Source organism: Phyllostomus hastatus, unplaced genomic scaffold (genome assembly GCF_019186645.2).
Source record: "Phyllostomus hastatus isolate PE091 unplaced genomic scaffold, TTU_PhHast_1.1 phas_scaffold_78, whole genome shotgun sequence".
Classification (NCBI taxonomy): domain Eukaryota; kingdom Metazoa; phylum Chordata; class Mammalia; order Chiroptera; family Phyllostomidae; genus Phyllostomus; species Phyllostomus hastatus.
Genome location: NW_025334041.1, coordinates 55758882 through 56335597, shown reverse-complemented (window position 1 = coordinate 56335597; position 576716 = coordinate 55758882). Strand labels below are relative to the sequence as shown.

The window sequence follows — 576716 nt, the reverse complement described above, 5'->3', positions numbered from 1 at the left end:
TTTATCCCAATGCATTCTTCTCTTAAAGGAAGCATGCCATAGGATTGGTGAATAACTGGACTGACTTTATTGAATGTTCCTTGGGTGAGATCAGGATAAAATGACTTGAATAAAGTTGCAGAGGCAGAAAAATATATACAGATACAAAAGTCAAAATTATAATAAATTTTCCATGCCTAGAATCCCTTAAGCTGAATCTTAACAGATGAATAAAAATTAGCCAGGTAAACAAGCTGTGAAAAAGGATTTCTGGCAGAAGGAATGGAATGGTAGTATGAATATATGAACAAATGCAAGCAGATATTTTGCATGCATTTGAGGACATAAAAGTGGCAGCATTTGTGTTCAAGAATGAGGCCATTAATCTTTCTAAGGACTTCAGACTTCATGAGAGAAAGACCAATGTGGAACATGGATCAAAGAAAACCTAATAGAGGAAAAGAGACTAGTTTGGAGGCTTTTGAAGTAATCTTCTTGTGAGATAATGAGAACCTGAACAAAGGCCAAAGAGTGGCAATAAAAGTAGAGCTGACTGGAAAGTTCTCTGTGGTGATTTGCTAAAGCATTGCTCTGTTTATAAGCACTGAGCTTTGCCAATGACAGTGAAATAAAGATTTTGTTCTATGTTTTATTCTGGATGTTTTGTAGTTTTAAACTTTACATTTAGGTTTATTATAAATTCTGACTTAATTTTTGTGTCTGATAATTGGTTTTTAACTATACCACAGAAAATGGTAGTTTGTATTCATAGTCTTAGTAATTTTGCCTAAAAACAAAGAAAGGGAGTTTCTTTTCTCCAGACTTTTTGCAAGCAAATCAAAAGTGGAAAAGATAACATTTTGTTGTATCCCAGATAACCTGCAGATACACTTAAACGAATTCTAAAAAAGGAGATGAATGGGCTTCCTAAACATTTTCTTATTTATCTGGAGTAAATAATCAATTAGTCTAGCTGTAGCATTATAGCTTGGTTTTTATGATTCCTATAAAATATCCTAATATAATACTAAGTTCAAGATGACTTTAGTTTGTTTTTTAAATATACAACTTAAGAATTATACTCTGGTGACAAGTTTTACATTTGTATGCCCCTCCCATGCTATTCCCTGATAAATTATATGGAATTAAATTAAAAGCCTAACATTCTCCACAAAAATCTAATGTGCTTTATTCCTCTGACCCTGGTGATACATTAAGAGGGCTGTTGGATGGTTTCATAACCAAAATGGTTTATATTTGGAGAAACAATTACCACCACTTAACTATATAGCAAAGCAGATGGCATGATAGGATAGTTTTTATGGGTCAATAATAAATCTGAGGTGTTTTTTTGTCCTGTTTTGTTTTGTTTGCAAGTGTCTCTGAATAGATGAGAAGACATATGAATCTCAGGCTAAACTGCTGTTTTGTATTTGGGCCAATATTTAGAGCTAAGAACTCATATCTAAAACATCTGGGTGAATTTATTGGGCTGGTCATTGTAAATGCTTTTAATTAGCACTACCATCAACAGAGTCAGACTAAGTGGCAGGGCAGGAGGTAGCTAGGCTTCCAGTCCAAAAGGAACAGAAAAACCCTGGGAATAAAAAAAAGAAGGGAAAAACTTATTTTGTAGAGTTCTCATAGAGAAAATTGTACGTGATTAGAAGAACTTGGAAGGACACTTAAACAGTGCACTGTAGCTAAATCTCCCAGAGAAGGGAGGAGGGAGTTTCAGTGACAACATAAGTCTGTAAACTAACCTCTAAGGTAGATAGAGAGACAGTTCATCTTTTTTCCTGGGAGCTGTATGTACATAAGATCTTCAGTCATTCTTGACACTCCCCTCTAGCACCTCAGCCTATCCCCTAAATGGCTGTCAAATACCCAGTGTTGAAATATAATAGTAAGCACCCAGCACGAATTATTAGCCTATGTGGAAGGTCCACCTATTGCCAGTTTTGTCCTGACTTCACAGTAGGAGATGATGTTCCTGACACCTTAATTCAGATACTTCAAAAGAAGTTTAGTAAAAACAAAGACTATGCCATTTGAATTACTGTTCAAGTTAAGTTTGTCCCTTGAGCTGCATCCTTTAGTCATTAGAAATATCGCCTGAAATAAAAAAAATAAACTTGATTGGTTGGTTGATTTGGAAGCTGTGTTGCAGTTGAGAGAAGGATGGGGAGTCTATTTCTAGTCATCTAAATCTGATTATCTTTAAGAGGTTGGTGTACATGCCATTCTGAGTTGAAGTTAGCACTCATGATCTAAGAGATCAATTGGGAAGAAAGAGGGACTCTTCATATCCTCCTCTAAATTATTACTGAAAATAAATGGAATCATATACCATGTTCATGGACTGGAAGAATTAACATTATCATAATGTTCATACTACCCAGAGAAATTTATACATTCAATGCAATCCTTATTAAAATACCAGTGACATATTTCACAGAAATAGAACAAACATTTCAAAAATTCATATAGAACCATAAACAACCCTGAATAGCTGCAGCAATTTTGAGGAAGAATAACAAAGGAGGAGGGATAACAATATCTATTATCAAACTATATTAAAGGCCAAGGTAATCAAAACAGGCTGGTAATGATATAAGAACAGGCACATAGACCAATGAAACAGAATAGAAGGCCCAGAAATAAACTCAAGTTTCTATGGTCAATTAGTTTTCAACAAAGGAGGAAGAAGCATAAAATGGAGTAAAAATGGCCTCTTCAACAAATGGTGTTGGGACATCTGGACAGCTACATGCAGAAAAAATGAAACTCAACCATGAACTTACACCATATACAACAATAAACACAAAATGGATAAAATATTTAAATATAAGTCATGGCATCATAAGTCCTAGAGGAGAATACAGATGAAATGAGACTTCATTGAAATAAAAAGCTTCTGCACAGCCAAAGAAAACATCAACAAATAAAATGGGAATCAACCATATGGGAAAATATATTTGCAAATGATACCTCGGATAAGAGTTTGATCTCCAAAATATATAAAGAACTCACACTATGCCACTCCAGGAAGACAAAAAAAAATTTTTAATGGGCAAAAGACCTGAACAGACACTTCTCCAAGGAGGATATACAGAGGGCCCAGACACATATGAAAAGATGCTCAGCATCACTAGCCATCAGAGAGTTACAAATTAAAATCAAAATGAGATACCACTTCACATCATTGAGAATGGCCATCATAAACAAATCAACAAGCAACTAGTGTTGGAGAGAATGTGAAGAAAAGGGAACCCTAGTGGGAATGCAGTTGGTGGGAATGCAGACTGGTGCAGCCACTGTGGAAAACAGGATGGAATTTCCTCAAAAAAACTAAAAATGGAACTGCCTTTTCACCCGGCAATTTCATTGCTGGGATTATATTCTGAGAATTCTGAAACACCAATCCATAAGAACCTATGCACCCTAATGATCATAAAAGCACAATTTACAATAGTCAAGTGCTGGAAGCAACCTAAGTGCCCACCAGGAAATGAATGGATCAAAAAACTATTTACACAATGGAGTACTATGCAGCAGAAAGAAAGAAGGATGAAACTTTGCAACAACATGGATGAAACTGGAGAGCATCATGCTATATGAAATAAGTTAGACAGTGAAAGACAAATGCCATATGATCTCACCATTGCAGGAACCCAATCAACAAAACAAACAAGCAAGCAAAATGTAATCAGAGACAGTGAAACTAAGAACAATCTGACAGTAACCAGAGGAGAGGTGGGAGAGGATAATGGGGAGAAAAGGAGTCAGGGTTTTCAGGAACAACTATAGAGGACAAATGGACAAAACCAAAGGGTGGATGGAATCAAGGGAGGGAGGTGGTGATGGCTGGGGCTGGGGGGTGGAGGGGGATAAATGCAGACAACTGTACTTGAACAACAATAAAATAAATTTTTAAAAGAGAAACAAGTTGGTGAGGTTGTGTTGAAAAGGAAACCCTAGTGCATTGTTGGTGGAAATGAAGACTGGCGCAGCCACTGTGAAAAAAGTATGGAATTTCCTCAGAAAACTAAGTATGGATACACCTTTTGACCTGTCAATTCCGCTGTTGGGATTACAACCTAAGAAGGCTGAAATACCAATTCAAAAGAACCTATACACCCCAATGTTAATAGCTGCATTATTAACAATAGCCAAGTGTTGGGAGCAACCTAAGTGCCCATCAGTAAATGAGTGGACCAAAAAACTGTGGTACATTTACGCAATGGAATACTATACAGCAGAAAGAAGGAGCTCCTATCCTTCCTGATAGTGTGGATGGATCTGGAGAGCATTATGCTAAGTTAAATACAAAAAGCACATAATCTCACCTATAAGTGGAACCTAATCAATAAAACAAATAAGCAAGCAAAATATAACCAGAGACATTGAAATAAAGAACAAACTGTCAGTAACCAGGGGTGAGGGAGGAGGGGATAAGATGGCAAAGAAGGGAAGGACTTGTCAAAGAACATGTATAAAGGACACATGACAAAGTGAAAGGATGGTAGGATCGAGGGTAGGGACAGGGGATTGGTGGGGAATGGGCAGTGGTTGGGGAATAGTGGAGACAACTGTACTTAAACAACAATAAAAGATAAATAAATTATTACTGAAGAATTTCTCATCTCCCCAAGCTCTAATAATTGACATTACCCTATCTTATAGAATAGGCAATGATGCACAGAGATGTGGAGAAGAGCTATCTCTGGATGGTATCTCCTGAGGATCCCTGATGAATCTTTGCCCTACTCACCAGCGACCCCCAACAAGCTACTGAGGGAGAAAAGAGCTGATCTATTTTTCCTTGTCATCCTATCCCAGCAACACCTAAAGAAAAATGCCTCCATGAGAGGTAATAAATATCAGAGAGGAGAGCCAAGAGGGATGGGGAGTTGAGGATACATAGGTCTGCTTCTGGCAGGTTGCTGAAACAATATAGTATGGACTTCAGGACTTGTAGTTTATGTTAGCTTCAAATCTCCATTATACAGTATTTTCTTATTATGGTAGAAAATTTGAAATGTTTTCCTTGATTTTAGGTTCACTGACTTTCCTGGAAGAACTTATAGAAATATACATGACAATTTTAGAAATGACATTGACCTAAGCCATTTGGGAAGAGTGTAATTTTTCTTAGTAGTAAAAGTCAGCTTGTATTTATTGTTTGTATTTATTTTAATTCTGTGAGGAAATGTAAACCATGTACTCATATTGTATTTAAATGAATCATTCCCAATGACAGGAATATAAAAGCATTGCCAACCACTGTGCATGTAAATCCCTGTAGGCTGCCAAGAGCAGCTACTAAAGGCCATGGGTGTGGACTTCAGCAAAATGCCCTGCCTCTGAGGTTCCTTTTTCCCCAGTTATAAAGCAGGAACATTTCCTACTGCTACCTTCTATCAACTCCTTACACACATACACACATTCCAGAATATAAATAAAATGTGAAGTAATTGAGAATGGAATATACTAAACACATATAAAGGGGCATTAGGGAACCAACTTGCCACCCTGCAAATCTCAACCAGGTGATAACTGAGCACCTATTATTATTAAGTAACATTGTCCTGGACTGGAGCCAGGGTACCCAATACTCTTTCACTATAGTACCATTAAATGAATGAAAATAAAAATGTAATTTCCCAACTACAATCAGCCCTTGATTACAAAACAGCTCTGGGATAATTAGCCTCCCCCTCAGAATTATTTTCTCTTTTTACATCATCCCTACCTCAAGGGTTGGCTATAACTTACCATCCAGGAAGTACAGAATTCTTACTAGTATGCCCTACCTCCATGAGAAATCTCTGCATTTCCAAGTTTCTTTGTTTGTCAAAGCAGGTATTAATATACTTCCATCTTTTTCAGCCAGTTCTCCTAGTGCCAATTATTAAAGGATAGCCTACTGCTTCTAAACACACACGCTAACAGGCATAAATCTGTAATCAGTTTTGGAAGTGACTACAAAAAAGATATTTAATTTGTTGCAGTAGCAATGAGAGAGAATATAGAGAGGTCTGGGAGGAAGGCATCTGGCCCACTGCTCAACGAGCTTCTCAAGAGCCACCACCACCATAATGAGGTCCACACACTCCAAGAGCTGGACCTCAGTGACTGAGGGATGCAAAGTAGATTTTGTCAGTTTTCTGCAGGGTACCAAACTCAGGAAAAACCCCCCATATTAACCAAAATCACACACACCAAAAAAAAGGTTTTAAAAGCCAGAATTTCTGCTCATTATTTCTTTTTTAAAATTTATTTTTTTCATTTAACTATTGTTCAAGTACAGTTTTCTATCTTTTACTCCCATCCCAGCCAACCCCCCGCCCTCCCCCCTCCCTCCTATTTCCACCCCCCCTCCCAGTTTTTGTCCATGTGTCCTTTATACTTGTTCCTGTAAACCTTTCCCCTTTTCACCTGAAATTCCCTCAGGGTAAAAGGAAACACCCAAAGTAGACCCACATGTTTCCAACAACCATGATAACATTTTATCCTCTCAAGAAAATACTCTCTGAAAGGATGTCACTGCAGTGCCTCTAGGAAGTGTGTCCTTTAAGAGCAGCATCAGTGGCCTTGGGATGCTTACTGGGCTCTCTGGGCAGATAGCCCAGGATCTCTAACTTAAACTCTCCCAGTGATCCTTATGCCTGCTGGTTCAAAGCCGTGGACCTTGAACAAGAAGTTGTAGAGAGTCCATTCACCCAAAAAATATTAATGAGCCAGGAAGCTTCTTTTCATAAAGGAACTCATGAACTTACTCAGAGTCAGATTGTGTAGTGATTTTAGTGCAACAGAGGGCAGTATGCTGGGGCTATACAAGAAAAACCAGGCTGCATTGACAGAAAGTTAAAAAAGAAATTTTGTGGGGTTGGGACATAACATCTAAAAAAATTTTAATGGAAGAATATGAATTAGCCAGATAGATAAGACAAGGAAGATGTTTATTATAAAGAAAAATTGGGAGCAACTTAAATACCCACAGCAGAGAACTGGTTAAGTCATTCAAACTGAATTAAAAAAAAAAAAGCTATGAACTCTCCCTGACTTTAAACAAAATCTGAAGCACAAGCCCAATATATAATAAAGCAGCTAAAAACAAAGTCTCACTGCCTATACTCCAAGTGTGTATCCTAAGCCAATTTCTCACAGATGCCTTTGCAGGGACTTCAAACAAACTGAGGTTAGGTGGTAGTATGAAAATACTGGTGAAAACATGGAGTGCTACAGAAGACTTTGCCTCCTACACTATTAAAGGGAAAAAAGCAACCTGGTCAGCCCTTTTCTAAAGTTATCTTCACCAGGAGGCACACATCCTTAAACTCAATGGGTGACCCCAGGGCAGGTGTTGATTTCATAGGGAGACAAACAGTCTGGATGTTCCCAAGGAGCCAGATCTTTATGGGAAGCAAAGAAGGCAGGCCAGGCTTAGGGACAGTGCCACAGCCAGCTCTCACTTTGCTGCCACTTTCCATCATGGAACTGGGAGCAGTCTAATAATTCTGTTTTTAATGGCGGACTTCCAGATTGTTTTGCAGTGTTATGTGTCAAAGTAGGAAAAAGGAAATCATTTATTTAACAATTTCTTGGCTTGGTTTTTAACTTTTCAACACTGAGACATGGTACATGGGCCTCTATTTGTAGTCTTGTTGCAAGTCCTGCAAATATTAAAAGTGACTTGTTTTTCTTTTTCTTTTTAATTTTTTTCTGTTAATTTAAAAATAGGACTTAATGTTACAATTTCACATGAAACTGAAAAATCTTCCCATCTTAGTTAGAGCATTTGGTCTTTTTATATATTTTTATTGTTGCTCAAGTACACTTGTTTGCCTTTTTCCCCCACCACTCGCTCTCCACCCCAGCCATCCCCACCTACCTCCCATGACTTGTTTTTCTTAAACCTGTGATACCACTTTGTGTTTTCATTTGGTTTATGTTTGTTGAATATTTGTTTAACCTTTTATTTTAAACTTTCTATTATGACATTTTAAAACATATGTCTTTTATGTGTCTCTGGATCCCCTGTATGTCTTCCTTGGAGAAGTGTCTGTTCAAGTCCTTTGCCTATTTTTAATTGGGTTGCTTATCTTCTTAGAGTGAAGTCGTGTAAGTTCTTTACATGTTTTGGAGATTAAACCCTTGTCTGAGGTATCATTGGCAAATATGTTTTCCCATACAGTTGGTTCTCTTTTTATTTTAATACTGTTTTCTTTAGCCATTCAGAAGCTTTTTATTTTGATGAGATCCCATTTGTTTATTCTTTCCTTTATGTCCCTTGCTCTAGGGGACATGACAGTAAAAAAGTTTCTGTGTGAAGTATGTGATTTTTCTGCCTATGTTCTCCTCTAGGACTTTAATGGTGTCACAGTTTATATTCAAGTCTTTTATCCACCTTGAATTTATTTTTGTGTATGGAGTAAGTTGGTGCTCGAGTATCATCTTTTTGCACACAGCTGTCAAGTTCTTCCAACACCATTTGTTGAAGAGGCTATTTTTACTCCATTTTATGTTGTTGCCCCCATTGTCAAATATTAATTGATCATAGAGACTTGGATTTATTTTGGGGATCTCTGTTCTGTTCCATTGGTCCATGTGCCTATTTTTATGCCAGTGAGAAACCACTTCACACTGGTCAGAATGGCGATCATAAACAAAGCAACAAACAACAAGTGTTGGAGAGGTTGTGGAGAAAACAGGACCCTAGTGTACTGTTGGTGAGACTGCAGACTGGTACAACTACTATGGAAAACAGTACAGAATTTCCTCAGAAAACTAAAAATAGATCTGCCTTTTGACCCAGCAATTCCACTGCTTGGGCTATATCCTTAGAACCCTGAAACACCAATACAAAAGAACCTATGCATCCTGATGTTCATAGCAGCACATTTTACAGTAGCTAAGTGCTGGAAGCAACATAGGTGCCCATCAGTAAATGAATGGATCAAAAAACTATGGTACATTTACACAATGGAATCCTATGCAGCAGAAAGAAAGAAGGAGCTCCTACCCTTTGCAACAGCTTGGATGGAGCTGGAAAGCATTATGCTAAGCAAAATAAGCCAGGCAGTGAAAGACAAATACCATATGATCTCACCTTTAACAGGAACCTAATCAACAAAACAAAGAAACAAGCAAAATATAACCAAAGACACTGAAATAGAGGACAGGCTGACAGTGACCAGAGGGGAGAGAAGAAGGAATTTCAGGGGAGAATGGGAAGGGTGTACAGGAACAAATATAAAGGACACATGGACAAAAACTAGGGGTGGGGTGAAAATGGGAGGGAGGTGGGAAGAGATGGGTGGGTGGGCTGGAATGGGAGTAAAGGACAGAAAAAAGTACTTGAACAATGAATAAAATAAAATTTAAAAAAATAAAATAAAACATATGTCTTTTAGACGCAGCAAATAATTCAATTGTGTCTTTAACCTAATCTAGGAAACTTTAATTTTGGTTGGGGAATTTGTGTGTTTAGTTTTACTCTCAAGGCCAATGATTGTCTTTATGTGTTATCTGGTTTTATATTTTCTGTTTCTTATGATTACTTGCTTTCCCCTCTTCTTTTCTTTGTTTTGCTCCCCAAAGGTTTGAAAGGTATACATCCTGTTTCAATTATATTTGATTTTACCTTTAAATATTTTTAAGTTATTTATCTATCAAAATAGAAAAAAAGACGCCTAAAATTAGTATGATGTTATATGTCAATTATATATTAATTAAAATTGTTTTAAAAAATGATAAGGTATTTTCAGTGCCACATTGCTAGGGACAAAAAAAACTTACTCCAGTTTTATTTCCTTCACCTCTCATCTTTTGCTAATATAAATGAGCTTTTCAAACCAGATTATTGTTATTAATTTTTTTATTTTTCACAGTTCTTTTCAGAAATTATTTTTGACATTAGGATTAGATTCTATAATAATATATTTTTTTACCAAACTGCCATCCTTGAGATCTTAACTTGATTAAACTTTCGGTTAATGAATGAAATAAAATGAATGAAATAAAATAAAATTACTTGAATTTTCATTGAAATTTTATTTTTTATATAAAAACATCCTCTTTAATCAAGGCTTTTAACATGAAACAGATTTCTTGAATAAAATGAAAAGTTTCCAATACATTGAAACATAAATCACCACACATACAATGCCTGGCAGCAAAAAACAAAACAGCAAGTTTATACAATCCCTGTAACAGCCATGGTCTTAGCCTCATATGCTTCCTCCTTCTGCCAAGTGTGTTTTGCTGGATACAGAGCTCACCATATTTCTGGAGTCATACTCAGCAGAGGCTGCAGCTCAAAGAGCACTCCTCTGGCTGGGTTGTGGTGCTGTTGGCTCTGCTCAAGAAGCAAAACAGTCACCAACACATCAAACAGTGTATTTTAAACATCCTTTAAGTATCAAAGTGGGAAACAAGAAGGCAACGGAATAATGTTATCAGAAAGATGTTAGCAAGTGAGGACAGCTGTGTAAAGCATGAGGCTGAAAGGTGGTTCCTCAGCTTTTCTTTGGCTTCTTGAGCATTGGCCTCCAAAACAGCAAGATGTGAGGCTCTGGTTCATGGATCATATAATGGACCCATCCCTGACTCTGCTGAACACCAAGATTCCTCCATTAAGATTCGGACATCAAATGGGTTTTAAGGACCAACTTGGGCAACATGACATGCTGGTACTCGAACTCCTCGTCGTCATATTGTCTGACTAGTACATTTGTGCGACAGGACCGCTCCACCTCAAGACCGTCAGCCTCACGCAGCCAACCTCCAAACTACTCCTAGAGGCAAGCACTCCCACCCTCTTTGCCCTCACTTTCAAACGTGCCGCCTATGCTTCTTATTGGCCCTTTCCATCTAAGGTGGGATCACTCCACCTTCAAGTCACCTATTGGCTTAGATTTGCTTCTCATCAAGTCCTTCTTGGAATGCACATCTTACATTTCTCAAGAATGTTCTTAAGTGAAAAATAGGCCTCTTTCTGGCTAGCATGAGTTATCGCACTGTCATTGGCTGACTCCGAAAGTGGGATGGGTGAAGGAGACGCGAGGAGATAGAGGGTCAGGGGTTAGCAAGGCCGGGAGTGAGTGCAATAAAGTTCCTTCAGGGAACCCTGCCCAAGAAGAAAGTTGGAGCAGTGACCCAAGGAGACAGTGGCTTGATCCAGAGCCAAATCAGCCCGTGGTGCGGTGCAGACACTCCATGAAGTTGAGATTGTTTTTCTCCTGAGGTGACCCACTCCTTCGCCCAGGAACCCCTCTCCCAGGACCCTATTTCTGGCCTTCATTTATAAGTCCTGCCCCCTGAGACCCTCTTCCTAGAGGTCCCACCTCCCAGCCTCAGGGGGCTCCCTGAACCCCAACTTGTTTTTTACTTATTGTCTCTGACCTCACCCTGTTGGGGTTTCCCCACCCCAGAGTGACCCCACCCTTCCAGGTTTCCTGGAAGTCCCACCCCTAGACATGCTTCCAAGCCCTACTACAAGGTATTCCACGTTAGTCTTTCCAATTACCTGAAACTCCTCCTCAGCTCTTCAATTCTCCACTAACTGCTGCCTATCAGAAAGCCTACTTCCCAAAAGATTTTTTTCATTGAAATTTTAGTTGAAATAACTGTAGATTTACATGCAGATGTAAGAAATAATGCAGAGAGATTCCTAATTCATTTTACTCAGTTTCCCTCAATATTTTACAACACTAACACATAACACAATCAGGATATTGACATTGACACAATTTACAGCTCTTATTTAGATTCCCACAATTTTACTTGTATTTACTCATTTGTGTTTTCATGTGTGTTTAAATTTATATAATCTACTTCCAGCCAAGATGGAGGCATAGGTAGATACACTTTTTCTTGACCCACAACCAAAAGGAGGACAACAATAAAATTAAAACAAAAAATAACCAGAACTGACAGAAAATTGAACTGTATGGAAGTCCAACAACCAAAGAGTTAAAGAAGAAACATTCACCCAGACCCATAGAAGGGGTAGAGATGGGAAGCCAGGGCAGAGAAGACTGAAGTGAGCAAGGTAATGGCTGTCTGACAGAGTAAAGCAGCAGAGGGTGGAGGGGGCCATCCCACACTCGTGTTCAGATAACCAAGAGGAACTGGGGAGCAAGACAGATCATGCAACCTAGGGTTCCAGCACAGGGAAATAAAGCCTCAAAACCTCTGACTGAAAAGCCTGTAGGGGTTGAGGCAGTGGGAACAACCCCAAGTCTCACAGGACAGCTCATTGGAGAGACCTACAGGGTCCTAGAATGTACACAAAACTACCCATCCAGGAGTCAACACCAGAAGGGCCCAATTTGCTTGTGGGAAGCAGAGGAAGTGGTTGAAAACTGGCAGAAAGCTGAGCAAGCAGCATTGTTCCTTCTCAAACCCCTTTCCCCACAGATAGCACCAAAACAGCAACCTTGGTTGCCCTGCCCTGGAGAATACCTTAGGTTCTGCCCATTAACAGAAAATCAGAGACAAAAAAATATGGCCCAAATGAAAGAACAGCTCAAAGCTCCAGGGACCTATCAGATGCAGAGTTCAAAACAGTGATATTCAGGATCTTCACAGAAATGGTGGAGTATGGTAGCTAAGTAAAGGAAAAAGTGAAGGTTATGCAAAGTGAAATAAAGGAAAATGTACAGGGAACTGAAGTTAAGGGAGGGAAACCGGGACTCAAATCAACAGTTTGGACAGAGGGAAGAAATAAACATTCAACCAGAACAAAATGCAGAAACATGAATTCAAAAAAAAAATAGGAGAGGCTTAGGAACCTCCAGGACAATTTTAAATGTTTCAACATCTGAATCATAGGGGTACCCGAAGGAGAAGAGGAAGAGCAAGAAATGGAAAACTTATTTGAAAATACAATGAAGGAGAACTTCCCTAATCTGGCAAAGGAAATAGACTTCCAGGAAGTCCAGGAAGCCCAGAGAGCCCCAAAAAGTTGGACCCAAAGAAGCACATGCCAAGGCACATCATAATTACAGTACCCAAGATTAAAGATAAGGAGAAAATCTTAAAAGCAGCAACAGAAAAGCAGAGCATTACCTACAAAGGAGTTTCCATAAGACTATTAGCTGATTTCTCAAAAGAAACCTTGCAGGCAAGAAGGAGCTGGAAAGAAGTATTCAGAGTCATGAAAGGCAAGGACCTACATCCAAGGTTACTCTATCTAGCAAATCTACCATTTAGAATGGGAGGACAGATACAGTGCTTCTCAGATGAGGTCAAGTTAACAGAGTTCATCATCAACCAAGCCCTTATTACATGAGGTGTTTGTTGGGAACTGCCCTGCCTGGTATCAGAAGCTGTAACCCCCGCCTAGGCTAAGGCTGAGGAAATGCCCTTGGAACCTTAAGCCAGCAAGGAGAAAAGCTTATCTCCCTGGCAGGAGCGCTGCTTCTGCTGCTTCATTCATAACTGAACCTCAAAGCTTGGTCTGTTAGCCAATGATGGGTAAGATTCCCTAAGGGGGTAATCACCTAAGACAGGCACGATCATGTGGAAGGCCCCCAAGAAAGGACTTTGGGGGCTACAGCAAAAGGGGGTGATGGACCCTCACCCCTCGGCTTTGACATAGCCTGAGTCCTCGTCGTCTGGAAGAAAATCTCCTTCTCTTGGTTGCCTTTGTTCCCTTGCTCCACCTAAGCCTGAAACAATGACAGCATGGTGCTGTTCTGTGCTGAAAAGGGCGGGTTCCCCAGGTGATCAGGCCTAAGAAAGAATATGTAAAATCCTGTGAAACCTGCTTTGTTTAGAATGCTCTCAGTTGAATGAGAAGGGCCCAAGGAGGAAGTTAGTTTGTTCCTTAAAGTCTTACAGCTCTTTGACCCTGACTCAAAATAGGCCCTCAGACTTCCTTGTTATCTACTGTTTGATCCTTACTTCCTAGCAATGAGTAATGAGCTTTTACCTGAATTCTTATTCAATAGAAACCAATAAAAAGCCTCTCCAGAGGGGGAATGAGGTGCTCTCCCCACCAAAGAGAGGGTGGCCAAGAGGTACCCTCCAGGAGAGAGGGTGGCCAAGGCGCTCCCCATGTGAGGAGTGTCCCTGCTGTTCCTATTCCCCCACAGGACCTGGTTGTCTCTGTGTATGTTTTTAGCATGTTTCGACTAGCATCTGCAGCCGAGATGGATACTGCTGGCCGGCATCCTTGACAGGTGTTAAAGGGACTTATCTAAGAAATTGAAGAAGATCAAAATTATGAACAGTAAAATTACCACAAACTGACAGCTGTCAACAACTGAACCTAGAAAAACAAAAACAAAAATGAACTAAGCAAACAACTAGAATAGGAACAGATTTACAAAAATAGAAATCACTTGGAGAATTATCAGTGGGAAGGTGGAGGGGGTAGAATGTGGGAAAAGATACAGGGAATAGGAAGCATAAATGGTAGGTACAAAATAGCCAGGGGAAGGTTAAGAATAGTATGGGAAATGGAGTAGCCAAAGAGCTTACATGTATGACCCATGAACATGAACTAAAGTGGGGGAATGATGGTGGGAAGGGGGTATACAGGGCAGAGGGGAGTAAAGGGGAGAAAAAGATGGGAAAACTGTAATAACACAATCAATAAAATCTATTTAAAGAAATAAATTTATATAATTTCATCACATGTGTAAGTTCCACCATCACAGTCAAGACAGGATAGTTCCATCACCACAAGGAACCTTCATACTGTCCTTTATAAACACATCCACCTCCCTTTATTACCCCTCCACCCTTACGCAGTCCCTAACCCCTGGAAACAACTAATCTGTTCTCCCTTTTTTTCTTTCTTTTTTTATACCAAGAACGCTATATAAAATGAAATCATAAGGTGTGTTACTTTAAAGATTAATTTTTTTCCACTCAGTCTAATTCTCTAAAGATTCATCCAAGTTACTATGTACATTGACATTTTTTTTCCTTTGTTATTGCCAAGTAGAGGCCCATGGGACAGATGTACAACAGTTGAATCACTCATGTTTTGAAAGGCAGCTGGTTGGTTCCAGTATAGGATGATTACAAATTTCTAGGAATATTCATATACAGGGTTTGTGTGAACATAAATCTTCATTTCTCTGAGAAAAATTCCAAGTATGTAATTGTTATGTAATATGGTAATTACATGTTTAGTTTTATAAGAAACTGTTTTTTAGAGTAGTTATACCATTTTACTCACTTTTTAAAAAAACATGAATATTTTCTAGACTCATTAACTAAGAATATCTCTTTGTTGCCTTCACATATGTAATAAACTGTCTGGGAAAATATATCTGTTTGTTACAGAACGCAACAAGGGGAGGCCTGGGATGATATACTGTTATTGAAAGAAGGCCCCAGGTCCGTTATGTCCGCCGCCAGAGGAAAGACGTCTCTCAATGCCAGAGATTCGTGAAAAGGAAAGGAAATGTTTATTTAATGCTATACAAACTTAAAGTAGTGACCTAATGTCTTTATCAAAATTCCCAAAGTCCCTAAAAACACCCACAAACACGCAGTCCTTCCTTCCTTTCCCCTTTGCCCAGTCAGAGTACCGTATCTCAGGAAAGGAAATAGAAGTCCATGGCTCAGGCAGTCCTCTGGTTCTTAGTTAGTCTTCCATCTCGACTGGGAGACCTCCCTGGGTTCCCGGCACCCTCAGCTGAGTCGCCGGGATCTCTGCTAAAACCAGGTGGTGGTTCCCCCTTCTAAAGCTGTGGGGGTCCCCACTCTGTCAAGGCCGCATGGTTCTCTTTCTCTCAGGGCTGCGCATGGCTCTCCTTCTCAAGGCAGCATGGTTCTCTCTGGGATGCAGGAGTCTCCACTCCGTCAAAGCCGCGTGGTTCTCTCTCAGGGCTGCAGAAAGGGGAGAGTCCTCACTCTGCCAAAGCCGCGTGGTTCTCTTTTCAATGGCCGTGATCCTCTCTGCACCTCCACAGCCACATGGTTCTCCTTCAGGGCTGTGGGAAGGGAGAGTCCTCACTCTGCTAAAGCCGCATGGTTCTCTCCTCAATGGCCGCCAAGTCTGGGTTTTAAATCCCCGTGGCCAATCTTCCTCTGCAGCCTCATTTCCGACTCCTCCCACACTCGGCTTCGCATGCCAAAACTCGTATCCTTCCAGCTTTACTGGGCTGCCATCATGAGTCTGGGCAGGTGTGGCCTCATGTCCTGGAGCCAATCTTCTCCGAGCTCCCACGCAGGCGCTGTACCTTGGGGGGGATCTGCCCCCAGTCACATGTTGGTGGGGAAGTTACTTCCATTCCCCTGGCTCAGAGATGATCACAGCTATTTAACATATCCATACAACCAGCCAAAGGCTATAGATATGTTAAATGACCACTCCAGAGGGTAGCTGCAAGGCTGTTGCTATGCAAAACAGCTCTCAATGGCCCTGCTCCATTTGTCCCTTCCCCCAACCCACACCCTGGGGCGGGGGGGGGGTGGAGACATCTTAAAATCTCCTGGACACCTTAAGTTCTGGACCCCATTTCAAATGCCCATTTGGGGTCCCCCCTCTTGGCTGCACCCTGTAACATGTTCACTATAGTTTTCCTTAAAATTCCATAGACATTGTTCCAACATCTTTTTTTAATTTTTTTATTGTATTGTATTCTAACCTATTACAGTTGTCCACACTTTTTTCCACTTTGCCAATCTCCACCCAGCACCCCTTCCCTCAGGTAATCCCCGTACTGTTTTCTGTGTGCATGGGTCATGCATATATGTTCTTTGGCTAATCCCTTCATTTTCTTTTCTTGTGCTACTACACCCTTCGATCAGCTGTCACTCTGTTCCATGTATCTATGCTTCTGTTTATATTTTGTTTGTTAGCTAATTTTTTTCATTTGATTCCACATATGTGGATCATGTGGTATTTGTCTTTCACTGCCTGGTTTGTTTTACTTAGCATAATAGTCACCAGGTCCATCCATGCTCTTGAAAAAGGAAAGAGTTCCTTCTTTTTTTTTGCTGATGTATAGCAGTCCATTGTGTAAATGTACCATACTTTTTTTATACATTCATCTACTACTGGTCACTTAGGATGTTTCCAGATCTTGGCAATTATAAATAATGCTGCTATGAACAAAGGGGTGCATACATTCTTTTGTATTAGTGTTTCAGGATTCCTAGGATTAACCCCAAAAGTGGTACCACTGGGTCAAAAAGGAGTTCCATTTCTTTTAAGAGGGGGAAAAAAGTTGTTACTTTTATTTTATTTTTTAAAAGATTTTATTTATTTATTTCTAGAAAGAGAAGGGAGGGAGATAGAGATAGAGAGAAAAAAACATCAATGTGTGGTTGCTGGGGGTCATGGCCTGCAACCCAGGCATGTACCCTGACTGAGAATCAAACCTGTGACACTTTGGTTCACAGCCCATGCTCAATCCACTGAGCTACTCCAGCCAGGGCAAGGAGTTCCATTTTTAAAAATTTGAGGAAACTCTATACTCTTTTCCAAAGTGGCTGAAGGAGTCTGCATTCCCACCAACAATGCACTAAGATTCCCTTACTCCACATTCTCACCAGCACTTGTTTTTTGTTGATTTATTAATGATAACCATTCTGACAGGTGTGAGATGATATATCATTGTTTTGATTTGCATCTCTCTTATGGCTAATGATGTTGAGTGTTTTTTCACATATTGTGGGTCATCTGTATGTTCTCCTTGGAGAAGTGTCTTTTCCAGTCTTTTGTCCATTTTTAAATTGGATTGTGTGCCTTCCTGGTGTTGAGTTGAAAAAGTTCTTTGTATATTTTGGAAATTAAACCCTTATCAAATGTACTATTGGAAAATATGTTCTCCCATACTGGATTCCTTTCCATTTTGCTGATGGTTTCTTTAGCTCTGCAGAAGTTTTTAATTTGAAGTAGTTCCATATGTTTGTTTTTTTTTTCTTTGTTTACCTAGCTCTAGGGGATATATTGGCAAAAATATTGATATGCGAGATATCTGAGATTTTGGTGCCTAAGTTTTTTCTAGGATCGTTATGGTTTCACAACTTATATTTATAAGTCATTTATCCATTTTGCATTTACTCTTGTGTAAGGATAAGTTTGTAGTCTTTTCTTTTTTGCATATGCCTGTCCAGTTTTCCCAAAACCATTTTCAAAGAGACTGTTTTTGCTCAAGAGTATGCTTTTCCCCTCCTTAGGCAAATATCAATTGACCATAAAGGTGTGGGTTTATTTCTGGGTTCTTTGTTCTGTTCCATTAATCTGTATATCTGTTCTTATCCCAGTACCAGGCTGTTTTGATTACAGTGACCATATAGTATAATTTGATATCTGGTATCATAATACCTCCAACTTTGTTCTTCTTTGTCAAGATTACTGAGGCTACCTGAAGTTTTTTGGGGGGAGGATTACATATAAGTTTTTAGAATACTTATTCTAGATATGAAATGCACCATTGGTATTTTAATAGGAATTGTGTTGAACCTATAGATTGCTTTTATAATATGGCCATTTTACTCTGTGATGTTCACTCTGTCAACCCATGAACATGGTATATGCTTGCACTTATTTGTATCTTTCTCAATTTCTTCAGTGTCCTATAGTATTCTGAGTACAAGTTTTTACCTTCTTGGTTAAATTTATCCCTATATACCTTATTTCTTTGTAAATAAGTAGTAGTAATGAAGGTACTTATTCCTAAGTACCTTATTTCTTTGTAAATGAAGTAGTAAATGTGATTGTTTCTTAGTTTTTCTTTCTGACAGTTCATTATTGATGTATAAAAATGCCATTGATTTCTGAGTATTGATTTGTTTACTGCTATTTTGCTGAATTCATTGATTAGGTCAAGAAGTTTTTGGTGGAGTCTTTAGGGTATTTTATATACAATATTATGTCATCTGAGAATGATAAGTTTACTCCCTTCTTCCCATTTATAATGCCTTTTATTTCTTCTTCTTGTCTGAGGTCTGTGGCTCAGATTTCCTGTACTATGTTGATTGAATAAGAGTGGTGATAGCATATATCCCTGTATTTTTCTTGATCTTAAGGGAAACACTTTTAATTTTTGTACATTGAGTGTGATGTAAGCTGTAAGTTTTCCATATATGGTCTTCATTATGTTGAGGTATGATGCCTCTACTCCCACTTCGATGAGAGTTTTTGTCAGAATGGGTGATAGATTTTATCAAATGGTCTTTTTTGCATCTATTGATATGATCAGGTTACTTTTATCTTTCATTTTGTTTATGTGCTGTATCACAGTTATTGATTTGCTAATATTGCACAAACCTTGCATACCCATGATAAATCCCATTTGATCAAGGTTCATGACCTTTTTAATGTATTGCTGTATCCAGTTTTCCAATATTTTGTTGAAGGTTTAGCATCTATATTCATTAGGGATGTTGACCTGTAATTTTCTTTCTTTGTTGTGACTGTATCTGGTTTTGGAATTAGGATAATACTGGCCTCATAAAAAGAACTTGGAAGTCTCTCCTCCCCTTGAATATTTTTAAATAGTTTGAGAAGGATAGGAGTTAGTTTTTCTTTGAATGTTTGGTAAACTTTGCCTGTGAAGCCATCCTCCCTAGGACTTTGTTTGCTAGGAGTTTTTTAATTACTTCTTCAATTTTATTAGTTTTTATCAGTCTATTCCAGTTTTCTCATTCTTTCCTATTCAGTTTTGGATGCATGGATGTTTCTAGCAATTTATCCATTTTGCTCAGGTTGTCCAATTTCTTTCCATATAGTTGTTCATAGGATTTTCTTACAATCCCTTGTGCTTCTGTGATATCAGTTCTTTTCCTGTTTAATTTCTGATTGTATATATTTGTGTCCTTTCTCTCTTTTTGTCTTCATTTGCATTAAATATTTTTTTCCATCCCTTCACTTTCAGCCTGTGTAAATCTCTTCTTCTAAGGTGACTCTCGTATAGACAGCATATGTATATGGGTCATATTTTCTTAACCATTCAGCTACCCTATATCTTTTTACTGGAGCATTTAATCCATTTACATTTAAAATTTTTAAAATATATAGTATTTATTGCCATTTTTATATTTGCCTATTCTTTTCTATTATTTCTTTTTCTTCTTGAAGCAGATCCTTAACATCTCTTGTAATGCCGGTTTATTAGTATCAAGTTCTTTTAGTCCTTTTTTATCTGAGACACTCTTTATTTTGTCTTCAATTCTAACTAATAGCCTTGTTGGGAAAATAATTTTTGTTTGGTCTTTCTTTTCATTACTTTGAATACTTCGTACAAACTCCTCTGGCCTGAAGTGTTTCTGTTCAGAAATCCGCTTGCATCTTATTGAAACTTTCTTATAGATAATTGTCTCTCTCTTGCTACCTTTAAGATTCTCTCTTTGTCTTTACCCTTTGCCATTTTAATCATGCTGTGTCTTGGTGTGGGTCTTTTGGTTCATCTTGATTGGCACTCTGTACTTCCTGAACTTGTGTGACTTTTTTCCTTCACCAGGTAGGAAAGCTTTCTTCCATTATTTCATCAAACAGGTTTTCTATCTGTTGCTCCCCCTCTTCTCCTTCTGGAACCCGTATGATGCAGATGTTGTTATGCTTGATGTTGTCCCAGAGGTCCTTAGGTTTTCCCTGTTTCTCCTAAGTCTCTTCTTTTTATATTCTCTTTGAATGGATACTGTTATCTTGTTCTTTAATTTATTGCCTTTATCATGTCCTTTATTTAACCTGCTGTTGATTCCTTCTAGTGAATTCTTCATTTCAGACATTGTATTTCTCCATTTCAATTCTCCATTTCTGACTGGTTCTTGTTTATGATTTCTATGTCCTTTTAATTCTTACTATCTCTTCATTTAAATTGTCACTGAGATTACCCATACTTCCCTGAATATCCTTGAGCATTCTTATAACCATTATTTTAAACCACATCTGGTATTTTGGTTTCTTCCATTTCATCTATTTATCTTAATTATTTTTCTGGAGATTTCTGTTGCTCTGTTTTTTGGAATATTTTTTACTCCAAATTTGTTCTCTGTGTTTTAGGTAGCAACCTAAATTTGCTATATATCTCCCAACCTTGTTTTGATGGTTTTATGATGAAAGTGTATTGTTGGGCTCAATGCCACCATCTTCTAGATTACCTGAAGTCAATGCTCCAGGAGTGTTCCTTTGTGTTATGTGCCCTCTACTGTTGTGGTTGAGTCTTGAATGCTGTTGGCCCTTTCATAGGTAGAGTTAACTCTTCAGGCTGGGAGACTGTACGGCTAAACTTTGACAGCCTTATATGAGACACTGTACATGGGCTGACACTTCAGGCAGCATTGCTCCCAGCATGATCTGGTGCCTGCAGAAATCCCACTTTGGGTATACTAGTTGTGTAGGTAGTTGCACCCAGCTCCAGTGTGGTCTAAAGTCCACCACTGCTTTTGTTGGTTCTGAGTCTACTTGGATGGGGTTCAGATACAGGTTGGTGTAAGAAGTTGTATATAACTGGCCCTGAGTTACTTGTTTGTAACTACCACACAGTTCACTGTGTCTGCATCTACTGGAGCTGTGTGTGTGTGAGGGGCCAATCTTTGTAAAAGAGTCAGGTTCTTCCTGCTTAGAGCTGGAGGTAGCTCTATAAAAGAACCAAAGCTCCCTGAGATCCACCTCCACCTTTCAGCTATTCTTCCTCCCCCTGAGGTTGCCTGGTTTTCCTCCTGAGTCTTTGATGAGAGGCCATAGGAGAGGCCAAGCAAGTTGAGTTAGGGAAAGTAGGTCTCCTACTTTTGGGTCATGCAATCAGTAGGGCACTCAATAATGGAAAGTAGCCCCTGCTTCAAAGCCAAGTCCCTCAGTCTCTGCCAGAGTTTCCATCTTAGAGGGACTCACTGCCAATACAGTATGGGCACAGCCAGTGATCCCCTTTGCAGGAGTGAGCTCAGCAGCCTTATACTCAAGGGGATAGATCAAAAGAGTTCCCCATTAGGGCTAAAGCTGGTCCAGTGTACAGGAGGAGTCTAAGCTCTGTCTCATTCTTGGACCTCAGGAGGAAGTTAAGCTTCTCTGTCCTACTCCCAGGCAAAAGCCTCCAAGAGTCTCGGTGTCCCTATTCCAAGAACTTTGGAACAGCCCATTCCAGGACTTTGAAAGTCCCTGTTCAAAGCTGCTCTTCTTTCCCCTGCAGAAATCCAGCCAGCAAGAGTATCTGGGACTCAGTAGAGCTAATCTAAATAGTTTCTCATTGGGGCTGGTGCCCACAAAATGTAGAAGGGGGCAAGCACTTCTACCCTTTCTGAGCTCACATGGGCTGATACTGGGTTTGTCTCCCTCAGAGGCAAATGTATCAAAGCAATTCAGCACTCACCCACCTCATGCCCAGAAACAAGCCTCTCCAGGAGACAGTTTAAAACTCTCAGCTCCCTGAAAGCTGGCTTGCAGCCAAACCAGAAAGGCAGGACCCAAATTCCCAGCCTTGTGCCACACCTCTCTCTCTTCACTTGGCTAGTCTCAGTAGTGCAGGACCTAAAGTCCCAGCTTAGCATGGTATAACTCAGAAGACTGCAGAAAGGGCTAAGATCCAAGCCTTGTGAAGATCCTCCGAATTCAGTTGCAGAGGCAGCCTAAGAGATGTGGATGGAGTGTCACCTGTGTCCTCAAGATGGGGAAGAGCAGTTTTCTTTCCCAAGCCATTCAGTCACTATGTGGGCCTCTGCACAAAGCCTCCCTAGAAAATAGAAAGCCCCTTAAAATCACGGCTGGCTATAGCCAGCAGACCCCTCAGTAAAATCCAAGTGCAACAGTGTGACTTTTCCAGCAGTCTTAACCCATATCATGAACTCTCCAAACTGGTGCTATAATAACAGGAGCTCTCTATGCTGAGAGGGTGCACTCTGAGTCTCATGGGCATTGTGGATCCTCACTGATTCCCACCACCAGATGTTACACAGCCTCTTCTGCCCATTTCTGTTGCTGTGTGTTGGGACTCTCTGCATGGGGTTAAGACCCCTCACTCATAAGAGGAGGGAGCTCCACAGCTGTAATATCTATCTGGTCTCTCAGCTTCCACTGAAGACCAGAGTGCTAGGGTTTTCTGTTGCATGCTAGGGTTTTCTGCTGCCCCATCTCAACCACTCTTATTCAACTCTATGTACCATCTTTTGTACTCCTTGGTTATATTTCATATCAGCTATGTTTAAGTTGATTTTTCACGTTGATTGCTCAGTGATTTGGGTGTAAATCCGGTTTGGGGGCAGGACCAAGTGGTGCAGCTTCCATCTACTCTACAAATATTGTTGGAGTCCCCATTATCTTTCTAATATCTAGTTCAATTTTTGTTTATTGGTAGACAACCAGTTTGTCTTGTTTGATTAACCTGTATGATGTTTTCCTTTGTTTTAAAAAACAACATGGGACTGGGGGGTGAAATATGGCAGCTTTGCTCCAGGCAGCATGATTCTCGGCTTCTGTGAAGAGGAGGGAGACTCGAACATCAGTGGAGGAACAGAACAAGTGGCCTAGGTTACCAAAACATTTTTGAAAACAGGACATCAAAAATTATAGTGATCATTGAAAAACCAGACACTAAGGAGACTGCTTCAGGACAAAAGAAACCCAGGGATCAGCGTGGGGACCAGGGAGGTTGCAGTGCTCTCGGGTCTGCCTCAGGGCACCTGGGAGAGCGGAGTTGTTGCTCCCTCCCCGGACTACAGGGGTTGAGCAACACCAGGGGAGACCTTGTAGCTTGAAAGCACAGAGAGGGCAGTTGGACTGGGAGACAATTGCCCAGGGGCTGCGAGCACCCATGCATAGCCCTGGGAGAAGTGAGTGCCTCCAGCCAGCACAACCAGGGGCAGCCTGGAAGTGAGCCCACACGCCCAGCCCGGTGGGAGTAAGGATCGGTGAAAAACCCAGACCTTGCAGCCCCAATCAAGGAAAGGGCTCGGCTGTTCTCAGGTTTCTGAAGCTTGCGGTGCAGAACTGTGGAAGCGTGCACCCCCTCAGGAATCCTGACTCTGGCGCTGTGAACCCAGAAGGGACTGGGTGTTTAGTGTGTTCCTAGAGCCCGAAACTCAAAAATCTAGTGGATGGGCATGCCCTTTTATGATCCCCAGAGATTGCACCTTGAATCCAAAAAAGTTCTGGGTGCTTCCTGAAAACATAGCGCCCACCGCACGGTGGAATTTAGGGGAAGGACACGTCCCTTGCACTCCCCGGGGCTTGCAATGTGAAATCGAAAAGACACAGGAGCCCTGTGGGGCCCAGGAGCCCAGGAGACAGCAGCAGTGAGCTCCGGAGACCAAGGAGACCATGCTCCAGAGCACCCAGGGTCCTGTAGGGGAAAGTCAGATTGGGGAAAGCGCCCTACTGGCCCTGGGGATAGTACCTAAGAGACTTACTGAGATTTCACTGGGAAGAGTGATAAGCATTTCAAATTCCCCTCAGCCTGCTGAAGCCAGCAATAACAGAAAAACTAGTCTGGCCAGTTAGAAACCAACAAGAGGTTTGTTGTTGTTGTTGTTATTGTTGTTGTTGTTGTTGTTTGTCTGTTGTTGGTTGATTGATTTTATCTTGTGTTTAAAGTGACTTTTTATTTTTCAATTCTTATTATTTTTACATCTCTCAATCCCTTATGTTTCTCTTCCATTCATCGTAGTATTATTCCTTCCACTTCAAATTTATCTCTCCTGCACTCCATCTTGTGCTTTTTTCCCCCTTTTTTTTTGAGCTTCTGAGTTACTATAAATATGTATTATCTTTCTCTCACTTTTCTGACATTTTTTACTTTAATAGCATTTTGGTATTCTTTTTCTTTCTGTATAATCTTCTTTGCTTGGCTGGTTATACTGCCATTTGATAGGTTGCCCCTGTTATCTCAGTCACAGAATATTGATAATTTACTATCCTTCATCTGTCTTCCACTAGCACACCTCTCAAGGATCTATATTCCTTATTCTTGTTATCTAGATCTCATAGATTCTGCCACAAGATTGTTGATTTAATATTACTGTAAATAAGACCTAGTTCATACAATTGTAAATACTACTCAACACTCCTGTCTGATCTCAGCCCACTTTGCAATTTGCTGAACTATATTATTGTGGGGGTTGTCTCTATTCTTTTTCACACTACTCATATTTACTAATCTTTATTCCAACCCTACCTTAGAATCTGACCTCCCACAGCCTCACAGCTTTCTAGATCCAACTAACAATCTTTTCATCCCCAGTAAGAGTCTTACCTTCTTTCCATCCTTTCTAAAACATAGATAGTGGGGTGGAGGATCATGGTTAACACTATACATAGCCAAATGATGTCCCATCTCTTCTCTACTGGCTGCTAATGTAAATATCATAGTATACTGTCTTGTCTTAAACCATTTTGCCTTACTCCTCCAACTGATCACAAAAAAAGTAGGGGGAAGTTGTGAACACCAGGATACATGAAGGAGACTGCACCACTGAATCTCACAGGTATTCTACCACACAGGTTCACACCATAATCACAGGAAACCAGAACAGATCAATTTAAGTAACAGAGGCTAACAAGAAAAATCCCACAAAAAATGAGAAAACAAAGAAACAATCCCCAATTGAAGGGAAAGGAGAAAGCCTCAGAAAAAAAATGCTAAATGAAATAGAGGCAACTCAACTATCAGATATTGAGTTCAAAACAATGATTATCAGGAAATCCAATGAACACACAATGAGCTACCAAAACTAGAGGGAAGCTAAAACAATCTCACTGCTAACTATGTAAACATGAAAAAGGAAATAGAAACTCTCAACAAGGGCCAAGAGGAAATGAAGAATGCCATTTCTGAACTGAGGAAGACAGTAAAAGGAATGAAAAGCAGGACTGATGAAGCACAAGATCGGATTAGCAAATTGGAGAACAAAGTAGAAAAGAACACCCAGGAAGAGCAAGAAAAGGAAAAGAGGCTCAGAAAGAATGAAGAGGGATTAAGAGAAATACAACACAATATGAAAAGTAATAATATCCATATGATAGGGATACCAGAAAGAGAAGAAGAAGAGCAAGGGATAGAAAACCTATTTGAAAAAAGTAATGATGGAAAACATCCCTAATTTGATGAGAGAAAAAGTCACACAAATCCAGGAAACACAGAGAGTCCCAACCAAAAGGAACCCAAAGAGGCCCACCTCAAGACACATCATAATTAAAATGGCAAAATTTCAAGACAAAGAGAGAATCTTAAAGGCAGCAAGAGAGAAACACCAAGTAGCACACAAGGGAGCCCCAATAGGGCTAACAGCTGACTTCTCAATGAAAATACCCCAAGCCAGAAGACAATAGAAAAAACATTCCAAGTAATGAGAAACAGTGGTCTGCAACCAAGGCTACTTTACCCAGCAAGGCTCTCAATCAACATAGAAAGCCAAATAAGAAGCTTCCCATGCAATAGAAATCTAAAAGAATACGCCTCCACCAAACCAGCTCTGCAAACATTCTAAAGGGACTGCTTTAAAGAAGGGAAGGAAAAGAGAGAAAGAGAGGGGAACACACGTACATAAAAGACAATGAATAAGTATCTATCAATAATAACCCTAAACACAAATGGATTAAATGCTCCACTCAAAAGACATAGAATAGCTGACTGGATAAGAAAAAACAACCCACATATATGCTGCCTACAAGAGACCCACCTCAGGATGAAAGACATGCACAGACTGAAAGTGAAGAGCTGGGAACAAATCTTCCAAGAAAATGGACAAGAAAAAAAAGCCAGGGTAGCAATACTCATATCAGACAAAATAGACTTCCAAAAAAGGTCCATGAAAGAGGCCCAGAAGGTCACTTCATAATACTCAAGGGAAGAATCCACCAAGAAGACATAAATATTGTAAAATTATATGCACCCAACATAGGAGCACCCAAATACATAAAGAAAATCTTAGAGGACTTAAAGAAAGATATGGACAGCAACACAATTATTGTGGGGGATTTTAATACCCCTCTATCAAAAATGGACAGGTCTTCCAAACAAAATATCAACAAAGATAATGTGGCATTGAACAAAATCATTGAGGAAAGGACTTTACTGATATAGACATAGCCCTCCATCCAAAAGAAGCTAAATACACATTCTTTTCAAATGTACACAGAACATTTTCAAGGATTGACTACATGATAGGACACAAAACAAACCTCAACAATTTCAAGGAAATTGAAATCTTACCAAGCATTTTCTCCGATCACAAGGGACTGAAGCTAGAAATCAACCCCAAGAAAAAAACCCAAAACACTCAAAATCATGGAGATTAAATAGCATGCTATTAAACAATGAATGGGTCAAGAATGATATTAGGGAAGAAATCAAAAGGTTTCTGGAAACAAATGAAAACAAACTCACAACAACCCAAAATTTATGAGACACAGCCAAGGCAGTTCTGAGAGGGAAGTTCATAGCGATACAGGCACACCTAAAAAAGTCAGAAACATTCCAAACAAACAACCTAACCCTACATCTGTAAGGACTCGAGGAACAACAACAAAGACAAGCAGCCCAGAGCAAGCAGAAGGAAGGAAACAACCAAGATCAGAGCAGAATTAAATGACATAGAGACTAAAAGCACAATTCTAAGGATCAATGAATCCAAGAGCTGGTTCTTTGAAAAGATAAACAAAATTGACAAGCCTTAAAGCCGACTCATCAAGAAAAAAGAGAGAAGCCCCAAATAAACACAACAGAAATGAAAGAGGAGAGATTACAACAGATACCACAGAAATACAAAGGATTGTAAGAATTACTATGAAGAACTGTATGCCAAAAAATTTGAAAACCTACATGAAATGGACAAATTTGTAGAAAAATATCATCTTCCAAACCTCAGTGAAAAAGAAGCAGAAAGTCTGAACAAACAAATAACAGCAAAAGAAATTGAAGTGGTAATCAAAAAATTCCCACCACACAAAAGCCCTGGACAAGATGGTTTCACAGGAGAATTCTACAAAGCATTTAAGGAAGAGCTAACCCCTATCCTTCACAGACTATTCAAAAAAATCCAAAAAGATGGAAGACTCCCAAACTCTTTTTATGAGGCCAACATCATCCTAATTCCCAAACCAGATAAAGACACAACAAAGAAAGAAAACTTCAGGCCAATATCACTGATGAACATTGACACTAAAATCCTCAACAAAATACTGGCAAACCGCATCCACCACCACATTAGAAAGATCATACACCATGACCAAGTGGGATTTGTTTCAGCAATGCAAGGATGGTACAATATTCGCAAATCAGTAATGTAGTACATCACATAAACAAAAGCAAAGACAAAAATTACATGATCATATCAATAGATGCAGAAAAAGCATTTGATAAGGTACAGAACTCATTCTTGATAAAAACACTGCAAAGTGGGAATAGAGGGAGCATTCTTCAACATAGTAAAGGCCATATATGAGAGACCTACAGCCAACATCATACTCAATGGGCAAAAAGTAAAATCTTTTCCACTAAGATCAGGAACAAGACAAGGCTGTCCACTTTCACCATTTCTACTCAATATAGCACTGGAAGTTTTAGCCACAGTGATCAAACAAGAAAAAGAAATAAAAGGCTTCCAAATTGGAAATGAGGAAACAAACCTGTGACTGTTTTCAGATTACATGATAGTATACATAGAAAATCCGATAGACTCCACCAAAAAGCTGCTTGACCTAATAAAGGAATTTGGCAAAACAGCGGGATATAAAGCCAATATCCAGAAATCAAAGGCATTTCTGTACACCAACAATGAAACAGCAAAAGCAGAAATCAAGGAAAAAGTCCCATTTGAAATAGCAAAAAGAAAAATAAAATATCTAGGGATAAACCTAACCAAAGAGGTAAAAGACCTGTATTCAGAAAACTACATAACACTGAGGAAAGAAATCAAAGAAGGCACAAACAAATGGAAACATACACCGTGTTCATGGATTGGAAGAATTAATATCATCAAAATGTCCATTCTACCCAAAGCAATTTACACATTCAATGCAATTCCTATGAAAGTACCAATGGCTTATTTCACAGACATAGAACAAACACTTCAAAAATTTATATGGAATCATAAACGACCCCAAATTGCTGCTGCAATTTTGAGAAAGAAGAGTAAAGGAGGAGGGATCACAATACCTGACACTAAACTATACTACAAGGCCACTGTAATCAAAACAGCTTAGTACTGGCATAAAAACAGGCACATAGACCAATGGAACAGAACAGAGAGTCCAGAAATAAACCCAAGTCTCTGTGGTCAACTAATATTTGACAAAGGAGGCAGCAACATAAGATGAAGTAAAAATAGCCTCTTCAACAAATGGTGTTGGGAGAAATGGACAGCCACGTGCAAAAAAAAATGAAACATGAGCACCAACTTACAACTTATACAAAAATAAATTCAAGGGTGATAAAAGACTTAAATATAAAACGTGACACCATTAAAGTCCTAGAGGAGAACGTAGGCAGGAAAATCTCAGATATTTCATGCAGAAACTTTTTTACTGACATGTCCCCTAGAGCAAGGGACATAAAGGAAAGAATAAAGAAATGGGACCTTATCAAAATAAAGAGCTTCTGGACAGCTAAAGAAAACAGTATCAAAGTAAAAAGAGAACCAACTGTGTGGGAAAACATATTTGTCATGATACCACAGACAAGGGTTGAATCTCCAAAATATATAAAGAACTTACACGACTACACTCTCAGAAGACAAGGAATCCAATTAAAAATGGGCAAAGGACTTGAACAGGCACTTCTCCAAGGAGGACATACAGAAAATCCAAAGAGACATGAAAAGATGTTCAATATCGCTAGCTATCAGAGAGATGAAAATTAAAACCACAATGAGATACCACTTCACACCAGTCAGAATAGCCATCACAAAAAAAGCAACAAACAAGTGTTGGGGAGGTTGTGGAGAAAAGGGGACCCCAGTGCACTGTTGGTGGGACTGCAGACTGGTACAACCACTGTTACAGGGTGCAGCCAGAGGGGGGACCCCAAATGGGCATTTGAAATGGGGTCCAGAACTTAAGGTGTCCAGGAGATTTTAAGATGTCTCCACCACCCCCACCCCCACCCCCAGTGTAGGTTGGGGGAAGGGAGAAATGGAGCAGGGCCATTGAGATCTGTTTTGCATAGCAACAGCCTTGCTGCTACCCTCTGGAGTGGTCATTTAACGTATCTATAGCCTTTGGCTGGTCGCTTAGATATGTTAAACAGCTGTGATCATTTCTGAGCCAGGGGAATGGAAGTAACTTCCCCACCAAGACGTGACTGGGGCCAGATCCCCCAAGCTACAGTGCCTGCGTGGGAGCTCGGAGACTATTGGCTCCAGGACATGGGGCCACACCTGCCCAGATTCATGATGGTAGCCCAGTAAACCTGGAAGGATACGAGTTCTGGCAAGTGAAGCCGAGTGTGGGAGAAGTAGGAAATGAGGCTGCAGAGGAAGATTGGCCGCGGGGTTTTAAAACCCAGACTTGGTGGCCATTAGGGGAGAGAACCATGCTGCTTTAGGAAGGACAGCCATGTGCAGCCCTGAGAGGGAGAGAACCATGCAGCTTTAGCAGAATAGGGAGGACCTCAGCCATTGAGAGAGAGCTGTGCTGCTTTAGGAGAGAGAGCCACGCGGCCTTGACAGAGTGGAGACTCCCGCAGCTTTAGAAGGGGAACCACCACCTGGCTTTAGCAGAGATCCCAGCGACTCAGCTGAGGGTGCCGGGAACCCAGGGAGGTCTCCCAGTTGAGATGGAGGACTAACTGGGAAGAACCAGAGAACTGCCTGAGCCATGGACTTCTATTTCCTGAGATACGGTACTCTGGACTGGGCAAAGGGGGAAGGAAGGAAGGACTGTGTCTGTTTGTGGGTGTTTTTAGGGACTTTAGGATTTTTGATAAAGACATTAGGTCACTACTTTAAGTTAGTATAGCATTAAATAAACATTTCCTTTCCTTTTCACGAATCTCTGGCATTGAGAGACGTCTTTCCTCTGGCGGCGGACATAACGGACCCGGGGCCTTCTTTCAATAACAGTATATTGTCCCAGGCCCCCCTTGTTGTGTTCTGTAACACCACTATGGAAAGCAGTATGGAACTTCCTCAGAAAACTAAAAATGGATCTGCCTTTTGACCCAGCAATTCCACTGCTGGGACTTCATCCTAAGAACACTAAAACACCAACCCAAAAGAACCTATGCATCCCAGTGTTCATAGCAGCACAATTTATCATAGCTAGATGCTGGAAGCAACCTAGATGCCCATCAATAAATAAATGGATCAAAAAACTATGGTACATTTACACAATGGAATTCTATGCAGCAGAAAGAAAGAAGGAGCTCCTACCCTTTGCAACAGCTTGGATGGACCTGGAAAGCATTATGCTAAGTGCAACAAGCCAGGCAGTGAAAGACAAATACCATATGATCTCACCTTTAACAGGAACCTAAACAACAAAACAAAGAAACAAGCGAAATATAACCAAAGACACTGAAATAGTGGACAGGCTGACAGTGACCAGAGGGGAGAGAAGAGGGAATTTTAGGGGAGAATTGTTAGGGTTTACAGAAACAAATTTAAAGGACACATGGACAAAAACTAGGGGGAGGGTGGTAATGGGAGGGAAGAGAGGGGTTTGGGTGGGTGGGCTGTATTGGGAGTAAAAGGGAGAAAACTATACTTGAACAATGATTAAAATAAAAAATTAAAAAATTAAAAAACACAAGGTATATAATAAATGGTCTCTCTTCGACAATGTTATATGAAATATTATATTTTTATCTCTATTTCTAGATCTTTGTTTTTGCTCAGAAAAAAATGCTCAATTATTTTTTGTTTGGAACCTTTTTCTCTTTAATTAATATTTTATACTGTCAACAAATGTATACATCTGTTTATTTATTTTTAAGTATATTTTATTGATTATGCTATTACAGTTGTGTTGTTTTTCTTCCCTTTATCTCCCCTCTGCCCTGCACTCCCCACCCTCCAACATTCCCCACCCTCCACTTAGTTCAGGACCATGGGTTGTACATATGAGTTCTTTGGCTGCTCTATTTCCTATACTATTCTCTACCACCACCCCCCCCCCCCGTATTTTATGCCTACCATTTATGGTTCTTATTCCCTGTACCTTATCTCCCCTTCACCCTTCTCCTTCTTGCCTTGATAATCTTCCATGTGATATCCAGTTCTCTGATTCTGTTCCTGTTCAAGTTTGCTTAATTTTTGTTGTTGTTTTTTAGGTTCAGTTGCTGATAGTTGCCAGTGTGTTGTCATTTTACTGTTCAGAGTTTTTTATTTCCTTTCTCTTAGATAAGTCCCTTTAACAATTCATATAATAAAGGCTTGGTGATGTTGAACTCTTTTAAATTTGTCTTATCTGGAAAGCGTTTTATCTGCCCTCCCATTCTAAATGATAACTTTGCTGAGTAGAGTAATCTTGGATGTAGGTCCTAGAATTCCATGACTTGGAATATTTCTTTCCAGCTTCTTCTGTTTTTTTTAACACTTTTCATTGTTGTTCAAGTACAGTTTTCTGCCTTTCCCCCCACCTCTCCCCACCATTCCAGCCTTCCCCACCTACTTCCCCTGTCTACACCCCCCTTGTTATTATCCATGTGTCCTTTATAATTGTTCCTTTAAACCCTTCACCCTTTTCCCCCATTATCCTCTCCCCTCACCCTTCTGATCACTATCAGCCTGTTCTCAATTTCAATGTATTTGATTATATTTTGCTTGCTTGTTCATTTTGTTGATTAGGTTCCAGTTAAAGGTGAGATGATATGGTATTTGTCTTTCATCACCTCCTTATTTCACTTTTCATAATGCTCTCTAGTTCCATACATTTCAGCTCCTTCTTGCTTGCAAGGTTTCTTTTTGAGAAATCAGCTGAGTCTTATGGGCACTCCTTTGTAGATACCTCTTTTTCTCTTGTTGCTTTTAATATTCTCTTCTTATCTTTAATCATGGGTAACTTAATTATGAGGTGCCATGATGTGTGCATCCAAGGTCCAATTATTGGGACTCTCTGGGCTTCCTGGACTTCCTGGAAGTCTTATTTCCTTAGCCAGACTGAAGTAATTTGCCTTCATTATTTTTTCAAATAAGTTTTCAATTTCTTGCTCTGCCTCTTCTCCTCCTGGCACTCCTATCATTCAGACATTGGAACATTTAAAGTTATCCCAGAGGTTCCTCAGCCTCTCCTCATTTTTTTTTAAATTCTTGTTTCTTCCTTCTGTTCCAAATTGTTGATTTGAGTCCCAGTTTCCTTTTCTTTACTTTACTGTTTGTTCCCTGTATATTTTCTTTTATTTAATTCTGTATAACCTTCATTTCTACCTTCATTTTGTGACTTAACTCAATCACTTCTGTGAGCATCCTGATTACCAGTGTTTTGAATTCTGCATCTGACAGGTTGTCTGTCTCCTTGTTGCTTAGTTCTTTTTCTGGTGTTTTGATCTACTCCTTTATTTGGGTCATATTTATTTATGTTGATATACCTATTAAGTTGTAAGGGGTGGAGCCTTAGGTATTGTATTCACCAGGGCTGGGCAACTCTCTTTTCTGCATTGTGGCTCTCTTTTTGCTGCATTGTGGTCTGGGGGGGAGGGATCAGAGAGGAAACAATGCCACTTGCTCCACTTTAGCCCTACTTTCCCTCACTTCCCTCCCTTCCCACAAGTGGATTGTGCCCTTTCAGATGCTAATTCTCGGGTGGGTAGGTATGACTACATTCTAGGATCCCATGGGTCTCTCCAAGGAATTCTCCTGTGAGACTGGGAATTTCTCCCACCTTTACAACCCCCACAGGGTTTTACTGCTAGAGGTTTTGAGTCTTTAGTTTCCCAGTTAGCCAGCCCCTTCCTTGCCTGTGTGGTTTGCCATCTTGCCTTGGGTCCTCTTGCCTGGCTATCCATCTCCAACCCTCCTGCTGGTCTGGATGAATGTTTTTTAACTACTTGGTTGCCAGAGTTCCATGCAGTTGGACTTTCTGTCAGTTCTGGTTGTTATTGTTTTTAAATTGGTCATTATCCTTATTTTGGTTGTGCCAGGAAGTGAAATGTTTCTATCTATGCCTCCCTCTTGGCTGGAACTCTCAATTATGTTTTCAATCATTGAGTTTATTGTTCTGATCTCTAGGATTCTTTGTCTGCCATACTTATTATGTACCCTCTCATCACTTCTTTATATGTTCTTCCTTTTTGCATTCTAACAGACACCTCAAATTTTTCTTTCACATCAATGATTCACCTTTCCATACTGTCAATTCAGTTTTCTAACAACTTCAACTAGATTTAAATTCTGCCATGCAATTTTAAATCTATTTCAAACTTTCCATATTACATACAATTTCCCTTCACATTATTTTGTTGTCAACCTCAGAAAATCTTCTCATTAGATATCTCTGTACCTGCTTCAGGGGGTTATAACTTCTCATATTCAGTTGAAGTTATTGAAGATGCTTCTTTTTTCCTAGTTATTATAATAAATCATTTTCAAAGGCATGTTTGCTCCCTGAATTTTCAGAATGATCTTGCTTTCTTTAGTGTTGCAATATTTTTAACTTTTTTCTAACTGAAGTAAAATTCACATGATACATTTATCATTTTACCTATTTTAAATTACCAATTCAATGGCATTTAATACATTCACAGTGTTGTATACCCAGCACCACTGTCTAATTCCAAAACATTTTCATCATCCCAAAAGGAAGCCCTAGACTTATGAAGTAATTACATTCTATTCCCGCCTACCCCCTAGTCTCTGGCAACTAGTAATCTGTCCTCTACTTCTTACATTTTCCTACTCTGGATATTTTATATAAATGGCAGTGTATAATATGTGGCTTTTTGTGTCTGGATTCTTTCAGTTACTATAATGTTTTACAGTATTTTTAATGTTAAATTGTTGATTTTTATCATTATTCTCACTTACATAGATTGATCCAGCCACCTTGTTTGTCAATAGATAGTGTAGCTGAGTTGCTGCCTTGGTACAGTGGACTTTTGAACAATGCTGAGGTTAGAGGTGCCAACACTTTGTGCAGGTGAAAAGTCCATGCATATTCTTTGAATCCCCCACCAAGTTAACTACTAATAGCCTGCTGTTGACCAGAAGACTTACTGCTAACATAAAGTGTATTAACACATAATTTGTATGTTATATGTATTACATACTATATTCTTACCTTAACATAATATAAATAAAATTATATTAAGAAAGTCATAAGGAAGAGAAAATACATTTACAGTATTTATTGAAAAGAAAACCATGTATATGTAGACCCACACAGTTCACTCCCATATTGTTTAAGAGCGAATTATATTTACTTGGTAGTTGGAATAAGCTTCTTCTAGGCCCTCTAGCAGGAGAACACACAGCTGTGTCAAGAAATTATCCCAGTTCCCAGTGCCTGCTGGCTTTCATCTACTGTAATTCTTCTAGAATCAGACTGATTCATTTCTCACCTCCACTGGTCAATTGAAAAACCTGGAGCTTTGTCCAAGATGGAGGTGTAGGTAGAAACCCTTTGCTTCCTCACACAAACAAAAGGAGGATAAAAAAAAATCTAAAATCTATAAGTGACCAGAAGTGCCAGAAAATCAAACTGCATGGAATTCTGACAACCAAGGAATTAAAGAAACAGTCAACCAGACCAACTAGACCAGTAAGATGGGTGGAGGGAGAAAACCCACAGCAAGGTGGCAGACCATGTGGGCAGGGCTGGCTGAATGGGAAATTGAGACTCAGAGCTGACTGTGGACTACAGTAGGGGTTGCTGTGGTGGGAGAAACTCCCAGTCTCACATGAGGGTTCATGGGAAAGTGGGGCTAGAGCTGATCAGGCAAGCTGCATTGTTCCTTCACTGTCCCCTCTCCCACAGACAGCACCACAGCACAGCAAGGAGGGTTGCCCTGCCCTGGTGAATACCTAAGGCCCCACCCCCTTACAACTTAACAGGTGCACCAAGGCAAAGAAATAGGGCCCAAATTAAAGAATAGAGAAAAACTCCAGAAAGAGCTAAGAGATGAGGAGGTAGCTAACATATCTGATGGAGAGTTCAAAGCCTTGTTAATCAAAATGCTCACAGACCTGATTTAGCTTGGTCACAAAATGAAAAAAAAAACTGAAGGATACCTGAAGTTAAATAAAGCAAAATATTCATGGAACCCACTGTAATAGGAAGGAAGTCAGTACCCAAAGCAACAATTTGGAACAAAAGGAAGAAATAAACATTCAACCAGAACAGAAGAAACATGAATTCAAAAAAAATGGAGAGAGGCTTAGGAACCTCTAGGACAACTTTAAACATTCCGATATCCAAATTATAGGGGTGCCAGAAGGAGAAGAACAAGACCAAGAAATTGAAAACTTATTTGAACAAATAATGAAGGAAAACTTCCCCAATCTCCCAAAAGAAATAGACTTCCATGAAGTGCAGGTAACCCAGAGTCCCAAAGAAGTTGTGCCCAAAGAGGAACACACCAAGGCATATAATCATTAAGTTACCCAAGGTTAAAGATAAAGAGAGAATCTTAAAAGCAACAAGAGGAAAAGAGAGAATTATCTACAAAGGAGTGCCCGTGAGACTATCAAAAGAATTTTCAAGGGAAACCTTGCAGGCAAGAAGGGGCTGGAAGGAAGTATTCCAAGTCATGAAAGGCAAGGACCTACATCCCAGATCACTCTGTCCAGCAAAAATATAATTTAGAATGGAAAGGCAGATAAAGTGCTTCCCAGATAAGGTCAAGTTAAAGGAGTTCATCACCACCAAGCCCTTATTATATGAAATGTTAAAGGGACTTACCTAAAAAAATGAAGAAGATCAAAAACTATGAATGGTAAAATGACAACAAACTCACAACTGTCAACAAATGAACCTAAAAAAATAAGCAATGAACCTAAAAACATAGGCAAATCCCATATTTTCTGTCATTTCAGAGCTCATGATTTTTTCATATTTCTTTTACTTTAAATGTTCAATATAAGAAAGAAGTGGGGAGCAACTCGGTATCTCTGATATCTTTTTTCTAAACACAAAATTAGTTCCTGATATTTCTCCCTGTACTCCCAGAAATATCCTTATCCAAATATATCTGGGGTTTTTTCTGGCAATGCACAATAATGCACTTGAGGCTAGAATACCACCATGCTCAGTGTAGGTGAATCAAACAAATGTGTTCTCAGCCAAGATCCATCTCTTCCTTGTCCAACTTGGCCCATCTTCCTGGAGTAAACAAGTAGCAGTCAAATGACCCTCTGAAAGGGTGCGATATTTAGGTTTCCTTGGTGCGGCCAAGAAGAGCTTCTCTTCTAAATATCTATCCATAAACTGTCTTTCTGCTCTATCATTCTTTGAATCAAAGTGATTTTTTTTCATTCTTTTCCTTTTTATCCAGAGTCATTCACTTCTATCATTCCAGGAGAGGACATATTGTAGATTTACTTATTCCCAAGTTTTGACACTGTCACATTTTGGCAAGGACTCAGGCATATATTCTTTTAAAGGAAAATCATTTTTCAGAAGAAAAGTTTAGAATACTTGGAAACTTAAATCCTTCAAAAAAAATCTATCTAGGAAACAGTAGAGGGGACATTCAGAAGATCCACATTGTAAAGAAAAGGAGATGAAAAGCTCATGAAGCCCTGTAACTTTTGTACATTAGGATGAAGCCAGTCACCCAAGCTTACGAGATAAAACACTTACATTGCCTTCAATTAAAATGACTGAGAAAGATATTTCTGCCTACTTGGTGTTTTCAGAGCTAAAAAGCAAAGATATTTAAAATATATTTAAGAGACAATTTCTGTGCAATGATTGCATCCTAGTCAGTGATCCTATTCAATTTATAGCCTAGTGAGCTGATTGTCTTGACTCATTTTACAAATAGTCTCTGAGCTTGCATGTACATTAATTATGCTGTATATAAAAATGTCTAATTCCAAAAATTAATGCACATGTTTGAATAATACATTTACCCCTTGTCCTACAGAATGTCACTTTGCATCAAATGATTTTATTAATGACTGATAAAGACAACTTAACTGTTATGAGTATACTACAGTTAAAAGACAAAGATATAATTACTACACATCTTTTTTTTTCATTGTTAAGTACAGTTGTCTCCATTTTCCTGTCACATTTTCCCCTGTCCCATCCACCCCCATCTCCCATCCTCAATTCTTCCCCCATTTGGCTTTGTTCTTGGGTCCTTTATATGTGTTTCTTGACAACCCTTTCCCTTCTTTCCCCCACTATCCCCTCTCACTTCCCCTTTGGTTACTGTCTGTTCTTTATTTCAATGCCTCTGGCTATATTTTCCTTGCTTGTTTGTTTTGTTGATTAGGGTCCACTTATAGGTGAGATCATATGGTATTTCTCCTTCACTGTCTGGCTTACTTCACTTAGCATAATGCTCTCCAGTTCCATCCATGCTGTCACAAAGGGTAGGAGCTCCTTTCTTTCTGCTGTGTAGTATTCCATTATGTAAATGTACCACAGTTCTTTGATGTACTCATTTACTAATGGACACCTAGGTTGCTTCCAACACTTGTCTATTGTAAATTGTGTTGCTATGAACATTGGGTTCATAGGTTCTTTTCAATTGGTGTTTCAGAATTCTTAGGGTATAACCCCAGTAGTGGAATTGCTGGGTCAAAAGGCAGTTCCATTTTTAGTTTTTTTAGTAAATTCCATACTGTTTTCCACAGTGGCTGCACCAGTCTGCATTCCCACCAACAATGTTTAGTACACATCCTCGGAGTACTTTTCATTAAAAATGCTTCCATAAAATTTTGGTGCTTGAAAACAGTTCTCGGATTGAGTGCGGCCTGCAAACCAAAGTGTCACAGATTCGATTCCCAGCCAGGGCACATGCCTGGGTTGCAAGCTATAACCCCTAGCAACCGCACATTGATGTTTCTCTCTCTCTCTCTCTCTCTCTCTCTCTCTCTCTCTATCTCCCTCCCTTCCCACTCTAAAAATAAATAAATAAAATCTCCAAAAAAAAAAAAAAGAAAAGAAAACAGTTCTCAACATGTAATTGAGGAATATTACATAATGCTATATTTCATCCCCCAAGGTGTCAGGTTTTCTCTGCTGTAAAGTTTTGTATAAAGTGAGACTTCCAACCCAAGCATGGCCTTGGTCTCTATTCCTACATCAAGATATTCCAGCTTAACTGTTCTCAGAAAGTAGTTTTTAAGTAGTCTTGAATGCTGCTAATACATTCAAAATGAACTCTTTTAATTCCATAGAACCTTACTACTTATATCTATTCATTTATAGCATCCTAAATGAGATATTAAAGATAACTACAATTTCATCCTTGTAGACTACATTTACCAAGTATCTTGAGTTTACTTAGGATTCTAAATCAATATTCTTCCAAATATATAACTGTCACACAAGGCTCTATGACTTTGCAAAGGTCCTAATGTGCATACACATGTTAACTGTAAAATGTCCAGTTTGGGGGATATTTTTCACTTTGTTATTAGTTTGTTGGTTTTGCTATCTCAAAACAATTGTAACAGTAATTTTTAGTTGCTGTCATTTATTTTTTATATATAAATTATTCATTTTTATGTTTTATTATTGTTTAATTACAGTTGTTCTAGTTATTACTCCATGGCTCTTCCCTGACCTGCCTACAGTCCAACTCACATAGTCATTCTCCACCTGACTTTCACATTTGTGGGTTCCTTATACATGTTCCTTGACTTGGCTCTTCCCCTTTTCCCCCTGTTTTCGCACTCAGTCTCTTTTACCCTCTGGTTACTGTAGTTTTATTTTTTTATTTCCATGTCTCTGGTTCTATTTTGTTCATTTGTTTGTTCTGTTGATTAAGTTCCACTTATATGTGAAGTTACATGGTATTTGTCTTTCACTGCCTGGCTTATTTCACTTAGCATAATACGGTTCAGGTCTACTGATGTGGTAGCAAAGGGTAGGAGTTCCCTCTTTTTTTCTGCTGTGTCGTATTCAATCATGGAAATGTGCCACAGTTCTTTGACCCACTCATTTACTGATGGGCACTTTGGCTATTTCCAACATTTGGCTATTTCCAACATTTGGCTATTATTAATAACACTGCTATGAAAAATTGGGGTTCATAGGTTCTTTTGAATTAGTGTTTCAGGATTCTTAGGATATAATCCCAACAGTTGAATCACTGAATCAAAAAGCAGTTACATTTTTAGGGTTTTTTTAGGAAATTCCACACTGTTTCCACAGTGGCTGCACCAGTCTGCCTTCCCATCAACACTGTACTAATATTCCTTTTTCTCTACAACCTCACCAGCACTTGTTTGTTGACTTGGTTATGATGGCCATTCTCACTGATGTTAACTGGTATCTCATTGTGGTTTTAATTTGCATCTCCCTGTTGGTTAGTGATGTTCAACATCCTTTCATATGTTTCTGGGCCCTCTGTATGTCCTCCCTTGAATCTGTTCAGGTCCCTTGCACATTTTTTAATTGGACTCTTTGTCTTCCTGCTGTGGAGACCTGTGAGTTCTTTATATTTTGGAGATCAAACCCTTGTCTGAAATTATCATTTGCAAATATAGTTTCCCATATGGGTGGTTCCATTTTCATTTTGCTGATGTTTTCTTTAGCCACACAGAAGCTTTTTAATTTGATGAAGTCCCATTGGTTTATTCTTTCCTTTATATACTTTGCTTAAGGGGATGTAACAGTGAAAATATTTCTGCATGAGATATCTGAAGTTTTCTTACCTATGTTCTCTTCTAGGACTTTTATGGTGTTGTGACTTATATTTAAGTCTTTTATCCATCTTGTGTTTATTTTGGTATAAGATGTTAAGTTGATGGTCTAGTTCCCATTTTTTTCATGTACCTGTCCAGATCTCCCAACACCACTTATTGAAGAGACTATTTTTCTTCCATTTTATGCTTCTGCCCTCTTTGTCAAGTATTAATTGACCATAGAGACATCTGTTTATTTCTGGGCTCTCTGTTCCATTCCATTGGTTTATGTGTCTGTTCTTTTCCAGGAATAGACTGTCTTGATTACAGTGGCATTGTGATATAGTTGGTATCAGGTATTGTTATCCCTCCTACTTTTTTCTTCTTTCACAAAATTGCTGAGGATATTCAGTCATTTGTGGTTCCATATACTTTTGAAATTTTTGTTCTAGATCAGTGAAATATGTCATTGGCATTTTAATAGGTATTGCGTTGAATCTATAAATTGCTTTGGGTAGAATAGACATTTTAATGATGTTGATTTTTACAGTCCTTGAACATGGTGTGTGCTTCCATTTATTTGTATCTTCCTTAATTTCTTTCTTCAACATTGTGTAGTTTTCTGACAAGTCTTTTACCCCCTTGGTTAAGTTTATTACGAGACACTTTTTTTTTGTTCCTTTAGCAAATGAGATTTTCCCCTAATTTCTGTTTCTTATAGTTCATTGTTGGTGTACAAAAATGCCTTCAATTTATGTATATTGGCCTTCTATCCTGCTGTTTTTCCAAATGATGGGTTTACTTCCTCTTTTCCAATTTTGATGCCTTTTATTTCTTTTTCTTATCTGATAACTATGGCTAGAACTTCAAATACTATGTTGAATAGAAGTGGTGAAAATGAACACCCTTGTGTTGTTCCTGATCTTAGTGGGAACATTTTTAGTGTTTGTCCATAGAGTATGATGTGGTGTAGGTTTCTCATATATGGCCTCTATTATGGTGAGGTATACTCCCTATATTCCCATTTTGCTAAGTGTTTTTATTATAAATGGGTGCTTTACCTTATTGAATGTTTTTCCTATGTCTATTGATATGATCATGTGATATTTGCCTTTCCTTTTATGTGATGTATTACATTTATTGATTTGCAAACATTGTGCCATCCTTGCATCCCTGGGATTAATCCCAATTGATCATGGTGTATCATCTTTTTAATGCATTGTTTGATCCAGTTTGCCAATATTTTGTTGAGCATTTTAGAGTCTATGTTCATCAATGATATTGGCCTAAAGTTTTCTTTCTTGTTGTGTTATCTGGTTTTAGGATTAGGATGATGCTTGCTTCATGAAAAGAGTTGGGGAGTCTTCCCTCCTCTTGCATTTTTTGGGATAGCCTGAGAAGGATAGGGGTTATCTCTGCCCTAAATGCTTAGTAAAATTCTCCTGTGAAGGCATCTGGTCCAGGACTTTTGTGTACCAGGAGGTTTTTTTTATTATTGCTTCCATTTCACTAGCTATTATGGGTCTATTCAGGCTTTCTACTGCTTCTCAATTCAGTTTTGAAATATTTTATGATTCTACAAATTTGTCCATTTCACCCCAGTTTTCAAATTTCTTAGCATATACTTGTTCGTAATAATTTCTTATAATCCTTTTTATTCTGTATTATCAGTTGTGATTTCTCCTCTTTTGTTTCCCATTTTATAAATTTGGGTCATCTTTCTTTTTTCTTGACAAGTCTGATTAAGACTTCTCAAATTTGTTTATCCTTTCAAACAACCAGCTTCTGGATTTACTGTCCCTTTGAAATGTTCTTTTTTTGGAGTCCGCCAAGACTCTCCTTATATGTTTGGATGTTCCTGTGTTGTGTGCATGTATGGTTACAATGTTTATTCCTGTTGATGGAGTCTCCTCTTTAGTATTATAAAGTGTGCTTCTGTCTCTTTTAATGGCCTTGGTTTTGAAATATATTTAATGTAATATGAACATTGCCACCTCAGATTTTTATTCTGACCAGTTGCCTGGAATATTTTTTCCAACATTTTGCTTTCAGTTTCTATAGGTCTTTTGTTCTGAGGTGGGTCTCTTGTAGGCAGCATATATGCAGGTCATATTTTCTTATCTATTCAGGTAGTCTATTTCTTTTGATTGAAATATTTAATCCATTTACATTTAAGGTTATTATTGATAGGTACTTATTCATTGCCATGTCCCCTTTTTTACTGGTGTTCCCCTCTCTTTCACTCTTTTTTTTTTCCATCTTCTTAAAGTTGTCCCTTTAGCATGTCTTGCAATGCTGGTTTGGTGGAGGTGTCCCTTTTTAACATTTTGTCTGGGAAACTCCTTATTATTCTACTTTCCATTTTAAATGACAGCCTTGCTGGATAGAGTTGTCTTGGTTGCAGGCCTTTGCTTTTCATTACTTGGAATATTTCTTGCTATTCCCTTCTGGATTGTAGTGTTTCTGTTGTGAAATCAGCTGCTAGCCTTATCAGAGCTCCCTTGTATGTTACTTTCTGTCTCTCTCTTGCTGCCTTAAAGATTCTCTCTTTGTCTTTGATTTTTGCCATTTCCATGATGTGTCTTGGAGTGGGCCTCTTTGTGTTCATCTTGATTAGGACCTTCTCTGCTTCATGGACTTGCATGGCTTTTCGCTCATCAAGTTAGGGAATTTTCCTATCATTACTGTTTCAAACAAGTTTGAAAACTTCCTCCTCTTCTTCTTCTGGTATCCCTATTATACAGATATTTTACATTTCATTTTGTCTTGCAGCTCCCTTAACCCCTCTTCATTCTTTTTGAGTCTTTTTTTTTTTATTTTTTTGCTCTGTCTGGGAATTATTTTCTACCTTGTCTTTCAGCTCAGTGATTCAGTCCTTTGCTTCATCTTACCTTCTTTTAATTCTTTCCAATGTGTTTCATGTCAAATACTGCATTTTTTTTCATTTCCTTCTGGCTCAATTGATAGGTTTTATGTACTTTTTCATGCTGGCATAATTTTTACTAAGTTATTTGAAGCTTCCCAGGAGTTATCTGATGTTCTCACTGAGCTCCTTGAGCATCTTTATAACCAATATTTTGAACTAGATGTCTGATAACTTCCTTGCCTTAATTTCATTTAACAGTCTTTCTGGGGATTTCTCCTTTCCTTTCTATTGCAGGTTGTTTCTTTGTCTCCCATTTTAGGTGACTCTCCTTTTTTGTTTTGGCATATTAGTTTGATCTGTTAGATTGACTCCCTGTTGTAGTGTGATCTTCTGATAGTAGGGGGCCTATGTGGCTCAATGGTACAATCTCCTTGATCACCTGAGCTTGATGCTCAAGCAGAAGTTAGGGTGATTCATAGAATATCTCAAAGGGCTCAAGTGTGAGAACCTTGCTCAGTTCTAGAGATTATCATTCCGTAGTGGTCAGTTCCTTCAGATCCCACTTCTGACATAATGTAATGTTGACCTCAGCTATAAGTCCACAACTGGCATGGGAGAGAACACAATCTCAGTCCTGGTTCAGAGAAGATGACCAGAACTTAAATTATTCTTTAATTAACCTCTTCATTAGTTCATTCTATTGAGGGTTACTTGGTGAATTTTACAATGTGGTGAGACACAGTTGCATCAACAATATTCCTGAGATAAAACATCTAATTTCTGGGCTTTAAAAACATGCATGTATTATATTTCAAACCTGCCTCATTCTCTATTACTAATACATATATATAGAATCCTCCCATATTTTGTTTTGCACAATGTCTGTATATTTACGTTGTTCATGTTATTTTGAGGAGGACCCCCAAAATGGAATTTATTTATTAAAAATTTTGTGTATTATTACTTGTTTAAATTTCAATCACCTTCAAATTGCTCTCCATTTGATGCAATACACGTATTGAGACATTTTTTTTCATTGCTCAGAACAGTTTTTAAACTCATAGAATTTGATGCCATTTAGTGCTTTTGCCATTTTGTTAGCTTGTATTTTTGCTTCACCTCTCCATATCAGCAGAATGTTCCCCTTTGAGGACTTGTTTCTTCTAGGGAAACAACAAAAAAAGATGCTCAGGATGAAATTGTGTGCATGAGGAGGGTGGGGCATGGGAATCATGCAGGTTTTGGTCTAAACTGCTGAACACTCAGCACAGTATGGGTATGTGCACTCATAAATGACCCATCATGAAATGGGCAAACATGTCAAGTCTTCAAGAAAAATTTGCTGAAGCCAAACATAGTGTCTCACAATACCACCAGCTGGAACACTGATACAGATGGATTCTTAGAACACTCATCTAGTGGGGAAAGCTTGTAGTAAAAGAGGCATGCCCTCCAGAAGATAATTCTGATTCTGGGTGGAGGGTCTTCCCTTGTAAAATAACTAACAGAATTACTGGGCTATTTTTTTAAATTTATAGAGCATACTTTCTTTTTTTTTAATATTTTATTTATTTATTTATTTTTTTAGAGAGGGAAGGGAGGGAGAGAGAGAGAGAGAGAGAGAAACATCAATGTGTGGTTGCTGGGGGTCATGGCCTGCAACCCAGGCATGTACCCTGACTGGGAATCGAACCTGTAACACTTTGGTTCACAGCCCACGCTCAACCCACTGAGCTATGCCAGCCAGGGCTTAGCATACTTTCATAATATAAATTATATTAAAGGTATTAATTTTCTCCTATAAAGTACATAATAAGAAATTCACATATGCTTCTAGCAAGCTTACTTGTCTAGTTTACCACTCTCTAATTCTTTCTGTCATGAAAATATTTCCTATTAAAAGAGAATGGGAGGTAATGTAACTAAAGTTAGGAGGTGTGAGGGAAATTAATTAATTAACTGCCTAAATGATATTGCTGCCCAGAATGAATCATTCTGTGCAGATTACAGATAGCTAAAATAGTGATGTACGTGGAGACCCCCTCAAAATATTTTTGCCCAAAACATTCATAAGCCAACTTTCAACAAATATGTGTGGCTCTGTTGCCCTGAAACTGATTCTCCTGACTCTCATAGCTGGTCATTTGAGCATGCAGAAGAGAATTTAATTCTAGGTTAATTTAGTCAGTTCAAGGTTGTCTTTTGGGCAAAAGAGTGTAGGAATTTACATTCCTTTCAATGTGCTGTCCAAATTCAGCATAAGATGTTCAGCTTCCTCCCTACCCTCACAACTGAAGCATTTTCTAAATTCCTTTCTCTTCCTTCCAGACTCTGGGTCAGGCCTCATCTCAGGGATCCTCATTTCCTCTTGCCACACTACTTTTTGCCTGTTTTCTACTTCTAATCCTTGTTTCTTTTTGCTGACATTATAAACAAAACAAACTGTTTTTCCATTTGCTTTATGTATGGTGCCTTAAAGATTTTCCCTGTGTAGTCCATTTAGGGTGTGACCTATTCTACTTTTTATACCTGCTTGGGGAGAACTTTCCATGCATTTGTAAAAGAAATTTTGTCTTCCTTAGCCCAGAAAGTGGGAGAGCTGCACAGTCCTGTGATTGGTTATTTGATGATATATAAAAGCAGATTCTGTTACGGGCACTCTTCTTTTCTCTGTCTTAAGCACACAATTCTGTTTCATGGCTGTGATATGCAACTGCATTTTGCTCTCATTCCTGTTGAACTGCAGAACATGATATAGAAGAAGGTGGCAGAATAACACCTTTCTAAAAATTAGGTAGCAGAAAATGTCATCGAGATGGTAAAGTGATGACCACCTAAATTTTTGGTTATGTCAAATCCTGGCTCTGAATCAGAGGTCATTAATTGGGAAGAGAGACAGAGATATTAAATGACTTGTCTTCTTACTTCTGTCAATTTTATGAGCAGCAATGTTGTATTTTAACAAGGTGACAGGTGAATAAGGACCAACTTATTCTCAAATCCATCTCTATTAGCTGTATAGTTTGTGAAAATTTTTCAAAGACTCTGTCAGGCTAATTTATAATTTTTTTCGTAATATTTGTGTGTTTCTGCTTAGTTCTTTCAGATTTTTAGTGATAAGTTGGAAAAAATCAGACACTATCATTTCTTATTTTTTTAGGATTTTAATTATTTATTTTTAGAGAAGGTGGGGGAGAGAGGGAGAGAAACATCAATGTGTAGTTGCCTCTTGAGTGCCCCCTACTTGGGGACCTGGCCCACTGCCCAGGCAGGTGCCCTGACTTTGACACTTTGGTTTACAGGCTGGCATTCAAATCACTGAGCCACACTAGCCACTATCATTTTTAAAATATATTTTACAAAGCATTTAAATTGAAAATAGAAACAAACAGTTTCAAAAGACACATTTCTGTCTTCTTTGACAGCCCTATGAAAAAATTTAAAGCAACCCTGCAAACCAAGGATCCCAGACAACATTTGAGGAAATTCTTACAGGTTTTGCTAAAATACTACCAACCACATGAAGTTGGAGCTGGATTGAAAAAGCAGAGCTGGTTCCTACATGCTTTACTCTTTAAAATATAAAATTACCTTTTGAGAAGTAGGTAAGAAGAATTTTTAAAACTTTCCCATGATCTAATCCTAGCTGGGATATCTATAGTCTTCAAGTGATGGGGAAAAGAAAAAGAAAATCTAAATAGCCAACACTGCCAAGATAATGATTTATGACACAAATATTTGTTTACCAAATCTTTTCACCGCCCCACATTTCATCAGCATTCTCTTTTTGCATTTATCCAGAGGTTCCAACTCATGGGAGAAGAAAGACTGTTTCATATGTAGTGTTTCCTGTCCATTTGGAAGAGTCATTGTTTTGTTTGGCTTTGGTACTAGGCAGAATAGCCACCCATCCTAAGATCAATTCTCTGATAATGTATATAGCACCTTATTTGATCATGTAAATGACAAAAAAAAACTGTTCTCTTAAGTGGAGTCTTACTGGTGCCTAAGCAAGAAACAGAAAAAATAAATAAATTTTATGCACAGGTAGATAGGTTCTTTCACATAAAATACAGGTGGGAGCTAAGTGTGATGGAACCCTGGGAATGTGCACCCTGACTGACAGTGTTATATGTATCTATTGGAAAAAAAAAACTTTGCTTTTGTAAAATATAAAGGTTTTCCAAAATTTGAAAGAACTGAGCAAGGAACAGGTAACTAGTCAGCTTGAATCCAGAAGAACAGAACATGATAAATGCCTCTTGGAAGAGAGCAGAATGCATTTACCTCTGCTATTGCTTTCCATCAAGGAGAAATCATGTATTGATACAAGTCCAGGTGCATGAAACAAACAATCTAGGTGAGTCACATTATTAAAGAATAATGAAAGAGAAAACAATCACACAAGAGCATGGTATGGGGGAAATAGACATGGCACCACACACAAAAAATGAGAGTACTATCTGAAAATTATGGAGGTACAGTTCACTTCTGAAAATTATTTTTGACAAAAAACACAAGGAAATTTCAAAAAAGGATGTGTTGGTGTCCTCAGTGAGACAGGAATTACAGCTCATGGAAAGGGGAGAAGAGGCTTCTATGAAAACACCAAAGACAAAGAAGAGATCTAAAAGAAACTGTCTTAGAAGCAGGCTAAAGGGTGATTTGAAAGTAAAGTATTGCTAATTTTCAAAATGTATGAGACAATAGAAATGCAGATACTAATAGCAGGTCTAAAGTGTTGGCATGTAAAAACCCCAAACATACCTCCTTCCACAGAAACACTGAATACACACTTACATATAGAAAAATTCTGCTGAAGAACAACTTAGGAATGATTGAACAGCTTTTACAAAACAGTAAAACAGAGGGACCACATAAGATCAGAAGAGAGAGAGACACAGTAGCCACAGGGACGCCCCACAATCATCATATGAAGCAATGTTCAGTATGAAGAATTTTACTGAGAAGCCGACACATAGTTTCATCTTCCCTGAAGGGCTTAAAAAATGGTTTAAGGTCACCTTGACTATATGTGAAGAAAATCCATTTCTTTTTTTTTATTTATTTTTTATTTTAATCATTGTTCAAATACAGTTTTCTCCTTTTTACTCCCAATACAGTCCCCCCTCCCACCCTCGCCACATCCCTCCCATTACCACCCTCCCCTTAGTTTATGACCATGTATCCTTTAAGTTTGTTCCTGTGAACCCTTCCCACTGTCCCCTTAAATTCCCTCTTCTCTCCCCTCCGGTCACCGTCAGCCTGTCCTCTATTTCAGTGTCTTTGGTTATATTTTGCTTGTTTCTTTGTTTTGTTATTTAGGTTCCTGTTAAAGGTGAGATCATATGGTATTTGTCTTTCACTGCCTGGCTTGTTTCACTAAGCATAATGTTTTCCAGCTCAGTCCACACTGTTGCAAAGGGTAGTAGCTCCTTCTTTCTTTCTGCTGCATAGAATTCCATTGTGTAAATGTACCATAGTTTTTTGATCCATTCATTTACTGATGAGCATCTTGCCTGCTTCCAGCATCTAGCTATTGTAAATTGTGCTCCTATGAACATTGGGATGCATAGGTTCTTTTGAATTGCTGTTTTAGTATTCTTAGGATAGAGTACCAGCAGTGGAATTGCACAGTCAAAAGGCAGATCCATTTTTAGTTTTCTGAGGAAGTTCCATACTGCTTTCCATAGTGGTTGTACAAGTCTACAGTCCCACCAGCAGTGCACTAGGGTCCACTCTTCTCCACAACCTCTCCAACACTTGTTGTTTGTTGCTTTGTTTATGATAGCCATTCTGACTGGTGTGCAGTGGTATCTCATTGTGGTTTTAATTTCCATCTCTCTGATAGCTAGCGATATTGAACATCCTTTCATGTGTCTTTGGATTTTCTGTATGTCCTCCTTGGAGAAGTGTCTGTTCAAGTCCTTTGCCCACTTTTTAATTGGATTCCTTGTCTTCTTAGAGTGCAGTCTTGTAAGTTCTTTATATATTTTGGAGGTTAAACGCTTGTCTGAGGTATCATTGGCAAATATGTTTTCCCATACAGTTGGTTCTCTTTTAATTTTGATAATGTTTTCTTTAGCTGTGCAGAAGCTTTTAATTTTGATGAGGTCCCATTTCTTTATTCTTTCCTTATGTCCCTTCCTCTAGAGGACACGTCAGAAAAAAGTTTCTTTGTGAAATATCTGAGATTTTCCTACCAACGTTCTCCTCTAGGACTTTAATGGTGTCATGTTTTATATTTAAGTCTTTTATCCACCTTGAATTTATTTTTGTATATGTTGTAAGTTGGTGCTCAAGTTTCATTTTTTTTGCACGTGGCTTTCCAGTTCTCCCAACACCATTTGTTGAAGAGGCTATTTTTATTCCATTTTATGTTGCTGCCTCCTTTGTCAAATATTAATTGACCATAGAGACTTGGGTTTATTTCTGGTCTCTCTGTTCTGTTCCATTGGTCTATGTGCCTGTTTTTATGCCAGTACCAGGCTGTTTTGATTGCAGTGGCTTTGTAGTATAGTTTAGTGTCGGGTATTGTGATCCCTCCTACTTTACTCTTCTTTCTCAAAATTGCAGCAGCTATTCAGGGTCGTTTATAATTCCATAAAAATTTTTGAAGTGTTTGTTCTATGTCTGTGAAATAAGCCATTGGTACTTTAATAGGAATTGCATTGAATGTGTAAATTGATTTGGGTAGTATGGACATTTTGATGATATTAATTCTTCCAATCCATGAACACGGTATATGTTTCCATTTTTTTGAGTCTTCCTTGATTTCATTCTTCAGTGTTGTGTAGTTTTCTGAATACAGGTCTTTTACCTCTTTGGTTAGATTTATTCCTAGATATTTTATTTTTCTTTTTGCTATTTCAAATGAGATTTTTCCCTTGATCTCTGTTTCTGCTGTTTCATTGTTGGTGTACAGAAATGCCTTTGATTTCTGGATATTGACTTTGTCTCCTGCTGTTTTGCCAAATTCATTTATTAGGTCAAGCAGTTTTTTGGTAGAGTCTATAGGATTTTCTGGGTACACTATCATGTCATCTGCAAACAGTGACAGTTTTGTTTCCTCCTTTCCAATTTGGATGCCTTTTATTTCTTTTTCTTGTCTGATTGCTGTGCCTAAAACTTCCAGTACTATATTGAATAGAAGTGGTGAAAGTGGACAGCCTTGTCTTGTTCCTGATCTTAGTGGAAAAGATTTTACTTTTTGCCCATTGAGTATGATGTTGGCTGAAGGTCTCTCATATATGGCCTTTATTATGTTGAGGAATGCTCCCTCTATTCCCACTTTGCGGAGTGTTTTTATCAAGAATGGGTGCTGTACCTTATCAAATGCTTTTTCTGCATCAATGATATGATCATGTGGTTTTTGTCTTTGCTTTTGTTTATGTGATGTATTACATTTACTGACTTGCGAATATTGAACCATCTTTGCATCCCTGGAATGAATCCCACTTGGTCATGGTGTTTGATCTTTTTAATGTGGTGGTGGATGCGGTTTGCCAGTATTTTGTTGAGGATTTTAGCGTCAATGTTCATCAGTGATAGGGGCCTGAAGTTTTCTTTCTTTGTTATGTCTTTATTTGGTTTGGGAATTAGGATGATGTTGGCCTCATAAAAAAAGTTTGGGAGTCTCCCATCTTTTTGGATTTTTTGGAATAGTCTGTGAAGGATAGGGGTTAGCTCTTCCTTAAATGCTTTGTGGAATTCTCCTGTGAAACCATCTTGTCCAGGGCTTTTGTGTGTTGGTAGTTTTTTGATTACTGCTTCATTTTCTTTTGTTGTTATTGGTCTGTTCAGGCTTTCTGCTTCTTTTTCATTGAGTTTTGGAAGATTATATTTTTCTAGAAAGTTGTCCATTTCACCTAGGTTTTCAAATTTCTTGGCATACAGCTCTTTGTAGTAATTTCTTACAATCCTTTGTATTTCTGTGGTATCTGTTGTAATCTCTCCTCTTTCATTGCTGTTGTGTTTATTTGGGGCTTCTCTCTTTTTTTCTTGACGAGTCTGCTTAAAGGCTAGTTGATTTTGTTTATCTTTTCAATGAACCAGCTCTTGGATTCATTGATCCTTATAATTGTGCTTTGAGTCTCTATGTCATTTAATTCTGCTCTGATCTTGGTTATTTCCTTCCTTCTGCTTGCTCTGGGTTGCCTTTGTTGTTGTTCCTCGAGTTCTTGTAGACATAGGGTTAGGTTGTTTGTTTGGAATGTTTCTAACCTTTTTAGGTGTGCCTGTATCGCTATGAACTTCCCTCTCAGAACTGCCTTGGCTGTGTCCCATAAGTTTGGGTTGTTGTGAGTTTGTTTTCATTTGTTTCCAGAAACCTTTTGATTTCTTCCCTAATATCATTCTTGACCCATTCATTGTTGAATGACATGCTATTTAATCTCCATGATTTTTAGTATTTTTGGTTTTTTTCCTTCAGGTTGGTTTCTAGCTTCAGTCCCTTGTGGTCTGAGAAAATGCTTGGTATGATTTCAATTTTCTTGAAATTCTTGAGGCTTGTTTTGTGTCCTATCATATGGTCTATCTTTGAGAATGTTCCATGGACATTTGAAAAGAATGTATATTTAGCTTCTTTTGGATGGAGGGCTCTGTTATATCAGTAAGGTCCATTTCATCAAGGGTATTGTTCAATGCCACAATATCTTTGTTGATATTTTGTTTAGAAGATCTGTCCATTTTTGATAATGGGGTGTTAAAATCTCCCACTATAATTGTGTTGCTGTTCATATCTTTCTTGAAGTCCTTTAGGATTTTCTTTATGTATTTCGGTGCTCCTATGTTGGGTGCATATATATTTACAATATTTATGTCTTCTTGGTGGATTCTTCCCTGGAGTATTATGAAGTGACTTTCTGGGTCTCTCTTTATGGACCTTTTTTGGAAGTCTATTTTGTCTGATATGAGTATTGCTACCCCGGCTTTTTTTTCCTGTCCATTTGCTTGGAAGATTTGTTTCCAGCCCTTCACTGTCAGCCTGTGTAGGTCTTTTATCCTGAGGTGGGTGTCTTGTAGACAGCAGATATGTGGGTCATTTTTTCTTATCCAATCAGCTATTCTATGTCTTTTGATTGGAGCATTTAATCCATTTATGTTTAAGATTATTATTCTTAGGTACTTATTCATTGTCTTTTATGTACGTGTGTTCCCCTCTCTCTCTCTCTCTCTCTCTCTCTCTCTCTCTCTCTCTCTCTCTCTCTTTCCCTCCCTTCCTTAAAGCAGTCCTTTTAGAATCTCTTGCAGATCTGATTTCGTTGAGGTGTATTCTTTTAGACTTCTTTTGTCTGGGAAGCTTCTTATTTGGCCTTCTATCTTGATCGAGAGCCTTACTGGATATAGTAGCCTTGGTTGCAGACCTCTGGTTCTCATTACTTGGAGTATTTCTTGCCATTCTCTTCTGGCTGGAAGTGTTTCCATTGAGAAGTCAGCTGTTAGCCTTATTGGGGCTCCCTTGTATGTTACTTCTTTTTTCTCCCTTGCTGCCTTTAAGATTCTCTCTTTGTCTTGAAATTTTGTCATTTTAATTATGATGTGCCTTGGGGTGGGTCTCTTTGGGTTCCTCTTGATTGGGACTCTCTGTGTTTCCTGGATTTGTGTGACTTTTTCTCTCATCAAATTAGGGAAGTTCTCCTTCATTACTTGTTCAACTAGGTTTTCGATCCCTTGCTCTTCTTCTTCTCCTTCTGGTATCCCTATTATACGGACATTATTATGTTTCATATTGTCTGCATTTCTCTTAATCCCTCTTCATTCTTTCTGAGCCTCTTTTCCTTTTCTTGCTCTTTCTGGATGCTGTTTTCTACTTTTTCTTCCAGCTCGCTAATCCGATCTTCTGCTTCATCAATCCTGCTTTTCATTTTTTCTACTGTGTTCTTCAGTTCAGAAATTGTATTCTTCATTTCCTCTTGACCTTTGTTGAGAGTTTCTATTTCCTTTTTAATGTTTATATAGTTTTCAGTGAGATTGATGTAGTTTCCCTCTAATTTCTGAAAGCTCATTGTGAGTTCATTGAACTTCCTGATAATCATTGTTTTGAACTCACTATCTGATAGTTGAGTTGCCTCTATTTCATTTACCATTTTTCCTGAGGCTTCCTTGTTTCCCTTCAATTGGGGGGTTGTTTCTTTGTTTTCTCATTGTTCCTGGGTTTCTTCTTTTTTCTTCTTGTTTGTTAATTTGATCTGTTCTGATTCCCTGTAATTATGATGTGAACTTCTGTGGTAGAGTATTTGTGAGATTCAGTGTTGCAACCTCCTTCATGTATCCTGGTGTTCACAGCTTCCCCCTACTCTTTTTTGTGATCAGTTGGAGGAGTAAGGCAAAATGGTTTAAAACAGCAAGACAGTATACTATGATATTTACTTTAGCAGCCAGTAGAGAAGAGATGGGTTATCCCTTGGCTCCTTATAGTGTTAACTGTGATCCTCCACCCCACTATCCACGTTTTAGAAAGGATGGAAAGAAGGTAAGACTCTTATTGGGGATGAGAGGATTGTTAGTTGGATCTAGATGCTGTGAGGCTGTGGGAGGTCAGATTCTAAGGTAGGGTTGGACTAAAGATTAGTATATAGGAGTAGTGTGTAAAAGAATAGAGACAACCCCCACAATAGTATAGTTCAGAAAATTGCAAAGTGGGCTAAGATCAGGTAGGAGTATTGAGAAGCATTTACAATTTTATAGACTAGGTCTTACTTGCAGTAGTAGTAAAGTGACAGTCTTGTTGCAGAATCAATGAGGTCTAGATTACAAGAATAAGGAGTATAGAACCTTGAGAGGTGTATTAATGGAACACAGATGAAGGATAGTAACTTATCAACACCTTGTGACTGAGATAACAGGGGGAACCTATCAAATGACAGTATAACCAGCCAAGCAAAGAAGATTATACAGAAAGAAAAAGAATACCAAAATATTATTAAAATAAAAAAATGTCAGAAAAGTGAGAAAAAGATAATATACATTACAGTAACTTGCAAGATTGAAAAAAAAGGAAAGAAAAGCAGAAGATGTAGTGCAGGAGAGATAAATTTGGGGTGGAAAAATAATATTAGGATGAATGGAAGAGAAACATAAGGGATTGCGTGATAAAAATAATAAGAATTAAAAACTAAAATGTCACATAAAACACAAGATAAAATCAATCAACCAACAACAGCCAGAGAAACCAAACAAACCAAAAAAAAAAACAAAACAAAAACAAAAACAAAAGAAATACCTCTTGTTGGTTTCTAACTAGCCAGACCAGTTTTTCTGATGTTGCTGGCTTCAGCTGGCTGAGGGATCTTTGAAATGCTTCTCTCTCTCCCAGCCAGATCTCAGCCAGTCTGTCAGGTACCCTGGGTGCTCCCAAACACACTGGCTCTCTGGATCTCACTTCCACATTCTTCCGGACTCAGTGGTCTTGCAGGGTTCCAGCTCTATGATCTCAGGAGGCACCCAGGATGTTTTGGGATTCACCTTGCCCTCCCTGGGGATCGTAAAAGGGCGCACCCCTCCCCCAAACTTTTGAGATTCGGGGTCTAGATCGCCCTAAGCACCTCGCCGCGACCCTTCCGGCTTCAAAGCGCGCGAGAGTCAGTCTTCCCGACGGTGCATGAGCCAAGCCGTTTCCAGCTTTGTGTTCCCCACCGAACCGCACTCCGACCGGGTGCTGGTGCCTTTCTCGGCTCCCCTGGTCGGGCTGGCTGGAAATTTCTGAGCCACTACTGTAGGAACGCACCAATCGCCACATCCCTCCCAGGATCGCAGCACGCGATTCAGGCCTCCCTCTGGGGCGCAAGCCGAGCACGGCCCAGCTCATACTCTCCACTGATCTGCACTTCCACCAGGCTAGGGGTGCAGGCGCTCTTCCAGGCTGCCCCTGGTCCTGTCAGCTAGAGGCCCTCACTTCTCCCAAGTCTCTGGGTGGGTGTTCATAGTCCCTGGGTGATTTTTTCCCAGTCCAACTGGCCAATCTGTTCCTTCTAGCAACACATTCTCCCCTGGAGTTGCTCACCCGCTGTATTTGGGGGAAGGAGCAGTGACTTCCCTCTCCCGGGAGCCCTGGGGCAGACCCCAGAGCACCGGGCGGGCCTGGGGTCTGCACACCCCTAGACCCCGCACTGATCCCTGGGCCTCTTTTGTCCTGTAGCAGTCTCCTTACCGTCTGGTTTTCCAGTGAGTGCAATAATTTTTGATGTCCTGCTTTCAAAAGTGATTCAGTAACCTAGCCCACTTGCTCTGTTTCTCCACCGACCCAAGAGTTTCCCCCTCTTCACAGAAGCTGAGAAAAACGCTGCCTAGAGTAAAGCCGCCATCTTCCATCCCCAAAAATCCATTTCTTAATCCTGACAAACAAGTGAGGAACTGATGGAATTTTTCAGGATAAGAAGTACTAATGAGGGACATTAAGTTCCTCTACCATCTGGATAGAAGAAGTAGAACCTCTGTCCAAGTTCTCTAGCTGGCCTGTATAGGAGTCCCGGTATCTAGTACTGGTCCCAGACAAGCTTCAGCTCCAGCAATCCCTGAGACACCTCAGCCTCTGTCCACCCCACATTCAGCCAGATTGCCATAAGTGCTGGCACACACAGTATACTCAAGGGACACTCTTGTACAAGACCATTCCTTCAAGAAGCACTTGCTTTATCCACTTTGTAAAAAAATTTTCAAAAAAAAAAAGAAAAGGCAAATGAATATGTTCCAAATAAAAGAACAAGATAAGAACCCAGAAAAAGAACAGTGTAATAAGGGAGAGATACAAATTTGCTTGATAAAGAATTCAAGGTATTGGTTAAAAATTTCTCATAAACACAAGATAAGATTAGATTAACACAATAAGAATTTAACAAAGGATTATAAATTATAACAAAGAAACAATCAGAGCAGAAGAATACAAAAACTGAGATAAAAATTCATTAGAGGGAATCAACAACAGGTTAAATAGCACATAAAGGCAGACTGGAAATCTGAAAAACAAAACAGTAGAAATTAGCATTATCTTTAATGCAAACATTAAAAATAAAAAGAGAATGTTAAAGTCAACAATAGAAAAACAACTAGTCACATGCAAGGGAAATCCTCCATAACATTTTCTGTTGAGAAATCAATGTTATCATTCAGATTACAGGAAAGATAAAGAGATTACCAGATAAAGAAAAGCTAAATAAGTTCATCTCCAGTAACCTGGCTTTAAAATAAATAATAAAGTGCCTTGCTTAAGGTAAAACAAGGGTTTTGTTTATGGGCAAAATAGGTCATAACAACAAATAAAGTGATGCATGAAAAGAACATCAGAGATAGAGGCAAATGTATAGTAGAGGGAGTGGTTTAGCCACCAAAAAAGCTAATAATAAACTTGAAATACAAAATTAGCAATATCAACCATAAATACATAAGCAGTTAAAGGATACACAAAAAATACAAAAATTGATATCAAAAATATGAAGTGTGCAAGGGTGTAAAAATGTAGCATTTTCAGAATACACTCTAACTTAACACACCTGTTAGTTAAAGATAGACAACTATATTGTACATCAATATATCTGAACCTAAGATATATTAACATATATACCAGATATATTCAGTATACCTGAATATATATGATAAGCACATAGCAAAAATGTACAAAAAGTATACAAAATAATAAAAACATAGAAACCCAAATATAACAGCAAATAAAACCAGCCAACCACAAAGAAAGAGACCAAGAGAAGAAGCAAGTAACAAATAAAAATTATAAATATTATCAAAAAACAAATAACACATTGATAATAATTACATATCTGTAAAAAATTAATTGAAATGGATGGTTCCAAGATGGTGGAGTGAGTGGAAGTTACACTAACCTCCTCCCAGGACTAATCTGGAATTACAATTAAGTGGTGGAGAAATCACCCTAAGCAAGCAACTGAACAATAGGAAGAGAGAAGCCTTATAAACATGGACAGACAGAAGAAAGAGATTGAGCACAGAATAACTGGTAGGGAATGTAGTGAAGTTGCAAGAGTGCTGGCTGGGTGACCACAGGCAATAACTGAAGTGCTGAGGGGGTATTTAAGTGGCAGGGTGGATTCCCCTGAGAAATGTGGGGTCTAAAGCCTAAGCTGAGATACCCAGCATACAAAACCAGAGCCCCAAAAGTACAGAGATAATATCCAGCTGTAAAAACTGCCAGGATTGCTGTCAGAGAAGGACACCAGCAGATGCAAAGAGCCACTTAAAGGGCCAAAACACAAATTTTCATTTGCAGACACTTACCCTAGACTCCAGGAAAGGGGGAGAAAGAGAGTGGACTAAAGATGCTTGAGGAGAGACTGGGGATGGAGGCTTTGGTGAGAGAACTGAGAGAGTAGCTGCCAGGATCCTGCTGCCGAGTCATCCCCAATACTACAGCACCCATCTTGCTCAGACAAACCACTCCCCTCAGAGCAGCAGCAGCCTGAGGGGAAGCAATAGCTCCACCCCTAGGAGGAACTCTGGTCCACCATGTTGTGCTTAAGCTTCACTGCTGAGTGCAGAGTGACTATATTAACAACTAAAAGAATGAGCCACAGACAGTAGATCCCTGATAGTCACAAACAAGTTGCCTAAGGTCAGACAGGCTCACCATCTGGCATCACCAGAGGCAAATTCAGAAAGAAAAAAATAGTGGTAAATACTAGATGCTACTGAGAAAAAAATCACACTGGTTTTCTCCTTGAGTGGCAGCATTTTCTTTCCTGTACAGCTTTTTAACATTCGTTTCTCATCCTTCAAGTGCACATATTAAGTCACTAGATTTTATGCTATAGTTTATTTCAATTCACACATTTTCCCCTCCCTTCTCTTACCCCCTTTTACTTCTTCTTTCCTCTTATTATTTTTATTTTAAATTTTGTTTTCTACCTTGCTACAACTTGTTTCCATTCTGCATTCTTACTATTTCTTCCCTGTCAAGCCTCTCAAAATCAATTTTCTTATCAATGGTCATCTCACATTCTTTTTCCCAGTATTAAAATATCCACATTCTCACTCCACTTTTAGCAATCTTTGCTCTTTGGTTGTGGATAATGTTGGGAATAAGGAAATTAAGAACTAAATTTAATCTTAGTAAACAAGAACCATATTGTAGCTAAAAAGAAATGATAAAAGAGACAAAGTGCAGTTAAGCAAACATCCTGTGTTGAGCATATGCTCTCCCCTGGGTAGGCTAGATAAGCAATGCTTTGTAGTTTTAATGAGAAAATAAGAACCTAGCTAGCTAGAGCCAGGAGATTACTAGGTTAATGAACAAACATCCTGCCTTCCCGCCTTATGCAAGAATGCTTGGTTTGAAATTCCCGCGTGCGGTCTTTGTAAGCGAATTGCTAACTGCCACGTCTGCTTCTGTATAATGCTTGCTTGCCCACCCCTATATAAGGATGTAGTTGTAAGCACTTGGCACGGCTCTCGTTTGCAGCTCCTTGTGGGCACTGTGTCGCTGGACACTTTGAGAGTTCGCCCCTGCGCAGGTTAAACTTGGCCAATAAAGTAACATCTTTGATACCCTGAAAGTCTCCGATATTTGTTCTTGCGTTTGCTGGATGCTACAGATAACACTGTCATTGAACTTTTTAAATTTTATCTCTACAACTTCAATAATGTTTACTGCAAATCTCAAAATTTACCATTCCCCTCTTCTACTCTTTTTCTTGTTTCAAATTTTAATATTCCTCTGCCTTCACCTTATTTTTCTCTTTTTTATCTCTTTCATCTTGCCCTTTTTCTTTTCTTTTTTCTTCTTTCCCTTTTAATCTCAACTTTTAATTTTTCTGTCTTAGCCTGGTTTTCTTTCCTTACTCTTAGTATTCCCTATCCCTCTGTTGTTTCAAAATCACATTCCTTTCCTCTAGATATCTCTTAAACTTTTCTTTCTTTTTTCCCTCTTATTCCAACACCACCTATATTAATTTTAGCACATTTGTTATTGATAGAGCTATAGTGGATATTTTGCTCCAATTTGGTTCCTTTTATCTTATCATTTTTTTCCTTTCTCTTTCTATCACTTTATTTTGTTTTAATTTCTGTTTAAACCTAAAAATATATATTTCCCTTCTCTTAATCCATTCTGCCATTCTCATTCTTTTTTCATTTGTGATGTAAAATTTACTTTCTTTGCATGGTTCCAATTCCCTACTCTTATTAGTGCTCCTCTCTCTGCTCTTTCAAAATAATTTTCTTTCAGTAGGTCATCCCATATTCATTCTCCTTTCTTATAATAATCTTAATCTCTCTATACTCTTATTATTACTGGTTTATTTGCTGTTGATTGAGGAATTGGGGGGAGAGTTATTTTTGCAGGTGTGGGTTTATTTCCTGGGCTTTGTCATCTTTTTCTGGAAACACTTACACAACAGCATGTAAGACAAGACAGATGGAGCAACCCTCAGTCAACTACCTGGAAGGAAGGACCCACCAGAGAATGACCCAACAAAAATCAAAACAAGTGCATCCAGAGAGCCAACATAAATGGCATAAAGGGCATCTGAAGAGCATCAAGATCAAGAAATCAAGGAGACTGTACCACTGAATCCTACAGGTCTTCTACCATAGAATTTCAAACCACAAAGGCAGGGTGTCAAAACAGATCAATTTAAGAAGCAGAAGCAAACAAGAAGAGTCTACCAAATGATGAAAAGAGAAAGAAACAATATCCAATTGAAAAGAAAGGAGAAATCCCAAGAAAGAGTGCTAAATGAAATAGAGGTAAGTAAACTATCAGATATTCAGTTCAAAACAACAGTAATCATGAAGCTCAGGGAGCTCAGTGAGAATTATCAAAAAGTATAGGGAAGCTACAAGGAGCTTAATGTGAAGTACATCAACATTAAAAATGACAAACTATCAATAAGAACCAAGAGGAAATGAAGAATACATTTTTTTAATAGCATAACAAATAGGAAGTGGGTTAGATAAAGCAGAAGATTGAAGCAGTGAGCTGGAGGACAAGTAGAAAAGAATTCCCAGAAAGAGCAAAGAAAAGGGAAAAAAAGACTCAAAAAGTCTCAAAAAGAACAGGAGTTAAAAGAAATACAAGACAATATGAAAAGTAAAAACATCTGTATAAAAGGGATACCAAAGGGAGAAGAGGAGGAGTAAAGGATAGAAAACATTTTTTTAAAAGTAATGAAGGAAAACTTCCCTAATTAGATGAGAGAAAAAGTCACACAAGTCCAGAAAGAACGGAGGATCCCAATCAAGATGAATCCAATAAAGCCCACTCCAAGACACATCTTAATTGAAATGGCAAAATTCAAAGAAAAAAGAGAGAATTTTAAAGTCAGCAAGGGAGAAACAGGAAATAACATACAAGGGAGTCCCAATAAGGCTAGCAGCTGACTTCTCAATGGAAATGCTACAAGCTAGAAAGGAATGGGAAGAAATACCATAAGTAAAGAAAAGCAAAGGCTTGCAACCAAGACTATTCTACCCACCAAGGCTCTCATTTAAAATGGAAGGTAAAATAAGGAGTTTCCTGGACAAAAGAAGGCTAAAAAATACACCTCCAACAAAGCAGCATTGCAAGACATGTTAAAGGGACTGCATTAAGAAGATGAAGAAAAAGAATGCAAGAGAGAGGAACACCAATGCAAAGGAGAAATATGGCAATGAATAAGTACCGAGCAATAAAAACTTAAATGTAAATGATTAAATGTTCCAATCTAAAGGTATAGGGTAGCTGAATGGATAAGTATACATGATGTGCACATATGCTGCTACAAGAGCCCCACCTCAGAAGAAAAGATTTGCACAGACTGAGAGTGAGGGTTAGAAATAAATATCCCAAGGTATTGTACAAGAAAAAAAGCAAAGATAGCAAAACTTACATCAGAAACCAGACACTTCAAAACAAAGGCCCTAAGAAGAGACAAAGAAGGACACTTCATAATACTCAAGGGAAGAATCCATCAAGATGACACAAACATTATAAACATATATGCACCCAACATAGGAGCACACAAATACATAAGGAAAATATTGGAGGACTTCAAGAAAGATATAGAGAGTAACACATATACACTAGGGGATTTTAACACCCAATGATCAAAAATGGATAGATCTTCCAAATAAAATATTAACAAGGATACTATGGCACCACTGATTGATACATTAGAACAAGAGGACTTAACTGTTATATATAGAAACTTTCATCACAAAGAAGCAAAATGCATATTCTTTTCAAATGCACATGGAACATTTTCAAAAATGTTCCATACCACATGGTAGGACAACAAAACAAGTCTCAACAAATTCAAGAAAATTGAAATAATATCTAGCATTTTCTCTGACCACAAGGAACTAAAACTACAAACCAACATAAAGGGGAAAAGAAAACTAAAAAAAGATTCTAATTTATGGAGTCAGAGTAGCATTCACTATACAATTAGTGGGTTAATAATGAAATCAAGGAAGAAATTTAAAAGTTTGTAGAGGCAAATGAAAATGAACACACAATAGAGCAAAACCTATGGGACACAGCAAAGGCAGTCCTGAGAGGAAAGTTCACAACACAGTCCTAACTAAAAAAGATAGAAATATTTCAAATAAAAAGCCTAATCCCATATCTATAAGAACTAGAGGAACAACAACAAACATGCTCAGGAAAAATAGAAGGAAGGAAATAATCAAGATCAGTGGGGAATTAAATGGCATAGAGACTAAAAGAACAATTCAAAGGATTAATAAATCCAGGGCTTGTACTATGAAAAGAAAATCAAAATTGAGAAGCCATTAGGAAGGTTCATCAGCAAAAATCAGAAAGGACCCAAATTATCAAAATCAGAATGAAAGATGAGAACTGAAACTCATACCACAGAAATACAAAGAATGGTAAGATATTACTATGAACAATATTCTAAGACATGTGAAGACCTAGGCAAAATGAACAGATTTCCAGAATCATAAAATTCTCCAAAACTGAATCAAGAAGATGCAGAAAGCCTGAACAGACTAACAACAGCTACTGAAATTGAAGCAGTAATCAAAAAGGTACACAATACCCTGGACTAGAGAGTTTCATAGGGGGAATTTTACAAAGCATTTAAGGAACAGATAATACCTATGAGTCTCAACCTATTCCAAAAAGTACAAATGGAAGGAAGAATGCCAAACTCTTTTTATGAGGCCAGCATCATCCTAATCCCAAAACCAGATAAAGACACAACAAAGAAAAATAACTACAGGACAATACTGCTGATGAACATGAATGCTAAATTCCTCAACAAAACATAGACAAACTGGATCCAGCAATATATTAAAAAGATCATACACCATGATCAAGTGAGATTCATTCTAAGGATATAAGTATGGTCTGTCAGACCAGAAGATATAAAGGCATCCTAATTGGAAAGGAAGAAGTAAAATCATCACTGTTTGCAGATGATGTGAAATGTACATAAAAAATCCTATAGACACCACCCAAAAACTGCTTGACCTAATAAATGAATTTGACAAACAGTGGGATACAATGTCAATATTCCAAAATCAAAGGTATTTTTGTATACCAGCAATGAAATATCAAAAACAAAAATTAGGGAAAAATCCCATTTGCTATAGCAACAAGAAAAAAAAAGTATCTTGGAATAAATTTCACCAAGAAGGTGACAGGCCTCTACTCAGAATATTAAAGACCACTACAGAAAGAAATTAAGAAAGACACAATAAAATGGAAGTATATACTCTGTTCATGGTTGGAAGAACTAACATCATCAAAACATCCACAGCAATTTATAGATTCAACACAATATCTATTAAAGTACCAATGACATATTTCACAGATATAGAACAAACATTTCAAAAATTTATGGAACCAAAAATGACCCCAAATAGCTGCAGCAATTTTGAGAAAGAAGAACAAAGTAGGAGAGATCATAATACCTGATAACAAACTGTATTACAAGGCCACTGTAGTCAAAACAGTCTGATACTGGCATAAGAACAGAGACATAGACCAATGGAACAGATTAGAGACCCCAGAAATAAACCCATACCTCCATGGTCAATTAATATTCAACAAAGGGGGCAGAAGCATAAAATGAAGCAAAGATAGCCTCTTCAACAAATGGTGTTGGGAGAGCTAGAAGTCTACATGAAAAAAAAAATGAAACTCAATCATCAACTTACACCATACACAAAAATAAAGTCAAGGTGGATAAAAGACTTAATTATAATTCATGACACCATAGAAGTCCTGGAGGAAAACATAAAAAGGAAAATCTCACATATTCCATGCAAGAATATTTTCACCAGTGTGTCCTCTACAGCAGAGGACATAAAGGAAGAAATAAACACATGGGACCTCATCAAAATAAAGAGCTGCTGCACAACTAAAGGAAAGAACATTTAAATAAAAAGAGAACCAACTGTATGGGGAAAACCTCGTATAAGGGTTTGATCTCCAAAATATATAAAGAACTCACATAACTACACTCCAGGAAGACAAAAAAAATTAAATAATGGGCAAAATGCCTGAACAGACACTTCTCCAAGGAGGACATGCAGAGGGCCTGGACACATATGAGAAGATGTTCAACATCACTACACCTCAGAAAGATGCAAGTTGAAACCACAATGAGATACCACTTCGCACCAGTTAGAATGGCCATCATAAACAAATCACCAAACAACTAGTGTTGGAGAGGATGTGAAGAAAAGGGAACCCTGGTGCATGGGTTCCCTTGTTGGTGGAAATGCAGACTGGCGCAGCCACTGTGGAAAACACGATGGAATTTCCTCAGAAAACTAAAAATGGAAGGGCCTTTTCACCTGGCAATTCCACTGCTGGGATTATATCCTAAGAATCCTGAAACACCAATCCAAAAAAACTTATGTGCCCCAATTTTCACAGCAGTACAATTTACAATAGCCAAGTTCTGGAAACAACTGAAGTGCACATCACAAAATTAATGGATCAAAAAACTATGGTACATCTACACAATAGAATACTATGCAGAAGAAAAAAAGAAAGAGCCCCTACTCTTTGTGATGGCATGGATGGAACTGGAGAGCATTTTGCTAAGGAAAATAAGCCAGGTGGTGAAAGACAAATACCATATGATCTCACCTTTAAGTGAAACATAATCAACAAAACAAATAAGCAAACAAAATATAACCAGAGACATTGAAATTAAGAAGAATCTGACAGTAACCAGAGGGGAGGTGGGAGGAGATAATGAGGAGAAAGAGCATAAAGGTTTTCATGAACAACTACAAAGGACACATGGACAAAACCAAAGGGGAGGTGGAATCAGGGGAGGGAGGTGAGGATGGCTGGGTTGGGGCTGCGGGAGTGGTAGGGTAAAAGTAGCTAACTATACTAGAACAATAAAATATTTTTTAAAAAATACTAATGACATATTTCACAGATATAGAAAAAAATCAAAACTTTATATGGAACCATAAATGACTGAATAGCCTCAGCAATTTTGAGAAAGAAGAACAAAGTAGGAGAGATCACAATACCTGATATCAAATTATATTACAACACCACTGTAATCAAAATAGTCTTTTACTGGCATAAGAACAGATACATAGATTACTGGAACAGAATAAGAAACCCAGAAATTAGCCCATGTCTCTATGGTCAATCAATATATGACAAAGGGGACAGTAGCCAAAATGGAGTAAAAATAGCCTCTTCAACAAATGGTATGGGAGATCTGAACAGCTACATGCAAAAAATGAAACTAGACCACCAACTTACACCATACACTATAATGAACTCAAGAGAGGTAAAATACTTAAATAGGAGTCATGACACCATAAAAGTCCTAAAGGAGAACTCAGGTAGGAAAATTTCAGATATTGCACACAGTAGTATTTTCACTGATATATCCCCTTTGGCAAGGGATGTAAAGGAAAGAATAAACAAATGGGACTCATCGAACTAAAAAGGTTCTTCATGGCTAAAGAAAACATCAGCAAAATGAATAGGGAACCAACCATGTGGGAAAATGTATTCACCAATGATACCTCAGGCAAGGGTTTGATCTTCAAAATATGTAAAGAACTCATATATCTACACTCCAGGAAGACAAACAACCCAATTTAAAATGGGCAAAGGACCTAAACAGACACTTCTCCAAGGAAGACATAGTGAGGAGTCAGACACATAAGAAAAGATGCTCAGTATTGCTAGCCATCAGAGAGATGCAAATTAAATGCACAATGAGATACCACTTCACACCAGTGAGAAAGACCATCATAAACAAATCAACAAACAACAAATGTTGGAGAGGATGTGGAGAAAAAAGAACCCTAGTGCCCTGTTGATGGGAATGAAAGCTGATGTGGCCACTGTGTAAAAAAGTATGGAATTTCCTCAAAAAACTAAAAACAGAACTGCTTTTTGACCCAACAAAGTGGTCAAAGGGGTCAAAGTGGCCAAAAGTGGTCCCTTTTGACCACTGCTGAGATTGTACCCTAAGAACCCTGAAACATTAATTCAAAAGAACCTATGAACCCCAGTGTTCATAGCAGCACAATTTACAATAGCCAAGTGCTGGAAATAGTCCAAGTGCTCATCAATAAATGAGCGGATCAAAAAGCTTTGGTACTTTATATAATGGAATACTATGCATCAGAAAGAAATAAGGAACTCCTACCCTTCACGACAGCATGCATGGAACTGGAGAGCATTATGCTAAGTGAAATAAGCCAAGCATTGAAAGACAAATACCATATGCTCTCACCTCTAAGAACCTAATCAACAAAACAAACAAGCAAGCAAATATAACCAGAGACATTGAAATTTTTAAAAAATGGACAGTAACCAGAGGGGATAGGGGAGGGGTTAATGGGGCAAAGAAAGGAAAGGGTCATATTAAGGGACATTTAAAATAAACCATGGAAAAAGACAGGGAGAAGTTGAGGATTGAATGTGGGAGGTGTGGGTGGGAAGTGCAGGAGAGAGTAATGGTGAGAAAATGGGGAAAACTGTTATTGAACAACAACAAAATAAATTTAAAAAATTGTCTAATCCATGAATATGTAAAATGTCTTTTAGCCATTTATTTGTGTATTTATTTACTTTTTACTTTTATGAAAGTAATATAGTCTTTTCTAAAATTTTCAATTTCTTCAATTACACTTGACACACAATAATAATAATAATATTGTACATTAAATATAATTGAAAAGTTTATTGTATAGAATATAACAGTAATTAAATATTTTCAAAATTTATTATATTGAATACAACAGTCATTGACATTTATATAATCTTAACAATCCAAGGATAGATTACAATTGTTATCATTTTTGTTTTGCAGATTAGAAAACTGAGTCTTAGAAACTGAGTCCAACCAGGACCAATAACATTCTCAACTGCTTATCTACAAAAATACCACTTAAAATACAGTTGTGGTTCTAAGTCCAAAAGATGGTGCTACAATTTATTTATGAAAGAAAGTACCGATTAGATGTTTATATTTGTCTAATGCCAAAGTCCAGTAAACAGGTCCATGGTTTGCCTTCTCTATACCACTCCACAGGCACAAAAATAGTAGCTTTATTCATGAGAATAATGTCACAATGGTCAAAGCATATATTAAGTTGACATTTTAAGAATTATTGAGGGACAATCGAAAAGTTCTTTGAGTTAAATTTTGAATACAATGGCAAACAAGTTGAGGATAACCTCTCTACTTGGAGAAACTATAATGTTAATAAGATGACCAAAATGGTGGGTAACCAAGATGTCTCCCACATGGCCCAGACCTCCTGCCCAGAAATGTAATGCATAAAATAATAAGCAATAATCTAATTGAACCATGCTCTGCTGCATTCTGAACAGTGAAATAGACCAAACCAACAAGTACAATGTCCCAATCAGGAAGGAGAGTTATGATAACACCTTGATCACATGAAAGAAACAATAAAGGCATTAATTCAATTTGAAGGTAACACAAATAATTTATGTAAGGCACCAGATTCTGGATTCAAATAACTTTCAGAGTATGAAGATAATGGACCAATACTAAGAGGATTAGACAGAATATATGTGTATGTGTATATATTTCTTTTTATATAATGTATATAATATATTATTCTATAATCATTTTAATCACAATATATAATTATATATTATGTGTATATATATATTCCTTTATTAACACATTACCAACAACAAAAAATACAAAATAAATGACCACAGTACAGTGACCAGAGCTAAATATGAACAAAGTTCTCAAAATGACAATGTCATTCAGGTGATACTATGTGTATCATGTTTAAATAAGCATATGAAATAGTGGCACCCTGGATATCATATCTGTTCATATTCATTCAGCTTGAATTAAGTATGTATAATACAAAGAAGTATACAAGACTGATATAGTCCTTGAACTTTAGAGCTTGCAGTTCAGCTGTAGAGAAACATATGAATTAAATAATAATTAGTTTAATTATATATATAAAATCAAGAGTGTCAAAGACAAAGCCATCACAAGAAAACCACATAACAATATTCCATGAACATAGACACAAAACTCTAGCAAAATAGTGATTAAGAAATCCAACATAAAATTAATTGTACACCATGACCAAGTGGGTTTTATCTCAGTAATATAAGGTTGGCTTAATATCCAAAAGCAGTGGATGTAATACACTGTAATAGAAATATTGACAAAAACAACATAATCATCTCAATAGCTGTAAATAAAGCATTTGACAAACACACATCCATTCATGATAAAATATACAAATGAACAAACAAAAACACTCAACAAACTAAGACTAGAAAAAAACTTCCTCAAACTGATTAAGATTCTATAAAACACCATAACTAACATTATTCTTAATAGTAAAAACCCAAATGCCTTTCTCCTAATTACAAGGGACTGCTTTTGTCACACCTATTCAGTCAGTGAATAAGGGAAGGAGTAAACAGAAAGAAAGAAAAAGAAAACAAAGGCATCTAGGTTTTAGATGCCTTTACTTACAGATGACATAATTCTGCATGTAAAACTCCCAAAACTACTAGAACGTATACTTCTTTAGCAAGTTTGCAGGTTACAAAATCAATTTATAAAAATCAAATGAAAATTATTATATAGAAATACATTTATAAATATAGCGGGATAATGGAGGAAAATAAGGACAGGATCATCAAGGAACATGTATAGAGGACACAAGGACAAAGCCAAAGGAAGTAGGATCGAGGATGGGAGGCAGGGATAGGTGGGGTGGTAGAGGGGTAGTGGGGGGCAAATGGAGACAACTGTATTTGAACAACAATAAAATAAATAAATAAAAACAATATTTAATAGAAATATATTTACTAGAAATCTTATATTTACTAAATATATTTATAAATACATAGAAATAGTATGTGTATTTCTATTTACTGGCAAAGAAAAATTCTGAAAACAAAATAAGATAACTCAACTTGCAATAGTGTCAGAAATAATAAAATAGGAACAGATATAAGAAATAACACAGAAGAAGAAGATGGCGACCAGGTAGGAGGGAGCAGATTCCACTTCCTCCTACACACAGGAGAAAAACCTAGTTGATCCATTGAGGAACAGAGCAAACAGCAAACAGTACCCCAGCATATCAAAATAAGTGACCAAAAATTGTAGTGGACACTGAAAAACCAAATGGTAAGGAGAGTGCTTCAAGCCAATAAGGTCCCAGGGACCAGCTTGGGAACCAGGACTCTACAGCAGAGTCCTTGGGAGAGAGTTGGATCAACTGCTCCCTCCCTTTCTGGCCAGTCAAGGTTTAAACAGCACTGGGAGAGACCTGGTTGCTTGAAGTGGCTGAGAGGGGATCATCCTCAGAGTCTGTGGACTCTGGCTTGGGAGAGTTGAGAGTCTCGCAGTGATGAGCACTGACCCCAATAATCACTGGTCTGGCTGGAGAATTGGGCTGTATGGAGCTGCAGGCCTGAGTAAGAGCAATTTCCCAAAAAGAAAAACTATTTGGGGAATACTCCAGCATCAGCCACTCAGCCTCCTCCCCAACCAGCAGGGCAGTGATCCCAAGGTGGCAAGGAAGTTTGTGCAGAAGGCCCTGCGCACCTCCATACCATTAGTAAGGGTGCACGCCTGAGCCCCCAGGACCAAGACAGCCTGACAGAGTTAGTGCACTGCACCCCAGTCCACAGCAGTAACCCTGGGGGAAAGATCACTCTCAGGAAGACCTGAATCGAACATCCAACTCTCCTGGGAGAGGCATCAGACTAGCTCTGGGGAGAGTGGGTGCAAGACTAGCTGAGTGCAGAATGGGAAGGGAGAAAAGTCATACCAATCAACCCTCAGCCAACAAGACCAGAAAAACCTGTTTGAGGATTGGCAAGTTTGAAATCAACAAGAGGTTTGTTTTCTTTTTTAGAAATTTTTTATTTTCTTAATTTTTATTATTGTTTTATCTTTCAATACCTTCTTCCTCTCCTTTCTTCTTCCTTTCTTTTCAATTTTATCTCTTCTTCCTCCCTTCTACCATTCTTTTTTGAATACCCACAAGTGAGACAAAAAAGAAAAACAAACACAAAAACATAAACCTGCAACAGTGAAATGACCAGAGTTAGACCTAAAGAGAGGACAACCCAACAGTTGAGACAGTGGGACAAAATTCACTTTGCTGTTACAGAGAACCTGCAAGTTATTGCATATGTGTATTATTATTTTTTCATTATTCCTACATCTTTTACTTTAATAGTCTTTTTGTACTCCTTTCTGTATAGTGCTCATTGCTTGGCTGGTGATATTGTATCATTTGACAGTTTTCCAGTGTTCTCTCTGACATAATGTATTGCTAATTTACTGTCCTTCATGTCACTTGTGTTCCTTTACACACTACTTCAGGGTCTATACTCCCTATTCTTGTTATCCTGATCACTTACATTCTGTCATATGACTATTGCTCTGATATTATTACAAATAATAGCTGTTCAATATAATTGTAAATACTTCATAACACTCCTCCTGGATCTTAGCTCACTTCAGAGTTTCCCGAACTCTATTACTATAGTAGATCACTCTATTCTCTCATACACTACACCTATTTGCTACCCTTTACTCTCACCTTACCTCAAAAACTGACCTCCCACAACCTCACTGCTTTCTAGATCCAACTCACAATCCTTCCATCCCTAACAAGAGACTTATCTCCTTTCCATCCTTTCTAAATCATGGCTAGTTGGGGGGAAGATCACGATGAACATTATACATAGCCAAAGGATCTCCTACATCTTCTCTACTTGCTGCTACTGTAAATATCATAGATAGAATACTATATTGCTGTCTTAAACCATTTTGCCTTAACCCTCCAACTGATCACAAAAAAGAGTAGGTAAAAGCCCTGAACACCAGGATACCTGAAGGAGACTGCATCACTGAATATCACAAGTATTCTACCACAAAAGTTAACACCATAAACCAAGGGAGCCAGAACAAGTTAATTTAAGAAGCAGAAGCTCACAAGAACAGTCTCATGAACAAGGGGAAGACAAAGAAACAATCCCCAAATGAAGGAAATGGAAGAAGCCTCAGAAAGAATGCTAAAGGAAATAGAGGAAACTCAACTATCAGATATTGAGTTCAAAGCAATGATTATCAGGAAGCTCAATGAACTCACAATGAGCTACCAGAAACTACAGGGAAGCTACAATGAACTTACTGCAAACTATATTAACATAATAAAGGAAATATAAACAATCAACAAGGCCAAGAGGAAATGAAGACTACAGTTTCTGAACTGAAGAACACAGTAGGAGGAATGAAAAGCAGGACTGATGAAACAAAACATCAGATCAGCGAATTAGAGGACAAAGTAGAAAAGAACACCCAGAAAGAGCAATAAAAGGAAAAGAGGCTCAGAAAGAATGAAGAGGGATTAAGAGAAATGTAAAACAATATCAAATGTAATAATATCCATATAATAGGGATACTAGAAGGAGAAGAAAGCAAGGGATAGAAAAGCTATTTGAAAAAGTAATGATGGAAAACTTCCCTAATTTGATGAGAGAAAAAGTCACACAAATCCAGGAAACACAGAGAGTCTCAATTAAGAGGAACCCAAAGAGGCCCACCTCAAGACACATCATAATTAAAATGGCAAAATACCAAGACAAAGAGAGAATATTAAAGGCAGCAAGAGCGAAACACGAAGTAACATAAAAGGGAACCCCAATAAGGATAGCATCTTGCTTCTCAATGGAAACACTCCAAGCCAGAAGACAATGGCAAGAAATATTCCAAGTAATGAGAACCAAAGATGTGCAACCAGGGCTACTTTACCCAGCAAGGCTCTCAATCAAGATAGAAGGCCAAATAGAAGCTTCCCACGCAAAAGAAGTCTAAAAGAATACACGTCCACCAAACCACCTCTGCAAGAGATGCTAAAGGGCCAGCTTTAAGGAAAGGAAGGAAAAGAGGGGAGCAGAGACAGGTATGAAAATGGCAACAAATCAGTACCTATCAGTAATAACCATGAACATAAATGGATTAAATGCTCCAAACAAAAGACATAAAATAGCTGAATGGATAAGAAATCATGACCCACACATATGCTGCCTAAAAGAGACCCACCTCAATACAAAGGATCTACACAGACTAAAAGTGAAGGGCTAGAAACAAATTTTCCAAGCAAATGGACAGGGAAAAAAGCTGGGATAGCAGTACTCATATCAGACAAAATACACTTCCAAAAAAAGGTCCATAAAAAGAGACCCAGAAGCTCATTTCATAATACTCAAAGAAGACATAAACATTGAGAAGACATAAAGAAGACATAAGCATTGTAAATACATATGCACCAAACATAGGAGTACCCAAATACATAAAGAAAATTATAGAGGACTAAAAGAAAGATATTGACAGCAACACAATTATAGTGGGGGATTTTAACACGCCCCTGTAAAAATGAACAGATCTTCCAAATAAAATATAAACAAAGATATTGTGGCATTGAACAATGCCCTAGAGGAAATAACTTAATTGATATATACAGAGCCCTCCATCCCAAAGAAGGTAAATACACGTTCTTTTCAAATGCACATGAAATATTTTCAAGGAGAGGTCACATGATAGGACACAAAGTAAGCCTCAACAATTTCAAGAAAATTTTCTCTCACCACAAGGGACTGAAACTAGAAACCAACCCCAAGGAAAAAACCCAAAACACTCAAAATTGTGCAGATTGAATAGCATCCTATTAAACAATAGAATGGGTCAGGAATAAAATTAGGAAAGAAATGAAAAGGTTTCTGGAACAAAAGAACATGAACTCACAAAAGAACGAAAATGTATGGGACACAGCCAAGGCAGTTCTGAGAGGGAAGTTCATAGCAATACAGACCCACCTAAAAAAGTTAGAAACATTTCAAACAAACAAACTAACCCTATATCCACAAGAACTCGAGGAACAACAACAAAGACAGCCCAGAGCAAGTAGAAGGAAGGAAATAACCAAGATTAGAGCAGAATTAAATGACATAGACACTAAAAGCACAATTCTAAGGATCAATGAATCCAAAAGCTGGTTCTTTGAAAAGATAAACAAAATCAACTAGCTTAAGCAGACTCATCAAGAAAAAAGAGAGAAGACCCTCTCTTCAGAAATAAACAAAAGAAGAAATGAAAGAGGAGAGATTACAACTGATACCACAGAAATACAAAGGGTTGTAAGAAATTACTCTGAAGAAGTATATGCCAAGAAATTTGAAAACCTAGGTGAAATGGACAAATTTCTAGGAAAATATAATCTTCCAAAACTCAATGAAAAAGGAGTAGAAAGCCTGAACAAACCAAAAACAGCAAAAAAAAAATTGAAGCAGTAATCAAAAAACTCCCAACACAGGAAATTCCTGGATGAGATGGTTTCACAGGAGAATTCTACAAAGCATTTAAGGAAGAGCTAACCCCTATCCTTCACAGACTATTCCAAAAAAATCCAAAATGATGAGAGACTCCCAAACTCCTTTTACGAGGCCAACATCATCCTAATTTCAAAACCAGATAAAGACACAACAAAGAAAGAAAACTTCAGGCCAATATCGCAGATGCACATACATGCTAAAATCCTCAACAAAATATTGGCAAACCACATCCAACAATACAAAAAAAAAGACCATATACCATGACCAAGTGGGATTCACTCCAGGGATGCAAGGATGGTTCAATATTCACAAGTCAGTAAATGTAATACATCACATAAGCAAAAGCACAGACAAAAACCACATGATCATATCAATAGATGCAGAAAAAGCATTTGATAAGTTACAGCACCCATTTATGATAAAAACACTGCAAAGTGGGAATAGAGGGAGCATTCCTCAACATAATAAAGGCCATATATGAAAAACCTACAGCCAACATCATACTCAATGGGCAAAAAGTAAAATCTTTTCCACTAAGATCAGGAACAAGACAAGGCTGTCCACTTTCACCACTTCTATTCAATATAGTACTGGAAGTTTTAACCGCAGCAATCAGACAAGAAAAAGAAATAAAACGCGTACATATCAGAAAGGAGGAAACAAAACTGTCACTGTTTGCAGATGACATGACAGTGTACCTAGAAAATCCTATAGACTTCACCAAAAAGCTGCTTGACCTGATGAATGAATTTGGCAAAACAGCGGGATACAAAGTCAATATCCAGAAATCAAAGGCATTTCTGTACACCAACAATGAAACAGCAGAAGCAGAAATCAAGAAAAAAAATCCCATTTGAAATAGCAAAAAGAAAAATAAAATACCTAGGAACAAACGTAATCAAAGAGGTAAAAGACCTGTATTCAGAAAACTACATAATAGTGAGGAAAGAAATCAAGGAAGACACAAACAAATGGAAACATATACCGTGTTCATGGAATGGAAGAATTGATATCATCAAAATGTCCATACTACCCAAAGCAATTTACACATTCAATGCAATTCCCATTAAAATACCAATGGCGTATTTCACAGATATAGAACAAACACTTCAAAAATTTATATGGAATCATAAACAACCCCAAATAGCAGCTGCAGTTTTGAGAAAGAAGAGTAAAGGAGGAGGGATCACAATACCCGACACTAAACTATACTGCAAGGCCACTGTAATCAAAACACCCTGGTATTGCCATAAAAACAGGCACATGGACCAATGGAACAGAACAGAGAGACCAGAAATAAACTCAAGTCTCTATGGTCAATTAATATTTGACAAAGGAGGCAGCAACATAAAATGGAGTAAAAATAGCCTCTTCAACAAATGGTGTTGGGAGAGCTGGACAGCTACATGCAAAAAAATGAAACTAGAGCACCAACTTACACCTCATACAAAAATAAATTCAACGTGGACAAAAGACTTAAATATAAAACGTGACACCATTAAAGTCCTAGAGGAGAAGGTAGGTAGGAAAATCTCAGATATTTCATGCAGAAACTTTCTTACTGACATGTCGCCTAGAGCAAGGGACATAAAGGAAAGAATAAACAAATGGGACCTCATCAAAATAAAAAGCTTCTGCATAGCTTAAGAAAACAGTATCAAAATAAAAAAATAACCAACTGTATGGGAAAACATATTTGCCAATGATACCTCAGACAAGGGTTTAATATCCAAAATATATAAAGAATTTACATGACTACACTCTAAGAAGGCAAGCAACCCAATTAAAAAATGGGCAAAGGACATGAACAGACACTTCTCCAAGGAGGACATACAGAGGATCCAAAGGCACATGACAGGATGTTCAAAATATTGCTAGTTATCAGAGAGATGCAAATTAACACCACAGTGAGATACCACTTCACACAGTCAGAATGGCCATCATAAACAAAGCAACAAACAAGTGTTGGGGAGGTTGTGGAGAAAAGGGGACCCTAGTGCACTGTTGGTGAGACTGCAGACTGGTACAACCACTGTGGAAAGCAGTATGGAACTTCCTCAGAAAACTAAAAATGGATCTGCCTTTTGACCCAGCAATTCCACTGCGGGGACTATATCCTACGAACACTAAAACACTAATCCAAAAGAACCTATTCACCTCGATGTTCATAGCACCACAATTTATAATAGCTAAGTGCTGGAAGCAACCTAGATGCCCATCAGTAAATGAATGGATCAAAAAAACTGTGGTACATTTACACAGTGGAATTCTATGCAGCAGAAAGAAAGAAGGAGCTACTACCCTTTGCAACAGCTTGGATGGTGCTGGAAAGTATTATGCTAAGCAAAACAAGCCAGGCATTGAAAGAAATACCATATGATCTCACCTTTAACCAGAACCTAATCAACAAAACAAAGAAACAAGCAAAATATAACCAAAAACACTCAAATAGAGGACAGGCTGACAGTGACCAGAGGGGAGGGAAGAGGGAATTTCACGGGAGAATGGGAAGGGTTTACAGGAACAAATTTAAAGAACACATGGACAAAGACTAGGGGGAGGGTAGTATTGGGAGGAAAGTGGGTTGGGTTGGGTGGGTGGGCTGTATTGGGAGTAAAAGGGAGAAAACTGTACTTGAACATTGATTAAAATTTAAAAAATAAAGGACATATAGACCATAACAAGGGGCGGTGGAAATGGGGGAGGGAGGTGGGGAGGACTGGTGTGGTTGGAGTGGTGGGGGTAAAAGGCAGAAAAGTGTACTTGAACAACAATAAAAAATTTAAAAAATAAAGAAAGGAAGAACAGAAATTTTAAAAAAGAATCCTATAACACCAATTGGAAAGAACATATTCACCCCAATGTGCATAGCAGTACAATTTGCAATAGCCAAGTGCTGGAACCAACCTAAGTTCTCTTCAGTAAATGAGTGGATCAAAAAATTATGGTATATTTACACAATGGAATAGTATGCAGTACAAAGAAAAGGAGCTCCTACAGTTTGTGACAACATAGGTGGATCTGGAAAGCATTATGCTAAGTGAAATAAGCCAGGTGGTGAAAGAGAAATACCATATGATCTCACCTTTAAATGGAACCTAATCAACAAAACAAACAAGCAAGCAAATATAACCAGAGACCTTGAAATAGCAAACTGAAACCAACCAGAAGGAGGTGGTGGGGAGTAATGGGGAAAAAGTGGGAAAAGTTGTCAAGGAACATGTATAAAGGACACATGGACAAAGCCAAAGGAGGGCAAGATCAAGGATGGAATTTGGCGATGGCTGGCGTGGATGGACTGATGGGTGGGAGATGGAGAAAATCATTCTTGAACAACAAGAAATAAAAAAGAGAGAAGTAAAAATATTGGAAATGAACTAAATGTCTACAGACTGAAGAATGGATAAACAAAATGTGGAGCATCCATGCAATGGGATACTCTTTAGCAATGAAAAAATAAAGCACTATACATGGATAACCTCAAAAACATTATTTTAGTAAATGAATCCAGATATAATTATATACATTATATGATTCTACTTTTATGTAATATACCAAAAAAAGGGGAATTTTAGACAGAAAGCCAGTTAGTGATGCCTAACACTGGAGGTAGGAGTAGGTACTGACTGCAAATAGGCTTGAGGGATTTTTTATTTGAGGTGATGGAAATGTTCTAAAATGAGATTGTAGTGATGGTTGTACAACTCTAAAGTTATTAAAAGTTACTGGATTCTCCACCTACAATGGGTAAATTTTGTGGTAAAAAATTTATAGGTCAATAAAACTGTTTAAAAAATAATAAGGCTAAAAGTACAACCTCAGTGTGTAACAGGTGACTACATTAGAGTAAGAGGGTCAGAGAAGCTTTTTGAAGTAAAAGATATTTAATTTTTTTCTGAAAGAAGATGAAGGTTTTCCTGTGCAATGTGGCAATGAGGTGAAGGGAAAATAGAGAGCAGGAGAAGAGCATGAATAACATTCCAGGTAGAAAGAATCACATGTAAAAGATCTTGCATACAGGAAGGAGATTGTCAAGTCATGAGAAACACAAAGGATATTAGTAGAAATAGAATATAGTAAAGAGGAAAGGTATGAGAAAATTATGTACCCATGATTTAGGTCATTGTATGAGAAATTTTTTATTTTATTTGAAGAACAATAAGAAAGCATTGAAAGATTTTAAACTAAACAGTAATGTGATTATATCTGGAGCTGAAGAAAATCACTCTTGTTACATCAAGGGTTAGACAACTCTTTCTGTATAGAACCAGATAATCAGACTTTGTGAGCCATACAAGTTTTTCCAACTCCCAGTGCTATCTTTGTAGCACAAAAGCTACCATAGACAAAAATGTAAATAGAGAGCTTGGCTGTGTTTCAATTAAACTTCATTCATAAAAACAAGCAGTGGATAGAATTTGGCCCTCAAGCTATAATTTGGCCACCCTTGCTAGCGATATACAATGGGTTTGAGAAAACCCAGATTAGAAGGCAAGTGAAAAATGTACGTGAGATCATGCAATATTTGTCTTTCTAATTTGTTTTATTTGGCATAATGCCCTCTAGTTTCTTACATGTTGTTGCAAATGGCAGGGTTTACTTTGTTGCAACTGTACATTCATAGTAAGAATGGTAGTAATATAATGCGATTGCCAATTGCTAGGGGAAGAGAGTCATAGGAAATCATTATTTAATGTGTACAAAGTTTCAGTTTTGTAAGACTGAAAGTGTTCTGGAGATGGATGGCGGTGATAGCCACCAACAATATGAATGTACTTTATAGCACTAAAATGTGCATTTAAAACTAGTTAAGATGGTAAATTTTATGTTATGTGTATTTTACCCCAATAAAACTTGGGAGGAAAAAAAGAAGGCAAGTGAAAATGGTGTGTCTTACATTAGAGTTGGCAGTAGAATCACATAGAGTTTATGCCAGACAAGATAATTATATTGTATATAAGGAGATAAGGTAAAGGAAGACATCAAGAATAACTGTTGGGTTTCTGAAAAGATAAATTGTGGATAGTATGGTCATCTTGGCATTTTAGTGGAGAAATAGGTATAGAGCAGGAATGTGGAAGTATAATATTTGAAGGAAACAAGAGAATTATTGAATCCAAGTATTAAGACTGACATTCAGGTCAAGAAATCCACATTAAAAGTGGCCATGTGAGCAATGCCTCAAAACATTTTGTGGAAAGAATCTCCCCAACAAACCAATAGAATAAATATAGGAATGCTCATGTTCTCCCCAACATTCCTGAGTTTCCCTCCACTCTCTTTGACTACTTTTGGCTCTAATAAATTTGCACAGATATATGGGGCCAAATTATGGGGTTTAAGTCTTATTTCATAGACAGTGGGAAAGCTGTTGGAAAACTTTTTATCAAGAGCAAGCAAATAGATGAAAGCCATCTTAGGAGGCTGTAGCAATGGTCAAGGCATAAGCGATGAGATCCTAGATTTAGACTGCTTCCAGTCAGTTGATCACTACTGGGTTCATATTCTATACCAAGCACTGAGGTAAGAGATTGGGTGCTAACAGAGAAGAAAAGATGAATTTAAGAGTTGTCTGGAAGGAAAAAGTTGATTCAACTTGCTGACTTCTTAGATAAAAGGAATTTTAGAAGAGGAGAATAATTTTAAATTAAATTCAAGTTATGAATATGAGTGATCATGGGAATTAGTATTCATCAGGGAAACAGGAAATTTTAGAAAATTGGACAAGGTGAAAAAATATTACATTCTAAGTGCTCTGCATTTATGTTAACTTTGGGCTTCCTTTAGGTTAGTTGGAAAGCATCAGCATGAAGATATTAAGTTGACATTGAGGGAGATGATGAATTTTTAAAGGAAGAAAAAATATAAAAAAAGAGAAAGGACCAAATGGCATTTCTCTCTGTAACTAACTTATCTTGTTATCAACCAGAGGGCAAGAGAAACAAAAAACATGACAGCTCAGAAAGGAGCAGGGTGAAGTGTTTTACTGAATAAAGCAGGATTGTGTGGCTACATGAAAACAATCAAGAGTTTTCATGTCTAAAACTTATAGTTCTTTCAACTGTATTCTCTTCCTTTCCACTATTCCCCTTAGTTCAGGCCATCACCATCTTCCACCTGAATTACCACAGTATACTTTTAACTCATCTCCATTCTTTTGGTGCATCCTTATTCAGCCCAGACTCCAGGGTACTTCTAAGCCACCCTCCATTCTATTGAATAAAACTGATACTTGACAGCATGGAAGGCACTTCATGAGAAGAGTCCTTGCCTATGCCCCCTGCATTAAAGTTTCCCTACCACCTGTTCACTGCCTGTAGAAGCCACTAACTGAACCTGCATCTCAGAGGCCCTCAACTCTACTCCTCTTCTTTCATCAGGTTTGTGGTGTATCACAAGGAATTTGTCATCAACAACAAAGATCTGAGGTTTATGAATATTTACCTTTTTAATCAGTAAGAACACATTCAAAATTAAACCTATAAATGTCATTTTTAATCCTCCCCCAAGGATTTGCTTGCATTGGTTTTAGAGAGAGAAGAGGGGAGGGGGGAGGGAAAAGGAGAGCGGGAGAGAGAGAGAGAGAGAGAGAGAGAGAGAGAGAGAGAGAGAGAGAGAGAGAGAGAGAAACAGCTATCACTTGCCTCCAATATTCACCTTGGCTAGTGATCGAACTCACAACCTGGGTCTATGCCCTGAGTGGGAATTGAACACAAAGCCTTTTGGTGTATGGCAAAATGCTGCAACTAACTGAGTTACCCAGCCAGGGCTTAAAATGTCATTCTTATTTGTGTTCCAATATTCTGTGCTTTCTTAAATAGGAAGGAAAGGAGTGAAGTAAGCTCACGAAACTTGCCATACAATTATTTCTCTATTGTTCCCACTGTGCGCTCATCAAAACCATTTACACTTATGATTTTTACCTCCACACTGGGTACTCAAAAATGCTAATAAAAACAGTGGGGATTATCCTGACTGGTATGGCTCAGTTGGTTGGATATTGTCCCATAGAGCAAAGGGTCTCCAGTTTGAATCCCAGTTAGGACACAAGCCTGGGTTGCAGGTTCTGATTCCTGCCATGGGCATGCGTGAGGCAGCTGATCAATGTTTTCCTTCCTTTCATTCTCTCTCCCTTTCTCACTCTCTTTCTCCACACACACACACACACACACACACACACACACACACACAATTCTTTTTAAAAAACAACACACAGTAGAGATTTTTTTTCTACTATCAACTGAAATCAGAGTTCACGGGGCTTCTCATAAAGGTTGCCAGTGATACATCCTGGAAGTAAGAAATACATTTCATGGGCTTTGGCTGGAAATGGAGGAGGGGTAATAGGTGGTTAGAAATGGCAACAACAGAAGTAGGCTATCATTTCAACAATTTTGGCAACAAAAGAATGAAGACATGCAGTAGGTGCAGTGCAGAGAAAATATATTGGTTCAAATGAACACATTTAAGCCTCCTCACTTCCCATTCTTTTCAGTCTGGCTCTTCTCTACCCATGTCACAGAAAATATTCTGGCTAAAGTTACTAATAATTTCCATTGCCAAACTCCTGACACATTTAAATGCATACCTTCCTTGATAGCTCAACAGCATTCAACTCAGTAGGTGAGCCACTCATTCTTAAATATATTTTTATCATTCTTGTGCCACCATGTTCATCTACTTATAAGATTTTATTCCTAATTTTTTCTCCATTCCTTTGCCAGTGCCTCCTGCACGTGTATGAACTCTACATGTTGGCATTCAGGATCCTAAAATAGGACATCTTGACTTTCACACTGCAATCTTGTCCTGGCAATTTCAGCTCTTCCAAAGACTTTAAATACCAATTATACATCAATGACTCCTTTCTCTTTGAAAACTTTTTAGTCCATTATTTCATAGATACAGGCAACTGCTTATCCATACATCTTTACATAACTATCTCACAAATACTTTAATGCATGTTCAATATTAAATTCTTTATCTTTCTTCCCAAAGCCCAAGATGACAACTGATCATCATAATTCTCTCCTCTTTCTTCCTTATCTCACTTCCTCAACCAATTTTTAACCATATCCTGTCAATACTATTTACAAAATATATCATTGTCCACTTCATACCATATCTATCACCATCACCTGGCTTAAACCATCAACATCTTTCACCTGGAGTTATTGCAATAGCACCAAATGAGCTCTCAGCTTCCATTGCCTTCCAATCCATCTACACACACCACAGTTTGGAATACATTTCTACTCTCTCACAACACTTCAAAACCTTAAGTTAAAAAATAAAACTCCCCGAGGACCTGTTATGTCCTTGTGCAATCTGACAACTGTTTATTTCTTCATCCCTATTTGAGGCCACTCCTATCCATGCAACTCATGATGCTTATCCCACTTTTCTCTATTTCTTACATTCACTAAGTTCCTTCCTTCCTGGGGGCCTTATGGATGTAATTTCCATAGCCTAGAATGCATTCCCTGTTCCTGTCCATGTTTTTGTCAACTCCTATTCAATGTGCCTGCCTCAGCTTAAATGTCCTTTGCTCAAAGTGAAATTCCCTACAAATTTTCAAACAGTATTAAGTAATTTAACACCCTCTGTTAAATTTTGTCTGGTATATTTTCTTTTGTGGCATTTATCACAGTTAGTCTCTATATGTGTATGTTCATTTGCTTAGCATCTTTCTTCCCTGTCAGACTATAAACTCCATGAATGTAGGAACCATATTTCATCTCTAATGACTAGTACTTACCCCAGGGCTGGCATAAAGCTGGTGTCATTATAAATGTTTGTTAAATAAATGTATATTGAGGGATTATTTGAGAATAAAAGAGGAAAAAGGCTTAAAACTTAAAAATTCAAACAGTAAGCCAATATCTAAATTCAATCACTAAGTAAGTGATGCTGAACTCAAGGATTTAGGAGTAATAACCATGGTTCACATTTACTGAACACTTCCTATCTGTTGAGAACAGGTTTCAAGTCACTTAACTCACATAAAGCCTCTGAGTTTACTAAGAAGGAAGCAGGGAAGTAAAAAATTTCATTAACTTACCAAAAAGACACAGAACTGGGAAGAGGAGAAACTGAGATTCAAATCTAAGCAGTCTGGCTCCAGAACCTTCATGTTTAATTATCATTTAATTCAGGACTTCCAAAATGATGAGCCAGGAATGAGTTTACAGATGTGCCAGCATAACTGGATTTGTTCAGCCCTGGGTCAGCCAGGCTGGTGGCCAAAGGCTGTAAGCAGCTTTGTCCAGGCCTCCTCATAGGGTAGCAGAGCAAGTTTGATGGCTGCCCATGTCCCACAGCAGAGGTGAGGATCTCTTACTGGCTAATGCTGTGCAGCCACCCACCTGCATGATGACATTCTAATCCTTGGTGTCTACCTCAGCAGTAGCTGCAGAGGGCACCAGGATGCACTGTCAACAAGGCACCTCTGGAGCTGCCAGTGAGCACCTGAAGATGCTGATGGTTGAGGTGTGGGGCAGCAGAGAAGTTTGGGCAGAAAATCCTGTCTTCATATTAATGAATATGCCTTTTCAGTTGTGGCTGACACCACTGTCCTTTTAGTCGTCTAAGGTGGCTTCATGGTACTTGCCCTGATAGTACATGTGCCTCCGTTAATGTGAGCTTCATCAATATTGTGAAATACTGTATTTATAACAGTTCAATTGCTTTGAAAATCCATTTTCATTTCCACCTTTGTCCATGGAATAAGAAGAGTTTTTAGATATTTTAACATAATTTCAAATCTTTTTTAATAATGTAAGTTCAATTGTAGAGTTTTAAATGGTTGTAAAATAAAACCTCTTAAATGCTTCATTACTTGCCTATGTGAACAACTTCCTTGCTGATGATGACTATCAAGACTTTAAAGAAATGGACATGAAAAACTCTTAATTGGATCATCTTATGGACAATTGAGGCATAAAATCTGTTATTAACAAGTTATGTTTGTGGCACTTCCAGTCAAAATGGAAGCGTAGGTAAGCATGGCTTGCCTTCTTGCACAACCATAGCAAAAATTACAACTAGACTACAAAACAGCTATCACACAGAATCATCAGAAAATAGAGCTGTATGGAAGTCCAGCAACCAAGGAATTAAAGAACTCACATTTGTTTAGACAGATAGGAGGCATAGAGACTCATGGAATAGGAGTCCCACACCCACATGCAGTAGATAAAAATCAAGAAGGATACCTCAGGAATAAGGGCTCTCAGCCCCACACCAGATCACACAGCCCAGAGTTCCAATGTCAGGAAGACAATTTCCCATAACTTCTGGTGGAAAACTTATGGTGGAAAAAAAAAGTGGGAGTTGGGGTAGTGGAAGAAACTGCAGGATTCTCAGGAGTCTTCTCTTAAAGGGCCTGCAACAGACTTAGAAATTATGCAGACTCACTCTCTCTTGCTCCAGCATGGGGGCAGCAGCTGGAAGGGCACCAGTGGTCTACAGGGAGAAATTGAAGTGTCTGACATCAGGGTGAATACTAGGGTAGAGCTTCTTCCCAGACCAAACTCCAGAAGCCAGGCAGTGGTATTGTCCCCTTTGTGAGCCATCCACCACACAGCCGGAGTGGCAACACCGTATCAGAAACTCCATCAACCTGGTTCACATGGGTTACCTTGCCCAGGCAGTTACTTAAGGCCCTGCCCCATGCAACTTACTGGTGTGCTTTTCTACAATAGGTCATGCTACTAAGACAGGAAGTCAAAGCCGTTCTGCCTAATACGTAGAAACAAACACAGGGAGGCTGTCAAAATGAAGAGAAAAAGAAATGTGGCCCAAATGCAAAAACAGAATAAAACTCCAGAAAAAGAACTAAACAACATGGAGATAAGCAATCTAACACATGCATAGTTTAAACCACTGGTTATTAGAACACTCAAAGAACTCATTGGATGCTGTAAAACCATAAAGAAGACCAAGGCAGAGATGAAGTTTGCAGTAAGTAAAATAAAGAAAACTCCACAGGGAACCAGCAATGGAGGGGATGAAGCCGAGATTCAAATCAATGATTTGAAATATAAGGAAGAAAAAAGCATTCAATCAGAAAAGCAAGAAGAAAAAGAAATCCAAAGAAACAAGGATAGGCTAAGGATCCTCTGGGACAACTTCAAACATACCAATATTCTAATCATAAGGGCACCAGAGGGAGAATAAGAAGAGCAAAACATTGAAAACTTTTTGAAAAATATAGGAGGAGAGGAAGATGGCATTGGGGTAGGAGGGAGCAGATTCCACTTCTCCCCACACGTGGGAGAAAATCCTAGCCGATCTATGGAGTAAAAGAGCAAACAGCCAACAGTACCTCAGCATATATGAAAATAAGAAACCAAAAATTGCAGCAGAACCGAAAAAGCAGATGGTAAGGAGAGTGATTCAGGACAATAAGTTCCCAGGGACAGGCACAGGGAACAGGGCTGCTGCAGCCCCAGGCCCAGTGCGACTGGGTCTGCCACAGGACTCTTGGGAGACGGCTGGGACAACTGCTCCCTCCCCTGCCAAAAAAGTCTGACAAGCACTGAGAGTGACCTGGTTGCTTGAAGTTGCAGAAAGGGGAATAAGGACTAAGTGACAAACACACAGGGGCTGTGAGCACCCACAGAGTCTGTGGACACTGGCTCAGGAGAGTTAAGAGTCATGCGGTGATGGGCCCTGACCCTGATAGTCCCCATTCTGGCTGGAGAGTTGGGCTGTGCGAAAGGCCAGGCCTTTGTATAGAACGGCAGGTTTGAGTAGGAGGAATGGAAGGGCAGATCAAGTACTTCTCAGATAAGGTCAAGTTAAAGGAGTTTATCATTACCAAGCCCTTATTTTATGAAATGTTAAAGGGGCTTATCTAAGAAAAAGAAGATAAAAAACATGTATAGTAAAATGACAGCAAACTCACAATTATTAACAACTATACCTAAAACAAAAATAAACTCAGCAAACTACTAGAACAGGAAGAGAATCACAGAAATGCAGATCACATGGAGAGTTAGCAACAAGGGATTGGGAGGAGGAGAGAGGGGGAAAAGGTACAGAAAATAAGTAGAATAGATGGTAGGTAGGGAATAGACAGGAGGAGGGCAAGAATAGTAAGGGAAAGGTAGAAGCTAAAGAACTCATGACACATGGACATGAACTAAAGGGAGGGAATGTAGGTGGGAAAGGGTGTACAGGGTGGAGGGGAATAAAGGGGGAGAAATAGGACAACTGTAATAGCATAATCAATAAAATATATTTAAAAATAAATTAAATTAAATTTTTTTAAAAAGAAAGAAAGAAAAAATGCAAAGACAGACACTGTTTGGGGAATTCTCCTGCAGCAAGTACTCTGGCCTCCCTGCCACCCAGCTGGGCAGCAATCTAGAGGTTGCACAGAAAGTTGTATGGAAGACCCTGCACCCCCCCTCATAGCACTGGGAAGGGTACACACCTACTGGACCAAGGCAGCCAGGCCGAGTGCACTCACGCCTGCACACCAGCCCATAGCAGTAACCCTAGGGAAAGGCCTGGATCCCACACCCAAGGCACTGGGGAGAGGTGCCAGGCTAGCTCCAGGGAGAGTGCACGAAGGAAGAGAAGCCATACCAATAGGCCCTAAGCCTGCTGCAGCCAGCAAGACCAGAAAAATTGGTTTGGCCCCTTTGAAACCAAGAGGCTTTTCCATTTTATTTTATTTTTTAAATTTTTTATTTTTAATTTTTATTATTTTTTATCCTTCAATTCCTTTTTCCTCTGTTTCCTTCTTTCTTGTTTTATTCCTTCTTCCTTTCTTTCTAATTTTATCTCTTTTTCCTTCTTCTGCCTTTTTTTTTATATACCTACAATCAAGACAAAAAAAAAAAAACTGCAACTGTGAAAAGACCAGAGTTAGACCCAAAGAAGGGGCATCACAACAACTGAGACAGTGAGGCAAATTTCATTTTTTATTACAGAGAACCTGCAAATCACTGCATATCTGTATTACTATTATTATTTTTCATTATTATTACATCTTTTATTTTAATAGTCTTTTCATATTCCCTTTCTTTCTGTATAGTCTGCTTTGCTAGGCTGGTTATATTGTATCATTTGACAAGTTTCCCCTGATATCTCTTTCATACTGTATTGCTAATTTATTGTCCTTCACTTCACTTGTGTTCCATTAGCACACTACCCAAGGTCCTATACTCCCTATTCTTATTATCCAGATCACATAGGTTCTGTCATATGATTGTTGGAACACCTATTATTTACAATAATAGCTGTTCCAAATAATAGCTGTTCCATACAACTGTAAATACTTCACAACACACCTCCCAGATCTTAGCCCACTTCAAAGTTTCCTGAACTCTATTGCTGTAGTGATTTACTCTATTCTCTCACACACTACACCTATTTACTACCTTTTACTCTCACCTTGCCTCAGAATTTGACCTCCCACAACCTCACTGCTTTCTACATCCAACTCACAATCCTTCCCTCCCCAACAAGAGACTTAACTTCTTTCCATCCTTTCTACAAATTGGCTAGTTGGGTGAAAGATAACAGTTAACACTATACATAGCCAAAGGATCTTCTATCTCTTCCCTACTGGCTGCTACTGTAACTATCATAGAAAACTCTCTTGCAGTCTTAAACCATTTTGCCTTCCCTCTCCAACTGATCACGAAAAAGAGTAGGTGGAAGCAGTCAACACCAGGATACTCACTGGAAGAGGAAACCCATCAAGAAACAAACCACCAACAGATAACAACAAAGGAAGATGAAGGAGGGAGTGGAAACCACACAAACCTCAACCCAGGACCTATCTAGAAATACAACTAAATAGAGGAGACACTACCCAGTACAAACAACTGAACAAGAGTAAGAGAGAATCTTCAAAACCTTGTACACACAGAAGAACCAGCTTCAACACAACCTACCCTCACCAGCAAAACAAAATACAACAGGTGGTGGACAGAGTGACCCTCAGTTAACCTGGTGGGAAGCTGGTGGGAAGGAACCACCAAAGAAAGACCCAACAAGAATCAAAACCCAAAGACAAACACAGAGCCAATTTAAATGACAGCCCAAGATCAGTGAGCTCGGGAGATCAAGGAGACTGCACCACTGAATCTCACAAGCATTCTACCACAGAAGTTCACACCATAAATCCTAGGAGCCAGAACAATTCAATTTCAGAAGCTGAGGATAACAAGAAGAGTCTCACAAACAATGGGAAGACAAAGAAACAATCCCCAAATGAAAGGAAAGGAGGGAGCCTCAGAAAGAATGCTAAATGAAATAGAGGCAACTCAGATATCAGAAATTCAGTACAAAGCAATGATTATCAGGAAGCTCAATGAACTCACAATGAGCTGCAAGAAACTACACAGAAGCTACAATGAACTCACTGCAAACTATATCAGCATGATAAAGGTAAGAGAAACTATCAACAAGGGCCAAGAGGAAATGAAGAATGCCATTTCTGAACTGAAGAACACAGTAGAAGGAATGAAAAGCAGGACTGATGAAGCACAAGATTGGATCAGTGAGGTAGAGGAGAAAGTAGAAAAAACACCCAGAAAGAGCAATAAAAGGAAAAGAAGCTCAGAAAGAATGCAGAAGGATTAAGGGAAATGCAAGACAATATAAAATGTAATAATATCCATATAATAAGGATACCAGAAAGAGAAGAAAAAGAGCAAGGGATAGAAAATCTATTTGAAAAAGTAATGATGGAAAACTTCCCTAATTTGATGAGAGAAAAAGTCACACAAATCCAGGAAACACAGAGAGTCCCAATCAAGAGGAACCCAAAGAGGCCCACCTCAAGACACATCATAATTAAAATGGCAAAATACCAAGACAAAGAGAGAATATTAAAGGCAGCAAGAGCAAAACACGAAGTAACATAAAAGGGAGCCTGAATAAGGCTAGCATCTTACTTCTCAATGGAAACACTCCAAGCCAGGAGACAATGGCAAGAAATATTCCAAGTAATGAGAACCAAAGATGTGCAACCAGGGCTACTTTACCCAGCAAGGCTCTCAATCAACAGAGAAGGCCAAATAAGAAGCTTCCCAAGCAACAGAAATATAAAAGAATACACGTCCGCCAAACCAGCTCTGCAAAAGATTCTAAAGGGACTGCTTTAAAGAAGGGAAGGAAAAGAGAGAGAGAGGGGAACACATGTACATAAAAGACAATGAACAAGTATCTATCAATAATAACCTTAAACGCAAATGGATTAAATGCCCCACTGAAAAGACATAGAATAGCTGAATGGATAAGAAAAAACGACCCAGATATATGCTGCCTACAAGAGATCTACCTCAGGATAAAAGACCTGCACAGGCTGAAAGTGAAGGGCTGGAAACAAATCTTCCAAGAAAATGGACAGGAAAAAAAAAGCTGGGGTAGAAATACTAATATCAGACAATACACTTCCAAAACAGGTTTATAAAGAGAGACCCAGAAAGTCACTTCATAATACTCAAAGGAAGAATCCACCAAGAAGACATAAATATTGTAAATATATATGAACCCAACATAGGAGCACCCAAATACATAAAGAAAATCTTAGAGGACTTCAAGATAGATATGGACAGCAACACAATTATAGTGAGTGATTTCCACACCCTACTGTCAAAAATGGAGAGATCTTCCAAAGAAAATATCAACAAAGATATTGATTGTGGCATTGGACAAAATCCTTGATGAAATAGACTTTACTGATATATACAGAGCCCTCCATCCCAAAGAAGCCAAATACACATTCTTTTCAAATGCACACAGGACATTTTCAAAGATAGACCACATGCTAGGACACAAAACAAGCCTCAAGAATTTCAAGAAAATTGAAATCATACCAAGCATTTCCTTGGATCACAAGGGACTGAAGCTAGAAATCAACCCCAAGGAAAAAAACCCAAAACACTCAAAATCATGGAGATTAAATAGCATGCTATTAAACAATGAATGGGTCAAGAATGATATTAAGGAATAAATCAAAAGGTTTCTGGAAACAGATGAAAACAAACTCAAAACAACCCAAAACTTATGGGACACAGCCAAGGCAGTTCTGAGAGGGAAGTTCATAGCAATACAGACCCACCTAAAAAAGTTAGAAACATTTCAAACAAACAAACTAACCCTATATCCACAAGAACTCGAGGAACAACAACAAAGACAGCCCAGAGCAAGTAGAAGGAAGGAAATAACCAAGATTAGAGCAGAATTAAATGACATAGACACTAAAAGCACAATTCTAAGGATCAATGAATCCAAAAGCTGGTTCTTTGAAAAGATAAACAAAATCAACTAGCTTAAGCAGACTCATCAAGAAAAAAAGAGAGAAGACCCTCTCTTCAGAAATAAACAAAAGAAGAAATGAAAGAGGAGAGATTACAACTGATACCACAGAAATACAAAGGATTGTAAGAAATTACTCTGAAGAAGTATATGCCAAGAAATTTGAAAACCTAGGTGAAATGGACAAATTTCTAGGAAAACATAATCTTCCAAAACTCAATAAAAAAGAAGTAGAAAGCCTGAACAGACCAATAACAGCAAAAGAAATTGAAGCAGTAATCAAAAAATGCCATACACACAAAAGCCCTGGACCAGATGGTTTCACAGGAGAATTCTAAAAAGTATTTAAGAAAGAGCTAACCCCTATCCTCCAAAGACTATTCCAAAAAATCCAGAATCATGGAAGACTCCCAAACTCTTTTTATGAAACCAGCATCATCCTAATCCCTAAACTAGATAAAGGCACAACAAAAAAAGAAAACTTCAGGCCAATATTGCTGATGAACATACATGCTAAAATCCTCAACAAAATATTGGCAAACCACATCCAACAATACAAAAAAAAGATCATATACCATGACCAAGTGGGATTCACTCCAGGGATGCAAGGATGGCACAATGTTTGCAAATCAATAAATGTAATCCATCCCATAAACAGAAACAAATACAAAAATCACATGATCATATCAATAGATGCAGAAAAAGCATTTATAAGGTACAGCACCTATTTATGATGAAGACACTCAGCAAAGGTGGAATAGAGGGAGCATCCCTCAACATAGTAAAGGCCATATATGAGAGACCTACAGCCAACATCATACTCAATGGGCAAAAACTGAAATCTTTTCCACTAAGATGAGGAACAAGACAAGGCTGTCCACTTTCACCACTTCTATTCAATATAGCATTTGGGCATTTTAGCCACAGCGATCAGACAAGAAAAGGAAATAAAAGGCATCCAAATGGGAAAGGAGGAAACAAATCTGTCACTGTTTGCAGATGACATGACAGTGTACAGACAAAATCCTACACAGTCGGCCAAAAAACTGCTTGACTTAATAAATGAATTTGGCAAAACAGCGGGATACAAGGTCAATATCCAGAAATCAAAGGCATTTTTGTATACCAACAACGAAGTGGCAGAAGCAGTAATCCAGGAAAAAAAATCCCCTTTGATACAGCAACAAGAAAAATGAAGTACCTAGGAATAAACCTAACTAGGGAGGTAAAAGACCTGTACTTGGAAAACTACACAACACTGAGGAAAGAAATCAAGGAAGACAGAAACAAATGAAAACATGTACCGTGTTCATGGATTGGAAGAATTAACATCATCAAAATGTCGATAGTACCCAAAGCAATGTACAGATCCAAAGCAATACCTGTTACAGTACCAATTGCATATTTCACAGACCCAGGACAAACACTTCAAAAATTTATATGGAACCAGAAATGACCCTGAATAGCTGCTGCAATTTTGAGAAACAAGAGCAAAGTAAGAGGGATCACAATACCTGATACCAAACTGTATTACAAGGCCAGTGCAATCAAAACAGCCTGGTACTGGCATAAAAACAGGCACAAAGACCAATGGGACAGAACAAAGAGCCCAGAAATAAACCCAAGTTTCTATGGTCAGTTAATATTTGACAAAGGAAGCAACAACATAAAACGGAGTAAAAATAGCCTCTTCAACAAATGGTGTTGGGAGAATTGGACAGCTACATGCAAAAAAATGAGACTCAAGCACCAACTTACACCATACACAAAAGTAAATTCAAGGTGGATAAAAGATTTAAATATAAGCCGCGACACCATTAAAGTCCTAGAGGAGAACATAGGCAGGAAAATGTCGGATATGTCATGCAGCAGCATTTTCACTGATATGTCCCCTAGAGCAAGGAATGTAAAGGAAAGAATAAACAGATGGGATCTCATCAAAATAAAAAGCTTCTGATTGGCTAAAAAAAACAACAGTATTAAAATAAAAAGAGAACCAACTGTTTAGGAAAACATACTTGCCAATGATACCTCAGACAAGGGTTTAATCTCCAAAATATATAAAGAACTTACATGACTACACTTTAAGAAGACAAGCAACCCAATTTAAAAATGGGCAAAGGACATGAACAGACACTTCTCCAAGGAGGACATACAGAGGATCCAGAAACACATGAAAAGATGCTCAGTATATCTAGCTATCACAGAGATTCAAATTAAAACCACAGTGAGATACCACTTCACACCTGTCAGAATGGGCATCATAAACAAAGTAACAAACAACAAGTGTTGGAGAGATTGTGGAGAAAAGGGAACCCTAGCACACTGTTGGTCGGATTGCAGAATGGTACAACCAATCGGGAAAACAGTATGGAATTTTCTAAGAAAACTAAAAATGGATCTGTCTTTTGATCCAGCAATTTCACTGCTAGGATTATATCCTAAGAACTGTGAAACACCAATCCAAAAGAACCTATGCATCTCAGTGTTCATAGCAGCAGAATTTACAATAGCCAAGTGTTCGATGCAACCTAGGTGCCCAACAGTAAATGAATAGATCAAAAAAACTATAGTACATTTACACAGTGGAATTCTATGCAGCAGAAGGAAAGAAGGAGCTCCCACCCTTTGCCACAGCATTGATGGAATTGGAAAGCATTATGCTAAGTGAAATAAGCCAGGCAGTGAAAGACAAATACCATACAATCTCACCTTCAACAGGAACCTAAACAACAAAACAAACGAGCTAAATGTAACCAAAGGCACTGAAATAGAGAACAGGCCGACTGTGATCAGAGGGGAAAGGGCTGGAAATTTCTGGGAAAATGGGGAAGGGTTTACAGGAACAATTATAAAAGACACAGGGACAAAAACTAGGGGGGAGTTGAAATGAGAAGGAGGTGGGGAGGGGTGGGGGTGTACTGTGATGGGAGTAAAAGACAGAAAATTCTACTTGAAAAACAATTAAAGTTAAAAAATAAATAAATTAAAAGAAAAATATAATGAAAGAAATTCCTAATTTGTTGAAGGAAATAGTTAGTTCATATTAGTTCAGAATGCACAGAGAGTACCAAGTAAGATGAATGTAAATAGGACAACACTAAAATACATCATACTTAAAATGCGAAAGGTTAAAGGTAAGGAGAGAATCTGAAAGCTTTGAGAGACAAGTAGCGAGTTACCCACAAACAAGTTCTCATTAGACTGTCAGCTGATTTCTCAAAAGAAACTGCAGGCAAGAATGGACTGGCAAGAACTATTCAAGGTGATGGAAAGCAAGGACCTACAATCAAGATTACTCTGTCCAGCAAGACTATCATTTAGAATTGAAGGTCAGATAAAGTGCTTCCCAGACAAGGTAAAGAGAAGGGAGTTCATCATCACCAAGCCATTATTACATGAAAGGCACTCGTTTAAGAAAAAGAAGATCAAAACTATGAACATTAAAATGGCAATATGTTCACAACTATCAACAATTAAATGTAAAACATAAACTAAGGAAACAAGCAGAACAGAAACAGAATAATAGATATGGAGATTATTTGGAGGGTTATCAGTTGGAAGGGAACTCAAAGAATGGGGGGAAAGGTGAAGGGATGAAGAAGTCAAATTGGTAGGTAAAGAATAGGCAGGGGGTTGTTAAGAACAGTGTAAGAAATGGGGTAGCTGTGGAACTCATATGCATGACCCATGGACATGAACTAAGGGGGGAACTTGCTGAATGGAATGGGGTATATTGGGTTGAGGGAGGTAAAGGGGCAAAAACTGGGACAATTGTAACAGCATAATCAATAAAGTATATTTTTTAAAAAGTTACATTTGTGGAAGCAAGCTGAAATATTTTTTACCAAAAATAGTGAACAAAAATACTTAGAACTGTTGTATAAATTTTATATCAGTATTTTCTTTAATACCTTTTCTTTCTATAATTACACAGTATAAACAAAATGTAACTAATTTTTTCATCAAGCATAATAAAGATGTTCCCTAATTCTGTCCAGCTACTTCAGCAATCACTTTCTGCATGTAGTACTGTAACAGGGTGCAGCCAAAGGGGAGCCCCCAAATGGGGATTTGTAATGGGGTCCAGAACTCAGGGTGTCCAGGAAATATTAGGAAAAAAATATATATATACACACACACATATGATGTCCTCAGCCCCACAAATCTGAGCTGGGGGATAGGATGCACAGAGCAGGGACATTGAGAGTTGTTTTGAATAGCAACAGTTTTGCAGATAATCTCTAGAATGGTTATTTAATATATCTGTAACTTTTAACTGGTTTCATAGATATATTTAACATAGATATGTTAAACATAGATATGTTAAATAGCTGTGGCCATGCTTTGAGCCAGGGCAGTGATGGGAGTGATTTCAACCCTCTGGTTGCGTGAGGGCTGGGAGATGATTGGCTCCACGCCATGAGGCCATGACTGCCTGGACTTACTATGGGAGCCCAGGAAAGCTGGAAGAATATGGGAATGCTGGCTGGTGTAGCAGGTTGTGGGAAGAGTTAGAAATGGGGTTGCAGAGGAAGACTGGCACTGGAATTTAAGCCCAGGTGCAGCAGCCATGCGGGGCTTTTTGGGACTACTCGGCTTTGGCAAAAGTTGGGACTGTGCAGCTTTAGGGTGATCCCTTTTTGCCACATGGCTTAGGAAGCAAGACAGACTTTGCCTGGAAGGAAAAGGGTGCTAGATTCTTGCTGGTGCACCATGAGAAGGTGCCACATGGTTTTGGATTAACTGGAGATTGTGGTGGGGGTGTCACAGTGGATAGTGCTGGAATTGAGGGGTTGCCTGAACCACAGACTTCTACTTCTTTCCCTGAGATACGGTATCACGGACTGGGCAAAGGGGAGAAGGAAGGACTGTACATTAGTGGGTATTCTGAAAAACTTTAGTATTTTTAATGAAGATATTAAGTCATTACTCTAAGTCTGTATAAGTTTTAAATAAATAATCCTTTTCACCAATTTCTGGCATTGAGAGATGTCTTTCCCTGGCAGCGGGCAAGGTGAACCTAGTACGGCAGTGTTGTGGGGTGTGGGGTGCCTGGAGAACAAGGGTGGGTCCATTCAGTAATAGTATATCACTCTTTCCTCCTGGGTCTATTCTGTAACACTACTATGAGAGTAAGGTTGAGAATGCCTCTCTGCACTCAGCTCTGTGTGAAGAGTGTTAATTTTTTATGCATTTAGTTCACAGCTGTGGCCCCATTTGACCATACTAGATGATTTGCAGTTACTTCTGCATGTCCCATACATTTTCTTGCTCTTTTATCTATGTAGTAGTCAAGACTGGAAGCTCTGGAACCAAAATGCCTAATTTGAATCCCAGCTTTGCTACTTATTAGTTGTGTATCACTGAGCCACTAACCTAACCCCTGTTTTATCATGTAAAAAGGGCATCATAATAATAACCACCTCACAACTGAGGTAATACACATAAACATCTCAGAATGAGGCCTGTCATATAGTAAGCACCTCCAAAAATGAAGCTGTTGTTTCTCCCTCTTTCTTTTCACTCTGCCCTTCCTTATCCTTTCTTTGCCTAGCAGAGATGTACTTAACCTCATGACCTCAGCTTACATGTCATTTCCTTGGACTAACGTTCTCTGTCCACCATAGATCAAGCTAGCAGATGTCCTTAAGAGCTCAGAAACTATAATGTCACCCCTGTCTGAGATCTTATCACAATGCATGTAATTTTCATTTTCTGGCTATTGCCCAGCCCTTCCTCAATATAGCACTCAATTAATGAATGCCTGAATAAAATAACTTTATTCAGTCCTCTATTTCCATAGCAATGACTCAGGAAGGCAGAAAAAAGGTAAGTATTTACAAATCTGATTACAGAGGTAAGTAACCATAATTTTTTACTCCTCACTCTTCTCTGCCTCAACTACCTATTACCCTTTATGTTGAGGGGAAAAAAGGCACCCTCCTTTTCCAGCTATCCTTGTGTGACTTTCTGTCTCTTTCAGAGTTGTTTCTGGGTCAGAAGAATGCATTGGGCACTTTGGTGTAGACAGCCAAGTACAGGCCTATATGTGGATGTGTGGTTCTCAATGTTCAGGCGATATGCAGAGCATTTGCCACGAGTGAGATTACTGTGGCTGCTTGAACTCAGCAAGGTTGGGGAGTGAGCCAATGCCTGAGAAAGGGCAGCAAAGTTTGTATCACACCTCTCATGTGGTGATGACTCCTGGGTCACAGCTGCATTGGTGCAATCTGAATTTGTGAAAGCCTGTTCATTCTTGTCTTAATGAATAACCCAAGTTAACATATCTGTGTTTCCACATTTAGACTCCTGATGATGTTTCTGATTGGGGCGGGGTGTTTTGTTTTGTTTTTCTTTTAAGAAGTAAAAATAGCAAAGGGAAAACAAGAGGTTCATACTACAGAGAAAACTAATTTTTCCAACCATTACAGCTGGGTCTTGTATGAGTCTTCACAAACTCTAGAGCCACGGGGTACCTTGAAAAGGGAAGAAGGAAAGATACTAGCTTTTTAAAAGTAAAAAATTATGTGTGTGTATATGTGTGTATACTTGTATAAAGGTTAGGATGAAAAAAAAAAAACCAGGAAAGGAAACTGACATTAATTCAACATCTGCTATGCTGAGACTCCACATGGGATTCTCAGGTGTTCACACACACAGAATGCACAACTACCCTGTGAAATAGATGGCACCACCCATATTTACAGATGGTCAAGCATAAAAAAGACATAGAGATATAGAAAAGTTAAGTAACAGCAAAGAGTAACATTTCATTACACATGAAAATTATGAAAGTCAATGTCATTGTCCATAAGTAGGTTTCCTGGAGCATATCCCTCCCCATTCTTTTTTTTTTCTCTAGTCTGCTTTTGCAGTACAACTCTGGAGTTGAGTAGTTGCACAGAAGTTGTATGGCCTGTAAAGTCTAAAATATTTACCACCTGGCCTTTTGCCAAAAAGGTTTACCAATCCCTGTTATAAGGGAATGATTTTGAAAGTCTATGGATACTTAAGAAAATATATTAATAAAGAGAAAAATAATCATTTTGTCCTCTAAAAATATTCTCCTAAATTCCATGAAAGATAAAAGAATTATTAAATAAATATCAAATAATATCTATTACAATAAAATATTAATAACAGTCACATTGATGATCAAATATTAATAACAGTCACATTGATGCATCTCCTCTATGCATATTTGTACTCTTTTCTTATCAGTATTTATATGTTCAATTTGCAGGATTTTGCCAAGAAAGAACTCAGAAGAGGGAGAAGATAAACAGTTCTGGCTCTGCTTCTAACTAAATTAAGCAAGTTACAGGAGAAGGAAGATGGCAACGTTGTTGGAGGGAGTGTAATCCCCTTTCTCCATGCAAGGGAGAGAAACTCGCGGATCTGCGGAGCAACAGAGCAAGGGGCTAGGTTATCACAACATTTATGAAAACAGGGCATCAAAAATTATAGTGGACATTGAAAAACCAGACAGTAAGGAGACTGCTTCAGGATAATAGGGACCCAGGGATCAGAGTGAGGACCAGGGGGGTTGCAGCCCCCAGGCTCCGTGCTGCCAGGTCTGCCTCAGGGCACCCGGGAGAGTGAGTCACTGTTCCCTACCTGGGAACAGGAATTGAGAAGCACCAGGGGAGGCCTTGTTGCTTGAAGGCACAGAGAGGGGAGTTGGACTGGGAGACAGTCACTCAGGAGCTGCAGGCACCCATGCATAGCCATGGGAGGGGTGAGTGCCCCAAGCCTGCACACCTGAGCCCCAAGCCCTGTGGGAGTGTGGTTCTGTGGAAGACCCAGACCCCGTAGCCCTGAACAAGGAAAGGGCGTGGGTGTTCCCAGCTTTCTGCAGCCTGTGGTGGTAAATTCGGGGGAGCAAATGACCCTTCCGGATTTCCGACTCCCGCGCTGTGAACCCAGAAGGTACCAGGGTGCATCGCGGGTTCCTAGAGCCCACAGCGGGGAAATTGGTGGAAGTGCGCACCCCTTCGAGATCCCCAGAGCTTGCACCGTGAATCCAGAAAAGATGCGGGTGCCTCCCGAGAACATAGAGCCCGCTGCAAATAAATTTGGGGGAAGGGTGTGTCCCCTTGTGATCCCCGGAGCTTGCACCGTGAACTCGGAAAAGACAAGGAGCTCTGCGGGGTCCCGGAGCCCCAGAGACTGTGGCAGTGAGCTCTAGAGAGCATGCTTGAAAGTGCCTATACCCACACACAGGGTCCTGCTGGTGGACATCGGATCAGCTCTGGGGAGAGCATGCTGCTGGCCCTGGGGACAATACGGGAAGGCCTGAGTAAGTTCACTGGGAAGAGTGAAGAGCATTCCAAAAGCCCCTCAGCCTCCTGAAGCCAGCAAGAACAAAAAAACTGGTTTGGCCGGTTAGAAACAAACAAGAGATTGTTTTGTTTTGTTTTGTTTTGTTTTGTATTTGTTTGTTTTCTTTTTGGTTGTTGATGTTTGATTGTTTGATTTTATATTGTTTTTAAGTGACTTTTTGTTTTTTAATTCTTATTATTTTTATATCTCTCAATTACTTATGTTTCTCTTCCTTTCATCCTAGTATTATTCCTTCCACTCCAAATTTATCTCTCCTGCACTCCATCTTCTGCTTTTTTTCCCTTTTCTTTTTGAGCCTGCAAGTTACAGCTAATTTGTATGATCTTTTTCTCACTTTTCTGACATTTTTTATTTTAATAGTATTTTGGTATTCTTTTTCTTTCTGCATAATCTTTATTGCTTGGCTGGTTATACTGTCATTTGATAGGTTCCCCATGTTATCTCAGTCACAGTGTGTTGAAAATTTACCGTCCTTCATTTGTGTTCCATTAGTACAGCCCTGAAGGTTCTGTTCTCCTTATTTCTGTTATCTAGATCTCATAGATTCTGCCACATGATTGTTGCATTAATATTACTGTAAATAAGACCAAGTTCATACAATTTTAAATACTACACAACACGCTTCCCTGATCTCAGCCCAATTTGCAATTTCCTGAACTATATTATTGTGGGGGTTGTCTCTACTCTTTTACACACTACTCATATTTACTAATCTTTATTCCCACCCTACCTCAGATCTGACCTCCCACAGCCTCACAGCTTTCTAGATCCAACTAACAATCCTTTTGTCCCCAATAAGAGTCTTATCTTTTTTCGATCCTTTTTAGGATGTGGCTAGGGGGTAGAAGATCATGATTAACACTATACTTAGCCAAAGGATCTCCCATCTCTTCTCTACTGGATGCTAATGTAAATATCGTAGAATACTGTCTTGCTGTCTTAAACCATTTTGCCTTACTCCTCCAACTGATCACAAAAAAGTAGGGTGAAGCTGTGAACACTAGGATACCTGAAGGAGACTGCACCACTGAATCTCACAGGTATTCTACCACAGAAGTTCACAACATAATCACAGGGAACCAGAACAGATCATTTAAGAAACAGAGGATAACAAGAAGAGCCTCATGAACAATGGTAAGACAAACAATCTCCAAATGAAGGGGAAGGAGGAAGCGTCAGAAAGAATGCTAAATGAAGTAGAGGTAACTCAAATATCAGATACTGAGTTCAAAATAATGATTATCAGGAAGCTCAATGAACTCACAATGAGCTACCAGAAACTACAGGGAAGCTACAATCTCACTGCAAACAATGTCAACATGAAAAAGGAAATAGAAATTATTAACGAGGGCCAAGAGGAAATGAAGAATACAATTTCTAAACTGAAGAACACAGTAGAAGGAATGAAAAGCAGGATTGATGAAACAAAACATCAGATCAGCAAATTAGAGGACAAAGTAGAAAAAAAAACACCCAGAAACACCAAGGAAAGGAAAAGAAGCTCAGAAAGAATGCAGAGGAATTAAGAGAAATGCAACAAAATATCAAATGTAATAATATCCATATAATAGGGATATCAGAAGGGGAAGAAGAAGTGCAAGAAATAAAAAAAACTACTTGAAAAAGTAATGATGGAAAACTTCCCTAATTTGATGAGAGAAAAAGTCACACAAATCCAGGAAACACAGAGAGTCCCAATCAAGAGGAACCCAAAGAGGCCCACCTCAACACACATAATAATTAAAATGGCAAAATTCCAAGAAAAGAGAGAATATTAAAGGCAGAAAGAGAGAAACACGAAGTAACATAAAACGGAGCCTCAATAGGCTAACAGCTGACTTCTCAATGGAAACATTCCAAACCAGAAGACAATGGCAAGAAATATTCCCAGTAATGAGAACCAAAGATGTGCAACCAAGGCTACTTTACCCAGCAAGGCTCTCAATCAACAGAGAAGGCCAAATAAGAAGCTTCCCAAGCAATAGAAATATAAAAGAATACACGTCCACCAAACCAGCTGTGCAAGAGATGCTAAAGGGCCAGCTTTAAGGAAAGGAAGGAAAAGAGATGAGAGAGAGGGGGGAGGGAAACACAGATATGAAAATGGCAATGAATAAGTACCTATCAGTAATAAACTTAAACATAAATAAATTAAATGCTCCAATCAAAAGACATAGAATAGCTGAATGGATAAGAAAGCATGACCCACACATATGCTGCCTACAAGAGACCCACCTCAGGATAAAAGACCTGCACAGGGTGAAAGTGAAGGGCTGGAAACAAATTTCCCAAGAAAATGGACAGGAAAAAAAAAGCTGGGGTACCAATACTCATATCAGACAAAATACACTTTCAAAAAAGGGCTATAAAGAGAGACCCAGAAGGTCATTTCATAATATTCAAGGGAAGAACCCACCAAGAATACATAAACATTGTAAATATATATGCACCAAACATAGGAGCACCCAAATACATAAAGAACATCTTAGAGGACTTCAAGAAAGATATTGACAGCAACACAATTATAGTGGGGGATTCTAACAGCACACTGTCAAAAATGGACAGATCTTCCAAACAAAATATCAACAAGGATATTGTGGCATTGACCAATACCCTAGATGAAATGGACTTAACTGATATATAGAGAGCCCTCCATCCCAAAGAAGATAAATACAGATTCTTCTCAAAGGTACACGGAACACTTTCAAAGATAGACCACATGATAGGACACAAAGTAGAGCATCAACAACTTCAAGAAAATTGAAATCATACCAAGCATTTTATCATATCACAAGGGACTGAAGCTAGAAACCAACCCCAAGGAAAAAACCCAAGACATGCAAAATCATGGAAATTAAATAGCATGCTTTTAAACAATGAATGGGTCAAGAATGAAATAAGGAAGAAAACAAAAGTTTTCTGCAAACAAATGAAAATGAACTCACAACAACCCAAAACTTATGGGACACAGCCAAGGCAGTTCTTAGAGGGAAGTACACAGGGAATCAGGCATACCTTAAAAAGATAGAAATTTTTCAAACAAACAACCTAACCCTACATATACAAAAACTTGAGGAGGAGCAACAAAGACAGGCCAGAGCAGGTAGAAGGAAGAAAATAGCCAAGATCAGAGCAGAATTAAATGACATAGAGACTAAAAGCACAATTCTAAGGATCAATGAATCTAGGAGCTGGTTCTTTGAAAACATAAACAAAATTGACAAGCCTTTAAGCAGGCTCATGAAGAAAAAAAAGAGAAGACCCAAATAGACATAATCAGAAATGAAAGAGGAGAGATTACAACAGATACCACGGAAATATGAAGGAGTGTATGAAATTACTGTGAAGAACTGTATGCCAAGAAATTTGAAAACCTAGGTGAAATGGACAAATTTCTAGAAAAATATAATCTTCCAAAACTCAGTGAAAAAGAAGCAGAAAGCCAGAATAGGCCAATAACAGAAAAGAAATTGAAGCAGTACTCAGAAAACTCCTGACACACAAAAGCCCTGGACCAGATGGTTTCACAGGAGAATTCTACAAAGCATTTAATTCCTATCCTTCACAAGCTATTCCAAAAAATCCAGAAAGATGGAAGACTCCCAAACTCTTTTTATGAGGCCAACATCATCCTAATTCCAAAACCAGATCAAGGCACAACAAAGAAAGGAAACTTCAGGCCAATATCACTGATAAACATTGACGCTAAAATCCTCAACAGAATACTGGCAAACCGCATCCAACAATACATTAAAAGGATCATACACCATGACCAAGTGGGATTCAACCCAGGGATACAAGGATGGTACAATATTAGCAAATCAGTAAATGTAAAACATCACATAAACAAAAGCAAGGACAAAAATCACATGATCATATCAATAGATGCAGAAAAAGCATTTGATAAGGTACAGCACACATTTACAATAAAAACACTCGGCAAAGTCGCAATAGAGGCAATATTCCTCAACATAATAAATGCCATGTATGAAAAACCTACAGCCAACATCATACTCAATGGGCAAAAAGTAAAATCTTTTCCATTAAGATCAGGAACAAGACAAGGTTGTCCACTTTCACCACTTCTATTCAATATAGTATTGGACGTTTTAGCCACAGCGATCAGACAAGGAAAAGAAATAAAAGGCATACAAATTGGAAAGGAGGAAACAAAACTGTCACTGTTTGCAGATGACATGATAGTGTACCCAGAAAATCCTATGGACTCCACCAAAAAACTGCTTGATTGAATGAATTTGGCAAAACAGTGGGATACAAAGTCAATATCCAGAAATCAAAGGCATTTCTGTACACCAACAATGAAACAGCAGAAGCAGAAATCAAGAAAAAAATCCCATTTGAAATAGCAAAAAGAAAAATAAAATATCTAGGAATAAACCTAACCAAAGAGGGAAAAGACCTGTATTCAAAAAACTACATAACACTGAAGAAAGAAATCAAGGAAGACACAAACAAATGGAAACATATACTGCATTCATGGATTGGAAGAATTAATGTCATCAAAATGTCCATACTACCCAAAGCAATTTACACATTCAATGCAATTCCTATTAAAGTACCAATGGCGTATTTCACAGATATAGAACAAACACTTCAAAAATTTATATGGAATCATAAACAACCCCAAATAGCTGCTGCAATTTTGAGAAAGAAGAGTAAAGGAGGAGGGATCACAATACCTGACACTAAACTATACTACAAGGCCACTGTAATCAAAACACCCTGGTATTGCCATAAAAACAGGCACATGGACCAATGGAACAGAACAGAGAGACCAGAAATAAACTCAAGTCTCTATGGTCAATTAATATTTGACAAAGGAGGCAGCAACATAAAATGGAATAAAAATAGCCTCTTCAACAAATGGTGTTGGGAGAATTGGACAGCTACATGCAAAAAAAAAAATGAAACTCAAGCACCAATTTACATCTCATACAAAAATAAATTCAAGGTGGATAAAAGACTTAAATATAAACCTTTACACCATTAAAGTCCTAGAGAAGAATGTAGGTAGGAAAATCTCAGATATTTCATGCAGAAATTTTTTTACTAACATGTCCCCTAGAGCAAGGGACATAAAGGAAAGAACAAACAAATGAGATATCATCAAAATAAAAAGCTTCTGCACAGTTAAAGAAAACAGTATCAAAGTAAAAAGAGGACCAACTGTATGGGAAAACATATTTGCCAATGATACCTCAGACAAGGGTTTAATCTCCAAAATATATAAAGAACTTACATGACTACACTCTAAGAAGACAAGCAACCCAATTAAAAAATGGGCAAAGGACATGAACAGACACTTCTCCAAGGAGGACATACAGAGGATCCAAAGGCACATGACCTGATGTTCAATATCGCTAGTTATCAGAGAGATGCAAAATAAAACCACAATGAGATATCACTTCACACCTGTCAGAATGGGCGTCATAAACAAAGCAACAAACAGCAAGTGTTGGAGAGGCTGTGGAGAAAACAGGATCCTAGTGTACTGTTGGTGGGACTGCAGACTGGTACAACCACTATGGAAAGCAGTATGGAACTTCCTCAGAAAACTAAAAATGGATCTGCCTTTTGACCCAGCAATTCCACTGCTGGGACTATATCCTAAGAACCATGAAACACCAATACAAGAGAACCTTTGCACCCCAATGTTCATAGCGGCACAATTTACAATAACCAAGTGCTGGAGGAAACCTAAATGCCCATCAGTAAATGAATGGATCAAAAAACTGTGGTACATTTACACAGTGGAATTCTATGCAGCAGAATGAAAGAAGGAGCTCCTATTCTTTGCCACAGCATTGATGGAATTGGAGAGCATTATGCTAAGTGAAATAAGCTAGTCAGTGAAAGACAAATACCATATGATCTCATCTTTAACAGGAACCTAAACAACAAAACAAAGAAACAAGCAAAATATAACCAAAGATACTGGAATAGAGGACAGGCTTACAGTGACCAGAGGGGAGAGAAGAGGGAATTTCAGGGGAGAATGGGAAGGGTTTGCAGGAACAAATTTAAAGGACACATGGACAAAAACTAGGTGGAGGGTGGTAATGGGAGTGAAGCAGGGAGGGATGGTTTGGTGGGCTGGAATGGGAGTAAAAGGGAGAAAACTGTACTTGAACAATGATTAAAATTTTTTAAAAAAAGCTCTTGTAACCAGAACCTGAGCAACAGAAAAAATATAGTAGGAATGTTCTATGCATTTTGTCATAATGAGCAATGGTATTGACTTATTAACATTTGTAATAACTATACTACTATTAATAAAATGTTATAAAAACTACAAAAAATTAAGCAAATTACTTTATCATCTTTGATTTAAACTTTCTTGTCTTCAAATTGTGGGCTTAAGATAATTCCAAGACTCTTTAGAGTAGTAAAATTATAGGCCTCTGTGATTTAGAACATAATTGTAAAATGTTAAGTTATCACTGAGGTTTACAGCAGTTACAGCTTTGCATTTATGATAGATTGGTGGCTTAGATATGATTTATTTTACTTCAAATCCTTATTCAGTATCTCAGCTCCCAATTATGCCACTGTCCCTATTGGAAAATATAAGCAACTTTACCATGATTTGCTTTTCAAAAAAACTTTTCAGGAATGCATTGAGGGAAAAACTGTACAAACTTTTACAGTTACATAGTTTATTGCCAATACAGAGTTTAGGGGTCTTTAGAAAAGGATTTAAAAATACACTGGTATGTTCCCAAACTGTGGGTTCCATTTTCATTTTTTAGTGGTTTCTTTTGCTGTGCAGAAGTTTGAAATTTGATGCAGTCTTACTTGTTTATTATTCCCTGTTTTCCTTGCCCTAGAAGATAAAATGGGCAAAGGACCCAAATAGACACTTCTCCAAAGAGGACACACAGATGCTCAACTGACATATGAAAAAATGCTCAATGTCCCTAATCATCAGAGAGAGGCAAATTAAAACCACATAAAATATCACCTCATACCTGCCAGAGTGGCTACCATCAATAAATCACCCAAAAAGTGCTGGCAAGTACATGGAGAAAAGGAACCCTAGAGCACTGCTGGGAATGCAGATTGGTGCATCCACTGTGTAAAATAGTAAGGAGACTTGGCCAGGGACTCAGTTGGTTAAAGCATCATCCTGTACACCAAAAGTCTTCGGGTTCAATTCCCAAACAAGCACATACCTAGGTTGTATGTTCGATCCCTGGTCAAAGCATGTCTGGGAAGCAACAGACCAATGTTTCTCTCTAACATCAATGTTTCTTTCTCTCTCTTTCCCCCTTCCTCTACCTCTAAAATCAATAAACATCCTTGGGTGAGGGTTAAAAATATAATAATAAAAGCACTATGGAGTTTCCTAAAAAAATTAAAAATGAAACTGCAATTTGAATCAGTTATCCTACTTCTGAGAATTTATTCTAAGAATTCAAAACACCAATTTGAAAGAATATATGCATCCATATATATATTGCAGCATTGTTTACAATAACCAAGATTTAGAAGCAGCCAAAGTTCCCATCAATGGGTGAGTAGATAAAAAAGCTGTGATACATTTACACCATGGAATACTACATGGCCATTAAAAAGAAGGGGCTCTTATCTTTTGCAACAGCTTGGGTGTACCTGGAGATTATTATGCCAAGTGAAATAAGCCAGCTGGTAAAAGGCAAATACCATATGATCTCACTTATATGTGGAATCTAATGAACACAGTAAATTGATGAACAGGGTAGAAACAGAGGCATGGATATATGGAACAGACTAACAGCTGTCAAAAGAGATGGGGAGAACTGGATGAAAGGAGGTAAAGGAATTAACCAAAGAACATATATGCATAACCCATAAACACAGACAACAGTGTGGTAATGACCAGGGGGAAGTGGGCTAAGGGGGCAAAAATTGGGACATCTGTAAGTGTCAATGATAAAAATAAAGTAAAAAAATACATTGGTATGAGTTTTAAATGGGCACTTCTTATATAAATAATATAATACCTTTAATAATTAACAATAAAAATATTGAACCTTCTTTCAGAGTGTTCCATCTGTTGACATATGGATCCATACACTGAAACAAGTACTCATTGTGTTTCCTAGTCATACATATATCTATCAGTACTCTGGAGCTTTTGTGATTGGTATATCTGATAGGAAGATTCAGAAGCAGAATTGTAATTCTACCAAGGGAAGTTCAGTTCACAGTTGATTCTGCATTGCCACAGTATTGCTCGCTTCCTTCATACAGAGTTATTATGGCTGTAGAAGAGTCTGTAAAAGAAACTTCTACAGTTTCCTGTCCAGAACTAAGGCTCCACTCCAGAACATGCTACCCCAATCTTCCCTGAAGAAACATCTGAGTGAGGTGGGGGAACAGGTGAAAGTGTTGGAAGTGTTTGGTAGCCACTGTCAAATACAGTGTCGATGTTTTTTAATCCCTTTTTTTATACTTTGGATTTTACATCAGGCTATCCTAAAATTATTGTATCATGTACAAAAACTTAAATGGAAGCAAAATAAGATGCAGAAACCCAGTCGTAGGCCAAAAAGAAATGGGATATTTGTAGTCTTTCCTTCTATAACATTATTTGTTTTGTTTGCAGTTGGGTGAGACTTGTAGCCTCTGAGTACATTAGATGATGGTTATGGATGTCATGATTAGAAGGCTTTATAAAGGGTTAATCAACTGGTAGCCTGGAAACTGACACAGATTAGTCCTCATCAGTCCTAGGCGGCCTTGGTTGCAACCTAGAACTATCTAGCCCCAAATTGCTGGGGACTAGAAGTAGGACATTACACTACTTCAGTGGTCATGAAAGGCAGTTTAAAGTGTTCATTTTCTCCCCTCCACCAACCACTTCTAAAAACCTTGCCAATGCTCCACTCAAAGCTAAACATAACAACCTTAGCAACTGCATCTAACCCCCAAACTTTGAAAAGCCACAAATTAGGCCTGCCTCTGTATAACCAGCTTAACACAATGAGTCAAAAGTTGTGATTTGAATAATTTTACAATAAACATTAACATATAAGCCACTGGTATAAAAAATCAATATCCCAAATTCCAAAATGAAGCTTTATGTTAACATCCAAGTCCAATGTTTTTGTTTTTTTCTACAATTATATGCCTGGAATAGACCAAATTCTAAGCCTGGTCAAGACTATAGGGGGCTCAAAAATGGCAATGTTGTTTTGTTTTGTTTTGTTTTGCTTTTTTAAAAAGAGGAGGGGAGATGTGGCTGACGGACAGATGTTATCTGGAAAGTCTTCCTGCTTGTTAATCAGCCAAAGTGGTACACATACAGGTAAGTTTTCCCATTTTAATTGTATTGCTACCAATTCAACTCTTCTCTCCAACAGTAATTCATCCTCATTCTCTGACCTCCCAATGTCTACTTGCTTCAGTTCAACACTCCCCTGAAATGGCTCTCCAAGGTCACAAGTAGGTCCTGCTATTTTACTGAGAGTGAAAACTTACTCCTTATTATGATCTATAATGTTATATTGTCTATAACCTTTTTAAAGTGTATCTTATTGACTATGTTATTACTGCTGTGTCAATTTTCCCCTTTGCCCCCTTCTGTCCAATCCCCTCTTCCCTCCAGCAATCCTCCACCCCTTAGTTCATCTCCATGGTTCGTGCATATAAATTTTTTGGCTTCTCCATTTCCTACACTGTTCTTAACACCTCCTTATCTATTTTATACCGCCAATTATGCTTTTTAATCCCTGCACCTTTTCCCCCATTCTTCACCTTCCCACTCCCAGCTGATAACCCTGCAAAGGGTATCCATTTTTATGATTCTGTTCCTGTTCTGGTTGTTTTCTTAGTTCATTCGTTTGCTTTAGATTCCATTGTTGAGAATTGTGAGCCTGTTGCCTTTTTAATATTCATAGTTTTGATCTTCTTTTTCTTAAATAAGTGCCTTTAACACTTCGTGGAATAATGGCTTGGTGATGATGAACTCCTTTAGCTTTACCTTGTCTGGGAAGCACTATGTCTGCCCTTCAATTCTAAATGACAGTCTCCCTGGATAGAGTAGTCTAGGTTGTAGGTCCTTGCTTTTCATCACTTTGAATAGTTCTTTCTACCCCTTCTTGCCTGCAAAGTTTCTTCTGAGAAATCAGCTGACAGTCTTATGTGGAGCTCATTTGTGGGTAACTCTCTGCTTGTCTCTTACTGCTTTTAAGATTCTCTTCTTATCTTTAACCTTTGACATTTTAATTATGATGTATCTTGCTGTGGCCCTCTTTGTATCCATCTTGTTTGGAACTCTCTGTGCTTCCTGGACTTCTATGTCTACTTCCGTCACCAAATTAGGGAAGTTTACTTTCATTATATTTTTCAAATAAGTTTTCAATGTTTTGCTCTTCCTCTTCTCTCTCTGGCATCCCTATGATTCAGACATTGGCATGTTTGGTGATGTCCCAGAGTCTTCTTATAAAATTGTTGTTTTGGGTTTTTCTTTAATTGTTGTTTCTTCTCTCTGTTCTAGTTGAATGTTTATTTCTTCATTATGTTCCAAATCACTGACTTGAACCCGTCTTCCTAACCTTCACTGTTGGTTCCCTATAGGCTTTTCTTTATTTCACTTAGTGTAACCTTCATTTCTTCCTTTTTGTTGTTGTCACAGTCAATGAGTTCTTTAAGTATCTTGATCACCAGTGTTTTCAACTCTGCATCTGATAGGTTGACTATCTCCATTTTATTTAGTTCTTTTTCTGGGGTTTTGTTCTATTCTTTCATTTGGGACATATTTTTGTCTCCTCAATTTGGCAGCCTCCCTGTATTTGTTTCTGTGTATTAGGTAGAGCTGCTTTGACTCCCTGTAAAAGGCACCCACCTGGATGATTGTGGTGGATTCTTTAATCCTTGGTTGTTGGACTCCATACAGTTTGATTTTCTGATAGTTCTGGGTGTTTTTGTTTTGAGACTTAGTTGTAATTCTTTTTATGGTTGTATGAGGTGGTAAAGCATGTCTACCCACACCTCCATCCTGACTGGAAGTCTTGTATATAACCTGTTGATGTCCAAAAAGAACCTGAAGATAAATAGTATCACATCACCTGGGGGCTCAGAAATTCAGAACTTCAGGTCTCACCTCCAATATTCACTCCCTCTTCCCAACTCCACATTTATGTATTCAGTATCCTAAGAATATTTCTGATTGATTACCACATAGACTTCAAACATGAAATATCAAAATGATTCATATTCTACCTGCCCTGCCTCCCATAAATCCCCTGATCCCTACCGTCACATACTCTTCAGATTTGTCACTATCTTATCATTGATGTGAGAAAGTAAAAATCACTTTGCAATCTCTCTCACCTAAAAGTCAAACCAAATGTCAAGTCCTTAATCCTACATCTGGATTTATTGGATTCATCTCAATGGAATTTTTGAAATAAATCTGAGGTAGCCATTCCCTCTCCAGAAGAGCTGTAAGTGGAAAATTGTCTTCCTATATGAGGTTATGTGTTTTAATATGGTTGCTGAAACACCATTCTCAGCAAGACACTCTAGAGAAGACCTGGAGAAATGTAGGGATAAAGATAAAGAGAGAATGTCTCAACAGAGATGCTTTAAATGTCATCTGCTTCTTCCTTCCTACAGTGTGCTTTTATATTATCCTTTCAATGAGTTACCCTTTTTGACTTAATCCATTGGATTTCTGGACCTGCAAATAAAGAGAGACACATGAACTTCAGATATCTGAGAAGCCACAGCAGGAACTACCACACTCAAAGGCCTGTGATTACAGACTGGCTTGCTTGGGGTGCTGTAACAGACTGAGTGTATTTTTTTTGCCAAATAGTTCCATTAAAAAATTATAGTTATGCCCTGGCCAGGTAGCTTCAGTTTATCAGAGCTTCATCCCTATACATCAAGGTTGCAGGTTCAATACTTAGTCAGGGCACATACAAAAAGCAACAAATGGGTTTCTGGACAAGATGGAAGCATAGATAGATACACTATGCCTCCTCACACAATCAAAAGAAGGAAAAGAACAAATTAAAAAAAAAAGAAACAACCAGAATTGCCAGAAAATCAAACTGTATGGAAGTTGGACAATCAAGAAATTAAAAGAGAAACATTCATCCAGACCAGTAGAAGGGGTGGAGACAGGCAACAGGGGTGGAGAGGACTCATGGCAAGGTGGTTGCTGGAGGACCTGGGCAGGCAAAGCAGTGGCTCATGGACCAGGCGAGGTGGCAACTGGTGAACCGGGAGGTCCCACATTTGCATGTGGATAAACCAGGAGGAACAAATAGGGAAAGAGATAGACTGCACAACCTAGGGTTCCAGTTTGGGGAAATAAAGCCTCAAAACCTCCCATGGAAAAATCTGTGTGGGTTGTGGCAGTGGGAGAAACCCCCAGCCTCACAGGAGAGTTCCTCAGAGAGACCCACAGGGTTCTAGAACATACACAAAACCATCCACATGGAAATCAGCACCAGAAGAACCCATTTGTTTGTGGTTAGTGGTAGAAGTAAATGAAAGCCAGTCAAGAGCCAAGCAAGGGGCATTGTTCCCTCTCAAACCCCTCCACATGCACAGCACCACAAGGCAGCAATGTGGGTTGTCCCACCCTGGTGAATACCTACGGCTCAGCTCTTTACCATGTAACAGACATGCTAAGACAAAAAAAAGTGGCCTAAATGAAAGAACAGATGAAAGCTGCAGAAAAAAATACTACTAAGTGATGAAGAGATTGTCAACCTATCAGATGCAGAGTTCAAAACACTGGTAATCAGAATGATCACAGAAATGGTTGAGTATGGTCACAAAATAGAGAAAAAAGTGAAGGCTATGAAAAGCAAATTAAAGGAAAATGCACAGGGAACCAACAGTAATGGAAAGGAAACTGGGACTCAAATCAACAGTTTGGACCAGAATGAAGAAATAAACATCCAACCAGAACAGACTGAAGAAACAAGAATTCAAAAATATGAGGAGAGGCTTAGGAACCTCTGGGACAACTTTAAACATTCCAACATCCAAATCATGGGGGAGGCAGAAGGAAAAGAGGAATAGAAAGAAATGGAAAATTTACTTGAAGTAATAATGAATGAGAACTTCCCTAATCTGGCAAAGGAAATAGACTTCCAGGAAGTCCAGGAAGCTCAGATGTCCCAAAGAAGTTGGACCCGAGGAAGCACACACCAGGGCACATCATAATTATAATACCCAAGATTAAAGATAAGGAGAGAATCTTAAAAAGCATCAAGAAAATAGGAGAGGGTTACCTACAAAGGAGTTCCCATAAGACTATAAGCTGATTTCTCAAAAGAAACTTTGCAGGCAAGAAAAGCCTGGAAAGAAGTATTCAAAGTCATGAAAGGCAAAGACCTCCATCCAAGATTACTCTATCCAGCAAAGTTATCATTTAGAATGGAAAGGTACATAAAGTGCTTCCTAAATAAGGTCAAGTTAAAGGAGTTCATCATCACCAAGTCCTTATTATATGAAATCTTAAAGTGACTTATCTAAGGAAAAGATGATGATCAAAAACCATGAACAGTAAAATGACAACAAACTCAGAACCTAACAACAAACAACCAAACCTAAAAAAAAAAAAAACAACAAAAAACAAAAACAAAAAACCCAGAAACAAACTAAGCAAACCACTACAACAGGAACAGAATCACAGGAATGGAGATCACATGCAAAGTTATCAATGAGGAGGGTGAGGGGAGAATAGAGGGAAAAGTACAGGGAATAAGAAGCATAAACAGTAGATACAAAATAGATAGGGGGAGGTTAAGAATAGTATAGGAAATGTAGAAGCCAAAAAACTTAGATGTACAACCCATGGACATGAAGTAAGTGGGGGACAGTGGGGGGGTACAATGTAGAGAGGAATAAAGGGGGGAAAACATGGGACAATTGTAATAGCATAATCAACAAAATATATTTTAAAAAATAAAAAAACTGCATTCAAATTAAATCTAAATTAAATTTCAAAAATAATAATAATAAAACTTGAGGGCAGGTATTTTTTTAAAAGATTTTATTTATTTTTAGAGAGGGAAGGGAGGGAGGGAGAGAGAGAGAGAGAGAGAGAGAGAGACAGAGAGAGAGAGAAGAGGGCAGGTATTTTTACTTGTTCCCCATTATATTTGCAGAGCAAAATACCCTATCTGTCACATGGAAAGCACTCAGTAAATTGTATGAATGGATGAATGTGTAAATGAAGAATAAATGAATGGAATGGTCATGGGATTTGCAGTAATAAGATTTGGATACCAGTCTACTCATCCATTACACAGATGTGTGACTAGGAAAAAAAAAGAAACAACAAATGAATGCACAAATAAGTGGGATAACAAATTATTGTTTCTATCTCCCTTTCTCTCTAAAACCAATAAAAAAGAATGTCTATTTCTTAAAAAAAATATATTCATCATCCAATAAACCTTTAACTCCCAATTTGTGAACATTATCAATTGTTGAAGATAACATCTGATTTGTGAGTCTTCATAAAGATATTATTTAGAGAGGAGAAGATAATGTTGGAGATTCCCCTTGGTGCAAGAGCTTTAGGTAAGTCCAATGCGCTTCTGTTTTTTTTTTTTTTTTTACCATACGTATAATCTGTTCCCTTAAAATTAATATGGCTCCATGGTATGTTTCAGTCATTCCTCTTTCCCTCTTAGGAAGCCACAGGAAATGCCAAGGTACAGCCTTGTCCAGTAGAAAGCAAGCATGCAATTTTTAATAAATACATAAAAATATCAATTAATCAATCTTTCTCATGTGAGTTATTTCTACCTAAACCACTCCCATCTGCACATAGATAAGTTAGGAGAAAGTTAAAATTTAGGAGGCCGAAAACCAGTTTGGGGCCAGGAGGTGGGTTTTGTTGAAACCTGTGAAGATGCTAGGGATGGGCGGATATCTGAGCCTGACAGCATGGCTGTCCTTTCTCCTATTAAGAGAAACAGGTGTGGTGTAGCCTCTCTACCCCAGGCAGAGATGGTCACATGGATCCCAGGGGGCCAGGTTTTATTAGAGGTATGTGTCATGTCTTTGAGTGGGCAACTATAGAACTATACAAGGTAGAAGTTGGTGAGAGAGGAGCAGAGAGAAAGGGAAGAGGGCCCAGTTGAAGAGGATGTGGCCTTTAAGACTTTCCTCCAGTGGGCACCTGCCCAATCTAATGACACCAATGCTTGAGTTGAGAGTGCTCCTTCTAGGTCTCTGTCACCTTTATGTCACATCAGCACTCAGACAATTCTTATTTGAGCAAAATAATATTCAGTCCCATGTCCTTAGGGTCTGTGTCCTCTCATGGCACTCTATCTACCTATTTATCATCTGTTTTATTCATTTAACAAATGTTTATTGAGATTCTATCCTAGAACAATTCTAAGTATCTTTCAAATAAGAGGGAAAGAAATCAAGTTGAGTATCTATGTGCCATGCAAGGAATAAATATTATGCTATTTAATTCTCTAAATCATTTTTAAAGAAGGTTTTAGGATTCCACTTTTACCTATGAGAAAACTGAAGCTCAGAGGGGTTTATTAGCTTGTCCAAAAACATATTGCCAAGAAGGGGCAGAACTAAAATTTATGGTGGTTCTCCAAGCCCAGGCTTTGTCACCAATACCAAACTAAGTTTTAAGGGTAAATGAGCTTCCATAGAGACTTGATAGCAGGTGAATGGGCTACTGTCCTTATGTTACTTCTATAACTGGGATCCTATGAAAATGAGATAAGAATGGGAAAGCCCAGTCCACCATAAACCATGTACCCTTTTGTGAAAGCATCTAGAAAACAAGCTAGAGATGAAGATTATGATTCTGGGACATTAATCATTTCACTTAGGAAATATAGGTGTCTGTGCCCATTCCTACTCCAAGCATAATACAATTAACAATACAAAAGAAAAAAGTTAGTTTTTCAAAAACCCTAAAACCTTGTCCTTATTAGAAGCTCTATTGTGAAAGATGCCTTGTCTAGGATAAATGCATTCTCTTTGCATTTGAGAAGTATGCAGGAATTTAATTACTGCCCAAGTCTTTCTTATTTGGGCAAGCATGAATGGGTTCTTTGTGGCCAGGGTCTTTCTTTGAGAGACTTTGAACTTACTGCTATCTTCATAGCACTTTTCCAATCAACACTATGATTATTTAACATTTTTAATTTTTTTAAATATATATTATTGATTTTGCTATTACAGTTGTTCCAGCTTTCCCTTTGCCCCTCTCTGCCCAGTACCTTCATTCCCTTTGTTACAGAAAATCGACTCAGACAGCGTCTGAGTTTGCGAAGTGGAATTTTATTCACGCATGCAGACCCAGAGGAGACCGTCTCCAAATTCTGGGCCCCAAGCTCAGGCGGGAGCTTGCTTATATTCTTGCTGCAAAGGTGGAAGGAGGAGTGGGGAAGAGCACAATTGCTGTCAGGAAGCCGTTTTACAGAAGCAGAATGCGGGGGTTAGCATGCAGCCTTGAGATAACTGCTATCTGAGAATGGCCACTGCTCAGTATGTCCTGAACCGCTATCTGAGAATGGCTACTGCACAGTATGTCCTGTCACATCTCCAGCAATCCCCTCCCTTAGTTCATGTTCATTGGTCATGCATATAAGTTCTTTGGTTACTCCATTTCCTATACTGTTGTTAACATCCTCCTATTTTGTACCTACCCTTTCGTACTTCTTAATCCCTTTTCTCCCGTTCTCCCCCTTCTCCCTCCCAGCTGATTACCCTCTAAATGAACTCCATATGTATGATTCTGTTTCTCTTCTACTTGTTTGGTTAGTTTGTTTTTTTAGATTCAGTTGTTGATAATTGTGCATTGGTTGCCATTTTAATATTTGTAGTTTTGATCTTCTTTTTCTTATATAGTTCCCTTTAACATTTCATACATAATGGTTTAGTGATGATGATGAACTCCTTTAGTTTTACCTTGTCTGGGAAGCAGTTTATCTGTCCTTACTTCTAAATGATAGCTTTGCTGGATAGAGTAATCTAGGTTGTAGGTCCTTGCTTTACATCACTTTGAATACTTCTTGCTAGTCCCTTCTTGACTGCAAAGTTTCTTTTGAGAAATCAGCTGACAGTCTTACAGGAACTCCTTTGTAGGTAATGCTCTGCTTTTCTCCTACTGCTTTTAAGATTCTCTCCTTATCTTTAACTTTGGCATTTAATTATGATGTGTCTTGGTGTGGTCCTCTTTGTGTTTATCTTGTTTAGGAATCTCTGTGCTTCCTAAACTTGTATATCTATTTCCTTTGCCAAATTGGGCAAAAGTAAACTTTCATGACTTTTTCTAATAAGTTTTCAATTTCTTGTTCTTCCTCTTCTCCTTCTGGCAACCCTCTGATTCAGTTGTTGGTACCTTTGGAGATGTCCCAGAGGCTCTTTATTCTATTCTTATTTTTTGAATTCTTGTTTCATCTTTCTGTTTTGACTGAATATTTTTTCTTCCTTATGTTCCAAATCATTGATTTAGATCTCGGTTTCATCCCTTTCACTGTTGGTTCCCTGTGGAGTTTTCTTTATTTCACTTAATGCAATTTTCATTTCTGCCTGGGTCTTTTTATACTGTTGCAGTACCCAATAATTTCTTTGAGCATCCTGATAACCAGTGTTTTGAACTGTACGTCTGATAGGCTGCTTATCTCCATTTAATTTAGTTCTTTTCCTGGAGTTTTGTGCTGTTCTTTCATTTGGGCCATATTTATTTCTCTCCTCAATTAGGCAGCTTCCTTGTTTTTGTTTCTGTGTATTAAGTAGAGCTGCTTTGACTCCCTGTCTTAGTAGCATGGCCTATTATTAAAAAGGCACCTGTGTGGATGAATGTGGCTTCTTTAAATCCTTGGCTTATTGGACTTCCATACAACTCAATTTCTGAGGAATCTTGGTGATGTTTATTTTGTAGTTTAGCTGTAATTTTTGGTGTACTTGTACACAGAGGTGAAGTGTGTTTACCTATGCCTCCATCTTGACTGTCAATCTCTTTATCTGCCCATGGCCTGCTGGGTGGTCTGGGTGGTGACCCCTCACACACACCATGTCACAGCAAATCTCTATGTAGCATTTTTATAATGAAAGGCATTTTAGTCTGCCTTTTCTGATATAGCTAACTGATATGACCAGAGTCTGGATAATCCAGACTAACCACTTTTGCCTTATTTTCCTGGCCCATATGAAGGTAATTTACTCAATATTGCACTTTATTTGCATATGTAAATGAAGTCTGACTGCAATTGCTCAGGCACAGTTAATTCAAGTCAATCAAGCAACTTAAACTCTGCAATGCATTGGTATTTCAGGCTCAACCTTGACTTTTCTTTGTGCCTTCATATTTATGTGCTTATTGGTGTGCCTCTTTTTGAAATGTACTATACAGGTAGACACTATATGTAACCTTGCCCAGTTAGGCTTGAAAACATAGCTAATATTAGTGGGGCTTAAGATGTGGCTGGAATGAATATTTTTAGTTGGTACTTCAAATGATAAACAAGTGGAGCATGTTTCTCTAGATGGTATCTTGGGGGAACTAAGGCAACATGTAGAATCAATGCTTTTAAATATGATGTGAAAATTTAAGGAAAGAAAAAGAAATGCATTGTGTGGTTCCTAATTCATGCAGGAATAAAATTATAAACTGAGCATATACTGACTACATATCATAACATGCCTTTTAAACAAAAATCCCAAAACCCTTTTACCTAAAGTTGTGGCATTAATTTCCTATATCAAGTGGAATGTAACCAAAGCCAACATTGAATGCTGGCAAGCCCTGCCTAACACTGATGCTTCAACCATGTTACTTCCTCTGCTTTTCTCTACCTGCACCACACTGTCAGCCTCACCATTGTTCTTCATCTTTGGATCTTAGACTCAGTCACCTTCTCAGAGAGGGTCTGCACAACCACCCCATTTATGATAGGTTTCCATCTTGAAATTTGTCACATACTGTCCTGTTCTTTTCCTGTATAATGCTCACCACAATGGGTGTATGTGTGTATGTGTTCATGTTGTCTTCCCTTCTAAATCCTAAGCTCTGGGAAGGCAAAGATTGTGACTGTTGGTTGATTCACCAACATATGCCTAGTAGCTTGTGAAGCCAGTCACATATCACATGCTCAATACATATTTGTTTAATGAGTAAATATTTGAATGGATAAGCAATCTAAGGTCCCTCAGGTGTAGGCAATCTGAACAAGGAAGAAAATGTCATCTCCTTACAGAGCTATGTCTGCACACTATCATCTTGCAAGCCACACTTGTTGATGGGTTTGTATAAAGAAACACTTAGAGTAGTTAGGGTACAGGTGCTTTAAATCTTTGTTGTTTGTTTCTGAATGATGTACTGGTAAATGACTTCTAAATGATTATGTGTATAGGAGATTAGCAAGTTATCTGGAATTAGAAAGTTGTTTCTTTGGGGGAAAAAACTTTTCTCTCAAAAGCTCTTTGTGAGTAATATAGACTTGGAATAGTTTTAGGACTTTGTTTATTTTTGTAGAAAAACTATTCAAAATAAGTCCTATTTTTATAGGTAAGGTAGAACAAAAACTTAAATCTCCAAACCTCAAGCATCTTCCCTAGTGAGTATGGAAATTTGTGACATAACATGGGACATACTTAACAGTATTAATTATACTTATTTTAAAATTTTTATGTGGGCAGTAGCCTCATGTATCTTGTGTTTACTGAGTGTGTCTCTTGACCTCATCATTTCTCTTGTGCTTGATTTAATGTCATGTTGTTTTGTTCATCATGACCCCTTAACATAGAAAATTTACTGCTGACATTGCCAGTAAACAGCCATGTCAAATGATTGATCTGGAAACAAAATTAAAGTGACCAAACACTTTGAAGGTGGGAAAGTGGTGATGGTTATAGCTCACCAGTCAGGCTCCATTATGATCTTTAAGAACAAGAACAAAGTTGAGGAAGCTGTTAATGGATCTGCTTCATTGAACACAATGAGACTAACATTTATTTGAGAAGAGCCTATAGCAGACATGGAGAAACTTCTAGTGATCTGGATTGAAGACAAAACACAAAAGCATATCCCTCTCAGCACTATGACAATCATGACTAAAGCAAGAAGTTTGCTTACAACGTTGAAAGAAAATGCTAGACCTGCTACAATATTGAATTTACTGCTAGCTCTGTGTGGTTTTTAACAATTCAAGAATCATTATTCATTACACAATGTGAAAATGAGTGGTGAGTCTGCAAGTGTTGATGTGAAGGCAGCTGAAGAATTTTTGGAAACTTCGAATAAACAGATTGTGGGAGGAAATTACTCACCAGAGCAAACATCCAATAAGGATGATCACCTCCTGTTCTAAAAATGGATGCCTGAAAGGATTTTCATCAAATAAGAAGGCCAAGTCAATGTCAGGTTTTAAAGATTTTGAGAATAGAATAATAGTCTTCCTTAGGGGCAATATTGCAGGCTACAGGTTGAACTGCTTTGTGATCTGGCACAGTGAGTATCCCAGGAACTTCAAGCATATCAATAAGCACACATTGCCAGTGGACTACAGAAGCAATAAAATGTCATGGATGACCCAGCTCCTCTTCCAAGGGACCCTTAGGAATTATTATGCCAGAGAAATGGAGAAGTTCTGTTTGGAGAATAACATAACTTTCAAGATTTTGCTTATTGTTGGTAATACTCGTAGACATCCTCCTTTTATTAGTTATATTTATCCTGATATCAAAGTGGTATTTCTCACTCCAAATGTTACCTCTTTAATCCAACCAATGAATCAAGGAGTTATAGCAGCTCTTAAGGCTTACTGCCTGAGGAAGAAGACACTAATGAAATTCTGGAAGAATTACAATGTATATGACTGTATCAGAAACCTTGCTTGGGCTTGGGATGATGTCACCAAGGACTGTATAAAAGACATCTGAAAGAGGACACTCAAGAGGTTAAGAACTTCAGAGGACTTGACAAGGGTGAGGAGTTTGCCAAAAAAAAAAAAATCAACAAGACTGTGGTTGAGAATGGAAACAACTTTATCTTATATGTGAATGAGAATAACATTCAGGAACTCTTAGAGGGAATTCCAGGGGAACTGGCTAATGATAAATTGTTGGAACTGGAAAAGAAATGCGTAGATGAGGAAGAAGCAAGAGAAGAGGATATATCAGGAAAAGAAAAGGAGGAAGAACCCTTAAGAAAATTCACAATAAGGGGTTTAATAAAGGATTTAAAAAGTGTTTGCAGACTTTAACAAACTTCTTAAAAAGTTTAAAAACACGGACCACAACACCAAAAGGTTAACATTTATAGGGAGGAATGTTTATGGTATGCTATCTACTTATATACAAATCTATGATGAAAAAGAGAAGCAAACTACATAGACATATTTTGGAAAGAGGGACACATATGCAAGAAGAAATCTCAGGCAGGTCCTTCAGGAAGTAATTCCATAAGAAGGCATTGTTATCACAGAAGATGATATTTCCATGACTGTTTTTGGTCCTGAAGACCTTCTAGTGGAACAAGAAATGGAGGTAGCAGACAGTGGATTGAGGAGCCTGACCTTGTGTAGCTAAGGCTAACCTGCAATGCTAACCAAAGCGTCACAGGTTCGATTCCCAGTCAGGGTACATGCCTGGGTTGCAGGCCATGAGCCCCAGCAACCGCACATTGATATTTCTCTCTCTCTCTCTCTTTCTCCCTCCCTTCCCTCTCTAAAAATAAATAAATAAAATCTTAAAAGTAAATAAATAAATAACTAAATAAATAAATTTTAAACTAGAAAAGTCTTATAGAATAAGCATATATAGAAAGAAAATCTTTTTGTATGGCTGCTCAATGTGTGTCTCTTTTAAGCTAAGTGTTAAAACAAAAGACTTAAGGAAGCAAAATATACAATTGAGTAAAGACAGTCTTTTCAACAAATGGTGCTGAGAAAACTGGAAAAGATACATGCAAAAAAATGGAGCTATACTATTTTCCTATACCAAATACAAGAATAAACTCAAAGTGGATTTACAAGACTTAAATGTAAGACTCGAGCCCTGACTGGTGTAGCTGAGTGGATTGAGTGCCAGCTTGTGAACTGAAAGATTGCTGGTTTGATTCCCAGTTGAGGCACATGTCTGGGGTGCTGGCCAGGTCCCCAGCTGCGGGTGTGCAAGATGAAACCAATTGATGTTTCTCTTCTTCTCTTTCTCTCTCTCTTCTACTGCCTCTGAAAATAAATAAATAAAATATTTTTTAAAAAGAGAGACCCCAATGGTGATTTTGCTCAAATTCATTAAAAAAGTAAGACTTCAAACTGTGGATCTCCTAGAAGAAAACATAAGCAGTAAACTCTTTGACATTGCTCTTAGTAATATTTTTTTTGGATCTATCTCTTTAGGCAAGAGATACAGAAGAAAAAAATAAATAAATGGGACTACATCAAACTAAAAACTTTTGGCACAGCAAAGGAAATCATCAACAAAACAAAAAGACAAACTACAAATTGGGAGAAGATATTCACCAATGATTCATTTGATAAGGGGTTAATAACCAAAACTTAAAAAGAACTCATATAACTTAACATCAAAAACAAACATTCCAATTAAAAATTGGCATAGGACCTGAATACAGTTCTCCAAAGGATGTACACTCACCTAGTGCGGGAAGCCTATACCATAAGGAACCGACCCTCCGGAAGATAATTTTATGTTTTGGTTCCCACCCATTTGGGTAGGATGGACAAAAAATTATGAAAAAAATGTTTAATGTCAAAGAAATGCAAATGTAAACCACAATGAGATATCACCTTACATCTGTTACAATGACTACCATCAACAACTCAACAAATAAGTGTTAATGGAGATCTGGAAATTCTTGAGCACTATTGGGGGGGATCACACATTGCAAAACAGTACAGAGATTCCTTACAAATTTAAAAATAGAATTACCTTATGGCCCAGCAATTCTATTTCTATTTATCTGAAGAAGTACAAAATACTAATTCAAGAAGATATATGCCTTCCTATGCTCAGTGTCCATCAATAGACAAGTGGATAAAGAAGAGTGGTATATACTCATATATACAATGGAATATTACTCAGCCATAAGAAAATGAAATCATAGGAACCAACCATTGGGAGAAAATATATTTTCAAATGACACTTTGGGCAAAAGTTTGATCTCCAAAATATATAAAGAACTCACATGACTCCACTTCAGGAAGACAAACAACCCAATTAAAAAATGGGCAAAGGACCCAAACAGACACTTTTCCAATGAGGACATACAAAGGGCCCAGAAACATATGAAAAGATGCTCAGCATAGTCAGCCATCAGAGAGATGCAAATTAAAACCACAATGAGATACCACTTCACACTGGTCAGAATTGCCATCATAAACAAAGCAACAAACAAGTACTGGTGAGGTTGTGGAGAAGGCAACCCTAGTGCACTGTTGGTGGGAATGCAAAGTGGTGTAGCCACTATGGGAAAAAGTACAGAATTTCCTCAAAGAACTAAAAATGGCACTGCCTTTTGACCCAGAAATTCCACTGCTGAGATTATACCCTAAGAATCTTGAAACACTAATTCAAAAGAACCTATGCACTCCAATGTCCATAGAAGCACAATTTATAATAGCCAAATGCTGGAAGCAACCTAAGTGCCCATCAGTAAATGAGTGGATCAAAAACTATGGTGCATTTACAAAATGGAATACTACGCAGCAGAAAGAAAGAAGGAGCTCCTTCCCACCTTTTGTGACAGCATGGATGAGTCTGGAGAGCATTATACTAAGTGAAATAGGGCAGGTGGCAAAAAACAAATACCATATGATCTCACCTTTAAGTAGTACCTAATGAACAGAACGAAAAAGCAAACAAGCAAAATATAACCAGAGACATGGAAATAAAGAACTGACAGTAACCAGAGGGGAGGTGGGAGACAGATAATGGGGGAAAATAGGGGAAAGGTCATCAAGGAGCATACATAAAGGACCCATGGACAAAGCCAAAAGGGATAGGATTGAGGGTAGGAGTGGGGATGGGTGGGGCAGGGGGGAGTGGTGGGGAGAAAATGGAGACAACTAGACTTGAACAATTTAAATAAAAGAGAAAAAATGAAATCAAATCATTTGCAACAACTTAGATGAACCTAGACGATATTATGCTAAGTGAAATAAGCCATCCAGAGGAATACAAATACCATAAGATTCCACTTATATGTGGAATGTAAAAAATAAAATAAAAGAACAAATGACACAAAAACAGCTTCATAAACACAGAGAAAACTGATGTTTGCCAGATGGGAGGAGAGGTTGTAGGGTTGGGTGGAAAAGGTGAAGGGATTAAGAAATACAAAATGGCAGTTACAAAACAGTCACAGGGATATAATGTACAGCATAAGGAATATAGTCGAAAACATTATAACAACTGTGTATGGTGTCAGATGGGTACTAGATTTACAGGAAGATCACTTTGTAAAGTATATAAATGTGTAACCACTATGCTGTACATCTGAAATTAATATAACATTTATAATATTAAATGTCAACTTTGAAAAGAAAATAAAAAGACTCAAAAAGTTTTAAAAAGTTAAAAAGTTTTTTTGGTAAAAAGTTACAGTAAGCTAAGTTTAATTTATTATTTATTATTGAAGAAAAATATTTATTATAAATTTAGTGTAGATTAAGTGTGCAGAGTTCATAAAGCCTACAGCATACAGTAATGTTGTAGACCTTTATATTCACTCACCACTCATTCACTGACTCACCCAGAGCAATGTCCTGTCCTACAAGGTCCACTCATGATAAGTTCCCAATACAGGTGTACCATTTTTTTGAAATCTTTTATATTGTGCTTTTTAAAAGATGTTATTTATTTGTTTTCAGGGAGAAGGGAAGGGAAGGAGAAAGAGGGAGAGAAATATCAATGTGTGGATGCCTCTGGCATGCACCCTAGTGGGGACCTGGCCTGCAACCCAGGCATGTGCCCTGTCTGGGAATTGAACTGGCTACCCTCTGGTTCACAGCCCTTGCTCAATCCACTGAGCTACACCAGCCAGGGCTATATTGTATCTTTACTGTACTTTTTCTGTGTTTGGATACACAAATACTTACCATTGTGTTACAATTGCCCATAGTATTCAGTACAGTAATAGGTTTATAACCCAGGAGCAATAGGTTATACTATATAGCCTAGTGGCTAGACCATCTAGGTTTGTGTAAGTACATACTACAATGTTCATGCAATGACAAAATTGGTTAACAGTGCATTTTTCAGAACTTATCCACATTGTTAAGCAATGTATAACTATATTTCCAGTTTACACATGGGGCATATTGAGTGAACAGACTCGATAGAGTTACAAAGCTAGTAATGGTGAAGACATGATTTAAATCCAAGTCTGGTCTGTCTTCTATGTTTCAGATTAATATTAAAACCCCAAAGTGAGGCTAATAGTTCTTCTTTTGTAAAATGCTACACATTATGGATAGACAAAGAGATAGTGATAAAGAAATAGTAAGAGAGAGAAACTCTCACTTTTTACCTTCTCTATATAACTTGTGCTTTCTTCTTCATCCATGATGGACCCTGAAAGGTCCATGAAAGTGATATTACAATAATGAAAGTGTAAAAATAATTGCTGACTCTGAACTCTCAGCTATTGAAATAATGTAGCACAGAGCTCCTATGTCCTTCACTACCTTTCCTGGGCTCTTTGAAGCCCCACCAATGTCTTTGGTGTTCATTGACATTCTCACAGGGCCATCATAAGCACTGTTTTACCTGTTCTACAGCTCCTGGTAGTGAAGCTGGGCACTGAACAGGAGATGAGCAGAGTAAATAAAAATAATACAATGGGGACATGGGCAGAAATGAGTGAAGGACAGAAATTCTAGTGGGAAATGTTGAAGATTTTGTTGTAATGTCTTTGATAACATATCCCATCCTTAATATCCTATTGATGAAAAGACTCAGTAAAACCTATAGTTTGTGTAAGTGGATTACTTAGGACAAAAATAGCAAATTCAAATTTTTTTAGGAGTGAGACAGATTATGTAAATGAGAGTAGCAAGTAGAAGCAATGGAGAATGGTAGAGACTGTGGCAAAATGAGAAGTCCAAAGCAAAATTTAATCATGCACATCAAATGTTAGGCATCAGCATTTGTCCCACAGTCCAGTGCTTGTTACTTTAGCATTAGGGAAACTCAAAGAAGTGCTGAGCATGGCTCACAGGTAGGTGGGAGATGGTCATGAAGACAGTGAGCAGAACAGAACTTGGGCAAAGAGAGATGGAAGAGGCAAATGAAACCCGAGTGTCACATGAATAAGCTCCTAGGCAAGAAATGTTAAGACCTTAAGAAATAGGCACTGGCCTTCAAACTGCTTTATTTGATACAGAGAAAGAAACTTATTTTATTTCTGAAAGAGAGGGATGGAGAAAATTACCACTGGGCTACCCCAAATCATCAGTAAAATCTATCAAGCTCACCCCATTCCCACTGCGGGTTGATTTCCTATGCAGTCAGCAAGGGTCTGAATATAGTGCATAGGGTGATGTCATGCAGCATCTACAGGGGCTCTGAACTCTGCAGAAATGCAATGGGAGGGTTTTAGGTCTTCCCAACTTGTGGGATTGGCATAGGTCCAAGCCAATAATGGCTACATCTCTAAGGTGAATAGCCAACATCTGGGCTACATTTATAATCCCAAGGTTCCAAGGAGATGGAAGAATAAGTTATGCAGATGCTGAGTGAGAGACCCTCAGAAAGGCACCTGTGCAATGCACTTAAAAGCATTCTCCCTCCCTGGCAACAAGACAGCATGGGGAAGCTCAGGCCCAACCACTGTGCACTGCTTTAGGGCGTGTTTCCTTCCCTGGGAGATTTGCGTGACTGGGGATCTGTCTGCATCCCCTATTACTTTCCCTATGTGTACACTGGCTGGTGAGTGCAGTACATGCAAAACTAGATGCCTGGGAAATGAGAGAAAGTGTACAGCAGGAAACCTAAATGGACCTAGAGTTGCCCTCAATAAATCAAATCATTTGTCATGGCCTGTGGGGGAATACAGAAGACAGCACTTCAGGAAAGTAGGAGGTCAGAGGGAAACAGAATGAGGATGATGAGGAAGAGAAGGAAGAGGAGGAAGTTGAGGAGGTGGATGGGGGGAGAGAGAGAGATTAATGAGTTGGATTACACCAGGGTTTGGAACCTTGATTCTTGCGCTATTGAATACCTTGCATACTTCCAGGGGCCATGTGCCCTCTCTCCTTGTACTTACACCCAGGAGATAGCTCCTTACAAGTCTGAGCTTCCTGGCTGGGAGTTCTGTCTTCTCCATCTGATCTCACTTAGGTGGCAGGTCAGTTGCGGGGGACTATGCATGAATTTAAGAAACCGTATGTTTGTTTTGCACTGTAGTTCTTAAATGTGGACAATATGATATTTCAATTCTTACCATTTTTTAAAGTGGTGAGAATCCTTGGAGAAGGAGTGTTTTAACTGGCACCTGTAAACTTCTGAAAGACATACATATATACAAAGATGTTAAAGGTCCAAGTTTCAGCATTAGTATGCATTATCTGTTGTAATTCAGGAACATTTGAAATGTTGGTTGGGCTGGTTATGTCATCTGCAAGGAGTCTATTTGCATGCCAGAGAGAGGAGGCTCCTGGGAAATAACTCACCATAAATGCAGATAGAATGCAGCAGATAGGCTTGTTCTAATAGTAAAGCTTCCCTTTGGGGTTGGGGGGCAATGTTTGTATTTATATCACAAGAGCCTTCACTATCTTAAGTTTGGGAACAAAGAAGAGGTGTTAATCCTTAAGGGAAGAAATTTGCTAAACAAATGTGAGCTATTTTCAAAAAGAAACTTGGTTAGATATTCATACATAAGGATCGACACCAGAAGAGCCAGTGGTCAACTGTAACTCCAAAGAGCCAAAGAATCCTCCCCAAATGGATATAGGATATACTGTGTTTTCATAGCACTGAGGATACTCAAGAACACGGTGGACTGAAGGTATCACCTTCCAATAGGCAGCCCTAAGATGGGCAACTGAAGCAAAGGTGACAATCCTGCATTTACAGGAGGGGACTAGCACAAAAGAGAAAGAAAATGGTGGCTATCATTTTAGGCTTTTTATAGGGGACATGTGTTAATTGTGCACCTTTTGTGTAACTATTTCTCTTGCCTTGGCAAGAGAAGTATTATATCCCCTTGGACAGGGGAATTATTTTCTGGGAGTGTAAAAGTAAGGTTGATTATGTAAAATGCAGCTACCTCTGACCACCTTCCTTGGTTGCCTAATGCAAGTTTGTATACAGGTGAATGAAGCCTAGCTGAAACACAGAAACAGCTCAGGAGGCATTGTTTGAGCCCCTGGATCTTGCTTTGCCTGCAGCTTGCCTACACACTGCTGGACTTCTCAGTCCAAAAAAACAATACTTCTCCCCACTTTAAATTTAACTTAAGCTAATTTGATTTGGAATTTTGTCACTTGCAGCTGGGATTTTATCAGTACACAGGAATTATCCCCTTGGGATTTCCCAATAATTAATTGGGGACTACAGTGCAGGAAGATTGAAGAGCTGCAATGGTAAGTGAAGGCAAGAAGAGTCATTATGTATAGTACACATAAGGGGGCAAAAAATACAGAAGAGCATGTGATGTTTGTTCTCAGCTTAACCTTTGTCCTCTCAGTTGCAGATCTCTCATTCTCCTCTATCTCTTTCAGTGTTGTTATGAGTTGAATTGTGTCTCCACCTCTCAAAAACAGGAGTTTTAACTCCTGGTACCTCAGAATGTGATCTGATTTGCAAACAGGTTGTTGCCTATGTATTTAGTTAAGGTGAGGTTATACTGGAGTAGAGTGAGCTTCTAAGCCAATATGACTGGCACCTTTAAGAGGAGAAACAAAGAGGAGAGACAAAGGGAGAATGCTTATATGACTACAGAGGCATAGGTTGGAATGAATCAGCTGCAAGGCAAGAAATATGGACAGACACCACCAGAAGTTGGGAAAGGACAAGGAAGGACCCTTTCTTAGAGGTTTCAGAGGGAGTATGGCCCTGCTGACAAGTATTACATCCCCTTGGACAGGGCAATTATTTTCTGGGAGTGTAAAAGTAAGGTTGATTATGTAAATCTGGATTTTGTTCTCCTAGCCTCCAGAACTGTGAGGCAATAGGTTTCTGTTTTATGTCACAGTTTGTGGCAGCCCTAAGAAACTAATACAAGTATCTTTATGTCTCCCACTTCATCTACTTTGTTGCTAAAAAAAAGTCTTGTAAGCTTATAATCATTTTGGGGATTCACTATATTAAAATTTCCTAGGAGATTTGCATTTGAGAACAGAACTGATGAGATATGGCAATAAATGAATCTATAATGGTGGAATTTTAGACATTGAGGTAGGGGAATCTCTGAGCCCTGTAAGTCTGTAAGTGCCCTTTATAATTATAAGAGAGGTTTCAATAGTGAGTTTCAGGGTGACTTTTGGATTTTTAGAGGTGTGTCAGGAACCATTGCAGAAAAGGGGTGAGTGGCAAGTGAAAGGCTAGAGGGCTGTGCTCTGAGACTTTACTTCAGATGCAATCCAAGTAAATCTCTTTTACGTTTTGTGATTCCATGTAAGATTTTGTTGGGAAAAAAGAGTTCATGTGTTAAAACGGATTGACACTCTTTAGCTCACACTAAGGTAAACCATGTTTTTTCCTTTTGTTATTTCTGCAAAATGTGCCACTTACATATATGTTTACCACTTCCAGAGAGCTATTAGTTTCTGTCATGAATGTAGGGTGAGGAAACAGGGATACACATGAGACACCAGCATTATTCCCCCCTTTTGTTTTTAGCTATTTTATGAGCATAAGGGGACAGATTAGCTGTTTTTTCTTTACTGTTCTCGTTTTAAAACAGAATCAAGATTTTCATGATCCAAAACCTGCTATTAGACTTTTTAAAGTAAAATTCAAACTGAGTTTATTCAAGTTGTTGATTTATTGGTTGTCTTTCTTTTTATTTATTGTTTGCCATTGGGTAAACAAAGGATGCTATCAGGATGTATTATTTGCATTTGATTGAGGCAGAAGCAGTACTTGAATACAAACAAACTTATGGCTGATGCTGGAAGAGTATATGTGGGAAAAAGTGGCTTTTAGTTATCTGCAGTTCCAAAGGTATAGTAACAGTTCTTACACATTTGTGTCTCTTTACACTTGCACGTGCATTATTTCATTGGAAACTCATACCTGGGAGGTATGCAGCCTGATTTTCCTATCATCATCTCACAGATGGGGTCAGGGAATCAAGCCAGTTAGTGAGGGGAAAGTGGGACCACCACCATTGTATCTTGAGAAACTTGTTTTGTACAATAAGTGGTAGGTCTCTTTTCTTTCTTTTTTCTCTTTCTTTCTTTCTTTCTTTCTTTCTTTCTTTCTCTCTTTCTTTCTCTCTTTCTTTCTCCTCCTTCTCCTTCCTCTTCTTCTTCCTCTTCTCCTTTTTTTTTAAGAGGGGTGAGGTAGAAAGATGTCTTAAATACCTAAAAAGGACCTTCAGGCTTACTTTATCTCCACAACTTCTACCATAAAAGCTTAAGTCAGAGCCTGTTTTGGTTGGGTATTTGAGGTAAGGAACACGTCCTAGGAAACAAATAGGGAATACTACCATTAATTCCATTAAGAAAATTTCCCAGTTAAAATATGTGAATGTTAAAATGCTCTCCAAATCATAGCTAATCTTTCATGCACCTCACTCTCTTACCTTCAGTCAAGAAGCTCAACCAGTCAACACAAGTACACCCAGAGCCCCCAGCACTGCTGGGGTAGGGTGTGGGGGAGTGTTGGGGCAGGTGAGTAGACGCTTAGTTTATCCCAGGAGAATGGATTTTGGAATGCCACGGGAGTTTTCTTTCCTTCTTTGTCTTCCTTTGACTCCTCCCCGCTCCCTCCCCATGCAAACTCCGCTTTTAAGGTTCCGTTTCCAGATTGGGTACATTGAAAGGGAACAGATGAATGTGGACTGCCTGGTTGAGGAAGGAGGAAAATGGTTTTTACTAGTACGGGCCACTGAAAAATAAATCGGAGAGAAACTTTGTCGCTCATGGAAAAACACCACGTTCGAGTCCAGGCTCCAAACCCGGGGTCTTTGTTTTTGTGTTTTTATAAAGTAGCCCAAGGGGACAAGCAGGCTGTGTAAGTGGGAGTTTCCACTTCCCAGATTTTGGCTCCAAGGGGAGATGAGTCCGACGGAGAGGAAATCCCAGAACTTTCAAAAGCATCATCTGGTGCTGAAAAGGAGTTTCAGGGTTGGCTTGGGGAAATGTAAAAGTAGAGGGGGAGCAAATTTGGGGGGGGCTCAGAGGCCTTAAAAATAAAGGGGACACAAACTGTGAGCGAGGGAAAGGGAAGCAGAGAGGCGGGTGTGAAGCGAACGGAACGAACAGGGCGCTGGGGTGGGGGGCCCAGGAGGGCGCCCAGGCGCTGCGAGCAAAGGCGGGGAGGATGGCCGTGACATCATGCCGGGGCCCCCTTCTCCACTCCCGGTGGGTGGGGCCTCGGCGCGCCGAGCGGGCGCAGGGTCAAGGAGAGGGAAGAGGAGGAGCAGGCCTGAATGTGTCCCTGTGAGGACTGGAGAGAAGCAAAGGCCGAGGAGACAGAGGAGGCGGGCGGGCGGGCGGGCTGGGGAGCGGGGGTGGTGGGGAAAGAGGGAGCGCGCCCGTAGGTCCGGTTTTTCTGGGCTCCCCTCTGCCCAAGACTCGCGCTGCGCCCCGCCTCCTCGCCAGCACGGTCCGCGGCACAGCCGAGATCCGCTCCGGACGCGGACGCGGGGAGAAGGCACGGCTTAGAAGGAGCGAGAAAGCAAAAGTAAGGCGAGCCTCGCTCCAAGTTTTTCCAACTTCGCCCCCTGCGGTGGCAGGCAGCCAGCAGCTCTGCGCGTACCCTCCACATAGGAGAGTGGCGGAAAGAAAAGGTACTGGGCAGGGGTATGGGTGGAGGGAAAGGGAGCGCGAGGGTGAGGGGAGAGTCCCGCAACATCTGTTAAAACTTGGGGAGGAGGAGCACAGTCTGGAGGCGGAGGAAGAAGAGAGCATGGAAGGAGGGAGCTTGAGGGAGGGACACGCACAACCGAGGGACAAGTTTTACACCGCGTGAGTTTCGCGGGCTGCACTGGGCCCGGACGGGGGGCTCCGTCACCGGCTCGGGTCTCCTGGCCGAGATGGGACTTTCTTCGAGAAAGTCGATTGGATACCGGGAGAGGCGTACGGTGGGGGTTTTCTTTCTTTTTTTCCTCCCTCCGTGGGTTAACCAAATCAGAACTGTCACTCAGGGCCTGTGAGTCAGAAGGGATCGGATTACACGATCCCTGAAACCGCTGCCGGGGCTCCAAGAACGGGAGGGAGCTGGTTGGGGCTGCGCCACCGGCGCTCTTGCACACTCGCGGTCGCTCACACTCACCGCCCCGAGTTGCTCTACCCGCGGCCGCCCGGGTCGCACTACGCGGGTGGCTCCTGCTCCCTGCGCCCAGCTCCATTGCTTGCTGTAGCCAGAGCGGCTTGTGCCTCGTGGAGCCGGGAGCCCCTCGCCTGCTTTCCGGGCGCAGGTCTGTGGGAAGTTAGGGGACTTGACAGCCGCCGCCGCTGCCGCCGCAGGTACGTCCCGCCCGAAGTTCTTTGTTTCGTTGGCCCAGCGTGGGGCAGCCGGCTCCTGTGGCTGCGCCAGCGCTACCAGGTCGAGAGGGGGGTCCCTTATGGGTGGGGAACAGGAAGTGAAAATGGCTGTCAGAGGTGCCCCCCTTTAGAGAGCAACGGTTAAGGCGTCAGAGCAAGGCTTTCATTTGCTGCTTCCTCCTTGAAGCTCCCTTTCCAAGTGTCTGGCCCCTCGGCCTTCCGGAGACTGACTGGAGAATTGCATATCCCAGAGGGGGAAGAAGTTTGCAGCAGTGGCGACGGCGCCTCTCACCCCCTCTCTCCACTTAAAGGGTGTAAATGAACTACATTAGGCCCCAAAGCTCGGGCGCCTGCCTGCGCACAGTTGCATCCCGCTGGGGTGCCGGGCGCGGCGAGTGACCGGCGGGTGGCTGGCGGGTTCGAGCGGGACTCGCTGCTGCGCGGCTTCCTCCAGCCTGCGCCTCCTTTCGGAAGGCGGGGGAGCAGTGTACTCTCTGGGAGAGACGCGCCTCCGAAGTAATAGAGGAAAAGTGAAAGTTGTACCATCTGTGTATGATTTGGGATTCTTTCATTTCTTTTCCTTTTTAGGGGCAGCACATACACATACACACACACTCAAAGAAAACAAGTAAATGTGTTAGGAGCTGCAGGGAGTAAGTGTGGGGGTGTGGGTAATGGTGGCCCCTGCAATAATCACTTAGTCTGTATTTTTGCAGAGCATAACCACTTTTTAGGGGATAGTTACTTTTTTGAGTTAGGAGGGAAAATAGGCCGGAGAAGGTGAAGAGGGAGTAAATATTTACCCTAAACTTGGAGACTTTTGTGAAGCGACTTTTAAGTAGATTGCCAGATGCCAAAGCACTGCTGTATACCCGGGGCTTTTATCCTCCCCTGAACTTTGATTGCACCTGCTTCTGGAGATGCCGTAGAGAGGCTGAACCCAGCCTTCCTTTGCCGACTCCTTGTAGCAAGAGGCTTAAGAAGGCATCCTCCTTGCAGTTCTCCTGTCCCGATCTTCTCATCTCCCTGGTTTGTAATGCTGAGTAGATTCTGGCCTTGGGCACAGAGCTTGTGGCCCTCTGCCAGTTTATATGCACATGTATTTATGTAAAACATTTTCTCCCAGCTCTTTGCCAGCTGTTCCACATTTTCCAGCTGCCATTTCAGTTTGAAATGATGGGCTGTCCGCATCCCCAAGTCAAAGAGCCCTTTAGTCGGAGGTTTGGGGACACAAAACATAATTTTTCCTTCCATCTTCTAAGTTATTTTAGCTGGGCTAGTGATCAAATTAACATCAGGCAGATTAACAGGAGAAAATGTCCAAATTTATTTCAGATGTATTTATAGGGTTGCCTTAAGAAAGATAGGAGACCTAAGGAGTCATTGGATAGTTGGGGTTTATATGGCATTCTGTACAAAAGAGAGGGAGGCAGGGGTCTGAGATTTCAGAGGGAAAGTAGGCAATTTACAGGTAGATGAGAAAAAGCAAACATGTGGTAAACAAATTCTTGCTGGGCCACCCCAGAACAATTATACATAGGGGGATATCCAAAAAACACTTTGCTGTATTTCTTCCTGTCTGCTGCATTTAATTTATGATTCTATGGTGAAGTTCCATCCTTTAAGCAATTTTCTTTTTTCTGTCTGAATGCATTTAGGCAGGCAGGTGGGAGGGCCTAAAGTTCTGAGTCTTTCATTTCTTAGTAACCAACTTAAAAATCAGTGTCCCAAAAGGCATATTTTGTGATGGCAAAACTTTGGTTCCTCTCAGTGTGATGGATGGCCAGCCACTGTGCAAAGAAAGGTAGTGTTCATTAGCCTGACTAGTATTATTAGTTCTAAAAGAACACTTTCTGCTCTCCTTTTCCTTTCCTTCTCTCCAATTCATCTTTCCAGAGCACTTTGCTGGGAATTCACAATAATTAGGCTTTCCCCCTACATGTGATTTTGTACAGAGTCTGGATGAGGTAGTTTTTTAGATCCCTGAAATATGTGTCTGGTTGAAAATAAATTAACTTTTAAAAAGAGTTGCAACTTGACTAGGTTGGGCATGGCTGGTGATGGAGGTGCTCTGCCTTGGCCAACAGTAATGATTACATTTCAGTCTATTTAAAGCAGGGACTATTCATTCTTCCCATGTTACACTTATTGTGTTGTTTGAGTCTTAGCATATTAGAGACTGAAATCTTCAAGAATTGGCCTAAAGTATTAATTTTGAGTATTTATGTAATTGCTCTATAATTTGAATAGGTGCCTTATTGATTGATTCCTGTAATTATTTCATTTAGGTTGTAAATTAAAAATTAATAATAGTCTGACAGTTTCTTAATTACATGTGTCAAGATTATTTTGAAAGGAAAATGCCGTTTTTTAGGAGTGAAATAACCTCAAAATCTCTTCATTTTTTTCTAAAGCATAACAGTATTTCAGTTGTGGGGATATACTAAGGCATTGGTGATCAGTCTTAATGTAAACTGTATGAAGTATCTAAGGAATTTGTTTATGTTAGGAAATATTGGTCTTAACAGCCTGGTGAATAAACACTTTGGCCGGTTAGACTATAGTCAAACCTAAAACAAATATGAAAAAACATATAAATTAGTTGTAACAGCATACTTACAGAGAAGAGTTAACTTATAGTAAAAGCTATTTAATTAGAAACTTCCTGCTTAAGGGGGTCTCCTTTCAGGGTATATAATTCTTAAAGTCAGCCTAGGGAAGCTTTGGTTTAAGGTGCCTTAATGATTCCAGTGTGAGAGATGTCTTGTGAAACATTTTAAAAGGTATAGATGAATGGATGGCCATCCATCACACTGAGAGGAACCAAAGTTTTGCCATCACAAAATATGCCTTTTGGGACATTGATTTTTAAGTTGGTTACTAAAGGTATAGATAGATTATATTATTATTCATAGGTTAGTTGGTCCAACTCGGATTCCTACCAATTCCTGGTATCTTTAATGTGTTTGTATTCCTTGATTGAAGACTGGGATAAACACATTTTGTTGTATGACTGGTTTGCAAAGAACTACACACAGAAATGATGAGAAAATGAGTACTGGTGAAAAATGGCTCTGCTGAGTTATTGCATTACTTATTTAATGAATCATTAATTTATCAATTTGATGCTCACGCCTAAAAGTTGAACTTTCCTTTATTTCTAGGCCAGTTTTCTTAATTACCTGCATGCTGTAGGGGTTCAGACTTCTTTGCTTACCTAGCCAGAGGTCCTTCCTTCTCTGTAAGGTATCTTACTAAGGTCCTCCTTAGTAAGATACTGTCCTTTACTTTGTGTTGTAATTTTTCTAAATAAAAAATGATTTGTTCTACTTTCAAAGGTCCTCCTCCCCCCTTTTTTGGAAGATAAGGTTTGGGAGTTTATGAAAGGAAGCAATTTAATGATCATTATTCTGTGCACTCACTTATTGGACAGTAATTTACTAGAAAAAAACAGTCTTGAAGGAAAAGTGAACCAATGAGTCATGAAATCCTCAAGAAAACCTTAGCAATGGAATGTTAATGCTTTTAGACTATAGTAGATTATCTTAAAAGTCAGACGTTTCTTCTTTATGCAATTGTTGTAAATCCCCAGCTAAAGAATTCTTTGAAGGAGGTTTTAGTTTTGCTGGCATTTGTATTCTATAGTCAATCTGATTTATTTTGGAAGATTCAAGAAATTTTCTGCCAACTTATATATGAGAGGCAATTAAAATGCAGAGAAGACTATAGAGGAAGTGTGTGCGTATTTAATATGTTAAGCAAAAGATTCCACTCTAATAATGACTTCACGTTGTCTTTTAATTAAAGTCTAGTAGAAGATGCTGTCCTTTACTTTGTGTTGTAATTTTTCTAGATAAAAAATGATTTGTTCTACTTTCAAAGCAAATAAAGGGAGACAGAATAAACAACAACAGGGCAGGGGTACCGCTGCAAACTTTCCCAAGTACTTTCAGTGTATTTTTTCATTTTTACTTTTATTTGATGGGCCTGTGAAATAGAGCTGTAGACCGGTGAAGACTTTAAATGAAATTTCACACTTTGATGCTTTTAAAAAAAAACTTTGATATATTGACAGCAAAAGGAGCTGCAAAGCTTTTATATAACTTCAGCAGTAATGCCAAGCAGCAGTCAAATGTCTCTATGCATTTGTGTTTAACTGCAGAAGAAAAACATGTCCATGGGCAGTAGAGGTTCTTATCAACCCCCTAATCCCAGATCCCAGCAAACCTTAAGGGCATGCCTCAGATCTTGCTGAAATCACTGTAGACTCTCACAGTTTGCAGATTAAATATGCTACGTGTTCCTGGCTCCAACAACAGTTTTATGAGCTCACTAAGCTTCCTGTTTTAAGATCCTTTTCTTAAGTTTTTAGGAGCTGCTAAAGGCAGTGCTGTCTGGAGTAAGTGGTGTTTGTTAATTTAGAGATGGTTGAAATACTTCATTCTCTCTTTAAAAATTGCCAAAATTACTATTTTTAAATCAATGGGCTAGTTATGTGGGGATGAAGGAGGGGAGCTTCTTGAAAGAAATTAGATGTTAAATGTGTTTGTAAGTGCATTTCATTGCAAACTACGTGGCACTGCAGTTGTTTTAAAGCACATTTCCTTTTCCTCTCCCCTTAAAATTAGACTTTTTCCACTTATAAATGCATTGCATTTAAGTACAACATCTCATAATCACTTTTAGTTATTTTTTTAATATGAAAGTATTTTTATGTTTTGTGTGTGTACATATATATATTTTAACTGGACAAAATGTCCCAGAAAATCTATGGCTCTCTAAAGAAAGTGAATGAACAAGCCATTACATAGTTAATAAGGTAGCACTGGAACATTTCAGCCCCCTCCTGAAAAGGCAGTATTGTATTGAGCTCCACATCTGTATTTGCAGTATCTATAGTTGTGTCCTCCTATATGGTGCTTTTGCATTTTGCATAAGAGTCATAATTAAAAAAGAAAATACTTACATCATCATCCAACAACATGTCATGTAATTCCCAAGAGAACTAGAGCCAATTTTGTGCTTAAAGGTTATTCAATGAATGAAATTGTGAAAGCCCATTTGTCAAAGTACTGCATGGTTTCTGTTAGTTTTCAATCCCCAAATTCATTGTCTGCCCCAGCCCAGCCATTAGTCATCAGTGTATTAGTGCTGCCTTCAGGCCATGCTGCCCAGCACTTCTTCACACCATTATAGCTTCAGAAAGTGTACTCTGTTGACTTGTAGAATTACTGCTCTGATTTCCGCTTGGCTGGGTTTGAGGTAAGTCTCCTCCCTACCTTATAGTTGAATGTAATCCCTGCTTTCTTTTAAATCTCCTTTCCAGAGATTTAGGGGAAAACTTTCTTAAGGGCCCAGTTGGCATCACACTGTGGTTTTCTTGTGGCATGCACTGTACATTTAAATTGTACCTGCAGTAAATTGGCCTGACACAGCTAGTGGTTCCTTTCTTTTACGGAGGGTAGGGGAAATGTGTGTGTGTTTGTGTGTGTGTGTGTGTGAGAGAGAGAGAGAGAGAGAGAGAAAGAGAAAGAGATGAAGGGAGAGGGGAGAAAGAGAATCATGTTTTAAACATAAGCATTTGATTGTTATATTTGAGTAATTTTTATGCAACATAAATAATGGGAGATAAATGTAATTTTATTGAAACCTGTTTATTGGAATACCTTCAGAATGCAGTATATCTTATTTGCTTATTTTCATGTAGACATTTTTAGCATTAGACATTTTGACTTTTTTTTGAAAATTACATAAAACACCTAACAATATTCCAGAGTGCTTTACATGATAAACTATTCATTTTTACAAAAAAGAGATGGAATAATCACAATTTAGTTGAACAGTAACTCTCAAATTGCAGTAATGAAGGAGTGAGGCAATTGACCCTATTATTGATTTCATTTTGTGATATTTTAAAAAAGAATTTAGTTTCAAGAGAGTTATCTGTAGAAACAAACAACCCCGCCCCCCCAAAAAACCCCCCCAAAAAGCCCCAAAAGTAACAACAACAAAAGAGAGTTATCTGTGTGTAGAGAGACCTCAGCCAGGAGCTTAAGAATGAAGGCTTAATGAACTAAAATGTATAGAAACCTAAATGGTGTGGCCAGAAAAGTGGACTAGGCCATGCCACATTAGGACAACATCTGATGTTAAAGCTGTGGCTGTTCAAATGAAATTGTGTGCCAAAGTGTTTCATTGGGAGGGTATGCTGTTTGGTATAGTTTATATTGACATTTTTGTGCAGAGTTGGGGGGAGAGGTGAAAAATAAGATAGCTGAAGAATTATGTCTTTGAATAAGCAAGTTTATAGGCTTAGTGGACTGGAATTAGTTTTTCACTGAATAAGCCTTAATTTTTGATTCTTAAATTTTGAAAAATTTGCTTTTTAAAGTGCAAGTAAGGTTCAAGAATCACAAGTTTAAAAATTGGGAGGATAAAGTGTAAAATAATACATTAATATCTTTGGGATATCTTTAGTTGAATTTAATACTCAACCAGTATTATTCTAATATTTGTGATAGTTTAAAAGTAAATTACTCTTCATAGAACATGCGCTCTACCATCTTATGCTTGCTTGTAAAAATACACATGATTCTAGGAACCAAAAGTTATGGGAAATTCTGTAAGAATAATTTTTAAATTTAGGTGTGTTTTTTTTTTCTGAAAAGGTGTGAAAACAGTTCCTGTAAGCCTCAGTGAAGTGAGACAAGGGATGCCTTTGATTATTCATTACATTTTTGTGATTTTGTGGGTTTAAGGGAAACAGTTTTCATGAGTTTAGCTGATATGGATTGATAACTGACTTACAGATCTAATTTTCTGTCTGAGGATTATCCGTCTCCAACATACCTTATGAAAGTGGGGATGCCAGCTTGCTCCACATTATTACACATTCATTAATGGCACCTGCTGTGCATGGTGCTACCTGCTAAGTCTAACCAAAGTACACTGGACTGGTGTTTTACAGTTTAGCAAAACTCAAATGGCTAACAACTGTAAAATAGACACCTTATACTCCCCTCAGATGTTTCTCATAAAGTACTACTGGCAGCAGAGAAAGATTAGCTGATCTTTTTTTAAATACACATAGCGGAAAAGTAAAACTGGCACACAAAATATCATTTGTGATTTTCATTATAATAACAATAATGATTACTTTATGTCAAATAAGATTTTCAGTGGTTGTAGTTTAATATACAGGTTCCTTAAAAGTTTTTTTTAAAGATTTTATTTTTATTTATTTTTAGAGAGGGAAGGGAGGGAGAGAGAGAGAGAAACATCAATGTGTGGTTACTGGGGACCTGGCCTGCAACCCAGGCATGTGCCCTGACTGGGAATCGAACCTGCGACACTTTGGTTCGCAGCCCGCGCTCAATCCACTGAGCTACGCCAGCCAGGGTTCTTTAAAAGTTTTGATGTAGTTAATTTACTGAAACCAAATTACTTAATCCTTAGCCAGGTAATTATTTCCCCTTCTGGTAATTCTATTTGGGGATATGGATCCTGAATACTATTTATTGGAGATTAGGAGCTTCAGAAATGTAGGAAAGATCCAAAACAATAGGCAGCAATAGGCAGCACACTTGGGGAACTCTTTAGGCTACCAGAGATCACTTATGGCAACCTGAATATATAGTGGCTTTCTTGTTTTCAAGTAAGGCTTTAGGCTTTCCTGATTAGGGAGAAAAATCATATATAAAGGTCAAATAATTGTACATTTAAAAATAGTATAATTAAAACTTCATGATGATTTTAGTAAGAACTTAAGAAGTTGAGCCTCGTTTTTTTTGTTGTTTTTTTTTTTTTTCAGGAAAGAAAGGCAATGCAGATAGGGAAAGAAGAAAAAAGCCTTAGAAATCTTAGAAACTGTTTGTGTGTCACAGATGTTATGCATATGTAATTGTTTTTAAGCTTAAAAATATATTTTTAGCAAAAGGAAAATAACTACACTAGACACTTATAAAAGGTTAACTATAATGCATGATTGTATGAAATCCACTGAAATGTTTTAAATTATCTAAATTTTGTTCATTGAAACTCAAGACTATTTCTCACTTTTGAGAAATAGTCTCACTCTTTCACAATTGATCCAAAGTTAAAATCAGCATTAGGTTTGTGCTTTTTGATTTTTAAAAAAATTTCTCTTTCTAAAGGACTTATTTCTTCAAGAACCAAATTTTAATGCTGTAGGAAGGTAAAACTGTTTAATAGAAAATTCACCTAAATGGTTTCTCCAAGAGCATCATCTTGAAGTAGCAGTTAATCTGTAATAATAAAGTATGAGAGAAATGTCACTCTTCAGTGATTCAGGGGAGGTCCCTCAAATCCTCACATAGGCTGGTGCCATATGGATTTGAAAAATATTAACACATTAGGGAAACCATTCAATTTATATACATATAGGCAGGTGTAAGTAAATGCAATTTCTTTCAAGGAAAGCCTTATTCCACCTGAACAATAGTTTCCTAAATTGCAAAGAAAAATTTCTTACTGTGATGTTAAAGTCTCTGCTCTGCCTACTGGAATGTCTTCTCTTTCTGGTCCCTCATTGGCAGTAGCTGTTTTAACTTATCAGAAACTGATCAGGTCACTGTTAATCAGGCTTTAACTTAGTTGTATTAAATCTTAAATACATTAAGAAAAAAAATTAAACAGAATTTTTGCCCAAATTCAGGCAATTTAAAAATAAACTAACTGGATTAGGGAAATAAGTACTCTTATTTCTGCTGTTCACTAAGGATGCATTATCAGTTTATGATTAATGTTTTCATTTCACCTTGGATTAGAAAGTCGTTTTAAAGTTCAAACAATTTTAAATGTTGGTTTCAGTACTGGTGCTTTCTCTTAAAATTTTTAAGCAGGATAAAAGAATTCTGTTTGTCCTTGAAAAGGGACCCCGGTTTCACTGCAGAGACCTGCAAGAGGAACGGCTGATTTTTGCACCTTTCCATAATTTTGTTTTTTCATGCTCCCGATTTACTACAAAACGTTTCATAGTTAAGGTTGAACTTTGGAACTCCACTGAGGTCCTCCCTCCCTGAGACACAATGAGATGTGCCTGTGCCAGACCCATTCACAGCACCTGAATCTATTCACGGCAGCTAATGAAGAAACAGTATTTGGGGGCCAGGTGAATGGATAGATGGTGAGTTACAAGTTTTGTGAGTAAAGCACACGCCTGTGGTTTCTTGAAGACTGTGTTCCCAGTGTTTTATTGTAGTGCAGCACAGAGGGTGTTGCAAAGTGCCTGGAAAGTTGCCCCTCTGTATTCAGCTGGTATAAAACAGCCCTGCAAATGAAAGCAGGCCTGCTATGGTTAACTAACTGCTGGAAATGCTGCGGGACCCTAATTAGAATATTCCCGTGGAGCAGATAACCAGCTTGATGAAAGTGATAAGGGGCACTTTGGCCTGCAGAGGTCCTGCTGGGCCCCGATTATTCTGCTCGGTTTTGCACTTTCAGGAAGATCGCTGCGGGAATGCGGATGGGAACTGGGCCGGGTGCTGCCCCCGCCCCCTGCACCCCCTGCACTCTCTTCGTCCTCGGCCCTGACACCCTGCTGTTCTCGAGGAGGCAGACCCGTATTCGCTCCGGCATTGGGCAAGGCCGTGAAGGGAGCAGAGACTCGGCGGCGCGGGGCTTCAGTCCAGCCCCGACCACAAAGCCGAGACCCGGTGGTAGGCCTCCGGGTGGAGAAGCGGTCAGGGTGTGAAGACCGGGACCCTGGAACAGTCAGAGGGACAGCACGTGCCGGGAGCTCAGGTTGGACACGCAAAAGGCCAGCACTCAGAATAAAACTACCCAGTTCCACAACTTAAGACAAACCTGATTGCAATCGACTTTTTTTGCAAAGATAAACGTTTTTTTTTTTCTTCTTTTTTTTTCGGCAGTAGTGGTAACTCGACAGGTAGTGCCAACTTAGGCTTTTTGTGTTAAATGTCCCCACAATAATTTTAGAGTTTGGAAAATGTTGCTTTTTTTTTTTTTTTTTGGACTTGCAAGTGCAGTCCTACACTGTAGCATCATCTGTTCAGTGGCATCTGGTCAGTTCAATCAGTAGGAGGTCGAAGCAAGTTCACATTTATAATTCAGACAGAAAAGACCCACCTGCAGGCAGGTTGCTAATAGGAGAGGGATTGGGTTTAAAATGGGGTCTGGAAGTCACTGTGCCCAGGGTTTAAACTCGAGGAAGATTATAAAAGGTTCAGGGCCAGTTGAGTGGGGAAAAACCATGACCACTTTCAGGAAGGAATCTTTACTCCTCCATTTATCTGTGCTTTAGCAGGCTCTAGGCTTTAGCAGGCACACACTATTAGCACAGTTTTCCTTGGTTGCAGTTTTTTAAATATACCCAAGTTGTTGGGACTCACATTAACTGCAGTTTTTTTCCCACTAGCATAAAAAGTCAAGGGGCATGCCAGCAAATCTTGCATGAAATGTTTCAGTGGTGAAAGGGATTGAAGGAGAACAGTGTAGAGTTGTAAGAACACGCGGTTGCGAAAATGTCTCGTTTCAGTCACATCTAAAAAAACTTGCGTTTCCCTTAGAGAAAAATCTTTGAAGTGAAGCAGAACCAGAAAGTTTCCCTTGATCTCTATATTCTAAATAAATTGTACTTCATCATTTAGGGAATTCCAGGTTTTAAAAGTACCACTGTGGGCTATGGCCCCAATTATGTATATCTCAGGATTTCATCAGGAATTTTTACTGGTCGTTTCTGTACCTCAGGCTTTTGTGTGTCAGCTCACTACTGAGTTTCTCAACTTGGCTTAATGTATGAAAAAACCACCACCACGACAGCTAGAAGCAGATTCTCTTTTCTGCTGACTAACTTAGTGCAGAGTGTTGATGAGGTGTGAGAGTCTAGAATGTTAAAACTTTCTCCTTTGTAACTGACAGGGAAAAAGTAGTGTTTTTATCAGTAAAATAAGCTGATATAATTTATAGGGATATACAGGAAGCAGATGTCTGCCTTGGCAAGTTGCCATTTTTATAGCCCTGTTTTAAACACAAGCCACACTTTTAAATAATTAGTTATTTACTAATGAGATCCAAAAAATAAGTTGTCAAAATAGAAAAAGGAGGTACACTCTTGAGTGACTAAGGGCCTGTTTTTAAAAAATTTATTTCAAAGGAGGGGTGAAGGATAGGAATTAGTATTCTCTATGATCATTAATTAGTGTGATTTCAGTCAGTGCCTGGGGCTTTACCTCTTCTCACATGAGCCCCTCTCTGGTGACGAATATTTGGAGGGTTTATTGCTTTGTTAAAATGAAGTCCTTTGCTTGGGGTAAAAACCAGCAACTCCGAAAACCAAGTTTGTCAAAGAACTTTGGTGAGTTGTCCTTCACTACTGTTAATTAGCTCCATTTAATAAGGAAGAGACTGACTTCTTACCAGGAATTCCATCTCTTCATGGGTTTTTCTGGTCCATTGGCTTATTTCTGTTGGCAGTTTGAATTTAATATTCATTCATATTCAGCCAATAAAACTGGGTGTTTTGAGGGAAACAAGGATAGTAAATGCCTGTTTATCCAAAATGGTTGAGAACGGAGTGTTTTGATTAATTAAATATTCCTGTTAAAGTTTTTAGTTTTTATGTAATTTGCCAGTTTTCAAAGAAACACTGTAGGTATAAAAGATATAAAGTTAAACCAATGGCATTTAGGACTCAAGACGTTGTAGAATCTGGGTCATGGTGTCATCTTTATACCCTTTATTTACTCAGTATACATTCTTAGGGGTATGAAGTGCTGGGAAGATAGCTAAGGACTTGTCCTCATGGAGCTTACTATCTGCAGGGAGGAGGGACTTTCAGCAAAGATTCCAGACTAGGTGATCATCACTGTGGTGGGTGTTGGGCTAGGCTCATGCACACTGTTGGAATTTAGTTGGGGTGCAGTTAACTCATTATTTTATTCAGTCAGTTAAGACTTAAGTAGGTACCTATTGCACTGGGTACATAGTAGCTAACAAAAATGTGTAGAGCAGTTGTGTGCAAGCTTTAGTGAGCCTCATAATCACTAGTGCTGGTTGCATTGCAGGTTCCCTGGTGCCACCCTCCAAAATACCAGGGATTGGACCCCATAATCTGAGTGTTTCACAAACTCTGGTGGTGCTGGATCAGGTGGTTCCTGTGCCACTCTGATGAACAGTGCTGTGGATGGGGATTAATTGATCACATGGCATATTTTAAAGATGATGTTTAAATCAGTTTTGGGTGGTATTAAAAAATTAAAGAATCATTCAGAGATTGTTAGAGCTAGAAAGGGCCATTGAAAATTTTCCCCTCAAGGGTTCTTTATCCTGATTCATGGAAACGTTTGGAGGGCCTATGTTCCCTCTGAAATTAAATGTACACTTTTGTGTTTAAGGATATTCTTCTAGGGAGAAGCTCCATAACTTTTAACATATTCTTAAAGAGGACTGTACCCCTTTCCCCCAAGGTTAACTCCCACTGTTTGATTCTGTCATGTGACAGATGAGAAAACAGGCACTGAACAATTCCATTCAGGTAGCCAGAAACAAGGCCTCACACTGAACTTGTACAGTGTAGCAGCTCTGAGAAAAGACATTCTGAGCTCCTTCACACTGGCTTTTTGAAGGATGTTTCTGAATTTGGAGTGGATCTTATACTTGATATGTAAATTTAACTTTGTGCCTATTTTTTTCTTTTTTATTCCAGAAAAGGTGTTCGTTCTTCAATAGCTTTTGTGTTTTACAGTGAATGACACTGGATAATCAAGGAAAAGAAATGGAAGTTAGTGGAAAAGCTAGTACTACAGTGCCTTTGGGTCTTAAGCTTTTATAGTTACTTGAATTCCAGATTTCTTATATAATAAAGAAAGAATATGCTGTTCTCTTGCAAATCTCAGTTAAGGATAACTAAAAATATTTCATCTGACATTTTAACTCTTTTAGTTGGTTAAACAGTTGCTTATTTTAGTACATTAATTGTTGTTTCGATTGAACACAGTGGCTTTATCTGCTAAATGTAGAAAAGAAGGAAGATGATTCAACTGAAGAAATGCCCACCATGAATGTTATAATCCAGATAGCTTGAAGAAAACATTCCAGAGAGGGTACTTGTCATCTTTCCCTGTAGTCTTTATGGGTGTATAGCATGACTGCAAAAAAATAAAGTGAAAATTGATGAATGATGAGTTAGGGTGATTATCACATGAATGAAGCCAGTGAAAAGTGAAGTAACAGAACTTGCTTTTAGCAGAGTTTTAATATTTCTTGAGTGGTTTCAGTCTTTGCTATTGGTAGACTTTTGACTTTCTGTAGGATTGTGAGTGTGTTGTTCTAGTAACTTTGTTTAAAAAATAGAACTTGAAATGGTCATAAGTTTTAAGAAAGCTTAAAGAAATTAGTTTATTTAATAAATTAGGATTAAGAGGAATATTGCAATTAAGATATTTCAGTGAGAGGAAGCAAAAATCACTGGCTTCTTTATCCAGATTATCCTCTGATTCAGAATTTTGTGTAGGGCTTGGTTTGGAGAAATTGTTGCATGCTCTTTAAAACATCTAATTAATTAAAAACCTTCTCCTGCTTGGAAAGTTGTCCTAATGCCCCTTTCTATAAAGTTGGCCACCTGAAGAGACATTTGTAGATGTGGCTTAAAAGAGTATTGTGTGACTACTTGGGCTTCACACTATAAACACAGCTATAAATTGAGATATTTAGACCATTTAATAACAAATGCCTAGTAGGAATTTGGGACAAGTCTCACATTATATACATTGTCCTCTGTTCTTCTTTTGCACATGCAGACAGAATGTGACTGGCTTGTTAATAAAACTTGGAGGCATTTTTGCAAGAAAACATGTAGGGAAGGCTCTTTTAGGTTTTGAATTTGCTAAAGCTGTAGGCACCTCCTCAGGTGACAGGCGAAGTGCTTTTGAGTGAGATTTTTTCCACTCTTATTTGAAGTTGATGGCGTTGTTGTGTTATGTAGGTGTTCCTGGTACCAGAGAGCTGAAGTAATGAGAAGGCATCATGGAGGCCCAGTCCCACAGCTCCCCGACCACTGAGAAGAAAAAAGTCGAGAGTTCTGTAGTGAAATGCTCCACTCGAACAGATGTCAGTGAGAAAGCCGTGGCCTCCAGCACTACTTCCAATGGTGAGCAGCCTGGGGGATTACCAGCAGCCAAACCTACAGTCATTTTTATGTTCTCTGCATTCCTTGTGAATTAAGCATCTGCACCTGGACCAGTGTTTGTTCTATAAGGGACTAAAAAAAGCAAATGGGGGTGAAGTGTGGGGTGGGGTACAAGCAAGGGAGTCTAACCTGTGGCCTGTGGGCTACATGTAGCTTATGGATGCAGCCCAACAGAAAATTGTAAAATTTACTTAAAACATTACGAGATTTTTTTTGTTTTTATTAGTGCTTGTGTATTTAATGTGTGGCCCAAGACAACTCTTCTTCTTTTAGTGTGGCCCAGAGATGCCAAAAGGTTGGACATCCCCGTCGGATGGGCAGGCTTTTGTAATCTCTACTTTGGCACTGAAACCACATGTTTTCTTCCCAGTTTTCTAATTTGAGATGTACATGTGATAGGTTATTTATTACAGAAAGCTCATGTTTTGGCATTTTGGAAGTCATCTTGAGTAGTCTGGCAGGACTTCAGAATCCATTCCATTACACATGGAAAGTCCACACTAGTCAAAAAAGTTATTATTACAAAAATATAAAAGTTGCCTTTTCAAAATTAGTAACAGGATTCCTCTACCCTCAACTCTAAGTAGTCTGTACTTTAAAGGATTTTAGAAGTTGTTAATGGTTGAGCCTCAAGGTAAACATTAGTATCTGAGATACAGGTTTTGCTGTCGGCTTATAAAAATTTAATTTACTTAATTTGTGTTCAGAGATATCCTAGAGCCACTGTTTCTATATGCTATATTAATATTTTACACAAAGTATTGAGAAGCATTTCAATTCAAGCATGGACCATTGAAAATGAATTCCAGAGCCCTTTCTGGAAAAAATAGACTGTATAGGTCAATGTTAACCTTCACTTTCTTTTCCCTGCTTTTCCACTGTGTAGGCCCTTATTGCCTTTGCGGTTTGTAGAGTTAATAGCAGCCCTGGCCTCCCTGAATTGCACTCCTCTTTTTCACATGCCCTGGCTGGCCTGTTCTCCCATTCCTGGACACTGCATATCTGGGCATACTAATTTGTCTGAGCCAACCTGCTGCCTTCCTCCCAGTGGGCTTATATTTTATTTATTCCAAGAAAGATTTTACTTGGCTGATTCACACTTTTTTTTATATATACAATTGGAGAGTCAGGGTCTGCTTTTGGAGGTAACTGTAGCCCAGAACCATAGACTCTAAGGGCTGGAATCCAGTAAAAAAGCCACACCTTCCTGTTCTGACTTTCTGTGCCCATCCTTGTCCATGATGACTATGTGCTGCTCAGGTGCCCTCCTTCCGTAATGTTACCAGTGAGCGTTGCTGGCTTGACTAGGTGAGGGGTGGGGCTGGTGTTAAACATGCTGGCTAATGAGTCCTGTTTTGAATTGATCCTTAGGGAGATATATTTATGTCTTCATTAAAATACTGAATTTATGCCCTGGCTGATGTAGCTCAGTGGATTGAGTGTGGGCTGCAGAACAAAGGGTTGCCAGTTCTATTCCCAGGCAGGGTACATGCCAGGGTTGCAGGCTAGATCTCCAGTGGGGGCCACGTGAGAGGCAACCACACATTGATGTTTCTCTCTCTCCCTGTCTTTCTCTCTCCCTTCCCCCCTCTCTAAAAATAAATAAATAAAATCTTTAATTAAAAAAATAATGAATTTACTTTATGTACATATGAAAATATAACCTGTATTTCTCCCTTTATTTTTGGAGCCTATTTTAATTGAGCCAGATATTTGCATTATTCTTTCAATGTGGCTACAGAAGGCATGATTTCTCCTTTAAAAAAATCATGTGACCCTTAATTCTTTTTTTCTTTCCTGGAATTCGTAACAGACAAATTTATTATTTCAGAAGTAGAATCAGTCCATGCTATGTTGCTTATTTGGTAATTTTATAGCAATTTTAAAGGAATAAGCACTTTCTGTGTATTATGCTTTATGTGAAACATGTAAATGTATTTGAGGGTATGTGGATGTATGTGAGAGAATAGGTGAGAATGAGTGTGAGTTGGTAGAAGACGATGCAGTGGTATGGAGAGCCTCTATGAACCACTGTACTTCCTATGAATTTCAGCACAGTAACAACAGTAATTTGTTTTTGTGAAGGTTCTGCTACTTGCCACTCCTGCACCCGCACACATGCTCAGGAGGTGCTTGGGGCTGCTGCCTTGGTCTTCAGCCACTTTTTTGACTGTGGGTTGCTCTTATGAACCCATTTAGAGTGAGTAGGAACAGAAGTAACCTAACAAGCTTGTGGCAGCCAGGAAGCCACTCAAGAGCGTTAGCCAAAGAAGGAGCAGGTATGATTTACAAAGTTAGTCCTACAGTGTGAAATAACTAAACCAAACTCCACTGGCTTCCTATCCTGTTCAGCCTGTGCCCTTGAAATATTCATGCTGTTGTAAATGTATGTAAAACCTGTCTGTTTTGGGGGCAAACACTCTCATTAGTCAGGTTTGCAGGGCATATGCAAAAATGATAGCTGTCCCAGAAGTCCTGGTAATTCTGGCCATTTATTTAGTGTTCCTGTTTCTTCTGAGGGATTTATTACTTTTTTTATATTGGGATAACATAAGACCTAATTCAAATAAAAGGAAAGGGGACGTGTTTAAATACGGATTGTAACTCTACTTGAAGATTCCAGGAAAACGAGCAGAGAAATTTAATGATGGGAAAAGTAAAAAAAAAAGGAATATAAACCTCTTCCTTGGTGATTACTTTAGGTAGGCAATGATAATAATTATAATGACTTTTTTGACAGAGTCCCCTGCACATTTTGTCTAACTAGTTCATAGTCTCTTCACAGATCCAGAATCATGGTCAGGGGGTGGGATGGCCCATCCTTTTCTTTGTTCTGAAAGCTTCTGCCTGGTTGCATGCTTTTCTCTGTACTCAGAATTGATCACACAGCTAGTATGTGGGCTTTAGTCCTGTGCCCCATTTGGGTTTTAGAGCTCATGGGTGGGGCTTTCAAAGGTTGGCACACTGTGTGTGTACTGGCTGTGATTGCTGTGGTGATTGGTCCATTCATCTGTTCTGTCTCTGTCTCCCTTTCTCTTTTTTTTTCTACAAACATTTCAGAAGTGCTTGGATACCTGTACTGAGACTATTCGCAAAAAGGAAATTAAAATCATTTGGATCCTATAATAGGTAGTACTGGTTGCTGCTGTTTTCAGGGGGTTCTTATACTTCCTTTACAAAGATCTGAAATTCAGGAATTTGTAAATGAACAATGAGTTCAGACCAAGAACCAAACCACTGTAATATATCAAATGTCTCTCCTGCCCACAATTTCATGATTAAAATAAAACAAACAAAAATGTTTCATTGTTGGTGCTGTTAGGTTAACTTAATTAACTGTCTTGCCATTATGTGCTGCAATTTGTAGTTGATTGTGAGCTTTGTACCTGATTATGAGCCTTCCAGCTAAACCATGCACATTCCACTGCATGTCCTTACAGATCTGTTTTCTTTCTTTTCTGAGCTGAGGATCTACTACAATAATGTTCATACAGAGTTTTGTTTAAACACAAACAACCAAAATGTGTGGTTCAAAAACCTTGAACACCATTTTAAGTAAGCATTTACCTCCTAATACTGAAATTTAAAATACCACAAATGAAAAATTGTGTTCCAAATCTTGTATGAAAAAAAAAACTACTTGATTTTTCTTTATAAAGCATTGAGTACTCTCACAGGAACTACAATGTGTGTGATTCATGTACCATAGTTAGATTTTAAGCTTTACTGTTATTAAGCATAAATGACGAAAAAGAAGACATTTGATTTTCTGAATGTTTTTTTAAGTGCAGTTGTGATTAAGTGATCATTTTTGGAATCTAAAATGGTGTCTTTCACATATAAAGTGTGCACTCACATATTAAGTGTTATTGTTTACTTAGAAAACTGATAATATGTTAATAACATAAGTGAAATGCCTTAATAGTCTATTTGCTTCTGGTGTAGATATTTAGGCTACATGTTGTGTTTTATAAATAATAAAAGTTTTTGAACCTAGATCTTTCAATGTTTTAAACATTATCATTCTATACAATTTTCTTCAGTGCATTGCAAACACTGACTTTTCAATTTGAAGTGTTTTGTCTCATTTTTGGCCTATCAATATTTTTCTGAGGGAGTAATCTGATATTTCTTTTTTAAGTAAAAGTTGTATTTACTTAGAAGCATTCAGAATGTCAACAAAAGAGCTGCAACATTTTTCTGCATACAGAGTGGTATTCAGTTAGCTGAACTATCATCTCATATAAGCTGTATCAGAGACAACTGAAAATGAAAAACTATCATTCCCACATATTACTAATTTATATCATATATCAGCAGGAACCTGCTTTAAATTTCTATACCAATTTATAGCCCCTATACTGCAGGCAAAAGTAGCAGCTATTGAAAATACCATACAACAGGCTATCTAAAGACATATTTGATAGTGTGTTAGCTATACAAAAAAAATGCTGTACAGTTTAAAAACAAATCTTATACTGCCTTACATTTCAGTTTTTTTCTTTAAAAGGAGTGAGTTGTATACTGTGGGGGTGGGGATATTAAATACTTTATAGACAACAAAAAAACTCCACTAGAACCAACTTATCATCATCATATCATCTTCATCTTCTTTCCCTTCATCCTCTTCATCTTTCTTGTCTTTCCTTCTATCTTTTTCTTGCTTTTTTCAGCCTTGGCGACTCCCTTTTTGCCACATCATATTTTCCTTTAGCTCAATATGCAGCAATATCTTTTCCATATTTCTTCTTCCATCAGGCTGCTTGTCGTCTGCAGCTGTGTGATTGCACATCTCTCCCAGCTACTTTGCAACACCACCAGTGGATAGGCCAGGGTGCTCACTTTTGATATTTGCTTGATACTCAGAACAAAACAAGAAGAAGGCTGAAGGAGTGGTCTCTTGGGCTCATTGGGGTCCTTGAACTTGTTTTTGTTTCCCCTTTAAAGGAGGGGTATAAGTTTTCATTTCTCTTTCATAAAGGGCCTAGTCCACCTTTGTCATGTCTTCACATTTTCCTTTCTCTTTAGCAGATGTGGTCTTCCAGCTCTCTGAGCACTTCTTAGAAAACCCTGAGAAGTTGACTGAAGCATCTGGGTCCTTCTCCTCATGGCAGGTTTGCACAAAGAAAGCATATGATGACATTTTATCTCTTGGCTTAGGATCTCCTTTGCCCATGTTTAATTATTTTTCCTCATTGAGCACAGAATCATCCAGTGCCTGCCCGGTTTGCACTTGCCCAGGTTCTGTCTCTATGGAGAGCAGGCCAGCCTCCTCACTCTCTCTGAACTGTCTGATAGATATTTCTTACTAACTTACCACTCAGCTTTTAAAAAAGAAAGAAACTAATAATAAGTGCATGTAGGCTGTGGTCTTGAGATCTTTTATCCGATCTGATAGTTATTAGGAACAAACCTTGAAGTGATAGGCAGCTGAAATGATTATGCTAATGGTGATGCAATATGAAACCAAATTGATAGATTTATAATGGAAAGGAAGTTTCCTGTTCACTTTGATTTATTTCAAAAAAGAAGGGCTTGGCTCTTCTCTGCTTAAAAACATTTTTTTGAGTTTTTTTAAAAGATTTTTTACTTATTTATTTTTAGAGAGCAGGGAAGGGAAGGAGAAAGAGAGGGAGAGAAACATAAATGTGTGGTTGTCTCCCCCTCACTCTCTCCTGGGGATCTGTCCCACAAACTAGGCATGTGTGTGTCCTTAATAGGAATTGAACCTGTGACTCTTTGGTTCACAGGCCTGCACTCAGTCCACTGTGCTATACTAGCCAGGGCTTTTTTGAGGTTTTTAAGGAGAAATGGTATGGATGGTCTGCACATACATAAGGAGATATGTTATTTTTCCCCTTGAGTTTTTGGTTACTTCTTGGCCTTGTGATTTGCTTTTAAATTGTCCAGTACATAGGTATTAATTGTGATTTCTCTTGGTCTCTAGGCTGGGAGTAAGATGGTTCAGTTTTGTGCAGTTTCCACTGGTAGACACTAAGTTGTGAGTTTTTGGTTATTTGTCCCTTTAGATGTTCAACTCCTATTTTCCCTGCCATGTGTCATTCCCTGACACATGACAGTGGGATAGAAAGGACTGTCAGATAAAATAAGATTTCACATTGTAGGGTACTGGTTAGGAGTACCCACTGACTTTGGTATCTGAAAGCTTAGGTTGAGTTCTGGCAACACCAAGGGCTAGCTGTATTAGCATGGGAAATTAACTTTTCATAGTCTCAGTTTCTTCATCTGTTTACCAAGATAATAGCCCCACCCATTTTATAGATCTCTGGGAGGATTAAATGAGGTAATGCCTGCACAATTCTAAAAGCACCTCTCATAATAAGAATTTATCAAATAGCAGCCATAGTTATTAGGAAAAATCCTGTGCATAAGTAAAATGTTACGAATCCAAACAAAAGGATTGTGTTTTTTGAAATACACATGAGTTTTGAAATTAAGGGATAAATATTTGGCAAAACTAATTTTGAATTTGCTGGACTCTGAAAAATAGTTCAACATGTTTCACAAATCCCAGTGTGACCAAGTTTACATATCTTAAGTAAAGAACGAATCAAAAAAAGTTTCTCTACCTTCCCTGTGAATGCCTTCTTAAGCCAGAAAATAGGGAAGATAATTTCCAGAGAATTTATTTTGATTTCTTTAACCTTGAAAACTATTGTTGATTGTATGTTTTTGCATTAGAAACAGCATATGCATGTCCCTTTTCTTGTTATTTTTCTGGAGTAAACAGTTTACTTTCAGGTCAGTGATATCCCCTTATAAGGTGGTGTGCTATATTAAAATTAGATTTTATTCTTTTAAAAGGGGATTTTTACATTTTCAAACCAATTAACTAATAATAATCTGATTCTCCTAAGAATCCTGGCTCTCTTGAGCTCCAAACTCATGTGTCCCTGAACCCTGGGAGCCTCTGTATTTTTATTTTAGCTGAGTATATCACCTTTCCTGCAGTCACTCAGGCTTGAAACCACATAGTCACCTTTGACCCCTTGCTCTCATGCTTCCCATGTACAAACCAGTTTTGAAGTCCTGGTAGATTTTCTTCTGTAATTACTGACCCATGTGTCCCGTTAGGCCAGCTACTGCACTGTGTTATTTAAAACCTCACCACTTCATGCCTAGACAATTAAAGCAATCTTCTATCCTAGCAATTTTCAATCTTGTTCATCTCATGGCACACATAAACTAATTACCAAAATTCTGTAGCACACCAAAAAATACATTTTTTGGCTGATCTGACAAAAAATATAGGTATAAGTTTGATTCATTCATACCAGGTGGCTATTTTTGTGTTGGCTGTTGTCATTTTTAAAAAATTTGACAATCTAAGGGAAGTGCACCTGAGTAAATAGTCAGGAAATGTATGTTTTAAAATTTCTTGTGGCACGTGGGTCGAAAATCGCTCTTCTATCCAATCACCTTTTCTTTGATTTCTGCTATTTTCTTTCACAGGACTTGTTCCTGCCAAATTAATCTTTTTACTGTTTTGCTTATGACACATTCCTCCTTTAGAATCTTCAGTGATTTCCAGCTACTTCTAAAATCTGTCCCCAGTCTGACTTTTCAATTTGATATGCTGCTACTGTGTCCTCCCCCAATCTCTTTCTCTCTATGTAATTTTGTGTCCTTTTTGAAATTACCTAGTAACAGTAGATTTTTTTTTGTATTTTGTCTTTTTAAAGATTTTATTTATTTATTTTTAGAGAGGGAAGGGAGGGAGAAAGAGAGAGAGAGAAACATCAATATGCGGTTGCTGGGGCCCGTGGCCTGCAACCCGGGCATGTGCCCTGACTGGGAATCAAACCTGGGACACTTTGGTTTGCAGCCTGTGCTCAATTCACTGAGCTACACCAGCCAGGGCTTGTATTTTATTTTTAATTCTATTTGATAGGCTATATTTTAGTGAAGTTTTAGGTTTATAGAAAAGATGAGCAAAAAGTACAGCATTCATATATATCCCACACCACTCCTGCAGAATTTTCTCTATCATGAATATTTTGCATTAGTGTGGTACATTTTTACAATTGATGAGCTAATATTGATACACTATTATTAACCTAAGTTCCTAGTTTTCATTAGGTTTCACTCCTTGTGTTGTGCATTCTGTGGGTTTGACAAACATTTGATGGCATGTAGCTACCATTACACTATCATGCTGAATAGTTACACTGCCTTAAAAATTCCCTGTGCTTCATTTATTCATCCCTCTCTTCCCCATAATGCTTAATTTTTACATTTAAGTTAGAACTTTTTGAGAGTAGTACCTGGTTTGTTTTTGGTTTGTCTTGGGAGGGCCTCAGTAGATATTGAATAAGCCTGCAGAGTACAGAGGCCTGCCAGAACTTTACTCAGCTTAGTGGGGACAAGGGGCATGTGTAGCAAAGCAGTGGTGTTGATGCCAGGGTTTGAACCTAGCCCTCCCACTTAATTCTTAATTGCTATGTAGTATTGAGTTAATTACTTAACATTTCTGAGGCTGGGTACCCAGCCTAACACAGTGAGTACCCACATGTGTTAGCTATTGTTAGTAATAGGAATAGCCTCTACTGGATAGAAATTGGCAAGATTTAATTCACTGATATCTTTCTTCTCACTCCTTTTAGTACACTATCATTTGTTAATCTTCTGTAAGTGGTTAAACTGTGTAATCTGAGAGAATAGTGGGGTTGGCTAATAGTTCTAAAAATTGGGTGGTCATTGGGATGTAGCTTAACAAGGAAGCCGTTAATAGAAGCTGGGATCGAGAAATAGTACCTCAGAATTGGCTGGGTAGCTCACTTGATTAGAGCATTGTCAAGTTGGCCAATATGCCAAGGTTGCCAGTTTGATCCCCAGTCAGGGCACATACAAGAAACAACCAATGAATGCATATATAAGTAGAACAACAAATTGATGTTTCTCTCTTCTCCATTCCTCTTTCTCTATCTAAAAATCATTTTAAAAGGAAAAAAAAAAGAAGAAGCAGTACATCAAACCACTTAGTCCAAAAATTGGTACCAGTTTGGATTGAAGATTCAGTTGCATTTAGGGTGTGCTTCTTACTCATTGAAGTTTCTGCATGAAATCAGTAATTCTGTGCTAATGAGCTTCCCTGAGGGCTTCTTTTTTCTCTTATATATAACTATTGTGTTTCTCCTCTAAAAGAACATTTCTTGGGTGCTAGTATAAGTCAGTAATACAAATCAACCCCATCTTGCCAGTTTCCCAAACTTGGAAGTAAAAAGAAGCCACAGCATGATGTGCTCTGCTTGTGGAAAGTTTCTGGGTTGCCCTTGATTACTTGTGATCATGTGATGTGGGTATTTCATATTTTCAGAAACAAACTGGTCAGAATCAGAAATAACAACTGAAGAGGTGAAGCTTGGGGGCAAAATGGTGCTTGTGGGAGGACAGTCTCCCTCTGAAGGGGTAGCTCTGTGGCCTTCCATTCTTGCACCACTTTGAGCCTCAAGGTGGCAAGGGAAGTGTGAGGGAGAGAGCTTGACTTTCCCAGCAGCTCACACCCTGGACTGCTAGAGAATGCACAGCTGAGCACTAGGAAACATGAGGGTCTCCGGCAGGGCAGGGAAGAAGGGGGTGATGATGAAAGCAAAAACCTCATCTAGTTTACATGGACATCTTTCCAAATCTATCAGTTGTTAATTTTTATTTAAAAAATTACAATCAATCTAATTTACTTTTTTGGTGAATAGTTCTATGAATTTTGACAAATCCATGAAGTCGTGTAACCACCACCACAATCAAACAGAATAGTTCCAGCAACCCCAGAATTTCAACAACTGCTTATTTTTTAAACTCAGTGTAGTAATATGTAAAGCATGAGTCATCAGTAATATTAGGAAGCATTAGAACTGCAGTTAGTATCTGACTGTATTTGACTTTATTTTGTATTTTTTAAAAAATCATGATTTTTTAGTGGTCTTAGCAGAATTGCTGTTACTTTTTCCCTTTCTATTTAAATAGTTCCTGTTGCATTGTAGTAGAACTAAAATGTACTTGAACACTGCTTGGAAATATATAACCTAGTCTCTGTGCCAGACTGAGTCTTTTTTGTTGTCCAGTCAATGTATTGTTTCCTTTTAGGCTAATTTAAAATGCCATTTTATACTTAAAACTACAAGGCAGTCATATTAATGAGGGCTTTTTTGTTGTTGTTTTGCTAGTATAAGTACACAAGATGGTTAGAATTAAAACATTTAATGCAATTCTAACCTAGAAGAAAAATATTAAAGGCTTTAAGCCTGCATGCCTTCCTTCCTTCCTTCCTCTCTCTCTCCCTCTTTCTCTTTCTTAATTTTTCTCTAACTTCCCTCCCTTCCTTCCTTTTTTTGTAATACCATTTTTTTCTCCTTTACTTCTATAGATAGGACTTCATCTCAGGTAGGGGATATTTTTATATAAAAGTTATTCCTAGTCTGACTTTGGCTGCTGTTTTTAGGCTGGTGTTATTTTCTTTCTCAACTCCCCCTATCTGTCCCCCACCCCTTTCTTTGACTCTTCTCTTCTTGGTCTCTTCTCCTCGTACCCTGCCCCCCCAGCCTGCTTTAGTGTTAGAAAGTTGAGTTCCATCCCAATTATTAAATCTTAGGGGACCATTCCCACATGGTTCTGTAAATGGTAGCTTCATCCCGAGTTCTTTCATCTCTTCCCCTGCTCTCTGGCTTGACAGTTGAAAAGGTCTGACTGTGCCACACAATGGTTTGATTGGTTTCTCTGGGGGAGACTTTCCCTGCCTCATCATTTGCCAGGCAGGTGGACCAGAAAGTCTCTTGATTCTTTTGTTGCCTCGTAAAGTCCGAGGTCTTTGACTGAATAAATCCGTCGTCATGGGATAATTTACTAAAAAGGAGCCTGAAAGATGTGAGAGAAAAGCCTCACAACTTGGGTGCTGCATTAATGAAATAACGGGGCCTTGGAGTTTGCAATTGAAAAATCACCAGGAATGCAATGGGTGGAGACAGGCTTCTTTTATTTCCCATAATAAACTTTTAGTTCTATCATTTAAAGCATGCGTGTCCCTTTGCGCACTGGCTGGCCCGAGTGTGTTTGCATTTGTATCCATGTTTAAGGGGACAGCCCCATCCAGCTGTAAGCTGTATGGGCACTGTGTCTAGTTAGTCATTAGATTATTACTAGTGGATGGAAAGAATTCCATATGACAGGACTAAGGTTGAGTTAACACAGGACGAAAAGTAATTTACAGATAGGCTGTCCCCAGCCATCTTTGTAGCTCCTGATAAGGTTTCATTTCAGAATGGATAGGCGACATTTCCACTTACGGGCCCATTCTGCGACACCTGTGATAACAGCTTCTGGATCCTAATTGAAATTGGTTTCAAAATGGATTTTCACTTTTCTCTGTCTGTGGAAAATATTGAATGGACTCAGAGCTGCCACAGAGAACCCTGGACCTTGGAAAATAGAGCAGGAAGCTAGGGATCATCTTTCATAACAGTGTCGATGATATGACAGTTTTGTTATCTGTCTTATTAATGAAATCATTGATCACCTGATGAGGAAGATAATGAACTAAGTTTCACCAGTGTTCACAAAGCTCATTTAGATTCGTATTACAAATAAGGAGGGGGAAACCCCAAACACCAGGGAAACTAAAGTAGTAAAGGTCAGTTAAAACTTTTCATTCCCAAAGTGACCATTTCATATCAGAACACTGTGAGTGATTGCTGTCTAAGTGTTTTAAAATTATCAAAGCCAACATTATATTCAAGGACTATCTTGTTTGGCATGTAGCACTTTTAGTAAAAACTCACTAAGTGAATCAGAAGTAGAAGGGGTAGTTCTGAACCATGTGTTTTGTAATGGGGACAATAGAGAAAAAATACGCACAGATCCTCTTCTCCCCATAGTAGTGAAGGGATCTGGGCCTTGCCCTGGTAGGTATGGTGGGTAATGAAGACCAGACTGAAAGAAAAATAGTGTATCTTATATTCCTTTCTTAAAGTTCTCTGGGAATCCTAGTAAGACCGGAATTGGGTTTGGATTTAACCAGGTGGCTCTATTGTTTGTTGTTGGGCTGCTCTGGAATGCACTGTCTGTTCTTCTCCAAGGAAAGAAAGAGATGCTGATGACTTCTCATGTTTCATGGTGAGTTGTATTCCTAGATGTTTCACCTTTCTCAGTGCCAGCAAGGATCAATTCAGTCCTATCAAAGCTTTAAAGATGACCCGTGATCAAAGGATCTAATCTCTGGTGATTGATTAGGAACAGACGTTCTAGGGAATTCTGCCTTTTCTAATAATTTCAAATTCATTAGTGTCTAACATTAGGGCAATTAGCTCATAATCCACAAAATTACAAAAATTAATGATATGGAATTATATTTGTCTTCTGGATGTGTATCTATTTTTAAGTTTATTGGAACCATGCCTGCATTGTATAAGCAACCTTTCCTTTTGAGTATAATGCAAAAGAATAGAATTCTCTATATAAACTGGGTTAAGTACTTTAGAATTCTACATAGAAATTGGGACAATATTCAGCAGTGAGAAAATTTACATTGTTTCTAAAGCAGTTTAATCATATATAGGTAATTATGTATTAGGTAGTCATTAAATATATTTAATTATTGTATTACCTTGGAAATTTAGGATTTTAAAAATCCTGAATTATTTTGCAGCAGGACAATTTCTATTTAAATTATCTTAAAATTCTAAATTATTTAAAAATTATATTTAAAAATCCTATAATTATTTTTATGGAACTATTTAACATTTTCCCTTTGTCATTCAAAAATAAAAGCAGTTGTATTCTATAACAAGAGGTGACAAATCTTAAAACTAGAGAAGATGCACCTTGGAAGGAAATAATAAAAAGCAAGAGAAAGCAAGATGTCTCTTTTTGGAAGTCCTCTTGAACTGTAGGGATTGATAGCAAAAGCATTGGAAAAAACAATCTGTTTTGGAAGTCACTGTAGCCCAAGAAAGAAAAGTTGAACAGGGAGTGGAGAATGTAAATTATTGTTAAAGTTACTTTGCTGTTGGTTGTCAAAGACTATTGCTTTATGCTTGCTTATAGCTAATTCCTTTAAGAAAAAACATCATTTTGAGAACTGTCCTCTGAAATGGACTGGTAAATGTGTTTGTAGTTTTCAGTGAGCATCTAAAGGGATGAGATCATGCAAATGAATGTTTGCAAGAAGATGGTGAGGCAGTTAACAATATTCAGCTTTAATGGAAGTCAAAAACTCCCCTTTGACAGAATATTTTTGTTTTATTGTCAGTGATACAAAAATAATCCCAGACTTTTGCCTATAACTACAAGAGAACTTCCAGAAAGAGTGCAACAATATCATGGTTAAAATAATGGAACTTTTAGAAAAGAAAACGTTTTCTAATATTTTATTGAAGATTTCTTCCAAGCATTTAAAAACTAATACATGGTGACCCATTTCACATTAAGTTAAAGTCAAATCTTTCTTTAAAAAAAATGTCTTGGCTTATTTTCAAACGCTGCAAGTTTCAGAGCAGTAGAAAAGTTCCTCTCCTATAAATGTTGACAGCAGTTCCGGTGGAGGCTAACAGTGTTTTATAAATAGAGTTTACTTAGCAGAAACCATATGTATGCCTAGTGAAATAACCTCGCATTTATTTATGTTTTGATTTATAGGAAACATGTGCCCCTTGACAAAGCCTTGGGCTCTTTTCCACAACTAAAGGAATTATATTTGAAAAAAATAGCTACCATCTTAATGGGAAACTTTTTCACATAAATTCAAAGTACTTTCTTTGATCAGTTTCACACAAATTGAGAATATTTTCATCCATGAGTTTGACCCCCAAAACTGAGTGAATTGAAAAAAAGTGATGCTTATAAATATATTCTCTAAACATATAGCACATACATTGGTTGAAAATTGAGGAATTTGAGGATTAAAAAAGCTGGGTACTATGAAAGAAGCACTGTGCATTTTTGCAGCAGGACAGTTTCTGTTGTTGCTTCGTGTTGTTTGTGCCTAGTGTTGGTGTGGCACAAGGTAGTACTTACTCCTTTTTTATTTTTATTTTTTTATGTTGAAGAGGGGAAACATGACCTATATGTACCTATTGCTGAACTTTTCATTTGGCTGTCTGAAAAGTATCTTCATCTTGATTCTCTTTACTACAACAACAGATGATAAGGAAAGGGAGATAAGAAGGGTGCTTGCAAATCTCTCTTTCCTCTTTGTATTTTGGAAGGAAAATTTGGTTAAAATGACTGCTTTTTGTTTATTACTCTTTCAAAAAGTTTAAGGTTGAGAATAAGTTGTTGAAAAGAAAAATCCTTTCTTACTTTAAGAAAGAAGTGGTTATATTAGCTGGGACCAGGCTACAAAATATTATTTTTGCACTATTCTAGATTACAGATAAATGTCTAGATGTTATATTAATAGTTTTCACTACTAGGGATAAATTGGGGCAGGGAGGAAGCCAGTGTTTAAATATAGAAACTTCCTAATACATGAGAAAATTAATGATACAAGTACAAATCTTATATATATGTGCTAGTAATAATTTTGTATCTTGTTTTTTTTTGTTGTTGTCTATGCTATATTTTTAAAGTCAGGCTTATGGAAGTATACTTTGCTGTTTTAAGTTATTTCTATGAAATTTTAAAAATATATTTTATTGATTATGCTATTACAGTTGTCTTGTTTTTTTTCCTCCCCTTTGTTCCTCTCCGCCCTGCAGCCCGCCCCCTGCCCCCCAGCATTCTCCCACTTTAGTTCATGTCCATGGGTCATGCATATAAGTTCTTGGGCTTCTCCATTTCCCATACCATTCTTAATCTCCCCCTGTCTATTTGTACCTACCATTTATGCTTCTTATTCCATGTACCTTCCCGGCCCTCCTGTCCTCCCCTGCCCCCTCCCAACTGATAACCCTCCATGTGATTTCCATTTCTGTGATTCTGTTCCTATTCTAGTGGTTTGCTTTGTTTTTTTTGTTTTGTTTTTGTATTTTTTTTTAGGTTCAGTTGTTGATAGTTGTGAATTTGTTGACATTTTACTGTTTATAGTTTTGATCATCTTTTTCTTAGATAAGTCCCTTTAACATTTCATATAATAAGGGCTTGGTGATGATGAACTCCTTTAACTTGACCTTCTCTGGGAAGCACTTTATCTCCCCTTCCATTCTAAATGATAGCTTTGCTGGATAGAGTCATCTTGGATGTAGGTCTTTGCCTTTCATGACTTCAAATACTTCTTTCCAGCCCCTTCTTGCCTGCAAAGTTTCTTTTGAGAAATCAGCTGATAGTCTTATGGGAACTCCTTTGTAGGTAACTCTCTCCTATTTTCTTGATGCTTTTAAGATTCTCTCCTTACATTTAATCTTGGGTACTGTAATTATGATGTGCCTTGCTGTGTGCTTCCTTGGGTCAAACTTCTTTGGAACTTGATGAACTTTCTGGACTTCCAGGAAATCTATTTCCTTTGCCAGATTATGAAGTTCTTCATTATTACATCAAATAAGTTTTCAATTTCTTGCTCTTCCTCTTCTCCTTATGGCACCCCTATGATTCCAATGTTGGAATGTTTAAAGTTGTCCCAGAGGTTCCTAAGCCTCTCCTCATATTTTTGAATTCTTGTTTCTTCAGTCTGTTCTGGCTGAATATTTATTTCTCCCTTCTGGCCCAAATTGTTGATTTGAATCCCAGTTTCCTTCTTGTCACTGTTGGTTCCCTATATGTTTTCCTTTATTTCACTTTACGTAGTCTTCACTTTTTCCTCTATTTTGAGACCATACTCAAACATTTCTTTGAGCATCCCGATTACTAGTGGAGATTTTATTCATTTATTTTTAGAGAGTGGGGAAATGAGGGAGAAAGAGAGGGAGAGAAACATCAATGTGTGGTTGCCTCTCATGTACCCCATACTAGGGACCTGGCTCACACCTAGGCATGTGCTCTGACTGGGAATTGAACCAGCAACCCTTTGGTTTGCAGGCTGGTGCTCAATCCACTGAGCCACACCAGCCAGTACCTGATTCCCAGTGTTTCGAACTCTGCATCCGCTAGGTTTGCTATCTCTTCTTCATCTCTTAGTTTTAATTTTTGGAGCTTTGATCTGTTCTTTCATTTGGGCCATATTTTTTTTGTCTCGGCTTGCCTGTTATACAGTAAGGGGTGGAGCCCTAGGTATAGCCAGGGTAAGGCAACCCATGTTGTTGCTTTGTGATGCTGTATGTTGGGGAGGGGTCTGAGAGAGAACAATGCCACTGTCTCGGTTCTCGGCCATCTTTCTGTCAGTTCCCCTTTTACTCACAAGCAAATTGGGCCCTTCTGGTGCTGATTCCCAGGAGGGCAGGTTTGTGTACATTCTAGGACTCTGTAGGTCTCTCCAAGGAACTCTGCTGGGAGGCTGGGAACTTCTCCCACCGCAACCCCCGCAGGTTTTTCCAGCCAGATGTTTTGAAGATGCTTTGAGGCTTTATTTCCCTGTGCTGGAGTCTTGGGGTGCACAGTCTGTCTCGCTCCCCAGTTGTTCCTCCCCATTTATCTGTATGCAAATATGGGTCTGCCTAGTCTGCCAGCCGTCACCTTGTCTGCCCTGGTTTTCTAGCCACCACCTTGCAGTGAATCCTCTGCCCCACCTGCCCATCTCCATCCCTCCTACAGGTCTGGATAAATGTTTCTTCTTTAACTCGTTGGTTGTCAAACTTCATTACAGTCCAGTTTTCTGGGAGTTCTGGTTATTTTTGTTTTTAAATTTGTTTTTGTCATTGTTTTGGTTTTTCAAGGAGTCACAGTGTATCTACCTATGCCTCCGTCTTGGCTGGAAGTCTCTATGTGTGCCTTGTTTTAATATTTGGGGGGTAGTATTTTTCATTTTTAAATGCAAGTAACAAATATGTACTTTTAAAAAGTTAAATTTTTATAGACAGTTTTTCTCATGAAGGTGATATTTCCAAGTTTTAGGACAGCCTAGCTCCTGCCTCTGTGAAGTCAAGAATAAGTACCATTTAAAAAATTATTTTTCAGTTACAGTTGATGTTCAATATTATATTAGTTTCAGATTTATATCACAGTAGTTAGACATTTATATAACTTATCAAGTGATCCCCTCGATACGTCTAGTACTAACCTGGCATTATACATTATTATTATAGTGTTGTTGACTGTTCTCCAGCTGTATTTTATACATGGAGAATAGTTACTGCTGATTTGTACTTCCTAATTCTCTCACCTATTTTCACCCAACCTACCCTCCCAATTCCCCCTCCCATCTGGAAAAATTATTGGTTCAGGAACAAGTACTAATGACCACGGTAGCAGCTATCTCAAGCCCAACATGGCAGCTAGGAGGAATGAACCATTTTATGCATCAGGGGGTTTATTTAGCAATCCAGGAACCCTTGAGGTTGGAGGATGGGTTTAGAATATGGGCCAACCCCGGAAATTATTTTATGCAGTACTTTATAAGCATGTGCCTATTCCCTCATTGTTCAGGTTCTTTTTCTTTTTTAAATTTCTTCCTTGTACTTTTCTTTCTTTAAAGTTGATTTTAGAGAGAGAGGGAGAGAAAGAAACACCAATTTGTTGTTTCATTTATGTATGCACTCATTGGTTGCTTCTTGTATGGGCCCTGAGTGGGGATGAAACCCACAATCTGGGCATATTGGGACTATACTAACTAACTGAACCTCTAGGCAAGGACTGTTCGGGTTCTTAGAGATTCATGCTTTAGTAGTTGCCAGAGGTACTGGTATTCATATAGGTTTTGGGGCTCTAACTTTCTTCAAGAAATTATTGATTGAATGATTAGAATTACTCTTTGAAGGAATGATTATTCATGTGAGGAGGGATCATGAAACTGAATCTTTCTCATTTAAAATGTGATGTAACCACAGATGTGACCCAGCTTACTTTATAGAGGCTGCACAGTAAGGATTCCAAATACTCCACTTGCATATCATTTACATTGATATAAAGAGTTCTTCCCCTCAAAAACTCAGTTCCTGGGATGTTCACTTCAAGTTCCCTATGAATTCTGAAGAACATAAAATGACAGGATAGATGTCAGGTAAATAAGAGGAGACTGAAAGATTGAGTTAATATAATCTTCGTTTAGAAAGGGAAGTCCACAATTCTTCTTAAAGTAATCTGTATAAGTCATATGTACACATCTATCTTGGGTTAAAGGCCACTGAAGATTTTGTTTAGGCCAAAACGTGGTGTTACATTGTAAAGTCAAAAGCACCCCAGGTATTTTGAAGGTCATTCAGGTGCAAACGCAGGAAGATTTTGTGCCTAATTTTGACTGACTTGCTAATAATTATAGGTAGTTGCCACTGAAGCAATAGATCCATTGAAATCTGAGATGTGTGTGTCCTTGATTTAGACCTGGTGTAGTCCATTACTGACCTGACTTCCTGTACTTATCTTCTAGGAGTACATGGGCATAGTCTGTAATTGGGTTTGCTAAGGCCATTTTTACATTTGTGTGACTAATTCTTCTTCCCAGACCATGGCCCTCTTTTAAATTAAACATGCTCATAGAATGCTCCTCATAGTTTTCTGTTTGGCATCTGGTTTGATGCAGTTATATTTCACCACAGCTTCACTGAGAGCTTTTGCAAATTTCTTTGATGCTAATTTAGTTGCTTTAAACTCCTTGGAGAGGAAAAAAGAAACAAAACCAATATTACAATAAACTTTGATTACCAGGCTCCAAAACACTGAACCTCTCAAGTAACCCATATTTGTCATTATTTTTTGAGAATGGAATTTATAGGTGGAAGCTGGGGAGCATTATTATTGTTGCTGTTCAGATACAAAGGGAAGGTGCAGAGCCAGGGGCCAGAAGACCCTTATGGACTTGGAAATGCTGTATTTCCTAGGATACCTTGAAAAACTGTATGTTCTAAGGAAGATGAGGCAGTTTATTATACATAAATTTTAAAAAATGTATTTTAGAAAGCATTTCAGTGAAATTGGAACCTAAAGGAATACAAGGAATGAAGCTCATCTCTAACTCAACAGCTAGGCAGCCTGCTCTTCCATAGCCCGAGACCTTAGAACTACCTATACTATCTCAGCTTTACTCTCTCTTAAGCTTTTATTTTGTTTGTTTATTTTTAAGGGAATACATGCTTATTGGGAAACTCAGAAATGCATAAAGAAAAACATGAACATGTCCTAGAATCTCACTGCCCAGAGATAACCTTTGTTAACATTTTGGTATATTTTCAGTTTTTTTTTTGCCTTTCTTCATTTTCTTGCTTTTTTCCTTCTTTCCTTCCTCCCTCCTTCTTCTTCCTTCCCTCTTCCCCTCCCTCCCTCCCTTCCTTCCTTTTTTCCTTCCTTCCATGTTAATTATATTTCGAGAGAGAGATAGACAGACAGGACAACTAAATGCAATGTGGCATCCTGGATGGGATTTACCTTTTACCACTTGATGTAGAATCCACTTGATTTCTTTTTTGCTCCCCTATCTAGCACTGCATTGTTCAATGCAGTAACCATTAGCAACATGTGCCTGTTAGAACCCTTGAAATGTAGCCAGGCCAACTTCAGACATACCTCCAGGGCTGTGACAGTGGCAGGACAGAGAGTGTGGGGCATATGACATTCACTCTACAAGGTGTGTGGCTCTTCAGCTGCCATCTTTGGTGAACAGGGACCCCAGCTGGCACCTGCCTCAGCCATCATCAGCTGTTGCTTCTCAGTCAAGCCCTTTGCAGCGGCTAGAAGTCTCCTCTCTTTTCATTTTTATGGCATGTAGTACAAGTTCAGGTGACCATATGCTGGGGCATTTTCCATGTCAGGTACTACTCTTCTCCAATTTAACTTTAATGGTGATGTAATCTCTTCAGCCAATCCTCTGTCATTGGACATTTACATTTTCCCCCCAAATTGTAAATAAGGATGTGTTGAATATCAAAAAAAAAAAACAAACCCAACAAAACTAATTTGTGTCTTGAAGTTATCTTATCAAATTAGGTCTAACAATGTAGCAACTTATATATCCATCAAATGTTTATGAGTGCTTATTTTCAGAGACACTTGTCAACATTAGTGTGAAATATTTTAAAGAAGGTATGATAGGTGAAAAGTTCACCTTGTTTTTAAAAATTTTAATTGAAATATAATACACAGATAGACGTGTACTTGGCATATGTAATCAGCTTGATACATTTTCCTAAAGTGAGCTCAACATGTGAACCAGCTATCAAGATGGAAGCACTACTAGTCCCTCTCATGAGAGGTGAAGGCCCTCTTATGTTAGTCCTCTTCTTAGAAGGGCTTGCTCTGTTTATTCTACTGCTAATGGGCATTTGGGTGGTTTCTAGTATTTGGCTGTTGGGAACATTGGCTCTTAGGTACCTGTCTTTTGGGGGACCTGTGTAGACATTTCTTTGGGTACATACCGAAGAGTAAAATGACTGCATCATAGTGAATGCATATACTTAGCTTTAGTTGATACCTCCTAAGAGTTTTCTCAGGTGGTTGTAGAGAATTGCTCCTCATTCTTGCCCAAACTAGGTCTTTTCTGTATTTTTTTATTTTAGCCCTTCTGTTGGCTGTGTAATGGTATTTAATTCTGGTTTTAATTTGTCCCTGATGACTGAGTGAGTAAAGCATCTTTTTAGATGTTTTTTTTTTTATTTGGACATACTTCTTTGTGAGGTGTTTGTTGAGGTCTTTATTTTTTTATTTATTTTTTGTTTTTAATGACTGAAACAAAGAAGATCTAAAATCGCAACTTCTGAAAGAACCATTTGTTTTTGCTGGTCTTACACCTCTTTTTGAATTCAAATCTGGCCTACCTTTGGGCCTTGAGTTTCAGAGAAGGATCTCTGAAGGCATCCTTCTTGATGACAGTTTTGTACAAGGGAATATCCGCAGAATAACTTCTTGGCATGAGGTCATGGTACTTACAAACTTGCGCAAAAGAGTTGATCTTTGACCTTTTGGTGATTTTCTTCTTGCAGAGATAGATTCAATTCCAGCCAGTAGATCATGGCTTTAGGAGCAGTCTGAGGTGCTGCCATTTCAGTGTTCTTCACAATGACCGCTTTGTGACTGGTCAGGACCAGCACCACCTTCCAAGGATTCCTATACTTGCCCATTTTAACAGCAGCCATTCCAGCCTACAGCAGAAAAGAACTGCACTTCCTGTAACATTTCACTCCAGGGAGAAAGTGATACTGAAGTCTTCTTTTAAAAATTTGTACTTGTTTGGGGATAAATGATTGTATTTTAGTTTTTTTATCACTAACTTGAAATGATAACTGTGATATTATGATTTATAAGAAATATATATTTGGTCATTCAGATGACCAAAATATGTTTCTTATATATATTTGGTCTTCCTTTGTAGTTTCTGACTGACAGCTCCCAGAGTCCTCGGAATTTCCTGTGTGTTGAGTTATAAAGGTCTTTTGTTATGTTAATAAGATGACTTTTGGAAGGCACCTAAGGATGGGACTTAGCTGCCAGTGGGGCTGACCATTTAATTACAGGGTTGGAACTTTCAGTCTTAACCACAGACCTAGGGGGAGGAGGCTGAAGATGGGGGCTGGTGGGTGGGATGGGGTGGTGTGTGGCTAGAGGTTGAATCAGTCCCCAGTTGCCAATGATTAATCATCATACCTCTGGATTGAAGCCTCCTTAAAATCCAAAAGGATATGGTTCAGAGAGCTTCCTGGTTGGTAAACACATGGAGGTGTGGTGAGAGTGACTACCTGGAGAGGGCATGGAAGCTCTGCATCCTTTGCCCATATCTTATCCCATGCATCTCTTCCATCTGACTGTTCCTCATTTACAGTAAGTAAAATGTTTCTCTGAGTTCTGTGAACCACTCTAGCAAATTAATTGATCCAGAGGATGGGGATTGGGGAACCTCTAGTATAGGTAAAAACCTGGACTTGCCATTTGGTGTCTGAATCTTTAACCTGTGGAACCTGATCCTATCTCTAGGTAGATAGTGTCAGAAATAAGTTAAATTCTCATACAGCCTGCTAACTTACGGAGAATTATTTGTTTTGTGTGTGGGATCCTCGTCCCCTCCCCCACACATCAGAGCACCTAAAAAAATACGTATATCTGACTCTCACCTGCCTTAATATATTTTCTAGCTTGTTTTTCTTAACTGTTTTATCCTATTGACCTGTCTGTTCTTTAGCTAGCACCATCTTCTCTCAGATGTTTTAACATACACATGTTATCTGATGGTGTACATTATTATTTATTATTCTTTCTTTTTAAATGCTTCTTGGCTCTTTTTCAGTTTCTGTCTTTTAGGTGAACTTTAGGAACATCTTTCTGGAATTCTGTTGTTTATGACTTCATGCATATGTAATAAAAGTATAAAAATATGGGTGGATGCAATCAGTTTCAGAGTAGTGGTTACCTCTGGGGGGAGAGTAAAGAAGGAATAAGATAGGAGAGGGTTCAAAAGTACCTGTATCATCTTTAAAGAGAAACATGGCAAAGTTTAATGTGTTCAATCTGGGTGGTGGGTATCTTAATATCACTTAATGTTATTCTCTGAAATATGTCATGATTAAAAGATGCCCCTTTGAATTTTGTTTGAAATTATGTTCAGCTAGCTTATCCAGGCTGTATTGTAATTATATTGGCTGTAAAAAACAGACTCAATTGTTTTCTGCCGCATTCTCACAAGGTTACTCTCTTCCCAGACATTTATCAAAGCATACACAAATGCACACTCACTTCGGTGACCTGCATTCATCTTCAGAAGTATTTTTTTCCCCACTTTAAATCTGTCAATTACAAGAAAATGTGTAGGAAATAACAGTTGGAAAGACCTAACAGGTGTTTGCTTACTTTTACCTTTTATACTTTAACATGTTCTGGAAGCAGTTTAGTTTTTCTTTCGTCTCTTCTGTCTTGAATTGAAAGTTTCAGGTACATTGATAAGTACTTGGGTTAATGTAAATACCACTTGTATTTTCTCAGGAAAATTAATGTGCTCTGGTTTCTCTGCATCAGGCTGCATTTTTACCAGGCTGCAATTTTATCAAGTTTCCCCTGCCTTCCCAGTATTCATAGTGATTTTTTCTACTGCAATAATCAAAATACAAGGGTCAGGAATTAGGAGTTGTTTCAGGTTCTTTGTTATTTGTTTATTGTTGTTGTTATTGGGAGACCATTGATGGCAGCAGAAATGGTCAAAGGAATATTGGCACTCTTGTTTTTGATCTCAAGTTACCTTAACTTTGGGGGAACCTTGGTTGACTAATGACTTGGGAGTATTGGATTTTAGTTGATTCTCTGGACTTGGCCAAATAAAAGAGAGATGTCTGAGAAGGATACGGTCTTGGTTCTGTGTGTGACATGTTGCTGTAATGCATGTGTGTAAAGCAGAACTCATAAAGAGAAAAGAGTCACAAATACCTTTAAGAACCTCTAATAGAATATATATCCCTTTGAAGATAGGAAGTGTTGCTACCAAAGGTATAATTCCATTAGTTTTTTAAGCTTCAACTTCACACACTTAAAATCATGCCCACAACCTGCTGCCTAAAGCTTTTGGAAATAATTGAGAGATATTTGTTTGTTTTCCAAATTTTAGACCATGCAGCATTTTGCTTGCGTTTTGTCTGGGGAGATACACATTCACCGGGGCAATGCCAGTAAGTACAGAAAATTTGCCAGCCCACAGAGAAATTTGAACATTCTTCTTTTCCCACAAGAGTGTCTTAGGAAAATTGTGCATACAATCGAACTTTTCATGTCTAGACCCTGCTCAGGGGATTTCTGTCTAATAAGAACCTTTTCTTTTTTTCTTAAGCATACTCAAATGGAACAAAGCTAAGGAAAATATTGTGAATAAAATGCAGGAACAATATATAAAAAAACCCAAATCATTATATTTCTCCAACTCCTTTGCATCCAAGTCCATGCCATTAGAAGTCTAAGGTTCTTTTTTACTGATGTGCTTCTCATAGTAAACAAAAACTACTGAGGCTCTGCTAAATGTCAAGCACTGCATCTGATTCTGAAGTTTAATACATGTGAGGTCTGCTTTCAAGTGGCCCTGGCTGGTGTGGCTAAGTGGATTGAGCACCCACTTGGGAACCAGTTAGAGCACATGCCTGGGTTTGTGGGCCAGGTCCCCAGGTTGTGGGGGGTATGCGAGAGGCAGCCAATCAATGTTTCTCTCACACATCGATATTTCTCCCTCTCTCTCTCTGTCTCCCTCCTCTCTCCTCTCTTTAAGGAAAAATAAATACAAATCTTAAAAAAAGAGATTCTTACAAGTGGATGAGTAACCAACCAAATTATAGTACACTTACTAGGTGCAGTATAAGTGATAACCTACAGAATATACAGGCAAGTCTCATGGAAGAGGTAACACTTGAGTTAGATCTCCAAAATGTAAGTGTTTAAGGAAGGGCCTACAGAAGTTGGGACTGGGAGCAGGATAATAAGATAAAGGAGAAAGGCATTCCAGGTAGAGGGAGCAGCTTAAGCAGGACTTGGATGTAGGTACATTCTTGGTGATTTGGGGAAATGATACCAATTAATGTAGGTGGCTTATGGGATAGGCATGGGTTGGAAATAGGGAGGATTGTGATTGAAAATATAACTGGAAAGGCATATTGAGACCTTGTGGTGGAGGCTTATGAATATAAAGCTAAAGAGTTAGGGCTTGGCCCTGGCCAGTATGGCTCAGTTTATTGGAGCATTGTCCCATGAACCAAAAGATCATAGTTTGATCCCTGGTCAGGGCACATATCTAGGTTGTGGGTTTAGTCCTTGGTTGGGGTGCATGTGAGAGATGACAGATCTATGTTTCTCTCACATTGATGTTTCCCTCTCTCCGTAATTTAAAAAAAAAAAAAGCCCTGCCTGGTATGACTCAGTGGATTGAGTATGGCCTGCGAACGAAAGGGTCCCTGGTTTGATTCCCAGTCAGGGCACATGCCTGGGTTGTGGGCCAGGTCCCTGGTAGTGGGTGTGCAAGAGGCCACCACACATGGATGTTTCTCTTCCTCTCTTTCTCCCTTCCTTCCCCTATCTTCAAAAATAAATGAATAAAATCTTTTTTTTTTTAAAAAGAGGGCTTCATCAGCAAGGTGAGTAGAAAGAGGTCAGGGACAGTATATACTCTACCTTAAAAAATACCTTTGGCTCAATGGGAAGAATGACTCAGAGCAGGGAGAATGGGGGCATTGAGGAGGGTAAAAGGATACTTGGAAACCCTCAGAAGTGTTGGAAGACCCATAGTACCTCATGTATTCTCAGCACTGTATGACCAACCACCTGCCCTGTGCGGCTTACAGGACCAGCTAGGCAATTTTGTGGTTCCTAGTTCTTTTCTTTTTTCTTATATTAATTGATGATGGAGTGACAGCTTTCAGGATTTTGATGTAAAGATAGACACACATATGAAGCCCTGGAAATTGCTTCCTGAAAAATAGCATAAGAGGTGCAAAAGGATGAGCATTAAGGCATCTTTGTTTTTCTTTGATGAAATTAGGTTCAGTGTATTTGAATTCAATAGGCATGAGTTTCTTATTAAACCAAATAGAGAGTTTCTTGTGCACAGCTTGGAAGTTTGGGAAAGGCACTTAGGAGCTAAAGAAAGAACTGTTTTTGTTGAGAGGTTCTCCCAACCTTTGCCTTTCAATCCTTCACTGTTACCATGGCCCAGAATTCATGTAGGGTCTTACAGAGAAATGTATCATGCTTATTCTGAGATTGTCATTCTGTTCATCACAAATCACAGCCTGCCAGAATTGAATGGGGTCATCTGTGCTAAAAATCTATATTATAAATAAGGAAACTGAGGCTCAGAGATGGGGTTTTTCTAGTCCCATAACTAGAACCCAAAGGAGGACTGTCCCAGGCTCCTGTTTCCCTGCCTCTGGGCCTCCTTACACTCAGAGTAGACAGGAACAAGTGGGGCAATGGAAGGGGTGGTTTTACATTTTCATGTCTTTTTAAAAAATATTTATATAATCTTTATTCATTTTTGTGTCTTGAACCAATGATCAAGCATTGGAAGCTATGTGAGAAATGATCATTTCTGTTGGGTAAAGTTGAATTGCCAACCACTGTGAAGTTCCCTATATACATGTATTTATATAAATACTTGAGTATGTGTTTTTCTGTTTTTGTGTCTGCACACAGCATACATTTGTTCCTTTCTAAAATCTGTGTTCTTTTGGCTATTGGATAGAAAACTTAAATATATGATTCCATCTCAACACAACAAACTGAAAAAGGACTACTTTGACATACAAATGAAACTATCTGGAAACACTATATAAGGGACTAAAAACACTCAGTATAGGATAGTCATAATATGTCATATTGCTGGTGGCCAAGCTTTGCCAGAATGAGGAACTTCCCCTGTCAGGCATCCATGCCAATAACAGTCTCTACTTCACTGATTGATTCTATCAACTGTCTAGTAAGTTTTGGACACCTATTATTTCATTAATATTAGTTAATTCTGAAATGATTGTTGTTGTTACCTTTCAAATCCTAAACTGTGTAGACCAGGGAGTCCTTCTATCTTCCTAGGAATTGGTTCATGCATTCATGCATTTGAGTCTCTTCTTGTGTCTTCGTCTGGAACTAATCCAGGTATAAATGATGATTTTTTTTCCCCAAAAAGTCCCAAATGAATGAGAGTCTGCTATCTCAATATTTGCCCACAGTGTCCAAGAAGTCATGAGGAAGCCAGAACAAGACTAAAAGCCTGAACTTGTTCTCACAATCATAATGGCCTGACCAGCTGGTTCAGTAGGAGACATATTCGTTCAGACACAAAAAAAATTGTTCTTGCTATCTTTATTTTAAACTTACAGAATTTACCAGTCTGTCAGCATCACTTTTTATGTACACCACACCTCCTTAATGGAGAAAAATTATTTTAAAAAACAAATACAACTAATACTTTTTAATTGACTAGCAGTTTTCAGAAACCAATGTTGCAGGTGCAAAGGTAGGGTTAGTGAAGTGCTGACTTAAAATCTTTTGTGAACAAAGCTTCTTGGGACATAGCTGATTTTGAGTTAGAGGGAGTTTTCCAATCTATTTTATTCAGCTCTTGTGGTAAGATGTGGCCCTTCTAAGACGGCAGGCAGATAGTGAAATGATAGCCCATCCGCTGTACATATCAGGGCTTTGCTGTGAGGGGGCATTACACAGATGGTGCTTAGGCTATGACCACTTGTGGTAACCTGCCTCTCTGATTGGGAAAGGCCTTGATGCCTCTAGAAGCTTCTTTTACATGTCCTTTCACCCTTCCTCAGGTAAGTAAGGAGTCATTGCCCCATCAAGAGGAGATGGCATACAAACATAGCACTTAATGTGTGAAAATGGGTTATTGGAGAGCAACTTCTAAAGAGTATGGCTGCATGTCTTAGATTCATTATCATTGTTGTTATCAGCATTAAAAAACCATGTGTTAGTCCTTCTCCTCCTTTCCCTTGTCCTTCCTTCTCTTTTTGTTTTTGCCAGAGGAATATGTTTTTAGTGGTTAAGAGCACTAATATACAGATACCTACCACCCCCTATCTCTCACAAGGTGGAAGAATCTTTATAGATAGAAACAACACCTCCTAGAAGTGGGAAGTCTTGTAGATTTTGGAGTCCCTCTCTTTTGTAATATACAGATCTTTTGGTGAGGGTCCTGAATAAGTACTGCCACAGCCACTGCTAAGAATGAAAGGAACCCTTTGCCAGGTCACCCATTCCCTCCCCATAATTTCAACACTCTCTACCCCCTCCCCAAGCCTTCAGAAGCACTTTAAATCATGGATATAGGAAAGGTGGTTGATTATCTGGCCTTCTGGATCCACACAAGGTAGAGCTAATTTTTCCCACATATTTGCAAATATTTGAAGAATAAGGCCCCAAGACCCCCTCCCTCCCTCCCTCCCTCCCTCCCTCCCTCCCTCCCTCCCTTCCTCCCTTCCTCCCTTTTAGTTTGTTTCTCACCTGGGGTGTCTTAGAGCATTCACTGTCCATCCACCTGGGCCTAGACATGCATCATTGTGAAAATACATAGTACAGTAGAGCAGTGCTGTTCTTGTTACTTACTGCATGAGATTAAAGTAGGATTTGGGCAGCCGGAAATCTCAGCTGGCCCAGTCTTCATGAGGCAAAACTGCATGCCTAGGTATTTCTTCACATCTACTGCTAAGTCATATTTCTGCCACTCAGTCCTGAAAATGACTTGAATATTACTTGGCCTAAGTATAGGCCTTATTACATTTCTTTATATCAGTTTGTCATCACAGTGCTCACCATATTGTTGAGATACAGGGTCAAGTAAAAGAAGGGCACATACACACAATTTTTTATTTACCTTTATTCTGTTTTTTAGTAACAGCCATCACATAGAAAAACTCATGTGAAATTGTGACTATAGAAACAAAACTGATTGAGACAGGAGGAAAAGCACAGTGGTCCTCACCCACCTGGCTGGCCCTATGATCTGTTTGATGAGACAGTGGACTTGAAGGGAGGGGAGCAGTAGTTGCCGACCCATACTCTGCCCATGTGTACTAAGGAAAATCATAATTCCAATGTTTCTGTAAATTTATTAGAATTAGATATATTGCTTCTTGCTTATTTGCCTTGCATACTAATGTCTGTATATTAACAGTGGAAAATTTTCATCTGCTCCAAAACAGCATAGTTGCCTGAAAATAATTTTCAGAAATTTTAGAAATGTTAGTAACAGCTTTTTGGTGAATAGTGAAAACCACATCTAACATTTGGATCAAGTTGTACATTTTCTTTTTTTAAAAAAAATCCTCACCCAAGTATATGCGTATTGATTTTAGAGAGAAGAGAAGAAGGGTGGGGGTGGGGAGAGAGAGAGAAAGAAACATTGATGTGAGAGAGAAACGTCAACTGTTTGCCTCCTGTATGCACCCAGACAGGGGATCAAACCTGCAATGTAAGTGTGTGCCCTGACTGGAGATCAAATCCACAACCTTTATTTTGGTGCATAGGATGACGCTTCAGCCAAGCCCCTCAGCCAGGGCCAAGTTGTACATTTGCAAAGGACTGCTGCCTTTTTGCATGCCTCACTGGCTGTTTTCTCACTCTGTTCCTTGTATTTGCAGTGCATTATTTTGTTTTTGGTTATTGACCAACTGCTTTATAGATTCCATCTATAGTGAATTTAGGGGAGAAAAATGCTTTGTCATTCTAGTTGGCAATGAGAGTGTCCCCATTCTTCTCCTTAGTTAAACAACAAAAACAACAACAAAATCTTTGTGAAAGAGGTTTGAGAATTTTAAGCTATACATTTTGATACCATTGTGTTTCATTTGATTCTGAACTGTCACAGTCTAAGGTTTACTATACTGAAGAATTAATCTGCATATGTATGTCTCTGTGTGTGCTATGTCTTAAGGGGGCTCAAAGTTAGGCTTAGAGGGATGTACTGATTTTTAAAGAGGGAAGTTCTAGAGTCTTGATATTGTTAAAGATACCACAGCCATTTGCCTAGAAGGCCATGTCTCCAAGTTTTGCCAAACCACTCTGAGATCAGGTAGAGGATCTTTGGAGAACAAACAAAAACTTGTCTTGGCCTGTGAGTCAGTAATGCAGCCCTCCCATATCCCCAAGTTAGCAACCCCAGGATTGGCTCCACAACTGATGTCGCAGGGCAACTCCTCAGACAGGTAATGGAATTGGCAGAAATCTCAAACCAGTGGGCTTGGTCCTGACCTGTGCATGTGTGCCTGCTTTCAGTGGTCCTGTCTTATCTCCCTGCTGTCTGCTGAGCCTCCCTTGTTCCCTGCCCTCACCTTGCATTTCCTGACACATTTTTCTTTATTTTTTTCAAAGAACTAGTCATTCTATGAAGTTATTTTCCTTTATGTTTGTATGTTTACTTTCTGTCTCTTCACCAGGGTTTAAGAATCAAGAGCTTCTCTGGCCTCCTTCACCCTGTACCTCTGCTTGAACAGAGGCCAGCACAGTATGGGACTCAATAAGTACATATAGAATGAATGAGTAGGTCTGAAAATGACCTTAAGCTACTCCTGGAGAGATTTAGGAGCATTTTCACTCTATTAGAGGATAGAGTTCTACAGATTATCTTCAGTTTGTGGTGGGTTCTATTTAATTTATGGAGTAGATGTTTGCGCCATATATTTTGGAAGCTTCCCTATAGTTACTGAAGTTACTCTACTGTGCTCCTACCTATAGTCTGTCATTACCATCTTTGACTGGTTTCCTTAGAAATGTCACTGTAGGCTTCATGACGGTCATGTGGAGCCAAGAACATTATGTAAGTGCAGGGTGAATCTTCAGAAGTCCTCACAGTATTGTAACATTTGGTCAGACAATTGTTTTAGTTCAGAATGTGAGGCAGAATAAGTATTTTGGAGGCAGGGGATGGGAAACTTTAGCTATATCTGTTTTATTTCCTTAAAACTATCTGAAGCAAATATGAAAACATGTTAACATTGCTTAAATCTGGGTTGCATGTAACACTGATAACTATCATATCATATTTATTACTTTTCTGTACATTTGGCATATTTCATAATGAGAAATTTTAAGAAAGAAACAAAAATAAGATGGGAAGTTGCATGTGCTAACTACCTATTTAGTTTTGCCCTAGGAATCTGAGGAAACCACACAGGTAATAAATTACTAGGAAACCACCTAGTAATAATTAATAATAAATAAATGTTTAAAAATAAATTAAAAGGGATGTACATGTCTAGCCATCCAAACACATTATCTGTTTTCAGAAACCTGGTCTTTGGTGGAACAGGGCCCAGAGGAAATTCATTCTATGTGGGGTTTCTACTTTTCACTCACCTATTGCTACCAGTAGAATTCCTGAGTAATTGGAGTCAGGAATTTTTTTTTTCTTGGAGTACTGATCAAAGGTGTTTCCATCCAAATGAGAGTAGGGTGCTGCTCACTGGGGGTTGTAGGCATGAGAAAGGGGTGAGTGGCACTGTGGATCCAAGAGATAGAAGGTTCCTCCAGGGGTTAAAACAAACAAACAAACAAAACATTTTGAATTGGCTCATTGTTTGTAAGAATAGTTCCTTAATGGAAAAAAAGGCAAGAGGTCTGTAGCATGCTCTCTGCTTTCCTATGCTGGCTTCACTGATTCTTTGACTTATCAGGTCTTTCTCTGATCTGTGACCTTTCTTTAACTATTTCTCTAGAGTATCCATTTACTTTATTTAGAAACATAATATTTAAAAAGGCTGGAACCTAGTCAAAAAATCTTCACCTTTTTGATGTGGCTGTTTTCCCATCTTTTGAAACCTTAAACTTGCTTAGAGCCACAAAGCTGACTTGCATTCTTTGAATCAACAGGTCTTTCAGGGCCCTAGCTCTTGCTCCTCATGGGTGGTCCTCATAGAGCTGAGGTGGGAGGGACTGGGGAGGAGAGGTCACAGCTAGAGAACACAGTGCCAGAGAATTTGGTGCTGTATGGTAGAGAAGGTACGGCAAAAGGAGCTCTCTGAAGGTGATGCTTGGATTGTGGGGGGAAAGCCTGTTGGAGGGGTGGCCCTGGAGTGGGACTGGAAGCATGGCCTGGTGTAGTTACCAGTAGAGATGGTAGGGAATAATGGAGGTGCCTTGGTGTCCTCTTGTATTTTAATACAACTTCAGAATTATTCTTGAGGCTTGCTTTTCCAGGTTAAACATTCTGAATGTATGATATACAATCTTTTAAAGATGTTTTCTTTTTTAAAAGTAATTTTTAAATTAGATTTTTTTACATTTGTCATTCCCTTCTTCTCCTTACTCTTTTAAAACTTTTAATGGTAAAGAATCTAACTATAAAGTTTGAAGACCAAAAGTAAATATTAAACAATTTCATCATTTTCACACATTAGCTGTTTAAAACTTTAGCTTATTTTCTTTTGGATGTTCACCTATTTGTTCTAGGTTTTGTGGGTACTTTATCTTAGAACTTAGGGGCTACCAAAGGTATACACAGAACTCTTATTAGGAAATTGCTTCTAGGAATGAGGAACTGCACTGACCAAAGGTTGTAGATGACAATGACTAATATCTTAAAGGACAGTTTAATCCCTGTATTAAAATTTCTTGGCTGGATATTCACTTCTTTTTCTTCTGGAGGAACTTTAGTATCTTATTATTAAACTTGGCTTCTTCCAAGGAAAGCACAACATTCACAAAAGTAATAATATCTCTCTAGGTTGTGATTAGAATTACATTAAATCTATTTGTTATTTTGGGGGCTAATGAACATTTTTATAAAGTACAATTTGCCTATTGTGAAATATGGTATAGGTAGTCAGATGAGGTCTTTTTTTGTGATGTCAGAAAATTTTTTACTTTCCCTGTCTTCATATGGGTTGCATATATTTCTTGCTGTGTTTATTTTTAGCATGTTTGCTTGAGTTGGGAGTGTGCCCTTTCAGTTTAATTGGGAGGCAGAGATGGAACTGAAGTGCACATGAGGACTTTGCATTCAGCTGTCCTGATTCTCATGCTGGCTCTGTCATTTGCTACCAGTGTGACTTTGCGTAAGATATGTAGGATTCTAAGTATCTGCTTTCTCACCTATAAAATGAGGATAATGAATACAATAAGGTTATCTACTTTTTAGGGTTATTGGGAAAATTAAAATGAGCTAATATTAATGCTGGTGGAAATGGGTTCCTTTCATGGAGCCATTAGATAAGCATTTCTGAGGACCCAAGCACACGAGGATAGAATAGTTGTAGTGCCAAGGTTTACTGGAATAGAAATGGAAAGCTACCCCCAGGTACCCCAGTATCTCATCTCTGTCCATCCCACTGGGAAAAGTCTAGTCTTGTCTTCATCGGGCCCAGAAACAGGGCCAGTATCCAGAAATTCTGTGCCATGTTAAAGCTTGGTCCAGTTCAGTCTCCATTCTTGTCTGGCTAGCTAGTCTCTCTTCCCAGGTGCACTCCGGCTGTGCTTTCAGCCTGCACTTGGAACCTGCAGCTTCTAGAGTCATGTGGCTGCTATGGAGAGGGAATGGGCGGATGAATAAATTAATGTGGTGAGCCTCTATTACTGAGAGTGAGCAAGTAAGCTGTATTAAGCTTGGATTGTATTCACAATCCTTCACAGGCTGGTATTGGGCCCTCCCCCTAACCAATTCATTTCATAGATCTTTCAGGGTTCTGTGTCTCTTATCCATTGTGTTATTTTTCCTAGGCTAGACAGACAGACCTCTCTGGTCACCATGTTGACCCTGAATGTCCATGCCTCAAAGTAGAAGGACCTCCTCCTGCACCGTCTTGGTTTCTATCGCACATGTGTCCAGCAGAGAATTTTCCCTTTATTTTTTATTCTGCTCCCACCCCTCTTAGTCTGAGCAAGTTGACTGGTTGTAGCTTGGGGAGATCAGAAAGCCAGTTTCTCCTCCCTACATGGAGGAGGGAAGGGTGTTCATCCTCTTGGTGGGGCAATGCTGCGATCCCCTGGGGTTTCTGAGACTGTCAGGCTTGATCAGGCTTATTGTTGGATTCAGCTTCCTACTTGATTAGGCTTCTTAATGTCTAGTTCCTTTTGTTCCCTTCTCATTTATTACTATCTAGCTACCTACACTAACATGTTAAGGGCTTCATACCATTTCTGGAAGTTAATACATATTTAAAAATAATATCTTTTTATTAACTAATAATTTATGGTAGAGAAAAACCTATTGATCTCTAGATATTTATTTTCAATTTTATGACTATGTTAAATATCTTACTTGTTCTAGTAATTTTCCTGTCATATCTTGGCTTTCTAGGGTTGACTATAATACTATGTGCCAATAATATTTTCTTTTTCCTTCCAATTGCTGTATACTTGATTTGTTTTATATCACATTGAACTGCCTTTAACTTCCTGGATAATAGTAACTAGTTCTGATGATGACCATCTTGGCTGTTACTTTAATAATATCATTATTTTTATTATGCTAAGGAAATATCTTTCTAGTTTGAGTTTGGTACTTTCTAAATAAAAAATGTATGTTTATTTTTATCATATACTGTTTCGAAGTTTTTTGTTTTGTGATCTTTAATTTTTATGTCTTTGATCTATTGATGATCTCTGTTTTTATATTTTTTCTTTTAATTCAGATTATTTAAACTACCCTCCTGCCCCCCGAAAAAAAAATCAGTTCACCAATTTCTCCCTCCTTCATACCCGCTGCCTCTGGCAACCACTATTCTGTTCTTTTTATTTATGACCTGGTTTATTTGTTTTTAGATTCTACCTGTAAGAGAGATCATATAGTTTTTGACCCTCTCTGAATTATTTTACTTAGCATAATGCCCTAGAAGTTCATCCATGTTATCACAAATAAGATTTCATTCTTTTTTGATGACTGAATAATGTTCCATACTATTCATAATACAGAAAATAATATTTTATATATCTATATACACATACATACAAACCATAGTTTCATTATCCATTTATCCATAGATGAACACTTAGATTGTCACCATATCTTGGCTGTTGTAAATAATGCTTAGTGAACATGGGTGTGCATATATCTCTTTGAATTAGTGTTCTCATTTTCTTTGGATAAATACCCAAAACTGGAATTGATGAATCATATGGTAGTTCTATTTTTACTTTTTTGAGGAACCTCCATACTGTTTTCCATAGTGGCTGCACCAATTTATAATCCCACAAACAGCACACAAGGGTTCCCTTTTTTTACATTCTTGTTATACTTGTTATTTTTTGTCTTTTTGATAATAGCTATTCTAACCAGTGTGAGGTATTATATTATTGTAGGTTTGACTTGTATTTCCCTGATGGTCGAATGTCTTTTCATGTACCTGTTGGCCATCTGTATGTGTTTTTTTGAAAAATGTCTATTCAGATCCTCTGCCTTTATTTTATTTTATTTTACTTTATTTTATTTTATAATTCTATTTTTTATCATTTTATTTTATTTTATTTTATTTTCATTTCATTTCACTTCATGTCACTTTACTTGTTTTACCTGCCTTACCATTTTATTTGTCTCTTTTAATTTTAATTGTTGTTCAAGTAGTTTTCTGCCCCATCCCAGCCCACCCCCCCAGTCTTCCCCACCTCCCTCCCATTTCTACCCCCCCTTGTTATTGTCCATGTGTCCTTGTTCCTGCAAACCCTTCCCCTTTTTTCCTGAAATTCCCTCCCCTCTCTCCTCTGGTCACTGTCAGCTTGTTCTTTATTTCAGTGTCTTTGGTTATATTTTGCTTATTTGTTTGTTTTATTGATTAGGTTCCTGTTAAAGGTGAGATCATATGGTATTTGTATTTCACCGCCTGGCTTATTTTGTTTAGCGTAATGCTTTCCAGTTCCATCCATGTTGTGGCAAAGGGTAGGGGAGCTCCTTCTTTCTTTCTGCTGCATACAATCCCATTTTGTAAATGTACCACAGTTTTTGATCCACTCATTTACTGATGGGCACCTAGGTTGCTTCCAGCACTTGGCTGTTGTAAATTGTGCTGTTATGAACATTGGGGTGCATAGGTTCTTTTGGATTGGTGTTTCAAGGTTCTTAGGATATAATCCCAGCAGTGGAATTGCTGGGTCAAAAGGCAGATCCATTTTTAGTTTTCCTAGAAAATTCCATACTGTTTTCCATAGTAGTTGTACCAGTCTGGAATCCCACCAACAGTGCACTAGGGTTCCCTTTTCTCCACAACCTCTCTAACACTTGTTGTTTGTTGCTTTGTTTATTGTGATGGCCATTCTGATCAGTGCAAAGTGGTATCTCATTGTAGTTTTAATTTGCACCTCTGCCTACATTTTAATTGGAATGTTTATTTTTTCTATTAAGTTGTATGAATTCTTTCTATATTTCAAATATTCATCCATTCTCAGATACAGGATTTGCAAATATTTTCTCCCATTTGGTAGGTTACCTTTCATTTTGTTGGAGGTTTCATTCACTGTGCAAGTAGCTTTTTAACTTTTTAGGAGCTTGACGTATTTCACTGACTGTGTTTTACTTGTTACTTTTGCTTTTGCTGTCAAATTTAAAAATTTATTGTCAAGACCTTTGTTAAGGAGCATACCACTTAAAATTTTCTTCTAGGAGTTTTGTGGTTTTCAGAAGTCTTATGTTTAAGTCTTTACTACACTTTGAGCTAATTTTTTAAAGATTTTATTTATTTATTTTTAGAGAGGGAAGGGAGGAAGAAAGAGAGAGAGAAAAATATCAATGTGCAGTTGCAGGGGGCCATGTCCTGCAACCCGGGCCTGTGTCCTGACTGGGAATCGAACCTTGCGATGCTTTGGTTCGCAGCCCACTCTCAATCCACTGAGCTACGCCAGCCAGGGCTGAGCTAATTTTTATGTGTGGTGTAAGATAGAGGTTAAGTTTTATTCTTTTGCATGTGGCTGTCCATGCATAAATTTTCCCAACCCCAATTATTGAAGACTGTCCTTTTTCCATTGGCTACTTGACTATATATATATATGGGTTTATTTTGGGGCTTTCCATTATATTCCATTGATCCATTTGTCTCTTAAATCCAATGCCATAAATTTCTAAATTACTATGGTTTTGTAATATAGTTTGAAATCAGGAAGCGTGATGCTTCCAACTTTGTTCTTTTTCTCAAGATTTTATTGGCTCTTTGTTTTGTGTGTGTGTGTGTGTGTGTGTGTGTGCATGCATGTGTGGCTGTGTATACATTTTAGGGTTATTTGCTCTATGTCTGTGAATAATGTCATTGGAATTTTAGTTGGGATTACATGGAATCTGTATATTGCTTTTAGTAGAATGGACTTTTTAACAATATTCTTCCAATCCATAGCATGGAAGATCTTTCCATTTATTTGTGTCATACTAAGTTTCTTTTGTTAATATCTTGTAGTTTTCAATATATCTCGTAATAACTTTAATAATGTTTTCTGGTATACAAAACTAGTTGATTCTAGAGTTATTGATGTGATTTGATATGGTAATATTTATTGTATTTAGAATCTTGGTAGTTTTTTAAAGATTTTATTTATTTTATTTTTAGAGGGAGGGGGAGGGTTGGAGAAAGACAGGGAGAGAAACATTGATCAGTTGCCTCTTGCACACCCCTAACCAGGGATCTGGCCCACGACCCAGGCATGTGCCCTGTCTGGGAATCAAACCAGTGACCTTTCAGTTCACAGCCCGGATCTCTACCCACTGACAAACCAGCCATGACCACTGGTACTTTTAATTTTTAGTATTGTTTTTATCCTCAAATATTAGATTTTGGCATTCAGAGTGCATTAGTTTTTGAAATGAATTACAACTTTTCCACAAATGTACATATAGGAAATTTTTTGTGATGTGAAATTATCTGTTCTTTGGAAGTTTCAGTGCACTCACACATAAAACTAACAGGGTCTAGGTCTGGAGCATTTATTGGAAATAATTTTGAGTGACTTTACAGTTTTTTTCTTTGTTATCAGATGTTTTATATTTTTCATCTCAGTCAATTTTGATCACTTATTTAATTAAGATTTTAACATGTAATTGCATAGAATTTAGTAACCTTATTTAATAAAGAAACAAACAAATCTTCCTTATCTATGTTTAATGTCTGCCTCTTAGGTTGTGTTTATACTTTCTATCTTTTTTGATCTCATGTAGACCCTTGCATATAACAACCTGTTTTGGGATGTATTTATAAATTCTAATGATCTTTAGTTTGCCAATTTATAAATTTTTTTTGCTATTACTATTATTTTTATTTGGCTTTGCTACTTTTTAGCAACTTTTAAAAATTTGGCATATGAGTCCATATACTGTATTATATCTTATGCTACTAATTTTGTTAACTGCATGAAATGAATATTGGCAATATTATTTGCAAATATAAATTTATTTTTCAATTTTTTCCCATAGATTTGTAAGACATGAAATTGTGTATGTTCATGCACACATGGGTATCACTTTAGCATGAAGATTTATTATAGGGTATACCCCAATCTATCAAGATGTAAAATAATATGGTATTATAGCTTTGGAGAATACTTAAAGAGTAGGTTGATTTAGGCTTATTGCTTCTTATAATCTAAGAAAGGGAATGATTCATTGTGTTGCTAGTAATTGATAGGGAGGAAGAGAGACTCCTGTTATCCCTGCTAATTTACTTTGGACTCTGAGATTTTCGCAAGAATATTCTCACTTCTCTGTCCTCAGGTCTTACTTGCTGTTTTTTTAATCAATTTCCTCTTGATTCTTCAAAGTCATTGGAGTACAAAATGGATGTTCTTAGTAATATTTTACATGCTTGAAGATATGTGTTAGATTACCTAACTCCTGTATTTTATTTTCTTCACCAATTTGTTTTTGTCCAGTTGCAGCTTTTCCTGATTACCTTTTAAAAATGGAGAACAGAAAACAACCTTTACTTTTGGAAGAGTATGATTGTTCACCTTAATGGTTCTATGTCTCTACCTTTTTTTAAATTGTTGTTTAATTACACTTTCCTCCATTTTCCCCCTACTACTCCTTCCTGCCCTACCCATTCCTACCTCCCACCCTTGATCATACCCTGCTTTGGCTTTGTTCATAGGTCCTTTATACATGTTCCTTGATTCCCTTCTTTCCCCTGTTACCCTCTTCCCCTCATCCCTCTGGTTACTGTCAGTTTATTCTTTATTTCAGTGTCTCTGGTTATATTTTCTTTGCTTGTTTGTTTTGTTGATTAGTTTCCATGTATAGGTAAGATCATATGGTATTTGTCTTTCACCATGTCTCTACTTTGTTTTTATACAGATTGACTTTTCATGTTGTCCATCTCTCATAAATATTTAGGATTTCTATACATTACTTATTCTCTATCAATTGATGATCATTCTGCTTTAAGTTTATTGTTCCTTTCAACTATTCCATTAGTGGGGTGGACCAAATTTTATTTTAGTAGTTCTTCATTGTTGTTTATTTAGTTAGTTTTTTAGTGGTTTTTAATTTTTTTATTATTTTTTTTTACTGTTATAAATAACCATGATGTGTTGGTTATTCTTGCAAATAATTTTTTGTTGCTATCAGATTATTTGTATGAATTTTTAAAAATAGAATTGCTAGATCAAAAATACTCACATTTCTAGGCTTTGATACATATTCAGAAAGGCTAAACCAACTTACTCTTTCATCAGCAATGTGTGTATTGATATTTATAATCCTGCTGTTGATGGAAGGAGAGAGAGAATTTTCTACCTGGGGAATTTTCTCAGGTTGCCCCAACAAATATCCACAAACTAGATGGCTTAAAACAATAGAAGTTTATTCTCTTCCAGTTCTGGAAGCCAGTGTTTGAAAGCAAGGTGTTGGCAAGGCTCTAAGGAAGAATCCTTCCTTCCCTTTTCCAGCTTCTTGGTGGCAGCTGGCCATTCTTGTCATTCCTTGGCTTGTAGACACAGCAGTTAATCTCCATTTTCATATTGTGTTCTCTCTGTATGTCTCTGTGTGTGACTGTTGTCCTTCCTATAAGGATACTACTCATTGGTTTATGCCAATAGGCTTTGGCACAAAGCCAAACCTAACCTAGCATGGCCTCATCTAATGTTACAAATTATATCTGCAGTGACCCTGTTTGCAAATAAGGTAATATTCTGAGGTTCTGGGTGGACATGGATTTGGGTTTCGACACTATTCAATCCAGAACAGTTGTTTGGTTTCCTTTCTTTCTTTTTGTTACTTAGTTAAAAGAAAGTAATGTAAATTTGAATAGAAATGCAGAAGTTCTATGCAGCAGCCATAGGAGTGATTACTTACTGAACTTATTCCTTACTCTATGTTGGCAACATTTCCAGGGATAGACTTGATAAGCATATTTGATTTATTTTTTCTTATTAATACAGATTATTTATATGGCCATATCTATATCTTAAACTTCACTCTAATTTCTTAAAAAATAAAATGGTTTAGTAAAAGTAAGTTTACTTAGATATGAAGCAAATAGCTTTCCTTATAATTTTATTGCTAACACTGCTCCTAATAATAACTATTTAATGCTACTTAGTCATATTTATTCTGGATAGCATAACACAAAAAGATTTAAAAGTTCTGTTTAGCTATTCTTTTACTTAATCTTCAAATGTAGATGTTATGAAAATGAGGCATGGTAATTTTTAAAAGCTGATCTGATATAGAACCAGAAATCAAGTCTATTTGGACTAACTGAAAATTCAGGTGCTTAGATTTAGGATATATTAATTTTAAAGTTGGTGTTCTGTTTTTTTTTTTTTAGACACCTAGATTTATTTATCATAAATGTTGTGGACCTTCTAATGGCTAACTATGATGGACTTTATTTTGAATTCCATAGCATAGTCACATGGACGGGCTGGAGGCTATTGTTATTTCACTGCAGTTTTCTTTGGATGGTTGTATGATTTCCAGCGGTCTCCCTTCTGTGACTTCTTTCTCCACATGACATTGCCACAGGAATGGCAGAGGACTTTTTCCAGTAAAAAAGTGCCTTTTCCCAGTAAAATCAAGAGCTTCATTGTCTTTTCTGTAAATCTGCCTTGTGCCAGGCCCTGTACTGGCCATGAGGGATGCTAAAGATGGAAGGGACAGAGTTTAAGGAATTCAGACTTTTGTTGGGCAACATTTACAACCAGTATGATGGTTAAGAGATTTTCAAAGTGCTGTCAGAAGACAAAAGAGAGAATAATCAATTATTTCATGGGAGGAATATTGTCAGGGAAAGTTGGTAAGAGGAGCTAAGGTTTGACTTATGTTTCAAATACTAGCTCCTGTAGCGTAAAGTGGGAGATTATAAGGAAACTATTCCCTTCTGATGTGCCAAGTCACATTTTAAGATGGAATTTCATATCTGGGGTTGCTGATGATATGGTTAGGCTTGTTTGATCATTTGCTTAATGCGTGGTGACATTGAGGCTAAATTCTTACTCCCTGATCCAATTAGGCTTTGTCTACACTTGTCACCCAAATGGCTGCCATCATTCTGAGAGGAGCCAAGCTCAGTGCATCCCGACTGCAGGAAAAGGTCAAGCCCCTGTGCCCCAGGAGACTGTTTGTAGAGATGGTCAACCTGAGAAAACAAGTCTCAAAGTCTGCTACCAGGGTTTTTTTTTTGTTTTTTAATCACAGTCTTTCATCATCGATACTAATTGCCCCTGTTGCTAGCTGTAGAGCACCACTGTTTGGTCAAGAAGACCACACACATACACCCCTATACTGCACAGAATTGTGTAAGACAAACTGAAGCACATTTAGGCAATTGTAGAACAGTAGTACATAAAACATTTGTGTTTCCCTAGTGCTGCAGGACAGAAGCTCATGTGTAGCATCTGAGAAGTACATAAAAAATGTCCTGAGAATCATTCCATAATTATTAGAAAAATATGGCTTCAAGTGTGGGGTTCAAATTACAACTTTAAAAGATTCTGAGCGTGTTTCTGAATCATCTCTGAATGGATACCAAAAGAGGATACAGGACAACATGTATGAGTGATAGGGAATGAGAAAGTGGCCAGGGAGATTACTTCACATGAGTCTGAAAAAAAATATATATGTATATATGGCTGAATTGCAGCTAGAAGACCCCTTGTAGGTTTGAAAATGTATGGATTCTGATAGCACCAGGAAAACATGATCTGAGATGTTTCTGAGGTCATCATCACCACATCAAGGTAGGTCCTGAGTCCTGGGTGCCATAGTTATAAGGCCATCAGTCATACAGAAGAGGGGACCCACTGTCACAGGACAGATAGATGGTGTGCAGACCTCCTCAGACTGCATACCTACGTGTCTGGGTGAATGGGGGCCAGTGTCCACCTTAGCAGTATACTGTGTGTTGCAGGTTGCATATCCTAGGATGAGATGGAGTTTAGTGTGCAGGATTTTTATTACAGTGCCCTTGAGATGAGCACCTGTGGAAAGGAGCAAGAGTGGGTGCAGGGGGATGTTGAGATGCAGTGCAGGCCCAGTGCCAGCCTCAGCCAAACCCACAGGGAGCACTGGAGCTTATAAGTTGAGCTGAGATGGCCAGGTGTTCATACCTCACATAGATCACTTATCTTGTGAGTGTTGTCCAGGAACCAGGATAACCTTGAGGATGGTGGTTCTGTGTAGCTCAGAAAATCCCTGCAGGGGCTAAGAACTGAAACAATAGGTTGTTCTTTGAAGTGAGGTCTCGTTTGAACCTCTAGATGTTCACCACAATACATATCACATGTCTGTGTTTGTGTGTGTGTGTTTATTCATTCATGGAAGCAATAATTATTCACAGTATTCATTGTCTGCTTACTAAAACCAGGCACTCTTCTAGGTCCTGGAGGTAGAGCATTACACAAACTGACTATGCCCCTGCCCTGGGGAGTAGGCCTGCTTTCCATTTGGGAATCAGTTGATAAATGAGGAACCAGAGGGGATCTGGTGGGATAGGCACTCTGATGGTCATACAAGGGCTGAGATGACAAGTGCTCAGGAGCTATGACAGACCAGGAGGCACAGCCATGGGAAGTTATGAGGAAGCACATTGTGGGCCTAGGGGATAGCAGAGCAAAGGCCCCACAGGGGACATAGGCATGCTGTGTTCCAAAGCAGAAATACAATGGTAAGAACAAGGAGAAGCAGAATAAGATGAGGTCAAGGCAAGGAGTTTAGATTTTATTCTAAGTATGACAGGAGATGTTGGAGGTTTGGAAGTAATAGGTAGATTTTCTAGAGAAGGCACTTAGTAGAGAGTGCTTAGCATGCTCCAGTCCTATTTTAAATGTTTCATATAAGTAATTCTTTTAATTCTCACAGCAGCCTTATCAAGTAAGTACTGTTATTGTCTCCATTTTGCACATGAGGAATCTGAGCACAGAAGTTTCAGGTCTGGTAAGTGGCAGAGCTGGGGACCCAGTCTGAGGAGGTCAGGCTTAATGATTTTGTGCTCCTGACACTTTTGTTCTGGAAGATCACCTGGAAGGTCTGGTGATCTGGAAGATCATCTTTAATCTTGGGTAATGTAATTATGATGTGCCTTGGTGTGTGCTTCCTTGGGCCAAACATCTTTGGGACTCTCTGAGCTTCCTGAACTTCCTGGAAGTCTATTTCCTTTGCCAGATAGGGGAAGTTCTGCTTCACTTTTTGTTGAAATAAGTTTTCAATGTTTAGCTCTTCCTCTTTTCATTCTGGATCCCCCTGTGATTCAGATGTTGGAACATTTAAAATTGTTTGGAGGTTCCTAAGCCTCTCCTCATTTTTTTGAATTCTTGTTTCTTCATTCTGTTCTGATTGAATGTTTCTTTCTTCCTTCTGTTCCTAATCATTGATTTGCATTCTGATTTCCTTCCCTTCACTGTTGGTTCCCTGGATATTTTTCTTTATTTTACTTTGCATAGCCTTCACTTCTGCCATTATTTTGTGAGCATACTTAGCTATCCTGATTACCTAAAGCATCCTGATTACCAGTGTTTTGAACTGGGCATCTAATAGATTGGCTATCTCTTCATCACTTAGTTCTGTTTTTGGAGCTTTGACATTTTTTTCATCTGGGCGCTATTTCTTTGTCTCAGTGTACCTGTTATGTTGTAAGGGGTAGAGGCTTAGGTATTCACCAGGGCAGGGCAACCCACATTTCTGGGTTGTGGTACTCTATGTGGGGGAGGGGTCAGAGAGGAACGGTGCCACTGATTTGGCTCTTGGTCAACTTTCAGTCGTTTCCCCTGCTAGCCACAACAAATTGGGCCCTTCTGGTGCTAATTTCTGGGTGGGTGGGTTTGTGTATGTTCTAGGACCCTGTGGGTCTCTCTAATGAACTCTCCTGTGAGGCTTGAAGTTTCTCCCTTCCCCACAACTCCCACAGGTTTTTACAGCAAGAGGTTTTGAGGCTTTATTTCCCCGCACTGGAGCCCTGGGTTTCACTTTTATTTCACACCCCAGTTGTTCCTCTTGGCTTATCTACATTAAAATGTGGGGCCACCATCTGCCACCTTGCCTACGTACCTCACCACCTAGTCCTCTATCTTGGCCAGAAGTCTCATACATGTTCTTTATGAAAGGTCGAGAGCAATCTGGGCTGTCACAGATCTGTTAGTGACCTGGAAGGAAAAGTAAGCTAACATATCTCTAAGAGACACAGATTCCTGCTGTCTCCAGAAATCATGTACTGGCAAAGCTTGCTTGTCATAAGCCCTTGTTATGGGACTGTACACAGTGAAAGACAGTTACAGAGGTTGGCATCACTAATATGGTGGTGTTTAACCTCAAGAGGATGATACAGCTAATATTTAATGGGGATTTTTTTCTTTGTATAAGAAAAAGAAGTTGTTGTACAGAGAGAATATCTTTTACATTCTGTGCGAGGCCTTGTCTTTTACTGAAAGTCATAAAGATGGTAATAACCTTGGCTTATGAGAAGTGAAACTTGAAGCCCCTGGAGAACTTTGTTGAGAAAAGTTTGGCTGTTTTGGTAAGGAGTGTACTTTATAGAGAATTTTTTTTAAACAAGAATTGTAGGGACTGTCTGGAGGAGAGTTAAGGCAAGGAAAGAAGAAAGGAAAAGAAATAATTGGTTATATTCTCATTTTCATTTATTTCTTTAAAACTGTGCGGTCCAACATGGTAGCTACTAGCCATATTTGGTGTTTTATGTTTGCATTTATATGAATTAAAATAGAACAAATGAAATATTGAGTTCCTCAGTCATATTAGCTATATTTGAAGTGCTCAATATCCACATGTGGCTACTGGCTCTCATACTGGACAGAGCAGATAAGGGATATTTTTATTATCACAGACAATGCTGCTAAAAGCCTTAGAATGTAAAATAAACCTGGAATGTTGGAGTCACATTGTAAATTGGGGTACTGCAAGAGTCTAGGAGAGGAAGAATTTTTATTGAGAAACTTTATAGCTAGGCCTGCACATGAAAACAATGGTACCCAATCTGCAAGGACCACTCTGAAGTTCTGGAACCTGAAGAGTCAGATTTTTCTGGCCCAGTCAATAGAAAGAACACTAGTTCCTGGAAAGCTGGGTATGTGGCTGTTTTCTAGCTAGTTAGTGCTTTGTTTTGTTTATCAGAATATATAGGACCTCTTCTCTTTTTGTAAGTATTTTACAAGTAGATTCTGACCTAGGCCATTATCTGACTGGAAAATGGGTATAATAATCTTAGGGGGTATAGTGGGGGCTAGTGGGAGTTTTTATTACATGTTGAAATTACAAGTGAATTATGGTTATCCTCTAAAAAAGTCTTCAAGCTATAGTCTCAGGGTGAAACAACCCACTGCCTGTTTGTGTAAATAGTTTTATTGGAACACAGCCATGCCCATTTGTTATTGTCTGTCACTGCTTTAGCTCTCTTATTGCAGAGTTTCATAGATGCAACCGAATGGTTTGCAAAACTGAAAATATTTATTCTCTGGGTCTTTGCTGAAAAAGTTTGCCAGCCCCTGATCCTGATAATGGGCAAATGATTGGAGTACCTACCTTTCCAGTTCAGCAATGTCTGTGCAGGCCCAGGTTTGCAAAAGGCTTTTAGTGTAGGCATGGACTTCCCTTTGCTTCTAAAATTTCTTAAGGCTGTATAATTCTGGACTGAGACTCATTCATACTGTTTCTTCTTGTAAAAAAATCCCTAAATTCCAAGAGGAGAACTGGATGTTAAGAAGGAAACTACTGAGTTTTTAAGGAGGATACAGATCTTATTTCCCTTTGACCATCAATGATATGTCTCAATTCTTGGCAGTATCAGTTGTGTGTTATTGATAGATGAACTAAATAGTACCAAATTCATATAAAAACGGGTCTTTACATATAATAAGCTCATTTTTAAGGTTACCATTTCTGCGATATGGGCACCCTATTAGAATAAAATAGAATTTACTCCACTAGCCATACTTAATTTTTATTTAGTAGACAATAGGGTAATCACACATCATATATTTTTTGGCTCAAAGATATAATGTAACTTCCTGAAAGTATACTCCCCCAGTTTTTTTCACTTTCCCATTCCTCCTTGGAAGGCTGTTTTATATCTTCTGCTCATCTCTCCAATAACTCTTTCTTTTTTCTCATTTTTTAGCTGATAAACCTTACTTTTCTACTTTTACTAAGCTCATTGAAGGCAATACAGGAGAATTTGACCAGCTCCTATAGCCACATCTCTTCACCTCCCAGGATTTATTCATTTTGCTGTCCCTCTGTAATCACGGATATCTAAAGCTACTTCCTCCAGATCTCCTCTGGGACCAGTCCTTTTCATCTTTTTCAGCCATCACTCCCACAGCCATTCCTTTTCCCTTGTAAGCCATCTATTTTGTTTTTCTGCTGTACGATTTTATCAGTATATAAACATCAGTCCTCTTAAAAGAAAGAAACAAGCTTTTTGACCCTAGTCACCTCCACCAATTGCCACCTCTTGTATATGCAGCAAATATTCAAGGAGTTATTTATATTCACTATTTCCATCTTCTCTTAAGCCATTCCTGTTTACACCCACTCTGGCTTTTTCTTTGATCTCTTACTCCATGAATACTTCTTTATCGAGGCCATCAGTGATCCCATGTGGGTAAATCCACTGGTCAGTTTTCAGTCCTCATCATTCTTGGCCCTTCAGCAGCATTTTGACACAACTCTTCACTCCCCATGCTGCAGTATACCTTCTTTACTTGCCATCCAAGTTGTCTTTCTGCATGCTTTCTATTTTCTGTACACTGCTCGTCCATTTCCTTTGCTGGCATCTCCCATTCAAACCTTTTAATGTTGGGGAACCCTAGAGTTCAGTTCTGAGTCCTCCTCCGTGTCTCTGCTCATTCCTTTAGTAATAACAAACAGTCTTATGAATTGAAATACCATTGATTTCTTGATTTGCTTGTAACTCCCAGATTTGTTCTTCTAGCCCAGACCTCTCTCTCTAAAACTTCAGACTTATCTATTCAACTACCTATTAGACATTTTTGTTGCAATATGTAACAGACATCATCCTAAACATGTCACTGAAGAACTGAGCAGATTTCCAACCCTCTCCATTCTGGTCATCCACACCTTTCCTACCTTCAGTTCATGGCAAGGCCATCATTCCAGTTGTTCAGGCCCAAAATGTTGGAACCATATCACCCCTACCTTCATAAATCACCTGCTCTCTGCTCACCATCTTTCTAGGAGCCATCTTCACCTCCTTCTTGGATTACACCAATAGCTACCTGCCTTTCGACTCCATTTTTACTTACTTCCCTACTGTCTCTGTCAATACAGAGTTAGAGTGAACCTTTAAAATGTAAATCAGATTGCCTCACTCTCTTGCTGTGAACTTACATTTCACTTGGACCCCAAGTCCTCACAAAGGCCTTCAAGGTCTCACTCTGCTTCAGCCACACTTTCCTTTGGGCTGTTTGCCAAACACCAGGAAAGCCCTTGCCGTGGAGCCTCTTGCCATAGCTGTTCTTTCTTCCTCCATGTCTCTTTTGCTAACTCCCTTATCTCCTTCAATTCTGTGCCTCAGTGTCAGTTTTTCACTGAGATCCACCAAGATAACCTTATTGCTTCCTGCCTGCCTCCCACCCTCTCTACAGTGCCCGATTCTACTTAATATCACTCCACTTTTTATTTCCCCATAGCTCTTAATACTCTTTAACAAATGTTGAATGTTTCTTGCATGGTTGGGGATTTGTGTCTATTTTGTTGCCTGATGTAGCCCAAGTGCCTGAAACAGGGTCTAATTACTAAATTCTAGTATGTAGCAGGAGTTTAATACATCTTTGTTGAATGAATGAAGGGGCCTTGATTCCAACTGATGGGGCCTGTCTGTGTGATGCTAAAGGAGTAAGTAGCTCTCCTTTCTTCTTGAGACTGGAGATGGATTCCTTGGAGATCAAAGGCAAAGTCTTTTTGTTTTATGCTGTGTTACCTTAGGTGGTGTAAGAGCTGGCTATCTTTTCAAAGGCACATATTCCAATGTGGTCAGTACCATGACTTCTGCAGTGCTGGTAGCTTCCAAAGGAATTTCCATATGTGACTATAATCAAGCATTTGTATCATAGTGGCCTGCAGTTTAACAACTTACTGCAAAATCGGGTCCCAGCAGAAGCTGCATGTGTTAATTTTTAAAGTTTAGTCTGTGCTTTGGGAAATGTATATTTTTGTCCTGACTCTTTCTGGAACTTGGTTGTGTGGGTGGCTTCTGATCCTCTGTGACATTTGCATGCTGTCTTAAGCCAGGATCCTCTCAGCTGAGACATAGCTGGGCCCTCATTGTCCTTGGGCCCAGAGGCAGGGCATCTGCTGTAGCCATTTGATTTCTTAATTGTGCAGTCCCTGAAATCTGTTTAAGCACAATTTGGTATATGTCCAGTCCTGCTAGTATACTTTGAGGTTCACAAAGGCAGAACTGTGTTGTATCTGTCTTGGTGCATTGACATCCAGCCCAGTCTCACACATGGCAGGGTTTAATGAATATTTATGAAATTGTTGGTGATAGTGCCTAAAGCAGAGCCTCATCAGAAGTTACATATTAGGTAGATGAAAACAGTTCTGGAGTTGCATGGTGATGATTATTACACAACAATACAAATGTCCTTAATACCACTGTACTGTATATTTAAAAGTGGTTAAGATAGTAAATTTTATGTTATGTGTATTTTATCACAATAGAATATTTAGGGGAAAAGTCATGCATTGGGCATCTCACTTGCATATGGCACTCTAGCATCGTCTTGCACCATGCCAGGAGGCATGGAGATTGTTACTGATGCATATGTAATTGTTTCAGTTTTGGGCTATTAAAATGTTCCTTGTCTCTGCTGACCCATCTATGTTTGTAAATTTGATTCATGTGCAGTTTGTCTTTGGCCCCTTATTCCTTCGATAAACTGTTTACTGGTGATCACTTTTCCATCAACCCCAGTGTTTTAAATTTCTACATTTTGAAGCCATAGAAAAATAGAATTAGAACTTATGATCAAAGGCTTGGGTCCTGTAGTCAGACCGGTGCTGCTATGTACTTCAGTTTCCTCACCTGCACATTGGTGATGATAATGGACGCAGTCTCATTTCCCACCCCTGTCCCCTTATTGACCTTTCAGTTTCATTGTCTTTGGCTTCCAAAAGGCAGTCATGAAGAAATCTTCCTCTTTGTTTGAAATCACAGGTCTTTATGTGTTTGTTTGTGTTTTGAATTTTCAGACCTCCTATGCTCACTGTTACCCCTGTTTCTGTCTCTTCTCCCAGAGCTGGAATCTCTAAAATTTCCCATTATTCATTTTGAGAGTCCCCTGAGGCCTTTGCTAACCTCCAGTCACTCCCACTCAGCCCACTAGAATGTGAACACTTTAACAGGGTCTGTAGGCTTCCAGAGGGAATGATCAAGACTGTCCCATTGGTACCTGACACAACACCCTGTGTGATGCAGTGGGTGCTCAGTAAGTAGGTAAGTCAGGCAGCAGTGAAAGCATAAATGGGAAAGTGTCCCCTTCTTGGCCCTATGAGAAGTTTACTTATGACTTGGGTCTGGTTCATTTTAGTGTGTTCTTTCAGTCAATTGGCTAGGCTGTTGCCTTGAAATTTGGGGCAAGTTTTCACAAGGGTCTAGGAGCAAGGTTTTATAAATGCTAAGGAGGTAGGACACAGCCTTGCCTACTTTCCCAGCCCTCTGCTGGCAGTGAAGCCCAGGAGCTGGGCAGCAGGATGCGGTGATGAATAATCCTCCTGTACCTGAGTCCAAAGGAGAGTGGCATGACCCATAGAAGATTTGGGAAGTAGTCCCTTGGAGGAATTCCTCACTGAATTAAGTTTTGGACCTTTTATTTTTCTCAGTACCTTAAGGCTGAAGAAGCAGATTGTCTTAGACACATGGAAGGTGAGGCAGCAGAATGTCTCAGCTGGGTTCATACTGTGGCTGGGAGTCTATAAGTGATGAGCGTTTGTTTGTCCAAACAAATGTTGGGCCAAGCTGGGCCAAGTACTTAGAGAGAGAGAGAGAGGGCGCCAGCGCATTGAATATGTACATGTGTGTTTGTGAGGGGTAGGGGGAAAAACAGTGCTCTTAGGATTCTTGGCCGCATGGACTGGTTTTGATCCTGGATGAGGGTAGAGGAGAGAGAAGGTTTAGAAACCTGAGGTGACAGATCTGTTTCATGAAGAAGTTTGTGTGACCTAAACAGGATTTGTTAAGACCTAGGGGCCAAGTAGTATACAAAATGTGGAGGGTATTCTCTGTATCTCTGCTGGGAACCAGTTCTCTTTGGTTCCTGATAAATCTTTGAGGATATCTTTGGTCAGCACTAGCATGTGTGGGATACATGTAATAAGGGTTAAGTAAATGTTAAATGAAGTTGAAACAGGACTGATGGGCTGGCTGGGGCATCTGTACCCTTTTTCGGTCACCATGCTTGATTTGAATGGTCTTGCTGGGTAACCCAGGTAACTGTTCTCCTCCATCATACTGTTGTGACTTGGAAGTTCACAGCTGCCACAGATGAGATGGCTCTGGGCCTATATTGTCCAAGGTGGGGTGCGTGTGATGTGAGCCTCATAGACCTGGGCCTCATCTGACTGGGTTGTTCATGGGGAACCCTCTTACCTTCTCCAAGGTTTGGTTTTCGCATTGACAAAATGGGAATAACAAGATTGTGGTGAAGATTTAAGGAAATCAGAGATGTGAAGGGCTTGCACAGCCTGACATTTGATAGCTATTGGTGTTACTGTTAGTATTATTAATCTCAGTATGCAAATTGGAGTTTACTTATTCCCATAGGGCAGTTTTTACTTTTTTGTATGTGTGTAACTTAACTCATTTCCTGCTCACCAAGGTTTTATGAGGGAAACTACTGTCACCTCTCTTTCAAAATGAAGAAACTGAGTCCCAAAGGGGTGAACTTTGTTTTCTCAGCTCTCACAGTGGGACTGAGGTCTGAAAGGTGAGCATTTTGGGGGAATTGGTCCAGTGCATTGTTTCATGCTAGCATCACTGGTAAGTGGCAGCACTTAGAAATATTTGCCACTCAGTTGGTTACAGACACACGGGTGAATGTAATGTGACATATATATGTTTTTGATCAGCAGGTTTTCTAGGAACTTGGTGGACTCAAAATATTACACAGGGTGCAACTGTAAGGCAAAATGCTGACTTTGTATAAACAGGCAGGAAAGAGATGAACCCATATCTGTACAGACATACTGTATGCCAACATGGGGCTACTGAGCACTAATGTATATAGAATACTTCTCATGTGCTCCCCTTAATCCTCATGGCAAGTCCACCACCACTGCCATATTTCAGAGATGAAGAATCAGTGCCGGGAGTTCAGGGACTCACATACTGAGTATAGTGAGGGTCCAGGCCTTGAACCTTGCAGCCAGACTCCACGTCTATGCTGTCACCCTCTGTGCAGCCCTAGGGGGTGGCTGATTAACACAGTTCATCAAAAATGAACTGTGAACTGACAGATAAAAGAAGAGGTATGTGAAACATGTGAAGGTTCTGTTGTGAACCAAAATGTACTTAAGTTGTTTTCTCTGTGTGTCAGCAAAGAACCACCATGAACTCCCAGGTCTTCTGGCAGAGGGCTGATTTATGGGGATTTGCTTAACTCTACCAGCTGGTTAACAACAAGGAGCTTTTAACATTTTAGAGGGGAGAAAATGAATAAACAGGCATTAGGAGTGAAGCCAGCCTAGTCTGTGGGATTGGCTGAAAGGTGAATTCCATTGAAAGACGTTTTGACATACAATGTAGATGTCTTTAGACCCAATTTTGCACCGGAGTTCCTAGTAAACAAGTGTCAGGAAATTAAATTTGAGGGTCAATTCTTCATTTCTTACAGATCAGAGTTGTCCAAAGAAATCTTTATTTTTATTATTGCCAGTGGGGAAGGTTACCTGGTTTAGGTGGAATAAGTCAGATGGAAAGCAAAAAGTAGTTGCCCAGATATTAACAGGTGGTAGCCACCTTTAATTGATTTTAAATGTGATAAAGTAATCATCTGAAATTTTTGAACAATTAGAATGTTTATATTTCATGTAGTATCATAAATCTTAATATATCACACATATCTGTGATTCTTTTGTCCCATAAAAGACATGAAGCCATACTTAGTCAGCTACCACCAGGAAATGCCTTACATTGCCTTTTTGTCCTTTGGGAGAAATAAGAAATTAGGATATTTTTGAAGAATTAATAGAGTAGGCCAAGATTTCTGTAGTCCCTTAACAAAAGCTAAGTGGCAGTAAAGTGTGTGTCCAGTATTAAATGACTGACAATACAAAGTTTTAAGAACTGAAATAGGCAAGCTCTGCTTTTTTTCTCAGGTTCTACAATAATCACTTTTCTTTCTAGTCTTCCCTGAGTCACTTCCACTTGTGTGTGAACACAGACCCTTCCTGAAGGTCGTTGACTGTATTTCAGCTGATAATGTTACTTTAGAATTTCCTGAGCTTCTCTGTGTTCCTGGGAGAAGTTTGATTTGCAGTGCTCTTGTCAGTCTTCTGGGGGTCCTATTTGGAATGCAAATGAGGAAAGTGAGGGAGAACGGGAAAGTACGGGGGAAAAAGTTTGGAGAATATTATAATATTTATTTACTTTTAAATCAGAATAAATGAACAGCTTTCCACAAAAGGGAAAATAGACTGCAAACTCATTATCCAGCTCTGTGCAGGACAATTATCGATTTATGCTACTGTATTTATTGTACAGATTGGAAAGTAATATTAATACAATTTTTAAAATCCCTTTTCAGAAATTAGAGGCAGACTTGGGCCTTAGAAGTAAGTAACTTAAAGTTGCTTGGGATATGAGGAAAGATGAGAAAGAAAAGCTCTGTGTGTGTTAGGCTTTTCAGCTGATTCCTTGAGAATGCTTTTTGCCTATGAATCTGCCCAGGGAAGCTCAACTTACCCTGGTGCTCAGGAAGGCTTCGTCTCTCCAGATGAGAGAGGAACCAATCATTTCACAAGGACCTACAGGGTCTCTACCCACGGCAGGATGCAAAATGAAAACATAACCCTTGTCACAACAGCTTGATGTGCAGGGAGACTAACAGTGGCTGACTGGTATGCCCTCCAGAATGGGAGGTGCTGCCTGAAGTGATGCAGGGCTGGAGGGCTGGACTTCTAGGTCAGTGGTCTAGACTGGTTGTCTCACTCTGACTGCTGTCACCTAGCTGTGAGATTTGGAATAAGATGCTAAGATGCTTTATCTGACTGAGCTACAGTTTCTGTGGCTGTTAAATGTGAAATAATCTTTGTAGTTCACAAGGTTGCTGCACAGCGATACTTAGAAGGTGAAGGCATACCTCTTGGCAGTGCCCTGTTAGATATGAGGCATTAACAGTAAATGATGAATTGTGTTAACTTCACTTAAGGGAAAAAATCTCAGTTCCACTGCTGAAAGCTTGTCCCCTATTCCTGGGTAGCATGTTGGAGGCCCAGGGAAGAGAGGTGGGGTTTCTTAGCACTGTCCTTCCCCACTGCTGCTAAGATACTCAGCTACAGAGTCCCAAGGATGGGCTTCAACAAAGGGAATGGGGGCAATAAGAATGCATACAACCCCTACATTTACCATGGTGTGAGGTAATTTTGAGACTATTTCATCCATTTAGCCCATTAGAATGTTTCCAATTTTTGTTTTATAATTTAATGATGCTGGTTGATAGAAATGCCATTCTGCCAAACCCCCCATCTTGGGGAATGCTCCATGGTGGCCATCCATGATTATCTTTCATCCCCTCTACCATAGGTCTAGGGGTGGCCAGTGAGACATGTAGAATTCTCCTTTTCTGTTTGAAGCCCACAGTGGGGATTTAGTTGAAATGAGGTATTTGAACTTAGGCAACATATAGGAATCCTGCAGATGCTCTCCCCGCAATTTGGAGCAGTTAACAGTTTTATTCTTAGAGTCAGAGTGAGGGTACATTCTTTTCAATGTTTGTGGCTAAAAAAAGACATTCTCCCTCCAGAAAAAGTCATCATTAACATGTAGAAAAAAGTTTCCAGGATAAACAGTTAAAAACAGATCATGTCAATGTTGAGTTCTTTCCTTATTTCCTCTGTATCTTCAAGTCTCATATGGATAACAAATGCCAAATATTTTCTCCTGTGAGGGATACTCAGTGACTCAGGTGCTCAGCTTTGGCATATCTTTGGCATATCAAGTTAACACAGTTAACTTGAGTGGCTGAGGGAAGTTCCAAGTCCAAAGGTCTTTGATTCCCATTCTATTGGGAATACTCTTCTAATAGAAATACTCTTTCTATTTCACCACACATTCTGTGTCCAGTAGCATTTATGGGTTTCTAATAACAAAAGCAAGACTCAGTTAATGTATAGGATTTGAAAAATATTGAAAATGTAGCAGTAGCAAATAAAAATGATCCATATTTCACTGTTCATGTTTAGGTGAAAGTGAGCATTTTAATACATTGTCTTCTAGTCTTTTTTCTACATGGGTTTATATTCACATTGCTTCAACATAGTGACACAAGAGTTGGAAATTCTCCTTTTTAATTTACTCCTTGGACTCATTATCTCCTCAGTTCTCTTCATAGGAAAGGGTTTTTGAAATCTTAGTTTTATCTTAACCTGGGCATAAAGGACCTGTACTTGGAAAATTACAAGACAATGAAGAAAAAAATTGAAGAAGATACAAATAAGTGGAAGGATATACTGTGTTCATGGATAGGAATAATGAACATCATTAAAATATCCATATTACCCCAAGCAATCTATAGATTCAACACAATTTCTGTCAAGATTCCAATGACATATTTTACAAAACTAGAACAAATATTTCAAAAATTTATATGGAACCACAAAAGGACCCACCCAGCAACAACAATCCTGAGATTATAATGATTATAATTATAAGTAATAATAATTAATTATTAATATAAGTAATTAATAATTAATGCTAATTACTATACTATGTAAGGCCATAGTAATCAAAAGAGCCTGCTATTGGCATAAAAATAGAAACATAGATCAATGGAACAGAATACAAAGCTGAGAGATAAGCCCACAACTTTATAGTCAATTTATATTTGGCAGAGGAAGCAAGCACATACAGTGGTAAAAGATAGTTTATTCAATAAATGGTATTGGGAAAATTGGACAGATATGTGCAGAAAAATGAAACTAGACAACCTTCTTACACTACACACAAGAATAAATTCAAAATGGGTTGAAGACTTAAATGTTAGACCTGAGAGTTCTGGCCAAGATGGAGTAGTAGGTAGAAATGCCTCATTTCCTCCAATAACCAAAAGAAGGACAACTACCTATTTAAAAACAAAAAAACAACCAGAACTGCTAGAAAATCAAACTGCATGGAAGTCTGACAACCAAGGAGTTAAAGAGACAATCATCCAGAGTGGTAGGACGGGTGGAGACGGGCAGCCAGGGCAGATAAGATGCTGGGCAAGGCAGTGGACCCTGTGGGTGCAAGGCGAGGGTTGGCTGACCAGGCAATCCCACATATGCATGCAGATAAGCCTGGAAGAACAAATGGGGAGTGAGACAGACTTCGAAATCCAGGGTTTCAGCACTAGGGAACTAAAGGATCAAAACCTCTGGCTGTAAAAACCTGTGGGGTTTGCAGTGGCAGGATAAACTCCCAGTCCAACAGGAGGGTCTGTTGGGAGGCCCACAGGGTCCTAGAATATACACAAACTCACCCACCTGGGAGTCAGCATGTGAAAGGGCACAATCTACTTGTGGGGAGGGAGGGAAGTGTTGGAAAGTGAGGTGAGATCCAGGCAAACAACATTGTTTTCTCTTACACACCTCCCTCATATATAGTGCCACAGTGCAGGGATGTGAGTTGCCCCACTGTGGTGAATAGTTGAGGCTCTGCCCCATGCAAAGTAACAGGTGCGGAGACAAAGAAATATGGCCAAATGAAAGAACAAATCAAAAATTCCCGAAAAAGAACTTAGCAACAGGGAGATAGTGAACCTTGTCAAATTCAGAGTTCAAAACACTGATAATCAGGATGTTCACAGAAATGATTGAGTTTGGTCACAAAATGAGGGAAGAAATGAAGGCTATGCAAAGTGAAATAAAGGGAAATATACAGGGAACCAACAGTGACAAGAAGGAAACTGGGACCAAATAAAATATTTGGAACAAAAGGAAGAAATGAACATCCAACCAGAACAGACTGAAGAAACAAGAACTGAAAAAAAATGAAGAGAGGCAGAGGAATCTCTTGGACAACTTTAAACGTTCCAAAATCTGAATCTCAGGGATGTCAGAAGTGGAAGAGGAAGAGCAAGACATTGAAAACTTACTTCAACAAATAATAAAGGAAAACTTTCCCCACTCTGGCAAAGGAAATAGACTTCCAGGAAGTCCAGGTAGTTGGACTTTCAAGGAAGCACACACCAAGGCACATCATAATTACATTACCTAAGATTAAAGACAGTGAACAGGTTAAGAATGAGATCAAGGGGGAAATCAAAGAATTTCTGGAAACAAATGAAAATGAACTCAAAACAGTTAAAAACTTATGGGAAACAGCGAAGGCAGTCCTGAGAGGGAAGTTCACAGGGATACAGGCCTACCTAAAAAAGATAGAAACAGTTTAAATAAACAACCTAACCCTCCATCTACAAGAACTGGAGCAACAACAACAAAGATAGCCCAGAGAAAGTAGAAGGGAGGAAATAACCAGTATCAGAGCAGAATTAAACAATATAGAGACTAAAGAAACACTTGTAAGGAGCAATAAATCCAGGAGCTGGTTCTTTGGAAAGATAAACAAAATTGACAAGCCTTAAGCAGACACATCAAGATACAAAGAGAGAGGACCAAAATAAGCAAAATCTGAAGGAGGAATTACAACGGACACCACAGAAATACAAAGGATTGTAAGAAATTACTACGAAGAACGGTATGCCAAGAAATTAGAAACTCTAGATGAAATGGACAAATTTCTAGAAAAATATAATCTTTCAAAACTGAATGAAGAAGAATCAGAAAGCCTGAACAGACCAGTAACAACTGGCTAAATTGAAGCAGTAATCAAAAGATCCCAGCACACAAACATCCTGCACCAGATGGTTTCACAGAATTTTGTAAACATTTAAGGAAGAGTTAATGCCTGTCTTTCACAGACTTTTCCAAAAAATCCAAGAAGAGGAAATACTCCAAAAATCTTTTTATGAAGCCAGCATTTTCCTAATCCCAAAACCAGATAAAGACAACAAGAAAAGTAACCTACAGGCCAATATCACTGATGAACATAGATACTAAAATCCTCAACAAAATATTGGCAAACCTCATCCAGTAATACATTAAAACAGTCATACTCCAGAATTAAGTGGGATTCATCCCAGGGATGCAAGGATGGTATAATATTTGCAACTCAATAAACTTTATACATCACATAAACAAAGGGAAAGACAAAAATAACCACATATCAATAGATACAGAAAAAGCATGTGATAGATACAGCACCCATTTATGATAAAAACACTCAGTGAAGCGGTAGTAGAGGGAGCACTTCTCAACAAAATTAAGGCCATATACAAGAGATCTGCAGCCAATATCATACTCAATGTACAAAAACTAGAAGCTTTTCCAGTAAGGTCAGGACTGAGACAAGGATGTCTGCTTTCACCACTTCTATTCAACATAGTATTGGAAGTTCTAGCCACAGCAAGGAGACAAGAAGAAGAAATAAAAGCCATCCAAATTGGAAAGGAGGAAGTAAAACTGTCATTGTTTGCAGATAACATGGGTGTGTACACAGATAACTTTATAGATTTCACCAAAACACTACTATCTACTAAGTGAATTTATCAAAATAACAGGATACAAAGTCAATATTCAGAAATCAAAGGCATTTTTGTACACAAATAATGAAATATCAGAAACAAAAATCAGGAAACAAATCCCATTTGCTATATCAACAAGAAAAATAAAATAACTTGGAATAAACCTAAGCAAGGAGGCAAAAGACCTGTACTCAGAAAACTACACAACACTGAAGAAAGAAATGAAGAAAGACAAATTAATGGAAGCATGTACACCATGTTCATGGATTGAAAGAATTAACATCATCAAAATATCTATACTACCCAAAGGAATTTATGGATTCAATACAATACCTATTAAAATATCAGTGACATATTTCTCAGATATAGAGCAAACATTTCAAAAATTTATATTGAACCATAAATGACCTTGAATAGCTGCAGCACTTTTGAGAAAGAAGAACAAAGTAGGTGGGGTCACCATACCTGACATCAAACTATATTACAAGACCACTATAATCAAAACAGTGTGGTAGTGGCATAAGAACACAAACACAGACCAATGGAACAGAATAGAGTGCTCAGAAATAAACCAAAGTCTCTATGGCAACTAATTTTAGACAAAGGGACAGAAACATAAAATGGAATCAAACTGGCCTCTTCAACAAATGGTGTTGGGAGATCTAGACAGCCACGTGCAAAATAGTGAAACTTGACCAGCAACTTACACCATACACAGAAGTAAAGTCAAGATGGATAAAAGACTTAAATATAAGTTGTGATACCATAAAACCCTAGAGAAGAAGATAGGCAGGGAGATCTTAGATATTCCACGTAGTAATATTTTCACTGATATATTTGCTAGGGCAAGGGACATAGAGGGAAGAATAAACAAATGGGATTTCATCAAAATAAAAAGCTTCTTCATGGCTAAAGGAAACATCAGCAAGCAGGCAGGGGAATCAACTGTATTGGAAAATGTATTTCCCAATGACATCTTGGACAAGGGTTAGATCTTCAAAATATACGAAGAACTTATACAATTCCACACTAGGAAGACAATCCATCCAATTAAAAAATGGACAAAGGACATGAACAGACACTTCTCCAAGCAGGGCATACACAGGGCCCAGAGATATATGTTAGGATGCTCAGCATTACTTGCTATCAGACAGATGCAAATGAAAACCGCAATGATATACCACTTCATACTGGTGAAAATGGCCATCATAAACAAGTCAACAAACAGTAAGTGCTGGCGGGGTTTTAGAGAAATGGGAACCGTAGTGCACTATTGTTGGGAATGCAAAGTGGTGCAACCTCAGTGGAAAACAGTATGGAATTTCCTCAAGAAACTAGTAATGGAATTGACTTTTGACCCATCAATTCCACTGAAGGGTTTATACCCTAAGAATTGTGGAACACTAATTAAAAATAACCTATGCACCCCAGTGTTCATGGTAGCCCAATTTACAATAGCCAAGTGCTGGAAGCAGCCTAGGTGCCAGTGGGTAAATGAGTTGATCAATAAACTATGGGCCATTTACACAATGGAATACTATGCAGCAGAAAGCAAGACGAAGCTCCTACCCTTCAGTACAACATGAATGGAACTGTAAAGTATCATGCTAAGTGAAGTAATCCAGGCAATGAAAGACAAATACCATATGATCTCACCCATAAATGGAACCTAATTAACAAAACAAACTGGCAAGCAAAATATAGCCAGAAACATTGAAATCAACAACAAACTGATGTTAACCAGAGAGGAGGGGAGAGGGCAATACCATGGGAAAGAAGGGAGAGGGACATAAATGAACATGTATGAGGGACCCATGGATGGAGGCAAGTGGGAGTGGGATTGAGGGTGGGAGGTGGATGTGGGTTGGGTGGAGATAAGTGGTGATGGGAAAATGGACCCAATTGTATTCGAACATCAATTAAAAAAAGTAGAAGAAGAAATAGAAGATCAAAAACTATGAACAGTAAAATGACAACAAATGTATAACTATCATCAACTGAACCTCAAAAAAAATGAGCAGACAACTAGAACAGGAACAGAACCACAGAAATGGGGATCACATGGAGGGTTTTCACCAGGAAGCGGGGGAGGAGTAGGGGGAAAAGGTACAGGAAATGAGAAACATAATTGGTAGGCACAAATAGACAAGGGGAGGTTCACAGTAGTATAGGAAATGGAGAAGCTGAAGTACTGAAATGTAACGACCCATGGGTATGAACTACCAGGGGAATGCTGGAGGACAGGAGGGTCCGGGGTGGAGGGGGCAAAAGTGGAGGAAAAAATTAAGACAACTGTAATAACATAATCAATAAAATATACTTTAAAAAAAGACCTGAAACTGTAAAAATTGTAGAAGAAAACAGGAAGTATAATCTCAGACATTACTCATACTAATGTTTAATCAGATATATCTCCCCAGGCAAGGGATACAAAAGGAAAAAATAAACAAATGGGACTACATCAAACTAAAGATTTTTTGTATAGCTGACGACAACATCAACAAAATGTAAAGAGAACCAACAGAATGGGAGAACATATTTGCTGATAAATTTAAAAAGGGGTTACTATCCAAAGTATATGAAGAACTTATAAAACTCAACACCCAAAAAAAAGGGCAAGAAAAATCAAAACAAAACAAAACAACCTTAAAGGAGGACCCAATTAAAAAATGAGCAAAGGACCTGAATAGATATTTCTCCAAAGAGGACATACAGATGTCCAATAGACATATGAAAAGGTACGCAAGGTCACTAGTCATCAGAGATATGCAAATTAAGACCAGAATGAGATATCAACTCACACCTGTCAGAGTGGCTATCATCAATAAATCAACAAATAACAAGTGTTGGTGAGGACATGGAGAAAGGGGAACCCTTTTGCACTGTTGGTGGGAATGCAGAATTGTTCAGCCACTGTGGATAGCAGCATGGAGATACCTCAAAAAATTAAAAATGGGTCTCCCTTTTGACCCAGGTTCCCACTTCTGGGAATAGATGTAAAGGAGCCCAAAACACTAATTGGGAAGAACATAATCAGCACTATGTTCATTGCAGAGTTATTACAATTGCCAATATTTGGAATATGTCCAAGGTCCACCTGTAGGTGAGTGGATAAAACAACTATTGGACATTTACACAATGGTATACTACTCAGTCATAAAAAAGAAGAAAATTTTACTGTTGCAACCTGGAGAACATTATGCTAAGTGAAATAAGCCTGTCAGAGAAAGACAAAACCATATGATTTCACTCATGTGGAATCTAATGAACGAACTGACAAGCAAAATAGAGACAGACTCAGGATCTCAGCTAAGGTAGGGGGAGATTTGGGGGTAGAGGGATTGAACAAAAAGGAAAAAGGATTCATGGGCATGGACAATAGAGTGGTGATTGTGGAGTGATGGAAGGGGTTATAAGGGTACTAAATGGTAATGGAAAAAAACTTTCAAAAACAAACAACCCCCCCCTTAAAATATAAAGGCTTTAGAACTGTAAAAATATAAAATAAAAATGTATGACTGTGATAAAAATGTTCTGATTCTTACAGAAGGCAAAATATGCCATTTAGTGAAACCCATGACACAATTATTCATGTTAGAAAAGGCCATGAAATCACATTTCTTCCAGAGTTGTGAACAGTCTTTGACAATTTTGCAATCTGACACATATTAGGAACTAAGGTGAGAAGCAGTACTGTGTGCACTGCTAATAGAATAGGTAGAGCTACAAAGCATCAGAAGCACTGGGGAAAATGGTGTAACTGTGCAGTGGACGACATGACAGTTTTTATAGAACTGAATAATTGCATACAGAATGATTAATAAATATCTGCATGCTGATTCTCAACTGGGTCCTTGCTGTAGGGAGGAGAAACAAATGAATTCTCACAGGTTATGTTTTGTCTGGGGAACTAGGGTTAATCTGGGTGTGAGCTCACAGAATATCTTCTACCTCCTTCCCATATCTATGGGGAATTCAAAAGGAAAGGACAAAAATACTCAAGCAAAAAATTGATATGGCATTTGTGGTAAGAGTCTCCTTTATTTGCCACTAACTCATATTTCAAAAAGATCAAGAGCTTTCTTAAAGAGTTAGTACTTTCTATATATGAACTATACTACTTAAGCATGAAACAGCTCTGAAAAGACATTTATTTCTAATTTAAACATTCTTTTCGAAGTTTTTAAACAATTTTTAGGGAAATGACGGAAAATGAAGTAAATAGAGACAAGCACTCCTGCTAATGTTTTGGTGTATGCTTCCTCCCCTCTCCCCTTCCAGCCCTTCTCTCTGCTTTGTGTATATTATTAATCTTATATTACTATTTATTTAGGAGTTTACCCCCTGTATTATAAATGTTGTTTTAGGGAATATCCTTGTAGCTAAGTCTTTGCACACAATCTAAATTTCTCCGTTGGGTACTTACTCAGCAAGGGGAGTGTTGTATGAACTGGGACATATATTTAAAACTTGTCATACAGGTCACAAAGCTGGTGTACAGTTTGTGAATATACAAATATACTACTTTACTGTGCTGATAATAATGTATTCTCCTTTACTCAGCCTCTGCCAACACTTCCTAATTTGGTATCAAGGCAAAATCAAAAACACAAACAAACAAGAAACAAATCCAGTGTCATTTCAATTTTCACGTCTTTCATTATATAATGAAGCAAAATAGTTTTCATTTACTTCTTGAACATTTAAATTTCTTCTTTAATGAATTGCCTGTTGATGTCCTCCCACCCCCCATTTTGGGACTTCTTTTTGTTATAGAGTAACATTTTGTTATATTTTGCATATGTTTAGATAGATTTGTATTAAATGACCTAAAGCACATAGCTTAAGTTTTACTCATATATAAGAAAGATAATAGCACTTGTGAATCAGAACATAAGAGGTAAATCTGAAGACGCTGATCTTTAGGGACTGCCTCGAAGTTTTTAGAACAGACTCTTAGTACACTTTACTGAAGGAAATATGCATGTTGGAGAGTGCACATATCATAAATTGTATACTTGGATAAATTTCATAAGCCAAACATATTTGTGAAATCAGCATCAGACTCCAGAAACAGACCGTCACTAGCACTTTTGTAGCTACCCCCTCATCCCTCCCCTTCCTTACTTCTACTTGCCTGCTTTAGTTGTGGCTGTTTTTGTACTTCATAAGTTTGTTCTCCTTTTGTGTCTGGCTTCGTCTCTTTTCCTCTACATTCTGCTTCAAAGAGTTATCCACATTTTGTGTAGTTGTAGGCATTCGTTCTCCTTGCTGTGTGATTGTCACTGCATGAATATGCTACAATTTATGAATTCTTCCTACTGGTGATGGATGCTTGTAGTTTCAAAGTTTTGGTTGCAAATAGTGCAGTTAAAAATACTCTAGTATGTGTTTTTGGTACTTTTGGTGTTGGAAATAGAACCGACATTTTAACAAAAGTTCGTGTTCCCATATCGTCCTTCTGACCTCTCCACTTACACCTCTTGAGCAAAGTGAAGAACAGCAAGGACCTGCAGTGACTGTTCTTGTTTTGTCTTGGTGTTACTTTCAGTAAGGATGAGAATAATGAAGTTCTCTTAACAAGGTATCAAGTACTGATTTAAATTGTAGATGATCATTGTTGTCTTCAGGCTGGGCTATCACAGGAAGAATTACATTTTACATCCTATTCTCTTCTTTATCAGTTCTTGATTCATCCTAGTAAATTGAAGGTTCAAATTATCTTAAGAAGAACGAGTTTATTAACTTAGTATTTATACAAGCAACCCCCTTAGGTTTACTAGTTTAATGAAAACCACGTATTTAGGGTAAGAAATTAGATTAAGGCTGTGTGTGTACAAGAGTTGACGTTGAGAGATGTATCAAATCTGGATCACACTGCTGTGTGATCTTTTGGTAGAATTAAATAAAAGGCATTCAAAAAATTATAGCTGCCTTTTAGCAGCTTTATGTCTGATTTTTTTCCCTCTAGATTCTTTGGCTGACATGAGTTTTGAAGTTCTGCCACATTCACTTATCAGCCTGTGGCAAATGTAGTCCTCACCAGAGTGAAGATGAAAAGCTTAGAGAAAAAAAAATCCATGTGCAACATAAAAATGCCTTACCAGTGTGAAGAATTGGCAGGGTTACCATTCTCTCTCTCTCTCTCTCTCCCCCTTATGTATATAGGGAAAAGGCTAAATTCTTACATTTTTATTTTTCAGTCCATCCAGTGTGTATACATTTAAATTATTAATACTTCCCAAAACACATCTAACTTGACAGTTCATTGTATCAAGGAGTCAAGGAGGGCCAGATATTTTCTGGTACATTTCTAATTTTATTAGTATCTCTGTAAACTGTGAATCACTTTGTACTTTGCTCATATACATGGGCTAAATATTAATCTCCACAGCAATTCCCATGAGGTTAATAGCGAACACATGAAACATCTCATCCTACTGAACAGGGGAAACTCTGATGTGCTGGGAGAGAGGAAATCTGTGGCGTGGTAGCTCTTGTCCATTTTCCTTTCCCTTTATCTATTTGTTTATTCTCATTGCTTTATTATCCTTAATGTTATATCTGCTGTTAAAGGACACTAGCATTAAGTTGGTGAATAGAAGGATAATGTTCTTAATTGATAATCTGGCAGTAGTGAATGGGAACATAAAGAATCAGAAGCCACTTTTTACAAAATGCTGCCATAAGTGACTTTCCTCTGTCCCTTGTTTATCACCTGTCACCTGTTTGAACCTGTGCTTGTATTTCTGGATTCTTGTTTCTTGAGGCCCCATTGCTAGGCCTCACTGCCAGGCTCCACACAGTTACCCCCATGTTCTCTTCTCTGGGACTCGATCCTGATCAGATAGATGCTGCTGCCTCTGGTGCTGCATCCTGGAAACAGTAGCGGCAGGAAACTTGCCGCCACTATCAGACGGTACCTGCAGGTCCCACTCCAGTCATTCAGTTATTTATTCATCCATAGGATAATTCTCTAGAGTCTGTGTTATACTAGGCATAGAGATACCACAACTAACAAGATTCATTGGCAGAGACATGCAAATAAACAGCTAATTACAGAAAAGCATGAGAAATGCTCTTGCAGGTATTGGGCAGGACTGGAGCAACCTCAGAGGATGGGAAAGAAGAGGGGTGATGATGTTTCTTCTCACTCAGCCTTTACTCAGGTCAAGCAGTAGGCATTCATGGAAGGTTTGGGAAATGAGAAATGACTGTGTTTCCAGAAGATAGATAGGCAATGGAGTGAGAAACACCGAACTTTTAACATTGCTTCAATTTTCAGTACTCCAATGAAGAATTTGCCTTTGCACTGTTGAAATATGCAATTTTAGGATTTGCAAGGTATATATTTCCTAGTGTTTTGTATTTTTCTCTGTGGTTTGAAGCTTCTTTGCTAGACTGGGTTCTGCATTTTTATTGAATGTTACCATGCTCAGTGACTTTACAGAATCTACTAGTTCACTGTTACAGGGCTTTTTTGTGTGTGCATATTTCCTTCTGTGGTCAGCCCAACAAAGCACAGAAGTTCAGGCCTTGATTATCCCCAGCAAGTGGTTTTCAATGAAACAAGGCCAAGGAATGGCCCAAGTGGGGAATGAGAAACCCAAATACACCAGGATTATATTTTCATTTAATGACTTGATAAAATGTTTGGCACATTTATATCTTTGTGACTTAAGTAGTAAAATTAAGCTAATTCGTGACTTGTTCTCATTTTTAAGCATTCGTATGGAAAAATGGCCCCATATTTTGATGCAGGAATATATATTTCTGAGGGAGATATTTTTAAAAAGTAATTAAATAAAAATCTTCCTAACCCAGCCCCCATGAAAATCCCGATATGTTTGTAAATTATTTGAACTCTTAGACAACCTACAAATAGGAGCATAACAAGACAGTTTACATTGGATAAGGAAGTATTTTATTAAAACTTTGGGTTACTCTAAAGCCAAAGTTTTTCAACACATTTGCTATACCTGCCAAGGAGTGCAATCTATTAAATAGATTTTATTCCTTCATCATTTCATTATTTCTTTCTCTTACAGTACTAAAACTGTGCTCAGAAGGTAGAGGTTAATTACATAAAAACTAAACCTTTTTTTAGATTCCTTAAATGGATTTAAACATGAAAGTATGCAACTATACTTTAAACATGAAAGTATGCAACTATACATTAAAACCCACCTTCCAAAATGTATCTCTATAGTGCAGGGGTATAGGATTGTTTTAGTGATTGTTTTTTTTTTTTGCTTATGTTATTAAATCAAAGTTTATATTTTTACACTGTTTGATTTTTTTTACCCTATAAAGAATTTTATCTTGATAGATCCATTAAAAGGGTAAACAAATTTACAAAGGACTGTTTACTCACATTTGGAGCTATTTAAATTTAAGTGACAGAAAAAGACAGTTATTGTCAAAGGTTATTTGAGTAAAATGGGTGGAAAACTACTGAAGCATGACTGCAGAGAAGAGGCCATTTACTTGGCCAAATGACAATTCCTGGATTTGTTGAGTGGTTCTGATGTATACAGAAGAAAGTCAGTGTATTGGATGGAGGAGGCAGTGTTGGAACTAACAAAGACTTAATTGGAGAAAAGTTGAACGTAGAAGGGCAGCTACAGGGCACAGATGAGTTGGTGATGGGGATGAGTGGCTTTGGCAGGGGTGTGACAGTTAGAGGTGAGCTGGAAGAATACTCTTTAATGTGGGTGGAGGAAGGAAGAGCAGAATGAAAGCAAAGGTATAGAGATAAATGCCTGTCTTGGTTTTATTCTAAGTAATTTATGAGTTCATTTGCCCGGAAGAGTGTGGCCTGAATATTACAGAAAGAGGTTAGGATTGTAAAAAAGCGATCATTGGATGGAAGATCCCCAATTTGCAAATACTGTTATTTGATAAGAAAAGACAAGTTTGTGGTATAGATTTGAAAATAGGTTGAAAACAAAAAAGAGTGTTTCCTTCTTTCTTTCCAGGAGTCCAGATCCCATAATGCATAGGATGGAAGAAAAACAAGGATGAGCTTCCTTCACTCACTGCTTTGAGGCAACTTATTTAAGAGGAAGCAAGGCATGAAGTCTCAATGGTTGCTAATATTCTGTTGAATGAACTGTGAAATGCTTTCATTTTATAGAGAGGGGTGTTACTTTTGCTATCTGGACCATATGAGGACTTCCTCCTATAAATTATGGAATAGATTAAAGAGACCCAATAGAATTAATAAAATTGTCAAGCACAATAACATTGCTTGGATTATGTGTTTTGTTTACTGTCTTCTCCAGCTCTTCTTGAGGGCTTTAGTTGAACTGGATTGGACAATAAGATGAGTGAGGATGGAAGAATTTTAATGTCTGAATGACTTGGCAGCAAACTTAAATTTCCTACCAAGAAATAGGAATTTCTATATGTGCCAATAATATGTCAATTAAGGAAGAAAGAAAAGTTCAAAAACAAACAAACAAAAAACACCATATAGGTGCCCTCAGTTACTAATACTGTGCTGTTGAATTGAATGCATCCCCAGGAGGTTAAGTGAGGGTTGATCAGCCTCTGGACATCTAGAAAAATCTGTCACAAAGTCCAGAATGGCAGCAGCCATTTTCCATTTTGTTTTTACTCCTCTCAGAAAGTCAGGTTTTGTGCTGGAACACATGGAAACCTTGACCTGGTTACATCCATGTGAACCAAGTGTGGAGGCTGGATAACCTGGGCCAGTTTGCATTCTCTATGTTGACTCAGCTAACTTATTCCTCTGAGCCCAATCTTTCATACAAGTTGCAGAAACTCTCTTGGAACCCAGCTATGTTTTGTCAGGAGATTCCCCAGTTTGTTGGGAACAGGAAGTCTCAAAATTTTATACTTGCAGCCCTATTAATAAAAGGACATACCAGTCTGGTTCATACTATCTTTTAAAAACAGAACATTTGGGATTCTGTCTGGCTCAGCAGAGGGCACTTTCCCTTGTATTTTAAAAACAATGTATTGAATAGCTTGCTCTGTGGGAAATGGCCTCTGTCACCTTCAACTTCCAGAGAGAATGGCACTTTTAATGTGTGTATACTTGTTTGTTTTATGACTATTCTTAAACAAAGAACCCAAACAATTGGAAATACAGCCAAAGCTGGATAAGAAGACACCTTTAATCATATATATCTCAGATTTTATATTTATTTATTTTTGTTTTTAAAAATATATTTTATTGATAATGCTTTTACACTTGTCCCATTTTTTCTCCCCTGTATTCTCTTCCACCATGTACATCCCTCCCACCAGCATTCACTCCTTAATTTATGTCCATGGGCTGTTACATATAAGTTCTTTGGCTTCCCCATTTTCTATACTGTTCTTAACCTCCCTTTGTCTATTTTGTACCTGCTATTTATGCTTGTTATTCCCTGTATCTTTTACCCCATTCTCCACCCCCACTGATAACCCTCCATGTGGCCTCCATTTCTGTGATTCTGTTCCTGTTCTAGTGGTTTGCTTTTTTTTCTTTTTTAGGTTCAGTTGTGGATAGTTGTGAATTTGTTGACATTTTACCATTCATAGTTTTGATCTTCTTCTTTTTCTTAGATAAGTCCTTTTAACATTTCATATAATAAGGGCTTACTGATGATGAACCCCTTTAACTTGACCTTATCTGGGAAGCACTTTATCTGCTCCTTCATTCTAAATGATAGCTTTGCTGGATAGAGTAAGCTTGTATGTAGGTCCTTGCCTTTCATGACTTTGAATACGTCTTTCCAGCCCCTTCTTACAGGTAAGGTTTCTCTTGAGAAATCAGCTCATAGTCTTATGGGAACTCCTTTGTAGGTAACTCCTGTTTTCCCTTGCTGCATTTAAGATTCTCTCCTTATTTTTCAGCTTGGGTACTGTTATTATGATGTGCCTTGATGTGTACTTCTTTGGGTCCAACTTCTTTGGGACTCTCTGAGCTTCCTGGACTTCCTGGAAGTCTATTTCCTTTGCCAGATTGGGGAAATTTTCCTTTATTATTTGTTGAAATAAGTTTTCCATTTCTTGGTCTTCCTTTTCTCCTTGTGGCACTTCTATGATTTGGAAGTTGGAATGTTTAAAGTTGTCCTGGAGGTTCCTAAGCCTCTCCTCATATTTTTGAATTCTTGTTTCTTCATTCTGTTCTGGTTGAATGTTTATTTTTTCCTTCTGGTCCAAATCATTGATTTCAGTCTCTTTCCTTCCCTTCACTGTTGGTTTCCTATATATTTTCCTTTAATTTGCTTTTCATAGCCTTCACTTTTTCCTCCACTTTGTGACCATAGTCAACCATTTCTGTTATCATCCTGATTACATTGTTTTGAATTCTGTATCTGATAGGTTGACTATTTCTTCATCATCACTTATTTCGATTTTGGATCTTTGATCTTTTCTTTCATTTGGGCCTTATTTTTTTTTGTGTTGGTGCTCCTGTTATATTGTAAGAGGTGGAAACTTAGGTATTGCCAGGATGGGCAGCCCACATTGCTGCATCATGGTGCTGTATGTGAGGGAGGGGTCAGAGACAGTATAATGCCTCTTGCTTCAGTCATTTCCCCTGCTACCCACAAGCAAATTGAGTCCTTCTGGTGTTACTTCCTTGGGTGGGTGGGTTTGTGTATATTCTAGGACCTTGTGGATCTCTCCAACAAATTGTTCTTTGAGCCTGGGAGTTTCTCCCACCACTAGAACCTGCACAAGTTTTTATAGCCAGAGGTTTTGAGGCTTTATTTCCTCATGCTGGAACCCTGGGTTGGAGTCTGTCTCACTCTGCTGTTGTTCCTCCTGGGTTGTCTGCATGCAAATGTGGAACTGTGCAGTCTTCAAGCCACTGCCTCACCCACCAGTTCCTCCAGCTGAGGTCTTGCTACTCCTCCTCTCTGCCTCTCTTACCAGTCTGAATGAATGTGTGTGTCTTTAGTTCCTTGGTTGTTCGACTTCCATACAGTTTGATTTTTTGGCACTTCTGATTTTTTTTTGTTATTTTAAATTTGTTGTTATCCTTTTTTTATTGTGCAAGGAGGCAAAGTGTATGTACCTACACCTCCATCTTGGCTGGAATCGATCAGATTTTATATTTAAAATTTATTATTTATCCTAGAGGTTAGCACATTTAGAGAGGAAACACTCAGCAAACGTTTTCTACCTTTAGGATTATGAGAAAAGCCAGAAAATCTTTTTTTCACCATATCAATTGTCAGGTTTTGACTTATAAGGAACTGGTTTGACACCCTATTTACTGACTTGAAACTTTAGGGAAGTTCATTTCTCTAAGCCTTTTTTGTATCTTTAATGTGTGGTGATATCAGAAGCACCAATACTAAGTACCTTGAAAATGGTGCTGCCTTATTTTTTGTATATTTTTCCTAAGTATGGTTTATTGTTTCATGCCTTGAGATGGGTAAGTTGGGGATGGTATTCTTTTTTCTGTAAATATTTACAGCTAGTAAATAGTTTAGAATTTACTTGGGCCATTTTGTCTCTATCAGTATTCAACACTGCTCTCTCTTGAAGTGTGAAAGCAGCCACAGACAGTATAAAATGAATAAGCCTGGCTGTGTTCCAATAAAACTTTATTTATGAACACTGAAATTTAAATTTCATATGCTTTTCATAATTCATGAAATTTTCTTTGGCAATTTTTCAACCACTAAAAATGTAAAATTAATTTTTGTACAAAAACAGGCAGTGGTGGTAGTTTGCCAGTAATCACCCTAACAGAATTTGCTTAATCTTTATAATAAATATTGTTTATGGAGAAATATAAAATGGGTTTCTTGGGGAGATTCAAGTGTCTTGGGTCATTGTAGAAAATCAAGTAGAGAGCAGATTGATATTTTCAGTGCATATTTCAAGGGATCATATGATTATGAGCCTCACCCAGAATAAAGAAAGAAGTGGGTGAAAGAAATGACCAGTTGTAATTATAGGCCATTAACTTGGATCCTTTTTGTGGTTTTGAAACAGTGATTATTTTCTTCTAAGCTGCCTGGCTTGGTTCTTGTTGAAGGTGTACACTATTTTGTTCTTTTAAAGGTTTCAGAGCACTTTCCTACATCATCCCGTCTTTTCCTAGGACATCTGTGAGAACTTTAGTGGAATACATAGGTGATGTCTCATTTTACACAAGGGGGAGCAGCAGGCCAGAGAAATTCTGTGACTTTGCCTAAGATTCAATCAACATAGCTATAGGGTCAGGCCTGGAAGCTCAGCCTTCTAACTCCTTCCCCAGAGCACTTGCACCCCACCATGCTGCTTTGTGGTAGTACCTGGCATTTGTAAGTGCCACTGTTTATACAAAAAGATCCTTTATTTAAAGTTTATTGATATGCCTCTTTTTATTGTTGTTCAGTTACAGTTGTCCTGCCTTCCCCCCATTCCTCTCTCCCACCCCCCACAAAAAGATCCTTTTCATAATACTATTTTATTTAACCCTCAGGAAATCCTATGAAGTAAGAGAGGCAAAGTTTATCATACCCTTGCTGTATGAGGCAACTTAAATCTGATATACCTTCAGTTACCCTGGATCAGACACCCACTATGTGCTAGAGACAAGTCTGGGACTTAGATTTTCAAACTCCTTTTTATTATACCATGCTGCCTTATTAAATGTGATGGAGGTGATGTCATTACTACCCAAACATTAAAAAATAAATTGAAAAATAACATCCTGTTCTGTTCCAGCCCCAGCAGTGATTTTTAATGGAGATTTGTATTAAGAGAATTTTTGCTTTCAAAATGCTGTGTGCACTCTTGTAAAAGGTTGAATTAAATGATTTTATTTTTGATAAGTGGCCCATATAAATTTATTATTTATTTATTTTGGTTCTTTCTGCTTGAGCTCCTTTGGTGAAATGAAGCACTGCTGTATTTTTATTGCATACACAGTTGTTAAAAGAAATTGAAAGATGCTTGTTAGTTTTAATACAATATATCTTGTACTTTTAGGAACAGTTACAATTCCTAATAGTGCATTTTAAGAAGTAGTCTGGTTTTCTAGTTTTGTTCTTGATTAAAAAAATTGTTAAATTTGCCAAAAGTTCTTAGTCATCTTTTGTTGGGGAGGAGGCTTCCTCTTGGTGTGACACAGATTTTATTGACTCATTTCTTTCCAGTCTGTGGAAGGGGAGAGCAAGTTTTCAGCCTGAGAGCAAGTTTTCTCCCTTTCTCTGTATGTTTCTTTAACTATTGGATATATGCACCTTTCAATAAACTATGCATGGCTTTAACTGTTGGAACTACAGTCAAGTTGAACACAAACCAAACACTCAGATTGCTTCTTACATCTAAAGCTGCAACCCAGTGTCTCAGAAAATAATGTTAAATATCCTTTGTAAAATGACTATTCAGAACCTGCAAAGACTATATAGGAAGATAACAGATTATGGAAGGGAAGGGCTTGGACGAGGGGTGGGAAAACATACTTCAGCTTGAGCATGAGAGTTGCCATTTATACTGCAAGAGTCTAGATTTGTCCAAGATCCAAACTTGGCAATATCAAGAACTGAAGCAGAGTAAGAAATTCAGAGAGGTTTCTAAACCATGTTTCATAACTGTGGATTGAAGTTTACATTGAAGTTCATTTGATTACACTTTTAAGTATCCTTTCCTAATAACCTTTATAGGAAGAAGTAGAACAATTTTAACAATGAAGTGGCAAGCAAATCAGTGTTCTGTGGGCTTTCAGACACTTTACAGAAGATACTTTGCAGGGATTACAAGTCATTTACAATAGATGAGAAAGGTGTGCTGATCTGGGTATTTACCTGAAGCATGAGTTGAAGCAGGTTTCTTAAACTTCTTCAGAATTATTTACCTGAATAACTGCAATGATGATACTGCATACCTGATAGGCTTGTGAGCATTCAATTGGATTAATATACATGGAGCATGTAGCACATAGCCTGGCACTTAATTTAGTAAGTGCTCAATACCTATGAGCAATAACCATGGTAGTCACTATTTTCTACTGTAGTTTCCCTCTTAAACCTTTGAGGGATGGCCTGGTGAAAGCTGAGTTACTAAGTTTTGTGGGTAAAAAGGTTAGGGAATTTTGGTACTTGTTTGGGAGGCATAGATACAAAATAGTTAAACTTATCATATGACTTTTAAATAAGAAAATTTATTGAAATCTTCATAAAGCCCAATACCAATGTTAGGTGTTACTAACATTGGTAAAAATACCCTACTAGGTACTTTTACTTTCTAGTGGTGGGATAAATAATTTAAAACGACTTCAGGAGATACATTTGTGAGATAATTTTTTAATTTCTGAGTATGTAATTTGGACTTTTCCAGAGAATTATTGTAAAAGTCAGACATATGAGATAGTTAGAAATAAGGGTAAAATAAGTCAGCTTTTTCTGCCATGTAGAATAATTGGGAAATACAGAAACATAAAGAAAACTAACCCATAAAAATATTTTCATGCTCTCCTGGATGGGTGGCTGAGTTAGTTGGACCATTATCCTGTGCACCAAAAGGTTGTGGGTTTGATTGCTGTTTAGAGCACATACCTAGGATATGGGCTTGATCCTCAGCTGGGGTGTGTACGGGAGGCAACAGACTGATGTTTCTCTCTGTCTCTCATCCTCTCTCTCTAAATCAATAAAACATATCCTAGGATGAGGATTAAAAAAACACATTTTCATGCTATTTTGGTATGTTTCTTAAAGTGTTTATTTTAAACTTAGGGATTTTATATAGAAATAATTACATATTTCTCTTCTTCCCAACTTCTCTTTCTTCAAAAATTTGGATCCTTAAAAAATTTGGTGTAGTGAGGGAACAGTGGATTCTAGTCCAGACTCTGCCACTTTCAGGCTATGTTTGCTTGGACAAGTACTTTTTGTATCTATATAATGAGGATCATAATTACATTTAGCTCATAGGATTGGCATGCAAGGCCTTAGAACAGTATTTGGCACTCAGTAAAAATTCTTTCCTATGTTAATTAAAATCCTTAGTGTACTATAATTAATGACTACTTTATCATATAATAAAATAATGGATATTTATTTTGGTAACTTGTTTTCCTTGTTAAAAATAACATTGTGATATCATTGAATATAGATTAATATATTTGCTAATTTTTTTCTTTAAGGTATATCCTGGAAATAGAATCATTTGATATATCTAGACAATTATGGAAATACTTTAATAGTCTGAGGAGGTGACTCTGTCTTTGTTCTCTCTAACACTTAATATTATTTTACAGTTTGCTACTGGTTATTGTACAGCTTACTAAGAAGGGTTCTTTACTTTAAAATGCAACATGAAAACTATATGAAATTCAAATTCTAGTGTCCATAAATAGAGGTGTATTGGAACACACCTGTGCTCATTGGTTGACATCCTGCCTGTGGCTGCTTTCATTCTACAGCAGCAGAGTTGAGTACTTGTGAAATTTGCAGACCTATGCTTTAGGGTATTGACCAAAATTCAAATTCAAATTTATTTTATATATTTTTTATCATTGAGTAGGGGGTTCTGATAGCCAAATATTTCAATGTGGGCTTTAGAGTTGTGATTTTCTGGGCTTCCAGACTCTGTCTGTGAACAATCCGGGTAACTTGGGAAAGTAACTTCTCTGTGCCCCAATTTTATTATCTGGCAAATGAGCATAATGGCAGTGCCTTTCTGATTAAGTGGCAGTGAAGAGTAAACAAAATAAGTGAAGCCCTTCCTGTCTCATAGTAGCTGAATGTTATCTGTCATTAATTGGTATATGGTTAACAAATTTGAGTTGGCAGGCTTTTGAAGAAAGAGATTGGTAGGAAAATGAGTGAGTCTAAAATTGCTTGTATTTTAGAAAGGTATATGAATTTGGCCTTTTGTTTCCTTAATTGCTTTTACTGGGACTTCTCGAAAATAAAAATACATCCATTGGTATTGGGACATTAGGTTCTCCTAACTGTGCCTGGAAAGCTTGAACAATGCCAGAAGAAAGGTCTGGGCTGTGTCCTGGTTCCCAGTCTCACTGCAGAGGAGGATGGGTAAGTTGGTTTCTGTTCTGTCCTGTCCTGTGCACGGTTGACAGGAGGAGAGGAGAGCAGCTGGAGTACCAAAGCATCCCGTCTTGGCTGGGACCATGAATATGGGCTTTTGGGGGAGGTTAAGTTTTGTGACCCTACCTGCTTCACTCATAGACAGTATCTGAACCATTATGTGTAACTGTTTTACAAAGTTGCATACTTTTGCCACTAAGTATATAGAAGTTAGTCTCATGCCTTATGTATGATAAAATTGTGAAGAATCAAACTGTGTTGTCATTTGGGTTTCTCAAAAGCACATTTTGTAGGTCAAAGTAAGTGGTGACTAGAGGGATCACCAGGCAACACCTGTCCTTACCCAGAGCTGAGTCAGCAGTTGTGAGCCCTGCTCACCATCCCTAATCTTGTCACGGTGGGGGTGAAGTCCCAGCTCAGTAGGTACAATGACAGTATTCTCGATATTTAAATGTACACCAAAGGAGTTTCTGCAGTGCAGTAAGCATGGTATGTATGTATGTATGTATGTCTAAGATTTTATTTATTTATTTTTAGAGAGAGGGGAATTTTAGAGGGAGAAAAACATCTATGCAAGAGAGAAACGTCGATCGGTTGCCCTCTGCACACTCCCAGGCTGGGGACTGAAGCCACAACCCAGGCATGTGCTCTGACTGGGAATTGAACCCGCAACTCTTCGCTTTGTAGGATGACGCCCAACCAACTTGAGCTACACGGGTGAAGGCTTAATTTAAGCATGGTCATCAAAACTTTGTTAAAATATAATACTGCTGTCTGCATGGGCTTCCTCATTACACAGTCTTCTAAAAACAAAAAACCATGCAACATAAACAAACCAGAGGAAGCCAATTAAGTTTGTGTTCATTCCTGCAATTTAAAAAATGGCAGAAAGATTAGGAAATGGGACTTTGTTGTTGAGGGGAGGGTTGTGAACCTGAGAACCACCCTTTGAAAGTGATGCCAGAGGAAGCTGTTACACGCAGAGATTTATTCCTGTCAATCTTTGAAGAAAGGAAGAGTAGGCTCTGAGTCCTCCCACTAATCATGGGTTGGGGTAGATCTCCAGGTAGGTCTCATCGGAGGGTGCAGTGGGCAGCAGCAACCTGGATACTGGTCTTGTGAACAGGCATTTTATTGTTTCTGTTAAGCTGTTGGTTGTTGATCTCATTGTAGAATCTTAACTGCTCATGTCTGTATATGCAAAATAAGGAAGAGCAACTCTTCATTCTTGGTTTATAAAAGACTGCAAATGAGTTCTCAAAACTCAATACCTAAATGTTCATGAGGTTGTTACTCACAAATAGGCATAAATGCTCTATTAATCAGAAGGAAGAAAAAAGTTGGCCCTCTTGAGAATTTATTGTATTGCCTTTGATGTCACTAATTAACTCACTCTGTATAAGCAGCAACTAGTAACTAATAGGAGGCTAAAACAAGGTCCATGACATTTTAGAATTCTTAATTCAGGGTTTTTTTCCATGCTCATAGAAAATAAGGACTATCTTCTCCCTTTTATGGGAGAAGCTGCAGGGGCCCTCAGCGCCCTGTTTCAGCTTTTTAATTTTTTTCCTTAGATACAGGTGGGACTTGACTAGTGCTTTCTGCTTGGGATTTTGAAAGCTGGTTAGTATTGTTGGGTTTGTGCTTGGACTTAAATTGTGCCAGTGTGTTGGGTAATGTTTGACCAAGTCACAGTAATTCTTTGATGTTCATGTTATCAGTGCTGAGAACCATCGTCCCAGGGTGGCGGTGGTGTTGGACAAGGTTATATACCTCTGATTTGTAAAGGTTCTGAGGCACAGAAAAACTAAATGGAAACTCTATAGGCCAAAGAGCTTGCCTAGTGAAGCCTCAGACAAGTTGATTATATTATCAGTTGCTTTGATTTTCCAGAAGGGCAAGGAGTGGAGCCCTCATTGTACTATCTTTTTTAAAAGGCAGAAGTCTGCTTGCTCTGCATATCATACATCACAGCTCTCTGCTGCTGTGTGGAATGGGGGCGGTGGGGGAGGGGATTACTGCCCTTTCAGGTTTTTCATTTTCGTTTATCTAAACTCTCATCTTGCTTTCTCTGCCCATTCTTTTCTGTCCCAGGGAACTCCTTTTGAAGTTGAATGGAGCTCTGTTTACAATTGAGTAGTGGGGAGTGAGGTGAGAAATTAGCCTTGGATTGAGCACTAATCTACTTTGTGGAGCAAACAGTTTCTGGTGAAGGACTGGTGGGATGTTAGTCTAGACTATTTTGGCAAAAAAGAACTCTAGAAGTGTTAAAAATAACTAAGATACTCATTAGACTGATGGAGGGAGGGCATTTTCTTTTTCCTTTCACCTTCAGACCTCTATGTTGATGAAAGTAGGTAGAGAGAGCTACCCTATAATCTTTGAGTGAAGATTGCCACTTGGATTTCTCTGAAGCTTCAGGTCCTGGTTCAGCCCTCTGGTGTTGTAGGCCCCGCAGTATAGTTTAAAGGTTGCAGAGAAAGCAGAGGTCTTTTTCCACATTCATCTGGACCACTCCCTCTGTCATCAGTCATTGTCAATGGAAGATGTATGGTTAGCTGCACAAGGGGGATGTCTGACCCTAAGGGCATTGGAAATGTTCTTAGAGAAGTCATTGTTGCTATATCTCCCTTTGGAAGCCAAGCTCCACACATTATTGGGAATAGCCCCTGTTTAGGCATACCATCCATCTAGATAGAAAGGGGCAAGACTCTGCTTCCAAAAACCATAGGAACGTTATTCCCCCTTCCTAGAATAATTCTGCAACTTAAATTCTACAGTTCTTGGCCTCTTGTGTTTTTTTCATTTTTGATCTCTCTTTGTTCAAAGTCATGAAAATTATGAATCGGAAGTGAGAACTTGGGTCCCATTGTTTTTTTTTTCAGAGTATCAAAATGTAAATAACCAAAAAATTAAAAGCTGACAAGATGCAACAAATGCATAATAGGAAAAAAATGAAATAATGCTCTTTGTGACCACAGTGAGGCAATTTCCTGGAAGGAAAGCAGAAGAAAAGATGCTCTGTTTCTTGCTTAGAACAGGAAGGTGGGGCTCCAGGCTTGTGGGAGCATTAAGAACTGCAGCAATACTCAACAGCTATTGGCTGAGCCTCAGTGTGCTGTGGAGCATGGTGCAGCCCAAATGAGTGTCCTCATGCCTGTGTGGGTAGGATGCTCTATGGTACCAAGACCGTGAGGTTGTATGTCACACCATAGATATGTCATTTCTCCTGGGTGCTTTCTAGGAGTGTATGTATGTTGACAGAAACTTAATGGGAGTGTATCAGAGTTTTGAAAATGTCTGTGCATAAAAATGTAATTACTCTTTTTTCTTTTATTGGTCGTAGTAGTGATAGTGGAGGCTAGGAGTGCACCACTACTTCAGGTGTCATCCCCAAAACTGTTCAGGAACAGACTTCTTGTCCTGTTTATGGGGATGTGTGCCTTCAGAAAGGCATGGGTACCAGTCTTCTTTCATCACCTACTTGTAGGAATCATGGTTACTTGTTTTTGATCTGGGAATTGCACTTAACACCTTGCCCTGCCACAGCCATGGGTTGTTGTGAGGGAGTGAGATAATATAAATGATGAAACTTTTCATAGTGGTAAAGATATGTTTCTTTTTATAAGGAGCAGGTGTGATGTTTGCTGGTGTGGGAAGGGTCATGAATAGTCATCTGCATATTGATTGAGTCTCAGACCTGTGTTTTAATGTATTTGAAGATGACTTTCTATCATTCAGTTTTGAGGTTTCACAAACTCAGACCTACCTAAACAGGGAAATATTATTTTCTTGTTAGAATCCCATTTGACTAGAAACCTGAGTATCCAGTCTCCATCCCCCACCTCTTAACGTTTTGATGTCCCCCACCCCCATTCTCCCTTCATATTGACTCACCGAAATCTGAGTGCCACTTTTCTGGGAAAGCCTGTATTCTGACTTCAGTTTTGTAATTTAATGATGGAAAGTTTCCTTAGTAAACCAAATTTAGAGTCCTAGAATGCTTATCTTATATCCAGACCTTGAACATAAAAGGCATTTTATACTTGCAATTGTTCATTTAATGAGCAATTGCAGAGTGCAGGCCGGTTAAAGGATTGAGCTATATGCACTATTATTGCAAGAAGTATTCCGAAATACCAGAAATAGGACGTAAGCTCTGATCAGGGAGACTGTGAGCACAATTACCTTCTTTTCAAATCCTTCTGTGACACTGCGGGAGGAAGGAGGACTTTGAAACTTGAAAGGAAAGAGCTTGCTTTCAACCTCAAAAGCTAGGAGGAAAGGGCTCTGAAATTTGCTCAGAATTCCCAATTCACCATTAGCCTGTTTCTTCCTTTAGCCTCAAGGCATTCTCCGCTTTTTGAAAAGATGTTAAGAAATTCAGTCACAATAGAGAGCCTAGTTTTGAACATGTTTCACTCGGTCCATTGAGGTCTGGGCTCTAGCCTTTGTGTGGGGTGAATTGAGCTGAGCTGCTAGCTGGTTGGAGAGAGGTGAATGAGGAGTGCAGTCGCAAATTCTGGCAAAGAAAGAAGCTCCCCCCTTCCTTTATTTTACAATATGCATTCCTGTACTACCCTGCTAGTGGCAATATGTGGAGTTGAGCCTGATCTTAAGTCAATACAGAGTACTTGGTTTATAGCATCTCTTGTTAAGTTTGTCTTGTAATTGAAGCTGTTGTTGACCTTGCTTGGGGACCATTTGTAAAACCATTTATTTAGCATAAACTGAAATAATAAACCCTCCTTCTCTCTGGCTGATTGTGATAGGGTGACATTAGTTTGATTTAATGATTAGCCGCCTGACCCTTCTCCTGGAGAGATCTGCTTGAATAGAGAGAGTTCACTCAGAAGCACTCAGAAAGAATACTAATGAGCTTGTTAAATTTAGCATGGCTTCAACGACTTTTGGTTCCTCTGATGGGAGCAGCATTGCCTGGGAGGGGGAAAGGGAGGCAGAGAGACACCAAGAATATTCCTAGAGGGTCTGCACAACTAGAGAAAGCCCACCAAGAGAAGTTTGCAGAAAGTAGCCGGCCAGAACCTGGGGACTGAGTTGTAAGTATTGTTGCTTCTCTTACACTCTGTCTTCTATGTCTTGGGGGAAGAAAAGAGTAATGGTGTTAAAACGGGGTTTAAGGGAACTGCTTGAAATTGAAGTTAATTGAAAAAAATGTGAACACTTCTACCATGAGTTCCTTCCTAATCAGCTAATTTTTTAGGGTGACAAGAAGTGTTCCTAGTTAGTGATACAGTGTAGGATTTTTTATTTTTATACAAGTCTTAGGTGAATATATACCATTTCCTGGGTTGCAATGAGAAATTGTCAGGAGTTTTTGAGCAGTGCACAGGAGGAGTGTGTGTTCTAGTCCTGTTTCACCCAACAGGATTACTTTCTTTTAATATTTATTGTAAACAGTCTGAACAGTGTTTGAGATGAAGCAACTTTGGAGTTCTTAGAGTTTATGGCACTTGAATGTCCACCTTGATGTCAGTTGCCTTTGGGTGAGTTTGTAAAATCTGGAACAGTTTCTAGAATATGATGTTTGGGCAGCTCTCCATTTGTTTCAGGGATTCATTAACTCCCACTCAAGTACAGATACAAAGAAAGAAGGAAGCATTTTTTCCTGAAACTTTTTAGTGAACTGCACATTTTGGTGTGACCCATAAGCATGCAACTGTTTAACATAAAGAAGCTGAACAGTTGCCTCCTCTTTGGCTGTTAAAGTACACTGGTATATGCTCCTGTAGCAGTGGGTCATTTGCTTACATTTTTGTAGTGGACTTCTTGTTGCCATGGTGGACAGTATGTTTCTGTCAATAATTTGGCCTAGCGTAGCTGTCTGCACTGACTCTCAAACTTTATTGAACAACTTGGTTCAACTGAGCAAGATTAGACAGCTTTTGTCTTTTGGCTTGCTGATTTGGTTGCTAAATTTATAAGAGCAGGCAAGGAATATTGCTTGGAAGGTTTTACTGGGGAGAATGTGCTTTTAAGCCCTGTAGCTGTTTGTATTCTGGAGCATGTCTACTGTCAAGTTTTCATCTGAATACCCATCAGAAGAAACTCAGTACAAGAGGTAAACTTCATGAAATACTTGTCTACTGGAATGTTTTGGAGAGGGATGGTAGGTAAAAATGTGGTAGACGTAACCATTGTAAAAGTAACACTGATGAAAGTTTCCACATAAAAAAAATTGCCTGCATTTTTTTTACTTCACTAAGGGAATTTGTTAATTTTTTCCATTAAGTATTTGAGCATTGCTTATTTCTTTTTATAAATTTAATATTCATATGTTAGCTTAACTCTCATTAACAAGATAATTTATTTTTTTAAAGTTAACTACTTGTGAAAAAAAGAATCATTTAGCTAAAAAGATGGCTTTTTTCCACATCCCCCCCCACCCCCCAAACTTCCTCCTCCCAGGAGACTGTGGGGGGAGATGGGAAGATTCTGGACAGACCTTGCCAATTATTCAGTTTCTCGTGAAGTTGGATTCAAATGCTCATAACAAAGGCATGACTTCAAAAAAAACTCACTCAGTTTAGTGATACAGTTTTAAGAGAAGAAGAGTTAATTTCTTCTAGGACTAGTAAGTCAAGGGAATCCTGTTTTAAAACTGGAAGAGATAAGTAGAACTTGGTTATTCACCTTTCCCAGAGAATGATAATTACATGTTTTAGCTCCTCCTGGTAAGGGCTTGCTGGCTTTCCAAAAGAAGGTCCTTTCTACAGCATTTACACCTCAGTGCTACACATTCAGGTTGAAGTAAAGGTTTTATACAGGTATAAATTAGTGGAAAATATGACTTTGGCAATTTTTTGGTTACAGAATTTTTAATAAAACTAAGAGTTTTAGTGTTTTTGACACCTTTTGGCTTTTATGTAATTGCAGGCCTTTATTCTATGGGTTGCAACTTCACTGCTAATGAAGTACAAGTGTGGACTATGCTTTTTAGCTAAATATTAATCAGAAGGAAAATACAAATGTAGGATTTTCTGTAGTTTGTTTTTAAATTAGCAAAAGCATGGTTTGAATTGCTTTTGTAAAGATCAATGTGTAAAAATGTGAAATTACACTATTTTTAGTAGTTATTTGACATAATTAATCCCATAATTACAAGGTTTGGGGTGAGGATCTGCACAAAATAATGTTTCATAGTTAACCTGTAGTAGTTAGCAAATTCACTAAAAACCAAAATGTATGTCATGGTTTGTACTGTTTTGCTCAGTTATTTGCTAGACTGAAAAAAACTCATTGCTTATTTCTTAAAGTCCTAGATATAGGCAGAAAGACTGTTGGCTTTAGATAGTTTGGTAGTTTAAGTCATTAGTCAACACAAAGCAATAGTGATTAGTTTGTATTTTGATGCTTGTCTGTGTTTATAGGTATACTTCTTTCTGAATTTGTACAAGTAACTACGGAACTACTAAAGCATACTTTCTCTGGTTTTTAGAGTCTCTCACCTAGACATATACACTTTATGGAATACTTTGAAGATAAGTTTGTATATTGAGATATGATAAAAATTTGTCCATGTAAAATGTACAATATTATTATTTATACTCAAATATAGTTTTGTTTTTTAGATCAGGAATTTTCAGGTTGGATGTCTCAGCAGTGCTTGAACAACTTATTTTTTTCATCAGCACTTATCTTTCAGAGGATATCTGTTGTTTAAATGCAGAGCTTTTTTGGCATATGTAGTTTTGGAGTATGTGTGTGATTCTAATAGATGAATTAGTTCACTTGTGAGTTCAGATTGCCAGTTTGGTTTAATTTTGTGCATGTTTCTTTGATCTGCTATTGTAGAAAGGTATACAGTCCCATTTGCTGAGAAGCATATTGGATAGATGGAAAGTTCTTACAGATCAAAGGAAACCAGAAGTGTTAGGGAGCTGGGGTATCAAATATATGAAGAATGTCATTACATTAATGTTTCTTACATGTTTGAGGCAATGTCTGGACCCCACCTAGAGCATGTACGTGTGTGTGTGTGTGTGTGTGTGAGAGCATAATGGATGCCTTGCTTACCCCAGAGCCTTCTCACACTTGAACTTTCACCCTCATTCCTCTTTCCTTTTAGTTATCAGCTCCATGCTATGGTCTGAATCAGGAAGTGTCTTGCAAGGGACCCTGGTGGTTTCCATGATTGGCACCTTTATCTTTTGTAACCAGTGGATTTTCTGTGCCACTTCTTACTCTGTTAAATCTCTCATTGGGTTACAAATCACACAAAAACAAACACAGAAGCATCTGGGTTACTTTCTAACAGGTCATCCACTGAGGAACAGAGGCCCCTCCAACCCCAGGATCACCCAGAGCTTCAGTGAGTGTCCAGGCTCCTGTTATCCTAGAGGCCCAGCTTCCTCAGACAGATGAGGGGAACCTGCACACCCACAGCTCTTGGCTGGCAAAACATCCAGTCTCGGTGGGACCTGCAGGGGCATTGGCAATTCCGTGAGGAAGAGCCGCACTAGCAGATTCAGCTGTAAGCTTGTGATAACTTGCTGATTTTAACTATGTTTCAATTTAATTGGCTCATTTCCAGCTCCCCTTCATCTTTCCATTTTTATTTTAGACCCTTACTCATAAGCAGTTTTGTGTGAAGAACATCCTATCATGGTGCAGCTTTCCAAGTTGCCAAGAATGAGAAAATGGCTTCTTCTTTGGAGGGAGACCTAATTGATGACTATTTTTGAATTGTTCCTTAAATGGTCACAGAGCTTTTATGTTCTTTCTTTAGAGGATGAAAGTCCTGGACAGACCTATCACAGAGAGAGAAGAAACGCAGTCACTATGCAGCCACAGAGTGTCCAGGGGCTCAGCAAGATCAGTGAGGAGCCTTCAACATCTAGTGACGAGAGGGGCTCACTGATCAAGAAGGAGATCCATGGGTCTCTGCCGCACTTGGCTGAGCCTTCCGTCCCATACCGTGGGGCTGTGTTCGCCATGGACCCCAGGAACGGTTACGTGGAACCTCACTACCGTAAGTGGGTCCTGTCTCACAGCATGTGTTCCAGAGCCATGGGAGTCTCTGTATGTGTGTGTGCACATAAGCGTTAATTATTTGCCTTATATTAGTTTATATAAGTATTTTATTTACTTTCCACCTTTCTTCTTATTTCTCAGTTTGTGTCCATTCTTTTTAGGGAGAGGCATTTCCTTTTATCTCTAAGTAACTTTAGGCCTCGGTGACCATCTGTGGCTCATTCACATGGATCTTTCCTGGCAACTGGAAAATTTGCCTCACCCAGCTAGGTGCTGCAGGAGGAAAATTGGTTTATGGGGGAGTAATGAAAGTGGGCTGCATTAGCTGAAATCTTTAACAGCACCAATTCCCATTTTTAATGAAATTTTGCTTAATTGTTGAGGAGGAACGAACTTATTTCAACAAATCTGTACTAAATTCTTTAACATGGAAGATTTTTCTACATGCTCTACTTTCTTCTCTAACCAAGTATATCAGAAACATTGGAAGCTTCCTTTTCAACACTAATAACATTTAAGAAATCAATGAGGATTCTGAAAAGAAATATATAATTGTTTTTTGCAAAATCAGAATATAAAGAAAAATATTATGTGTTGAGTTTATTTCTGGCCTCTTTCTAGTTAAAAAATATAATTTTGTTGTGGAATAATGAAGTTTGTATTGAGGTGCCAAAGTTTGTGGCTCTTTATTACAGATTTATCACTTTGCCAGGATACAGACTTGCCATTTAACCTTCCCGGCTGCAATTCCAGAGGATCTGTTGAGCTCCAGAATGGGGGACTGGTTCTTGTTTCCCTTTATCTACATCATTCAGAAAATTTACTGTTTTAAGGCAAAAGGTCATTAGCCAGATGACTGATTATTGCGGAGAGCTGATTAGTGCATGTTTTCTTGCTCAAGAAAGTGCCCAGGCTAAAGCTAATTCCATTTCTTTATTAGTTGGCTTGCAACAGAGGGTGATTGTGCCTCACCAGGGCTCAGATCAAAGGGCCTTGCACAGCCCTAAGTTTCAGCTATTGTCTCCTCCCCACAATATATTGTTGATAAAGATGGAAGATAATGTTATTTTTTTTAAATGGAGAGAGAATTTTTTAAAAAGTGATTAGAAGTATGGAAGAAAAGGTTTTATGGATCCTTAAAAAGTCTACAACTTCTGTTTAAAAAGGACTTATTAGTCCTGTTGCTGTGTTGCTTCCATAGCTGCAGAAATGAGGAGGTGTAGTATGCATGTTTCTGTCCTTCCATCATTAAAAGGTTACTTCATTTTCTTTTATTTTAGGAATGAGAGTTTAAAATAGTGTTGATAGGGCTTTTCTCTGAGCACATTTCTGTTTACTACATTGTATTTTTATTTATTGGCCTTTGTTAGAAATCATTTGTCACTGTTTAGAGGGCATAGCACCAATAGATTAGCTGTTCTTTAGCTTTTCCCACAATATTGTTCAAATCACTATTAAAATTACACGATAACTTACGAGCTATGTAAATTGTTTGTTACAAAATGGCACATATTATTTGACCCACCATTCCAATATAGTCCCTAAATTGGTCATAAATAAATGATATCATTACATATACGAGGTCTGTGTGGAAAAAGTCCAACCATTGTTAATATAATGAGAACAGTTTACACGACAGTGATGTAACCTGATAGCCAAGGAGAGTGGACTGGAATGTACATGTGTGAACAATGATAACTTCATTGTACTAGTCAGTGGGGGTGGTAGATGCCCTTGAGTGAGCATGTGTACTGTGTGGCTGTCACATTCAAAATGACTGAGCGAGTAGAGCAACAAATCTGCATCAAATTTTGCCTTAAGCTTGAGAATTTCTCTGTGGAAACTATTTGGATGATTCAGAAAGTGGCAGCTATGGGCAAATGATAACTGGCAGCTTCATCACAACACACCTGCTCACGCATCATGTCTCGTGCACAGTTTTTTTTGCGAAACATCAAATCACCCAGGTGACTCAGCCCCCCTATAGTCCAGATTTGGCACCCTGACACTTCTGGCTTTTCCCAAAACTAAAATCACTTTTGAAAGGAAAGAGATTTCAAACAATTGATGTGATTTAGGGAAATAGGATGGAGCAGCTGATAGCAATTGGGAGAACTGTGTGAAGTCCCAAGGTGCCTACTTTGAAGGGGACTGAGGTGTCATTGTCCTGTGTACAGTGTTTCTTGTTTCTTCAATAAATGTCCCTAGTTCTCATGTAATATGGACAAGGAGTCCTAGAGCAATCAGGGTATTTGAGTTTAAGTTCCAGCTTTGTCACTTACTGCCTGCATGACCTTTACCAAGTGTGGTGACCCTTCTAAGAATCATTTTCTAACTGTAGAATGGAGGTGGTATATGACCGCCTATCCCATGGTGTTCTCTTGAGAATTAAGTGAGCCAGTGCAAATAAAGTATTTAATAAAATCTCGGGCTCATGGCAAGTGCCTCAAAAGTATTATGGTAGTTGTTGTCCTCTGACTCCTTCCTCTTCCTATTCCTATTTCCCCCCTCTTTCTTCTCTGTTCTTCATCATCATCATCATCATCTTCATCATCATCTATAGTTGATAAGTTCATTCTCCAAACCAAGTTATTTCTGTTAGTGCTGCAGTTGTGTTTGGTTCAGGGTAGACTGGCTTTTCTCTGCCAGATCTGCTCACCTGCTTCCCTGAGGGTCAGTGTCTCATATAAACACAGATTAGACATGGAGTGGAGGTTTATAAGCCTTAGGAAAAGTGTTGTTGTGGTCAGAATTCTGTTTTGTGGCCTTCTGAACATAGCCCTTTCTCATCTTAGTGGGCTGGCTAAAATTTTTTCCTGTTTTGTAAGTAAAGAAATTAAGCTTTTAAATGAATTTGAGAAATTTTAACATTTTAAATTCTCTCTATAAAGTGTTTTATGTAATGAATATAAACTTAATACATGTATAAAATGAAAGGTGCAATATTACTTATTTATTTTCAATAACTTAAAGATGTCCTAAACTAAGTTTCAAGGAGTCAGATAGGATATGACTTTACTTTTTCTAGAACTCTGTTGGATTATTTAATCTTCTACTAGTATAAACAGTATTTTTTTGGTACTTTATAATAAAATCTGTTAGATTTTGTCTGGCTTGAATTATACAGTAAGACTAATAACTGATGTGATGCTAAAGTCAATATATCTTCTGAGAGTTATTTAGAATGTGAGAAAAGCACCATCTTTTAAAAATGAAATGTAGAAGTTTGCCTTGGTCAGGAAGCTCAGTTAATTAGAGCATTGTCCCGATATACCAATGTTGTGGATTTGATCTCTAGTTGGGGCACATACAAGAAGCAAGCAATGAATGCAAAAATAAGTGGAACAATAAATCGATACTTCTCTCTCTCTCTCCCCCTTCCTCCCTTCCTATCTTTCTAAAACCAATAATTAAAAAAAAACAAGATGTAAAAGGTGATTACCTTTTTTTTTACCTTGTCTCAGTCCTGCAGCATTGTCAGTAACACAAGTTCATTGCAGACCTTAGCACTCAAGGTTCAGAAACACCTTTTTAGGCCATTCCCTTTTCCTTTGAGTTCTGTGCCAGCTCCATCAGGCTTTGGGAGAGAAAAGACTCTTCTAACACACACACACACACACACACACACACACACACATGCACACACAAAAGAAAAAGACTCTTCTAACACAGTGTAGCTGGGTATCTGTGCACTCACAGTAATTCCTTCATTTCTTTGTGGTTGGAAAATGCAGACTTTCCAAGATCCTAATTTGTGTTTCTATATATAATAACTTTGTGTTTCTAATGCATGGGCAGGCTTCCTGTAAGACCAGAAAACGGAAAATCATTTTTTCCCCTCGGAAGGATGTCTGTGAAATTTTTATTGCACAAGACTTTATTATACTTGGGTATACAATGTTGCATCTTCACAAATTGCACTTAGGCAGGATTCAAAGTATTTTAGGTTTTGTGGGTTTGACTTAAAAAAAAAAGAAAAAGAAAACCCAGGGATAATGGGTACTTCAAACATTTGCAACATATGTTTGGAATAAAATCTGCCTCGTGGGAGCATTGGGGGTTATTCTCTTATGAAGGGAACTGTGGATGGGCTGTATATCAAGGCCAGAAAGTAGACTTTCAGGCTGCATGGCTCAGACATGGTGTAGTGCCGCTCACTGAAGCAGAATCACTAGCACTTGATAATTGGGGAGAGCATGGGAGGGGCTAGATTTGAGGGAGCTGACTTTAGTTACGATAAAGACCCCTATCTCCTGCCCAAGGATTTCTCAGCAGTTTTATGCTGCTTCTGTTCCATCTGTAGCCAGATATTTTAAACCACCACCATCTCCTGCTTTCACTTACTGCCAATGCATTTATTCTTTTATAAACTTGCAAGGCAGGTGACATAATAATTAAAGTATTCCAGTACCCTAGGGGTGACACTTAAGTTTTACTCTGTTCCTTGTTACAGGAAACATGTGTTTCATTGTCTTCTGTCATAGTCTTAACTGTGAAGAGTTGAGTTTTCTAACTGTTCCTGCACAGCTCTTTGTGGGGAGTTTCTTGAATTTACTAGTCATGCCCTATAGGTTCCCTGCTGGTTTTGTTAAAGGGGAAAGAAAAATGACCCCTTTTCTAAAATTTCAGGTCTCTTTTGCAATTTTATAGTTATGTGAAGACCGCTTTTCTTCTGCCCTCAACTTCTCCCAAGCAGTAATTTCTCCTGGAAAATATGATTCATTCTTCCACGTCAGTGCTGTGATTGAAAACATACCACTGGTATTCTTCCTTATGTTTCCCAGCTCAAATGACTGTGCTATTAGTTGCTAATTAGCAAAACCTGGGGAAGTAGCTTAACGAAAAGAAACTGAATTTTTAATTGCTTGTATTTATTTTCTGTGGAAAGCTAATGTCCTGAGGCCACTTGCATTCTTTAAAAAAAATTCATGTAAGATTATCTTCCTACCTGTCTGTTTTTATATTAGGTGACTTTCTATACTCCTCAGAAGTACATCTTCTAATAGAATGGAAGAGAAGATGTGTATTTTACATATTTAGTAGGTGCACCTGCTCACATTCCTCTTACTATGGGAGTGTCTTGTGCAGACTAAGAGACAAAAATGCCTACAAGGCACAAATGAACAATTTGGTGTTGCACAAACTGCAAAGGCAGTGACAGTTTTCTGAGCACACAGCTCTGATCTCATCCAGGCTACCTTTACCTCTTAGAGAAGAACATTTGATGAACCCAGCAGGAGTGTTTTGGCTTTCTTTTTTTTTCCTTTGGAACAGTAGACTGTTTAAACCTGAAAGACTTATGTTGGGTCATAGTCTGGGGGCTTTGCTAGGTATCTTGCTTTTTTGGATATTGGTCTTGAGTTGTATGGGAAACTGAAAAGGGAAATGCAAACAAGTCTGTGAATCTTTGCAAAACTGTTATGTGTGAGCTTAAGAGTAGCTCCCTGCTTATTCTTGTCTTTCTTTTAGAAATTCGACATAACAATCCAAGCTTTCTTTCAGAAACCCTGAGGTAATGCTTGAAGACTAGAAACAATGAGCCACTTCCGTGTATTTTTTTAGAAGAGCTACATTGCAAGATAACTGCAGAAAATGGTAGAAATTTTGGGATAATTCTTAGAGTTCCCATTGACTCTTACCAGTGGATGTTGACTCCTCTTGTGCTTAATGTGAGTGAAATTTTCATATTGATCTTGGGGGACAGCAAGTGAAACTGGGAACCAAAGGTGAAAAAAGCACTGTAGCATTTCTAAAATTAGTTACTGATTTTATCCATTGAATTTTGGTGATATATTTACTAGAGGGGTCCAGGGACAAGCCTGAAGGACACTTAGGAGAGGAATTAGAAAGAAAAGGCTAAGGGAGACCATGTTGTAGAGAAAATTAATTGGCCTGTTGGTGGTACACTGGCTGAGCTTTCTCTTCCACTGATGGCTAACACAACCCTCCCCTGAGGCAAGTCTGGCTTCCTCTGGCCAGCTGTTCAGGCTGTACTGCTCATTCTGTTGTTCCTTGTAGAATAGTTCTTGTCTTTCTTCCTCACCTTCAAATCCTATTTATTCTTCGAGTCCTATCTAAGGGCTACTTCCTTTGAAAGTTTTTTTTTAAGTTTCATCTAACAAGGATATTTTCCTACCCTGACACTAAGTAGATGTGTTATTCTCCCCTTTAAACTCATCATAGCTATGTCCTTGTGTTGTCCATGTACGTTGATCTTTAGATTGTGAAAGAAAAAAGTCACAGGCCAAAAGGTGTCATTCGTGTTAAAAGCCCATTGAAACGAAACCTAGATTTAATACCTGATCTAATTCCAATTTCAGTCTCTTTCAGAAACATAATCTTAATCACTAGTATGGAATATTCTGGTCAAGCACCAGTAAGGTAATCTGTCTGGTTGGCTCACTCAATGCCCTACAGAAAGAAGAGGCAGTCTACATGATAAACACCCTCCCACTTTTCTTCCCTCAAAGAAAAGGTGTCCTGGTACCCAAATACTCTTTTCTTTCACTAATAGCTCCCTTGCGCACCCTACCACATTCTTCCTATAAAACCCTTTTATCTTGTACAACTCCTTAGAGCACCCTTTTAATTTCTAGATGGGATGCTGCTTGTTTCATGAATTGATAAAGCCAATTTCATCTTCATATTTATTTGGTTGAAATTCATCTTTTTAACGGAATAACGTGGTAATTTAGGGGCAGTATTGAGCTCTTATATCCACCAGAATCCCTAGGGCAGGACCAGCAAGGCATATTAATGCCACGTTAAAGCAGAGAAGGGCAAAATGTTCAGTTGCTTGACCTCAGTCACTCCAGAGATGAAGTTTGTCCAGAGCCTGCCAGTTAGAGTTGACTACTTGGCACCTGAAGAGTTTGATGCTTCTACCTCCATTTGACAACTTAGTCATTATATGCAGTCTATGATCCAAACTTAATTACCCAGTTCTTTTTAAAAATAAGCAGGGTTTAAAGTATTTATGACATAATTATACATTTATAAATTATACATTTTAAAGCATCAAAAATATTTGTTTCCACATACATACCTACATTTAGCACTGCTAGGATTCTCACATGTGGTGGATTGTCTTACTTTGGAATAAATCAGTACTTGACTCACAGATGTGAATGAGGACCCTCATTTTGAGTACCCTGGGGATACCACAGGAGAGATACTTCTCTCATTTTGACAGCCATCTTAAATTGAGCAGGTATGTATTTTTCCTATAGTTAAGGTGAGCATGATATTTCTTTCCCCTTTTCCAAATTTCAGTGATTTGTCATATCTTCAATAACCTCTAGGTAATTCATGATTTTGGTAGCATCTTTCCAACGTGTTAACATCCAAGTATACATGTAACAGGAACCTTTATTGACAAACTGATTTGGGCTCATACATCCAGTCATTTAAATATTTCATGTAATTCTTTTCTTTTTCTAATTTGGCACCTACTCAATGCAAGTCACAATTTTTTCCTAGTTCCTAATAGTTTCTTTTTTCCCTTCCCCCTTCATTTCTTCCTTCCTTCCTTTGTAGAATAAACCATGAGAAACACAGCAACTCCTGCTATTTCATAGCCATCTCCTAGTAGCTTTCCATCCCATTTTCAACATTATCTCTGGTTCCCCCTTTTTCTTATATTAAAGAAATTACATTAAAGAATGTTACCTTTGATGTCTCTTGAAAGGTGCATCTCCTGCTTTAGCTTTCTTGATCTGTACATGTAAATTTGTGCTATATCATCATACTTCTTAGTCAAAGGGCTGCATTTTCTCTCTTGTGCCTTTTTCAGTTTGGTTTAATATAGGGTAACTGGTCCAGCATTTTATTGCTCCATTCTTCCTATTTCTGGTAGAGTTTGGATTCTTGTACCACTCTTTGAAAAGTATTCAACTTCCTAAATTCTGGTAGCTTTTGCACTTGGGTTTCCACTTTGGGGCTCTCCTGCAATGAATGTCTTCCCTCCTTTTGGGGATCCAGGCTTTTTATTAAACTCAGTTTTTGATGAGTTTCTCCTTAGAACAAAATAAGGAAAAAATCTGGATTCATTCAGTTGTTCATCTGTCAGTGTTAATTGAGCACATGCTTACTGAGGTCTCCTAAGTGCTCACCAGTGTTGGACAGAGCAAGGTCCCTGCTTCCATGGAGCTACAGGCCAATGGGACATTAAAACAGGTAGATAAGCCAATGTGAAAGCCCACACAAAGGATGTGTCACAAGAGAATGAAACTGGGTCCTTTGGGAGCAGGTAACACACATATCTGACTCAGACTTGATGAGTCCAGAAGGCTTCCTGGAGGAAGTGACCTACTCCCTGGCAAAGAGGTAGAGAGGAATGTTTGCAAAGATCTGGAGGCCAAAGGACAATCTGATACCTGTGAGGACCTGAGAAGTCTCTTTGGTTAAAGGGTGGAGCTCAGAGAAGGGAATACTTGCAAGCCAGCATGTTCCAGGGGGAGCTGGCCCTCTACTGCACCAGTCATGGTGATCCCTAAGACTTATTTAATTGCCTTTTAATATCTAAACAGATCTTTGGGTAGCTATGTTTCCCATCACTGACCCCACAGTTTTTCTGTTGCAGAGTTTAATTTACCTCCTTATTTGAATTTGCCAGTATGTCATTCCTATCCCACAGCCCCTCCACACTTCTGTGGCCGGCTTCCCTTTTCATTGGTTTTCAAGAGCTGCTGCTTCCCCTAGGTAGTATGTCATATTTTCCCTTAGTGAAAACAAAATCCATTTCTACTCATTCTCAAACTGCTGAGCTTTTCTGTTTGAGATAACCCTGATAATTATGATATTATGATCTTAAAATCCAAATTCCAAACATTGGGATATAAATGTGGCTTAATTTCCAATGAATTAAGAGCCTTCTGTGTCAAGACATGTTTTAATTCCAAAATAGAATATTCACAATTTCAAAAACCTTTAGTTTTATTTTATTGGTGGACTCTCAAATACCTTAACATCAGCCAGGCTAGAGAAATTGTGCAAAGGGCCCAATGTGAGGTTGGTGATAGGGGTCATAAATAACAAAGTAAATTCAGCTGGGAAATCCAGTAGCTATTACCCTGGGGGAAAAGGAGAACAAAGGCATCCAGTGGTGGGCTAAAACTGCAATCTGGCCTGGACAGAAAGAGTCTTAAGGGGGATGACCCTTGTCCTCAGGAGGAGATGCATTCTCTCTGTCGGGGGGCTGCAGGGCTAATCAGCTGACTTTGTACAGGTCAAAGGAGGCCCTCCTAGGGTGCTGGGTGTTTACTTGCCCACTGTGGGGATGCAAATCTGAATTGTGATTGTGCTCCTGACTTGTGAGTTGAATAAAAGAAGGCACCCATTTCTTTCTTTAGAGAGGAGCCAGAGAGGTGCCCATAGCAGGTGCTAGGAAATAAGACAAACCTCCCTCTTTCAGTGGGCTTTTATGAATAAACGTGCTTTCAAATTTAGCAAGATTTCAAATTTTACTCCTGTTCCTGTATTACCCTCTTAAGTAAGGAATGTCATAGAATGCCACTGCCCCTGCTACCCACCCTGAATGGTCAGTGTTTGCCAAGCAATCAAGTCCTTGTTGTCATGGAGAACGCACACAAAACACTTGGGCAGAGACATCCATGAAACTCCATAGCTGGTGCTCTGCTACTAAAATAAGTGGTGTGCTAGAGAGACTCCAGTGGATTGATAGACCTTAGAATGGGCAGGGCCGGTCAGAGCAGGGCAGGCCTTGCTCAGAGGTGTCTTTATAGTTGAGACCCAAATGACAAAACGGAACCAGTCATGGGTATGTGTTAAGGTAGAACATTCCACTTAAAGTAGAATTTTTGAATTTTCTGTTGCCATGTCCAGGAGCCGAGAGGCGGCTAGTTTGGTGGGCTGGTGAAGGGGTGAGACAAGGTTGGGAGGACCTTGTGAGCCAATGGAAAGCCAATGGAGGGGGTGCTGTGAGTTGATTTTTATTTGAAGAATATCACTATGGCTTGTGTGTGGGATTGTTATGAAGGAGCAGAGTGTAGCATTAGGGTAGTTACTCAATAGGCTCTTGCAGTAGTCCAGGTGGCAAATGGTCCCTCTCTCAGAAAGTATAGTCATCAGAAGTGAGCCCTTTTTCTGTGTGTCCCATATTATGCCACTGGCTTTAATCTTGAATTCATTAAATTAGCACATTTTTATGAGAGATGTCTTGAGTTTTCATTTTGACAGATGAGGAAACTGAGGTCCAGTAAGGCTAAGTAAGTTGTCCATTTTTATGTGATTCAAAAGTGATTGAGCCAAGGTTTGAACCTGCATAATTTGGCTCTAGAGCTCAAATTCTTAACTGATGCCTGGAACTGCTAAGACTTCAGAATGGCAGTCCAGGGGCCTGGATATGTGGGCAGTGGTTTAGCTCATTACAGGGGAGATTGGGAACTCAGCTGGAACCAGGTATTAGTGTTAAGTGATGATGGCAAGGGGTTGGAGGGCCTGTGGGAGGGCAGGCTGACTGTAGCTCAGGTCTCTAGACATTCATTAATGGATCTCAGCATGGAGGGCACAGGTATGCTAGGTGCTACCTCTCCTGGCATTGCTGCATGGGAGGGAAGGAAAAATTCTTTCTCAATTAATACTCTCCTAAAGAATTAGAAGTTACTTATGATTTAATTATGGAGAGGCCTCCGGGTTCACTCTGTTTTGGGGGGATAGGTATATGAGGAATCCTGACACCACAGTAAGTGAAACATTTACCATGTGCCAGGCACTGGGCTAATGACTCCATTATATGACCTCATTTAGCTTTTGCACAGACCCCATTTAGCATCTGAATATACTGGACTCACAGTGCCAGTTTGAGTTTGGACGCCATGGCCAAAGTTTTGGGAGATTGTGAGGCAGGCCTCACATGCTTTGCTCTTCTACTTGTCTCGTTAAACCCCCCTGCCCCCCAGTACACTAGTAAGCTTTTACATGTCACCAGGATGATACAGTATGTGGCCCCATCTAGGCCTTGTTTGGGGACAGTGATCCCTCACCTTTCCCTCTGTGTGATACTCAGGCAGCAGACCATCCTGCTCCATCCAGGAGAGGAAGTGGCAGGGAAAGCACTCCTTTTATTTATAAGTATACTTGGACTATTACTGGGAGGGCTGGGGGAGGGGATACAAATGCAGGCCTTTTTGCCCCCCCAAAAATCTTGGTGTCCCATTAATGTGGGCAGTCTCTAGTTTCTGGACTTTGGCATTTCAGATAAACTGTAAGAATCTTGGGGAGAAGCAGTTAGGTATGATTAAGGGGCTGGAGGAATGGTTTATGAGGAAAGATGAAAAGTACTGAATATGAATAACAGGAACAGTGCAGGCTAAAGAGACACATGGTATCTCTTGGTGAATAGCTTAAGGCAGGATTTTCAACTGGGGTGCTGTGAGAATTTTTAAAACATGCAATACCTGACTGTCAAGCCAGGGCACTGACCCCTTTCCCCTTAGACTGTCAAATTAAAAAAAAATGACAACAGCCAACGCAGTAATGCCATCCGGTGTGAGTGAATCAAAATTATACTTTTTTTTGTCAGATTGGCAAAAAATAATTTTTTTGTTGTGCTACAGAATTTTAGTAATTAGTTTCAGCATGCCATGAGATAAAACAGGCTGAAAATCACTGGTTTTAAGAAATAGATGCTAAGGAGGGACAAGACCGAGAGGATAGTCAAGGAGAAGACAGTGGGACCCCTTTCTCTCAGGGACCTGCAGGTTGGACTGGTGTTTGCTGTAAAGACTAATGTGAGCTATCAGATCCTGTCTGTATAACATTATGTTTTAGGAGACTCGATTTGACCTGAGACATACCAGGATCTGGTTATAAAGGTAAAAGTTGTAACAAAGGTTACACTGTATCAAGAAAACATGAAAAGTTAATATTGAAACTTTTAAGGGTGATTACAGAATCCTTGCAATATTTATAACTAGAAGAGTCTAAAAGTTATGGAAAATTGTTACAAGGCATTTAGAGAGGGCAGAGAGATGACTAGATATTTTTATTGATTTCCTAACGTTGACTTAGTGTCACACACCTAAGAAACAAAAAAGTATGATCCTGGTTCTTGATTTTATATTTTGGGGGGAGACTGCATGAAACAACACATGAAAACAATTAAGAAACTTATCAACAAGTATGAAATAGAAGGATGGACAGCATGACATGGGGCTGAGGAGGGCAGTTTCTGATTCCAAGGGAGTTTTATAATACAGTTCTGACTCCCTGGCAAATTTAAATCCAGTATGAAATTTCTCTTCAAAATTTCCCTTCTTCCTTCCAAATAGCAAATTTATAGACTCTAAGATAGACACATAACACATACACTGATGCTGCATTTTCTTTCTGCTTAATCTGTGCCAGCTATTATTAACTTTCATGTCTGTCTGTCATTAATTTATGAGGAGTTCTGAGCTGCAATCTGAAAGGCTCCCCTGAATTTTAGACTTTTGGGAACAAATTTCACATTAGTTGATCATGACTCTTGCTAATATTTCAGTATTTGAGTTTGTGCTGCCTCATAACCTCTCCAGGGTCCTTTGATGATGTGTGCCTGAATGTACTGTCCTGGCACAGGGAGGGGGTGGTACACAGTTAGGCTTGGTCAACGTTGATATTACTACACTTCCCAATTGATTGATCAAACCTGAGCATCCTCATCCAGAACATAGTTCCTGCCTTTAAAGTCTAATAAGCCATAAAACAGGTTTTCTGTGTTTTCAAAGGCCTGCCCTTGGATCTAAGGCAGGTAAAAGTTTGGGCATTTTTGTGTACCATTGAGGCTGCTGAAAACACTTTTCCTCTCTTCTCTGTCTGCTGATGGTTCACAGTAACAAGGAACTGAGTCTGGGGCATGAAACACTCATGTGTAGTTTTTAGTTATTCACACTTGACATGACTCCTTTTCATGCTTGGTTATTTGAACTTAATATATCATATTGGTGGCTCTGTATTCTTACCGTTCGAGAGCACAGCTGCCAGACTGTGGGACTGAAATAGCTCAGTAATGATGGAGGCCAGTGGTCAGCACCTGGTACTACTGTCTGCCCCACAGAGGAAATGAGTTTGGAGGTTGGCTTCATATTTTCTTTTTGGAAATCTACTCCAATAGGATATTCTAAAAAAAAATCCTACTTCTTGATAACAGTGAAGCCGTTTCTCTTCAATGCCAGTCACCTGCCATTAATTTCTAGATTTTCTGAAGTGTCTCTTTCATAATAAGCCCCCAGGTTATCATGACTATAAGGCATGGAGTTTTTTTTTTCTTTTTCTGCTACTTTGTCTCATGAGGGTTAAGATTCCAGTTAGAAGCTTTGTTAAACAGAGCTTAATTTTACCTCTTCTTCTGAGACAAGTCAAGATCCTGCAGGGTGAGGATGTGTGAAGTGTGAGCACTCCTGTCATGTGAATTTCTCTTAACAGGAGGAGACTCACTGAAGTTAGGAGCTAGGTTTGGATTTAGACTGGCTGAGAAGCTCTGCTGGCTGTGTTGTGGACTGAGTTTTAGAATTAATGAATTTGCAGGCATCAGCAATACTAAGGATTGTGTATATTGTTTCCTTATTTGTCCTTATTTAAGCGAATAATATCTGAAACCAAGGTAAAATATTTATTCACAGTACTTGTTTCAATTGAATGTCAGCCTAGTTTTGCAAAAAGCCAAGCTAGAAATGGAAACATTCTGAGTTGGAGCTTTTTTTTTTGCCCATAATCTGATGGCATAGATAATATTTTTTATTTATTTGTATTTTTAAATAATTTAATATTTTAAAGTAAATATTCCTACAGTTTTTCTCTTTTAGAAATTAGTATTGAAAGCGGCCTTTTTGTGTTCTGAAATTGTAGGAAAGGCTTTAGGCACTGGGGATGATAACAATGGGTCATAGTGATACACAAAGGATTAAAGCAGCCTGATAGGCTCAATATCTTTATATTGATACCTATAGCAGAATAGGTATAGCTGAATACCTATAGCAGGCTCAATATCTTTATAATATCCTTATGTATTTTTCCTAGGTATTTATAGGTATTAAGAATAGGTATAGCTGAATACCTATAGCAGGCTCAATATCTTTATAATATCCTTATGTATTTTTCCTCCAACTTCCTAATCATATTTTTGTACTTAAGGAGGAGCACCCACCTTTCTTGGGCATTTCATTCTCCTAAGCAATCTGGATCCGGGTGTCTTGGGACATCTCTTCTCTATCATCCTGATTGGAACTACTATTTCCTGGGTCTTAACAGACTTTGTCATTCTTAGTTTATCCTTTTATTGTATTCGAGTATATCAAATAACTTTCCAACAATGAAGGAGGTACACTTTCTGAGTTTTTACTTATGTGAAGATATCTTTATTCTGCCCTTGCTTTTGTTTGATAGTTTAGGTAAAACTCTAATTAAACACCCCCCCCCAAAAAAAAAAACTGAGCCCCTACCCCAAGATCATTGAAGGCATTGCTACATTTTCTGTTAACATCCAAAGTTATAGATGAGAAGTCTGATGGCCCTTTGATTTGAATTCCTTTTAGATGTTTTTTTTTTTTTCTTCTGGGATTCTTAGTGATCTGAAAGCATGTCCCCAGATAATAGTTATCTAAAATTTAATTTTATATTCATTCATTTTGCTTATCACTTGGTAGGCCATTCTAATCCGAAGATACATTCTTTGTCTCTAGGGATGAGTTTTATTCTATTATATTTTTAAACATTTACCTGCCCTGGCTTCTCTGTTCTTTCTTTCTGAAACTCTGCTTTATTGGATGTCAGACCTCCTGGGTTATTATTCCTCTGTGTCTCTCATCTTTTCTACCATATTCTCTACCTGTTTGTTTTTGGTTCTATGTTCTGGGAAGTTTCTTTGAATTCATTTTTCACTGCTTTTAGTGGTCTTTTAAATTCAGTAATCACATTTTTAATTTTAGGAGTTAAAAAATTCTCATTTGGCTCCCTTCTTAGTATCTTTGGTACATAGCACAGTTGACCTTTGAACAACACAGGTGTTAGGGAAGTTGACTCTCCCCTCCCAGTGCAGTCAAAAATCCATGTATAACTTTTGAATCCCCCAAAACTTAACTACTTAATAGTCCACTGTTGACTAGAAACCTTACCAATAATATAACAGTCTATTAACACATATTTTGTATATGTATCATGTACTGTATTCTTACAATAAAGTAAGCTAGATATTATTAAGAAACTTATAAGGCAAAGAAAATATATTTACAGCATTTGTTGAAAAAAATTGTATATAAGTGTACCTGTGCAGTTCAAATGCCTGTTGTTGAAGGGTCAACTGTACTTTCTCAAAACACTTCAAAAGTTTCCTCCAGGCCAATTTTTTTTCTTTTGGACATTCTCATTTATGTCCCTCAATCTCCTCATAAGCCTAGTGATTTTGGGGTGTCTATTCATGTCAAAGCCATGGAGAAGGAGGCTGCCTTAGGTTTCTTTTGCTCAGTCATACATAAGGAAGATTGCTTTCCTCAGAGTGGGCATCTTAACAACATACATTTATTGACAGGATTTCCTTTTGGGAAATAAGGTGGAGACTTCCATATGCCAAGACAAGGATGGCTTGATTCTGGGGAGCAATGAGAACCAGCATGGCTCAGGCTATAACCACTATCAAGAGTTACACCAACCTGCCATACTGACACTTGAGTTGAGAGCTGGTATGGCTTGAAAACCCTGGGATGGGGGGAAGGTTCCAAAATCTTTGCTGAATTCATTTTTCCGGGGCATAATGATGTTGCTGTGCTATGGGGCAGGCGACAGACCACATGACTGGCACAGATGTTCCATGTAAATATTTGCCCAGAGGAAGGCTTCTTGCTTGGACTGTTTGACAACTCTTTCTTTGCTCCCATAATAAATAATCTAGGCTGCTTCTTCTCCACATGTCTCAGTTATAATTCCAGTCTTAGCCACTTTGCATCTTGCAGAAATGGGTCAAAAATTTTTGACCTAATTTTATTTATTTCATTGACTGTGTTCTAAGTATGAGCTCTGGAGCCAGACTGTGTTGGTTCAAATCCTGGTTCTGCTACTTCTAACAATGTGATAATGGACAAATTATTTAGCCATTCTAAGGTTTTACTTTCTCATTTCTACAGTGGGTTAATAGCAGCATGTGCTTCATAGACTTATTTTGAGGGTTGAATTATTTAACATAAATAAAACTCTTAGAAATATTTAGCACAAAGTAGGCATTCCATCTATTTTATTATTATTTGTTGGTATTTTTATCATTACTAAAACATCTACTTCCATCTTTTTATTTCAGAGAGGTCTTCAAAGGGACAGGTGAGAAACATGTTGCCATCTTGAATTGGAAATAAAAAATTAAATATTTTGCATTTTTAGTGTATTGCAGAAAGATCTAGAGTTAGTTAACCTTAGGATCCAGTCTCAGCTCTGTTGCCTTCTCATGGTGTCATCTTGTGCAAGTACCTAATTCTGGTTTCTCCTCTTCTTGATAATATGGGCAGTAATGGTGACTTCACTGGGATAACAGGAACTAAATGAGAGAATATGCTAAAATGCCCAGCAAGCTGGCTTTCCCTTTGTGAATAATCCAAGCATTGTCAGTTACTTTCACCACTCTGATACTTTGCATCTTATACTACAAGAAGATACTTATATGAGGAAAGTATGACTCTGGACTGTCCTTCACATTTAGGATTTTTTTTTGATGCTACTAAATGCTTCTTTATAATTCACGTTCAGCTTTCTGAATGTATTTTATCCTTATGATATTACAAATTTGAGAAGATTTGAAAATAATGGAATTTAATTCTAAGAACTGGGAAAAGCCCTACGTGAATAAAAACTAGGTATGGTAATTATGTCGTATTTCATGGAATAATATACAAAGACTATGTAGTACAACTTCCCAATGACAACCAGCAGCCCAGCCATAATTTTTTTATTCCTTCCTACTGGAAGAGCTAGTCATTCATTTCTGGAGAAAAGTTTCCCTGGTTGTTGTTATTGTTGTTTTAATTTTTACCCATGTAGACTTTCTGAAAAAGCAACTAATATGGTGTAATATGGTGGTTCAGTAGAAATTGAAATTAAGTGGTTCAGCTGTGTCTAATGTCATAACAAACAACTAAAATGGATGGAATTGCCAAATATGTTTTAAATTGAGTGCACATTTATTTACTACAGAGTTGCTGCATAGGAAACTTTTTCTCCTAATCTGTATATGTATTTCTATATATGTTTGCTTTCTTTTGTTTCTTTTTTCATATTAGGTATATTCTAAGGAAATCAGCTAAAAAACTTTTTAATTTACTCTCAAAGTGGTTCATTTTAATACCACTGTTCTGTTAAAAATTGCAAACTTGAAGAAATCATTAATATTATATAAAAGACACCTTGTTTTTAAATTGGAAAATACTGTCCCAAGTATTATTAGGGTTTAAAGATTTTAAGTTTGTGCTATATTAAATATTTAGACTATAGAAATTGCCTTTGTTTCAGAGATGGGCATAGTGAACTGTGGGGATGCTCATGTCATTTATGGAATGTACCTTCTGTACCTTCTACAAACCAACAGTTTGTAAATAGTTTTATAAAAGAGATCTCATTGAGGAGAGGGAGATTAGTAGATTTATAAGCTGTAAATACTCTCTGCCCACCTTACATGAAGTAAATGTTAGTGTGTTCCTTTTTAAAAATCATGCATCCCTGAAGAACGTGTAATGAGCTGTAGTGTCAGGGAGAAACATCTTTATCCCAGCTTAGACAGAAGAGTCTGGGAACAGTGGTCCACCTCTTGAAGGGCTCCTCAGGCCCAAGTTGAAAAGGCTCCTTACTAGAAGGCTGCTTGTAATCGAGAGCTATGTCAGAAATGGGATGATAGGCTGTTGATCAGAGAACAAGGCCATGAAGTTGAAAGCTGGTAAAAAATTGAAGAGCTAAAAATCCAAATTGAAAGAGGTGGAATAGACCTAGAGTTGGTGAGGCCACGCTGGGTGTGGGAAATGTTAAGGAGATGTGGTATGAGCAAGGTCAGGCTCTGGACTTATTCTCATCATTCTTTTTCATTTTTTTTTTTAATTTTTGGTGGCATCTCACTCTTTGGGGGCTGGAGGAAGTCCTCTAAGTCAGAACCAAGAAGGCCACAGCTTCCCAGGTCTGTCTGACCCTTTTCCTTTTTTTGAATGAATGAGTTTTGGAGCCCAGACTGAAAGACAGACCAGAAGAAAGCTGTAGTGGCAGTACAAAATTGAGGGCTTATTTCATGTGAGGTATATACTTTTTGAAGGGTTTAATACTATACAAACAGGACTACAGTTATATACCTAGCAAAAGAAATATCATGCAGATGCTTTTCTTTTTTCCCTTTGACTACCAGGAAACTCAACTTTAAATTTGCTACTTTGCTATTCTAACTCTATTGTATCTGTGGCCTATATTTTCTACTTAACTTTCTCTAGATCTTGACTATCTAGACTGTTTTCTGACCAGATATTTATTTAGTTTGTATTATTTACCTTTTTACAGGATTTCATTAATGCTACCTGAAATCTTTAGTGAGATGAAGCAAAGTGTTAAAATAATAACACACTATTCAGTAAGGAGTGTTATACTTTTACTAGATGTGAGAAATAGTCATAAGAGTGAGCATTGTTAAAAGCAATGTATGGAGACAGACTTGTGTGACAACATAAATAGGTTGTTGAGAAATCTTGTATTGAATGAATGTGGATCTTAGTGGTATTCTCTCTCCTTAAATGGCAGACTTTTTCTGAGAACCACAGATACAACCCTTCCTTCTGCTATGATTTGGACATGTCAGATACTGCCAGCCTCTGAGAAGGGTGATAGAGCATGTTTCAAACTTTTCTCACCTACAGTATATTCTATTATCTTTTTTTTTAAAGCCTTTTAAATTAAATTGACTTTCAGGGCATTTGCTTATTGCTATCCTTTTTCAAGTCTCAATGGTCAATGACTTGGTAAGCATATTTTAGAATTTGCATTTTTCCTGTTAAAAATGAGATTATTAATCAGATTCCATAGGATCATTCCTGTGTTTTTAAGTTATCACAGATATGCAGCTTTTGGACCTTAGCTCCCAGAACCATTGAGTCTGATGGTAAAACTCCATCACAAAATGTGGTCTAGTTATACTCTCAAAAATAAGAGACTTGTCTCCTGAGGATGGCTTCATGTTACGGGTGGAATATAAGCCCTAACATTGTTGTTCTTTGCGTTCAAATGGCTGGGACTGTGAGTCAGGAGTGAGAACTTCTTTGTTTCATGCCGTGTGCACGACAGGGAAAAAATGTAGAAGGGCAGAAAATGAAGAAAGACATAAAAGGATCTCAGCTCAAGGAGGTCAGATCCATCAGAGGCTTAACATTGCCTTCAAAGCTGCCTGGGACAGGTGGCAGTTCAAGACAATCACAGCGGCCGCACCCGCTGGAGCTGAGATAAGGGATTTCTGCAGCAGCCTGCTATCTGGTCCCCATTGACTTTGATGTAACTCTGCTAGCAAGACTTTGGGGAGCAGATGACTGCCTTCCTCTGCAATAGGCTGCTGTTGTTCAGTCTTTTAAGGTTTCATTACAGTGCTCCTTGAGGATTAATCCTCTTTAAGGTTTACATGACATGGTTTTGTCCAGAGGCCCAGACAGAGACAGTGGTGCCACCTGTATAAGGCACCATGGCAGCCCCTTGCTTTGCCACTTTCTTCCCCAGGTTGTTGATATTCAATCAGCAAATCTTCAGCACCCTTTGCTTCACTTTCTGGTGATGGCTGAGGTTTTGTCCTGCTCCAGAGTCAGCAAGCCTTTAGCACTGGGTGTCCAATGTTTTGGCATCTCTGGGCCACACTGGAAGAAAAAGAGTTGTCTTGGGCTACACCTTATGTACACAAACACTAACGAAAACTGATGAGCAAAAAAAAAGGCCCATGCATAATTCTCATGATATCCAACACCACAGATAAACAAAGAAGTCCTCACATAATAACCCTAATTATGCAGCTGCCCTTTTGGTAATCTTTTAAAATTGTCCAGCAGGTCCCATGTTTGTGATTACTAATAGAGAAATTTTAAGTAATAAAATATCATTGATTTTTAAAAATATTTTTAATAAAAGTAAAAGAAAAGAGGGCAACATAAAACTAGTGGATGTTTGACATTGTATTTGAGAAACTAGTGCATCAGTATCTGGTTTGATAGAAGTACTTGCAATTCTCAGTGAGTTCTCAAGATGCTCCTTAGATATTTTGGTTCTAATTTTACTCTTAATGTGTCTTTCATTCTTGAAAATAGTTGGTCGCAATTATAGGTGCTGCCAAATAGTGATGGCATGAATAAGGTGTGATTTTGAGGCAAGGGATATTTGTCTCTGGGAAGATAGGACTTATGTAAGTCTGGTAAAGACACATGATCAAATTTTTTCTTAAGTTGAATGACAGTTGCAGCTCTATGCATTCCAGTTGAAAATTGGCAGGTATTTATGTTGACTGAAAATGTAGTTGCAAATATAGCAAAATATTGATTATTTTCCTGGAAATCTTGAAATCTGTTTTCAAATTCTTGTATCAAATTGAAACTCATGCCCTGGCTGCTGTGGCTCAGTGGATTCAGCACTGGCCTGTGAACCAGGGGGTTGCTGGTTTGATTCCCAGTCAGGGCACATGCCTGAGTTGTAGGCCAAGTCCCGGGGGGTAGTCACTTGAGAGGCAACCACACATTGATGTTTCTTTCCTTCTCTTTCTCCCTCCCTTCCCCTCTGTCTAAAAATAAATAAAATATTTAAGAAAAATCAAGACTGCATATTTTTCACTGTTCACAGGACAGTATTTAGCCAGTGTGTCAAAATGCATAAAATTGTTTGCCTTAGTATGAACTTGCCATAATTTCAACATGGAACACTATTATGGTTTGCAACATGGTATTGATAAGTTGGTTTTCACTTTGAGGATGCATGTTTAACTCATTTAAATAGTGGTTAAATCCACTAAAAGTGCTAAATCTGTAAGCCAGTTTTCATTGTCAGGTTCTGGCACAAATTTATTTTTTGATACCATAAATGACTTGATAACATCTTGAAAATCATAAATATGTTCAACATTTGGCCTTTACTTAGCCATCTTACTTCCCAAAAGTAAATGATATTGCCATAACCAGCACCAATACTTTTAAGGAATTCCTGAAATTGGTGATGATTCAGTTGCATGGTTCTTGTAAAATTCAGTCTTGATGATGATTATCATGATGTTACCCATTTTTAAACTTTTTGTGCATAAATTTTCTTGGTGCACTATGCAGTGATACTTCATAAAACGTGAGTTTTGGGAGGCAACTGCATCGTCTTCTATTAATTTTACAAGTTTCTCTATTTTAGCTCCTGTCGCCAAGACACCTTCCATAACTATACCAGACATGTTCACAATGGACAAAGAAAGTCGCTTTGACATATTTTTTACTGCTTTATATAAATCTCTTGATTTAGTTGTGTATTTTAATGGCACTAAAGAAGCCATCTCTTCAATGACATTATATTCATCATCAATACCTGTGATAAAAATGGCAAGTTGGGCAGAATCAATTTCTTTAAATTCCCAATTGGTAAGCACTTAGATTTTTTGTCTTAAAAAGACCCTGTATATTTGCTCGCCTAATTGTTATTATACATTATATTCCTATTTAAGTTATAGTTTATTGTTGATAGTTTCTTAAATATAAATTTGAATCCTTATGAAATGAACTTATTTTCCTTATATGATAAAGAAAGTCACATAAATTATTTGCTATGGAGAATTTTTATTTATTATTTCTCATGTATTGTGCCTAAACTGAATTAGCAGTAGGCAATAAGGACAATTTTGTACAATTATGATTTGTATATTTGAATCTCTTTAGGTGATAGAAATATACACCTTTGTATGCATTTTAATGTGTATGTATTTGGATGTATCGTGTCAACAAAAATACAGACCTTCCTAAATATGAAAGTAGTATCATTTGTTAGAATAACCACCAAATTTATAAATCACAATTTTTTGTCAAGACTTTGCATTTGTTTTAAAGTAAGGTCTTAATCTGAGATTACCAGATTCAGGATGTAGAAATGTAGATAGAGCTTGATTATTTCCAGAAGTGGGGAGTACAGGCATGGATGGTGAAAAGGTTGGTCTGGTCTGTCCAGTGACCTCATCAACATGGAAGCTGTTAATTGAAGAGCTGATTAATGCATATTCCAGAAATTCATATCATTATGCTAAGTGAAATAAGCCAGTCAGAGAAAGACAAGTACCATATGATTTCTTTCACTCATGTGTTGAATCTAATGAAAAAATAAACTAACAAACAAAACACAAACAGACTCAGATAGTGAGCAGACTGACAGCTGTCAGGGGTAGGGGTTGTGGAGCTGTGTGAAACAGGTGAAGGGATTAAGCAAAACATAAAACAAAACAAAACTCATAGACACAGATAATAGTATGGTGATTACCAGAGGGAAAGCGGGGTGGTAGGAGGTGGAGGTGAGTATAGGGGGGATAAATGGTGATGGAAGGAGACTTGTCTTTGGGTGGGGAATACACAATACACTGTACAGATGATGTGTTGTTGAACTGTACACCTGAAACCTATATAATTCAATTAACGTCACCCCAATAAATTAAATGAAAAAGAAAAAAAATGATACATAAGTAAAATAAAATAAATAAATGCCACAGTGAGCTTTCCAATAGATTTTCCTGGGTATGAATGCTAACATTTTGCTAACATTTGTAATAAATATTGTGGAACAGTAGAGGTGTGAAATAAGAAGTTTGGAATAGTACAAATATAGTATTTAATATCCAAACATATCCTTTTGCCCATTTTGGTTGTAAGGTCTTGGTTGTTCTAGTACAAATATTTCCTATTCAGTCCTTTTTCTCCCTGCTGCATGCTTCTACTAAACACATGGAGGAAAATAAGGTGTGATTTCATAATCAGAAAGAACAGGATTTAACTTTCAGCCACTTTTTCTTTTTGCTGAGGTATCTTGTATGAGTCAGTTAACTCAGTTTTCTTACTTAGACTGTGTACCTGCTTCAGAGGTTGGCATGAGGGAAGGAGCAGGGCTGTGAGACCTTATTGGTATGAAGCACTTACCATTCCTAAGTGATTAAGTTTGTACAGAATGATTTTAATTAACACTGCTGTATGGCATATGAGAGTAAATTCTGAAAGTTTTCATCAGAAGAAAAAAACTTTTTTGTAATTATATGAAGGAATGGAGGTTAACTTACTGTGGTAATCATTTCACAAGATATGTATGTCAAATCATTATGCACTATACCTTATATAGAACCGTATGTTAATTATATCTCAGTAAAACTGAAAAAAAAGGGAAAAAAAGAGTAGGCACAGAGCAGTTTAGTTTCCTGCACCAGTAATATTACTCTTGGCCAGTTTGGTCTTATGTACAGACCTTGTGTTTCTTCTTGAATAAAATTCATAGAAAATTTGATTTTATGTGACTAAGAGGTGCTGGTTTTATGTTTGGAAAAAGTATGTGAAAGCCAGGATTTTCTCTATAAAATATTTTAAGTTAAAAAAAGGATACTATCTGGTATTTTTGTGTGGCTTAATTTTATCTAATAGCATTTTCATTTGACATTATTTTGGTCATTAATTCTTGGTCTTCAGAAGTCATGACATTGGAGAGAGCTTGCTGTGCTCAGCTTCAAAGACGAAGATGCTTATGTGCAGGATACACAGCCACATCAGAGGGCAGTGGGCTTGGCTGCCCTCCTGGTACTGGCCTGAACAACCATCCACATGATGTGACTGCTCAGGAACTTTTTATTTTAAGTTATTGACTTAATTACAAATGCTAAAATTCAGTAAATCTAAGTTGCTCTGCTAAGTTTTCAGCCTCCAGGGAAAAGAAGAGGCACCTGTCTGCCTCTCTTCTTGTGTTCTGCTTTGACTCTAATGATTAGAATTTGAAAAGGGTCACAATGACTGCCTACTGCATACCCTGTGCTGCCCAGGTATTCACACCCACCCAGGAGTGGTTGCCTGTTGGTGAAGGAGGAGGAAGTGGAGCTGTGAGGATGGTGCAGCCCTTAAAAGAAAAAGCACAGAAACTGGAAGCTTCTGGGAAGTTCTCATTACCAGATCAGTGTGCCCATCCAAATCTTTCAGATGGAAGGAAAGGCAGGAGGGTCCTTAAAAATCTTATATGGTGGCAGTGTCATCAACTATGTGTGCTAAGTAGGTGGTAACTGACATTAGTTGGCTAAAATAACACACTGCTATTTTATTTCTGTATGAGGAAAGAAGAAAAAATGCAACCTGGTTGTCATTATTTGCTGTATTTTTTTGTATTGCCTATCTTTGCTGCTTTGAACTTATGCCCATCTACCTGCTAAATCAATGGTTCTCAATGTGTGGTCCCTGGGAACAGCACCATCAGCATCCCCAGGAGACTTTTTAGAAATGCAGATTCTGGGGCCCAGCAATTTATTTTACCAAGTTCTCTAGGTGAGAACCTTGTATTCAAGTATCTTGTGGAATGATTTGGGTACATCATGAGAATGGGAACCCAGAAGCAGGAAAAGAGCTGCAATCAAAGTTGGAAGATGGAAGGAGTATCACCTATCTGGTTTCTTCTCTCTTTGGCCAAATTAAAACCCAAAGTAACTGATTAGCGGGGAATTCAGAGATGGGAACCAGTTAACATAATATTTGTTTTTTTTCTTGTTTCTTAAGTCCTTCTGATTAATTTCTGACTTTCTGAGCCTGAGTTTTGTATCTTTTGAATGTAAGCCTGTTTAGCATTCACGTTTTCAGTCTGCAATGCAAGAACAATAACAGAAATTCCATAGGAGGAATTGGTAATTGTTTTTCTCCAATAATGGATTCATGAGACACTGTGAATTGAAAAATAAAATCTTTTTACAGGTTTAAATGAGAACAGCAGATCCAGAGACTGTGCTTGAGCTCCAAGTTAAGTAAGAGGCAGTATCACTAACCTATGTGTCCATTTCAGTTTCTTCCTTACATTCTTTGAAATACTGCTTTGGCTCCTTAATTTAAAGAAATGAAAAAAGCCAAATCCTTTATTTTTCTACAAGGCATCAAGGAGAGAGAAAGTAATAAACAGTACCTAGCTGATGTATTTTAATAAATACCAGTTTACTGCATGCCACAACAAAGAACAAACACAAGCAATTACTTGCAAATTTCTTCAGTGTTTGTGCTTATAAATCTCTGCCTAAACCTTCCCAGCTGGGAGCTCAGTTCGTCTTTCTGCTGTGGAACCAGGGCTTTGTTCTCCTGTTCAGCCTCAGCTAAGTCGGGAATAATTCAGAAACATATTAGAGAGATTGCTGCTCCCAAAAGGCATAAGGAAATAACCTTCACTCTCGGCCTTAGGGAAATCAGCCCAATCAGATTTCAGGCGGATTTCTCGATTAAACAAAGAACTAACTGTGCACAAATTGAACCTTAACAATTTGTAAGGAGTCCACCTTAGAAACGTCTTGCAGATGGAAAGCTGATATTTTTTGATCAGGGCAGTGGGGCTGCTAAATTCAAAATGTCACCAGCATTTTCACACTGACCCACAATTAGCATCCCCCTAAATTAAATTTAAAGTTGTATTCATAAGTGGTCTTCAGCTTTGGACCCACTGCCCTGTGTTGTCAAACACAGATGGAAACAACTCCCTCTGTCCATGCAAATGCACAGGGTGTGTATGTGAATGTGTCTCTGAGTGTGTCTGTGTGTTTGTGACTGTGTGTGGATGACCCAATTCATCTGCAACACATTCCAGGGAGCTTTGGACTGTCAATTTCTATTTCAGTAAATTTCATATTGGTAACCAAAAAGAGGATAGAAAGTTATTGCACTTAATGTTTTTGTAACTTTATGTGCTCATAGTCACATTATTCAGAAATCTAAAATCAGGCCACTGTATTGCTGTGGAACATTGTCTAGAATGGGTCTTTTTGGAGATGTAGTAGATTTCTGCAAGAGATGCTCATGGCAAACCACCATACTTATGACATTTTTAGGAAAATTACTGTTTTGGGATGGGAAATTTGGGCATATTGGAAGCTATGCCAGTTCTATATTTGTCCTCCTTGCAGCTTTTTGTGCCTTAATGCAGTGAAGAGACCCATGTTTAGCTAAAAATTAACAGGAACTACTAAGCCACACTTATCTTAGTAAGAATCTCCCCAACATCTGTACCAAATTCTAGAAGAGGGGGGTACATTAGGTTTGGTTTGGTAACCTCATCCCACCCCTAATTAGCCCTGCATCCTTAGCCAAGCAGAACCACCATGGATGCTAATCAGCCTGATTCACCTGATTCAATGTTTTGAGTTCTATTTTTGTGAAAAGAAATCATACAGCTCCATTGATCCCATGGAAACTCTTGAGATTCCTCATGTAAATCAAAACAGTCTGGAAAAAAACACTTTGAGTTTGGACTTTTCTTGATTTAAAAATGGTTTTCCTCAGTGCTTTGTTTTGTTTTGGTTTGGTTTTCTTTTGCTTACACAGAAATACAGGCATTGGACAGATTTATCAACAAGATCCCTTCCCTAATAAAAATCTGAAGGAAAGGTGCTTCCACAGAAGTCTGAATACCTGGGTTCAAAGGGAAGTCTCAATTTTGCAGGCTAGAGCATGTTGGCTAGTCCCTCCCTCCCTCCTCCTAGCCCCTCTCCTGTTCCAGAGAGAAGTCAATAGCAGATCCACTGGCCTTGTTCCTATGGGGAGTTGATAGGAAAGGCCTGGTTGAAAGACCCTTTCTACACTGTGAAAGGGGGTTGATCACAAGTTAGTTTTGGATGTTAGTCTTCTTTCCAGAGTTTTGGGACACTTTCAGAATGCTGTTTTTGCAATTGTTATTTCAAAGCAGTGGTCAATTTGGTTTGGATCCATGTTTACCCCAATCATTGTCAGGGCCCTTAAATAAGGATGACAGTCTGTCAGTCCGTGCTTATAATATCAAACTGAATAGGTTACCTTGTGGAACTCAGTAGTGCTGGGACCAGTGGGTCAACTTGGGGGGGATAGCTGTGGGTGAAGGTTCAGGGATATTTGGCTTGTGTATATTTAAGCCTCAGTGGAATAAAAGGCCCATTTTTAGTTATGTCTCTGTCAGTTCCTGGTTGAAAGAGACATAGGCACCTTGGATGATTGATTAATTTCCTGTAAACTTCAGGTTCATCACCTGGAAATTGGGTGATGAAGAGTCAAATGAGATGACAAATATAAAAACCCCTTCTAGGGATGTCCAACTTTTTGGTGTCTCTGGGCCACACTGGAGGAAGAAGAGTTGTCTTGGGCCACACATTAAATACATACACACTAATGAAAACTGATGGGGGAAAAAAAGGCCTTATATAAATTTACGATTTTGTGTTAGGCAGCATTCATAGCCATCCTGGGCAGTGGTTTGGACACCCCTGCTTAGACCAAGGGTTCCATGACAACACTGCTAGCAGTGGAAGTAAGTTAGCTATTTCAGAGCTAACTTACACATGAAAAAACTTTGAAATAGAAGGTTAAAAAAAAAACCTTTGAATGAATCTCATTAAGAATATTATACTGTAGAGGAAATGAAAATGTCTGGTCTCGGATTATACACTTTACCAGAGGTATTTTCATGTTACTGACGGCTTCAGCTGGAAACATCGTTTGTTCTATTTACCAGCAGAAGCAGGTACCAAACAAGTCAAAACTCTTTCTGTAATGAACCCTGATCTTTTTTAAAGTGTGAGATTCAGATGTCTTTTCTTCTGTATCCATTTCATTGAGTCCTGTCATACCCTTTAAATGGGAAAGTTTACCCTTTCAGAATGCTCAGTTTCACGTTTTTCTTAAAACCAATTTACATAGTGTTCAGTTGGCTTCTTGCTCTCAGAATGTTACTAAAGGCATTTGGTACTCAGTACTGCAACATGTAAAACTACCTGTCAGAGAGCTGACGGTGTTATAAATAAAGGGCTTAGCCATATAAGGGTACACCTAGGTGCTGGGAATGAAAACATTGCTTAAAAAGGCATTCCTGGAATCAGTAGTCCCTCTGTTGGCTGTCCTCTAGTCCTCTCTCCTTCCTGTGCTAGTTGCTTCTGTTCACTCTCCTGTCTTTCTGACCACCGTATTGAGTAAAATCTGAGCAATCCATGTTCCTTGCCACAGTAGATTTTAAATGCCAACACCAAAAATTAGTTTTGGCTGAAAGACCTGGGAATCCCTCCAGAATAGGGAACTCTGGTTGTTTGGTTGAGCATTACCCACAGTTGAAAACATGTATCTGCATGTTAGAGCCTTTCCTTACCCCTAGAGGAAAACACTTTTTAGTACACAGTTACATGGCATTTGTGGACTGCCTAACATTCGTCAGAGTGAGCTGAGCACTGTGGTAACTTCATAGACTGCTGAGAATTACCAAGATGGAAGAGACTTCAACATGGCATACTCAGTATTGTGAGACTATGGGCTGAACTCCTAGTAAATTATGGAATGTTGAAAGGGATGTAGCTTTAACTACTATATTTATGGATTCTGTTAGTGTTTTGACATGTTTTGTATGAATATTCCTGAAAACATATGGCAAGATGACCTGCATAACAGACTAGAAACCTAATTCAGTTTGAAGAATTCTTTGGCCGGCCAGGTAGTCTGTGCAGTACCCCCTTCCTTTCAAGAGATCTGGCATTTTTTAAAAAATTGTTCATGTAATAATAAAAGCAAATGGGTAAATTTTATGAATGGGTTAAAAAACATTCTGATATATTTAGAAAGGGGATAGAAAAACTTCAATTTAATTCAGTTTTTTACAAAGCTAAAACTTGGGCTAAATTCCCTGGGCATTAATGAAGATGCTCAGCTTATTTATTTATTTATCTAGCTTCAAAGGCTCAGAATTTCTTAGTTTCATTGTGGTTTACAAGTTCTCATCTTGCACCTCCCTTCTGTTTCCTGCATGCATTTGAACTAACACTCACATTTGATCACACCAAATTAATCCCTGTTAAGCTCATGTGTTGCTTTTTAACAAAGTCTTAGAGGTTTCAGTTTAACACTTAAATAGAGGACCTATACCTGAAGGTAGGTCACATAGAAATGGCTCTTGTTTGAATCTTAGTTTTTTGTGCATGTGACTTATTTGAGGTCTGGTGGTTTCCATCAAGGCAGGTTTTACAGAAATTTGTGTTAAATAAAAGGATTTATTTTTTCAAATTAAATTTATTGGACTAACATTAGTTTATGTGGAAAGGATTTTTTGATGTGTCTACCTTGGTGCTTTAGAAAGATTTCAAAACAACTCTTAGGTGTTGAGAAAGTATCAATAGTGGGGCTGTGCTGTCAGAGGAAAACTGTTCATTGATAGTGCTTTCTTCCTCAGAACAATCTTTATTTGTTGTTTGTTTCATATAGACCTGGGTAAGTGTAACAGATGTTAATACTTGCCATCAACCCCAAATTATATAATGTGCAATGTAAATAAAAACCTCTGTGTCGTGTCCTTTCCGCTCTGAGGTGGATTATGAAATAATTCTTGGCATACAACTTCTAATGCATAGCTTTGACCATCATAAATTGACCTCAGTTAGGAATTGTGTTTTCTTACCCAAGCAACTTAACTGCACATTTGTGAGGTTGGTTCCATGAGACAATCTGCAGGGATCTTGGCACAGAACCTCCTTACTACATATGCTCAGTAGTATTTGGAGACCTGATGGAGTTCACACACCATCCCCTTCACCTGAGCTATGAGGCACATGTGGGAAAAAGAGAGAAGCTTTACCTAGCATTCTCTTTGGAGGAATGAAAATGCAGGATAGTTTGTAGTTTATAACATGTAGGAAAATTTTGGGCCCATTTGAGAAAAGGGGCTTGCATTTTTATCTTAAGTCCTTTCCCCCATTTTCTCTTCTGTATTTAGTCATTACTGAAAATCGTATGTTGTTGTTTTCTTAAATTGTGCCTCTCTCCAGCATACACACATGTATGCACATCTATACCAGTAGATGTCTGAAAAGAGTTAATGCCATTCAGGCAAGGGCGTCTGGCTGAAACATGAATGAAAGGTTCTTGGGCCTTCACTTCACAGTACAGATGTGTCCCCTAGAGATGGCTGAGGAACACCTTTCTTCTTTCTCAGACCTCTTTGCCCTAATGGCCAACTCTATGCTACACACATACTTGAAATTAAGAAAGGCCTTCTTATTCATCATGCTCATCATTCCTCTGGCTCTTTTTTTTTTCTTTTTTAAACTGGATATTTCTCCTGGCCAGCCTGGGGTGCATTAGGTCAGTTTCTTCATCTGTAAAATGGGGATGACAATAGTACCTTCTTCATAGGGTTAACATGTTTCTAGCCCTTAGACTCTTCTGGCATTCAAGAAATGTCAGGCATCATTATTATTTTTCATTATAATTACTGGAAAAGTGTTGGGATTATTAGATCATATAACCTAATAAAGCTAAGTAGGTAAAGCCAAACCCAAGGCTTGTCCCTTAATAACTGAGGCTCCTTGGTGGCTCCCTTGCCTACAACAATAGTGGGCACAGTTTCCTCGTGTTCAGATATACATGGTGAAGCATAATCCATTTGGAGAAAAAAGACTGGGTTTCCAGAAAAGGTTCATATCTTTATAGACACCAGATGAAATGTCAGCCATGCCGAAGATAGTAGCGTAGTTTCCTCAGTTAGTGTTTGTGGTGTTGTCAGGCTCCAGAACTTCTTTTCTTCTATAGACTGCTGTCATCCATGGTGGGGTCTTCACTTTCCATTGTTACCCTCAGGCCTGTATTTCCTGTTCCCCAAGGCATTACTTACTGGAGCTAGTACTAGGATGCCCATGCTGTGCAACTTATCAATATATTCCTCATGCTGCTATATGCTAATGGTTTACCCAGTTTGCCCATAATGCTGGCAATCACTTTTTACACTGTGCTCAAACCTGAAATACAGATCACTTGCTGCCTCTGCTCTTTTTCCTGGACTCTATGAGCTGATGAAAGAGCACAGCTTAGGGAACTGTACCAGTGGATATGGCGCTTAATCTCATGGATATATAGAAGTGCTTTTGAATCCTGTTTCTTCTTCCTAGGTATCATGCACCTGACATTGACCTCTACACATTTTCTGCCTTCCTCAGGCCTTTCCTCCTCTCATACCTCCCTTAGAAAAACATAGTTTCTTAAAATTCTTACTTCCATCCTATTCTTATTCAGTTGATGCTTGCATTATTATAACTATTTGGGCTTTCTATGTACAGTCTGCCCTTATGGTGCTGCCATATTAATCTTCTTTAAATGCCCCTAGAAACATATCCTCCTGCTTGGTGACCATGGCTCCTCATTCACAGCATCATCTCTTAGCCCTGGCTGGCATAGCTCAGTGGATTGAGCATGGGCTGCGAACCAAAGTGTCACAGCATCATCTCAACCTCTTGACCTGATCTTTGACTGCCTGCTACTTAGCACCTGTGGGAACCCTCTGCCTTAATCAGGCTGTTCAGCTTGTTCTAGGCCTTCCTGCCCCATATCATTGTGCCCTCTGATCCTGATGCTACAGGTGGATACCCTGCCCTGGTTTGGGCCTCAGTCTACTTTTCCTCCCAGAGCTTTTCCTGCAAAGCCTAGGAGAATAAGTGATGGATTACCAAGGCCATTACTTGTTGATTATGTATTTCCACTAACTATGAGTTAAGTCCTCAGTAATCTTTAATAGTCCTTTCCTTACTGTGACTAACAAATTATAGAGGAAAATTGAAGCTTAGAGGTGATAAATAGCTTTTCAAAGTTTGAATAATTAATGATAGAGCTGAGACGCGAACCCAGGTCTGACTTATTTCCAAAACTGGTGATGGTCTAGACTTTTTGCCATCCCTACTGTACCCTGGTCTTAATTGCTGCCAGTCAGAACTGAAATCTGTCTTGTGAGGAAAACGCCCTGGGTGTCCTGCTAAAGCATTCACCGAATACATCAACATCACTCTTTAGGAACCAATCTATTAAAACAAACAAAGCCTGTCTGCGCTATTACTTATTCACTTAACTGCAAACCCCTTCACTTTTATCCATCACATACAGTTGGTAAATGGCTTACTTATCTTTAAATAAAAATATATTAGATTATAGTTTTAATAATATCTTAAGATAATTGGCAACACAAGGACTCATAAAGCTGATGATTTAGTTTCTTGTGTTTTGTAGGAACATACCATGAAAGCAAACATGTTTGGCAAGAGTTTGTTCTGAATTACCTGCTTTACTCTGGCTTTCTCTTCATACTGTGGGCTTTGCCTTTACTGGACTTTGCACACTTTTTAATTATGTAATTAATTATTTGTGTGATAAGGTAATGTCTGTCTTCCACATTCTCCTGCTAACTGCATGAGGTCAGGGACCATGTATGTGCTGCTGAGGCTGTGTCATGAGCACCCAGCATAGTGCCTGGCATACTATAAGTATTCAATATTCAAGTTTGAATGAATGAACAAATGTATGAATGAGTGGAAATGTCCCTTTACTCAGGTATCCTATGCAGGGTTTGCAGAAAAGTTGGCTGTAGGAGGAATTTTTATCGAATTATATTATAAAACTGAAAACTTATTCATGTGGAAAAACTTCCAATAAAGTTTGGAAATGTTTGAAGAAAGAATTAAGGCAGAGGTTAGTTCCTCTTTTTATTAACATGTATTTTTGTGAGATTCTTCTTCCTGCCACTTAATATTTCCTTGGTAATGTCTGCAGTTATCTTCAGGCATCAAAGATGATTTTTCCTGCTCTAAGTGAAACAAGACCATGTATAAGAAAGATATGCATACTCCTCACTTTTAATTCTGTTAATAGGAAATTAATACTACTTGTTTTCTCATAGTAAAGTATCCAAAATAGGAATAGCCAGCATCCTGCAACAAAGTATTCTTAATTTGTTTTCTTGGTTAATGTTCCTGCATGTCAAGGTGAAGTTAAAACTTTTCTTTCCCCTGTGTTTTTCCCCTTTTTCTTTCTTCAAATACACAGTTTTTATTTTATTTATTTTTTATTATTCTTATTTATTCTCTTATAGTTGTCCCAATTTTTCCCCCTTTGCCCTCCTCCACCCAGCCCACCCCTCCACTCCCAGTCATTACCCACACTGTTGTCCCACGTGCATAGCTCATTCATACCTGTTCTTTGACTAATTCCTTCTCCTCCTTTCCACCATTTTCCCCTCTCCTCTCTGGCAGTCGTCAGTCTGTTCCATGTTTCCATATCTATGGTTCTGTTTTGCTCATTATTTTGTTCATTAGAATCCTCTTATAAGGAGATAATATGGTATTTGTTTTTCACTGACTGGCTTCTTTCACTTAGTACAATAGACTCCAGTTCCACCCAAGCTGTCTTAAAAGGTAAGACAGTTCCTTCTTTTTTTTTTTTTTCCTATGTAGTATTCCATTGTGTAAGTATAGCACAGTTTTTTAATCCATTCATCTACTGGTAGGCACTTAGGCTGTTTCCAACACTTGGCTATTATAAATAGTGTTGCTATGTACATTGGGGTGCATAAATTCTTTCGAATTGGTATTTTGGGCTTCTTAGGGTATATTCCCAGCAGTGGAATCACTGGGTCAAAAGACAGTTCCATGTCACCAGCCGTCAGAGAGGTGCAAATTAAAGCCACAGTGAGATATCACCTCACATCTGTCAGAATGGCTATCATTAGTAAATTAACAAACCAGTGCTGGAGAGGTTGTAAAGAAAAGGGAAACCTAGTACACTGTTGGTAGGAATGCAAACTGGTGCAGCCACTGTGGAAAACAGTATGGAATTTCCTCACAAAATTAAAATCTTTTTTTCAAGTGGAAATGCTGTTTAGAATAACTACTAATTGTGCTCATTTTAGAGCATTGTTTCTGGTCATCAAGAAGCCATTGAGATCCAGGATATGGGGTTTGCATCTTTATCGATAGGCATCTATCTCTTCATCTTATTTCTTGATTCTTTATTGTTCTGAAACCTCTTATGCAACAGTGTTAGCTTCAGTTCCAGGAAACAGGTTTCTCTGAATAAAATCTATTTCCACTCTGCTATGTTTTGTTTATTATTTTCACTATCAGCTCAGAAAGCTCAGCTGGAAACCTCCAATGTCCTGTTGGTTTTTCTGTAGTCATCTCAGTTTCTTATTCTGTGCCTTCAAATGCAGTACATTATGCTGTTATTAATTACAGTCTGTAGGCCACTTTCCTCTTGTGGCTCTCTGGTGTATATCAGCCAAAACATCAGCTATATCTTATTACCGCCCATGGGGTTTGTGTGCTCCTTAAATTTTCCAAGGTTGCAGATTTCCAGAAATTTTACTTTCTAAGAAATGAGATTGCCTTTTTGTAGAGGCAGGGGTTTCCTCTTCTAGTTCTCAGTTGCTCTGTAGTTCCTATGATGAAACACAAATGTGCTCATGGACACTATCAGTTACTTTAGTTTTGTCAGAGGGGTGGCATTAAAGCAAGATGCTTTTATTATGCTTGGAAAAGAAAAGATTTGGGGGGTGGGGCGCCATGATTAGGTGTCTTCAAATACTTAAGGAACCATCACAAGGAAAATAAATTACACTTAATGTAGGTGATTTCAGAATACTGGTTGAGGGCTAACTGATGGGTAAAAGTTGGAGGGAGGTAGGCTTGTCATTGTGGAAGGGAGTGAATGGATTCTTTAGCCACTGGGGTGGGTGACAAGCACTGTGCGAGGGATTCTTGCAAGGCAGGGTTGCAATATTTTTATATATAAATAACTCTTAAGTTACCCTCTAGCTCTGAAATCCCATGGTTTTATCACAGGAGTGGACAAAATTAGGTTTACAGTTGTGAGTATATAAAACACAGATTTTATTCTTGTATTGTTATTTATTAATTTTATCATTTTCCATATAAATAACTGTGAACCTACTTTTGGCCCACTCCATATACTAAGGTAAATCATTTTAGGACAGTTTCTTCTCCCCTCCCTTGTTTTGTTTTTTTTTTTTTGTGCTTCAAGATAAAAAAAGAAGTCATCTTATAGACTATTTCTTATTCTCTTGCTTTGAAATGGTCACACTTTTAGATGAGTTGTGTTTGGACTCTGTAGAGGCAGACAGGGCCTCTGAATACAATTGTGCAGGCTGTTCGCTGTGCAAAGGACCTAGATAAGAGAGCTGAGCTTGAGCAGGCACTCTGCTTACAAAGCTATGCATTCACCTCGAGGAAGGTCCAACTTCCTAGTTTACAAAAAGAGAGCGCCAGCTCACCAAGCTGAGTCCCAGAAGGGTTTGGTCTTCTCTGAGAAGTCATGGTTTTCTAATATGGGTGAAGATACTGCCAGTGTAGCTGGTTGTGATTCTGAAGGGAGGGAGGTATAGCATTTTTATTCTTGGTTCATCAAGAAGCTTGTCAAAGTTAAGCCCAGACACACCTGTGATTTTATTGGTGGGCTGTACTAAACATAATCACAGTGCTAACTATTGCCACCAACAGTGAAAAGTTCCATTAAGTATTCAGGTTTTTAAAGATTTTATTTATTTATTTTTAGAGAGAGGGGAAAAGAGGGAGAAAGAGAGGGAGAGAAACATCAATGTGTGATTGCCTCTCATGTGCCCCCTCCTGGCAGCCTGGCTCATAACCCAGGCAAGTGCCCTGACTGGAAATCAACCAGTGACCCTTTGGTTTGCAGGTTGGTGCTCAATCCATTGAGCCACACCAGCTAGGGCTAAGTATCCAGATAGTTTTGCCAACTCACCAAGCATGTACTGTATATTTTTTTAAAGATTTTATTTATTTATTTTATTTTTTAGAGAGGGAAGGGAGGGAGAAAGAGAGAGAGAAACATCAATGTGCGGTTGCTGGGGGCCATGGCCTGCAACCCAGGCATGTGCTCTGACTGGGAATCGAACCTGCAATACTTTGGTTCGCAGTCCGCGCTCAATCCACTGAGCTACGCCAGCCAGGGCACATGTACTGTATTTTTAGGACCATCAGATGCACCTAGATTTTAGAGGAGGAAAATAGGAAAAAAATGAAGCAAAAAATATGGTAAAATATTTAATAACCTGTGACTCCACTCCACTGCTGCCCCCCTCCCCACAGCGAACCAGGTAAGCTACATTTGAACTATAAGTTGCACCCCCCATTTCCTCCCAAATTGGGGGCAGGAGTGCATCTTATAGTCCAAAAATACAGTAGGTTCTTGAAAGCATCTTAAGGATTTGCCTCGTTTTCCACTTTCCATCTGGTTATTTGGTGTGGACACAGATAGCCCTAGTGTCCATAGTTCTACTTCTGAGCCCAGGAATTCCTTTTGACTCTTCCATTCATCATCAACCTATGGAGCAGTGAAATTGGTTGAAAAGCAGTTAAGCATGTATGAATGCCAGGCACATAAAAAAAACTTCTTTAGGACTCTCAGACTTAAATTAAAACCAGACTTGTGAGTATGCATATAATGAGGAAGAACATTCAAGAATTCAATGCACTGTAGGCAAGATTGGTTATTTTAAAAAATAACTACAGAACAAAAGCAAAACACTCATCAGGTTGCTTATAAAGAGGAGCAGTTCTTTGAACAGGCATCCAGAAATGCCACATGTCCCCAGAGACCAATTCCGTCAGCATTTCTCCACCTTCAGCAGTTGTGACTGTTTCTCCCTGCTCTGGAATGTACAGGAATGAATGTTCCACACCTACCTATTCACAAAAACCCTGGAAGAGAGTCACCTTCCCTCCTCTGTTCTCATCTGCCAGTTCCTGCTCTGTTCCTGGCCCCTCTGCTTCTCTCTGTTTCTACCTCCCACCCCCAGTGCTGTCCTCAGGCTGCAACATGGGAGGAACTCCAGAGATTTTGCTTTGCCTGCTGCCTCAGCCCTTTGATTGTTGTTCCATGACCTATTTCTTATGCCAGATGCATCCTCCTGAATTTAATGCACTCTGTGTTCATGTTCAAGTTCACTCATAACTTGGTGCCATTGCTTTTTAGTTATCTTGATGCTTTTGTGTTTGTTTGTTTCTTAAGTATAATTTACTATCTCTTAATTTCTACAAATCAATAGTTCGAGTTTTGGCAACACAGTTAAAAAAAAAAAAAGACTAGGAGAGACCAACATAGGGAAGCCAGATACTTACTTGTCCAAATAAGGACATGAGAGCTAAGGGCTAGGGTGATTTGGGTGCTGAAAACCTAAAACAATAATGAAAACATCATCTGCTACTGCCATCAGTTCAAAACAAAAAGGCAACTTTCACTTATGTGATCAGAAGAACATATTATTATGCAGAAAACACTCTTTTAAAGAGAATAACTTTAGCTGTGTGGAACATTCTCCACTTTTTAAATAATTATTCTCATTTAACTTCTATTCATCTAACAAATGTAGATTTCCAACCAGTATATGGAGGCCACTGCTGCAAAGGATTCTAAAAGAATGACCTCTTCCTTCCATTAGCAAAACAAATATAAGGCCAACAGGGTAGCTCACCTTACCTGGGCAGGAAGCCACCAGATGGAAGCCTTGGCCAGGGCCTGTGCCTGTCATATGACCATAAAATCAAAAGCTGTTAGAGTCCAGTTGCTTCTTACCCCTAACCTGACCTTACTAACTACTAAATGGCACCCCTCCCTTAACCCTAATCCTCTAGTTGTAAAACCTGTTGGCACTGGAGATCCTATTGCCTTGCTGTTGTGGCCTCAGTGGTAGAAGCTCAAGGGACACATAGATATGGGGATACTGTGGATCGTAGATTTTTACCAGAGTTGGTCAGGGTAGAGGTGGGTTGTGAGGCCTTCAGGGCTAGCATCCCAGTTCTGAAGGTCAGCTCACATACCTGGCCTCTGGGTTTTTCTCTCTTAGAGAACATATAGATAAAGATTTATTGTTAACCATATGGACACTGCAGGCCACAAGAAAAGGGTGCTTGCTTGCTGGAATGTGAGGCAAGCCTGCTTGATTGTGGAACACACTGGAACTGCTGGGAAATGAGGGTCAGAAGCACACATGCTTCCATCTGCTTGCCCATGAGCTCCTTCCTGCCCAGCCTTCTTTGGCTGTTGAACAATTTAGCCTGTTTGGCTGAAAACCAAATACATATAGGATAAGAGAACAGTGTGCTGATTGTGGGGAGGGGGAGCAAGAGGTATAAGGAGGATAAATGGTATTGGGAAAAATACAATAAAATATCTGAATTAAAGAAAAACCTTTAGGGACTAACAGGAAGGCTCAAAGTTTAGGTATGTACTGAGAAATTTGATTTCCTGCTGGGATGTCTGGGCCACTGATAGGAGCTGATACACCTTGAGTATCAACTCACACCTTGCTCATTAAAATCACTCTTCTGTGACTGTGGCCGGGGAGGTGCTCATATATGATGAGGTGGAGCTTCCTCTTGGCTTGAGGAAATTCATTTCCACTCAGCAGATGTGAATTGAGAGCTGATCACTTCTGAGGCTACTAGCATTGGTCTGGGTAGTCAGGATTACATAGAAGGATTCCAGCATGCAATTATGCTGTTTGGTTGGTGAGGTGGAACTAAGGAATTTAGCTGTTTAATTCACACAAACATTTCCTGAAAAGATTTTCTGTCATCTGTAAGGTACTTAAGTACAAATTATCTTCCTTTTAACCTTTCCCTATTTTCTTTCTTCTTCCCCATTTTCTCCCCACCCCACAATTTTCTATTTATTTTATTTCTTTTATTTCTACTCCTTTTATGCTTCTCATTTTTTTCTTTTTGATAATACTCCACCCCGCCATGAAGTTTTGCTTTCATGTAGTATACCTTTTATGTATAGTTAGTATTGAAACTAAGTTTATGCTTCTCAGAACCAATATTCTTTCTAAAAAATAATTTGGAAATAAAATTGTAATGCAATTACATATGTAGATGTAAAATAAGGAGCAGAGAAAGAAACAATCATTTGGAGACTGATTATCAATTTGCATAATTTGTCCACCTGAATTTCAGGGTCTGTAGGTAGCAGAAACCTGGCAGACTAAGAGTTTAAAATGCATATTGAATTTCAGGGCTGGCTGAAAGACCTGGGGCAAGTTATCTATCCTATCTAAAACTCAGGTTGTTCAACTATAAAATGAAGACAGAATTTTACTGTCTTTTTCTTTTGATAAATACAGATCATGATTATTAAAGTTACTGTCTGTCTTGGTCAGTTAAGGCTAATATAACAAATGACCATAGAGTTGGTGGCCTATAACAACAGAAATTTACCTCTTGTAGTTTTGGTTGCTGGGGAATCTAAAATCAAGGTGCTGGTAGATTTGGTGTCTGGTGAGGACCCATTTCCTGGTTTATACATAGATAGTTATCTGTTCACTGTATCCTCACATTGCAGAAGGAAAAGACTAGCTAGCTCTCTGGCCTCTTCTAATAAGGGCACTAATCCTATTCACAAGGACTCCACTTTCCAAATTATCACCCAAAGGCTCCACCCCTAATAATACCACATGGGCATTAGGGTTGCAGTATATGAATTTTGTGGGGACATAAACATTCAGTCCATAACACTAGCAATATCTTATAATTTAAAATGTTTCCCTGAATCCATTTATCTGTACAAATAAGGAGTCCAGGAATTTGAGCCTCAGAAATGAGTGTTTATTAAATGATGGTTTTGTGATCTCACACCATTATACATGGTAATCTCAGGGATGGTTCATTAATTCAGTAAACATTTGGAAATGCCTACTATAAGCTAGAACCCCTACTGGGACTCAAAGGTTAATAAAACTTTTTTTTTCTGCTCTGTCTTTTTACCCATTGTAAAAATGGAAAGTGGGAGGAGTTAGAACTGGTATGTGAATAAATGGGGACAGCGAGTGTCAGGGTAAGTTTCATAGAACAAAGGGACATCTTGGTTGGGTATTAAAGCATGTTGGATATGGAATATCTCTAAATAAGTTTTATGTGATGCATTATTGTCTTGTCTAATATCAGTCTTTGCTTTGGATAGGATATTGACTGTCAAAGACATAAGTTCAAGATTTTACTGAGTATGATAGAATCTTAACTAGCAGCTTAAGTACCAGGCACTGTTTTACTATGTAATGCTTTTATGCTCCTCAGGTGGAGGAAATAAATATCCTCATACATATACTGGGTCCTCACAGATGCTATGTTATAAGAAAAGAATACACAGTAAATGCAATTTAGTTAGCCACTCCCTTGACACACCATCCTAGAGTTTGCAGCATCATTACTATTATCTATTTATTAACTTTGCTCTTATTTATGGCTATGGTAATATGTTATCAAATTGTGACTTTTAACTTTTTTTCTGAATCTACTCATGTGTCTTTTTATCTCTGAAGAGGCAGGTTTAGAGTCTCAGCCTGGTTCCTGTGTAACTTTGGACAAGTTATTTAACCTCTTTGGGGCTCAGTGTCCAAAGTTGAAAAATAAGGATTCAAATACCTACTGCATTCGAATGTTAAAAAGAGTTGGTGAGACCATGTAGCACAGTGCTTGGCTAAAAATGGAATCTGAAAAAATGGAGTCACAGAGAAGTTCTCCAATTTTGTTGAGTCAAATGGAGCTTGCTATCAAAACTCAAATTAATGCCACAGCTTTTGGTTCTTAGCCCTGCTTCCTTTTTACTAGGATACATTTGATCTTTGAATCATTTCACTAGGTAAGTTGGAGACTAGATAAAGTAGCTATTTATGGCACTGTGTGGTTTTATAGATATGTCCACACACTTTTGATTCTCCTGCTTCAAGAAGTGGGGTTTATTAATTTCTCTTAAGTAGAGGCTGGACAGTTCTAGCAAATAGAGTATGGCCAAAGTGATGGCTAGCACTTCCGAAATTAGGTTTTGAAAGGATTGCAGCTTCCATCATGAGGGCTCTCTTGCAGTCTCTTGGATCCTTCACACTAGGGGAAGAGGGCTGCAGTGTCACAAGGTCACTCAGGCAGCCCTCTGTAGAGAGGCCTGTAAGGTGAGGAACTGAGCTTACCAGAAACTCTGTTTGTGAGCTCAGAAGCACATCCTCCTACTTAGTCCTCAAGATGACCACTGTCTGGGCTGACAGCTTCACTGCTACCTCATGAGAGTCCCTGGGCCTGAACCAACCACCCAGCTAAGCTGCTTCTATATTTCTGACACACACAACTTGTGAGATGATAAGCATGCATTGTGTTAAGCTGGTGAATGTGAGATAATTTGTTGTGTAGCAGTGGATAACTAATGCAGGGTAAAATCTGCAGAATGGAGTTTGAAGCTTTTAGAGTTTTAAATTTGATGTATATTTTAATATGTCTCAGATGAGTATCCCTGTACCAGTATTGTTGATCACTGAGACAGCACTCCAGTAAGTGTATTCAGGTAGTTTTTAGGATGAAGTTTCAAAAAGATCCTGCTCAACATTGGGATAAGCCAGTCAGGATTGCTCTCTACCTGTAGTTAAAATCTCCACTTACAAACCTTTGATAATTCACCTTCTAAGCAGAAACATTTAGAATCATAAATAACCTAATCACAGGCATAGGAAGAGACTTTAGGGTTACCTGACCCAAAGCCTGCCTTCAGCAGTTAAGGTATTATCCTGATGGGGCTCTGGAGTGACTCACCCAAGCTGCTAGAGCTGGTCAGTGGCTGTCCTGTGTGGTTTTCGTCTTGTTCCAGTCAGGGATATTTGATTTACAAGCAACAAAAACTGATTCCAATTCTAGATGAACTGAAATTGCTGGGATGACATTAAGAGCTCAAAACTGTCTAAAAATCTACAGAAGCAGGTTGCTGCAGAGGCCAGGAGTGGGAGGATGGGGTCTCAGAAAGGTTAGTCAGTCTTTTCTGGGGAAATGAACTCCCTCCGAGTGGTTCTCTTTTTTTCCCTCCTCTTCTCTCCCAAGACTCAGTTTCCCAGAAGAGATCTTAGCTGTCAGAGACAGGTGCCCTGCTGTCCTAAATGGTGAGGCTCATGGGTTTTTGATGAACTTTCTACAAAGCCTAAATACAGTATAGAGGAGGAGTAATTTCCCAAAGGAAACCAGAGTTCTTTGGGAAGAAGGAATGAATTCTTCACAGACAAAAAAATGACAGATGCTTTTCTGAGAATTCTTATAGTCTTTGTTTTTTGGAAATACTCGTCACTGCTCCTGCCCAACAGGGGAACAGCATGTGGACCTCTCTCTAAACATGGCTGATAATTCTGTGGCCTTCCTAAAACAAGATTGTAAGATTTTCTAGGACTCCCAGAACTAAGTACTACAGACTGCGTAGCTTAAAACAACAGAAGTTGAAACTTTTGGCCAAGATGGAGGTATAGGAAGATACGGTTCACCTTCTTGCACAACCAAAAGAAGGACAACAACCAATTTTAAAACAAAAAACAACCACAACTGCCACAAAGTCAAACTGTGTGAAAGTCTGATAGACAAGGAGTTAAAGAAGAAACATTCATCCAGACTAGTAGGAGGGGTGGAGATGGGCAGCCAGGGTGAAGATGATGTGTTGCAAAGCGGCAGCTGGAGGACCAGGTGGGCCCACATTTGTGTGTGGATAATCCAGGAGGATCAACTAGGGAGCAAGACAGACCATGAAACCCAGGACTCTAGTGTGGGGGAAAAAGCTGCAAAACCCCTGGCTGCAAAAATCTGTAAAGCTTGTGGCAGTGGCAGGAGAAACTCCCAGTCTCACAGGAGAGTCTGTGGAGGGACCCATCAGTACCAGAAAGGCCAAATTCGCTTATGGGTAGCAGGGAAAGTGACTGAAAGTGAGATGGGAGCTGAGCAAGCAGCATTGTTCCCTCTCCAACCCCTCATTCACATACAGCAACACAGCACAGTGAAGTGGGTTTCCCTGCCTTGGCAAATATCTAAGGCCCTGCCATTTAAGACATAACAGGTGTACCAAGAAAAAACAGATCAAAACTCCAGAAAAGTAACTAAGTGATGAGAGTGACAAGGAGATAGCCAACCTATCAGATGCAGAGTTCAAAACACTGGTAATCAGGATGCCCACAAAAATGATTGAGTGAGGTCACAATATAAAGGAAGAAATGAAGGCTATACAAAATGAAATAAAGAAAAGTATACAGGAAACCAACAGTGAAGGGAAGAAAACTGGGACTCAAATCATTAACTTGGAGCAAAAGGAAAAAAATAAACATCCAACCAGAACAGAATGAAGAAAGAAGAATTAAAAAAAAAAAAGAGAGAGAGGCTGAGGAACCTCTGGGACAACTTTAAATGCTCCAACATCCAAATCACATGGGTGCCAGAAGAAGAGGAAGAGCAAGAAATTGAAAACTCACTTGAAAAAATAATGAAGGAAAACTTCCCCAATCTAGTAGAGGAAATAGACATGTAAGTTCAGGAAGCTCAGAGACTCCCAAAGAAGTTAGACCCAAGGAAGCACACACCAAGACACATAATAATTACATTACCCAAGATTAAAGAGAAGGAGAGAATCTGAAAAGCAGCAAGAGAAAAGCAGAGAGTTACCTACAAAGGAATTCCCGTAATACTACCAGCTGATTTCTCAAAAGAAACTCTACAGGCAAGAAGGGGCTGGAAAGAAGTATTCAAAGTCATGAAAAGCAAGGACCTATATCCAAGATTACTCTATTCAGCAAAGCTATCATTTAGAATGGAAGGGCAGATAAAGTGCTTCCCAGAGCTCTTAACTTAAGGTCAAGTTAAAGGAGTTCATCATCACCAAACCTTTATTATATGAAATGTTAAAGAGGCTTATCTAAGAAAAAGATCAAAACTATGAAGAGTAAAATGACAACAACCTCACAACTATCAACAGCTGAACCTAAGAAAAACAAAGACAAAAACAAACTAAGCAAACAACTAGAACATGAACAGAATCACAGAAATGGAGATCACCTGCAGTGTTATCAGTGGGGAGGGGGAGGGGTGAGAATGGGGTAAAAGGTACAGAGAATAAGCATAAATGGTAGGTACAAAATAGATGGGGTGGTTAAGAATAGTATAGGAAATGGAAAAGCCAAAGTACCTATATGTATGACCCATGGAAATCAACTAGGAGGGGAGTATGCGGGAGGTACTTGGGGTTCAGGGTGGGGTGGGGGCAAAAGGGAGAAAAGAAAGGGACAACTGTAATAGCATAATCAATAAAATAAATCTCCTTGGTCGGGGGGAGGCAATTTTATTTCCTCACAGTTCTAGGGACTTGAAGTTTGAAATCAAGGTGTATTAGTAAGGCTATGCTCCTTCCAAAACATGTAGGGGAGAATCCTCCTTTCCTCTTCCAGCTCTGGTGGCCCTAGATGATTTTTGTCTGTGACAGCATCTCTCCAATCTCTGTCTTCCTGTGTGTGTCTTTGTCCTAATCTCCTTTGCTTAGAAGGACGCTAGTCATATTGATTGAGGGCCCATCCTAATGACTTCATCAAACCTGATTACTTCTGCAGACTGTTTCCAAATAAGGTCACATTTACACGTTCCAGGGCTTAGAGCTTCAACTTATTCCCAACCCCCAGGGGACACAGTTCAACCTACAGCAGCAGGTGACCCAATGCATCTTCTTTCCACAGCCTAGAAGGTGGGCATGTGCTACTGGCTTTTCACAATTATCAAGGACCTTTATTTTTGCTTTGGTTGCACTGAACATCTATCTCCCACAGCATTTCTCTGAGCTTCGTGAAAAAACACTTGGAGGTCTATTGATGTTGACTTAACTTGGCATACTACCAACACTTGCTGTTAGAGAGCTGCCTGTGTTTAGGCTGGATGGCATAGCATGTGAGGATGATACAGACTTTAAACACATAATCAAATGAGAAGTTTTTCATTACCAAGACATGTTGATGCTAATTACAAAGGAAGAACGCAGACTGGTACTAAAGTGGATATCATGCTTGTGCAGGGAAAGTATTCTGGCATGAGCATGCCTTTCACAGATGATTCTGGCATGTCAAACTCTGTTTTGAAAGTGTGTTTTGTTTTAAATTTTAAAATATTACGTTTATTATAGAAAAGGAAATTACAAAGGAAAGCAAACATAGTAAATAACAAGTATTGTTATTACTAACTTAAAAAATATTCAGTATGCTCTAGTTTCTGTATTGAGCAAGTCATTGATTGGTTGTTAGGTTGATTTTCTGTTGTAAAAAAACATGGGAGATGGTGTTGAATTCAAAGGATGTGATCATCCAAAGTTAGCATCATGGTGAGTATATGAAATCTTGGTTTGCATTTGTCTTTCCCATCCCTAATTTTTGGCACTTAGCTCATCAGCCATGAACTTAGTCATATACAGCAACTGGTTTCTCTGAAAGTGGCCTAAGAGGACCAAATGGAAACTGGTGGAGGCTAAGTGTTCTGGAGCAGAGCTTTCATGGCATGACATCGCCACTCTGTCCAGGGCAGAAGGGGTGGGAGGACTCTAGGCTTTGCAGGAAGGGCTGCAGTGCATCTTTTTCATGCATGTCCTACTATTAGGGTCCCAGGACCACCCCCAGATGTCATCCACCCAACCTTAAGTGTTTCAGCCTCAAAACATGTGACAGCAGTGAGTAGAAATGCTGTAGCATTTGTGATCCATCTTCTCTGGAGACAGACAGAATAAAGAAAATCCTGTACTGTCTTCAGCATGGTGTTAATTTTGTTTTTTTGGGGGGGCAGCTGAGCAATTAGACCTACTAGGGAATAAGATATTTTAATTTTTTAGTAAAATCACTGTTAGAAACAAGGCTTTTATCATAGTTCCAAGTGACAGGATGGAAGCTACTCTAAATAGACGTAGCACTTCCCAGTGTATACAGCACTTTTATGTACATTTTTATTTGGATTCTTGAAATGACCTGTGGGTAGGCTCAGCAGGGTTTATACCTGAGACAATGAGTGTTCTGAGAAATATGGTAATCTATGTAAGGTTGTCCCTGGGGACTTTCAGGGCTCTCTGCTGCATGTTGCAGCATCATACCACTGAGCAGGAGTGGATCACTTCCCAAATTTTGTATATAAGGAAATTGGGACTCAGAAATCCTAAGAGAGAGGACTCCAAAGGCCTTAGTGGCTAAAATGGAGCCAAAACTTAGATCTTCTTTTTCCATTAGTATGGACTTTTAAAAAATACATTTCAGAGAGACAGAGAGATGGGAAAATGAGTTTGGGTTTTTTGTTTTTTTTTTGTCTATACATTTGGATTGGTTAAGCAGTTTTCTGATGGGTATTTGGCATACTTTGTTTCTCTGGATAGCACCAGATATGCTTTAGGGCCCTGAATTTTGGGTTTAGATTCTTACTCTTCTGCTTAAGACTTCTGAGACTTTGGGCTTATTGTTTGCTCTCTCTGGTTCATGAATCTCCGTATGTCTGAATAGAAGGTAATGTCACATGCCTCCTGGGATTGTTGTGGGAATTGAATAATGTAAATGAACTTCTCAGAAATGTGCCAGGTATGCACTAAACACTCAGCAGGTGATTTTCCTTTATTTGGGTGTCTAGTATAGAACATACCATGTATCTGTTTTGTAGGGTTCCACTAGGGGTATCCTGGGTGGATGTGGCAGAAACAGAACTGAGATCTTTATTCAAAGCATGTTGTGGAAAAGAACTTAGGGTCATAAACACAAGTTTTGTGCAGTCATATGATTACTCACCTCAGGGTAGACAAAATGACATGATAATTTTTTAAAAGTTAGCTTCTTTTGAATATGCTTAGAGGCAGAAGGCTTGAGTGAGTTATTTTGCTAAAATTTAAAGCAATAAATACAGCTTGCCAAGGGGAGATCCTGGCCATTTCCTTGGAAATGGAAGTCCCTGGGCAGGTGGACCTGCACTTCTGGCTGTGGAAGGGGAGGGCCAAGCTCTGGCTCAGCTCCGGTCCTCACCTGCCTCTGCTGCGTCTCCAGCCTCTCCCTGCAGGAGTTCCCCTCCTGTTTAATCAGAGCCAGGGCAAGGGCCTGTGGGGCTGAGAATGCCCGGGGTCTATTGCTTGTTGCTTTATGTCTCACTTCTACCCCATGCCTCTCCATCTTCTAAGGGAAATGACTATCTCTAATAGGGTGTCTGTGACAGATGCTGTGGGAATTCTGAGTTTGGGATAATGAGCTGTCATATGTCATTTCACTTAAACACAATACAAATATTTTGATCAAACATTTTCTCCAGCTGTTGAGTGAAAGCAATAAAAGCAGCAGGGAGAGCCAGTAACTTCACTGTTTCAGAAGCCTTTATCCTCTAAAAGCTGTTGGCTGTTAACCCTTTATGTCTCTGTCTCCCTTCCTGGTCTTTTCCTGGCCTCTCTGATGTCCCATAGCATGTCCAGGGCTGTAAATAAAAAGACTGAATTTAGGGTTGGGAAGGCAGGTAGAAATGGACCACAGCTTTTATTAAACAACCATTTTACTGGTTTCAGAGCAGCTGCAGCTGCTGCCACCTCAAGACAGCTTGGCGTGGCCACTACAGGCAACCCCCAGTGCTCCCACATACGTCTAATCCTCTCCCTGGGTATAATCCTGAACCTAAGGACACTGGGCTCCCATCAGCTGGTTTGATTGTAGATCTTCATTGTAGATTTGTGTCCCATCCTGTTTGCTCTCCACTGCTCTGACCTGGTTTCTGTAATCTCTCTCTTTTTGTGTAGGTGCTGGGGGAGGTTGGCCCCACAGGGAGTATGTCAGGGGTGAAAGGAGGTGGTGCAGATATGGTTCAGAGATTTGGAGGGATTCTCAATTATTTGCTTCTGGCTGGTTTAAGCAATTCTGTGTGCCAGTAGGAAGGAAGTAGAAGTGTGTGACTATTCTGAATACATCCTTCAAGCTGAAACTCCTAAAAGCAATGGCCTGTCCCCTGTGCCTCCCCATCCCTCTTTTAAACTAGGGCCTCAATTTTAAAAGAGCTGCCTCTGACTCAGCAATGCCACTTGGTAGGACATTTCTCACGTGAGAGTGCCTGTTAGGAATTTGGCCTGATTAGGTCCTTCCCTTTCTCTTCCATCCTTCTCATTTCAGGGGTAATGAATTGCCTAACCTGCTTCTCGTTCTGGGTTTTAGGAAATCTGACCCACCAGTGCTCTCTTCCTATCGTGTCTTTGAACCTATGCTATGTGTGACTGCTGCCATCTGCTCTACTTAAAAATGTGCTCAGATGCCTCCCATCCATAAACAAAGAAAAACATCACACAGAACTCCTCCCTGACCTTAAACCTTCTCTAGCTACTGCCTGTCATTAGCTGTCTCCTCTCTCTGCAGCCAAACTTCTCAGAGGGCATGTTAAGGTTTTGTTCCCCAACTCTCTCTACTCACCAGCAGCACAGTGCCTGCTCCCTGAGGCTGCCCTGGGAGACACCTGTGGATTTGCCAGGAACCACCTCCTCCTCCCTTTGCCTCCTCCACACCACTCCCTACTGGTTCCCTGGATCTCTGATACTTCCTCCTCAACACAGCTTTGCTTTGTACCCTTCCTCTGCTCATCTCTTAACTGTTGGCTGCCCTCCAGGTATCCTCTTGTTATTCTATGCCCCTCCCTTGGCCAGTTGTATTCACATTGATGGCATCAGTGGGCCCTGTGATTTCCTCTCCCATCTCCTTCATCTGCTATCTTCAGGAAAGACTTGGCTCTGGAATTCCAGACATGGCTCCACCTTTCTTTAGACATTGGCCAGGAGCCTAGATGCTACAGTCTTCCCTAACCTTACCCATCCCAGACTGAATCCATTCTCTGGCTGCTCACCCTGAACCCCTGTCTTACCTCTGTGTTCTCACAAAAAAGGTTAAGGCTAATATAGTACCCTATCAACAGACCTTAGCAGTCAACCCAAGCTCTTTTCTCCTCTTTTCACTAATATTCTTTCATCCTCCTACACACAGAGTCTCTACTCCACCCATTCATTTCCATTCCCACTGCCCTGCCTTGATTTTAGAGCTTTTACATCTCTTCTTCTCCACCTACATTTATCTCTCCCCAACTCATTCTCCCAGTTACCACAAAGTAGTATTTTCAAAACGCATACCTGATCATTTCAGTCTCTTGTGAACAAACCTTTCACCTTTTCTTCCACTTAGCTGAAACTCCAAAAACTGACATACTTTACGAGCAATGGTTCTCAAAGTGCAGTGCCCCAGACCAGCAGCATCAGTATCACCTGGAACTTGTACATCAAAGTTTTGGGATCAGTGCCCTAAAGCAATTCCAGCCCCTAATGCACCACCAGACACCCACTGCTGCTTTGTGCCCTCTACAGGTTTTCTGCCCATGATCCCACTTCTGTTTCTGACCTGCTTTCCTCTCCACCCGAGTGCTATCTTTTCATTAGGACTATTTTGAGCTGGTGTCCTGATTAGTGGCTTTGTGACTCGTGGGTCCTGGTGCTCCTCTTGGGCCATATTGCCTGTTAGGCTTCACATTTGCTCATGGCCCTCACAATGCCTGGGACCCAAAAGTGCTGGTAAGGTTTGTACTGTGAATCTATTTCTAGTTATTCACGTATTTGTCAACCAGTTATTGAATCCTAAGGTATGTGACTGAAATAGCTTAGGAAATAATTTCTGGTTCTAATTATCTTAGCTAAAACAGAAAGATCAGGGTACTTGAAGAGATAAGAACAAAATGTTTATCAGTGAAGCAGTTATTTAAATGGCAGTGCAAGTGCAGTAATAATATTATTAAAATTACTGTGACTCCCTTCTAGAACTTCTTTCAGTCCCAAGCTGCCTCTTGGACAGGGTCGCTCCTTGTCTCTTACTTAACTGCTCCTTCATTTATGTTTTCCTTAACAGGATGACACAGAACTGTAGTAAATTTTTGGTGGTGTTTTTCTCTCCATTGAAGAAAGGCATTGAAGAGAGTCAAAGACTCTCAGTCCTGAGTTTGGAAATGTGGCCCATAATGATTTTTTCTTTTTCTACCTCTTTGAGGATCACTGGTTTTGGATAGGAAAACTGACAGGAGTTTATTTGTGGGGGGGTGTGTGTGTAGGGAACAAAGATTTGTCTTAAAGCTCTAGTACATGAGCAATCCCTTAAGATTCTTCATTATTGTGTGTTTCTTTCTTTTGTAGATATATTACATCAGCACTTAATTACTCTTCATGAGTGATTTAGAGTTTTAATAGAGATTTGTATGATTTATTTACAGTTGGCATTTGAGGATTACCAACTTTTTAAAATCCGTGAGTATTAGAATTGCTTAATCTGACCCTGTCCAGCACAACCACAATATAGACGAAACCCCAAACTCAAGCATAATAGAGAAGTCTGCACTACCCAGACCATTTTTTAAAAAAATATTTTATTTATTTATTTTTTAGATAGAGGGGAAGGGAGGGAGAAAAAAAAGAGAAACATCAATGTATGGTCACCTCTTGTGTGCCCCTACTAGGGACCTGGCCAGCAACCCAGGCATGTGCCCTGATTGGGAATCAAACCAGCGACCCTTGGTTTGCAGGCCGGTGCTTAATCCACTGAGCCACACCAGCCAGGACCACTCAGAACATTTCTGTATGATGTGACTCTTGTAATAATATGCATATGTGTGGATCAGCAATGATTTGGTATGTATGTGTTCTTATATACAAAGAGTGGATTCCATTTGATTTTTAACATGAGCCCCAGATGACTTGCTATTCTCTGGATTGGTAGGTGTGACTTGAGATCCTGAGATAAAGTGGCATGAAGGAAGCTGGTGACCAGATAGGGTTCTGATTCCATCTGCGAAGGGATTCCAGGTCCAGGCCTTGAAGTTCCTGGCTGGAGCAGGCAGGATCTGCCTGCTTTCCCACAGATGGTTTCAGGCTGCAGCAGGCCACTGGCACATGTGGCTGGGGTCCTCTCAGGTGCTCAAAAAGCACGGACTCTAACCTGCTCATGATTTGTCCCTTCAATTTCCAGTACACCCCAGGCCCTTACTGGGAAAACATTGACTACTGCTCCTGTGTTGGACTTCTGAGAACACACAACAATCTTCATTCCTGTCCAGGTCCCTGTCCTCAACTTTCCCTCTGTGCATCCACTTGCTGCCTCCACCCATGTGTTTTTCCAGGCACAATTTGTAGTTATTACTAAAATGAATATTATTTCAATGAGATGTTACTTCGTTATTTTACACTGATGGTAGCTGCTCACTTTGGTGTTTTCCCAGATATTAACTTTATTGACTTGCATTTCTAGAGAAAAGGTATGCCCTCCCAGCTCTGCTTTCTCTGGAGCAGCTCTGTAGATAATCCTCTAGGGCCCTCAGTTTCCAGGCAGATAATCTCTTCCAAGGTTATCTGTTAATTACCAGTGAGTGTGTGAAGTATTTGTTAAAAGGCTTTTGAAGTGATTCCCCAAGCTGTTGCCTAGGCTAGAGTTTCAGGCAGAGGGTTTGGAGATCCAGCTTGGTTCCCCTCAAGTGGTAGTTATTCTCTTGCTAAGTTGTTTGCGTTTCTAATGAAGTGAACTGTTTGTTTGACTCTGTGGAGGAAGGTATTTAACCAGGCACAAAAGTAAACTTTGGAGACATTCAAATAAGCCATGCAGATCTGCTTTGTGAGGGGAAGGAGAACAGCTTGGCCTTGCTCGCCTCCAGGAAGAGTCCTTAAGGAACTGTTTAAATAATAAACTGAGCCCTGAGAGCAAGCGGATATTGCCTGGCCAGTTGGGGCTTTTGTGCAAGTTATGGGCTTGGGAATTCCTGTGCTGGGCCACAGAGGAAAAGAGATCTGTTTAGGTCTTGCAGTTAGTAATTGTGATTTATTTATGTGTAAAGGGACTTCTGCTTCTTACAGTTTTGATTAAAACAAGCCAATTGGCCCTCAGGATGGCTGGCTGATGGCAGGGTGATTTTGTTAGCAATGGCAAAGTTAGGCCGGAGAATGTTATAATGGAGTCCAGCTCTGTGGCCAGGCATGGTGTGGACCTGCTGTCTGGCAGCCGGGCTCCCTGCCCCCCATGTCTGGGAGAAGTGTTTGAATTACTGGGTTGTCATAAGCAAGGGAGCATCCTGAAAGGAGCAACCCACACGAGTTTGTGTCTTTCCACAATGTCAGATTTATTAGGGGAGACTTCCCAATAAACCAACAGAGTCACACTCAGGTTACACACAAAGAAAGGGGCTTTACACAATAAAAGCGAGCAGAGCAAGTATCTGGCATGAAGTCCTGGGTCACTGACAGTATCCACAGTTGGAGAGACAGGGAAGTCAGTCTCAAGCCAGGTGGCTACAATGGCACTACGTGTCCGGTAGAGTAGAAATCTGGCAGGGCTCCAAGCATGACCCATGGTATAGACAAGCTTGAGCATTGAATGGTTGGAGCACTGAGTTCATATAGCCCACAAGAGGTGGTGGTCCCACTCATATTGGTGTCCAGATGGAGTTTTTATTTCAGTGTCCAGACTTGTGGTTTTGGGCATGCCAAGCCCCTCCCAAGGGAATTACCTTTATACCTCATTACTTCATTTCTGGGCTTCATGCTACTTGACATAGCTGTCATGTCTGACAGTGACCCCATATTGGATTGTCAAAAGTTGTCCAAAAAGTTGGCTTTGCTCTTGCTCCATATATGGGTGACTGGACCAGAGGATGTCTAAGCTGAGGTGGGGCCCAGGGAGGAAGGCTGGCTCTGTTCCTGCCTCAGGACCTTGGGGTGAAAGTAGGATGTGAGTGATAACTGGGTGGATGCATGACTGCCTTTTACATACTTCTAGCTTTGATTATTGGGAAGGTTGGAACAGTGGGAATATATATGAGGAAAGTATAGCTGCACAAAGGACTTGCTTCATAATTGTAATTTGTGGGACTAAGTGCAAAAGTAAATTTTGGAGCCCTTGCTTAAAAACTGTTAAGAATTTCAGTGTCGTGGGTTTGATTCCCAGTCAGGATACATGCCTGGGTTGCAGGCCATGACCCCCAGCAACCACACATTGATGTTTCTCTCTCTCTCTCTTTCTCCCTACCTTCCCTCTCTCAAAATAAATAAATAAAATCTTTAAAAAAACTGTTAAGAATTTCAAGATGGCAACAGCAGAATATTAAAGCAAACATAGGCCCTTCAGAGTAGGGTCCTGGATCTCTGTAGCTTTGGGGCTCTGCAGGCAGGCTGATCTAGCCCTGAGGTCAAGCTTTGCTGGTTCCTACCTGAATACCTTTAACTTCTTGTCTTCTCTGATTCGTTTTCTCATTTGTGAAATAGGGATAGTAATAACTACTTTCTTTTTTCACATAGTGTGAATATATATGAAAAGTGTTTAGGATAATTCTTGGCATATAGTGAATGCTCAGTAAGTGATAGCTATTTATTATTTAAATGTGTCTGTGGCCGTAATTTTTTTCTCCCTCTCCTGGTGGTTGAACCAACACAGTGTATGGCTAATCTGAAATTCAGTGAACAGAGTTAGGTCATTGCCACAAAACTTAGAAGCAAAGGTATGGACCTCATAATCAGCAAAGGGTTGAATGCAAGGAAAAACATGTACTGAGCAAATAGATTAGGTACAAAGCAGAAGATACCCAGGTAAAACTGTTGACTTGTTGGCATAAGAAATGCCCTAATCTGTAGAGCATTTTTATGAGTTTATTTGAACCCAACCAATGCTTCAGGGACTGACAGTATGAGAGAGGAACAACCTTTCTTTTACCTCACGATTCTTCTGGCAGGTCTAGTAATCAAATAGACAAGAGACAGATTAGCAGGAGAAAATAACTAAACTTAATTCATACATATGTATGGGAACCCCACATACAGGAGAGAGAGAGTCTCAGACCCCATATGCAAGAGAGGTTTTAGAGGTAGAAAAGGGGAACTGAGGTATGTAAGATGTTCTGAGTTGGAGATGAGGTAATGCACCTGGGGGGCTTCAAAGGGTCATTGAAAGATGATAAGATGAATGGAAGTTTAGTAAATAGAAGATGACCTCAAAAGCAGTTACATCTTACAATAAGTTATTATGGGAAAGGCCACCAATTCAAATTGTAAGTAGAGGGGGGAAGGGAGAAGCAGAAGTTTCCTCTTGAGCCTGCAGCTAAAGTTGCCTTTAGCTCAAAGTAGTCTGCATACCACTGAGGCACATCTTGGTGGTGACTCATTCTGGACCCCTGTAGTTGTTGTGCAGCTTATTTTACACATTACAATCAAAGGAGAAAACAGAAGGAAGGTACATGAAATCCACTGGTGGTAGATTGAGGAGGTGGGAGAAAACATAGTGGAGAAATCTCTAGGATTGGATAAAAGTCAAAATGGAGAAACATTTTTTTACATTCATGGATACAGGATATTTAATAATTCACATTTACAACACAGAGATCGTATGTGGGAGAAAAGAGCAATGGGAAGCTTCTGGGGTCTTCTGCTGGCAGTTGAGTCATTGAAGAGTAAGAAAAGAAAATTACTTTTAAAATTATGTTATCCTAGATGCATAAGAACAATGGACAGAGCTCACTTGAGGTAAAGATGGACGTTTGCTAAGGAAGCTATAGGCCTGGGAGGTGACTGATTACCTGCTGTGACCTGCTCAGTTAGGAATTTGTGATCAGACCATCCTGTGTGGCTACTTTTGGTCACTGAGCTTGTTAGGTTAGGCCTGCCATATGGTTCTCCCTGAGCTTGTCAGGTTTATTGCATAGTCCCTTTTATTGTTTACGCTATTAATGTTAATTTGAATGCCAGTATTGAGAAGCGCTTAGATTTAGCAATAATCCTGAATGTAAGTACTTTAAATTTATGAATCACCTTACCTATGTCACTTGGCCCCTTAGTCTTACTGATCTTAAACATTTTATATTATGCCCTGGTCGGTATGCCTAAGTTTGTTGGAGCATCATCCTGTAAACTTTGAAAGGTTGTGAATTTGATCCCCGGACAGGACACATACCTGGGTTGGAGGTTTGATCCCTAGATGAGGGGAATAGAGAGGCAATAGAGAGTTGATATTTTTCTCACATCAATGTCCTCTCTCTTTCTCTCTCTCTCAATCATCCTTCCTCTCTCTATAAAAAGCAATGAAAGAATGTCCTTGGGTGAGGATAAATAAAAACAAAATTTTATATTATGATTACAGTCATTAATGACATTTGTTTCTATGTGAATCTATTAAATATGGTTTAAAATGGGAAGCATTTTCAGCTGCATGGATGATGGAGAACAGATGACTGCTGTGGAAAGGGTGCACAGCCATTAGGTATTGTTCTATAAGGGCTGCAGCATGCATTATTCAGTGTGCTAAAATAAACATTTGGCTTTCTCCTGACTTTAGAAAGGGGAACCTGAGTGGAAAGGATGGGTTTTCTAAGGTTTTGAGTTGAGAGGGTTATAAATTTTGTTCAAGTGCTACATACTGGCTGCAAGATAACCATAGGTCACCATCAGTTTAATCTATTTATGGCAGAGGTGTCAAACTCATTTTCACCAAGGGCCACATCAGCCTCTAGGTTGCCTTCAAAGGGCCAAAATAATTTTAGGACTGTAAATGTAACCACTCCTTAACTGTTAAGGACCTGAAATTACATTTGGCCCTTTGAAGGCAACCATGAGGCAGATGTAGCCCCTGGTGAAAATGAGTTTGACACCCCTGATTTATGGTGTCAGTTATTAAATATCTTGTGTTTTAAATACATGGAAGTTCTCATATTATCACTCTTTGAGTCTTACAAACACAGCAAAGTGTTAGAACTAGCTTTGTTTTTTAGAAATGTATCTAGACATTCTTTGACAAGTGGAAGCTCACTGAGAAAGTATAGCATGGGGTCATCTCTGCAAGGGTTTGTCTGCTATTATCAGGAAATGGCTATCAGTGGACCCGGTAGACCAGGTGTAGAAATAAATTCTAGAAAGAGACCATGTTTTCTGTCCTCAGGTGTCTGTGGGGGCAAAAGGACATATCTGAGTTTATATACTTAACAATTGTAGTTTGTAAAGACTGGGTCCCATGCAGTTGGTCTAGAAATCTGGGTCACTTTGGGGAGGTGAAGGAGAAGGCCCAGATGATGATCACCCTGAGATAAGGTAGATTTGGTGGCTTAGGGGAGTGGTGGAAGCACAGGTAGTAGACCCAAAGCCCCTACTCAGTGGAAGTAGTCTTAGGATAATTGGCTTCTGGAAGAAGTTTCCCTAACAGTGCCCAGATGAATAGGCTAGGTTTGATGATACCCCCAAATCTATCATTCCTCCAGTCCTGATGGAGGATATTGGCAATTTGGATTCCTTTTGAATATTTCTGAGCAGTTTAGCTTGTCAGGGTTGTAGGAAACAAGGATGGGAAGAGGAAACAAGTTGGCTTCTGTCCTCTAGGCAGAGTGCGTTGTTGTGCCAGAAGTTTAGGGACATAGGGTGAGGTGCTCTTGCCTGCAGCATAGTCTAGACATTTAAAGGTATTACCATGAGAACAGGTGCTTTCAGGGTCAGCAGACTAGAGAGAATCTGAAATTTATTCAACATTCCAAAAAGAATTAGGCTAAGAATTAAGATAAGAAATCAGATGAGATAGTGACAAAGGGAAGGATAGCCAGTAAGAAAGGACATCACAAGTGTGAACATTTGAGGAGTGGATCTTGGGGCAGTTATGGGCTAAACTGCAGGCAGCTGTGAGCTTTTTTTGTGCATACTGACAAACATGTGTGGGACAGCAGCAGGATGCACAAGTAATTTGAGAGGGCATGCATTCCTTTCTGTAAGACATACAACTTGGGGGCTGTGCATGGACAGTGAGGGAGAGAGGTGGTCAAGTAAGTTCAAAGACCCTGATTGTCAGGGGACTGACAGGTGGCACAGCCAGATGTGCCCCACACTCTAGGTGGAAAAGAGAGTTTAGATGTGATATTACACAAACTTTAAATAGTCTTTAAATTTTTTTCTTTGAATTTCATCCTTTCTGGGTATACGCTATCAGTGTAATAATTTGATACGCTGAACTTTTTTTTTGTTTGAATTTTAACCTGAGGATATACTTACTGATTTTAGAGAGAGGGGAAGGGAGGGGGAGAGAGGGAGAGAATCATCAATGTGAGAGAGAAGCATCAATTGATTGCCTCTCAAACATACCCTGACTGGGACCAAACCTGCAACCCAGGCAGATGCCCTGACCTGGAATTGAATCCACAACCTTTCTGTTCATGGGATGATGCTCCAGCCAACTGAGCCACATCAGCCGGGGAACTGAAATTTTTTGATTGACCAGAGGAAGTCTCAGGCAATGAGAATTTTCCCACTTTGTTCATCTTAACCATTAATGGTCAGGATTCCATGGGTGCAAATGCCATAGCCAGCCGTTAAACCAGAAATATGTTTCCCTCAAATGATAGCATTTGATACATGCTCACATAGCCAATGTCTTTGAGGGCTTGTGTAAACTATGGGTCTAGTGGCTAATGTAGGATTGCAGAAAAAAGAGAAATACAAGAACAAATGGGGACTATTTAGGTACTTGCATTCTCCAGAACCAAGAAATGTGAAGGTGATTCTACCCTCCCCCTTTAGCAACAGTACATTTCTCTCACTTCACTCTGATTTCCTTGCTTATCCTCCCAAGGGAATCACTCGGTGCACTTTACTATTTTACAATCATGGTGAAAGAAGCATTTAAATAAACTCTTTGCTTAAAAGCTTTGTGTGTTCCTTCTTCATGATGCTTCCTGGACAGTGAGAATTCAGAGTTTAAGGAACAAGGAAAGTGGAGCCTTTCAATATTCCCAGTGTGTAATAAATGTGCTGGAATTTCAATGGATTCCAAAGGCATAACAGTAATAGCATTAAGAACAAGCTGGGGCATTTGATGTTATTGACAAAAAGAGGGGGGTGGAGGTGAGGGGGCCCCTGTCATATCTGTCATGCACTTTTAAATTCTTGACCTCCATCCAGTCTTTTGTGTCAAAGAGCTTTTTCCATGTGGATGTTAGCAGCTTGCTTAAGTATCCTGAATTGACTGGAGCATCAACATTGCCTTGGTGGGAAAGGACATTCATTGTCTTGGAAAAGGCACAAGTAGGGAGCTTATTGCTGAGCATACTGTTGTCTGCCCTTTCTTAGGGGTAGCAGGGTGGGGTGGTGACTGCTTATGACTATATAAAGTAACTTGCAGCCCAGTGGAAAGCAGGCAGTCTTGCAAGGCTGAAACATGGACTTCAGGGCTACGATTTGGCTCAGGCATCTGCTGGGAGTTGGCTCTCCCATGTTCTGGAAACTTGCACAGAACAATTCTGAAGAGAAGTGGGGCTTCTCTTTGGTGTCCCTGGTTTTGCCTGTTGTTGGAGGACCATGAAGTAGTGGAAATCCTGCCTTGCATAGGAAGGAGACTGGCCTTTCTTATAATAAACATTGATTGAGTTCCTACTGGGTGTACAGGGATAAGTAAGCTTCTTCTGCCCTTATATCCCACATAGTGCGGACAAGAAAGGAGGCAGTTCTGATCTGACCATGTGCCAGGGTGGGGGCATGTCACCACATTACCTGGCATGGTAGTAGAACATGGTGGATACTCGTTTTTCATGTGTATTATCTGCTTACGGCTTAGTACAAATGTTACTCTTTTACAATGGGATTATACCCTGATAAATCCATCGTAGATTGAAAATAACTACATATTGAAAATGTATTTAATACACTTAACTTAGCTAGGCTTAACCTAGCTAGTTTCTACTGAATGCATATCATAAAGTTGAAAAATCCTAAGTCAAACCATTGTAAGTGAAGTTGAAGATCATCTGTATTGAGTGAATATATATTTATGCCTAGAGAGGAACACAAGGGCCCTCAGACAACTTAATTTAGTGAGAGAGGAGATGGTGAGGATACAGTGTGTATGCAAATAGAGTTCCATAGGTTGTCCATGGTGGGCCTCCATAACCCAAATGATGGAGAGGGGAGGAAAGAGCAAGTATTCCTTCAGGGAATTAGGGAACCTTGGCTGATGAGGTAGCATCTGAATGAAACCTGAAGATAGAGCTGCACTTGGGTAAGAGGGACTTTGTTTTCCACTGAGGAGACAACAGAGCCTTGATAATGAATGCTGCCTGCCAGAGCAACAACTCTCTGATAGAAGTATCCCAGATACAGCTTGGTTGTTGGGGGCCTTAAATGCCATGGTAAAAATGTTGGGCTGGAACAGGAAGACTGTCCTGGACCACTGTGTGTTTTCTTCAAAGCAAGGAGAGAACTCGTCCATTCTAGGTTTTAGGGTTGTAAATCTGGAGAATATAGTTTAGATAAAAGATGATAAAATGCCTGCATTCTTATAGTGTCATGGTAAGTATTAGAGTGTTTAAGAGTACTTGCTTTGAAGAGAAAAAGACACTGGCTTGCTACTCTCTCCCCACATTTCCTTGGACAAAGCCTTAACCAATTTCCTTTCCAGAAAAATGGACATACTCTTAGCACTTGCTCCCTAGGGTCACAGGAAGAAATAAATTAGTCCTAAAAGGTTTAGTACAGTGCCTGACACACTTTAATCAGTGAATTGCACAGTAGTCCTCCTTTATCTGTGGTTTCCACAGTTTTAGCTATCCATGGTTGTAAAATACTAAATGGAAAATTCCCCAAATAAAAAAAAATGATAAATTTTAAATTGTGCACTGTTCTGAGTAGTGTGATGAAGTCTCACACCATCAGGCTCCTTATAGCTGGAGATGTAAGCCATCTGTTTGCCCTGTGTATCCATGCTGTCTGAATGCACAAAATAATATATCTTAAGAGAATGACCACATTCACAAAACATTTCTATAATGTTATAGTTGTTCTGTTTTATTATTAGTTATTGTTAATCACTTATTGTGCCTCATTTATAAATTAAATGTTATCATTCATATGTGTGAATAGGAAAAAACATAATATACTGTGTATAGGGTTCTGCACTATCTGGTTTCAGGCATTTACTGGGAGTATTGGAATATACCCACCCACAGGGGATAAGGGGAACTACTATAATTATACTCATGAATGTCTTTTAAAATATTATTATTAATTACTATTAAGTGGGAAAACCTTGGAAGATATTTAATTGTTGATTGACAGAAACTAAAAATGCTGTGGGTGGTGGACATGGAAGTGGGAGAGTCAGTAACCTACTTTCTAACAGCTTCTTGCCTGATTTTGAGCAGAATGTATATGTGCTTCATTCATTTATTACTGGCTACAAAATTCTCCCATCACACTCGTATGGTCTCTGCTGGTTTTCCAGTGCCTTCAGATTATTTCCCAAGGTGAACTGGATGAGTGGCCCTCAGATTAGTGGCAGCATTCTCTGCTGAGGAACTCTGAAGACAAAGGTGAACTCCCCTAATACTCTAAACCTCTGAGCCCAGTCAGTCTTTATCAAGGTGGTCTGGGTTTGTGTTCCTGCTTCAGAAGCAAGGCTGGGATGGGGATGGGACTCTGTTACCATACCTGGAATACTACCCCTTGACAGGAATGACATTAGAATTACCACCTCCAAGGGTGCCCTGGTAGTGGAACCAACTTGAACCACAAAGCCTTGTTTACGTGACTTTATGTAGATCATTTAGCTTCTCTGAGCAATGGAATTTTCCTTTCTTGGTTCTCAGGATTGCCGCAATATAGGAAATAATGAGAAACAAGATGTGGGGGAATAATACTAAAGCTTTGAAAATGATGATCTTAGGATTGTCATTACCCATGAGGTAATGTACATGAACTTTATAAAATGTAAAGCTTTGTATTCTTTCACATTTCACTACCTAATTTTGCAACACCGAAAAAGAATTTGGAAACTCTTTGGATAGATTTATTTTGGATAGGATACAAACAACTTCTAGACCTCATCTTTGTTGATTAATGGTTAATTTACTAACAAAACCAGATAATTTTCTAAGTCCATTATGTCTCCAAAACTTTTGCAATTAAATCTAAGATATTTTTAAATCTGGAATGCTTTTCCTGGAAACATTTCATTTTCTGCTTTCATTTCATCAGCATTAGGAATTCTAATTAAGTTTTTGGAACTATAAATTTAGATTTTAAATTGTGCTGTATAAAAATATGGTTATAGATATAAGAATTTATTATCAGTATCCAGTTTCCATTTTTAATTTCCAAGGTTACTTATTGTCACTGAAAATACACCATTAATGTATTTAAAAGCAGTGGACTTGACACTTTTAAATGTAGTGATTCATCATATGTTTTCATGTGATTTTCCTTAGTTTGCATTTTGGGTATAATGATTGTAAATCTCACTTCTTCTTGTGCTGCCTTTCCTTCTATTGGTTTTCTTTTTCTCTCATACTGACAGGAAAGCTAGAAACAACAAAAATGTCATGGGTACATATATTTGTGATCATAAACAAGATACATTCCAGAGACTGAATGGAAGGATTTCATGGTCAGCTAGTAGGTAAATGTGGCCTGTTTCTGCCACTGGGAACTTGCAGATGACTGTTTGTCATTTTCTTTTGGAAACAAATATTTTTGTTATGACCACACTATAGTGCTGGGTTAGCATTTAGGTCGGAAATATTAATTAAATGAGTTTAATATGCCTACATGCTTGCACAGAATACCTGACAGCAAGATGGCTATTTGAGTAGTGGGGAATGCCCCTGGAGTCAGAATTGTCAGTCACTTGCCACAGGTAAAAATTTATTGGGTTTTAGAAGCAGCATAGCTTTTGTTGTTAATTAGCTTTTTATGTAACTGTGTATATATTTTACTTAAGTTATAAGGAAACTAAAAGTTGTGAATGTTAAGTGATTAATGCAATTATTTGTTAGGTTTGTAATCAGTTTCAACAATTATCACTCTTAGAATTTATTTAGGATATGGTTTGCTAGAATCAGAGTAAGTGCCCCTTTTCTGAACAATTACTAGTATGGATACTTCTATAAAGATATTTTTAAGTCACACAAATTGGCATATAGAGTTTTTACATATATAATATTATCACTCAAAAACAACATATTGATAAAGAATGCTGTATATTTTTTTCTGAAATGTGAAAATTTCAGAAAATTATTTTATTGTGATATGTTAGGACAGGGTATGTCAAACTGTTTTCTGTAAAGGGCCAGATAGTAAACATGGTGGGTTTTGTGGGCCATAGTGTGAAAGCAGCCAGAAGCATCATGTGAACAAAAGAGCATATCAGTGTTCCAAGAAAAATTAATTTGCAAAAACTAACCTGTGTCACAGTAGTTTGTGCATCTCTCCCATAACATATGCTCTCCAAGTTAAGGCTCTGCCATGGTATAAAGTGACAAAAAATAGATTTTTTAAAATGAAAGGCACCTATGAGATTTCTAAAGTACACTAGAAGAAATATAGTTTCTTAATGCTTCACCATATTACAGAGGGTCTTATGAACAAAACAATCCACCCTAATGACTCTAGAGACATTTCCCACTCTACACAACATGCCTGTAAGACCAGTAGGAGGATTCCTCTTGCTCTCTGAGGTGTTCCCTGGGGTGATTCCACTAGGATGCCCATCAAGTCCATAGCTGGTCCCTGTGAAGTGCCACTCCTCAAAGTCTGTTCATAGAAGACCAGGAGGGCCACAAACTAACTCGTTGCCATAGACATTATGGAGTAGGCATCCTTGGGGTGTCGTTTTCAGAGGAGCTAGATCAGCTTTTTTTCTGGTGCAGTGTTTTCCACAGACATTCCTGTCTAGGGGCAGGATAGGTGAGTAAGGGGGTCAGTCCAGGTGTTGGAGCCAGTCCACATGGTGGTAGCTCCCTCAGGCCAACTGAAAAAAAGTCTTCCATGTGCCAGGGTAATGACTTGAAATGCCTAAGGTGGGAAGAGGCCTGGGATACCTCTCTACCCTCTCATCGGGGTGGTGATGGTCTATTTCTCTCTACTCCTTCTTTCTTATTTGAGGTCTCTCATTTGATAAATGCTGGATAATTATTTTGGTTTTAGCATAGTGGATTTGCCCAAAAGGGGTTTTAGTGTTTCTAATGATGACAGGCAAGTGAATTTGTGGGAACTAGACATTCTTACAGGCACGGCTGACTCTAATGATAGGAAAAATAATCTCTAGTTTGGTCTAAAATAAAGTCCAAAGCCAGTATATAGACAACTTCAGTATTTAAATGAGCTAGGAGAACTTGTGCTGTTTACTCTTGTGGGTTCTCCTGTGCTATTTCCTATGCACTTTAAGGCCACACAAATATACTTGGTGAGTTACTTCTTCGAAGCACTTACTTAGTTAACTTTGATCTCTCTTTTTTGATCTACAACATTTGTATATAAATTTCAAACCTTGAAAGAGTCCCAGAATGGCATACAACAGATCTTATGGCCTGAGTTACTAACACTTACTTCTTGTGAGAATGATGCAAGTGAAGATAAATCTCCAAGTGTCTTTCTCTGGGTACAGGTTTGATGATCAACCCAAGATATTGTGAAGAGACCTAAAAATGACTGCCTCTCATTCCTAACAAGATCCTTAATGTGCAGCTTGATAACAGGCAGCATGGAATCGAATACAGACAACTGTACCCAGCACAAATATTTTTACTATGCATTTCAATTTAAATAGATGGCAAGTCATTTATGTATTTATAGGGTATTGACTGTGCTGCTCAAGCATCAGATGATATGCACTCTTCAAATCTCAGTTTAATGTAGAGGAATTTTGTCTTATAGTCAAACCTCTTATAAGTCCATGATAAATCATCTTTGCAACCATAAGTATGTACAGTTGACTGGGTACCACTGCTCCACAGACTCACTCCACCTGGTAGAATTTCAATTCCCTTAGTACAATTGATTCCAGTGGTTCTGCACATTACTCTCCCTGTCTTCCATTTAGTGCGTTAGTTTGCTGATGGTAAAGTACACTGCACTTAGCAGCTGGTTTGTGGAATGATCAGTCAGGAAATTATATGATAAATAGGAGGTAGCTGGGTTTAGTGGCACTTCCTTCTGCTTCAGCAGTTTTAACTGGAGTTTGGAAAAGTCATCATGCGCTGTTTTGTCAAAGGCCAGAACAGGAGATGGCTGTGGTGTGGTGACTTATTACACATACATTTGAGTTATGATGCTCCACAGCTGCACTGCTCATGTGCAAATAATAAACTGTGAGATGGATAATTATGGTGGCTGCTGGTGACATGGGCCTGTTCTTGTCATACAGGTTTTTTTGGACAGTTTCTTGGGCCTGAGATGGAATATGTGGCTGTCCTTCCACACAGAAACGACAAGCCAAGACACAAGGGAAGCATTTGGTGTTTGAAGATTAAGCTTTTTCCTTTTTCTTTGGATTAATGTCATGTGATGCCACGTATATTAAAAGGCATTTCCATTCTGCTTTTTACTGTTTGTTTATACTAGTAAGCTATGGTAAAGCATGTCTTTAATTGGAAGAGGTATTTCATTGCATTTTTTCAGAAAGTGGCTTAAGAGGTGTGATTGTTACTGAAAATGGAGATAAAGTATAATTGTATAGGCTTTATCAGTCTAAGAGAAGTTATTTTACACTGAATCAAGAGGGAAACAAATATAAACAGTAAAATTCTTGGTCTTTGGTCAAGTCAGATCATAACCATAAATTTTTGTTGTTTATTTAACTTAATTCCATAATGCATAAATTTCCTTGGGACACTAGTGAACACTATGCAAAGAGCACTGTAAAATGCATCACAAACTGTCAGTGAGAATTAACTTTTATACTCACAAAACACAACAGTGAGAAATGACTATAGTAATTGTGTTTTACTTTCCTCTCACATGTTTTCACAGTGCTTGGTCATTTTCTCTTTCATTCTGAAAGAAGGAGAGTGGGTGAGAGACAGAGACAGTGAATTCAAACCCAGTTAGAATAATTTATTTTATTTTTTAAGATTTTATTTATTTATTTTAAAAGAGGGAAAGGAGGGAGAAAGAGAGAGAGAGAGAAACATCAATGTGCGGTTGCTGGGGGCTGTGGCCTGCAATCCAGGCATGTGCCCTGACTGGGAATCGAACCTGCGATGCTTTGGTTCGCAGTCCGCGCTCAATCCACTGAGCTACGCCAGCCAGGGCAGAATAATTTCTTAAAATGAAAAGATGGCAATGCCTTTTAAATATTCATGATAGTATTAGAGGATTTTCTTTGTTAATAGTATTTTATAATGGTTAGATATACTGTTTTGATTGTATTGGATTAGCTGGTTGGTCTTTGCCCCTGTGCACATAATCACTGTACCTTTATTATAAATACTCATATAATAGATAATGATTGTAAGTTCATGAATCTGTGAAGCATATATTGAATGTGAAATTAATCCACACATTTTGAGCTCTTTGTGTTTGAAAAATGTTGATTTGTGCCTTGTCATAATGTATAAGTGCACCCACATAGGGAAAATCAGATACAGTTAATACCCACTTACTCGGTGGAGAGAATTTAATCATGCAGAACATAGCCAACAGCAAAGAAGTAAGGAAGTAAAAATATCTTCCAACTCTGATATAGTCACAGTTTACTTCAAAACAGCCACATAAAATGGTACATGGGGAAAAGCCTTTCAGAGGTGGGGAAAAGCCTTTCAGAGTTGGGCTAAACTTTATGCATGCTTGATTTACACAAAGTCCTAGTAAGTGTATTTTTCTTATCTCCAAGAGCAAATGGCATGTGTTAAATTTAAAGTCTGCTGGAGGCAAGCATGTTCGCATCAGCAGCTGCTTGAAAGGAAAGTAAGAGAAAGGAGAGCCATATCTCCTGGCCATCCACATGACTCTGGACCTGAATCTGATTCATTTGGGCCTATTTCAAGATTTAAAATCAGGAAACATTCACTGAGTATGTGTCAGACTTATAAACTAGTGGAAAAGATTACTCCACTTAATTTTATGTTGTTTTAAAATAAGTATGAATGATTTTTATTGAAAATGTAAATAAAGTAGGACATTTTGGCTCTACAGTATTACTGAGTTATATGGATCACTGAATTTGACAAGAGTGGTGGATAAACTTTTAAACTTGGTATAACAACTATACAGATTTCTATTACAAGAAAGCAACTCTTGACATCTTTTAATGTTACTAAGTCCTAAGTGATGCACTTAAAATATGATTGATATTTTTCAGATAGACTCTACAAATGTGTAAAGGTAGCATAGCTGTCACCTGTTGAATCCCGGCATTATTACACATCATGCAATTACAGCTACAATGATAGGACAATACCAAGATGGTTCCTTTCCCCACTTTATCTTACAATAAACACAAAATATCATGAGTAATTGACATTTGCAGTACAATAATCTTTTTCCAGTCACAAAAGTTTTCTTGCTTTCTAAATCTGGTGCAGTCACAGTTTGAGTTCTATCTAAGCTATGTTAATAGTTTTTCATTCATTGTTTCCCCTCATAACTACTACTATTAGATTCTTTTTTTTAAAGGAGACAGTTTTATTTATTTATTTTTTAAAGATTTTTTATTTGTTTATTTTTAGAGAGGGAGAGAGAGAGAGAGAAACATCAGTGTGTGGTTGCTGGGGGTCATGGCCTGCAACCCAGGCATGTACCCTGACTGGGAATCAAACCTACGACACTTTGGTTAGCAGCCCACGCTCAATCCACTGAGCTACGCCAGCCAGGGCTTTAGATTCTTAAAGGAAGGGCAAAGTTCAAAACAAGAGAAATAAGATATAATTCTATTTATATTTATTTAAATTTTTTTCAATTACAGTTTACATTCAATATTATTTTGTATTAGCTTCAGGTGTACAACATAATTCTTAAACAGTCACATTCTTTACAAAGTGGTTCTCCCAATATTTCAGGTACCCAACTGGCACTGTACATGGTTATTATAATATTACTGACTATATTCCCTATACTCTACATCCTTGTAACTGTTCTGTAACTACCAATTTGTACTTCTTAATTCCCTCACCTTTTTCGCTCAGCCTTCCAAACCTCCTCCTATCTGGCAACCACCAGTCTCTTCTCTGCATCTATGAGTCTGTTTTTGTTTTGTTTATTGATTTCATGTGAAGGTATTTTAATGTCATAAAAAAGAAAAAAAGGAAGCCAGACAGAGAAAGTTAAGTATCATATGATTTCCCTTATATATGGAATGCAAAGGACAAAATAGATAAACACAATAGAAAAAGATACAATTTAAAAAGTTTGTTTTATTTATATTCTAAGAGATGCTTATGAAAATTTAGAAAACGAGAAATATATAGGGGGAAAATGAGTCACCTGAATTCACCACACATGTACACATAATAGTCCTCCACTAGGATTTAAGGAACTTCCTAGTGGGGAGTACTGGTTACACCCTTGTCTGTGTTTAGCAGAGTAATCCCCCAACACATACCCTGCGCAAGGTTCTGTGTTTCTTGTAGCCATCGCTCAGAACTTATTCTCAGTATCTCACCTGGAATTGCCTGTATTTCCTGCTGCCCTCAGGTCTAGGCAGATCTTCAGACTTGTAGAGATGACTCAAAGTCCTTCAGAGGCAGGTTGGTGTACATATCAATTTTTGTGTGTGTTGCAGTGTATGGGCAATAGCAGCATTGATGGCTATGTGCAGGCTGGATCACGTGTGGAAGGTACTATTGAAGATCAAGTTTGGTTGTTTTCTGTAATATCACACTTACAGCTGTGGAGGCACATTTCTAGGTTTTGAACTCCTTTATTTGGTCCTTGAAATTGGGGAACAACTTTAGTGCTAATTATAAAATAACACCCATGTTTCTAATGATAAAATGTAGCAAAATTCCAGCTTTTGCTGTGGATCACTATTTAAGAAAAAAAAAAGTGTTTTCAGATTTTAAGAGTTAATCAACATAAGTTACTACAAGTAAGTGGGGGTAGAGAAACTATTTTGTTAAGTGTGCACACAGGAACCCAGGAAACGGTGAACACCAGCCTGAAAAGAACAGGAGTGGGGGTTGGTCTGGGGCCAAGATGAATGTTAGGGCTGTAGGGTAGGAATTCCTCAGTTTGCCCCAGATCACGATTTGTCAGTTTGAGGGAGTCAGCTTCTCTCCTGCAGCATGGCCTCATAGCATTTATGCTGCCAACCTATGCATTTGCTACCCCAGTGTTAGGACTATGGAGGCATAACTCAAGCCAAGAAGAATGAGAACATGCATTTAAATTATAAAAGATGTGTTTTCCTTGTGTGTAGTGTATGTATGATGTGTGGTGTGTGTGTGGTCTATATGATATGTGGTATAGTATTTGGGGTGTGTGGTATTGTATGTGTTGTGTGTGGGGCATATTTGCACATGGTGTGGTATTTTGTGCGGTGTGTTTGATATGGTATATGTTGTGTGGGGGTGTTTGTGTGTGGTATGGTATGCATGTGTGGTGTGAATGTGTGTGGTGTAGGGTATATGGGTGTTGGGGTGTGGTGTGTATGTGCTGTGTTTGTGGGGTCTGTGGTATGTGGAAGTTATGTGTTGTGTGTGTGGTGTGTATATGTGGGATGTGTGTGGGGTATGTGCTTTTATGTGGTGTGTATATGTAGAGTATATATGGTGTGCATGTGTAATGTGTTTGTGGGGTATATGGGGGCTATGTGTTGTGTGGGATGTGTGTATGTGCAGTATGTGGGATGTGTGTGGGATATGTGCTTGGTTATGGTGCATGGTTTGTGTATGTGGAGTGGGTATGGTGTGCATGTGTAGTGTTTGTGGGATACATGGGGGCTATGTGTTGTATGTGATGTAGTATTAGGATGTGTGGGGTATGTGGTGTGTGTGGTGTGTATATGTGAAATGTATGTGTAGTTGTGTTTGGTATGTGGGGTGTGGTGGACATGTGTAGCATGTTTGTAGGGTGTGGGCCTGCTCAGTGGCAGGAGTTTCGTCCAGCTTGGTGTCCTCGGCCGCCGCTGCCCACTCAGACTGGTTTCGGCGAGGACGCCCCGGCGGCCCCTGGGGCTGCCCGTCAGCACTTGCTCTCCGTGCTGGGGACGGTGGTGCCGAGGCCCCTCTCTCCGGGGAAGGACCTGTGGCCGCTCTGTCCCTCCCGTCCCACCCTCCCTGGCTGATGCCCCAGAGCCCTCTGATGACGGCGTTCTCCTGGCGAGAGGAAAGGACTTGACTAGCCTTTCTGAACTTGAACAGTTTCAGGTTATATTTTGATTTTTTTTTGTACAGGTTCTGATTCTAATACATTTCAACATGCCTTTTTCAAAAAAAAAAAAAAAAGGGTTAGGGTTTGTACTACTAGGGTTTGTAGTATGCATTGTGAGTGTGATATATGTATGTAGGGTGTTTGTATATGCTATAGATTCTGGCAGGGACTTTAGAAAGGACTTCTTCCCTTAAAAAACATCATAGGTATGGGAAAAATGAAACTAGTTTTTTATTACATATTGATCTAAAATGCTTGACAGACTAATTTAAAAAAAAAGTGTCTCGTAATCTGTTCCTTTTGGTTTTGTGACTCAGTCCTTTTATTTTGGCCAGCCTTTCTTTCAGGGTAGACTCATATGTTTTTCTTTCTTGCTTTCCTTTGTGGGTTTTGGTTGCTTTCATAGGCTCTACTTTCTCAGGTGCAGGTGTTAGTGATTTGGTCATTCTTCTGCAGTACCTCACGAAGCCTCATAATGAACTCTAAAGAATTCTTCCACAATTTCTTAAAGTAGGTTCAGTGTAAGTCATGAAGACAGTATTGCAATGTTGCTTCATGAATTGAAATTCTGTTCCAAAGTGTTCCTTTTATACAGGTTGGACTTTCTTTTTCAGACCCTCCTCACCTGTTTCCTGCATTCCATCCTCCTGTGCCAATCGATGCAAGACATCATGAGGGGCGTTACCATTATGATCCATCTCCAATTCCTCCAATGCATGTGTAAGTATTAAAATTTTGCCTAGTAATGAAACAGAACAAAATACCAGCTTTTACTGTCTCAGAACTTTTTGTTTCGAATATGACTATTGTGTGTTGAAGATGTGAGAGAAATGTAGGGTTTACTTTTGAAATACAGCAAGCCTATCTGTACCTGGACACACTGAAACAAATCGCTAACATGTCCTGAAAAATGCCTGTCATACTAGGTGGCTGACAAGTACTTCCTATATATTTTGCTGACATGTGTTCTGTGGGTGTAAATACTAAATTAAAACATAGAGGACTAATGGAAGGCTGCCACACAAAATATGTATTTGGTTGAGAATGGGTTTGAAATTTTTAATGCTAAAATTTCTGTTATGTCAAAGTCCTGTCCTAGGTATCCCATGAATTGTAATGAAATTTCTATGGTAAATTTTCATAGCTCCTGTAGTGTGTATACCAATAGTTATCTGATTGATGGGAATGTCACCCAAACAAAATGGCAAGTGTGACTGAGCACTTATACAAAGATAAAAGGAAAGAGTAGTGGTGATAACATACATTAGAAAAGGAAGAAGAAAATCTTGTGGAAATAAATATTATCTTACTCAGTTTTGGTGAAAAGGAATAGTAGACTTGCAAACTAAAATATGTGTATGTATGTCTGTGTCTGTGTATATTTATTGTATTATCCAAAAACTGTCATATACTGTAATAAGTAGAACCATTTACTGGGAAAGGCTACTCCTTAAAAATGGATACATACACACACACACACACACACACACACACACACACATACACACACATTTAGTCATATGTAGTAATCACCCTTCATTCTGAGACAGTGAAGTGAGAAAAGTGTAAATAATACTTTGAAGAATAATGCTGGTTATTTAGATGGTAGATTGCATCTCCATAGCTATTAGTTATAGCTGTGTAATTACATATATGCCAAAGAAAAATGAAGTTGTTCTAAAACAAGTCCTCCTCTGTGAACAGAATTAATTGATATTAACAACCCTAACTACATGCCCAAGTACACATGTCATTTTTTACCAACAGTTTTTTGGATCCATCTTCCATTACTAAATTGTAATTTCAGAGCAAATTTGCCTCGAGGTAAGTAATAAATCTGTGTTGCAGACTTCTATAAGAAGTATAAGAGAAGTGGGTATTTATAGGGGGAGATAACAGAAACTTATGACTTATTTTCTCACTTTTCACTGGAACACAAGTATTTCCAGGGTTCTAAAGTCTGCTAAAAATAATATACTCAAGTAAACCAAGAGAGAAGGAAATTCCAAATTTTGGCTTAAACCTGCAACGTAATTCACCCGTGACACAGAGGTTTTGCATGGCTGATTCTCTCTGACTCCAGTCTCTGCAGTGATGTAGTAATTTAAATCAATTTTTCTATGGAATTTCAGAGTTTTTCACTCTTGTAAAGTCATGTTAGAGAATTTCAAAAAATGATTTTATGCAATTGGAGGAGCTAGTTCCTCTGGGTTCATTGTATTGTTTGCCTTGTAATTAAATTCAAATTTGAATTTATCAGTAAAAATCCCAAGTATTTGGTTCTTTGGCAGAGTTTAACAACAGCAAGCTCTCATAGAGTCCACACAATGTGTCTTAGTCCCTGATTGCTGTGCCTGTAGTATTAGTTCACTAGTGATAAAAAAAATACCACAAGATAATTTAGGTTGAGTTTGGAGAATCCTGGGGGCAGGGTTGCCTTTCAGATAATGACTGTTGAGCTAGAGTTTTTACAGGTTTTAGTGCTTCCTGCTTTTCCAGCCAAGCTTTAGGATTCTTTAGCAGCAGTTGATTAAATTGTCCTCCAAAGATTCATAATGTAAGGCTTATAGATAATACTGAGCCTCAAAAGAGTGCTGGAAGATTCTGAGGTGAAATGTCACTGTGGGTACAGAGTGTGATGAGAGTGGGTATCTGTGACCTAGCAGAGTCCTATCTGGAGACACTGAGTTGATGAAGGCGACACTGAGAAGCTAGCAGAAGCCACACCTCTGTGCCTTTATAACATGCTGTTTTCTCTGCATTGCCCTCAGTGATCTTCTGGCTCTATGTGGCAGGGTCCTGTTTAAACTCCAACCCTTAAAACCTCACCTTTGCTGGCTGGCTGTTCCTCAAAGTACCTTGCGTGTGCCTTTATTGTAGTGGGGTTATTGTAGTGGGGTCTTGCCTGGTTATTTATTGTTTAGTGGTCATCTCCTCTGTTAGTTTTGGGGACAGTGCCCAGCATTTGGCCAGGCTCTTTGTAAAAGGTGTTCGGGGGATACCGAATTTGTCTAGTCTGGTAGACAGTGGACAAGTAGTCACAGAGCTGGAATCACAGTACTGAGCTCCCAAATTCTTGCCATATAATTATATTATAGAAAATGAGATCAAGTGAGCTTACTAACCTTTTACAATAAATATTTTTAATTATAAAAAGACAAAATTTGTGGGTATTCTCATTATTTTGTATACATAATTGTTCTGGTGCTAACTTTAAAGATTAAATTATAAATCTTGAAAACAGGATTTATGTTGACAATAGAAATGCTCACAGATCTTTGTTTAGAAGGATGGCAGGCGCTGCAATAATTATGGTATTATATATTATCGTTAAAGATTCTATTGAAAGGTTTATAAATTGATCTTATTTTTAGATAAACCACCTTGTATTAAGGCATCAATGATACAGTGCAGAATTAAATTAAAATCTCATAAAATGAAATATGTTCTTTATTAGCTGTTTGACACTTAATTTGCCTCTGAATGAGTCGAGGAAATCACAAATTAACCTGCCTTTGTTTTTCCAACCATGGCTTATTAGATGTTAGAACAACTGCAGTTACAGCCTAATAATAGTCACTAAGCCTTATAAATGTGTGCACAAATATGTCAGTTTATGTTAAAGAACCCAGTGTGTTAAACAGAATGCCTTTAGATTACCCTGCTTATTCTCAGTGTTATTCCACAATTTATGGTTAGGCAGTGTAGATAAGAGTATAGAATCTTAATTTTCCTCAAATATAGTACTGACAATAATATTAAAATTTATTAGTGTTTCCTTTCTTAACTAAAATCATGAATTTAGATTCAGAAGTTATAAGTAGGACATGGAGTATTGTCTTTCCCTGAGTTATCACATAAAGATTGTCATATAAAATGCATAATCCTGCATTGTTTATTTAATCCAAGCAGTTTGAATATTAAGATACACTTTACATGAGGAACTTTCCCTTTTTTCCTGAAAGTTATTTTCCACTGAATGCACCAGGACTTATGCTCTCTCAAATAATTTGCTTTGACTACAGATTTGATATTTTATTGAGTCACATAGAAAATATATTAGTGTTTTAGAAAAAATACTGAGTACTTTTTATTATATTTCTGAGATTATTTGGAGCATTAATGACCAAACAAATCTATATTCACATAGTCTAGGCAGTAATTTTATGTGAATATTCTTATTTGTTTCTCTTCTCTATGTTTCATACTTTGCATTTTTTATTCCAGGACAATTCCTTGCATAGCTCCAGGAGGCAATATTGTATTCTATGGGAGTGGGTGATGCTGTAGGCTAAAAATTACTACTTGTTTTAGAATCTCACTTGGAAATTTAGACAATTAGAATACTATAACCTCCTTCCCAGAATAGAATGTATTTTCAAGTGACTACTTTCACACTAATGAAGAAAGGATTCTTTCTTTTGCATTTTGAGTATGTGTTTGTGCTTAAAATTTAGTGTTTGAACTAACATAAACATGCTTCCTCTTAAAAACCAAATATAGTGTATTTGTAGAGACCTAAAAATAAAGTTGTAAATTCAGCATTTATTTGGGATTTTCATTTGAGAAAAAAATCTTTTACATACAGCTTTTTAGAGCCAAGGTTTTCTCGTTTATGGACCAATATGAGTTGAATTTCAGAATGTCTGTTTTCTTCATATGAACTCTCCAATTCATTTTGCAAGGCAAGCTCCTTAGTTACTAATCCATTATAGTAATTCAAGCCCCACATACCTTGCCAGTTGAGCTGAGAGCTACCCTCATCTCATGCTGTGGATGTGAACAGTACTGTATCCCAAGCTGTAGGTGAAGCTAGCATTCACAGGCAGCCATCACATGTCACCATCCACTGTACTAATCCATTGTACAAAACCAGCTTCATCTTTTTCTCTTGGAGGAATAACACTCATGTTTTGTTCTACTTGGCAGCTCTTTCTTTCTCTTAGTTGAGTCAATGTGGTTCTTTTCTTTCCAAGGCTGCCTGACTTACTGAAATTATTCCACCTAAGTAAGAAGAGCTGTTCTTCCTAGTAAAAGTGGTTCACTTCTTGGCTCCTGGGGAGAAGACTTAGTTCACACTAAATCATTAATATTAGCTGTGAAATAGAGTGCACTGTAAATAGTAAGGCTCCCCACCCCCCCATGATTATGACTGCTTTTTTGGAAATAAGAGCAGAGAGATGAGTGGCAAGTTTGGAGTATGCATAAATATATTTTTTCCAGAGAGGAAAAGCTTCAAGAAAAGATGTATCATTATGGTAAAAGCTTAGAGAAAGAAAGAGTAAGTAGATGACCAGGGCTACTACTCAGTTCCCTCCCTCTTTTTTTCCTCCTTCCCTGGATTCAGGATCTTGCATGAACTAGGTATTATGCTTATTGAGAACTTATATAATATATTCAAAGGCAGCCTTCAGTCCATCCACCCACTTAAAACTTTGTGATGGTCTCATAATGCATATAATGATTTCCTTCTTTTCATTCTCAGAGAAGCCTCCAGTAAAGTTCAGAGATGAGCAGAGTCTTGCATTTGTATTTGGGAGCATAATTAGGTTGGAATATTTTAATAGTAGAATTTAAAATTAACATAGGAAATTTTCCCCCAGTGTTTGTCCACTACCATAAACATTATTAAGACTGGTAAAGTGTAATTTACATAACCAGATTACATCAAATACTGTATGTAATGCTGTGTAAACCCTTCTACCTCCCCCCAAAAGAAAAGAATCAACTAGATTATAATTATATCTCTTGAGGGCAAAGGTCATCTGTGAATATCTTTGCATTTCCTAGGCCAAGTCCATGCCGTACACATAGCAGTTCCTACATAAATATCATTTTCTTTCTTTTTTTTTTAAAAGATTTTATTTATTTATTTTCAGAGAGGGAAGGGAAGGAGAAAGAGAGAGAGAGAGAAACATCAATGTGCAGTTGCTGGGGGTCAGGGCCTGCAACCCAGGCATGTACACTGACTGGGAATCAAACCTGCGACACTTTGGTTCACAGCCCGTGCTCAGTAAATATCATTTTCAATGATGCTAATGGACTGTTGTTTTTAGGCCACTGCAGGATGACTGTCAGTGTCTTTCTTTTGTTTTGTTTGTTTACTTTTGCTGGAATGTATCACCTTAAGCCAATAAAGCTAGGATGCTTAAGACTCAAAATCAAAAGCTTGATTACTACCTAAGATAATATTAAAAGTACCTATTGCAGTGTCAGATGCTCTCCATTGCCAGATATTAAATCAGTTACTGGTTGGAAAGCAGGGTACTATTTAATGTACATCTATTGGTGCTTTCTGGGTTCTTCACATGGAAACGAAATAAATGGTAAGAGAAAAAAAAGAAATGAATAGATAATTAACACAAAAAAGAAATATTAGTGACCATAGCTGTGATGTGACATTTTTGAGTGCTTACTATGGTCGAGGCACAAATTTAGAGATTTTACATAATTATATAATATTTGTAGCAACCTTATGATGGAGTTATTATTATTAACATCATTGTAAAGACATAGAAGTCCTGATAAAGGAATGTTACACAGTGTAGGAGTAGGTCCTGCCATTATTTTAACCCAGGCATCAGATGTTATACCTCTTGCTCTTGGCTTCCATGTTCCGTTCGTAAAAATGAACATTGCAGACTTTGCTTCTCTAGTTTCTACTTTCTGGATGAGCACAAGGAATTCCAACAACACATTATAGGAAGTGTTCTGTCATTTAGTGCCTGTCATTTTCTTCTGCAAATTTCTAAGGTATTGATAGGTATGGCAGTGTGAAGAGGAGTTATAAAAAGCTTTTTGACCTAATATGCCTTTCTGTAGCCAGTCAGACATACATCAATGTTTGCTGCTGTAGAATTTCTGGCATCAAATAACTAAACAGTTTATATACCTACCTACAGTGAATGGTTTGATAAATTGTGATTCATCAACTTGGTAGAATATTGAATAATATTTAATCACATTTGAGATGACCAAGTTAAAATATGGGTAAAAATCAATGATTACAGCAGCTTACTCAGTAGATTGCAAACCATATTGGCCTACATCACAGCGTTCATCTACCTGGACCCTTCTTTCCTCAGATCCATAGCTTGCTCCCTCACTTCATACATTTTCCTGAACAGATGTCTTACCTGAGAGGTCTTCTATGAAGAACCATCTAATGAATAGGGGTTGGCAAACTCCGGCCTAAGAGCCAAATCCAGCCCATAGCCTGTTCTTGTTAATAAAGTTTTATTGGAACACAGTGATTCCCACTTGTTTACTATTGTCTATGGCAGCCTTAGCAATCAAGGGCAGATTAGTTGACACAGAGAATATGGCCCACAAAGCCTAAAATGTAAAGTTTGCTAACCCGTGATGTAAGATAACATCCCTTTTCCAGCTTATTCTTTTGTACTTGCTCTGCCTTATTTTTTTTCTCCTAAGCAATTGCCACTTTATTCTTATTATATTTTCTACTTTTAAGCTCTTATTCTCCAAAATTTTTATTGCATGTTATGGCAGCCTCCCCCCAAACATTTTGGTTATTGTTTCTCATGATAAACTGAAGAAATGTAAAGCCTGCCTAATTTTTAAGAACTACCTTAGATTAATTATACCTTTAGTTTGCTGTATGAATATGGAAATGTATGTGAGTTACAATTCCTAAACTTGAAACATTTTAATGAGCTGGTAACATAAATCCAAATCAACCAATACAAACTTCATTTTGCAGTAAGACACATGAAACAGATTAATTGTACTCAAAGGACATAATATTTATTTCTATTTTTTCAGTTTCTAATGACTGAAATACTGAATTTGGTCACCAGTTACAGAAAAAGTAGGCCCTAGTTACAGTGCATATAGAGTCTGAGCTCCAGCTTCTTGACTAAAATTCTTGTGTTCTTTGTGCTGCTCTCAGCAGGAAGGCTGGGAGCAGATAGTGACTGAAGGTATTTAGGGGCACGGGACCAGAAGCCTCTGGCTTTATAGAGCCTGCTGTCAAACCTGTTGTATGTGTACTGGACTGTAACAGACTTTTTTTCTTTGAGTACAATGCTTCTACTTATTCTGCTCATGTTAAGCCTGGCTTCAAAGAAAGCAGAAATATACTGCCATCATTTCATTTATTTTTAAAAATATGTGTTTGCAAAACTGAACTTGAACAGAATTTGCCCCAACTGGAAGGTACTTTCAGGTTAGGTTATATGATGGATACCACCCAAACTGAAGCTGCCTGCAGCTCTTCTTATGTGGCCAGCTCTCCTTCACTTAGGTAACAGAGCCCCATTTTTACGTCTAAACAAAGACATGCCATTTGCTCTAGTTGCACAGCTTGCTGTTCATTTCAGACCTTGTCTCAGAAGAACTAAGGCCTGTGACACAGGGCTGCCTGTCATTCATTCCTTTTTGTTATTTTTGCATCCCCACCCCTGCCCACAGTGAAATTCACACATCAAAAAATAAAATGCTAGGGGATTTGTTTCCAGGAAACTGCTTGCTAACTTTTTGAATCCTAAGTAACAGGTTAGCTACAGTCTTGCATATTTGGTGACCAAGCAAACAAAGCATACTAAAAGGAAATAACAAGAGAGAGGTCCTTTTTGGAAGTCATTCTCTTAGTCCTAAGTAGGGATGTTTTTGTAGAGTATTGACAACTATAGAAAAGAAATTTGAAAAAAAATCTTTACCATTTTTAGTTTTATTGCAATCTTAGTAAAAGAAATCAGAACAATATTGGAAATCAGTATATTGCAGTTGGATAAAAGTTAACAAATTAAATGGTTTATGGGTTCCATGTTTACCTCCTTTGTTAACCTAGCTGAATTAGTGACATTGCATGGATTCTTAACCCTGTGTAAAAAAAACATCACGTGTAATGCTGCATCTATATACTGCACCTCTACCTCTCTCTCTCTTTACATGCACAAACACATATTGCATACACACAAAGTAGGGAGAAAAGAATACAGAAAGAAAAGAAGTGGCAGGTCAGTAATGAAAAAATAAAGTCTGCAATCTAAAGCCATAGATTTTTCTAAAATTTAATCACCTAATACTTGGGGTCATGCCTCATCTCACATGTTTATAAGTTATATGTATTTAAAACCTCATACAGCTACAGAGAGATTACAGATCCATTAAAAAGTTCTCAGTTGAGGCCACTATAGAGAATAGGAAGCTTAGCTTCTGCCTAAAAATCTAAACTAATACCAGAATGAGTTGTGTATATAGTTGAAATTGAAGGCAATCTTTTAAAGGTTTACCTGTGAGAGTCCCTCAGCTCTAGTCATTCATACCTGTGAATTGTTCCCTGGGAGCCTAAGGTCACCCTCAGGTAGTAAGAACTCTGCCTGAGTTCAGTTATGCTAATTTAGCATATTAGGTCATCCCTGGGGCCAGACCAGGTTAGAGTGTGTCTTATGCTGCCTGGGAATGAGTTAGGCCAGTAATTTTCAACTGATGTGCCACAGGAATTTTTAAGACATGCAACACCTGACTATTTAGTTAGGAGCACTGACCTCTTTTCCCTTAGATTGTCCAATAAGAAAAATGATGACAGCCAATACAACAATAGCTGTCCTGTGTGGATGAATCAAAATTATACCCGTTTTTATCAGATCAGCAAAAATATATTTTTTGTTGTGCTGTGGAATTTTAATAATTTATGTGTGCCATGAAATGAAATAGGTTGAAAATTATTGAGTTAGGCACTAACTGGAGAACCATCCATACTCTTAATTATATTCAGATGATATCCAAATATTACCAAGTTCATCAAAAGTGAACAGTATTTCTATTATATGGGGGTGGAGGGACTGGGAGAGGCACTGGCACTTAAATGATCTGCCTCATTTACAAAACAAATCACCAAACTCTGTTGCTTGGATATGATTTACATTTTTAAGACAATCCAAAGAAAGCATGCCCAGTTTACTAAAATGCTTCATGCCTCTACTCTATTCAAAGTGATCTCTGGCTCCTCCATAGACCAGAATCCCTATATTCCTAGTCTACATTGCTTCCAACCTAAACTACATAAACCAGTGAAAGTTTTCAGAAGCAAATTCAAAATTGTAAGTCATTAGCAAAGGCAAACCTCAGACCTGTAAAGGAGACTTTGATTTTAAAAGGTTTTTCATATCGTAGTTGCCTGGGATATAACAGATTAATATTAGAATTATATTGAATTGTATTAATATTTATATTACCTAACATACTGGGTTTATTTAAATTAAGTATTCTGTGTATCTTTATTATTTTTAACACAGAATATTAAAATGTCTATACATATACCACTCATTTCTGTCCATTTTACTTGTGGTAGTCTCTATGTGCCCTTGGAATGAGTCAATAAAAGTTTGCATGATCTTCTTTGTTAATTGAAGTAGTTGAGAGGAAAAGGTCAGCCTGAAGTATTGTAATCTTGTTTTAATGATCAAAATATGCTCACCACAGACTTTGGATTCCAGGACTGCAGGTTATATGTAGTTACCAAATTAAGAGAAGAAGAGTCCAAGTCAATATTCCAGTAGAATTGGAGAATTGTGAGGTGAGGGTTGAAAGCAAAGGTCCCACTTCCTGTGTCTGGTTGCATTCATTAAGCTCTGTGGAGTGATTCTCTCCTAGTGAGATGATTCCCTGACTGACAATGTCACGTGATCTTTTTGAGAGAGAATTTGCAAAGTGTAAGTTATTGAGCATTCCATGAGTCTTATGTGGATGACAGGCTATGTGGATCTGACTTGGGCAGTTTTTCCATGCACTTGCAAAGGCCTTCCACTGATCTGAAGAACACTCAGAAGATACATTATACCTTATTTAATTTGGGTTAACTTCCCCACCTTTCCCCATCTCTTGACTGAGCAGACAGAACTTTTTATTTTGGTTATTGTTTGTTTTTTCTCTGTTTGTTGGGCAGAGGGAGGTATGTGGAAGTTGACTTGGAAGGAATGAAAAGTAGAGGGCACCCCCTGCATTTCCCCTCAAGTGTTTGGAGAGAAACGTTTCCTTTTCAGTCTGTTTGCTTTGCAAGGGTGTCCTCTGATGATGCCTTTATCTGAGGCCCCCACTGATGTCTCCCTGTACTCAAGCTTTAGAAAAGGTTATTGGCCCTTCTTTGTTTTCTTTGTTGAACTGTTTATGTTGCTTTCTTCCCACAAGGTTCTCTGGCCTTCTTCTGACAATGCTTTTCTGCATGAATTACATTCCTTCGAGCCACACTCTTGAAATTCTTCCAGTCCATTTGAATTTGGCCTGTGGGATTAGTCCAGAGCTTCAGCCTGCTGTGGGTCTCTGCCAAGCCAAGTGCTTGCTAAGTGCATGGAGACCTAAAGACATTCTGTAACCTCATTAGTGAGAGGGTAGTGCTTCATTCCAGGTTAATAACGTAGCTGCTGTTGAATAATCACTAGCTTTAAAATCACAGCTTTAAAATCACGGAAGGACACTACTAGTCATTTGGTTTTCTTCCAATGTGAATATGGCTATTAAAGGAGGGGAACTCAGGTTATTATACATATGCCCACTTCAATAATGAATCATCCTGGGCAAAGTGGGACAAGAGAGCATTAGCTCCATTTCAGTTAAATATACATTCAGAAGGAAATCTTATAATTTGCACAAAATATGTAGAAATAATGAACAACAATAATGAAAACTATTCAGATATCTTAATCATAGCCATTACATCTTCTTTTACATGTTTTTTCTGAAGTACTGTTTATGACAGAGATAGAGATGAACAATTAAACTAAGTAACTTATCAAATAAAAATTAAATATTTGTTATTTTGTTACAGGCATTGTTAAAACATTGTGAGACCACTATACAAAATTTAGGTGACTTAAGGGGAAAATTCTGTAAGTTCACCTGTTTTTACCCATTTTTTTGTGTGAGAATTTTGACTTTAATCAGCAGGTGGGGTGTACTGTACCTAACTGGGAAGCCTGAATGTATTAATAGTGTGCCTGGAAGTAGTTTTGACTTGGAACTTCCCAAAAGAGGACCAAACAGTCTGTTACAAATGATTGAACATACAATCAGTAGTGAAAATTACAGGTTTTTCCTAAAAGAACAGGCCCCAAACAGTGATTCTGGTTTCTTGGAATCCTCCTCTTTTCTTGCTGGGCCTGCTGTGAACTGGGCTCTTGGCATTTGATTTTTGTGAGCCCTAGGAACCACATACTTTCTGTGACTGTGTCTTGGCCAGTGTTCCCTTTAGCAAATAAATGCATTTACTCTGCGGGATCAAGGCTCTTCCTTATACAGGGAAGATTTGCCTGGAAGATGGGAATTAAACCTCTTTTGGCCAGAAGAGGCACTTCCTGCTTAGAGTGGGCTCTCAACAAGATCCCCCACTGAGCCAAAGCACAGCTGCCAGGATACTTCCTGTAGAACACAATTAAACTTCCTCAGGAGTAGGACTGGAATGTAGCTTTGCTGAATAATCACCTCTGAGCATACCTGCTCCGCACCCAAGATGGTGTTGATTGCATTAGCCAATGATAATGCTTTTTTCTGGCTTTCAAAGTTATCTTTCCAGAAAATTTAAACATCACTCTTGGCACATAGCTGATGATCCTATTAAAGCCACTTTATAAGCTATTTCTGTAATAAAAGTGGGCCTCAGTTAAGATTCAATCTCAGCTCTGCCATAAATCCGCTAGATCCTTGAACACTTTCCCTGGCCTCTCTGGACCTCCTTGTTTTCAACTGTGAAATGAAGTAGCCACATTAAATGATCTGACTTTAATAACCCTTAACATGGCATAGTTATGGGAAGGTTTAGGTTTGTTGTTTCTATTTTTTCCTATATATGGATATTTGTAAAAGGAGTCTATGAAAATATTATGGCACTAATACATACATGCACACGTGCCATTTTTTTCTTTTCTGCCCCCTTTCATTCTATGAAGATCTGCCAAGTCTTGCCCAAATGCTGTTCCTCTCTCCTTCATTCTTCCTCATATTCCCCATATAACACTGCACATCCTTCCTTAGTCACCAGTGCGTAGAGCTGACAGGTACTACCTGGGCTATTTGAATATCATTCACACAGGTTTCCATTGGCATGAAAAGATAACTTGAAAACCATACCATCTGTTCAACTAATGGCATCAACAATGCTAACATATAATATTTAAGCATACATGCACATATATGTAGTTGGTTTGAGGTGATTTTCCTTTGTTTTTAAAATCATAGACTGGGTTTGAATCCAGCTTAGGTATTTACTATCAGATGACTTACTCTGTCCCAGCCTATTTCATTATTCAATTCCAATTTACATGATGAATTCAAAGAAGGAGCATATAGGTGGCACTTAACACAAATCTGTCATATCATAGGTATTTGATAAATGACTGAATTACCCAATATGTATTTATTATATTACCATATTTAAGTCATCTATTTTAAGTTGTACATTCTTTTTTCACCTTTTAACATCTCTGAAATTGGAATGTATGTTACAGTCTGCAGTGTTTTATGATTACTGTTGGTGAAGTGTCAGTCATGGGGAAGTTTTGGGTATCTCTCAATACAATTATTTTGCTGATATCTTTCTTTTTGTGCAAGTACATCTGAAAGAGTTTTTAAAATAATTATAAATTGCAAATTGAAAGTGATAAGGAAGTATTGTCATTTTTAGTGGTATGAAAAATAATGGTGCATTTTTAAATCAGTAGCATCTTAGCTTTGATGAAATACAGTATAGATCATATGTATTGTGTGTGTGGGGGGGTTGTAATCAGGCAAAAAATGATCTCACTGTCAAGTTTTTTCCCCCTAAGAGCCCAGCTAATTTTTCTTAAATATTGTAATAATGGACCTAGTTGCAGGACTGTAAAGTTAAAATGTAAAGAAAATGTTTTCAAAATGTTATTGCTGCCTAAATTGTAAAAAATAGAAAAGGAGGACAACTTTAGCCTGGAGCAGTATAAAGAAGGGAAGCATGTACTGCATGCTGGTTATGTTGGTATATTTGTGCAGATGCATAGCACAGGCTCTCAGAGGGTAAGACTTCATGATTAATGGTGTTTATTCTTGACAGAATCCTCCTTTATTTATCTGCAGTACAGTTCAGCGATTTTATCAGGCACCTGAATGAAAAATATTCAGTCATACCAATATTGCAGTGTAAATTGAGTAGAGTCACTTTTTATTATATCTTTTCGCCTTATCATCTGCACAGTAATTTTCTAGCAGAGGTTTGATATGGAAAGGCTGGATTTAGCTGTACTTGACACAAAGCTTCTTCAATTTCCCCTAAAAGTTTAGACTGCTCTTAGAAATTGTCTCTGTGTGTGTGTGTGTGTGTGTGTGTGTGTGTGTGTGTGTGTGTAATATATAAACCCTCTCTCTTATCCAAGCAATTTCAGGATTGAAAGAATGAAGATAAAATGAATAAACCTGGATGGGAGAAATGTTAAATAAAAACATCTAATAGCTCTGAACTCACTGGTAAAAGCTTCTTTAGTGTTTAAGCTGTGGCTTAGTACTGAGCCTTTTGCATAGCTATGTGGCCCCACTTTCTTCTAAACAATTGGCCATCTATATCCAATCAGCATACAGCCAAACACTTTCATTCTTCTGGGAGTAATATCAAAGTTGGAGTTCAGCTGGTATGGGGCGGGATGGGGGGTGCACTGATGATGGCAATGTCATGTAAGAAAGAGGAAAAAAGGGAAGAAGAAGATTTTACTTGTAGGATACTCAGGTAAAGTGTCACTAAGTTTTAAACAAGCTATTGAAGTAACAGACTTTATAATACTAATTGTAATAAGGGACCAATGCTGGACAGGGACAAATGGCTTAAATCATAGAAAACATTGAATTTTAGGACCAAAGGGGATTTTAAACCTGATGGGTGAAATGGAGACCATCTTGTTCAAATCCTTACATTTTACAGATGAGAAATGTAAACCCCCAAAAAGTGTTTACAGCAAGTCTGTGGTCTTCTGAACAGGCTTTCCAGTGGTAATATGATCAAGTAATTCTGGCACACCATTTCATTTCCTGTCAGTGAAATCTATCCTCACTGTGGATCAGAAGACTTGCTTTCTCTATGAAAGAGGGAGTGCAGTAGAAGACTGTGTGGTTCCTTTCCAAGTGGCCAGACTCATTTCAAGCAAAGTTCTCTGAAGCTACAATAACAGTAACTCTAAGAAAATTATCTCTTTTTATGGAAGTTAATGCTTCTTTTCTATTGAATAATATTGACGGCTTGTTCCCCAGTACATTAGATATATTCCTTTTCCATATTTGATTTGTTTTGAAAAATTCTGACACCCTCTCAAAGGGTTTAAAATTCTGGAATATTGAGAAGTGTGCTTGGAATATAAAGTCTTAGTTAACATGTAGTAAAGGTCTATGAGGTCTACTTCCACTTAAATCTAAAGACTGTTACTTAAAAAGGCCACTATTTTCACCTTTAGTAGGACAGAGGCCCCTGGCAACCTTGGTGATTATATTCTGGAGGAGAGCTATTTAGACAATTAATAGTAGTTAGATAATTAATAATAGTTCCATGATGGACATCATTATTATCACTTTTTTAAAAAGTTTCTTTAGTCCTGGACAGCTGGCTCATTTGGTAGGAGCACCGTACCATACACCAAAAGGTTACGGGTTCGATTCCTGGTTAGGGCACATGCCTGGGTTGCAAGTTCAGTCCCTGCCTGGTTTGGGTGTGTACAGGAGGCAATTATCAGTGTTTCTCCCCCCACCCCCAACTCTCAAATCAATAAATGTATTCTCAGGTGAGAATTTTTAAAAAAGTTGATTTAAAGAATGAGAGAAAATATAAGTTAGATATCTTGCCAAGGATCACAAGAGACAGCTCAGAAAAACTAGTCAGTAGTTACTCGTAATAATAATTATGAGGATTATGATGATAATGGTAATAGTGAAGAAGTTCACACCAGCTCCTTGAAGACTGCCATTGTTAAAGGATTTATTCTATCGAGTTGGTTCTTGAAGTTACATTTACAAAATATAAATTAATAACAGAAGCCTCATACTCTTTCTGGCTCAGAATTCCAGATGCACTGTGTCTTTGAAACAAGTATTCTCTGGACCACCTGTAAGAGGACTCAACTGTTCGAACCTAACTTCTTATTTTTTATTATTTCCACTCAATATCTGAAGCCTCTTCCTGGGAGATTTCTCACTTAAACAACAGATCCTGGCATGAGACTCTTTAGATTTTATTTATTTATTTATTTATTTATAAATTTAACATGTCATTTTTCTTTTTTTTTTGAAAGATTTTATTTATCTATTTTTAGAGAGGGGAAGGGAGGGAGAAAGAGAGTGAGAGAAACATCAATGTGTGGTTGCCTCTCATGAGCCCCCCGCCAGGGACCTGGCCCACAACCCAGGCATGTGCCCTAGACTGGGCATCAAATCAGCAACCCTTTGGTTTGCAGGCCCACGCTCAATCCACTGAGCTATACCAGCCAGGGCATACTCTTTAGATTTTAAAGATGACTGTTTATCTTAAATTGTTGAGATTTCCTGGCAACTGATATAAGCACAGGCTTGTTTAGCTAATTATGTCAGCAATTCTAATCTACCCTTGTATGTACTTTAGGGTCTGCTTTCTTTATACCTGGTGGTTATCATAGCACAAATCCAAAAGTTCCTAAAAGGATGTCATGACTGATAGGACCATATTGGAGAACATAACATCTAAACAAACAAATATCACATTTCCCAGGAGTTACTGTTTTTTTAATCCTTATCCAAGGATATGTTTATTAATTTTTAGAGAGAAAAGATCATGGGGGGTTGGAGAGAGAGACATTGATCCATTGCCTCCCATACATGGCCCAACTAGGAACTGAATGAGCAACCTAGGTATGTGCCCTGACTGGCAGTTGAACCCACAACATTTTGATGTACAGGATGATGCTTCAATCAGCTAAGCCACGCAGCCAAGGGCACATACTTCCCAGAAGTTTTCTGGATACCTGTAATTCATGGGACTTTGTAATTTGCTGAGTTACTTGACACTACCTTTCTATTTTTTCTATGTTTTCTTTTTGGAAAAAGTAATTTTTTTGTTATTTTGACTCACTTTTGGGCAGAGGGATTGGTAATTCATCAAATTCTGAAAAATAGGATCTACTAGTATGCGTGGAAAATTGGTGGGAATGTCAGAGAAATCAGACTTAGAGACGTTTGTCCCCTCTCCATTTTTTTCTTTTCTCATGGCAGTGAAGTTTTGAACTAAAACTACAGAATAACCATGCCCTTGAATTTACGTTTTAGAAAGAAAAAAATCCCATTCATTTTACTAAAGATCCAGTGAAGCTACTAACCTCTTTGTTTTGTTAGAAGAGGTGGGGTGGGTGCTCTTAGATACCTAAAATGGTGTCAAATAGCTGAACCCATCCTGGCTCCAGAACTATTAATAATACAGGGTGCTGAGGAAATGCATACACAGGGAGTTGGAGAAAGCAAGGTGACTTTGGCCTTAACCAGCCCCAGAGCTCTAGTAATAGCATCAGTAGGAATGAGCTAGTTGGTTGAAGAGGCCAATATACTAAGAACTTACCATCTGACAGGTATCAGGCTGAAGGCTTTGTGTATACCTTTTTGTCAAAAATTAAATAGGATAGCACTATTGCTTGACCATCTAGGTCTAAATAGCCTTGTAGCAAAGCAGGTTTTGAAAGATTCAGTTTACCCAATACCATAACTAAGTGTGAGATCTTGGGACTCTGATGTATAGAATAGCTGATGAAATGAACATAAGTGCACACTCCTTGCCACAGGAAATATGGAGGAGAGTAAGACAGGAGAGCACACCTTCTCACCCCCCCCCCCCATCGCCTGCCTAGATAAGGCTGGAGAAAGAGTGTCCAAAGGAAACAGGTAACTATTCAAAGGGAACAGTTTCTACTATTTCAGGGAAAGAAGGGAGAAAGGACTGTGCCTGTCTCAACTGCAAACCAGTTGGGAAGCTCTCTAGAAAACAGGAGCCCATGAAGTGTCCCACAATCTGACCACTGTGGTGAGCTTTCAGTCTTTTCATCTTCAAGGTGCTGAGTTAGGGGAAGATTAGCAACTGCATATCTGAATTTCTCTTCTAAACAACCACAGTTGTATTTTCATTAAGGTGGTAGGTAACTCTGTGGAATTTGTAAAGAAAGGCACAACATATTAGTTCTTCTAGTAATTAGTCCTTATATTTATATTAATTATATATAAAATATTAACCATATATAACATGTTATAAATATGATATATAAACTATATTAACATATGACAAACATATTAATCATATTAATTAAAAAACTTACATGACCAATTTTTAATTATTTTTATTTTTCTCACAGACTGTAGTAATTGGGGAAGGAGAAAAAGATGATTTCTGTTATACATTGCAAACAGAAGGGTATCTTTGTATGGAATATTTGGATTCCATTTGTACAACAAAAGAGGCCACAAAAATAATAAATTTGAATATACTCTGTGCCTATGGAACTAAAATATTCAAAACTGATGACAAGTTATTTAGAAACTGGTTTGTTAACTGCCATTTGGATCAAGGATATTGCCTTCTCCACCAGTGCTCTCTATCTCTGCCTTGTTTCTAAAATGTTGAATACACAAAGCAGGCTTCTTTATACAAGTCTGAGTTGGGACAGAGGGAAGATGCACTGTAGTCATTTAGCTCCAAGTGCTTATTTGAACCAGTAGTATGTTTGTTAAGAATTCTTTTTAATAACAGTGCATTGCATGTTGTAGTTATGGTGAATGGGCTTTCTTTTATATTTGTTTTTTTTTTTTAATTTTTTTTTAAGATTTTATTTATTTATTTTTAGGGAGGGAGGGAAGGAAGGGGGGGGGGAGAGAGAGAGAGAGAGAGAGAGAGAGAGAGAGAGAGAGAGAGAGAGAGAGAAACATCAATGTGCAGTTGCTGGGGGTCATGGCCTGCAACCCAGGAATGTACCCTGGCTGGGAATCGAACCCGGGACACTTTGGTTCCCAGCCCGCGCTCAATCCACTGAGCTACGCCAGCCAGGGCTTATATTTGTTGATTATTTTCTTGACCTTGAAATCTTAATTTATTAATGTAGAGTTATATTTACAGTACAGAATAGAGATACCTTTTGTCAAATTATTTTTACAGTCCTCTTAGGAAGAAATAAAATCAGTTTTAGCCATAGACAATTGTATCACTCTTACAATACTTGCATGACATTGTATGGTTGTGAAAGTACATGACTGACATGTATTGTGAACATGTACATGGCTTTGTCCTTTGATTGGCTTAGCAGGGACTTTCCTCCCCTAAAATTAATACACAGCAGCCTATCTTCCATAGTTTACTTTGAATTTAGACTAATGTGTCAACTAGACAATCTTTGTCTGACAGCATAAATATCATAAATAATGGTATTTTTTAAAGTATCAATATTTTATAAATTAAAAAATATAAGTGTATATCTATTTGATTTTCAGAACTTAATAGAAATGGTTAACACCATTGTGGACATACAAAATGTATGTATGCTTTTTAAAAAATTGGTAATATATGGTATACATAGAAAAAAACACACAAAATATACACATGCAGTTCTACGAATTTTAATGAATCATTAGAGGTAAAACCTGTAACCATTAGCTAAGTCTAGAAACAGAACAATTGCCAGCACCACAAAAGTCTACCAGCCCAAAGGTAAACATTTTCCTGATGATTCTAATGCTAAAGTTTAAATTTGTCTGTAACTTGAACTTAATACAAATAGGATTGTACTCACACACTATATTACATTCTTTTGTGCAAGACTTTTTATTACTCAGTATTACATTTGTGAGGTTTTTTCACTTTGTAGTTTGTTCATTTTCTTAGATATTTACTATTTCATTGTGTAAGTTATTTACACATTCTAATGTTAATAGATATTTGGTTGTTTCCAATTTTAATGTGAATGAATAATGATGCTCTGAATATTCTAATACATTGTGACACATGTTCATACATTATTGTTGGGCATATAAGAGGGAAAGGGATTGCTGGATCATAGGTTATACATCAAGTAGATAATGCCCAATTATATTCTAAAGAGGTTATGCCAGCTTACACTCATATTGTTTGAGAGTTCCTATTGCTGCAAATCCTCAACACTTATCAGTCTTTATAATTTTAACCATTGCAGGGGATGTTTAATGATAACTCATTGTGACTTTAATTTGCACTGCAATGATAAATGATGTTTATGTACAATTTGTTAAAAGATATTAGGAAAACCTTTTAATATTAAAAGCAAAAGTATAATTCAAAATGTACTTTTATTTTGGCTATGTTAGAAGAGCATAATGCCTGAAAAAGTGCTGGAACTAAATATGTTAAAATACTGACACTGGTTCAATCTGGATAGCATGGATATAGGGAATGATTATTTTTTTTAAATCTCTTAACTTTTCCATGGTTATAAACTCCTTTTATATTCAGATATAAATAGAAAAAATAAGGAAGTCATTGTCTAAACCTCTTGAAAAAATGTTTATCATTAAAGCAAATATTTTTCCTCTCTTTTTCTTTTCTTTTTTTTTTTTTGTTAAAGAATGCAGCCATAACCCTTAAATCCTCCATGTAAAAAAATAATTCAGCACCATAGTGTTAGTGTGTACATTAGGCAATGTTTTAACCTTCACCTTTAGTGGTCACTTCTAACCAAATCATATTTGTATTTTGTAGCACAGTATACATTCCATGTTTTTCATAACCAAGATGTATCCTGGAAGCCTCCTCTTGGTGGTTTTTGACTGTGTTGCTCATCAGATAAAATTTGCTCTTGTATACTCTTTATAGTTGTATACCATTCACCCCATTTAACTATATACTCTTTGAGAACAGAGAGCAAATGACCATATATTATATTTCTTGAAAGCCCCAACTGCTGAAATCATAACTGATTCTTAGTAAATGGATTTTCAATAAAATGTCCATTAAATAAATATGTTCTTAAAATAGTCATCTGTTTAGTTATGCAGGTAATTTTTAAAAATTGAAATCTAACATGATAACTTTATAAAAAAATAAATTCAAAATTCATGGAAACTATAATTTACCTACAAAGATGATAAAAATGGAAACCCTTTAAAACTGAACCATCTTATCCTGGCAGCTTAAAAGAATAGATATTTACAAAGGAGTGAATGAGGTTAAAGGCCCCAAAAGTGATCCTAAAGTCTAGTCCCTAGGACTAGCGAAAGTTGGAAAAGATTACTACCCCTAACCTGAAGGTACAAACAAATTGATTCATTGATGGCTGGATCCGAGGAAGAGGGGTCATGCTTTTGGAACAGTGGTCATAGGAAGAGGGATGCCACTAGCAGATCTTTAGCTACAGAGAATAAGTTACTGAAATAAATATCCCTGATTGCTCTTCTCTCCACTGCCAGCTCCTTCCAGTGCTTCTCATTAGTAGAATCCAGAGGAAAAATGAGCCAGCTGATTTACACCCTAAAGACCAGCCTTTCTGGGCATGCATTGATTCCCAGGTGAAGGATAGTAATTGGAAAGTAACTGGCACAACCCTGAGTACGTTTAAGGGTCACATGATTATTCTGGGGCAAAGGTTATCTGGAAGTTCACCTTAAATGAAGGAAAAGATGAAGTCCAGGATTGTGCAGATTTCTTATAGTGTTTATTTTAGTGTATTAGCTGTGGACATTTTAGTTGTTTCCTACATTGTATGGAAAACAAATTTTTATTACAAATTTTGGGTTATTAAAACTGTGACTATTGAGTAATTTATTAGTTGGTTAAAAGTACATTATAAGGGATACTTCCTCTGATCTCTGTTAGACCAGTACTTGAATATGAAGAGTGTCTACTTGTTATGGAAAGAACAAAGTTAAACAGAAAATAAATTTGTTATATAAAAAGACAACATTTCATTGTTCTGGTAGTTGGAGCCCTCATGCAAATGTGAGGGGTATTGTATACATTTCCAGCATTCTAAACAACATGAATGAAAGCAAGTTGTAATGATTCAATATACAAACCTTGTTTAATATTCTCATAATGAGTCATGCAAGTGATTAAATACTGTGATTTTAATCTTGGCATTTTAGCAACCCAATAAGATAGATGAAAAGGCAGTAACAAATTAGATTATGTAATCATATTTCATTCTAACTAAGAAGGTATTCTCTGCAATGTGTTTTTGAAGTTTATCATAGCATAATGTTAAAAATGCTCTAATAAGAATCTTCTACTGTTTTCTTCATAATCTATTTTCATGACCTTTTAAAAATATCTGAAGTTAAATTATTTCCATAAACAAACACACAACTTCACATTACTTTATTGTCTTTTGGGAGAGCATCAACCATAATGTCCACCTTCTTTTCTGAAATTCTACTTCATTTTCCAACATTGAAACAAATGACAGCCACTCATTAGGTCTTTATGGCCTTGGAGAGACAAATGGGTGAGAGCTATATGAGGGATATGAACCCTGAGCGGACATGCTGGATCCACACTCATGTTCCAAGATGCAGAGGTAATGGAACAACCCCTCATCCCCACAGTTGTGCTCCGGCAGCCCAGACAACCCTCTACAGCTGGGGCATCTCTGGTCCTAGACTAAAGTTGATGTGATTTAGTTTAGAGGGTCATAGTCATATTTCTACACTCTTTGGCTACAACATAAAAGACATGGAATCTCTGTACTTGGAACAGTTCTATGTTTCATAGTTCTTTACAGCAAGTTTCTTGTGCTTTTTCTCTCCATGGTCTGTGCTGTCCTTCAATGATTGAGTTTTGTCCAGCCCTAGAACACAGAGAGAAAGGAAAGCTACAGGCAGAGGAAATCATGAGAGGACAATAGCAACCCTCAAATTATGTATCTTCTAAAAATATAAACCAAGAAATAGACACATATGTTTTTTCTGGTGCTACTGTAACCTTCAAATGAAGGTTTTTAGCAAGCTTGACAAATATTTACCAGGTCAAGTTTATGTGGAAAATTTTATGGCTGTCTTCCCTACAACTTTCACCTCCTTTTCCTACTGTAGAATTCACCCTTCTGGTCGTAATCTTGAATGGCTGTTGTGCATACCAATAAACACACATTTACCTATTAAATTAAAGAGGTAAACCTTCCATCTCAAATTTGCTTTATAGTGAAAAAAAAATTGACAAATGATCTAGCTTCCAGACATTTTCTGGTAGCTCTCTTTAGGTGATATTAAAGCAGCTTTATTGAAAAGCTATAATTTAGATATATTTACATCCATTGTCAGGTGGTGCTGGAGCCATTAGAGTTCAAGGTCGGGTGCTGAGCTTTAGTGTCTTAGAAACTAATTTTTGTCGGGCTTCAGCACTAGAAGAGTGTCATCCTTAGCCAACTCACAACAGCCTGATATAGAAACGGAATTAATCATTGATCAACTTCCAGTGAGAAACTGAGCAGCAAGGAAACTGAAACAACATATAGACACCTGTTTGCTAAGTTTAGAAACACACACACACTTGAAACTTCTGTTGGATGGTTCTCACAACCCCAAGGATGTCAGCACTCATTTACTGAGTGCTGAGTGCCGGTCATTGATGGCAGCCCTGTAACAGGGCTGTTATTGTTCTATTTTGTGTTATCAGGGAACTTATGCTATCAGGCAACTATCACTGACACAGTGGTGCCTAAATTCAAATCCAGTTCCTTCAAAACTCTTGTATCTAATTACCTAGTTACTGTTCTTTTTTTTTTCATCCTCACCTAAGGACATGTTTTGTCGTTGTTGTTGTTGTTGTTTTTTAAAGAGAGAGTGAGAGAGGAAGAGAAATTTCAGTATGAGAGAGAAACATCTATCAGTTGCTTCTCATACACTCCTGACCAAGGACCACACCCACAGCTTAGGCATGTTTCCTGACTAGGAATCAAACCTGTGACCTTTTAGTTTATGGGACGATGCTCCAACCAACACAGCTACACCAGCCAGGGCCTGAGTTTCTGTTCTTAATGTGGTTTTATAATTTTACTAAGGGGGGTTGCCTGGCATTTCCAAGGGGGTGCTTCAGAAGCACTGGTAGATAGGGGAGCAAAGCATACGATTAGCTTTGAAAAGAAGGTTCCAATATTTCAGTGTTTGAAAATCACATAGTATGCTGTATATGCCATTCCTAATATGCATGTGTGTGTGTATATTTTTGTATGAGTATATATGTCTGTATTATGTATATGTATAGATTAGAAGTGGACTATATTACCATAGTGTATGATATATGTGAAAAAAATAGTGCTGTTGAATACCAGGCTTAATTCATGAGGCTTTACTCATATTTACTTGCCAAGACCCCTACAAAGTAGGTATCTTCCATGTTGGATCCTTAAGGACAACGAGAGGGTAGGTGTGGTAGCTGAGGTTGCACAGCTGCCATCCACGTCAGTTCCCTTTCAGAACCCAGGCCCTTTATGGTACTACTTCTCTAGTGGTCTGTCTCACCTGTCTCCAGAAGTCCTAATGACCCCTTACTGGGTAACTGGTACTAAGCAATTTGCTATTCATGTCCTGGGGATGGCAGACTTTGAACCAGATTGTTTCTTTCTTTAGGGCAGTAGATTAATTTACAGCTTTCTTACTTGCATTCCTGTCTGAAAGCACGTCTCACTACCTTATTTAGAACTAGATGATCCACTATTTCTTCAGCATCATCTCTTTGGAAGTGGCATGTGTAATTATGGCATTCCCAGAGTGGGTAAAGTTTCCTAACTTTATCTCCAGGAGGAATCAACTCTCTTCTCTGGTGTTACTTCTTACTGGTGTTTCTGCTAGGGAAGATGTGACCAGATTTTGATTGCTTCTCATGGCAGCTCCTTCAATAGTTATCTTCAGTCTTCTTGTGGAAACAGGTCTAATGAGAGTGAAGGCCTGGGTTCACACATCAGACATCCACAGACTTGAGAAAACTGTCGGCCATTACGTTCCTGGCTTCCATGCATGTTTGGGTTCTGACTGACCAATTCCAACCTCTATGATTTTTTTTAAAGATTCTACTTTATTTACCTTTACAGAGAGAGAAAGGGAAGGAAAAAGAACTTTCTTCGTGTTCTAGATGCTGATTTTTTTCCCATGTGTGATTCTTCAAAATGGACTCTATGCCTCTAAAATTTTTTACTACCCTTCTTAATTCTGGAATTTCAGAAAAATAAGTTTTCAATTTTTGTATAAACTGGAAGTAAAAGCAAGTATGAAATACTATTGCCTTCACTGATTTTTAGTTCATATTGTTCAGACCCATTTTGTAGTGGATCACAAAAGCTTATCTAGGAGACACCATCTCATGAATTTCTTGAAATGTCTACTTTCTACATCTTTGCTGCACTGATCTCTCATCATATATCTACAAATAAGTTTATACTTTGTAATAATTGTTTTTAAACCAGATCAGAAGGTTGATTTTCCTTTCTGGTAGAAATGAACTAATGAATTAGAGTATCCCCTGTGCTCTAAAGTAGCAACACATTTAAATAGAGCTTAGAATTTAATAATAGCACAGAGCTAACTTGATTTGTAGTAAAAAGCTAAAACAGGATACACTATTAGGTTATACAGATTTTATTTAAAGTATAAGTAATTTTACTGATTTCTGAGTGAATGTGGAAAGCCTCAAGTTGTTTTGAAGAGAAAGCTATTTTCTGGTGCTGAGTTTTCACTCATCCCACATGTAAATTTAGAAAACTGGATTTTTATTTTATTTCACCAAAAGTGGCATCTGAATAACATATAAAAAGTTTCTTTTTATAGTTCAAAATAAAAAAAAAGATTAAGAAGAAGTAAGCAAGAAAATCTCTCCCCTCTCATCCCCATATTTCAGTCTCTTTTATTTTCTACTGAGAGAAAATTCATTATCTGATTTTTGATTTCATTTATTTCAGTGCCTCTGCTGTGCACTTAACTTGGTAGAGATGGCTTCTTCCAAGATTGTATTCTGACAGGGTGATGGGGTCTAGAGCCCAGCCGTCAGTATGCACTTGCTTTGAGAGGCAAGATGAGAAAATATGTTTCCCCTTCCTTTCATTTTAACTCTTAAAGCCAGTGGCACAAGGGGAATTTGCCATTCACAGTAGATCTGTCTGTATCTTGGCTTCTCCTTTTTATGGCCTTGCCCTCCATGAATGAGAAAAAGGAAAGTGCAAAGTGTTTAACCTGTCATGGTCGGTTCACTGGATTATCCACACAAAACAATTTCTATTTAAGAGGGAGCAAGGCAGAGAGGAGAATTATACAGACTGACCATTCTAGAAATGCCTGTCCCAGGGGCTTCAGGGATCCTGTGGGGAGTACCAGGAGGGGTTTGACAACAAGGTGTATTTGAGAATTTATGTTCATCAGCTTAAAGTTACAGTCTACTTTAGCTCAGTATAACCAAGACATGAGCTTGATCAAAACCTCATTCTTTGCCAACTTTCTAACCCCAGGAGCACTTAATTTTTGATTATTCACTGAACATGGCTAATCAGGATGTCATGTGAAACATGAGTGTGAGAGGAAGCTGACTCTCACTGCTACCTTTCAGAGAGAAGGAGTTGGGTTCAGCAAAGTGAGATACAGATCTGTAGAACTGGTTTTACTCATACTGCAAAACTTAGTGTAAAGCCCGAGCGTGGATATATTAGAGTGTGTGATTTCACATTTTTTACAGACTTTTGCAATTAGTCACCTTTCCTATTTGTGGGCAACTTTGCCATATTCATGCTCAGCCTTACAGTCAGACATATTTGCTTTTTTCTCTTCTCTTTCTTTTTAATGCAGCACCATGATGGTGAGAGGTAAGTTCTTAATGGTGAACTTAGTATTCAGGTCAAATGAAAATTATGAACTCAGCAGCTACTTTAAGTTCAGATGCTTTTTTCTTTAGTATTTCTTCTAATCAGAAAAGCCAAAGGCAGCCCTTTATTTTTCTATATTCTAAGTGTCATAAGATATCTCAAAGGTCAGTTTTCTTTGGCAAATAATTGTATAGTAGTGTTCTACCTGCATTATGTCTCCTTGATTTTAAGGTACTAAAATATATATATGCCTGATATTCCCCCCCAAGACACTTAAAATTCACTTAAGCTCTTATTTTTTTCACAGCCTCTACCTATGGGGATACTTGTTTCAAGCATACCTCTGTATCTTATTTTCTTTTTACCTAGGCCTTCTGCTTTATCTAGTAGCCCAACATATTCGGACCTGCCCTTCATTAGGATCTCCCCACACCGGAACCCTGCTGCAGCTTCGGAGTCCCCATTCAGCCCTCCACATCCTTACATCAACCCTTACATGGACTACATCCGGTCTCTGCACAGCAGTCCATCCCTCTCTATGATCTCTGCAGCCCGGGGGCTGAGTCCCACAGATGGTAAGTCTCAGACCAACCCATTCTGCTTTCACACATCACAACACCTTCTCCCTCTGCCTCATCTGGGACATGGTGTTGAGTAGCTTTGATATTTATTGAGTGTTTCCCATGTGCCAGACACTGTGCTAAATGCTTTAAGTGCGTGCTTTTATTTCAATGTAGGGACACCTCCATGAGGTGGGGTTATAATCTCCATTTTCAGGTAAAGATAGCAGTGTGCAGAGGGGCCAAATAATTTGCATCCTGGTCCATGGCTAGTAAGTGACAGAGGTAGAACTCAAAGCCAGATCTCACTTACTATAAAATCCTTGTTCTTATTGATTGTTTTGTTCTGTAGCTTCACAGAAGTTTAGGTTGGCCCAGTAGCCGTTCATACAGTGTGTGTGTGTAACCAGTGCCTTTTGCTCACTGTTTGATATATACTTTTCTGTTCTACATGTCTGATAGGCACATTTATATGCATGTGTCTATTAGAGCAGCTTTTCTCAAACTCCAGTGTGCATATGGATCACCTGGGTGTGGTGATAAAATATGATTCTGTGTGGGGTGAGTCCAAGAGGAGCCTGAGCACTTCTGAAAATCTCTCAGATGATGTTAGTGCTGCTGGTCCATGGACCACATGCTGAATAGCAAGGTCTTAGAGAACTTGATGGTGCAGACGTATTGCAGCATGTGCTATCTATTCTCAATCATGCCAAACAAAAACTAGAACAGGGAAGTGGTGGGAAAAGAAACAAACTCTGTAATAAATGAACCTTAACTCTATAATACCTGATGCTCATTTTAGGCTCTCAAGTATAAAATTCTGGTTGGTTCTGTTAGCCTCCTAATTAATTACTTTGACATGACTCTTTTTAATTGGAGTCATGTATTCTGCAATTGTCAAGTTCTAAACCATTTCTTCCGTTCAGGAAGAACATTTCCCATTGCATATACACATGTGCAAACTCACTTGCCCACAATTCCCAGAGCCCAAATTAAGGTCCATAATTGCATAAGCCTTATTGATTGCAGATAGTAGTAGTTTTGAGTTCTCTATAGCAGGTCACAAATCGCCAACGCTTTTTTCAGAGCACAGAGCAACACTGTGCAGTCCATCTCACTGAGCAGTATTTGAAGTGGCCCTGTATTGTCCCCATTTTCCATGCTAACCACTTTTTGAGGCCTGCTGTGCCAGGTGGAAATAGTATATGGGAAAACTGCATGAGGTTGCACAGTAAACATCTACTTAGTTGTACTTCCAGGAATAGCAAGTGCTCCGGGAATAGCAATCAGCTTGTTGCAAGGCACCTAAAGAGAAAAAGTTTTGCCATTTGGACGAGATTCACATACGGTATTTTCTTTCAGTTTATTGAGATATAACTGACATAAACACAAAACACATAAACACGTAAGTTTAAGGTATATAGCATAATGACTTACATATTTTGTGAAATGATTATCACAGTATAATCACAGTTATATAGATACAAAAAAGAAAAAGTGTTTTTCCCCCATGATGAGAAACTTTAGTATTTATTCCTAGCAACTTTCAGATATACCATATAGCAGTGTTAACTGTGTTCATCATGTTATACATTATATCTCCAGTTCTTATTTATCTTACAGCTGGAAGTTAGTTAAGATTCACATTTTAAACATAAAATTGTCAAGAGAGTCATGTGCAAGTCATGTTCTGCTAGGGATTTGGTTTTAGAATGGGGAAAATGGAGAGTCAACTCCATGGAGTACTTGGCAGTTTATGGAAATGATTAACAAGAAGGACAGAGGGAGAGAGTGATAAGGGAGGTCAGCTAACAATGGACTTGAAATTGTGCCTGGCTCGCTGAAATTTAGTTGAGCTACTGAAAGTAAGACCTCTAGTTAAAGCATCTTATCTTCTGCTATCCATAGTATTTCATGATGAGTGTGAATAAGATATTTTTTGATTGGGGTTATACCTTCCTCCTCCTGCCTTGAGTCCAGTAATAGACAAATAAAGTTAAGTCACTAATATTATTCTCTTGTGGTCTCAGAGTTTTTAATATACATCTATGTCTTTGTAATATATAAAAGTTTTATTGGTATACAAGTAATACACAAAGTTATTGCTAAAATGCCAGTTTTTCTACATAGTTAATTGCAAAACTAACTTTTATTAATGGAATGGTATGGGCTATTAAGCACTTTAAATGCATCATTGCATTCACTGCTCCCAGCAACCTCATAGAGCAGTAAGAGGTAGAGCTGGCATTTGTATCTAGATCTTCACAAATCTGGAGACCACACTTTGAACCTCTGCAATATCCTATGAGTTTTGCATGTAAATTGGCAGTTGGAAACCAGTTATTATCCCACTCCTATAGAGCTAACTCTTGCCAGTAAATTCCTCCATATTAGTAGGTATATTTTCCTTCTTGATTTTGTAGTGAAAAAAAGAGCTTTTAAATTATGAAGCACAAAATTGCAGCTTTTCACCTAATTGTGTGTTATTGAAGCTGTGTTGACTATTCCACCTGTAAGTGGTGGGTCCTCCATGTATTGAGAACTGACTCAGACACTCCTGTCAGAAAGCTGAGAGAAGTATGTTAAGCATCTAGAAAGAAATCATAGTTGTTTAAGTTGTCAACTACTGTAAGGAATGTGAACATCCAGTGATTTTATATAAGAAACAATTTTGTTTTGTAAGGCAGACATGGGAATGACTTTACTATATACATACATTTTAATCATTTTAAATTCTTGGTGGTTTCTTTAAACTGTGGGGTTGCAAAAAATAATTTTTCTCCCACCTTCTATGTTCTTATGGCTGGGCTAATAATTAATATGAGATAGAGTAGCTGGAAAAATGCCCCTAATTTATTACAGATGTACTTGTAGGAGTGCCATAAAAATATGAGACCTGAACACACATTTGAGGTTTATGTGCTATTCTGGAAAGAGGGGAGATAGACAGGGGCCTGGGGTTTCAAATGGACAGTAGGCAACTTAACAGGTAGATGAGAAAGAGCATACATATGGGAAACAAATACTTTATGGGCCACCCAGAAACAATTGGACACAGAAAGATGTCCTTTTTTAGATTTCACTCTATGTGCTACACTTAATTTATATTATGATGCTAAATAATTCTCCCTTTTAAAAAATGGTAAGAAGGGAGAGGTGGTTAAGTAGTAAAAAGGGAAATTTTTTAAAAACATTTGAATTACAGTTAACATTTATATCATATCAGTTTTAGATGTACAGCATAATGTTCACACAATTAAATAATTTACAAAATGATCCCCTGATAATTCTAGTACCTAGATGTATTCTCTCTCTTTTTAAGCAGGTTTTTCTTTCAGAATTCCTTTAGGCATGTAGGGAAGAGGGTGAAAGTTTCTTTCTGAGTCTTTTGTTTCATAACAACCAACTTAAAATCAATACCCCAAAATGTATATTTTGTGGTGACGAAACTTTTATGCCTTCAAAACTAACCTCAAATATTTTATAATGTATTTCATTTTTTTCTATTCTTTTTCCTTCAGTTTTATTTTCGAATAAAAGATATTTGGTAGAATTTAGTGAAAGCACAATTTAAATTAAAGGAATTTTTCTACAATGAGCCATAAAAGGAATTATTGATGCAGACAGACTACATAACAAATGTACTTTATTGACCTTCTTTCAACCTGTAACCATACTTTTCTTGTGTTGCCTTCTCTTCTAGCGCCACATACTGGAGTGAGTCCAGCAGAGTACTATCATCAGATGGCTCTGTTAGCCGGACAGCGCAGCCCCTATGCAGACATCATTCCGTCGGCTGCCACTACTGGTGCTGGGGCCATCCACATGGAATATCTTCACGCCATGGAGAGTAAGTGATGGAGCTGTTTTTTGCAGGAGTGGCAAATGCTAACTCATGAAACGGAGAGGAAAATGCAAAGATTAGGTAATTGTCTAACTTTACCATCCAGAGGAAGAGGAGGAGTCATCAATACTAGGTGCTCTGGTTCCCTTGGTTTTCTAGGAAGCTGCCACAGATTTGGGCGTCTTGGGAATTCCTGTTTAGCTTGGGAACAAATTGGAAGGTACAGCCCATAATAATTTGGCAGATAAACAAAAAAAATTGTCCTGCCTTGATTGTCTTGATAACAAAATAAGGAAATGTGTTTGATTACATGAATGTATTTTGCCTAGTCATTCCTTGGTTTTATTGATTTTATGTCTTAAAAATTAATTTAAAAAAAGACCTGTACTTGGTTTGACTTCTTTTCTGAATTTGATTTCTTTTGCCTCATGTTTTCTTACATTAAAAATTACATTTCACTAAGACTTTTTATCTAGGAAAAATAAAAGGCATTTTCAAATTAGAAGACTGTTTTTGGTACGTAACAGTGGAAGAATATAGGATCATTTGATGCATTTTATATTGGTTATTTTGGGGTCCCTCAAGGCATATGATGATTTCTTTGGGTCACTTATCAAGACATATAGACAAATGGGACTATGATTATTACTTTTCAGAACATAACTGAGAGATCTCTAAGAGATCTCAGTTACAAAGATTCTTTGAGCCCAGATTCAGTTGTCAGGTGTCAGGAAGTGAAATGGTAACATCATCCACAACATACATCAGTGAAAGCCACTACCCTTTGAGAATGACAATACATGACCTTTAATACTAGGGCATATGCTTGAGATTTTATTTGTTTGTTTTTCCTAGTAGCAGTGATTAACTAGTGCTTTTCCAGCTGTCATCTATTTATGTTCTTTTGTGAAAAGGGTATATATTTGTCAACTGTCTGGCACTAGTTAGTAATTCAGTCCTGAGTCTGGAGAACATTCACACAGGGTAAAAATCTACAGCTTCAGTCTTACTTTCATGAACTAATGTAGCTATTTTACACAGTAACATAAGCTTGCACTGGTTTCCACTGGGGACCTTGTGACCACACACAAAGTGGAAAAAAAATGTTCTGTAGGGCCTTTGCTCTGTAGAGTGGAGAACTTAAATCTCAGATTCATCATAACCACATTTCAATTAGGGATTATAGAAAAAAAGTTTGGTGTTATTATGCAAATTAGTTATTTAAAAATCTTCAAATAATTAAAATAAGATAGAATCCTTGGAAGGTCAGACCATATTACCTTCCCTATTTGATGAGAATATGTTTAGTCAGGCAACAGGGGTTTTTATCTAAATAAAGGATGAAGCTACCCCTTCTCTTTGTAAAACTAATTAAAAGAATTTTAATTTGCCTAAGTATATGGTAAATTGATTGCCATTATGTAAGAATTTAGGTGTTCTATCATTCATTACATAAAAGGAAACCCCCTGCCCTGGCTGGTGTAGCTCAGTGGATTGAGCATGGGCCTGCAAAACAAAGGGTTGCAGGTTTGATTCCCAGTCAGGACACATGCCTGGGATGTGGGCCAGGTCCCCAGCAGGAGGCATGTGAGAGGCAACCACACATTGATGTTTCTCTCCCTCTCTTTCTCCTTCCCTTCTCCTCTCTCTAAAAATAAATGAAAGTATTAGAAAAAATTCCCTTAAAAAAAGGAAACTTCCTTTTCTTTGTCAGAATTTTTTATTGGGGTAGAGAAACAAAACGACAAAGCCAAACTGAAGATATCTGCACTGGAACAATACAAATTCTTGAGCTTATATTTAAAAGGGGGATAGTTTGACCAGCGAACATCTGGGCCACTTCTCTTTCAGATGTTTTGAAAATGTTTACCTTGTCTCCTCTCCCCTTCAACAGAGGATCCCAAATCACTGTCCCACAATGCTAACTTTATCTTTCTTTGCTTGGTTATTAGGGGGTTGGGAAAAGTATAATTTGGAATGTGCATAAACTACTATGTTCTTTCTTTTTAAAATAATTGAAATAGCATTTGGTTAAAGAACACATAAGAAGTATGCACAGAATTGAGGAGATTTTTCCAATAGTGAAGTGATACAATTTTAAATACTGCATTGGATGAACCTCTGTGGTAGCAGAGCCAAATTGGAATCTAGCTGGTCACTCTGACCCATTGTTCCAGATCTTGACTCCTCAACTGGCAAAAACCACAATAGACTGGTTTCCGATGAGCACCTGATTTTTAAATGTGCCAGCAATGGGTATATCTGGGTTCTAGCCAACTTTGGGATAGGGTATTTCTGTATTGCACATTAGAAATGAGTCTGTTTGATGTCTTTAATTCTACCTTTTGGGATTCAAGTGTCTTTGAAAGACAGAAGAACAAGTAATATCCCTATAAGGAACACGTTAGAGATGAGGGCACCTGATACACATTGTTTATATTAGAGAAAAATGACTTAAATGAGTGTCCCTTTTGGAGGGAAAAACTGAGGAGCTGGACCAGCCAGTTGGAGTGCAGGGTACATGGAGGAATGAACCCTGTGTTTGTCTTTGGGCAATGTGAGGGAAATATGAGGTCACTAGTGTTTTATAGCATCAGATGGCCTCCTTAGCTAGTTAGTGATTTAAAAAATTAAAGGCTTTGCAGGGGTCAGGTCTTCCTAGAATGTCCTGTTACTTCTTACTCTGCCAGTGATCCCTGAGACCCAGTGAGTCCCAGTGGGAATGGTTATTGTGAAGATTATATGGAAGTCAACCATAAGTCTAGTTTGTCCTTGGAATCATTTGGAAGTGGAATGTAATTCTTCATTGAAAAACCTGTATGATGAAATTAGCCTTACACATAAATGTGATACATTTATGTGTAAGGCAGATTCCATAATAAAAGTAGGATACTGATTTAAGCACTAAAAATGTGTATATAGTTGGGATTTCTATTTTTTGTTACTAACATGCTGTAAATCAGGTAATGAAACTATTCTAAATGAAGAAACTCAATTTTAAATGTGCCTGAAAGAAAAATTTGTGTAGGTACCACAGTCATCATTCAAATTGGTTTTCTAGCGTCGTTATACATAGATGGTACTAACTTACTAAGTTCCAGTTTGTGATTTACTTTTTATTAACTATAAAGTATATCTCTACTTCTATAATATTATCTATAGAGTTTTTATATTCATCTATTTCATTTCATTAAATTAAAGTATGTTAGAATGTGGTCTTGTGTCAAGGTCCATCCCTGATGAAGAAATTAGTAATAGATTTTCTGGAGACCATGTGAGTAGACTTTTTATATAAAGAAAGCTTACCTTTTACTTCAGTTTCTTGGGTACCATAAAATTGCCATGTTCATGTAAGCAGGTATAGCCATGCTATGACATAGAAACCCTCCATTATTACTTAAAAGTAATCATGTTTAATTTGTCCTTTGTCTACTGGGGTTATGTTCTCATTCTTTCATTAAACTTTAGTTTGATGACATTGTAATGTAAATGTAACCTTAGGAAAGCCAGGAGTGAGTCTGTGGGCCACACTGATAGCTATGCCCTGAAATTCAAATCTCTAATGTCTACTGAGTTGAAGGCAAATGGACATTAATTTTTTTAACTCTCCAGTTAAGAAGTGTTGTATTAAGTTGGCATGCATTTAAGTTGTGAGTTGTTAACCTCCAGGTTAGAATTTCATTGGCAGAATCTTCTTGAAGGTGAAAAATTCTAATAAATGTAGAGAACTAACTAATAAATCCAGAGGATTAAAATAGTCTTATCAAATCTCATTACAATGGTCTCAGGGATTTTTTCCTCCCCACCTTGGAAAATCTTTAAACAAACTACATCCCAAGATTGTAAATGTTTTTTGGTACTTATATTGTTAGACTGTCAGGATTTTAGGTTAGGGTTCCTCAGTTTTGGCACTCTGGGGGCCAGATAGTTTTTAGTTATGGGGTGGAGGCTGCCCCACACATGGCAGGGTGTTGAGCAGCATCTCTGGCCTCTACCCACTAGATGTAAATAGCACCCATGAGTTGTGTAACCAAAATGTCTCCATAGGTTGTCACATGTCCCCGGGGGGCAATATTGCCTCCTAGTTGAGAATCATTAATTTGGATAATATATTTAACAGTATTTTAATAAAGCTTTAAGTATAAAATGAATCAGATAACTAAAGAAATTGGTGGGAAATGAGTGTATAACGAAGCTGAATTTTTTAACTTAGGACACTTTATTTTTCCTTTAGTTCATTGCCTTAAAGTGATACTTGTTAGGATGGGGAGGGTGGTGTGTTGTGTAACTGTGGGAACCACTGTCTTTGTTGCTTGTGGTGAATTAATGATTGGGAATATCTAAGCAGCCATCAGAGTCATAAATCACTAGAAATGAGAGGGATAACACATAAAAGTCTTTCCCTTTTGTTTAGCAATTTATCATTTTGCCTGCACATTAATAAACAGAGCTCCCCTGAGGTAAGCCCCTGGAAGATAAATACTTCTCCCTAATTTCCTCAATTGTATCCAGTAGATCACAAGTGGGAGGAGAGTTACTTGTCATCACAAGTTGCCACTTCTTATCCTTCATTTCTTCCATACAGGCGAGTAGCAATAAATAACAAGTACTGCAGGTATTCAGGTTCTGTTTTGTTTATTAACAGGCACGAGATTCCCGAGCCCCAGGCTGTCAGCCAGGCCAAACCGAAAACGTACACTGTCCATATCACCACTATCCGATCATAGCTTTGACCTTCAGACCATGATAAGGACATCTCCTAACTCCTTGGTCACAATTCTCAATAATTCTCGCAGCAGCTCTTCAGCAAGTGGCTCCTATGGTCACTTATCTGCAAGTGCAATCAGGTATGTATTTTCCCAAAGCTGTATTTGTTTCTTTATGTATGTATTTGTTTCTTTAGTAAAACCTCAGCTCTGGACTGCACTGGGATTTGCAGTACTGACTTCCAGTGAGGAAGAATACAGCAACATGACATTGGGCCTGACCCAGAATGCAGATCAAATATCACTACACTGAATTCCAGATCCATTTACTGAGCCCACAATAATTATTTTTGCAGACTTTAGTCAGTAGTCCATATATAGAAATAGTAGTTCTTCAGTTATGATGAAATTTACTTCATAGAGACAGTGAGTATGGCAAATCTTTTAATCCTAGCCCCTCTTACTGGTTATACTTCTCAGAGGAAAAACTGACCTCATACCTGGTCGTGCAACACATGCAAGAACAAGAGGTGAAAGCAAAAGACCAGGCATGGTATAATTCACAGCTGTTACTACTGGGGTAAAGTGTGCACTGGGTAGAAGAAAGAAAAGGTGACAGCAGGGCCTTTAATCTAATGGAAAATAAGTGTGGATGACATTGTAAGGCATATCTATCACAGGAAATCCAGGGAAAAAATTTTGTCATAGTAACATACCATATTAACTAGAAATGATGAATACTGATTGTTTCTTTCAGAATGATATCAATTACAGTTTAAATTCTTTTCCTGTTCAATTATCAGCAATGCTCCTTGGCAGGCAAGTTAGTGTTTAAATGTTATAAATCCCCATCTTTATATGATGTCATTTTCTGCAGTGTTCCTTTGTTCTTTTAATATGGTCAATAAAGTATAGAAACTTGGAGCAAAGCAAATAACTCCACTTACATGATAGCAGTCAGTAGATAGAAAGGGGTTCTGTATGTTTTCAGAATTAGCCACTGGAGTCACAAATGTGTCTTTGGAGTTGGGGATATCTGTAATAAGATTCCAGCTTTGCCACCAACCATCTGTGCAGACCTGGTTTAGTGGTTGGCCTTTTGAAGTTGTTCACACCTGTAAACTAAGACAAAATACCTGTTGCATAGGAAAAAGATCATGTTTAATTAAAGCTGGTGTGGATTTGAAATTCCAAAATGAAGACCCTTACCCATAGGTAGAGCCTCAGGGAAACTGACCCTAAATGATCTATCCAGGAGACGAGCTACCATGGCCTGGTTGTGCTACCCCTGTGATCATCCCAAGTCTGGCTCTGAGACAGTATACCCACCTCAGAACTGTGACATGGCTGTTCTGCCCCTCTGGCAAATATTCCTGGTGTCATAGATTGCCCTTGACCATATAATTATTATGTGGCTTAACTAGAAATCATAGTGTCAAAGTAGTAGAAATGTGGTAGATGATAGTATTCACACAGAATCACTCAGAGTTTGCATTTTTCATGTTTCTTGTAAATTTTTCTTCCCTCTTGCTCTCTGTCCAGCTCTCTTGACTTTCTACAGCATCTAAAGGATTTAGATTAAAATATAGTGTGCAAAATACAGTGTTGTCTTTAATTTTACCCCAGCATCTTGCTAACTTTGGGATAGCCTTTGCCCAGGTAATCTGGTACTAGTACTTGAAAGATGTCAATATACTGACTGGATTACACTCTTTAACCTTCATTTCTTCCTTTATTTTTTTGTTGTACTCAATGAGTTCTCTGAGCATTCTTAATACCAGTGTTTTGAACTCTGCTCTGATAGGTTGATTGTCTCCATTTTGTTTAGTTCTTTCTCTGGGGTTTTGTTCGGTTCTTTTATTTGGGCCTTATTTCTTTGCTTCCTCAATTTGACAGCCTCTCTGTGTTTGTTTCTGTGTATTAGGTGGAGCTGCTTTTAATCCCTTTCTTAGTACTGTGTCTTACGTAGCAAAGGCATCTGTAAATTTTGTGGGGTGGAGTTTTGGTAATTGCCAGGGAGAGGCAACCTGCTTTGCTGCTCCATGGCTCTGCTCATGGGGAGAGGGGGGCAGAGGGGACGATGCTGCCGCCTAGCCACCAGAGGTCCAACTGGTGCTCACCCTGTTTCCAGTCACTTCACCCACTTCTGTATGCAATTGGTGCCCTCTCAGCTGCTGCCCTAGAGTTGGCATACATTCTGAGTCCATGAGGGCCCTTTATGTAGTGAAAGTCTAGAAGTTTCTTCTGCTGCCCAGTTCGCCACTGGTTTTTACAGCCAAAGGTAATGGGAGTTTCTCTTCCGAGTGCTGGAACTTTGAGGTGTATAGTATGGCCTAGAACTGGGCTCGCTCACACTCAGGGTCCCCCTCCCAATTTTTATCCAACACAAGTGAATGCAGGACTGTCCATTCCACTGCTGCTGCCACCACCACTGCTTGTCCACACTACACCACATCTCCATCCATCTTTGCAATCCCACCCTTCCTACGCATCTGGATGAATGTGGCTTATTTAAATCCTTGGTTATCAGACTTCCATACAGCTCAATTTTCTGACAGTCCTGGGTGTTATTTGTTTTTGAGACCTGGTTGTAATTCTTTTTATGGTTGGGTGAGGAGACGAAGCGTCTCTACCTATACCTCCATCTTGACAGGGCATCTATGAAGGTTACACAAAGTGAAATAAAGAAAAATATACAGGGAACCAAGAGTAAAAGGAAGGAAGCTGGGATTCAAATCAATGATTTGCAGCAAAAGGAAGAAATAAACATTCAACCAAGACAGAAAGAAGAGACAAGAATTCAAAGAAATAAGGAGAGGCTTAGGAACCTGTGAGACAACTTTAAATGTACCAACATCCATATCATAGGGGTACCAGAAGGAGAAGAGGAAGAGCAAGAAATTGAAAACTTATTTGAAAAAATGATGAAAGAAAATTTCCTTAACTTGGTGAAGGAAATAGACATACTAGTCCAGGAACTACAGAGAGTCCCAAACAAGTTGGGTCCAAAAAGGACCACGCCGATATACATCCTAATTAAAATGCCACAAGTTAAAGATAAAGGGAGAATCTTAAAAGCAGCAAGAGAAAAGCAGAGAGTTACCTACAAAGGAATTCCCGTAATACTACCAGCTGATTTCTCAAAAGAAACTCTACAGGCAAGAAGGGGCTGGAAAGAAGTATTCAAAGTCATGAAAAGCAAGGACCTATATCCAAGATTACTCTATTCAGCAAAGCTATCATTTAGAATGGAAGGGCAGATAAAGTGCTTCACAGACAAGGTAAAGAAAAGAATTCAACATTACTAAGCCATTATTGCATAAAATGTTAAAGAAACTTATTTAAGAAAAAGAAGATAAAAATTATGAACATTAAAATGATAACAAACTCAAAACTGTCAACAATTGAATGTAAAAAGCAAAAACAAACTAAATAAACAACCAGAACAGGAATAGAGTCATAGGTATGGAGATCCTGATGAGGGTTATCAGCTGGGAGTGGGAACAGGGAGAGGCGGGGAAAAGGTACAGGAATTAAGAGGCATAATTGGTCAATACAGGATAGACAGGGGGATGTCAAGAACAGTATAGGAAAGGGAGAAGCCAAAGAACTTACAGACACAATCCATGGATAGGAACTAAGGGGGGGATTGCTAGAAGGAAGGGGGTACTGGGTGGAGGGGGCAGAGGGGGAAAAATTGGTTCAACTGTAACATCATAATCAATAAAATATACTTAAAAAAGGTATACGAACTTAAAATTATCATAGTCCCCTGCCTCTAAGGAGCTACAACATACCTCATGATTGTCATTAGAACTGGAACAAGAGGTCCAGAGGACCTTGTTGCAGTCAGGAGACCTGGGCCATCACATCCTCCTGTTCTTTTGTGCTTTCAGGTCTTTTCCATCTGTCCTTTCTCTTGTAGTGTGACCTCTTTTTCTTTAGTACACATGTACTATATGTTAGGTTAAGATGTAGGTTTTAATGCATATAAGGTAGTACACATAACCCAAGAAGAGGAGAGCTTGCTATATAAACAATAATTATTACCAGTACTGCTTACCCATTCTTTAGCTAGAGAAATGTTACTTTGCTTCCTCTGTTCTAAGTTTCATTTTGTGAAATCTAAAAACTGTTTTGAGGACTAATCAGTAAGTAGGACAAGTGAAATGTGCATTCAGGATGCACTTAAGCTCTGCTACACAGCAGGCCTGAGGCATATTCACTGTTTTTGTCTCACAGGTTTTGGAAAGCATAGTGCTGTTCTTGTTCTATGCATCAACACAGTGGGTCTTTGCAAGAGGAGGTTGACAAAGGTCATGCCTGGTGGGCATTTGTGTCAGCACTCTGAAACCTTGCTTTTTAATTTACCCCAAACATATTTGCCTTTCATACATACATGTTTTCTAATATCTAGTCTGTTTTCGGTATTAACAGTACATAGAGGAATGATGTTAGTTGTCTAAAGTTGTCTAAACACTGACACTGTCTAAAGTGTCAGTGTTTAAGGACACACGTTGAGTTTCCTGAAGAATGTCATGGCCATTTCCTTCGCATTTCTGTCTTGTTACTCTCCAAGAGGCTAATAATACCATTCATCACTATTTGAAATTCCTGTGTTTATTCATTGTGTAATTTACTGTATGCTTTCTCCTGTAGAACATAGTACCAGAAAGCTGAGAACCGTGTATTTCTTGTTCATGGCCACACTCCATGCACCACAAAGTCTGCACTCTTGACACACCTGACACCACTCAACAAATATTTCTTTTTTTTAAAGATTTTTTAAAAGGTTTTATTTATTTATCTTTTTTAGAGAGGGAAGGGAGGGAGAAAGAGAGAGAGAGAAACACTGATGTGTGGTTGCTGGGGGCCGTGGCCTGCAACCCAGGCATGTGCCCTGACTGGGGATCGAATCTGCGATGCTTTGGTTCTCAGCCTGTGCTCAATCCACTGAGCTACGCCAGCCAGGGCTTTCAACAAACATTTCTTAAATAAATAAATCAAGGAACTCTTTAATTAGTAACTAGAATTGTAATCACCTTTATTAAAGGAATTTTTATGTCATAGATGAATAATTATGGTTTTCAGAAAGTTACAGTCTATAAGGAACATGTATAAAGGACCCATGGTAATGGACAACAGGGCAGGACTGACTGAGGGAGAGGGGGCTGGGCAGACTAGGGAGAGCAAGGAGGGAAAAGTTGGTACAACTATAATTGAACAACAAGTTATAGTCTATATGAATAGGGCATTAATATGTCCATATGTTGATAGTTATACAGAGATAGGAGGGTGGATGTAACAAAGAGATAAAAAACCTAATGTCTGTCTTAAGTTCCTATATGGTTCTTATATTAAGATAAGATAAGATAATATATACTTAATAATTCAGACTTCTATAAAAATGCCATAGAAAGCAAGTCTTAAAACAAATACTTAATTACAGTGGAACTTTGGTTCTCGAACTTAATTTGTTCTGGAAGGCTGTTTGAGAAGCAAAGTGTTTGACCTAGGAGATGTCAAGAACCAGGTTTGACTGTATGTGTTTTTCAAACATATTGTCCAACTGTTAGATCATGAATCTTTTTTTCATGTCATAACTAAAATGATAATTCAAAAACCATCACTGCATGTACTTGGAAATGATATTATAAAGTATTTACTGCCTCAAACTTCAACTTCTCTATCACCTGAAGACACCCATTAAGATGAAATGATTCACATTTATCAAATACAACATGTAATCCCCATTCTATATGGTTAAAGCTAATGTTATAGGTATACAAATAATGACATTATATTAGAAATAGTTTTTTTCTACACTAATACCTACCCCAAGAAACTGAGCTGCCATTGGAAGAGGTATTTCAAATGACACTCATTTGCCTGTAGTCTTCTGGCAAATATAAATACATAGAATGAAAAAATGAGTAACACACTCTATAAACCACCAATTACAGCTTTCTTGCTTTCAGTTTAATGGCTAAAATGAAGATGGTTTCATATCCTTAGGAGTTTTAGGTCTGACATGGCCAGGACAGATATTTCAATGAAAGGGAGTGTTGGGTGCCTAGAGCTACAGCATCAGAAGTTGTGGTAGTTTCTATTGTCAGCATTGACAAGCGCTGCCCAGTAAGCAGAGAGCAGGTTGTGTTTTCCACGTCATTCAGCATCAGCACTTTCTAACAACAGGAATAAGGATGTATCTGGCAGGTCCCTTGCCACTTCCCAAGGTAGAGTAGGAACCAGCTTGGCCTTCACAGCAACTTGGCTGTGCACTGTTGCTGGGGTCAACATGTTTATGTTGAAGAAACAATGCAAAAATGAGTTGGTTGGGAAATAGAGGAATACAATGCCAAATTACCAGTGTCCTCAAAACTGTCTGATTGTATCTTCTAAGAATTAGAAGACAACCTTCTCTCCCCCCAGCATCAGTGTAAATAATTAATATTTGCTAACAAAGATAGTTTTCATTTACTCTCAGATGTGGTCATTGGTTTTATATAGTACTTTTTTTTAAATCAGTTACTCATTCGTTCCCTAAATACTTAACTGAATCTGTGTGCTAGTCACTGAGCTGGTCATGGGGGCTACAAAAATAAGTGAGAGACATGACCAATGTCCTCATGGAACTCACATAGGGAAAAGCTTCTAATTAGATACAAATGAATGAGTGGAGCTGATGTTGTTCTGAATGGGTAGTTCGGTTTTTGAGGGACTGTCAGCAGCTCAGGGCTCCAGATGGAAGTAAACACAGGGAAGTGTTTACCTGTACCAAAATACAAGGTCGGAAGTGAGCAGGGATCAAGTTATACACGGTGTCCTGGATCATAGATCCAGGAACAGGGGCTGCATTGTTGTAGGGATAAGAAAGCTGATGGTCAAGGAGGTTATTGGGCTGAATGAAAGGCACTCAGTTACTTATGGGGCAGAACCTGGTGAGTGTAACTTTGAACTTCCTTTTTCTGTCCCTCAAGTAGGAGGTACAACTACAGAAATTGGTGAGAAGCACCATTTACAGTAGAGAAATAATATCTGATGATGTTTTAAAAAATTTAATTATGTTTATATTAATATATTATCCTAACCAGTGCTTTCAGCCAGATCTCATTGGAGAGTGTGTCACTGCCCTTCATAGTCCTGGAGGTTTTGTCTGTTTGGCAAATACCTTTTAAAGCCTTTAGAACACTTTGTTCATGTAAGGCCAAATGCCTAGTGGATTTCTGTCTATAGTATTATTTGAAAAATGTATTTCCCACTGTAAACATTGGGGGCCACACATACTATTTTGTGAGTATGTAGGCCTTTATTTGTGAGCTCATGACTTTTGAGGCTGCTGGATTTTCTAGTAAATGTGCTGTGGAAGCTGTTATGGATGCCAATGGAAACCTTATTTATTTATTTGTTTCAAATAGAAGTGCCTGCATGTTAAGTGTGTCCCTAACCTACCTATACACAAATAATAATAGCTGTTGGCTCATTCTCTACAAAACTGGAAAGAACTGTTCTTACTTTGAATGGTGTTTTTACTTTGAATGGCAGTGGTTGAGCAATAAATTTCACAGCTGTAACCTGAAAGTGGATGCCCTTGTTAGTACAACAGCCACAAAGTTGTTTTATTTTTATTTTAGAGAGAGGGTAAGGGAGCAAGAAAGAGAGGGAAAGAAATGGTAACTGATTGCCTCCTGTAAGCGCCCCAACTGCAGGCAGAGCCTACAACTCGGGCATGTGCCCTGACTGGGAACTGAACCAACGACCTTTCGCTCTGTGAGATGACTCTCAACCAACTGACCCATGCTGGCCAGGGCTCACAAAGTTGGTTTAGACTAGTACTTCTTGTCCCACTTCCTCTCTCTCCTTTTGAAGTCATTTTCTCAAATTGTGGGGTCCTCATGTTACTGCAGTGTTGACTGTTGCCTAATTCTACCTGCAATACTGGTTTTATGAGCTGAAGTTGGGAGGGAGATGAGATACTGAAAAGTAAATCTCAGCATTGGATCCTTCAGCATACAGAAAATAGACTTTTACTGCAGCATGAACTATTTTAAAAATTCACATCTGAATGAAATTTAACAACCAGGGCAGTTGAAAAAATAGTGTTTTTATAGGTAGTTAAGAGATGATTTTACATTTAAAACAAGACATGTTTTAAAAATTCAGTGAGGCCACATATTCTTTACTCTTCCCATGGGAAAGAGGTGCTGCCTGTGTGATAGGAGCCTTCCAAGTACCACCTACTTTTGACTCTATGGTGGTTTAGCTCTTCGCCTGGCCAGCCCAGGGTTGAAACCCCCCATGTCATGATGGGGTTCCAGAGCTGAATCTGGAAATGGATGAGCCTTTCTGCTGAAGGAAATATAAACAAAATATGGAGAGTATTACTCAGTTACACAGCCTCCTTCATCCTTTCTCCATATACCAGTACGTTGCATATTAACACAAAGGACTGCACTGCAAATATAGCACTGCAAATCTGTGGAAGAGAAATTCCCATGGCAACTCTAAGGAAAAACTATTACTTTAGAGAAGGGTTAAAATGCCATGTGGATTAAAGTTATTAGACAAAATTGAAACTTTTACCTTTAAGTATTCAGTGACTAGGTGACCAACCTCTTGCTACCTTTCTTATCATTCCTCAAATTTTTCCTTCATTTTTATTTGAAAACAGTTTCCTTAATATTATAATTAACTGTTTATCCCTCCAAAATAAAGGTCTGCAGCAGGCCAAATTATGCTACTGTATTTATGGTACATTAAGTTATCCAGTACAGTTTCTCCCTTCTTAACCCCCATCACATATAGAATTCCTAAAGTGTTTTTAAAACACATTATGGACCTTTGCATATGCAATTTTAATTGGGTTTTATCCCTTTGACTTGAATCTAAATACTCCTATGTGTATGGAGGGGGGTTGAATAAATGCTTAATTATTTTCTACAACATGAACTTTTAAGTGTGCCATTTATATATCATTCCAGGAATTAAATATGAATTTTATTTACACATTGATGACAAGGGTTTCTGTACAAATGTTGACTCACATCACTTCCTTGGCTTGAAAAAAATAATGTTTCTTATAGTAGTCAAACATGATTATAGATTTCAAAGTTTTATGTACTGATATTAATTAATATATAATTTTCCAGATGCAAATAATTATTTTACTCCTTAGAAATTTAAATGGGATATAAAGAAAATATTCAGTTAAAACTTGCTGAATTAATGAATGATATAGTGCATGGATTTTATGGTATTTATTTTAGTTGTTTAGCATCCTTCCTTTCTACTTATACCCAAATTTTAACCAAATGGGGATAACTGTTGAGATTTCCAGACAAAAAGACTTCCAGGTAAGTGAGGTGCTACTGTGCTTTTTACTTCGATATTAAGAAACAAGGCCCAGTTTGCCATATTTGACCACATTTTGTAAAAACTGTTGACAAAACTTATGATTTTTGATAGAGAATTTAAAAAAAAGTCAGACAGTTCCAGCCAAGATGGAGGCATAGGTAGAAACACTTCACTTAATTGCACAACCAAAAGGAGGATAACAACCAATTTAGAAACAAAAAACAACCAGAACAGCAAAAAAAAAAAAATCAAACTACATGGAAGTCTGACAAAGTGTTAAAGAAACATTCACCCACACTGGTATACCTGAGGGGCAGAGACATGCAGCCCAGGGCAGTGAGGACACGCAGCAGGGTGGTAGAGCAGGAGAGCAAGGCTGCAGCTGGCTGACTGGGCAGTCCCACAGTGAGTTCGGATAAGCCATGAGGAACAACTGCGGAGTGGGACAGAGTAAGCAACCCAGCTTTCCAGTGTGGGAAACTAAAGCCTCAAAACCTCTGGCTGTAAAAACCTGTGGGGCTTGTAGTGGTAGGAGAAACTCCCAGTCTCACAAAAGAGTTCATTGGAGAGGCCCATGAGGTCCTAGAATATACACAAACCCACCCACAAGGGAATCAGCACCTGAAAGGACACAGTCCACTTGTGGGAAACAAGGACAGTGACAAAGTGGGGTGAGAACCAAGCAAAAGCATTGTTCCTTCTCTGACCTGTTCCCCACATACAGTGTGGCAATACAGAGAAGTTGGTTGCCCTGCCCTGATGAATACCTGAGGCTCCATCCCTTACAATGTAACATGTTTTTCAAGACAAAGAAATGTGGCCCAAATGAAAGAACAGGTCTAAACTCCAGGAAAAGAAAAAAAAAAGTAAGCAAGGAGGAGATAGCCACCCTATCAGATGGAGAGTTCAAAACACTTATAATCAGGATGCCCACAGAAATGATTGAGTGAGGTCACAATATGAAGGAAGAAATGAAGGCTAATCAAAGTGAAATAAAGGAAAATATGCAGGGAACCAACAACGAAGGGAAGGAAACTGGGATTCAAATCAATGACTTGGAACAAAAGGAAGATATAAACATCCAGCCGGAACAGAATGAAGAAACAAGAATTCAGAAAAATGAGGAGAGGCTGAGAAACCTCTAGGACAACTTTAAATGTCCCAACATCTGAGTCATAGGGGTGCCAAAGGAGAAGAACAACAGCAAGACATTGAAAACTTATTTCAGCAAATAATGAAGGAAAGCTTCTCTGATCTGGCAAAAGAACTAGACATACAAGTCCAGGATGCTCAGGGAATCCTAAAGAAGTTGGATCCAAGAAGAAACACAAAGACACATCACAGTTTAGTTACCCAAGATGAAAGGCAAGGAGAGAATCTTAAAAGCAGCAAGAGAAAAGGAGTTAACCTACAAAGGAGTTTCCATATGACTATCAACTGATTTCTCAAAAGAAACTTTACAGGCAAGAAGGGGCTGGAAAGAAGTATTCAGAGTCATGAAAGGCAAGGACCTACATCCAACATTACTCTATCTAGCAAAGCTATCATTTTGAATGAAAAAGCATATAAAGTGTTTCCCAGACACAATAAAGTTAAAGGAGTTCATCATCACCAAGTCTTCATTATATGAAATGTTAAAGGGACTTATTTAAGAAAAAGAAGATAAAAAACTATTAACAGTAAAATGGCAACAAACTCAAAACTACCAACAACTGAACCTACAAAACAAAAACTAAGCAAAACTACTAGAACAGGAATAGAATCACAGAAAGGGAGATCATATGGAGGGTTATCAGTGGGGAGGAGGGGGAGAATGGGGGAAAAGTTACAGGGAATAAGAAGCATAGTTTGTAAGCACAACATAGACATAGAGAGGTTAAGAATGGTATAGGAAATGGAGAAGCCAAAGAATTTGTATGTACAACCCATGGACATAGACTGAGCTGGCGGGGGCGGGGCGGGTTATGCTGGAGGGTTGGAGGCTGCAGGATGGAAGGGGATAAAGGAGAACAAAATTTGGAACATTTGTAATAGCATAATCAATGAAATATACTAAAAAAAGAGACCAGCAGAATAAAACACAGTCCTTAGTTTTACTAAACAAACAAACAAAAACAAAATCACCATCAAAACTTTCTTAAAGATTCAGACTTTGGGAATTTGAATTTTAAATCTTTGGAAGTAGAAGAATTGGTTCCCACTCAGACAACAGTGTTTTGATCATTTTTAATTTAGCTCTGAGCTGAATTTAAAGGTGGAAGTGACTGTGAGTAATTATCTTTACTTAGACGTGCTCAGAACTCTGTCCCTGTGTCACTGCAGACAGCAGAATGCCCCTTTAAGGTATTCTATCAAACAAAAATCAGTAACCATAAATCTGTCCTGATTGATACAAGTTATTTTTGGTGTGAGGATACCACCAGGACAAATTATAGCTAGAGATCTAAAATCCACATTTTTTTTCTTTTTCAGTCTTTAGTAAAATAAAGGGTAAAATAATGTTTGGATTAATTTATTCTGGCTTTATAAATGTTGTCCTGGAAGAGTGTTTTTGAAAAAGGTTTCACAAAGAACAATAGTTTCTAGAAGCTCCTCCAGATACCACTGCACACTGTCTGAAGTAGGACATTGGGAACACATATTTGCATATTGCATAATTAATATTAACTCCACACTCCAGACTGTTGAACCCTCATTCCTCAGACTTTAATGATTTTGCTACCTCTTTTTCTTTTTCTCCATAAAACTTATTTTTGGATTGTTATCTCAGGAGGCATGTGACCATGGTAGTTCGTTGCTTAGGAAGACCTGGGCCATCTCATACTTTCTAGAAATCTTACTAACTATAGATTAACAGTTTTAAGTCACATTGTTATAATCATTTGTGTCTTTTTAAATATCCTATTTTTCATGTAGTCATGTAGAAAAGAAGTGAAAGTTATAAAAATATTTTTAATCGTACTTAAAGAATGTTGAGTGAAGAGAATTTCGAAGTCAGAATAGAAAATTAACTTCTATATAAGTGATCCATAAGAAAGAATACACTTAGCAGAAATGTAAAGGCTTGAGGTAATAAAGCTCAGGTAGACCAAGCTTTAGATTAAACTCGGTCCTTGTTTAGAGGAGACAGAAGAGATTTGTAAAAATTTTCAACAATATTGATACTCTTTGTTTCTAGGAAATTATGGAATAAATACAGGAACCATTTAGGATTTTGTAAGGCTTCTAAAGGTACAACTTACTTTTTAAAAATTCAGACCTCTGTAATCAGCAAAATCTTTTGTCAGCTGCTGAAGTTTGTAGAAAGATGTGAATGTAGACACTAACTAGTTTTGTTTATGTAATACTGTTTTACAGATATATCAAATTGTAGTTTACAGAGGAAAACAAGTTTTTCTTTAAAACTATTCTGAGTGTGGTAGACAATAATGGCTTCCAAAAATGTCCATGTCTTAATCCCTGGAACCCATGAACATGTTGCCTTATGTGGCAAAAGAAATTTTGTGGCTTTGATTAAGTTAGGGATTTTGAGATGAAGAGATTATCCTGGATTATTCAGGTGGCCTTAATGAAACCACAAGGGTCCTTATAATAGTGAGGTGGGAGATGTCAGGTGAGAGTGAGAGGAGAAGGGGGCTAGGAGCCTAGGATGTCAGCAGCCTGTAGAAGCTGAAAGAAGCATGGTGCCTAAAGACTCCAGAGAAACAGCCTTGTACACCTGTTTGAGACTCTGACCACCAGAGCTGTGAGATAATGCGCATGTGTTGTTTTAAACCACTAAATTTGTGGTAATTTGTTTCAGCAGCAATGAGATATTAATACATTACCGAAGTTATTCAGTCACTCTTTGTCTCAAAATTGGGTGCCTGCCACATGCCAGGCAATATTCCAGGCACCAGGGGTCAGGAGGGAGTAGGACAGAGCAGGGCCCAATTCACCTAAACCACACAACATTCTAGAGGGTGAGAGAGAATGTTAGTTCAGACAGTGCTGTGTGCTGTGGTGAGAGTAAAATTGTAAAACAATAGAAAATTATTTGGGCAAGGTGCTGCAAAAGGGCTCATTTTGATGGAGATGAGGATATCGGTTTCAGCTGGCTTCTCTTTCTGAGGAGGTGACATTTAAGCCATGACCTCAGTAATAAAGGAAGCAGCTATGCTGAGTTTTTGGAAGGACACAGCAATTACTGGTGTGCAGAGACTTACAGGCAGAGCTTCTTCTGATGACAGCTCACCACCAGTCAGGGTCACAGAGCAGGACGTGATAGCCGGCTCAGCTCTCCTGGCCCAACACTGGCAAGAAGTCCTCTTGAGGTTCTTTTCATGCATGTGGGAGGGGGGACATCTTGGGCAGTGCCCAGTCATTGCCCACTCATTGCGCATCCTCTGCTGTTTCCTTACAAAACGTGGTCAAAAACTTCACAGTTTGCTTAGAGAGCAAGAGGACCCTTGGCTTTCAAATCCATGCACCAATGCTGTGACAAAGTCAAGAACGTCTCTTCTGTCATCACATTCTAAATAACCTTTGTAATCTGAAGCACCTTGAGGAGCCAGCAGCACCACCAGTGCTTCTTGGTTGAGCTCAGGCCTCCATATGTGCCTTATGGAAGAGAAGGTTTCTGTTGCTAGCTTATTACGAAGAAGCAGTGACAGCTGAAAATCACTTGTTCCCTCTGTATGTTCTCTATCCTTTGGAATCAGATCATATGGGTTTTGGAGAATGTTTATTCCTGCTGCCTGGTTTTACCAGCCAAAAAGCAGCCCCAAAAGGGGATGTTACTTAAATGTGCTATAAGCTTTTTCAGCCCCTTTCGGTGTTTTCTGAAGTTGGAAAGAATGCACCTCAGAATGGGACTGCAGCAGGAATGGTGGGCCTGGCTTTTGTCTTCTCTCTTATCTTACATCATTTGAAAAGTAAAACTACTTACCTCATCAAGCTACTAATGTTTTAAAATTAGTAATATAACTGAGGGCATTTTCTGCTTTGTGAAATGTGTTTTCAATGGTCCTGATTCTTAATTAGGTCCCGATTTTTTGAGCCCTCAAATATTCTGCCTTCTAGAACTAGAATGTAAGTGACCACAGGAGTCCCCTTCCCAAGCCCACTGCATCATGTGGGCTCAGGGAACTCTGGAGAGGTTTATGGAGGTTCCTGCAAAGTCTGTGTCACATTGTAAATGTATGTGTAGAGGTATCTTTTGTTTTTTGTTTTTTTAATGAATAAAATAAGGTAGTTACACTTAGTAATACCCATTCACCAAAAGCAAAAGGGGAAGGTGTTAAATCATTGTGGTTTTTTTGATGAATGGCTTGTACACTGAAAAATAAATTGGACAAACTGGCATAGAGCTCAGCAAACATGAAATCAGCTATTAGAAGAAAGCTGTGAACAAATTCTGAGGCAGATATGCATCTTTTGATTAACGCCCTATCAATCATCCACACAGCTACCTTCGCTAAGTCTCGCTGTAATCATTCATGGTTGCTTTCAGAAACACTAGCAGAAACTATAGTGCTGCAGAAACAGAATATTATACTGACTTCTCCCTAACTTTGAACAATGACTGTTTTCACAATGTCTCTGCTTTCCTTTATTAAGGAAATATAATACGGAATGAAAGGAGAGTTACTCCTAAGCCTAGTGAAATTCTCCTAGGGTATTCTTAATGATATTCAGTTTTAAATGGGCATACCATTATAACGTGAGATTCTCTGGAATAATAGTAATGTAATCCCACTGAAGTTGCCTGTTATGGATTGTAGTCAAATAGGCAAAATATGGAGTCACATTAATGAACAGAGTATATATCTTCAGAATTATCACTTAAAGTTGTTGAAATGGTATGAATTTTGTTACTGTAATTAGTATATTCTCAGTTAGTATGCTTAACAGCAATAGTAATTAATCCACCAGATTGTAAATTTGCATGAATTCTATCTTTGACACTAGAAAAAGTCCTGATTCTTTTTGTGTATTACACAGCAAGATGAAGGAAATATATATATTTTTCCTATATACACATATGAATATATATATTTATTCTTTAAGAAAATTTTCATGAATGCATTTATAGTTTTCATGCATTTTTAAGCATTGGCAGATTCCTCAAGGGCACTTCATTCTTTTAAGAGGATTTGATTCCTAAACCCTGCTGGCACAAAGGATAATTTGGCACTGCCTACTAATCGAGATATCTTTAATGATAATGCAGTTTCTGAACTTACTGTAGCCTGGGAAATCCTGTGGCATAATGAAGTAGTGATAGTCATTAGCATGTATAATGGTCTTTAATAGACATTTAAGGCTGTTTAACTGGAAGAGGAAGCTGTACTCTCCCATTGGAATATTCCTCCATCAAAGCCCATTGATCACCAATTTCACCCAGGAGAGGTTAATCCATCAGCTTCTGTAACCAGACGGTACTGATGGAAATACTTTAGGTGGCATTCTGGATGAACCAGGCTTTCCATCTTTACAAACAAATGAGTGATATGACAAGCATGGTGTTCAAAACACATTTAACCAATTGATTTTCTTTCCTTTTGTAATAAGATCTGAGACATATGAAAGTGCACAGTGTAAGCCAAGATTAAAGGAATTGCTCCATGCACAGGAACATATGGGATTGAGAGCCAATAAAAGTGCTATAAAGCTTGTAGTCACCCATTTTCTTTTTTTTTTTGTATAAAGTTTGTTATTGCAATAAATAGCTGCTACTGAGCCAGTGCCTTTTGTTTCATTTTGCTGAATCTTATTTAAAGTCTACGTATGTGTGTTCGCATGTGTTTCTTGTCATCTTTCTCTTGGAAGTTCTCAGGATGTTTGTCAATCATTGTTTTTACCTTCTAATTTAAACAGACAGACTTGATATTAGTTAGGCTGGTAAAACTAGGTATAAAGTTGCAAACATGGGGTGCTGCCCTACTCTCTTTTTTCTTTGTAAATGATGGTTTCCTGCTCTTTATTTCCCCTATGCAGCCCTGCCTTGAGTTTCACCTACCCTTCTGCACCTGTGTCTCTCCATGTGCATCAACAAATCTTAAGCAGACAGCAGAGCTTAGGCTCAGCCTTTGGACACAGTCCTCCGCTCATCCATCCTGCCCCAACATTTCCAACACAGAGGCCTATTCCGGGGATCCCAACAGTTCTGAACCCTGTACAGGTCAGCTCTGGCCCTTCTGAGTCCTCACAGGTGAGAGACAGCTGGATGAGCTGGTCTTCATAGGCACAGTACCCTGGAGACTTCCAATTTTTTTTTGTTTCATCCAAATGATGTTTATTGAATGTTTACTTTGTAAAAATTTGCAATAATACAAATAACATAGAAATGACAAATATACTTTCCAAGAGTCATTGGTAATAACTAAATTATTTGTTAGAAGTAGGATATCCTTTGGCAAAATTGGAATGGGGTGGGATAACTTTCAATGCCCTTTGTTTCCTGCTTTTTTCCCCCTACATATTTCTCTTCTTTCAGTTCCCTCCTTTTCAGCCCTCTTCTGCTTTCCCAGACCTTTTGTGTACTAGAGGAATGTGAAAGGAAAAACTAATTTACCCTATGGCAATGTTACTTGGCTCTGACTCATGAATACGGTAAAGGGTGGGCAGGGCTGGAAGAGTGCTCCCAGAGAATTCTGGGTGGCATCTGGGCTTTCATGGGTTTGATGAAGGCATAGTTAAGAACTAAATGATCTTCCGACTTCCCCCTCACATAATTTTGAAAAAATTGTTTCACTTTGCACATGTTAAAATTGGTATAAAATATGTTTTAACTTAGGTTTAAGCAGCTTCAAATCATGTGGTTTTCTACATATTACAAATCTTGATTATTTTAAAATAAAGCTAATAGATTTTTACATGACTCTAATGAACCAAAGACTGTAGAATTTGTTACCTACCTTACCATTATCCATTTGCAATTAGAAATTTTACATTATTATTTGTCTTCCTTGAACTCCTATTATCTATTCTATTTCTCTCACATAATTTTATTTTTTTTTACTTACCTTCCCCATGGAATCACCACACTGTTGTCTATGTCCATGAGTCCTTTTTTCTTTTTGCTCAATCCCTCCCCCTGCCCACTAGCTGTCATCATGCTCTCCATCTATGAATCTGTCCCCATTTTCCTTGTCTCAGGACTTTCATACTGTATGCAGTCTGTCTTCTGAAACCAGGGCTGTTATCTTCAGTTTTGATTAATATGCTATCTATGTGCTCCTCAATAAATAACAGCTTCTTCCATTAAAGTTATTTTATCCTTGGAAGAAATGTGGCTGCTTAAAAAGGCTTCATTCTGACCCAGTGCTGTCTATACATCTGTTCAATAGAAATGCCTGCATGAATGTGTTGCTCTCATTTGGTCACAGTCCACTAGTGTGATACTTCAGAGTAAGAATAAAACTATCCTTATCTCCATGCTGATCATGCTCAGAGAAGAATCTGGATGCTCTAATTAAAGAACTTTGTAAATAGTTCATGTGGGTTTTCTACCTACTTCACAATTTTGTTCTTTTAAAAAATTTTTTTAAGATTTTATGTATTTTTAGGGAGAGGGGAAGAAAAGGAGAGAGGGAGAGAAAGATACATTAATGTGTGTCTGCTGCTCGCACGCCCCCTACTGGGGACCTGACTTGGCCTACATCCCAGGCAGGTGCCCTGACTGGGAATCGAACTAGCAACCCTTTGGTTCGAAGGCCTGCACTCAATCTGTTGAGCTACACCAGCCAAGGCCCAGTTTTGTTCTTTTAAATACGCTATTGGAACTTGTTAAATCCCAGGCTCCCAGCTCTGTTCTACTAGCTTCTAAAGACAAAGGGAGTTTATACTCTTGAGGTAAAATCATGGAGCTGCCTCATGTATGTATTTCCTGTTACCATGGTATTAGAGTGTTATCAGACTCATTGCTGTAGTGCCAAACAAGCCTGCTCCTCTCAAGTTGCATGATGTAGCAATGGTTCTGCTCATTGATCAAAACCTAAGTTTTGTCTCTGTTTCTGCCACTGTGACTGACAGAACAAGCCCACAAGTGAGTCTGCAGTGAGCAGTACTGGTGACCTGATGCACAACAAACGATCTAAGATCAAACCTGATGAGGACCTCCCTAGCCCGGGGCCACGGGGTCAGCAGGTGAGGCACCTGGGCTCTGCACATGACAGAAAGCCAGTTACAGAACTTGACTCAATTTGTTTCTCTAGCTCAGAAGTAAACACAAACAATGCAGGAAGCTATATGGGATATAAACTGTGGTTCATAGAGTAAGTGGTTAGATTTATGTTACTGACTATCGACATGACCAGGCTTCGGTCCTTAGCCCAAATCATGGGCCTGAATTGTGGCTCCTGACCCTAAACCTGAGCTGGGCAGAGCTAGTTATGTTCCCTATATTAATGTGTTGGGTTTTTTTTTTAATTCTTATTTTGTCACTTCTTACTTTCCAGGAGAGCCTGGAGAACAAGGAGGAATCAAGGCACAACTAACCTATCTTAAGGCACTTATGTTCCAGCCCTTTACCCAAAGTCCTGAAAGGACAAGTTTAAAAATTCCACTTAGATCATTTGAGCCTCAGTTTAAAGAAGTGAATGTTATCATAATATCATCTCCTAGGGTCCCTGTGCCTAACACAGGAAAGAGGTCAGTGAATATTAATTCCCAGAAATAGGGGTTGGACAAGAGTTTGGACATTCATAGAATCTGGATCTTGCTATGGTCAGGCTGCTTCAGCCCAAGCCTCAGGCAGTTTTAGCCCAAATGTCCATTTTTGTGAAAACATTGAAGATGCATGTTATGAGTTCTGAAATTTGTCCTTCCTCCTGTATTTTACTAGTCAACAACCTTGCTGGCTACACCTAAATGCTTGTATACAATTTTTGTCATATAGCCTCAGATTAGAACTCAAATCTATACATCTAATTGTCTCCCAGACTCCTAGAAATTTGTTGTATCTAAATTGGTACAAAGCTGCTTGAGAAGACTAGGAAAGACTATACCATGTCCCCTACCCTCACCAAGCTTTAGATGCCATTGTTCTTAGACAAAGAGTGTATCATTGAACATTAGGAGTTGAACAAAAAAGACACTTCCCTATAATATCCACAAGTGCCTCTTACAGACTCTAACAGCAAGGAAAACAGAATTAGAATTACTAGTAATTATTTCCTTGGATTCCAAAATATGAGAATAAATATATTAATATACTGAAGGAATCTAACCAAAAGAGAAAGACCAGTTTTGGAGAGTAAAGACATGACCTAGTTTAATTGCTTCTCTTATGAAATAACATTTTACATTAATTTGGGTTTTTTTTCTCCTTTGTGTTCAAGAACAGTAGAGCTTGGCCTCAACTTCTTATGATCATTATGGTTTGGACTGTTATCTTTAATCATAAGTTAGTGAAGATGTGTTTGATATATATGAAAAATGCACACAAATGATTCCTTATGTTTGATTTCTTCCATTCACAAAACCCATTTGATAGAACTGGGCTCTATTTTATCTTCATGGAAAAATTGCATCAAGAAAAACATCTCTTCTTATCTTTTCTCCCATTGTGTCTGGTTTTTTTCCCCTCTCTTCCCTCCCCTTACCCGCTGCCTATCAGGAACAGCCAGAAGTTACCACCTTGGTGAAGGAAGAAGGGGACAAAGATGAAAGCAAGCAGGAGCCTGAAGTTGTCTATGAGACAAACTGCCACTGGGAAGGCTGCACACGGGAGTTTGACACCCAAGAGCATCTGGTGCACGTAAGTGAAAGGGACTCTGGAACTAAGCTTTACAACTATGTGACCTTTCTGGGAGATCAGCCTCCTTTACCCTGTGCTGAGTCAAGTTTTGTAGCTCCCAGTGTTACAAAATGGAGAGGCCTTTATGACTTTCTGAGAATAAAGAGAACTCTGAGCCACAGTGCTTGACCTGTTCAGTCAGCTAAAGCTTAGTGTAAAATTCAATAAAGTCTTCAGTGGAGAGTATAATGACTCTGGTCCTGACTCTGAGAAGCCGCTATTTTAAGGTAGCAGCTTTGATGGTTATTGAGTAATAATAGTAAGCTGGACATGAATTATTATAAACCTTTTAACCAAATTTGAGTCTCCTTTCCAAGAGTAACAGCAGAAACTATTGTCATGGGATTCCTTTTTTTCTTTTACCTTCCTCTCAGAAAGCTTCAGGAATCTCCCTTTGTTTTATGCAGCAATTAGTACTCTGTGTGAGATAGGTAGATGCATGGGGCAAGCATTAACACAGTTTCTTGACTTAAAGCCAACTCTTATAGGGCCAACAATTTATGGGAAAACCAATATGTATTGTTAAATGAGTTTAATGATGTCCATTTTTCAAAACTGCAGCGTGGTCAGATTGAGAACCACACCTTCTTTGTCATAACAAGTTCTAAAATCTTTCCCCTTACTCCCATGTGTATTGTTTCATATAATGCAGCACTCCCCACCCTATGTACTCATACGTGGTTAGCCCTTTGCTCGTGTTTCATTTTATTTGGCATTTTCTCTCACGCCAGTAAAGCCTCACTGGAAAATGGGACCACAAGCAACTGAGATGGAAGGGCATTTCGATGATAAAGAAAAAGAAAGAGGTAGCCCACCCACTCTGGTACAGGACAGGCATTAAGGCATTAAGGATGGTTTACAAAGTGTGGCAGTTTCATAAGCGTTTAATATAATGGAAAATCTGAAAGAGCAGCTTTTATTGTGACTATCCCTCATATACACACTCATTCTCTTTTCTAGTAACTTTTATTTTTAGATGATCCATATTTCATGATAATTCTCCTCCATTTAAACACTAAAATTATAAAATTCCTCACACATCCCACACGCTTTATAGGCTGCATGAGCCTTTGAAGTGAGTCTTCTGAAACTTGGCTCATCCTGTGTAATATGTTTCACACATTGCAGTTACATTATACTGTTAAATATATGATTTGCTGGTTTTGAGATTTGGTATATTCAGAATGTTTTGAGGATTTAACATGACCTAAGCAGGGTTTTCCCCCCTCTGTTTCTTTTTTAATTGTGTCTCCTTGTAATGGTATAGGAAGAATTACAGATTTCTCAGCACAGCAATAAATTAGAAAATCAGATGGTTTAAATTAAGGTATATTTTCAAATTTTTCCATTACCTTTATTTTTTTTCCTCTTTAATTTGCTACGAGTGTTATTTTTAAGCCAAGCCTAACTTAATGGCCCTTTTATTCTTGCTGACTGTTTTAATGGAAACCACAGACATTGTCATACTAAAGTGGAAAAAAAGGTTTTGAAATTTTATTTTAAGGTAGAGAAATATTCCCAAAGACTATAGAATGCCAGGAATACCCTGTGTGATATAATGAGTATACAACATAAATGAGAAAATTGTTTATGTAACAACTGCCATCATAACCGAGATGTTGGTAGTGCTTGTTAAAATGTCCTTCTGAAAAATGATGCAGCTTCATTGTATCTTTCTGTGGATAAGTCGTTGTCGTTCCCAAGGAGTGCTATGATTATGGTTCAGCCATTTTCAAATGAGGGATGAAATAGGAGCTTACATGTAAATAGGAGGTCTACATTTAAAGGGAATTGTGCTGTTCATTAGAGGCCAGATTTAAGGTAACATTTTTGGGTTGTGGTAATAAATTAACCTTTTTGCTGCCTACTGAACATGAAAGCCTTTAAAAAACAGTGAATAATGCAGTTTTTTGTATTTAATCTCAGTAGTGAAATGTTATAGGCAGTGATGTTGTTTTAATAGAGAGATTTGAGTAGTTTTAAGATAAGTTTGCTTGAACTATCAATGTTTTGATAGTTTTATCTGTTATCTGTTTTATTGTAAGAATATGAATGACTACAGTACATTTTTTAAAATTTCAAATAGCTGGAAGAAGTTTTTTGTTGATTGAATGAATAGGTACTTCAGTCCACCTAATTTTTTGGTGGTAGATAGAAATAACACCACTTGCAAAAACCACTACTTTTAAGGACAGAAGGAAGCATTAACTGCTTTTGTTCTTACGACTTTCCTTGGAAAGAGGACATTTTGTGAATTAGTTGAATTTTCATGGTACATACAACCAAGATGCAAGGTGTTAAACCATTCTGATGCTGTGCCTTATTTATAGCCATGACCCATTCTTTTCCCCCCTCTTACAGTTAATAGAAAGATTCATGATTCTTCATGGTTGTCTATCTAGTGTCTGACAGTCCCGACTGCCTGCTAAAGCAAGTCACTATCTATAATTGATATCCTTCTGTGGAATAGGGTGCTGGCTGCAATTGAAGGGCTTTGCTGAAAGCTCTTAAATCCTGACAAGTTCTCCCCTTGTTCTGGTTCAGTCACTGAGCTGCGCGGTTGGAATTCCAGAGTCATTTGAACTTGGTGCAAAAGAGAGACATGTGTTTCACATTAGCAAATCACAAAGTTGAAGAGGAGAATTAAGGAATTGGCTTACTCTGCCCACCAGGTAGTCTCATTTCCAGTGTAATGCACTTCATGTTCTCTTGAAAAGATTACCTTGTCCCATTGCTGTCCAGACAGATGTGCTAAATATTGCCTTGCCCTTCTCTTCTCCTTTATTTAGAGGCCCTGTTCTCCAACTGTGTGTTTATCCTAGGTTTTCTATGGGGTCTTTATCTCTGGATGTTTAATTTCTCTTCCCAGCAAGATAATTATAATTGGGCCTAGTTACTCTCAAACTAGTATTAAATCTGTCACAAATGTACTTCTATGCCCAGAAGCTAAGAAGATACATGTATATTTTTGTTCACAAAGTTTTTGTTGTAGTTTGTCCCTTTCTTGGTGTTGGTTAAAATAGAAGGCAATAAGAGAATAAGGATACATAGAATAAAAGTTAATTAATTTAAAATGTCTTTGATTAAGACTGCATTTATTATTGATTTGTCAAGATGCAGACAGTTTCTCTTCCCTTGACATCTGAAAGCACATATTCTAACATCTCAAAATAAGTTGAAAAATCTACATTTTTATTCATTTCTAAACTAATTAGACTCTGTTGTACTATATGTTACAAAAATCATGAATCTCAAATTTACATTTGTAGAATATCAATTCTCAAAATATTGTTTCTGTTTTTGTTTTATTTAATTCAGCTTTTGTTGTTAGGTAAAACAACTCAAATCTGTCTTCTGGCCTGGCTTCTCACACAGGTGTGAGGGCTTTCCATTCCTTCTCATGTTCCTCTTGTGTTAATTCAGTCTTAGAAGTCAGTTCTGTCTTTGGCTGTTAGATGACTGAATATCTGAAATGTGCACAGCATGCAGCACACATTAGTCTCAGGTTCTTGGAAACCAGCACACTTTGTTTCTTAATGACATTGTGTAGATACCACAGGTGTTTTGAGAGGCTTTTTTAAAAAGAGGAAAGGGAATAAATGTGAAGAACGTTCACCTCATTGTGGGTCACCACTGCTGAAGGGCTAATTATACTTGAAAACATGGTTGCTGGAATCCAAAAGAATAAAAATTGTATAATCACCATGCCTAATGACCACCTGTTTGCTGTATCACTGCAGTTCCTTATCCTCTATTTCAACAACAATTTAACCCTCTGTATTGGCTTAAGAAATAGCACATATAATATTCTCTCCAAAGGTCCTTAAAAGATCCAATTATTTTTAAACAGTTTTATTCACTGCCCCAGCCCCAGCAAAATGATCTTGGCAATTGCACTGTGGGGGGCTGTTGTCTCATGCTAGTAGAGCTGGATGGCAGAGAATGTGAGATGTGGATACATCAGCCCCAGCTTTAACTGGGTAACATTTCAGTTTGTGAAGTCCTTCCTCTACTTGTGTCTTTTAAGTATGATGTCAAAATTCATCTTATATAGTGATTGACCACCTACTTAAATTTTAAATGCATTAAGATGCTACAAATTTTAATCTCTAAACTCATGCTGAAGTTTCCTTTATTGAAAGAATAGTCATAATCACCTTTGTTGCCATTTGAAAGTAAATTCTATGCATTGGCAGCATGAAAATGAAGGGCTTTCTTTTTAATATCATAGAGATTTAGATGTAAAGAAAGCACATGTAATCTGTGAAGAATTGATGCATCCATAGAAACATGGGGAGGAGTTAGGATGTGGTGAAAACATTATTTTCATATTAATACCATGATCCCAAATTTGCATTTTAAATGTTTTCCATCTAATTTTGATCCCTTTGCTCAAGTTGCATTGTATATCATTACCTAAGAGAAAACTGAGTTTAAGATGTGATGGAGTCTCAGATACGAGTCCAAAATTAGTTTTATGTTCATATAAAATGTAAAAGAAATGAGTGGAGATTTTGATCTTATTTTTTCTGCATGGAGTTACTAGTTAATTTAGTTACTTTAATTATTTGGAAATATTGCATGTAAAATGTAGACTAAGAAATACCAACTTCAAAGTCATCCTTTGACAATTGTGCCTCCAGGGTTACATTTTTTTTAAAAAAAACTTAACTGACTAAATTGCACCTTCAGAAATTGTTCCCATAAAGACACTCAGGAGATTAGACAAAGTAGGGACTTTAGAGGGCTGTGTGGTTCACCAGTAAAAACCTTCCAGGGCCACGGGAATTGTGAGTGGCAGCCCCATCTCTGCTCTGACCCTGAGGATGACCTCCTTGGAACTGTTTGACCCTTTAGAATGTTATTTTCTCACTTATCATATTGTGAAACAGCCTTGAAAATAAATGCCATCTCCAATGTTCAAGGCCAAACAGATCACATGCAGCAGGCCTAATGAGAAACAGACAGAGGGTCTAAGAGGGGTGACTTCATTTTTCTTTGTTTTATGTATTAGTGTTTTGCAGGGTGAGTGGGGTAGGGGAGGGGAGAGGCACTGTTGGGTTTTGTGGCTTCTGCATGTTAGCTCTAAGGCTTATTTAATATTCATTTTTGCTGAATTGGGACATGCACTTAACTGAAGCAGAGACTTCATTCTCTTCCCCAGTCTGTGTCTGATTGATGGGACTTGGCCAAGAAATTTTGCTTCCTTGATCATCACTTTTAGTAAAAGCAAGTGAAAGATTTGAATTGGATAGTCCTTAGGATAGGGATGATAATCAGGTTTCTTATAAGTGCCAGCTTGTTGGCTGGCCATTGCGTGGAGTTCTGTGCTGAGCTCTGCCCCCATTTTAGTCATGGAGGTAAGGGTGAGGATGTACAGCTTATAATGGGTGGCTGCTTTCAGGTGGGGTTTTGAGGAGAAAGATACTTGCCATCTCTTTCCCAGGGTCTAGTTCAACCCTGTAGATTAAGTGCCTTCCAGAATAATTGTGGTTAATTTTTTTAGGGGATGGTAAGTACTTGGGTAATGACTGAATTATTAAAATGTTCCCTTTACTAATGTACCTTAACACTTGAATGAAGAGTAACAAATCAGTATTTTGAATAGATATAACTAGTACAGAGTAATTAATGTCTTAGTTTCTTCCTTAAATTTGCTTAGCCATTTTATACCCCTGAAATGTTTCATTGTATGTATCCCCTGAAATATTTCATCAAAATTTTCATTCAAGTAACTGTTTCTGCTATTTGGGGAGGATTTTTCTATCAAAAGCATATTGATTGGTTCTGAATGATACTTTAGCTGAGCTTTTATATTCTACCAATAATTAGTCCACTAATATTTTCTGTATGGACACACTTTATACAAGAGGTACTGGGTTGTGCACCTTACTGAAATGTAGTTGCCCATAGCAGATCTTGCCAGCATGATGTGTTCTCTTGTTTATTGGGAAAAGTATGAGCTGACATTAGCAGATCAGCTATTCTCTGAACAAGTGCCCACTATGCCAACTTGGTGGTGGGTATGTAACAGCAGGATTTAGACAAGGCCCTCCGAGACTGGTCATTCTCATTGAGAGGGGAGACAAGGAAACATAAAAGCATACTGAACAATAGGAGGCTGGACATCGTGAAGCCAGAATTGTGTCATTGATATTATAGGGTCTCTGAAGAGGGAGAAGTGCTTGAAGGGGCACCCAAGAAGACTTCTGGGAAACAGGTGGGATATATGGTTAAGGTCAAAGCAAAGTGCATGGAGGTTGGCTGTTGAGGCATGGTGATGGTGATGATGGTAGTGGTGGTAGCAGCAATGGTGATGGTGATGGTAATGGTTTTATAAGAGAAATAGCCCTCAATCTGAAAGAATACTGTGGCTTACTGCTGTTCTCCTGCAGTTATGGTACAATGTGTGTTTTAAAGCTGAGAGACCTGAGTTCAAGGCATATCTTCACCCTAGACGTGTCATATTCCTTCTATGTGAAATAAAGATATTAATAGTATTTACATTATAAAGTGGTTATTCTTATAAAAGTGAAAAGCATAAGAATATTTACCAGTTGCCAGTTACATGTTGCTGATAAAAACAAGGCTTAGGTTGGTGTTAAGGCAGTGTTAAAGTTGGCATGTCACTGTGAAATTAATAATTACATAAAGATACTAACTAGTTCCTGGTTCTTGAAGCCCTGGAGAGGTTCCTGAGTTGGGTGCTTGTGCTTCAGATACTTCCTCTCACTCACTTGTGCTGTGCTGAAAATCAGAGCCTCATTCTGTTATGTAATCTGTTGCCTTGACATCCTTCTGAAAGTTCTCCTTGGTGATCACTATAAACTAAGTTTTCTGAACCTGGGCACACTGGGCAAAGAACTCTTTTATTGTGGAGACTGTACATTGTAGGATTATTGCAAGGGAACAAAAACAGGGACTAGGCTGCCTGTTACCACAAAAGCCAAACTCATGAGACAGATGCTGGTGCACAAGGAGAGTTTTATTTAGATTCTGCATGGGCTGGGAGAATGACAGATTCCCATCTCAAAGACCATTTCCTCCTTCTGCCATGGAAAAAGTCCAGCTGTCCTCAGCAAGGTGAGACAAAAGCCAATACTCAGAGTTTCAGCTCCATTTTAAAGTACAGTCCTTTGGAGCCCTCAGGTGACTGCTAAGTGATCTAATTCCACACCCAGGTATCTTAGCTTTTGTTGCTAACCAAAAGGTGCTATCAATTTCAGGCCCTTTGCTGGAGCCTGCATGTGAAGCCCATGTGGCCATGAGCCATGCGGCTGCTGGTGCTGCATGGTTGCATATCCCTGAGAGAGAGAGAGAGCACATGAATGCACAGGCAAGAGCATCACCAGGTGGGCAAGAGGAAAAGAGAGGCCCCATCCTGGAGGCCAGGGGCCACATGACTGCTAACGCCCCATGGCCATGGAGAGAACAGCAAGTGCACTGTGTGTACAGGTCACAAGTGAGAGAGAGGGAGAGGGAGTGCTTCTTTGTTCCCCTGGGATTGTATTAATTTGGGCTTGGGATAGACCAAATGCTTTCTCAAAATGACCCATCAACTTCCCAGACTTTCATGTCCTTCAGGTGGGACCAATTCCCTACCAATCCCCCCTTTCCTCAGGCTAGACTGACAGGCTTCTTTGGTTAGCACCTCCCATGTGGCATTTTGACATCTATGGCTCTTGTGCCTGCCTTTCCCTGGGTCTACCCCCAATCTCATACTGGAGGTTGGGGGGTGCTTTTTTCTGTTCAACTATCTTGCTAGCTTTTCGTGCACTCAGTACACTCGTGCACTCAGTCCACCTGCCTCCATCTTGGCTGATGGTGCTCCCTCTGACTGTTTTACAGTAACACTATTAGCACTGCTGACCTCTGCCCATTAGATGCCGGGGGTGCCCTCCTCATCATGACACCCAAAAATATCTCCGCACATTGTCAAATGTCCCCTGCTGGGCAAAATTACCCCAGTTCTGTCCATACCTTTCCTCTTACAGTGTGTGTATGTGGGGGGGAAACAATGAAAACAAAAAAGAATATTTGTGAATAAAGGTAAGTTTTCTCTTGCTTAGAGTGTTTACATTTAAAATAAAATATAACTTCATTAAATAGTCTTTTGCAAAAGGCTATTTAATATATATGTAGGTTGTGTGCCTGTATGCATGTGTGTATGTATGTGTATGTGGTACATGCTTGTGTGGGTGTGTTTATAAATGGGCAGAGCTTAATTTTAAAACCACATTTGCAAAGGTTAGGCACTTAGTAGTTCTCAGTGAGGCCTATTACCAGCCAGGCCCTTGGTCTTGTTGGAAAAATTCCATCATTGTGTTTTTTTGTGCAGACCAAGGGAAGTCATTCAGACTTCAGCTTCTGAGATCATGGCCAGCATGACTGGAGATCAGACTCCTGCTTTGACATAAAACAGAGCTCCAGGAACAGAAAGCAATTTTCCATGCAAGGACTTTTTGAAGATTCAGGGACACTTAGGCTTTTCTGAAATTAGCTAAATACTGCCATAGATGATTTTTCTTTCATTTCTAGAACAATTAATGTTGGCATGAGGAGAGAACTGTAAGTGGCATATCCTCAAAAGAGTAAGCCATTCCCCACCTGACTCTCACTCTATTACCAGTAAAACTAGCATTAATCAGTGATTGGGTTGTGGAGAGAGCATTGAATGGTGTGTTGGAGATCTATCTTTTACTCTCATATCTGCCAACAGCTATTTCTGACTTTGACTAAGTTACCCTACAACTTCAGTGTTTTAATTTGTTGTGTTTGTGAGATGGAATGACATTATATCATGGAAGTATTTTATAAATGCTACAGCATTACTCAAGTAGGAGGAAGAATGGACTCCAGAAGAAGTGGTACTAAAAACCTAATTAATTGAAGAATGTAGAGATTAAGGAGACTTGTCACCAAAATTTAAATGGACTATATAAATATGCCTTTGATTTACCTGTGTAGGCTGTTAATCTTACCTACTACAGCACACCTTCACCACGTGTTGGCCACTACACAAATTGCAAGCATAGTGTTGGAAGGAAAAACCTCATGCCTGTCTTATCTATGGACTTGGGCTTGGTGCTAGTTGGGGGAGAACAAAAGCTGACACATGGATATTTTGTCTATGTCCTTTTTAGTAAGGGGAACATACAGGACAGGCTGTTGAATAAGATATAAGTCAGGCTGTTATGAGGACTAAAGATGTACCGGCAGAGCTGCAGGAGAACAGGAAAAGTGAAGGTACAGGAGAAGGAATGAGAGAAAGGTCTTGTGGAGATTGCATTTGAACATGGTACTTAAAGAACAGGTGGATTTATTAATAAACAGGGCAACACCACTGCAGGGAGATGTCGGGATTGCCATATAGAAAAGATAGCAATTAGGAAATAATGGCTGCAGAAAATATAGGAGAATTGTATATATCATAGTAGCTAAAATAATAAAAGGCTAGTGTTTTTGACACTTTTGGTGGAGTTTGAAATATAATTGCAAAATGATTTATTCTAATCTTTTGGGTTTAAAAGTGGTAAATAATGCAGTTATGGTAGTACCAAAACGTTTTGAAAGGCGGAGGGTAGTGGAAAGTAAGATGAAAAAGTAGAGTAGCACTGTTTCCTGGGTGACCTGAGTGATAGAGTAGGAGTCTGACTTATATTCCAGATGGAGTAAGGAGAATCAGATATTTCTGATGAGAGGAACATTGAGTTGGCATGTGCATTAGAAAGATGGGAGCTGAAGTTTGCAAAGCCCTGGAAGTTGTAAGTACCAGGTATTGAAGAGGTCAGGAATAGAGAGAAGTGTAAGGCAAGATGTGACTCCAGAGTAGAAATTATTTCAAAAAATAATTGAGAGGATAGTTTGTAGATGTTTCACAATTACAGTTTTCACAGTTAATATTTATGTTGTAGATATTGTTCAGAGAGCATTCAGAAGGTTTCAGGTGGCCAACTGAGGGAATCTTATTCCTGTCTCTTTTGTGTGTGTTATGTAAGGATCCTAAGATTCTATTGTCTCTCTTTAAAGTAGAATGATCAGGCTTGTTGGAAGAATGATCTCTGATGACCTGTGGAACATGTGTGCTCCAGTGGTAGTCAAGTTTTTAGGGCCCATTAGAAGTGGTTTTTGTGATTATTATCATTTTTGTGTGTGCGTGCCTATTTTCTAGTTATGAATATATAATCTTGAGTTCTGAAAATGTCTTTCTAATTAGGAAAACGAAACTGTGCAGCTGCCCTCTGTCAGCGAGGTAGTTGTTCTCTTTTCATACATGGCCCCATCTTGTCTCTTCTACTCCCTTCACTTCACTTGCAGGGACTTTCTCTTTCTTTGGGTTCTACCTCTATGTCTCAGCACACATGATATGTACCAAGGAACTGAGACCTCTCTTCATGATAGGCAAGAGAGCCCTGGTTCATGAAGAGTAGGTCTTTCTGGTGGCTTATCCTGGAGGAGGTGGAAGTTCTCAAAGCTTCCTCTCCTGTACCGCTTAGTGAGAGATGGCACAGTTCCTAGCAGAATATAAAGCGGTCATACTGCAAATGAAGTACAGCCCTCACTGTGTTCTGCTTGTGTTTAGCAGAAATAAACTTCATTGCAGTCTCAGTCCTGGGCCATTTGACTTCTGGCAACAGCTCTAATTGCTAAAATGCAGGGTGTTGTGTGTTTTTTTTTTTATATCAAGAAAGGATTATTCTTGTTATCAATCTACAGCATCTTATTTCAAGATAAAAAGCCTTTACAGAATTAGAGATGCCAACTTTTGTACAAAGCTTTTTGGTGATTGACAACTCAAAGAGAAAGTATGATTTATTAGCCTATAATGGCTAACCCTGAGTGATGGTCTAGGTCCTACTGGTTTGTGAAATTGCTTAAAGTGAACTGCCTTTTTATGCCACTCAAGCCCCAAGTTACTCAAATAAATGTAGAGTCTACATTACATGATATGTTATAGGAGACAAGGAAAAGAAAAAGTGGGAGGAGGAGAAAGGTGGCTTCTAAAATTCTTCTTGGTGGTACCTTTTTAAAGTAGTTTGGCTGATAAGCCAGTGGAGAAAAGATTAATAACAAGGCTTGTCACTATCAGTACCTACTTGTCGATTCTCTGTAACAGGGCCGTCTGTTCAGCATGGAAATTATTGATTAAGTAAAAATTGCTATTAGATTGTGATGTGATCCATAATCACAAACAGTGGTAGACATTTTTCTTTTAGATTCTTGGTCATGCATCAAGTTGTTTCTTTTTTTTTCCCATGGTCGTAATTTATATTGCGCTGACACTTGAGCTCATTAGGTTTATCCTTTCTGCTTGGAGGCAGGGAACACAGGCAAGAGCAGTGCAGATTGCCAACAGTGGGGCAGAAGATTAAAGGTCAGGTGCTTAGCCACTATATTCACTTGACTGCAGCAGTATTTTTTAACTTTTATTTTTTAAAAATGTGGTAAAACACATATAACAGAATTTACAATTTTTATTTATTTTTATGTTTATTGAGGCATAGTTGATGAGTAAAATTGTATATGTTTGAAGTATACAATGTGATTGATTACACATTGTGAAATGGTTAATACCATCAAGATAATTTACACATCCATTACCATACCATTTTTGGTGTGTGTGGTGAGAACACTTAAGAACTCTTAGCAAATTTCAAGTATATAATACAGTATTATTAACTATAGTCAGTATGCTGTACACAGATCCTCAGAACTTACTCAACTTATAACTGAAAGTTTGTACCCTTTGATCAACATTGCCTTGTTTCCCTCATCCCCCAGGCCTTGGCAGCCACCACACTGCACTCTGTTTCTATGAGTTCAACATTTCTTTCTTTCTTTTTAAGATTCCATATATAAGTACTGTATTTTTCAGACTATAAGATGCACTCCCTCCCTGCACCCCCCAATTAGGAAGGAATAATGGTTGTTAATGCTGCTGTTGAGTTCTGTTTACATTTACATTGATGAAATATTATGTTAATTATGTTATTACCACATTTTTTGCTTCAAAATTGTTTTCCTGTTTTCCTCCTCTAAAACCTAGGTGTGTCTTATGGTCCGAAAAATATGGTAATATACAATTTTTGTCTTTCTCTGACTTATCTCATTTTGCATAATCCCCTCCAGTTCGTTCGTATTCTTACAAATGGTGGGATTTACTTTTATGGCTGAATAATATTCTATTATTCATCTATCTATTTGTCTATCTATCTGTCTGTCTTTCTATCTATCATCTATCTCTCATATTTTCTTTATTCATTCATCTGTGGGTGGACACTTAGGTGGTTTCCTGATCTTGGCTATTATAAATAATGCTGCAGTGAACATGGGAGTACAGATACCTCTTTGAGATACTTATTTCATTTCCTTCAGAAAAATACCCAGAAGTGGGATTACTGGATCATATGGTAGTTTGATTTTTAATTTGTAGAGGAACATCCATAGCAGCTGTACCACTTTAGAGTCTCAACAACAGTACACAGTTGTTCCCTTTTCTCCATATCCTGGCCAACATTTATTATTTCTTGTTTGCTTTTTAAAAAATAGTTGCTATCCCTGTAGGTGTGAGATGGCATATCATAGTGGTTTTGACTTGCATTTCCCTGATGATTAGTGATGTTGAGCATCTTTTTGTGTACCTGTTGGCCTTTTGTATGTCTTCTTTGAAGATGTTTATTCAGATCTTTTGCCCATCTTGAAAGCAGATGATTTTTTTGTTTGCTGTTGTCTTGTGTGATTTCCTTACATGTTTTTTATATTAACCCCTTTTCAGATAAGTGATCTGCAAATATTTCCTCCCATTCTGTAGTTGCCTGTTACTTTCGTTGATATTTTCTTTTACTGTGGAGAAACTTTTTTTGATGTAGTCCCACTTGTATATTTTTCCTTTTGTTGTCTGTGCCTTTTGTATCATATTAAAAAAATTATTGCCAAGACCAATTGTTAAGCAGCTTTATCTTTATGTTTAGTTCAAGGAGTTTTACAGTTTCATGTCTTTAATTCACTTTGAGTTAATATTTTCTGTATCTGGGAAATGCATTGAAATTTTGACAGGGATTGCTTTGAATACAGAGGTCCCTTTGAGTAATATGGATTTTTTTTAATCATTGTTCAATATGGATGTTTTAATAATATTAATTCTTCCAATACAAAAACATGGACTGTGTTTAAATTTATTTGTGTTTTCAACTTTTTTCATCAATATCTTATCATTTTCAGTACATAGATCTTTAATCTCCTTGGTTAAGTTTATTCCTACGTATTTTATTTTTAATGCTATTGAAATTGGATTGCTTTTTTTTTCTTTCAGATAGTTCATTGTTAGTGTATTGAAACAGAACTAATTTTTTCATGTTGGTTTTGTATCCTGAAACTTTACTGTATTTGTTTATTAGTTCTAACAGTTTTTGGTAAAGTTTTATATATATATACATATATGTATAAATGTATAAACATATGTATATATAATCATATCATCTGCAAACAGATAATTTTTCTTCTTTCCTTTCAGTTTAGATGCTTTTTATTTCTTTTTCTTGCCTAATTCCTCTGGCTATGACTTCCACTACTATATTGAATAGAAATGACAAGAGTGAGCATATTTATTTGATCACTTTAAAGTGTGTACAAGTCAGTGCCATTTAGCACAGTCACAATTTTGTGTAACAGTCACCACTCCAGAACATTTTTATCACTCCAAAAGAAGACTGTACCTATTAAGCAATCACTTTATTTTCTTCTCCACAGCCCCTGAAAAACATTGATCTGCTTTCTGTTTCTGTGGATTATTTTTCTATTCTGCACATTTCATGTCAATGGATCATATAATAAATGACCTTTTGTGACTGGCTTTTTCACTTAGCACAATATTTTCAAGGTTTGTTCATGCTGATGCATGTCTCAATGCTTCATTTCTTTTTATGGACAGATACAGAATATTTCATTTTCTGACTATACCACATTTTGTTTACTCCTTGATCTGTTGATGGGCATTTGGATTGTTTCTACCTGTGTTATTATGACCTTTCATATGCAATTTTTTGTTTGAACACTTATTTTAAATTCATGTGTACATTTCTAGGAGTGGGATTTCAGGGTCATATGGTAATTCTACATTTAATTTATTTGAGAAACTTCCAACCCTATTGCAAGTTCTAAGCTGTCTTGTACAGGTTCTGCTTTGTCTGGTAGCCTTACCTCTAACCTCATTAGCCCCTTTGTAGTACCTATCACCTGCTTTCCTCAAACCTCACCTCCTTCCCTAGACTACGGCACAGGCTGGCTCTCTGGGTGCTTCTCTACAGAGTGCCTTGCAGTACTGCCATTGATGGGCACATGGGCATCACTCATCAGGTAGCTCCATATATCCATCATTATTACCACTTTTTTCCCAAATGAGGTAGGACTGTTTTGGACAAAGGCATTGAATAAATATTCAAAGCATTAGGTCAGGTGGGTAAAGCAAGTAAAATTGGCTGATAGGTTGATTAAATTGTATTTTTCAATAGTGAATTAGATGAATAGGGATGCAGTTCATCATGAATGAACATAAATCCCCTCATAGTGTCGAGTTTATGGATATTAGTTGTGATCACTTCTAATTGTAGAATCTTAAAAATAATCTAACCTGCCCTTTTTTAAAAACAACTGCAGTGTGGTCAGCAAAGGGTAAGAAGCTTACTTAAGACCACTAAATTTGTTAGTGTGTTGCTTTGCTACTTATTAATGAGTTCACTCATACACAGATCATCTCACTTTAATTGGCTTGCATATACTGAAGGTTTGGTCATTAGACCTCCTTAGCTATTAAATTTATGCATTCCATCATCCCCAACTTTACCCACCTCACTCCTTTCCCTAACATAGTCTCTCACTCTCTGTCTGTCTGTCTGTCTCCATCTCTATCTATCCATTTCACTCTTAAACGGAGAAGCTGCTTCAGGTTTGCTTTTTCCTGACATACTTACTACAAGTTGCATACTCTTGAAAGTAAATGTAACTCTTAATCACTAATTTCAGACCCCTTCATCAAAAGAAAGGTGGGCTCTCTAGGGCTCTCGAGTCTAGGACTCAAACTAAAACTTATGTACTCATCCAAAACATGCATTTGCCTTTTGCTTAGAGGATGTATAGTATTGATTATGTTAATTATACTGTAGTAACAACACTGGGGGATGGCAGAACTTTTGGATCATGGCAAGCCTGGTTCCCCGCTCCCATTCCCCACTCCTGCTGTTATTTTCTAGTTTCACTTTAAGATGTAGTCCTTCAAATGGAGACAGGTAAAAAATGAGACTTTTCTGTGGCATAAAAATAGGCAGCAGGAGAGCCCCTCAGTGCCTTATATTGGTACATATCAGCTACAGAGGCACAGATCTGACCAAATATCCAAGCCTCCTGATGGCCCTGGTTAAAGAGCATGAGACTCTGCTGGGGAAGCTACTGCAAGGGAATCGGGGGTCACAAAAGAAAGCCATTTTGACTGAACAATCATAAGTTCCCAAAGAAAGCACAGAATATGAAAAGTACAAGTCCTGATGGAATTGATTGTTAGATTTTAAATCGTATGTATAGAAGATGGAATGAGATATACCATGTGGAGATAAGAAAGAGCTGTGGCACAGACTTACTTATCTGATCCCCATGCAGTGCACTGGCTGGTGAACATGCTGATGACCCCAGAAGAGCTGGTAGGGGCTAGGGAAGGGGAGGCCCATTCCTTGGACTAATGGTTTAGAGATGACACATGAGAGTGAGGGCAAAAAAGCTCACTTCCAAGTTTGCTCTTCTATTTTGTGTTTATTTGAATGAACATTCACCTGAGACATGGAACTAAGGGTGCAGCAATGACTCAGATGAGGCATTCAGAACAGGGGGAGAGCAGTCAAAGGACGAAGAGTGTCTGTCAGCCAGTATGAGGATGAAGATCACAATTGGCAAAGACCAGAGGCCAGTTTAGTAGCCAACATCTTTCCAGTTCATAGGCTTTTCCTATTTCAGAATACTGAGGTTTCTTACAAATGTAGCCATGAACCAATATCAGAAAATTTTGAGCAATCATAAAAAATGTGTGAGGTGCTGGGAGATTGAAGATGATGAATATCATTCTGTACTTTCAAAGGGAGCAAGGAAATGAATTCTGAATATTAACAGGTGGAGACTATGGAGTCAATTTTAGAGGAAAGTGTGTTTTTATTGTTAAAAAGTTGTCTTATAAGATGAAATAGTAATTACTGATCTCCCCTGGGCTCACTAGAAAGAATGTCATGCTAGACCAGGCCAATGTTTTCTTTGAAATATTGTTAGACTGGTTGATCAGGAAAATGTCATAAATATGTGTTGGGACTTAAGCAAAACACTTAATAAGCAACCTTGACCAAGACAGAAGGTGATGGTCATGTAAAATAGCAGTAAGAGATATACTCATTGGATGGAAGTTAAGGGATGGCTAGACCTATTTCTAGAAGCAGGCTGCTGGCCTTGGCCTCGGACCCTGTTTACTTAACAATTTGGTGTTTGTTTGTTTCCTGGGTAAAGTCATTGAGGGTAATTACCATCAAACTTGTTTATGAGGAATTTTGAAATCCAGTTAATATCTGAATCAGGGTCCTTAAGGATCTTGAGAAATCAAAACACTAAAATAGCTCCAAGGAGATTAAAAATTATGATAATGACATAGGGCCTTTAATTAACTATAAATTCACTTTAAGTAGGCACTGTGATTTGCCACCAAAACTAGCTAATGGGATTCTCGGATACAGAAACAGAAATCACTATAGTATTGTAGAATCATGTTCAAACTGTCTTTAGAAAATATAACTTACCCCAGCACTTCATGTGCTAAAGATGTACTGATCTATTAGCATTAGATCAAACAGAAAAAGATCTAAAACCAACTTATGAATGATTGATAGAAGCAGGGAAGCTAAAATGCTACCCCAAGAAAGAGGGAGTCCCTGAACTAGAATGTTAGGTATTTAAATTGGACACCACTTCAGAGCTTCCAATGGGTCTGGAACTAGATGGACTCTTAGCACCTCTCAAACTTAAGAGAAATTCTTTTATACTACAAATGTTTCTTGAAGCCAGTTATGTGCTGTTTTCAGAGAAGGAACAGATTGGCATTTGTTCTTAACTAAGAATAATTAATGAAATCATCTCAGTTTTACAGTTACATAGGAATTCTAACAGTCTAATTAGCCCAAGCTTTTTCTTTCCTTATTTTAAAATTATTTATTATAAAACATATTACTAATTAATAAAAGGAATTAGATTGACACACCATTTGAAAGTGATCTTCTGAACTCCTCAAATAACAAACATAGGATCAGAATTTGGGTGCTATGAGGCCAAAGAGTTTCCTTGTTTGCTAGAACTAATTTTTAATCCAGAAACTTCTTGGATTTTTGTTTTTTCTCTCATTTTACTTTGGTGTGATTAGTCCTGCTGTAATACATATGAAAGTTTCCCGTATAATTTTCTTTTGAAACCAGTCTGCTAAGTACTTTTCAGTCACATAATTTCAGATAAAAGTGTTAGTGATAAGCTGATTGAGAGGTGAATAATCAAATATTTATTGAATACTAGAAAAGGAATTCTTTCCTCAAAAGTGCTTCATTTCTCTGTGGGTTTGGACTGTGGATATGTGGTCAGAGTCTTTGCAATTTGAAGTATATAAAACAGCTTGATTATTCAGTGTTGGCATCATATTTTTTTCGGACTGTAGTCCTTATTGGAGTATACCCCATACTGTTTTTGGGTTTATTTCAAACACATAAAAGATTACATAATAAACTTAAAATTTCCTGTTCTTTCTCATCCTCTTGGTTATATAGCAATCATGGCTCTTGTTGGGTTCTCCTTTTTTTTTTTTTAGTTTTCTTTCTTAACTTCATTATGTTGAAGATTTTTTTCACACCATTCCCTGTGTTCTGGGTAGAACTAATACATCTGTAGTGATGGTCATTCCTAAATGGACCTTTGTTTTCCCCCTTTCTTTTGTGACTCACGGGATAAGAGTGACCTCTTATTTGATGGAATGTCATGCCTTAAGTCACAGCTGAGCTCAGCATACTTGGTGGATTCTCATCTGCCAGGTAGGGATCTGGCAGCACCTCTGTGCCCTGAGAAGTAACCTGGCAGCATAACTATTTTTATCTTCAGTGTGCTTTTATCATCAGAAATTTCTGAAAAATCTTAAGAAATTGGGATGAATAAAAAGGACCAATTGAAAATGAACTTTTTTAAACCTTATATACTAAGAAAGTACTTTATGAAATGCATTTACCATTGTTTCCTCAGCCTTACCCTTTGGGGACTTGTTGAGTGTCAGTAATGCCTCTTCTGAGGAACTTGGGGGCTGTCTGCCTGGTCCACTTGAACAAATGGACGGAAGTCTTTTTGGAATAGCACATTTCAGACTTGGGAGTAACCTAACTGACCCTAGCCTCCAAGATCTGGACATTTAGTTCCTGTAGGGGTGTTTTAGGCTTGCCCCCTTATCTCTGCAAAAGTGTAAGTGGGTCACATACTAGTTTTCTAAATATTTAGAAGCTACAAGCTAACAAACTGTTAAATAAAATATTTTATACTTGACCCTGTCTAAATATCTTCTTCTTTTTTTCTAAGATTTTATGTGTTTATTTTTAGAGAGGGAAGGGAGGGAGAAAGAGAGAGAGAAACATCAACATGCGGTTGCTGGGGGCTGTGGCCTGCAACCCAGGCAAGTGCCCTGACTGGGAATCGAACCTGCGATGCGTTGGTTCACAGCCCATACTCAATCCACTGAGCTACACCAGCCAGGTAAATATCTTCTTAACAACTGAGAAAGCCAGATTTAATAGAGAATTCTAAGTTTTCTGCCAGAATATGGCTGCCCAGGGATGGTTTCCTCACAGCCCACTCCCTTCTCCTCCCAGTCTGGCACTGGGGGGTCCTAGAGACACCTACCTGGGTGTCCAGGCCTCATCCCAGCCTCCCAATAGCTAGTCCTTGCCTTGGGGATACACATTCTAGGGACAGTGGCATGGTTTGTCTTGAGAAGTAGAAACACCAAGAAGAGTCCTGTGTAGGCACTAGAAACTGGCTCAGAGTCTGTTTGGACAGACAGTACAGAAGAGGGGTTGGCCTCTAGGTCTGATTCCTCCTGCAGCAGGGGAGGTGCATAGCTGGAAGAGGCTGGAACAAGACCCTCTAAAGCAGTATTACTGAGTGTGATCTGTAGACCAGCTGACATTTCACAGACTGTCACTGGTATGTAGTGAGATGAGAAGGTTGTGCCAAATGGAAAGCAAAGCAACTTGTCCTTCAACAAGAAAATCTTACTTTAAAAAAATTATGTTGACTAAACTAAACAGAGTGCTTAGTTGGTTTACCATCATCAGACACAGACACAAATTTTTTTTCTTGTAAGTGACTAGTGTTTTGCCTAGTGCTCCTAGAAGTGCTGGGCCCAGGCATGGCCTTTCTTGGCATAGTCTAACAACAGAACTGCTCAGTGATCTTAGCTTCTGCTGGCCCCTGGGTTCTTTCTGGGGTAAAGGTCTATGATATTTCCTGTATTTTCCCCTCACCGCGTCCCTTACATCTTCCCTTCTTCCCTGGTAAAAGTCTATAAAAAGGTAGAATTTTTTTCCTTCCCTCATTGAGTCAATCTTTCCTGGGTGCCCCTGAGTCTTTTACTTACTGGTGATGAGACCAAGTGTCCTCAGAGTGAGCCTGAAGACTCACCTGTATCAGGCATTGCCTATCTTTAGCCTTCCCTCTAGAGCTGGTGGGGGATTTGAGAACCTGCATTCCTAACAAGCCCCAGGATAATTCCTGTGATTGCAGAAAGCTGAGAACCTCTGCCCTCACTGACCCCTTGGAGCAGGGTGTACATTGGGCTCATGCCTGGGGGTGGGAGAACCATGTCCCCAGGTTGTGTGGCCTAGAGCTCCCATCCTTATACTTTTTTTTTAAGTACAGGGGAATCTGTATTCTAGTTTAGAATCTGTCCCCTGGGTAATTTGCTAAACTCATTTTGTTATCTTTTGAGGGGTGACACATTCAAATGAGAAAAAAGTGGTAAAACAACTACAGTTGATCCTTGGCAATGGAGGTGGAGTTAGGGGCACCAAACCCCACGTAGTTGAAAATCCATGTATAACCTGAATTCCCCCAATTTAACTATCCTTAGTATCCATGGCGAATTGGTTCCAGGACCACACTCAGATACTACAATCTGGGATGTTCAAGTTCCCTATGTAAAATAATGTACAACAGTGCATACAGTAGGCCCTCTTCCTCCATGGACTCTCAACCATAGATCAAAAACAGTGCAGTTATTTACTGAAAAAAAAAAATCTGCATATAAGTGGACCCTCAGAGTTCAGATCCATATTCAAGGGTTAACTGGAGCTTCTTAGTGGTAAAAAATATGCATCATTTCAACTTGGAAGCCATGCTGAACTCAGGCTGTGAGAAGGAAGTGATGTGAGTTATCTACCCCTCCTTCCAAAAATGCCAAATTTCTCACCCTATTCCCCTTTCCTTCCTCAATTCTTCTCATCTTCTGGAGCTCCATCTGACTTTGGACTTCACAGACTAGAGATAAGCAAAAGAAAAAGGAAAACTGAATAAAAACCTGAAGAGGTAGTATAATAAATGTCCTTTGCCTTCAGGCTTTTCCTCTCTCCACCCTGGGCAGGAATAGGTTGTGACACAGCCCAGGTGATAGATGTCTGAATAACAGACAAAAAGAGGGCCAAAGTGGTGAGCAAGTGGGATTTTTCTTGGGCCGAGTCAGCACTGTTATCTGCCAAGTGTGCAAAAGGGCAGCACTGCTCTTACTCTGAAGGCCCAATCCGTGGCTCCAGTGGAAGTTTAAAGTGCATCTGCTGTGGTGACTTCTTGGCCTCTGAGTGTATGTCACAGAAATAACCAGGGCAGTGTGGACACATGAAGGTGCCCCACTAAAGGCTTGTTAATGCAGTAAATAATTACAGAGAATGATGAGGGCTTAGGTCTCCAGTATTTTATTATGTTTTCAAAGCTCCTTAGCTTTTCTCTTCCTTCCATCACACTCATGATTTTTTCAGCCCTGTAATTTGGCTCTTGGGATTAAGTGCTTTGTTTGTACTCATAAAATGCTATAAGACTGCTGGATCCCATAGATGCATGTAAACTCAAAGAGTAAGCTGGTTCCAACGTGCTAGAAGTTTGTTTCCAAAATTTTTAATTGCAATGCAGTGTAAAATTTAAGAGGGATTTGGGGAGGGTAATTGAACATATGCAATTAATATAGTGTATAATGGCTCTTCCTATTAGTTTTCACAGCCCAAATACAGTTTTCCTACCGCATCCTTTCCAGCCCCATTGGGCCTCTTTACTGTCACTTATAGACACCACGGAACTTTTACATTTGCCATTTTTACTGCTCTGATTGATCTTCTCATAGAATCTACAGAATTACTAATTTTACCATGTAAGTCACCTTGCTTATTGATTTATATGTTTATTCTTATAACACTCTTTTCAACAACCCTTTATACTTCAATCTGTGTGTTCAGTTGACTTCAGTGCTTCATCCTCTGATGCAGTGGCTTTCTTGAGATTTTTCCCCCTTATATTTGTCAATAAGAAAAACTTTAAAAACTCTCTTCCTATATTAGTAACAATTCAAATGAGTCAAGTAGTTTGGAGAGGAAATTTTATGTTCTCTTTTATCCATATAATTCAGCATTTTTCAAAATATACTCTTCAGAATACTAGTACTTCAAGATATTTACTGGTGCCCAGTGAAAAGCTACATTGAGCAATCAGTCATTTCTTGCTGTAGGACTCATCCAAGCCTTTAATATGTTAGTACATCTTGTGGCCCTTCACCTCTAAGCCTATTTTTGTGTAGCAAAATTATGGTAACCTGTGTTTTCTTTTTTGGAAGGATACTTCTATATTTTGCTCTTTTTTTTTTTTGGTCTGGAAATTTTTTAATGATGCCAAATATATCTCCATCTTTTTCATTAAGTTCAGGTCCAGTTAATGCTAAGAATGTTTAGTTTGCTGTGGTTCAATTTCTCTCTACTTTCTGTATTCTGTCTTGATTTGTCTTGGTTTGGTTTTTCTGGTTTCTAGTGGGCTCCCTGCTGCCTCCACTATAGACTTCACTTTGCTAGAGCAGTTTCTTTTCCCCTCAGCCTACTTATATCTCTACCTGAGTGCTTTTTTTGCAGGCGCCATGGCTTCTCTTACACTGTTTAGCCACAGCAAGCAGATATTTCCAGTTTTTCCTGATTCTTTTTCATTTTATAATTTGCAAGCTATTTTTACTCTGAGTCTTTAGTAATCTTTCCCCTTTTCTTCAGCAAGAGAAAAATGATCATGGACCTTCTGTGATGGTGGTTGTTTTTGACAACTATCTATATGTAAGGTGTGCTATTACCTCCCTATCGTTGTGGCAGATTTCCCATCTCAACCCCCATAGTGTTTGGGTGAGAAACTACTGTTAGTTCTTTAGGGGATACAGCATGTCATGCATGGTTCTAGTGCTGGTCAGCAGTGAGGCACAGCCCAGGATGCACTCAGTGTATTACTAATCCCTTGCCCCATTCTTGTGATTCTGCAGAGCCACATGACTCAGAGTGTATCCTAGGGCAGAATAGAAAGTACTCACTCATTTAGAGACTCTGTGACATTTGGAATTGTCATCAACTTGACATCCAAGTGTGTGATCAGTGGCTCCTTCTCACTGATACAGTGTAGACTAATGTGGGCATCATCAAACTTAGGGGCCAGTATGCTCTATAGCATACTGTAGCATAGTGTAGATCAATGTGGGTATCGTCAAACTTAAGGGCCAGTATGCTAGTATAATAGGATCTGGGACCCCACATCCATCAGCAACAGATGCGGTAGTGGATGGGATGGTCCTTCACCATAGAGAGTTTGAGGACCACAGCCTTAGAGTGTAAAGAAGGGAGTTGATAAGGTCAGAAGAACCACTCTGGATAACTTGAAAATAATTGTGGTTTATGGGAGGGGATATTTACCTAATTTTGTGGTCAGTGCAGCCCCAATAACCCCAAGCCAATGGAATGTAGTAAAATTAATCAAAACCATTATTATTGTTGTTATTATTATTACTATTACTGTTGTTAGTAGTATTATCTTGCCTTTCTGGTCAGTGGTGAGTTCTATTTCAGAAGATATATCAAAAGGGCCACATTATTTAATTCAAGTCATAACATGTTGGGCCATGGCCTAAGTTTTCAGTGCTGTAGTTATTCTGTGTACAATGATGGAAGCAAGCATCTAGGCCATTTTTGTGTGTCTCATGCATTGATTCAGATGGTCCCATTTTTTTACTTAATAGTTTTGCTATCTGAAGTTAGACTTGTATTAATAGTAACATCCCATCATAAAATGATGTTCTACAGAAAGCGAAGAAAATGATATCCTACCTTCTTTCAACAAAATCTTCATTTTTCTGTATAATCTAATTTACATACTGTCAAGTCAGCCTTTCAAGTATCTGCATATTAAATGTAGAAAACTTTGGATACACTTTATAAGATTTAAATCATTGTGCCCATCATACTCCACAGAGGCTGAAAAGCCATATGGGAGGAAATACAGAAAAATAAGTGGGCCCTAAAGTAGATTGGGGTAAAAAAATAGGCAGAAGAAAAAGAAACAAAATACTTGACAATTTTGTTTATATTCATGTCAAAGTTTTACTTGACAAAAAAGTGATTTGACTGCTGATGTTCAAAGTTGGATGATCTGGTGAATAATGTAGAGGTGCAAATATCCATAGCTTGAACATTAAGTTGTCTCTCTCAGTGTAATTTATATGGAGCCAATATTATTTTAGCACCTTTCACAGCCTCTACCAATAAAATTAAGTACTCTATTGAAATGCTGTAATTCATTATTTTACATTTTTCTAAAAATAATACATTCTGTCCTTCATAGTCTGATGAGAAGTATTAAAAGTTAAAAGTGAAATTTATTTTTGAGGCATTAAAGGAGGGAAAAGTTGTGTGACTGATGGCTGTGGAATAGGCCCATAAATGCTTCATTGCCAGTTTGTTTGATGTAACCCATGACCTGCCGTAGTGAGAAACGGTTGGTTGGAGCATATTTGAAGCATCCTTTGAATGTGGTGTTTCTTTTTTTTCAGGCTTTCTGGACACTTTAAATAAGAAGGAGTAAAAGAAAAAACATGTATATTTAAAAAAAACATGTATAAAGAAAATACAATATTCTCTGTCACATGCTTGGAATGTGAGCCTGCAGTGTGAACACCTTAGCAGAGGTGCCATACATTGATTATTTCAGCCCTCTCAGTTTACTTACAAAATAAATGAAGTCAGCTTTTGGCCCCTCTATGTCCCTAAGGACCACTTCCATCATTTACCACCTCTTTCCAAGCATTACCCTAGGATGACCTGGTGGAGCCAGCTTAACGACAACATCAGAAAGAAAAAGAATTCCTGATCCTTGCCTCCCCCTGCCAAAGAAAAAGAACCTGTGCAGCAGTCATATAAGATACATCCTTGGCCCTAGAGCATACCTTCCCTCTGAAACATGGCACAAAAAATACTACTTTGAGATTTAGATTGAGAGTACCTTTTTAGTGCATCTAAGGGGATGAACAGCTTACTCCATCAACCATGAAATATAAGGGAAGTGAGGTGATTGGATCACATCATGGATTCATGTTTGCCTGGCATTATTTCCTGAGTACCTGCTGTGTGGAAGTCATGGGGAAGAACTGTAGGGCACCAGGATGAATGAGATACAGTCCCTCTTTACTTGGGAACCAGTCCAGAAGGGGCAGAATCTGTGCTCAAGCAAAACAAACCCATCTAGAATGGAAAATAGAAGGTATCACTCAAGGAATTTTAGTGTTCAGTGAATTAGGGCACACTATGTCCAGCCAAGGCACTAGCTCTTCCCTGCTCTCCTTTTTTAAAAAAATTTTTGGTTGCATTGTGTACTTTCCTCTTTGCTTATCTAATTATACAATACAGAGAGCAGCAGTGGCTCTGATGCTCCATGATTTGGAATAAGGATTGGCTCTACCAGAAATTGTCAATAGCATTCACTTTAATAAAGTGCAAACATTGACAACTCATTGGTCACAGGCAAGCCTAGTGTAAAAATTTCAGCCTGCAGGGTTGGCAGGTCAGCCACCACATAGTAGCTTTAAAGGATGGTGTAAAATTCTTTCTATATATAATGTTAAAGGTGGGCGAAGTTGAACTTCTCAGAATGTTATGTTTATCAACCTTCCAACCAGTAATGCAGGATGCAGTTATTTCGTGGGACATGGCTTAGATTATATTGTTATGGAAACATCAGTGGGGGGAAACAAAACCTAACCCTATTTTAAAAAATATTTTATATAGCTGTAAAAGGGAAATGATTCACACCCACACCACTCATAGCTGAGATTAAGGGAGTGTCCCACTTAGCAGCTTTCCAATATGAAGATATAAAAATAATAGTCCTTGTGCCCATCATTTCATGGGCCCATCGACTTCCACCGGAAATCAAGGAAGACTTGTAAAACACTGCATTCATGTAGCCCAGAATTTCACTTTACTACACTTACTACATACAGATGCATTGACTCAAATCAGAACAAGATGTGATGTAGCTGAGAAAGAATCCTTATAATATTATGTTTCCTCCCCCTGAAAATTCCCTCAAAGCATGTTTAAAACCCAAAAGACCAAAAGTAGAATATTGAAGAAAGCCTTTAAGATTGAAAAGCAAGCTGCATTGACTTTCCTTGTATCGTATTATATATACATATTATAGTGATGTCAATGATTGAAAGTAATGTTATGCTGCATTGTGAACTGATTTTATGTTTAAGATTAGATAACTCTCCCCCAACCCCTCATGACTTCCTTTTATGTCCTAAAGGCAAATCCTTTCTCTTGGGTCAAGAATATAATAAGGTAGGTTTTCCTTTCTCTGGGATATTGTGTCTGTCTCACTGTGTTTAAATTGATGCAGAAAGCTTTACAGAGCAAAATACAGTATTTTCTTTGTGTGTGAGCCAGCAGTTGACTAACCCATGGGGAATTCTCTGTGTTGAAACTCTTAAAGGTACAGATTGGGTATGTTTGAACTGGTGTTGCTCAGTGAAATCCACTAGGAACGTGGATTGGCTAAGGCTCTCTCATGTGGTGGTAAGGGAAAAGTCATTGTCCTCACCATGATTTTTAAATGATAAATTAATTCATGAAAATTACCCAAATCATTTTATGATAGTTCAAGGCAGAAATGAAGAGGAATTGCAGTTTGTGTAAATATATTTATATAAAATTTAAAGAAATGTGACAAAAGCAACTTTTCTACATTTCTATCAAATGTATAAAAAGTTACCACATCCCTTCTGGGAGATGAACCATAGACTCTGGTATCAAAAAATAGCAGATTTACTATTTGACATAAAGGGGAATTTTCTCTCTGATTTGCTATCTTCTTCTAGACCACCAGTTGGAGGTCAAGGCCATTTCCAACCAAGGATAACCTATTTAACCCTTGAAATTTTGGTTGTTGGTTTTGATAGTGGGATCTTAGAATGCTTATAAAGCATAAGTAGTGCACTCTGCGTGCATGTGTGTATGTGTGTGCCTACAGGTATACATGTGTTTTCCTTCCTTCCTTCCTTTGGGGGGGTGCAGGTTGCCCTTTCTTTTCTGTGCACTTTCTAGAATATTTAATTAAAATAAACTAAGATATTCTCCCTCTGGCTAGCCTTTTGGCTCTTTATTTCTGACAAATGAGCTGGGGTTTTTTTCTCTTTCTTAATCTTGAATTTTCCCCTTTTTTCTCCTTAGTTCCATCTATGTGTAAGTAAGTAGAAAGTTTAGCTCTGGATTCTGTTCTTAACTATGTCATGAACTCATGGTGTCATGGTGTACTATTAGATAAGTGTCTGACCCTCTCTGAGTGTCAGGAAAATCTCATATAGGAGTTAAAGGATGAGAAGGAATTAGCCAAGTGGAAAGACATCAGACAAGCAGGACAGGGGCAAGAGCTGACATGGGCGAAGATACAACCTGCATGCCTGGTCCCTGGAAACAGATGAGAGAAAGCAACAAAGCAAGAATGATTGTTAATGCTGGCCACCACCCTCCTGTGGCCCTGTACAATAGATTTATGTTTCTTCATGGGGAGTACTTAGATAAAGATAACCTGGAACCATGATGTCCACCTTGACTCTTTCTTAAAATACTGTCTTGATACTTGTGTTCTGATTGAGTGACCTGAAAAATGCACAAAGGTCATTTTGCAGATAATTTAGAGAACAAACAAATGTAACCGTTTTACTTTAAATATCCATGTGTAAAAATGTGGACCAAACATTGAGTTTCAATTAGTTTCAGTCAGTGGGATTTTTGTTTGTCTGTCTGTCTATTTGTTTGCAAGAACATTCACTGTTTTTTCCCTATGGATTGTTAAAATTCATAAACTTTTAACTCCTTTATAATGGAATGTTAAAAACTCATAAACTTTTAGCTAGTTCCTGTGCTGTTATAATCACAGGTTATTAATACTATATTCATAGGCAATGTGGAGACAATTATGAGAGCTACCTATATGTTGGCATATGCTTGAAAGGTGAAATGAAACTTTTTAACATTTGCATGATTACTCAATATATATTGGCCACATTTTTCTAGGAGAATGTGCTTATGAGATAGAATCAAGCCCCTTAATTAAAACATCTTAGGGATAAATTAACACTTCTTGAGAAATGAAATTCTTACTTTGGTAGAAAGGTGAGACAAAGTTAAAAGAGCAGAAATGGCTTAAATTTAAGTAAAGTCACCCTCCACCATGAGTGATTTCACCATGTGAACATTGATACTTAACATGCGATGTGCTGACTTCCCAGTTCTCTTTTGGAAGGGTCACAAATCATTTTGTGCATGCAGACCCCCTTTTATTTTTTTAATTACGAACTTTAAACCTGTGTCTTTTTGTAAAGTGTCTTCCTTATTTATCTTTCCAGTTGAAACTCTATAGGAGCAACTTTACTTCATGATTTCTCTCTGTACAAATACTTCCGTAATGGCAGGGGGCAAATTTTCTATTGCATTAATGAAATTTCCACAAGCAGATGAAAAAAGAAATATGCCCTTTAGTCTTCTGTTACTTAACAGCCTTGCATTAAGAAGAAATCTGTGTAGCCTGTTGTCAAAAACAGTAGCCAGGGGGAAAATTTCAGTTAGAGTGTAGCTTAATCACAGGGATAACCTGGCCATTTTTTCTCTCTTTTATGTGAATCTTTACTGAATTATTTCAGAACAAACCTATAGTAAAACATAAAATTACTTGCTTTCTACAGCTAATAAAACATGAAAGTTACGATTATCACTTATATGCCAGAGCCCTTACCCCAGAGTTAATGTCAATTCAACATTGTCATGGTGGACAAAAATAAATTTTAGGATTCCTTTTCATTAATAATGAATAGGAACCAACTAAGATAACAGAATTAAGTCTTTACTAGCTCAAAACCTCAGTCTACAATTGAAAGGTAAAAGGGTACCTCTGCCTAGTTGACTCTAAAGCATGTGCAATGCTAAGGCATATCCAATTGTTGGGAGTGTGGAGGTGTCACAGGAAATTGTTGCTGTTTCCTGTGGCATCTGGTTCTCAAAGGACAAACATAAGGCAAATGGCAGATTGCGAATATATTGAGGCCTTGGACCACATAAACTCTAAATGTGGTATTTCCAATAACACATTTCTCCAACAAATATTTATTGAGCATTTACTCTACTGGATATTGATCCAGGCACTTGGGATATATCATTGAACAAAATTGATAAAAATCCCTGCCTGTGCGGAATGCACATTCTTGTGGAAGAGGGCAGACAGTAAATCATAAATAGTCTCTGTATATAAATTAAAGCATGTTGGGGTGATCAGAGCCATGGGGAAATACAGAGTAGTGGGGTAAGGAGGATGGAACTTTCAGGGACAAGGAGGTTATACTGTAAGTGGAGTGATCAGTCTTGTTAAGGAGGCTGTATTTGAAGGACTTCAAGGAGGTAAAATAACCTTGACTTGGTGGCCTCATCCTAGATGTTACCCAGGTGTTTCCAGCTGCATATCCAGTTGTCTAGCCTCTGGGTGGCATTTTCCTTCAGGGCACTTGCTCTGTTCTTCATCTGGTACTCTGTGGCTAGCCAGGTGTGCCCCCCAGGTCTTTGTGGTCCTCAAGTCCCCTTGCATTCCATCCCATCTTGCTGGGCACTCAGTCCCTGGTGACTGCTCCATTTCCTTCATTCTGTCACTCAGACCAAGAGATGCAGGGGGGCAGTTTTCTCCAGCTTTGCAACTGCTCTCAATGGAAGGCTGTTACACAGAACTGAATTTTAGACAACTTGTGGGAAACGAAGAGGGTTCATACTGCAAAAACCCTAAAAACTCATTACTTTAGTTTTTTTGTCAACTGTTCATTAGAATAGTTTCTGCACCTTCTACTAACATAAAGAAAACTATACCTGATATGGAGCAGTTAGTGTATGCCCATATCATATAAGAAGTCTTCATTTTATACCTGTGTATATATCAGCAATAAAGGATTATGGTGTTTAGAAGGGGAGGGTACCTTGTGAATTAGTTAAGAGTTGATTGAAAAATGGTAGAGATAATCATGCTACATGTTGAAAAGCTTGCTAAAGCAAGGATGTGCAAGGGTTTCCGTTTCATGTTTTCAGTAAGAAAAACCTGAAAAGGTCCTGGGCATTGGACATGCTAGATTTCCATGATGTGGGGACATGAAGGAAGGGACTCCTGAATTCTTCTGGGTGGCTCACTTTTTAATTGCAAAGGTATCCATGATGTGAAAAGTAATTTTTTAAACAGTACTCCCTTATGCATTTCAACAGCCAGATTGGGATAAGGTCCAATGGATATGTCTTACTCAGTTTTGGCTCTTCATTGTTTAGCCCAGTAACTCTCATTATAAATGAGCATTGAGTTAATAGTGAATTAATGAGTCAGCTCAGTGGGACTTTGGGCAGATTTCCAAATTGATAATTTTGCCTGCTTGCCTGTTCTGTGTTTTCTTCCAATAGTTCTTGAGATGTGCCTGTGTTTCTATCATCAGCAGTCTCCCACTCCCTTTGCATACTCACACACACACACACACACACGCTCACTAATCTCTGACTGCTGAAGAAGACTCCCAGTGCTTTTCATGCAGGACCCTCCCTTTGCAGTGTGATGGGCAGAAGACCCTCAGTGAAAGTCATGGCCAGGGTAGGGACTAGGTTGGCACCACAATAAATTCTTCTAGCCCATATCTTCAAAGGCTTCCAGTTTTTAAAAGTTGGCTTTTCTCCCAAAATTGAAAATACATTATAATTTGAAATCCAAATACATTTTGTTATTATTTTAACAAATATTATAATCATCAGAATGATGACATCAGAGCTTATAAAACAGTATGTGGTTTTTAAGGCTGATTTGTAATGTTCAGAATCAAAATTGAGTCTTTGGAGGATTCATGGTTGCTTTTATAAGAGCAGTGAATTAAAAGTACAGGGTGTGCTGTTATGTTACTATACATATTCACCCAACCTTTCAAATATAACAAAAACAAAGCATAATTTTGACAGTAGGTTGAAAGGTATGATTGCTGTGCAGATACTAGTTGGAAATAGTAAACATTAACTCTCCTTTCTTTTCATGGCAGAAATCCAAACCCACAAGATGGCAGGGTTTTAATGCACTCAGATGGCATTTGGCTTCTGAAATCTTTGATTTGGCAATAAATGCCATTCCTTTAGATGGCAATGCTTTCCAGATATACTATGTTAGAAATGATCCATACATATGAGTGACCAGTTCATGTGGTCATTGGGAGACATTGCATTTTATGGCTACCTTTCTGAACCCTCTGGTCTTGTGCTTCTCGGGCTAGAAGCCTGTTGAAGTACAGGAATGTGGGGCTTTAACTATTTCTCCTTTGAAGCTAGAGCTATGATCACAAAACTAGTACTTACTGTGCTTGGTGGATTTGCTCATTTGTAGAAATGAAATAGATGTCTTTTTAAAGACTGGCCTTCTAAATTATTTCATTCCATGATTACACAATTAATGAAATTATCTTGCCTGTCTGAATTGAGTATCTTGTTATTTCTAAAATGAATATCAATACATACTTGTTTAAAATATTAATAATTTTTGTTTTTAGGGATTTTTTGATAACTAAGGCCCCCAATCAGTTTGATTAAGAAGAGTTCGTTTTTGTTTTGGCTATTTATTTTGGTTTATTTACTCATTTTGGTAAAGCAAAAATTGATACTTAAAAGAATAAGATAAAAAAATTAAAAATGTCCAGTTACTAGTAGAAATAACATAAACAGTCTTGGAATGCTTGGAGAGTATGATTAAACCATATTACCTATATTTAAAATTTCAGTGAGGTTTAAATATTGGCCTTTTCAGAAAAGAAACACTGAAAATTGCAACAAAAGTCACCTTAATACAGTATAAGAGAAGCTTCCTAAAAGAGAAGAGTTATATCTAATGTTTTAGTAAAGTTAGAATTCAGAGAATAAAACTGAAGAGAAAGAGCAGTTTTACAGTTCTTCTGAGGAATAATAGGCCTTTAACCCACTTTCAAGGATGAGGATATCTTCTTTTTATGTAAGTGATAGAAATAACATTAATTGATATTACTGACTTTTACATTTTGCTTCTTAAAAATTCTTTTCAAAAGCTAAAATTTCCTTTAAGTTTCAGGTCATCTTGATATTAAGCAGTGTACTATTATTCTGTACATGAATTTGAACCAGCAACACATGCAGTTCTTCATGGAAAGAGGGTATCAGCTAACTGAATTATATAATAAATTACATAAAATTTACATCTAGTTATTTTGTAATTCAAGATAACAACCAAGCCAGAAATACAGAGATTCTAAATTAACTGAACTTGAATTTTCCATCAGTTTTAATGAATTAGGAAACAACCAGTTTTTCCAAACCATGTGCTGTTTTACATTAACTTACTTGAATTAATATTAGTATATAATGTTTTAGTTTTTCTTTTGTTCCAACACTGTACACAGTTTATTTTTCTCCCATCTTTCCCTTTACCTCTATGACTTGAAATATGAGGAAGGGATACACAGAGATGTTTTCATTTATATGAAGTTCCCAGATTATTAATTCTGAGTCCAGTATGAAATTCCCCAGGAAATACTGTGTCATAAAAGTATGTTCTGCTTTAACTCAATCTGTCTGAATTGTGTGTGTGTGTGTGTGTGTGTGTGTGTTCATGTGTGAATAGAAGTTATGATAGAGGTGCATGCAGCCTTTTGCTTCTGTGGGAAAGCATTTGGTAAGCCCAGTCCATATTCTGTCTGAAGGATAGGTGCAGTCCCAGAGGATGTCGGATTTAACTTGGCTGTTCCTGCATTGCTTTTCCAATTTCCCCCCACGGTTTCCACTTTACCTAAGCTCATCACCAAGTACACTTCCATCTTTCCTTTTATTTTGGAGTGGCAGAGGGGTAACATCTTCATTAAGATATACTTCCTATACTATGTGATTTATTCATTTAAAGTATACAACAGTTTTATGTGTTTTGACTTATTCTCAGGGTTGTGCAACCATCATCCCAATCCATTTTACAATATTTTCCTTACCTCAAAAAGAAAACCCATCTCCCAATCTCTCCACAGCCATTGGCAATCACATAATCTATTGTATTCTCTTTCTGTGTAGATTTTCTTATTCTGGGCATTCATGTGAATAGAATTGTGCAATGGTTGTCTTTTTGTGACTGGCTTCTTTCACTTCTCATGATGTTGTCAAGGTTCGTGCATGTTTCAGCACCTGTCAGTAGGTCAGTCTTTTCTTTTGTACACTTTTGTTTTTAAATGTGAATGACAGAGTTCCATTGCATTGGGGCATATGGTCCGCTGACTTGGGTGGGGCTGGGGTTGAAGGAGGTATTGTATTTTAGGTTAGTTAATTTCCATTCTTTTTTTTTTAAAGATTTTATTTATTTATTTTTAGAGTGGGAAGGGAGAGAGAGAGAGAGAGAGAGAGAGAAACATCAATGTGTGGTTGCTGGGGGTTATGGCCTGCAACCCAGGCATGTGCCCTAACTGGGAATTGAACCTGCGATGCCCGGTTCGCAGCCCACGCTCAATCCACTGAGCTACGCCAGCCAGGGCTAATTTCCATTCTTTAAATCTAACAATGTGAAGCCCTTTGTCCAGATAAAACATTTACCTTCTGAAGGAACTTTGCCTTTCTTACACGTAAAAGAAAATAATTTTGTCAAAGATTTGTGCCCAGAAACAAGATGTAAATAACTGTTGAGAGATTCCATTTATTTATTTCTTCTTAAGAAGCATATTTTTATCTCACCCCAATTCTTAATATTTACAAGTTAGAAATAGACAAATATTTTATTTTTGTGAAGATAATGCAGTTTTGTATCCAAAGTCTTTGTTTGTTTTCTAATTTTATAGTTGTATCAGAAAACTGAAAGAAATATGGATATTTTTGTTAGGTAGTGTGAATTGAAACAGGTGTTTATTGAGGTCTGCAGCCTCAGTGAAGATCCCTCTCACAGCAAGCCATTATAGCTTTTAAAAACTCTTAGGAAGATTCATGGGTGACACTAAAACAATTTAAATTATTTTATTGATCTAAAATTAAAGTGCATATTGAGATATTGGGCCTATTGCAGCCCTGATAGTCTATGATTCCTGCTTTTTTCCTGTTTCCACCTGGTGAAGCCTTGATGGATACAATCACAGCCTGTCCCCAATAGAATCCATGGCATGGAAGTTGTAAAACTTCAAAAATGGTACATGTATCAAATAATAGATAAAACAAGAAGGTATATGCCTAATTTCACGTGGAAAGTTTAAGGGATTCTTAGGCAAACGTTTTAAATCTTTCTCCCAAATTTTTAATATAAATTAAATTTTAATTGATTCTAAGTTATTTTTCTTTCTCCTGTTCAGAAGTATCTCTGGACCAAGTGAAGATATAGTAATAGATTTATAGAGATGAGAAGCAAATTGAAACATGAGCTTCCTTAAAATTGTTTACTTGTTTATATCCCATCCTGTGCCAAAATAGAAGGCTTTCTTAATGACTTCTCAGGAAATTCTTAGAAGTTTCAAATTATTGAATTCTGTTTAATATATGAATTAACTCATTTTCACTTATAAGCTAATCTGGTAGCAATATGAAAAGATTTATAAAATATCAAACATTTCCATTTTGATATTTTGAGAAGGAAATGTTTCAGTTTTAAATTTTCTTTTTTAAAATAAATCATAGCATCAAATAGCGGCATGTTAGTGGGTCATGATACAGAGAAATGTAGCAAAGGGATGAATCAGAAATAAAAACTGAGTGTCCAACAACAGCCCTAGGCTTCAGAGAACCTGCAAACCTGTATGCAGTTCTCTTATCTTGGGTAGTCATATATGAAATACACTACTTTCCAAGTCTTTATTTTCTTTTCTATTAAAATAAATGATACTGCCCTGGCTGACGTTGCTCACTGGATTGAGCGCGGGCTGCGAACCAAAGTGTCACAGGTTCGATTCCCAGCCAGGGTACATGCCTGGGTTGCAGGCCATAGCCCCCAGCAACCGCACATTGATGTTTCTCTCTCTCTCTCTCTCTCTCCCTCCCTTCCCTCTCTAAAAATAAATAAGTGAAATCTTTAAAAAAAATAAATAAATGATACTGTGTGTATGTGTGTGTACACGTGTACTTGGGTGTTTGCATATAGAGAGAGATCATATTTACTTGAGTGCTGTTTATGCTCTTTGCTTTTTACATGTACCTTGTGCTGTGAAAATTTGGCAACATAGTTGGTAGAAACTTTAAATGGTGAAAAGGTTTTGTGAAAAGTAATTTAATTATAGATACAGAAAGATAATGTGAAAGGTATATGCTCAGGGAGCCATATGGAAATCAAAGTTGTGTTTTCTGTCCTATTTAGAAAACTGTGCTTGCTGACTGGGAATCAGTGGGGAATCTAGGGAAGGAGAGGAGGACAGAAGAAAGAAGTATGTGTCCACGGTTCACAACCTGCATGAGCAACAGCTGTATTTGGAGACCTGGGAACATTTGGCATCTATGCATTTCATCTGTAGGGTTAGGAATCAGACTGAGGAAAAACTGGCAGCTCTAAACTCAGAGTGAAATAACAAGCAAGAAGAAAGGACCCTGATTATTAGCTCAGTTATGTCCATTGAGGGCTTTCCTTTTGCTGCTAGTGAAAGAAAGGGATCACTGTTCCATTTTCCTTCAGGTCTTTCTTCCTGAAGCACCATCGCTTCCCTGGTTGCTGCTGAATGCTGGGCTTCCCAGGTAAAACCCCGTAAAAGAAAGAAGCACCTTCAGCTTCCTCAGTTACCAGACCAACAGAGTTATTTCTCCTACTTTTCCCTGTGCTTCATAGGTAGTGGAAGAGGCTGGAATACTAGGTCTTGGCTCATCCAGCTATAAACATAATAGTTGTAAAATCTCAATTTTGTTGGTTTGCTGTGGGCTCCTGAGGTGTGTGTGTGTGTGTGTGTGTGTGTTTGTTTGTTTGTTTGTTTGTTTGTTTCATCAGCCATCAGTTTCCTAAGGCAAAGGCTTACAATTCTTATTGGAAAACTGAAGAAATGGGTCCATTGGGAAGTTCAGTGGTGGGACTCAGCCTTTCCCTGGGAGATTTCCAGGTCCTAGTGTCCCTGTACTGTTTATCCAGACAGGGAGAGTTTAGAGCAGTCTTGCTGAGAGTTGGCATACAACACCATAATTTACACCATCTATCTCTTTCTGGCCCTTGGGCCTCTGGCAAATTGCATGTCTTTGTGTTGGATTAGTTTGGAATTTAATCTTGCATTTATTTTCCCTCCAATTAAATTATTTATACATTTGATTAACGTTTTCACTGCTAGAAAGTCAAATTTTCAGTGCAACCACAAATGAAAACATGCCCATTGAATTTCTGCCCAGCTCCACATGGGATCAGTCTTTCTGTTAAATATTAAGAACTTATTGCATATTAGTCTTCTTAGCTCCCTAGGATTTTGGTGAGCAAAGAATGTGTGTTTTGTCTACCCAGTCCCAGGAACACGATGCAAAAAGGGGTAAGTATGTCTGGACTGATCTGTCCCTTGTTTCAGTTTGAGATTCTATTATTCCTTCCTGCTGCCTTTTCTTTTCTCTGGCACCAAAATGTATCTCCTTCTAATTTTACTTTGTCAGGCTTGAGGTCCACCTTGACTGAGAAAAGTTGTGGGCTCTGCTAACCCACAAAAGAAGCTTTGAGGTCATCCGGTTGAGGGTGAGCAAGCTAATGGTCTGCAGGCCCACTGCTTATTTTTGCATACCCATGAGCTAAGAATGTTTTTTACAGTTTTAAATCATTAGAAAAAAAGTATATTTTTAAAGAGTATTTCATGACACATGAAACATTCAGTGTCCATAGGTAAGTAGCTGTGCCCATCTTACATGGTGTCTATGGTTACTCTCCTGAAGCAGTGACAGAAGTAGGAAGCTGCAACAGAGACCTTTTGGCCTAAAAAGCCTAACATATTTATTATCTGGCTTTTTATGGAAAAATTTTGTTAATATCTGATCTACTCCATCATCACACTAATTCAGTGATTTTCAGCTTTTTTAATCTCATGACACATACAAACTAGTTACTAAAATTCTGCGGCACACCGAAAAAACTGTATTTTTGCTGATCTGACCAAAAATAGACATAATTTTGCTTCAGTCACACCAGATGGCTATTGTTGTGTTGGCTGTTGGCATTCTTTAAGTTTGTCAATGTAAGGAAAAGTAGGTCATTGTCCCTGACTAAATAGTCAGGTAGTGCATATTATAAAAATTTTTGCAGCACACTGGTTGAAAAATTGCTCCCCTGATTTTACAGATAAGAAAATGAAGTCCCATATAGGTGAATTGAAATGTATAAATGAACAAAGCTCATCAGAAACTGGTCTGCATGCATCTTCTGTCACCCACCAGGCTCTTCCCACTATAATAGAAAGTATATCCTGAGATAAGCCTGCATGAGCACTCACTGCAGAGGCTGAAGCAGCTTTTCAAAGAAAAATAAATATGTGTGAAGTCTATGATTTCTTGGAATTTTAATTTCCACTTGAAATCCAGCCCCAGGAAATGTTTCAAGCTTAATATACATTTGAACAACCTAAATGGATAGAAAGCTGTCTCTAGATTTATTTTTTTTCTCTCTTTTTTATTGTTGTTCAAGTACAGTTGTCTCCATTTTCCCCCCACCATTCCCCCCCATTCTAGCCATCCCCATCTCCCACTCCTTTGGCTTTGTCCATGTGTCCTTTATACATGTTCCTTGATAACCTTTCCCCCTCTACCCGCCATTTTCCCCTCCCATCTCCCCTCTAGTTACTGTCAGTTTGTTCATTTCAATGCCTCTGGATATATTCTGCTTGCTTGTTTGTTTTGTTCATTAGGCTCCACTTATAGATGAGATCAATATGGTATTTGTCTTTCACCACCTGGCTTATTTCACTTAGCATAATGCTCTCCAATTCCATCCATGCTGTTGCGAAGGGTAGGAGCTCCTTCTTTCTGCTGTGTAATATTCCACTGTATAAATGTACCACAGTTTTTTATCCACTCATTTACTGATTGGCACTTAGGTTGCTACCACCACTTGGCTCCAAATTGGAAAGGAGGAAGCAAAACCATCATTGTTTGCAGATAGCATGATAGTGTACATAGAAAATCCTATAGACTCCACCAAAAAACTACTCAACCTAGTAAGTCAGTTTAGAAAAACAGAAGCATACAAAGTCAATATTTGCAAATTGAAGGCATTTTTATATACCAACAATATTAGAAACAGAAATCAGGAAAATCATCCTATTTAAGATGTATAGCAACAAAGAAAAATAAAGTATCTAGGAATAAACCTAACCAAGGAGGTAAGAAACCTGTACTCAGAAAACTACACAACACTGAAGAAAGAAATTAAGGAAGACACAAACAAATGGAAGCATATACCATGTTCATGAGTTGGAAGAATTAACATTATCAAAATGTCCATACTACCCAAAGCAATTTATAGAATCATTGCAATCGCTATTAAAATACCAAAGACACATTTCACAGATATAGAACAAACATTTCAAAAATATATATGGAACCACAAACAACCCCAAGTAGCAGCTGTTTTGAAAAGGAAGAACAAATTAGGAGGAATCAGAATACCTGATATCAAACTATATTACCAGGCTATGGTAATCAAAACAGTCTGGTACTGGCATAATTGCAGACAAATAGATCAATGGAACAGAATACAGAACTCAGAAATAAACCCAAATCTCTATGGTCAATTAATATTCGACAAAGGGGGCAGAAGCATAAAATGGAGTAACAATAGCCTCTTCAGCACATGGTGTTGGGAGATCTGGACAGCCACATGTAAAAAAAGGAAACTTCACCACCAACATACACTATATACAAAAATAAACTCAAGATGGATAAAAGACTTACATATAAGTCGGGACACCAGAAAAGTCTTAGAGGAGAACATAGGGAGGAAAATATCAGAGATTCCAGGTAGCAATATCTTTACTGTATTCTTTATAGTAATTGATTATGTCCTTTGCTCAGTGTTTGGACTGTAAAGACAAGCAAATGGACCTGGTCCCTGCCAGCTGAGGTAGTAGAAATGCATTTCAAGAAAAAGAACTTGTGATCTCCATCCAAGTTGGCACTCAAACAGTTTTAAAAAAATTACAAAAAGCATGTTAGATGAATGCAGGGCTTTTTTAAGGAGGCTGAAAGGGAAAATTCCCAAGATGCTAAGCTTTCTCAAAGTGAGGTTGCCTCTACTGTCCAGTGCAGGTTCTTTCCTTTCCTGGTCATATTGAGACAACACTGCAAGTTGTGCTTGCTGATCGGTGTGGGATTCCTACCATTGGGATTTTCAGACATTGTCTCAGTCAGTAGCAGAAGCATCTTCTACAACCTGTCCATCACCTGTGGTTACTAAAGCCTATCCAGTTTAACCTTCCAACTTCATGACCCTTCAGAGATTTCCCCCACTCTACCAACCAGGCATACATTCAAGGGCCTGGGGGTGTTTGTTCCTACTCTGCCCCCCATGTTTTCCCTTTCCTAGAATCTAGGTCCTCCAGTGTGTTGGAGAGAAGAACAGACAAGAACTTCTTATGACACTGGCCACTATTGGTGTCTTTCCTGCTGGTCACCCAGTTCCCCTGAATAATGTCAGTTAACCTCCAACTCTAGGGCTGGCATCTAGGTGCTGGCTTTCTGATGGGGTGTATGCAAGTTCTTTCCAGGGATATATCCTGCAGTCTAGGTGCTGGAGATCTGACCCTGCATGCTACATTTTAGGTGGGCCAATCTGGGCTACCACAGTGGTACCTACCAGGCCCTCTGGCAGCCCAAGCCACATACTGAACCAAGCAGTGGCAGTACTAGAGCCTCCTGTGTCTGCCTGGCCCATTTTCCTACTGTGTGTGTTCTTCATTTGGGTCCTCAAAGGCACCAAGTTCTGTCCATCTGCAGGTGCTTCTGTTTCATCTTGCTGTAGTGTTGCCCTGTCTTCCCACTCCCATTCTTACCTGCACCCCAGGTGGGTCTGCACTCATCTATCTGGTCTGACTTAAAAAGCTGCTTTATTGAAGAGGCTGACTTTAATGCTCCACGTGGATTTGGAATCCCCTGTGAATTTTGTAAAACCTTCTTATTTCCCTTCATAACACCAATCATAACTATAATTGTATAGTAACTTAGGCCATTATCTGTTTCCTTTAGTAGACTTTGATTTCCTTAGGGCAGGACTCATGTCTGTCTGATCCCCACAGCACCAGGTGTGGTGTGGAGTTGCAGTCTATATAAACATAAATATGTGAGAGGCAAATGCAGTCACATTGTATTCCATGTATTCTCCTCAGCAAAATAGGATTCACACTTGGATATCTTTCAGATTCTTTTGAAGTCTTGATAGTATGGTATTTTAAAGTAATGTAATACCTTATATTAAAATCTTATTGTATGGATACTAGGTAAAATGAAGTTGAAAATATAAGCAAGAGCTTCAAATATAATTTCTTTTGTGCAGTGAAAGTTTAATTTGCTGCATGACTCAAATCAATTCACCAAATATTTACTGAGTCCCTACCAAGTACCAGGGACAGTTGTCAATTGCTGAGAATTTAAAACTAAAAGACATGGGTCCCGGCCTCAAGGAGTTGACTCAGACCAAATTCTAATTCATTTTTCCAATTTTAACTTTGTCTGCCTCCCTCCTCCCTTTTTCTTTCCCTTTCATGTGTATCGGTCAATTCAAGGAGCTTTATTTCCAATACCTTGTAAAAAAAAAAACTGAACCAAGGGCAAGTTTTGTGGAGTGATTTTGTATGATCATTACTTTTTTCTCCCTGGAAAGGAGAATTCATAGAACCCCTCTGTATTACAGGGACTTAAATGCTGGACATTCATACACATGTGTGATATGAACGGACTGCAAGAGTGTAGTTAAAGCATAAGCTTAAAGATTGCGTGCTGTCTTCTGTCCAGCACATCTGTTATCTTCCTGTACTTATGTGCACCAGCATAACTTTTAACACACACTAATACTTAGGGCAGTTCACTTTTTTTTGGAAACCCACACCTGTTTGCCCTTGGGTTGATACACTGTCATGAACCTGAGTGATTGATTCCAAGTGGTTTCCTTCTCTTCTTCAGAGCTTTTGAAAAGATCCTGGCTGTCTCCTTGTGTGCTGCCCTGTATTACCCACTCTCTTCTGTTCCCCATGCTTACTGAAAGTTGCTTGAGAAAAAAATAGTTAATTGCTTTTCTCTACCCACATTCAGTTTTTAACTACAGAGACAGCCCAGCACAACTTCATTGTCTCCCTGCAGCAGTCGGCCCCCTAGTGGAGTAACTGGGAAAGGCATGGTGGAATAATAGGTTTAGGCCCCCACAGACCACTCTCGCTGAGGCGCCAGAGCATAGGCAGGAAAGTAATTAAATTTCCTGTCACCAGTATGCAGCTTATGGGACCCAAGGGGAGATTTCTCTTATTGCACAAAACTTTTAGTAGTATATTTCTATGTATGTTTTAGAAAGTGTTTGAAAAAACCTTACATTAAGGCAAATAAAAATTTAGGGTGACCAGAGAATAACATCAACAAGATCATCCTAGTACACAAATTTCCCCAGTAATTCATAATTGGACATTTCAATTTGATTCAAATTAAGAACCTTCCCTTCTGGTACTGCTGTCGGTTTCTTGCATCTCCCAGTTGTAGAGCACTTAATATATGAATCCAAGGAACTCTGTAAAAACAGATTCCAAAACTTTGAATTCTTGAGGAGTTCAGGGAAGTTCATATTTGTTTTAAAAACTAAATTAATTGAATTATAGGACTGGAAAGAACCTTAAGAACTAGGTAATCCATTTCTTTATTTTGTATGTACAGACAACCAAGATCCTGAGAGACTAAGCATTTTGTTGACAATTACCTGGTTCTCATCTCCAATATCTAAGTTAATTTCTCTGTATCTCTTATTCAAGAAAAAATTCCACTAATTGTGAATAAAGTGTAGTGTGAAGAGGTGCTTTGTGGGTTGGTTTTGTTGTTGTTGTTGTTTTGGTTTTTTGTTTTGCTCCTTCTCACAAAATTGTATGTGTGTGCACACATGGGTATGTGTTCTTTTTCTGCAGTTAGCCATGACTCTAACTGAAGGCCTAGAGTGCATGAGAGCTGGAAAGCACCTCTGTGGGCATTTAGCCTTGGCCCCTACTTGGCAGATGAAAAATAACAGAGGCCCAGAGAAGACACCTGTGGCTCACCCTGTTTCACAACTCCACTCCTCAGATGCTCTATGCAATACTTTCTCTGGGACATCAGGCTTCCTCCAAATAGTGTCACTTCTGTTAGTTAGGAAGTACACATACACAGTAAGAGCAAATTTACTTTAGAAATATACTAACTAAAACAAAATAGTCTGTAATATAGTAAAATTATTATATAATCTTTAAGGCCTTTTTCACATTCACATTTTTGCCTTTAGAAATTAGTAATTTATTTTTATTTATTTTCTCTCTTTTTTCAAACCCTAGCATATAAATAATGACCATATCCATGGAGAAAAGAAGGAATTTGTGTGCCGGTGGCTGGATTGCTCAAGAGAACAGAAACCCTTCAAAGCCCAGTATATGCTGGTAGTGCATATGAGAAGACACACAGGAGAGAAACCTCACAAATGCACTGTGAGTACACCCATGAGTACACGGGTGACTCATGCTGTCAACATGGGGGTAACTTCACACCTGATACAGGATATGAATCAGGATTCATATGGGTCCTTTGTCATACTCTCAGGGTCGTGCATGATAACTCCAGCTTAAGGGTGGCATGGTTGGGTGGCGGGTGCTATCTGTGAAAGTAGAAGGGTGTGTGAGACTGGTTTCTGAAATGGAAGAGAAACGAGAAATGGAGAAAGGATGCTGACAGCTGAACTTCGGGGGATGATGGACATGTTCTAGACCAATACTGTCCAACATGGTAGCCACAAGGCACATGTACCTCTTAAGCACTTTTGAAATGTGGCTAGAGTAATCAGGCAACTATTTTTTAATTTAATTTATTTTTAGACAATTTAAATACAAATAATCCCGTATGGCTAGCAGTACCAAAATGGACAGCACAGCTCTGCAGCATGGCAGGTGGGCAGGTGAAGGCTGGGACATGCTGGCTAGCATTGCAAATGAGCACATAGCCACTGTGTTTGCCCCAGTGCTAATGTCCATTCCATCAGAGGACTTGGAGGGCATAGGCAGATACCAGTTTTGACCTGAAAAGCTTATATTGACTTTTTAAAAATATAACCTATATAGCTTTAGAGTTTTTTCTCACCCTCCCAATCTGTTCTCATGGCCCAGTATAGAAGTACCTACAGGCAGTCTAGGACTCCTAGGACTCCTGGGACGCCTTCTGTTGGGGGAGCTCTGCCCACAGAGCTCCCCCGCTGTTGCGGATGAGAATAAGTCTATCAACACATGATCTGCTTGGGGAGAAAAGGCTGACCAGTCTCTCAGGGGAGAAAGGCCATGAGCTTGTTTCTCGATGGCCTTTTATTGGGTTTAATTTGCATAGGAGTACAGGGCATAAGGCTCGTCAGTCATTGTCAGGCAGTAATGATCAAGGAATAGAGAACATTTAAATAATTATAAGGGCTTATTTGGAGTCAGGGTCAGATAGCCCAAGGGCCATAAAACTTTGGGGGAAAACCTCATTTTATGCTTGGACCCTTAACATTTAAAATGAGGGCATTCTTAGCAAAGCAGGTTTCACAGGATTTTATGCATTCTTTCTTAGGCCTGATCTGTCCCTGCCCCGGGAACCACCCTTTCCAGCACAGGGCTGCACCACCCTCTAGCATTGTTTCAGGCCTGAATCGGGGATGCAGGCAGCCAAGAGATTAGGAGACCTTTTACAGATAGAATAAGGACTCAGGCTATAAAAGCAGAAGATTTTCTATAGTCCTCTATGTCCTTTCCTGATGGGCCCCCTTGAGACTATGCCTGTCTTAGATTGTCCCTCCTTGTAGAATCTTACCCATCATTGATTATCCAGCCATCCTCCAGGAGCCAAGCAGAGCAAAGTAAAGGGGGCGGAGGCTGCACCCCTGATGAGAGGATAAGTTTTGTTTCTTTAGTGGCTTATGGTCCCAACATCTTTTTACTCAGCCTTAGCCATGGGGGGTTACAGCTTCTGAAACCAGACACAGTGGTTCCCAACAGCCTTGGTTCACTGAAATGTAAGCCAGGCACACTGGACACTGCTCAGCCCCAATATTTTACATTTTAAAGGCCCTTTATAAACATGATCAAATTCCATGCCTTTCTATGGACACAAAACCATATAATGACCTTTGTGCTGAATCTGAAATCAGTGGGAATTCAAGATCAGTGAAAGATAATGAAACCCATTGACCACAGAGTGGTCTCTTAAGAAAGAAACCTCCTGGACTTTTACTAGCACTGAAAATGCTTTCTCTCAAACTGCACTGAGCCCCAACTGAATTCCAGTAATTTCAGAGTTTAGTGGACTTTTGTTCCTTGATTTTGAAAAGCTGCTGACCCTCAAAATGTCAGTCTTCCATCAATTTTGAGGGAATGTTAAGCATAACCTATTATTGTGTGGAGTGATCCAGATTTACTTGTCTTCAGTTTGAAGGTTGCACAAAGGCCTACTCACGACTAGAAAACTTGAAAACACATTTGAGATCTCACACTGGAGAGAAACCGTATGTCTGTGAACATGAAGGTTGCAACAAGGCTTTCTCAAATGCTTCTGATCGTGCCAAGCACCAAAACAGAACACATTCCAATGAGGTAAGGCTCCCCCATGGGATACACTTGGGGCCCAGAGGTTGTGGGTAGAAACAATGAACCTTTGCAGAGACTGCATGTGGAGAGGTAAGCCCTTTCCATTCTATTTCCTCTTGATCATTCTCAGCATGAGTGAACACTGATGCTGCAGATGAAGGCTTGGGGCCTTTGAGGTGTAGGGCTGAACACTGGGCCTGGTTTGGAGAATAATGCAGATGGAGAAGGAACTGCTTAAAACCCCTGGCAAGCGTGTTTCACTATGTTCAGAACTGCCCTCTACTGATCAAATAGTAGGAACATTTAACTTGAAATTCTGTCCACTTGCTTAGACTGGAATAATATGAATCCATGAAAAGGATGACCCTGTGAGCACCAAGGAGAAATTCAGAAGCAGCCTGTTGACAGCTGACAACTTTCCACTGAAAGGACCACTTTCATTTGCTTTCTTTATGTGGTATCTTCAGATGCATTGTATCAAAAAAAGACTTTGACAGAGCAACCAGTCATGGCTAAATATATATGATTTCCAAACATTCTAAATTCCAATGGATCTTGAAAGTTATTCTCAGAAACTCAGAATGGTTTCTAGTCAGTTATTTAACATATGGAGTAAAGCTTCATGGTTAGTGGGTGGTCCTGTTGTGATGTTGTTATTTTTAGGTAGTTATCCCCTCAAAATTTCAGAGAGACATAAGAATGAAAATTATTTCAATTTTGCGTACATTTTAATGTATGCCTTACTATAGATCTCCAACTTCTCTTTGAAGATCTAGCTCAAATTCTGTGAATCTTGTTTTGAATGAATCCAGAGATTAATAAAAGGGCTCCTACAGTTTTTGTGGAAACAGGAGAACTAACTAGGATTTGTTAATATGAAATATAGTTCTACCCCACAAAGTATGTCACCATCACTTTGCTTAAAATGTGAGAAGGAAAGAAAGGAGCATTTTGACCTTGGCATGGCTGTCTTCTGACCTCACAAGGTGCCATCAAGCTCATTCATGATCTTGTAGTTGGAGAGTTGAGAGAATCTGATTAAAAACAGAGTGTGCCATCAGCTCATTGGCCATTGGCTTTAAGGTGGCAAAGATGGTCCTCAATGAGTTTCTTTTCAACAGAAGTGGCAGAGCAAAAACATCTCTAATGAGATCAACCACACTCTCTAAAAAGCACACTGACAAACTCACACATGCAGGTCCACACACACAGAGTCCTTTTGAAAAGTTTGTGGTGGAATAAGGAAACATCATTTGGAATCTCTTATTACTGATCAACTATTTGAAGATATTTTAGGAAAGATGCTGCATCTCCTTTTTTTGTGTCAAAAATGCTTTTACCATGTGCAATAGTTACAGTGTAATCCGCTATACTTGTTTCGTACAGAATTTTAGGGAATCTAGAGTAGGCAAATCCACAGAGTAGTAGAGTGGTAGTTGGCAAAGGCTGGTAGTGAGGATAGAGGTGACTGCTAATAGGTACAGGATTTCTTAGGATGCTGAAAATATTCTGGAATTTGATAGTGGTGAAGTTTACACAACATTGTGAATGTACTAAATGCTGCTGAATTATGCAACTTCTAAAAGGATTATTTTTATGATATGTGAATTATATGTCTACTTGAAATGTTTTAGGGGATTTAAGTAACTTAGAGTTTAATTAATATATTCAACTACATTCAGTATATTTAAGTATAATTTTCACTAGAAAATTAGAGGTTACTCATTCCTGTAGATTTTAGGTCAAGGTGATCTCCTGTGATTGTGGAGAAATTTAGGTAGTGGGTATGTTAGGATTAGCAATGCACACATATAAACATACTGAGCTTTTTATCTTTTCGTGGACTTAAAACATGTGTACATACATGTTTGCTCTAATTAAGTGTGCTATTGTTGAGCTTATATTCTTGAGGTAGAAAGTGCTGTGCTGTATGAGAGTTTAATATCTTGTGAAATTTAAAGGTATCTTGGTTAATATTTTTACCAAGATTGAACAATTTTTAAAATAATTTTTAAAAACTTTTCCTATTACAGTTGACATATACTATTGTACTAGTTTTGTGTATACAACACAGTGATTAAACATTACAAAGTCATTACTCCAATAAGTATAGTACCTACCTGACACCAAAGTTGAGCAATTTACCTAAAATAATCAAAACTGACCATCAACGTGTAAATAAAATTTTATTCATAAACATGTAAATTATTTTTCTCTGTTCTTTATACAAGGCTTGTCCTTGCATATAAATCAGGGACAGTTTCAGATACACTAAAATTCAGTTTGTCCAGGAAATCCAGTTTTGTATAATCTTACAATCCTAAATAAATCTAGATGTTTTCCTTCATTTATTTACTTTCTTATTTGCACCTTCATTGATTTACTAAACAAATACTAACAATTAACAGCTAAGCACTTTGCTGTTGCAGGTGAAGCAGGGAATACAGTGGCCTAGAACAGGAAGGCAGTGATTCCCATTTGAGGAAGCTAGTTCAGCACTCCTCTCCACATCACATAGCTTATGTTCCTCCCAAAGCCACACTAAGCTAGTTCCTTTGAGCTTTAATTTAGTTCTGTCTCCCTTTCCAGAAAATACCAGTGCCTCCCTCTTTCCTGTAGTCAATGTTTAGACCCCTTAGGTTCATACCTGCTCTCAACCCAACACATGCCTCCTCTTGCAGTCTTGAGCGTTTATCATAGTGACCATGAATGGAAACTTCCAGACATCCTGTGCATGAACAGTTATGTCCACATGCATGAAGGGTCCTGCTGCTGACCTTTGCTCAGGTTACTTCTATTTTTTTGCATCCTCTGGCCTTCATTCTTATCCCTTGGAATCTTGTTATTCTTTCAAGATAACAACTACAATGCCTCCTACTAATAAAAGCACTATTTATTGAGAATTTATTTTGTGCAACACATTGTGGTAAGTGCTTTGTGTACATTATCTTATTTAACCTTTACAATGACCCAATGAGCTGGGCATTATACCCAAATATAGAAATGTATGCATCTCACAATCATCCTGACTAAAATATGATTCCCCTCTACCCATACCCTTCTGTAACATTCACACTTTGTATTGTAGATAATTACATGCTTATTTTCTTTATCATATCTTGTAATCCTTGAGATCAAATCATATTGTATATAACTTTGTGTTCAGAGAGTCTTGCACATAGTAAGGGTCATTAAATGTGCATTAAAAAATTGGGGGGAGGTAAATTTTACAAAGTCAGTACAAAAATTGCTTTTACAAAGTATCATTGAGTACAATGAGTCAAAAAGGTACCAACCATGGAACATTCAGGACAGGAAATGTACATATGTCAACTCAGAAAGACTGACATTTACCTTCACCTAGTTATATTTCACTTCAGTCATTGATGACAACAGAATTTGGGGGCTAAACTATATAATTGAGTTAATATGTTTTGTCACAAAGCCTAAGTTTCCTGAACCTGTATGGATTTTTGCAGGTGGATAATGTATATGTTCACATACAACAGCTCCTGGGCACACACATATATGCTGCTCTTCCTGGAAATTCAGGAGCTGACAAGCATTTGTAGACTCATTCCACTTATAGCTGCGTCCTCATTTCCAAGAGAATCCATAGTATCTACATGCATATATTTTGGGGAAGATTAGCTCTTTAAACATGTGATGCTGGCCTGGCTTTGTGCTCCCTGCAACCCCCTCCCCAACCTTCTCTCAATCCCCATACATCTGCCTCACGCATCCCAGTCTGTCTGTTGATGGAGCAGCCTGTCACAGCAGTGCAGTGAGCAAGCACAGGGCCGATGTCAGAATACTATAAGGTAATAGCACTAATTGTTGGGGCCATTCTTCTGTGTCTAATGCATAGAATTTGATGTGATTATCTCACTGAATATATATGTATGTATGTATGTATGTATATGGCTGCAAATCACAGGAGCTCCTGAATAGAAGTAATTCATAGTTAATGGGAATTATTTCTACCCAAAAGTATCTCAAATTTGTAGGTGAAGTCTCTCAGGATAATTTTCATAATCTTTGCTTTACTACATTAGGACCTTTCATCATTTTAGGTAGCACTCAGTCTGTTCTTGGGCTTTTAGTGAAAATGCATCTTTTAGATACATACACTGTATAAAATAGGGCATCTTTTTTAATATAATGGATGCATTATATTAATCATGCTTTTTATGACTATAGCTTACCTAATAGTTTACCTTCTGGTGTGTGTGTGTGTGTATTTTTTCCACATTTATATAAGCATCCATGAATATGTTATATTTTAAGCCAAGTAAACCAAATCATAATTCTGATGTTGGCCATGAATACAATTCTAGTAGTTCTATAATTTGAGTAAATATTAAGCTGTAAACATCTATATAATTTCATATGACTCTATCTATAGGCTTGATCACTGGCTCATGTAGAAAATGAAATTAACAGGAAATACTTTATAGACCTTAGTCCTCAGAAGCAGAGCCTAGACCAGGAATTATCATCTCCAGAACACCATCCATTAGCCCTTTTAGTTTAAAAGTGAGCTTTCATGGAAGGTCTAACAGGGCTTTATGAGTTTGAAGATCAGAAAGGTTCTGGATATTCTGAGCCCTGACCATCCCCACAGAGTTATAATACTACCAAAAGGAACATATTTTAGTGATACCTAACATGGAAGAGTCTATAGGAAAATTTTTATGCCTATGTATAAAAAGCACATTTTCAAAGGAGGTAGAATGAGAACTAGAACATCCATAAGAAAGTTTTTTATACATACTCTCCCAAAAGGTATGTAATATATGCATTCTTCTGATTAAATGATGGGTATCTTTTATCCCTTTTTCTGTCATTATCATCATCACCATCAATGTCATCATCCAGTATCTGTTCAGCACCTACTGTGACACCACGATACTTCTTCCTACTCAAAGGATAAATGTTTCCAAGATTATAAATGCATTTTTTATGTTCTTAGCACTCTCTAAAACAGTAATGTCTTAAAGCTAAATTCTATAGACCCTGGACAATGTTCAAATGGCCTTTATTAAACCTTTGTATCATTTAGAGATATTTGGACATCTCAAAGCTTTGTGAAAGTGCTTTTAAAGAATTAAAAATATAATGAGCAACCACAGAAGACTGTTGGGCTGGGCATAATTACTTTCCTAACAATTGGTTATTTCATTCTCGCGGCATTTGGTAGAAACCATATGTGTGCAAAATCCCAGGCTGCACTAAGCGCTACACAGACCCAAGCTCCCTTCGGAAACACGTGAAGACAGTGCATGGTCCAGAGGCTCATGTTACCAAGAAGCAGCGTGGGGACATACATCCTCGGCCCCAACCCCCACGAGATTCTGGCAGCCATTCACAGTCCAGGTCACCCAGCCGGCAGACTCGGGGAGCCCTTGGTGAGCAAAAGGACCTCAGCAACACTACCTCAAAGCGGGAGGAATGCCTCCAGGTAAAAACGGTCAAGGCGGAGAAGCCCATGGTATGTCATTCACTTTCCTTCTGATTTTCTCAAAGCCATCCTAGGTCATTTCAAAGAGCAGGAAAGGGCATAGACTATCCCCATCCTCACTGCATTAAGCTATCTGATTTAAGGAGGTCAGGAGTTCAGTCAGGACATGGATTGCTTACTCAAAGTTGCTCTGCATAGAATAGCTCAGCTCCTAAAAGAGTTTCAAGGTTTCCTGAATGGTTTCAAAATTAAACTGCAGCCATACTATCTTGTGGCAGGTAAAATTGTCTACATTTCCAGTATAATGTAGAAAATCATTCTTTGGGTTTTTCTGTAAACAGGTTTTCTGTCTTATTTGCCCTGGTGAGGCCAAGATAAATTAGCCGTTGTCCCTATTTTTTAGGGTTTTATAGTTCATTGAGATATGCAGACCAAAAAAAAAAAACAAATACAATTGGGGCTGACACACATCTGTGTAAGAGCATTTAAGACGAGAGCTAACTATCAGAGAAACTCAAGGACATGATGTGGAAGGCAGAGGCAGAGATGGCTGCCAAGTTCAGCACTCAGGAAGGAAAGAAGGAGTTAGATCCTGTCATAGCTAAGCACTAGCAGTGGGACTCCAGAGCAGTGTACAGTATAGTAAGAAGTGGTGAGGATATAAGGGGTTATGTTTTGCTGCTGACTTTTTAGAAAAGACAACTGTAGGGCTAGTCTAGAGCATTAACTTGGTAAACTGAACACAATTTTTGCAGTGGTACCTGAACCAAGGAGGTGGAGAGCAAGGGAGAGAGTGAAAGGTCAACAGCAAAAATCTTTATGGTTTAGTGACAAATAGGATGTATGGATTATGCCACTGTTACAACTTCTTTCAAACTTCATTTTGCTTTATATAGTATGTTCCATAATAAAACATCTAAGATTTTCCAATATACAACAAGAAAAATGAAAAGAGTAGCTATCAGAAGACAGTACATTTCTATTTGTCCATATGTTTAATGAAGTCAGCTCTGTGAATGAGTTGGGTTCTAGTCCATCATTCTCAGGAGTGGAGTGGAAGTACCAGACAGAAGTTACATGCTTAGACTTCCAGAGTCATGGAAATGGTCAGGCAGGCAAATTTATACTCAGTTTAAGGAAGCATTTTCTTAAAATTAGAAAAGTCCAGTAATTGGATAGACATCTATGAATTCCTGAATGATGTCACTATACAGTAGTACATATGGGCAGGAAATAACTTACATATAATTCTAGAATTAATAGAATAGAATTTAATGACTTTCTGAATTTTAATGACTTACTGAGTTTGTCTTTGAACTGTTGTGAGTCTTAATGACATTAAGTCTAACCACAAATAATGCAGGTTTATCGTCATTTCCCAGTGGGTAGCTATACTGTGCTTTTAAAAAGCACCTTCATAAAAAGTTTACATACGTATTATGGCTCATCACTATACTTTAGTCAGGCCATAAACTGTGTTTTATACACTTTTTCTTGGGAGCACATACCAACTTGCTAAAATAAAGTCCACCTGTGTGATAATAGTGCAGAACATTGAACAGTTTGTTCTCAAGTGTTTAATGAAATAGGAAAGTAAATTTGTGGTCTCTTAGATTATGTCCTTGAAAGACAATGATTTATGATATTAGGGCATTCTAAGAACCCAGAATCTCTTGTACTTTAATGTATATACCTGGCTCAAAAAATAAGGTTTTTTTTTCTTTTTTGGAGAAGACATTGGGTATTCTCTTCTTCCAATACCCATTATTTAAAAAGAAAATTGGTACAAATGACAATCTATAGTGATGTGGATCAATGCCATCTGAGATGCAACAAGATGTAAAATATTTTATATAGTAACTAAATCAGAGAGACATGGGGCCAGAAGACATCACAGAGGCTAAGACTAGGCCATATTTTGTAGGTTAGGAAGCTACAAAATATGAGGGTCAATGATGTTAATGTGAATTAGTCAAATTTCCATAAGGAAGATTATTATGTATGTATATATACACACACAGATATAGGTAGATATCTTCAAAGACATTTACTAATGCACATTATATTTACATTTCTAATATGCTTTCTACAAGTTCCTATCTTTGATCATCATGCTAAAAATTAAATTTTTTCTTCTTTTTTCTTATTAATCCAACATCCCCTCTGTGTAATCTTCCTAAATGTCTTGTTCTCACTTCCTAAGGACAGTGGGTAATAAGGTGAGGGAATTTTGGCTTTTTTTTGTTCTGTTTTTATTTTAACATTTAACTCATTTCATATTCTTTAGTTTTTGTGCTTTGTGATTCCATTGGTAGTGAACATAGATATGTTTCAAACATAGAAGCACTGTATTTTGAACATCTAGCATGTGGAAATGAGTTAGATGGTGAAATGCATTGTTCTATTTATCTAGGTTTTCATAAGAAATCACACTGGGGCCAACCAAGCAGATGTCCCCAAAGACTAATTACCATACTAACTTGTGTAAATCCAGACCAGACCTGCACCACCTTCTTTGAGGAAGATTTGGATACATTTTTTTTGTTAGCAATGTCATCTAGATTTAAATATCTGAGCTCCTCTAAGCAGTTTACTAATTGTAAGTGCATTTGTTCCTTCTTCCATGCCCTGTGGAAGTATGTGTCTCCATGTGCTTGTGTACATGCACACAGTTTCACATTTGCCCACACTCTGACTTGAGCACCCAGAGTAAAGGGCATCAAAAGTCCCAGCTGCTCCAGGAACCTTGGAGCAGATATCTGTCACACCAAGACTGCTGAAGCAAAAATTTAAGCAAAACTTTATGATCTCATGGTCAAATTTGTATTTCTCACCTTGCTCTGCTTGGTTGCCCAGGACAGACTTATTGTATCATGTGGCACTCACTTGATAAGTGTTCATTTGCTTGGGTGTCTGTACTGTGGTAGCAGAAAAAGTGTAAACTGTGTCCCAAACCCCCTCCTGACAGCACTGCATCCCACCTGAGATGACAGCAGTCTGTAGTTGAGTATGTGTGTTTATCCCTCCCCAGAGAATCTGCTCTCTTGACTTTGGTCAGGTGCAGTGGCCAGAGCACCACTGGAGAAGGTGCTACAAAGGGATGAAGCAGTGCTGGGCCAGAATCTCAGCTGGTGGTACCATTGACTTTGTGACTTTGGGTGGTTACTAAACTTCTCTGAACATCACTTTTCTCATCTGCAACAAAACGATTATGTTGTTTACCAACCAGGGCACTAGTGGAATTTTAGATGGAACAGTTCTGGGTTATGCTGCTACTCACTGCAGGCCATTTTATATGGAGCTCCCCAGACATGAGGACAAGGAGCTTTCATACTGGGGCATTTGCAAGAGCCCCAGTATGGGCTTTTCACTGATTGAGAACCAGTGGACTAAATTAAGTTTCCATCTAGTTGCAAAATTGTCTTAAACAGTCCACTTGGGGTTAGGACAGTATTGCCTGATTGTCCTGGCAAAACTCTGGGGGCACACCAGACTCGAGGTGGCTGCAACTTGAAGGCTTTCTTTCCCCTTTAGGTACAGCAGAATCTAAGTAATTGAAGTTTTACTTCTTAAGTAAATTTGCTTTACCCACACCTGGCTTGAGTTCTATAAAGTAGGAAAGTGTAGAATGAAGGGGAAAGATTACAAAAAGCTTGGGAAACTAGTCCTGAGCAGCTTAGAGAGGCTCTTGTTGGGGAGGAGGTAGTAGGTGCTTCTGGAACATGTCTTCCATGTGTATATTAGCCCAGCAAAAATGAACCCAAGGACTGAAGCCACCTATGATAAGTGATCACTAATGCTCTCTGAGCCAGTCAGTTACTATGACCCAGGCTTTCTTTTTTACACGTAGTGTGCTTTCAGAGCTTCACACTTACTTTGCACAACAATCTCTAAGATAAATAACTTCCTCATTTTATAGATAAGGAAACTAAGGTTTAGAGTGTCTAAGTAATTTGCCCAAAGAATAAAGTCATGGAAGTGATGGGATTGGAACCCAGGAGGTGTGTTTTCAGAGTTGGCATTTTAGGCAGGGTTCCATGATTGTTACCATTGCCAGTCACACCACTTATAGCACTCCCTGCTATCCATTGCTCCTCACTGAACACCCGCCTGGTGGTCTGTCAGTCATTGTGGTCGAAGGAGACCACATCCATTTGCCAGAACATAGTTCTCATTCAACCCACTGAGTGTCCTGCAGGTCTTGATCTGCATTATCCTTCATTATTGGCTCCCTTTTCTTTTTCCTTTTCAGTAACATTTTTCTTTTTCCTGACCCTAACAGACATCTCAGCCAAGCCCTGGTGGTCAGTCTTCATGCAGCAGCCAACAGTCCCCCATCAGCAACTATTCCACCAGTGGGCTCGAGCTTCCTCTGAGCGATGGAGGAGGTGTGGGAGACCTCGGTGCCATTGACGAAACCCCAATCATGGATTCAACCATTTCCACTGCAACCACAGCCCTTGCTCTGCAAGCCAGGAGAAACCCAGCAGGGACCAAATGGATGGAGCATGTAAAACTAGAAAGGCTCAAACAAGTGAATGGGATGCTTCCACGACTAAACCCCATCCTACCACCTAAAGCCCCTGCGGTCTCTCCTCTCATAGGAAATGGTGAGTTCTGTGTCAGATCCCTTGTCTGCTCAGGGTTTTCTGCTATTTAGTTTATTTATTTATTATAAGTAAAACTGTGCATGACTCATATTCTGATGGTGAAATCATAACTATTAGACCAGTCAGGGAAATCCCAGCAGTGGAGGCACCTGTGGTCAGCACCTGTCTCTTGTTTCTACATCTAAAAGTGGAAGGTTAATAGCCACTTTGCTAATGTTTGTCCAGTTCAAGTAAAAGCAAGCAGCCTTTTGTATTTTCAGCCCAAGTCAGTTTTTGCTTCTGAGATTAACACTGAATGCCTGGAGCACAACTCAAGGTTGATTCTCCCCAACCCACCACCCAGGTGTGTTAAAGTTTCATAGGATGTCATAGGAAGCCCTGAGTGTGGACATGAAATCCCAGAATGCCATTGGCCTGTAAATGAGCCTCCAATTCAGCACTGTGTATATACCTTGGGCTTTTCATTCTGCCCTTGCACTAGACCTATAAGGAGCTTAATTTATCCAGGCAGTCTTCACTCATTTATTTAACCAAGGGTCCCAGAATTTTGCCTTTGAACTTGTAAATAAAGTTTTATTGGCCTCCAGCAACACCCACTCCTTCTGGTGCTGCACAGCAGAGGTGGGCAGCTGTGACAGAGATTGGGTGGAATGGGGAACTGAAAATTGTTACTACCTGGCCCTTTAACCCTTTGTTGAGACCTGTTTTCTGTTACCCTGAAGTGAATTCATTTCTCCCACACTTTCTCAGCAGGCACCCAGCCTAGTAACAGCTGCAGTCTGAGTGGGCCCATGACTCTCCTCCCAAACAGAAGTGACTTTTCTGGGGTGGATGTCACCATGCTGAATATGCTCAACAGGAGAGACAGCAGCACCAGCACCATCAGCTCAGCATACCTGAGCAGTCGCCGCTCCTCTGGCATCTCCCCCTGCTTCTCTAGCCGAAGGTCCAGTGAGGCATCCCAGGCTGAGGGCCGGACCCAGAACGTGAGTGTGGCTGACTCCTATGACCCCATCTCCACTGATGCCTCACGTAGGTCCAGTGAGGCTAGCCAGTGCGACGGCCTGCCAAGCCTGCTCAGCCTCACACCAGCCCAGCAGTACCGCCTAAAAGCCAAGTACGCCGCTGCCACAGGTGGGCCACCACCCACACCACTGCCCAACATGGAAAGGATGAGTTTGAAGACCAGGATGGCCCTGCTTGGGGATGGCAGGGAGTCTGTGGGGGCTCTACCCCCTGTCCACCCATCCCGGAGAAGTAGCGATGGAACAGCTCACAGTTATAGCCGGCGCCCTCTTCTGCCCCAGGATGCACTGGGCCACAGTGTAAGAAGAGCCAGTGACCCAGTGAGGACAGTCTCAGAGAGCCTCTCACTGCCCAGGGTGCAGCGTTTCAACAGCCTAAATAGCTTCAACCCTCCAATTTTACCTCCATCCCTGGAAAAGCGTAACTTAGTGCTTCAGAATTACACACGGCCCGAGGGTGGCCAGTCCCGCCACTTCCACTCATCTCCTTGTCCTCCGAGCATTACTGAGAATGTCACCCTGGAGTCTCTAACCATGGAGACTGATGTGAACCTGAACGATGAGGATTTCTTGCCTGATGATGTGGTGCAGTACTTAAATTCCCAGAACCAAGCTGGGTATGAACAACACTTCCAGAGCGCCCTCTCTGATGATAGCAAAGTGCTCCACAGGAGTGGGCATGGTGACTTTGATCAACCCAGATTGCCAGACAGCCATGCCAGCCTACACTACAGTGAGCTGGAGCAGCCCTTCCCTGAAGCCAGCAAAGCTGACCTGCCCATTCAATGGAATGAGGTCAGCTCCGGCAGTGCTGACCTGTCCTCCTCTAGGCTGAAATGTGGCCAGCGATCCACAACTCAGCCAGCTCGAGCCTTTGGGTTATACAACAACATGGGTTCCCACCCACAGAATTCCTTGGGGAAAGGGGCTGGCCCAGCGGGGGTCTATCAGACCCTTGGGGAGCAGTGCAACACCTATGGCGGGCCAGAGCACCTGGTGGGCCACAATGGTGGGACTGGCACCAACAGAAATACCTTCCATGAACAGCCCTATAAGGTCCAGCAGTATGGTAACTGCCTCAGCAGGCAGCCCAGGGTCCCCAGCTCACTCAACAGTGCCTGTGGTACTGGGATTCAAGTGGCAAAGCTGAGAAGCACCACCATGCAAGGGAATGGGAGCCAGTCAAATTTTGGCCTATCAGTGGTACTCAATGAATCAGCTGGCAAAACAGTGAATGGCATGCCAATCCGATACCCAGTGGGACAAGGGAACTTGGCTCATCAGTTATTCAGTGACAGCATGCACCACCAGGGGGCGGGTCACCTGGGGCAGCAGATGCCAGAGCAGGTTAGCGTTACCTCATATATCAATGTGTATCAAGGACCAGAGAGCAGCCTGTCAGGGCCCCCCAATATTGGGGGCCAGCCATCAAGTTTGGCAGCTGTCAGGAGCTACCTGCCATGTGTTGGTTATGAAGGCAGCAGGCACCAGGCTGTGCCGAGGGGCAGCCTTACTCTGCAGCATAGTGACACAAGTCAGACCTGCAGGGTCAACAGCATCAAGATGGAGATGCAAGGGCAGCCCCATCAACTCTGTTCTAATGTGCAGAGTTACTCTGGTCAGTTCTATGACCAAACCATTGGCTGCAGTCAGCAAGACATGAAAACTGATTCATTCTCTATTTCAGAAGCCAACTGCCTGCTGCAGGGGGCCAGCACCAACGACTCTGAATTACTTTCCCCAAGTGCTAACCAGGTGACAAGCACAGTTGACAGTCTTGACAGCCATGACCTGGAAGGGGTACAGATTGATTTTGATGCCATCATAGATGACGGGGACCACACCAGCCTGATGTCAGGGGACCTGAGCCCAAGTATCCTTCAGAACCTTTCCCATAGCTCCTCCCGCCTCACGACGCCACGAACATACCTCCCATTGCCAGCACTGTCTGTGAGCACCACCAACATGGCCATTGGGGACATGAGTTCTTTGTTGACCTCCCTTGCAGAAGAAAGCAAATTCCTTGCAGTTATGCAGTAGGTGCTAGGAAAAAAGAACTGCCAACAACATGAACATTTAGGAGTTGAGAAGATTAAATTTAGTCAGTTGGGCTGGTTTGTTTTTTCTAGTTCTGTATGTATTTTAGCAATCTCATCTCAACTAACTGGGATGTGTTTCAAGTATATTCCTTTTATGGAAAAGGACTCTGAAAAACCCTAAAGTATTCTAGGGAGAAGCTGTCTTCTATTTCAGTTTGAGTCAGTATTGTTACACTCGAAAAACCATCTTTTAAAAAAAATACTGTAAGGCTGTCCCCTTTCTTAGTAAACCATTGTAAATGTGTGATGTGCATGTTCTTTCCTTTCGAAAGCAGGTCAGATGAAAGGATTTGACATGTTTCTCTGTTACTCAAAGGAAATAGGTGTTGGTATGCCTTTAACCAAGGGAGTAAATGTCCACCTTTAAAAAATTTCCTTTACGTATGCTCAATGTTTGCCTTGTTTTTTGTTTTTCTAATTCCCACACTGGGCACAAGAATGGTTAGTGAATGTCAGAACCTTTTCTGGGTGAACTGTAGCATAGATCCTAGATTTTTGATGTGCTCCCATCCCTAACTCAGTTCAGGGCATACTTTTGACAGTTACCACAAGTAGTAATTTGGGGCTCTTGAAATTAAATAGTTTGCTCACAGTTTGGGTTTAAAATTCTTCCCGTCCATAATATACATTGAGGCAGGGGAGTACATTTTTATGGTCAGTTCTCAGTTACCTACTTTGCCTCCTCTCCCTCTTTCTTCATGAGAGTTAAGTGCCATTCAGCATTGCAGGGAGAGAGAGGAAGCCAGTTGATGACACTCAAACACGTTGCTTCTTTCATCTGATCTAGTAAGTTAGGTAGATTATAGATTGAAGCTGTTGGGTAGAATTAGTTTGGGGTATATTTATGGGTTTGCTGTATTTGTTAATTAGTTCCATGTCTATCATTATTGTAGATAACTGAGAATTGATTATATGTTCTAAGTACCTAAGTATTTAAACAACCCCACAGCTGTCTGTCATTAACATATGTTAACCCCACTATAGTGAAGGACTACTATTCTAAACATGCTATTTTCAGGGATTTATAAAATTTAGTTGTAACAGAAAGAACTCACATACAATGATAATTAGAATAAATTGCTTCAACCATTTTTGATATTTCAGAAACCAGGTAGGATGTTTAGTAGCTGTATGGATGCCCTTTTATACCCTATCTATTAAATTCTGCATCCGCTTAAGAAGTTAAATGTCCTCTGCAGTTAGTCCTTAATGTGGGCTTAATCTGTCTTTTGTTTTATGTTAATACACTTAAATATTTTTAAAGTACAGCTACTTCCCATGTGCTGCAAGTACACATAAAAACATACTATGTGTACAGAGTACATGGATTATCTACCATTTTACTTTTTTAAAAAATATGTAAACTATTAAAATATTAACACCTGAGACTACTTGCTGTACTCTTCCCATTGATCTTGGAACTGGATTTATCCAAAGTGACTCATGCTTCAGTTGTGTGGCTTTTTACCTTTATTACTTCCATTTAAATTTGCATTAGAAAGACAAAATCAGGTATAATAAAATATTAGATAATAGAACATTAGGACCAGACCATTTTTCTGATCTTTATGTTCTCTCAGACCAAGTATCTCAGTGTGGAGGTAAACTTCCCTTTGGGACTTTGTGGCTAAGACAGTTCAGTTTGTCTTCAACTGAACGGATGTTCCTGAGATTACTAGAGGGCTGCTGAGATTACTCCTTCACAACCTGCCATCCTCCCACATGCAGCACCTTCTTTTAAATCAAATGATGCATCTGCTTTGGAATAGACCCCAGAAGCAAAAACAGCTACTAATCTCAGCTCAGTAGAGTCAAACCTCTATCACTTTTCAATGGGAAAAGCAAGGCTTTTTCTGGATTCCTCAAACAGGCCGTGAACAAGTCATAAAATCAGTGATCTGTTCCTTAAGTCTTTTTCTCCAAGAACCTCAAAATCTCCAGGGCCTAGTCTTACCTTTCATGCTTTTGTGGTTTAGCCCAGTCCCTGTCCTTCTCTATCTGAGTTCTTTTCTCCTTATTGTTCCTGAATTTGACCTGCATTTCTCAATTCCCCTAACTTCCTATATCATCTTTGCCCCATATAGAAGGATGGACAGCTATTGGGATAAGCACTGTTGTCATCTTGTGCCTCTGCTTTTTCTTTTAGTTTCAGATGATTCTCCAGGTTGTCCTGTTTCTTTGCTTTTTCTTTTCAAGCTGGTTTTCCTTGCTACTGCGTTTAAATTTGCAGGAGACACTCATATTTCAACTCAATATGTGGCTTCTCTCAATCTGGAAATCTCATGAGGATGGATCTTTTGTGACATTCAGTGATAGGAAGGTATTTTGGGGCCATCTAGGTGTCTTGTCTGGACGTGGATCTCTGTAGGTTTGGCATCTCCTGTGGCATGATGTACTCTCTCCCCCCAAGCCTCCTCCAACCTTTTCTCCACCGACTCCCTGGTGTCACATCCTACTTTGTAATGTAGGCTCATACATGGTATTCCTGTTTTACATCTTTGTTAAACATTTTTATATGTCAAACCATTTTGTTTTATTTTCTAAAGAACTAATTAGACTGGCCCTGCTCCTCATACATTGGCTTATCCTCTTGAGCCACAGTTTTGATTCTTATGATGTATGTGCCTTATTTTATGTTAATTGTGTCGATGCAAGGGACCATTTGGTGTTGCCAATCAGAGCTCACCGCTGTGCGCTTCCCAGCCAGCTGAGAGCAGATGATTGTAGCAGAGTTTGAGCTGTCTTGTAACCTCATTTCCCATGTTGTTTTTAACTAATAGGAGGATGCTCTCTTCTGACAAGTTACTGTTGTGTATCCTGCAAACATGTAAAATAAAATACAAGGTCATTTTTTTTTACTTTTTTAGATTTTTAAAAAATAAAATGTGTAACCTTTTTAAAAGAAAGACATGTAAATACATTTAAGTATTGTAGGCATAGTGTCCAGATTGTGGCTGGCCCCAGGCCCTCCTTGCATCTTCCTGCAGCTGGAGTGATGCCCCATGCCCACCTCCAGCCCAGGGTGGAGCTGTCACAGATGGACTTGACTTTTGCTTTCAGAACCACTTAGTCCTTTTGTAACAAAGAGCAAGAACAATGTTTCTTACAATGTCAATAAAAACCTCTTTGTACTGAATTTTTTAGTGGATTGCTTATTTACTTTATAGCTGAATGGAAACAGTACTTTCTTTGAAAAAATCCAGCGTCTGTTATTGGACCAAACCCTTCACACAGCAAACCAAGTGGACTGGTGCTCTGAGAGTCAGATCTCTCATCCCTCAGGTGGAGAATGAGATGCTGACACACTTGCTGGTGGGGGTGAGGGCATGTACCTGGACATACCACTTTTAACCACGATTATTTTTCTCAGTGTTACTGCTTTGCCAAATTCTATGCAGATGGATGTGAATAAAGGTAATTGGCTATCAACTTGTCCCTATTTTAATTATTCTCTCTTTTCAAAGGGTTTAGGGTATAACACATATTAACAGAAAGTCTGACATGGTATAAGTCTGTTTTTATGTGGTTTTTAATAACTGACCTCAGACAAATGTAAACGACTTATCTCATCTGTCTTATATTTTCTTTCAATATTATTCTCTAGGTTGTTGTAAAAGACTCCAGATGGGTCCCCTTCCTCTGTCTGAAAATCAGCCAGTATCCTGTGAGCCAGCAGCCAAGGGCATTGGTCATCAGTATCTCAGGGTGACAGTGATGAGTAGAGCCATGGTGCAATCACCTACATAGATGGGGATGCCTGCATGTGTCCCAGGGAGCTGCCCACCCCTCCTGTGGGTGAGGAAAGCTTCTCTGTTCTCTAGCAGGGCTTCAACAATTATAGGGATGCTTCATGCTTTTCTAATTCACAAGGGAGAATTTTTTCCCTTAAACACAAATTTATTTGCTTTCATAACTAGGTCCCTCACATAAGGTGTCCAAATGAATTCAGAACAAAAAATAGGAATTTATGCCCTGCCTTAGGTATAAATATTCAGTTTACAAATACGTATGCCATGTAGCAAGTCAGAATAAATAATAAATGGGGCTAATAGAAAGGAAAAGGGGGCATGGGGTGCGTGACAGACCCCTACAAGTCCATGTAAGCAAGGCACACAGGTACAACTAACAGCTTTATTTAAAAGATACATCCTGTGAAGGTTGCAGAGTTAGAGGTAAAATGGTGAAGCTATAATCCATGTGATACAAAGATTTATTATAAGTAATTTTGGGAATTCAAAGGTGCTATGATACATTGCCCAAATAAGAATATAAAAGAATGGGTGGAAAAATTAACCCACTGCCAAATTGTCATATTTATCCTTTTTTCTTCTAGGGGTTTCCCTTTATTTTCATGGTAGTGTCCCCCCTTTGGTTTTACTTGATTGTGCATTTGCTATTTCAAATACAGTCTAGGCTAATTCTTCCTTTAATTCTAATTTTTTAAATTGCATTTTACCAACATAGACCTAGTTTATGCCCTCTCTGCCTTACTTACTCAACTTCTTCATAATTTTAGGAATAGTAATAGAACCCAAATAGCTTTTATGCTTCTTTTCTTTTGCACATTGTGTGACCACAGGCATTAGCCCATACTCAGCCAAGAGAGGCATGATGCCCGTACTCAGCCAAGAGAGGACTCTTAGGTTCTACAAATTTTCTCACCTATCTTGAATCTTCATATCTTCCCATGCTGCTTCCACCTTCCTCAACACCCAGTGGTAGGTTATGATAGTCCCGGCCTTTAGAGAACTTAGTTTCTCTAGGGAAATCACATAGTTACATATTCCATTAATTCACAGCACTGCTGGATATTTAATATTCCATTCACATTTTTTGATAAGAACTGGAGACAAGAAGGTGAATAAAGTATATTGTATCCATAAGCCTGAACCTAATAGTAGGGATGGACATAACCACAGAATACAGTGGCATGCCATATGGAAGATGTTAAAGGGGAAGTTCTGTGTGGGCCATTAACCATCCAAAGTGCATATAGTAGGACCACTCAACCTCAGCATTTTGGGCCAGCTAATTCTTTGTTGTGGGGAACTCCTATGTACTATTGAATGTTTAGTGGCATCTCTGTCCAACACTCACTAAGATGCTAGTAATATTCCCCCCCAACCCAAGTTGTAGTCAACAAAAATGTTTCCAAGGCATTGCCACATGTCCCTTGGGGAGAAAATGGTTCCAGGTTGAAGCTCAGATTTAAGAAATGAAAATAAAAAGAGAGAAACATACTGCAGGCAGGTGCTCAGAAGAGTAATTCATGTACAGACCCAAACTAGAGAGTCTGGTACTAGAGACGGGTGACAGATAAAACAAGTGTAAAATGAAGAGGACTGAGGAATAAACCCCAAGGAACCCTGTTTCCATGGACTAAGAGAAGGGGTGAACACATGTGAGCAGACCTGCCAAAGGAGATGGAGGTCAGGAGGCAGGAGAGGCAGGGTGGCAAATTTCAGGAGGTCACCATTGTCAAAAACAATAGGTAGATCTAGCAAAACAACGGAAAAACCCTGATTTTGAAGATTAAGAGAGACTGGGTGACTGTGGGGTAGCAATTTTCTGAGGGGTGGTTGGGAACAGAAATCAGAGCACAATAGTTGAGGACCAGACAACAAATACAAAGGGGATATAGTGGCTTCTTTCAAATAGCATGCCATATTTCATTACATTCAAGATGCCACCAATACTGACACATGTCACTCCATGTTTCTGTTAAGAAAGAAAAAGCACTGCAATTAAGCTATGACACAATACTTCCTGTCATGTGTACCAAGGTGGAGAAAACGTGCACCTTGAAGGGTAAGAAATACATATATCCAAGGGAAAGGAAAGGGATAGTGGGTCAAAGAGAGATAGGTGGATTTTTGTTGTGGTTGTTCCCCTTCTCTCCTTCCCTCCTTCTTTCATTCCTCTTTAATGCAAGATACTTGAGCGTTAATCACCTAATAAGAAAGAGGCAGAAGATGGGAGGTGGTTTATGTTAAGGAGAACAGAGCTAGCCTCTGAACCAACTGGATTGTAGGACAGATTGCCTGCTCTGGAATATAGGCGAGGGAAATGAGCATGAGGCAGGTTTTGACAGATGTCTGGAATGGGTATGGGAGGTGGAGAAAGTTGTGGGTACTCAGATGACATAGAGTTCTGAAGATGCAATGGGGTCTGGCCTGTGTCAGGAAGGCCAGTGAGCACAAATGAGTGGAGAGTGAGGAAAGGAGTGAGTGACAGGAAAAAGAACATGAAGCAGAGAGTAAAACACTCACTGCTGTGTCCCTATGGGATCTTGATTGGATTTACTGGGCATAAGACTCAGGTGGGAGATTTTTTTTATCTCTTCAGGAAAAAATAACTTTTAAAATTATATTTTGGCAGTGGTTGTGGCAGCATGTGAAAGAAGGGAGAATGGGAGAATGCCCTTGGAATGGCACAGGCTGCCCTGCTCCTGGGGAAGCAGGAGAGTGGGTAAGCAAGGGCCATGGTGAGCTCAACCCCAGTTTCTTCCCAGCCCCCATGACGGGGGCTCCAGCTAGCCCTGCAAAAGTCCAAGGTTGTGGGGGTTCTAGGAAGGACAAGGCCCTGCAGTCAGGGCTTTCTGTCACTGGCTCTTCACCAAGTAGGCAAGGAACTTCATTGGAATTCACAATTAATAGTGCTTCAGGGTTATTTTGTTTCAAGTTACATGACTTTAATAAAGTAACAGGCTACTGACTCAGTCTTACCTTTTTTTCCACCTGTGCCAGCCCTGCAGGCTCTGCTCATACCTTCCTCCTACTCTGGTTTCTCTTCTGCTTTTGCCTTCCCGGTGTGGCTGAGTGAGCAGTGACAGGCAGCCTGGCAAATCTCTGGCCAATCAGGAAGGAGTTCCAGCAGTGCTAAAAGCGGGCCAGCTTTGCCTGAGGTCCTTACCCTGGGGAGAGAGGCAGCTGTGGACTTGTGAAGCATTAGCAAGCAGGTAGGCAAACTGCCTGGATTGGCTTTGATGCTCTGCTGTGTTTCACAGGGTTCTTGCTGAAGCTCTATCTACAGAAAAACTTCCTAGTCACTCCAGGTAGACACAGCAGAAACACTATCCTTTCCCTGCTTTGGAAAAAGGTCTAGTCTTGGAATGTGTGCTTCTGATGCCAGTGGTAAAAGGTATATGGCAGCAGTCACTGCTTCCCTTGTTCTCTGCATGAACCATTGAAGTAACCCCCTGAAATGTGTGTTTGGTATTATTTAGGACCCAGTGCATCTCTCCTGGTGTCCTGCTGATGCCTTGAGTAACAACTGAGAGCTTATGAAGCAGTTTACCTTCTCTGAAGTCAGAGGAAGAGGAGGCAGGAAGAGAAGCAAGTAGCCTACCTGTGAAAACCTCAGCTGATGTAAAGGCCCCTAAAAAGAGGGAAAGAGGAAGCTTGCCCTTGAGAGTAGCCAAGCAACCAGTGGAGTTTGAATCCCTCTACCCCAGATCAGTGTTCTTCCTCTACAGTTGTGAAGCCTCAGGCTCTCAGAAATTCTAGGGCCCAAATGTGATCCATACTCAGAAGTTTGACTGCAGCTCTGCTGAGCTGGCAGATGCAGGCCCCCAGCCCTCAGGATGTGAAATGGCCAAGTACACTGAGGTGAGATTCACTGCATTCCCACAAGACAGGGAGAAAGCCACCTGGCATAGGATTATTGAAGAGTCAAGCCAAGGAATTTTTTGCTGTTTGGAAGGAGAGGAAGAGCTAGCTACCTCTCACCTCCTCTTCCCCTGCTGAGGTGTAGAGATGGAGGTGAGCCAGGGCACTGCAGAGCATGCAGAAAGAACAGAGCTGTTTCACTATCAAGATAAGGGTCTGTGTCTCCAGTGAGTCAACTGTATTTTCATTTGAAGGTTATTCTGACATCCCCAGATGTTTTTCCCAAAAGATACCTAGATGCATTTCCCAGAAGTAATTTTTAAGTAAGTAGTGGACTTGATATGCAAGAAAAATAAAGTTGGTTGACAAACAAAACTGTCCAGTGTGTATGTCACACTCAAGGAATGTCTACAATCTCTTCAATAAGACAGTCTTTCCCCTTGTACCTTGAATAATATCTCAGGCTCTCTGAGTGACTAACAGTTACAGATTCACTGCACAGGCATTTTGTTTCAAAAATTAAAAAAAATTAAATTACAGTTGATATGCAGTATTATATTAGTTTCAGGTGAACAACATAGTGATTAAACATGTATATAACTTACAAGTGGATCATCCCAGTAAGTGTAGTACCCATCTGACACCATACCTAGTTATTACAGTATTATTGGCTAAAATCCCTGTTCTGCACTTTACCTCCCCATGACAATTTTTAAACTGGCAATTTGTATTTCTTAATCCCTTTCATTTTTTTTAACCCATCCTTCCAAACCCCTCCCATCTGGCAACCATCAACTTGTTCTCTGTATATCTATGAGTTTGTTTCTGTCTTGTTTGTTCACTTATTTTTTTAGCTTCCACATATAAATGATATCACATGGTATTTGCCTTTCTTTGTCTCACTTACTTAGCATATTACCCTCTAGGTCCATTCATGTTGTCAAAAATGGCAAGATTTCATTCATTTTTATGGCTGAGTCATATTCTGTTCTACCATAGGTCAGTGTTCATCCATTTGTTTATCGATGGATACTTAGGTTGTAGAGAATTGCATGGCCATTCTTAGCCCTGCTACTCAAGAAACTCATTGCTCTGTGAGCAAACTCCACCCCATCTCCAGCACCTGCCATTTGACCTACATACTCCCAAACATGAAATCATGAAACATCATGATAAATATTTCCCCTAAAGTTCATGCAAAGAAAAAACCCCAAATAATCCATCCAATTTCCCTCCCCCTTGAGCAAAGATAAATGTGTCACTTGAATGGAGGTAACAGCATGACTCTTTCTCACCCACATCTGATCCATCTACAGGCCAGTTGCAAACATAGTCTCTCCAAGGCCTCCAAGACATTGAGGGAAAGAACAGACCATTCCATTGATCTAAAGACAGAAGGTCAGGGACAGCTTTTCCTTAGGTTGCCTTGACCTAGGGTGTCTTCACTTGCTGTTCAGTTTTAGATGATTTAGTATCACTCCCCAGCGTTCCAACTGAACACCAAATAGCTTCCAACATGTCAATGGTCCAGCTTGTTTGAAATGCATTTTGAGACTTATTCTAAAGCAAGTGGCTTTAACATTCAGCTAAAAGGAAGGTTTATGCAAATAAGTTGCTTTTAATCCATCTTTGCCAGCCATGTATATCAGGATTCTAGCTTCATTCAGACACAGGTTCTCCCCTTCAAAGAAGGATGCAAAGGGGGTCCCTGACATCATCCCCAGCTGGTATCCTGCAATTCAGTGTTGGCATTCTCCACCCAGATGGTGGTGCTAGAGCAGGCTCCCAAGTTAAGAGCTCAGGCTTCCATAAGAAGCCCCCACCTCAGAAGCCATCCTCAAGTTCAGGGGTCCCCAGGCCACTTGCACTTCTGACTGATTGGCTACAAATTGGGGGGTTTCCATGAACTCTTAGGTCAATAATTTTATAGAAGCACTCACAGAACTCTGGAAAAAGTGCTATATGTATGTTCACAGTTTTATTATAAAGGATGCAACTCAGGAATAGCCAAATGAGAGGATGCATAGGGCAAGGTCTTGGGAGTGCCCTGAATGCAGAGCTTCTGTGTGGAATCAGGTCCTCTCACCACCTTCTGGACACATCAATGTGTTCCCCAATCAGGCAACTCCACTGAACCTCAGTGTCCAGAGGTTTCACTGGGGTTTCATTATGTAGGCATAATTGATAAAATCACTCTCCATGTGATTCAACAAAAACTTCAGCCCCATCCCCTCCCCAGAAGTCAAGCTGGCTCAGAGTCTCAATCCTCTAATCATGTCCTTGTTTCCCCTGATAACCTGCCCCAATTCTGAAGCTACTTAAAGGCCACCGTGATTCACATTATGAACATAACTCAGGTGTGAGCCAAGGAGTTCATGAATAGCAAAGCCACTCTTATCATGGGAAATTCCAAGGGTTTTTAAATGCCCCCCCCTAATTTTATTATACTACAAGTGGCTTCTTTTTGGAAATGTCCAGACTGAGAAAGGGGAATGAATAGAACCAAGATGTGACTAGAGCTTTAAGGTCCTGGCTTATGTAAAAGAGCTGGCCCCACTAGCACCAGGACACAATGCCAGCACCTTCTCTGCCTGCTAGATGTGAGCTCATTAAGTCCTCTAGATTTCACTGTTCTCACCTGCAAAAGTGGCTTAATTATGGTGTCCACCCCAGAGTTGTCATGAAGAAGAATTAGGATTGTGGATGAGATGCCTAACACATGTAGCACCCAGCAAGCACTCACTGAGTGATTAATTTTGTTGTGATTTTTTTCTCCTTTTCCCAGGCTATGATTCCACATGATTGAAGAGTAGGAATAAAAGCCCCAAATGTGAAGAACAAGCAGGCTGGCTGGGTGCCCACAGGAAGAAGGTGGCTCCAGAGCTATAGGTCCTGACACAGGGATACATCTAGGCTTATGCCCACTAGCCAGCCCGCTTGTTCTTCAGTTCTGACTCACAAAGCAGGCAAACTTGTATACCAGGGTCATGTTCTCAGGGTTGAGAAGAGAACACAGCAGAGGTATTTTCATTCAAACCCACCTCAGAGGAACCAAAGAGTCCAAAACATCAAAAACAATTGATATTTTATACTATTGTCAAAGGTATGGTAGTTTCCTGATAAGGTTTATTGCTAGAATTCAGAATTCTTAACTCCAAAAGAGTAAAAAGAGTACAATGATTAAAAAAAAAGACATTTTATTATCACACATACACTCCAAAACACACACACACACTTTCACAATACAGATCTGTCCTGCAGCCCCTGCAGTCAGCAACAGCCATGCTGCCTTGTTCTGTTGTGAGAAATCCTGCCCAGCCTCACAGAGCCCTCACTATACCCCATTCATTCTCAACTACATCATTGGTGTGGTTTTGAAGATAGATGATCGCTTCTTATTGATTATTTTATTACAAATTTTGTCCTTTAGATGCCTCAAGTTTTAGAGTTTAGGATAAATTACTTACTATAGAATTCAAGAACATGACCCAGGGGTGAATTTTGTGATTAGAAATACACTGTAGTTCTGTGTAAAAAGAAACACTATTAATATTTTGATGTGTTTGTTCCCAGTCTTTTTGGTGATGTATTTTTACTAAAGACATTTATTTATTATAAAATGAATATACGTTCTTTGTGAAAAATAGAGAAAATGTCAGAACAAAGTAGAATTGATCTGTCATTCAACTACCCAGAAATAGATGCCGTTAATATTTTGTGATCTAATTATGGATCTTCCCATCACACTTAACATTTAATAATAAACATTTTTCAGGGGAGGCAAGATATAAGAGAAGTGAATGGAAGCCACACTAACCTCCTCCCAGGACCAATCTGGAATTACAACTAAATTGTGGAGAAATCACCCAGAACAAACAACTGAACAATAGTGACAGAGAAGCCTTATAACCTCAGACAGACAGAAGAATCAGCTTCAGCACTAACTGATTGGTAAGGAGTGCGGTAGAGACTCGAGTGGGCTGTATGGGCACCCATAGGTGGCAACACCGAAGGGATAATTAAGTGGCTGGTGGGATCCCTCTGAGAAGAATGGGGCCTAAACCCTAAGCTGGGATCCCCAGCCTAGAGCACCAGAGCCCAAAAAGTACACAGATAACAACCAGGGGAGAAAAGCCACAGGGTTGCACTCTGCCAGAGACAGGTGGTTAGAGATGCAGAGAACCATTTAAAGGGCCAAAATGCAAGCTCTTCTATTGCTATCACTTCCCCATGGCTCTGACAAAGGCAAGGGCAGAGTGAGCTAGAGATGCCTGATGAGAGATGGGGGATGGAAGCTTTGAAAAGAGGACTGAGAGAATAAATGTTGGGATCCTGGTGCTGAGTCTTCCCTCACTATGGCAGCAGCCATCCTGCTCAGGCAGACCACTCCCCTCCAAGCAGGAGATGCCTGAGGAGAAACAACAGCCCTGACACCAAGAGAGATTCTGTCCTGGCTCTGTGGTGCTTAAGCCTTACTGCTGAGTGCAGAGTGACTAGACTGACAACAGAACGTATGTTGTCAGCCTCTCAGCAGTCTGCCTAAGGTCAGATGGGGTCAACATCTGACCTCACTAGAGGCAAATCCAGAAAGAAAAAAACTGTGATAAATGCTAGAGCCTACCCAGAAAAAATCCACTATGGTCTTCTTCTCCATAATTAGTGATATTTTCTATTCTAAATGGCTTTCTGACATTCATTTCTTACCCAGCAATTTGTACATATAAGTCACTACAATTTATACTATAGTTTATTTTTCTCCTTTCTTATAATAGTCTTAATCTCTATACACCCTTATTAATTAATACTGGTTCAGTTGCTGTTGATAGTGGTATTGGTGGGGGGGGGGCAGATATTTTTGCAGATATGGGTTTGTTCCCTGGGCTTTGTGGTTTTGTTCTGGCAGCACCTACACAACAGCAAAAAGACATGGTGAACAGAGTGATCCTCAGTCAACCAGCTGGAGGACAGGACTCACTAAAGAATGACTCAAGAACAATCAAAACCCAATTACACCAAGAGAAACAAAATAAATGACATAAAGGGCATCCTAAGAGCAGCAAGTTTAGGAGATCAAAGAGACTACACAATTGAATCATTCAGATCTCCCACCATAGAATTTTACACTACAAACTCAGGCAGTCAGAAGAGAGATCAACCTAAGAAGCAGAGACAAACAATAAGAATCTCACAAACAATGGGAAGACAAAGAAATAAACCCCAAATGAAAGGAAAGGAGGAATCCTCAAAAAGAATGCTAAATGAAATAGAGGCAAGTCAACTATCACATACTGAGTTGAAAACAATGGTTATAAGGAATTAGACCACTCAATTAGGTCACTGAGAATTACCAAAAACAACAGGGAAACTACAATGAACTTACTATAGTTTCATGCAAACTATATCAGCATGACAAAGGAAATAGACACCATCAACAAGAATCAAGAGGAAATGAAGAATACAATTTCTGAATTGAAGAACAAAGTGGAAGGAATCAAAAGCAGGCTAAGTGAAGCAGAGGATCGAATCAGCATGCTGGCATCCAAGATGGAAAAAGACAGCCCTGGCTGGTGTAGCTCAGTGGATTGAGCACGAGCTGTGAACCAAAGTGTCGCAGGTTTGATTCCCAGCCAGGGTACATTCCTGGGTTGCAGGCCATGACCCCCAGCAACCACACATTGATGTCTGTCTCTCTCTCTCTCTCTCTCTCTCTCTCTCTCTCTCATCTCCCTCCCTTCTCTCTCTAGAGATAAATGAATAAAATATTTTAAAAAAAGAAAGTAAAAATTAAAAAAATTATTAAAAAAGATGGAAAAAGGCTCTCAGGATGAGCAAGAAAAGGAAAAAAGACTAAAAAAGAATGAACAGGTGCTAGGGGAACTGCAGGACAAAATGAAACATAATAATACCTGTATAATAAGGATACAGAAAGAGAAGAAGAGCAAGAGATAGAAAACCTGTTTTAAAAAATAATGATAGAAAACTTTCCTAATTCGATGAGAGAAAAAGCCATACAAATCCAGAAAACAGAGAGTCCTAATCAAGAGGAATACAAAGAGGTCCACTCCAAGACTCATCATAATTAAAATGGCAAAATTCCAAGACAGAGAGAGAATCATAAAGGCAGCAAAGGATAAACAGAAAGTAACATACAAGGGAGCCCCGATAAGGCTAGTGGATGACTTCACAATGGAAACACTGCAAGTCAGAAAGGAATGGCAAGAAATATTCCAAGTAGAGAAAAGCAAAGGTCTGCAATCAAGATTAGTCTACCCAAGAAGGCTCTCAATTAAAATTGAAGGCAAAATCAGGAGTTTCCCAGACAAAAGAAGGCTGAAAGAATATACTTCCACAAAACCAGACTGCAAGATATATTAAGGGAACTGCTTTAAGAAAAGGATGAGAGAGAGAGAGAGAGAGAGAGAGAGAGAGAGAGAGAGGAACACAGGTATGAAGTGAGTAAAATGGCAATGAATAAGTACCTATCAATAATAACCTTAAGTATAAATGTATTAAATGCTACAATCAAAAGGCATAGAGTACCTGAATGGATAATAAAACATGACCCACACATTTGCTGCCTACAAGACACCCACCTCAGAACAAAAGGCCTACACAACAGAAAGTGAAAGGTTGGAAAAAATACTCCAGGCAAATGGACAGGAAAAAAAGGCTGGGGTAGCAATACTTATAATAGATAAAATACACTTCAAAACAAACCCATAAAAAGAGACACAGAAGGACACTTCATAATACTCAAGGGAAGAATCCATCAAGAAGATATGAACATCATAAACATATATGCATCCAAAATAGGAGCAACCAAATATATAAGGCAAATCTTGGAGGACTTCAAGAAAGACCTATAGACAGCAAAACACTTATACTAGGGGATTTTGACATCCATTGTCAAAAATGGAAAATGGATAGATCTTCCAAACAGAATATCAACAAGGATATTGCAGCATTGAACAATACCCTAGGTCATATGGACTTAACTAATATACACATAGAGCCTTTCATCTTAAAGAAGCAAAACTACACATTCTTTTCAAATTGCACATGGAACATTTTCAAAGATAGACCACATGATAAGACACAAAACAAGCCTCAACAAATTCAAAAAAATTGAAATCATAGAAAGCAATTATCAGAACACAAGGGCCTGAAACTAGAAACCAACCTCAAGGAAAAAACTCAAAAACACTCAAACTCATGGAGATTGAATAGAATGATATCAAACAATGAATGGATCAAGAATGAGATCAAGGAAGAAATCAACAAGTTTCTGGAAACAAATGAAAATGAACTTACAACAGTCCAGAACTTAGGGGATACAGTGAAGGCAGTCCTGAGAGGGAAGTTCATAGTGATATAGGCCCACCTAAAAAAGATAGAAACATTTTAAATAAACAATCTAACCCTACATCTACAAGAATAGGAGGAGCAACAACAAACACAGCCCAGAATGAGTAGAAGGAAAGAAATAACCAAGACCAAAGCAGAATTAAACAACATAGAGACTAAAAGAACAATTCTTAGGATTGTCAATCTGAGGATTAATTCTGAGAATTAATTAATCCAGGAACTGATTCTTTGAAAAGATAAACAAAATCAACAAACCTTTAACCAGACTCATCAAGAAAAAAAGAAGAAGATCCAAATAAACAAAATCAGAAATGAAAAAGGAGAGATTACAACAGGTACCACAGAAATACAAAGGATTGTAAGAAATTATTATGAAGGACTATATGCAATGAAATTTGACAACCTAGGTGAAAAAGACAAATTTCTAGAAAAATATTATGTTCTAAAACTCAATGAAGAAGATGCAGAAAGCCTGAACAGAGCAATAACAGCTGACAAAATTGAAGCAGTAATCAGAAAACTACCAGCACACAAAAGCCCTGGACTAAACGGTTTCACGGGAGAATTTTACAAAACATTTAAGGGAGAGATGACCTCTACCCATCACAGATTATTCCAAAACCGAGGAAGAGGGAAGACTCCCAATCTCCTTTTATGAAGCCAGCATCATCCTAATCCCAAAACCAGATAAAGACACAACAAAGAAAGAAAGTACAGGCCAATATTGCTGATGAATACAGACACTAAAATCCTCAATGAAATATTGGCAAAGCACATACAGCAATACATTAAAAAATCATACACCATGATCTAGTGGCATTCATCCCAGGAATGCGACGATGGTACAATATCAGCAAATCCATAAACATAATACATCACATAAACAAAAGGAAAGACAAAAATCACAATCATATCTATAGATGCTGATAAAACATTTGATAAGGTACAGCACCCATTTATGATAGAAACACTCAGCAAAGTGTGAGTGGAGGGAGCATACCTTAACATACTAAAGGCCATATATGAGAAACCTACAGGCAACATCCCTCAATGGGAAAAATGTAAAATCTTTCCCAGTAAGGTCAGGATTGAGACAAGGTTGTCTGCTTTCGCCACTTCAATTTAACATAGTATTGGAAGTACTAGCGACAGCAATCAGACAAGAAAAATAAATGAAAGGCATCCAAATTGGAAAGGAGGAAGCAACACTCTCTTGTTTGCAGATGACATGATAGTGTACATAGAATATCCTGTAGTTTCCACCAAAAAACTACTAGACCTAATAAGTGAATTTAGGAAAACAGTGGGATATGTCAATAGTCAGAAATAGAAGGCAATTTTGTTCACCAAAAATGAAATATCAGAAACAGAAATTAGAAAAAATCCCATTTGATATAGCAACAAGAAAAATAAAGTACCTAGGAATAAACCTAACAAAGGAGGTAAGAGAGCTGTACTCAGAATACTACAGACCACTGAAGAAAGAAATTAAGGAAGACACAAACAAATGGAAGCATATACTGTGTTCATGGATTGGAAAAATTAACATCATCAGACTGTCCATACTACCCAAAATATTTTAAGGATTCAATGCAATATCTATTAAAATACCAGTGACACATTTCACAGATACAGAACACATATTTCAAAAATGTATATGGTACCATAACTGACCCCAAATAACCTCAGCAATTTTAAGAAAGAAAAACAAAGTCGAGGGATCACAATACTGAACATCAAATTATATTACAAGGCCATGGTAATCAAAATAGTCTGGTACTGGCATAAGAACAGAGACATAGAATATGGAGCAGAATAGAGAGCCAGAAATAAACCCAGGTCTCTATGGTCAATTAATACTTGACAAAGAGGGCAGAAACATAGAATGGAGTAACAATAGCCTCTTCAAAAAGTGGTGTTGGGAGATGTGGACAGATAAATACAAAAACATGAAACTCAACCTCCAGCTTACACCACACACAAAAATAAACTCAAGATGGATAAAAGACTTAAATACAAGTTGTGACACCATGAAAGTCCTAGAGGAGTACACTGAAGGAAAATCTCAGATATTCCATGCCCTAATATTTTTACCGATATGTCTCTTAGAGCAAGAGACATAAAGGGAGGAATAAACAAATGGGACTTCATCAAAATAAAAAGCTTGTGTGTGGCTAAAGAGAACATCAGCAACACAAACTTGGAAACATCCACATGGGAAAATATATTTGCAGATGATATCTTAGGCAAGGATATCTATGTTCAAAATATATAAAGAACTGACACAACTCTACTCCAGGAAAACAAACAATCCAGTTAAAAAATGGGCAAAGGACCTAAACATACTTCTCCAAGGAGGACATACAAAGGGCCCAGGCACATATGGAAGGATGCTCAGCATTATTAGCCATCACAGAGGTGCAAATTAAAACCAAAATGAGATACCACTTCACGCCCTCAGAATGGCCATCATAACCAAAACAACAAACAAGGGTTGGCAAGGTTGTGGAGAAAAGGGGACCTTAATACACTGTTGATAGGAATGCAGGCTGGTGTGGCCACTGTGGAAAACACTATGGAATTTCCCCAGAAAACTAAAAATGGAACTGCCTTTTGACCTGGCAATTCTACTGCTGGGATTATACCCTAAGAATCCTGAAACACTAATTAAAAAGAACCTATACACCCCAATGTTCATTGCAACACAATTTACAATAGCCAAGTGGTGGAAGGAACCTAAGTGCCAATCAGTGGACAAGTGGATTAAAAATGTATGGTACATTTACACAATGGAATATGCAGCAGAAAGAAAGGAGCTTCTATCATTCACAACAGCATGGATGGAATTGGAGGGCATTGTGCTAAGTAAAATAAACCAGGCAGTGAAAGACAAATACCATATGATCTTGCCTATAAGTAGAAACTAATCAACAAAACAAACAAGCAAGCAGAATATAACCGGAGACATTGGAATAAAGAACAAACTGACAGTAGCCAGAGGGGAGATGGGAAGGGAAAATGGGGGGTAAAGGAAGAAGGGTCATCAAAGAACATGTATATAGGACACATGGATAAAGCCAAAGGGGCGTAGGATGGAGGGTGGGAAGTGAATATGGCTGGGATGAGGGGGAGTGGTGAGGTGCAAATGAAGACAATTGTACTTGAACAACAATAAAAATGATAATAATAGGTAACAAACATTTTGCATGTTATTAAGAATTCTTTATTAACATGTGAGTGTAGGAGAGCATGAGAGACCAGTGATGGGCATGAGGAGATGGGAGTCTTGCTTCCATGCCAAGATCTTTCTACCTCTTAGCTGAAGGCTAGCCAGTTCTTTCTTTTCTTGAGCTCTTACATCTGTAAAATTATAAACAATTTTCACACCCAGCATAAAGTAGAGAAGAGGTATATGAAAGCCACAAAATGTATTATGGCTATGGGTAAAATGGGTGATAATGGAAACATGTAATTAATGAAGAATACTCATTAAAGATGGAGTCAAAAGAACACAGGCTCTAGGATTGAGACCAAGTCAGTTCATCCCTAAGTTCCCCAGGACAGACAAAGATGGTTGTGATGGTGAAAGAACATGCATCACAGGCTTGTGAGGATGAAATGGATAACGGTGTCTGTGCATTGATCTTAGAGCACACATTGATATTTCTGCAAAGTTGCCATGTTCCCCAGTTGCTCAGGACCTCAGCTTACTTGCTCAGGCCCTGGGTGGCTGTGTGAAAATAAAGTGAAACACAATTATGCAGGGATTAGCTGCAGGAGTGTGAGCATGAAAGGCTGGGTGTACACTGATGGCAAAGTGCCCCAAGATCTCAGCACTGGAAACAAACACTTGCAGCTTTCACCACACTGCCTGCTCTGCTGTCACTGTCGTAAGGTCCAGCCACCCTACACTTGCTTCCACAGCCACTGGCAGGGAGAGTGAGGAGGATGCCAGCCTCTGCAGTAGCAGAGTGTCCATTCCTTGTCATTGCTGCTCTGCCAGTCAACTTCTTGAGATTCTACACGTTATGTTTGTTTTCTGGTCCTAGCAGATCTGTGCCCTGGCTGTGGTAGAGGGAAGGGGGTATAAGACCAGGGGCTGAGGGTCTGGGGAGAGCAGACTGGCTGGATGGCCCTGAAGTGTAAGTCACCAGTGTTTCTTGATCCTGGAAGCCTTCATATACTATCCTGAAGATCAGATGGTCTGATGAATCCAAAGGCTGGGCAAGTCTGAGGAGTGGAACTTTGCATGGCGTGTTCTGTGATGGAGACAATTTGAGTTGCTTAAAGCACAATCAACTCTCACATGACTTGCTAATGGGTTCTGCAGACAGTTGCACCCCTCCATGCCTCTCCCGTGCTGTAACCCTTATCCTGTGCTTCACTGTCCATTGTGAGTCCCCAGTCCCTCACCTCCTCCCTCAGCCCACCTCTCCCATAATTTCCCCTAACCCCAGTGCTTTTTTTATTTGGTTTTGCATCCAGGGTCTGCATGTTAACACTGTCATGCCTAATGGCTATCTCAGATTAGCCCTTCATGCTAAAACTGCAGGGGAAGTTGGTCAGGTTCAGTGCCCTTCTTGGGTTCATAGCATTTCCTCCAGGCAGCAGAAGAGATGAGCACAGGCCTCAGGACTTTCAGAATTAACCATCCAGAGTCAAGAAATAAGAGTAAATAGATGAGACAGCAAGGGTAAAGTGTGAGGGAGAGGCTCTATCTGCCCTGACATTCAGCCTGGCAGAAAAGGAGATGATGGCTGCCATTTTGAAAAGAAAAGACAACTTGACAGTATTTATTGAGTACTTATTACCAGTATATGTCTAAAAGAACAATAAGCCTTGTCTTAAGGACCTCACAATCCACATAGAAAGAAAGAAAAACATGCAATAATTACAGGAGAGGATAAGAAGTATTTCTAGAACAAAGGGGTGGGTGCTGTAGGGGGACACCTTTCCCAGCTCAGCTGCAAGGTGCAGGGTCCCCAGTGATATCTTCTGGTGCTGGGTCCTGAATTGGGTGCCATGGGCCAGTAGCAGGTGAGGCTGGGCAAGGGAGGGAGGGTTTCATGGCTTTGGGAGCCATCTGGAGGCCTGCAAAAGGTGTCTGAAGCTTGGTAAGGTGGGGAAGCTGTAGTTTCCTCTTCTCAAGCACAGATCCAGGTGGGTGTCAGGTGGCTTGAGGTGACTTAGTCTACCCAGACAGGATCCCAGGAATCAGGGGTTTTATTTTTTTCAAAGAGAAGCTTGATCCACTAACCACTGGAATGTGTAGGGGACTTCTTTTTATGGCAGAGGTATCACCTGTGCTATTTGCATCTATTTTTCTTCATGCAGAACAAAGTCAGGGAGGGGTTGTTCTTTCTCTCAGAAATCAGCTTGGGATTGCAGACAAGGTGAAGAGTGTCCAGCAATTCTTGGTCATGGCACGGAGGATCCTCTAGCCTCAAGTAGCTCCAGGGAACAGCCAGGATTTCACAGGCGGCTGGTGACAGAGACCAACCCAAGATGGCCGGACTGGTGGTGCTGGTGTTGGCAGGGGTTCATTATGAGAAAGTATCCTTCCTCAAGAACACTGGAACTAAGATCGTTTCTGGGAATGCTGTGAGTACTTTGTCTCCATCTTCATTTCTTCCTTTCCTCCATCCGGCTCTTCATGCATCTTTCCCAGCACACTGGCTCTGCCCGGCCAGTAGAAGATGGAAGCCCACAGTGCCCAGAGTTACTGTTACCTGAAGAGACTGATTTTTTTTTTTCAGTCATAGTTCCAACACACTTGGGGAGGGTACAGGAATGGCCAAGCTGTCTCAACCAAAGGTCTGAGGTGGAATCACAATTGTGGGCTTCTGAAAAGCCCTTCCTCCTCATGGTGGGGAGTAGGGAATGGGCTCACAGAGCTGGCTCACTCTGCACTCCAGCCTAACGCCAGCGAGCTGAAGGGAAATGAAGTCCATCAAATGAAGGGTGCTCTCTGGAAGTGAGAGGAGACTCCTTGAACCCCAAATCCTTCTGTCAGGTTCTGATGGGGGAACAATCACATGAGTCAAAGCCACAGGACTTCATTTGGGAGGTATGACCAAGAAGGGGCTTTATCTGATATTCCTTAGTGAGGTTTCATCCTTTAGTTCTGCCTACTTTGAATGACTCCAATCATATGGTTCTGAGTTACAGTGTTTGTTTAGAAGTCTCATAAACCATTGGTGTCCAGCTGCATTTCTTTGTGGTTTTAGAGTGACTGATGCTGAATACTTGGTTACAGCAGATTCGGTGAAGTAGAGTAATAACTATAATATTCACAGACTCTGCCACAAACCCAACAGTTTATATTTCACCTTGAACTATCAGAATAATCCCATTCTTACTATCATTTTAAAATGAAGAAACAGAGAGAGCATTTTTTTTTCACTAAAGCTACCTGTCTATTACTCAATCAGCAAGTGTCAGAGCCAGGATTTCAACCCTCATCTCCACACTTCCTGTTTATGGTCACAGGTGGTCACAGATAGGCATGGCTGAAGTTACCCTCTCTGAGTTCAGGGGCAGGAAGTGTATTAGCCTAAGTAGAGGTGGTAATTTATGCCCCCCCCCACCCTGTTTGCATCAGTAGTGGAAACCTGGGTGAGTGAACATACTATGCTTCAGTGTCCACATCTGTAAAACAAGGCGACATGGGATGGAGTTTACTGAGTCTGTGAGGATGAGTCGAGTTAATCTTTGTGTGATCCTGGTCGTACCAGGCAAATGGTGCATATTATTCTCAATATTTCTGATATCAAGGAAGGGTTTCAAGGACATGTGTAAGATGTTGAGACCAGGTAGGTAGCCTTTCAGAAGATGAAGAGGTGGCAGAGGAACACATAACAAATGGCATGAGATAAGAAAATGGATCAGGGTGGTGGGAACAGTGAGAAAGGAAAGAGACAAGTTTGGCTAGAGAAGCAGGTATATGGAAATGACTGATAGAGTTGAAAACTTGGGCTGAGATGTACCAAGCCCCAAATACCTGAATTTTGGCTTGGTCCCAAGGACCAGAACCTGAAAGGAGATAACAGGTAAGCCAGAGATATGTGCTTTTGGACAGCATATTAGAAGGAGAGGAAGGAGGCCTGAGGGAGTCATCAACGTCCAATCTAGAAATCATAGCTTTGTGACTGTGGAAGCCCCATATACAGAGAGAACAGGCCTGGCCTTACAGAATTGAGGGTACCAAGGTAGGGTCTGTTGTAAAATGTTAGAAAGAGAAAAATTCCTGACCCTTTACTGTATCTATTTCTCTCTGTCTATGAGAGAAAAAGAGGGGTATATTTCCAGAAAACAAAGCCATCAGACACATTTTCTAAGACTTGAATGCCACTTTTCTCCCTCCCTACACATTCTCTTCACTACACATTTGGAGGACCCAAGTGAAACAGCCAGCCTAGATGGCATTTAACAGTGGCTTCTCAGAGGGCATAACTGGTCTTGGCTCCTTCATCTCATGGTGCTACTGCCACCCTGTGTGAGAGGTGGAAATTGCACCCATGTTTACCTCTGCCATCTGGACTCATGGGAAATGATCTGTGGATTTACCAAGTGAGAAATGTTTCCCTTTTACAAAGCGTAATGCAGAGGTTGGATACCAGGCAAAAAAATAGTATCTTTGGAATTGAGACTCTTAATTCAATTATTTTTGCTAGTCTAAATTTTAGAGTCAATATGAAACTTAAGGAAACTTCTCTGCTGCTACTTCTCTGGCTTCCTTTTACATGAACCAAAGACACTACCTTTGCTGTTTACTAACTACAAACAAGAGGGATTCCCTGGGCTGCCTGTGATTGAAAGGCGGATTAGTGGTGCCCATAACCCACTACTGAGTACACCTGCCCTATACAGTCTGAAAAGCACCATCAGTTATGTGAGCCAGGGCAGTTTTCTCTCTGTTGGATCCCTGGAGTGACCAATTTCAGCATTTCCTAGGGTGTCCTCATGTTTTTATAATTTCATTTTTCTTTTTAAAGCAGTAGTTTCCTTTATTTTGGAAGTCACACACAGGACAGGACACCTTCTCTTAGCCCCTGTGTGACACAGGTGTATGAATGATTGTGCAGGAGGTATTGAAACCACAGCTTTGTGTTTGAGTTGGTGCCCTGGAGGAGTAACTGGCTCTGCATAAGTTATTTAACCATCCATGAACCTGTTTTCTTATCTGTAAAATGGGGATGATCTCTATTTAGCAGTGGGTTGTAAAGGTAAAGCGAGGTGAACCTGTTCTTTTTTAAGTTTATTTTATATATCATGATATTACAGTTGTCCCGAATTATTTCCTCCCCTTTATCCCCCTCCCCTGCCTTGCACCACTCCACTCTCCAGCATTCCCCATCCCTTTGTTCATGTCCATGGATTGTACATATATGTTTTTTGGCCTCTCCATTGCCTATCCTATTCTTAACCTCCTCCTGTCTGTTTTATGCCTACCATTTATGCCTCTTTTTCCCTGTACCTTCCCCCCTCATTGTCCTCCTCCCCATTCCCACTGATAACCTCCATGTGATCTCCTTTTCTGTGATTTGTTCCTGTTCTAGTTGTTTAGTTTTTTTTTTTAAGTTTAGTTGTTGATAGTTGTATGTTTGTTGTCATTTTACCATTCATAGTTTTGATCATCTTTTTCTTAGGTAAGTCCCTTTAACATTTCATATAATAAGGGCTTGGTGATGATGAACTCCTTTAACTTGACCTTATCTGGGAAGCACTTTATCTGTCCTTCCATTCTAAATGATAGCTTTGCTGGATAGAGTAATCTTGGATGTAGGTTCTTGCCTTTGATGACTTCGATTACTTCTTTCCAGCCCCTTCTTGCCTGCAAGATTTCTTTTGAGAAATCAGCTGATAGTCTCATGGGAACTTCTTTGTAGGTTGGATCTCCTTTTCTCTTGCTGCTTTTAGGATCTTCTCTTTGTCTTTAATATTGGGTAATTTAATGATGATTTGCTTTGGTGTGTTTCTTCTTGGATTCAATATCTTTTTGATTTTCTGGGCTTCCTGGACTTCCTGGAATTCTATTTCCTTTGCCATTATTTGTTCAAAATTTTCCATTTCTTGCTCTTCCTTTCCTACTTCTGACACTCCTATGGTTTGAATGTTGAAACGTTTAAAGTTGTCCCAGAGGTTCCTAAGCCTCTTCTTATTTTTTTTTGGTTAAAGATTTTATTTATTTATTTTTAAAGAGAGGGGATGGGAGGGAAGGAAATACACATCAATATGTGGTTGCCTCTCTTGCATCCTGCTGGCCTGCAACCCAGGCATGTGCCCTCACATTTATGATATTACAGTTGTCCTGAATTTTTTCCTCCCCTTTATCCTCCTCCCCTGCCTTGCACCACTCCACTCTCCAGCATTCCCCATCCCTTAGTTCATGTCCATGGATTGTACACATATGTTTTTTGGCCTCTCCATTGCCTATACTATTCTTAACCTCCTCCTGTCTGTTTTATGCCTACCATTTATGCCTCTTTTTCCCTGTACCTTTCCCCACTCATTCTCCTCCTCCCCATCCCCACTGATAACCTCCAAGTGATCTCCATTTCTGTGATTTGTTTCTGTTCTAGTTGGGAATTGAATTGGCGACTGTTTTGTTCACAAGCCCGTGCTCAATCCACTGAGCTATGCAAGCCAGGGCCTCTCTTCATTTTTTTTTTTGAATTTTTGCTTCTTCATTCTGTTCTGGTTGGATATTTATTTCTTCCTTTTGTTCCAAATCATTGATTTGAATCCTAGTTTCCTTCCCTTCACTTTTGGTTCCCTATATATTTTCCTTTATTTCACTTTGTATAGCCTTCATTTCTTCCTTCATTTTGTGACCAAACTCAATTATTTCTGTGAGCATCCTGACTACCAGTGTTTTGAACTCTGCATCTGTCAGATTGTCAATCTCCTCACCACTTAATTTTTTTCTGGAATTTTGATCTGTTCTTTCCTTTGGGCCATATTTATTTGTGTCTGTGCACCTGTTATGTTGTAAGGGATGGAGCCTTAGGTATTCACCAAGGTAGGGCAGCCATTGTCACTGTGTTGTGGAACTGTCTGTGGGGGAGGGGTCAGAAAGGGAACAATGCTGCTTACTTGACTCTCGCTCCACTTTCCATCACTTCCCTCACTTCCCACATCTAACGAACTATCCTGTGAGACTGGGAGTTTCTCCCGCCTTTACAACCACCACAGAATTTTACAACTAGAGGTTTTGAGTCTTTAGTTCCCTGGTCAGCCAGCCCCGGCTTAAAGTTCACGTGGTCTGCCCCCTTGCCACGGGTCCTCTCTGCCTGACCATGGGTTCTTTCTGCACAGCTGCCCATCTCTGCCCCTCCTACCAGTCTGGATGAATGTTTCTTTAATTCCATGGTTGTTGGAGTTCATGCAGTTTGATTTTCTGGCAATTCTGGTTGTTTATTGTTTTTAAATTGGTTTTTATCCATCTTTTGGTTGTGCAAGGAAGAAAAGTGTTTCTACCTACACCTCCATCTTGGCCGGAACTTGTGAGTCTGTTCTTTATTTCACTCACCCCAGACCACTGAGCAAGGTCCTCTTTCACCTTGCTCCACTGACTCTTTAAACTAATTGGGCTGTGATCTCTGTATTCAAGTCCAGGTCACCTTTTCCAGCATGGATATTGGTGAACTCTGTGCCACCAGAAGCATGCAACTCTGTCACCTAAATGGAAAGTGTTGGGCAGGTCTTGGTGAAGATCACTCATGCCCCAGAGGAAGCCCAGAGATTAGGAAATAAAGGGATTTGAAGAGCAGAAGACAGGAGGGATTGAGGCTAATATCTAAGTTTCCCTACCTGGTCATGACAGAGTTAGGACAGATGCTCAGAATCTTGGATGAGGGGTAATGGCAGAGCCCATACAACTGCTAGTTCAGGCCAGGTGGTTTCAGACTCAGAGGGAGGAGGATTTCTAGAACTGAGCCTAGCCTTTTAGGGTGAGCTGAATCTGTGGGTGAGAGGCAGGTGGGATTTCCAGGGGAAGTGGAGCTGCAAGGTCCAGGGAAAAGAGATATGATAGTGAGCACAAGGTCAAGGGTTATCTATGTGAGAGGGATGCTAACAGACACAAGACGGTAAGAGAGGGAGTCATGTAGGGGCTGGGGTGATGAGCTAGCATGGGGTTGTGCTGTGGGGAAAGCACACAAATGTCCAAGTGGTCAGGGAATTGTAACTCCTGTGAATAGGCATCTCACACCCAGGTACATCTTTGATGATCTTTATCCATTTCTCAATACATAAATTATGTATTGTGGGTGAGTGGAAGAAGAAAGACACAATACAAATATAACAGTGTTCCATTGCCATAGAAACAGAAGCAGCTATTTCCTTTCTAATGATGGTTAACAATCTATAATTCTTTGATTTTGTATCCTTCCAGGATAAGTTACTGCAGGGAAGAGAACAATTTCCTGCCACTGAGAATGGCCCAGACTGAAGCTTCTGTGAGTGTTTTTGTCACCAAGTTCAGTTTCACCACTCAAGAGAAGTCCTGTTGAGAGAGATGGAAAAGGCTGTGACTTAGAACCACTGAAGTAGAGATCTGCTTTTTTGGGAAAAGCTGCTTTGAGGCACTGAAGGAAGCCAATGGAGAAGTGGGAAGCAGCGAGCACACACTGTCCCCTGGTGTTCTAGGTGTTAATTGCACATTGGCTGCCTCCAAAGGCTGGGAAGGACAGCAGGACTGCTCTGCTCTGGTTTCCTCTTACCTTACAAACCTCTTTTCAGGGGATTCTGGGCCTTTTGCTGGTATTCTTTTCATCAGTCAATAATGAGGACCAGTTTTGGTATTTATCAACCTACTTGCGTACTTGTTGGTCATACAATCTCACAGAGAAAAAAATATCACAGGAAAAGCATGGAATTAAGGCCTCTTCCCTCTACACACCCTTCTACTGCAACCCCCTCTCAGAGTTGGTTTGTGTCTTTACAGACAGATCAAGAATCAAGTCATAGCATGGCCACATAGAAGTTGTGTGACCCAGAGAGTAAAAAGTCACTTAGTCTTGCTACACCTTATATATTCACTCAACTGAGTTCTGTCCTCCATGTAAACTGTGCTAGGATATCAGAGTTAAAAAAAGAAATGGATTCTAATTTTCAGGAGCTTATAGGTAGCAGAGCACTTAGACAACAGGAAAGTATTTTTAATACTACACCAGAAGCTGCAGGGCAGGTCGGTCTTGGGGACATTTTATCTGAGGACTGCCAACTCTGATACTTGTCTCACGAGGGTGGTGTGAAGGTTAAGCGAGATAACATGTGTAATGCATTTAGGGTGGTATCTGACACTGAGTAGCAATAAATGATAGTTATCAGGATTTCAAAGGAACCAATCAAGTTGGGGCCACAGTAGGTGTGGGATCAGGGTGGACGTAGTATCCTGTGGGAAGGATTGTCTAGAGCAGCAACATACAATAACAATATACTGTGAACCCCAAATGCAAGCCACAAATACAGTTTTAAATTTTCTAGTATCTCATGAAAAAAAGTTTTTAAAATTGAAATTAATTTTGTAATAAATTTAACTCAGTGTATCCAAAACATTGTCAATTCAACATGTTATAAAAATTATTAATGAGCTCTTCTACATTTTTTGTTAATAGCAAGTCTTCATGATCCAGTGTCTGTTACATTTGCGGTACATCTCAATTCAGAGCAGCCATATTTCAAACACTCAGTAATCCCTGTGGCTTTTGGCTACCATGTTGGACAGTGTGGCTCTAGAATACATTGCAAGAACCTGTAAGCCAATTTGGTCCAGAAGAATACAAGACATTGACTTGGCTCATAACCCTGTGGTTGACCTGGAGGTGCTTCTTAGGGTATCTCCTGCTGCCTGATTGTCTTAGAGAGACACATCATCAGTCACAGGGTGCCTTGGAGAACATTGGTATCAGAATCTCCAGGGCTACTGCTTAAACAGAAAACCTGGTTCTAGGATCCTATCTCACTGGAATTGCCTGCAACCAGGAATCTACATTTCAAGTGATTTTGGTGTCCAGTGTCCCCTCTCCTTTTCAGTGCAGAGAATTGTGTCCTCAGAGACACTAGTTATAGGATGCAGGTTGTACCAAAGAAGGAACATAATCTTGGGAGAGGTAATTGTCTCTGGCTGTGGAAAATTGAGAAAAGGATTCATCTATGAACCATTATTGCCTCACCTTCCCAATACCTAATACTCCCAGCAGCTGAGGGAATGAGTGCCTGAAGCTAGAAGGGGGATCTTGGCAGCACCCCACCATTTCTCCTACTTTCCCTTGTGGTATTCAGATTCATTCTCTTCATCTAGCTTGTTCATTGTTCATCCTTATGTAGAAACATATTCTCTAGAACTGTGACTGGTCTCTTTTCCTAAGGAAACTTAAAAGAGGAAGAAATTCAGGGAATGAAACTATTGTATCACACACCACAGCATTCTTCATGCTGCAAGATGTACTTATTATCTTCTTTTCACACCAGCTCTTCTCAACTCTCTTCATTGGCTAGCACCTCTGCTGGTCTTATGGCTCACTGGCGTTTTGGAAGGTTGCGAGCCCCTAGCACCATGACATTCTCAACCCATGCCTACTATGCTTTTCAATTTTATGTCAAATGTGGGCTGGAGAGCACCAAGGGATGTCTCACCAAATCTCTTTTTTGTCCCCCTTGTATAACAGCAGCCATATCTCCTATTGAAGATCATGGTCAATTATACCTGCAGGTCTAGTGATTCCATCCTTGATTGTTGGACTCCTGACAGAGGAGCCTAAAGTTGCCAGGCTTCAGACATAACATAATGTTTCATTGGGACCCTTGTAATGTTCTTCATGCTTCCCCTCTGAGAATCAGGACTTCTAGTTATGTTGAGCCTAGAATTTCAATGATAGGAAGAAGAGATTCCTGAAGTGGATCTTTGAAAATAATGGTAAGCAGGATCATACCTATTTCAACCTCTTAGTTCTTGGACTCTGGAAGAAGAGAACACATTCCTGAGCTGGATATGTAGTGCTATGAGGTATGCAAATTTCTGTTTTCCTGGTGCATGCCCTTAGTTCTTGAACTCATACATGATTTAGTGTATATGTTGCACCTGAAGGATGGTGTACCATTCTCAAAGGGCATTGTCTCCAAGATGGTACTATAGCTGCTCATGCTGCTACTCTGTCAGGCTGACATCTCATGGTGCTATGATTTATCACAGGGCCAATGATTCTATGAGGCTGTGGCCTCCTGACACAGCTGCTTTGTCATACCTCTTTGGTCTGAAGCAATGTCATATTGAATACTATGTCAGTGAATCAAATATTTTGTAAGTCTTTGGAGAGTAATACTGATTGAGACTTTACAGAAAAGAAAAATAGATGTGTGCCCTAAATATATATTTCTTCCAGTCAAGAAAAATTTCTAACCCTTCAAGGGTGGAAATAGTGTAATCAACTTGCTCTCAAGTAGGCATGTGGTCACCTTGAGGAATAGTGCCCTATGTGAGGGTTCAGCATTGGTGTCTATTGCTGTCATGTTGGAGGTATGGTAGTCATAGCTAGTCAGGCTTGGGGAGTGGGAACCTAGCAGTAAGATCCATGTAGCCTCCTTCTCTACTACTATGTATACACTGGTGATGAATCCATTGCATCAGACATGAGGTGATCAATGACAGAGGTTGGCTGCTGTTGTCAATTCTCAGGGTTATTCTGTGTACTTAATTGTTTACTGGCTCTTCAGTGGTGGTTGCTTTTTGGTGGGCATTAAAGTGTGGTACAAAATGTTTGTTTGTTGAGCCTGCTTCATGGGCCTGTTGACATGCCTCTTCCATAGGCCTTTGTATTCCTGGTCAATGTTTCTCCTTCCAGGGCCATGACCACCAGCCAAGCCATTCACTACTGCCTATGAGTCCGTACATATTCTCTCCTCAGATCACTTTTCATTATACAATGTGAATGACTGTGTGTACTACCCAAGCTCTGCCCATTAGGGGTACTTAGTCTCACCACTGACTTTGAGGACCACCACCTGAGTCGAGCTGTATCTCAGGATAGTCCATTTTTGGCTTGCAATTACATATGTAGCCAGCTCATTTGTGAACCAAAATTGGCCTATTTCTTCTGTTAGTTAGTCAAGAGTTGAGGAAGAGATTTTATTTTAGTACAACAGCGGAAGTTGACATGATGGTCTGGGCCATGTGCTCATGCAATTTATTTGTGCTTTCCAGCCCTGTTTGTGCTGCTGTTGGATATACCACATCTAACTTAAAGTGAAGTGTTGCTGAGCACACCTGACCTTATGGCCTAATGGGTCTAACAGAACCCAGATCATGATAGGCAGTTCTGGCTGAATGGTTGGTCATTTGATGTTCTGGGTCCAGCACTCAAAGAAATGTGAGCAGAAGGAGTTTTTTTACCTATTGTATAATTTTGTACTGCAGAGGGCCTTCTGAGAAATTAGTGATGTACATTGCGATATTTCTATCAGTTTCTTTCTATCAGTTGCAAGAAACCTTACACAGTGTCTTTCCCACCAAAGATACCACAAAAACATCAGGGTCTTTGATGTCAGATAGTCCATGTGGAAAGACTTCTTGAACTGCAACCTGAGTCTGTTAGAGACTCCTGAGCTGCTCTTGGCCTCAATCAAAAAACAATGTGATACATTGCATAATTGTTACATAAATAAACCAAAGATGGCCTTGATATGTGATTCCCTAGATTGTTTACTCTTCACAACAAGCTGAGACCGATTAGTACAAAACCTTGCTGGCATCAAAGTCAAATTTTTACATATACAATTGTATTATACATAACTCAAATAAGTTTAGCCTGCCTGCTTTGTGCACTTGCCAAACTATGCTCAACATCTGATAGCACTGATAAGCCTGGGGATATAAGAACCCCAAGCCCTGCTGTCCTTTGGAGCTCTCTGGTCCAAAGTCTCCCTACTGTACTGATGAAAGACATCAGCTAGACATGGAATTTCTTTGCTTTCCTTCTTCCTGCCCATGCAACATAGTTGGATAGTAGATTTTCTGACCCTTTGGTGTGCATTTACTGTAATATGCTGCCCACTTCTCCAGGAACTTCAACCCCTTTCTCTATCATTTGACCCAAAAAGTTCTGGCATCTTGTGCTCAAGATTCCAGAAACCAGCCTCTTAGCATCTTAGCATTATCTGCCAAAAGCCCTGCTAAAATATTAATTTTTGTATTACAGGAGATGGCTTCCAAAGACAGAAACTCTTCTTTATTCCTGTGATGAAATACCCTCAGGATCCAGACCCATACATCCCTTCCTGGTCCCTGCTAAGACATGTGGATTATTAGCTCCTGCAGTTCTTTCAGAGCTGTTCCGCCTATCTATTGCTTTCACTATTATCTCTCCGCAGTTCTAGGAGTTAACTGGAAGAAGTTCTAAGAAGTTCTTTCTCTGGGTTGTTCATGTCGTTAGTGTCACACAAAGACTGGGGTTGGAGTCATCAAGTCACTCCATTATCTCCTTTTTAGGAAATAACCATAATAGGAAAAGAGAGATACAGAAAGTTGGGGAGTGGCTGGTTAGAGCCAGGGAATGAGCAGGTTGAGGGTGATAGGTAAGGGGTATAGGGTTTCTTTCTGAGGTGATAAAGTGTTCTAAAATTGATTGTTATGATGGCTGTAAAACTCTGAATATAACATAAACATTCAATTATATACTTTAACTAGATGAATTATATGGTATATGAATTATATCTCAATAAAGCTTTTACAAAAACAATAAAAAGAAAGCATGGTCAATTCTATCTTTGAGTGGCTAAATCAACTAACTATGGAGAGGGAAGACCAGAGCAAGGATGGAGCTGTAATTGATGAAGAAGTAACTGGTTTGGTCACTCATATTTGCCAAGGAGGGAAAGTGCACTATTTTGTCATTTTTTGTCTGTACTTAGACAAAAGTATGGAGTAGCCTTGTTTTGTCTTACTTTATTATGGTCTCAAAATACCTTGTCTGATGGTAGCATTGGCTTTCTGTGAGACCATGGATATTTACTAGGAGAATAAGAGGGAACAGCTGTGACTGCCAGCAAGCTGCTGCCATTGTGGAGGCCAGTTCTTAGATAGTCCACTTCTCAGCTAGGCCAGTTCTTGGGTTTCAAGGGATTCTTTTTTCCGTTCTCACTTGGATTCATGGGAGGTTACAGGAGCAATTCAGTGTGCTTGTGAACCTCTGAAATTGTGTGCCACATTTCAGAGTGAGAGTGAGAAATGCAGAGAGAAAATCCATAGGATTTATTATTAGACTCTTTAAAGTGGTTTATAATGAGAAAAGATGAAAAAATATTGGTCCAGCTTCAAAAGTGAAAAAACAAAACAAAACCATGAAACTTCAGACATCTTGAGGACAGTTATGAAGGAGGATGCAGTAGGGGCTGGAAGCCATGATGAGAAACTGAGTAAACTGACCCAACGAGACTAGTTCTTGAAGTGGAAGGACAACTTTAAGATGAAGCCTTGCATTGTCAAGGGCCACAGAGATGTCAAGACAGGTCACAGCTAGACTATTTGAGTTCATTAAACAGTTACATCTTGAGGATGAGCCATCAGAGTGGGGTACTCTATCAGGAGAAATTTTTGTAAAAAAATAAAAGGCATTCATTTTCCTTGAATGGTTTAGTCATTGACCTGCATGAAATACCTTGCAGTTTTTGAATGCTTTGAGTCTGTGCATTTGAGGAGTCATACAGAGGCAGGGCCAGGATACAAAAGTCAATGGTCTCTTTGAGTGACCGAAAAAGTAAGGCAGAGTCTTGGAGCCTATTCCCAGCTGACTTTCCCAGACCAGCTCCCAGACTCACCCCATGCATCCTTCAGTGACAATAAATGGAAATTTAAAAATTCACAACTGAATATTTTTTGAAGCATTCATTAGGGACACAGGAAGTTGCACACCTCATAGGTCTGTGTCTCTAGCTCATGAATGTGTTTTCTTCTTTCAGTAAGGAAGAATTTGTCTACAGATCTCCTTGACCCAATAAAAACAAAAGATAGCTGAAATATAGCTGTCTCCTCCCATTCCTCTTTGTTGACAGTGTGATCCTCTGCTTCAATCTGCATTCACTTTGCATGGGAAAAGGGATGTGGGAAGTTTACTACTCTCATGACTATATTTAGAATATTTCTGAAGCAACCCAAAGGCTCTGATTATGACTAGTGACCAAGATTCCAAGTGGGAACCTCTTAACTTGCTACCAAATTTTGTTCCTCCTAAATCCAGAATATTAGAAAGATTCTGTAGGAATAGTCATAGTAATAGCTAATATTTACTGAATGCTTATTATTTACTAAATAATTACTTTACATACATCAGCTTATTTAATCTACACTACTTTATTCTATAAGTACTATTAATATCACCATTCTGCAGAAACTAAAGCATGAATAATTCAATTACTATATCCTATTCCATATGTATTGTATAACTCTATTCTATAAGAAATGTTATCACTACAGCATTTTACTCACTTGCCCAAAGTCATACAGCTAAAGCTTAAGGAGATAGCTGTTGCATTTTGTGATTTATGCATTACATCTCATTAGCAGCATGCAGTTTATCAGCATTAGATTTTGTATTTATTTAATGCAAGAGGCTCAGCATAGCTCTTGTAACTGTGATGATATGCTCGATATTTTCTGCTTGTCTCTCCACCCATCGGCATATGTTTATCCATGGATAGATGGAGAAAGGGGATGATCCATGACCTCAACATAGTTCTTTGAGGTTTAGGGACCTGGAAAAGGATTGTTTTCATGGAGGAAGGTGTGTGGTGGAGGAGGCTCCTGGGGTGGAAGGGCCTGAAGGGACTGAATTTGCCAAGAATTTCTGATTTGATTCGTGACTATACAGACACTCCAAAACCAAAGAATTCAGTGAAGGGTGGCATTGCCTTCTGTAGCCCAGAATCCCAGGCTGTCCAGAACTGGTCTCAAGGTCAGTGGTGAATAAAGGCATGAGGGCCTTTGGCTTTTTGGACTCTCCCCTTGTCTGACCTCCCCACCTTCCAAGGCCACAAGCTAACCAGCCCCATTTTGAGTCCCAGTAGGGCTCATTCTTTTTCTGCCCCTTTGCAATTTTGTCTATTGTTTGGCTTTTTCTGGGAAAATATTCTCAGTTGTTCTCAAACAGGAAATGATCTGATGGAGTAGTTTATACTATTAGATAAGGAAATTAGACTCCTTTGTTACTTATTTGAATTATTAGTATTATAACATTGTTAATGCTACAGCATAGATCTCTCACAGCAAGATCTTATCATCAGTGGTGTGCTGGTAGTGTGGAGGTAGGGGTGGGGAGAGATATTTCAAGTCAGGGGCTGCACATCAGCCTCCCTCGTGCCTCACATTCTGGTATCTTCTCCCTGCTCCACATATTAAATTCTAGTGTGATGGTTGGTTCCATCCATTAAGGATGAGGATGGTTACCATTCCATTAAGTTTTTCATTCTACCAATGGACAAAGCCAAATGGGGGAAGGATTGAGGGTGGGAAGTAGGGGTGGTTGGGGTGGGGGAAGTGATGGCAGGAAAATGGGGACAACTGTATTTGAACAACAACAAAAAAAGAAAAAATTCATTCTAGTTTTTAATATGCTGAGTGTTTCAATTATGTAAACTTTACTTTAGCATATAAAACCTATTGTTAGTAAACCTGCCAGACACAATGATAACACTGACAGCCAAAATATATATACTATAATACAAAAATGCCAGTGGACCCAACATTGAACTTGAAAGCCCTGAGAAACTAATCCTGACACTGTAGGGACTCAGGTGTCAGCATGTGAGCATACATGCTTTTGGAGATAAAGGACTTAGAAGAAAATATGTATGGGCTAATATGAACTAGGAAAATATCTTCCATATGACCAGATGGAGTAAGTGAGGAAGATGTTTTTTTTTTTTTTTTAAGTAGAAGTAAGGCAATCCAGAGTAGCTAATGGGCTAAGGGAGAAGGAAGTTTCAACTGCAAATATAAATAGACAGAAAAGAGCAGATTTTCAATAAAGCGTGGTTCCTGGTTTGAATAGGAGACCTACATAAATATGGAATAAGCTATAAATCAGAAAAATATGATACTATATGTACTATGAGGCTTCCATTTACTTTAAAGAAGTATTAGCCTGAAATTTGATGTTTAATTGAAATATACTTAAATTTAATCTACCTGCCACAGATTATATTTTACTTAGAAATTGAGGCTTAAAAATGTGTGATCATGATCCTCAGATATATCTGAAAGCTGGAATTCTTGTCTCTGGAATGGTGCACTCATTGGGTGATGTAACTCAAGAGGTGTGAGTTAGTTGCATACCTGAACTTCAAGGACACTCTCAAACACAGGCCCCAACTGATGCACAAACAATCTCTTCAGTACTAAATAATTGTGCTTTAATAGTGTAAATCTTCTATATTTTTTTACATTATGGGGAAAGGAGATGGCGACTTTTTATGGTGGGAGCATGCTGGCGATATCGAAATGATGTGTCTTGACATGCCAAGGGGTGCTGAAGCAGGTTTTGCTTTCATGAAGTGTCTAAAGGGCAAGTGGTTCTGATCAGAAACCACAACAATTACTCATGGTGCCTAAGAAATGAAAAGTCTGCTTCCTTAATAACCTAACTGCATGCCAGTGCCAAACAGTGCTGTGGGCTGAAGAGTACAGGTGAACTATCAGAGCAGAGAAAGAAACTTTCAGGCTACAAAAAGGAGGAGAGACAAGGAAAGATCAAAAAGGATGTTTGGGAATGAACATTTTTCTTAGACAACCAAGAAAGTTTGAATTCTCCAGGTTTCCTGGTGGCTTCATTGGGCTCTAAGCTGTGCATTGTGCCACACTTGAGTTTTTTGCACTTGAACAACAAGTGTTCTGGAAGTGAACCAGGTGATGGAAAAAAACAGAGGGCGAGTCAGTCCAGGCCACGGCAACTTGACAGTTAACTTTTGTCATCAATAAGACTGGGTTCTTGATACTTCATGTACTCTAGTTCATTTTTTTCTACTACATATCCAAAGCGGTGGTGGGGGTGGGATTCACCAAGGCACGTGAGGGTAGGTGGGTTTAGTGACCTGGGGATGATGATGGAGAAGAGACCTAACAGAGAGAGCAATCACCCTGACTACAGTGGCAAATTTGCCATATCTCGTAACATGGCAGCTCTGTGAAGAATGCATATGCCTGTCTGAACCTTTGATCTATACAAACCTACCTGGCCATTATTGTTACACAGTCTTCTCAGTGCCATCAATGGGGAATGTCTTTCTCCCTGCTCCAAGCTAACCCTGTACCAGGACATGTCTGGGGTGTTTAGTTCACAGCAGTTAAACACTGAACTCATTGCCTGAACCAAAAAGCAACATCAAACATCAATAACGATGTTACATAACAACAGCAAACACCTATACAACAATACAACCACAACATCACAACATCAATAACAACATCACAACTTTACAACAGCAAACACTTATAAAGCTTTGTTATCTGCCAGGCACTACTCTATGCACTTTGTTTTTTAAGTATATTTTATTGATTATGCTATTACAGTTTTCTCAAATTTTCCCCCTTTATTCCCCCTCCACCCTGCTCCCCCAACCCTCCAGCTTTCTTCCACCCTTAGTTCATGTCCATGTGTTGTACTTATAAGTTCTTTATCTGTTTCCTATACCATTTTCACCTCTCCCTGTCTATTTTATACCTACCAATTATGCTGCTTCTTCCCTGTACCCTTCCCCTCATTCCTCCCTTCCTCCTCCTCACTGAAAACCATCCATGTGATGTCCATTTCTCTGATTCTGTTCCTATTCTAGTTGCTTGCTTAGTTTTATTTTTGTTGTTTTATTTTTTTAGGTTCATTTGTTGATAGTTGTAAGTTTGTTGTTATTTTACTGTCCATATTTTTGATCTTACGTAAGTCCCTTTAATAGTTCATATAATAATGGCTTGGTAATGATGAACTCCTTTAACTTGACCTTATCTGGGAAGCCCTTCATTTGTCCTTCCATTCTAAATGATAGCTTTGCTGGATAAAGTAATCTTGGAAACCTTGTCTTTCATAACTTCAAATACTTCTTTCCAGGCCCTTCTTGCCTGTAAGGTTTCTTTTGAGAAATCATTCGATAGTCTTATAGGCACTCCTTTGTAGGTAACTCTCTCCTTTCCTCTTGCTACTTTTAAGATCCTCTCTTTGTCTTTAATGTTGGGTAACTTAATGATGATGTGCCTTGGTGTGTTTCTTCTTGGATTCAACTTCTTTAGGACTCTCTGAGCATCCTGGACTTTTATATCTAGTTCCTTCACCAGATTAGGGAAGTTTTTCCTTCATTATTTGCTGAAATAAGTTTTTAATTTCTTGCTCTTGTTCTTCTTCTGGCACCCCTATAATTCAGGTATTGGAACATTTAAAGTTGACCTAGAGGTTCCCAAGCTTCTCTTCATTTTTTTTTGAATTCGTCTTTCTTCACTCTCTTCTGGTCAGATGTTTGTTTTTTTTTTTCCTTTTGTTCCAAATCATTGATTTGAGTCCTGGTTTCCTTCCTGTCAGTGTTGGTTCTCTGAATATTTTGCTTTATTTCATTTTGAGTAGCTTTTATTTTTCACCAAGCTCAATCAGTTCTGTGAGCATTTTGATTACCAGGGCTTTAAATTCTTAATCAGAAAGGTTAACTATCTCCTCATTGCTTAGCTCTCTGTTTGAATATTTACCCTGTTCTTTCATTTTGGTCCTATTTCTTTGTTTGGGGTCCCTGTTAAGTTATAAGGAGGCAGGGCCTTTGGTATTCACTAGAACAGGGCAACCCTCCTTGCTGTGCTATAGTGCTGCTTGTGGGGGAGGGGCCAGAGAGGGAACAATGCAGCTCCCCTGCTCATCTCTAGCCCACTTTTCAATGAACTCTCATGTGAGACTGGGAGTTTCTCCTGCTGCTGCAACTGCCATAGTCCACAGTCAGCTCTGAGTCTCAGTTTCTCCTTCATCCAGCTCTGCCCATGCATCCTGTCACCTCACTGTGTTTTTTTTTCTGAGCTGGCCGGCCCATGTGGTCCATTGCCTTACTGGTATGTTTGTTCTGGTTGATATTTCCGTTAATTCCTTGGTTGTTGGAATTCCATGATCTTTGATTTTCTGGCACTTCTGGCTGTTTATTGATTTTAGATTGGTTGTTATCCTCTTTTTGGTTGTGCAAGGAAGTGAAGGGTTTCTACCTACACCTCCATCTTGGCCAGAACTCTTACTGTAGTGTGTACTTTGAATGTGTTAGGAGCTTATTGAAACCTACAACAACCTTATGAAATAGGTAAAATTCATAGCCCCATTTTACAGTTGAAGAAAATGAGTTTCAGAGATGTGAAGAAACTTGATCCAGGTCACATGTTTAGACTGTGTGGTAGAGTCAGAATTTGAGCCTAAGCAATCTGGACCCAAAGTATATACTCTTAGCCAAATGTATGGTTTGAGTATATTTAGGCATTGTCAAGCCACCTGGTAAACTAAAATATGTGTCTGGCCAGCAGTATCACTGCTCTGTTTCCCCATGCAGCCACCTTGCAATTTTTTTCAGAGTCCAAGAAGAGTATGAGAGTTCATAAAATGTGTTAGAAAATGGAGGTTTTAATCCTTTGATCTCCATAAAGCCATATGAAATTCTGGATGTTATTTTTAATTCTTTTAGTCTCAAATTCCACAAGCAGAGATAATAATACCTCTCTTGCCTACGTCATCATATTTTTAGTAATATCAGATGAAACTAGTATAGGAAAGGGCTTGGTAAATTATGAAGGAGTATGCAGATATAAGTGGTTGTTATGGCGTAATGAATGACCAACTTAGAGTAAGGCCATACTATCATTGTCACTTACAAAGGGCAGCATATTAATTTGTCTACATCACCATGAAAATAAAACCAGGACACATCCCAGCCCTACAATGGAACCCTGGAATAATGGGCTTGGGTCAGAGGACACATTTACCTTGACCATTATGGTAACCTAATTCAGTTCTCTTTGGGGAAGACTATAAAATGCTAGTACTCAAGAGTAGTGATGACATTAAAGGAATGGTGAATGTCCATAATCTTTGGGTTTATTCTACTACATCCCCAGCACTATATCTCAGCAAGCTTTCAAAGTGCACAGATAACAGTTGGACTTGTGAGTCTTTACTCTAAAGACAGGCAGGGTCCCAGAAGAAATCTTTTTTCTTCCAAAAACTATCATGAGTACCTCAGAACTCAAGACCACAAGTTTAAATTCAATTTACATCAGTGTGACTAAATCTTCTACTAATGATTGTTCAAAGCTTGAAGAGGTAGACACTGGTCACATTGAGGAGCTCCCAGGAGACACATTAGCTACTGAGCACAGCCATGGCAGACACCATCTAACTGCTTGATGACTCCTCATTAGAGAGATGGAAGACATAAGTAACAGGGAGTAAATTTGAGTGAAAAATAGGAAAAAAACATATGTTCAGAAGAAAAAAATACCCCAAGACATGTAATTGAAAAGTTTCAAACATTGTTGGAGAAAACAAATATTCTATATTTGTGTCATAGTGTTTCATACTAGATCCACTAGGACCTCTAGATCTCTGAGACATATTATTAATTGTGCAAAGCATTGATCTTTTTACTAGTGATTTGTAGGCTTGAACTATCAAGATTGACTTGCCCATATTTTTTTCTAATTTTGTTAATTGAGGATTTCTATATTCTGAGGATTTCTATATTTTAAGGATTTTGCTTAGGCATATACAAATTTATAACTACTGTAACTCCATGATGATGTATTATTATGTTGTATTCCTAATTATTCTCATGAAGATGTCTTTTCTTAAATTAAATTTGTCTGACATCCATACTGCTATATCAGCTTGTTTGGAATATATTATAAATATGTGTGTTCATCCTATTAGTTTTAAATGTTCTGCATATTTGAATATTTTTACTTTATTTTTATTCTTTATACTGTTATAGATATCACCATTTTTTCCCTCCTTTGCCCATATCTACTCAGCCCTTGACCCTGCTTCCCTTAGGCCATCACCACACTGTTGTCTGTGTCTATGGGTTTCTACATACATGTTCTTTGGCTAATCCTCTCACCTTCTTTAATCTAGTCCCTTCCCCACCCTTTCCCCTCTGATAGCTGACAGTGTCAGTCTGTTACATATATCTATGTCTCTGTTTCTATTTTGCTTATCAGTTTATTTTGTTCATTAGATTCCACATATGAGTGAGATCGTACAATATTTGTATTTTACTGACTGGCTTAATTCACTTAGCATAATAATCCTCAGGTCCATCCATTCTGTCTTGTGCACCATGATTAAGTGGTGTGGGCTACATTGCAGTAGGAGTAGAGCCAAATTCCATCTCCCCTGCAAGCTCAGCCCTCACTATGCTGGGAAGAGGAAGGTGTACTCCCCCTATAGGCTTGTGAGCACCACACAGGGATTTATCTCAGGGATGCAAGATTGTTACAATATTCACAAACCAATAATGTGATACAGCACACAAACAAAATGAAGGATTAAAAATCACATGCTCATATCAATAGATGCAAAAAAAAAGCATTCAGTAAAATCCAGCATCCAATTCTGACAAAAAAGTCTCAGCAAAGTGGGAATAGGGGTATCATATCTCAACATAATAAAGGCCATACATGACTAACTCACTGCCAGCATCATGTTCAATGGGCAAAAGCTAAGTGTTTCCCTTAAGGTCAGGAACAATTCAAGTGATGTCTGCTTTCACCACTTGTATGCATATTTTAATCTTAGGTCCATATCTTGTAAGTTGCATTTTGGATCCTGTTTTATTTTACCTAGCATACCAATTTCTGCCTTTAAATTAATTATAATCATATGTACTTATTGTGATTAATGATATATTTGTATTAATTTTAAACATATAGTTTTATATATTCTATGGAACATTTATTCTTTGTCCTTTTTTTGTCCTTTCCTGATGTTCTGTTTAATTGAAAATGATTTTTTAACTTTATTTTTATTGTTGGCCCTATTAAAGAGATCCCTATTTTCTCCTCATTTACCCACATCCCCTTAGAACCTACCAACCTTTCCTTCTGGTTATCACCACACTGTTATTTGTGTCTATGTGTTTTATATATGTTATTTTTGGCTAATCCCTCCATCTTCTTCTTTCAGTACCCTCCACTCCTCTGACAGCTGTCAGTCTGTTCCATGTATGTATGTCTTTTCTTCTGTTTGTCAGTTAGTTTTGTTCATTAGATTCTACATGTAAGTGCAACTGTATTTGTCTTTTACTGACTGGTTTATTTCACTTAACATAATAAGCTCCAGAATATACCCAAGCTGTCACAAAAGGTAAGATTTCCTTGTTTTTTTTTTTTTTTACCATATAATATTTCATTGTGTAAAGGTACCACAGCTTTTTTTATCCCACTCATCTACTTATGGGCGCTTGGACTGTTTCCGATCTTGGCTATTGCAAATAATGTTGCAATCAAATAGGGGTGCATCCATTCTTTCGAATGGGTGTTTTGGGATTCTTAGGATGTATTCCCACAAGTGGGACTGTTGGATCAAAGGGAAGATCTATTTTTAATTTTTTGAGAAAACTCCATATTATTTTCCACAGAGGATGCATCAGTCTTCATTTCTACCAACAGTGCACTAGGGTTTCCCTTTCTCCACATCCTCGTTGATTTATTGATGATAGCTATTTTGGCAGGGGTAAAGTGATATCTCACTGTGGTTTTAATTTGCATCTCTCTGATAATTAGTGATGTCGAAAATTATTTATGTGTCTATTGGCCATCTGTATGTCCTCTTTAGAGAAATGTCTATTTAGATTTTTGCCCTTTTTTAAATTGGTGTTTAGTTGTAAAAGTTCTTTATATATAGTGGAGATTAAACCTTTTTTCAATGTATCATTGGCAAATATGTTCTCCCATATTTCCTTTTCATCTTTTAAAAAGATTTTATTTATTTATTTATTTATTTATTTATTTATTTATTTATTTATGGAAAAGAAGAAAGCATGAAGAAAGAGAGAGAGAGAAATATTGATGTGTGAGAGAAACATCAATTGGTTGCCTCTTGCACACTCCCAAGAGTGGACCTGGCCCTCAACCTAGGCATGTACCCTGACTGGGAATTGAACTGGTGACTTTTTGCTTCCCAGGCTGGTTCTCAATCCATTGAGCCACACCAGCCAGAGCTTTCCATTTTCTCGACGGTTTCTTTTGCTGTGCAAAAGCTCTTTAGTTTGATGTATTTCTGTTTGTTTGTTTATTTATTTATTTTTAGAGAGCAAAGGGGGAGGGGGAGAGAGAGAGACAGAGAGAGAGAGAGAGAGAGGGAGAGAGAGAGAGAGAGAGAGAGAGATGTGCTGTTGCTGGGGCCATGGCCTGCAACTTAGGCATGTGCCCTGACGGGGAATCAAACCTGTGATGCCTGGTTCGCAGCCCGCGCTCAATCCACTGAGCTACGCCAGCAAGGGCGTGTTTGTTTATTTTTTCATAGTTTACCTTGCCCTTGGAGTTATATGGGCAAAAATATTGCTACAAGAGATGTCTGAGATCTTACTGCCTATGTTTTCTTCTAGGAATGTTTATTTTTCAAGTTTGTGACTTATATTTATATCTTTTATCAATTTCATGTTTATTCTTGTGTATGGTGTAAATTGGTGGTCTAGTTTTATTTATTTATTTTTGGCAAATATGTGTTTAATTTTTTCAACACCATTTATTGAAGAGACTGTTCTTACTCCATTTTATGCTCTCACCCTCTTCATCAAATATTAATTGATCTTATAGGTCAGGATTGATTTCTGGACCCTGTTCTGTTCCACTGATCTATGTATATATATGCATGTTCTTATGCCAGTACCAGGCTGATTTGATTATAATGGCCTTGTAGTACAGTTTGATATCAGGTGTTTTGTGTGATACCTCCAATTTCTTCTTCCTTCTCAGTGTTGCTGAGGCTATTTAGGGTATTCTTAGGTTCCACATACATTTTTGGAATATGTGTTCTAGATCTGTGAAATATGCCATTGGTATTTTTAAAAATATATTTTATTGATTATGCTATTACAGTTGTCCCATTTTCCCCCCTTCACTCCCCTCCACCCTGTACACCCTCTCCCACCCATATCCCCCCCTTTAGTCATGTCCATGTGTCATACTTATAAGTTCTTTAGCTTCTACATTTCCCATACTATTCTTACTCTCCCCCTATCTATTTTCAACCTACATTGTATGCTACTTATTCTCTGTACCTTTTCCCCCCTCTCCCCTCCCACTCCCCCTGTTGCTAACCCTCCATGTGATCTCCATTTCTGTGGTTCTGTTCCTGTTCTAGTTGTTTGCTTAGTTTCTTTTGGTTTTGCTTTAGGTGTGGTTGTTCATAATTGTGAGTTTGCTGTCCTTTTACTATACATGTTTTTTCTTTATCTTCTTTTCTTAGATAAGTCCCTTTAACATTCATAAAATAAGGGCTTGGTGATGATGAACTCCTTTAACTTGACCATATCTGAGAAGCACTTTATCTGCCCTTCCATTCTAAATGAGAGCTTTGCTGGATAGAGCAATCTGGGATGTAGGTCCTTGTCTTTCATGACCTGGAATATTTCTTTCCAGCCCCTTCTTGCCTGTAAGGTCTCTTTTGAGAAATCAGCTGACAGTCTGATGGGAACTCCTTTGTAGGTGACTGTCCCCTTATCTCTTGCTGCTTCTAGGATTCTCTCCTTCATTTTTACCTTGGCTAATGTAATTATGATGTGCCTTGGTGTGTTTCTTCTTGGGTCCAACTTCTTTGGGGTTCTCTGAGCTTCCTGGTTTCCTGGAAGTCTATTTCCTTTGCCAGAATGGGGAAGTTCTCCTTTATTATTTGTTCAAATACGTGTTCAATCTGTTGCTTTTCCTCTTCCCCTTCTGGTACCCCTATAATTCGGATGTTGGAACATTTAAAGATGTCCTGGAGGTTCCTAAGTTTCTCCTCGTTTTTTTGAATTCTTATTTCTTCCTTCTTTCCTGGTTGGTTGTTTTTTTCTTCCTTCTGGTCCACTCTATTATTTTGAGTCCCAGTTTCCTTGCCACCCACTTCCTTCACTATTGGCTCTCTGTGCATCTTCCTTCATCTCTTTTATGGTAACCTGCATTTTTTCATGTAATTTGTGCCCCAAATCAACCAATTCCGTGAGCTTCCTGATCACCAGTATTTTGAACTGTGCATCTGATAGATTGGCTATCTCTTAGTTGCTCAAAAGGATGAGTCCTGGGGGATTGAGCTGTTCTTCTGTTGGAGACATGTATCTCTCTGTCTCTCCTTTTTTTTTTTCCAGTCTGGTCGCTCCTGTTACGGTGAGGGGCGGAGCCTTAGGTGTTCCCCGGGGCTGGGCACCCCAGTTGCTAGATTGTGATGTTGTATGTGGGGGTGGCGGCAGGGGCGGGAGGGAACAATGGTGGTAACTCTGCTCTCCTCGGGCCTCAGTAACCCCCCTGGGATCCTGGGTTGCGTGCTCTGCCCTGGTTCACAATGCCACCTCACTGGGTCCGCCAGCTGCCACTTGTGTACTCAGGGTCCACAGCTGCGCTGCAATCTTGTGCGTCCTGGAAGGCTTATGTGCTGGGTTGCCTTTTGCACCCCGTTCTCCCAGATCTCCAAGCACCGCAACCCGCGCCCACCACTCCTCTGCCCCTCCTACTGGTCTGGATGAATGGGTCTACTTCAACTTCTTGGCTGTGCGACTTCCATTCAGATAAATTCTCTATCAGTTCTGGGTGTTATTCTGCCTCTAAATTGTTGTTCTAATCTTGGTTGTGCGTGGAGGTACGGTGTGTCCACCTATGCCTCCATCTTGCCGGAAGTCACCATTGGTATTTTAATAGGAATTGCATTGACTATATAGATTGCTTTGGGTAGTATGGATATTTTAATAATGTAAATTGATCCAATCCATAAACATGGTATTTGTATCTTCCTCAATTCGTTTTTTTTTTCATAGTCCTAGGATTTTGTAAATACCCGGCTCTTATTTTTTTACCTCCTTATTTAAATTTATTTCTAGGTCCCTTATTTTCTTTGTTGCAATAGTACATGGGATTGTTTTCTTAGTTCCACTTTCTTATAGTTAATCATTGATGTGTAGAAATGCCACTGATTTCTGAAAGTTAATTAAGTATCCTGCTACTTTGCTGAATTTATTTATTAGTTCTAGATTTTTTTTGGTGGAGTCTTAAGGGTTTTCTATGTACAATATAATGTCATCTGTGAACAATTACAGTTTTACTTCATCCTTTCCAATTTGGTTGCCTTTTATTTCTTCTTCTTGTACAATAACTGTAGCTCGGACTTCTAACACTATGTTGAATAAGAATGGTGAAAGTGGACATCCCTGTCTTGCTCCTGCTCTTAAGGGAAATGCTGTTAGTTTTTGTATATGAAGTTGGATATAGTTTTTTTTTCCATATATGGCCTTTATTATGTTGAGGTATGATCCCTGTGTACCCACTTTGGTGAGAGTTTTTATCAGAAACCGATACTAGATTTTATCAAGTACTTTTTTGCATTTATTGATATGATCAAGTGATTTTTGTCTTTCATTTGGTTTATGTGAAGTATCACATTTCCTGATTTGTGAATATTATAACAAACTTGCATCCCTGGGATAAGTCCCTGGGTGGTGCCCACAAGTCTGTTCCTTTTCCCAGCGTAGTGAGGGCTGAGCTTGCAGGGGAGATGGAATTTGGCCCTACTCCTGCTGCAATGTAGCCAGCACTCACCTGCCTGGTTCCCTGCAAAACGCTTCCCTGGGAGACAGGGTCCAAAATTCCCAGCTCTTCATGTCACTCTGGTTCCCCTGGGCTGTTGAATTCAGCAGAATTGAGCCTGCTGAGTGATTCAGCAGTTGCGGAGAGGGGTGATGGTTGTGTGCTTGAGGTCGGGGAGACTGACCCTTTTACCTAAGTCACATAGTTTGGTCACTATCTGAGTCTCCACCAGAAGACTCCCCAGAAAAAGAGGGCCTGGAAGTCATGCTGGGTGCAGCCTGCAGACCCCTCTGCAAGACTTGAGTATGGCAGCAAGTCCTTTCTAGCAGTCAGGCTGGGCAGTGCACTCCCCAGACTGGTGTTGTAACAGTAGGAGTGCTTGTCACAGGGAAGTTAGTGTCTTGGTTTCCCAGGTGGACTAAATCCTACTGATTTTTGCCACCAGATGCTATGCAAGCTCCTTTTCCCATATCTTTTGCTCTGGGTTGGTGGTTCCTGCATGGAATGAGACCCTGTGCTCCTGTGGGGAGGGTGTTTTGTAGTTGAAACATCTCTCCAGTTTCTCAGCTGCTGCCACACCCGGATGCGGGGGCCAACTTTTTTGGCAGCTCCACCCTTTCTCGATGTGACTTCTGTAAATCCTTGGTTATATTTTAGCTAGCCTTCAGTTGATTATTCAGGTTCATTGCTCTATAATTTAGCTATAAATCTGGTTTGGGACCAAGAGCAGCTAAATGTAGCTTCTACCCACTCTGCAGCCATCTTGAAATTCTCTAAAACAGTTTTTATTTTATTTGTTATTTTTTAATAGTTTATTTTTTACTCTATTTTTTCCATTACTATTTATCCCCCTATATGTTCCTCCACCTCTACCCACCCTCTTTCCCCCACCCCTAATTGCTACACTGTTGTCTGTTTTTTTTAAATATGTTTTCTCATTCTGTCTTTTGGATTGGAATATATGAATTATATTTTTATTTTTGTAATGGTCACTTTAAAGTTCTGACATTGAACTATATATTTTCCTACAAAGTTCAAAGTTATTTAATATATTCTTTACTCCTAACTACCACTACAAAGACCTTTACACCTCCTATTCCCCAATCTTGTTATTGTTGTCTAGAATTTAATTTTGCTTTTAAAATTTAGTATTATTTCAATTATATAATAATAATCATAATAATTTCATATGAATAATGAAGTAAAACAACAAAAATAATAAAGAATAGTAAACACAATAAAAAAGTTTTAAGAAAATAAGTGACCACTGTTATTTGTTAAATTTTATTTCATATCTCTGTTCTTGCTTTTTTTCTTTCAGAAACACATTCCCTGAAAGTTCTTTTGGGGAACTCTATAGATGATACACTTTCAAAATTTTTACAAGTTTGAAAATGCCATTATTTTTATTTCACTCTTCAATAATAGTTTGGCTGAGTATAAACTCTAGACTTGATGGTTGTTTTCCATTTGCTCTTGGAAGACATCTTTGAGAAAACTACTGTATAACTTTCATTCATTTCTAGGTAATTTCTTTTATCAGCCTCAAAGTCTTTATGATTTTCTCTTTATCAGATTTTATTTATTTTGTCTATTTTATTTTTATATGTTATAATGACATTTATCTTTCTAGGTGTGAATTCATATTTGAAGTCCTTTTTCTATCTAAGAATTTTATTATTCTTAATTTCTGGCCATATTTTTCTAATGCTACTTTCTCACCATTTATTCTATTCTTTTTTATGAAATTTTTTCCAGACATGCTGAGTATTTAAATTATCTTCCATGTCACTGAAATTGACTTTCTTTCTCTTTTGTTTTCTAAATCTTTGTGACTTTTTAGAATGTGTTCTGGTTTTAATCTTGTTGGATGAAAAGAGCAGTGATCTTCTACCCTTATAAATAAGGCATGAACATTCAAAGAGTGGTGTTTTTCACATGAAAATAAAGCAGATGCCTGTTTGAACAACTAAAGTCTTAAGCTGAAGATCAAAATCCGTTATTTAAGCAAATAGTGCACTGCTTTTTGGGCTCAAGGAACTCTTTAGCATGCCACTCAGCAACAATTCCAATCTAACCTAAGGCCTCCAACAACACCTTCTACAAATTGCATACACTTTTCTTTTTCTAGTGTAGAGATGCAACATTTTTGTTTAACTCCATGTCTTTTCATTTGTTATTTTTTTTCCTCCTAGGATGCCTGAAATCTTCTGAGGCTCACTTCAAAACCAACAATTCTGTGAAGCCTTTTCCAGTTTCATCAGAATTACCAGGTCTCTCCATGCTCCCATGAATTCTATAAAAGTACAACACATTGTAATTTTCTGCTTACAAGTCTGTTTTCCCAAGGATACTTTAAGAGCCATTTGAGGGCAAGAAATAATTGTTTTTATATATCTAGCTTTTAAATCACTGCCTGTCAAAAATTTTCATGGAATTTTTTTTGGATGAGTTTTCAGTGACAGAAAATTTATTCTGGTTTAACACCAATCTCTTCCTTCTTCTAAATTTTTATTTTGGACCACCTTCCACAGACAGTTGAAGCTGCTTTTGGTTTTGTACTGTTAATATTTTTTTTCCTTCCAGAATAGTTCAATTATATCCTACAAAGAGGAACCAGCAAACCCAGTTATGTTCTTTCACTACATGGATTCTTATACTTCTTTGCAAATGAATTGGTTCAGCAAGTTCCCAGCCCTATTCAACAATGGTACTGCAGTTTGAAACAAACATGAGAAAGACAATCGGTCTGGTTTTGATTGGTTAATGCTTAACTCATCAAAAATGTATTTTGTTACACATAGTCTATGTCCAAGAGGTCTTTTGTGGTTTCCAATGCTTCTCCCACACCCTTTTTCTTCTCACCCTCTGAAAAAGAAACATTGTTTTGCCAAGAAACAAATAATCCCAATTCTCAAAAAGAAGTGTTTTTGCATAGAAATCTTCAACCCACAAAAATTCATTTTGGGCCTAATCTTGGCCAACCTGGCTTCTACAGAGCCTGTGCCTCTGGCTCTAGTAGCCAAACTGAGCAGAATCACCTCCTCCTCATCCCTCAAGGCTGATGGTCTTGAGTCAGGATAGAGATTGCTAGGACACTGAGTGGGATAGTCAATCCAGGAAATACCTTAGGATTTACATACTGGAAATGCTTCCCAGTAGCTGTCTTTGGTCAAAACTTCCATTTGCCACAGGGCAGGCAAAGATTTTTTTTTTTTAAGTAAAATGAGGTCTGAAGGAACTTCCCTCCAAATTTTATCTTGTCATCAGGTTGAACTACCATGGAGAAAAAGACAGAAACAGAATTCCAGAATAAAAAACTCCCTGTTTATTAACAACCATAACAATTTTATGTAAAAATTAAGATGCTTAAAATACTTTTATTGTAGAAAGAAAACAATAACAACAAAAAAAGTAAAATTGTGTCAAAAAAGAGTTGGAAATGCGTATAGCTTATAGAAATAGAAAAAGTGACTTAGTTATACCATATTAATTAGTTATATTTTAACTATTATAGTTAGGTTCCTGCATGCTTATTTTTCTTGAAGAAGGTCAAACTGAGGGAAATACAAAGTATCTTCCTATCATGCTAGCCTCATTGACACTGTCAGAGACCTGTCTTATCGGAGAACCTAGCACTGCCTCCCAGGAGAATTGTTCCCTGGGACATAGAACTGTAGGAGTGTAAGCTCCACCTCACCTTAACACTTGCGTGAGTGCACACCTGATCCCTAGTTATCTCCCCAGTACCATGCCTATTCCATCCACCTTTTTCAGAAGCCTGATATTTCAGGTCATGACAATTGTGTCCCAGACAGCTTTCCTTGACTTTGTGAAATCTAGATTAGATGATGTGGTTACTGAGTGTATCAGAAGAAGGATATCCTCATCTAGGGTGAGTATTGTCAAACTATTTCTTCTCATGAGCATAATTCATCATAACTTACTGAGTTTCCCACCCTCAGAATGTATTATAGAAGTGTAATATTTCTTCTCTTTCTGGTCAGTTTTCCCATATTTTCTATGACATATAAATTAACACGTGCCTTTCATGAACACTAATGTTTATTCACAACACTTACCTATACTTTGCCTTATACTTCACCTATAACATATTGATGTGTGGATTTTAGCTTGTTCTAAAGAGAAGCAACTTACATACTAATTTAGGGTAGTAGAAAGAAATATTCTGGTGGCTTTGTCTTGGAGTAAAATGCTCTGTACAATGAAAAAAATATTCAGAATCTGTTCTTTGGGTCCTGTGGTTTGTATATAAATAAGACACTGGTCATCTATTTGCCTCTTCAGTTTATAGGTGAAACAAGAATATTTGTTTATATGATATCCAAGGACATGAACGGAAAAGGGGGAGAAAGAAGAAACAGAAGAAACCTCGAATGTACCATAAATACAGTCTGTGTTATATACTGTGGAATATTCTGGGCAGGTGTTATTCTATCATGTTCCCACTTTACAGATTATGAATCAAAGACTGAAAGAAGTCAATTCACTTTATTTTTATTTTTTCATTTTTCAACTACTTTATTGTTTTTCCATTGCAGTTGTCTGCATTTTCTCCCCACCACTCACCCTCACCCCAGCCAAACCCACATTCCTTCCTTGCTTCCACCCTCTGCCTTAGTTTTGTCCATCTGTCATTTATAGTAGTTCCTGAAAACCCTTTCCCCCACTGTCCCCTCCCCCCTCCCCTCTGGCTAGTGTTAGATTATTCTTCATTTCAATGTCTCTAGTTATACTTTGTTTGATTTTTTCTTTCATTGATTATGTTCCAGTTAAAGTGAGATCATATGGTATTTGTCTCTCACTGCCTGGATTATTTCACTTAGCATAATGTTCTCCAGTTCCATTCATGTTGTCCAAATGGCTAGGAGCTCTCTGCTGTGTAGAATCCATTGTGTAAATGTACCATTGTTTTTTGATCCGTTCATTTACTGATGGGCACCTAGGTTGCTTCTAGCACTTGGTTATTATAAATTGTGGTGCTATGGACAATGAGGTGCATAGGTTCTTTTGGATTGATGTTTCAGGATTCTTAGGGTATAATCCCAGCAGCAGAATTGCGGGGTTAAAGGCAGTTCCATTTTTAGTTTTGTGAGGAAATTCCATACTGTTTTCCACAGCGACTGCACCAGTTTGCGTTCCCACCAACAGTGCAATAGGGTTCCCTTTTCTCTGCATCCACTCTAACACTTGTTTGTTGCTTTGTTTATGATGGCCATTCTGACCAGTGTAAAGTGGTATCTCATTGTGGTTTTAATTTGCATCTTTCTGATGGCTCGTGATGCTGAGCATCTTTTCATATGCCTCTGGGCCCTCTGTATGTCTTGTTTGGAGAAGTGTCTGTTTAAGTCTTTTGCTCATTTTTTAATTGTTTTTTTTTTTTTTGTCTTCCTGGAGTGGAGTCATATGAGTTCTTTATATATTTTGGAGATCAAACCCTTGTCTGAGGTATCATTGGCAAATATATTTTCCAATATAGTTGGTTCTCTTTTCATTTTATGCTGTTGTCTTTAGCCATTGAGAAGCTTTTTAATTAGATGAGGACCCATTTGTTTATTCTTTCCTTTATGTCCCTTGCTTCAGGGGACATATCCATGAAGATGTTGCTGCATGGAATGTCTGAGACTTTTCTGCTGAGGTTTTCCTCTAGGACTTTTATGGTGTCATGATTTGTATTTAAATCTTTTATACACCTTGAATTTATTTTTGTGTATGGGGTAAGTTAGTGATGGATTTTCATTTTCTGCATGTAGCTGTCCAGATCTCCCAACACCATTTATTGAAGAGAATATTTTTACTCCATTTTATAATTCTTCCTCCTTTGTCAAATATTAATATTTGACATTAATATTGACCATGGAGTTTGACCATAGAGACTTGGGTTTATTTCTGGGCTCTCTGTTCTGTTCCATTGATCTATGTGCCTGTTTTTATGCCAGTGCCAGGCTGTTTTGATTACAGTGTCCTTGTAATACAGTTTGATATCAGGTATTGTGATCCCTCCTGCTTTGCTCTTTTTTTCTCAAAATTGTGGCAGCTCTTTGGGGTCATTTATGGTTCCATATAAATTTCTGAAATGTTTTTTCTATATCTGTGAAATATGTCATTGGAACTTTAATAGGGGTTTCATTGAATCTATAAATCGCTTTGGGTAGTATGGACATTCTGATGATGTTAATTCTTCTAATCCATGAGCATGGTACACACTTCCATTTATTTGTGTCTTCCTTCATTTCTTTCTTCAGTGTTGTATAGTTTTCTGAGTACAGGTCTTTTATCTCCTTGGTTAGGTTTATTCCTAGGTACTTTATTTTTCTTGTTGCTATCTCAAATGGGATTTTTTTCCTGATTTCTGTTTGTGATGTTTCATTGTTGGCGTACAAAAATGCCTTTGATTTCTGAACATTGACTTTGTATCACACTGTTTTGCCAAGTTGATTTATTAGGTAGAGTAGTTTTTTGGTGGGGTTTATACCATTTTCTATATAAATTATTATGTCATCTGAAAACAGTGACAGTTTTGTTTCCTTCTTTCCAATCTAGATGCCTTTTATTTCCTTTTCTTGTCTGATTGCTGTGGCTAAGACTTCCAATATTATGTTGAATAGGAGTGGTGAAAGTGGACATCTTGTTCCTGATGTTAGTATGAAAGCTCTAAATTATTGCACATTGAGTATGATGTTGGCTGTCGTTCTCTCATATATGGCCTTTATTATGTTGAGGAATGCTCCCTCTATTCCCATTTTGCTGAGTGTTTTTTATCATAAATGGATGCTGTACCTTATCAAATGCATTTTCTGCATCAATTGATATGATCATGTGATTTTTCTCTTTCATTTTGTTTATGTGATGTATTATGTTTATTGATTTGCGAATATTATGCCATCCTTGCATCCCTGGGATGAATCCCACTTGATCATGGTGAATGATCTTTTTAATGTATTGTTGGAGGTGGTTTGCCAATATTTTGTTGAGGATTTTAGCATCTATGTTCATCAGCGATATTGGCCTGAAGTTTTCTTTCTTTGTTATGTCTTTATCTGGTTTTGGGATTAGGATGATGCTGTCTTCATAAAAAGAGTTTGGAAGTCTTCCATCTTGAATATTTTTGGAATCATATGTGAAAGATAGAGGTTAGCTCTTCCTTAAATGCTGTAAAATTATCCTTGAAACTGTCTGGTCCAGAGCTTTTGTGTGTCAGAAGATTTTTGATGACTGTTTCAATTTTGTCAGCTGTTATTTATCTGTTCCAGCTTGCTGCTTCTTCTTCATTCAGTTTTGGAAGATTATATATATTTTTAAATGTGTCCATTTCACCTAAGTTTTCAAATTTCTTTGCATATAGGTCTTCAGAGTGATTTCTTACAATCCTTTGTATTTCTGTGGTATGAGTTGTAATCTCTCTTTCATTTAATTGTTCTTATTTGAGTCCTCTCTCTTTTTTTTCTTCATGAGCCTGATTAAAGGATTGTTGATTTTGTTTATCTCTTCAAAGAGCCAGCTCCAGGATCTATTGATCCTTAGAATTGTGAATTTAGTCTCTATATCATTTAATTCTGCTCTGATCTTGGTTATTTCCTTCCTTCTACTTGCTCTGGACTGTCTTTGTTGTTGTTCCTTGACTTCTTGTAGGTGTTGAGTTAGGTCATTTATTTGAAATGTTTCTATCTTTTAGGTGGGCCTGTATCACTATGAACCTCCCTCTCAGGACTGCCTTCATTGTCTCTTATAAGTTTTGGATTGTTTGAGTTCATTTTCATTTGTTTCAGAAACTTTTTGATTTCTTACCTAATCTCATTCTTGACCCACCATTGTTTGATGTCATGCTATTCAATTCCATGAGCTTTTGTGTTTTGGGTTTTTTTCCTTCAGGTTGGTTTCTAGTTTGAGTCCCTTGTGGTCAGAGGAAATGCTTGATATGATTTCAAATTTCTTGAATTTCTTGAGCCTTGTTTTGTGTCCTATCATGTGGTCTATCTTTGAAAATGTTCCATGTGCATTCGAAAAGAATGTGCATTTAGCTTCTTGGGATGGAGGGCCCTATATATATCAGTTAAGTCCATTTCCTCTAGGGCATTGTTCAATGCCACAATATCTTTGTTGATATTTTGCTTGGAAGATCTGTCCATTTTTGACAGTTGAGTGTTGACATCCCCTACTATTATTGTGTTGCTGTCAATATTTTTCTTGTAGTCCTCCAAGATTTTCTTTATGTATTGGGGTGCTTCTGTGTTGGGTGTATATATGTTAATAATGTTTATGTCTTCTTGATGGATTCTTCCCTTCAGTATTATGAAATGACATTCTGGGTCTCTTTTTATGGCTGTTTTTTTTAAGTCTGTTTTGTCCAATATGAATATTGCTACCCTGGCTTCTTTTCCCTGTCCATTTTCTTGCAAGATTTGCTTCCATCCCTTCACATTCAGTCTGCATAGGTCTTTTGTTCTGAGTTGGGTCTCTTGTAGGCAGCATATGTGTGGGTCATGTTTTCTTATCCATTCAGCTATTCTGTGTATTGATTGGGGCATTTAATCCATTTACATTTAATGTTATTATTGGTAGGTACTTATTCATTGCCATTTTCTCATGCCTGTGCTCCTCTTCCTCTCACTGTTTTTCTCCCTGTTCTTAAAGTAAGCCCTTTAGCATCTCCTGCAGAGCTGGTATGGGGGAGGCATATTCTTTGAGGTCTTTTGTCCAAGAAGCTCCTTATTTGGTTTTCCATTTTGATTGAGAGACTTGCTGGATAAAGTAGTTTTGGTTGAAGGACTCTGGTTCTTATTACTTGGAGTATTTTTTTGCCATTCCCTCCTGGCTTGGAGTGTTTCCATTCGGAAGTCAGCTACAAGCCTTATTTGGGCTCCCTTGTATGTTACTTCCTGTTTTTCCATTGTGGCCTTTACAATTCTCTCTTTGTCTTGGAATTTTGCCATTTTAATGATGGTGTGTCTTGAAGTGGGCAAATTTGGGTTCGTCTTGATTGGGACTCTCTGTGTTTTCTGGATTCATGTGACTTTTTCTCTCATCAAATTAGGGAAGTTTTCCATCATGGCTTTTTCAAACAGGTTTACTATCCTTTGCTCTTCTTCCTCTCCTCCTGACATTCCTATTATATGGATATTATTATGTTTCATGTTGTCCTGCATTTACTTAACCCCTCTTCATTCTTTCTAAGCCTCTTTTCCTTGTCTCACTCATTCTGGGTGTTTTTTTTCTACCTTCTCCTTCAGCTCACTGATTCAACCCTCTGCTTTATTGAGCCTGCTTTTGATTCTTTCTACTGTGTTCTTCAGTTCAGAAACTGTATTCTTCATTTCTTCTTGGCCCTTGTTGATAGTTTCTTTTTCCTTTTTCATGTTGATATATTTTGCAGTGAGTACATTGTAGTTTCCCTGTAATTTTTGGTAATTCTCTGTGAGCTCATTGAGATTCCTGATAACCATGGCTTTGAACTCAATATCTGATAGTTGACTTGCCTCTACTTCATTTAGCATTATTTCTGAGGCTTCCTCCTTTTCTTTCATTTGGGGTTTGTTTCTTTATTTTCCCACTGTTTGTGAGACTCTTCTTGTGATCCTCTGATTCTTAAATTTATCTCTTCTGACTCCCTGGGTTTGTGGTGTGAACTTCTATGATAGGATATGATAGGATACCTGCAAGTTTCAGTGGTGCAGTCTCCTTGATCTCCTGAGCTTGATGCTCTTGGGATTTTGTTTATGTTAGCTCTCTGGATGTAATTGGGTTTTGATTGTTGTTGAGTCCTTATTTGGTGAATACTTCCCTGCAGCTGAGAATACTTCAAGCAGCTGCTTGACTGAGGGTCACTCTGTCCACCACCTCTTGTATTCTGTGGTGCAGGTGTAGGCAGGTTGTGTTGAAGCTGGTTCTTACATGTGTACAAGGTTTTGAGGATTCTTTTGCTCTTATTCAGTTGTTTGTTCTGGGTAATTTCTCCACTATTTAGTTGTATTTCCAGATAGGTCCTGGGTTGAGTTAGTGTGGTTTCCACTGCCTCCTTCACTTTCTTCTGTTGTTATCTGTTGGTGGTTCTTATGTTGTTGGGTTTCTCCTTGCAGCAGGTATCCTGGTGTTCACAGCTCCCACCTACTCTTTTTTTGTGTGTTATCAGTTGGAGGGGCAAGGCAAAATGGTTTAATACAGCAAGAGTATATTTGATAATATTTAGAGTACCAACCCATAGAGAAGAGACAGGAGATCCTTTGGATATGTATAGTGTTAACCATGATATTTCACACAACTAGCCACTTTTTATAAAGGGTGGAAAGAAGATAAGACTCTTGTTGTGAGGGGAATGATTGTGAGTTGGATCTAGAAGCAGTGAGCTTCTGGAAGTTCAGATTGTGAGGTAAGGTGAGAGTAAAGGATAGAAACTAGGTTTAGTGTGTGAGAGAACAGAGTTAACCACGACAGTAATAAAGTTCAGATAACTGTGAAGTGGGCTAAGATCTGGGAGGGGTGTTGTGTAGTATTTACCAATTGTATGGAACAGCTATTATTTACAATAATAATGGAGCAACAATCATATGACAGAATCTATGTATTCTGGATAACCACAACAGGAAGTATAGGACCTAGAGTAGTGTGCTAATGAATATAATTGAAGTGAAAGACAGAAATTTAAAAATACACTATGAAAGAGAGAATAAGGGAAACTACTCAAACATCAACTTAACCTGGTACGCGACTAAGACTAAACAGAAAGAAGAAAAATACAAAAATACTAATACAATAAAAGATGTAGGAATAATGAAAAAATAATAATATAAATGTGCAACAACTTCCAATTTCTCTGTAGTAGCAAAATGAAATTTGTCTCATTATCTCAGCTGTTGGGATGCCCCCTCTTTGGGTCCAACTCTCGTCTTTTCACAGTTCCAGGTTTTATTGTCTCAGTTGTCAGAATTAAAAAAAGAAGAAGAAGGAATGAAAAAGAGATAAAAAGGGAAAGAAAGGAAAAAGGAATAAAACAACAAAGAAGGAAAGAGGGGAAGGAGTTAAAAGATTAAAAAAAATAAGAAGAAAATAAAGAATTACTTTAAGAAAACAAAACAAAACAAAACAAAACAAAACACCTTCTGATGGCTTCTAACTGGCCAAGCCAGTTTTGCTGGTCTTCCTGGCTAGAGCAGGCTGAGGGGGGATTGGTTTCACTTTTCTCCCTTCCTGATTGGCACTGGGTCAGCTTCTAGCCCAGTTCCCCAGCAGCTTCCGGTTCTGCAGGTTTGGGCATACACTCTTCCTGGGGCTTCATGTGTGGGCTAGGAGCCTTCTACAATGTGCACTCTCTCCAGGGCTGTGGGTGTGCGTGCTTGGCCAGGCCACCTCCGGTCCCTCAGGTTCAGTTTCACACTCTTCCCGGGGCTACCAGAGTGTGCTCAGGGCCTTCTGCACCAGCTCGGGAGCACTACATGGCTGGGTGGGGAGTAGGCTGGAGCAGCTGCTACAGGAGAATTCCCCAAACAGCTGCCAAGTACCTCTTTTTTCACATTTTCTTTTTGAGAAATTCCTCCTGCTCAATCCTGCTGCTCCATACAAGAGCCTGACCTCTCATATAGCCCAATTCTCCAACCAGACCGGGGACTATCTGGGTCAGGGCCCATTACGGTCCAACTCTTAACTCTCCCCAGAGAGTGTCCACAGACTCTGTGGGTGCTCACAGCCCCTGTGTGTTTGCCACTTTGTCTTTATTCCCTTCTCTTTGACTTCAAGCAACCAGGTCTCTTCCAGTGCTGCTCAAACCTAGTCTGGCAGTGCAGGGAGCCATTGATCCAGCTTTCTCCCAAGAACCCTGTGGCAGATTCGGTGGGTGCCAGGCCTGGTGTTGCAGCCTCTCTGGTCCCCTCGCTGGTCCCAGGGACCTTATTGTCCTGAATCACTCTCCTTACCACCTGGTTTTTCAATGTCCTCTACAATTTTTTGGCCTCCTATGTTCATATATACTGCAGTACTATTGGCTTTTCACTCTGTTCCTCAGCAGATTGGCTATGTGTTTCACCTGTGTGCAGGGGGAAGTGGAATGTGCTCCCACATACCTTGATGCCATCTTAATGCTCCTACCTGAGTGAACTTTATAAAGTGGCTCTTATTACTTTATATTTAAAATATATACTAATAATTAGTATGCAAAATATAATTAAAACATATATGATTATTTTGTACTCACCTAAGCATTGAACTTACACACTTAAGAAAAATATTCAACAACAAAAAGATTTTTGAAAACTTTCATTCAAATTCTTGAGTTCCAGTCAAGATGGAGGCATAAGAAAAAACCCTTCACTTCCTCATGCAACCAAAAGGAGGACAAAAAGCAATCTAAAAATAATAAACAACCAGAAGTGCCAGAAAATCAAATTGCATGGTACTCCGATATCCAAGGAATTAAAGAAACAGTCAACCAGACCAACCAGACCAGTAGGAGGGAGACGGAGCAGAGGGTCAGATGGAGAGAACCTGCAGCAAGATGGCAGACTGTATGGGTGGGGCTGGCTGAAAGGGCCCTTGGCAAGGTAGCAGACCAGACTGCAAAGCGAGACAGGGCTGGCTGAGAGGACCTGCGGTGAGACGGTAGATGGTGTAGGTGAAGCTGGCTAAATGGGAAACTGAGACTCAGAGCTGTCTGTGGGCTATGGCGGCAGTTGCCACATTGGAAGAAACTCCCAGTCTCACCCGAGAGTTTGTTGGAAAGTTGGGTTAGTGCCCATCAAGTGAGCTGCATTGTTTTCTCTCTGACCCTTCCAATAGACAGTTCCACAATGCAGCAAAGAAGGTTGCCATGCCCTGGAGAATATCTAAGGCCCTACTGCCTTACAAGTAACAGGTGTGCTGAGACAAAGAAATATAGCCTAAATGAAAGAACAGAGCAAAACTCTAGAAAAAGAGCTAAGCGATGAGGAGATAGCCAACCTATCTGATGGTGAGTGCAAAACACTGGTAATCAAGATGCTCACAGAACTGATTGGGCTTGGTCGCAAAATGAAACAACAAATGAAGGCTACCCAAAGTGAAATAAAGCTAAATATTTGGGGAACCAACAGTGACAGAAAGGAAACCAGGACTCAAATCAATGATTTGGAACTAAAGGAAGAAATAAACATGCAGCTGGATGAGAATGAAGAAACAAGAATTCAAAAAAATGAAGAAGCTTAGGAATCTCTAGGTCAACTTTGAAGGTTCCAATATCTGAATTATAAGGGTGCCAGAAGAAGAACAACAACAGCAAGAAATTGAAAACTTATTTGAATAAATAATGAAGGAAAACTTCCCCAATCTGGCAAAGGAAACAGATTTCCAGGAAGTCCAGGATACCCAGAGAGTCCCAAAGAAGTTGGATCCAAAGAGGAACACACCAAAGCACATTATCATTAAGTTACTCAAGATTAAAAATAAAGAGAAGATCTTTAAAGCAGCAAGAGGAAAGGAGAGAGTTACCTACAAAGGAGTTCCCATAGGGCTATCAGCTGATTTCTCAAAAGAAACCTTGCAGGCAAGAAGGGGCTGGAAAGAAGTATTCCAAGTCACAAAAGGCAAGGACCTACATCCAAGATTACTTTATCCAGCAAAGCTATCATTTAGAATGGAAGGGCAGATAAAGTGCTTCCCAGATAAGGTCAAGTTAAAGGAGTTCATCATTACCAAGCCATTATTATTTGAAATGTTGAAGGGACTTAATTAAGAATTTAAAGAAGATCAAAAACTAAACAGTAAAATGACAACAAACACAACTATCAACAACTGAACCTAAAACAACAACAACAACCAAAGCGAAAACCTAAGCAAACAACTAGAACAGGAACAGAATCAGAGAAATGGACATCATGGCAGGTTTTCGGTGGGGAGTGAGAGGGCAAGAATAGGGGGAAAACATGCAGGGAATAAGAAGCATAATTGGTCAGCATAAAATAGATGGGGAGAGGTTAAGGATGGCATAGGAAACAGAGAAGTCAAATATCATATATACAACCCATGAACATGAACTAAGTGGGGAATTCTGAAGGGCTGAGAGGTGCAGAGCAGAGAGGGGATAATGAGAGAAAATTTGGAAAACTGTAAAAGCACAATCATTAAAATATACTTAAAAAAGAAAACTTTCATTCAAGTAGCAAGTCACATTTATTATCACATTCTGGATATTGGAGATTACTTTTTCTTTTAACCTATAATTTAACATATTTGTTCTATATTTGCTTGCTTGTGAAATAATAATAATAATAATTTAGCACATATTATGTTCTAGGTACCATGGGAAAGGCTTTATATGCATTTTCTCCATTAATTTTATCAACAACTCTCTAAGTTAGTTGACATTATATCCCCATATAAAACTGAAGATGCTGAGACTCAGAGAGGTAAAGAGCTTGGCCAAAGTTACTGAGCTCATAGGTAGGTGAAAGAGCAGAGTTTCTGACCCAGGTCTGGCTGATTCCAAAGCTTAGAGTCTTAGAGTCCTGGGCACCCCCTACTTCTCTCATTTAGAATTTAGAGGACAGACCACAAGCATTTTGTACAGCCCCCCAATGTGGGTATGGCAGCTGTGGCTCACAGGCCCTGCTTTAATAGGCAGTTGTATTGTTCAAAAATTCCAGCAGATTGGGGGTGATAGGCCACATGGAACTTCCAGTCGATTTGCAAGTCTTAGGCCCATTGCTGCACTAAGGTTTCCACAAAATTCATTCCTTGATCAATTTCAACAATCAAGGGTCACCCAAAACTTGCTCATAAGTATTCCAGCACAGTGATCACTTTTTGATTTAGGTGGCATGTGGGGTATGCAGCCAACAGTCCAGTGGCTGTGTCCACACACATGATTGCATACTTATACCCCTCTGAACTAGCTAGGGGTCTGATCATGTCAACCTGCCACCAGGTCAGTGGTGCTTGCCCCACACCACCTGCCCAGTACTTCACACAGGCCTCCAGGGATGCTCTTGCAAGTAGACAACAGAGGTCTCACAAGCTTCCTGTACCTCTGCTAAGGTAACAGATATACCCCCAAATTTTTATAGTAGGCCACATAGTCTTCTGTCTAGCATGTAAGAGGCAACAGTATAACCACAGGGTGATTTCTGTTCCTGATGGGCTGGCAGGCACCGTTTCCAGCCATTGCACCTTAGCAAACATATCAGCCTCTTTATTCCTGGGACAAGGAAGGGGTGCATGCCTGGGTGCATGATATACAGTGATTTGTTTTTGGTGCCTAGTTCCTGTAGGTCTTGCCACAGCCTGTCTCCCTATAATGGCCTATGCATAACCATTCATTTATTTTCATGCCATGTAGAGATCCATAATATTAGTCCCTGGTACATCATCCAACTCTGTGCAAATAGTAGCAGACAGTGCTTCATTTGCAACCATGAGTCACAAGGCCCACAGTTCTGCCCACTGGCTACTTGGACATACTTTAGTGTCAAACCAGATTGTGTCTGTTTCTAATTGAATTGCCACAGTAGTCTCTGTGGAACCCATCAGTATACCATGCATCTGAGTGAATAGGTACCTGACTTTCATGGAAGGGGCTTCCATTTCTTCTATAGTGGCAGGGGCAGTAGATTTTTCATTACATAGGTAACAGGGCCGAACACCTCTTGCAACTTGGCCTGTAGGGGGCTAGTCAAAAGAATACTCCTTTGTTGCAGATAAGCCTCCCCATCTCCCCCTCACAACTTAACTAATGTGAACATCTGGGCTGTCTCACTATGAGGTTTGGCCATCCAGTCTTGGACTCACCCTGCAATGGGCTAAGTGGTCCTTATTGTCACAGGCCAGATCCTGTTATAATCTCCACGGTCACCAGGGCAGCATATACTTCCACCAGTTGCTTTTCAATAAGAAAGTACTGTACCTCTGCTCCTTTCCATAGCTGGGAACAGAAATCCCAGTGTTTTTGTAGCCTTTCTGAATGCTGTCACGGACCCCACCCAAAGCCTTCTTGGGTGACATGCACATCAAGCTCACAAGGACTGGCAGAATCCAAAGCATGCAAGGCCTGAGTGCATTTAATAATGTGCTTTGCTCCTTGGAACTCTTCTTCCAAGGTCAGGGTCCAGTCCCATTTCACTCCCTTTTTTACCAAAGTGTATAAGGGGTGGATAACCTGAGCAAGGTGAGGCACAAACACTCTCCAGTACCCTAGCAGGCCCCAAATGCCTGGAGCTGCTTCACAGTGGTAGGGGTAGGATACACCTGAATTCTATCTATCACTGCATTGGGGATTACTTTTGTCTTACCCGACCAGACAACCCCCAAGAATCTGACAGATAATCCAGGTCCTTGCAGCTTGGCTTCATTGACTGCCCAGCCACATGTCACAGCTCAGGTGTGACAGAACTTGTGGGACTGCCTTTTCTAATCTGCAAGAGAATCAACGGTTAGCAAAACATCATCAATGTAGTGAAGAAGGCTCATAGAGGCAGGCCATGGCCACTTTGCTAGGTTCTCACCACAAGCCCATGACAAATGGTTGGGCTGTGGAAATAACCTTGAGGGAACATTGTAAAAGTCAATTGTTGACCTTCCTATGTAAAGGCAAATTGATCTTGGCTCTCCAGAGCAATATCAATGGAGAAAAAAGCATTTGCTAGATCACCTATGAGGTGATAAGTTCCCAGGTCATTAGTTAATCAGTCTATCAAGTCCATCACAGATGCGACTGCTGCATGTATTGGGGAATGACCTTATTCAGCTCCCAGTAATCTACCATCATTCTCCATGTGCCATCCAGTTTCCACATTGACCACATGGGTGAGTTGAAGGAACTGTGAGCAACCCTAATTATCCCCAACTTCTGCAACTCTCCTATAGTTGCCGTAATCTCTTCATGTGTTCTGGGCAACTGGTACTGCTTCGCCACTGTCACCCATTGGGGGAATGGTAACTGAATGTGGGTATGCTCAGCATGCCCCTGCAGAATGGCTTTTACCACTTGCATGCTCAGGCGGAGCTCTCCCACAGTGGTTTGCAGCCACAATCTTTGGAGCACATCAGTGCTCAGGATATACCCTGGAGTGGGGACACATACACAATATATTCACAAAGTAGGGGGGTGGCAATCTCCCAATACTCAGGGAAAGTCACATGGCCTTCAACATCACACTACATCCTTCATAACCATCACTGAAGGCCTCAGGCCCCAGAAGCTTGTGAGGGTTTCCATACAGGAGAGTTCTGCCCCTGTGTCTATTAGAGCCAGGACCCATAGGGAACTAGTAGATAGCCAATTCTACATGTGGCCTCTCGTCCTCACCTATGCCCTGCAGACAGGTCCCTTGGTCCTTCCCTTATTCAAAGTTCCAAAGGATATTTCACACTCTTCTTGGGATGTTGGCACAGCCAGATGATCTTGTAGCCATGCAGGCTGGGCCTCTTGTGTCCCTGGGTTTTGCTGCCTTCTTCTTCTGGGGCTGCAGGAAACGTTGGTCAGCATGCAACTATTTTCACAGTTCTAATAAGTAGTAGACATTTGCCTTCCAATCAATTTTATTTTGATCTACTCCTGCCCTCAAAAGATCCACCCACATCTGGGTCCTTGTCACCCACATGGGGGTGCTCTTTGCCTGCAGAAGAGAGGGGAGCAAGACACTGCCAGAACTCCTTTCTGCTATTGCTAACTCTCCGCCTCTTGCAGACTCACCACCATTGTTGTGATGTCATTAATACTAAGCCACACATGGGGGGCCAAAATAACCATGAGGGATCTAAAAGAAGTGGAGGGGCATGCTATAGCACTAGATCTCTAATTCCTGCTGTAAAGTCATTGGGGCAGGAGTATTGGGGATCAAACATGGCCTGGTGCATGCCCAACTCCTGTAGGATCTACACTAAGTCCTTGTAGGACTGCCATTTGTTCACAGTGTCTGGCACATCTCACACAACCTCCCAGACCATATGAATTGCAGCCACGACCCATTCCAACAGAGAATGAGAGCTCTGTCCCCTTCTGTGCCTCTGGGCTACTTTGCAGCTGCTGGCACAGGGATGAGTGAGTTGTGATGGAAGCCAACTTTTCCATCTCGTTATCAGTGCACATGATACTATCCACTCCTAAATCTCAAAGATAGAGGAGCCACGCTGCTAAGGGCTCCCTCGTAGGCTGCTGAAACTGTTTCGCTAGATCGACTAGTTTGCCCAGCCTAAAGAGGTGGTAGTGGTATGCTTGACCATTTGGGTGGGGCCAGCCAGATTTCCCACAGACTCCATAGGCTGCTGTGATTTCATCTTTTGTATCACAAGTGGGTGACCCCACAGGGAACTCAGTTCCTCTCTCTCAGCCTTCAAGGTTTCCATTCCTTCATACAGCTCTCATAACTGCACTGTGCCATGAGGTGCAGCCTCTGTCACTGTTCAAAAAGCTGAAAGAAACACCCAGCTCATGGCTCTCATGGCTGCTTGGGCACTTGGCTTCTCCAGGGTCTCTCCCACCACCTGCTGGTCCTTCTTTACCATGTTGGGGGTGCCACTAACATGGGGTTAGTTTTGAGGGGAAGCCCAAGCCACCAGGAGACTTGCCACCAGATAATGCATGTTGGTGGCTAGCCACCCCACCAAACCCCTCTCTGTGGGTAGTGGTGGCTCCTCCATACTGTACTGCAAGAAATCCTGCCAGTGCTGCCAATTGTCCTGCAACCATTCAAGGGTGGGAAAGTTCACATGGAATTTGGGCAGATGGAAGAGAATTTGTGGAGCTGTTGGGGTGCCTGACATGCCTTTATTTCTGGGGTGGGGTGATCCATGCATGTTGCAAGCTGCTGATTCCCTCATGTACTAAATGCACACAAAGCCAGCAAGGTACCAATACTGACTTTTAGGTTATATAACAGAACTTCATTCTATACATACAGGTCCCTACTCAAGGTTATAGGAACACTGGCTGCTAAGTTATATTTACCCCAAACATCCAGGTGAGGGAGCCTGACTGATTCCATTGTCCCTACCTATGCTCTCCCATAGTCGGTTCTGTTTTCATTTTGATGATAGTTTCTTTAGCCATGCAGAAGTTTTTAATTTGATGTAGTCTCATTTGTTTATTTCTTCCTTTATTTCTCTTACTCTAAGAGATATATCAGCAAAAGTAGTGTTTGTTGTATCAAATATCTGAAATTTTACTGCCTATGTTTTCCTCTAGGACTTTTATGGTGTACAACTTATAAATTTTTTATCCACTTTGAGTTTATTCTGATGTATGGTGTAAGTTGATGGTCTAGTTTCATTTTTTTGCGTGTACCAGTCCAGTCCTCCCAATGCCACTTACTGAAGAGGTTATTTTTACTCCCTTGTATGCTAATGCCCCCTTTGTCAAATATTAATTAATTAACCCATAGAGACATGGGTTTACTTATGGGCTTTCTATTCTGTCCCATGGATCTATTTGTCTGTTCTTATGCCAGTACCAGAATGTATTGATTACAGCAGCCATGTTTGATATCAGGGATTGTGATCCCTCCTACTTTATTCTTGCTTCTCAGGATTGCTGAGGCAGTTTGGGGTCTTTTTGGTTCCATATACACTTGGGAATGTTGGGAACCGCCCTGACTGGTATCAGAGGCTGAAACCCCCGCCTAGGCTAAAGCTAAGGGAATGCCTTTGGAACCGTAAGCCGGCAAGGAGACAAAAGCTTATCTCCCTGGCAGGAATGCTGCTTCTGCTGCTGAACCCCAAAAAGCTTGGTCGGTTAGCCAAAGATGGGTAAGATTCCCCACGGGGGGAATGACCTAAGCCAGGCACGATCACTTTGGGAGGACCCCCAAAAGAAGGACTTGAGGGGCTGCAGCAAAAGGGGGTGATGGACCCTCGCTCCTCAGCTTTGACATAGCCTGAGTTCTCAGCGTCTGGAAGAAAATCTCCTTATCTCTCAGTTGCCTTAGTTCCCTTGCTCCACCTAAGCCTGAAACAATGACAGGGTAGTAAAGCTCGGTACTGAGAAGTGCGGATTTCCCGGGGTGATCAGGCCTAAGAAAGAACATGTAAATTACTGTGAAACCTTCTTTGTTTAGAATGCTCTCAGTTGAATGAGAAAGGTCTTAGGAGGAAGTTATTTTGTTCCTCAGTCTTACAGCTCTTTGACCCCCAACTCAATAGACCGGCAGAGTTCTTTGTTTTCTATAGTTCCTTACTTCCCCTAATGAGTACTGTACTTTACCTGAATTATTATGCAAAATGAGCCTAATAAAAGCAGGTATGGATGGTAAATCAGCGCGCTCCCCACTAGGGGGGGTGGCCATTTCGTCCCTACTTCCCCACAGAAACTATTTTGTCTCTGTGCATGTGTTGTTTTTTCTCGCGTGTGTTTCGGCGAGCCATCGACAGCGTTCCGTGGTCACTGCTGGCCGGTGACCCACGCGCAACATGGGAAATATTTGTTCTAGATCTGTGAAATATGCCATTGGTATTTAAAAAGAATTCCATTGACTCTAAAAATTGGTTTAGGTAGTATGGACATTTTAATGATGTTAATTCTTCCAATCCATGAACACGATATGTGCTTTCACTCATTTCTATCTCCCTCAAATTCTTTCTTTAGTATCCTATAGTTTCCTGAGTATAGGTCTTTTATCTTCTTGGTTAAACGAATTCCTAGGCACTGTATTTTTCCTGTCACTGTAGTAAATGGGATTTTCCCCTAGTTTTTCTTCCTGATAGTTCATTCTCTTTCTGATAATTCATAGTACTAAAATGCCATCAGCTTATGAATACTGACTTTGTATTCCACTATTCTGCCAAATTCATTTATTAGGTTGTATAGTTATTTGGTGGAGACTATAGGATTTTCTATCTACACTATCATGTTGTCTGTGAATAATGACAGTTTTAATTCTTCCTTTCCAATTTGGATGCCTTTTACTTCTTTTTTCTTGTCTGATGACTGTGGCTAGAACTTTCAGTACTATGTTGAATAGAAGTGGTGAAAGTGAACAAGACTTTTCTTGTGCCAGATCTTAAGAGGAAAGCTTTTAGTTTTTGCCCACTGAGTATGATATTGGCAGTACTTTTCTCATATATGGGCTGGACTTTATTATGATGAGGTATGTTTCTTCTATTCCCACTTTGTTGAGTGTTTTTTTATCATAAATGGGTGCTGGATATTATAAAATACTTTTTCAAGATCTATTGATATGATCATGTGATTTTTGTCCTTCATTTTGTTTATGTGCTGTATTACATTTATTGATTTGCAGCTATTGTACCATCCTAGCATTCCTGGGATGAATCCCACTAGATCATAATGTTTTTAATGTATTGCTGGATCTGAGTTGCCAATATTTTGTTGAAGATTTTAGCATCTATATTCATCAGAGTTGTTGGCCTATATTTTTCTTTCTTCTGTCTTTATCTGGTAATGCAATTAAAATAATACTGGCCTCATATAAAAAGTTTGGGAGACTTCCATCCTTTTGAAAATTTTGGGAATAGTTTGAGAAGGATAGGAGTTATTTCTCCTTTAATTGTTTGGTAAAATTCGCCTGTAAAGCCATGCAGTCCAGGGTTTTTGTGTGCATGGAGATTTTTTATTTCTGCTTCAATTTACTGGTTATTGGTCTAATCAGGCTTTCTGCTTCTTCTTGATTCAGTTTTGGGAGCTTGTATTTTTCTAGAAATGCATCCTTTTAGCCCTCATTGTCCAGTTTCTTGGCACATAGTTGTTCATTGTAATTTCTTATAATCCTTTGCATTTCTGTGGCATCAGTTGTAACTTCTCTTTTGTTTCTGACTTTATTTGTTTTTTTTTTCTTTGTTCTTGATAAGTCTGGTTAAAAGTTTGTCAATTTTGTTGATCTTTTAAAGAAGCAGCTCCTGGATTCATTGATCCTTTGAACTGGTTTTTGTCTCTATCCCATGTATTTCTTCTCTGGTCTTCATTATTTCCTTCCTTTTACTTGATCTGGGCTTTGTTTATTGTCCCTGTAGTTTATGTAAATGTAGGGCTAGGTTTATTTATTTGAGATTTTTCTATCTTCTATAGGTAGGCCTGTATTGTTATAAACTTCCCTTTCAGTATTTTTGTCTCCCCATCTTAGATGACTCTTTTTATTTGTTTCTGCATATTAGATTTATCTGCTTTGACTCCCTGTCTTTGTGGGGTGGTGCTCAGTAGTAGGAGACCTGTGGGACTCACTGGTGTAGTCTCCTTGATCTCCTGAAATGGATTCTCTTGGGATGTCCTTTATGCCATTTACGTGGGCTTTCTTGTTGTATTTGGGTTTTCTTGTTATTAGATCATTCTTGGTGTGTTCTTCCTTCTGGTTGGCTGAATGAGCATCACACCACCCACTACCTCATATGCTGTTGTACAGGTGCTGCCAAGACAAAACAAAACGACCCAGTCAAAAAATCCTACACCCACAAAAATAAACTCCAACCACAATCACACTGTCAAGAACAAAGAGCAAATACTAATAAAGATAGGAAGAGATTAAGATGATTACAAGAAAGTTAAAACAAATATAAGATGACTAACAGAAAATAAATGTTTGAGAGGTAGAGAATAGATATAAAATAACGTAGAGAATAGAAACAACAAAGAAAGAAATAAAAATTTACATTGTAAATTAAAAAGGGAGGGCAGAAATCAAAATGGAGTAACAAAAGGGAAGAGTATTGTATGAGATTTGAATTTTTTAAAAATATCCACAAACCAGATAAAGACATAACAAAAAAAGAAAACTTCAGAGCAAAGCTCCTGATCAACATATACGCTAAACTCCTAAATAAAAATTGGCAAGCCACATGCAACATTTCATTGAAGAGATCAAGTGGGATTCATCCCAGGGATGCAAGGATGGTATAATATTTGCAAATCAATAAATGTAATACATTACATAAACAAAAAGAAAGACAAAAATCACCTGATCATATCAATAGATGCAGAAAAAGCATTTGATAAAGTATATCACCCATTTATGATAAAACACTCAACAAAGTGGGAATAGAGAGAACATTCTCCAACATAACAAAGGCCATATATGAGAAACCTACAGCCAACATCATACTCAATAGGAAAAAACTAAAAACTTTCCCACTAAGATCAGGAACAAGACAAGGTTGTACACTTTCACAACTTTTATTTAACATAATATTGAAGTTTCTAGCCACAGCAATCAGACAAGAAAAAGAAATAAAAGGTATCCAAATTGGAAACAAGGAAACAAAACTGTCATTGTTCAAAGATGACATGATAATGTACATAGAAAAATCCTATAGACTCTACCAAAAAAACAGCTTGACCTAATGAATGAATTTCACAAAACAGCAGGATACAAAGTCAATATTCAGAAATCAAAGACATTTTTGTATACCAACAATAAAACATCAGAAACATAAAACAAGAAAAAATCCCATTTGATATAGCAAAAATAACAATAAAATACCTAGGAATAAACCTAACCAAGGAGGTAAAAGACAAATACTCAGAAAACTACACAAACTGAAGAAAGAAATTAAGGAAGACACAAATAAACAGAAACATATACCATGTTCATGGATTGGAAGAATTAACATCATCAAAATGTCCATACTACCCAAGGCAATTTACATATTCAGTGCAATACCTATTAAAGTACCAATGGCATGTTTCACAGATATAGAACAAACATTTCAGAAATTTATATGGAACCATAAACAACCCTGAATAGATACCAAAATTTTGAGAAAGAAGAGCAAAGAAGGAGGGATCATAATACCTAATATTAAACTGCATTACAAGGCCACTATATTCAAAATAGCCTGGTGTTGGCATAAGAACAGACACATGGACCAGAGAATAGAGAGCCAAGAAATAAACCCAAGTCTCTATGGCCAATTAATATTCAACAAAGTGTGCAGCAGCATAAAGTGGAGCAAAAATAGCCTTTTCAACAAATTGTATTAAAAGAACTGGACAGCTACATGCAAAAAAAAAAAATGAAACTCGAACACCAACTTACATCATACACACAAAAAAATTCAAGGCATATGAAAGACTTAAATATAAGTTGTGTCACCATTAAAGTCGTAGAGGAGAACATAGGCAAGAAAATCTCAGATATCCTGCAACAATATTTTCCCCTAGAGCAAGGGATGTAAAGGAAGGAATAAACAAATCGGATCTCAGAAAAATAAATAGCTTCTGCATGGCTGAAGAGAACAGCATTAAAATGAAAAGAGAACCATCTGTATGGGAAAACATATTTGCCAATGATACCTCAGACAAGGGTTTGATCTCCAAAATATATAAACAACTCATATGTCTCCACTAAGAAGACAAGCAACCCAAATAAAAAATGGGCAAAGAATTTGAACAGACCCTTCTTCAAGGAGGACATACAGAGGGCTCAGAGACATATGAAAAGAAGCTCAGTATCACTAGCCATCAGAGAGATGCAAATTTAAACTACAATGAGATACCATTTCACACTGGTCAGAACAGCCATTATAAACAAATCAAGAAACACCAAGTGTTGGATAGGTTGTGGGGTGAGGGAACCCTAGTGCACTGTTGGTGGAAATGAAGGCTGGTACAGTCACTGTGGAAAACAGTATGGAATTTCCTCAGAAAACTAAAAATATGTGTGTGTGTGTGTGTGTGTGTGTGTGTGTTTGTTTGTGTGTGTGTGTGTGTGTGTGTATATATATATATATATATATATATATATATATATAACCTTTCATCCAAAAGAAGCAAAATACACATTCTTTTCAAATGCACATGGAATATTTTCAAAGATAGACTACATGGTAGGACAGAAAACAAGCCTCAACAAATTCAAGAAAATTAAAATTATATCAAGCATTTTCTGAGACAATAAGGACTTGAAACTACAAATCAACCTCAAGAAAAAAATTCAAGACACTCAAATTCTTGGAGATTGAATAGCATACTATTAAACAGTGAGTGAGTTAAAACTGAGATCAAGGAAGAAATCCAAATGTTTTTGGAAACAAATGAAAATGAACACACAATGGTCCAAAATTTATGGGAAATAGCAAAGGCAGAACTGAGAGGGAAGTTCATTGCAATAGTGGCCTACGGAAAAAAGCTAGAAACATTTTAAACAAACAACCTATCTCTAAATCTACAAGAACTGGAGGAAGAACAACAAACAAAGCCCAGAGTGAATAGAAGGAAGAAAATAACAAAGATCAGAGCAGAATTAAATGACATAGAGACAAAAAGAACAATCCAAATGATCAATAAATCCAGGAGATGGTTCTTTGAAAAGATAAACAAAATTGACAAGCCTTTAAGCAGACTCATCAAGAAAAAAAGAGAGAGGACCCAAATAAACAATCAGAAATGGAAGAGGAGAGATTACAACTAATACCACAGATATACAAAGAGCTTTAAGAAAATACTACAAACAACTATATGCCAAGAAATTTGAAAACCTAGGTGAAATGGATATATCCTTATAAAAATATAATCCTCCAAAATTGCTTGAATAGACCAATGACAGCTGGTGAAATTGAAGCAGTAATCAAAATAATCCTGGCACACAGAAGCCCTGGATCAGATGATTTCATAGAAGAATTTTACAAAACTTTTAAGGAAAAGATAACCCTATCCTTCTCAGATGATTCTAAAATACCCAAGAAGATGCCAGATTCCCAAACTCTTTTTATGAAGCGAGCATCATTCTAATCCCAAAACCAAACAAAGACACATCAAAGAAAGAAAACTATAGTCCATTATTGCTGATAAACTTAGACACTAAAATCCTCAACAAAATATTGGCAAACTGCATCCAGCAATACATCAAAAGAGATCATATACCATGATGAACTGGGATTTATCCCAGGGATGCAAGGATGGTTCAATATTCACAAATCAATAAATGTAATAATATATCACATAAACAAAAGCAAAGACAAAAATCATATCATCATATCAACAGATGTGGAAAAAATTTTAAGGTACAGTATCCATTTATGGTAAAAACATTTAGCAAGGTGGGAGTAGAGGGAGCATTCCTCAACATAAGAAAACCATACCATGTTTTTAAGACTATGAGGCACACTGGACCATAAGACACACCTAGGTTTTAGAGGAGGAAAATAGGAAAAAATATTTGAAGCACAGAATGTGGTAAAATATTTAATAACTTTTGACCCCGCTCCACTGCTGTCCCCCACCCCCACAGTGAGCCAGGTAAGCTACATTTGGACTATAAGACACACCCTTATTTTCCTCCCAAACTGGGGAGGCATGCATCTTATAGTCTGAAAAATACCCTACAGCCAACATCATACTCAATGGGCAAATATTAAAACCTTTCCCATTACAATCAGGAACAAGACAAGGATGTCCACATCCATGTAGGAGACCATTCTGTGTGGCATGGACCCAATTCCCAGTGGAAAGCAAGGTCCAATGCACAGGACCCACACCCATGAATAGGTTCCCCTGTGGGGAATCAGGCCTGCAATGTACCTAAGCCACTTTGCAACTTGCTTTTGCTAAAAGCTCCCTCACTCTGAATTGAGGCAGCAAAACATTTACTGCAGAGTAACTTCCTAAAATCCATGCTAAACCTTCTCAGGACGAGTGTAACCAGTTCAAACACTTTTCCCTTTGCATTTGCAAACATTCCTCTTCTGTGATGTGATTACTGGCATCCTTTCCTTTGTTTTCTGTAAAAGGTAACCATCTAAAGTGAACCTGTGCATAGTTAATGAGGACCTTCATGTAATGTGTCCAGAAAGACAATAAAAGCTCATCGAAGTAAGGGCAGAGGATTTTGCGGCTGCCTGCCCTTTTTCTCCACAGAATTTGGTAGTCCATGTGAATTTCTTTTGTTTCAGCTACAACACTGTGGACCCCACATGCTGGGGTCCACAGCTGGGGTCCACAACACTTCCCCAACTTCTATTCAACATAATATTGGAAGTTGTAGCCACAGTAATCATACAGAAACAACACAACAACAAAAACATTAAAAAGCATCCAAGTTGGAAAGGAGGAAGTAAAACTCTCACTGTTTGCAGATGATATAATAGTGTACATAGAAAACCCTATATATTACACCAAAAAACTACTCAATAAGTAAATTTAGCAAAACAGCAGGATACATCAATATTCAGAAATTGAAGGCTTTTTTGTCCATCAGTAATGAAATATCAGAAATAGAAATCAGGAAAAAATCCCATTTTATGTAGCAAAAATAACAATAAAATACCTAGGAATAAACCTAATTAAGGAGGTAAAAGACCAGTACTCAGGAAACTACACAAGCTGAAGAAAGAAATTAAGAAAGACACAAATAAATGGAAGCATGTACCATGTTCATGGATTAGAAGAATTAACATCCTGAAAATGTATGTACTAATCAAAGCAATTTACAGATTCAACAAAATCTCTATTAAAGTACTAATGACATACTTTACAGATATAGAACAAACATCTCAAAAACTTATATGGAACCATAAATTACCCCCAAAAGCTGCAGCAATTTTGAGAAAGGAGAGCAAAGTAGGAGGGATCACAGTATCTGGTATCAAACTATATCACAAGGCCACTGTAGTCAGAACAGCCTGGTACTGGCAAAAGGACAGACACATATATCAATGGAATAGAATGGGGAGCCCAGAAATAAACCCGTCTCTATGGTCAATTAATATTTGACAAAGAAGGCAGAAGCATAAAATCGGATAAAAATAGCTTCTTCAAAAAATGGTGTTGAGAGATCTGGACTGCTACATGCAAAAAATTGATGCATGACTACAAACTTTCACAATTTACAAATGTGAACTCAAGTTGGGTAAAAGACTTAAATATAAGTTGTAACACAATTAAAGTCTTAGAGGAGAACGTAGGCAGGAAAATCTCATATATTCCATGCAGCAATATTTTAACTGATACATCCTTAGGGCAAGGAACATGAAGAGAGAAAAAAAAAACAACAAATGGGACTTCATCAAAATAAAAAGCTTCTGCACAGCTAAAGAAAACATCAGAAAAATGAAAAATGAACTAAACATACGGGAAAATATATTTGCAAATGGACAATGGTTTGCAAATGGAAATATATTTGCAAATGGACAAAGGACAATGGACAAGGCAAATATATTTGCCTTGGACAATGGTTTGATCTACAAAATACATAAAGAACTCACATGGGTGCACTCCAGGAAGAAAAACAACCCAATTAAAAAGTGGGCAAAGGATCTGAACAGACACTTCTCCAAGGAAGACATACAGAGAGCCCAGAGACATATGTAAAGAAACTCAATATCGCTAGCCATGAGAGAGATGCAAATTTAAAGTACAATGAGATACCATTTCACACTGGTCAGAATGGCCATCATAAACAAAACAAGAAACAACAAATGTTGGAGAGGTTGTGGAGAAAAGGGAACCCTAGTGCACTTTTGGTGGGATTGCAGACTTTGCAGCCACTGTAGAAAACAGTATGGAATTTCCTCAGAAAACTAAAAATGGAACTGCCTTCTGACATGGCAGTTCAACTGTTGTGATTATACCTCAAGAATCCTGAAACACCAATTCAAAAGAGCTTATGCGCACCAAATGTTCATAGCAGCACAATTCATAATAGCCAAAAATAAAAAGCTGGAAGCAACTAAAGTGCCCATGAGTATATGAGTAGATAAAACAACTGTGGTACATTTACATAATGGAATACTATGTAGCATAAAGAAAGAAGGAGCTCTTATCCTTCATGACAGCATGGATGGAACTGGTGAACATTATGGTAATTGATATAAGGCAAGCAGTATAAGACAAATACCATATGATCTCAGCTGTATGTGGAAGCCAATTGACGAAATAAACAAGCAAGTGAAATATGACCAGAGACATTGAAATGAAGTCAAACTGATTGTGACCCGAGGGCTGGAGGAGGAGGGATAATGGGGGGAATAGGGGAAGGGCCATCAAGGAACATGAATTAAGGACACAATGATAAAGCCATAGAGAGTAGGTTTGAGGGTGGGAGGTGGGGATGGATGGGGTGGCAGGGAGTGATGGGAAGAAAATGGAGACAATTGTACTCGAACAAAAATAAAATTTATGAAAAAAATAAATACATAAACAGTAATGAAAACAAAATATCTCATAATGTTTTAAGGAAATTTATGATTTTATGTTGGGACACATTCATAGCCATCCTGGGCCACATGCCACTGTGAGCTGTTGGTTGGGCACCCCTGTTAGGGGCTTCCATTCATTGTGCATGGGAATAAGTTAGTATAATTTGTAAATGGAATGGAGAGTGCCAATTAATTTGGCAAGTCAATTATATTGAAGACAGTTAAGAGAACCTCTATTTTAGTTTAATTACTGTATTAGTTGAATTCACAAATGGTATTTATAGTAATATTATTACAATAGGCAGCCATCAGTGGAAGCATGGGTACACCAATGTCCAGGGGTGCCCAATGGACTCCAACTGGCTTCTCCACATGGGCGTGAGCTGTGTCCAGCTTTGGGAGACAGGCTGAGGGCTGGGGCATCTCCAGGCTTCCTGATGGAGGGTCCTGTAGCACCCCATTCCCTACTAACATACAGAGTTATGGAGCACCAGGGAATCTCCTCCATTGTCTAAGATGATTTAGGGGGAGGTTCTTATGCCAGGCCTGCAACAAGCTAGAAAGATGAATGGACTGGGCCTGAGCCACCAAAAGCTAGCAAGATAATTGGATAGAAAAAACCCTTCCCTCCCTATTCCTATAAGAACTGTGGGCTTGAGGAGAAAGGGGAATGGTCTTTGAAATAGGAGTCCACTGTTTCCCAGGTTCCACTGTACCTGCAAAAAAATCTCTTTCTTGTTGCATCAGTACCTGTTTCTCAAATTTGGCTTTAATTGTGACAGACACCTGAACCTGCAATTCAGTTACAATATGAATATGAAAATATTATTTGCTCCAGATTTAATTACATTTTATAATATACAATTTCTTTGATCTTTGTAGGATTTTTAATTATCTTTTTTTCACATTGACTTCTATTATCATACCAATTAATGAACAAATATTTCTAAGTACTTACTGGGTGCCATACAGGCAGTAGAATACCTCAGTAATTAAAATAAACAACCCTCTGACTTTGTGGATCTTATAGTGTAGTGGGGGAAAGCAGACAACAATCATAACAACTTAGTACAGTTGTTCAAAAGTAAAATTGCTTTAGAGCAGAATAATGCAGAATAAGAAATACACCATAATGGAAAAAATACAATTTTACATAGTGAGGAGGCAGATTCTGAATACGGAAGAAATGAGGAAGAAGGGCATACCAGTGATTAGAGGAAGAGTGTTCTAGGCAGAGGGGAAAGCCAGTGAGAGGACCCTAATGGTGAGTCTGGTGTGTTCAGGAAACACCATGGAGGCCAATGTGGCTGGAACAGATTTGGTAAAAGAAAGAGTCAAAACTGCTATGTTCAGAGAAGTAATTAGAAGCCAGGACATGTGGACTTTTGGTAGATTGAATTCTTTATCCCATCCTGCAACTGGCCCTTTAACATGTGACTTGTCATTCTTCCTGCTGGAGATGGAGTGAGCTTCTATGCTTCATAAGCCTGGACAGTGGAAAGTAGATGGAAGTGAGCACACCAGTTCAAGACTGGGCCCTAGAGACATCATATGTTTCTGCATGCTCTCTTGTGTTTCTGTCATCACTATGAGAATATCTTCCCCTGAGCAGGACCAATTAAACTTGTCACAAAAGTGAACACATTTATAGTAGAACTAGTTCAACCCACAGCAAGGAGCAAGGCCCACCTGAAACTGATTCCCAGCCTAGGCTGGCCAGTCCACAGTCTATCTACAGACCAAAGAGCAAGATAATACATACTTATTATTCCAAAATGTCACAAATATATTTGTCACATAACATTATTGAATATATTTTGTGGTAAACCCAAAGAATTTGTTAATGGTTTAGGTAAGACTGTCAGAGAAGAGAAGATAAAGCTTTACCTGAGACAGAAGAAAGAGATTTGTCATTAACTGTGATGAAAAGACTGCAGGCAGAGCAGGCCTTGATCAGGGACATGAGAAGACTGGCTTTGGATGTATTAAGAAATCTATTAGGAAGTTGTGCTTCCATTAATACTGAAATAATAATTCAAACTGACCTATCATTGAAGACATTTTTTAAAAGCTTGACAAAATATTAAAATGTGCTTAAGGGCACCAAAGGGCAAATGAGATAATGAAAAATTACTTGGTAAAGAGATGGGAAAACATAGGCTGAAGAAAATGAGACTGTCTTGAGAGTTGCTTCTCTTGTGGTCATTTGCTTACTCCAGAATGGGCATCTGGGAAGCTGAGAAATTTGGGATCCTGTCAGAGTTAGTGGGACAAGGATAGAGTCCAAGACTCAATGGAGAATGCTGAAGACATAGTTACTTAGAGAGAAAAGGCTTTCATAAGTAGTCATCATGTCTCAATACACTTTTAGTGAGGGAAATTAATATTACAGTCTGATTTTTCTTTCCTTTAATTTTCTAAACACCTTTCTTTATTGAGGTATAATTCACATGACATACAATTCACCAATTTAAATGTACAAATTATTCACAGAAGTTTGCATCTATTATAACATAAATTTAGAATATATTCATAACCTAAAAAAAAGCAATATTCATTACTCCCATTTACCCCAAGAGGCTTTATGTGTTTCTACTTGCTCTCTTGTACCAAAGTTAGCATACCAGTTCAGAAAAAATAAGGGACATGTAGAGAAAACATAAAAACACCTTGCAGTCATGTAACTGAGCTCAGCCCAGATCAGCCAACTCCCAGCCCATTCACAGACATGGGAGAGAATAGCTATTGTTACAGATTGCTAAGATTGGATAGGGTTTCTAATGCAGCAATAACTAACAGGCAAGCAAGAAACAGAAAATATTTTCAAAACACATATTAGGAAAAAGAGAACTCACAGCTCAATAATAAAGCTTTAAAAACGTAATTTTATTACCGTGTGTTGAAGACTGTTTTGGACTGAAATTTTGGGGTTCCTTTTTAGCTTCATGACCTTGGATGTACAGATCTCTTTTCAGGTTGGGGAAGTTCTCAGCTGTTATTTCTTTAAATAAGCATTCTTCTCTTCTCTTTCTCTCTCTTGTCTTTCTGGGACCCAGTGGTATAGATGTTTCTCTCAATGGTGCCCCATAAATATTGGAGTCTTTCTTCATTTTTTTCCAGTTTCATGTGGACCCCAGCTCATGGGGTCCGAAACATTGTGGGTGAGATATGAGACAAATTCACATGGACTGCCAGGTCCTGTGGAGGAAAGGGGATGGTATGGCTTCTCTCTCAAGAGGAGAAAAAGCCTCAGCTCTTACCTTGACAAGCCTTTATTGTTTTCTGGGCATATTACATGATGGTCCTTATTCACTGTGCAGTTCACTTTAAGTGGTTACCTTTTACAGAAAACAAAGGAGAGGATGCTGCTAATCACATGACAGTAGAAGTATATTTGCTAATGCAAAGGGGAAAGTGGTTGAACTGGTTACATTCATCCTTGGAAGGTTTAGCATAGATTTTAGGAAGTTACTTTAAATATATGCAATAAATGTTTACTGCCTCAATTCAGGGTGAGGGAATTTTAGAAAAAGGAAGTCTCATAGCAGTCTAGGTACAATGCAGGCCTGATTCCCCAGTGGGTGTGGGTCCTGTGCATTTCTGAGTGGGAGCCGGGCCCACACCACACAGTATGGTCTCCTATACCAGTCTTTTTCATTTTTTCCTTGAACTGGATAAATTCAGATGATTAGACTTTGAGCTCACTGGTTTTTTGATCTGCCAGTTTCAGTCTGCTATTGATGCTCTATATTAATTTTTTCACTTCAGTTATTGTATGCTTCAGCTCCAAAATTCTCTCTGTTTTTTTGTTTCTTTTTTGTTGAATTTATTGTTTTGTTATTTTATTGTTTTCCTGGTTTTATTAAATTGTTTATTTGTATCATCTTACAGCTCTTTAAACAATTATTTTGAATTCTTTGTCAAGTAATTCAGGTATCTCTATTTTGTGGGGGTCAGTTACTGGAAGTCTACTGTGTTTCTTTGGTGGTGCTGTTTTCCTGATTCTTCTTGATCCTTGTAGCTTTGTGTAAATGTCTTCACATTTGAAGAAACAGTCTCCTCATTTATATTTATGGACTAACTTTGTAAGAAAAGACTTTTACCTAATGATGAGAGCCTACTAGAGTGTGCTGTGATCCGAAGTTTAATAATGTAGAGTGCCATGTGTAGGATCATGTGGTGGTTCTGGGTTCAGGGAACATGGTGCCTGAATAAGCTCAAGGTGCTGTAGTCCACATTGGTAGCTGAATTGTTCTTGGCAAGTGCTGCAGGGGGTTGCATGGCTTCAGGGCTGTTTCAATTTTCAGGGTTGTCTCCAGGTCCAGGGGTAGTTACTGGGGCAGTCAGTGGTGATGGATGGAACTGGTGGTGTTTACATACTTGCCTGTGGCAGTACTTGTATAGTGGCAGAGGTCAATTACAGTTACATATGTAATGGTGGGGGCCGGGACTGACAAGTGCTGGGGCTAATGATAGATGTACTTGCAGCTGCAGAGGCCCTGCCTACAGGATATCACAGGTGAATGGTAGTGAAAGCCAGTGATGCGGGGTGGGCTGGGAACATGCACATACCATCTAGGGAACTAGCTGCAGGTTGCACTCAGTGGCAGGAGAAAGGGCAAGATCAAGTCCTACAAATAGCTGCAGGGTCTCCTTCTGTTAGAGTACATTCCTTTTGCTCCAGGGTCTCACCATGAATGCATGGTAGTGGAGGGCAGTTATGGGCCTTGGGATGATGGTATGCATATACACAGCTGAAGGGGTTAATACTGAGCACATGCATGGTGGTGGTGGTAAATGAGAGGTCTAGATTATCATTCTGCACTACTCAGCTACAAATGCCTGGACTGGTTGCCACTGTACATCCAGCCCCAGTAGGTAAGGGAGGGAAATACTCATGTGGCTAGTCTTTGCAAGTACAAATGACCTGTAGGGAGAAAAGCATTTAAGTCTGTACAAGTTCATGGCAGCTGTGCTGGCCATTTGTTTCCCCAGTGGTTAGAGTTGATGGGACCCTTTGCAGAGCAGGCCATTGGGAACTGCAGTCATCCCTGGGTTGATGTTGGTAGCCCCTACTCTTCTCCCCTGTACCTAGCCATCTTTATACATCTCAGCTTTGTTATTTTCTCCAAGTGAATTGGTATATGTACAAAGCTATTCACTAAAGCATTGTTTGACTAGCAGGAGAATGGATAAAAAAATACAAAAGGTATCCAGTAGGTTTAGTTTAAAAATAACCTTAGACATATCAGCATGGAAGTGTGTTAAGGTATATACTTACATAGGAAAAGTATAGTGTAGAATTTTGTATGTTACCTTTTGTGAAGCAAAGGTAAAACACATCTGTAAGCATTTTCTTGAATGTGTATCTTGAAGAATTTGCAAAAAATAATTCAAGTTAGGTGTTCATGAGGAAGAAACTGGGTATTTGGGACACAGCTGGAAAATGCTCACTGCATACTAGTTTATTCATTGAGAATTTTTAACCATGTGATCTACTGATTTCAAAAATTAAATGCAAACAGGTAAAAAGTAGAGATCAATTACAAGAAGAAAAGAGAAAAACACTCAAACACATGAAGGTTAAATAACATGCTACTAAACAATGAATGGGTTAACAACAAAATCAAGGAAGAAATTGATTTCAAAAGATTCCTTGACACAAATGAAAATGTAAAAACAATGACCCAAACATCTATAGGAAAAACGAAAGCAGTTCAAAGAGAGAAATTTATACCAAGAGAGTGCTATCTCATGAAACAAGGACAAATTCAAATCAACAATCTAAACTTACACCTAAAAGAACTAGAAAAAGAAAAACAAAGAAAGCCCAAAGTGAGTAAAAGGAAGGAAATAATACAAATCAAAACAGAAATAAACAAAATAGAGTCTAAGAAATACAAACCAAGAGTTGGTGCTTTGAGAAAATAAACAAAATTGATAAACCTTTAACCAAAATCATGAAAAAAAGAGACAGGACCCAAATAAATAAAATAAAAAATTAAAAAATAAATGTGACAACTGGCACCACAGAAATACAAAGGATTATAAGAATATGTCGTGACCAATTATATGCCAACAAACTAGATAACTGGGAAGAAATGGATAAATCCCTAGAAACGTACAATCTTCCAAGACTGAGTCAACAAGAAACAGAAAATCTGAACAGACTATTAATGATAACTACTAATGAAACTGAACCTGTATTTAAAAAAAAATTCCCAACAAAGATAGACTATAATTAGCTGCTACTGAAAGGGTTAGCTAATAGCAATACTATAATTGCTATTTATAGTATACTTAGGTCCTCCCAATTATTATAAATAAACTTCTCATTTTAATAACTCTCAATTGAGATTCTTTGCTTTCTCTTCAGATTGTATACTGTGGTCTTGGGTTTTCTATTTTTCAACCAATCTTGTTGTCTCATTTAAATTGTAAATATTGGAAGTGCAGATGAATTCAGCACTAAAAACAACAACAACAACAACAACAACACTCCTAACAAACAGAAGTCCTGAATCAGATCGTTTCACAGGTGAATTTTACCAACTGAAGAAGAGGGAAATCTCCCAAGCTCATTTTAGGAGGCCACCATTATCCTGATTCCAAAACCATACAAAAACATTGCAAAAAATTATAGGACAATATCCCTGATTAACAGAGATTTAAAATTCCTCAACAAAGTATTAGCAAACTGAATTCAGTGGTACATAAAAAGATCATGCACTATGAACAAGTAGAATTTGCTCCTGGGACACCAAGTTGGTTTAATAGTTGTAAACAAATTAACACAATACACTAAATAAACAAAATGAGAGAGAAAAATCTTATGATCATATCAATAGATGCTGAAAAACATTTGACAAAATCCAACACCCAGTTATGACAAAAACTCTCATCAAATTGGTAATAGCGGGAATATACATCAATATAATAAATGCCATATAAAAAACCCACATGTAACATCATATTCAATGGTGAAAAACCAGAAATGTTTTTCTTTACATCAAAACAGAACAAAGATATTTAGTTTCGCCACTTTAATAGCATAGTATTGGAAGTCTTAGTCACAGAAATCAGGCAAGAAAAAGAAAAACAAGACATGCAAGTAGAAAAGAAAAAAATCAAACTGTCATTATCTGCAGTTGACATTGTATTGTATGGAAAGAACCATAAAGACTTCAGCAAAAACTATTATAACTGATAAATGAATTGAGTAAAATAGCAGGATACAAAATGAATATTCAGAAATCAGTTGCATTTTCATACATCAATAATGAACTAACAGAAAGAAAAATTAAGAAAACAGTCCTATTTACAATTGCGTCAAAAAAACAAAATAAATTTAATCCAAGTGGTAAAAGACCTGTGTTTGAAAAACTATAACACATTGATGAAAGAAATTGAGGATGATACAAATAAATGGAAGGATATACTGTGCTCATGGATAAGAAGACTTAACATTGTTGACATAGCCCTACAACTCAAAGCAATCTACCAATTCAATGCAATCTCTCTCAATATTCTGATGAAATTTTCTACAGAACTAGAACAAATAATCTTAAAATTTATATGAAACCACAAAAAAGCTTAAAAGGCCAAAGCAGCCTTGAGACAAAAGAAAAAAGTTAGAGGTATCATGCTACCCGATATCAAACTATACTACAAGGTTATAGTAATCAAAACAGCATGGTACTGGTATAAAAACATATATAGATCAATGGAAGTTACTAAAGAACCCAGAAATAAACCCATATTTTAAGTATAGATCAAGGAAAGTTAATAAAAACACAGAAATAAACCATAGTCAAGTATTCTATGACAAAAAAGGCAAAAACATATAAGATATGGAAAAATAGCTTTACAGTTGTGAGTATGTGAAACACATAATTTATTCATGTATTATTATTCATTAATTATTGTGTTATTTTACATATGACAATTGTAAACTTACTTTTTTCTGACACTGTATAATGAGGTAAAGACATTCTCTTCAATAAATGGTGTTGGGAAAACTGGGCAGATACATGCAAAATAATAAAACTCAATCACTTTCTTATACCATTACAAGAAAACTCAAATGGATTAAAGACTTAAATGTAAGACTCAAACCCATAAAACTTCTAGAAGAAAATATAGGCAGTAAACTCTTTGAAGTCACTCTTAGTAATATTTTTTTTAAGATATGTCTTCTTGCCCTGGCTGGTGTAGCTCAGTGGATTGAGCACAGGCTTCAAACCAAAGTGTCTCAGGTTTGATTCCCAGTCAGGGTACATGCCTGGGTTGCAGGCCATGACCTCCAGCAACCACACATTAATGTTTCTCTCTCTCTCTCTCTTTCTCCCTCCATTCCCTCTTTAAAAATAAATAAATAAAATCTTAAAAAAAAGATATGTCTTCTTGGTTAAGGGGAACAAAAGAAAAAATAAACATATAGGACTACATTAAACTAAAGAGGGTTTTCACTGTGAAGAAGACAAAAAGACAACTTAATGGGAAAAGATATTTGCCAATTATACACATGTTAAGGGGTTAATATCCAAAATGTATAAAGAACTCATAGAATTTAACACAAACTGATTTCAAAATGATCAGAGTACCTGAATAGACATTTCCCAAAAGAAGACACACACATAGCCTATAACCTGAAAAGATGCTCAAATTCACTAATCATCAGGGAAATGTAAATTAAAACCACAATGAGATATCACCTCACACCTCTCACAATGGCTGTCATCAATAAATCAACAAAAAACAAGTGTTGGCAAGAATATGGAGAAAAGAGAATTCTCATGTATTCTTGGTAGGATTGTAAATTGGTGCAGCCACTATGAAAAACAATATGAAGATTTCTCAGGAAACTTAAAAATGGAACTACCATACAGCATGTCCACTTCTGGATATTTATCTGATAGAATCTAAAACACTATTTTGAAAGAATATATGTATCCTTATGTTGTTGCAGCATTATTTCCAATGGCAACCTGGATGTTTATTTATAGGGGAATGAAAAAAAAAGATGTAGTAGATGTATCCAATGAAACATTACTCAGCCATAAAAAAAACCAAAACCTCATCATTTGCAACAACATGAATGAACATAGAAGGTATTATGCTAGATAGAATAAGTCAGATGAAGACAAATACCATATAATTTCACTTATATGGAGAATCTAAAAACACAATAAACAAAACAGAAACAGACTCATGAACACAGAGAATAAACTGATCATTGCCAGGTGGGAGGAGCTTGGACAGATGGGTAAAAAAGAAGAGATTAAGATGTACTAATTGACAGTTATAAAAACAGTCATAGGAATATACAGCAGAAGGAATATAGTCAATAAGTAATAACTATGTATGGTATCAGATGTGTACTAGACTTATGAGGGTGATAGCTTTGTAAGTTAAATGTCTAATACAACTGAAACTAACATAATGTTGTATGTCAACTACAATTAAAAAACTAAAAAATTTATAAAAAATAAAAAGTAAACAAAGTAAATACAAACAGATGAAATATTCTTTAAAATGTGCTTTTCCTCACCCCTCTCTCTAACAAAATAATATAACATAAAATAGACTACCAGCTTGTAGCCCATCACAATAGTGCCTGTGTAATGTGAACTCCATTTTCACTTCCTGTTGTAACTGTGTGCATTCCATTTTATGTCTCCAGCTCCTTTGTTGGGTCCAGAGGGGAGAGACTGTATTTAATCTTCCTTTGTGTTTTCCCAGTGTAGGAACTGAAGTACCTACTGGGCCTCTTGGGTGCCTGACCTGGTGCTGAGACTATTGATAAAGAGAAAACCCTGTGCACAATCCCCTGTCTCTGTTCCCCATTTGTTTTCTTTCTGCAGGCAGGAGGTTTTCTTCCTGTACCTGAGAAATGGAAAGAGAATTCTGACTGTAGTTTGAGGAAGGTAGGTGAGGACAGTATGCTTCTCACTCACGCTGAGTCTCTTTGCAGGGGTGGGGTGGGAGCTAATATGCTGATAGAACAGTACAAGTAGATTTTTGTGAGGCTTTGGGAATGAGTCACCTCCATGGACTGAGGTAATAAAAGGTGGGATGAGTTCAGGGAAGCTACTTTTTCATCTTGGTGAAACCCAGTCCTGAGCTGATGCTCCAAAAGGAGTCAGGAGGGAGGTTCCTTCAGACAGGTTGGAGGCTACAGGGACTGAGTGTTGATAGAGCCAAGATGAAAAATAAGAGGATGCTGCATGAAAAAGCAACAAGTGATACAAAGGTGTGGGCCCCAGGTGTCATTTGAGGGCTTCCAGAGTAAACTGTTGCCAGATGAATTCCCAATGACAGTGGGAATGTGTGTGTGTGTGTGTGTGTGTGTGTGTGTGTGTGTGTGTGTGTGTTGGGGGGTGTTTGGAAGACTTGGTGTCATTGAAATCTGGGCATAAATATGAATCTGATCCACATTTGTATCCAGAGTGACCAGATAGCCTTTGGGTTACCAGCTCACATTCATTCAGACAAATTTTAATTGGAATATAATTGCAACTCTCTTTACCACTGAGAGATCTTTTAAAAGTGAAAGCATCCTCTTTCAAAGTGTCTTTTCAAAGTGTTTGGAAAGACACTTTTCTTAAATCACAGAGTCTTGTCAATCCACCAATTTTTCAGCTTGCAGTGGGCGTTCCTGAATTATCTTCAGTGTTCTGACTCTCCAGTTTCTTGCTGCTGCTGTGTGTGCCCACACTGGCAGGGGTGTCCAACCTGTGGCCTGTGGGCCGCATATGGCCCTGTATGGCTATGAATGAGGCCCAACACAAAATCATAAATTTACTTAAAACATTATGAGATTTTTAAATTTTAGTTAGCATTTTTGTATTTAATGTGTGGTCCAGGACAACTCTTCTTCCAGTGTGGCCCAGAGACACCAGAAGGTTGGACACCCCTGGCCCATAGCTTCCCTGATCCTGGAATTTGCACTCCACCCCCAGGGTGTAATCACCTCCCCTCCAACCTGGAAAATTCCTATTCATATTTGAAGACTACAGTTAATTTCTATTAAAAACATTTCTTGCACTTCCCTGTGAACAAGAGGTTTTGTTCCTTTTCTGTGATCTCCAAATATGTTGTATCTACTTCTGTATCAGATTCTGGTTCATAAGATTCTCCACTGTGGGCTTTTGGAGGGTCAAGGTCACTTCTTACTGAGTTTTATTCTTTGCATTGAGTGCAATTTTGGGTATGTATAGCATTTTATTGAGTGTGAACAGAAATGATTGTCTTTAACTCCATTGTATATAAGGTTAATGGTGTTGGCTTCCAAGGGAGAGAGCCAGACTTCTCTCTCTCTCCCTGTTTTACCCTTCCCCCCACATTAGCCCTGCAAGGTGGTTTCTGGAAATGGGCTGGTGGGATCATTGCTTAGTCTTGGTCCTGGGCTTTGATTTCTTTCTTTGTTTCTTTCCTTTCTCTTCCTTCCTTCCTTCCTTCCTTCCTTCCTTCCTTCCTTCCTTCCTTCCTTCTTCTCTTCTTTCTCCCCCCTCCTCTTTTTCTCTTCCCCCTTTCCCCACTTTCTCCTATAGTCTAAATATCAATTCCAATGTGTGTTTTCTTTCCCACACAAAGCAATGCTTTGACACTAGCAGGGTGTCCAACAATTCAACGCAATGGTGACATTGTCTACCTGGGATAGTGTTGGATCCCACAGGTTAAGTAAGGACTCCCTTCTACATGACTTTCTCCACCCCTACCACATTTTAAATACCAATTTCAAGTTCAGGTTGTTGCTTGTATTTATGACCAACCTATTGTAGAGCAGTGTTACTGGCACTTGGGGTTCTTGTAATCTTCCTGGATAAAAACCTAGAGAAATCACCTGAAACAAATACCCAAAACTTGTGTACAAGAAAGTCAGCCCTGCAAAGGGAAGCGAAATGGGATGCTTCCTGAGCAAAAAGAGAATTTTAAAGAGGCTTTGGCAGGAAAAGTGACATTTAAAGAGGTAGACTCCGGGGCTTTTTGCTGCTTGTGCAGTATCATGCTTCTTCATGACTCATGTGTCTCATTAGCATATTCAATCTCTACACAGGGTGTGTTTTTTAGCATTTAAATTAGGGAAAGTCACTGAAAGGGCAGTATTTCTTTCTACTGTCCATGTGTGAGCTAAGGAAAAGACACTAATCCCCTTGAAGTAAATCTTATAGATAGCAATATCCTTCAGTGTAGTGGATAATTAGATGTTTGTTCTAAGGAGGAAGAAAGCTGAGCCCAGGGAATAGTAGACTTTCTATCTAAAGAGGTTCTCAGGATTCCTTCCTTGGGTCTGAATAATTTGCTAGAGGGGCTCATAGAACTCAGAGAAACATTTCACTTGCTAGATCACTGATTTATTGAAAAAAGAAGTAACTCAGGGACAGTCAGGTAGAAGATATGTACAGTGCAAGGTACAGGGAAAGGATATAGAGCTTCCACAACCACACAGGATCTGTGTGGTATCCACTGTTCCCATAATCTCCAAGTGTTCACAAATCCAGAAGCTCTCTGAACCTTACCCCTTTTTATATGGAGGCTTCACTACATTGGCATGTTTGATTAAATTATTGGCTTTTGGTGATTAAACTCAATTTCCAGCCCCTCTCCCCTCCCTGGAGGTTGGTAGTAGCATGAGACTGAAAGTTCCTACTTTCAGTTCCTAATTGCATGGTTAGTGTAACATGGTTACACTAGGGGCTTTCCAAAACTTACCCCATTAACATAACAAAAGATAACTTTGTAGTTGTCATTTTTCTTTCTCTCTTTCTATTTCCCTCTCTTGTCCATAAACAGTGTATAGCAAGAGTACCTGAGTGACACTAATGGGAAACCCCTCTGATACGGAAAAGTGTGAGGTGGTTGAGACACACTAGCTTTTTCTAGTCTAGCCTGAGCAAAAGAGACAAAAGAGACCTCCTTCTGACTAGGTCCAGTCCTACAGAATACCACTCTGGGTTTATTTAATGTGAATTTCACCTTCAACTGTCTAAGTTCCAAGATCAACATTGTATTCAATAGCTCAGAACAGTGTTTGGCTCATAGTGGAAGCTCAAGTAACAGTAACCGACTACATGAGTAAAGGGCATGGGCACTCACCTTGTGTGCACCACCTCCACCTAGAACTTCTTGCAAGTGAAGGAAAGAAGTCAGAGGGCATGATGTGGCTAGGGTAAAACAAGGTGTTCAGAAGATTCTGGATCTCTTGCCACCACCATTCTATTTCAAAATGTCTAACAATCTGTACATTACTTTGTGTGCTTTTAATTAATAAAATGACATTTAAAAATGTTTCTCCTTTAATGGATCCAAGGCAGTGGTGGAGTAGGTGGAAGCTACACTTACTTCCTCCCAGTACCAAACCAAAATTACAACTAACATATAGAGCAATCTACCTGAATAACTAACTGAAGACTACCTGAACAGAAGTCTTATAACCAAGGATCTACAGAAGAAGCCATATCAAAACTGGTAGGAAAGGTGGAGATGTGGAAAAGGTGAGCCCCACATTCATGTATCAGAGTTGAGAATCTGAAGGAATATCTCAACTACAAAGGTCTCTTCAGTGGAGTTAGGGGTCTCAACCGCATGCTAGGTTTCCAAGTCCAGAGCACCAGAATCAGGAAGAGAATTTATAACTGTTGTGGAAAATCCACCCACACTCGGGGAGATAATGAAGCACAAACTTTATTATGCGTGTGGGCTCAAGGGGGGTTAATTCTCAAATCCTGAGCCAAAAAGGCTGGGTTTGGAGTCCTTTTTATATACCAGTTACACAGGCAGAAAGGGAGGGGGAACCAGCTGCTGAAAGCAAGCATTCAGAAGCAGGAGCAAGGTCAGTGGCCTTGAGATAACCAGCTGTTGCTTTGGTTACAACTGGTCAGCTTCTACAGTCCTCTGTGAAATTTTGCAAGTGTTACAGTTACAGAGGAACTTTTGGAGTTTTTCTTTTCCTGCTACATTCCCCCTTTGATGCTATAAGGTGTTTTATCCCTTTTAGCATCACTAATACCTGGCTATAAGGCTGAGGTCCTTGGGAGGGTTACAACTGCTGATACTGGTGTTGATGCCACTGGAAGGCTAGCACTGTGGTGGGTTTCCTATGAGTCACTGTAGCCCTAGATGTTGGACTAAGGTCTGGAGGATGCAGGGTCCTATATGCCTGACACCTCCAGGTCTGGTACTCCATGGTCTTGGATGTTACTCCAGTCCAGTATACCTTCCCTCCCCAAGTGCGGAGGGATTGCTGTGACTGAACGCAACCTGATGGCATGTCAGTGGAGGAGCTGAAAGCTGACCCTGTAAGATAGTAAGAGACCACTTTACCACTGAGCATAATCCTATGCCTGGGGGTATTACATTTGCAGGCTGGGGCTGAGACAGGGGCCACATTTGTTAAGCAAAGCATACAATAAGTCGAAATACAGAGATTAAACAGAGACAAACTATTTCTAGGGTGACCCGCTTTACAGGGATTTCATTCCTCAGGGGCCACAGTCACTAGTCCAATTGTCAATGCTCCTGTGAAGGTGCCAATTAAAGTCAGGTACCCTGCGGAGCAACAGTTTATTCCTTGGTGTCTTTTTTTACTGGTTGGCGTCCTCCAGTGTCTTAGCATGGGTTTTTTGGCACAGGCCTTGTCCTCAGGTTTTCGGGATCTGCTGCTGTCTTGGCCCGGCTATAGTAGATCCAAGGGGTGACTCCTGCAGCAGTGTTTATCCAGGGCAGTCCAATTTTCTGATCAGCGTACTCAGTGACTTTCCTGCTCTCAACCATATAGCTGCTTCCATCCAATTAGTGGGGGACATCAGGTTGGGCCAGGGGCTGGTCCTGGAGGTTTGGCCAGCTGGCGTGGACCTCTTCGGTTATTCTAAGACAGTCTTGGTCCAGCTCTCCAAGCTATACCAGTAAGTAGGTGGCTGGATTGATTTGTTTCATGGTCTTAACATGCACCCTCGGTTTTCCTTGGAGGATGCCCTGGTATTGAGTCAGTCTGGGGTTCGAAAGCCACTTATGCCCCTTGCAAGAGGGTTATGGCAGCAGTGACTGCCCTTAGATGAGGTGGCCAGCCAGTGATGTCATGGTCCAACTGCTTAGACAGGTGTGCCACTGGGTGTTGCCATGGTCCCACAGGCTGGGTCAGGACCCAAGGGTTACCTTGTCTCTCTTGTGGGTATACAGATTAAAAGGCTGCCCCGGCTTTGACAGTCCAAGGGCAGGAATATCACTGAGGCACCCCTTAATATTTTGGAAGGCTTTCTCTTAATGTCTGGACCCTTCCAAGCCTGGTAGTAGGGCCAAGTTCCACAGCAGCAGAGTGCAGGCTGGCTTTTCCTCAGGAGAAGGAGTATTTTTCTTAGAAATCAGACAAGGTTCTGGAGGGCGTTGGCAACTCTGCCATTTTCTGTCCTCGCCCCTGATCACACCGTGAGTACTTCCGGCAAGCCTGGTTGCTGAGCTATGCACCTGGTGACATTGCCGGAGCCCCAAGGGAGCTTGCAGGCCACTGGGGCAGGTGAACCCGATGGAGCAATGTGAAGGGCCATGACAGAGGACTGTGCAGACGGCTGTAGGGGGCACTTCAGCAGCATGAGCGTTCCCTTCCGGCACCGTTCCTGGGATGGGGCCACCAGGAGGAGGTTGTCCATGTACTGCAGAATTGTTAGGTCTGTCCCACCTTAGTGAGGGGTTTCCTGCTAGGGCTTCCCCAAATAGGGTTGGGGAGTTCTTAAACCCCTAGGACAGACTAGTCCAGGTTAACTGAGTCTTGACCACTGTGTGCAGATTTTTTTTATTCAAAGGCAAAAATGGGTTGGCTGGAAGGTGCCACAGGAATGCAGGAGAAGGCATCCTTCAGATTAAAGTAGGTAAACCACATTGCTGTTGGGGGAAGCTGGCTCAGGAGTGTGTATGGGTTCGGGACCACTGGGTGGAGGCTGTTGGATGCTTCGTAGACAGCCCACAGATCCTGGACAGGCCAGTGCCTGCTCCTGTCTGGCTGTTATCATGGGTCTGGGCAGGTGTGGCCTCATGTTATGGAGCCAATCTTCTTCAAACTCCCAGTTGGGGGACCTGCCTCCCAGTCACATCCTGGGCAGGGGAGTCTTTCTTTATCTCCCTGGCCCAGAGCATGGCCACAGCCATTTAGCATATCCAAGTGACCAACCAAAGGCTATAGGTATGTTAAATGACTATGCCATGGGTTAGCTATAAAGCTGTTGCTGTACAAAACAGCCCCACATAGTTTGCTCTGTGTGTCCCTCCCCAACTTACACCTGTGGGGAAGGGGTGAAGACATCTTAAAATTTCCTGGACACCTTGAGTTCTGGACGCTGTCCCAAATGCCCATTTGGGGTTCCCCCCTTGGCTGCACCTTGTAACAATTTTTCATTTTAGATATATACCCACTTTAAATTCTTTTAAAGGACAATGGATGAAGGTCTCATCTTCTTGTAACTACTTCTGTCTGGAAATGGATGTTGTCCTACTTACCCGTGGGTCAGGGGTGCCCTGAAGGGGGGTGGTGCAGCACAGAGGGAGACCTTCCTGTAAGGGGAAGGACCTTACAGAATCCTGGTCAGTTGGCTGTTACCAGGAAGTCGCAGGCTCGGTGTCCAAAGGCTGGCATTACTGGACCATTGGCATCCTGGTTATATTCTGGAGGTGACAGATTTGATTGGAAGGCACAATTAAATCATAATCATTAAATGACAAAGGCAGGGGCTTGGGTATGGCTTATCTGGAGGACGGTGTACAAGGCATGCTACACCTATCCAAAACTCTTGTGGCCCATTATACTTTGCTCAGGCTGAAGGGAATATATTATGATTTCCCTCCTTTCAGATATCTAAACCTTTCCTGTTCAAGCCATTAAGACAGAAAAGGGAAAATCAGTTTTAAAGTGAAGCCCACAGATCGCCCAAACTGCTTACTAACCCAGCCACTTAGTTTAGCCAAACCATTGAGCTCCAGGGGGCGATGATGAAAAATGGGCTCCTTAAGTGAGGCCTATATTGCAACCAATCACTCAGGTAATGAAGTCATAGGCATACGTTCTATGAAAACAGAAGAACACACAGGTTAATTTACACAATAGTCCCCAAACCAGTCTCTGTGCCTGTGAGATTGTCTTTTGGGAAGGCATTCAGTTACGAGGTCTTTCCTGCAATGACATTCAGCAATGGCAATTTGACAGGTCCTTTATACCTGTAAATTGTACATTTTTGATGATATTACAAAACCAGTTTTAACCTTCAAATGAAAACAAACTTTTAAGACAGTTAGCTGCGTTATTCTGATGTTTAATACTGAGCACAGTGATTTTTCTTGAACCATAATTTTTCTCCTTAAGATCACCCTCACTGTTATTAAAGGGACTACTTTGAGTTCTGTTTTTTTATTTTGACTGTTTGCTTGCATAAACACACCAAGAGCAGCCTGGATTACTTATGATCTTTAATTCTGCTTTGCTGGAACTTACACAGGGAACCTTCAGATTGACTTCTCAGTCTGCCCCTCGAGGCACAGAAGTAGAGCCACACATCTGCCATCTGGCTTCGCCTGTACCAGTTGTTTCACTCAGATCCTTGAGGTTTTCATTGTGCCCACAGGTTCCTTTTTGGCTATCTTTCATGAAAACAACCTTCGTTCCTTCCCTGGAAAGACTGCCATGAACTGCACAGCCAACAAAAGTACCAGGCTTTTCCATGGGCTTACGCTAGCTTCACAAGTCAATCCCAGTTCCTCAGGGCTTTCTGGTGATGACCAGAACCCATACATGCCTCCAGCAGATGTGACGTTCCAGTCAAAGTCTTGGTTAACAAAACCACTATTAACTACTGGTCTTATTGGTCTTATGCAAAGAAACCTTATGTTTTCACTTACTCCTTCAGAATGCCAAATTCTGGAGGGATCAGGTAGGGAGAAAAATACAAAACCTGAAGGAAAGTCGTTTCCCTTCTGATATGCACTGGGCTTTTTAAAACCTTTACTTTCACAGACTTTTGCAACATTTACAAACCTTTTCATTTTTTCATGCATTTTTTTTATATCTACCAAGAGTGTATTTCTATGCCTTATACCTTTTATTATTAACTAACACCACATAATTTCTTTCTAAAACTTTCACTTTTCCATTTATCTTTACAGTTTCCCATAGACCTGCTTCATTTATATATATATAAATTATTTACTTTTCTACAGAATGTGAAGTTTTAACCTTCCATGGAATCTTTAATTTCTTTTTCAGAGCAGAAGCAGAGAAAAATCCAAAACACAGAGTTTCCAGAACAGTACACAGGTAGGGGCATTCTGTTGCACAGAGACATGCTCCTTCAGGCCCGGTCTTTTGGCAGAGACATGCTGCTGCTTTGCCTCTGGCTGAAGTACTTATCAGCCCCAAATGACACTTCCTGGGTACCAAGTGGCAAAGGCATCCTCCCCAACCGGTTAAAGGCAACCTTAAACAGATTATTAAGTACAGAGGGTTTTTGATGAGAAACAACACTGCTCTTTTCCCACAAAACCAGAAAATAGTTGAGGTTTCCTTTACTCCAGGTTTAAAACTTTATAATCTTTATACGTAATTTTACTCATTCAGATTTAACCATTATTCTTTTAATCCTGGTTCCTTTCCCACTCTGGGAAGGACAGCCGAAAGTCCCTGGCACTGCAGGTGCCTTCCACTAAAATTCCCTAGATTTGCAGGGACATTCCGCAGTTTTCTGAAGCTCAAACCCTGCAAACACTCTACGGGCCAGTTGTTTTCCCTTAAACCACAGTACATGTCCTTCAAAGCCATTCTTATCAGAACCAATTACACAGAGAACCAGACTGATGCAGTTTGGAGAGAGAGCCCTTAGCCTGGCACCTTGCCCAGTTCTAAGATGGAGGGGCTCTCACGTGACCTATCATCCAAGATGATGACAACCATGCACCTCCACCCTGGGGGGTGAGCACTCATGTGGCTCATCCTCCATTTTACCCAAAATGGCGGCTCACCCACATACATGCAATATAGTACTGTGGCAGAAACCTCCCCCCAACCCATGATGAATTCTCCCAACTGACTCAGACAAACAAAGGAAAAGGGGATCTTTCACATGCCTGCCGCAGGTGAGGGCCCAATCAGACTCTGTAAGCTTGGCCGGCCCGTGGAGTTACGGATACATTCACACACAGTCAGTCACACAGTTCTCCCCCGAGAAGGAGTCTGATGGTCTGGGTCTTGGCCCAGACTCCTGAATTTTCCGGTTGATGGGTGATCAGCCCCCGCCCCCGGTCTCGGGTCCAGTCCCTGGGGCTTGCCGATTCCTGATTGGTGCCCCTGACAGTTCGTGGTTCATCTCTCCCCTCCTCCCGGGTGTTAGAGTGGTCGGGGATGTGGCATGGTAGTCTCTGCCCCAGGAAGCCTGGAATCACCAGGGCAGGTGCTCCTCCCCTGTGGCAGGGCTCCCCCGCCAACTACCCCGGTTGCCTTCACCAGAGGCAAAATACCTGCTTGAGTGAGGGATTTCCCGGCCAATGCACCAAAATGTTGTGGAAAATCCACCCACAATCGGGGAGATAATGAAGCACAAATTTTATTATGCACGTGGGCTCAGGGGGGGTTAATTTCCAAATCCTGAGCTGAAAAGGCTGGTTTGGAGTCCTTTTTATATACCAGTTACACAGGCAGAAAGGGAGGGGGAACCAGCTGCTGAAAGCAAGCATTCAGAAGCAGGAGCAAGGTCAGTGGCCTTGAGATAACCAGCTGTTGCTTTGGTTACAACTGGTCAGCTTCTACAGTCCTCTGTGAAATTTTGCAAGTGTTACAGTTACAGAGGAACTTTTGGAGTTTTTCTTTTCCAGCCACATAACATCTGACTGTGAAAATCAGTGAAGATTATGTCTGCCAGAAAGAGACAAGAGTCCACTAGAAACCCAGACACCATCTAAAGGGGCCAGTGAACAAAATCTCATTCATGAATACTTACTTGGAACTCCAGCAGAAGGAAGGTGACTCAGAAAACTGGAGCTGTATTAGAGAAAAACCAGAGAAAAACTAGATTGTGTGGCCCCAAGGAGAGAACCAGAGGTTCAGCCACCAAAGTCCTTGTGTTGAGTCTCTCTCTTGCACCACTCACAAATAATATCTTCTGAGTTGATCACTCTTATCCATATAGCACCAGTGTAGGGAATTGTGCTAACCTCATCTTTCCAACTCCTGGTGACTCTGCCCTGCCAAGCTTGTACCTTGAAGAAAAGTCTGCTGGCCACATCAAGCTTGAGCTTGTAGTGCAATCTTTCTTGAGGAACAGTTGAAGATATCCAGGTAGTCTCAAGCATTGTCAGAGAATCAAGCTGAGACTGAGTTGTGTGGCTCTGAAGTGGGAACCATCCCTCCTTACTATATGCCTGACTGGCCCTGCATCCCAACAAGAGATTCATCAGTCCAAAACTCCCAAGTCCCAGTGGCCCTACACTGCCAAATTCTGTGGAGGAGACTATAGGTTGTGGCCAGCCTGCACCTAATCTACAGACATTTTATGGAAGGCTCTCTAGGAAGTCCAGGCAGCCTCAAGGGGCAGGAGAGCATCTGATGAGGGCAGGTGGATTTCGAGCTGACATGAGCCTTTTGCTGAACTACTGCTGAACTTGGAGCTGCTGGAAGCTGACATTGGAATACAACTTGGCCTCTTCTTTGCATACTCAGGCCCAGAAAAGGTAGCCACAAACTGCAGACCTCTAGGCAGCTCCATACAAGAAAATCAAGGCCATTACAGGCAGCATCTGACATTGATCTGTACCATAGGCACTCCTGAAAAACCCAGCATAACCATTAGCAGGCTTCAAATCACACCAGAGCACAATCCAAGTAGCCATAAAAGTGGCACACACAAAGGAAGATCTCATAATTGATCCCTGCTGGGGCCAATTACACTTCCAGGGTCAGCCCCTACACAGCAGCTTAGATACTGTGGTTAGGGTTGGTTCTCAGAGTTAGCCAACCTATGTGTCAACCTCATTCATGGATGGGCTGACAGCAATCAAGACTCAACTACAAGAGGAATGCTCATGTAACTCACACAAGGTTCATTCCTGGATCACCTAGCTTAGGTGATCAGAAAGAGTGCACCACTGATTTTTACAATACACCTACTATATAAGGCCACCATACCAAGATTGGGACTCCTCGCATAGCAATCTTATACACAGAAACAAATACAAAGAGGCAGCCAACTTGGGAGACAAATAACCATGCTCCAAATGAAAAAACAAGAGAAATCTCCAATAAAAAGAACTAAATGAAATGGAGGCAATCAAGATACCAGATGCAGAATTCAAAACAATGGTTACAAGGTTGCTAAATGAACTTAAGAGAAAAATAGATAAACTCAGTGAGAACTAAACAAAGAGATAGTAAGCACAAAAAAAGGACATTTAGAAACCATTAAAAAATAGTCAGTGAATGAATTAACAATGAGATCAAGGAAAAATGCAAAAAATACCTTAAAAAATGAAAATAAGAAAACAGCAAAAGCAGTAGTAAGAGGAAAATTCATAGCAATACAGGCCTACTTTAAAAAACAAGAAAAATATCAAATTAACAATCTAATTTTTCACCTAAATGAACTAAAAAGAACAGCAAACAAAACCAAAGTGTGTAGAAAGAATAAATTCACTAAGATCAGAATAGAAATAAATGAAATAGAAGCTGTGAAAACAACACAAAAGATTAATTAAAACAAGAGCCAATTCTTTGAAAACATAATCAGTATTGATAAATCATTAACCAGGCTCATCAAGAAAAAGAGAGAGGACCCAAGTAAATAAAATTAGAAAGGAAAGAGGAGAAGTAACAACTGATGCCACAGAAATGCAAAAGATTATAAGAATATATTGCAAACAGTGACATGCCAACTAACTAGACAATCTGGGAAAATGAATAAATTCCAAAAAACATACAAGTTTTCAAGACTGAATCTAGAGGCATCAGAAAACCTGAACAGACCATTTATAATGAAAGAAATTGAAGCAGTAATAAAAAAAACTCCCCAAAAAACAAAAGCCCAGTATCATATGACTTCACAGGTGAATTTTACCAAACATTCAAAGAACCAACACTTATCCTTTCAAACTATTCCCAAAAAAATGCAAAAAAAGGAAAGACTACCAATCCGATTTTATGAGGCCAGCATTATCCTGATTCCAAAAACAGAGAGACTACAAAGAAAGAAAATTATAGGCCAATATCCCTGATGAACACAGATGAAAAGTTCTCTAAAAATATTAGCAAACTAAATTCAGAAGTACATTAAAAAGATTATATATAATGATCAAGTGAAATTTATTCCTGGATGCAAGGATGGTTCAAAATTTGCAAATCAATTAAAGTGGTACACCACATAAACAAAATGAAGGATAAAAATTATATGACCATAGCAATAAATGCAGAAAAATCATTAGACAAAATCCAATACCCATTTATGATTAAACATCATGTTCAAAGGAGAAAAACTAAAACTGTTTCTATTAAAATCAGGAACAAGACAGAAATATTTACTCTTACCACTCTTATTTAACATAGTACTATAAGTCTTAGCCACAGCAATCAGACAAAAAGAAGAAATAAAATGCATCCAAATTGGAAAGGTAAAACTGACATTATTTGCAGATGATATGATACTGTATACAGAGAATTCTAAAGATTCTACCAAAAAAACTACTGGAATTAATAAATGAATTTAATTAAAAGGCAGGATACAAAATAAATATTCAGAAATTGGCTGCATTTTTGTACATCGGTAATGAACTATCATAAAGTGAAACTAAGAAAACAATACCATTTTACAACTGCATCAAAAATTTAAATACCTAGGAATAAATTTAACCAAGGAGGCAAAAGACCTGTACTATGAAAATTGTAACACATTGAAGAAATCAAAGAAACTAATAAGTGAAAGCATATACCATGCTCATGCATAAGAAGAACTAAAATTATTAAAATGTCCATATTGTTCAAAGCAATTTATAGATCCAATGCAATTTCTATCAAAATGACAATGGTGTAATTTACAGAACTAGAGCAAATAATCTAAGAATTCGTATGGAAACACGAAAGTGTCACTACTGCACAGTGACAGTAATTTTGATAAAGAAGAACAATGTGGGAGATATCACACTACCTAATATCAAATTATACTCTAAGGCTATCATAATCAAAACAGCATGGCACTGGCATAAAAACAGACATATAGATCAATAGAACCAAATAGAGAGCCCAGAAATAAACTTACATTTATGTGGTAAATTAATCAATGACAAAGGAAGCAAGAACATGCAATGGAGTAAAGACAGACTATTTAATAAATAATGGTCAAATAATTTGACAGATATGCATAAAAATGGAACTAGACTAACTTCTTACACTATATACAAGAACAAACTCAAAATGAATTTAAAACTTAAGTATAAGACCTGAAACTGTAAAACTCTTAGAAGAAATCATAGACAGTAAACTTTTAAACACTTCTTGTAGCAATATTTTTTTTGTGATGTGTCTCCTTGGGCAAGGAAAAAAAAGAAAAAAATAAACAAATGTGACTTCATCAAAAAAAAAGTTTTTATACAGCAAGGGAAGGCATCAATAAAACAAAAAGACAACCTACTGAATGGAAGAAGACATTCACCAATGATATATGTGATGATGGGTTAATATTTAAAATTTATTAAAAACTCAACACCAGGAAAACAAACCACCCCATTAAAAAATGACCAAAAAGACCTGAGTAAATACTTCCCCAAAGGGGACATACAGATGGCTGTAGTCATATGCAAAGATGCGCAGAGTCTCTAACAATTAGAGAAATGCAAATTAAAACCACAATGAGATTCTGCCTCACATCTGTCAGAATGGGCTTCATCAATAAATCAACAAACAACAAGGGCTGGCAAGGATGTGGAGAAACAGGAACTCTCATAGACTATTGGTAAGAATTCAGATGGAGTAACTCCTATGGAAAACAGTGTGGAGGTTTCTCAAAAAATTAAAAACGAAACTGCCTTATGACCCAGCAAAACCACTTCTGGGAATTTATCCAAAATAACCCAAAATATTAATTCAAAAGAATATATGCCCCCTTCCATGCATGCACTGTGTTCATTGCAGCATTATTTACAATAGTCCACATGTGGAAGTGACCTAAATGTCCACTAATAGATGAGAGGATAAAAGGCGATGGTACATATATACAATGGAATACTATTCCTCCATAAAAAGAGCAAATTCTTAACTTTTGTGGCAGCATGGATAGACTAGAGGGTATTTTGCTAAGTGAAGTAAGTCAGACAGAGAGACAAATAACATATGACTTCACTTAAATGCAGAATCTAATCAACAGCATAAACCAACAACACAAAAACAGATTCATAGATACAGAGAACAGACTAACTATTGACAGAGGGAAAAGGGGTTGGAGGGCTGGGTGAAAAAGGTGACAGAATTAAGAAGTACAAATTGGTAGTTACAAAATAGTCAATAGTCACAGAGATGTAAATTACAGCATAGGGAATATTGTCGATAATATTGTAATAACTATGTACAGGGCCAGATGTGTACTTGAGATACTGGGTGTCCCACTCTGTAAAGTACACAGTTGTCTAACCACTGTGCTATACATCTGAAACTAATACAGAATGATATCGAGTATAAATTATAACTGAAAACAATTAAAAAAACTTTTTGCAGCTACTCTCAATTCATGAAGTTTTAATATTTTTAGTCAGTTGATTGTTGACCACTTTAATCATTTATCACTTTTGAAACAAGCTTTAGTGAGAGACAGGAAACAGGAAAGTGAATTCTCTCTTTTTTATTTTGTCTATCAATACTTTTCCAGTTACCATAATAAAAACAGATATGATGAAGGGAGGAGAATGGAGCCACTAATAGCCAAGGCCATGTATACACACACACACACCATACCTATGAGCAGAACCATAGGGACATTATGAACTAGAACAGGCTGACTGTGGCTCCTCGGTCTGAGAGTAACTTTAATAACAATGTCTCATACTTCTCCTTTGCCTTGTACTTTATAACCTCCTTATTACATGTGTTAATTCCATTGTTGCTCAATCTGGATTCCTATAACTGACCAGGACATCCTCCTTCCTGCTGGGAGTATTGGCTAATAATATTCAAGGCTGTACCCTCCTCTTAAGGTGATGGGTTCCTCCTGGATTGAGAAGTCTCACCTCTCTGTTCCTCCCCACTATCTGAGTATCTTATCCACAGGGATTCTCCCTTTTGCTTCTGCTCTTCTTGCTTGCATCTCACTTTTCAATCTACTCTTGTCCTGAATTACCCAGTGATGGTTAAATCACATGGGAAGCTATTTCTAGCACAGGCCCTCAGATCCCACCCAGAATTCCTAGATCAGCATCTCCCCTGATAGTAGCCAGCCTTGCCCCAGTCAGGACATGTTCACCTGACAGCTACTCTCCTGTGCATCAGAGTGTTCACTTCTATCACTCCCAATTGGGTGACCTGGGTTAAAGTGCTTAACTCCCTATGCTTCTGATTTTTCTTCTATGAAATGAATGTCACTCATCTAACAATACGGTAGTGAGAGTTAAAATAGGTCATCATGGAAGTACGATATCAGGATAGAAAGTTTATCAGGAAAGATTTGTGTACTTATGAGACAGACCAGACTTCAGTGGTTAAAATAAGATTAATTTATTTCATCCCAAGGCACAGAAGGTAGACTAACCAGGGATGGAAAGGCATAACTGTGATGTCATCAGTGATCTTGGCTCTTTCCAACTCTTGAGTCTGATATTCCCAAGGTTATTTCATAATCTAAAATGGCCTCTGGAGCTCTAGCTATCAGATTTGTATTCCAAGCAGGAAAGAGAAGAAAAAAAGAAATGCTTGCTTCCTTCTTAAGGAAACTCCTAGAGTTCCCACATCAGAGGGAAGATCTAATTCATATAGATATATCTAGCTGTAAAGAAGCTGAGAGATGTCTCCTACTCTAAGAGGCAATATTCTGGAGAAAACAAGTATACTGTTACTAAGGGAGAAGTATAGATATGGGGGGCTACTCAGTGTTCACGACAGAAAAGATTTGAAGTCACCCTTCTTGAAATCAAATCCTAGCTTTACTGGCTATTAGTTTTGAGCAAGTGACACAACCTCTCTTTGTCTCATTTTTATTGTCTGCAAAGTGGTAAGAATATTATTATATATGCTAGATGGTTATTATAATAAAATATATTTCAATATAAAACAGCATCTGATACACAGTAAATGCTCAGTAAATGTAACATAACTTATTATTTCCCATTTCCTCTTCTATTCTGTGTTCATACCCTCTGCAATATCTGAGAATTCAAAGAAGAAAATCTGACTGGAACAAGACTATCTCCCCCATTTGATTCCAATGCCAGGATCCTCTCTATGGGCCCTAAGTCCCTTCCACTTATGGAACATACTCCAGTGCCCACCACTTTTTCCTGAGTCATTTGAAGGACTTCAGCTTTTCTAGTTGATGAACAACTAAATCACTAAGTGCTTTCTAACTAAGCATGGAAGCCTGACTCAGAGGGAATCATGAGGTGGGAGGGTTAGGTGTGAAGATCTGGGGTGTAGAGCACACCCATTCTGAGAGGAGGGTGTCCTGAACCATAGGGGTACCAGGCTTGCTTTGATTGCTTAGCTCTCCTGCTTGTGGCAGCATCTAGAGGATAATCAGGACTGGAAAGAGGTGTTGTGGGTTAGCTGGTTCATGGGTCTTTCTTTCCGGAAGGTCAGTTGTTTGTGCTGATGAGTACTAAATATTCAGGGGCCACATTCTAACCAGGAGCCATTCAAGCCCCATAATTCTGGCCCCTAGTACACTACTCATCCTGGTTATAGTGCCTGGTCTATAGGGAGGAGCCCTCACTTGTTCAGGCTGCAGATGGTTTCTTCTGCACACAGCTGGAACAGAGAGACTGTCAGGGCTTTTCTGGGTGGGACCTGCCTGGAAAAATACTCTCATTGTCTTCACCTGTTTAATGGTAAACTTCTGAACACAGCAGAAGTTTTTCATGAGGAGGCCTCTTGCATTTGGAGTTTGAAACTCCATATTTAGGAGAAGCTAGACCCCTGGATGCTTATGAGACATTTAGTGTAGCTTACCCCTTCTTGCTCAGTTTCCCATCTGTATAGAGATTAAGTAACTGCTGCAGATACTGGCCAGCAGTGTCCAAGGCATTATGGATGAGATACAAGACAAATTCACATGGACTACCAAGTCCATGGCACAGCCACTCTCTTAAGGGGAGAGCACTTCGACCCTTGCCTTGACCAGCTTTTATTGACTTTCTAATAACATACATCAAAGAAGGTTTTCATTCACTATATTTAGGTTTGCTTTAGGTAATTACTTTTTACAGATAGCAATGCAAGGGATGTTACTAATTACTTATTACAGATTAACAAGGAAAAATGTTGCAAATGCAAGGGAATGATAAGAGTAATAGGTCTGGTTATACTTTAGTCCTTGGGAGAATTGGCACAGACTTCAGGAAGTTACTTTAAAAATATGCAGCAAACACTTGCTGCCTGAACTCAGGGTGAGGGAGTTTTAGCAAGAGCAAGTCACAAAGCAGCCTAGGTACAATGCAGGCCTGATTTCCCACGGGGAACCAATCTGTGGGTTTGGCTCCTGCATGCCAAAATGTAACTATTGGGTTTTTCAATAGGGCTGAGCTACAATTGCCATTGCCAGGCACATTGGTTCCCTACATTTCCCCCCTTGTTTTTAGTTAGGACTGCTATAGATCCCACAAAGCTTGCTACTTGCTGGTCTCTTACACGGCCGTGGGAAAATAATTTGCAAATGCTAGGAACCACTGCCCTTCCTCACTGGTGGTGGGGATACAGAACTCTGCAGAGGAATGCAGCTGGGAGAAATGGAGAGGAAAATGAAGCATTAGAAATGGCAGCTATGTGGCAGATCCTAAGAGAACTATGGCAACATCAGTTGATTGCCCAGGAAGTGAATCTCAGGAGGGAGAAGAACCTGTGAGACACTGTGAAGAGCACCTCTTGGAGGAAGTGCAGCTGGAGGAGTTTGTGGACATTGCAGACTATTCTACCACTAATAAGACAGCTCAGTTTTCTGAGAGGAGAGAAAATTCTCATCCTGAGACAAACTACCACTGACTGGTGGTGGGGTGAGTGTGCTGGCTGCTGTGGGTACATACCAGCAAGCCACCTGGGGAAGGACCTGGAGGACTGTGACCCCAAGGACACATGGCAGGATGAAGAGTACTTCGGCTGCTATGGAACCCTGAAACTTCATTTGGAGATGCTGACAGACCAGCCACAAACAACTAAATACCATCATGTGATCCTACAGAACAGGGAGTCCTTCAAAGACAAAGTAATTCTGGATGTCAGCTGTGGGATCGGGATTATCAGTCTTTTGTGCACATTATGTGCAACGCAAAGCAGTATATGCAGTGGAGACCAGCGAGATGGCCCAGCACACTGGGCAGCTGGCCATGCAGAATGGCTTCACCGAGATCCTCACCGTGTTACAGCAGAAGGTGGAGGACATGGTGCTGCTGGAGAAGGTGGACATGCTAGTGTCTGAGTGGATGTGGACCTGACTGCTGTTTGAGTTCATGATCATGGCTGAAGGAGGGTGGGGTCATCTGGCCAACCACGGCTGCACTGCACCTCATGCCACAACACACGTATTGGGTTTTTCAATAGGGCTGAGCTACAGTTGCCATTGCCAGGCAGATTGGTTCCCAACAAGTAACAAAATATTCTGTCATTTGGCCTTGCATTTTTTTTCAGGGAAAAATAGGAGAGAAATCTTGTGAGAGAGGATATTTCTGGAAAATAACACTGTGAGTTTTCTTGGTTTAGTTACTTATAACAATAACAAGTGATCCATCAGCTCTGTATATTAATTCTTGCTTCTATGATAACAATCTCTAGTTCAGTAGAGCTAACAAAGGAAGCCTTCTCTTTTCTTATACAGTTATTTTGCCCATTTTTAACATTTCAAAGGTTTGAGGAATAAGTTGTGCAAGCAAGGTAGTACTCCGGGATGGCAGTTCCCAGTGCTGCTAGGAGATTGGAGCTGAGCAAGGTTAGGAGAGACAGTCTCCTCACATCCAACTGCTGTTTTTATCTCCATTTCACAGATGAAGATATTGGGGCCACAAATGTGAGCAGTGTTTCAAAAGATGTGGTTAGTGACAGACTAGGTCCATAGCTTTTTCCACTTTTAGACTGTGAGAGCCTAATCTGAAGTCTGAAGTCAAGTCACAGCCCAACCCCAGGACTAAAATTTATCTTCTAAAAGTCCATTTGCTCCTTTCAGCTTGACATCAGTAGAAGGAGGCCTGAAGAAGTGAGGTTGGCACAGACTCATCTTTCAAAAGGCTTTGGGTTTGAGGGGGAGTAGGGAGACCAGCTGATCAAACTGATGATTGATGGCCTGGAGGGCTGATTTCCCCCTTGATGCTAAAAAAAGAATTTAGAGAGGCAAAAGAATGCAAATCAGCAAGATCAAAGTTAATTAAATCATGTGAAGAAATAGGCAAAGAGAAAATAAGGAGAGAATGATGAATCCGGAAGTGAGGTAGTTGCACAAAATACAAACTGTGATTTCCTGTGCATTTGGAGAAGGGACCACACATTTGGCTTTACAACAAATGTATGAGCAGGGATGGGAAACCAGTCATGTGATCTTTGGAATCCTGGGGGGTGGAGAAGTATCAAGGATTGGTCTCTTTGTTATGCAAGAGCTGGATTGAGAGGGTTTCTGTTTCTTGAAACTAAAGAATCCCCAACAAAGTTCTGATTGTTCACCTCTCCAGCTTCTTTCCCCTTGAAACTGGGCTCAACACAATGAAAGGCAGAGAGGTACCCCAACCTCTTTCCCTCCCTAGAAGCATTTTGCTCTGTGCCTCCTGAGGGGGTGGGGCATGAACTGGGGCATGGCCACAGAGGCACTGCTGTCTTTGGCTAGCAGTGTCTGGGAACTGAAGCAGAGAAGATATCAGATCACAGAGAGCTGCCTGGTTTTTTTGAGCCTGGACAGCTGATGGGCTGCAGGGGAACCACAGTGCCCTGGGGAGGCCATTCCTGGCAGGGCCACAGGGTCAGCAGGGCCAGCCTGCTTTCAGCCCTGTGTGTGAACCTTCCTAGTTCCGCTCTATAACTGTCTCATCCTGGAGGGCCCAGAGCTAGGGCCACTAGCTCTGCAGCACCTATTCTTGGGCAGTTAGTTGTTCCTGCAACCACAATGCAGGAGGGGAGCCTGAGCCAAGGCCAAAAAAAGGGATTGGGGAGGGCACCAACCAGAAGCTAAGGAAAACAAATTAGGGGCAATTCAAGCTCTGCACCTGCAAAACAGGTGAACTGCCCTCTTTCAAGGGTTTTATGATTAGAAAAGGGTGGTTTTTCTGCCTGCCTTTAATTCCATTAAGCAATGTTGAGATTTAAACTAGAGGGAAAAGAGAACATGTGTCCTCCTCTCTCTTATCTTTTCTTACTTTTTACACACCATCCTCTAGCATCCTGTGCTAAAAGGGTGGTGAATAGAGACGGCCCCCAAGAAGGTTCAAATGCTATGTTTGCAGTGTCCCCAGGAAGCTGATCACTCATTTCCTAAGGGGCTGTAGCTCCTCACTTGTGCCTTTGGCAGTTTCCTATGGTCGCTTGCCAAAAGCGCTTAGCCTTGACACTGCCTAGCCCTGGTCTTTAACAAGGAGCAGAATCAGCCTTTTTTAAAAAATTACTTTATTGTTGTTCAGTAACAGTTGTCTGCGTTTCCCCCCCGCCCACCCCACCCCAGCCAAACCTACCTTCTTCCCTTGCTTCCACTCTCCTCCTTGGTTTTATCTATGTGTCCTTTATAGTAGTTCCTGAAAACCTTTCCCCCCTCTGTCCCCGCCCCCCTCCCCTCTGGCTATTTATTGTTAGATTGTTCTTAATTTCAATGTATCTGGTTATATTTTGTTTGCTTTTTTCTTTTGTTGATTATGTTCCAGTTAAAGGTGAGATCATATTGTGACTACATTCATTCACAGTCCTCCCCAAGCCTCTGTTAAGAGGTGAGGAGGGAGCCTGTAGATTGTTGGGAGTATAAGGTCAATTCTAAGTGGTGAAGTTTCCTGCTCTGTGGTAGGCCCAGGGCAACAGGGAGGCAGAGAGCCAGAAGTGGCTGGGTCAGGAATAATCATCTCCCTCTGAAAGTTGGAGCTGGAAGGGCCAGGTTGGGCCATTAACATATCTCTACTGTAGGGAAGAACACCGTGTGCCTAGGGTCAATTTAGGACCACTCTTGGTCAAATACAGGTAGAAAGGTCATGTATATTTTTGTGCAATATGTCCCCAGATTAATAAATCTCCAGCAAAAGTGTTACTGAAAAGGCGACCTGGCTCTGAGTAGGCCAGTAGTTTGTGGGTTCTTGACTTTGTGCAGGAAAGATTTCACAATATGAGTTTAGGTAATTATGAGAGTGTGTTTATTAAAACTTTTAGAAATGCATGAGAGAGAGATATGGGAGGAGCCAGATGATCTGATCTAAGTGCCTTTATTTGATGCTGTGCTTACAGATGGGCTGAGTCTGGACAGACTGCAGTCCCAGGGGCAGGCAGGGATGGAGTTTTTAAAAGAAAAAGCTGGAGGGTTTGTTGGGAGGATAGGGGAGGGGTTATTCTCTTGTTCTTCTGTGTGGTTGCCTCAGGGTTTCAGGATGTGAGTCAGGACAGTGGATTAGGTAAATGGCTGGGCTGTTTCCAGGTACAGTCTGACCAGGGTCAGTTAGACCATGGGCCATTATGGCTGGCATCAGATGTCTATTGGGTATGGTGGGAGAGGGTTTTGATTAAGCAGTGGGCTACCAAGCACATCAGGATAAATGCTTCCTGGGCACTCCAGCAGGTTGGAAAACTAGCCTGACTGGGTTATGAGCAGGTTGGTGAGTCGGGACACTGGCCTGACCCTTTCAAAAGCTAGGGACAGTAAAACAAGGAAGGGTCAAGAAGCTACAGGATAGATCCTAAGTGGGGCTGCTTTGGTTCTCTGAGAAGTCAGAGAAAAAGGGACCTTGGAGACAGATTCAGGAGGTTAGCCTGGGAAGAGCTATCACTCTCCATTACTCCCCTGGTTGCAAGTTTCCTGGGAACCCTTAGAGTTTAGGAGATGCAAGCCTGAGAGGGAAGAAAAAGAAATAGGAAAAGGTGCAGGAGTGTTCCCAGGAGGAAGAGCATGGACTGGATCCCTTGTCTTGAATGTTTTAAAGGCTGGGAGTTTAGGGGAGGTCTTAGGGGAGATCTCAATAGAATATTCATAAGCTTTTCTAAGTGTGCCATTTTAGAGTCATTGTCTCTACTAATTGGTCAGCACCAGGGCATGGAGTCAGACACTGCAGCTGGTCCTGGTGTCACCCACCTTCTTTTGCTGCTTTTCTGAGACTGGAGCTGAAATACAACTGAGACCTAGATATTATCCCTAGGGAGGTGACCTTCTGTATTGGACTGTAAATTGCTCAGCCAGTTTGTTCAACTATCTGTCTCAGTTTCCCCACTCTATTTGCCAAGGAATTTTCCTAGCTTCTTACTATCCTATCTCAAAAGCAAAAGCCAAAGCTGATGATTTGGGAGAAGAGTTTATTTCCATTTAACAGGTTGGGATTCAGGACTTGGTATGCAGTCACAGCCATGATTATTCTCTGACCAAAGGAGACTGGGCCCTCCACAATAGTCCAGCATGTATAAGAGTGCTTTCTAACTGTTGCAATGGTAGCTGGGTGGTTCTTGGAGCAGAAGTTTAGAAGAGAGAAGTGGGGACAAAGATATATTTGAACATCTCTTTCCTAGCATTACACAGAAATCTCTAATTCAACAAACCCAAATTTCATTTGCTGTCTTTATTCCCAAGGCTGCTCCTTTTTCCATGTGACCCCTTTCCACTTCCCCTAAACTTATAATTCTAGTCCAACCACCAGGTATGATGAGTCTACTATTCTTAGTCTCACCTACTGTGCCCACCTGCACCTGTAATTTCTGAGTCCTGGTTGGTGTCCTTCCTCAATCATAATCACATTTAGCCATAATTATCTTTAACTGTGACCCCAGAGGAAGTGTTTCCATGTTTTCTTTGGTCTCTAGACTGACATCACAGTTTAACAGGCTTTAGCAGCTTACAAAAGGAGAACTGGCTTTGCTTGCTCCAGCCAATCACTGCCTCTCAGACTGCTCACACCACCAACTTACTGGTCTGTCTTCAGTTTCCCATCCTCTTCTCTGAATCTGCACACACAGTTCCTTCTGTCCAAATAAGCTTCCTTCTTATTTGGCTAATTCAAATTCATTCTCCAGCTCTCAACTTAAATATCTAACTTCCTCTAAGAGTCTTTCTTAATCCCCTATCAATCTTTGACCCTCTTTCTGGTTCCTTTGGAACCCTCACCTCCTGCTGTCTCTTGTAATCGAACATTTGCTTGGCAGTCATTTCTAAACTCTGAGAGAGCAGGGACCATGCTTACATTGTTCTGTACAATATCTAGACTCTACTACAGAACTAAATACATAGGAGGTGTTTATAAATATGCCCTGAAAAATAAGGGAGTAGATTACATGCAGTGTCTATAAATTTTTCAGTGACCACATGCCATGAAAAAAGCAAGAGTCCCCATGCTTGAATTCTAGGTCCAGTAGTGGCAGGACATAGTAGTCAGACTTCTCCAGAGAAACAGAATTTCCTGGAGAGGGAGAGGAAGAAGGAGAGGGGACCACTGGGATTTGCAATAAAAAAATTGGCTCACATAATTGTGGATAATGGTGTGTCAAAATTCTGTAGGGCTGGCTTGCAGGCTGGAGACTTAGGGAAGAGCTGATGTTGTAGCATGTGTCTGGAGGCAATATTTCTTTTTCCTCTGGGACTTTTGTCTATTTTCTTTTAAGACCTTCAACTAGTTGGATGAAGCTGATCCACATTCTGAGGTTAATCTGCTTTACTCAAAGGCTACTGATTTACATGTTAATCACACCTAACAAATACTTTCACAGCAACATCTAGGCTGGTGTTGGACCAAATGTCTAGTAATGTGGCCTAACCAAGTTGACACATAAAATTAGCCATTGCATGACTGATTTAGGTGAGTTATTTAATGTCTCCTAAGGTCTGTTTACTTCACATTGAGAGGGATAATGTAGCATCTACCTTGCAGGGTTGTGGTGAGAATTAGAAAGGAGACCTTGTCTGGTAAATAGCCATGGTGTAGCATGGTTCATAGTAGACAATAATCTTGCCTTCTTGTCTCACTCTTATTCCAGCCACACTCTGCTCCCAAAAGAGTGCTATGTGATAGTAGAGATTCTAAGTGCTGGTAATTTTCTGTTCCTTTCTTACCTCTAGTGGAGGGAATGCTCACAGGGAGGACACTCTTTTTTCCCTGTTCCTCCAGGCTGACCGTGTGTGGCTCCTTCGTTCCACTTGTTTACCCTTTGGAAAAGAGGATTTCAAATTGCTGAGGTCAAGTTACATTTGGATGCCTTAGTGGAAGCAGGGGTGAAATAGATTTTGGAATTAGAATTCTGTGCTCCTAGCAGATTTTGTCACCACTTCTGGAATCCTGAAGGCCAGAGCAGAAAATTTTATTTTGACCAAGGGCCCCTGAACAACTTCTCGTTATTCACAGACATCACATGTGAATGTGAACATATGTCATTGTGTGTTTAGCTTTGGTTTTCATTTCCTTGTGATAAAGATACTTTTGTGTGATAAAAATGCTTAAATGCAAGACCTGTAGACCTCCTTCTATTTTAAGTAAAACTGGCTCTTTTTTGGGAAAAAAAAGGAGAGAAAATATTGTCCATTATGTATGTGTGTGGCGTGAACACAACCCTCAAAGTATCTTAAAGGTTATTCATCAAAGTTTTAAAAAAGGAAATATATTATTCTTATCTTATTAATAAGTAATACATTGTAGATTTATTTTATAACCTATAATCTTATGCCAGAAGGGGCTTTTTAGGTTGATTTTTATTAGTAGCCTGAAACAAAAACAAAATATTCAGGACTGTGCTTACTATTTTAATTTTATTCTCTTTTCTTATTATTTTTCCTTTTGACTTGAAAAGGAATTTTTTGCTCCAGATCAGTTTTTGGCCACAGGTCCATAGTGCTTTTTTCAGGCCAGTGGGGAATGCCTGTGAGAATTCTGAGCCAACAGGCAGCCGTATATTTCTTCCTTAATCCAGTGTGCGTGGGCAAAGTATCAGGCAAAGGTATAAATAAAATGTTCAGACTCCACATGTGGTATTTTGGGTTTAAAAATTCTCCATAAACTTTTTTCCATTCATATCAGCGGTTTTATTCATTATGGGATATCCAGCAACTCTCCTTTAGGGATTATTTGGAAAGTGGTGAAAGCTTTTTGTGGAAAGAGCATGTTTTGCTGTAAGTTTTGTGCAAAGATTTAGTGACTGTGGGAGAGTAAGTGCCTATATTGCCTTTCTAAAATTTTTGGTGGGGTTTCCCCTGTCATTGGCTTTCATGTTCTCAGGTGCATGGAACCTTCAGTAGTGTAGCCCTAATGATGAAAAAATGCTTTCCCCTTTCTGTCTAGTGTACCAGGGTCATGTCCATGGGCCAGTGAATGTGTTTTCCCCTCTCTGTCTGCATTCAGCAGTGCATTTACTAATTTTGGAGCCCAGAGCAAGGAGATCAGGTCCAAAAGCTACAATTTCTAGATTTTAAAACTATATCATACCCAGTGTGTCCCTGAACTGATATTACACATATTTTTTTGCTTGTGTATAAGACTGGACTTGGGCCAGGTGGTGTAAAAAGTATATCTTGGGTCAAAGAGAGTCAACAGACGTATGTGTCCTGGAAGGAAGAGTACATAGATGCATCCTCCTGGCCTCATTCATAAAAACAAAAAGAAAGATCCCATACTTGCTAGTAACTGTAGAAGCAGCTGTCATAGTGGCTGAGGTTGAGAAAGGACCATGAACTTCAGACTTGTGTCATGCACACTCCCCTCTGCTTGACAGTGAGCTCTGCCTGGCACATCATAACTGAGTGTTGGGTGGTTGAACAAATCAAGATGGACAAGCACAGATGGTGACATACTCTTTTCTCTGTTATTTTCTATCTTTAATTATCACAAAATCACCTATGATTCTACTTGCTATTTGCCATTCACATTTGTCCTTTTCCTAGAATTGTGCTGCCTCTGTTTAGATCATTCACTATTACTTCAGATAGGTGTGCTGTGCTAAGCTACATTCAGATCACATTCGATGTCCTCAGAGAAGGATCCACCTTGTAACAAATAAACTAATAAGCTTCAGCTTTGGGCTGCTTATTTGCGCAAGCTCCTTCCAAGAGCTGGAAGAGCTCTACCAATGTTCACATGATCACATATATTTTTAAAATTTATTGAGATATGTTTAGTCATAACTGGCTAAGAATTTTCTCTTTCTATTCCAACTGCCCCAACTTTTACTTTTGGATTTGTTAGTTTAGTCACAAGTATTTTGGGGTTCCAGCTAAAGGGAAGTTGAGTTGGGAGTACATTTGGTTTAGGTTTAGTAGGGAATATTTTGTGGTGGGCAGTAATTTCCAAATGCAGTTAAGTTACTTCTAGCTGCCATCCTGGTGCAGGAATAACATCTATAACACTCCTTTGGCCCACTGCACTGATGCACCCAGCTCTATGACACATCTGTTAGTATTTCCTATGACTTTTGACACCACACGTTTGTTCAGAGTTAAGAAGAAGCCAAGTTTAAAATACATAAATTAGGAAAGTGGTTTGTGCAAGATTCATCTAAACATCTGATATATAAAATTATAAACATAAGACTTTGTTCTCAATAACAACTAGTGAAAATATAAGGACTCTGGTTAGGAAATCTACTACACCTTGCTGTGTATACCAACAGTCATTGGAATTTTCATTTTAACCTGTATTTGTGGTGTTTTGTTTTGTTTTTTGTTTTTGTTTTTTTTTTTTACCATTTTACAATTTGTATTTTGTTGTAGTTTATTTTCTCATTTTAAATAAGCATTCACTTTTGTACCTAATTACATATATTTTTAGTTTTGAATTCTTTTGTCTAATAAGGACTTCTAGTAGTCTGGATAAACCATTGACCATCCTCTATATTGCATGTTAGGCTGGTCTTCTTAAAGCTGAAGTTTGCACAGGTAATGGCTCTTTAATTGAACTCTGTGATACTTTCATCACTTCAACTGCATATGATACCCTTTTCATCTGCTCTCCTGCCTCTCTCATACCAGCACCAGAGATCCTGCACATGTATGGCTCCTAGTACTTGCTGCCTCATGTGCTCCTCATATCCTTTGGCAATGTGGTTCCTTCTAATCGCAATGGCTACTTTGGTATTTTTGTCTGTTTGTTTACTGGGTAAACTATTTGTCCTTTACAGTGCAGTGAGGAAGAAAATTATGCAGGTGAGTTGGAAACCTGCTAGTACTGCAGTTGGGTAGGATTGCCTGAAGGTTTCTAGGTGTTCACAACTGGCTTTGTGAGCTGGCTTTGGTGAAAGTGAAGGGCCAAGGACACAGTTGCCATATGGTAAGCATACCATATGTCTTTGGAGGCTGGCTCCTTGCTTGGCACAGACTAAATAATGCTGAACCCATGATATTAAGGGATCCCACAAAGCATCCCACTGCCATCTACAACCTGAAGGGTTGAACAGGAAGGATGGACTCCCGAGTGTTGCATTCCTCCCTTTTGTGGTCCTGTGGTTTCTTTTTGGTCTGCATTCCATGGTGTTCTCTTGTTGCAGTGGCTGTCTGGTCTGGATATGGACCTCATTCAGTTCCTCTCCATGCCACTCTCACTGTCACACCTACACTTCCTGACATTCCTGCTTTCTTCCTTCTTCCAAGGTCAGAACCATGAAAATAACTTGGAAAGAGTCATTTATTTTTCCTTTTCTTCATTTATGAAGACTGTCTCACTATTTTGCCAATTTTTAGTCTGCCAAATAGACTTCATCTTATATTTGTAACTAAAGGGTCTAAAGCACATGTGGCAAAATGGAGCAGGAAGTGCAATTGTAGATATTGTTGGATTTCATGTCACAATATTATTAGCAGAAACATTTACAATAATAAAGCAAGGGCCATTGATTGTTTACCACATTGACTGACAGCCTTTTCAGGCAAGCACTTATTCATTATTTAGTGTGTAATTTAATGAGTCACAGAACTATTAAACAAAAATAAGCTAGAGTTTTATTAACATTTAGAGATAATTTTCTCCTTTTTATTTTCTTTTTTGCCATCTGTCTGTGTGAATTTAGGGATTTACATGTAAGGAAGTTTATGTCAAATTAATACCCCTCCCCCTATAGACACATAATGTCCATTCCAATGTACATTATGTGTCTATAAAAACAAGAGACTGGGAAATTTCTAGGCCAAACAAAGCAAACATTAAATCCATTATTCTTTAACCAAGCCCTTAGATAACCTTTCAAAGCTCTTTTGTCTTATGATTAGCTTTTTAGGGAACAATAAAGGCATTTTCCTTTGCATCCACAAATTTGTGCACCTTATTTCTTCTTCTAGATATTTGGGTGGCCAGAGTGAAGTCCCCACCCTCTTACCACCTGCCTCTCCTAAATCCCAAGAACTACAAATCTGTGTAGATAAACCTATTCTGATTTTCTGTCTCCAGCAATACCATATTTAGATAAGCAAAGCAAAAGTCCTAAGGACAGAGTCCTCAAAGAAAGCAGGAGTACACCACTGTTCTGTTAACTTGACTATGAGGAATGAATTGGGTAGGGATACTGTCCCCCACTCTCTTACTCTACACCTCACCCTCTTTCTTGAGGTTTGGAGCTTTACAAATAAGATCAGAGTGGACGTTGAGCCACTTGTCAGGGTTGAGAAGTCTCCTGGGCCCCTTGGCTTACTTCAAATGCCTGCCAGGTGACAGGGACTTTGGAGCCAGTGGAAATGACATGAGATAGAAAACAATTTCCTAAACAAAACTTCTCTCAACTGAAATTGATACCAAATGTGAAATACCAGAGAACACTAATAATCCAGACAATCATCAAGAATAAAATGCTTTCAAGGGCATTTACTGTTATTCTAATAAAAATGCAGTCCCATTTTCAGCTCCACAAAATTCTGATGTTGCTTTCATCTCTTGTAAGTAATAAGGGTTACTGTAGGATCAAGAATGCAGGCTGGAAGTGTAAGATAAATGACAACCTACCATTCCCTCTTGGGAACAAAGAAAGGAGACTATTTTATTTTAAAAAAGTCATAACTCTTAGATGTGCTCAATAAAATTTGTCTATTTTGCCTCACAGGTAAGTAGACTTGTTCTTTTTTGCTCCTGATTAATAGTTTCTTATCTATATCTCCCTTTTCCAATCTCTACTGGCGGAATAGAAGAAAAGCATTAGCATATTTTATATGTTAATTATAGGATTATATTTCCTCTGTCTAAAATAAATAAAATTGAGATGACAGTGAGATAGGTGGGAGCAGAGTCCACTTTCCCCCTGCACACGGGTGAAACACCTAGCTGATTTTCTGAGGAACAGAGCGAACAGCCAGCAGTATCCCAGCATATATGAAGATTGGAGAACAAAAATTGTAGAGGACATTGAAAAATCAGATGGTAAGGAGGGTGCTTCAGGACAATAAGGCCCCTGGGTTTAGCATGGGGTCCATGGTGGCTGCCGGCCAAGGCCCAGTGCCCACCAGGTCTGCTGCAGGGTTCTTGGCAGAGAGCTGGGTCAATGGCTCCCTCCTCTGCCAAACAAAGCTTGAGCAGCACCAGGAGAGATCTGGTTGCTTTAAGTCACAGGGGGCAATAAGGATGAAGTGGTAAACACACAGGGGCTGTGTGCACCCGCTGAGACTATGGACATCTACTGAGGAGAGTTGGGCCATGACAAGCCTTGACCTGGATAGTCTGGTTGGAGAATTGGCCTGTGTGAGAGGCCAGGCCCTTGTATGGAGCAGCAGGCTTGAGCAGGAGGAAGTTTTCAAAAAGAAAAAGTGAAAAAAGAGGCACTGGCTCTCCAAGGGGAAGGTAGAGGCACCCCCACAGAGGAGAACCGGAGGGAGCAAGGAGTCAGCAATCCCCAGAAAGACTTAAATCAGTGGGTTTGGGTGGGGGGGATGCTGAACTAGCCTGAAGGAGTGCTGAGAGTCTCCAGCATCTAGGACACCAAAGAGCAAGAAGGTGGTGTGTAAATTGCCCCTAATTGGTGCACCCCAATGACAGCACAACTGGTGGACTGAAGGCCTAGGCTGGGTGCAGAAGGGCATTGGGGGCCTAGCAGTAAACTGAGAAATGGGGCTGGAGTCTGGGTGAATGTGGCTCAGGAAGGGAGAAAAGCAAAACCAATTCCCCATCAGCCTGCTACAGCCAGAAAGACCAGCAGAACTGGCTGGGCCAGTTTGAAGCCAGCAGGAGTCTTTTTTCCCCCCTTTTAACTCCTTCTTCCTCTCTTTCCTTCTTTCTTTTTTATTCCTTCTTCCTTTCTTTCCCTTTACATCTCTTCTTCCTTCCTTTCTTCTTCTTCTTCTTCTTCTTCTTCTTCTTCTTCTTCTTCTTCTTCTTCTTCTTCTTCTTCTTCTTCTTCCTCCTCCTCCTCCTCCTCCTCCTCCTCCTCCTCCTCCTCCTCCTCCTCCTCCCTCCCCCTCCCCCCTCCCCCCTCCCCCCTCCTCCTCCTCCTCCTCCTCCTCCTCCTCCTCCTTCTTCTTCTTCTTCTTCTCTAATTCCCACAAGTGAGACAATAAAACCTGGAGCTGTGAAAAGACCAGAGGTGGACCAAAAGAGGGGTGATCTCAACAGTTCAGATAGTGAGATAAATTTTACTTTGCTACTGCAGAGAACTTGCAAGGTATTGTACATTTGTACTATTATTATTTCTCATTATTCTTATATCTTTTATTTTATTAGTATTTTTGTATTTCCCTACTTTTTGTTTAGTCTTCTTTGCTTGCTTTGTTAACTTATATTGTTTGACTGCTTTCCCTTCTTTTCTCTTTCAGAGTGTATTTTTAATTTTTCATCTTTCACTTCACTTGTGTTCCATTAGCACACTACTCTAGTCCTATACTCCCTATTCTTGTTGCCCAGATCACATAGATTCTGTCATATGATTGTTGCTCCATTATTATTGTAAATAATTGCAGTTCCATGCGATTGTAAATACTACATAACACCCCTCCCAGATCTTAGCTCACTTCACTGTTTCCTGAACTTTACTACTATTGTGGTTAACTGTTCTCTCACACACTAAACCTAGTTTCTATCCTTTACTCTTACTTACCTCATAATATGACCTCTCACAAGCTCACTGCTTTCTAGTTCCAACTCTCAGTCCTTCCCCTGCAACAAGAGTTTTATCTTCTTTCAATCCTTTCTAAAAAGTGGCCAGTTGGGTGAAATATCATAGTTAACACTATACATATCCAGAGGATCTCCTGTCTCTTCTCTATGGGCTGGTACTTTAAATACCATAGAACACACTCTGCCTATCTTAAACTATTTTGCCTTCCCCCTCCAGCTGATCACAAAAAAATATAAGTGGAAGCTGTGAACACCAGAATACACACTGGAAGAGGAAACCCAACAACAAAGGAACCACCAACAGATAACAACAGATGAAGGTGAAGGAGGGAGTGGAAGCCACACTAATTCAACCCAGGACTGATCTGGAAATACAACTAAATGGTGGAGAAATAACTCAGATAAAACAACTGAACAAGACCAAGGGAGGATCCTCAAAACATTGTATACACAAAAGAAACAACGATAGCACAACCTGCCCAAACAACCACAACAGAAAACAAGATGTGGTGGATAGAGTGGCCCTCAGTAACCAACTGAGGGGAAGGAACCACCAAAGAAACACCCAATATCAATCAAAACCCGAAGATATACAGAGAACCAACATAAATGACAGCCCAAGACCAGTGAGCTCAAGAGTTCAAGGAGACTCTACCACTGAAACTAACAGTTCTTCTACCATAAAAGTTCACACCCTAACCCAGGAAGTCAGAAGAGATAAATTTAAGAAGCACAGGATAACAAGAAGAGTTTCACAAACAATGGAAGTCTCACAGACTTCTGACAAGAAGTCTCACACAAAAAGAGAAACAAACCCCCAATGAAAGGGAAGGAGGAAGCCTCAGAAAGAATGCTAAATGAAATACAGGCAACTCAACTATCAGATATTGAGTTCAAAGCCATGGTTATCAGGAAGCTCAATGAACTCACAGATGATTACCACAAACTACAGGGAAACTATGAAAAGCTTACTACATATCATATCAACAACAACAACAAAAAAACCCCATAAACTATCAACAAGGGCCAAGAGGAAATGAAGAATCAATTTCTGAAGTGAAGAACACAGTAGAAGGAATCCAAAGCAGGCTCAGTGAAGCAGAGAATTGGATCAGTGAACTGGAGGAGAAGGTAGAAAAAATACCCAGAATGAGTGAGTCAAAGAAAAGAGGCTCAGAAAGAATGAAGAGGGGTTAAGGGAAATGCAGGACAACATGAAACGTAATAATATACATATAATAGGAATACAGAAGGAGAAGAAGAAGAGCAAGGGATTGAAAACCTGTTTGAAAAAGTCATGATGGAAAACTTCCCTAATTTGATGAGAGAAAAACTCACACAAATCCAGGAAACATAGACAGTACCAATCAAGAGGAACCAAAAGAGTCTCACTTCAAGACATCATAATTAAAATGGCAAAATTCCAAGACAAAGAAAGAATCTTAAAGGCATCAAGGCAAAAACAGGAAGTAATATACAAGGGAGCCCTGGCGAGACTAGCAGCTAACTTCTCAATGGAAACTCCCCAAGCCAGATGGGAATGGCAAGGAATATTCCAAGTAATGATAACCAGAGGCCTGCAACAAGGAATACTTTAACCACCTAGGTTTTCAATTAAAATGGAAGGCCCAATAAGGAGCTTCCAAGAAAAAAAGAAGGCTCAAAGAATAAACCTCCTCCAAATCAGCTCTGTAGGAGATGCTAAAGAGTTTGCCTTAAGAGCAGGAAGAAACACAGTGAAAGAAAGAGGAAGACAGGTACGAAAAAATGGCAATGAATAAGTACCTATCAATAATACCCTTAGATATAAATGGATTAAATGCCCCAATCAAAAGACATAGAATAGTTGAATGGATAAGAATACATGACCCACACATATGCTGCCTACAAGAGACCCACCTCAGAATGAAAGACCTATACAGATTGAACATGAAGGCCTAGAAAAAAATATTCCAAGCAGTTGGGCAGGAAAAAAAACCAGGGTAGCAATACTCATATTGGGAAAATAGACTTCAAAAAAAGAATCATAAAAAGACACCCAGACAGTCACTTCATAATTCTTAAAGGAAGAATCCATCAAGAAGACAAAAACATTGTAAATATATATACACCCAACATAGGAGCACCCAAATACATAATGAAAATCTTGGAGGACCTCAAGAAACATATTGACAGCAACACAATTATAGAAGGATATTTTAACACCTCACAGTAAAAAATGGACAGGTCTTCCAAACAAAATATCAACAAACATATAGTGGCATTGAACAACACCCTAGGGGAAATGGACTTAACTGATATATATATAGAGAGAGAGCCTTTTATTCCAAAGAAACAAACTACACATTCTTTTCAAATGCACATGGAACATTCTCAAAGATAGAGCACATGATAGGATACAAAACAAACCTCAACAAATTCAAGAAAATTGAAATCATATCATATTTTCTCCAAACAAAAGGAACTTAAACTAGAAACCAACCTCAAGGAAAAAAACCCAAAACACTCAAACTCATGGAGATTGAATAGCATGTTATTAGACAATGAATGGGTCAAAGAATGAGATTAGGGAAGAAATGAAAAACTTTCTAGAACCAAATGAAAATGAACTCACAACAACCCAAAAGTATGGCACACAGTGAAGGCAGTTCTGAGAGAGAAGTTCATAGTGATACAGGCTTACATAAAAAAGATAGATTTCAAATAAACAACCTAACACTGTGCCTACAAGAATTTGAGGAACAAAAACAAAGATAGCTCAGAGCAAGTAGAAGCAAATAACCAAGATCAGAGCACAATGAAATGACAGATACTAAAGGCACAAGTCTAAGGATCAATGAATCCAGGAGCTGGTTCTTTGAAAAGATAAACAAAATCAACAAGCCTTTAGCAGGCTCATCAAGAAAAAAAGAGAGAGGACCCAAATAAACACAATCAGAAATGAAAGAGGAGAGATTACAACTGATATCACAGAATTACAAAGGATTGTAAGAAATTACTATGAAGAACTATATGCCAAGAAAATTTGAAAACTTAGGTGAAATGGACAAATTTCTAGGAAAATATAATCGTCCAAAACTGAATGAAGAAGCAGAAGGCCCGAAAAGACCAATCAATAACAGCTCATGAAATTGAAACAGTAAGGAGAAGGAAGATGGCATCGGAGTAGGAGGGAACAGATTTGGCTTGCCCCTGCACACAGGAGAAAATCCTGGCCAATCTACATAGTAGAGGAGAAAGCAACCAACATACCTCAGCATATGTGAAAACAGGGGACCAAGGATTGTGGCAGAACCAAAAAAATAGATGGTGAGAGGAGTGCTGCAACATGGTGGGGTCCCAGGTACCAGTGTCGGGTCTCGGGGGACTGAAGCCCCAGGCCCAGCACCTACTGCCTGGTTTGCCACAGAGTCCTTGGGAGAGAGCTGGGACAACTGCTTCCTCCCGAACCAAACAAGGTCTGAGAGGCACCTGGGGCAACCCAGGTGGGAGCAAACACACAAGGGCTGTGAGCATCCTCAGAGTCTGTAACACTGGCAGGGTTGGGTTGCCCAACAGGTCCTGACCCCCAGAGTCACTGGACTGGCTGGAGAGTTGGGCTGTGGGAGAAGCCAGGCCATGGTATGGAGTGGCAGGCTTGAATAGGAATAATTTCTCAAGAGGAAGGAGTGAAAAGACAGACACTGCATGGCAGAATTCTCCTATAGCAATCACTCTGACCTCCCTGCCACCCAGCCAGGCAGCAATTCCTGAGTTTGCACAGAAGGCTGTGCTTGTGTGGAGGACCCTGCACACTCCCATAAGCACTGAGAAGGGTGAGGCGGTTGGCCTAGGGTGCTCACACTCGCACATGGGAGTGCATTGCAGCACCCCAGTCCACAGCAGTAACCCTGCAGAACGACCTCATTCGCACACCCAGGGCACAGGGCTGAGGAGCCACGATAGCTCCCCAGACACCACGCACCTCTGACCCAGTCAAGACCTGGAAGGAAGAAAAGCTATAGCAATCACCCCTCAGCCTGTTGAAGCCAGCAAGACCAAAAAAACTGGTTTGGCCACTTTGAAACCAAGAGACTTTTTAATTGTATTCAATTTTTTAAACGATTCTTAATTTTTTAATTATTATTTTTATTCTCTTTTAATTTCTTTTTCCTCTCTTTCTTGCTTTCTTGTTTTATTCCTTCCTCCTTTCTTTCCTCCAATTTTATCTTTCCTTCCGTCCTTCATCTGCCTTTTTTTTTAAATACCTACAAGTGAGACAAAATCCTGGATCTGTGAAAAGACCACAGTTCAACCCAAAGAAGGGGCATCACAACAGCTGGGACAGTGAGACAAATTTCATCCTGCTATTACAGAGAACCTGCAAGTTATTGCATATTTGTATTATTATTATTTTTCCAGCATTCTTACATATTTTTTTAAATAGTATTTTTGTATTCCTCTTCTTTCTGTACTTTCTGCTTTGCTAGGCTGGTTATATTGTATGACCTGACAGCTTTCCCCTGAAATCTCTTTCATAGTGTATTGCTAATTTATTGTATTTCACCTCACCTGTGTCCCATTAACACTACTCAAGGTTCTATACTCCCTATTGTTATCTAGATCTCATAGAATCTGTCATATGATTGTTTCTCTAATATTATTGTAAATGCTGTTCCAAGCAATTGTAAATACTTCACAACACTCCTCCTAGATCTTAGCTCACTTCAAAGTTTCCTGAACTCTATTACTGTAGTGGTTAACTCTATTCTCTCACACACTATACCTATTTGCTATCCTTTGCTCTCACCTTACCTCAGAATTTGACCACCCATAACCTCACTGCTTTCTAGATCCAACTCACAATCCTTCCTTCCCCAACAAGATTCTTATCTTCTTTCCATCCTTTCTAAAAAAAAGCTAGCTGGGTGGAAGATCACAGTAAACACTATACATAGCCAAAGGATCAGCTATCTTTTCCCTACTGGCTGCTACTGTAAATATCATTGAATATACTCTTGATGTCTTAAGCCAAGTTGCCTTCCCCCTCCAACTGATCACAAAAAAGAGTAGGTGGAGGCAGTGAACACCAGGATACCCACTGGAAGAGGAAACCCAAGAACAAAGGAACCACTAACATAACAACAGGAGAAGGTGAAGGAGGGAGTAGAAATCACACAAACCTGAATCCAGGACTGATCTGGAAATACAAATAAAGAGTAGAAACAGTACCCAGATCAAACAACTGAAAAAGAGCAAGAGAGAATCCTCCAAACCTTATAAAACAAATGGACAGGAAAAAAAAAAGCCAGGGTAGCAGTACAAATATTGGGAAAATAGACTTCAAACAAAAATGGTATAAAGAGAGACCCAGAAGGTAACTTCATAATACTCGAAGGAAGAATCCACCAAGAAGACATACACATTGTAAATATATATCAACCCAACATAGGAGCACCCAAATACATAAAGAAAATCTTAGAAGACTTCAAGAAACATATTGACAGCAACACAATTATAGTAGGGGATTTTAACACCCCACTGTCAAAAATGGACAGATCTTCCAAGCAAAATATCAACAAAGTATTGTGATATTGAACAATGCCCTAGAGGAAATGGACTTAACTGATTTATATAGAGCCCTTCATCCCAAAGAAACAAAATAGACATTCTTTTCAAACACACATGGAAACATTTTCAAAGATAGACCACATGATAGGACACAAAGCAAGCTTCAACAAATTCAAGAAAATTGAAATTATACCAATCATTTTCTCTGACCACAAGGGACTCAAACTAGAAACCAACCCCAAGGGAAGAAACCTGAAACACTCAAAATCATGGAGATTGAATACCACACTATTAAACCAAGAATGGGTCAAGAATGAAATAAGAGAAGAAATCAAAAAGTTTCTGGAAACAAACAAAAAAGAACTCACAACAACCAAAAATTTATGGGACACAGCCAAGGCTGTCCTGAGAGGGAAGTTCATAGTGATACAGGTCCACCTAAAAAAGATAGAAACATTTCAACCAAACAACCTAACTGTACGTCTCCAAGAACTCAAGGAACAACAACAAAGACAGCCCAGAGCAAGCAGAAGGAAGGAAATAACCGAGGTCAGAGCAGAATTAAATGACATAGAGACTAAAAGCACAATTCTAAGGATCAGTGAATGCAGGAGCTGGTTCTCTGAAAAGAGAAACAAAATCCACTAGCTTTTAAGCAGGCTCATCAAGAAAAAAAGAGAAATGTTCCAAATAAACACAATCAGAAAAGAAAGAGGAGAGATTACAACTGATACCCCAGAAATACAAAGGGTTGTAAGAAATTACTATGAAGAACTGTATGCCAAGAAATTTGAAACCCTAGGTGAAATGGAAAAATTTCTAGAAAAATATAATCTCCCAAAACGTGATAAAAAAGAAGCAGAAAGCCTGAACAGACCAATAACAGCAGATGAAATTGAAGCAGTAATCAAAAAACTCCCAAACACAAAAGTCTGGGTCCAGATGGTTTCACCAGTGAATTCTACAAAGCATTTAAGCAAGAGCTAATCCCTATCCTTCACAGACTATTCCAAAAAATCCAGGATGATGGAAGACTCCCAAACTCTTTTTATGAAGACAGCATCATCCTAATCCCAAAACCAGATAAAGACACAACACAGAAAGAAAGCTTCAGGCCAATATCACTGATGAACACAGATGCTAAAATCCTCCACAAAACACTGGCAAACCACATCCAACAATATATTAAAAAGATCATACACCATGACCAAGTGGGCCCAGGGATTCATCCCAGGGATGCAAGGATGGTTCAATATTCGCAAATCAGTAAATGAAATACATCACATAAACAAAAGCAAGGACAAAAATCACATGATCATATCAAGAGATGAGGAAAAAGCATTTGATAAGGTACAACACCCATTTTTGATAAAAACACTCAGCAAAGTGGGAATACAGGGAGCATTCCTCAACATAATAAAGGCCATATATGAGAGACCTAGAGCCAACATCATACTCAACGGGCAAAAACTAAAATCTTTTCCACAAAGGTCAGGAACAAGAAGAGGTTGTCCACTTTCACCACTTGTATTCAATATAGTATTGGAAGTTTAAGCTATAGCGATCAGACAAGAAAAGGATATAAAAGGCAGATAAATGGGAAAGGAGGAAACAAAACTATCATAGTTTGCAGGTGACATGATAGTGCATGTAGAAAATCCTATAGACTCTGCCAAAAACTGCTTGACCTAATAAACGAATTTGGCAAAGCAGTGGGATACAAAGTCAATATCCAGAAATCAAAGGCATTTTTGTATACCAACAATGACACAACAGAAGCAGAAATAAAGAAAAAAATCCCATTTGAAATAGCAAAAAGAAAAATAAAATACCTAAGAATATATCTAACCAAGGAAGTAAAACACCTGTATACAGAAAACTACACAACACTGAAGAAAGAAATGAAGGAAGACACAAACAAATGGAAACATATACCGTGTTCATGAATTGGAAGAATTAACATCATCAAAATGTCCATACTACCCAAAGCAATTTACATATTCAATGCAATACCTATTAAAGTATCAATGGCATATTTCACAAACATAGAACAAACATTTCAAAAATTTATATGGGACCATAAATGACCCTGAATAGTTGCTGTCATTTTGAGAAAGAAAAGCAAAGTAGGAGGGATCACAATTCTTGATATCAAACTGTATTACAAGGCCACTGTAATCAAAACATCCTGGTACTGGCATAAAAACAGACACATACACCAATGGAACAGAATAGAGAGCCCAGAAATAAACCCAAATCTCTATGGTCTATTGGTATTTGACAAAGGAGCAAGAAGCATAAAATGGAGTAAAATTAGCCTCTTCAACAAATGGTGTTGGGAGATCTGGACAGCTACACGAAAAAAAAAAAAAAAAAAAGAAAAGAAAAAAAGAAAGAAAAGAAAAGAAAAAAAAAGAAACATGGTCACCAACTTACATCATACACAAAAATAAATTCAAGGTGGATAAAAGATTTAAATATAAGCCATGTGACCATTAAAGTCCTAGAGGAAAACATAGGCAGGAAAAACTTAGACATTTCATGCAGCAATATTTTCACTGATATGCCTCCCAGTACCAGAGACATAAAGGAAAGAATCAACAAATGGGATCTCATCAAAATGAAAAGCTTCTGCACAGCTAAAGAAAACAGTATTAAAATAAAAAGAGAACCAACTGTATGGGAAAACATATTTGCCAATGATACCTCAGACAAGGGTTTAATCTCCAAAATATATAAAGAACTTACATGACTCCACTCTAAGAAGACAAGCAACCCAATTAAAAAATGGGAAAAGGACTTGAACAGACAGTTTTCCAAGGAGGACATAGAGAGGATCCAGAGACATATGAAACGGTGCTCAGTATTTCTAGTGATCAGAGAGATGCAAATTAAAACCACAATGAGGTACCATTTCACACCAGTCAGAATGGCCATCATAAACAAAGCAACAAACAACAAGTGCTGGAGAGGTTGTAGAGGAAAGGGAACCCTAGTGGACTGTTGGTGGGATTGCAGACTGGTGGAGCCACTATGGAAAACAGTATGGAATTTCCTCAGAAAACTAAAAATGGAACTTCCTACTTTGACCCAGAAATTCCACTGCTTGGATTATACTCTAAGAAGCCTGAAACACCAATACAAAACAACATATGCACCCCCGTGTTCATAGCAGCACAATTTACAATAGAGAAGTGCTGGAAGCAACCTAAGTGCCAATCAGTAAATGAGTGGATCAAAAAACTATGGTATATTTGCACAATGGAATTCTAAGCAGCAGAGAGAAACATGGAGTTCCTACCCTTTGCAACAACAAGGATGTAACTGGAGAGTATTATGCTAAGTGAAATAATCCAGGTGGTGAGGGACAAATACCATATGATCACCTTCATATGTGGAGGTGGATCATAATCAACAAAAGTAAGAAGCAAACAAAATATAACCAAAGACATTAAAATTAAGAACAATCTAACTATAGCCAGAGGGAAGGAGGAAGGGAACATTGGAGAGTCAGGTTTTCAGGAGGTACTATAAATGACAGATGGACAAAACCAAGGGGTTGGGTGGAAGGAAGGGAAGGAGGTGGGTTTGGCTGGGTTGGGGAGGAGTTGTGGGGAGAAAATAAAGACAACTGTAATTGAACAGCAATAAAGTAATTAAAAATAAAAGTAAAATAAAGTAAATGAAATCTTAAAACATTGTAGGATTATGACATTATAAGAGATAAATACAGTGGCATTGAAGATTCTTAAATCTGTGCTTAAAATGAATCACAGAAAGATAGTCACAGCAAAATGTTAAACAAGTGACCTTTTTTGTTTCTTATTTATCCATCATTCCTTTGAACAAAGCTGGCGTTATTCTTTTACTTTCTCCTATTTATATACTGTTTCAATTCATATATCAAGTACCTCTTTTCTGTGAGAGAAGGGAGTGGGCACACAACAATGGCAAGAATGTTTTGAGGCTAAGATGTGCATGGTGCTTTGAAGAAGCAATAAATATGCTAAACATGTAAGATATGTATTGGCATACGGTTTTAGTGGGTCCTGGTAAGCCCGCATTAGTTGTCTAGTCACTGTCCTGTACTCTGAGGCACTGAGGAACAAGTACTATCCTGAGACAAGGCTGCAAAGAGAAGCAGGAAAGATGTCATTAGCCTGAGAATTTTTTGCTATCTCACTTGTAAGGGGAAGGAAGGCTTGATGAAGAGGCAAAGGGAAATATTTCCTACTTCCAATTTTTTCAGTAACCTGGCTTGGACTTTAAGCCACTTTCTCCTACAGGTGGAGCATGTTGTTCTTGTTTTTCTTTCTGTAGGGTTAAAAACTGAACGCGTTTTAAATCAAATTCATTGACTTAATCTTCCCAGTAAATCTTGTTGCTTAAACAAATTGTTTTTTTAACTTGAAAGAGAGAAGTTTCAAACAATGCATTTTAAAAATATTTTATATCTGGCAGTCATTTATCTAAATGTATTTTTATTGAAATTTGAATAAAATAAAAATAAAAACTCAAGGAATCCAAGATGGTGGAGTATTAAATGGAAGTTATACTAACCTCTTTCCAGGACCAATCTGGAATTACAACTATACTGTAGAGAAAACATCCATAATAACCAACTGAACAGTAGCTGGAGAGAAGTCTTATAATCATGGACAGACAGAAGAAATCACTTTACCACAACATGATTGGTACGGGGCTGGAGTGGAATGGCTGGGCTCCCACAGGTGGCTGCTGAAGTGTTGGGTGGATATTTCAGTGGCCAGAGGGTTGTCCCTTGGAAATGTGGGGTCTAAACCTCAAGCTTGTCTCTCCAGCTTACAGAGCCAGAGCCAGAAAGGAATCTAGATAACATCCAGCTATGAAAAGCCACAGTGTTTCTGTCTGCCAAGGAGAAATGCCTGGAGACTCAGAGATCCTCTAAAAGGGCCAAGCACAAAATTTTGTTTGCAGCCACTTGCCCTGGATACTGTTAATAGGAGGGAAGAGTGGACTAGAGATGTGTGAGGAGATTCTTGGGTTAATGGCTATGGAGAGAAAGCTAAAGAAACAACTGCCAAGATCTCTGTGCTGAGTTATTCCCCATATGATAGGAGGCATTCCTCTCAGGCAGAGCACTCCTCTCTGAATGGCATCAGCCTAGGGGAAGCACTACCCCCAGCCACAGGAATTACTCTGCCCTACCCTGTGGTGTTTTAGTCAGGCTGCTAATGAAAGCTTGATTAGATTAACATCTGATAATTCAATAGCTGATTACTTTAACAACTAAGGTAGAAAATACAAAGCAGCCAAAATGGGAAGACAAAGAAACACACCCCAAATGAAAGAACAAGTGAATTTTCCAGAAGAACTAGATAAAATGGAGGCAAAAATTTATCAGATAGAGAGTTAAGGTGATTATAAGGATACTCGACAGCTTGAAAAAAGACATAGAAACCATAAAAATAGAATCAGTCATAAGTAAAAGATTCAATATCTGAGATAAGTAATACACTGGAAGGAATAAACAGTGGGTTGGTAGAAGCAGAGAATCAAATCAGTATTTTGGAAGAAAAGGTAGAAAAAACCAATGAGGCAGAGGAGCAAAAAGAAAAAGAATTTTTTAAAATAAAGAGAGTGAAATAAACATCTTGGACAACATGAAGCATGACAACATCTGCATCACAGGAATACCAGAAGGAGAAGAGAGTTAGTAAGGGATCAAGAACCTATTTGAAGAAGTAATGACTGAAAAATTCCCTAATCTGGTGAAGCAAAAAGTCACATTAGTCCAGGAACTCAGACAGTGCCCAAAAAGTTGGACCTAAAGACATCTACACAGAGACATATCATAATTAAAATGACAAGGCTTAAAGACAGAGAATCTCAACAGCCACAAGAGAAAAGCAGGGAGTTACCTACAAAGGAGTACCAATTAGACTGGCATCTGCTTACTCAACAGAAACATTTCAGGCCAGAAGGGAGTGACATGAAATATTCAAGGTGATGAAAAGCAAGGAACTACAACCAATGCCACTTTACCCAGCAAGGCTATCATTTGAAATTGAAAGAGAAATAACGAGCTTCTCAGACAAGGGAAAGGGAAAGGAGTTTGTTAACACCAAACAAGTACTGTAACAAATGTTAAAGGGTGTGCCTGAAGAAGATGAAGAGGAAGGAGAAGGAGAAGGAGAATAATAGGAAGAAGAAGGAAAAGAAAGAAAAAACAGAGGATAGAAGCTTAAAAATAAAATGGCACTATGTGTGTATCTGTCAATAATCACCTTAAATGTAAATGGCTTAACTGCTCCAACCAAAGGACAGAGGGTAGCTGAATGGAAAAAGAAAATAAGACCTATATATATACTGCCTCCAAGAGACCCATCTTAGATCGAAAGATACACACAAAGTAAAATAAAGGGTTGAAAAAGTGTATTTCACAAAAATGGAAAAGAAAAAAAGCTGGGGTAGTAGTACTTATATCTGACAAAATAGACTTTAAAACCAAGGCTACAGTAAGAGACAAAGAAGGATACTACATAATGATAAAGGTAAAATCTAACAAGAGTATATAACCCAAGTAAACCTTTACACACCCAACATAGATGCATAGGAGCACCTAAATATGTAAGGCAAAACTTGATGGGCATAAAAGGAGAGCATGACAGAAATATAGTCATAATTGGGGATTTTAACACCCCAAATGACTTCAATGGAGAGATCTTCCAGGCAGAAAATAAACAAGGAGACAGCAGCTTTAAAGAACACACTGGTATTAGTGGATTTAATTGATATATTCAGAGCATTTCACCCTAAAGGAGCAGAATACATATACTTTTCAAGTGCACATGGCATGTTGTCTAGAATAGATCACATCTTAGGACACAAAAAAGTCATAATAGATTTAAGAAGATTGAAATCATATCATCTTCTCTGACAACAATGCTATGAATCTAGAAATCAATAAAAAGATGAACACAAAAAGATGCAAAGACATGGAAGCTAAGTAACATATTATTAAACAATGAATGGGTTAACAATAAAATCAAGGAAAAAATCCAAAAATACCTTGAAACAAATGAAAATGAATACACAATAATCAAAATCTGTGGGACATGGGGAAAACAATTCTAAGAGGGAAATTCATAGTATTACAGGCCTATCTCAAAAAAAAAAAAAAGGAAAAAGCTCAAGTGATCTACATTCACACTTAAAGGAACTTTATAAAAGAAAAACAAACAAAGCCCAAAGTGCATACAAGGAGAGAAATAATAAAGATTAGAGCAGAAATAAATGAGAGAGTCTAAAAAAATGATACAAAAGATCAATGAATCCAAAAGCTGGTTCTTTGGAAAGATAAACAATATTGACAAACCTTTAAACAGATTCAAGAAAAAAAGACAAAGGACCCCAAAAAATAAAATCAGAAATGAAAGAGCAGAAATAACAACTGACCCCAAAGAAATACAAAGTAATGTAAGAGAATATTATGAACAATTATATGCCAACAAACTGGACAACCTGAGTGAAATGGATAAATTCCTAGAAAGTTACAATCTTCCAAAAATAAATCAGGAAGAATCAGAGAATCTGAATAGACAGATCACATCTAATGAAATTGGAGCAGTAATTGAAAAACTCGCACAAACAAAACACCTAACCAGATTGCTTCACAGGTGAATTTTACTGCACATTCCAAGAAGAACTAACATCTCTCCTTCTTAAACTACTTCATAAAATTCAAGAAGAGGGAAGGCTCCCAAATTCATTTTATGAGGCCAGCATTATCCTAATTCCAAAACCAGATTAAGACATTACAAGGGAAGAAAATTATAGGCTAATGTCCTTGATGAACATAGATGCTAAAATCTTCAACAGAATATTAATAAACCAAATACAGCAATGCATCAACTTGATCATACATCATGATCAAGTAGGATTTATTTTGGGAATGAAGGATTGGTACAACACTGGCAAATCAATGAATGTGATTCACCACATAAATAAAATGAAAGATAATAACCATGTTATCATATCAATAGATGCAGGATAGCTTTTGATATAAATTTAACACCCATTTGTAGCCAAAACTCTCTGCAAAACAGGACTAGAGAGAACACACCAAAACATAGTCAAGGTAGTATATGACAAACCCACTGCCAGCATTATACTCAATGGGCAAAAAGTACAAGCATTCCCCTCAAGATCAGGAACAAGACAAGGATATGCACTTTCACCTCTCTTATTCAATGTAGTTCTGGAAGTCTTAGCCACAGCAACTAGATGAGAAGAATGAATAAAAGGCATTCAAATTGAAAAGGAAGAAGTAAAACTGTGTTTACTTGCAGATGGCATGATACTGTACATAGAGAACCTCAAAGATTCCACCAAGGAACTACTAGATCTAATAAAGTATTCAGCAAAGTAACAGGATACAAAATTAATATCAAGAAATCAGTTGCATTTCTATATGCCTCTAATGAACTAACAGAAAAGTAAATTAAGAAAACAATTGCAATTACAGTTGCTTCAAAAATAATAAAATACCTAGGAATAAACCTAACCAAATATGTAAAATATCTGTACTCAGAAAATTATATCACACTGATGAAAGAAATTGAAGAAGATACAAATAAGTGGAAACATAACATATTCATGGATATGAAGAATTAACATCATTAAAATGTCCATACTACCTGAAGAAATCCATAGATTCAGTGCAATTCCTATAGAGTCCAATGATATGCCCTGGCTAGTGAGGCTCAGTGGATTGAGTGCTGGCCTGAGAACCAAAGCGTTGCTGGTTTGATTCCCAGTCAGGGCACATTCCTGGGTTGTTGGCCAGGTCCCCAGTAGGGGTCATGTAAGAGGCAACCACACATTGATGTTTTTCTCCCTCTCTTTCTCCCTCTCTTCCCCTCTCTCTAAAAATAAATAAATAAAATATTTTAATTTAATTTTATTTTTTTTTACTTTATTTTATTTTTTATTTAATTGTACCACCTTTAACAGGAACCTAAACAACAAAACAAACAAACAAGCAAAATATAACCAAAGACACTGAAATAGAGAACAGTCTGACCAGAGGGGAGAAGGGAGGGAATTTCAGGGGAAAAGGGGAAGGATTTACAGGAACAGGAACAAATATAAAGGACATATGGACAAAAACTGGGGGTGGGGGGGTAGAAATGGAAGGGAGATGGGGAGGGCTGGGGGGTTGGCTGGGATGGGATTAAAAGACAGAAAACTGTAAATAAATAAAATCTTTAAAAAAGATTCCAATGATGTATTTCACAGAACTAGAACAAATATTTCAAAAATTTATATGGATCCACAGAAAGCCCCACATAGCAACAGTGATCCTGAGAAAGAACAAAGTTGGAGGAATCATGCTACCTAACATCAAACTATACTACAAAGCCATAATAATAAAAACAGCCTGGTACTGGCATAAAAACACACATAGATCAGTGGAACAGAATAGAAAGCCTGGAGATAAACCCACTGCTTTATAGTCGATTCATATTCAGCAGAGGAAGCAAGCATATACAGTGAGCTAAAGATAGTATATTCAATAAGTAGTGTTGAGAAAATTGGACAGACACATGCAGAAAAATGAAGCTAGACTACCTTCTTACACCACATACAATCTGCCAAAGGGCCCACATCTCTGAAATACACCAATTTTCTTTCATAAATCCTAATAACTTTCAATTATCAGATCTTGTATTTTAATTGCAGAGAATTCACTCCCTGTTGCTCCAACTGTTTAAAGATCCAGAAGCTGTCTTCAGCAATCTGAATTTAACATCTGTTTGTGTACGAGTCATGCTACATCTCTTCCTATTTCTTTTATCTATGAAGTTTACATGCTCTGATGAAATGCAAAACTTCTCTGAGGACTACTTACAACTACTGCTTTAGCATGGACCTTACTACTGCTAAGTCTCTACTACATCAGAAAGAATAAGAAGTGTTTCCCTGCATGCCAATGGCCACTCTTTTAATGTGCTTTAAGATTTAATGACATTTACTATCAAAACCTGCTGCAACAATTGCTATGTAGTGTTCCATTGTGTAAACATACCACAGTTTTTGATCCACTTATTTACTGAATGGAACTGGAGAGTATTATGCTAATTGAAATAAGCCCGCTGGTGAAAGATGAATACCACATGATCTCACCTATAAGAGGAATATAATGAGCAAAATAAGCTAATCAACAAAACAGAACCACAGGCATGGAAACATGGAACAGACTGAAAGTGACCAGAGGGGAGGGGAGATGGAGGAGGGAGATAATGATGGGAAGAAGGGGAAGGGACTATATAAAGAAAATGTATGAATGGCCAATGGATATGAACAACAATGTGGGAATTGACTATTGGAACAGTGGATAGGATGGGAAGAGGAGGACAACAGCAGGGAAAATTGGAACAATTGTAACAGAATAACAATGAAAATATTTTTAAAAGAATAAGTTCAAAATAAATAAAAATTTAAATGTTAGACCAGAAACCATAAAAATTCTAGAAGAAAACCTAGGCAGCAAAATCTCATACATTTCTTGTAGAAATTTTTTATTGGATACATCTCCCCAGGCAATGCAAACAAAAGAATAAAAATAAACAAATGGGACTGCTTGAAGATAAAAAAATTTCTGCAGAGCAAAGGAAATCATCAATAATATAAAAAGACAATCCACACAATGGAAGAACTATTTGCTGATTCATCTGATAAGGTGTTAATATCCCAAATTTATAAAGAACTTACAAAACTCAACACCAAAAACCCACACAATTCAACTAAAAAAATGGACAAAGGACACGAATAGACACTTCTTCAGAAAGGATATGCAAATGGCCAATAGACATACCAAAAGATGCTCAACATCACTAATCATCAGAGAAATACAAATTAAAACCACAATGAGATACCATCTTACACCTGTCAGAATGGCTACTATCAATAAATCAACAAAGAAAAAGTGTTGGCAAGGACATGGAGAAAGGGGAATCCTTTTGCACTGTTGGTGAGAATGCAGACGGGTGCAGACACTGTGAAAAGCAGTATGGAGGTATCTCAAAAAATTAAAAAATGAATCTGTCTTTTGACCCAGTGATCCCACTTCTGGGAATATATCCTAAGGGAATCAAAACACTATTTGAAAGCACCCATGTTCACTGCAGTGTTATTTACAGCCCCCCATGTTCACTGTAGTGTTATTTACAATAGCCAATACATGGAAGCAGCCCAAGTGTCCATCGGTCAATGAGTGGGTAAAAGAACTATGGGACATTTACACATTGGAATTTCACTTAGCCATAAAAAAGGAGAAAATTTTACACTTTGCAACAGTATGGATGGAACTGGAGAACATTGTGCTAAGTGAAATAAGCCAGTCAGAGAAAGACAAATACTGTAAGATTTCACTGCAACATGGAATCTAATAAACAAACTGAACTAACAAGGAAAATAGAGACAGACCCATAGATGGAGATCAGATGACAGCTGATCTAGTGGTGAGGGAAAGTTAAAGGGGTGGAGGGATTGAGCAAAAAGTAAAAAGGATTCATGAACATGGACAACAGTGTGGTGATTGATGGGGAAGGAGGGTAAAAGGGTACTAAGTGGTAATGGAAAAAATACAATAAAGGTGAAATAAAAATAGAATAAAAATAAAATTATGAAAGTGATCAATCATCTCCAGTTTGTGAAATTAATCTGAAATAAAAGAAAAAAACTCTTCTGCCCACTTTCTAGAGGAAGTCTCCCAGTCATACATCATATGATTAGTTACTGCACATACAGAGACCTGCACACTCCACCCAACTCTAGGCCAGTGTCTCTTTCAAAGAACAAGCCAACTCTTGCTCACACCTGGCAAGTGGGAGTGCTGTGGGCTGGAGGAGGTGGAACATTCTACTCTCCCAATGCCTCCACAGTCTGCTGCTTTTGACTCACATTTATATTTCTCCTATGGGGTCTTCTCTGAAGCTTTTCCCAGCTCTGCTCCACTCTCTCCACCTCTTTCCTCTCCATTCCCTCTTCTAAGTTTACAGCTGTGTCCCAGAATCTTTCTACTGTGGTTCCAAGCCCCACCTGTATCTGCTACCCAACCCTGGCCTTCCACAGAGCATCCTGTTTAGCTTACCTGGATATGTGTTGAGCATGGCACAATACTATGTATGATTTTCCAAAAGGCTGACTTTTGGCAAGCTCCAAATTGGTTTTTGCCAGTGACCTTTTTTTCTCTAAATTTTTAATTCTTTGTGTCTTTTGAGAGGAAATTTAATCTGCGTGTGTCTGGTTCCTTTGCAATTACAGCAATTCCTTAGAACCCTGTGTCGTAAGATGTTTCTGAGGCTCATGAAGTTTATGAACTTTTTCATATGCTTCAGAAACATTTTTCTTTGACCCTGGAAGTGGCCTTTGGCCAGCTGGCTATAAACTAACTTCAGTGTGACACTGTGGTTTCAGTTCAATACCTAGATTAACCAAAAGGTGTTTTATCACCCCCGTTAAACAATCTTTGGAGTGGATTTGGTTATTGTATACACACAGGAAGATAATTCATTAGGACTGTTTGTCCCTGGAGGGCAGTCTCACAGTGTCTCAGCAGTTACAGGGAGGGCTGGGTGTGAAGTAGAGAGGGAAGCCTGGAAAAGATGGTTTTAAAGTTTTAACCCTTTATGGTAATTCATGAACATGAACATGAACATAAAGAATCCCAGATCCAATCATCCCAATTCTGACAGGAAGTCTGACCTAAGGGAAGTTCATAGGCATACACATACATATCAGTGAAATAGCCAGCAGAACTAGATGGTGGCCAAAGTGAAGAATGTACATAAAGTAGGTTTTTGGGGACAGAAGTCAGTCACTGTAAGTGGGGACACCTGTGGAAATGATGTGTAGACAATTAAAGTTGGGGCCGCAGTTTCCATTTCAGGCCATTTTAAGAGAAGTGAGAATAGTTTTAATGGCTCTTGCTGCACTTCAGAGGGGAAACTACACACAGAAGAGAGGGTAAAGAGGCTTTGAGAAGTCTAGACTCACTGGAAGGCTGCAGACAAGGAATTGCTACAGGAGGAAGAGTTAAGTAGCAAAATTCTTTCCGAGTGTTGTCAGGATATTGTCCCTAATGGTGCTAATGCAGTATAGCCATGGCATCTCAAACAACCAGGACCTGACACTTCAACTTCACAGAATTTGAATGGAAACTGGAGCTTGGCTGTGTCTGCCCTAACAAGTCTGCTAAGCAGCCAGCATATATCAGTACTAGCTGGGATCCATTCAGATTGGACAATGACCCAATGTCTCAGTAGTTAATCATTTTTTAACTTTTTTTCTTGATTTAAACTTTGTAATCTCATCTTATATATGAGCACCGTTCTGGTTCTAGAGCAGAGGGTTTTTAAGATTAGTTTCAGTACAAGGTATGTCTTCCACCAGACAATGTTATACAGAGGATGTGGAAAGAATTACACTAGAAGTTATGAAGAAAAAGAAACACACCCACAAAAACTTAATAGAGAAAAGTTTTTTTTTAATTTTTATTGTTGACACTATCACAGGTGTTCCTATTTCTCCCGTCTTTGCCCACCTCCACTCATCCCTCCCCAGCCCCCATCCCCCTGGTCATCACCACATTGTTTTCTGTGTCTGTGGTTTATGTGGATATATTTTTTGCGAATCCCTTCACCTTCTTTCATCCAGTCCTCTCTTCCCCTCTCTTATATAGTTTAAAAAGAAGTACAAATTGATAGTTACAAAATAGTTACAGGGAAGTAAAGTACAGCATAAGGAATATGGTTAATGATATTATAATAACTATGTGTGGTGCCAGATGGGTACTGCAAATATCAGGGGGAACATTTTGTAAAGTATATGATTGTCTAAGCACTATGGTGTATATCTGAAATTAATACAAAATGTTATTGAATATAAACTGTAATAAAATAAACTATAAAGGTAAAACAAATTACATAAGGTTAATGTTAATAAATAAGGTTTTAAAAATAAATTAACATCATATATTAAAATTACAAACTTCAACATAAAATGAATAAAGAAGAGAGATTCAGTTTTACCCTGGTTAGGAGAGCCATACTCCATTTACCCCATCCCTGATTCAACAGTATTGAGACTTGGATCTTCTGTGGAGTCAAGCATGAGCCTCCTCTCTAGGGAATGAAGGTTGATGTGTTGTGGCCAATGTGATGAAGAGAGATGTTTGGAGAGTTATGAACTCCATGCCAAAGGAAGCAGAAGTTAGCTCAGTCCCTGACCTCATCATTTGAACCTTCTCCTTCCTCACTACATTTCTAAATCCTAAGCACCCCTCCAAGTCCAGCTTAAGCCCCATCTTTCCATGAAGGCTTTTTTGGTCCTTCCAGTACATGTGGTGCCCTTGTTCACCTCTCTGCTCTGGACATTCACAGTTCATGACATTTTATTGATGTTTCATTGCATTACTATTCTCCTACTTATAGATGTTTGACTGGTCTCCCCCAGCTGCATTCTCTAGGACTAGGGTTGTATCTATACCATTTTGTTTTGCTCACAATCATACAATGTTCATTAACTGACTACCTGGAAGTCTGTGAGGCTACCTGAAAAATCTAGATGTTGTTCTTCTATGTGTACCTGTAGATCTTCCTTGTGCCTGTCTATTTTAGTACCAAGACTGAATATTCTTATTACTAAAATTTTTCATTATATATTTTCCTCTACTTGTTTTCCCTCCAATACTTTATTTGCTATCTTTGCCAATTTGTTTTTCTAGATTGATTTCAGAATTTACTTGTCAAATTATAAGAAAACACATTCTATTGGTATTTTACTTAAATTGCATTTAGTTTATATATTATTTGTGGTAAAATGACAAACTGATGCAGGTATTACACTAATAGTTTAACTAATGTTAAATAACTCCTTAATTCATATAATTAAATCTCCTAGCTCACTTTGCATTATTCTTTTAATATACTATTGAAATTAAAATGCATACTATTGCCCTGGCTGGTGTAGCTCAGTGGATTGTGAACCAAAGGGTCGCCAGTTTGATTCCCAGTCTGGGGACATGCCTGGGTTGCAGGCCAGGTCCCCAGTGGGGGCCACGTGAAAGGCAACCGCACATTGATGTTTCTCTCCCTTTCTTTCTCCCTCCTTTCTCCTCCCTCTAAAAATAAAATAAATAAAACCTTTAAAAATAAAATACATATTATTTGATTTAGAATTTTTACATGTAATTGATAAATGGAATTGACATCTAGTCTTACTTCTTTTCTCTCTCTCTCCACATCTTCTCTATTTTTTATATCATTGTCAGACTTTAGTATTACCTTGAGAAAATGAATTCAGAATGGTCTCATCTTTTTCTATACATTATAACAGTTCGAGTAGCCTGGAAATGATCTGTTCCTTGAAACCATCTGACACTGTTTCCCAACTTTTAAAATATTTTAACATAGTTTTTGGCTTCTTTGGTTTTTCTACATCTTTATGAATCAATTACTTAAGTAATTAGAAAATAATTTCTTCAACTGAGATTTTCAAAATTATTAGCATAAAATTGAACAGAATTATTCCCAGAGTAGAGGAATGAGGAGTTAACTGGGAAGAGGCATTTTCTGAGGTAATAAAAATGTAAATTTGTCAAAACTCATGGAAATTTGTACTTAAAATTATTGCATTTTATTATATACAAACTATATATTTAAAAAGTTGATTTCTTTTAAAAAGTATTATATTTAGTTATTTTTTATTGTGTTACTAGTATAAAACATACAATTGTATTTTTCAGTCTTACATTTGTAACAAGAATGCTTTGTTTTATTTCCTTTTAGTTTCTTTCCTTCTTTCTTTCATTTTAAGTTTTCTTTGCTGCTTCTTTTGTTTCTAGCTCTAACTGGATATGTTTTTTATAATTTTTATTAGATAATTATAAACACAGTTTTCAGCTTTACTGAAGCACATATATTCAAGTTAAGGAGAAAAAAATCAACTGATTCCTCTAATTATCAATGTCAAGAATTAAGCAGTATCATCTCTTCTCCCTGATAAAGATAGTAATTTTCCCACCTTCCCTATCATAACTCTTCTGTTTTAATGTACAGCTTGCTCAGATCCAATAAATATTTGAATAAACAAGTAGTTAGAAAAGAGACAGATTTAATGAATTAGTCCTTCTCAGTCACCAACTAGATAATGTATATAATCATAATGCATCATCTTTGGGTGGATAGTGGGGTTCTCCCCAAGCAAATGGCAAGTTCACTGATGCAATGTGCACTATAGTGCTAACACTCAGAGTACTCTCCATGTTTATGGAGGGAATAAAAATTATTAATGAGAAAAGAACTCTTCCATTTAGTCAGTGGAATGGGCACTTTTCTGAGGAAAACAAAAATACTAATTTGAAAAGATATATGCACTCCTATATTCTTGGCAGCATTGTTTACAATAACCAAGATAATGCAGCAACCTTAGTATCTGTTGGTAGATGAATGAATAAAGAATGTGATATATATATATATATATATATATATATATATATATATATATATATATATTCAACAATAAAAAAGAATCTTATCATTTGTGACAACATGGATGAATCTAGAGGGAATTATGGTAAGTGAACTACATCAGACAGAGAAAGACAAATACTGTGTGATTTCACTTATATGTGTAATCTAATACAAAACAAAACAAACAACAAACAACATAAAACAGAAACAGACTCATAGATACAGAAAACAAACTAATGGTTTCCAGATGGGAAGGGGTTGGGGAATGAGTAAAAATGGTGACAGGTGGGAACTAGGCTTACTGTGTGATCACATTGTAAGGTATATAAATGTAGAATCACTATGCTGTACATCTGAAACTAATATAATATTGTAGGTCAACTATATTTTAATAAAACAATAAAAATAAAGAATAAACATATGAATATCTTGATCTCAATCTGTTGGTTATTGTCTAGTATTAAGAGTGAATGGAAACTTTTACCCAGCCTGACATTGACTAGCGCATCTGTTTCACAATGTGCTAAATTTGGAGATACAGAATAATTGCTGTATTCAATGTAAAAAAGGAATTACAGTCTCTAAGCATGGAACTTTAGTACATTTAGTGTACCACCATCCTATCCCCCAAAATGATAATTTGAAATGTAATATGTAGGGTGGCCTACCATCCTGGTTTTCCAAGAACTGAGGGATTTTCCAGGATGAGGAGCTTTCTGTGCTAAAACCAAGGAAGTCTTAGGCAAACCAGGAAAGTCCCAGACAAATTGTGATGAGCTGGTTACTCTAAGCATAAAGCTGAACAAATGTAACATGTTTTATAACATACATAGTAAACAACCTTGTATGTGACAATGAAGAAGTAAGATCCAGCATTAATTTGAAATTTAGAGACCCAGGTTATGAATTTATATAGCTTAGCCTTCACAGCAGATAGAATTTATACATTAAGTAATTTAAAAAAAATGGTGCGATAATATTTTGAAAAATTGTCTAATTCTGCCTCACTGGTGATATTTGCAGACTTGGAGGACAGGGTGCCCACATTGCTCAGTGTGCCATAGTGATTACCCATCATCACTCAGACTGATGAGACTGTATTGAAACCTACAGACTCCCTCTAACTCTGGTCTGCTCATCAGAAACACCAAACATTTGCCAAAAGTGCCAAGTAATTGCACTCATGGGGTTAGTTCATTTCGAAACAAAAATGTATTTTCTATCAAGAACCAGAAAAACATTGAAAACATAAAACAAGGAAATCTGTGTTGTGTTTGCAAAAACCAAAGACTCTAACCCTGATCTAAACCAGACTGCTTTCTTCCTGGCTTCCCTCCCTTTTTTCCTTAATTAAGTTAATTGGAAAGGAAAGGATTTCATCAGACCAAAACGGTAATCTTTCTACCCTGATCTCTAGGCCAAAACAGAGAATCTGGTCTGGAATTGAATTTGAAATATTAAAGAAAAATTACTACTAGCTTAATGCTGTCATTGTCTGTGTTTATTTTTCTTTCTTTTATGTCTGAAGTGAAGGAGAAAATAATGTCATCTGCTGGAAATTTAAGCATGTTTGCATTTTGAGATAATTAGAATTAATGTCAGAGGGCCAAACTAACACCAAACCATCCCTATGTTTCCCATGTGTGTAAAACATTTTGTAATGGCTTTCACTTAATCTGGGAGCCTGGCAGACTGCCACAAACCACCTAGATCCAGGCGCCAGAGTTTCTTTTTCAAAAAGAAAAATTTATACACTGGAAGTTAGATATTAAGGCATGAGGAAAACAGTTCTGCAAATTGCTTTATCCGTTTGGATCTTTCTTTAACCTCTGTTCCTTCTTTTCTAGCTTGATGGCAGTGTTTCTAGCACATGCAGTGATGCTTCTTCACCTTACAGTTATTATAACGGTAAGGCTTATAGAGGAAGGGGCAGAAATGAATTTTCCTTAAGGAGCTATACATTCAGGGAACATGGTGGCGAGCCATCATCTGTGAGATTCATTCAGTGAGAAGACCAGACACAATGGTCATTTGTTGTGGGGCAGGCAGTAGCTGACAGGATATTTTACTTTGTACACACAGTCAATGCAATTTGTGCATAAGAATCCCTTGCTTAAAAATCTTTCAGTAGCCTTTCAACACCCACAGGGCAAATTTCAAACCCCTGAGCTTCTTGGCATGAGGCCAAGGCTTTTCTTGCAGTGGGTTGTTGTTAGCTCTCTAGTTTCATTTTCTTGCTGCCCATCCCACATACCACAGGTCACAGATACCAAATGCCTCACAGTTCCCTGAGGACATTGTGCTATAGTGCATATGCCTCTCTGCATTAGGAAAATTCTATTTACCTTCATGCACCATCAAACACTTTGTATGTACTAGGTGCTCCATAGATCTGCAGAAACTCAAGATTCCAAAACTCAACTCCAACATCATTTCCTCTGATTCCCCAAGATGGAATAAGGACTCTATTCTCTGCATTGCAATTCCTTGAATGTGCTTTTGACACAGTGGTTCACAGTTAAGCATGATTTTGCTTCCCAGGGCTATTTGACAATTTCTGAAGACATTTTTGGTAGGTACACTGTGGGGTGCTACTGGCATCCACTGGGTGAAGGTCAGGGATGTTGCTAAACTTTCTGTACTACACAGGACAGTCCTTCACAGAAAGGAAATATCTGGCTCCAAATATCAATAGTACTTAGGTTGAGAAACTCATAGTTTGTAATAGTTATCTTGGAGACAATTGTCTACTCAATTAGATAGGAAATTCCTTGATGTCAGGGACTATGCTTAATTATCTTTATATACTTATTGTCTAGCACAGTGTCTAGTATGTACAAAATGCTCAATAAATGCTGAATGAAATAAGAAAGGAATGATGCACTGTAGAAATAGTTAAGTAGTTCTCTAAGGAATTATAAAGATAAAGATATAGCTATTCTCATAAAAATGGAAGCTCTAAAAAGTTGCCTAGTTTTGAGGAAATGGCATCTCTCCATTTTTTCTACTCCAAAATGATTTCTTTTCAGTGGTACCAGCAGTGATTTGTTGTAAAGTATCTTCTGTCTTGGAAGAAGTAGCTTCAACCTCAGTGCAAAGTGCACTAAAAATCACATTGAGGTTAACATTGTATTTTCATGCCACCTCTTGAAATCATAGTCTCTTTGTAATTGGTGTCAGCTACACTTCAGCATGCCCCATAAATAGGTCCCATTGGGGAGCTTTCTGGAAGTGTTCTTTTGGGATACCTCCTCCATGAGTTTTCAGTTGGGCTTTAATTATTTGTCAGGGAAAACATTTGAAAACACAAATTGGAAGCCCATCCACATGATTTTGGCAGCCATTTAATCTTGTTGGTGGTAGTAGACTAAAACTGGTCTGATTGTGACATGAGCTACCCCTATGACTAAATAAATAGATTGTTTAGAATAAGAACTTAAAACAAAATGGTCTAACTGGGAAGTTTGTGTTACAAGCCTTAGCAAGAACATCCTCTTAACATTATAATTCTTTCGTAGTTGTGTTTTGTTTAGAAATGCTGCAAGCAAATTATAATTGGTGTTTGCCATAATGAAAATGTGAGGGGTATGATTTTCACTTAAAGATTGTTTTTCCAGGAGTATCTTTCCAGAAGAATAACCCTAATTTGCTGAACATTTGAGTTGGGACTCTTCTTACCAACCAAATAAAAGTATAAACAATTATATTCAGGGTCCCAGAGAATTGTTTATTCCACATGGGCAAAATTCTTTCATTTTTTTCCTTGAAAGAATTCTACCCAACAGTCTTCTTGAAATGTTAATTTATTACACTGAAGACTATGCATGTAACTTAACAAAATAATGTGTGAAGCTTAATAAATATTTCACAATAGCCTCCTGCTTTGTTTTAAAAATTAAGAAACACTTACTGAATATTATGATGTACAAACAGTAAGTGGAGATTCAAGAAAGGATAATACCTGAAATGTGCATTCTAGCCAAGGCTTTGATCAGGACCAGGAGGCATAGATGCAAAAGGCCTACATATAGAACATGGCAATGAATGGTTGATAGGTGTTATTTAAATGGTAGAGGAATGAGGAGTTCAGAATGAAGAAGAAGCTCCATCAAGAAGTATAATAGATAAATATTTTTTCATGCCCTCTTCAGGCCTCATATTGCTTTCTCTATTTTATACCCTCAGGCCTGTCTTATGCTGGATTTGTTTGTTTTGTCTTTATTCTTTGACATTACTATCTTATGAAGGGCAGTAGCCATTGCTAGTTGTTGGATCTCAGTAATGGATATTGCAGTTTCTGCTACAGAGATTTTAGTAGAAATTTGTTGGAGAGAAATGAACAATTTTTCTGGTGTTACTTTCTTATACACCCCAGGAAAAATGTTCAGGCAATGATATGGAAAAGAAAACTAGACACCATAGAATGTGCTGTACTCCATGGCATCAAAAGGAGGCACAGTTGACCACAGAATGGCAGGTGTGGCTCAGCAACATTGAGTTCTTTCTTCATTGTATGGAAGTCCATTTGCTTGTGCCCCCTTCTTGGGTTATAGAGGATGAAAATTTGACCTGTGTTCCCACTTAAGATAGTTTATTCAGTTTTATTTTCCAATTGCAATTTCTAAAATGACTAAGTTCAAAATAATGTAAAAGCCACATTAAAAATAAAATAAAACTCCACAAGTCAGTGCCTTCATCTTTTTCTTCATGGCCTAATTCACAACTTCTTTAGAGTCTGGAATTTACTTTAGGGCAAATCTGCAAATACTCTGTATTTAATTGCAGTTTGTAGTTTGAAATCGTAATTCATGCTCTTGAACTACATTGAATTTACACATAAATTTTACTTGTCTAATTTACTAATTACTGAGAAGGAGTAATGTGGTGGCATCATAATCTAGGAAAAACTTCTCGAGTGCTTCTGCTCACATTTTACATTTGGCATAACCTAAAACAAATTTTCCCGCAAAACATTTTCCCTTAACTCTTAACCCCCTGAATATTTTAATGGAAATACAATACTTTTTATCTGGATTAATTATACTCTCATTTACTTATCAGCATGGTATTTTATAAGAGATATTTCATATTCTCCAAGAGCCCTTTTTCTTCAGCACATTTCAAAGTTTTTCCTATAGGAAACACTGTGTTCCAAGCCATGAATTGAGTCTGAATCCAGAGAGCAGGAGTTGGGGAAGCCATGTATTCCAAATTAGTTCCAAGTGGTACAGATGTTAATGGACCATTATCCATACAATGTTACCAAAATGATAATTGAGTACCCTGAGCAATGAAAACTTTTCAGTCTGGTGGCACTGACTTTGAATCAGTGCTCATGCTTAGGAAAAAGTAACTTGTACTCTTATTCTCATTTTGTTGATTTTGGGACAGCTTCTTCTTCGGGAAACCGGTGTCACATATGATGAGTCCTCTCTAGGAAGTAATCAGCTTTCCAGAGTGACTTTCTCCTACTGAAAGTGAAGGGATAGCACCATGAGCAAGCAGTCTGTCACAGGTGGCCAAAGGATGACTCACCCATGACCACTGAGCAATACCACAGCAGACCTAAACATTCCTGCAACTGAATCTTAGGTCTAACCCTCCTGCTAAATTTATTTTTATAGAAAACATTTGACACCAAATCTACTGAGCTATTTTAAAAATACATTTATTGGAAGGATATCATGGTCTTCCCTGGAATTCATGGAAAAGTTGAAAATCCAGCTCCTTAAGACATATGGACAAAAGGACAGTGTAAGGAGCCTGCTAGGGGTCCAATACTAGGATTGGATCAGACAAATCACAGAACACAAAGTACAACAGAGCAGATACACAGTAGCAGTAGTAACTGTTTCAAAGTAATAATTCCCCAAATGACCACCCTTTAACCTAACAAATCCCAGGTTTGTTCTTTTTATTTCTCTTTTCTTCAGTATAAAGATTTTGGCCTTCATATTTTCCTTGGTTTTAAAAAATACTTTATTCTTATAATTGATTATTTGTCTGTAGAATTGGACATATTATTAAAAGTCTGAGATTTCATGTTAAGAACTTACTGTAATTTTCTCTACATAATATGTTCATTGTTTCTTCTGAAACTTTGGGTTCTAAATGGTAAAAAAAAATTTCTATAATTGACTCATCTTGTTCATGAGGAACAAGCCTCAGTGTATCACAAAATGAGTCCACAAATTCTCCTTTAATCTGAGTGATTATAATCATCTCTGTGACAAGCACATCCTAACACCTGAGAAACCTGGCTCAAAATGGATAAGATCATTTCTGACTTTCAAATATTAAGTTTTCATTGAAAAACAATTATTGAAGCAATACACTTTCCCAAATGTATGTACATGAAGCCAGCATGTAATTATTAAATAACTAGTCATAAATTTATATTTTATGAAATTAATGGAATATATTGAAAAATTGCTAATAGTCTATTTAGAGTTATTTAAATGAATGCATTTTAAATATTGTAAATTTTCTGCTTGGATTTCCAGGTGGCCAGTGATGCTGAAGGCTCAGATGCAAAGCTTATAATGAGTGAATGCAGAGGTTCTAAATGATACTTGACAATCTCAAGGCAAGGCAAGGAAGCCCACACACCTACTTATCAGTGTGCAATGCTTCTCAGACTCCCTGCGTAAAGCTCACTCCTTGCAATCTCAGCTCTCATCAAAATTTTACCCTACATCTAAAAAGTAAAATTATTCAAAGGCTTCAAATAAAAGACAGCCTTAGTAAAGGCATATTCTCAAGTTCTGCTGTTTGTAAGTATGCTTTGCCAACATGAGTTCAAAGTGCTTATTTTCAAGAGTCATCATGTCCATGTTCTTAAGGTTGAGAATTCTTGCAGACAAAAAGTCACCAATGTGTTCTTTCTCTTTTCAGTCATTTTACCTGGCCAAGAGAAAAACTGATAAACAGAGTTTGTTTTAATCATCTTCCAAACATATGGAGCCAAGGTTTTTCTTTAAGGGGAAGAGATCATATGGGCACTTCAAGAGAATAACTTTACCGACAAGGGGCAAAACAACAACAACAACAGACAAACAACAATAACAACAACAACACTTCAGTAAGCACCTTATTCTTAGTTGTACAGAGTTTCAAAATTATGAATACCTAGGAAGACAACATTCAGAAATAAATAAGCAATAAATATATACTAAGAATAAATATATGTTATTAGTGGAGGGCATTGAGGTAACAGTATATTGAATCTATTCTCAATACAGTGCCATGCATTCCCACAAATTAACATGGGTCTGAAAGAACAGAATTTGGTGAAATAAGAATTTGAATTTAAAGTGCTTTAAAATGTATTTCTCACCAATTATTTCTTTTTGTATAGACTCTTAAGAAATATATGGTTTGAAATGCTCACTATCATAAAGCAATAAGGTTGAAAGGGACCTTAGAGACAGGGCAGTACAGCTCTCATTTTACAAATGAGAGTTGAGAACTAGAGAATTGAGTTTCCCAAAATGGCATAGTCTGTATGTAGCAGATTTGAGACCAGAATTGGGTTTTAGGGTTTCTGATAGTCTTTTTCAGTTTAATTGGGATTAAGGTGTAAATTCTGATTTGAGCATTTATAAAAATAATAGACAATTCCACTATCAGATGCTGTCTGTGTACTCTGTGTACTGAGACTTCATGGAGGTTATGAAGATGAGTAAGAGTATTTCTGCTTTAAATTATGTGACCTAAATAATAACATGACTATCAGGATCCATCAATCATAGAATGTGTGACTTTAAATACTATTTTGCATAAAGTGTTTTAAATGAATTTTAATAGAGTTTTATATTTATTTTTATTTGAATACAAAGAATAATTAAATACTTTCATGACTAACCTTGGAAAAATGAAGCCATTTGTCAATCTCAGTTTCTTTACCTGTATCATGAAAAAAAAATCTACTTTTTAAATGACTGATGTGGGAATTCAGTAAGATAACTTGTGCAAGGCATCTAGAACTGCATCAGGAACATAATATCTACTCAGTGAATGTTCATTTCCTTGAGGAGTAATATTCCTTGAGATATATTAAAATCCTTCTAATCTCTATAACTTGGCTATATCAAATCTTTTTTGAATGAAACATGACATGACCTCATTGATAGAGTCTGGGAATGAATACTGGAAATGGTTGAAAATATACATTCAATTATTTTTACTTTGACCTTGTCAAATCGCCACATGACTTCAGCTCTTCAGCCCTTTCTGTATTGACCAATAATGAGGGGCGTTTTCAGTTTTGTTGGATAACAAAGAGCCCAGTATCCACCTCTCCGCATTTCAGTTCTTCCTTCAAATACCCACTTGAATGGTATACCCCCAAATTCACAACCACCTGCAACTTGTAAATGCCACCATATTTGAAAATAGAGTCTTTGCAGATGTAATCAAGTTAAGGTGAGGTCTTATTTCATCAGGATGAGCCCTAAATCATGTATGACTGTTGTCTTCATAGGAAGAGAAAACACAGACACAGAAAAATCAGAGGGCAGATGGGACATGTGAAAATGGAAACGGAGGTTAGAGCTACTCTGCCACAAACCAAGGAATAAATTAGACCCTTCCATGTCCTGATTTTAGGCTTCAGTTTCTAGATCAGTGAGAGGACACATATTTATTATTTTAAGCCATTCAGTTTGTGGTAATTTGTTTCAGCAGCCCCAGGGAAGTAATATAGTGAGGTAAGTTCTCCCCTGTCTGCTGGGGATATGTTTTGAGACCCTGAGTGAACACCTGAAACTGTAGATAGTACTGGACCTTATATATCGTGTTTTGTTTTGTATGATTATTTAATTTAATGTATAGATTAACATCTATGATTATGTAATTTATACATTAATACAGTAAAAGATTAATAGCAATAACTGATAGTAAAACAGAACTCAAACTATATACTGTAATAAAAGTTATTGGAATGTGGTCTCTTTCTTCAAATATCTTATTACACTGTACTCACTCTTTTTGTAATGATGTGAGATGATAAAATGACTTATTAAGTTGAGAATTTTTTCCTTTTCACTTATAGGAAGAATTTCAGGGCTTCTCCTTGGTGTATCTGAATTGCCAGCATCACCACTCCTGTGCCTTGGGGCCATTATTAGGTAAAATGAGGATTACTGGTACTCAAGTACTGCAATACTATAATAGTTAATCAAATAACTGAGATGGTTACTAGGTAAAAATGTCTGGGGAGTGTATACAGATTGGATATGCTGGAAAAAAGACTGAGACACAACAGGAGCACATGCAATTTTATCATCCTGCTCAGAATGGTATGCTACTTAAATCTCATAAATTATTTATTTATGGAATTTTCTTTTTAATGTTTTGAACCACAGTTCACTGCAGATCTCTGAAAACAAGGAAATAAAAACCACAAGTAAGGTGGGACTACTCCACATATGTTCATACAAAGGTCATAGGGATTTGCCACTGATTATGTAAGCCATCCTCTGGATTATACCAGTTAGACTACAGTTCCCTTAGTAATCCTCATTTTGGCCTAGATATAAGAATTGGGTTTTTGTAATATATACCATTCTTGTTATTTTCTTCAGAAAAAGAATGTGTAAAAATGAGATCACCTCTAGTGTCCTTTCCAAGGAGTCAAGACTTATTTTCTCCCATTAAACCTTACTTCTTTCTCTGCGATCAGATAGGTTTTCAGTCTAAATGAAGCAGAGAACTTCAAAATCCTGAAGGCCTTGGAGAAATATTATCAGTGAGCAAACTGACAAATGGGAATTTTGGGCAAAAATACTTATGGTTAATTGACTTTGTGGATAGTAAAGTGGGTTTTAAGATTTGAATTTCCCTATTTGAGCTTTCCCATTGACCCTGTTTTATAGTTTTTGCATGTAGAACATGAATTGTGAAATGAGTTTTTATTCACAGAAGCATTTTACTTCCACAGTAGGGGTGTCCAACATTTTGGTGTCTCTGGGCCACACTGGATGAAGAAGAGTTGTCTAGCGCCATGCATTAAATACATTGAGGGGAGGAAAATGGTGTTGGAGGAAGAAGGAGCACTTTCCACTTCCTTCTGCACATGGGAGAGAATCCTGGCCAATCTATGGAGTGGAGGAGCAAGCAACCAACATACCTCAGCATATGTGAAAATAGGGGACCAAGGATTGTGGTGGAGCTGAAAAACCAGTCAGTGAGAGGAGTGCTGCAATACCCTAGGGTCCCAGGGACCAGAACCTGGTAGGGGGCCTGCAGCCCCAGGCCCAGCGCTGGCTGCTGGGTTTGCCACGGAGTCCTTGGGAGAGAGCCGGAACAACTGCTCCCTCCCTAGCCAAACAGGGTCTGAGTGGCACCAAGAGGAACCCTGGTGGCAGCAAACACACAAGGGCTGTGAGCACCCCCGGTGAGGTTGGGTCGCACAATGGGCCCTGACCCCCACAGTCACTGGTCTGGCTGGAGAGGTGGATTGCTGGAGAAACCAGGCCTCAGTGTGGAGCAGCAGGCTTGAATAGGAGGAATTTCTCAAGAGGAAGGAGTGAAAAGACAGACACAGTGTGGGGAATTCTCCTACAGCAATTGCCGGCCTCCTTGCCACCCAGCCAGGCAGCGATCCAGAGTTTGCACAGAGGGTTGTGCTTGTGTGGAGGACCTGCACACACCCATAGCGATGGAAAGGGTGAGGCGGTTGGTCCAGGGCACTCACGCTCGCACGTGGGAGTGCATCAGAGCACCCCAGTCCACAGCAGTAACCCTGCAGAAAGACCTGATTCCCACACCCAGGATGCAGGGTCCAGGAGCCACAATAGCTCCCCAGACAGTGCTCACCACTGACACAGTGCTGATTCTGAAGGAAGAAAAGCCATACCAATCACCCCTCAGTCTGCCGCAGCCAGCAAGATCAGAAAAACCGGTTTGGCTACTTTGAAACAGAGAGACTTTTAAATTTTATTCTATTTTTTAAAACAATTCTTAATTTTTAAATTTTTATTATTTTAATTCTCTTTTAATTTCTTTTTCCTCTGTTTCCTGCTTTCTTGTTTTATTCCTTCCTCCTTTCTTTCCTCCAATTTTATCTCTTCTTCCTTCCTTCATCTGCCTTTTTTTTTATTTTTTAAATACCTACAAATGAAGAAAAAACCTGGATCTGTGAAAAGAACAGAGTTGAACCCAAAGAAGGAGAATCACAACAGCTGTGACAGTGAGATGAATTTCACTCTACTATTAGAGAACCTGCAAGTTGCTGCATATTTGTATTATTATTATTTTTCTATTATTCTTACATCTTTATTTAATAGTATTTTTGTATTTTTCTTTTTTCTGTATAGTATGCTTTGTTAAGCTGGTTATATTGTATCACTTGACAGGTTTCCCCTGATATCTCTTTTATAGTGTATTGCTAATGCACTGTCCTTCACCTCACCTGTGTCCATTAGCACACTACTCAAGGTTCTATACTCCCTATTCTTGTTATCTAGATCTCATAGATTCTGTCATATGATTGTTACTCTAATATTATTGTAAATAATTGCTGTTCCATGCAATTGTAAATACTTCACAACACTGCTCCTAGCTCTTAGTCCACTTCAAAGTTTACTGAACTCTATTACTGTAGTGTTTAACTATATTCTCTCACATACTACATCTATTTACTATCCTTTGTTCTCACCTTACTTCAGAATCTGACCTCCCACAACCTCACTGCTTTATAGATCCAACTCACAATCCTTCCTTCCTCAACAAGAGTATTATCTTCTTTCCATCCTTTCTAAAAATCAGCTAGCTGGGTGGCAAATCACGGTTAATACTATACATAGTCAAAGGATCTCCTACCTCTTCTCTACTTGCTGCTACTGTAAATATCATAGAATACTCTCTTTCTCTTTTAAACCATTTTGCCTTCCCACTCCAATGGATCCAAAAAAAGTGTAGGTGGAAGCGGTGAACACCAGGATACCTACTGGAACAGGAAACCTAACAACAAAGGAACCACTAACAGATAACAACAGAAGAAGGTGAAGGAGGGAGTAGTAAACCATGGCTATTAAACCAAGAATGGGTCAAGAATGAAATAAGAGAAGAAATCAATAAGTTTCTGGAAACAAATGAAAATGAACTCACAGCAACCCAAAACTTAAGGGACACAGCCAAGGCAGTCCTGAGAGGGAAGTTCATAGTGATACAGACCCACCTAAAAAAGATAGAAACATTTCAACCAAACAACCTAACCATATGCCTCCAAGAACTCGAGGAACAACAACAAAGACAGCCTAGAGCAAGCAGAAGGAAGGAAATAACCAAGATCAGAGCAGAATTTAATGACTAAAAGCACAATTAGAGACTAAAAGCACAATTCCAAGGATCAATGAATGCAGGAAATTGTTCTTTAAAAAGGTAAACAACATCGACAATCCTTTAAGCAGGCTCATCAAAAAAAAAAAAAATAGGGAAAGGATCCAAATAAACACAATCAGAAATGAAACAGGAGAGATTACAATTGACACCACAGAAATACAAAGGGTTGTAAGAAATTACTATGAAGAACTGTATGCCAAGAAATTTGAAAACCTAAGTGATATGGACAAATTTCTAGAAAAATATAATCTCTCAAAGCGTGATAAAAAAGAAGCAGAAAGCCTGAACAGACCAATAACAGCAGATGAAATTGAGGCAGTAATCAAAAACTCCCAAACACAAAAGTCCAGGTCCAGATGGTTTCACCAGTGAATTCTACAAAGCATTTAAGCAAGAGCTAATCCCTATCCTTCACAGACTATTCAAAAAAATCCAGAATGATGGAAGACTCCCAAACTCTTTTTATGAAGACAGCATCATCCTAATCCCAAAACCAGATAAAGACACAACACAGAAAGAAAACTTCAGGCCAATATTACTAAAGAACACAGATGCTAAAATCCTCCACAAAACACTGGCAAACCGCATCCAACAATACATTAAAAAGATCATACACCGTGACCAAGTGGGATTCATCCCAGGGATGCAAGGATGGTTCAATATTCACAATACAGTAAATGTAATACATCACATAAACAAAAGCAAGGAGAAAAATCACATGATCATATCAATAGATGAGGAAAAGGCATTTGATAAGGTACAACACCCATTTTTGATAAAAACACTCAGCAAAGTGGGAATTCAGGGAGCATTCCTCAACATAATAAAGGCCGTATATGAGAGACCTAAAGCCAACATCACACTCAATGGACAAAAACTAAAATCTTTTCCACTAAGATCAGGAACAAGAAGAGGTTGTCCACTTTCACCGCTTCTATTCAATATAGTATTGGAAGTTTTAGCCACAGTGATCAGACAAGAAAAGGAAATAAAATGCAGACAAATCGAAAAGGAGGAAACAAAACTGTCACTGTTTGCAGATGATATGATAGTGTATGTAGAAAATCCTATAGACTCTGTCAAAAAACTGCTTGACCTAATAAACAAATTTGGCAAAGCAGCAGGATACAAAGTCAATATCCAGAAATCAAAGGCATTTTTGTATACCAACAATGAAAGAGCAGAAGCAGAAATTAAAAAAAAACAACATCCCATTTCAAATAGCAAAAAGAAAAATAAAATACCTAGGACTAAATCTAACCAAGGAAGTAAAACACCTGTATACAGAAAACTACACAACACTGAAGAAAGAAATGAAGGAAGACAGAAACAAATGGAAACATGTACCATGTTCACGGATTAGAAGAATTAACATCATCAAAATGTCCATACTACCCAAAGCAATTTACATATTCAATGCGATACCTATTAAAGTACCAATGGCATATTTCACAGACATAGAACAAACACTTCAAAAATTTATATGGAACCATAAAAAACACCAAATAGTTGCTGCAATTTTGAGAAAGAAATGCAAAGTAGGATGTTGGGAAGCGCCCTGCCTGGTATCAGAAGCTGTGACCCCGGCCTAGGCTAAAGCCAGCAAGGAGACAAGCTTATCTTCCTGACAGGAGTGCTGCTTCTGCTCTTTCATATCTCACCCTGCCTGATCCCCAATGCTTGGTTGGGTAGCCAATGATGGGTAAGATTCCCCAAGGGGCGAACAATCTAAAACAGGGAGGATCACTTGGGAGGCCCCCAAAAGAAGGACTTTGGGGGCTACAGCAAAAGGGGGTGATGGACTCTCACCCTTTGGCTTTGACAAAGCCCAAGTCCTCCTGCTCTGCAAGAAAATCTCTTAATCTCTTGCGTGCCTTACTTCCATTGCTCCACCTAAGCCTGAAACAATGACAGGGTGGTGCTGACCTGTGCTGGAAAGGGTGGGTTCCCCAGGTGATCAGGCCTAAGAAAGAACATGTAAATTCCTGTGAAACCTTCTTTGTTTAGAATGTTCTCAGTTGAATGAGAAGGGTCCAAGGAGGAGGTTAGTTTGTTCCTTAAAGTCTTACAGCTCTTTGACCCTGACTCAGAATAGACCCTCAGAGTTCCTTGTTACCTATCCTTTGATCCTTACTTCCTTGCAATAAGTAATGTGCTTTACCTGAATTCTTATGCAAAATGAACCAAATAAAAGCTGGTTTGGATGGTAAATCAGCGTGTTCCCCACTAGAGGGGGTGGCCTTTCCATCCCTACTTCTCCACAGAAACTGGTCTGTCTCCGTGCATGTTTTTTATCATGTTTTGACGAGCCATCTGCAGCATTCCATGATCACTGCTGGCCGGTGACCCACGCATCAGTAGGAGGGATCACAATACCTGATATCAAACTGTATTATAAGACCACTGTAATCAAAACAGCCTGGTACTGGCATAAGAACAGGCACATGGACCAATGGAGCAGAACAGAGAGCCCAGAAATAAGCCCAAGTCTCTATGGTCAATTAATATTTGACAAAGGGGGCAGCATCATAAAATGGAGTAAAAACAGTCTCTTCAACAAATGGTGTTGGGAGAGCTAGACAGCTACATGCAAAAAAATGAAACTCAAGCACCAACTTACACCTTACACAAAAATAAATTGAAGGTGGATAAAAGACTTAAATATACGCCATGTTACCATTAAAGTCCTAGAGGAAAACATAGACAGGAAAATATCAGATATTTCATGCAGCAACATTTTTACTGATTTGTCCCCCAGAGCCAGGGACATAAAGGAAAGAAGAAACAAATGGGATCTCATCAAAATAAAAAGCTTCTGCATAGCTAAAGAAAACAGTATTAAAATAAAAAGAACCAACTGTATGGGAAAACATATTTGCCAATGATACCTCAGACAAGGGTTTGATCTCCAAAATATATAAAGAACTTACACGACTCCACTGTAAGAAGACAAGCAACCCAATTAAAAAATGGGCAAAGGACATGAACAGACACTTCTCCAAGGAGGACATACAGAGGATCCAAAGGCACATGACCTGATGTTCAATATCGCTAGTTATCAGAGAGATGCAAAATAAAACCACAATGAGGTACCATTTCACACCAGTCAGAATGGCCATCATAAACAAAGCAACAAACAACAAGTGTTGGAGAGGTTGTGGAGAAAAGGGGACCCTAATGCACTCTTGGTGGGATTGCAGACTGGTACAACCACTATGGAAAACAGTATGGAATTTTCTCAAAAAACTAAAAATGGATCTGCCTCTTGACCCAGCAATTCCACTGCTAGGATTATATCCTAAGAACTCTGAAACACCAATCCAAAAGATTTTATGCACCCTTATGTTCATAGCAACACAATTTACAATAGCCAAGTGTTGCAAGCAACCTAGGTGCTCATCAGTAAATAAATGGATCAAAAAACCATGGTATATTTACACAATGGAATTCTATGCAGCAGAAAGAAAGAAGGAGCTACTACGCTTTGCAACAGCATGGATGCAACTGGAAAGCATTATGCTAAGCGAAATAAGCCAGACAGTGAAAGACAAATACCATATGATCTCACCTTTAACAGGAACCTAAAGAACAAAACAAAGAAACAAGCAAAATATAACCAAAGGCACTGAAATAGAGAACAGTCTGACAGTGTTCAGAGGGGAGAGCAGAGAGAATTTCAGGGGAATTTCAGGCGAAAGGGGGATGTTTTTACAGGAAGAAGTATAAAGGGCACATGGATAAAAATTAGGGGTGGGTGCAAATGGGAGGAAGAAGGGAAGGGCTGAGTGTGAGGGTTGGGATGGGAGTAAAAGTTAGAAAATTGTAGTGCAGCAACAATTAAAATAAAAAATATTTTTTAAAAATAAATAAATACATTGATATACCTAATCACACACAAAAAATGTCATGATGTTGTAAATAAATTTATGATTTTGTGTTGGGCTGCATTCATAGCTCTCCTGGGAGTTATGTGACCTATGGGCCGCAGGTGAACACCCTTGTTCCTCAGGAGTTTTTAGTAAATGTTGGACTAAGAAATATGTTCAGATATAGGTAAAGGTGTGCCTTCATTCAACACTGTTACATTGGAATACAAATGGTAGTATATTAAAATATAAATAATCCTCTTCAGAATTTATTGGAAGTAAAAAGAGCATACATACATAAATATATAAATATTAGTCAATACATTTCATTGGACTTTTCCATTACAATTTTACTCTAGACTATTGTAATAATTTTCAAGTTGGGCTTCTATATCTTTTTCATTCAAACTGTCCTTTCAACAAACATATCTGTTCCATCCCTGAGCTGGAATGGAAAATAGAAAAATAAAGAATGCAAGACTTCTATTTTTGATAACTCAGTTATATAAGGGACACATTCACAATTTTAAGATAAAATGTAAATGTAAAGGACTATGGTTATAAATAAAAAGAAATTAATTTTTCTTAAAAGGATCAGATTACTCTTCAGGAACATTATGAGTGGAGATTAGAAAGAACACAGTGTAAGAAAGAGACGGGGGAGAGAGAACGAAACTGAGGGTCTTAAACTCATGTCCTCTCCTAGAATCATTGTGTTCAGATCACATTGATCTACCTGCAGCACTGCTCTAATAATGTCATGTCCTACTTATAAAATATCACTGTCTGCATCGACTCCCCACTTATTGCTTCTGCAGTGAAGTCCTACACCTCAGCTGGAATTTAAGTCCTCCCACAATCATATCTCAATGTTATTGTTACTTCTCTACCCCATTCTCTCACCCTTTGCTCCTCCTGCATAGTATTTCCAAGGACTTTGCCTAAATGGATCTAGACTTTCCAAATCCCACTCCCTTCATCCTTCTCATCCCCATTGCCAATGTTTCAGAATTCAATTTGGCATCACCTTCTTAAGGAAGTCTTTCTTCTTACCCTCAGTTAGAGGTATTCAGGTTTCCAAGTTGTCAAAGCACTTCATATTTTCCTCTATCATATGAGTTATAGATCTTGTTATATTTACCACATATTGGCTGTCGTGCCCATTCTTGCAGCCCCTTTCTGGTATCCAGTGACCTCAGACAGGGGCAATGACTTCCTCAGGTCCACAAAATGGGAAAGGGAATGGCACACTACTTCTGTGTAGTAGCTTTATGAGACTATATGTGCAGCTGTCATGAAGCCAACATATCCCAGAAAAGGCTTCTCCTGCTGTCTCCAGGAATGTTGGCAACAAGAAGCAGAAATACAGTTGACTCATGAAGGACTTCTGTACAAGAATCACTGGAAGCCATTGAGAACTTTTGATTGTATTATCAAAGCATAGTCTATTGTAATATGATTTCCAATAAATTCCATATTCTGTCTTAAATTATCAATGTTTGTATAAGTATCTTTACTTCCCAATTAGAGCCTGAGCTCCCTGGAGAATCTGTGTGAAGTACATCTTTGAATTTATTACTTTCATCACATAACTGATATTCAGCATTTGCTTATTAAACATGTATTAACTTACTCAATTAAACATGTATTGAACGATTTTAGGAAGTGTGTGTGTAATGCCATGGCATGAGTATGCAGAGTAGTGGTGGCAGGCAGGCTGTGAGGAGGAGAGAGGAAGAGTCAGCTTATTTTTTAGTTCTATTTAGGCTTGACTATTTATCAATTATCCAGTTAGAGACTTTTTTTCATCAAGTGATTTACTATACAGTCTTCAAGATAAAGAGCAGATTTTATACTGAGAGGATAGACTATGAAAAGAATATGATGAAAAATTGAGATTGACAAAGTGACCTGTCAGGATAAAAATATATTAATATTATAATCTGATACGATAAAATAACAAATAAGGTGAGTAGCATAATCTCTGTTCTTTTTAGAGGATACAAGGAAGTCACAGGAAGTAGATGTGAAAGAATGTTCATTAGGCCCCCTTAGAGCAATGTACCAGTGCTTTTTCAATTTTAATGTGCTTATTAAAATGCAGATTCTCATAGGGTTGGTTAATGGGGATACACTGAGATAACACATTTATAACAAGCTCTTAGATAATCACTTTTAGCCTTGGATCAAATTTCAAGTATCCAATAGTTGAAGACTTTGGAATTGAGTAAATCACGGGGAAAAGCAAAGTCAATACCAATACTTAATGAGAGTGTGGGACACAATTAACCTTTATAACATTGGGGAAATCCATCTTCCTGTACTTTTCTAAGAGTCAGAAAGGAAGTACTTTTCATGTTATGCACAATGGACATCATAGCCAAGAGGTTAAAAGCACCAAAACTAGAGACAGAATCTTGGGTTCAAATTTTAGTTTCTCAATCTACTGGCTCAGTGACCTTGAACAGTTCCTCAACCTTCCTGAGCATCCATTTTCTAGTTTTTAAAGAAGAATAGTAATGTCAGAAAATAGCTTAGACACTGGAAAGAAGTGAACCCTCCTATAACTTCAAAGCAGGATCAAGACGTTAAAAGAGGACATTTCCTACACCAGTTTTGACTTGAGTATGAATAGAAGAGATATCATATACAAAAATGAATACCAAGGAGAATGTCACTTGCAAAATTTACAGAAACTTTATTTATATTTATATATTTATTAACATATATTATTGATTATGTTATTATAGTTATTTCAATTTCTCCACTGTTGCCTCCCTCCACCCAATACCCCCTTTCTTCCAGCAATCCTCCCCTTAGTTCATGTCCATGGGTCATGCATACAAATTCTTTGGATTCTCCATTTCCTATACTATTCTTAAAATCCTCTGATCTATTTTGTATCTACAATTATGCTTTTTAATGATGTGCCTTTTCCCAGTTTTGCTCCTTTCTATTCCATCTGATAGATAAGCTTTGAAATAATCTCCATACCTATGATTCTGTTTCTATTCTGCTTTTTTGCTTAGTTGTTTTTTTCTAGAATCAGTTGTTGATAATTGTGAATTTGTTGCCTTTTTAATGTTCATAGTTTTGATCTTTTTCTTAAATAAGTTCCTTTAATATTTCATGTAATAATGGCTTGGTGATGGTGAACTCCTTTAGGGTTACCTTGTCTGGGAAGCACTTTATCTGTACTTCCACTCTAAATGATAGTTTTGTTGGATAGAGTAATATGGGTTGTAGGTCCTTGTTTTTCATCACTTTGAATATTTCTTGCCAGTCCCTTCTAGACTGCAAAGATTCTTTTGAGAAATCAGTTGACAGTCTTAAGGGAACTCCTTTGTAGGTAACCCTCTGCTTTTCTCTTGCTGCTTTTAAGATTTTCTATCTTTAACCTTTGTCATTTTAATTATGACGTGTCTCAGTGTGGTCCTCTTTGGGTCCAACTTCTTTGGGACTCTCCATGCTTCCTGGACTTGTATTTATATTTCTTTTGCCAAATTAGAGAAGTTTTCTTTCATTATTTTTTCAAATAAGTTTTCCATTTCTTGTTCTTCTTCTTCTGGCATCACTGTGATTCAAATGTTGGTACATTTGGAGATGTCCCAGAAGCTTCTTATACTATCCTCATTTTTTTGAATTCTTGTTTCTTCTTGCTGTTCTGTTTGAATACTTATTTCTTCCTTATGTTCCAAATTATTGATTTGAATCCTGGAGTCCTCCCATTCACTGTTAGTTCCCTGTAGATTTTTCTTTATTTAACTTTATGTAGCCATCATTTCTTCTTTTATGTTGTTGTCCCACTCAGTGAATTTTTTGAGCATCCTCATCACCAGTGTTTTGAATCTGATAGGTTAGTTATCTCTGTTTTGTTTAGTTCTTTTTGGGGGGTTTTGTTCTGTTCTTTCATTTGGGCCATAATTCTTTGTCTCCTCAGTTTGGCAGCCTCCCTGTGCTTGTTTCCTTGTATTAGGTAGAGTTGCTTTGACTCCCTGCCTTAGTAGCATGGCCTATTATAAAAAAGGCTCCTTCAAATTGTGTGGGGGCAATGCCTTAGGTAATCACCAGGTTGGGGCAACCTACTTCACCACTTTGTGGCTTTTTGTAGGGGTGGGGCTCAGAGAGAGGACTATGCAGCTGCATGGTTTCTGGAGATTTGCCCAGCATTTGCCTCATTCCAAGTCACTTCACCCACTTTCTATAAGTGACTGGCACTCTTTCAGCTGTTGCCCTAGTGTTGAATCCCAGAGTGGTAGTGTTTGTGTACATTGTAAGATTATCCACACCCTTTAAGGAGAGTTTCCTGAAAATTTGGCAGTTTCTTTCCCTGCCACAACCCTCATTGGTTTTATATCCAGAAGTTATGGGGATTTATCTTCCTGGCCCTGGAACCCTAGGCTGTGGCTTCTGGTCTGGGGCTGGGATCACTTGCTCCCAAGGTATCCTTCCCAATTTTATCCACCAAATATGAATGTGTGACTGCACATGCTTGTTCCACCACTGGCACCTTTCCATGCCACCTTGTGTCTCCTTGCCTTTCCACCCATCTCCACATATCCACCCCTCATACCCATCTGGATGAATGTGGTTTCTTTAAATCCTTGTTGGACTTCTATATAGTTCAATTTTCTGATAGTTTTAGGTGTTATTTATTTTTAGATCTAGTTGTAATATTTATTTTGGTTGCACAAGAAGGCAAAGTGTGTCTACCTACACCTCCATCTTGACTGGAGGTATGTAAAAATTTTTTGTAACCTAAACTTTGACTCTGTTTACTAACTTCAAATAAAAAAAGGATTGAGAATAGAGAAGGAGGGATTTGAAAAAGAGAGTTTTTTGTAAAAGCTGACACACTACCATAGACATCCCCTCCTAGAGAGTATGAGGAGTAAGGATGAGGTGTGACCCTTGTCATCAACATAAGCCCAGTAAGAAGCTCCCATGGACCAATCAGAGAACCTGCAATGTGTTCACTGCATTTAGGAGACACAGACTTGAGTTTGGAAACTAAAACACTAAGTCAGCTTATCATGACAAACTGTAGGTTGCTGTGATGAAACTAGCCCATGCTCCCAGGACTTGTTGAGTCAAGGTATACTTGTTTGTTCTTCATGGAGAAGAATAGGGAGAGAGAGACTGAGGCTAGGCATATGATCATCCTGGGTGTTGTCCATGAGAAAGTGAAGACCCCAACAATAATAAGCTAAAGAGATCCTGGAGGGTTTCAATTTGGAATAGAATGTATCTTTCTGGATTAATGTAACAGCACAAGTCAAGTCCTTGGTTATAGATACTCCAGAGAGCAAAGAAACTCTCAAGAAGGGAATGCCCTTCTCAGTATCTGTCACAATAGAACTATCATCTCCTCTTTTTCTTCATCTTCTTCTTGTTCTAGACAGATCAGAAAACATCTAGCAAGTGATAGTGGGAAGGAAACTGTCACTAAGAGAAAGAAAAAAAATTTCTATTGCCTTCTTTAAGACTGCAAATCTCAAGATGAGGAAGGTGCATCTGACATTAAATAAAGTTTCATGTTTTGATTACATTTTGGTCTGAGCATTTTGACTTCAGTGTCAAGGCTTTTAAAATTATCATTTAAGATCTATGACCTGTGTATTACCTAAGGGTAAGCAAAAATTGGTTTGGCCTACTGAAGTTTTCATATAGGGACAATAAAGGGTAACCTCCTTGAATAATTATAATAAGATAGTGGAGCATAAATACAATAATAATATTAAGTTGTATTTTGATCACATCAAAGTTGTGATTTGTTCAAATACCAGTAAAACCTATTTTGGTAACAGAAGCAAAGACACACTATGACAACAGCAAGCCCTGCCACATGGAAAAAGGCACTTGTGGGAGGAAGTGGGAAATTACAAAGCCTGTTAAAGATGGAACTTGAGCCATGTCAGGTGCCCGTGAAAGCAGGTACCTTAAGGACTGAGGAGCCTTTAGATTTATGGAGAGTGAGATTAGAAACAAAACAAAAAAGAGCACATTTTTTTCACCCAAAGGTGGAGCTTTAGAGTGTACCAGTGTTTTTGTTACCAAATAGCCCCATGAGCTTCTGCTGCCCATGGCCTGTAAATTCTGGAGACAGAGGTTTGGTGAAAAAATGAAGGAGCTTTTTTTATTTAAAGGCTATACATTTGGAAAAATAAAGGGCTTCTGTCTCAAAGACAAATAACCTCTCCATGTTTTGCCAGATAAGTTCAAAACTATACCTGGAATTCCTTCTCTCACTTAAAAATACCACCCATTGGGATAGGCAGGTGGCTGTACTATGATTATCCAGGTGGCTTTGCTGGTTTGTGTCACACTCTGGCTCCAGGCATCATTTGGAATCCATGTGGATGGAGTTCTATTCATTGTGCCCAGCTCTTTCCTCTGGCCACTGCTCACCATCCAAGCACCTGCATCTGTCAGTCTGGCTGTTGGCTCAAAGGTGTATCTGTGCACCCAGCTGAGCAGGGTCATACCATGCAGTACCAGTCATCAATGTTGCCATTGCTTCTCATGCAGATAAGGTGCAGGGCCTGTTGCTTGGCCATGTGGTTTCCAGGGCCCACTGGCCCAGCATCACTCAGGCCCTCAATTCCCAACAGGGCTAGTGAGGGGAAGGAAAAATGAACAAGTTTCCACATGCCCTCCATTTAAATATTCCACCTACAAATCCCACATGAGACAGAAGTGTCCAAGTTCCCAGCCAATCTAGTCTGGCGTTAACCACACTTGTCAGTCTGTACAGTGTCTCTGCCCCTCCTCCTGCCACCATAATCTGGAAGAAGTAGGAGGGCTTCTCACTCTGCACCGGAGCACAGCATTTCTGCCTGAGGTGGGATGACATGCATTGGTTTGTTTACCCTCAACCTGGGGTATAGCACATGTCAGCTGCAGCTTCTGTCTGCTGTCTTAGGGTTTCCTGTGACCTCCCCCACACTATTGTGAATACAGCCTTTTGTGCCACCTTGGGGATGTCTCCCCTCTGCCACTGATCTGGCCAGATCCATACCCATTGCAATCCCCTCTTTAGCACTTCCAAACCTTTTTAATCTTACAAAGGTAAATGGGCAAATGTTTTGTTTTTCTGTAGCTACTTCCTGCTGGCCAATGATGTAGTTCTATCTATTCATTGGTCCAGAGATTCCCAACAAAAAGGGGTCTGAACTAGAGGGAAATCTTTATGTGAGGGAGAAGGATCTTTCAAAGTTCAGGTCAGTTGGCTGTCCCTGAGGAGTGGTGTGTGTGATGTCCAAAGGTGGCATTGCTGGGCCAATTAGCATCTTTGTCATATCCTGGAGGAGATAATTTGGCAAGAGGGTTAGAAGGCACATTCAGACCCATAACAACTAAGTGACAAAGGTAGGGACTAACTCTACAGTGTCCCTAATTAAGAAAGGAGAAGGAGGAGCTTCCTTGGAGGAAGGTGTGTAAGACATGTCACACCTGTCTGAAACACTTTTGTTCAATATACTTAACTTAGGCTGAAGGGAATATTCTATGGAACTTTTATGTCTAAACCATTAAGGTAGAAAATGAAAGTAGTTATTAAACAAAGCCAAGAGACTGCCCCATACATCACCAAATCAACCATTTAGTCCATCCAAACTATTGAGTCTCAGGAGGTGATAAAGCAGATGGGCTTCTCAAGTGAGGCCTATACTGTGTAAACAATCACCCAGGTAATGAGGTCATGGGCAAACACCCTATGAAAGCAGAAGGAAGGACACACAGGTTAATTCACGCAACAAATTATAAACCAGTCTGCATCTGCAAGACTGTCTTTTGTGATTATGTCCTGTTGGAAGGCCTTTCTTGGAATCATGTTAAACAGTATCAATCTGACAGGTTTTTCTTGCCCATAAATTGAACATCTTGTCATGTTATCAGGTGCTGATGTAAAATCTATGTGGTGTATACAGAAACCAGTTCAGCTTCCAAGTGGAAACAAACGTTTGAAGGAAGTTAGCTGAACTAGAGTCCAATATCCACAACTTGGCATTACAATTTCCTTTGGAACATGATTTTTTCTCAAGATTCTCTCTTTGTCCTCAGAGACTGCCAGTTTTTTTTTTAATTTTCCTGATTATTTTTACAAACACACTAAGAACCACTAATGACATACACTTCTTAAATCTACTTTGCTGGAACTTACACAGAGAAGCTTTAGATTGAGCTTTAGTCAGCCCTTCAAGGCAATGAAGCCAAGCCACACACCTGCCATCCAGCTTTGCCTGTGGTACCTATATTCCTCAAGTTGTTAAGGTTCCCAATGTGTCTTAAGGTTCCTCCTTGCCACTTTTTATGTATGTAACCTTCCCTCTTTTCCTGGAAAGACTGCCATGAACCACATGACCAAACCATTTTTTCCAGTGGGCTTTTGTTAGCTTTGAAAGTTAATCTCAGTTTTTCAAGGTTTTCAGGAAACAAGTAGAACCCAGGCATGCCATGAACCACATGACCAGACCATTTTTTCCAGTGGGCTTTTGTTAGCTTTGAAAGTTAATCTCAGTTTTTCAAGGTTTTCAGGAAACAAATAGAACCCAGGCATGCCTCCTTCAGGCATGACATTCCAGTCAAAGTCTTGGTTAATAAAACCACCATTGGAAACTGGTATTACTAACTGCATGCAAAGAAACTTTATGCGATCACTCACTCATTAAGAATTCCAAATTCTGAAGGGTTCAGGTAGGGAGAACAATACAAAGTAGAAAGGAAAATCTTTGTTCTTCTTATATCCACCAAAATTGCATCTCTATGCTCCATGTTTTCTATTTCTTATTTTTCCACTTAACATAAAGTTTTAATAAACTCTCAGAAACCTCAATTCCCTTTCAAAACAAAATCTGAAGTAAAGACAGTATTTCTAATAGGGGAAACTAGAAGTAGCCTTAGAATCTTGTCTCACACCACCTGGTACACCAACTGGTATTCCAAACAACATTTTGTAGGTCCAAATGGCCCAAAGCCCCAAACAGAGCCAGAGGATTCCAAGTGTACACAAAACAGCAAAGATTAGGTCAAGCTTAGCTGGTCAGATCACAAGATCAGAAAGCAAGCAAGCACAGAATATCTGTAGCCAAAAACTTACGTTTCTTTCCTTGTAAATTAAAAAATTTTACAACCTTCTACAGCCTTCACAACTCTTCTACAACTTTCACAGTCCTTCTTACTCATTCAGAAATAATCACAACTCATTTGCAATTATTGTCCTTTTTAACAATGGGAAGGACCATACTCAGTATCAGGAAGCTAAAAGTCCCTAGATTTGCATACACTTCCCATACTTCTTGAGACACAGGCCCTTTGGTGTTATTCCTTGTTAAATCCTTATTGTGGAATAGGCATCTTCCTTTCACCCCAGTAGAATATATTTACTGAGCAAGCCACCACCTGGGAAATGCAAAAAGGAAAGAAAGGACTTGGCTTTGGGTGCCACTGTCCCTTTTCAAAAGAGAGACTCTAAATCACCTTCAGGAGTGCTAGCCCAGTTTTCCCTTCCCACATCAATCACAAGTGCAGAGCTTGAGTCTTCCTCAGGCAGTGTCCATTTTATCCATGTCTTTCAGGTCTCTAATAAGACTTGGTCTTCTTGTCAGAATGGGTGTAGGGACTTATCAGACTGAAAAATGAACCTGCAGTGTGCAAAGTTGTGCAAAATGGTTAGTATTTGCCATAAATGTACACATTACTTTATTTTTTACTCACTATGATGTATACCTGATGCTAATGTGATATTGAATTTCAACTATAATTGAAAATGGAAAAAGATTTTAAATAAGAACAAAGGAAATTCTTCCCATGCCATGACATGGATGCATCTTAAAGACAATGTGCTAAGTGAAATAAGCCAGTTTCAAAAGATAAATATTGTATAATTCTACTAATGTGATGGAGTTAGGATAGTCAAATTCATAGGAACAAAAAGTAGAATGGTGGTTCCAAAAAGTTGGGAGGAAGGAGAAACAGAGAATTAATGTTTAACAGATTTTCAATTTAGAATGATTAGAAAGTTCTGGAGAAGGATGTTGGTGATGGTTGTACTACAGCACAAATCTGCTTAATGCTACAGAACTATCCACTTAAAATACTAAATTTTACATTATGTATATTTTACTGCAGTAGAAAAATAAGATGGGAGGCTTTTCTATCCAAAGATAAGGAAGGCAAGAAAAATTGCATCTAGGGACACACACACAGATACATACACACACACACACACATGCAGACACACACAGACACTACATAAAGCCAATGGCTTAAAAAATACTAGAAATGTTTAGTTTAAAACTGAAGATATTATCAGTATCAGTATAAAATTTTACTGACATGCCAAAAAAATAGGAGGAAAAAATGAAGATATGTTCATGTCCTGGGATAAAAAGGTATTGCCAGTTATTTTTTTCTTTCCTGTACTAACTTCTGTTTTTAATAAAATTCTATTTCAAATGTTAACAAAATGAACCCAACATTCATCTAGAAATAAACAAATAAATAAAAGGGCCATCAAGAAAGTGTTAATAAAAGAAATCATTGCAGATTTATTCACCTTACTAGTTACAATCTGCACTGTGTTTTAAAACTACAATAATGAAAATAGTGTGATTCTAAGGCATAAAGTCATAATTGAAAGAATGAATAGAAGCATGTAAGATAACAACATAGAAAAGTATTAATATAGAATTAAATTTACTCAATAATCTATATATATAAAGGAATGAAAGAAAGCATAAAGTATTAACACAATTTTGTATAGTTTGTGGATGGCTTATGAGTTTCATACTCTTCTGCATTTTTGCATTTTGTAAATTTTCAGCAATGATCAATGTGGTTTTGAAAGTCAAGAAAAGTCAGAAAGACAAAGAATCCTGTCAGCCCCAGGAGAACATGAGTCTGCTGTTTTTGGAAGGCCCTTCCATTAGCCTGTCCTGTCCCAACATCTTTCTGCCCCTTTCTCTATACTCTTACTCCCACAGTCAACTTTATGTGTGGGCAGGAGCGGAATAAAAATGCTGTTCTTAAGAAAATCATATGAGCTACTATTGAGGAGATATGAAAGGGTAATTTTTAACGAGGCCTGGAGAATGTGCCAACAAACTGGAGGGAATCCAGAGAACCCAGGAATGTCTGAAGACCTAGGGCTGAAGGCTGGACTTGTGAGTATAGATGAAAAGAAAATGTGTTTAGCTTGGCTAGACTCTTAGTAGAGACTTAAAAACATCATTGGAGCACAATCAAACTGCCATTAGCAACTGCCTGACCTAAATGGCCCAGAAAGGTCAAAAC

At 38.8% G+C, this 576716-nt stretch overlaps 1 protein-coding gene and 3 pseudogenes across 1 annotated transcript; 2 read left to right on the top strand and 2 right to left on the bottom strand.

The window, feature by feature from the left end:
• The first annotated feature begins 129672 nt into the window (after positions 1–129672).
• GLI3 (GLI family zinc finger 3) lies at positions 129673–414406 on the top strand. The gene is made up of 15 exons (XM_045827801.1): positions 129673–129882; positions 144543–144707; positions 228147–228389; positions 297948–298053; positions 324486–324691; positions 328380–328526; positions 333166–333367; positions 349559–349772; positions 351596–351709; positions 353181–353321; positions 395512–395661; positions 397624–397788; positions 402983–403273; positions 407526–407853; positions 408607–414406. The coding sequence occupies exons 2-15, from the start codon at positions 144584–144586 to the stop codon at positions 410916–410918; spliced, it is 4743 nt and encodes a 1580-aa protein (XP_045683757.1). The 5' UTR covers positions 129673–129882; positions 144543–144583; the 3' UTR covers positions 410919–414406.
• LOC123812083 lies at positions 149396–149922 on the bottom strand (annotated as a pseudogene).
• On the bottom strand, positions 165457–165835 carry LOC123811555 (annotated as a pseudogene).
• A 99358-nt stretch (positions 414407–513764) lies between the features above and the next one.
• Positions 513765–514526, top strand: LOC123811245 (annotated as a pseudogene).
• The last annotated feature ends 62190 nt before the right edge of the window (positions 514527–576716 follow it).

Bases quoted from the DNA above. Each gene is read 5' to 3' on its own strand.
- GLI3 (XM_045827801.1), top strand. From the start codon at position 144,584: ATGGAGGCCCAGTCCCACAGCTCCCCGACCACTGAGAAGAAAAAAGTC. The intron at 298,054-324,485 runs GTAAGTATTAAA...CTTTTTACCTAG, and splicing joins CCAATTCCTCCAATGCATGT to GCCTTCTGCTTTATCTAGTA. The intron at 397,789-402,982 runs GTAAGGCTCCCC...GGCATTTGGTAG, and splicing joins ACAGAACACATTCCAATGAG to AAACCATATGTGTGCAAAAT.